General features: G+C 41.4%; 2 protein-coding genes, 1 non-coding gene and 1 pseudogene across 6 annotated transcripts; 2 read left to right on the forward strand and 2 right to left on the reverse strand.

The window, feature by feature from the left end:
- Positions 1 to 5,503: 5,503 nt before the first annotated feature.
- On the forward strand, positions 5,504 to 25,535 carry Mtfr2 (mitochondrial fission regulator 2). 2 transcript variants are annotated; one of them, XM_045159106.1, is made up of 8 exons: positions 5,504 to 5,532; positions 5,922 to 6,022; positions 7,834 to 7,938; positions 8,563 to 8,675; positions 12,790 to 13,022; positions 16,274 to 16,643; positions 19,460 to 19,634; positions 24,906 to 25,535. In XM_045159106.1, exons 2-8 carry the CDS (start codon positions 5,960 to 5,962, stop codon positions 24,909 to 24,911), a joined length of 1,065 nt encoding a protein of 354 aa, XP_045015041.1. In that variant the 5' UTR covers positions 5,504 to 5,532; positions 5,922 to 5,959; the 3' UTR covers positions 24,912 to 25,535. The 2 variants fall into 2 exon arrangements, with proteins under 2 accessions (XP_045015041.1, XP_045015040.1); XM_045159105.1 differs by having other exon boundaries at positions 5,506 to 5,706.
- Positions 25,536 to 67,998: 42,463 nt separating this feature from the next.
- On the reverse strand, positions 67,999 to 449,710 carry Pde7b (phosphodiesterase 7B). Of its 3 annotated transcripts, XM_045158761.1 has the most exons (14): positions 449,636 to 449,710; positions 449,283 to 449,397; positions 339,158 to 339,218; positions 168,934 to 169,017; positions 121,069 to 121,220; positions 118,061 to 118,124; positions 115,048 to 115,143; positions 112,504 to 112,604; positions 110,660 to 110,791; positions 93,087 to 93,178; positions 86,715 to 86,859; positions 83,090 to 83,186; positions 73,932 to 74,012; positions 68,120 to 68,349 (listed from the first exon to the last, which is right to left on the reverse strand). In XM_045158761.1, the coding sequence occupies exons 2-14, from the start codon at positions 449,301 to 449,303 to the stop codon at positions 68,135 to 68,137; spliced, it is 1,341 nt and encodes a 446-aa protein (XP_045014696.1). In that variant the 5' UTR covers positions 449,304 to 449,397; positions 449,636 to 449,710; the 3' UTR covers positions 68,120 to 68,134. The 3 variants fall into 3 exon arrangements, with proteins under 3 accessions (XP_045014695.1, XP_045014696.1, XP_004651379.1); XM_004651322.2 differs by having other exon boundaries at positions 449,283 to 449,690; XM_045158760.1 differs by lacking the exons at positions 339,158 to 339,218; positions 449,283 to 449,397; positions 449,636 to 449,710 and adding an exon at positions 248,637 to 248,981 and having other exon boundaries at positions 67,999 to 68,349.
- LOC123463787 lies at positions 101,013 to 101,116 on the forward strand. Its single transcript, XR_006639172.1, has one exon. It is a non-coding gene; the product is annotated as a U6 spliceosomal RNA (small nuclear RNA).
- Positions 225,330 to 225,806, reverse strand: LOC123463425 (annotated as a pseudogene).
- Positions 449,711 to 576,716: the final 127,006 nt, after the last annotated feature.

The raw sequence follows: 576,716 nt of genomic DNA on the forward strand, positions 1-576,716 counted from the left end.
TGCTGCATGTGGACATGAGCGTCTGTGTACACTAGGATCTCTCTTTCCTGCTAACAAATGTCTGGCTTTACATGATTTCCTGCAAATTTGAACCCAGGTTCCAGGCTTTGCAAGCCAGTACCTTAACTGCTGAGCCTTCTCCCCAGTCTCTTAATTTATTTAAAAAATTGTTTGAATGTGCTTTCTAAGTGTTGGAATTAAAGGTGTGTGCCACCCTGCCCGTGCAAGGAGAGTAGTTATTTTTAGGAACGGGGCGCCCCCAAACCAGTCACTTTGAGCGAGGTCAAGGTTACTACTTGGATGCTCCTCCCTCAGCCTCAGGGTGAGGACTTCACTTACAGAGCATGGAAACTCCAAAGCAGCGCTGCCACAGAGAAGTCCCGTCTACTCTGAATGACAACTTCTCTGTGGCCACTGACAGACGCTCTTTCTCCCTGTGCAGGAGTATGTATGAGACCACAAAGCAGCACTTGAGTGGTGCGCACTCTCAGGTTTACTGTGCGATGCATCTCCCTCAACCCCTATTGAGGTCTTACAGAGCATGAGACCCCAAAGCAGCACTTCAGTGGGGCTCACTATTTACTCCTACTACCCCTTCAGATGCTCCTCCCTCAAGACTTGGAGTGAGGGCTTCCTTAGAGAGTACGGAGACTGGAAAGAAACCACCTACGTGGAGCTCATTGTTACTTGATCTTTTACCCTCTACTCTTGTCTCTCCCTGAGGTCATGAGACCTTGTGCATTTATTGTATGCAGCTGGTGCAGGGGACACTTGAATCTTAGGTCCCTGTCTAATGACCCTCCCCACTTCTCCCATGAGTATTCCCAGCTGCTTTTCATAAAGCTCGCAATAGTTACTGTTTCTGGTGCAGAGGAATTTTGGGATTCAGGACAAGGTCCCTTGCCACTGCAAATGAATGGCCATCTGTTACTGGCTGGCATACATACAGTCTGAGACCCTGTCCCCTCCTCTGCCACTAAAAAATACCCTGCCACTAAAAAATAAATTGCAGCAGATTTCTCAGTAGTAGAGATAATGTTCAAAGACTCAAGTGTCTGCAGCTGTGAGAAAGGATTATTTTTGTTTAATTTTTTTTTATTTGAAAGAGCACATGCCAGGGCTTTTAACCACTGCAAACAAACTCTGGATGCCTACACTCTAGATGTGTGCATCTGTCTTATATGCATACCAGGGAATTGAACCTGAGTCCTTTGGCTTTGTAGGCAAGCACCTTAACTGCTAAGTCATCTCTCCAGCCCTTTTAATTTATAGCTGGACATGGTAGTATGTGTCTGTAACCAGCGGTGAAGGCTGAAGATGGAGAGCATGAGTTTGAGGCCAGTTTGGATTACCTGGTGAGACAGGATCTCCTGTATTTAGGATGATCTTGAGCTCCTGATTCTCCTTTGTCTACCTCTCCTGCAGAGATTATAAACCCGAGCCACTATGCCTGTCTACTAAAAACAGTTGTGTGTTTTTTTTTAAGTTTTTTGTGCACTGAAAATGAGTTCTAAGAGACATGAAAATATGTGGGAGGATTTGGAACAAAAAAATGGTAAATTTTATTGATTACAATGATCTACTCATTTTCTTAGAAATTAGTCACATTATCTTTAGTGTTCTTATCAGTTTTCAAAATAGTCTTTATCTTGACTCTTGTTTGTTTTTTGAAGTAGAATCCCAGTCTAGCCCAGGGTGGCCTTGACCTCAATGGTGATCCACTTCTGCCTCCCTAGGGCTGAAAGTAAAGGCCTGCACCACCACACCTGGTTGAAGAAACATTTTAAAATCAGGAAAAAATGGGCCAGGTTAACCTGGATAAGCACAACTTTCTTAAAAAAAATACTTATTTGGGAGCGGGACAGGCACATAGAATGGGCAGGGGCTCCAGCCACTGCAATGAATGAACTCCAGATGCATGTGCCAACTTGCGTATCTGGCATTATGTGGGTATTGGGGAATCAAACTGGGGTCCCTTAGGCTTTGCAGGCAAGTGACTTAACCACCGAACTATCTAACTTCTCTTTTTTTTTGAGGGGGGCATTCTCTGGCCAGAAACTATGTATCAGATGTTTTTGAAATTAAGCTGTCTTGCCTCAGCCTCTTAATGCTGGGATTGTAAGTAAGGGCCACCATGCCTGGCTACATTTTTTTGTTTTTGTTTTTTTGAGGTAGGTGTCAGGCCTGGGCTGACCTGGAATTCACTATGTGGTCTCAGGGTGGCCTCAAACTTGATCCTTCTACCTCGGCCTCCCGAGTGCTGGGATTACAGGCGTGTGCCACCACATCTGACTTCTCATTTTCTCTCTTTTAAAATATTTTATTATTTATTTAGTTAACAGAGAGAATGGCTGTGCTAGGACCTCCAGCCACGGCAAATAAACTCCAGACACATGCACCCCCTAGTGCATCTGGCTAATGTGGGCCCTGGGTAATCAAACCGAGGCCCTTTATAGGCAAACACCTTAACCGCTAAGGCGTGTGCCAGCACATTCGGCTACATTCATTTTTAATTATGGTTTTTTTTTTTTTTGGTTTTTCGAGGTAGGGTCTCACTCTGGTCCAGGCTGACCTGGAACTAACTCTGTCATCTCAGGGTGGCCTTGAACTATGGCAATCCTCCTACCTCTGCCTCCTGAGTGCTTGGATTAAAGGCATGCGCCACCACGCCCGGCTATGTTTTTAATTTTTTTTTTTTTTTGGTTATTCGAGGTAGGGTTTCGCTAGGTAGTCTCAGGGTGGCCTCAAACTCATGGTGATCCTCCTACCTGTGCCTCCCTAGTGCTGGGATTAAAAGTGTGCACCACCACACTGGCCTGTTTTTCTCTTTTTAGTGTTTATTTGAATATATGTCGGTTTATGGATGTGTCAACTAGGATCTTTTGCTGCTGCAAGTGACCATCAGATGCTTGTGCCTCCTTTGTCTGGTTTTACATAGGTGGCTGGGGAACTGAACCCATGGAAGCACCTTTAACGGCTGAGCCATCTCCCTGGCCCTCGTTATTGAGGTCTTCTGAAAACTTCCCTCTGAGCTGTGTTTAGTCTTCTCTTCATCTCTTGGATCTGTTGCTGTTGGCTTGCCCTAGGCTCATTGAACACAACAAACAGTCCCTGCCTCATTGCACTTCTGGGCCAGTATAAAAATGTGTGGTACAAGAGGATGCAGATTACAATGGGTAGGAAAGCTAGTTTATGATTGCCTAAACTTGAGTGTGCTTAAAGACCAGAAATGATCATGTGCTCGAGGTCTAAGTTGGTTTCATGTGGATACTTGGGAGAGGTTAAGTTTACAGTCATAAGGTAGGTCTGGTATAGCAAAATTTTATTACCTTTTCACAAAATCTTTTTCCAGAAAAGAGAAAGTAAATGAAATTCAAGTCACAGAGGACCCAGGAAAAGAATTTGATATCATGTCCAGTGTTATTTTAACATTCAGAATTAGAGGACAGAACTGGAGTCCGATAAAAATCAGGCTACAGCCGGGCGTGGTAGCACATACCTTTAATCCCAGCAGAATTAGGTTTGCTGTGACTTTGAAGCCATCCTGGGACTACAGAGTTCCAGGTCAGCCTGGGCTAGACAGACTCGAAGAAAGAAAAACAAGATTGAGATCGGGAGGGGATATGATGGAAAATGGAGGTTCAAAGGGGAAAGTGTGTGGGGGGGAGGGTATTACCACGAGATTTTTTTTTATAATCATGGAAGTTATTAATAAAAAAAAATCTGAAAAGGAAAAAAAAAATCAGGTTACATGGACTTTGTTCTTTTTAATTTTAGTGGTTCTGGTAGTACAGCCAGAGGACTAGTTTGCATTTTCATTTTGGCTCTTTCTGTTAGTTACTGTGACAGGTTGCTGGAAAGCGATGAGGTTATTGTAGAAGTAAAAAGATTGAAAAGAAGCCGGGTGTGGTGGCGCGCGCCTTTAATCCCAGCACTCGGGAGGCAGAGGTAGGAGGATCACTGTGAGCTCCAGGCCACTCACTCTGAGACTACAGAGTGAATTCCAGGTCAGCCTGCGCTAGAGTGAGACCCTACCTCGAAAAAACCAAAAAACAAACAAACAAAAAAGATTGAAAAGACTGCTTTAGTAAAGCTGAGATGGATTTATTCTGGGGGAAATGTTTATTGTAGGGATTTAGCCCATCATGGAAAAGCATATAAAGTAAAGAATAAAGCAAACTTCTTGCTTTTACCTTCAGGAGAGAAGGAAGTCGTACTCCCTGCAAATCAGCCTCTAGATAGGACCCAAGGCCATGAGGTAGCCTCTGGGTTCCCCTGGCAGCAAGGGTGGGAGTTGGATGAGGCAGGAAGACCCGTGTTTGTAAATTGTAATTCAAGGCTACCACAGTGGACCCCTAGAATGGCCACATGTGTTCTAACAGTTCACTGAAGGGCAAGGAGCTGTAGAAAATGGTGTGTGCTTTCCACCCAGGTGGGGTTTCTGACCCATCTGCGGAGTGCTTTTTACCGTCCATTCTCTCAGGCTGCTACTTTGACTACACTGCCACTACCGTTTCCTCCCTCCCACCTGGTCTTGACCACGTTTTTTCTCATACCTAGTTAGTTATTCAACAAATGGACTGAGTGCTTGCTGTATGCCAGAGGGCTACGTTTTCTATATGGTATTCAGAAAACTTCTGTTTTCTTCACTAACATGTGAGGAAAGGGAGGTGCTTGTACAGCTTACGACATCTTAGCTTAAGGTGGTGCCTGGCTCATAATAACTACCCAATATATTTGAATGAATAAAGTCAATCCCAGAGAAATGAAAAGCTCCCATATTTGAACGTAGGTCACTCAGCAGGAACAGGTACCTTTATCTTCATGTAACTCCCAATGCAACTTTTGCTGAAAGGAGACGAGGAAGCTGTGGTCGTGTATGAAGCTAATAAGCTGCAGTGGAAAGTTGGGGTGTCACTTCTCATGACAGTCATTTTACCATCTTTGGCCCGGTTTTGGTGCCCTGGGTAGCCAGGAACTTTTTTTGTGAAGAAACGGACGAATGAAAGATCTCAAAGCTAAAAGCTCCTCCACAGCAGTGCTTAATGACCGAAAGGTAAATCTCCACTCGGCGGGAACTTTGTCACAACTTGGCCAGGCCTCTTTCTCGCGGGCAGGAGGCGACACACCACGGAAATGGGTTCCAACACCTTTCCCTACCCTCTTAACAACCCTCTGTCCTCAAGTCCCGGGAACCTAGACGACCCTCCTGCGCGTGCGGCGTCCAATGGCTGCTATTGGCTGCCTCGCGAATGACGCAATTAGCTGACGCCAGCCGTCAGCCAATCAGCAAGAGCGATCTTCGCCCTTGTCCAGCGGCGCGCCGAGTTTGATCTGCGTCCCGGGACGCGGAAGCGGAGCGCTGGTCTGCGGCGGCGGTGGCGACGGAGGCGACGGAGCTGCCTCCCGCTGTTATCCCGGCCACCGCGAGCCCCGTCCACTCGCAGCCCGAGCGCCGCCGACCGGCTCCCGCAGCTCCCGGCCCGCGCGGCGCCCTCCCTCCCTGGGTGGCACGAGGCTGGGCGTCGGAGGGTGGGTGTCAAAGTGGCGTTTCCCGTCGCACCCTCTGTCCTTATCTTGGACGGGTGACATCCCTGCGTTCTCTTAAGTCTTTTAAAGCCGGCTCCTGCCTGCTTTCCACGGGCGCCTGCACCCCTCACCCTTCTGAACGGCTTTGCTCTCGCAGATTGACCTCACGCCCTCCTGGTGAGACCCCCTTCACAGACACACACTTCGGAAGATTTTCATGTGTCTTAGGAGATAGAGTTTTATTGTCAACCGCCCCCCCCCCTTTCTCTTTCGCTTTCTTCAGAACAGTTGGCCAGGAGAAACCACTGGACGGTGTCATATGGAATGAAAGGTTGCAATTTATGTGGTAGTTACTTGTTCAGAGTTAATAGTTTCTAAACTTTTTCCTTAAGGTACCTACTGACAATGTTTCTTTGAATTCACCACATCCATGTCTCTCATACTGAATATTTTAAGAAAGATGCTGGCTTACTTTGGTGTCCCCATAGACCAGGTAATTGTCTTTTATTACTGTCTTCACTTGGAGGTTGGGATGGGAGTCACAGTATTGTTTTGAGCTAGGGCCTCATGTAGGTCAAATTCTATATAATGGAGACTGGTCTTGAATTCCTTTTGTCTGCAACTCCGGCGTGCTGGTATTACAGGCGTGGAATGTAATTCATTAAGTCATTTGTGCAGGGACCTGGTGGTGCAAGCCTGTAATCCCAGCCACTGGGGAAACTGAGGCAGGAAGATCTGAAATTCAAGGCCTGCCTCTGCTACAGAGTGAGAATGAGTGCGGATCGCATGGAAGATATTAATGGAGACTGAGCTGGCAGACATGATGCCAGTTGGTACAGCATGTACTTAGACTCGAATCAAGTGTTTGTTTATTATGTTTTTGAGGTAGCGTCTCTACCCCAGGCTGGCCTGGAACTCACAGCAATCCTCCTACCTCTGTCTCCCAAGTGCTGGGATTAAAGGTGCGAGCCACCACACTCGGCTTCCTTTCACCTTATATATATATATATATTATTTATTTATTTATTTGTTTGTTTGAGAGCGACAGACACAGAGAGAAAGACAGATAGAGGGAGAGAGAGAGAATGGGCGCGCCAGGGCTTCCAGCCTCTGCAAAGGAACTCCAGACGCGTGCGCCCCCTTGTGCATCTGGCTAACGTGGGACCTGGTGAACCGAGCCTCGAACCGGGGTCCTTAGGCTTCACAGGCAAGCGCTTAACCGCTAAGCCATCTCTCCAGCCCGAATTACAAGGCTTTTCAATTACATCTTTCCTCTCCCCAGAAAGTCTTAAAAATTGCTCAGATTAGTCTTAATTTCTGGGCTCAAGTAATTGTGCTACCTCACTCTCCTGGTATCTGGGATTATAAGACACCCATGGTAGCTGAAATTTTTGATTTTGGGGTCAAAAGGTAGAAATTTTAGCTAGGAGAGGGGAGGTAATTTTTCTGAATAAAATTTCCCAAGGTGTTTAGGTATTTGAGCTGTCTCTGTTGTATAGCCCTAACAGGTCTTAAACTTGAGATCATCCTGTCTCTGCCTCCTGAATGCTGGGATTACAAATGTAAACTACCATGTCCAGTTGCCACTGTGCTTTGCTTTTTTAAGTTTTTTTTTTTGGAATGATGTTTATTTGAATCTTTTCTTCAAAATAAATAATGAAGCTTAATTCTATAAGAAGACCCTGGCCGGGCGTGGTGGCGCACGTCTTTAATCCCAGCACTCAGGAGGCAGAGGTAGGAGGATCGCTGAGAGTTCGAGGCCACCCTGAGACTACAGCGTTAATTCCAGGTCAGCCTGGACCAGAGTGAGACCCTACCTCGAAAAACCAAAAAAAAAAAGACCCTGTCTTCTTATATGTTATTGCATTATGTCTCTTTTTTTTCTTAGTTATATAATGATATTTAGGCTAGGTATAGTGGTGCATGCCTTTATTCACAGCACTTGGGAGGCCAAGGTAGGAGGAGGATCTCTGTGAGTTCAAGGCCAGCCTGGGCTAGAGCAAGACCCTACCTCGGAACACCAAAAAAAAAAAAAAAAAAAAAAAAAAAGAAAAAGAAAAGTTAGGGTGTATGCATATATAAATGTATTTTATTTATTTGCACTTGCTTGTGCGCATGTATGGGGTTGTGGGCGGGTTCCACAGTCTTCTCACTGCTGCGAGTGAATGCATGATGGATGTACCATTTTGCATCTGGCTTTATGTGGGCGCTAAGGAATTGACCCTGGGCTGGCAGGCTTTGCAGGCGAGTACTTTGAGCCATTGAGACATCTTCTCAGCCCCTTAATCAGAGCTTTCTTTGTAGGTTTTGCTCACGTGGAAAAATAAAGATTATGGCTCGACTCGGAGTATCATTCGTGCTATTGGGAAAATGCTTCCTTTAGAACCTTGCCGTAGACCTAATTTTGAGGTAAGTCAGTCACCACACATGGTTTAAGCCCTGTGTATAAAATAGCCCAAGTTACTCTAAACATATAGGACCGAATGACAAAGGAAGAAACCCATTTTGCAAGCCAGGAACCTTTACTTTGCCCCTGGAAACAAATCATTTAACACGTATTCAGATTGGCAGGTACTGAGAGCACCTGAGGATCTTTGAACCATCATCTTTTCTTTCTTTTTTTGGTTTTTGGAAGTAGGGAGGGTCTCACTTTAGCTCAGGCTGCGCTGGAATTCACTATGTAGTCTCAGGCTGACCTCAAACTCGTGTTGATCCGCCTACCTCTGCCTCCTGAGTGCTGGGATTAAAGGCGTGCGCCACCACGCCCAGCTTCATCTTTTTCTTAGGTTTTGTGATACATGAGACTAACGGGGGGGGGGGGGGGGGGGGGGGGGGGGGAATTACCACCTGCTTAGACTAGACTAGCCTTTTCCTTGGCATGTTTTCTTTCTAATGAGGGAACACTGCTGTTGAGTGTTTGCTTTCCCCCTTTTCTGTTTTGCATTGTTAATGGATTCAGTGCAATGTGGCATGAGGCCTGTGTCTTCTGACTCCCTTCAGGGCTCTGACTTTCTTTTCCTCCCATTCCTTTAGTTGATCGCACACTTGAGCTCTGTGGAGTCTGATCATTGTGAGTCTACGGTTCCATCTTTTGCTGATGTTTTGAGTGTGGCAGGTGGTGAAGAAGCCAGTCCCCTCAGATGTCGGTAATTTCATATGCTTACCTTGGGAAGTGGGATACAGTGTGTTGAAGTTTGTTCCTAGCAATTGAGCTTTTATATTCTGTCTTAGTGAGGTGCTGTGTCGTTGCATCTTCCTCACCTGGTTTACTGCTAGTTTCTCGTGTTTTTAGCCTTTTTTCTTTTCTTTTGAGGTAAGGAGGGTCTCTTGCTTCTAGCTCTGGCTGACCTGGAATTCACTATATAGTCTTAGACTGGCCTTGAACTCACAGCGATGCTCATACCTCAGCCTCCTGTGTTCTGGGATTTAACTCGTGTGCTACCACGCCTGGCCTAGCCATGTTTTCTTAGTGCACATTTAAACTAACACCAGGCCCAACATGCAGTGATTATACTTGCAGCTATCTTTAAAATATATATATTTTTTATTTCTTTCTTTCTTTTTTTTTTTTTTTTTTTTTTTTTTGAGGTAGGGTCTCATTCTAGCTTGGGCTGTCCTGGAATTCACTTTGTAGCCCAAGCTGGCTTTACATTGATGATGATCCTTCTACCTCAGCTTCCTGAGTGCTAGGATTATATGTATGACTTGCCACGTCCAGCTCATTTTTTTTTCTGAGTTATATTTGTACAAAATAAATATTAGGTTTATGCTACCTATTTAGCCAAAATTTACACAGGCCTTAACTGTACAAAACATGGTGTTAAATAGACATTCATCTCTCTGTATGAATAGGTTGTATTTTATGAATTCAGATAATTTTGGATACAGAATACTTGAAAAACTAGGTGTGGTGGCACATCCCTTCAATCCCAGCACTCAGGAGGCTGAGGTAGAAGGATCACTGTGAGTTCAAGGCTACCCTGAGACTACAGAGTGAATTCCAGATCAGCCTGGGCTCAAGTGAGACCCTACCTCAAAAGAAAAAAAAAAAATCCAGAAATTTCCCCAAAGCAAAAACTTGAATTTCTGCATTACAAGTATTGCACTGAATTTATAAGATTAAAGTAACCTAAAGGTGTTTCAGAGATGGCTTAAAGTAACAGGAGAATGCAGAGGTTAAATGCAAATACTGTACTTTAAAAACAAATGTTATTTTAATTTATTTATTTGAGAGTGACAGACAGAGAGAGAGAGAGAGAGAATGGGCATGCCAGGGCCTCCAGCCACTGCAAACAAACTCCAGATGCATGCGCCCCCTTGTGCATCTGGCTAACGTGGGTCCTGGGGAACCGAGCCTCGAACCTGGTCCTTAGGCTTCACAGGCAAGCGCTTAACCACCTCTGGAAACAAACTCCAGACACATGTGCCACTTTGAGCATTTGGCTTTACATGGGGAATTGAACATGGGCCTGCAGGCTTTGCAATCAAGCACCTTCAACTGCTGTGCCATATCTCCAGCCCCTACTGTACCATTTAATAAGAGAGACTTGAACATGCTTGGAGCTTGGTCTCTGCAGGGTTCCTGGCCCATCCCCAGACCCCCATTAATACTGATGGGTGAGCTGTATTTCCAAATGTGGGAACTGCTGACTTAGGTGTTATGCTATTCAGATGTCGGCTCTAAGCTAGACTATAAATCACAATTAGTCAAAGACTCTCGCTAAATTTATTATGTGTTAAACTGCTGTATTGATTTTTAAAATATGACATTGTAAAATGACCACTCACAATACTCTGAAAGTAAGGCCTTTCAGTACCTTAAAGTAGATTTTTTTTTTTTTTTAATTTTTGTTTTTCGAGGTAGGGTTTTGCTCTAGCCCAGGCTGACCTGGAATTCACTATGGAGTCTCAGGCTGGCCTTCAACTCATGGCGATCCTCCTATCTCTGCTTCCCGAGTGCTGGGATTAAAGGCGTGTGCCTCCATGCCTGACTTTATTTTTTTATTTATTCTTTTTTATTTTTGTTTTTTTTCAAAGTAGGGTCTTGCTCCAGCCCAGGCCAACCTGGAATCCACTATGTAGTCTCAGGCTGGCCTCAAACTCACAGCGATCATCCTGCCTTGGCCTCCCGAGTGCTGGGGTTAAAGGTATGTGCTACCATGCATGGCAGAATTTATTATTTTGTTTTAAATTTTATTTATTAGAGAGAGAGAATATGGGTGCTCCTGGACTCTAGCCACTGCAAATCAGCTATAAATGGATACAGCACTTTTGCAGAATTAATCCTAGGTCCTTTGGTTTTGTAGGCAAGCACCTTAACCACTGAGCCATCTCTCCGACCCTAAGAACTTATTATTTAAAAATATTTTTTATTTATTTTCAAGGAAAAATACAGCTACACAGTATATGTCTACCCCTTTTGCTGCTGCATAGGAACTCCAGATGCATCTAGTTTTACATTGGTACTAAGGAATCAAACCTGTATCACAGGCATTGCATAAACGTGCCTTTAGCTATTGAACCATCTTTCCATCCCTAGGATTTTTTTTTCTTCCTTTTGAAGTTAGGTCTCACTGTAGCCGAGGCTGACCTGGTACTCACTCTGTAGTCCCAGGCTGGCTTTGAATTTACAACAGTTCTCCTATCTCTGTCTTCTGAGTGCTGAGATTAAAGGCTGTACCACCAAGCTCGGCTTTAGAATTTCTTTTTTTTTTCTACTGTTTTTTTAAGGTAGGGTATTTTTTTTAAATATGTATATTTAATTTGTTTATTTGAGAGAGTGATAAGAGAGAAAAAGTGAAAGAGACAGAGAGAATGAACTCTAGACACATGTGCTACCTTGTGCATCTGGCTTATGAGGGTCCTGAGGAATCAAACCAGGGTCCTTTGGTTTTGCAGGCCAATGCCTTAACCGATAAGCCATCTCTCCAGCCCCTCCAGGTAGGTTTTGATCTAGCCCAAGCTGACCTGGAATTCACTATGTACTCCCAGGCTGGCCTCAAACTCACAGTGACTCTCCTTCCTCTGCCTCCCGAGTGCTGGGATTAAAGGCGTATGCCACCACACCTGGCTTAGAATTTCTTTTTTAAAAACATATTATCTAGGGCGTGGTGGCGCACGCCTTTAATCCCAGCACTCAGGAGGTAGAGATGGGAGGATCGCCATGAGTTGAAGGCCAGCCTGAGACTACATAGTGAATTCCAGGTCAGCCTGAGCTAAAGTGAGACCCTACCTCAAAAAACAAAACAAAGCAACAACAAAAAAGTCATGTTTAAGAAATTAATTATTAAATATTATTAAATAAATTATTATTTATTGGTATATGTGACAGGCAGGGTCTCACTGTAACTCAGGCTGATCTGGAATTCACTTTGTAATCTTAGGCCGGCCTGGAACTCACAGCATTCCTCCTACCTCTGTCTCCCGAGTGCTGGGATTTAAGGTGTGTGCTTAAGTGAGAACTTTATTGTATGAACATATTGCATATTGGTCATTCCAATCTGGTTATACTCTTATGTTCCCTTCCCCTTTAAATTTTTGAGATAGGGTTTCTCACTGAACCAAGAGCTTGCTGACTGGGCTATTCCGGCTTTGCATTAAGCCCCAAGAGTTGACTTCAGCTTGAGCAGCAAGCACTTTGCCCACTGGGCCTTCTCCTCAGCCTCTTTTCTTGTCTCCTCTCTCCCTCTGTCTCCCCCCACCCCCGCCTTCCTCCTTCCCTTATTTTTTGCTTTTTCTTTTTCTTTTTTTTTTGGTTTTTCGAGGTAGGGTCTCACTTTAGCCCAGGTTTTCCTGGAATTCACTATGTAGACTCAGGGTGGCCTCCAAATCACAGCGATCCTCCTACCTCTGCCTCCTGGGTGCTGAGATTAAAGGCATGCGCCACCATGCCTTTTTTTTTTTTTTTTTATGGTAGTGTCTTGCTCTAGCCCAGACAGATCTGAAATTCACTGTGTAGTCTCAGGGTGGCCTCAAACTCACAGTGATCCTCCTACCTCAGCCTCCCAGGTGCTAGGATTAAAGGCATACATCACCATTTCTGAAGTTTTTTTTTTTTTTTTTTTTTTTTTGAGATAGGGCCTCTAGCCAAGGCTGACCTGGAATTCACTATATAGTCTCAGGGTGGCTTTGAACTCACGGTGATCCTCCTACCACTGCCTCCCAAGTGCTGGCATTAAAGATGTGTGCCACCACGCCTGGCTCCTTACTTCTTTTTTCATTGAACATTTTCCTCTTGTGATTTCTTTTCTCTGCCCACAGAAATAACATACGGAGAAATTGGGGAGAGGAAAAAATTGATCTTTTCCACCCATCACATGTTTGGGATCCATTGTCACCTGCTGAAAGACAGCACAAACCAATGAAAAATGATGTGCCTGTAAGTGAAGCTGCAGTTAAAAAAATAGCTGCCCTTGAAGATGAGCTCGCTTCGCTTCGGTCTCAGATTGCTGCCATCGTGAAAATGCAGGGACTGCGGAGCAGCCCAGCATCTGGTACGCAGCATTAAGAGTTTTGTTCCAGCTAGGGCATACTTATCTGCTTCTTTTTTAGGTTTTTCGAGGTAGGGTCTCACTCTGGCCCAGGCTGACCTGTAATTCACTATGTACTCTCAGGGTGGCCTTGAACTCACTGCGATCCTCCTACCTCTGCAAATCAGTACAGTTCAGAGTAAGAACTGTGGAAGACACTAAAAGCAACATAAAAGGATAATTGGCATATAAGGTTATCATGTCTGATGTTTATACGGAGTAAATCAAGATGTAGTGAAAAGAATGGCTGTGGTGTGAGGAGCCCTCTGTACCAGTGACAATTATATGTGTTAAAAAGTGTCACATCTTTTAAGTAAGCTAGTTTCTAGTTCTTCAGCAAAGATTGGAAGTCTGGCATAGTACAGTGGCTCATGCGTAGTATCAGTTTTGAGAAGGCTGAGACAGGAGGGTGACCACACATTCAAGGCCTGCTTGAGCTGCAGTAGTGAGTGTTAAGGCAGCCTTGACTGTAGACTGAGACTTTGTTTCAAAAATGAATGGATGAGGGAAGGGGAAATGCAGAGAGGTAGGGTCTCTCTGTAGCCCAGGCTAGCCTGGAACTCATGGCAGTCTTCCTACCTCTGTTTCCTGAGTGCTGGGATCAAAGGCACATACCACACCTGGTTTGAGTTTTAGTGTTTCTAATTATAAGTTTTGTTTTTTTTTTTAATTTTTAAAATTTTTTGAGGTAGTTTCATTCTAGCTCAGGCTGACCTGGAATATTCACTATGTAGTGTCAGGGTGGCCTAGAATTCATGGTGCTCCTCCTACTTTTGTCTCCCGAGTGCTGGGATTAAAGGCATGTGCCACCATGCCCAGTCTAATTATAAGTTTTCTGTTTGTTGGTTTTTGCTTTTGTTTTTTGAGGTAGGGTCTCACTCTAGCCCAGGCTGACCTGGAATTCACTCGGTGGCCTTGAACTCATGGTGATCCTCCTACCTCTGCCTCCCAAGTGCTGGAGTTAAAGGTATGCATCACTACTCACAGCTTAATTATAGGTTTTTAAAATCTTTTTGTTGTTTGTTTGAGAGCGACAGACGGACAGAGAAAGAGAGGGGAAGAGAGAGAGAGAGAATGGGCGTGCCAGGGCTTCCAGCCACTGCAAATGAACTCCAGATGTGTGCGCCCCCTTGTTCATCTGGCTAATGTGGGTCCTGGGGAATCGAGCCTTGAACCGGGGTCCTTAGGCTTCACAGGCAAGCGCTTAACCGCTAAGCCATCTCTCCAGCCCAGCTTAATTATAGTTTAAAAAAATTGTTTATTTGAGAGAGATTGAGAGCAACAGTGAGGTAAAGAGTGAGTGAGTATCAGCATGTCAGGGCCTCCTGCCATTGAAAATGAACTCCAGATGCATGCACCACTTTGTGTATCTGGCTTTACGTGGGTACTGGAGGATTGAACCTGGGCCTTCAGGCTTTGCAAGCCAGCACCTTTTAATTGCTGAGCCATTGCTCCAGCCTCTGTTGATAAGGTTTTTTTTCTGGTTGTTGTTGGGTTTTTGAGGTAGGGTCTCACTCTAGCCCAGGCTGACTTGGAACTCACTATGTAGTGTCAGGGTGTCCTCAACTCATGGTGATCCTCCTACTTTAGCTTCCCAAGTGCTAGTATTAAAGATATGAGCCACTTCTCCCAGTTGGTTTTTGATTTTAAGCATGGATAACAAGGGCTGGGAAGATTGCTCAGTGGTTAAGATGCTTCTTGCAAGCCTGATGGCCTGGGTTCTATTCCCTGGCATCCATGTAAAAGCCAGAGACAAAAAGTGGTGCAAACATCTGGTGTGTGTTTGCAGCAGCAGGAGACCCTAGTGTGCTGACACGCAGAAACACTCAGGCATGCACACACATGCTAATGAATAAGTAAAAATGGATAATGTTTAGATTATATATGATTTACTGGAAAACTATTTTATGGTTAAAAGGCAGTTTTTAGGGGGTTGGGAAGATGACTCAGTGGTTAAAGGTGCTTGCTTGCAAAGCCTGACAGCCTGGGTTCCATTCCCCTTTATCCATGTAAAGCCACATGCACAAAGTGACACATGCATCTGCAGTTCATTTTCAGTGGCTAGATGCCCTGGCAAACATATGTTCTCTTTCTCTCACATACACAAACACTCTTTTCTCTCAAATTTTTGAAAAGAGCAGCTTTTGGGCTGGAGAGATGGCTTAGTGGTTCCTTGTGCTTCCTGCCCAAGCATGAGGGTTTGAGTGGGCCTGAAACTTCCAGAGTTCAAATCTCCATCTCTCACTTAAACAGCTGGGTGTAGCCGTGGAGGACTGCAAGGGCACGTCGACACACTCACATCGTACATATAAACAAGCAAAAAGGAGCAACAGATTTGGACATTAGAAAATAATGCATCTTTTAGGATATACCCTGATATGGCCTAGTTGGATTAGGGAAGAGCTTCAAGCAGAGGAGTATAGATCAGTGGTAGAGCAGTTGTCTAGAGATGACTTAAAAATTCAGATTAGGGGCTGGAGAGAGGGCTCAGTGATTAAGGTGTCTGCCTGCAAAGTCTTAAGAACCTAGGTTCAGTTGCACAAAGTCTGGAGTTTGTTTACAGCCTCTACAGGCTCTGGCACACCTATTCTCTTTCTTTCTCTCTCTCTCTCTGCTTGCAACTAAATAAGTAAATAAAAATTCAGGGCTCGGGCTGGAGAGATGGCTTAGCGTTTAAGTGCTTGCCTGTGAAGCCTAAGGACCCCAGTTTGAGGCTCGATTTCCCAGGACCCACGTTTGCCAGATGCACAAGGGGGCGCACGCTTCTGGAGTTCGTTTGCAGTGACTGGAAGCCCTGGCGCGCCCATTCTCTCTGTCTCTATCTGCCTCTTTATCTCTCTGTCACTTTCAAATAAATAAATAAAAATAATTTAAAAATTCAGGGCTGGGTGTGGTGGCACACACCTGTAATCCCAGCACTTGGGAGGCAGAAGTAGGTGGATCTCTGTGAGTTTGAGGCCACTCTGAGACTAATTCCAGGTTTGCCTGGACTAGAATGAGACCCTACCTCAAAAAACAAAACAAAACCAATCAACCAACCAAACAAACAAAAATTCAGATAGAGAATCTTAGAGAATCACTGAGCAGATGGGGTTGATTTTCTTTCCTGGCCACCATAGCACGAGCTTAGCAGCATTATAGAGTTCTTGCTTTGATTCTCAGTAGTGTTAGGTTAGAATTTGGAATGAGTTTTCAATAGACTTCTTTGTTTTTAGGCTTCATTGACATGAATGAGCAACCTAGTGGTGTGGGACGATTTCTGTCGTCGGGGACTGGTAAGCTGATTGTGGAACCAGATCACTTTCCAAGTTCGAAGCTTCCTTCTCCTCCTCTGCCACCACCACCACCACCGCCGCTTCCTCTTCAGTTCTCTTCTGTCCAGCCTCAGTGTTTTCCTCCCACACTACGAAGGTCTACTAATAGTGGTGGCTTAGATAATCCAGCAACTGAAATGAAAGAGCAACACTCGGATGCTAGAAAGAACATTTGTGGTCATCATTCAAAAAGCCAGAGAAATAATGCTGTTCCGAACATGTTGGATGTTCTAAAGGACATGAATAAGGTTAAGCTTCGTGCTGTTGAAAGGTATGTTGTCAAAACTTTGAAAAAGAGTAGCTCGGTGGTTAAGAGTATTTACTATATAAGCACGAGGACCTGAATTTGATCCCCATAAAATAAAAACATAAAAACCCAAGTGTGGCCACATATGCCTGAAACCCTAGCATTGAGTGAGGTGGAGATGGGATTGCTGTGACTCACTGGCTAGCGAGTCTAGCAGAAAAACAGCTCCAGGGTTAGCAAGAAAGTCTCTCTCAAGGAAATAAGGTGGAAGGACAATAGAGAAGCCCTTGCCTCCATAGACACCGCCCCCCCCCCCCATACATGTGCACACACACTAGGAAATTGGGAAAGGAACTGAAATTTTGTTAATCCTGTTTTAAAAGAGATATTTGTGATAGTTGACTTATACATCTTATTTATTATTCCTCCTCATCAGAATCCCTTCCCAGAGATAATTTCCAATTTCTTTAAAAATGTTTTAAAAATATTTTACTTATTTAAGAGAGAGAGTCAGATAGAGAATGGGTATGCCGGGACCTCGAGACACTGCAAATGAACTCCAGACACATGCACCACCTTGGCTTACATGAGTACTGGGTAATTGAACCTGGGTCCTTAGGCTTTGCAGGCTAAGTGCCTAACCACTAAGCAGTCTCTCCAGCCCCACTTTCAGTTCTTGATAATTTTGTCATATCATATTTGCTAGTCTTCATTTCATTTATTTATCTGAGAGGAGGCACACTAGGGCTGTAGCTAGTACAAATGAATTCCAAATGCATGCACCACCATGTGCATCTGGCTTAAGTGTGTTCTGGGGAGATAAACCTGGATCTTTTGGCTTAGCAGTCAGGTGTCTTATCCACCCAGCCCCATTACTATTTTTTTTTTTAAAGCAAGTTGTCTTTATTTGAGAAGGGGGGGTGCAGATAGAGAACAGGTGTGCCAGGGTCTCCCACGACTTGTACATCTGGCTTATGTGGGTACTGGAAAATTGAACCTGAGACCTTAAGCTTCCCAGGCAAGTGCCTTAACACTGAGCCAATTATCCAGCCCCCTTTTGCTATTTTTGATATATTATACTTTTTGTTGAAGATAAGGAATATAATACTTCCCAGTAGCAACAGTTTTGCTTTCTCTGGGGACAATTATGTATGGTCAGCTGCAATGTGGAAATATTAAAGGACAGTTTCAGAAACCATCCATAAGTTTTGAATTGTGTGCTCTTTTGAGCAGCACGATGGAGGCATGAATTAATGATGAGAGGAATAAACAGCCTAATGGTTTTTATTTTATTATTTATTTATTTATTTTTGAGCTAGCATCTCACTCTAGCCCAGGCTGACCTGGAATGCACTATGTAGTCTTAAGGTGGCCTCGCTCACGGTGATCCTCCTACCTCTGCCTCCCGAGTGCTGGGATTAAAGGCCTGTACCACCATGCCCAGCTCTGGTTTTTATGTTTTCATTTATGTTTTTTATTTCTTGTTTTTTTGAGGTAGGGTTTCACTGTAGCCCAGGCTGACCTGGAATTCACTACGTAGTCTTAGGCTGGCCTCAAACTCACAGTGACCCTCCTATTTCTGCCTCCTGAGTGATGGAATTAAAGGCATATGCCACTATACCTGGCTAATGTTCTTTTTTAAGGGGTGTGTGTGTGTGTATGTGGTCACACTAGAGTCTCTTGCAAATGAATGTCAGAAACATGCTCCATTTTTGTGTCTGGCTTTATGTGGGTGCTGGGGAATTAAATCCAAACTAGCTGGCTTTGCCTGCACCTCTACCACTGAGCCATCCCCATAGTGATTTGCTTTTTATGAAATGTAGTTGAGAAATTCTTGATTATTTATCTAAATCTTCTTGCTCCTGGTGCTGAGTATGTTGGCACATACTCATTTATAGTCCTAGCATTTGGGAGGTAGAGGTAGGTAGATTGCTCCTACATAGTAAGTTCCAGGCCCACCATGGCTGAAGAGTGAGAGACTGTTGAGGGTTTCTGCATGTTTATAGTAAGAAATCCTAAGTCCTAACCAGACTGCAGGAAGGCCCCAACCCACATGATTTCTTTCTCTTAAAAAAATTATATATGTTATTTGCTAGCAGAGAGATAGGGAACAGAGAGAGAGAGAGAGAGAGGGGACACGCCAAGGCCTCCAGCTGCTGCAAGTGAACTCACTTTATGCATCTGGCTTTATGTGGGTACTGGTCATTGAACGTGGGGTGGCAGACTTTGCAAGCAATCACCTTAACCTCTAAACCATCTCTCCAGCCCTTTCTCTTTAATAAAAAAAAAGTTTTGTAAATAAAAAAATGGACAAATAAAATCTAAGGGCTGGAGAGATGGCTTAGCAGTTAAGGCATATGCCTGTGAAGACTAAGGACCTAGGTTCGATTCTCTAGGTCCCGTGTAAGCCAGATGCACATGGTGGCACATGCATCTGGAGTTTGTTTGCAATGGCTAGAGCCCTGGTGTGCCCATTCTCACTCTCCTTCTCTGTCTCTAACAAGTAAATTAAGAAAAAGAAAAAGAAAAAAAATTGTGCGTTTGTATTTATGTGGTATGGGTGTGCCACTGCAAATGGATGCTAGACGCATGCACCACTTTTTGCATTTTATGTGGGTGCTGAGTACTCGAGTTTAGCAGGCTTTGCAAGCAAGTTCTTTTAGCTGCTGAGCCATCTCGTCAGCCTAATTTCTTGGTTATCTGGTTTTGAATTCATGGTGCCCTCTAGTTTCCTTAAAGCAAAAATCTCTGAAGACTAATTAGCTTGTATATTATGCTTGTCGTCAAAGAACTAAAATAGTGTCAGAGCTTTAATGTATTCAGTCTCCTTCCTTCCATAGATCACCTGGTGGTAGACCCATTCACAGAAGAAAAAGGCCAAGTTCTGACTGGGACCCAGTGTCTTTAATATCGCAGGCGCTTAAGCAGAAGTTTGCTTCTCAAGAAGATGAGTCCTTTGACAAAGAAAGCCAGTCTTGGGAGTCTTCCCCTTTTTCTAGTCCAGAGACCTCAAGGGTGAGTTACTGTGTGACTGGCAGGGTCTTTCAGGCGTGTGCTTTACCACTGAGCTGTGTATCTAGCTTGAGGAGTTCAGGTGGCTCATACATGGCTTTTCGTGTATTTCATAATTAACAGTAGTAGTTGTTTTTAGTTTTGTTTTTTTGTGGTAGGGTCTCACTCTAGCCCAGGCTGGCCTGGAATTCACTATGGAGTCTCAGGCTGGCCTTGAACTCACAGTAATCCTCCTACCTCTGCCTCCCAAGTGCTGGGATTAAAGGTATGTGCCAGCATGCTTGGCTAGTTGTATTTATTAAGAGAGAGAGAGAGGAAGAGACAGATAGAGAGAGGTTGGGCACACCAGGGCTTTCAGCTGCTGCAAATGAACTCCAGACGCATGTACCACCTTGCACATCTGGCTTATGTGGGTCCTGGGGAATTGAGCCTGGGTCCTTTGGCTTTGCAGGCAAATGCTTAACTGCTAAGCCATCTCTCCAGTCCTATTTATTTATTTATTTATTACTAGATTGTACTCTTTTATTCCCTGTCCCTGTTCCTTCTTCCCTGGGGGCCTCCTCTGTGGGGTTATGGGATTTACTGTGGGTCATGAAGGCCTCAGTCCGTCCCAGTGGGATAGCGGGGGAACCGTGCTTCAGGGTGTTCCCACCCACCCTGTGCTCTTCCAGTCTTCCGCCCCTCTTGCTGCAACATTCCCTGAGACATGGCAGGCCTCATTTAGTGTTGGCTACTTCTTTTTTTTTTAAAGTTAGGGTCTTGCCCTAGTCCAGGTTGTAGACTCAGGGTGGGCTTGAACTCACCACAATCCTCTTACCTCTGCTGGGATTAAAGGCATGCGCCACCTCACCTGGCAAGTGTTGAGTTCTTTGTAGCTTCTGGATTTCTGCTTTGATAGGTTGTCCTTGATCACTGTGTCTGCCACCATCACCCTGGAGCCGGTTGTCAGGTTAGCAGTAAGGGCAGTGTTCATGGCGCTGCTTCTGCTGGAGCTCCTCCTGGGCCCTGGCAGGTGCAGAAGAGGTGGTGAGTCTTGTTGGCAGTCGGTGATCTTCTTGTCTTACCGATGGGTCTCTTGGTCTGCAGGGTCCTCTGCTGTCAGCGACTGTTTTCTTCCAGCATGATGGGTCTAGCCAGGAGGGAGCTTATTTCCCTTTTGGTTCCAGCATGGTAATTTGATGTTCTGTGACCATAGCCTGTGGTGTCTTCAGCAATAGGGTCTTATCTTTTAGCTTTGGCAGGTAATCAAGTGTGTTGGCAATGGCCTACATTGTTTTGGGAACCTCACGGGTCTTCCTGGCCAACAGCTCACTATGTAGTCATAGTTTTTGAGGTATGGTCTCACCCTGTGTCCCAAGCTGGCCTGGAACTTGAAAATCCTCCTGCCTTAGTTTTCCAAGGGCTGGCATTCTAGGCATGAGTCACATGACAGACTCCCTCCCTCCCTCCTTCCCTTCCTTTTTTTCTTTCAAACAATTTTATTTATTTATTTATTTGAGAGCGACAGACACAGAGAGAAAGACAGGTAGAGGGGGAGAGAGAGAGAATGGGCGCGCCAGGGCTTCCAGCCTCTGCAAACGAACTCCAGATGCGTGCGCCCCCTTGTGCATCTGGCTAACGTGGGACCTGGGGAACCGAGCCTCGAACCGGGGTCCTTAGGCTTCACAGGCAAGCGCTTAACCGCTAAGCCATGTCTCCAGCCCTCAAACAATTTTTATTTTATTTGTGAGAAAGAAAAGGAGAGAATGTGTGAGTGAGTATATGGGTGTGCAGGCCCTCTTGCCACTGCACATGAACTCTGTAGCATGTGCCACTTTGCATCTGGCTTTATGTGTGGACTGGAGGAATCAAAACCATTCGGGCAAGCAAGCACCTTTAACCGCTGAGCCTTCTCCCTAGTCCTATAAATTGTTTTTCCTTTTTTTAAATTAAAAAAATTATTTATTGATTTATTTGGGAGTGAGATTGATGGAGGCTGACCACACAGAGAATGGGCATGCCAGGGCCTCTTGCCCCTGCAAACACACTGTAGATACTTGTGCCACATTGTCCATCTGGCTTTTTTGTGAGTACTGGGGAATTGAACCCAGGCCTGGCAAGCTTTGCAAGCATGCACCTTTAACCACCAAACCATCTCTTCAGTCTATGCAGTCTTTTTTAAAAAACTTATTTATTTATTTGAGAGCGACAGACAGAGAGAAAGAGGCAGAGAGAGAGAGAGAGAGAAAAAGAATGGGTGTGCCAGAGCCTCCAGCCACTGCACATAAACTCCACAGATGCATGTGTCCCCTTGTGCATCTGGCTAACGTGGGTCCTGGGGAATCAAGCCTCGAACCGGGATCCTCAGGCTTCACAGGCAAGCTCTTGACTGCTAAGCCATCCCTCTAGGCCTATGCAGTCTTTTTTAATGCTGTTGGTCTTTGTATTCTTGTCAGTTTTTCATGTTCACTTAGTTTACTAGGATATAAAAGGCTTGTTTGAAAAATAGAAATACATAAGTTTATAATGATTTGTCTTTAACAGATGCTAAGTCGATGTTGCTGTCTGTAGCATGAACCAGGTGGTCCAGGACAGCTGTGCAGTAGATCCAGCCCAACCATACTGCATGGGAACACACCAGTTTGTTTATAACATCAAATATAAGGACTTTTGGACTTTTCAGTTGAATGGAACCCTGCTTTAAAATACAAAAACAGGACTATAGTTATCTCTAAAGGCGATACTTACTGGCTGCCTGAAAGGAACTGTGTTTGGGGAGTGTTTATCACAGTTCATTTGAGATCGTGGAGGGACAAGTTAGGCGGGCAGCAGTGTGGAGTGTTGCGTAGCAGAGAGGGAGCTTGAACGATAGAGCAGGAGGTGTGTGTGTAGTGGGGGGTTGTTACGTATTACGGGGATACTGTGTGTGTGTCCCGTATCTTATGCCTAATATGTTGATTCAGGAAATAACACTCTTTTTTATTTATTTATTTATTTATTTTTATTTTTTGGTTTTTCAAGGTAGGGTCTCACTCTGGCTCTGGCTGACCTGGAATTCACTATGTAGTCTCAGGGTGGCCTCGAACTCACAGAGATCCTCCTACCTCTGCCTCCCGAGTGCTAGGATTAAAGGCGTGCGCCACCACGCCTGGCTCTAGGAAATAACACTCTTTAAAAAAGGCAGGTCTGGGGATACAGCTCAGCACAGTGGTAGTGTGCTTGCCTAAGCATGCATGAAGTCCTGGTTCAATCCCCAGTACTATACAACAAACAGTTCCTCCCCAGTCCTCCTCCTTCCAAAAAATACAATTTAAAAAAAGCAAAAGAATATGTAGTTCACTCCTGAATTATGACCACTAAAAATGTAAATGAATGGGCTGAGGAGATGGCTCAGCTGTTAAGGGTTAAAGGTGCTTGCTTGCAAAGCCTGTCAGACTGGGTTTCATTCCCCAGCGCCCACATAAAGCCAGATGCACAAAGTGGCTCTTGCATTTGGAGTTCATTTGCAGCAGGAAGAGGCCGTGGTGTGTCTGTTCTCTCTCTCTGTGCTTGCAAATAAATATTTACAAAATGTAAATATGTGTTAAATCCTTAATTCTCATATTTGTGTAGCACTTTAATTTGCAAAGTAAATGTGGCCCTCCATATCCGTGCATTTTGCTCCTGAATTTGAACTACTATGGATGGGAATATTTGAAAAACAAGCAGACAAACAACAGATGCCTGCAGATTTATACTGAGCACGTAGACATTTTTCTTGCCATTTTCCTTAATCAGTATAACATGACAGTTATTTACAGAGCATTTACAGTGAATTAAGTGATCTAGAGATAATTAAAGCATAAAGGAGAATGTACGTAGATTGTCTGTAAATATCATGCAATTTCATATGAAGGACTTGACATCCGTGGCTTTTGATATTTGTGGGAGTCATGGAATAAATCCTCTGTGGATGTAGCTGGATGACTGTTTAATCTTTATAGCAATATCCTAAACAATAATAAAAGGCCAAAACAAAAAAAAGGTAAATATTATTTGTTTTACATTTGAGGAAAAGAAACTGCATAATAACCACAGTCCCATGGCTACAGAGCAAAGCAGAGACTAGACCTTGGTTTAGTAAATTCTAGGGTGTTTGAAACACTCAGATATCTGAGAACAGGTGGAACACACTATTTCCCAGTGGCAATGAGTCAGTGGAAGTGGTGTTTGATGTTTGTTCCTGTGTCTGTATGTACTTTTTCTTTTTTCTTTTTTTTTGTTTTTCGAGGTAGGGTCTCACTCTCTAGCTCAGGCTGACCTGGAATTCACTATGTTGTCTCAGGGTGGCCTCGAACTTACGGCAATCCTCCTATCTCTGCCTCCCGAGTGCTGGGATTAAAGGCGTGGGCCACCATGCCTGGCTTGTATGCACTTTCTAACTGTGAACATTTTAAGAGAGGCATCATCTCCTTTTATATATTTTAATAGCACCTCCTTTCAGGCTGGACATGGGGAACCACACTAGGTCACTAGACCTCGTTCTGCTATGGTTGGGTGATTGCTGTCTCCTAAAGGTTCATGTGGTGAAAGGCTTGTCCAGAGTGCTGCTGTTAGGAGATGCGCAGGTGCTTGAAAGCACGTGTGGGCCTCTTCCTGGCCCGTGAGGCAATGCGTCTTGATCTGCTGTAATCTGTTCCCTTGCCGGAGCCTCTCCTCAGTGGCTTGGCAACCATGAGACAAACCGTTTCTCATCGGTTAATTCCCTGTGTCTTTCCTTGTCGTTCTACAGCCTGGTGTGTTCTGAGTGTCTTTGTTCACTTGTGTCCTCAATCTTGAGCACAGAGCTGGACATAGCAGATTCTCCAATTACGACTTATTGTTGAATAAATTGAACCTCAAAGGGTCATTTCATTTCTTTTTTGTTTTTTTTGAGGTAGAGTCCACTCTGGTCCAGGCTGACCTGGAATTCACTCTATAGTCTTAGGGTGGCCTCGAACTCACGGCGATCCTCCTACCTCTGCCTCCCGAGTGCTGGGATTAACGGCATGCGTCACCACGCCCAGCTTCATTTTTTTTTTTTTTAATTTAGGTTTTCAAGGTAGGGTTTCACTCTAGCTCAGGCTGACCTGGAATTCACTATGTAGTCTCAGGGCGGCCTCGAACTATCGGTGATCCTCCTACTTCTGCCTCCCAAGTGCTGGGATTAAAGGCGTGTACCACCACGCCCAGCTGGGTCATTTCATTTTTGTCTTGCCATTTTCCTTTTTACAAAAATATGAATAATATTTGTTTTAAACATTTGTTTTGTTTCAGTTTTGACATCACCTTTCCTCTTCAGAAAGACAGTGATCTAAAGGAAGAACTCATCAAAAGCATTTGACCAAGGAAGGGTTCAGCAACACAAGTTGTGTCTAGACTTGGAAGGAAAGATCCAGACGCCCTGTTACATCTTTCACTGCTCTTCAGGGAAGCAGGTCTGCCAGTGCTCAGCTACGGACAGCCCTGAAGAATATTGTCTCTGGCTTTGGGAGATCCGGTGGTTACTGCTGCTGAAGAAAACAGGCTTCACGCCTGTTTTTCTTCATTTGTTGGTGCTCCTGAAGACAGTGTGTACTTGAGTGATCTTACTAAGCAAGTGGGACTTCCCAGGTGATCTGTACTTAATCTTTTTAAAGTCAGCAATGATCTGGTTTATGTGGCCTTCAGCAAGTTGGAGCTTTTCAGAAGATAAAATGATAGTTTTCATTAAGGCAGCTATAATTTTAATCTTTCTAAAACTTCCCAAGGTAAATTATTCTTAGAAACTGATTTTGATTGTTAAGTGCTACAAATAGTGCAATCTTCTTGATAATTTTTGTCCATACTTGCTATGTAAATGTATATGCCTGACATTTGATTCCTTCCTTCCTTATTAGGTATAGCCTCTGTTCCTTTGTAAATAGATGGTGCAATAAATATCTTTTTAACTTGGCATTTTGTAACAATTCAACTGCTTTCTCACTGTTTCATGAAGTCTTAAGTCTGACATTTTAAAGTTTTATGTATTTATTTATTTGACAGAGGGGGAAGAGAGAAAATGGGCATGCCAGGACCTCCAACCACTGCAAACCAACTCTAGATGTGTGCACCCCCTTGTACATCTGGCTAATGTGGGTCCTGGGGAATCGAACCCGGGTCCTTTTGTTTTGCAGGCAAATGCCCTAACCGCTAAGCCATCCCTCCAGCCCTTAAGCCTGACATTTTGTTGTGAGAGGAATTTCTATAAATCATTTCTTGGGTCATACAAATGAGACATAATTTGCAGTGTTATTTTATATCTCTTTGGCCATATGCTAATGTTTTTAAACAAATTTCATACATATATACGTTTTGGCCACAGTTCCTTCCCTGTTTTCCTCTCCCACTCCTGCTGAATCCCTTTTCAGACCACCTTCTGCTTTTAGATATTTATTGAACCAGTGAGTTTAACTAGAGTTGGTTGCATGAACCTGGGTAGAATGTTGTTTACCTCAGCATAGGCTATATAAGGCTGAAGAAAATGTCTCCCCATTCCCAGACTTTAACCATTGACTCCAATGGCTCCTTAGGGAGCAGTCAGTTATTCTCAGCACTTTAACTGGTTAGGAGTCTGCATGGACTACCACTCGTTGGAAAACACGTGTGTGTGTGTGTGTGTGTGTAAGAGGCAGGCAGAGAGAATGGGCATGCCAGGGCCATCAGCTGCTGTAAATGAACTCCAGGTGCATACGCCACCTTGTACAGTTGGCTTATGTGGAGGTCCTGGGGGATCAAACCTGGATCCTTTGGATTTGCAGGCAAGCACCTTAACCGCTAAGCCATCTCTCCAGCCTGGAAAAAGCCTTTTGACCCAAGCAGAGAAGGGCACAAATATGTGGAAGACCATTTGATGTGTACAGCATGTCCATTTAGCAAATCAACAGTAGTAGTTTCCCCCTGGGACCTAAGACTTCTCCAGCCATAGGCTTTTAACCACATTTCCAGTGCCACACGTGCTCATGTGATAGGGGGATTTTGCATGTTTCTTTACATGCTTTAGCCTAGACAACAGCCATGATGATAGATATTCATGTCAGTGGACTCGGTACCCACTCATTTCGACAGATAGGAAAGTCCAGCTTGTCCTGTTTTCTAAATGCCGTAGTGTGAGAGGGTTTCTCTTTCCTTCCTTCCTTCCTTTTCCCCCCTTTGGTTTTTCAAGGTGGGGTCTCACTCTAGCCCATCTCATCTCAGGGTGGCCTCGAACTCATGGGCAGTTCTCCTACCTCTGCCTCCCGAGTGCTGGGATTAAAGGTGTGCACCATCATACCCGGCTCTTCCTTTCCTTCCCCTTCCCTCTCTTCTCCTTTCCCCTCCTCTTTCTTTCCTTCTTCCTTTCACCTCCTCTTTCTTTCCTTCTTCCCTTCCCTTCCCTTCCCTTCCCTTCCCTTCCCTTCCCTTCCCTTCCCTTCCCTTCCCTTCCCTTCCCTTCCCTTCCCTTCCCTTCCCTTCCCTTCCCTTCCCTTCCCTTCCCTTCCCTTCCCTTCCCTTCCCTTCCCTTCCCTTCCCTTCCCTTCCCTTCCCTTCCCTCCCCTCCCCTCCCCTCCCCTCCCCTCCCCTCCCCTCCCCTCCCCTCCCCTCCCCTCCCCTCCCCTCCCCTCCCCTCCCCTCCCCTCCCCTCCCCTCCCCTCCCCTCCCCTCTCCACTGCCCTCCCTTTCCCTCTCCCTTCCCCTGCCCTTTCCTTCCCTCTCCCTTCCCCTGCCCTTCCCTTCCCTCTCTCTCCCCTGCCCTTTTCTCCCCTCCCCTCTCCTCTCCTCTTCCCTCTTCTCTTTCTTTCTGGCCCCATCCTTTTTCAATTCTCTTTCTCACTGCACCAGCTGGGGGAGTGGTCACACAGCCATCATGGGAAGAGGCTTCGAGTCATGCAAACCCTGACATTGTTAAGCTTCTTTTTTTTTTTTTAAATTATTTATTTATTTATTTGAGAGCAACAGACACAGAGAGAAAGACAGATAGAGGGAGAAAGAGAGAGAATGGGCGTGCCAGGGCTTCCAGCCTCTGCAAAGGAACTCCAGACGCGTACGCCCCCTTGTGCATCTGGCTAACGTGGGACCTGGGGAACTGAGCCTTGAACCGGGGTCCTTAGGCTTCACAGGCAAGCGCTTAACCGCTAAGCCATCTCTCCAGCCCATTGTTAAGCTTCTTAACCAGCAGTAGCAAGACCTGATGACAGGCTTCTTACAAGATGTCAATGTGCCTCGTAGGTGTTACTTGCAACCAAGAGCACTGTTAATAGTGCAGCATGTGCAATAGTGCAGCAAGTGCCCGAGTTTGGTGCTCCCCGCTGACGTGCTTTCCTGTGTGTGCACGTGTGTGGGGACAGGGGTAAAATCTGCCCACCTCCTTTGAGGCAGGGACCTTCTCTGACTTGGAACTTGCCAAGTGGGCTTACAAGCATGCCACCATGCTTGACTTGAGAGCGAATGGATGCTCCAAGCCTTCTGCCACTGGGGATGAACTCCAGGTGCATGTGTCACTTTGTGCATTTGGCTGTATGTGGGTCTTGGGGAATCAAACCCAGGCTGTCGGGCTTTGCAAGCACCTGCATTTCTTTTGCATAAGGACTGAAGAGTGAACTCAGGTCCTCGTGCTTGCAAAGCCAGTACTTTACCAACTGAACTCTCTCCGCTGATGTGGTTTTCTATATTTCTTATCCTGCTATGCACAGTTCTCATGCCCGCCTCTTAGACATTCCCCCTTTCCCTTTTATTCTTCCTTCTTCCTCCCCTCTTTTCCTTCCTTCCCTCCCTCCCTTCCTTTCCTTTTTTCTTCCTTCCTTTCCTTCCTCTCTTCCTCCCTCCCTCCCTTCTCTCTCTCTCTTTCTTCCTTCTCTGACAGATCTCATGTAGCTCGGCCTGGCTTCCAACTCACTATGCAGCTAATGATGACCTTGAACTGATCACTTCTACTTCCACCACCTAAGTGCTGGAATTACAGACATGTGCCACCGCACGTGATCTACTCTCTTCATGGTAGGAGAGTTCCCTTGAGATAATTGCTGCTTATCCCCCAGAGTAGACTGTTTTCAGTTTTCTTGTGTCATTGTTCGACCAAATGTATGATCCACAGCCCCTCATGGGAAGGGCTTTGCCTTTATAAAAGCCCATCTCCTATTATCACCATCTGGGCAGGCGTGGTTGGGAGTATTTCAACATGGAATTTGGGAGGACATAAGCATTTACTCCATACTAATTTAGGTTTGGGAAGAAATCCATTCTCAAAGATTATAATTTAGATGGTATCAATGGGGAATGCTGTATATGGCTTTTGCTAGATAATTAGGCACACACTCCTTAAGATGAGAGAGGTTAAATACACAATTGAATTTATTTTAAGTTAAAACACCCTGTTTTCACTTAAAACTTGGGTCAAAGGGAATGAGATGTGATATTTTCCCTATCAAAAAAAAATAAAAAAAAAGACTTGCAGGTTGGGCTCTTTGGGCTGCTCAGGAACACTGTAACCAGAGAGATTGGCACATAGCAAGTGTTGGCGTTCTCAGAACAGTGCCCACCTGCAACAGGGAAGACACTGGGTTGCGATGAGAGCACTTGGAACGTGATGCCATCCCGGCAGAGCCAGCACAGGGCTCTGTCAGGCCTTGGATTTTCTCCCATTGCTCTGAGCAGGCATGGCCAACACAGGGCAGGGGCTTGAGCCATGACTGAGTGAAGGGATTGGTCGCTTGAGTCAAGGGTGGGTTCCAGAAAGGGCTGTGAGGTCTGAAGGTGGGTTGTGTCTGTACGTCACAGTCCATCACAGAACATGAGTTCCAAACACGCTGTAGAGGTCACTGCCAGTAGACTCTGAACTTGCTTGAAATACAAAGCCTGCGTCACAAGGCTGTTAGTGTGGATAATTTTATTATATTTTATTTATTTATTTATTTTTTCCCAAGGTAGCCTCTTGCTGTAGGCCCTGCTGACCTGGAATTCACTATGTGGTCTCAGGATAGTCTCAAACTCACAGCGATCCTCCTATCTCTGACTCCAGAGTGCTGGGTGATTTTATTTGCCCAGATTTCTCAGTTCTTTGCCCTGCCTACCTCCCCAGTTCTGCTTGAAAACAGTTGTATTCTTAAAGTCAATGGTAGAAAGGCCTTTCTGTCTAGAGACCTGCTCCCTTTTGGCTCCCCAGATTTCTGGGCCTGTGGGCTTCTATCTCAGCAGCTTCTATAGTGGTGTGGGAAAGCCAAGACAGTGGGTAGTCTGTGTCTGGCCTCACCTTTGTTCTTTTCTCCATGGTAGTTACTTGTGCTTACAAGGACTTGGAGCATCGGGCAGTTAGAATACCGTGAAACTGTCAGGAGAGTTGAATTATCACTTCTCTGGGTGTCTAGCTCCTCTGTAAAATGAACAAACCATGCATTCCGAGAAGCAGCAGTGTTAACGCCTGGTACTCACTGGTACTCTGCCAGCAAAGACAGTCGGAGCATTTGGGTTGTACAGTCAGTCTTGGTACTCAGGCCCACTGTTCTTACCAAAGTGATTTCATGTATATGTAGGCTGGACACAATGAGGAAACAGTATATGGGTCCTTGAGTACTTGTATTACACAATACTTGTGTCAGATGTGGTGGCTCAGACTGTTAATCCCAGCACTCTGGAGGCTGAGGTAGGAGGATTGCTGTGTTCGAGGCCAGCCTGGACTACTGAGTGAGTCCCAGGCCAGCCTGGGCTAGAGTGATACCTTGTCACCAAAATAAATAAGCACACAATACTTGAGGGGTTGACTGCAGTTTACAGGAGCACCCATCTTGAAGGGAGCTTATCAGTACCAGTGGCTTTTGATAAATATGTGCCTGCATCACCCAGTGCCTGCATCAGCACTAAAGGGTGTGGGCTTTGTTGGCCTTACTTGGTAGGTGAAGAACTGGCAGGAAAAGCCTCACTGGAGCCCAGGAGATCCCAGGTCCCCACGGCTCATTCAGTAGTTGAGGTAGAGTTTGAATCTAAGAAGATGGGCCACGTTTCAAATTGTGGGCAACACCACTGATCTTATAAAAATTCATGTTGCTTAAACGTCCAGTGATACTGACAGTATTTCAAATAGTTTCCAAATATACATAAAGCATGGGAAAACAGCATAACTGAAAAAAAAAAAAATAAGGCTGCAGTTTTCGATATTACCACTAGAGAGAAGTATGACATCTCCGCTGACAACAACCTGTTAACACGTTCAGATGGAAACTTCTGGGAAGTCACAAAGCAAGGTCAGAGCATGCATTAATTGTAAAATAAGCATATTTAGAGGGAGCTCATGAAAACTAAGACTACTCATGTCATTGGATTAATTCAACTCCCCAGTAAATAGATATTTTAAAAAATTTAATAATGAAAGTGGCAGATAGTATTGCTTAATTGTTAAAGTTCGACATTGCAGTAGGATTCTTTCAAACTTGTGTTTAAAAAAATATTTATTTGAGAGGGAGAGGAGAGAGAAAGGAAGAGGAAAAAAGAGAGGAGAGAGAGAGGGAGAGAATGGGTGCACCTGGGCCTCGGGCCACTGTAAACGGACTCTAGATACATCTACCACCTTGTGCACCTGGCTTGTGTGGGTGCTGGGAATCGAAACTGAGGCCTTAGGATTCACAAGCAAGTGCCTTAACTGCTAAGCATCTTTTTACTTTTCCCCTCTCCTTTAGTTTTGACTCAGAGTCTCACTTTAGCTCAGGTTGGCCTAGAACTCACAACAAATGTTCTTCTTATCTCTGCTTCCTAAGTGCTGGGATTAAAGGCGTGCGCCACCACGCCTGGCTCAAATTGTTAATCTTGACTGCAACTGCTTATTTCAGTACCAGGGAAAAGCACAGGCCTTGTTTTAAATACCGTGCTTTCCAGTTTTGTTTTATGTTTTGAGGCAGGGTCTCTTTCTAGCCCAGGCTGATAAGGCACTCTGCAGTTCCAGGCTGGCTTCACAGCCTCCCAAGTGCTTGGATTAAAGGTGTACACTACCAAGCCTGGTCCATACCCTTGCTTGTAGGTTTTTGCTTTTATCTCAGTAGAAATTAGGGTGTGTGGGGGGGGAGGTTAATAAAAAGGTGGGATATTTACTAGTTTTTGGTTTTACTTTTTTAACTGAAATACTTTCAAGGATATTATTATTGTGTAAAAGATCATTTTCCCTCCATGTTTCTTTCCTTGTTGCTAGCCCAGCGTCTTTCCAAAGCTCAGATAAACCCCATTCTCAGCTAACCTTGACTGGGGCCTGAGCGACTTGAGCTAGCCTCAGGGCCGTGTAATTATGAGGTGTGGTACAGAAGTCAGCATGGCAGGCATTATCCCCTGAGCTGACTGTGGCATCAGTTCACCCCTCTCTCAGGTTTCCAGCTTTGCCTTAAAAAGCTGGCAGCTGGGCTGAGGAGATGGCTTAGCGGTTAAGTGCTTGCCTGTGAAGCCTAAGGACCCCGGTTCAAGGCTCGATTCCCCAGTACCCACGTTAGCCAGATGCACAAGGGGGCGCACACATCTGGAGTTCTGCAGTGGCTGGAGGCCCTGATGCACCCATTCTCTCTCTCGACAGCTATGGGGTCTTGTGCTAATTTAGGCCTTCTATTCCCAGCCTGTTGTCAGCTCCATGTTGCTGGGATGAACTTCCAACCAGACACAGCTTTATGGAAGGATCGGGTTTATTGAGGGCTTACAGAACGTCCAGGGGGACGTTCCGTCAATGGCGGAAGAAGCTGGCCTTTCATAGACCCACCATGCAGCCAGCCCCGCAAGCAAGCATGAACTGCCAGCGCTCACTCTGCACCCTCTATGCCTTTAGGCTGGAATCCAGATCCACCCCCAAACATACCTTAGGGCTGGGCCTGTGACTGCCGCCCTCTAGCTGGAATCAGCCTGTTAGGTAAGGAGCTCAAGTAGGAAGTTATATCCAAAAAAATGTCTGAGTCACCCTATCATGGTGGTGCACGCCTTTAATCCCAGCACCGCGGAGGCAGAGGTAGGAAGATTATAGTGAGTTCGAGGCCATCCTGAGACTACTAGTTAATTCCAGATGCCTGGGTTGAAAAACAACAACATCCAAACAAAAATGTCTGGGGCAATACAAACTATCATGTTCAAACTACACAGCCCTTCTCTGAAAACTGTACCATGCTTTCTGCCTTCCATAGTCCTGCTGTCTGGTCAATGACTTTTTTTTTGTTTGTTTGTTTTTCGAGGTAGGGTCTCACTCTAGCCCAGGCTGCCCTCAAATTCACTATGGAGTCTCTGGGTGGCCTTGAACTCACAGCGATCCTCCTACCTCTGCCTCCCGAGTGCTGGGATTAAAAGCGTGCACTACCATGCCCAGCTACAATGACTAATTTAACCATTAAAGTCATTGAACATTTAATCTGCTGCAGCCACAGAACCAGACACTTGACAGGCTTTCCTTTATTAAAGCGTTCTGATAACCTTATGAGATAGGCCATCGTATTCCTTTTCTGAGAGAAGAGGTGAGCACCTCACCTAACTTCATACCACAGTAAGCCGTAGAGGCAGTCTGGCCCCAAAGTCTGAGTTTTTCACAAGCCACTCATGCCCGGTAGCTGCCGCCACTCCATGTGACTTCAAAAGTCTTAACTCAAGAGCAGCCTGAAGCTCTTGGTCCCCAAAAGGATGCTGTCGCATAGGCGCCTGTGTCTTGGCACTTGCCATTTCCACCATGAGGGAATCCTACTTCTCTTCTTAAATTTTTATTAAATTAAAAAAATATTAGTTCGAGGCCACCCTGAGACTCTGTAGTGAATTTCAGATCAGCCGGGACCAGAGTGAGACCCTACCTCGAAAAACTAAAAAAAAAATAAAAAATAAAAAAATTATTTATTAGGCTGGGCAGATGGCTTAGTGGTTAAGACAGTTGCCTGCAAAGCCTAAGGACCCAGGTTCAACTCCCCAGGACCCACCTAAGCCATATGCACAAGATTGTGCATGTGTCTTGAGTTTGTTTGTAGTGGCTAGAGGCACTGGCATGCCCAGTCTCTCTCCCTCTCTCTCATCTTCCTCTTACTCTGACTCAAATAAAATATTCTTTAAAATTATTTATTTATTTGAAAGAAGGAGGGAGAGAGAGAGAATGGGTACACCAGGGCCTCTAGCCACTGCAAACAAACTCCAGATGCATGTGCCGCTCCATGCATCTGGCTTTACATGGGTACTGGGGAATTGAACATGAGTCCTTTGGCTTTGCAAGCAAGCGCCTTAACCACTGAGCCATCTCTAAGCCTTCATACTACTCTTTTAAGACAATTTTCTCAAAAGCCTTGCAGAAGATGTGACCACTGCCTACTCTTTCACAAGGAATAAGGAACTTCTTCCCTATCTCTCCCTGTTACCCTTCATTCTTTTGAGCAAGTTGAGGAAAGAACTGGGTCATATTCACCTCACTTCCTTCTACATCTGAACAAAATCACAGCAACAACTGGAGTGCACTCTAATGTATCACTAAGAATGGTGCTGGGAGGGCCGGAAGTAGTGTCACAGGCCTTTGATCCCTGGATCTGGGAGGCTCAGGTAGGAGGATCACAAGGTCACCCTGAGACTACATAGTGAATTCCAGGTCAGCCTTCTCTAGAGGGAGACCCTACCTTGGAAAAACAAAAACAGAGAAGAATGGTGTTAGGAGCTGGAGCTCAGCTGGAAGCCTCCTCCCTGTTGACTAGCTGTCCCTGAAAGTGCTCTTCAGCCAGCTGGGGGAGAAAAGTCGACAGTCTTAACTTGCAATGGACCCTGAAAACTACATAACTGACCAGCCAGGTAACGGGTCTACTACTACAATAGTGGTATGTCTATAAAGGGGGTCTTCTGAATTAGAGAATGTATATATGTATATGTATATTTATATTCAATAAACTTTATTAAGGTTAAACAATTTAAAAAAAAAGAATGGTCTCTTGGTTTCTCACCAGAACTAGATGGTAAGACCCTATTCTAAGACTCCACATGCTTGGGCTGCAGGGCACTGAGAAATCAAGCTGGAGCTGAGCTGGAAGCCTTGTTTTTTTTTTTTAAAATATTTTATTTTTATTTATTTAAGAGTGAGAGAGATATACAGAAATAGGCATGTAGACAGAATGGGCACGCCAGGGCTTCCAGCCACTGCAAACGAACTCCAGAGGCGTGTGCCCCCTTGTGCATCTGGCTAACGTGGGTCCTGGGAATTGAGCCTCGAACCAAGTTCCTTAGGCTTCACATGCAAGTGCTGAATTGCTAAACCGTCTCTCCAGCCCAGCCTTGTTGACTAGCTATCATGGTACTAAAAAGTGCTACTCAGCCTGCTGGGGAGAGAAATCATCAAGGGTGTTAACCATCAGTGGACTCTAAGCTTTACAGCTGGCCGGCCAGGCCAAATGTACCAATTGATGCAATGGTGGCATGTCTGTTATGGGAGAAACCAGCTCTTTCCTGATCGGATTTGAGGCCTGCTCCCTGGGAAAGAATTCACGCCTGGTACTGAACACCTAATGAAAAGCTTATGGACTGGGAGGCCATAAACCCTAGGGCTAAACTACTACCGTTGTCTGGCTAAATGGATATAGTATGACCACCAAACTGCCCTTTAAACACTTATGTTTATGCCTGTATGTTAATGCCACTCTCAATTTTGTTAGAGAAGCTTCTCTTTTCAGATGGCAGTGACTGCTGGGGAACTCAAAGTGCTGAGAGGAAGTGACGATGGAGTGCTCAACACTAAATGAGCCATCGTTATCACATCCTCCAAGGCTCAGGGACCACTGAGGAAGAGGAGGTGGAAAGAATGAGGAGTCAAAGGAGAGGGAGGAGTGTTTACAATTGTGTCTTTAAGGCACAGAGTGGCCTCGATACTCATGACCTCACTGTGGCTTCCTATGCAAGGCCTGCATAATAGGAGGGCAAAAAAAATTGATGACATCAAAATAGAAGAGAGACTGGTTGGCATGTAGGGATTCAGTGGAGAAAAAGGGAGGGTGGTGGGAGGGGATCATGATCATGGTATAATGTTTATATTTATAGAATTGTGAATAAAAAAGTTAGAAAATGCATACCTTACTGGCTCACATGTTGCATCCTTGGTACCAACTGGTGGCGCTAGTTTGGGAAATGATGGAAACTTTCAGAGGTGGGTCCCCCAGATTGTTTAGATTGTCAATTTGACAGGACCTACAGTCACCTGTGAGGGTTATATAAATTATTAGGTAAGCCTCTGGATAGGACTGTGAGAGATTATGTTGATTAGATTAATCAAGTGGGAAGACCCACCTTAACTGTGGGCAGCAGCATTTCATGGGCTGGGGCCCTGGGCTGTATAAACAAAAAGAAAGAGAAAGTTGGGGGCTGGAGAGATGGATTAATGGTTAAGGTGTTTGTCTACAAAGCCTAAGGGCCCATGTTTGACTCTCCAGGTCCCACATAAGCCAGATGCACTTGGTGATGCAAGCGTGTAAGGTTGCACATGCGTCTGGAGTTTGATTACAGTGGCTGGAGACCCTGGTGCGCCAATTGTTTCTCTCTCTTTCTCTTGCTCTTTAACATTAAAAAAGCCAAACAAACAAACAAACAAACAACAACAACAACAAAACAGAGTTGGCTGAGCATATGGACTGAATCTGACTAGCTGCCTCAAGATTCTGCAATTGTGTCTTCCCTGCCATGATAGACTATAACCTGGAACTGTAATTTGAAATAAGCCCTTTCCCTTAAAAAGTAGTTCTAGGTATACAGTGTATCATTTAGTACATCTATTAAAGAGACAGTAGCTGCATTTTGTAGATGAAGACAGTGGAGAGCTTGTAGAGCTCAGGCAGCTTGCCTAAATTCAGTTGCTACTAAGTAACAAAAGCTGGCATTGAACCCAGGAGACTTGATTGATAACCTGGGCATTTCAGAATTAGAGTATACATTCTCTGTTGACATGTGAGATGGAAAACAGTTTTGATGTAAATGTGTTTTGTGAAATTAGTTTGGCCAGGTCTAATCAGGGCATGGAGCTGAAGGCAGGAGGATTAGGAGTTCAAGGCCAGCCTGGGCTACATGAGACCCTGTCTCAAAGAGCAAAAACAAACTAGTAGGTCTTAGTGGTGAAAGACTGTAATTCCAGTGACTTTGGAAGCTGAGGCAGGAGTATTGAAAGTTCAAGCCTGGCCTGGGAAATTTAGGGAGTCTATATAAAAAGCAAGGGCTAGAGAGATGGCTTAGCAGTTAAGGTGCTTGCTGTGAAACCCGAGGACTTGGATGGATAGCCCAAGACCCATGTAAGCTTGATGCACAAGGTGGCACATGCTTCTGGAGTTCATATGCAGTGACTAGAGGCCCTGTTGTGGCCATTTGCTCTCTTTATCTGCTTTTCTCTCTCTCTTAAATAAATAAATAAATAATAATATATAATATATATATATAAATATAATAAGATACATATAATTAATATATATATTAAGGTGGGTGTGGTGGTGAACACCTTTAATCTCAGCATTTGGGAGGCAGAGCTAGGAGGATCGCCATGAATTCGAGGCTGCCCTGAGACTACATAGTGAAAAACCAAAAATAAATAAATAAAAGTAAAAAGAAGCTTGGGGATATGGCTCACGGTCTAGTGCTTGCTCAGCATGTATGTAGCTCTGGGCTTAATTCCTCCAAAACCAAAACAACAACAATAACAACAACAAAATTCTCAAAACTAGACTTGTTATTTACTAACAGACTTTATCCAAGGAGATAAAATTTAATAATCCAAGTCAATCTCTCCAATTCACACAGCTAGACTCTTTTAGAGTTTGAGTTTAAACCCCTATTGCCTGGAGCTTTGTAGAAGGCCGGGCCTCCTTCGCTATGCTGGTCAGCCAGGAGTCATTCATGCCTGGACCGTGGGATGGCCCTTGGGACCTGACCAGGACTATAAGCTGGCCCTGGAGGGGGTGTGGTTGGCACCTTTTGACCCCACTGTGGACCTAATGAGCAGAGAGCCCTGCCAGGCCCAGGTTTCCCTCTTCTGCTCGTTTGTGTCTTCTCATGTGTCCTGGGAGTGCCTGCCCAAGCACTGCCTCAGACTCTTTGGAAAGTGACATCAGTAGGAGTGACCGTTCTTCCTTTGAGGATGTTTCCAAGTAGCCAAGCCAGGACCCAATCTGATGAATGAGTGGGTGAAGAAGCCGGATGATATGACTGGTTACAAATGAAGCGTGACTGTCGAGGAATTCAAGTGAATTCCGCCCCTCCCCACCCCAAGCACTGCATTCTAGCTCCGAAGGCATTTCCAGTGCCCTTGTTTTGGTTTCTTCTACAGTGTGGGTGTCCGCACAGTGCAGTCCTGTGCTCATTACATAAATGCTCTGCCACTGAGCTAAACCCCCAACTCCTGGGTCTGAAGGAATTTCTCAGGGTGGCCTCGAACTCACGGCGGTCCTCCTACCTCTGCCTCCCGAGTGCTGGGATTAAAGGCGTGCGCCACCACACCTGGCTTCCCAAAATATTATGACGGCTATATTGCATTTTGCTAATTTCAGAAATAATGTGTATGTATATTTGTGAGTATGTATGTGTGTGTATGATGTGTATATGTGTGGATGTGGTTTATTGTCTACTTATGGAAGCTATCAGCATAAAAAAGTTTTAAAAAGATGTCCACTGCTGTTTAACACCACTGATGGCTTCCCTTCCCCAAAAGGCTGCATGCGGCATAGCTCTTTCCAGCTTTCTGACAGCTGGTCAATAGGGAGGAGGTTTTCAGCTCAGCTCCAGCTTGATTTCTCAGTAACCTGCAGCCCAAGCATGTGGAGTCTTCAGCAATAGGGTCTTATTAAATGATGGCAAGCACCCAAGAGCCTTGGCAATGGCCTGTAATGTTTTGGGGGCATCAGGGAACTCCCTGGCCAACAACTCACTGGAAGGTATCCCACCATTGGCACTGAAGCTTTTCTAATAAGCATCTGCAGCTTCTGGGCACACTGCTATCCATGCCCACAGGATACTTCTGTCCATACTCTCAACCCATGCGTTTTGAATGCTTAGTTCCCAACTGATGGCATTTTGGGAGGTGGAGCCTTGCTGGAGGTATGTCACCGGGGATGGACCTTGGTGGTGTATTGGCCCTCGCTTGCTCATGCTTGTTCAGCTCACCCTGTTGTTTCCCACCTGCTATGGCACAGGTGATGTTCGGTCTCTGCTCAACCTCTTTCCCCTGCCACCGTGCAGCTTCCCCTAGAGGCGGTCAGCCAAAAGAAGCCACTTTCTTCTCACAAGCTACTTCTTGTTGATTGCAGGCAGTGTACCAGTAACGAGAAGAAAACGACAACACAGGGTTTCACTCGCTTGCTGCCGTGGACCCTGGACTAACTGATCCCCGCCCGCCTGCTGCTGTGGACCCTGGACTAGGTGACTCCCGCCCGCCTGCTGCCGTGGACCCTGGACTAGCTGACCCTTGATCTTCCAGATGCTCATGATTCGGCCTCCCATCGCCACAGGTGCATTGGGATTCCAGGCGGCTGTGCCATCTGCTTCTGACTCTCTGTGGGCCACGGGGATCTCAAGTCCAGCTGTGAAGCTTGTGCAAACGCTTTTGCTAATCCTTAATACTTTAATGGCTGCATTCTTGCTTTTGCCTAGGTTAAATACTGACTTTGTTTTGTTTTTTGTGGTTCTGCAGAGCAAACCCTGGGTCTTGCACATGCTAGGCTAAACACTTTAGTACTGAGTTATATCCTCAGCCCCACATACTCATTTAAATTAGATCATTTTTGTTCAGTGTCAGTAAGTCAGTCATATGATCTTAAAATCATTCAGCATATTTTGTAATTTATATTGCTTGGATAACCATTAGTTTTTTTTAACAATTTTTTAAATAATTTTTTTTTATTTATTTGAGAGTGACAGAGAGAGAGAGAGAGAGAGAGAGAGAGAGAGAGAGAGAATGGGCGCGCCAGGGCTTCCAGCCACTGCAAACGAACTCCAGATGCATGCGCCCCCTTGTGCATCTGGCTTACATGGGTCCTGGGGAATCGAGCCTCGAACCAGGATCCTTAGGCTTCACAGGCAAGCGCTTAACCGCTAAGCCATCTCTCCAGCCCCAGTTTTTTTTTTTTTAAACAATTTTGTTATCCATTTTATTATTTATTTGAGAGAAATAGAAAGAAGATAGAGAGAGAGAGAGGGAGAGAGAGAGGATGGGTGTACCATGGCCTTCAGCCTCTGCCACTAAACTCTAGAGGCATGTGCCACTCTGTGCATCTGGCTTACATAGGTCCTAGGGAATCGAACCTGGGACCTTTGGCTTTGTAGGCAAGTGCCTTAACTACTAAGCTATCTCCCTAGCCCACCACTTTATGTTTTGAGACAGTGTCTCTCATTGAACCTGGAGCTTGTTGATTTGCTTCAGCTAACTGATCAGCAAGTCCTTCTGTCTCTACCTCCCCAGGGCTTGGATTCAGGTGCACCCTAGAACACCCCAGCATTTATCTGGGTGCAGGGTACACAAACACAGGTCCTTGTGCTGTGTCAAGTGCTTCACTGACAGCCATTTTCCCAGACCGTAGGGCATTTTCATTTTTATTTTTCTCAGTACTAGGGATCCAACCTTGGGTGTCAAACATACCAGGCAACTACTCTATTACTGAGTCATATCCTTGGCCCCAGGACATCTAGGGCAGCTTGCTGTGTTTGGTTGGAAGAGGAGATGGATGAGGCGATCTCAAGCAATGCTCCAGATGGGAGTGTTAGACTTGTGGGTGGCGGAGGCTAAAGGAAAGCAGATCGGGGCTCAGTGTGAGGACGGGTTGAGCTGGAGTTGAATGCATTGTGAGTCTGTGAGCTCCAGGGCGACACCCCCAAACGCCCCCCGCCGGTCAGTTGGTGCTTTGCAGGGCCGAGACTTGGGTAGAGAGTTTGCAGTGTGACTGTGGACTGTGAGGGACCCCGGCTATCCCCTTTTCTGCTAATTTCCCTTTCAAAAGTCGCTTATTCAGTTTATTTTTCTGTGCAGGTGCTAGAAGTCAAACCCAGGGCCTCGAGTGTATTAGGCAGGTTGCTGTATTACCAAGCCATGTGCCAGCCTGGGTTTTCAATGTTTAAAGGGCCTTTATGTAAAAGAGAAATAAAGTTATCCCATTTTCCTTTAAGGTAGATTTGATTTATAAGTACATATGTGCATAAAATAAAAATGAAAAAGAAATATGGTTTCAAGTTTCCTAACACCATTTGAATTGCTAATGTGGTAAGGTAATATGTAAAAATTGTCTGTTTTAGCCAAGCATATTGCTTGGGGAGATTTTTCTCTATTTTCTGAAACAGTATAAGCTTTTCTCAAATCAGATAAAATAGTATCATAGAATGCTTTCTCACATTCATTGTCTCGCGGAATTTTCATAATAAACCCAAAGGGTAGGTATGGTTACCGTTCGCATTTATTGATAGAGATCCTGAGCCTTAGGGGCCTTACAAAAAGGACCAGTCATGCTTTGTTTAAATAACAGTCTTGGGCGCAATTATGGGCAGTGAATCCCGGGTTCCTTGGGCTTAGGAAGGGAAGTCTGAGGAAGCAGGGCTGGGGACGTAGCTCATTGTTGAGTGCTTGCCTAGTATGTGTGAAACTCTGGGCAGCTGGGGAAAAGGTTTACGTGAATAGCAGAGGTGAAAGGAGTAAGGAGATAAGTAGAAGCTATTAGTCACCCACCTACTTAGACGTCACCTGGTCACCTGTGTCCATGTCATGTGCTGCTTGAGGAAGCCATTCTTACAGGTATCTTTTTTTTTTTTTTTTTTCGAGGTAGGGTCTCACTCTGGTCCAGGCTGACCTGGAATTAACTCTGTCATCTCAGGGTGGCCTTGAACTCATGGCAATCCTCCTACCTCTGCCTCCCGAGTGCTGGGATTAAAGGCGTGCGCCACCACGCCCGGCTCTTACAGGTATCTTATTCACTCTGGGGAACGAAGCTAATCAGGGAAGATTTGTTGTTTATTATGTATTGAGCCTCATTTTCTTGTCAGCTCCAGTTATTGGAGATGCATTTTTTAAATGTGTTTTTTTTTTGTGTGTGTGTGTGCTTTTTTTGAGGTAGGGTCTCACTCCAGTCCAGGCTGACCTGGAATTCACTATGGAGTCTCAGGGTGGCCTTGAACTCACGGTGATCTTCCTACTCTGCCTCCCGAGTGCTGGGATTAAAGGTGTGCACCACCACACCCAGCTTGTTATTGATTCTTGATTATTCTCTTCTGTAAGATTTCTACTTACTGTTTAGAGCTTTCTGCTGCCTTTCTCTAGATATATCTAAACATTGATTTTTAAGTTTTTATTTTAGTTTTTCAAAGCAGGGTCTCATTCTAGCCCAGGCTGACCTGGAATTCACTATGTAGTCTCAGGGTAGCCTTGAACTCACAGCGATCCTCCTACCTCTGTCTCCAGAGGGCTGGGATTAAAGGTGTGCACCACAATGCCCAGATTTTTTTTTTCATTTTTATCTTTTTTCTTTCACTGCTTTTCCCTCTTGATAGGATGTAGCTATGTAGCTCAGCCTTACCTTGAATTCATATTTCTCCTGCGTCTCCCTCTTGAATGCTAGGATTACATGTACATGCCATGGTACTTAGCATCATTGATTTCCTTTCTTTTTCTTTTCTTTCTTTTCTTCTTCTTCTTCTTCTTCTTCTTCTTCTTCTTCTTCTTCTTCTTCTTCTTCTTCTTCTTCTTTTTTGTTGGCATACAGAAATTTAGGTATCATTCACTCTTGTGTTTGCTTTCTTTTATTTGGAGGGGTGGATTTTCAAGACAGGGTCTCACCCTACCTCAGGCTGACCTGGAACACACTTTGTGGCCCAGGTTGGCCTTGAATTCACAGTGATCCTCCTACCTCAGACTTCTGAATGCTGGGATTAAAGGTGTGCACCACCATGCCAGGCCCATTCTGGAATTCACTTTGTTTTTGTTGATTTCCATTCCACACTCCCTCAGTTCTCTTCTCCCCCAGCATCTGCCTGTGTATATTCTTTTACAAGTATTTTTTGTTTATTTATGAGAGAGAGAGAGAGAGAAAAAAATACGTGGGCATGTCAGGGCCTTTAGCTGCTGCAAACTCCAGATGGATGTACCACTCTGTGCATCTGGCTTTAAGTGGGAACCGAACCCAGCACATTAGGCTTTGCAGGCAAGCGCTTTAGCTGCTGATCCATCTTCCCAACCCCTCCGTCTGTTCTTTAGGTTCACTTTTGGTTATAGTCCCACCTTTGTAGGTTTTGTACACATTTGTTCCATATATATACATATATGTATATATATATACATATATATATACATATACATATATATATATGTATATATATATATATATTAGATATTACAAGCTAAGACCCACATATCATAAAGAACATTATGTTGTAAGTCCTTCTGAGTTTGAGTCCTTTCACTTAATATGATTCTCTCCAGTTCCATCCACTTTTCTGCAAATTTCATTAAGTTACCTTTTCTGTACTGTTGAATAAAATTCCATTATATATGTCACATTTAAAAATATTTTATTTATTTGAGAGGGAGAGAGAGACAGAGAGACAGAGAGAGAGAGAATGAGAAAGAGGCAGGTAGAGAGAATGGGTACGTCAAGTGCCTCTAGTGACTTGCAAACAAACTCCAGATGCACGCGCCACCTTGTGCATGTGGCTTACATGGGTACTGAGGAATTGAACCTGGGTCCTTAGGTTTTGCAGGAAAACACCTTACTTAACCTCTCAGCCATCTCTCCAGCTCATATATCTATATCACACTTTTATTATTTGTTCATCTGTTGATGAGTATCTAGGCTGGTTCCAGTTCTTAGGTATTGGAAATAGAGCCACAATTATCATGGATGCAATTGTCTCTGTAGTAGATTGTGGAGTCCTTAGGGTACAAGAAGTGGTATAGCAGGATTGTATTCTTAATTTTTTGGAGATAATTCCATATTAATTCCTACAATGCCTGTACCACTTGGCACTCCCACTGAAGTGGGTAAGGATTCCTCTTTCTCTGCATCCTCACCAGCATCTGTTGTCTGTTTTTTTTTTTTTTTTTTTTTTGTGGTATCCATTCTTACTGGGACAAAATGGACACTAAAAAGAGAAATCAAGCTGGGTGTGGTGGCGCACGCCTTTAATCCCAGCACTCGGGAGGCGGAGGTAGGAGGATTGGCGTGAGTTCAAGGCCACCCTGAGACTACATAGAGAATTCCAGGTCAGCCTGGACTAGAGTGAGACCCTACCTCGAAAAGCAAAAAAAAAAGAGAGAAATCAAAGACAATGTTACACAATGGACAGACCTTCTCCCTGGACTGGAAGAATAAACATTGCAGAAATGACTATCTTGCCAAAATTCAGATTCAATACCGATTCAATGCATTTCCCATCAAAATTCCAATGAATTTCGTTGAGCTGGAACAAAGGAATCCAGGACTTCACATGGGAGCGCAAACAGCCACCGATTGCCAGGAAGCCTAAGGAGAAGGACCCTGCCGGAGGCGCCACACCACTGCCTGGTCTTGAGTGATCCTCCAGGGTGATCGCCTGGTCTTGAGTGATCCTCCAGGGTGCTCGCCTGGTCTTGAGTGATCCTCCAGGGTGATCGTGAGAGAGGCAGTACGGGGCGGGCACCAAAGCAGAAATTCAGATGGATGGAACAGAACAGAGGACCCAGAAATAAATACATACTGCTTTGGCCACCTGATATTTGACAAATTCTCCAAAAACCCTGAATGGAAAAAGAGAATTTATTCCCCACATGGTGTGGGCAAAGCTGAATATCCAGGTGTGGGCAAAGCTGAACATCCACTCACAGAAGAATAAAATTAGTTCTCTTTCTCTCACTCTGGACAAATGTCAATTCAAAGGGGATCAAGGACCTTAGTCTAAAACCTGAAACGCAGAAAACACTACAGGAAGAAACAGGAAACATACTTCATGATACAGGCATAGGCAAGAACAGGACGCCAATAACATAGGAAATAGCCTCAAGAATAAACACACGGGGGGGGGGGAGTGGCCTGGAGAGATGGCTTAGCGGTTAAGCGCTTGCCTGTGAAGCCTAAGGACCCGGTTCGAGGCTCGGTTCCCCAGGTCCCACGTTAGCCAGATGCACAAGGGGGCGCACGCGTCTGGAGTTCGTTTGCAGAGGCTGGAAGCCCTGGCACGCACATTCTCTCTCTCTCCCTCTATCTGTCTTTCTCTCTGTGTCTGTCGCTCTCAAATAAATAAATAAAAAATTTTAAAAAAAGAATAAACACATGGGGCTACATGAAATTAAAAGGTTTCTGTACAGCCAGAAAAAACAAAAAACAAAGAAAAAAAACCCATCAGCAATGTGAACAGACAACTGACAGAATAGGAGAACGTCTTTGCCACCTATACTTCAGATAAGAGGGGTGTAATAACCAGAGTCTATAAAGAACTGCAAAAATTAAACACCCACCTTCCCCCAAACCTGCCAATCACCAAATGGGCTAATGAAATGAAGAGACAGTTCACACACTCATAAAAAAGGAACATAAATGGCCAGTAGCACTTAAAAAAGTGTTCAACAGGGCTGGAGAGATGGCTTAGCAGTTAAGCGCTTGCCTGTGAAGCCTAAGGACCGTGGTTCGAGGCTCGATTCCCCAGGACCCACATTAGCCAGATGCACAAGGGGGCACATGCGTCTGGAGTTCATTTGCAGTGGCTGAAGCCCTGGCGCACCCATTCTCTCTGTCTATCTTCCTATTTCTATCTCTCTCTCTCTCAAATAAATAAATAAAAATAAAATATTTTTTTAAAAAAGTGTTCAACATCCCTAGCTATCAGGGAAATACAAATCAAAACAACTTTGAGATAACATTAATTTTTTAAAATATATTTTTGTTTATTTATTTGAAAGATAGTGAGACAGAGACAGAGAAAGGCAAACAGAAAGAATGGGCATGCTAGGGCCTCTAGCCAGTGTCCATGAACTCCAGATGCATGTACCACCTTGTGTATCTGACTTATGTGGGTCCTGGGGAATCGAACCTGGGTCCTTTGACTTTTTAGGCAAGTGTCTTAACCGCTAAGCCATCTCTCCAGCCCAACATTGACTTTTTTCGAGGTAAGGTCTACTCTGGCCCAGGCTGACCTGGAATTCACTATTTAGTCTCAGGGTGACCTCGAACTCACGGCGATCTCCTACCTTTGCCTCCTGAGTGTGCCACCATGCCCAGCAACATTGATTTTTTTTAAAAGTGTGGTGGTAATAAAATGACATTACTAAAGTATGAGAAATTTTTAAAAAAGGATTCAATAATAATAAAAAAAATAAGTGGGGAAAAAAGGGCTGAGGAACTTGTTGCTGTGACTACTTAGCAATTTACCAGAGTTTATTTCTACCCTTACTTTCTGTTTTACTTATTTGCTATCCATTGTGGGATCTCCTAGGGTTAGCAGCCTCCTGTCTTTCTAGGTAGCATTAGTGAAATTAATCCACTTACTCTAAGCATCATGGGAGCAAGCAGATATTCCAGACTGTCTCCAGGGGTTGGGAGAAGCACCAAGGCTTCAGCTTCTGCCTCACAGGCCTTAGCAGACCATCTTTCCAGTAGAAAGAGGCTCCATCTCCACTGTTTGGAGAAATACCCATTCTAACTGCTAAGAGAGACAGTTTTGTTCACACAATTGTGGTTGTAATCACTTGAATACTAATTTGTTTTTCTAATTTTTTGACATAATCTAAATGCTTTTCTTGTTACTACATGTGGTAGTTTGATTCAGTTGTCCCCCATAAACTTAGGTGTTCTGAATGCTAGGTTACCAGTTGATGTAGATTTGGGAATTAACACCTCCTGGAGGGAGTGTATTGTTGGGGGTGGGCTTATGGGTGTTATAACCATTTTCCCCATGCCAGTGTTTGGCACACTCTCCTGTTGCTATTGCTCAGCTTATGTTGGCCACAAGGTGATATCCACTCTCTGCTCATGCCATCATTTTCCCTGCCATCGTGGAGCTTCCCCTCGAGTCTGTAAGATGAAATAAACCTCTTTTTTCTCACAAGCTGCTCTTGGTCAGGTGATTTCTACCAGCAATGCGAACCTGACTGCATCTGGCTAACATGGGTCCTGGGGAATTGAGCCTTGAACCAGGGTACTTAGGCTTCACAGGCAAGTATTTAACCGCTAAGCCATCTCTCCAGCCCCTAGTTTATTTTTTTAATTAAAAATATTTTTATTTATTTATTTGTAAACAGAGAGAGAGAGAGAGAGAGAGAGAGAGAGGGAGGGAGGGAGGGAGGGAGACTGGTCATGCCAGGACCTCCAGGTGCTGTAAAATAATTCCAGACAAATGCGCCACTTTGTGCATCTGGCTTTATGTGGAATTGAACCTGGTTGTTAGGCTTTGCAGGCAAGCACATTAAGTGCTGAGCAATCTCTCCAGCTCCGTGTTTGTTTTGGACAGGGTACCATATGTCCCAGGCTGGCTTTGAACATGCATGTAGACAAGGTTGATCTTGACATGTAGTCCCAAAGCCTAAATCTACCACCACACCTGGATTCTTTTAAAACACTGTACTTTTATTTATTTATTGACTTTTAAAAACTTTTTATTGACAACTTCCACAAATATAGACAATATACCATGATCATAACCCCTTCTCATCACCCTTCTTTCCCCCTCTCACATCCCCCTCCACTGAATCTCTTCTTTCCAACCAGTCTGTCTTCTATTTTTCAAAATTTTTACTTATTTATGTATAAGGGACAGATAGAGAAGGAGGCAGGGAGAGAGAGAGAGAGAGAGAGAGACTGGGCATGCCGTGGTCTCCAGCCACTGCAAATGAACTCCAAATACATGTGCCACTTTGTGCATCTGGCTTATGTGGATACTGGGGAACCCATCCTGGGTTCCTAAGCTTCTCAGGCAAGCTCCTTAAATGCTTCTGTTATACAAGTCTCGTGTAGGTAGCATTAGCCACAGTGGGGTCATGAATGCCATGGCCACTTTGTATCTGGAAGACAGCAGTGTAAGCATTCCTCCCCTTTCCTTGACCCTGACATTCCTTCAACCATCTCTTCCTCAGTGGTTCCTGAGCCCTGGACGGTGTGATAGAGATGTCTTACTTAGAGACGAACACTCCACTGTCACTTCCCAGCACTGTGGTGTTTTGAGTCACCCCAGTGGTCACCACCATCTGAAAAGAGAAACTTCTCTAGGCAAAAATGAGAGTAGTATTAATATGTGGACAAAAATCTAAGTGTAAAAACACGACTTTTAATTTGTCATTTTTAGAAAGGTAGTCTGGATTTATATACACATGTAAAAATGCAACTGTAACCAAAAAAAAAAAATACAGGGCTGGGGAGATGGCTTAGCGGTTAAGCGCTTGCCTGTGAAGCCGAAGGACCCTGGTTCGAGGCTCGGTTCCCCAGGTCCCACGTTAGCCAGATGCACAAGGGGGCGCACGCGTCTGGAGTTTGTTTGCAGAGGCTGGAAGCCCTGGCGCGCCCATTCTCTCTCTCTCCCTCTATCTGTCTTTTTCTCTGTGTCTGTCACTCTCAAATAAATAAATAAAAAATGAACAAAAAAATATTAAAAAAAAATACAAGTAAGTCATGCATCCCCAACCTCACTTCTCCAAGTTTCTTCAGAGGGGCTTTTGGTCATAGGTCCCCCAAATTTCTTGAGGTGGTGTACACATGCTCTGTGGAGGCATATGTCACCTCTTGTCTTTGGTACATGGGAATTCATCATGACACTCTGCAGCTGCCCCATGCAGTGTGTAGTGTGTGCAGTGCCCAGTCCATGAGCCAGCTTCATTTAGACACACAGATTTGGCAAGGTATGCCCTACTTAGCAAGCCACGTTCCTGCGAGGCGATACACAGAATTGAGAAGAAAGCCTTATAGTCTCAACCCTTGTATGGCTGTTGGATAATAAATTAGCCGTCTTGTTAAGTAGGTTATTCCTGAGCAAATGATCACCACTAACCAATAATTGTTTACATGCACATCTATATATTAAACTTCTGGAGGGGCTGGGGAGATGGCTCAGCAGTTAAAGGCGCTTGCTTGCAAAGCCTGATGGTCTGGGCTTAATTCCTCAGTACTCATGTAAAGCCAGATGCATAAAGTAGGGCATGTGTTTGGAGTTTGTTTGCAGTGGCAGGAGGCCCTGGCACACCCATTCTCTTTTTTTCTGTCTCCCACAAATAAAGAAGTATGTTCAAGTCTTGGAGATGCAGTCGTGCACTGAAAGGGCATGTTTGTACTGATAACAATGGCAGAGCCCATGGCCATTAGAGAGCTGACGCACAGAGGTGCGAGGGCAGAACGGATCTTTCGGGGGCATTGGAGAGGCCGTACAGTACTTCCCCGCTCTGCAACATGGACTCTATCAGCTGGTGTCATTAACCTGACAATGTTTTAACCTAAAGGGTTAAAACTAAAGGTGCTCACGTTTTTTTTTTTGTTTTTTTTTTTTTAAATTTTATTTATTTATTTGAGAGCGACAGACACAGAGAGAAAGACAGATAGAGGGAGAGAGAGAGAATGGGTGCGCCAGGGCTTCCAGCCTCTGCAAACGAACTCCAGACGCGTGCGCCCCCCTGTGCATCTGGCTAACGTGGGACCTGGGGAACCGAGCCTCGAACCGGGGTCCTTAGGCTTCACAGGCAAGCGCTTAACCGCCAAGCCATCTCTCCAGCCCGGTGCTCACGTTTTTTAAATATGTAAATTGGAAACAAAAAATAGTCTTCCCTCCATGGGCTTGTTCATCTCATTCTCTCTGACCAGACCATCTGCTCCAAGCCCCCACAGTGCTTATTAGAGAAGAAAAGACCTAGGGGGAAACTCCCTGTAACTTCCTTTTCTTACCCCAGATCAGCTGCATCTAGAGGAATGCTTTGGGGTCCTATCATCGAAAGCAGTAATTCCAAGGAAGGGGTATAGCTCAGTTGGAAGAATGCTTGTCTAGTATGCATGAGGCCCTGGGTTCAATTCTCAGCCCAAACAAACAAAAGAAGCAGCAGTCGTTTTCTTTCCTTCCTTCCCCCCCTTTCTCTCTTTCATTCTCTCCTGTTGTTGAGGCAAGGTCTCACTTTCCTCCAGGTTGCCCTGAAACTTACTCTGTAGCTTGTGCTGGCTTTGAACTCACAGTAATCATTGTTCTGCAGCCTTGAGTACTGGGATTAAAGAGCTAGTAGCTCTTTCCTCCTTTTTTTTTTTTTCTTTTTTGCCTTCTTTTTTTTAAAAAAAATATATCCTTTATTTTATTTATGTATTTTTTGAGGAAGAGTCTCATTCTAGCCAAGCCTGACCTGGAATTCACTCTGTAGTCCCAGGGTGGCCTTGAACTCATGGTGATCCTCCTACCTCTGCCTCCCAAGTGCTGGGATTAAAGGCGTGAACCACCATGCCTGGTTTATTTTTTATTTTTTTTAAATTTTATTTATTTATTTGGAAGCAGAGAGAGAGAGAGAGAGAGAGAGAGAGAGAATGGGTGCACCAGGGCCTCTAGCCACTGAAAATGAACTCCAGATGCATGTTCCCCTTGTGCATCTGGCTTATGTGGGTCTTGGGAAATTGAACCTGGATCCTTTGGCTTCGCAGGTAAATGCTTTAATCACTAAGCCATCTCTCCAGCCCTATATTTTATTTTTATTTATTTTTTGGAGAGAGGGGAGAGAGAGAGAGACAGAGAGAGAGAATGGGCATTTCAGGGCTTCCACCTGCTGTAAATGAAGTCCAGATACGTGTTCCACTTTGTGCATCTGCCTTACATGGGTCCTGGGGAATTGAGCGTGGGTCCTTTGGCTTTGCAGGCATGTGCCTTAACCACTAAGCCATCTCTCTATCCCCTATGCCTTCTTGCTTAGTCTGCACAAATATCTCGACCAGTACTTAATGCAAATGAGCTTTCTTTCCTCCTCTTCCTCCTCCTCTTCATGGTTTTGTAGTTCTGAATAGACAGTAGGCTCTTGTGAAGCCTGAGGAACTTTCCAGTCAAAGGCCCTTTGGATTTAGGTAGTGTATCACGTGGGTGGATTTCAGATTGTCATTTGTTCTTACTCTGCTTCCATGTGTCATTTGCCACTGACTCACTGCCAAACTTGGGACCCCCTTAGGTTCTTCTGTGTCCTTTCTCTGAGACAGAGTTCTTTCCTGCTTCTTACCAAGGCTCCATCAGTGCAGCTAGCTCCCGGTGTGTGTGTGTGTGTGCGTGTGTGCGCGTGCACGTGTGTGTATATGAGGACATTCGTGAGTGTGTCTGGGGCATAAAGTGGTGGCAGTTGTCTGTCCCATTCTCTAGATAGCCCACAGGCAAGATCCACAAGATCCAGTAGCGGGGCAGTCACAGGGACCTTGCCAGTGTCCTGCCCCGGGCAAGCAAGCAGGGGGAAGGAGGAGCAGGTGTCCCCATAACTCACTAATTGAGCCTGGCACTGGATCTCATTTTCCATGTTCTGGAAGGGTTTTGGCAGTGGTAGCAGCAGCTCCCAAAGTTATTTGAGTGTTGAATATGTATAAAATCATTAGCGGGTCCTTTGGCGCTTGAGAAAAATTTCCTTTCCTAAAGGCGCTGACAATTTTCAATGTTATAATGGGAACAAAGGCATTATTTGCAAATTAGCACGTCAGTTGAGTATCCCTATAAATATAACTTCAATCACCGAAACGGGCTGTGGGAGTCTGATCAATGACCCTGTCCACATGGGGACAGCATGTGTGTCAACCACGCTAGCCACTTGCTCCACTTACCCCAGAGCGTTTACATCTTGTGTCACTTTTTCAGGGTGAGCACTGATATTTGAAGTAATCAGGTTTTCTAGAGGACACGTCACAGACAGACTGTGACCATTTTGCGACATCGGGGCAGGTTCACGGAGCTGCCTTTGGCCAAAGGGGCCTATTTCAGCACCAAGTCACTCCCCACCTGAACTCATGTCTGGAGCAGAAGCAAGAATGTGCTTTTCCTGTAGGCTCTCTGGCTTCCTGCTACTTCCTTCCTTCTTTTCCTTTAAGAGGGCAAGAGCTCTGGCTTTTCTATCTGTATGTCTATATGTGAGACAGGTACGTCATCATTACAATTATCACCTAATGAATTACACAAATATTTCTAGATGACACAAAGATAGGTTTCCAGCAATGCGGAGTCTCCTTTCAAAATTGTTCCCCACATTGGCTGGAGTCTTAAGTAGGGCCATTTCTGTGGCTTGCTTTTGGTTTTGCTAGCTTTTCATGAATATATTTATTTATTTGCTGGGTTTAAGAAATTTATTTGAACAGAGAGAAAAGAGAGAGAGAGAGACAGGAGGGAGAGAGGGAGAGAGGGAGGGAGAGAACAGGCATGCCAGGGCCTCTAGCCACTGCAAATGAGCTCCAGATGCAGGTGCCACCCTGTGAATCTGGCATACGTGGGTCCTAGGGAATGGAACCTGGGTCCTTTGGCTTTACAGGCAAGCACCTTAAGCACTAAGCAATCCCTCCATCCCTTATCAGTATTTTTTTTTTCTTTTTGTATTATTGGCATTTTTTTGAAATAAGGTCTCACTCTAGCTGAGGCTGACCTGAAATTCAATCTGTAGTCTCGGGCTGGCCTCAAACTCAAGTGCTGTGCACGACCATGCCCAGCACTCATGAATATATTTATTTATTTCCATTGTAATACATATCTAAAGTGCAATTGAGAAATGTGCTCAGACTTTAGGAACAAACTGAATGCCAGAAGCCTTGGTTTTGTTGGTTTACTGTGGGATTATTTGATGGCTGATATGGTAGTTTGAATGGCTATTCCTCAATATGTACAGGAGTTTATTAAAGCTTGTAACTTAGATCTCCAGTCATGTGGCTGGAGGAGGTGTCACCGTGGGCAAATTCTAGGGTCCAGCCCTGAGGTATGTTTGGGGGACTCCAGTCTAAAGATATGCAAAGTGCTTGAGCTTTTCCTGGGGTTCCTGGGTGACATTTCCCCCCCTTACCCTCAGGAAGGGTCTCACTTTAGCTCAGGCTGACTTGGAATGCACTATGTATTCTCAGGGTGGCCTTGAACTCATGACGATCCTCCTACCTCTGCCTCCCAAGTGCTGGGATTAAAGGCATGCACCACCACGCCTGGCTTCGGGTGGTGTTTTTTTTTTTTTTTTCCCTCTCTCTCTCTTAGTGTGGACCTGTGAAAGTGGGCCCACTTCTTCTGCCATTATGGAACTTTCTCTCGATCTGTAGTTAGCTTCAGTAAGTCCCTTCCTCCATAACTGTGCCTGATTTGGAAGTTCATCCTAACAAACCAAAGCTGGCTGTTATAAAGTTGGTACCAGAGTGTGGGGTGGTTGCTGGATTCTGGTCTTTTGGAACTTGTGTGCTGGAGGAATAGAAAAATTTGGCACTTGCAACTGAAGATGTCTTCTGGAGTGATAGCGCAAGTATTATGGACTATTCTGATGAGAGTCTGAAAATGCAAAGTGCAGAGAGAGTTGTATTTGGAGGTGTGGCTTAGGAACTTTATATAGGGAAGAAAAGACTACATAGGATTTTGTTGATACTGGCATAAGGGCTGGCTGCATTCTGCTGCCCACACCTAGACAGTTTGATCAAAGTTAAATTTGTAATGGACTGATGTGCTTGGCTAAAGATATGGGACTGAAAAATTTAAGATTTAAGCTGAAGAAATTCAAACAATTCAAACAAGTTTCTGTGTTTACTAACACAGAAACTGTTTTTAACTTGTTACAGCTGCTATTGTCAAACACATTAGCAGTCTTGAGGAAGATGGCCCAATTGCTTTACATTCAAAAAATGAAGAGGATGCCTGAAGGAAGACTGAATTATAAAATATAAACTCTTTTGTAAGACACTGTCTCCTTACAAAAAGGGAAAACAAAATCTTGCTCTTCAAGTCCTAATTTATTTTGTTCCTTATATAAGAATATGGCTGTATCCTGCACAGCTGGTATTGATTTCAGAGACATGAAAAATACTTGGAGTGAATCATAAAGTTCATAGTGTTCCAGGAACCCCTGCCGAGATGTGGCATATAGGCAGCATGTGATGACCCTCATAGGCCAGTGGAGCTATTGGAAGATGGACTACGGTTTGCATGGAGATAAAAAGACGTTTTGGGTATACCAGGACTGTGCAAGGGCTACTATGTTGTCCTGTTGTCTCTGGATGGAAGTTTTCCCTGGTTATTTAGCCAAGCTAGAGGGGCAGAACTGGAAAAAAGTCTGAAGACTGTCAGTCACTGGTTATGATATTGGACTTGAACTGCAGAAGTTTGATGTTTGCTTGATGGTTATTGAGTTTGCTTTGTTCCAGTCTCTGCTTGTTATGTTTTACAGCAGTTGAAAATGTTTGGGCTGCAAGGTCACTGAGCTGGAAGCCTCCTCCCTGTTGACTAGCTGTCATGGTGCTAGAAAGTGCTATGCAGGGATGGAGAGATGGCTTAGTGGTTAAGGAGTTTGCCTACGAAGCCAAAGGACCTAGGTTCAATTCTCCAGGTCCCACATAAGCCAGATGCACATGGTAGCACATGCATCTGGAGTTTGTTTGCAGTGCCTAGAGGCCCTGGCACATCCATTCCCATGCTCTCTCTCTCACTCCCTTTCTCTGTCTCTAATACATAAATAAATAAAAATTAAAAAAAAAGAAAGAAATTTGTTTGGGACCAGGCATGGTGGCGCTCATGCGTTAAAAAAAAAAAAAAAAGTGCTATGCAGCTTGTTGGGGGAGAAAAGTCATCAAGGGTGTTAACCAGCAGTAGATCCTTCAAGCTTTATAGCTGAGTCATCTCTTCAGCTCAAGGCCCACATCTTGCATCCTAGCCCTCAGGTGGCTGAGGTAGGAGGATTGCTGTAAGTTCAAGGCCAGTCTGAAGCTGCAGGGTAAGTCAAGTCTTGGGGGAAAAGAAAAAGCAAAACAAAAAAATTGATAATATATTAGGCTCCTAGAATATGACCTATTCTGTGTTAAGTCATTTGATTGTGGGCGGCACTAAGATCATGATACTGATGCATCAGAGGCACAAACAGTAAGAAGCCAGTGGAAGCACAGCTAATGTGTGACTGAGTGAGAGCTTTGGTAGCCTGTAGCCACTTTCCATGCTGCTTCTCCAGTGATTTCTTCTAGAACCCACTGGTTAATTGTAACTGTTAATTTGTGCTAGAGTTGAGGAACAACTAGTGCTCAAAAACCTTTAATTCTTTTCGTGAAAAGCCCTTGAGACATTTTCACAACCGTAAGTAATAAGCGAGTCTCCAATTTCTTCTGAACATTTCTTGGACTAACTCAGTGAGTTAGTGTAACTTCAGTATGTCAGTATGTTTAGCACAACAGAGTTTAGAAATTTGGTATCTGTTGTTGGTAGTAAAAGCACCACATCACCCTTTTATTTTCTAGAAAAGATTGGATTGTGATTCTAGGAGGAAGAAGGTCTCTGCGTATAATGTTAGCAGGAGACGTGGTTGGATTTGAACATTTTCACAAAACTGTCTGGAATTCTAACCAGGGATTCCAAGAAGGCTCAAAGACTTCTGGACAGCCAGGTCGATTTCAGGGAAAAAGAAATATATAATTTTTAACAAGTTCTCAAATTCTAAGAATGGCCTCTGTCTAAAATTGAGTGTTAATAAGAAACCGCAGCACAGTGAGTATTTCTCAAAGTGATCTCTTTATTTTTCTTTAATGCTATCTGGGCTTTTTCTGGACCTCTCTCCCTCTCTTTTTTTCTTTCCGTACTGAGTGTGCCTGGGAACTAGACGCAAGACCCTGAAGGTAGGTTAAAACCTAGATCTGGCTGGGTTCCTAATTTTAGTATATGTGCTGCCTAAGCGAACACTTTTGCTGGACTTCTACCTCCCATTTCCAAGGTGTAATTGGAAATACTTATGAAAAGTCAATTACTTAGTACTTAACTTTGTCTTGTTGCTACGTGATGTTCTCTGTTATTAAAGAATGGTCCATTCAGGGGCTGGAGGGATGGCTTAGCAGTTAAGGCATTTGCCTGCAAAGCCAAAGGACACAGGTTTGATTCCCCAGGACCTACATTAGCCAGATGTACAAGGGGGCACACATGTCTGGAATTTGTTTGCAGTGGCTGGAGGCCCTGGCACGCCCATCCTCTCTTTCTCTCTCTCCTTTTTTCTCTGTCACATAAATAAATAAATACAAATAAAATATTAAAAAGATAGGATTGTCCATTTGAATAGTCAGAGGTAGATTTCTATTTTTAAAAATATTTTATTCTATTTTATAATAATTATTATCATTTTATTTTTTTGAGGTAGGGTCTCACTCTAGCCCAGGCTGACCTGGAATTCACTATGGAGTCTCAGAGTGGTCTTGAACTCACGGTGATCCTCCTACCTCTGCCTCCTGAGTGCTGGGATTACAGGCGTGTGCCACTACGCCTGGCTTAAAAATATTTTATTTTTTATTTATGTGTGGGGAGAAGGAGGGAGAGAAAGAGACAGATAGATATATATATATAGAGAGAATGGGAATGCCAGGGCCTTCTACCATTGCAAACAAATTCTAGATGTATGTGGCACCTGTGCATCTGGCTTTTTGTGGGTACTGGGGAATCAAACGTGGGACCTTTGGCTTTGCATATGAGTGCCTTAACCACTAAGCAATCTTTTCAGCCTTTCCTTTTTTTTTTTTTTTTTTTTTTTGAGGCAGGGTCTCACTCTAGCTCAGGCTGACCTGGAATTCACTCTGTATTCTCAGGGTGGCCTTGAACTCATGGCAATCCTCCTACCTCTGCCTCGCAAGTGCTGGGATTAAAGGTGTGCACCACCACACTGGTCACTTCCTTCTATTTTTAACACCTGTCAGGCCTCTCTATTTCTTTCAGAAAGTGACAGGTCTGTGGCGCCTCATGTAATAACAACAAGTGGCCTGGGCTCTCAGCTACCTCTGGGGACATGGTAGGAAGGGGAATTAACGTGTTAGTGATGGTTCCTTATGACTGCCTCCAGATGCCACACAGGATCTTACAGTGGTCCTGCTGCACCTAAAACACAGAGGAAGAAGCAGAGGGGTTCTGCCATCCCACTTCATCCACAGCGGCTGCCTCTCACTATTCCAGGCCAGGCTGTCAGGGTGAGGGTCTCAGGCCATTCTCTAGGTTCTGAGAACAAGTTGCCTCACACTCTGTCACCCTCTGGGGTGATCACAGGTCACTTCTCCCAAGAGCTCAGAGCTCCCCTTCCCCCTTTTTAAATTTTATTTTTATATTTGAGAAAGAGGCAGAGAGGGTGGGCAGATAAGATAGATAGATGATAGATAGATAGAGGGAGAGAATGGGCCCGCCAGAGCCTTCAGCCACTGCAAACAAACTCCAGGCGCATGCCCCACCTCCTTGCCTTTGTGGGTCCTGGGGAATCGAACCTGGGACCTTTAGCTTTGCAGGCTAGCGCCTTAACCGCTAAGCCATCCCCCCAAGCCTCCCCTTCTCTTTTAAAGGTTGGGAACTGCATCTAGTAGGAACGCTAGAGGCTCCTGATGTCTTCAGGAGAATGTGGGGACTAGCTCCCTGGATGTACTTGGCCTGCCTGCATAAGCAGTGGCTGGGGAAAAAGTGAGATACTTGCATGTTGAGGCCTTTAGGGGAATTGGTCTAGTGCTCCTGGAAGCATTTTCTCAGAGACTGGAAGGGGTAAACTGTTGTCTTCACAAACTATGTCCCTCACAATACTCAGAAATGTTCTATGGACCAGAGTTCAGTTATTCCAGTGGGATTTTATTTGTTTGAATTTGAATGTTTAACATATTATTCTGATATGGCTTTCTTTTATTATTATTTTTTTTATTTTTTAAGTTTTATTAACATTTTCCATGATTATAAAAAAAAAATCCCATGGTAATTCCCTCCCTCCCCCCGCCCCGACACTTTCCCCTTTGAAATTCCATTCTCCATCATATTGATATGACTTTCAATTTATCAATTGTATGTTGTTTTACGAATACTGCTGTTTATTTGTGACAGAAAGAGGAAGTCAGAAAGTGAACATGGGTGTGCATGGGCCTCCTGCCACTGCAAAGGAACTCCAGAGTTGCATGTGTCCCTTTGTGTACCTGGCTTTACTTGGGCATTCAGGAACTGAAAGTAGTCCACCAGGCTTTGCAAGCAAGTGTTTTTCACTGCTAAGGTATCTCTCCAGTCCAATCATGTGTTCTTTGTAAATATCTATTCATTACCTTTGTGAGGGTAATGGGGGTAGGGTTGTTTTGTTTAGTTATTTTTGCCAATATTTAATGAACAGAGCATTTCTATGTACATTGTTCAAAGTGTTTTCCATGAGCAAAGTCTTTGAATTTTCAAGTCCTTATGCTATAGATTATACTTTGCACCATCATTTTTTTTTTCTTTTCGAGATAAGGTCTCACTCTAGCCCAGGCTGACCTGGAATTCACTATGGAGTCTCAGTGTGGCCTCGAACTCGTGGTGATTCTCCTTCCTCTGCCTCCCGAGTGCTGGGATTAAAGGCGTGCGCCACCACGCCCAGCTCCCATCATTTTTTTTAAATGGAATATAAGCATTATTATTATTTTTTAAAATTTTGTTTATTTTTCTTTATTTATTTGAGAGCAACAGAGAGAGAGAGAGAGAGAGAGAGAGAATGGGTGCACCAGGGCCTCCAGCCTCTGCAAACAAACTCCAGATGCGTGCGTCCCCTTGTGCATCTGGCTAATGTGGGTCCTGGGGAATCGAGCCTCAAACCCAGGCTCTTGGGCTTCACAGGCAAGCACTTAACCGCTAAGCCATCTCTCCAGCCCCGCACCATAATTGTTTTATATTTCATTCTGTGGTCAATTTTAAATTAAGTTACTAATGAGAATATGCACACTTCTCACTTCACAACCCGGCCTACAAAGTCTGGTTTGCACTCCACTCCACAGCGGTCCCAGGGGCTGCATCCCAGCGTACGTGAGCCTGGGCCAGCCCGCGCAAGCGAGGAGACCAGGAAGGGCGACTGGTGACAGCTGCTGCACCATCATTTTATGGATGAAGTGACCAAGGCACAGGACATAAGGAAACTTGTCCGATCGTGGTAGGTGGTAAAGTCAAGCCACAAACTCAGCCAGCATTAAGTACAATGTTATATTACGACTCAAGCTGGACAGAAAACACAATTATAATTAATAATAATAATAAAAAACCCCAATATGAGCCATCAGTTATGAAAGCTGAGCATACCTGTAATCCCAAAATTTGGGAGACTCAGGCTAGAGGATGATGAGTTCAAGGCCAGCCTTGATCCTAGCACAGAGGAAGAAAACAAAAGGATAAATAGGGTGATCATCCTGGGTTGCGATAGTTAAGGAATGTTTCATGATTTAAAACCAAAGCTAGATCTGAGTAAATAATACCAGTAATGGGGTCTTGTCGATGCCGGTTAGTGCCTGAGAGCTCTGAAAGCATACAGGCGAGAAACCCATTGTAGATAGGTGTCCCCATTCCTTTTAAACTTCCTGGACAGTGAAGTGGTTCTTTTCACTGGGAACTCTTGACACAACTCTTTTGGCATACGGATTGTTGTCTGAGTCCAGAAATGTTGGTTCAATTCAGGAGCACTGATTGTATTGTCAAACTATTTGCTGAGCACCCTGGGGCCTTTTGCCGCTGACCATAACCACTGAGGATTCCATGAAGAATTTCCAGGGGGGAAGGGCTACTGAAAACCATAATGGACAGGATATGTAGAATGTGGGTGGAACTCATGTAAACTTGGCAGGTTATCAAGTTTTGCTTCTTTTGCTCAACATTCTCTCTAGCCCGAGTTGAATTCTTTTTTTTTTTTTTTTTTGGTTTATTGAGGTAGAGTCTCACACTAGTCCAGGCTGACCTGGAACTCACTCTGTCGTCTCAGGGTGGCCTTGAACTCACAGCGATCCTCCTACCTCTGCCTCCTGAGTGCTGGGATTAAAGGCATGTGCCACCACGCCCGGCCAGAGTTGAATTCTTATCAAATCTAGACTGGCTATCTGTAGTTAGAAAAGACAGTCTTTTTTTGGTTCATTATTTATTTATTTATTTGAGAGCAACAGGCTCAGAGAGAAAGGTAGAGAGAGAGAGAGAGAGAGAGAGAGAGAATGGGCACTCCAGGGCCTCCAGCCACTGCCAACGAATTCCAGATGCATGTGTCCCCTTGTATATCTGACTAACGTGGGTCCTGGGGAATCGAGCCTCGAACTGGAGTTTTTAGACTTCACAGGCAAGTGCTTAACCATGGAGCCATCTCTCCAGCCCTGTTTTTTTTTTTTGAGGTAGGGCTTCACTCTAGCTCAGGCTGACCTGGAATTCACTATGTAGTCTCAGGGTGGCCTCGAACTCATGGTGATCCTCCTATCTCTGCCTCCCGAGTGCTGGGATTAAAGGTGTGCGCCACCATGCCCGACGAGGCAGTCTTATTTTGTCCCTGGCCTTATCAATGTGTTTTTAAAACCCCAAGAACACTGTCTTCTTCCTTTAATCACTTCTAACAGGATTCTATCCTTAATATTACGGTTATTTTATGAGCAACCTGGTGATGTGCAGAATCAGTTATGCTCAGTGCCTATTGATGGGTCTTGTGTTTCATTTGCAAAAAAAAAAAAATGATGTATTCTTCAGAAAGGTACATCCTACTCCTCACTTTATAGATTTCTTCGCCCCTGAAATGATATAGGAAATTACATTTGTGTGTCAGCTTTTAGTCATTATGACAAAGTATTGGAGAAAATCAATTTATGGAGAAGAAGTATTATGGCTGCTGGTTTGGGAGGCATCAATCCTTGGTCCAATTAGTCCTATGCTCTTGGGACCAAGGCAAAGCTGCACATTATAGTTGGAACCCAAGACAGAGGAAGTTCCTCATTTCATGGCAGCTGGGAAATGAAAGAGAGAAAGACAGGAGTGGCTGGGATCGCCACATACCCCTCAAGACCATGTACATGCTCAGCCTGATGTCCTTCCACCAGGGCCTCCCTTCTTAGGGGTTCCACCTCAACCCAGTAGCCCCCAGATGAGGATTGAGCCTTTGGGTGGCCATTCAAGGTCCAAACCATAGCAACCCCCCTTTCTGCTGGAAATTGTGCTGTATTTGAACTGTTATTACTTGGTCTTGACCTCAATGACCCCAGGAGGTAGGTGTTACTGTTGTTTTATACCCAAGGGGATAGAGGTGTAGGAAGGTCAAATTATTTGTCTAGGTTTAAAGAGTGAGTGATAATAGGGCATTTGGAATTCTAGCCTATCTGGTTCTAAATCTCACACTTTTTTTTTTTTTTTTTTGAGGTAGGGTCTTGCTCTTGTCCAGGCTGACCTGGAATTCACCATGTAGTCTCAGGGTGACCTCGAACTCACTGCGATCCTCCCACTCTGTGTCCCAAAGTGCTGGGATTAAAGGGGCGTGCCAGCATGTCTGGCAATCCCACACTTTTAATACTCTCCTACATTGTTCTCCTAAAAGGAAAAAAAAACAATACTGAAGATTAAACCAGCACTTGCAATACCAGAATCTGGACCATTTGAGGTAATTAAATCAGTGACACCTTATTGCTTAGATAAGGAAGACAGGGCAAATTTTCAAATTATATTAGGAAAACTTAACATTTTTTTTTTCTAATAATCTCTTTGGCTTAATTGAAAAAAAAAAAAGTGTATTACGGACTGCCTTTGAGCTTAAAAGCTCCTTATTTAATCATTACTCAAAGATTTGACTGTCCAGGCACGACATTGCCCTGGAGGCAGTAGAGCAGTTTCTTTTCTTGAATAGGAAGTTTAGATGTGTCCTGCTGCAGGACGTGAACAGTGGCTGAGCACGTGTTTGAAAACATGTGAGCATAGGAACCTGGTGCATCCTGGGAGATGCCACACCTAGCCTGGGCTCATAGCACGCACTGGCCAAAAGTCCCTGAAAACGGCAGCGCCGGACAGCGAACCAGACCACAGCCCGTAAAAATGAGGACTTAGCGGAAATGATACACACGCAGGGACACATGAGTTTTATTTCTCTTTCACAGCAATATTTGCAGAACTGCAAAGAAAGGATATATTTATTGCCTTTTACTCTTGAATCTGGAGGGCTAAACCACCAAGTAGGCAATGGCTGGGAGAAAACTTGCATTAAGCAACAAGTTGAAAGGGTCATCTTTTTACCCAGCCTTGAAAACACACAAGTCCACAAATAAACTAATTTGTCAAATTGTCATTAGCATGTTTTTATTTTGTTGCTTATTTATTTGCATGCAGTGAGAGACAGAGCGAGGTGGTTGGGGGGCGGGGAAGAGATTGAGAGAGAAAGAGAGAGAAAGAGAATGTGCCAGGGCTTGTAGCCACTGCAAACGAACTCCAGATACATGCACCACTTTGTGCATCTGGATTTCTGGCTTTATGTGGGTACTGGGGAATCAAACCCAGGTTGTTAGGCTTTGCAGGCAAACACCTAAACCACCGAGCCATCTCTCCAGCTCTATTCTATTTTTTTTTTTTATAAAAAATTCTTGTGCATGTGTCTATCCTATGTTGAGTATACCCTCCCTTCCCCTACCCCCTCATTTCTTACTCCTCCCTCTTCCTGTTAATTTCCCTTGTTTCCTACATAGTTTTGCTTCCACTTCCACGGCACATAGGCATAGATGCTTTTATGTATCTTGTAAACTTGAGGAATCACAAATAAGAGGAAACATATGGTACCTGTCTTTCTTTTTTATTTACCTTTTAATTAATTAATTAATTTTTATGTTTTGGTTTTCTAAGGTAGGGTCTCACTCTAGCTTAGGCTGACCTGGAATTCACTGTGTAGTCTCAGGGTGACCTTGAACTCACAGCGATCCTTCTACCTCTGCCTCCCGAGTGCTGGGATTGAAGACACGCTCCACTATGCCCGGCTATCTTTCTTTTTTAAATTGTTATTATTTATTTATTTGAGAGAGAAAGGCAGATAGATAGAGGGCTAGAGGGAGGGAGAGAGAGAGAGACAGAGAAAGAGAGAGAGAGAAAGGGCATTCTAGGGCCTTCAGCCACTGCAAACAAACTCCAGACACATGTGTCACCTTGTGCAATTGCCTTATATGGGTACTGGGGAATCTAACCTAGGTCTTTAGGCTTTACAGGAAAGTGCCTTGACTGCTAAACCATCTCTCCAGGCCTGATATTCGTCTTTCTATGATTGGCTTAATTCACTTAATATGATTATCTTCTGTTGCATCCATTTTCTTGTAAGTATATGACTTCATTCTTTTCTATGCCTGAAAAACATCCTCAGGTTGGTCTTGAACTCACAGCAATCCTTCTACCTCTGCCTCCCAGTGCTGGGATTCAAGGCGTGTGCCACCACACTGGGCTCGGAAGATCTATTTCTAATGTTCTGAGAAATCTCTGTCCTGATTTAAACAATGTCTAAACTAGTTTACATTTTCATTAGTAGTGTACCAGGGTTACTTACATTTATATCCTCAACAGCATTTGTTTTGAATTAAGAACATTGTATGGATACAGCATGTGTTGGTACCCTCTTTTCCCTTCTCCTTGCCACCATTCCACAGAGGGCCCAGAGAGAGAGAGAGAATTGGGCATGCCAGGGCCTCCAGTCACTGCAGATGAACTCCAAATGCATGTGCCACCTTGTGCATCTGGCTTATGTGGGCTCTGGGGAATTGAGCCTTGAACGGGGGTCCTTGAGCTTCACAGGCAAGCGCTTAATCACTAAGCCATCTCTCCAGCTCCCTCAACATCATTTTTAAATTTGATTTTTTTAATGATTGCCATTCTGACTTGGGTAAGATGGAATCTCAGTGTAGTTTAATATGCATTTCTCTGGTGATTAGTGAAGTGAGCATTTTTTTTTTCATGCTTGTGAGCTATCTTTTCAGAGCTTTCTATTTCATGAGACCATTTATTGATTGAGCTAATTTGATTTCTTTAGGTTTTGAATTTTTTGGTCCATTCTAGATATTAATCCCCTGTTGGACATGGCTAGCAAAGGTTTTCTCCCACTGTGCAGGCTTAATTAGCTGTTAATTAGCTTTTTAATTTTGCGAGCACTCATTTGTCAATGGCTGACTTGTTTCCTAAGTGACTGAAGTCTTATTCAGAAATTTCTTGCCACTGCAAATGAACATCAGATACATGAGCTGCTTTGTGCATCTGGCTTGTGTGGGTATTAGATAATCAAACCTGGGTCCTTAAGCTTCTCAGGCTAGCACATTAACCACCAACCCATCTTTCCAGCCTGTGTTATTTTCCAGGCTTGTGTTATTTGTATCCCTTGTATTTCATTTTATTGTCTTGCTTCTCTAGCCAAGAGTTCAAACAGTATATTGAATAAGAAAGTATACATTCTTATCTTATTCTTGATCTCAGTGAAAATGCTTTGATTTTTTTTCTCCATTTAGAATAATGTTGGCTGTAGGCTTGCCCATGGGTTTGTTAATCTCAGTTATCTTTTCAAAGAACCATCGCTTAGTTTCACTGATTCTTTGTATGCTTTTTTCTTTTTAAATATTTTATTTTATTTTTATTTATTTGAGAGCGACAGACACAGAGAGAAAGACAGATAGAGGGAGAGAGAGAGAATGGGCGCGCCAGGGCTTCCAGCCTCTGCAAACGAACTCCAGACGCGTGCGCCCCCTTGTGCATCTGGCTAACGTGGGACCTGGGGAACCGAGCCTCGAACCGGGGTCCTTAGGCTTCACAGGCAAGCGCTCAACCGCTAAGCCATCTCTCCAGCCCTGAATACTGATTTTAATAAAGTGGGCATGAGAGATATAAAGATGGTTCTTCTTCATTTTAATATTTATGTTGCATTCTCAGTTATCTTGCCTGAATTTTTTTTTTTTTTTTTTTGGCGTCTAGTTCTGAAATATGTGACTACATTTTTCACAAGCAATTCTTGGATCTGGGCTGTTTTCATAACTTAAAACATTATATCTTATTCTCATTGCTGTATGTGTTTGAAAAATGTGAATCAGAAAAAATATCTGGACTTTGGTGACAGGTAAGCTTGAAGGGGTGGCCTGTTTCTCTAACTTGGTGCTAATTAGCAAGTGGCGTTGTTATTCACATGGGGATTACTACAAAGCCAGGTAGATAGAAGGAGTCACAAGGACCATGTGCGTCTGTGCCCTTCCCTTGAACGCTTCCTTTAATGGTCATTTCCATTTGGTCACATGTGACTTGGTGAGAATGAGGATCTTCTCATATTATGATATTTTAAAGAAATTATCTTTATTTTTAATTGTTCATCTAGATAGACATGCCAATGTATATTTAGGCCACATTTTGAGCAAAACTCACAAGTTTTTTTTTTTTTTTTTCTCCAAACCTTACATGTGTACACAAGATGACACAATTTTAAGGGCTCGCTTAAAAGAACCAAGCATGAGAAATACAGTGAGATACAAGCTCATAACCAAATTGGAACCAGTAAGCATATCTGATCCAACACAAGAAGAGATTATAAAAACAAAGTCTGGGTTTGTAGGAAGCGTTATCCGAAGACAAGGTTGCAGGATGCACTCCGAGGCCCTTTGTGGGAAACTAATCAGGGAGAAACACAACCAGGTTTTATTTCAACTAGCGTGGAACTGGGGATTCGTGAATCATGTCTATGAATTGGGCTGTTGCAAGGAATAGCAGGCTTTGCTTATCAAGCCCGACAGTGATTTTTCTCTTTCTCAATGTGATCATTACCTTCAGCTCAAACAGCCCTTTGAGTCCTTCCTTTGTAAGCAGTGAAAGAATTCGCTATGCTATGTCAACAAGTCAACGACTGATAACCTTCGGGCTAGGGGAATAAGACTGCCAAGACAAAAACCCATGGGTGGTCCAAATGCCACGTCTGTAGTACTAATTAATAGGCTTATCGCCATTGAAATTGACCAAGAGTGCCACTAACAGGCAAGAAGTAAGAATTTTCAGTCTTTTAACCTTTTTTTATTTTCCCTAAGAAATGAGGAATTCAGGATATCCCTAAGACAGTTGAAAGAGACTCATGCATCCAGTTTGTGCATCATGTCTTATTTTGCTTCAAAGTTTTCTTACACTTGAAGATAACGTCATATGCGTCATCCTCGGATGTTGGGTAGTCCTATATGTGATCTCTTTTTAAAGACTGAGTTGTAACATGAACACCTTTCTCCCTATCAACTTGGAACTATGAATGCCCTCAATTTTATTTAATCAAATTATGATATAACTTAAACAAACTCTACTTCCTAAACTCAAGGTAGAGGCTTCATTGGCTAAAGCCATGTTTTCTTTCCTATCACTGGTTTACTGTCCCGAGCAATTACTTTCCTTGATTTGATCTCATACATCAAAAACAGACTACTCCAAGGCCCTTGTTGCATCATCAAACCAAAGTAAGAGAGGTTCTGAAACAGGAATCCATCCAACATATTCCCTTTTGGGGTCTCATCAAGCCGAGAACTTCAGAATATTATAGCAATAGAGCAACTGTGTCCGCTCATTGTTGCCACAGAAAACAAAAGTTAGTTTCATATTTCTATAATTTCCCTTCATTACTCATATCAGTAATTTCAACTTGTCCCCCCGGATTCACAAGTTCTTCACACTTTCTTTAGCACCATCTGACAATCTTACCCACTTTAATGAAAACATAACCAATTTTACCCCAAATCTTAATTCTGTAAGCCCCAACCTCTGTAAGAACATAGAACAGGCTTGTTGAATTCCTAACTTTTTCACTCGTGTGTTAGGAGTTAAAACACCAAGAACCAAACCAGTTGCATTTAGGAAATGAGGGCTGGCTAGAAGCAACTTGATCATGGTAGAAATGCTCACGCTCTCACTATACACTGCTTAAGGTTAAGAGAAAGCCATCAGTATTGTTTATCTAACATTTTTAGTCAGGCTCGGGCTTACGAAGGGAAAGCTCAACGCACAGAGTTCAGCAGACTAGAAAAGAACGCTGTAACAAATTAAATTTTACAGCTAAGTGTCTACAGAAAAAAAAAAAAAAAAAAGGCAACAAAATTCCAAGGAGACTCTGGTAGTTACAGCCATAATGAACCACAATGACCTGCCAGGAAGGTAAAGTCTCTCGTAAAACTGAAAATAGTTTCTTTACTTAAATAATGTTAACTTCAGCTAAACAGTTGGGTAGTTGTTCACATGAAGCTATGGAAAAAGAAGTATCCAGTTACTATTAACAAGCATAGAAATGTATGCCATCCACCGACCAAAGGTACTTGGGTCCTGTAGCCGTAACAGACGTGTGTGGGAGGGAGCAGGGGAATCCCTGATGACGAGGGGACAGGGTCAGAAGGCTGTGGACACTCGGTCTCCCGTGGGGCTGATGCACGCAGGTCAGGAAACACAAGCTCATCAGCTGGCTGGGTGAAAGAAGTGTGCAACTTTGGCTGCGTTGCAAAGGGCTTTGCTTTGCTGAAGGGTACTCGTTCGGTGCCAGAGACTCTGCACTATGGTCTCAAATGGAATGCACGCGAGGTCTCCAAACGTCTCCTCGGAGACTTCACCCAGTTTTAGCCTGTGACCTTTAGCTGGAAAGCGTAAAGATGGTCGTGGAAGGGAGGCAGTTCAGAAAGACATCTGTGAGGATTTAAGTTGGGCAGCTTTCAGAAGATGAAAGATGTTCAAAGTTAAGGCCTTGATCTGCAAACAACAGTATATTAATAAACTCTACAACATATTTACAAATGCATTCTCTTGTATTAAAGCTAACAGTATTCTGTTCACAGTGCCATTGTTTATACAGGTAGCAATCCCATAATACTCATGTATTTTGGCATGGGAATCAGTAGCGGAAGGAATTTACAGACAATGTACATGTGTGAATATAAACAGGTCACTGAACCCATAAAAGACAGATTGGCTAACGGTGCAAAGGAATGAACTGTACAGCACCTTCTCCCGGATGGGACAGGAAATGTGGTTTTTCTTAAATTGTGAGAAGATGCGGGATCTCTGACCCAAAGTGGCATAAAGTCAACAGTAAAACAATGAACCCCCTGTTCAAGTTTGGGTACACTGAGTCATCTTAGTCCAAAGTTTTAGATCCACTGTGTAGTGCATAAAATATAAAAGTTAAAAAGATTTATTATTATTTTTTTATAATAATTATTATTAAAATAGAAGGTACTTTCTCTCACGCTCATTTTGTGCTCTTTGCACCGAAGACGACCCACATCCACGGAAATTCCAAATATGCTGGTGTTTTTGTCATGCAGACAAAGCAATCCGATGGCAAACCCTAAAATGCTCTGGACCTGGGCAGTGACAGCGTTACCCCAGGGCCAGAAGGGTGACATGGCACCTCTTTCTTTCCTCCTCCCAGTCTTCTGCATTGGGGCCAACCTGGCTCCACGTTACTGGATGGAGCTGCTCATTTCGGCAGCGAATGCTGAGGTGACAAATGGCTTCTGTACACTTGGAAAAAAAAACCCAAAAACCCCAAACCAAAAACAATAACAAAAAAAAAAAAAAAAACAAACCCAAAAAAACAAAACGAAGGGGAGGCAGGTAAGTGGCAGGTGGGTGGCGTTCAGAAGCCAGGACGGCTGGGCTTGTGGGCGACGACGCCCTCCGAGCAGGCCGCGTGGGGAGGGCGTGGGCTGCTAGGGCGCGTGGGCCTCGGCCGGCTCCGCGGGTTCGAGGCCCGGGCCTGCGGGTTCCTGGCCGCCGCCGCCGCGCCGGTGCTGCTTGGAGAGCAGGCTCTTCCACTGGGCCTTGTTGTGCGCCAGGTGGCTCAGCATGTTCTCGGACAGCGAACTGTTCCCGGTGAAGCGGGCCCATTCCCGGAAGAGCGGCTCCACGATGTAGGTCATGAAACCTGCAACACACGGAGAGCTGAGCCCCGCTGCCTGAGAGAGAGAGAGGGTGGGAGGGAAGGAGGGAAGGAGGGAAGGAGGGAAGGAGGGAAGGAGGAAAGGAAGGGAGGGAGGGAGGGAGGGAGGGAGGGAGGGAGGAAGGAAGGAAGGAAGGAAGGAAGGAAGGAAGGAAGGAAGGAAGGAAGGAAGGAAGGAAGGAAGGAAGGAAGGAAGGAAGGAAGGAAGGAAGGAAGGAAGGAAGGAAGGAAGGAAGGAAGGAGGTCCACTGGAGCTGAGGGAAGGTGCAGGAAGGCGGGTTGAGAGGGGAGGATCGCAGGAGGGTGTGCTTCGCTGATTTACACCATCTAAAGAATTCATTCTTAATACCCTGTAGGATGTTATTTTTAAAATTTTCATTTTGGCCGGGCGTGGTGGCGCACGCCTTTAATCCCAGCACTCGGGAGGCAGAGGTAGGAGGATCGCCATGAGTTCGAGGCCACCCTGAGACTACATAGTGAATTCCAGGTCAGCCTGAGCTAGAGTGAGACCCTACCTCGAAAAACAACAACACAAAACAAAACAAATTGTCATTTTGTAAAAAGTTTGTCTTGTCTTCAATTATGTTAGGCCACTAAGTTTAATGTAAATACAAATTTTCTCATTTCGTGGTTGTCTTTTGAGAAGCTCTTGAGTGTAGCTTAGGTTGGTCTCAGCCTTGTGATCCTCCAGTCTAGCATCCCAAGGGCAAGAATTGAAGCACGTTGTGTCATGATGCCCTGCCCAGCTCTCAAATTTTCAATACAGATTTAAAAGATATTTTTATTGATTTGCAAATAAATAAATGAGTGGCCACACCAGGGCCTCTACCCGCTGCAAAAGAACTCCAGATGCATGTGCCTTTCTGCATCTGGCTCATGTGGGTACTGGGGAATCAAAGCCTAGTGGTTAGGCTTTGCAGGGATGCGTCCCAAAAGCTGAGCCATCTCTGCAGCCCCAGTTTTTTTTTTTTTTTTTTAACCATGTTGGAAATAGAACACATAACTATGCACAGGCTAGAAAACTGCTCACAGCTGAGCTATATCCTCAGCTGCTCAATACAGTTTTTCTTAAAAAAATATTTTATTTATTTGAGACAGAGAGAAAGAGAGAGAGAGGAGACAGAGAGAGAATGGGCACACCAGGGCATCTAGAAACTGCAAATGGGCTAGAGTGAGACCCTACCTCAAAAAACAAAAAAAAATTGGATTAGAGATGGGGATGGCATGAGCATGAGAGAGGGGGCTATTAAGTATTAAGGGCCACTTCCTCTTGGGAAATATGAATGACTTAAACAGAAAATCTGACTTAACTTAAGACCTACACACAGGAAATTCTCATTTCGGATTGAGGCAGGAAAAAGAGAGGAGGCAGTCAAAAGAGCGGAAATAGCTGCGTGATGTAGGGCCCCGTGGAGCGGTGGTTGTGTGGGTGGAGGCTGATGCATGCAGCGTCCTCCAGACTCCATCCATCCCACTTAAGCGTAACCTCCCTTCCCAGCCCCGCACCTGTAAGAGCTGGTGGGTGTGAAACCAAGAGAGATTTATGAACTGAGTGCTGCCTTGTAATGACTTTCTCTTTGTCATTGTTAAGCTGGAGTAGCATTCATGGGATTTCCCTATTCTCCAAACTCCCATCCCATTTTTAAAATCGGTATCTATGGCAACCACATTTTCCTGAGCTGAAAATCAGGACATATGATCGGACAACATAAGTGTGTTCTCATGACAACAACAGGACAGAATCTCTGAATTCAGCCTGTCTTTCATTTCTGAGTGGCATTCTTGATGACTTAAATGCTTTTATCTGGTGGTGGTGGCGGTGGGGGGGGGGGTAAGGTGTGGTTCAACATGGTATTAACAGTTGTCTAGCAAAATTCTCCGGCCAGAGTTTAGCGCAGTGAGTCCCGGGCGTAGGAACCATATCTGTACCTTCATGACTAAAGCAGACGACAGGATTGAACCCAAGGAGGTCCAGGCTGCATGCTGAAACTCTCCCTGAAATTTCTGATTGCCCTCTGCTCTGAGTCTATTTAAAAAAAATTTTTTTGTTCATATTTATTTATTTATTTATTTGAGAGTGACAGACAGAGGGAGAAAGAGGCAGAGAGAGAGAGAGAGAGAGAGAGAGAGAGAGAGAGAGAGAGCAAGAGAGAGCAAGAGAGAGCGAGAGAGAATGGGCGCGCCAGGGCTTCCAGCCACTGCAACCGAACTCCAGATGCGTGCGCCCCCTTGTGCATCTGGCTAACGTGGGTCCTGGGGAACCGAGCCTCAAACCGGGGTCCTTAGTCTTCACAGGCAAGCGCTTAACCACTAAGCCATCCCTCCAGCCCCCGAGTCTATTTTTTAATATGCCCCTTCTGAATTGAGGGTGACAGCTTACTTGGGAAAACAGCACAAGAATATTAATGGCATTTTGGAAGAAGATGGATCATCTTTAACCTAATAATTCCAACGTACCTATTTGAATATGTGCACTTTCCATTCAGTTTACTATTATTATTATTATTTGGCTGGGTTTGCTTAGCTGCTGAGGATGACTTCATGACTATCATTTTTCTTTTTGTAGTTTATGTCCTTTTACTAACACACTTGTTTAGTTATATACAACTATGTAAAAATAAAAACAGATTGTTTCATGCCAAGTGTGCCCAGTATTTGCAGAATCTCAATACTTTGGAACTATCGTTTAAGACACACAAAGGGAAAATGTAAGGCAAACACAGCACTTTGCAACAGTGTAGTAATTTATGACATCACAGCAATGTCACAGCAGCGACATTTGTGCCATGCTAGGCAATGGTTTCTCAGTGTCCCATCAGAGATCTTATATGCAGGAATTCACATCTTGATAAAATTCATACTAAGAAAACTTGGCAAGTAAAGCTTTAGGCTGGAATTGGCATTTCTCTCTCGCTACTTTTCCTTCCCCAGTTTCTTTTGAGCGACCATCTTTATGAGTCTATGGATTCTTCAACAAGACCCTTACTGCTTGTCAGCAGAACATTTTAACTTGCTCTGATTTTCGTCATTTTTATTTTTATTTTTTTATTTTTTCAAGGTAGGCTCTCACTGTAGCCCTGGTTGACCTGGAACTTACTCTGTGGTCTCAGGTGGGCCTTGAACTCCCAGCGATCCTCCTACCTCTGTCTCTCAAGGGCTGTGATTAAAGGCACACGTCTCACCATGCCTGGCTTTTGCAGATTTCTCCTTCCCTCCCAATGTCAAGGCACAAAGCCTTGAGAGTTGCAGCCCTGTGAATGTAATAAGCTGCCTGAGATCTGTGGGAACTGGTCTATGTCAAGACCAGGGTATGCTAAAGAAGAGTTTTAAATTGTACTTTTGGTTTTTCAAGGTAGAGTCTCACTCTAGCCCAGGCTGTCCTGGAATTCACTATCAGTCTCAGGGTTGCCTCGAACTCATGGCAATCCTCCTACCTCTGCCTCTCAAGTGCTGGGATTAAAAATGTGCACCACCATACCTGGCTCGTTTTTTTTTTTTTTTTTGAGGGAGTGAGAGAAAGGAAGAGGCAGTGAGAAGAGAATAGGCACACCAGGGCCTCCAGCCACTGCAAACAAACTCCAGACTCATGCACTCCATTGTGCATCTGGCTTACATGGGTCCTGGGCAATTGAACTGGGGTCCTTAGGCTTTGCAGGCAAACACCTTAACCACTAAGCCATTTCCCCAACCCCTTCTCTTCCCTCCCCCCCTTTTTTTGTTTGTTTTTTCAAGGTAAGGTCTCACTCTGGCCCAGGCTGACCTGGAATTCACTATGGAGTCTCAGGGTGGCCTTGAACTCATGGCGATCCTCCTACCTCTGCCTCCCAAGTGCTGGGATTAAAGGCATGTGCTACCACACCTGGCTCCCCCCCTTTTTAAATTATTTTTATTTATTTATTTATTTATTTGAGAGCGACAGACACAGAAAGACAGATAGAGGGAGAGAGCGAGAATGGGCACGCCAGGGCTTCCAGCCTCTGCAAACGAATTCCAGACGCATGCACCCCCTTGTGCATCTGGCTAACGTGGGACCTGGGGAACTGAGCCTCGAACTGGGGTCCTTAGGCTTCACAGGCAAGCGCTTAACCGCTAAGCCATCTCTCCAACCCCCCCCCCATTTTTTTAAATGAGGATGGTTGACTTAGCACTTTTTGTTTGTTTCTGATTTTGTTGACCACTTAAAAAAATATTTTATTTTATTTTTATTTATTTGACAGAGCAAGGGGGGTGGGTGGAGAGAGAAACAGAAAGAGAGAGAGAGAGAGAGAGAGAGAGAATGAGAATGAGTGCACCAGTGTCTCCAGCCACTGCAAATGAACTCCAGATGCATGTGCCTCCTTGTGCATCTGGCTAACGTGGGTCCTGGGGAATTGAGCCTTGAACTGGGGTCCTTAGGCTTCACAGGCAAGCACTTAACCGCTAAACCATCTCTCCAGCCCTGAAAATAAGTTTTGAAGTGGAGACTAGTTGAACACTGGCCACAAGAGGTCAGCAAGGCTCTAGTATCTTAGGTCTGGGCACTAGGCCCCCTGGGCTTGAGTGCTGGGGATAAAGGGCTGGTTAGAGACCTAAACTGGAAGAGTCTTAAGCTGGATTCAGCTGAGTCTCTACTTCAAACCCTGAAGAGAGTATGAATCGTGAATGCAACTTGACTTAAATTCTGTTCTTTTTGCAGTGCTACACATTGAACCCAGGGTCTTAAACATGGCAAGCAAATGCTCTCCCACTGAGCTACATGCCTAGGAGGCTGACCTGGAATTCACTATGTAGTCTCAGGGTGGCCTCGAACTCACAGCAATCCTCCTACCTGTCTCCCGAGTGATGGGAATTAAAGGCGTGCGTCACCATGCCTGGTTCCCTAGCCACTGTTTTTTTTTTTTTTTTTTTTTTTTTTGAGACAGGATCCACTGTAGCTCAGGCTGGCTTTGCATTCCCTATGTAGTCCTTTTCAGGCTTTGAACTTGTGTCTTCTTGGCATAGTCTCCTAAGTTCTGGTGTGTGCCATCAGGCCTGGCTTGATTTGGATTCCATTCTAAATCACAAAGTTAACACTGTGACTTAATACAAAGTAACTTAAGGGTCTGTAGCAATGCTTGTGTCCTATTTCTCATGATTTCTCAATTGAGGATTATCTACATGATCAGTCATGATTAAAGTGTTTGTTGGGCTTCAGCCATTTGGACCTTTGGTGCTGGTCTCTGGATAGCTGAGTGTAGATCTTTCCTTTGCATCTCATGGCAGAGGTTCCAGACTATTTATTTTAAATATTTTATTTTTATTTATTTGAGAGAGAGACAGAAATAGGCAAGTACAGAGAGAGAAATAGAGAGAGAGAGAGAGAGAGAGAGAGAGAGAGAGAGAGAGAGGAAGGGAGGGAGGGAGGGAGGGAGAATGGGTGTGCCAGGCCTCCAGCTACTGTAAATGAACCCCAGATGCATGTGCCCCCTTATGTGGCTCCTGGGGAGTCAAACCTAGGTCCTTTGGCTTTGCAGGAAAGTGCCTTAACCATTAAGCCATCTCTGCAGCCCCAACCTATTCATTTTAAATTGACACAGAACTCAACTTACCAATTTGTATACTAGGGATGGAATCTTTCTGTTGATTACAAAGAGGACTGATTTCCAGTTCAAATTTCTGTTCAAGGTCACCTAAGAAGAAAGAAGAAGAAACACAATGGTAATGCAGAGTTTGTAGAATGTGTGTTAATAGCTTTAATGACCCTGTTGGAAGAAATTATTCTGTTGCCTGACTTATAACCATCAGGGACCCTTTAGTACTGGCTTGCTGTGGGGGCTTGCCTACAAATTTGAAACATCAGGGTATCAGTGACCATCACTAATGGGATCATTGTACAGAAGTGTTCTTTGAGACCAGAGCAAACTTTTGAATATGATTTATACCAGAAACAACTAGTGGTCAACTTTCAAACATGAGGTAAAAGCTCTGGCCTTAAGTTATAGGTTAAGAAAGGAGGTTTTGCCGAGTGTGGCGGTGTACACCTTTAATCCCAGCACTCAGGAGGCAGAGGTAAGTGGATTGCTCTGAGTTCGAGGCCAGCCTGAGACTACATAGTGAATTCCAGGTCAGCCTGGGCCAGAGTGAAACCCTACGTTGAAAAGCCCCCCCCCCCAAAAAAAAAAGATAAGAAGAGGTTTACTTTCCCTGTCTTCTTTCCTCACCAGCATGTTGCATGGCTGTACTCTGGGATAGAAGGGTTAGAACAATCTCCTGTGCTTGGGTCTCAGAATGCTCAGAAGACCATTTAGTATTAAAAACGAACTCTCTAAGTCAGCTCTGCTCCTCACCTCCAACTTTTTATTAATAGTGACTTTCAGTTGAGCCTGACACTCTGGAGTTGTCTATAAGGGGAGAACCCCTCCCTCTATCCTCCACCTCGACACATCTAATCTCGTTTCATCTCTTCTTAGCATGCCTTATTCCCCCCTCTCACTTTCCTAATCTTGTTTCTCAATAACTCATTCTTAGTTTTGGCATGTTAGTGAGTTGGCTTTCCCAGTACTTTTTCCATTGCAACAATACATGTTGTCTTGTGTATACTTTTTCTTCTCTTTCTTCCTCTCTCCCTGCCTCCCTCTCTCCCTCCCTCCCTCGCTCCCTTCCTTTTTGGTTTTTCGAGGTAGGGTCTCCCTGTAGCCCAGGCTGACCTGGAATTCACTATGTAGTCTCAGGCTGGCCTCGAACTCATAGCAATCCTCCTACCTCAGCCTTCTGAGTGCTGGGATTAAAGGGGTGCGCCACTATGCCTGGCCTCTGTACTCTTCCCTCCCTCCCTCTCTTCCTTCCTTTCTTCTCTCTCTCTCTCTTTCTTTCTTTCTAATTGAGAGAGAGAGAGAGAGAGAGAGAGCGCAAGCGTGAGAGAGAGACCGAGAATGGGCAATCCAGGCCTTCAGCTGCTGCAGATGAACTCCAGACACATGTGCCATCTCGTGCACTTGGATTACATGGCTCCTGGGGAATCAAACCTAGGTCATTTGACTTTACTGGCAAGTGCCTTAACCGCTGAGCCATTTCTGTAGCCCCTGTGTGCACTTTCTAAGATGATCACCATTGTTCTGTTCTATAGTTCTGTAGCTTGGCATACAGGAGCCTCCATAATCCTTTCATTCCTACCCTCCACAAGACTGTAGGAACACCACCCCACCTCAGTCAGTGCTTGTATCAGTTGCTATTGCCTTCATTTTTTTAAAAATTTTATTGACAATTTCCATATACAACATGTCCATTGCTTTCTGTCTGGACCAGTGTCGTTTGCAATGATACAAATGCTTTCTGCACTGCCTACTCTTGGCAGCTCCTTGCAACATGATCAATGCCACAAAGCATTAAAAATTTAATTTTATTCGATTTTAATTTAAATTTAGCTAGCCACGTGTGCCTCATGGATTAGATGGTGCAGAGCAGCCTATGTCCTTTACAACCTAGTTCAAACCTCACCTTCTCCCACGACCTCCACCATTAGAAGACTTCCATGTAGATCATTTAGTCTTGCATTGACAAAGCATTTGCAGGTTTTAAGCATTTTGCTAATCAATGCAGAGAGTAAAGAAGAAACTCAAATAGTCTCTCGCCTCCAGGAATGTAGCTGATTAGTATGTTAAAGGTGCAAAACACAAACAAGCTATTTTTTTTTTTTTGTGGCAAATGTAATACCCCTAGTGCAACATTGTTTATTGAAAAATCAGGGCTGGAGAGATGGCTTAGCGGTTAAGCGCTTGCCTGTGAAGCCTAAGGACCCCGGTTCGAGGCTCGGTTCCCCAGGACCCACGTTAGCCAGATGCACAAGGGGCGCACGCGTCTGGAGTTCGTTTGCAGAGGCTGGAAGCCCTGGTGCGCCCATTCTCTCTCTCTCCCTCTGTCTTTCTCTCTGTGTCTGTCGCTCTGAAATAAATAAAAATTAAAAAAAAAAAAAGAAAAATCAGTTTGCTGAGGCTTAGACAAGGCTGGGAGCGGATGTACAAGAAAAGCTCTTGGGAAACCAGGTTGACTGAGGAGACATCAATTTGTAGTTGCAACAGGTCACAAAGGCCACTTTCTTACGGTGTGAGGGATGTGGAGGGAGATACATGCCTGGAATCATAATTTTTGTTCCGAGAATTTGTTTTTCTCATTTATAAGAGGACTCATTTTTCTTTTTGTCATGTCTGAAAACTTGATTTTTTTTTTTTTTTTTTTTTTTTTTGTTTTTTCAAGGTAGGTTTTCACTCTAGCCTAGGCTAACCTGGCATCTACTATGTAGTCTTAGGTTGGCCTCAAGCTCATAGCGATCCTCCTACCTCTGCCTCCTGAGTGCTGGGATTAAAGGCGTGCGCCACCATGACTGGCTGAAACCTTGATTTTTTAATGATTTTCTTTGTCTTAACATCATGAATCGTATTCAAAGTGGCTGTCTTAGCTGGGCATGATGGCCCACGCCTGTAATCCCAGCACTCTGAAGGCTAAGGCAGGAGGATAGTGAGTTGCCAGCCAGTCTGTGCTATGTAAGACCCTATCTCGGAACAGCCACAGCAGCATTAATAGCAGGAGCTAAAAAGATGCTTGTCCAGGTCTTTTGGTAGAAGCAGGGTGTTGGTGGGGGACAGATGGACAGACGGGATTTGAGTCTAAATCCTGAACTGAAAGCCAGAACAGGATTAATCTAAACATTAGAAATCATTCCTATAGAACTAAAAAAAAAAATAATTGGATGATCTGAGTGTCTAGTTCTCTCAAAACAGGCAGGACTTCTGCTAGACTATAAGGCTATTAAATAAAAAGCAGCCGGTGTTCTTTCAGGTCCTGTGCTGCCACGAGACAGGCCAGAGCATGTAAACGCTCAAAGTGACTGGAGTTGCAAATGTTCTAGAGTTTTCCATCTTATTTGCTGCGTATCCTTATCTAATTAGGGAGAGGTTTTGCAAAGAGATTCCCAAGGTTATCTTTTGTGGTTGATGCCAGTTGCTCTCTTAGTTAACAACTTCAGCTCATGAACTTGATGGGCCTTAATTCTCTGCCCAAGTGACATGGTTCCTGACTCAAGTTACTCAGACTCTAAAGTGCTAGATGAGCCATTCAAAGAGTTAAGCCAGGGGCTGACGAGATGGCTCAGTGGTTAAGGTGCTTGCCTGCAAAGACTAACAACCCAGGTTTGTTTCCCCAGTTCCCACGTGAAGCCAGATGGACAAAGTGGCGCACGCGTCTGGAGTTCCTTGGTAGTGACTGGAGGCCACGGTGCACCTATTCTCTTCGTCTATCTGTCTCTGTCTGCTTGCAAATAAAGAAATAAAATATTAAAAAAAGGAGTTCAAACGGGAAAGTGTGGGGGTGGGGAGGGAGGGAATTACCATGGGATATATTTTATAATCATGGAAAATGTTAATAAAAATTTAAAAAAAAAAAAAAAAAAAAAAAAAAAGGAGTTCACTCATAATTGACACCAGCTGTAGTCTACAACCGAATCAAAACCAAATGGGACAGAATGGAATCTTTTCTCTGTCCCACTGATTGTCTTCTAAGGATGGAGATTTTAGACCTCCTTCTCTCTATTTTAGTACTTTATATATCACATAGTAAAACAAGGACTTACCCTACTATATCTAGATTCTTCTCTTCTGTCCTCAGGGGAGACTTCATATCACAGTCAGAACTAAGTTTTTGATTTTTTTTTTAATCGAACAGTTTTATTCCTGTTTCAGAGTAAACTCCTTGCTTTAATATTGTAAGGTGCACTGCAGGTATGTCATGCTGTCAGCTATTGTTGGGACAACAAATGCCCCAGTCAGTGACCCCAGAAAATGGGTGAGCTCATACTGTTGGGGCATGAAGTGGTATTTACAGCAGTGCTTTTTGAAACCGGCCTGGGACATCTCCATCTACAGAGGTATCAAGGCCGTAGCATGCGCCGTGATGCTCAGAGTGCCTCAGCAACGTGTTCAATATCATGATTTGTGGGTCTTCCAAAATGTTTGTTGTTAACGTGCAAGCAAATAGCATTAAACAATATGGTCTAAACTATGGCTGCCAAACGTTTCCTTGTAGATCTATACAAAAGATATGAAATTAAAGATATCAACCATCTTTATTTTTTTATTGTTTTATTGTTTATTTATTTATTTGAGAGCAACAGACACAGAGAGATAGAGAATGGGCGCGCCAGGGCTTCCAGCCACTGCAAACGAACTCCAGATGCATGCACCCCCTTGTGCATCTGGCTAATGTGGGTCCTGGGGAGTTGAGCCTCGAACTGGGGTCCTTAGGCTTCACAGGCAAGCGCTTACCCGCTAAGCCATCTCTCCAGCCTCAAACATCTTTAAATAGTCCAATTCTCCTACAATGTGGTTTTCTATACTCCTTATCACTACTCAATGTTTTAAGGAGAAAGTTAGCAAAAATCAAAATAGATAAAAAAGTATTTAAATCTTTGGATCTCTTTATTCCATGGCCTTCATGAAAACAAAAAGTGCCATTTTTTTCATGATAGCTTAAATATCAAATGATTTCTTATAATTTTATAATTAGCAATGAGCTATATATTGAGTCACTTGTGGGTCACAGGCCCAAGGGCTGTATTAATGGTGTTCTCAGTGTGAATGCTCATTCTCCATCTTCTTGAAACACAAAGGGAAGAGTCAATGTTGCCACAACAAAGTTCCAGGCATATTAAGACAAGGTTAAGGGCTGGAGAGATGGCTTAGCAGTTAAGCGCTTGCCTGTGAAGCCTAAGGACCCCGGTTCGAGGCTTGATTCCCCAGGTCCCACATTAGCCAGCTGCACAAGGGCGCACGCATCTGGAGTTCGTTTGCAGTGGCTGGAGGCCCTGGTGCGCCCATTCTCTCTCTGTCTTCCCCTTTCTCTCTCTCTGTCACTCTCAAATAAGTAAATAAAGATGAACAACAATAACAAAAAAGACAAGGTTAAATGATGCCTCGTTTAATGTCTCAAAAAAGGGGGAGGGTTACCTATTGGAAAATACAGCAAGGTACAATATTTTTTTTTTTTGGCAAGGACCATTCTTATCTATGATTATGTATATTCATATACTCAAAATATCTGTTATTTGGACATACACACACTGGGCATGAATAATTTATCCTTTTTAGATAAGGGAAGAATGTATCAAATTTTCATTTATGTTCCAAACATTATGAAAAAGATTTAAAAAATTCTTAAGCCTGGAAAACTAAGAAAAAAAAAAAAAAAAGAAAAGAAAAAGGAAAGGCTCACCCCTAACTCTGCTCCTCAGCACATTGACTTCTTCAAGGTCACAGTGTGTTTGCTGACTTTAAAATGTTAATTCTTTAAAAAATTAGTTGCTTCTTATATGTGTATACCAAGTTCTTAATGTTCCTTTGGCAATGGAATTTTACAACTATATAAAAAGTTACCTTTGCCTAAGAAACAGTATTTACTGTGTGTATATAGTTGACAAAATTCTTTACGATCCAGCACTCTAATTAGTTGACAAAACCAGCTACCTCAGATTGTAGCATTTCCAAGTAGAAAAAGAACCTCCTGCCCAGCACACCCTTTTGTGGCACACAGTATCATGGCCTGACCTGTAGGCAACCTGCAGTAATGTACAAGTACAACTTAGTGATGAAAACATCCTTAGGAGTCCCAATGAAGTACGGATCAAGTGTAATTATACATATGAAATTACTTAGCCTTCTGCTGTTGCAGATATAATCAGTGCTCATTTTCTTAAGACAAATTTTCCCCCCTTCCAAAGTAACTGCGTTCATTGTATCTTTGAAATTAAGCAGAAAACAGACAAAAGCCAGTGCTGGTGACCAATATAGAGTAAGGTCACTTCTTCATGCTTCACAAGACTGGACTCAATTTCCAGGACCAGGAAGGGCTAAGCCTTCACCATCTTCCAAAGCCTTGTTGGTAGACTATTCAGTGACTCTGTTGTCTTTCTTTCAGAAAGCAGTATGACCACTCTAGACCTTTTAGGGTCCAAAAACTGTGGTTTTTCTATGTTGGAAATCTGCAAACACCCTGTCCCCAGGGCCCCCATGGCTTCCTCTGAATCCACCATGAAATCCTTGCGGGACAGTGAAGGTCTCTGTTCAGCCACCGCCATGTCCTCTGGCACCAAGGATACCAAGACCCCCTTCGCCTCTCTGTACGTGCCACGACCACAGTTTGGATGAAGTGGGATCCCAAACATTTCAGCAGTTAACCTTCTTTCTTTAGCTCTTTTAAAGTTTTTATTTTATTTATTTGAGAGAGAGAGAGAGAGAAAGAGGCAGATAGATGGAGAGAGAATGGGTGCACCAGGGCCTCTAGCCACTACAAACAAACTCCAGACACATGCCCCACCTCGTGCATCCGGCTTACATGGGTCCTGTGGAATCGAACCTTAGTCCTTTGGCTTTGCAGGCAAGTGCCTTAGCTGCTAAGCCATCTCCCCAGCCCTTGATTTCTTCTTCTTTTTAAAAATATTTTAGTTATTAGATAGAGAGGTGAGGGGAGGACTCTCATAGCAATAGCAGATGAACTCCAGATGCATGCGCCATTTTATGTAGGTACTGGGGAATTGAACCTAGGCTGTCAGGCTTTGCAAGTAAGTGCATTTAGAACTGAGCCATCTCCCCAGCCTGAGTTTTTTTTTTTTTTTTTTTTTTTTTTTTTTTTTTTTTTTGTGAGACAGAGTCTCACTCTAGCCCAGGCTGACCTGGAATTCACTATGTAGTCTCAGGCTGGCCTTGAACTCATGGTGATCCTCCTACCTCAGCCTCCTAAGTACGAGATTAAAGGCGTGAACCACCATGCCTGGCCCAGCCTGAGTTTTTGATCTTTTTAAAAAATTTACTTTAAACTTTTATTTTATTTTATTTATTTACTGGAAAGAGAGAGAGAGAGAGCGAGAGAGAGAGAGAGAGAGAGAGTGAGAGAGAGAGTGAGGCAGGCAGATAGAAAGAGAATGGGTGCATCAGGGCCACTAGCCATTGCAAATGAACTCCAAAAACATGTGCCACCTTGTGCATCTGGCTTACATGGGTCCTAGGGAATCGAACCTTAGTCCTTTGGCTTTGCAGGCAAGTGCCTTAGCCGCTAAGCCATCTCCCCAGCCCTTGATTTCTTCTTCTTTTTAAAAATATTTTAGTTATTAGATAGAGAGGTGAGGGGAGGACTCTCATAGCAATAGCAAATGAACTCCAGATACATGCGCCATTTTATGTAGGTACTGGGGAATTGAACCTAGGCTGTCAGGTTTTGCAAGTAAGTGCATTTAGCAACTGAGCCATCTCCCCAGCCTGAGGTTTTTTTTTTTTTTTTTTTTTTGTGAGATAGTCTCAGGCTGACCTGGAATTCACTATGTAGTCTCAGGCCAGCCTCGAACTCATGGTGATCCTCCTACCTCAGCCTCCCAAGTGTGGGATTAAAGGCGTGCACCACCACGTCTGGCCCAGCCTGAGTTTTTGATTTTTTTTTAATTTACTTTAATCTTTTATTTTATTTTATTTATTTACTGGAAAGAGAGAGAGAGAGAGAGTGAGTGTGAGGCAGGCAGATAGAAAGAGAATGGGTGCATTAGGGCCACTAGCCATTGCAAATGAACTCCAAAAACATGTGCTACCTTGTACATCTGGTATTACATGGTACTGGGGAATCGAACTCAGGTCCTTAGGCTTTGCAGAGAAGTGCTGTAAGTGCTAAGCCATCTCTCTTGCCTGAGTTTTTGATTTCTAACTACTCACATTCAATTCAAATGAAATGATAGGAGATACAGGAGCATTCTTACTCGGAGTGTGAAGGACGGTGAGCAGAGCCTTCTGGCCCCGTGTGAACTCAGTTTGCCTTTGTCCTCTGTCTGTGGGGCCAGCACGATGTCATTGACACATCTTTCAATGAATGTTTCTCCAGAAGGCTCACTGTTGCTGTCTGACCTCCCCACAGAACTGGTATGTGGGACACTTCAAGCTTTATTTGTTCTCAGCCTCTTAAACCTGATCCTGTCACTAGTATGAGGGCACTGTTGATGCCCGAACAAACATCCTGGATGTTGAAACCCAGCCTGAAGAAACAAGGCTGTGTTTAAAGGCCGATATCCCACCCAGCATCGAGATCCTGCTTGCTAATTCATTGCCTTCCTTCTGAAGGATGATAATATTTGAAAAATTACACCCTGACTTAGGGCTGTTCATCTTTTCACAGAAAAAAAAATTCTTCTACTTTATGGTTGCAACTATACATGAAAGGTGAACTCAACTCTTGGCTAGCTGAATCCCGTTTTATTATGAACTTTGCTTAGGAAAGCAAGGGAAGGCAAAGAAAATCCAAGTCCTTCTGTCAGAGTGGAAGACATTAATCTCACAGAGCACCTCGCCTTTAGGCTGTGTTTAACTTGTTAAAATGAAGTCTGGGCAAAAATCAAATTGTCCATCACATTATTATATCTACAGAGGCAAGACACTATGGAAGAATGTATATCCATATCTGGCTAGATATCTGGAGGTGTGTTTGTATCTCCAGTTTTTATTCATCATTTTTATTGTGCCTCATGATGACTTGTTTTAACTGCAAGTCAGCATTATTTCTTAATTTTTTTTTTCCACCAAGGGGTTTGATGGTTTGCAAGAGAGTTAAAGAGAAAGGTTAGGATAATAAGAGTTGATGAAAGAGCAAATGTCATGACAGATTAGCCATTTCCTGTTTTAGTAGGAGAAGTGCCTAAAAGGAGAAGAAAAATCAACATCTCCGTAGACGGAGCTCTACTGACCTTGCCTGTAGAACTCTTCGCAGACCCTTTCACTCCATTGCTTGCTCATCTCCCAGATCCTACAGGGGTTGCAGATGTCAGCGCACTTCAGGGCGATCTGAGGATGGATGGGCAGGGCAGGGAGAGGCTGTCAGAGGCTGTCTCTTCAGGTACAATTGTACCCCACGCCAAAGAGGGCTGCCAGGCCCATCTACCTGCTGGGCCTCATGGTACCAGACCCATATTTACAGAGAGCCTTGCTGACATTGCTTCTTGTCAAAGCCCTTCATTCGGGGCTCCGGCTTTATAGCAATGAGGAGAAAGGAGCTATAGCCCGAAGACGTGGAGCTTCCTGGAGGAGACTCAGGGTAAGAAGGCCAATGAAAGCCATGCCCTGGCTCATTCTGTTGGCCCTCACCTCTCAGCCAGGGAAGCTTCATGGGTCTGGTCTGGCTCAAGTGAGATCCGAGGAAGCCCCTCTCATGTCGACCGATCCCATACATCACTTAAATGATGTGTTTTTATTTTCATGCCTATGTCTGTGTGAAGTAAGCTCAGACTGCCAGCTAGCGCACCAAACTAAGACTGCTGTGTTTCTTAAGCTACATACGGGATACTTGGCTTGCTTTATACAAGTCTGGAAGCAGTTTTACTTAAAAAATTTATATATTTATTTATTTGAAAGAGAGAGCTAAAGACTGAGATAGATAGATAGATAGATAGATAGATAGATAGATAGATAGATAGATAAATAGATTGAGAATGGGTGCGCCAGGACCTCTAGCTACTGCAAACATACTCTAGACACATGCGCCACCTAGTGCATCTGGTTTATGTGGGTACTGGGCAATCAAACCTGGGTCCTTAGGCTTCACAGGCAAATGCCTTTATTGCCAAGCCATCTCTCCAGCCCTTCTCCCCCAGTCTGGATCTGGGATACCAGCTCTGGTCACTAGCAATGACTATAGGGGCATTACCTTAAGTTCTCAAACAAGTAGGTTCTCATTTTTTTTTTTTTTTTTTTTGGTTTTTTGAAGCAGGGTCTCATTCTAGCCCAGGCTGACCTGGAATTCACTGTGGAGTCTCAGTGTGGCCTTGAACTCACGACAATCCTCCTACCTCTGCCTCCTGAGTGCTGGGATTAAAGGTGTGCGCCACCACGCCTGGCTACAGGTTCTCATTTTTGACCATAAACTTCCATGAGACTGCTGCCAGGAGACTTGCCCAGCATCAGTGTTCATTGTTTTGATCCAGTTCCTTGCATCATAGCACAGTTAGTCATGTTGGGGTCTGGGAGAGCCTTGGATCATATTAGGATATCAGATAGCAATTTAGCTGGTTTTTCCCTGCTAAGTAGAAGCACCAGTATGGTTGGGATGGGGGAGAAGTAGAAGTGTCTTCCAGAGACATTAGGAATTCAGTTGAGTTAACAACCCTTCCTTTTGAAATGAAGGGCTCAGGCCAAATCTTTCTGTTACAACGTGGCTTGAGTCATTTAAATCAACAACTGGTTCATGTTTTTTTTTTGGAGGGGGGTTGAGGTAGGGTCTCAATCTAGCTCAGGCTCTCCTGGAATTCACTATGTAGTCTCAGGGTGGCCTCCAACTCACGGTGATCCTCCTACCTCTGCCCCCCCGAGTGCTGGGATTAAAGGCGTGTGCCACCACGCCAGGCTAACTGGCTCATTTTTGAGTGTTCAGATATCAGAAGATTAGCATGGAAAGAAGGAAGAGGGAGGGAGCTCTCCAGCGGGGAGTAGGGTATTTCCCAACAAGGATGGAACACTTTCTCTAGCTCTGAGAGCAGCGTGAAGACCTGGGACAGAGGGACACCTAGGTTCAGTCTCCCATGGGCGGCTCCAGCTTCTTGTCTGTCCAGGGAGCTGGAAAGATGGCTCAGTAGTTAAAGAGTGGTTAAAGGTGTTCGTTGGCTCAACTCCCAAGCCACCCACTCAGGCTGCCCACAAGTAGCACAAGTGTGCAGTATTCATTTACAGTGGCAAAAGGGGCTGGTGACCCCATGAAAATAAATAAATAAAAATTCAAAACCCGTCAAACAAAACGACAACAAAATTTGTCTAGACAAATTCATGGGTCATGCATTCAGTCTTTCATGCCAAAAGGATAGGAAGAAGAGAGAAAATGGAAGACCAGAAAGAAGGCTCTGGTTTGGAAATCAGGTCAAGTATCATATTGCCATAGAGTAAAGCAAAAAGGGTTGGACTTAATCCAATCCAATCCAATTGTATCCTACTCAACTCGACTTGAAATTATTTATTGTTATCCAAAAGTGACAAGACTCCGAATAAAAGTCATTTAGGTAGAAAGGAAAGCAAAGTCTATTGTATAGGTTTTAGGTAAAGGAAAGTTATTTGATTTTTAGGTTTTTGAAAAAAATTTTTTAAGAGAGCTGGGCGTGGTGGCACACGCCTTTAATCCTAGCACTTGGGAGGCAGAGGGAGGAGGATCACCGTGAGTTGGAGGCCACCCTGAGACTCCATAGTAAATTCCAGGTCAGCCTGGGCTAGAGTGAGACCCTACCTCGAAAAACAAAAACAAAAACAAACAAACAAAAAAATTTAAGAGACTAATTGGAAGGGGGAGGAGATTTGATGGAGGGTGGATTTGAGAGGCAGAATGGGAGTGGAGGGAGGGAATTATGGTTTTATTGTCTGTACTTATGGAAGCTGTCAATAAAAAGTTAAAAAAGAATTTATTGAAATCAATATATATAATTTATTTGCAAGGCATAGGGACAGAATGAGAAAATGGGCACTCCAGAGCCTTTTACCACTGCAAACAAACTCCAGATTCATGCTCCACTTTGTGCATCTGGCTTAATGTGGGTGCTGGGGACTCAAACCCAGGCCACCAAGCTTTGTAAGCCCGTGTCTTTAACTGCCGAGCCACTTTCTCCAGCCTAACTTTTCAGCTTTTGATGGTGTTATACTTTCATGTTACCAAGACAGTTTTTTTTAAACATGGCATGGGTGTTCCACTGGTCAGTTTTACGTTAAGCCACATAAGTGGCTCACTAGGGTTAGGGTATAGCTTAGTGATAGAGCCTTTGCCTAGCATGTGTGGCAAGCCTAGGGCTCCTAGGTTTGCTACCTTGCAGGTAGCAGGTTGAGTATATGCAGTAAGAACTTCCAGTGAGTCTTCTTTGTGAGGAGGTAAGAAAAATTATCACCTGCTTTCTATCATGAAACCTGGAAACCACTTACCAATTTTCAAAATTTTATTTATTTATTTATTTATTTATGAGAGAGGCAGATAGATGATAGACAGAGAGAGAGAGATAGAGAGAGAGAGAGGGAGAGGGAGAGGGAGGGTGAGAGAGAGAATATGGGCATGCCAGGGCCTTCAGCCACTGCAAATGAACTCCAGATGCGTGTGCCACTTTATGCATCTGGCTTACGTGGGTACTGGGGAATCAAACTTGGGTCCTTAGGCTTTGTAGGCAAGCGCCTTAACCACTAAGCCATCTCCCCAGCCCCACTTACCAATTTCTTATGTCTCAAAGCTTTTAATAAAGTCAGCCACTACTCTAACTTACAGCATGGACTAGACCTCCTTCTCAAAAGTGCTGCAATCATCCATCCCGTCCCTAGCACTTTCACCCAGCAAGACCGATGGCTTCTTTTTACCTGAAGCATAAAGTGTCTGTCCTGTATGTCTTCCAGTCTCAGGTCTTTATTGTGGAGGTGAGCTTGCAATCGCGTCAGAAATTCATTCTGCCTGTTGATGTCCGTGGCCAAGATGAGGGAGCCCAGCTGCTGTTCAATGTCCTGTCTGCAGGCATCAGAACAAAGGGGAAGAGCACGTACTCACAAGTCAAATCCCTCTGAGGAAGATGACCGATCCTCACCACCAGGCTTCATCCTTTCATCTCAGCCTTGGATTCTACTTAATCACACAGCGTCTCAGGCCCTTGCCGACTAAGAGCAAGTCTCCCAGCCCCGGACAGGAGGCTGCTCAGAGCTGCGTGCAGAGTGACGGAGGCCTTAGGTGAACAAAGCTGGGGGCATTTTACATGGTTGCTGTGGGGGAATTTGAAAGCCAGATAGCACTCCATGACTAAGGTAGACCCACGAAGCCTTGCAGAGTCAAGCGGGTTGTGCTTTTTGGAGAGTTCAAAGTGGTTCGAACTTCAGTATGTGTGTGGCGCACGCTTTAATCCCAGCACTTGGGAGGCAGAGGTAGGAGGATCACTGTGAGTTCGAGGCCACCCTGAGACTACAGAGTGAATTCCAGGTCAGCCTGGGCTAGAGTGAGGCCCTACCTTGAAAAACTTAAAAAACAAAAAAAAGACAGCACTCAGGAGGCAGAGGTAGGAGGATCTCCGAGAGTTCGAGGCCACCCTGAGACTACATAGCGAATTCCAGGTCAGCCTGAGCCAGAGTGAGACCCTACCTCGAAAAACCAAAAAAAAAAAAAAAAAAAAAAAAAGATTTTCATGGAGAGAGAAAAGGGGATAACAAGAGTCATAATAAGGAAGACAGTAGTATTTTGGGTACCAGGGATGGAGTTAGCAAAAGCACGAAATAGGTCAGATAGAAATCACAGCACTCAAGCAAAAAAAAAAAAAAAAAAAAAGCAGTATCCAGACACCATTACAAACCAATGGGAAAGAGATCCATTAGTCAAAAAAAGGTACAGGAGAAATGGGATATTTTGTAAAAGTACTGTAAGTTAGAGCTTTATTTTCATATAGAAAGTAATCCGTGGGAGGAAGGAACTAAAACTATCTCAGAAACTCACTTGTAAATGAAATGTATTGAAGCAACGTGCATAGAGCAGACATCTACAGTGTAAGGAATAAGTGTGAGGTGGATACTTGTAATTTTCACTCAGTCCAGAACCTCCCAGAAAATCCCATTACCTCTCCCATATGTCCACTGAGCAAGCCTGAAGCCACCATTCTCTTATTTTTGTTTCCCTTCTTATATATATCCAAACAACATGGTTTAACTTTAATCACTTCTTGTGCTTTAAGTTCTTTTGTATATTTTATTTCTTCTCCTCTGGTTCCTCCTCCTTTTCTTTTCTTTTCAAACAAGGTTTTACATTGCCCAGGCTGGCTTAAAGTCACTATGTAGCCTAGAATGATCTTGAACTCCTGATCCTCCCACCTCCGCCTCCCAAGTCTTGGAGCTGCAGTCATGTGACGGCAAGTTTGCCTCATAATTCGCCTTTTTTTTTTAGCTTCAAATTATGTTTTTGAAATTTATTCATGTTGATGCATAGGCTGAAATCCATTCATTTGCATTATCATATCCTATTATAAGAATATATGATAATGTGCTTATCAGGTCTACGTTGTTTTGGTTTTTCTTTTTTTAAAAATATTTTTATTTACTTATTTATTTGACAAAGAGAAAGAGGGAGAGAGAGAGAGAGAGACAATGGGTGCGCCAGGGCCTCTAGCCACTACAAACGAACTCCAGATGTGTGTGCCCCCTTGTGCATCTGGCTAATGGGGGTCCTGGAGAATTGAACTTGGGTCCTTTGGCTTTGCAGGCAAATGCCTTAACTGCTAAGCCATCCCTCCAGCCTTTTTTTTTTTTAAGGTAGGATTTTGCTGTAGCCCAGGCTGGCCTGGAATGTACTATGTAGTCTCAGGGTGGCCTTGAACTCATGATGACCCTCTTACCTCTGCCTCCTGAGTACTGGGATTAAAGGCATGAACCACCATAGCCAGCTCTAATGTGCAATTTCTATGGTCATGGAAAAAACTAGAAGGATATGTAGCGGAATTATGGTTGAGTGTTCTCTTTTTATATTTTTAATATGAATATTCAGATCTGATTAATTATTAAGTTTATAATCAGAAAATATATTTAATGAGAAGAAATGTTTCCCAAATTAAACTAAAATGCAAACTAAAAACTTCAAGTAATATTTACAACGTATAAGAATTTGTTTCTGTACTTAATATACAGAGGGTTTTACAAATAACACTGATAAGATGATAGAAAAAGAGCAAAAAAATAAAAATCTCTACATAGGGCTGGGGAGATGCCTTAGTGGTTAAGGTACATACCTGCAAAGTCAAAGGACCCAGGTTCAATTTCCCAGTACCCAAGTAAAGCCAGATGCACAAGATGGCACATGTGTCTGGAGTTTGTTTGCAGTGGCTACAGACCCTTGTGCACCCATTCTCTCTTTCTCTATTTGCATCTTTCTCCCTCTGTCTCATGAATGAATGAATGAATGAATAAATAAACTATTTAAAAAATCTCTAAAACAGTAATAACCAGCAAATAAATGAAAAGTTTCAGTATTAAGTAAAAGATGCATAGTAATTGAACAAACAGCTTTCTTTTCTTTTCTTTTTATGAGAGAGAGAGGGAGAGAGAGAATTGGCATGCCAGGGCCTCTAGCCACTGCAATCAAACTCTAGATGTGTGCGCCACCTTGTGTGCATGTGTGACTGACCATGTGCACATGTATCACCTTGTCGTATGGCTTATGTGGGTTCTGGGGAGTTGAACCTGGGTCCTTAAGCTTCACAGGCAAGTGCCTTAACTATGAAGCCATCTCTTCAGCTCCTTTTTTTTCCTTTTTGTATACATATGTATATAGATGTGAAATGCAAACATTTAAGAAATGTAAAAATGGGCTGGAGAGATGGCTTAGCGGTTAAGCGCTTGCCTGTGAAGCCTAAGGACCCCGGTTTGAGGCTCGGTTCCCCAGGTCCCACGTTAGCCAGGTGCACAAGGGGGCGCACGCGTCTGGAGTTCGTTTGCAGAGGCTGGAAGCCCTGGCGCGCCCATTCTCTCTCTCTCCCTCTATCTGTCTTTCTCTCTGTGTCTGTCACTCTCAAATAAATAAATTAAAAAAAAAAAGAAATGTAAAAGATAATGCTTAATTTGGAGATGCTTCACAGGCAGATTTTCTTGTAAACCATTAATGGGAGCACCGGTAAATATAGCTGCTTTGAAAAACAATTTGACAATATATAACAAGGGTCTTTAGAATCTAGAGTGTCAGGAGTGGGATAAAATATATGTTATTTATAATAATAGTAATTTGGAAACCATTTAACTTCCAAACTACAATGATTCCATCTATTTGGCCACAATAATGCCGTATTGCCAGTGAAATAACTAAGTACCAGGTTTAATGGTGTGGAAAACAGCCTTTCTAGTAAGTGAGCAATATTAGGACTAAATTGTGACATAAGCCAAGCATTGTGACTCAAGCCTGTGACCCTATTGGCAGACAAGAAGCAGCAAGGACTGATGGGAGTTTGAAGTCAGCCTGGGTACAGAGTGAGACTCTATCTAAAAAAAAAACAAAAACAAACAAACAAAAAAAAACATACACACACAAACAATAACAACAAAAATAAACAGAGCTCTGTGATATAAAGCCCCCATCTGGTTAGAATACAGTTGTATTTTAAAAAAGACTAAAAGGATATATACTAGCCAGATGTGGTAGTTTGATTCAGGTGTCCCCCATAAGCTTAGGGGTTCTGAATGCTAGGTTCCCAGCTGATGGAGATTTGGGAATTAATGAATTAATGCCTCTAGGAGGCAGTGTATTTTTTGGGGGTAGACTTATGGGTGTTAAAGCCAGTTTCCCCTTGCCAGTGTTTGGCACACTCTCCTGTTGCTATGGTCCACCTTATGTGTGCCATGGGGTGATGCCCACGCTCTGCTCATGCTGTCGTTTTCCCTGCCATCGTGGAGCTTCCCCTCAATCCTGTAAGCCAAAATAAACCTCTTTTTCCCACAAGATGCTCTTGGTTGGGTGATTTCTATCAGCAAAGTGAACCTAACTGCAACACCAGGTTAACATCAACTATTCCTAGATGACAGAGTGACCAGTAATTACATTTACACTTTTCTCTTTCTTTCCTTTCTTTTTCTCTTTCTCTCTCCCTCTCTCTCTGTCTCCCTCCCTCCTTTCTTTCTCTCTCTCCTTCTTTCTTTCCTTCTTCCTTCCTTCCTTCCTTCCTTCCTTCCTTCCTTCCTTCCTTCCTTCCTTCCTCCCTCCCTCCCTCCCTCCCTCCCTCCCTCCCTCCCTCCCTCCCTCCCTCCCCCCTCCCTTCTTTCTTTCTTTCTTTCTTTCTTTCCTTCCTTCCTTCCTTCCTTCCTTCCTTCCTTCCTTCCTTCCTTCCTTCCTTCCTTCTTTCTTTCTTTCTTTCTTTCTTTCTTTCTTTCTTTCTTTCTTTCTTTCTTTCATTCAAGGTAGGGTCTTGCTCTAGCCTAGGCTGACCTGGAATTCACTATGTAGTTTCAGTCTGGCCTCAAACTTACAGTGATCCTCCTACTTCTGCCTCCCAAGTCCTGGTATTAGAAGCATGCCCCACCATATCTGGCTCCACTTTTCTTCTTCGTATCAGGTTGAACCACATGAACCTGCCAATATTTTTCATCTCATCCTTCATGTGGTTCAAATGAGTAGTGTTCTGTGTCTTCCTTAGTTTCTACAGCTAACCTGTGTTGGAAAGGTGACCATCTGCCTGAGGATAAGAAGAACTAATTATTGTGATTGTAACTTTTGTTACAAAGTCCTTTCACAATTATTGCTGCATAGTAATTGTGTTTCAAGCAACAGTAGTTTATAACCCACTAACTCACAAAGATACTGTGACATGAACACAGTATTTTATTTGGAAGCCATAGGAATGAGTGGGGTGCCTGAGGCAATGCCCACTAACTGAGCAGCAAGTGGGGTTGCTACTGGCATGGGGGGGGGGGCTGTGTTCTTCTTTGTCTATCTCTCATCCCTCCCCTCTTTCATTCTGTCTCCCTTCCTCCTTCCCCCTCTTCCTGCCTGCCTGCAACAGGATCCTGTCTGTATGCAGCCCAGGTAGGCCTCCAACTTGGGCTCCGCTTGCCTTACCCTCACTAGTGTTGATATTTGTTCCACCAAGCCTTCTTTCCCTCTTTCTCCTTCTTCATCTGTTTCTCCCTCTCACTTCCCCTACTCCTTAATTTCTTACTTTGAATTCTTTTGGTCTTTACAATTTATTATTCCAGTAAAAGGCATAAGGTTTTAGACCATGCACACAGCCTGGTTGACTTCCTGTAAATTCCACACTCCTCTGGGTGCCTGGACCCAGCAGGAGCTAGCGTCAGAGGGCCAGGAATAAATTTGCAAGCCCAGAGCATGCAGCCTGTCCTATGGGGAAAGAGAGCACTGACCTTGACCTCTGACTCAGTGTGTGCCATTAATACCACTCACCTAGCTCCCTTGGGTCCTGCACATTTTCATCAAACAGACTGGAATTAGTTGTGGCCTTGAAGACAGTATAGCAGCTAACTTGGAGCCATGAGGAGAAAAAGGAAATGGCCTTGAACTTAGTAAGATTCAGACTGACAAACAGTACACTAGAAAAGTAGTCATTGTCTCCTCTGTTTAAAATGCAGGCAACATTAACCAATTTATGATGAAAAAATTCCTGAGGCCAAATCAATGAATAATAACAACAGAAGATTTATGTCTTTGTTTTTGATTTTCTTTTGAGTCAAGTTTTCACTCGCTAGGCTGGGCTGCCTCTGGAGTGCTAGAATGAGAGCCCAAGCCACCATTCATGGCTTCACAAAAGAGCTCCTAACTATATTTGCTAAGACTGGTAGATGACAAAACACACTTTCTGGAACTAGCCCTAAATCTAGCTGCGAATTCCTGTGTTCCTTCTTGACAAATATTTATTCTTTGGATCTAAACGGGAGGACAGTTTTGCTAACATCACGGACAGGAACTTGGCACGGCAGAGCCCTGTTGCTGGAGCGGGAAAGCCGAGAGCTGCTCAGCGTCTTTCCCCTGACATTAGGTCACAGGCCAGCCAAGGCCCTTCCAAAAACGAACAGAGATTCTGGTTTCTGGGTTGGGGTACCTGATACCGCGTCTCCCACTAGACAAGCAAGTGCAGTCAAGAAACCCAGCAGCTGGCTCCCTGGCACTCGCCTGGGGTGGGGTGGGGGGTCCCCAGCGTGCCCTGGAGGACTCGGTTTATCTGTACTGCACGCACATCAACCTGGTTTCATCTCTGAAGCACTTACGTCATTTCCTTTGGCAAGTGAGCAAGAAGCCTAGATTCTCGGAGCATGCCAATTGTAGATCGCCAGTGATGATTCTCCAGCACAGACATATTCTGCAAAGAAAGAAAACAAAAGCTATAAAGGAGAGAAAGCCAGATAATGATCTTTCACAGCTGGACACAGCCCCAGGACAGCCAGTGTCTCCCCACCCCCCTGCCCACAGTCAGTTCAGACTTCAGGACTCAGAGGCAAACCCAAGCCCAAGCACATCACCAGGCCCGTCCTCATTGCCCTAGTGATGGCCCTGGGGACTCTCAGCTCTAGGTCGAGTAATTGTTTCCAGAATTGTTCACTGCCACCTCTGTCCCTCTTAACCAAAGTTTGCCCAGTGGACACTAAATATAGACAGCAAAAAGGGAAGCAGGGACTGGAGAGATGGCTTAGCAGTTAAGCTGCTTGCCAGCAAAGCCAAAGGACCCAGGTTCGATTCCCCAGTATACACATAAAGCCAGATGCACAAGGCGCATGCGTCTGGTTTGCAGAGACGAGTGGCCCTGGTGTCCCCATTCTCTGTCTCTCTCTGTTGGTCTGTCTCTTTCAAATAAATAAATAAATAAATAAATGATATATATTTTTTAAAGAAAGTCAAGTAGTACAAAACAGGTCATAACGGTATCATGACTCTCTAGTCACAACATCATCCAAGATTGTCTGACCACGCTGAGCTGAGACAGGTTTCCCAACTTCTGGTCTAATCTGTACTGACCAAGCGCCTCCACACTGATAACAAACACACGGTCCTAGGCCTGGACACCCAGGGAGGTTGGCAACGTAGTTGGACTTTGGAGTCCCAAACAGTACTGTTTTGATTCAGAAGTCTGGAGGTGATTAATTTTTATGTACACAGTGTCATGGAGTTAGCCATAGCTCTTCCACCCCCTGCCAGAATCCTGGAGTTTAGTCCAGCAGACCTATGAGCTGAAATTGGTCATTGCCTCTTACTCAGTTATCTAGATAATTCCTGCCTTATGGGGAAGCTTTCCTATGTCCAGTTTCTCCTTTGACATTATGATTACTGTAAGTCAGTTTGTCAGCCTTAAGCAGTATTTTGTTTTCCTTCTTCCCTTCTGTCTTCCCTTTCTCCCTCCCTTCCTTAGTCCTTTCCTCCCTTCCCCCTCTCCTTTATCTTTTTTCTTTTATTTTTTTCGAGGCAGGGTCTCACTCTAGCCCAAGCTGGCCTGGAATTCACTCTGTAGTCTCAGGGTGGCCTCGAACTCACAGAGATCCTCCTACCTCTGCCTCCCGAGTGCTGGGATTAAAGACATGCGCCCCTGTGCCCAGCTCTCTCTCCTTTATATTTGAGACAGGGTCTCATGTAGCCCATCCTGGCCTTGAACTCACCATGCAGTCGAGGCTGGTCCTGATCCTTTTGCCTCCACCTACTGAGTGCTAGGATTATATTTATATTACATCCAGCTCATGTGTATGTATGTGTGTGTATATATATATATATATATATGGACCTTCGCTAGTGTGTATGTATGTGTGTGGCATGCCTATGTGTTCACACCTGTGTGTAGGTTCACACAGGAACCCTCTATGGGACTTGTAGGCATGCCGCTGCATCCAGCTTTCCTTGTGTATACTGGGGATGTGAACTTGGCTCCTCATGCTTGTATAGCAAGCCCTTGACCTACAGAGCCATCTCCACACTACTGCTTTCTTTTTTCTTTTTAAAAATTTTATTTTGTAAAAGGTTACACTCAGGCTGGAGAGATGGCTTAGTGGTTGTTTGCCTGCGAAGTCAAAGGACCCAGGTTCGATTCTCCGGGACCCATGAAAGCCAGATGCACATGCATCTGGAGTTCATTTGCGGTGGCTACAGGCCCTGGCGTGCCCATTCTCTTTCGGTCCATCTCTCTTCTATCCCTCGCTCTCTGCTTGCAAATAAATAAATAAAATTTTTTTTAAAAAGGTTATACTCTTTTTATCCCCTTGCCCCTACTCTTTTTTCTTTGGGGCCTTCCTCAGTGGGGTTATGGTATTCACTGTGGAGTCACGAAGACCTCCGTCAGTCTCTGTGGGGAAAGGGGGGCATGCCTCACTGTATTCTTAACAACTTTGTGTCTTTGCTTTCCTTTCCTTTCCTTTCCTTTCCTTTCCTTTCCTTTCCTTTCCTTTCCTTTCCTTTCCTTTCCTTTCCTTTCCTTTCCTTTCCTTTCCTTTCCTTTCCTTTCCTTTCCTTTCCTTTCCTTTCCTTTTCCCTTCCCTTCTTCCTTCCTTCCTTTCTTCCTTCCTTCCTTTCTTCTTTTGGTTTTTTGAGGTAGAGTCTCACTCTAGGCCAGGCTGACCTGGAAGTCATTATGGAGTCTCAGGTGGCCTCCAACTCACGGTAATCCTCCTACCTCTGCCTCCCGAGTGCTGGGATTAAAGGTGTGCACTACCATATTCGGCTTTTTAATTTTCTTTCATAAAAATATTTTTATTATTTATTAGAGAGAGATATAGAAAGAGAAGAAGAAGGAGGAGGAGGAGAAAGAGAAAGAGAACAAACTCTAGATGCATGTGCCACTTTGTGCATGTGGCTTTCTGTTTGCCCTGGGAATTGAGCCCAGGCCATTAGGCTTTGTAAGCAAGCAACTTTAACCACTAACTCATCTCTCCAGTCCTGCTTTATTTTCTCAATTGTTTATTTATTCATTCTTATTTTTTGGTTTTTTTAAAAATTGTCTTCCTTCCACCTTTAATCCCAACACTCAGGAAGCAGAGGTAGGAGGATCCCTGAGAGTTCGAGGCCACCCTGACACTACATAGTTTTAATTCCTGGTTAGCCTGGACCAGAGTGAGACCCTACCTCGAAAAACAAAACAACAACAAAAAAATTGTCTTCCTTCCTTCCTTTATTTTTGACATTCTGAGACCGAGTTTCAGTATGTACGGGCTGCCCTTGAACTTTCTATATAACCCAAGTTGGCCTCCTAGCTCCCAGTCTTTCTGCCTCAGCCTCCTAAGTGCTGGGGTTATAAATGTGCACCACCATCCCTGGACTCTGAATTGATTCAAGAAGGCTTTTACATTTACAAAGAACTCAAAAGACAGCACTCTTTAAACTAGCGTAGCCAATAGTCATAGAGACAGAAAGGAGAACAGTCATTTCCAGGGGCTAGAGAGACAGAGGGTGGAGTGTGATCGCTTAATGGAAATAGAGTTTTGGTTTTACATGATGAAAAGTGTTATAGAGATGGAGGGTGGCCATGATTGCCCACCATTATAATGGTACGTAATACCACATGATAGAACACTTCAAAATGGCTAAGAGGGTACAAGTTTTACATTTTGTGCATTTTCACAGTGTAAAAACAGGTAAGGAAAAGAAATAAGGAAGGCGTATCTGCCCACTGAGTGGAGTAGGAGTGAGACTGCAAACCATCTACTCACGATGCCTTTATCTGAGTGACCTGGATACTCCTCAATCTTTTCAGCACATGATTGGGGTGGCCCCAGGGCTGACACCATCCAGGGTCTCTTAGGAAAACACAATATCGGGAAAAAGTGCGGCTATTTTTGATTCTAAAATTAAACAGTGACTTCTCCCCAGGACTTTGTTGGGGCGAGTTACCTCATGCTGCGCCTCATACCCATCCTTGGATAGATGGTTATATTGTATTTGTTGCTTTCTGCCAACGAGTCATTATTTTTTATTTACCACTTGACCATGTTTGAGCTGGTGATTAGATTTTATTACTTTCATCCACTGTCCTCTTCTTTCCTTTTGGGCACGAGCCACACTCAACAAAAGGGAATGTTTGGTGGAAATTATATGTTAGACTAATTTGTTCTGATTGTAAAGATTTATGAGCGCAGAGAGCGATAGGTTAGTATGGTGTAGCAGATGTTCCCTCCTGCAGTGACATTTAATTCAGTCTCTCATGAGTTCATTTGCCAGACTAATTCAAGCCGATAGAGACACATGGAACAACCACACATGAGTTTCTTCTCAAGGGTCTCCAAAACTGTAACAAGACCTAATGACAAATGACACTTACACCCCTGTTGAGTGGAACAGAAGTGTCAGGAGAATGGCCTGAGGCATTGTTATTTATGTCAGCCTGACTTAACATCTTCATTAATGATCTTCCTGCAGACAGAATCTACGGATCCTTGGGAGATAGGCGGGTGAAACCACATCTCCATGGAAGCACCAGGGAGGAGACTGAGGGGCCTGGCAGCTGAGACAGAATGAGAGATGGCAGAGCTGATCGCAAACACGTGTTTGTGGGAAGAGTCTTTATACGCGCAAACGTTGGTCAGAACCATGCTGGAAGTGGGGCCTTCTAGTGGCTTCCAGAAAGAAGGAAAGAAGGGCAGGATGGAGGGGGACAATAGCAAATACCATTTCTGGATCAGGTGCTTTATCTGGCCTCCTTTAGCCTAATCTTACCTACCCTTTGGATTTTTAAAAATATTTTATTTTATTTATTTATGAGAGAGAGAGAGAGAAAGAGAGAGAGAGAGAGAGGGAGGATGGGCACACTAGAGCCTGTAGCCCTGCAAGTGAACTTCAGATGCATGTGCTACCTTGTACATTTGTCTCTCATGGGTCCAGGGGAATCAAACTTCGGTCCTTTGGCTTTGTAGGCAAGTGCCTTAACCTCTAAGCCATCTCTCCAGCCTTCCTTTGGAAATTTTTGACAGGCATGATTAGACCTTGGGGTTACTGGAGAGGCCACTTGAGCTGACAGGCTGACATATGCTAAGGAGTGACTGAGGAACATCTTTAATTCAGGTCTGCCACAGTTAAAAACCTCAGCTTTGCATTTGCTCCTGGCTGCCTCCCAATAATTTTCTTTCTTTTTAAAAAATATTTATTTATTTGACAGAGAAAAAGGGAGAGAGAGCATGAATGGGCACACCAGGGTCTCCCGCCACTGCAAACGAACTCCGATGTGTGTGCCCCCTTGTGCATTTGGCTAACGTGGGCCCTGGGGGATCGAACCTGGGTCCCTCCAGCCCAATAATTTTCTTTCTTTCTTCTTTTTTTTTTTTTTTAGAAAAAATATATCTGTTTATTTGTGAGAGAGAGAGAGATAAAGGGAGAGGGAGACAGAGACAGACAGAAAGAGAGAGAGAGAGGGAGAATATGGGTATGCCAGGGCCTCCAGCCACTGCAAATGAACTCCAGATGCATGTACCATCTTGTGCATCTAGCTTTATGTGGGTACTGGGGAATCAAACTTGGGTCCTTAGACTTCTGCCTTAACTGCTAAGCAATCTCTCCAGCCCCTCCCAAGAATTTTCTGTTACCACATATGGGTATCCAAAAACTAGAATTTTCCAAGCTGTCAAATTCCCACAATTAGACTTAATATTGCCCACACTTTTCAGAATTGATACCTAAAAATATAAAAATCATTCATCTATGTTCTTAATATTTTTAACTTTTCTGTGTATGAATATAATGAAAGAGATGAAAATGCCAATGGCACCCAATGCCTCCCAATGCACCCAATGCGATCCTCCTACCTCTGCCTACTGAGTGCCAGGATTAAAGGTGTGCGCCACCATGCCTGGCTTTGTACCACTTTTTATGTCTGGCTTTTGTGAATGGCTTGGGAATTGAACCTGGCCTATAAGGGCTTTGCAAGCAAGCACCTTTAATTGCTGAGCCATCTTCCCGGTTGGTTTGGGTTAAAGTGAGACCTTACTTCCAAAAACAACAAAAGAAACCAACCCCCCCCCAAAGTATATGAATTGATATTTTAATTTAAAAGATTTCCCTAACATTAGGATATATGAATTAAATATTTTTAGTTTGAGTATATAGTGCAATTGTTATTAGTAATTAGCTGGTCAAAATACATGTGTATTGCAAATTTGGAAAATTTATTTTTAAATTAAAAAAATATATTGACAGTACATCATTTGATGAAATGGAAGGGAGAGTTATGGCATCTCAGTTACAGGAGACATGTTTTAAATTTGTAGTGATTGATGTGGTATTTGCATTTTTGGGGTAATGTGTCACATGACTCAGAATAGGCACGCGGTATGTCTTTCTTTGCAAAGTGGAAATAGGATGATTGGGAAAGGTGGATTGCAAAGCAAAACCGGTTTGAAGGCTCTCCAAGCACATTTCCAGGCATTTCAGTTTAAAGACCTGAGCCTGGAGTTTGCCAATACTGTTCATGACCCTTGGGAAGCCTTTACATGTGTCCATGAGCACACATACCCACCATTGCTATCGAGGGCAGGGAATATACCTTATTCATCTTTGTACCACAAAGTGTGGCACAGCACCACCTAGATAAGCAAATCTTTGTAGAATGAATAATGAACACTTTCCCAAACCCCGAAAGTCAGTAGCTGTAAAGGTTCAAAGAATGGTTAAAAGAAAAAGAATATAATTGAATTTTTGGTCAATATCTGTTAGAAGCAAGGCTTGGGATCATCTGTTGTGAATTCCTCAGACTTAGGTTCAAACCAAAGAAATTTTTAGATTATTATAATAATTGACTCTTGGGCTGGAGAGATGGCTTAGCAGTTAAGGCACTTGCCAACAAAGCCAAAGGACCTCAGTTCGATTTTCCAGCTTACCCACGTAAGCCAGATGCACAAGGGGGCTCACGCATCTGGAGTTCGTTTGCAGTGGCTGGAAGCCCTGGCACGCTCATTCTCTCTCTTTGTCTCTTTCTCTCTCTGCCTCTTTCCCTCTCTCAAAAAAATAAAAAATTTAAAAAAAAAAAGACTATCACTCCTTTTCTCTCTCTTTTTGTTTTTTCGAGGTAAGGTCTCACTCTAACCCAGGTTGCCCTGACATTCACTTGTATTCTCAGGGTGGCCTCAAACTCATGGTGATCCTCTTACCTCTGCTTCCTGAAGGCTGGGATTAAAGGTGTGCACCACCATGTGTGGTATTCTCTCTCCTTACTCATAGACAACCAGGATCAGACAAATGACTCCAGAAATTACATACCAGAAAGCCTCGGTCAATTACATGATGAAAATAAGATCCATATATAGAATTTTAAGATAATTTCTACTTGTTTGTCATAGCTTACTCTTGGTAATAATGCAATCACTAGCAGGAGTCACAATTAAACATTCACTGAACACCAGACCTGTGCTGGATGCAAAGGCTGTGGGAGAGACTGTAAGTGCTGGACACTTCCTTATTGTCCTTTGGAGACATGGGCATCCAATCAGGAAATGGAAATTTAGATTGGCCACTTGGGGATCAGGAAAGAGAAGACTGAAGTTGAAGGACTCAGGAACCAGAGGGACGCCATGACAAGCTTCAGAGTCACCAGTAGGCCTAAGTTTCTATTTCCCAGCAAGGTTTAAATAAGAATTTAACAGTTACTGAATAAAGAGCACAAATTGCTTATGCCATACATTTCTATAGTCATAAGACAAGTTGCTTAAGTTCCTCAAACACACATAGCCAATCACAATAAAGGTTGCTTAATCTGCTTGAAATTCTCCTAACCAGTGCCCACCAGCTCTGCCCCCCAGCATCCTAAGCCTATCAGAAAAATACAAGTGCAGTTACTACTTAAATCTACCAATCATGAAACCATTCCCCTGCTTCTTTGTTCAAATCCCTATAAAAACCTGCCCCCCCTGCTGCTCAGGGCTCTTGTACGGATCCACTGCATTGGTGAAGTCAAGAGTCCGAGCTTAAGCCCGAAATAAAGCTCCTTGCCTTTGCATACGTGCTTGATTCTCCTTGGTGGTCACTGGGGGCGCCGAGAACTGGGCATAGCAAAGTCATATAGGAGGCACATATGAGAGGGGTTTTTAGAGGGGGGAAAAATGCTTTCAGGAAAAAGAGGTACAAATTGAGATCAAAAGGATGAGTGGACTAGAACAAGTCAAAGTGTAGGCAGGGTATTACATCTGAGCAAACTGCACGCCGCAGTAGAGTATTTGTGAAAATGGACAGAAGTTGTGCTTGCTTCGGCAGCACATATCCTAAAATTGGGATGATATGGAGATTAGCATGGCCCCTGTGCGAGGCTGACACGCAAATTCGTGAAGCATTCCATATTTAAAAAAAAAAACAAACGTACACCTAGAGCTGAGAGACCCTTCGTGTCTTCCTGCGATTTGCTTGTGTATCTGTAGAAATGACCACATTCTAATGGACTGCATATTTTGCTCCATTCTTTTCCTTTTCCCCTGGGAGAAGTAGGGATTTTTATCGGTTTTGTCATCTTTTGTCATTCCTGGCACCTGCCACATCTGACGCACTCTGCAAATATTTGTTGAATGAATAAAGAAGTAAGTGATACATTTGGGAAACTGAAAGTATTTCTGGCTTGATGAGGCAGTCAGGCGTTGCTGGGAGGTGGGAGGAAGGGAGGCCAGCGGGGGTCAGATGAAAATCTTGAGGACGGGGCTGGCACATTAGCTTTGTCCATTCATTATCTCACCAGATTTCTTCTTTTTTTTTTTAAATTATTTATTTATTTATTTATTTATTTATTTATTTATTTATTTGAGAGTGACAGACACAGAGAGAAAGACAGATAGAGGGAGAGAGAGAGAATGGGCGCGCCAGGGCTTCCAGCCTCTGCAAACGAACTCCAGACGTGTGCGCCCCCTTGTGCATCTGGCTAACGTGGGACCTGGGGAACCGAGCCTCGAACCGGGGTCCTTAGGCTTCACAGGCAAGCGCTTAACCGCTAAGCCATCTCTCCAGTCCTTTTTTTTTTTTTTTTTAAAGTAGGAATCATGCATCTAGAAGTGTTTCTGGTTGCACAGTGGGGAAAGGGTTGAAGCCAGGCAAACCTGAGTGATGTGGATGTGAGGAGGCGGGAAGGAGGGAGGATCAGGGGATCAGGGGCAGGGGGCAGGCCAGGCTGTTCTCAGGGAACAGCCAAGAAGTGACAGTGTGCTGGCCCTTGTCCTCTGGCTCACCTAGGAGCTCAGCTCAGTGTCAGTGAAAGGTAGACCGAGGGAGAGAAGGAAGTCATGATCAGGAAGATGTGAACATATGGTCAAATTCCATCTGAACACACTCTAAAATCCCCACTAGTTGGGGAATATGCATTCGGCTGCACATCTATCCACCTGGAGGAAGCAGCAGCTTAGGAATTTCACATTAGCCCAGCACCAACGTGCTGTCGCCTCTGGCCCTGTGTGCTTGCAGTGTGCAGAATCATCTTCACTTTAAAGGTGAAAGCATAATCATCTGCCATTGTGGCCCCAAGACTTAATACATTTATTTATTTGAGAGAAAGAGGGAAGGGAGAGGGAGGGAGAGTACGCGAGAGTGATCACCAGGGCCTCCAGCCACTGCAAACGAACTCCAAGACGCATGTGCCACCTTGTGCATCTGACTTACGTGGGTCCTGAGGACTCAAACCCTTGGCTTTGCAGCTAAGTGACTTAACCACTAAGCTACCTCTCCAGCTCCTTTCTGTTTACTTTTTTTTTTCCTTTTTATTTTGAGACATGGTCTCACTAAGCTGTCTAGACTGGCCTTGAACTCACTCTGTAGCCCAGGCACGCCTTGAACTTATGATCCTTAGGCCTCAGCCTTCCAAGTAGTTGGTTTCTGATCTGTGGGATGCTTTCTTTGATTAAAATACTTAATGTTGATAAACTGAGTCTGAGACACTAAGGAATCAGAAGTCCTTATACCCTTGAATACAGAGCACATGGAAGGAAAAACAACAGCAAGAATGTTGTTTGTGTTTTCTTTTTATTTATTTATTTGTTTTTGGTTTTTTGAGGTAGGGTCTCACTCTAGCTCAGGTTGACCTGGAAGTCACTATGTAGTCTCATGGCAATCCTCCTACCTTTGCCTCCCGAGTGCCCGGATTAAAGGTGTGTGCCACCACGCCCGGCTGCGCTTTCATTTTTAAGTCCTGCTCCTGACTCAACTCTGGTCTCTGCCTACTTCTCTCCTAACAGACCAGGTCTCCTTGGCGTCACCCCAGAATGTCACCTAGAGATATCAGAAGAAGAGAAGCACCTTGAGCCTAAATAAGGCCTTGGTCCTAGAAGAATCTAGGGGTCTTATTTAATACCTACTTGATTATGTTTTTCCTTGTTTCCCAAGACTTGGATCAGAAAAAAAGTGTGAATTCACTTGCTGTCTAGGGGTCTGGTCTGTGCTAAGCTGAGGGCCCCCAGAAACTTGATAAAGTAGAAAAATGAATTTTGAGTGATCATTTTAGAATTTTAATACTCTGCCCCAAACACTTCATCCTGTAGACATTATGAGGATATGCATAATCTTTGCAAATGTTTGTTTGAGGAGAGGTGATAAGATTACATGGAAGGAACATTTCTCCTGGCCCTGTCTGCCTTATTTTTGAGTTCAGTGTCACTCAGAGTAAAAATTGGTTAAAAATGCTAACCTGGCTGGGTGTGGTGGCACATGCCTTTAATGCCAGCATTTAGGAGGCTGAGGTAGGAGGATCACTGTGAGTTTGAGGCCACCCTGGGACTACATAGTGAATTCCAGGTCAGCCTGGGCTAGAGCAAGACCTAACCTTGAAAACCCCACAAATAAATAAATGCGTACATGCTGACTGGCCTAACCCTGACAATTTCAAGTAACTTCAGCAAAATGATTAAGGAAAATGTGATAAACTTCTGTGAGACATCATAGAATTTTTTGTTTTTGTTTTTGTTTTTCTAGGCTGACATGGAATTCACTATGTAGCCTCAGGGTGGCCTTAAACTCATGGCAATCCACCTACCTTTGCTTCTTGAGTGCTGGGATTAAAGGCATAGGCCACCACGCCCAGCTCACATCATAGAATTTAATAAGCATAATGTTTTGTGGAACAATTAACTACTATTTTATTCTGTAGTTAATCAGTAATTGGATTCTTTCAAGAGGAATTAAAATTTAAATTAAACAGAGAGGCATTATTATATCTTTATGCCTTGCTGAGCCCACTCTGTGCGCATGGCAGAGGTGGGTCCTCTCTCTCACGTGCTAAACTCTTGATCCACTGTGACACCTGCACTGTTTCTAGTCTGATGGGTGAGGAGCCAGGTGGAAGTGTCAGCCAGACTTTCATGTTGAACTTGGTTGGTGGGTCAGCTCTTGTGTCCCAGTCAGACCCCAGACAATGAATGGGAGGGCAGCCTATGACCTGGCCTTCACTCCAGCTTCCCTGGCACTCTCTTTATCTCAGGGCAGAAACACATGCTGGGTGTTATGCAACGGTCTTCTTATTTATCAGAACTAAAAGGACGTAGCCAATAGAAGGAGGGAGAGGAAACCCTGTTCCATTTTATCTCATTTATAGCAAGTCTGCATTGTAGCGAAGTCACGCACAGGGTGTCCTCAGAGAATTCCTGGCTCCACCTCACTACCTTATTCTTCTTGGTTGAATGTGAATGTGAGTGTGTTATTTTGGGACATATTTGCATGTATTTTTATTTCATTCATTTCCATGGTTCTTATGATATTTTGAATATATGATTCATTAAAAAATATATTTTTTGGTTTATTGAGGTAGTGTCCTGCTTTAGCTCAGGCTGACCTGGAGTTTGCTATGTAGTTTCAGGGTGGCCTCAAACTCACAGCAATCCTCTTACCTCTGCCTGCCAACTGCTGGGATTAAAAGCTTATGCCACCATACTGGGTAAAAATATTTTTTAATAAATATTTTATTTATTTATTTGAGAGAGAGAAAAGAAAGAAGAAGAAGGAGAGAGAGAGAGACAGAGAGAGAGAGAGAGAGAGAGAGAGAGAGAGAGAGAGAGAGAGAGAATGGGTGTGCTAGGGCCTTTAGCCATTGCAAATAAATTCCAGATGCATGCACCACCTTGAGCATCTGGCTTACGTGGGTCCTGGGGAATTGAACCTGAGTCCTTTGGCTTTGCTGGCAGGTGTCTTAACCACTAAGCCATCTCTCCAGCCCATTTTAAAATTTCTTTTATGAGAGAGACAGAGAGAGAAAGAGAGAGGAAAAATTGGCATGCTAGGGCCTCCAGCCATTGTAATTGAATGCTAGATGTGTGTGCCACCTCGTGTGCATGTGTGACCTTGTGCATCTGTCATCTTGTTCATCTGGCTTATGTGGGTTCTGGGGAGCTGAACATGGGTCTTTAGGCTTCGCAGGCAAGTGCCTTAACTGCTAAGCAATCTCTCCAGCCTCTAATTTAAATTTTTAAAAATTAATTTATTTGAAAGAAAGGGAATGGCAGATAGAGAGAGAATGGGCATGCCAGCCGCTGCAAATGAACACCAGATGCATGTGCCACTTTGTGCATCTGACTTACATGGGCTCTGGGGAATTGAACCTGGGTCCTTTGGCTTTGCAGGCAAATGCTGTAACTGCTAAGCCATCTCTCCAGCCCAATTAAAAAAATTTAATGAGAGCAAATTATAAATCTTTTTCCTAGAAAAATATGTGTAGGTGTATCCTGTGAAAACTTGCATGTAATTTCCTGGAAGCCCATTCACAGCTCAAATGACAAATCCATGATAAACTTAACAAGGCTACGTTTCCAAAGATTTAGAAATGCCATGTGCTGTTGTCTTGTTTCGTGAATATAGTATTTAACATGCTTTGTTTTCTTTATGTGAAGCACTGTATCTAGGGAGGATCAGGAATGGAGGAAGGATAGGTGAACTTGGCCTTCAATTGTGAATAGTCATTTGATTTTTTTTTTTTTTCGGGGTAGGGTCTCACTCTGGTCCAGGCTGACCTGGAATTAACTCTGTCATCTCAGGGTGGCCTTGAACTCATGGCAATCCTCCTACCTCTGCCTCCCGAGTGCTGGGATTAAAGGCGTGCGCCACCACGCCTGGCTTGTGAGTAGTCATTTGAAAAGAGGACAGTGGAGGTCACAGGAGCCAGCATGCTTTGGACATTCAATCCTACAATTTCAGAGTAACTGAAAGTGGGATGTCTTCATAGCCTGGAGCTGAGCATGGCCCTGGTGTCTAGGGCCCCTGTCTCAGGTCACTGTCCTGGGCACATCACAATGAAGTACAGATTCTCTCTCTCTCTCTCTCTTTTCGAAGTAGGGTCTCACTCTAGCCCAGGCTGACCTGGAATTCACTATGTAGTCTCAGGGCGGCCTCGAATTCATGGTGATCCTCCTACCTCTGCCTTCCGAGTGCTGGGATTAAAGGCATGCACCACCACGCCTGGCTAGATCGTCTCTTTAGTAGAAACTTCAGGTTCCTTATACTGACTTTGGCAGCCATTAGTCCACTTTCAGCTCCTATCTGATTCCACATACAAAGGAGTTATGCAGCATTTATTTCATTTATCTTCCTGAAGAGAATTTTTCATAAGCAAATATCCTTACATGTTTGGAATTCCTTAATGTAGATGCTAAGCACTTATAGCCAATCATTCCAGTACTATCATAATTGGGCAAAATTAAAATCACATATGATTATTTTCAGGTCCTTTAAATTTTTGCTTTCAACCTGTACCATCTCAACTTGGCTGATTAACTTTCAGCTTTGATTCTTGCCAACTTTAGTACACTGAAAGTGGTTTTTTTTTTAATGAGACAATGTGCCACTGATTTGGCACTAACACTGTCCCCAAAACCGAATGACATGGGTTTCTAGCCTCCAGGAGACTCTGAGACCAGTTGAGCGGGTAGCTGATCTTCATCTTGAATGTGGATTTGACTCCTCCAAATTCTCCCTTGTCAGTATCCTCTTTCCTACCTGAGTGCAGACCAACCAGTTCAGATAGATAAATTTCCTTTTGGAGAAAACAATAGCTCACTTCACTGTACCAATTAACATCTTTGGATACAAAGCATAACACATATTTATTTCTTAACGATTTTAAAATAGATCTTTTTTTTTTCCCCTCTAGCTAACGTTCAAACTGGAATGAAGTGTTTTTTTTTTTTTTTGTTCATTTTGAGCAACTGAGTGTGAATTCTATTATGATTATATTGTATTGATGTTCCTAGGTCTTAGTACATTGCTGGTCTATGCAATAAGTACTTGCTGGTTAAAAATATTCAAGGCTGTACGTTGCACCAAAACCCGGTGAAATTTGGTTGAATTTTTTTTTGTTTGTTTTTATCGAGGTGGAGTCTCACTCTTAATTAACTCAGGCTGACCTGGAATTTACTATGCAGTCTCAGGGTGGCCTTGAACTCTCAGTGATCCTCCTACCTCTGCCTCCTGAGCGTTGGGATTAAAGGCGTGTGCCACCATGCCCGGCTTTGGTTGTATATGAATGTTATTATTATTATTTTTGTCTTTTTGAGGTAGGGTTTTGCTCTAGCCCAGGCTGACCTGGAATTCACTATGTAGTTTCAGGTTGGCCTGAAACTTATAGTGATCCTCCTATCTGCCTCCTGAGTGCTGGGATTAAAGGCTTGTACCGCATGCTTATCTTTTTGAATGCTACTTTAAAATAAGCAGTTTAAAATAAAAATATTAGGAATTATCAGAAGTTCAAAAATTTTCAGTAAGAAATTTATTATTCTGACAAAATCTTTAGTATCTGAATCAGATTGGAATATTTTTTTGTGAATCAATTTTAGTTAATTATCAGTGAGAACTTATTTCTTCACGATAAATATTTGACCTTTTATTTTTATGTCTTTGACACCTAATATATATATATCTAGGGAGCTGAACATTGGTTCTTAGGCTTCACAGGCATGTGAAATAAATTTTTATATCCAAATATATAATTTATTCACATTTTCAGAGACCATCAAATATTTAAATAATATATGGTTTAAAAGATATTCTCAGGCTGGAGAGATGGCTTAGAGGTTAAGTGCTTGCCTGTGAAGCCTAAGGACCCCAGTTTGAGGCTTGATTTCCTAGGACTCATGTAAGCCAGATGCACAAGGTGACACATGAGTCTGGAGTTTATTTGCAGTGGCTGGAGGCCCTGGTGTACCCATTCTGTCTCTCTCTCTCTCTGCCTCTTTCTCTCTCTGTCTGTCTGTTGCTCTCAAATAAATAAATAAAAATAAACAAAAAACATCTTTTAAAAAAAGGAGTGAGCTATCACCCATGGCTCCTCACTTAAAAAATTTATTTATTTGAGAGAGAGAAAAAGAGGCAGCTAGAAAGAGAATTGGCATTCTGGGGCCTCTAGTGACTACAAACAAGCTCCAGATGCACATGCCATCTTATGCATCTGGCTTTATGTGGGCATGTGAAAATATAGCTTAATGACTTTTCTTTTTACTTTTTTGTTAAGTATTTCATTTTATTTATTTATGAGAGAGAGAGAGAGAGAGAGAGAGAGAGAGAGAGAGGAAAAGAAGTAGATATCCAGAAAGAATGGGCATGCCAGAGCCTCTAGCCCTGCAAACGAACTCCAGGTTCACATGCTAAATTGTCTACCTGGCTTATGTGGGTCCTGGGGAATTGAACCTGGCTCCTTTGGCTTAACAGGCAAGCACCTTAACTGCAATGCCATCTCTCCAGCTCTATGATCCTTATTTTTATGTAGCAATCAGTCAATATCAGTAGATAGTTCTTGAGGATTTATTTGATAATGAGAAATTAGAAATATATAAGTATTTACATTATATGACAATGGATCAAGCAGCCAAAATTGTTGATTAGTTTGTTTCGTTTGATAACAGACATTTGAAAAGGCCAGTGAATAGAAAGTCTACTTGGGGACTCACAGAATCATCATTCCTTTTTTTTCCGAATCAAATGTTTTTCTCAAGCAATATGTTTAACTTCTAAGATGGATTGGGAAAATTGGTTTTTATGTTGTATTTTAATTTGTTTATTTTTTAGCTCATCATAAAAAGTCCCTCCACCTGTCATACCCAACTAGCTGCAGAGGACCCCACCCTGGAGGCATGCTAGGTGGTTCCTTCCACCTTGGAACCACAGTTCTGCCTAAAGCCAACAGTTTGGATGGAGAAAGGCTTTTCTCTGTTCCAGTGGTACTTTATTGGAAAGAAATAACATGCTTAAGCTGAAAAAATTAAAACTTGTTTAATACAGCTGTTTTTAAAATTTTTTTTTGTTCATTTTTTATTTATTTATTTGAGAGCGACAGACACAGAGAGAAAGACAGATAGAGGGAGAGAGAGAGAATGGGCACGCCAGGGCTTCCAGCCTCTGCAAACGAACTCCAGACGCGTGCGCCCCCTTGTGCATCTGGCTAACGTGGACCTGGGGAACCGAGCCTCGAACCGGGGTCCTTAGGCTTCACAGGCAAGCGCTTAACCGTTAAGCCATCTCTCCAGCCCTACGGCTGTTTTTTAAAGGGATCTATCAATAATTATTTTAGCACACACACATTTACTTTATTTTATTTTGTGTTTTTTGAGGCAGGGTCTCAATGTATCCTAGGCTGACCTGGAACTCACTGTGTAGCCCAGGCTGGCCTAGAACTCATGGTGATCCTCCTATCTCAGCCTCCCAAGTGCTGACGGGATTAAAGGCGTGTGCTACCACACTTGGCTAGCATGCATTTTTTCTTAAAGATCTACTAAAATTAAAAATTGAAAGCCAGGCGTGGTGGCACACGCCTTTAATCCCAGCACTCGGGAGGCAGAGGTAGGAGGATTGCTGTGAGTTCGAGGCCACCCTGAGATGACAGAGTTAATTCCAGGTCAGCCTGGACCAGAGTGAGACCCTACTCGAAAAACCAAAAAAAAACAAAAAAAATTGAGACAGATGACTCCATTGTATAAAATGACTTTGTTAAGAGGGCTGGAGAGATGGCTTAGTGGTTAAGTGCTTGCTTGTGAAGCCTAAGGACCCTGGTTCAAGGCTTGATTCTCCAGGACCCACGTTACCCAGATGCACAAGTGTGTGCACGCGTCTGGAGTTCGTTTGCAGTGGCTGGAGGCCCTGGCACACCCATTCTCTCTCTCTCTCTATCTGCCTCTTTCTCTCTCACTGTCCATCGCTTTCAAATAAATAAATAAAAGTATACAAAAAAATTTAAAAAATGACTTTGTTAAGAAACTGAAGCATTTGAAAAAAAATTAATGTTGACACAGGTAATCCCAACACTTGGGAGGCTGAGGCAGGAAGATCATGAGTTTGAGGCCAGCCTGGGTTATGTAAGGAGACCCTGACTCAACTTCCCCAACCAAACCAAGACAAAATAAAGAATATTTTGAGACTAAAGATATAGGGCTTAGTATCTGTAATGATATCACATATAAGAGTCTTTCAGGTCAGCTAGTGCATGTGAAACTATTTTATAACAATAAAATGCCTTTTTTCTTTAATAACATATTTGTGACTCAGAGGCTGATAAAGTTCAGAGATAGTCCCAGAGACTCAATAATTTATTGGAATTACATCTGGGAAATAGCTATGGAAGCTGTGTAAGAATTAGCCTCAAGTATAAAAGTCTCCATGAAGACACATACTTTAAACCCTGAGAGGGGAGGTTCGTACATCCTGTTGACTTTGGACAAGTTGAAACCTAATTTAGAAAAATTCAATTCCTTGGATATCCTTGCACATTAATTCCCATGGCGGGGGGGGGGGGTACTGATTCTAGTATAAACCCAGGTTCTTTGAATGTCATCTGCATCACGGACGTTGAAGGGTATTTCCCTGGGCACGAGTCAGGCGCAAGGCCCGCACAAAAGTCACTGACTGCAGTGGGTCCGCATTGCTCTACATTGGGGTCCTTTACCTGATACAGGTTGGCAAGATGGTGGTTGGTTTTGATCAAAAATGGCTGGTTCACTCCTGGGTGGTCAACATCATGTGCTGCTGCAGCCAGTAGTCCAAGCATGATGTCCAGAGGTGTGAGGAAGCTGGCCAGCTGTTAAAAGACCACATTGGGAGATTGAGATAGGCTTCTCTTCTGGCCAAGCCAAGCAGAAGGAAGCACTGTTCAGGCCTGCCAGCCATACCTTTGCCCTTGGAGGCTTTCTTTTCTTTTTCGTTTTAAAAGATTTATTTTTCACGTGTGTGTGTGTGTGTGTACACACCAAGGTCTCTCACTACTTCAAATGAATAACTGTCCAGCTTTATGTGAGGACTGGGGAATTGAACGTGGGCCATCATGCTTTGCAAGCAAGTACCTTTAACCATTGAGCCATTTCCTCAGCCTTCTGAGGTTTTCAATGGGGTGACATGCACATAGAATTGCAAGAACAAGAGAAAGGGTTAAGCGGCAAGTAACGGTGCCCACTGAAGGTGTGCAGATCACCCAGGCGTTCTCTACCGCCACAGCTTTTATTGCAATCACATTGCTTGTTGGCCACACTGCTCCTTGGAAAGCAAGGAGAAGGCAGGGACAAAATCTAGTCTTGCTCCCAGAGAAGCAGTGGACACATTAAAGGAATCATTTGTGCATTTGAACAACAGATCTCTGCCATTTGTTTGAAAGAAGGAGGGCGAATTAAAAAATTTGCATACTTCTTTGGCATACTTGCATACTGTCCTTAAAGGGAGGAGAATGTGTGAGAAGCTTTAACTCTTTGGTCAGCCAGGATGATGAGCAGGCAAATGGGAAATGCGGGTCAAACATAAAGCAATACAATGGTCATATGTTGCAACTTTCAATTACTTAGAGCTCAAAAACACAAAACTACTAACAATTTTGGGATATATTCAGGTATAAGGGATCTATCCAGTTTTGTCTTGGGAATACTTATTTGATATGTGTTTATTGGTTTATGTTAAGGCATCTATATATTTAGTGGGTAACTAAAATTAATTAAATTAAGCAGAATCTTGGATGAGAGTATCATTTTCCACAATCATTAAGACAAACTCATTCTGTACATTAAATTCACTCTAACTTTTTTACAACTAAGAACTGTCTTAGAGCCAGGCATAGTGGTGCACGCCTTTAATCCCAGCACTTGGGAGGCAGAGGTAGGTGGATCGCTGTGAGTTCAAGGCCACCCTGAGACTGCATAGTGAGTTCCAGGTCAGCCTGGACTAGAGTGAAACCCTACCACGAAAAATAAAAACAAAAGGACTGTCTTGATTTTGATTAGTGATTAATTATATGGCATAATTACTATATTCTAACCTTGGATTGGTTTATTGTGTGAAAGCATTCTTGCCGAGAAGTCTTTGACAATGTTTTCTTGGATTCTGAATCAGGCTCTCCCATTGGCCCAGGAGAAATAAATGGAGTTTGAAACTTGAGGAGTTCTGATTCCACATTTTGATCAAAGACCACAAGGCAGGTGGAAGCTTTGCCAGGAAAGCTCAGTGCTAGTGATATTTGTGGTAATTGAGTCAATAAGTGGCCTTTGGGACCATTTGAGGGTATCTAGGAGGCAGATTGCCATAGACAGCTCTGGTAATCAATCTGGTAATCATCTGGCAATCTGGCCTCATGTTTCCTTGAGAATAAAATTCGAAAGGGAAACCTTCAAAAATTCACACCCCTTTTCATGAATGTGATACCATTTTTCAGTGCTAATGCTAAAACCTTAGTATAAGTGAGTTGTCGGACAGCAATAAGTTGAGTTGATGTTTCCAGATGGCTGAGGAGTTAGCTGGGTCTCGTGTTACCTTTGGCTCCTTCAGGTAGCAGTGCATGGCCTGGGTGACATCGGCTGCGTGAACGGCATTGTGGTAGGGGTTTTGGCCATGATAATCTTCCTGAACCATGACTAGAAGGAAAACAAGATAGCTCAGTCAACTAAGATGCTTGAAACAGGAATGGCATAGTCGATGAGACTTATCGAAGTTACTTTTGGCTTCAGAATATCTGTGCATAGTCTGGGAGTACTTTAAGATTGAAGGTGGGGGCTGGAGAGATGGCTTAGCGGTTAAGCGCTTGCCTGTGAAGCCTAAGGACCCCGGTTCGAGGCTCGCTTCCCCAGGACCCACGTTAGCCAGATGCACAAGGGGTGGCACACACGTCTGGAGTTCGTTTGCAGAGGCTGGAAGCCCTGACGCGCCCATTCTCTCTCTCTCCCTCTATCTGTCTTTCTCTCTGTGTCTGTCACTCTCAAATAAATAAATTAAAAATAAATAAATAAAAAATTAAAAAAAAAAGATTGAAGGTGGTTTGTGGGCTACCCACTTCCACTGGGCTGCTTGTAGCGGGGAGGAGGGGAAGAGCAGGGCAGAAAAAGGCCAGAAGGATTTGGGAGGCATTTGGGATTCCTCACCTCTTCCATAAATCACCCTTTTCTGGCATTCATGAAGGCCCTCATTCATGGGAAAAATAAATACGTAGGAAAAGGACAACTTTATTTCACACCATCGTTTAATTATTTAAGTTTGCTGCTATTTATTAATAAGATGCCACGAGTGAAGCTTTCTTTCAGAGTCCTTGTGCTAACTGACTCCTGCTGCCCAGTGATTGCATGACCACTTGCATAAAAGATACTGACCCAAGCCCTCTGGGCCTTCTTCAGGTAGAAATTCAAGAACTGCATTGATCCAGGGCAGACCTCCGTGGATTTATTCCTCCCTCAGTTAAGGGTATCATCTTTCATGCCCCTTCGATTTAATGCAAGGCTTAAGAGTGCTCTTGGGCCCATGTCCAATAATAGGGAACACAATTCTGACTTGTTGCTTGCAGGAGCCACGAACCTGCTGCAGCAGCTAACCAAGTTGTTTCTTAGGATGTGGCTTGTTCAGTGGGCACAGAACGTCCAGATTTACAAGGGCCATGTTCCTTCAGCCCATGCTTATGATTCTGCCTCCGGACTTGGGTGTTGATTCGGTTGTGAAGGCGGTACTTATTATATGTTTTGGGGGCACACACATGTGTCCAAATAATCTGTATCTCTTTAGACAAATAAAAGCGATTTGATCCTTTTCATGGCCCTTACTCTGCTCAAGCAATTAAAATGAAATCAGCCTGAGGCTTTTCATGTTTCTGGAAAGGAGCCACATTGTGGCTGGCTTCACATATCGCACCTCTATTCAGCAGGCTTGTTTTACAATTGGGTTTAGATTCTAGCTCCGTCACTGATCTGTAGTGGGCAAGGTGCTTAACCACAGGTCTCTCTGCTCCCTGCTCTTTGACTGAGGGGTGACAAGAGCTCTAGCTTTGAGGTGGTGCTGCACGGATTCTCTGGAAAAGGTTCCAGGATGTGTAAGCACCCTCCAAGCCTCTTATTTCACACCTGATGGCATTGAGTTAACCTCCAAGCCCAAAGTACAGCCAAAACAAATCAAAGGATCCAGGACCATGCTAAGTAGTAGAGGCAAGCCCCTGGGTGATTAGCAATCGTCCCTGGATAATTCACTGGTCAATAAACAAGAGCATCACAGAAGGACTGGGTTGCTTCAGCGTTGAGTACAGAGATGGTGGCCTTCCACTCAGACGTGCCTGTGTGAACTGAGGTTCTTCCACTTACTAATCATGGACCTTGGAAAAGTAATGCAATCTCTTTGCAGCTCTCAACAGTGGGCCAAATGGTGCACATTAAATAATATACAACTTGTAGGCTTGTCCAAATGGTTGCAAATAACTTACCTAAAGTACCCTTGCCCTGCCCATAGAGTGTGTGGCATGTAAGTAGTGGTCCTGATCAGTTTTAAAGATTTTCAGTAACGCATTTTTCTAATTAGTTATTTGAGGCATAACTTGCTGGGATTTCGTTATGTGAGAACATACCAGAATTTTCTGTGCTTTATATTTTTGATGGCTTTCGTTTTTAAAATTTTATTCCTATTCACATATGGGAGAGAGAGAGAGAGAGAGAGAGAGAGAGAGAGAGAGAGAGAGAATAGGCACACCAGGGTCTCCAGCCACTGCAAATGAATTCCAGACGCTTGCGCCATCTTGAGCATCTATCTGGCTTTCGTGGGTCCTGGGGAATTGAACCTGGGTCCTTTGGCTTTTCAGGATAATGCCTTAACTGCTGAGCCATCCCTCCAGCCCCTTCATGGTTTTCTTTATAGACCCGTAGTGTATTACTCAGGTAAATGATTTAGCAATGTCCCAGGAGAGGTGAGCTATATTTAACAACCATGATTAAATCATTTCGGAATAATTTGAGGTCTTTGTCCATCAGGGTTCTTGATACATTAGAGAGTGATTCTCTACCATTATTTAGGGGGGTGGGGTAGCAATATGGAACAAAAAAGACTTACCTAAAAACCGGTGCAAGGTCACCATATCCAACTTGAAATGGTGAATGAGCCCATGGGTGTTGAAGAGGTGGCACAACAGTGTCACCAGGCTGTTTCCTAGAGAGAAGCGGTCACTTACTGTAACTTGTCATTTTCTCAAATCACATTAAAAAAGCAAGATTGACAATGAGATCCAAAGCCTCTGAACTAAAGGTTCCTCTGAGAGAATAGCTCCTCCACCTCTGGATTTGAAATTATCCAAGAATAGAGGATGTTATTCTTATGATCTTGTCTTATGTTTTCTCTTGTACAAATAAAATTAGCTCAGGCCTTCTCCTTACACCATAGGCAAAGGAAGGATCAAACGTAGGAATCTGTCTGCTAACTTATCAGGGACACACATATTTGTGTGGATCATTTAAAAAACACAGCTACTGGCCGCTTGAGTCACTTCCAACTGACTCCTCTTTACAGGGGTATTTATACCAACATAGTGCTCAATGTGGGGAAATTATTCTTACTATGAAAACTTATTCAAGAGGAGTTTAACTATGAGATGTTTTAAAACTCAAATTATCAGAGATGCAAAATCAAGGCCACGATAACATAAACATTCACAAAGCATGTAAATTTATTGGGCTGGGGTGTAGCTCAGTTGGCAAAATGCTTACCTAGCACACACAAGGTCCCAAGACTGACTCTCCAGCACTGGATAAAACCAAGAATCAGGGTGCACACTTGCAATCTTGGCACTGGAGGCAGGAGGATCAGTAGATCTTGGCTGCCTACTTTTGTCTACATAGTGGATTTGAGGGCAGCCTAGGCTACATGAGACCTTGTCTCCAAAAAAACAAAAACAACAACAGAACAGAAAAGATAAAAAGAAAGATTATCTACTTAAGAATAGTGATTTTAGGCACTGGAGAGATGGCTTAGAGGTTAAGGCCCTTGCTTGAAGAGCCAAAGGACCCAGGTTCAAGTTCCCACTAGCCATGTAAGCCAGCTGACAAGATGGCAATGTGTCTGGAGTTTGTTTGCAGTGGCTAGAGGCCCTGGCACACCCATTCTCTCTCTCTTTCTGCCTCTCTCTCTCAAATGAATAAATAAACAAAAATGAAATGTTTAAAAAACAATAATGGTTTTAAATTAAAAATTATATATTTTTTAGGTGTTTTGTTTTGTTTTTCGAGGCAAGGTCTTACTCTAGCTCAGGCTGACCTGGAATTCACTGCGTATTCTCAGGATGGCCTTGAACTCACGGCAATCCTCCTACCTCTGCCTCCTGAGTGCTGGGATTAAAGGCATGCACCATCACGCCCAGCTTTAAAAGTTATATTTTGAGACAGGTTCTCACTATGTAGCTCAGGAGGGCCTCAAGCCCGTTATCCCCCTGCCTCAGACTCTTGAGTCAGCTGAGGTTACAGGTATGCACCTCCAGGACTGGCTGAATTTTAAAAGTAATATATAGTTAAGGCTGTGCAATGGGCCCAAAAGATGCCTGGGTATTTGAATCAAATTTAGGAGTTTCCTAAGTACATCTTTCTAGGGTTCCTGATTCCATGGGTCTCACTGAATTTCACTGTCATTGGGCTATTTTGGAAGTGTCTAAGTTAGAGATAAATGAAACCATTGCAAACTTCTTGTGTAGACTTGTGAATCCAACTAGCCTGGTGGAGTATAGCTGACTTTCCCCCTTCCTTTTAAGGCTGTTTACCTATTCACTCCAGCATGCCTTGCTGCATATATGTGTGTCCTTTGAAGTTTCCTTTTGAACAGTTGTGATGGCTTACTGGACCTCTAATAATTGAGTCAAACAAGACTTTGATGTGCTTATTTCACATTTCTATAACTGTTATGATTATACTTTCTTTCAAACAAACATCACTTAACAAATGCTTTTATCATAGTTAATTTCATCTATCGGTACCAATTTCAAGTTGATTTGGGCCAAAGTGAGAGGCAACATTATGGGCTCCACCCATATCATCCACATTCTAACCAGCTTTCCACAGCGTAAAGATCTGGGTGATGATCTTACACTGCGTATCTACTGCACGCCATTTACCTGGTCACACAATGGTGACAAAACCATCCTTGATGACTTACTGCACAAATCTAGTAGGTGACAGGCCAGACCGACAGCAATCTTAGATGGGTATCTTTCATCAGCTCCCTAAGGTTATCTACCTTTGTTTATGGTTGGAGGAAAATATTATGTGCTTTTAGATTTTATTATTTTGTTGAAGAGAGCTTTAATAGGCAGAAGAAAAGCCGGTGGGAATGTTTGTTTTTCAGCTGCAGCCGAAGCTTTCACAAATTCTCTCTTTAGCAATTGTTTTCTTGATGACATTAACCACCCGAGCAGTACCTGCAATGGCGAACTCAGCTTGCTTAGACTGCACAAACACCTTGTCCTGTAAGAGTCACGACTGCTTATACGTGCTTTTTGTAGTTTTCATCAACTACCAATGAACTTCCTTCTTTTGGGCGTGGTCAGAATCTTGTGCAAGGACAGACTCTAATGGGTAGTTTCCTAATGCCTTGGGGATGATAGATCATAGATCAGAAGGAAACTGTCCTAACATGCTAAGGTCAAATTCAGACCTTACTTTAAAAAATTAATATTTTATTTATTAGAGAGAGAGAGAGAGAGAGAGAGAGAAGAGGCAGATAGAGAATGGGCACACCATGGCATCTAGCCACTCCAAACAAACTCCAGATGTATGTGCCACCTTGTACATCTGGCTTTACATGGGTACTGGGCAATCAAGCCTGGGTCCTTTGGCTTTGCAGGCAAGCACCTTAACTGCTTAGCCATCTCTCCAACCCTGACCTTATTTCTCAGCTGAATTGATTTTCTGTCATCCTTGTCCTTCATAAGTGGCTTTGTAGAGTTAAGAACATGGGGAAAGAAGGGAAAAAAAATGAGTAACTATTTTTAAACGCAAATTTTGTTTCTCATCAAATGAATCTCTTCAAATGAACCACGACTTCACGGCGTGCATTTTCATGGGGATCGATTTCAGTAACTTACCATTTGTCAAGCGATCAAACAAGAAAATGTCAAAGTCCCACGTTCCCACTTTGGCGAGCATATGCTGAAAGACAAACAAAAGAATCGCACCCAAATGAATCAGATCAAGGCGCAAGTATTTAGTCTGAGACAGTGAAAAAGCAGGAAATACTAGTATGCTATTCTTTGCTTTCTATAAAGCAAATCTTATTCTCATCCCTCATGATAGCTCGAGGGACAGTCTCTGGAGTTAAACTACCCCATCCAGTGTCAACCACTTCTCTTCTTGGCTGTAGGACTTTGGCAACACGCCTTAACTTATCTGTGCCTTACTTTCCTCATTTGAAGAATGTGTGTGGCAGTACTGTTTGCCTCAGAGGGTTGTTTGTGAGGGTGAAGGGTGGAAATGCTGGGCGTAATGTGCTTGGCAGGGCACTCCGTCACGGGCAGCGCCGAGGCATCTGTCATGCCAGTGCTCCGTGAAGGATTTCAGGGAGGAAGTTCGCCGCCAGTTTTTGTTGTTTGTGTTTGTGGTGCTGAGGATTGAACTTGTGGTCTTGTTAATGCTAGGCAAGCACCCTACCACTGAACTACACCCCCAGCTCTTACAACAGAATTAAAAAAAAACAAAAACAAAAGCAAAGCATGAGCCAGGTGTGGTGGCGCATGCCTTTAATCCCATCACTCAGGAGGCAGAGGTAGGAGGATCTCCATGAGTTCGAGGCCACCCTGAGGCTCCATAGTGAATTCCAGGTCAGCCTTAGCTAGAGTGAGACCCTACCTCAAGAACAAAAAAGGAAGCACCAACCATTACTGAACACATTATTCTACTCCCTAAGAACAGAATGTCAAATGAATTTCTGCGAAGAAAACAACAGCAGGTAACTGAAAATACTGGGTAATTAAAAGACTTAATGTGTGATATAGATTATTTTGTTTTTTTCTTTTATTTATTTAAATTAATTAATTAATTTTTAAAATTTATTTATTTATTTATTTAGTTGAGAGAGAGAGAGACAAAATGGGTGCTCCAGGTCCTCTAGCCACTGCAAACCAACTCCAGACGCATGCCTCCCCGCAACTTGAGCAACTGACTTACGTGAGTCCTGAAGAATTGAACTGGGATCCTTTGGCTTTGCAGGCAAACACCTTAACCACTAAGCCATCTCTCCAGTCTCTTCCTTTTTATTTTTGTTATTTTTGGAGGTAGGGTCTCGCTCTAGCCCAGGCTGACCTGGAATTCACTATGTAGTCTCAAGGTGGCTTTGAACTCATGGAAATCCTCCTACCTCTGTTTCCCAAGTGCTGGGATTAAAGGCGTGTGCCACCATGCCCGGCCTTCTTTTCTTCTTAACAATAAGCCACACTTAGATATTGCCCTGAAAGTTGCAGTACTTTTTCCTGTGCCACAGCTCCTGCAAGTTCACCTGCCTCTCTTGTAACACAAAGCCAATGACCCATGTGAGAACTGGCTCCTCTTCCTCTCTCTGCCTCTGTATGGCTTCTCTTGTGTTCTATGATAACATCCAAATGCCTCACATGGCACAAAGGGCTCACAACATATTAGAGAAATGAAGAGATGCCTGGTTATTTTTGAGTGAACCTTTCCCCAAATCACACACTCTGAAAGCAGACCCAGGACCTCACCTCTCACATTCAGACTCCTGGTCTATGGTTCCTTCTATGACTCAATGTCACCTTTCTTAAATGTGGCTGCTTAGAGGGGAGAAGCCACCATGGTACTCTGTCATTGATACAACAATGTCATGGGAGCTTAGTCTTGATCTCCTTTCAAACACACAACTACCCACCAGCCAGGCAACCCTCACTCAATCAGCTGACCACAACCAACCCACTAGCCACCCATCATCAACTCATTAACTAACCAAGAACCAACAACCAACTAACCTACCAACCATCAACCAATAACCAACCTACCATTGTCTACCGACCAGTCAATGGTTAACCAACCAACCAATCAATGGACCAACCAACCAGCAATTCATCTCATCTCAGCTTTGGTTTGTTGGAAGGAGTGAGGTTCCTCCCTCTTTTTGTAGTCCTAATATGGGGAACTAGTTCTGACATTACTGCTGCTCATTTTTAATGGCATATGTGTATGTATGTGTGTACAAATATACACGTGATTTATATAATATAAACATATGAGATAATATACTACTACTTAGTATATGAGCTATAAAATACTGCTTTTGACTTCTGTTTAAATCATTGCAGTTTATTCCAGACATTTAAGTCCTTTTGGAAATTTAGATTATTTTTAGATTATCCCACATTAATTTTAATCTTTGGTCAGATCAGTGTAGAGTGAAAATAGATGTAAAATTATTTAAAAAATTTTGAATAAATTACAAGTACTAAAAGACCAATATATTCATTAATGGCCTACTATGGAATTAACAGTTGGCAATTATTGAGTTATTTTTCAGAGTCATTATTGCAATGAGATAATTTAATAGACTGAAAGTGAAGTTATTCTCTTAGTAATCTTTCACTCTAAAGTTTTACTTTGCTTAGTATAGTATAAATATGATTTGCACATCTATAAAAGTGAAAATAACTAGTATGTGCTGAGCAGGAGTACATTAAGCATGTGAGCATGTCTTACTTCAGGGTCAAGGATATAGCTCAGTGGTGATATATATATATATATATATATATATATATATATATATATATATATATATATATATACACACACATACATATATATATCTTCAGTCTGTATGAGGCCAGACTCTGGGTTTAACCCCCAGTATCTCCTGAAACATCAATGTGAACACACCAGCATGGTTTTCCTCATTAATTCTTGTATTACCCTTATGAGGTGGATGGTTCTATTATATTCAATTTATATTTGAGGGGAAAGTCCAGATGCATTGAATAACTAACCCATAGTCACACAGCTCCCTCGGGGTAGAGTGGGACCCGAACCCAGTTGCTGTCACTGGTGCGCAGGCTCTAGGTCATTGGCCTGCTGCAGCGAGACCTAGGGGCACCTGGCTTACCCTTGCTTGTCCAAGGTAGTCTTCATCCAGCAGGTGGAGGGGGGCTTGTGGGATAATTCCACGAAGCAGCCTCGATGCATGGAAGTATCTTTGGAAACTTAACAGTCTTTTCACCTTTTTCTTGGTGCCAATTTCCCCTGAGTGTGTTGTATCTGGGCAAAGAAAACACAGGAAGAAGCTTAGATGTTTATAAGAGGGTCTGCTGTCTCCACTGTAGGACCACGGACGTGTTGAAAAGGAGAAGAGTTTAAAAGATGCTCTCAATACTTTGAGGACTAAATTGAGTTGAGTATGGACTATTTAACTCTGCTTGAAATTCTTCTCATAAATGAAATGGATAAATTGCTTCCTCTGCTCTCTCTTTTCTTTCTTTCTGTTTTTTTTTTTTCTGGTTTTTCAAGGTAGGGTCTCACTATGGTCCAGGCTGACCTGGAATTAACTATGTAGTCTCAGGGTGGCCTTGAACTGTCCATGATCCTCCTACCTCTGCCTCCCGAGTGCTGGGATTGAAGGCATGCGCCACCACGCCCAACACTGTTCTTTTTTTAAAAAAATATTTTCATTATTTATTTGAGAGACAGAGAGAGAGAGAGGCACAGAAAATGAGGCACAGAGAGAGAATGGGCATGCCAGGGCCACTAGCCACTGCAAACGAACTCCATATGTATCTACCTTGTGCATCTGGCTCACATGGGTACTGGGGAATTGAACCCAGGCCATTAGAATTTGTAGCTATGCACCTTAACTCCTGAGCTATCTCTCCAGTCCTTGCAGTTAAATTTTGATAGAATCTCAAGAATTTAAGTCATTAGCCTACGGTGTTTCCAGAGTCAGAAGATTGTGAGGAAAATGTTTCCTAAGGTTTCAGGACCACGATGGACAAAGGAATCCATCACAGCAGTACAACGCCCCAGCTAAGAGGAACAAGGACATGTGCTTTCTAATGGTGTGTGTTCTCTTTTGGCGGTGGCTACAATTGTCTAATCTTGGCTGAAGAGATGATTTAAAACTCATGTCACATGTACCTTTCAAAACTTGGCTATTGACATCACGGTGATTATGCAGAAATGTGCCAGGTCCATTATCTGAATTGCCTGTCAAGGCATATTTTTATCTTAGTTGAAAATCGGAATCACTTCAAGGCCACTTAAGTAATGTCTCCTCCAATTTTGAATGTAGAGCCAAGTTAATAGTCAACTTAATAGTCAAGTAAATAGCAAAGTAGGAAAATATTTATCTTATGTATAAAGTAATTTGGTTTCTGTCATGTCTTCTCCCATCTCATATAGAACTAAACAAATTAAAACAAATTACCAAAACAACCCCCACAGGAAACACTGGGCACCCCCTGATGGCTGTGAATGACCAATAACTGTAACTTTACTTAGTCTGCATTATGCATGCACAGGCATAAGTCAGGGCTGGCAAGACCTTCTGCACTTTGGAAATGCTGCCTGATTAACATTATTTGTATTTTACTTTTATTTATTTATTTGACAGAGAAAGATGGAAAGAGAGAGAATGGGCATGCCAGGGCCTCCAGCCACTGCATACGAACTCGAGACATGTGCGCCCCCTTGTGCATCTGAATAACGTGGGTCTTGGGGAATCAAACCTGGGTCCTTTGACCTTGCAGGCAAATGCCTTAACCACAAAGCCATCCCTCCAGCCCCATTATTTGTATTTTAGAATGGATCTAGATTCCACCCATGAAAAGAAGCAAATACACACACATTGAGAGAAGTCGAGGGTGTCTAAAGTTGTGGCTTGGCACACATCATTGTTAAGAGTGGACTATGTGGGCTGAAGAGATGGCCTAGCCATTAAGGCACTTGCCTGTGAAGCCTAAAGATCTGTGCTCTACTCTCCAGGTTCCACTTAAGCCAGACACACAAGGTGGCGCAAGTGCACAGGTCACACAGGCACATAAGGTGGCGCATGCCTCTGGAGTTTGATTGATGTGGCTGGAGGCCCTGGCATGCCAATTTATTCTCTCTCTCTCATAAAATAATAATAGTAATAAAAAACAATGGAATATGTGGAGACCATTCTCCTGGTGATCTCTTACTTATTCCCACAAGCTTGTTCAATCAAAGTACTAGATAAAGTGAAGTGGCTCATTTGCTAATTAAAAAAGTGGAATGCTGGGCTGGAGTAATGGCTTAGCAGTTAAGGCATCTGCCTGTAAAGTCAAAGGACCCTGTTTTGATTCCCCAGTATCCATATGAAGCCAGGTGCACAAGGTGGTACATGAATCTGGAGTTCATTTTCAGTGGCTAGAAGCCCTCTTAAATAAATAATACCTAGCTAAATAAAGAATTGGACTGCCTACTATGGAACATGCAATGTTCTAGATACTTCAATGAGCAAAGCCAAAATCCCTGCTGTTGTAGAACTGACGTTTTGGCAGAGGGAGACTGAGAATAAGCACGTAAAAATAGGGAAACAGGCCTGGAGAGATGGCTTAGTGGTTAAGGCCCTTGCCTACAAAACCAAAGGACCACAGTTTGATTCCCCAGTACCCATGTAAGCCAGATACACAAGGTGGCGCATACATCTGGAGTTCATTTGCAGTGGTTGGAAGCTCCGGCACACTCGTTCTCTCTTTCTATCCCTCTCTCAAATAAATAAATAAAAATAAAATATTTAGAAAATATGGAAACAATATCATGTGGGAATGGAGAACAGGAGTTAGATGTTTTGTATTGGTGGTGGCAATGATTTCCAAGGAAGGTCAATTTCACACAGCTAGAAGGAGATGAAGGAGTTAGCCAAGCAAATGTCTGGGGATGCACCTGCCATGCATAAGAACCAGAGGAAGCTTAACCACCAGCAATGGGAATGTGCCTGAGCTCGTGGCGTGCCCAAGGAACAGCCATGTTAACAGTCAGTGTTAGTGGAGACAAGGGAAAAGTTGGGGGGGGGGTGAGAGAAGAGCTCAAAAAGCAGAGGAAGACATGAAATGGAGACCGGATTGAGATGACCCAGTCAAGAGTGATGGTCGCTTCGATCACAGTGGGAGCGGGGCAGTGGAAGGAGGATTTTGAGTATATGTCAGGTACCTTCAAGTTTTTGAAGTTTTTGAACAACTAGAAGAACAAAGCTTGCCATCGCCTGAGATAGGGGAGGCTATAATGGACCAGGTTGAGGAGTGGCTGTTTTGTATATACTGAATATGGATGTTCGTAGGAGTTCAGGTAAAGATGCCAAGCAGAAATAAATGGGTATAACAACCCCGAGCTTGCTGGCTGAGGCTAGGTTAGAGAAAAGCAAGTCCAACAAGGTTATCCAGGGACTAAATGTTCATACAGATGAGACAAGGCTCCAAGTACGAGGTCTGGAGTAACTACACTTCAACTTCAGAGTGGTACAGAGAACAGGGAAACTACTGGAACTAGAGGAGTGGAGGAACCCCTCGGGGACATTTCCTAGAAGCCTCTGGAACAGAACAAGATGTGGCCTAAGAATCAAATACTGCTAATGCATCAGGTACACCAAACACTGACAGTTACCTGAGAACTGTGCACTTAGAAGCAGCACGTGTTACCATATGCACAACATACCTGGTAGCAATGAACACATCTAACCCAGAACTGGTGTTTTACATAAGTTTTCACAGACAGGAACCAGACTTCAAGAGGGGAAATGACCAACTCTAGGCCTGGGACAGAAAAGGTTCAAGATGAACTCTGACATGTCAATAGACTAGAAGATAGGTGAGAGTTTAAAAACTGAGAGGATCATTTGAAAATGACAGAAGAGAGACTATAACATTGAGAAAATAGCATTTAAGGGGCTCCTATAAGCAAATGGGAAAACTGGAGCCTCAAAATAAATGAAGAAGGGATGGATTTTAGACCATTGACTGAAATAAAAATGGCACTCTGGCGCAGTAAGTTAGTACCGAGTAAAGGAAACGCTCTTCCTTGCAGGGGAAGCTGATCAGTAAATGTAGAAGAAATAATAGAGGTGGAACATCACCATTTCACAGCCATCATAGGAATAACAGATTCAGGCCAGAATTCTCAGTGGATACTAAAGTGATTAAGGAAAATTTAAAAAGCAGCAGGTAGTTACATACTACCAAGCATCCCCCCTACTTATTAATTGTAGAGAGAAAGAAGGGCAGATTTTAGTGGACAAATGTAGAAGGGACACTATCTTCATTAAGTATTCAACATCCACTAGTAATGGGAGAAATTTACATTTTGTACTTTCTTACATGATGCACTGATGTTATAATATTGCAGAAATAGTGTTCCTGCCCCAAATGTACATGAGACTTCAAGAAAGAGGAATCATCAGGAAAATTCAGAATGAAGGCCACTCTACAAAACAACTGGCTTATTCTCTTAAAAAAATTCTCAGTGGGATGGAGAGATGGTGCAGTGGTTAAAGGCTCTTGCTTGCAAAGCCTGATGGTCTGGGTTTGACCCCTCAGTACCCACATAAAGCCAGATGCTCAAAGTGGCACATGTATCTGGAGTTTGTTTGCAGTGGCAAGATGTCCTGGAGTGCCCAATTTTCATCTTCTGTTTCTCCTCTTTAGTTCAGTAGGCACGATCTTAAATTAACCTGAAATTTCTCGTTTTGGGAATTAGTTGGTTTTTAAAAATTTTAATAATTTTAGTTATGGTAAAATAGAAATAACATACAGTTGTGCAAACAATCTTCAGGATATCTTCATCCGGCAAAACTGAACTTCTGTACCCATTAAACTCCTGAATTTGTTTTTAAGAATGAGAATTATTGTTTAGGTATTTTATATACTGGAGGAAGAACCAATACAATGAATTCAAGGTGTGAAACAATGTTTTAATTATAGAACAACTTAATTCTTTAAAAAGGTAATTAAAAATTTGGTTTCAAAAATATTCAAGGGCTGGGGACATGGTTCAGCATAAGAGTGCTTGCTTAGAATGCACAAAGCCCTAAGAAAAGACAATGGGAAGAGCAAACTTTGAAACGAAAAGAGACAACTGTAAGATTTCATAGGATCCTGAGCAGGCTGAGGGTAGTTCCCTAGAGAACAGAGCTAGTTATTCCAGTATATAAAGAAAACAATTATTCTAATGTATAAGACGAATCTAAAATGAAGCATTCATGTTACAATACATTCCTTTTTTATATTCTGTGGGAAAAGTTTCCATTTTCAGACACAAGCAAGAAAATTTTCTTGTAATTTACAACATACCTTCATTTACATGATAGAAACAGAAGTAAACAAATCAGAAGCTTAGAACGATGGAAATATGCCAAAAACAGCAAATTGAGTTTATGGAAATTTTGTTTTAATCTTCTATCTAGTTTCCCATAGTATGATGCTTTAGGCAGATTCATGGTAAAATAATGACATTTAGGGCTGCAAGATGCTCACTGGGTAAAGTGCATGCAGCAAAAGCATGGGTTTGGATCCCTAGCACCCACATAAAAAGTGGGGCGTGGTAGTGTGTGCCTGTACTTCCAATGCAGAAGAGATACCCTTGGGGCTTTTTGGCTAGATAATCTAGCCATCTTGGTGAACTCTAAGTTCAGCAAGAGACACTCTCAAGAAAATAAGGTAGAGGGCTAGAGAGATGATTTAGCAGTTAAGGTGCTTGCCTATGAAGCCTAAGGACCCAGGTTTGATTCCCTAGTACCTACGTAAGCCGGATACACAAGGTGGCACATGCATCTGTGGTTCGTTTGCAGTGGCCAGAGGCCCTGGTGTGCCCATCCTCTCTCTTTTCTATCTGCCTCTCTCTCTCTCAAAATAAATAAGGCTGGAGAGATAGCTTAGCAGTTAAGACACTTGCCTGCGAAACCTAAGGACCCATGTTTGACTCTCCAGATCTCATGTAAGCCAGACACACAAGTTGATGCACGTGCATCTGGAGTTCAATTACAGTGGCTTGAGGCCCTGGTGTGCCATTTCTTTCTTTTTCTCTCTCTCTTGCTTTCTTGCATAAAAAAGGGCCAGTCTGATGGGCTTGCCTAAAAAAAAAATGTTAAAAATAAAAAAGGTAAAGAGCAGTAGAGAAAGACACTTGACATCGATCACTGGCCTCCACACCCATGTGCCCAGATTTAATTCCTTAATAGAGAAAATGTATATATGACCATATATATATATATATATATATATATATATATATATATATATATGCATGTGTGTGTATATATATATATATATATATATATATATATATATATATATATATATATGACTAAAATGGGAAAAATCTTCAAGGTGGAACATGCAACAATGCCAGAAAAATAATTTTCTTTTGAGTTTCAATTTATTTATTTGCAAGAGAGAAAGGTACAGAGGAGACAGAGAGAAAGAATGGGTGAGCCAGGACCTTCAGCCACTACAAATGAACTCCAGCTGCACATGCCACTTTGTGTGTCTGGCTTTATGTGGGTACTGGGGAATTGAACCCTGGTTGTTAGGCTCTGCAGGCAGGTCCTTAACTGCTGAGCCATCTCTCCAGCTCTGAGAAAACTAATTTGAATTAACGTTAATTACTTATTTATCAACTGCCATTTAGGGAACATATTGTGTTATGAAAGATAATGAAAAATTAACCCATAAGAAGCTTACAAATATAGTTTGAAGGAAAAAAATACATATAAGAAACTATCAGTAAATAAATACTAGGCACTGCTTTTTACAGTATTTACTTTGAGTGAGAAGGTGACATATTTATTTTGGTAATTAGGGAGTGGGCTTATATGCAAATCTGGGTAGAAATTTAAATGACTAGCTAAGTCTTACATAACTCATCTAAATTCAGTTTAGGAAAGTCTAGGGAACTTGAATAAAATATCTAGCCATGAAATGTCAGGTTTACTTAAGCAGTTGATGTCATAAAAATCATCACTTAAAGGCACCCACAGTTATCCCAATGCATCTCTGTCTGCATTTTATTGTTTGCTGGTCCCCAGCTTCTCATTTGGAATAGTTAAACGAAGGTGTGTTCCAGAATGTTTCATCACCTAATCTGTGTAAGCATTGACCAGAAGTGTGAAATTCATTTTCTGTTCCTTCATTCCTTTCTGAATACTACAAATATGTATATATTAACACATTTTTGTATTACTTGGTACTAATTTTAGAGCCATAAAATTTGTATTGGCACTGCCAGTATGATAATTTAAAAATTTTACAAGTTGGGATTGGCTTAAGTGAAAACACTTTTTAATACAGTCTTTTCATTTTTGGGTACTTTTTCTATGGCAGGTTCTCTTTATAGGGGGTTGGTATATGTTGGTACTAGGGTAAAGCTTAATCCTGGTGTATTATCTGAGGTTTTTATAAAGGCCATAAGCATGCCCAGATGATGGTGTCTACTGTCTACTTGTCCTCCTGAACAGATCTGCATCACTATCTCTAGAAGCCGAGCAGTTACGAACTGGTGCCGAAGCCGCTCAGGCGGTACCACGGACAAAGAGAGCTTTCAGTGGAAGTGCGCAGAGCCGAGCGCAAGCAGACGTCGGCATCCAGCCACATTCATCCAGCACCAGCACTTTGGAGCATTAAATGGACTGAACCTCTTAAATAACGCATTAACAAATGCCCTCTTCTGCTAGTTATTATACAAATCATTATTATAATGAAATTCCTTGCTGGGTTACAATTCCTTGCTGGGTTACTGGCTATTCATAGCCTTTTATATTCCTCTCAGAATAGGATTTTACTGTAATGGAGTTATTGGGGTGACTGGCCAATCACACTCACGGCCAGAAACCATTTATTCAAAATTTATCAAGAAAATATCTCGTGCAAAAATCTTACATGTAATGGAAATTGTCAAAAATTTGTTAGCATTCTACTCTCCTTATTTCTTTAAGTTGGAAGTTTTTGAGCTTTTCTGGTCCAGATCTTTATAAAATAGATAACAGGTTATTGAATAGCATCCAACTATATGCACACGTTGAATGATTACAAAAATAATATTAAATTAAAAATTTGAGGGCTGGAGAATGGCTTAGTGGTTAAGGTGCTTACTTGCAAGCCTGACAGCTCAGGTTCAAATCCCCAGTGACACCAGACGCACAAGGTAGTGCATGCATCTAGAGTTTGTTTGCAGTGGCAAGAAACTTGTGCACTTCTGTTCTCTTTCAACTCTGCTTGCAAATAAAAAGAAATTAAAAAATTGAACAAGTGCCATAAAGAAAACCAACTATTTATATGCTAATAAAACTTTAAATTAAAAAAATAGTTGATTCAATTTGGATAAGCTCAGTTAAATTATTCTTATTTTTTTTTATGAATAAAAGAGCAAGAGAGCGAGGGAGAGCGAGAGAATGCATTGGCATGCCAGGGTTCCAGCCAACTGTAATTGAACTCCAGATGTGTGTGCCACCTTGTGTACATGTGCGACCTTGTGCACTTGCATGACCTTGTGTGCCTGGCTTATGTGGGACCTTAGATGGGTCCTTAGCTTCCACAGGCATGTGACTTAACTGCCAGACCAGCTCAATTCGTTTATAAGAACACCACCATTGAATGGCCTTTTTCGAATCATAAGCCAACTAATAAAGATAAGATGTTAAAAATTATGTTAGATTTTGAAATAGTTTACTCAATGAAGCCCAAAGGCCAGGTGCCAGGTCCAGCTCCTCTTGCCAGGACTCCTTACTTTAACTGACCTTTGTGATGATGCTCAGGGATGCCCCTGTGGCGCAACATTCATTCTTACTCTTAGCTCTTACTTTCTAATTAGGCTTTTTGGAGTTTTGGAGACCGGGTTCTTGGTACTTTTTTTTTTTTTCCCCAGTGTCCTACAAATTGTAGGTGTGGATGATATGTTGGTGGAATTAAATAACTTTTCTGCTATATATGATACCATCCAAGTTCCAAGACAGAGACGTGGGATCCGGAGAGAACATGGGTCCTTAGGCTTCACAGGCAAGCATGGTAATCACGAAGCCACCTCTCCAGGCCAGGGATGCCAGTTTTCAAAGTGCTGCTTTAACATAGGTGAGACACAGTGGATTTGTTGGACAGGAAGGGTTCCAAAGCAAGAGTCACGGATTTATAGTAGAGATGCCCCTATTACTACACACACCCCTAGTCCAGGGTTTAGGACCCCTGCAAAAAGTGAAAGAATAATGGCATAGTCGAGGAATTCAGTGTTCTTGAAAGCAGGTACAAATATTTGAAGATGGAAGCTGTCTAGTCTAAAAGGCAGTTTCCCTGTAGAAATAATTTTTTAAAATTGTTTTGTTATTTTTACTTATTTGAGAGCGACAGACAGAAAGAAAGAGGGAGGGAGGGAGGGGAGAGAGAGAGAGACAGAGAGAGATAGAGAGAGAATGGGCACGGGCACTCCAGGGCCACCAGCCACTGCAACTGAACTCCAGATGTGTGCGTCCCCTTGTGCATCTAGCTAACATGGGTCCTGGGGAATTGAGCCTCGAACCAGGGTCCTTAGGTTTCACAGGCAAGCACTTAACCTCTAAGCCACCTCTCCAGCCTTAGAAATAATTTTTTAAAAAATGTTTTATTCATTTATTTGAGATCGAGAGCGAGGGCGAGAGAGAGAGAGTGATAATGGGCATGCCAGGGCCTCTAGCCATTGCAAACGAACTCCAGATGCATGCGTCATCTTGTGCATCTGGTTTATGTGGGTACCGAGGAGTGGGTCCTTAGGCTTCTTAGCCATCTCTGCAGCCCAAAATAAATTTTAAGTTGTGCATATAAAATCGTATTGGTGGATTTCCAGAACTTATACTCTAGGCTTCTTTTCATCTCTTTGACGAGGTACCAAAGATGTCAGTTGCTGAGACAAGTGCTCAATTTAAATTATTAAACACTTTGGTTCATTTTCATGTGCTTTAAGTGAATTTCATGATTTGGTTTTGGCTGTCATGACTGCCACATTCAAATACTCCCTTTCACAGTTTAGCATCTCTAGACATTGAAGTTTCCATTTATTCATGAAAAGAACCAGCTGCCAGAAATCCCTTTAAAAATAAAATCTGACAGCTCTGTCCCTTCCAGCCTCTCAGAAATCATCAGTAGTCACTAATGGCTATATTTGTTTATATTCCCCTATGAATACTCTCAGAGTCAGAACCCAGTGGGTAGAGACCAATAACAACTGGATATACCATCTGGCTTGTAATGTCATCGAACAAGGAGATTTTCTTACATGAATGGACATACTTTTAAGGCAAATTCATTTCCAGTGACTTTTAAGATCCTGAGCAATTTTATTGAGACAAAATAAGAATTAGATTCCTTTATACAAAGCACATTTGCCAGGCTCAAACCTTAACAGAAACGTAAGAAGACAGTTGTGAATATTGAAAAGCAAAGAAATAAAGATATTTACAAAACATCAGAATAATAACAAAAATATGAGAGAGAAAAAGAATAAAAAAAGAAAAAAAAAAAAAAAGAAACCCAAACCAAAAGAAGACACATCATTGCTTTAAAATTTAACTTCAAATTGGGGAACAGAATTGAGTTTAAAGGATTTCAGAAGTTATTTTAAGTTCTCAAACTCAGGTCTTGAATAGAATGTATTCAAGCCCCATGACATTAGCTCTTCTGTGTACAAAACCACTCACGACTCCTTGATGGCTGTCAGGGGGAGAAGAGCTTTGTTTCAACATCGCCATGGTGTGGGAGGAGGAGGAGGAGGATGAAAGGGTAAAATTGTTTCTCTAGATCTAAATTTTTTAACATTTAATTTTTTTTTTTTTTTGGCTGCTATTTTCTTTTATGTTCTCGACAGTGATGAGAAATCAACACGGCTGACCTGAGTCACAGTAGTAGGGACTTTTCCTTCCCCACCTGACTCTTTCCACACCTGCTGCACTAGCAGCAGGAAAGGAGTCAATGCTGTCTTCCTCAGCCACACAGCACACTACTGCCTTTAGCCTATTATTTTGCCCACCATAAAAAACTCCATTCTAACCAATGCAGTACGAATCTCCAACTTCCGGGGTCAGGAATGGCTGGGAAATTATTGGTTTCTTTTCGCAAGGAGGGAAAAAGTCCTCAAAAGTAAGCTCTTAAGACAACTTTGGGCACCAGGAAGGCTTTTTTCAAAATCCCAGTTTGAATGAAATTTAAATGAATTAGTATGAAGCAGATCAAATTTCTTCAGTCCTGAAGTCTAAGAAATCCACTCCAGGCATGATGAGGTTTTATAGAACCCTGTGCTTCTGAGATTGAAATGTTTAGCATTAGAGTTTTGAGGGCAAAGCTTTGTGGTAAGCAAATTGAGGTGACCAAACTTTCAGTTGAGTCTGAGTCTCCAGAGGCTAAACACTGCTGCATTAACTCTCTAGGTCTCAACATATGTTTTAAAGAAGTGTGGTGTTTTATCTGGGGTTATATGTTTGTACTGTGAACTTTGGGAACAAAACTTCCAAATGTGTGCTGCAACGCACCTCTAGTTCTCTGCTTTCCTTCTGTCTGTTACTTGATGCCCCCATTCCAGAATATTCGATTAACCCCTTACCTCTAGCCTTCTCCTCTAGTCCATCTCACCTACCACTGACAGATTTATTTCTCAAGTACAAGCCCTCCATGTCAGTCCTCTGCCCCACACCCTGCCCTGGCTCCCTGATGTCTACTTAATTCAGTTTATATTCCTATTTTGGCATTCTTGGCCTTCCACACTACAATGTCAACTTCTTTTTCTTTTTTTTTTAAGTTTTAAAATTTATTTTTATTTAATTATTTATGTATTTTTATTTACTTAATTTTTATTTATTCATTTGAAATAGAGATAGAGAGAGAGAGAGATTGATTGGACATGCCAGGGCCTTCAGTCACTGCAAATAAACTCCAGATGCATGTGCCGCCTTATACAATTGCCTTATGGGGTTCCTGGGGAATTGAACCTGGGTCCTTTGGCTTTGCAGGCAAACATCTTAACAGCTGAACCATTTTGCCAGCCCTCGTTATTTTTCCATTTTTATCTCCTCACTGGTCCCCTGCAGACACACATGTCTCTGCTTTTGCTTGAACATGATCTCCACCTGTTGAAGGGCCATCAACACTTTAGTAGTTCACTTCAAGTCTTGCCTCCCGACCTCCTGGTCAGATGCATTCAGAGGTCTTTGTGAGTGCTCATATTTTATAGTCAGTACTGCAGTAACTTGGCTTACCTTAGTAGCAAACGTTGCCCCCTACTGTGAGACCTAGGGGGCAGAGCATGGCTTGTTACCGTGCCTGGCTTAAAAAGTCCTTATTGAGGGGCTGGAGAGATGGCTTAGCGGTTAAGGTGCTTGCCTGTGAAGCCAAAAGACCCAGGTTTGATTCCCCAGTATCCATGTAAGCCAGATGCACAAGGGGGCACATGTGTCTGGAGTTCATGGCTGGAGGCCCTGGCGCGCCCATTCTCTCTGTGTCTGTCTCTCTTCTTTCTATCTCTGTTTCTCTCTGCTTGCAAATAAATAAATAAAAATTTAAAAAGTCCTTATTGAAGGAAGGAACCAAGATATGGAGTGGGGGGAAGGATTGATTCCAGTGCTAGTTTTATTATTCGTGACCATAGCACACATTGCTCAGTCACACTGTAGCTGTTGGACTGGATTAACTGCAGCACAGGTAAGGTTCATTAGCAAAGCAAACAGGTGACAGAAGTGATCTGTTGAGCAGAAGAACTTAAAACTTTGTTTTCTGAGTTTGTTGGATTTCCTGAAATGACTATAAATATATATTATAGTCACACACATAGTATATATTTATTCAATATATTCATAATATTTATATATTATATAAATTTATTAAATATCATCATATTATTTATATATTATATAAACACATGCATAATATGGTCAATATATTCATAACATATACACTATATATAAACACATAATATATATGTTTATTCAATATATTGTATATATATATATAAATAAAATAGTGGTGGGTTAGTATTTCACTATTCATGAACTTTATGTATAGATAGAGTCCTGAATATAAAATCTTACAGAAAAGAGTCTTATAACTTATTCTGTGGAAAGGAAGCACATTGTAAGCTGATCCTTATTTCTTTGTAGGTTACAAAACCCATTTGTAGTCTAATTGGTTTGTGTGACTCTTGCAACTTAAGTGTAAACGACATGTAGTTAGCATGTAAATGTCCTCAGGTCAGCAGAGAACTTCAGACGGTTGCTTGGGTGGGGTTGGGGAGTTGGATGCTCATAGGCCATAGTGCTGTATAGATCACAGTGGTGTCTTAGTCATCATATCTATAGCCTTTGATGCAGAACGCTCTTAAGGAATACAGTCCTGTTAAGCTATGAGCAGTCCATGGAAAGCTATATGTTCTTACACTGATCTGGGTCAGAGAGAAAAAAGACTTGTTTTCATGAATACTGCAAGGTCCACTTGCACAATATCCAGGCCTGACATCAAAGACACCCCACATGTACTTGATCTAGAGCAAATAAAGCTGCCTTTCTGGGCTGGACAGATGGCTTAGTGGTTAAGGCACTTGCCTACAAAGCCAAAGGACCCAGGTTCGAATTCATTTGCAGTGGCTGGAGGTCTTGGTGCACCCATTCCCTCCCTCGCTCTCCCTCAAATAAATAAACAAAAAATATTTTAAAAACCTGCCTTTCCATCTCATGAGTCCAGTCTCAGCAGGCATAGTACCTGGGGCCAGGGGTACAGAATCCAGACACATGGAGCACCCAGACATGGTTCATGCTTGTTATTGCATTTAATTCTCATGAAAGTGAATACTGTTGAATTGATACTAATCTGTGCATTTCATAGATGCTAAGACGGGTTTAGAAAGTTTTAACGATTTATACAAGGTCACACGGAGGGTAAGTAGCAGAGCAGGGATTGGAACCTGAGTCCTTCATATCCTGGAGGTGATGCTCTGCTCATTATATCCTGTACTTTACATGAGGGGCCAAAGAGTGGGGACATGTGACCGTCTAGCACAGGACACTATTCTCTGGGTGCAGTGATACATTAGTACTTAAAATGTTTCAAATCTCTTCCCTTTAAAAACATGTAAAAGGGGCTGGAGAGATGGCTTAGCGGTTAAGCGCTTGCCTGTGAAGCCTAAGGACCCCGGTTCGAGGCTCGGTTCCCCAGGTCCCACGTTAGCCAGATGCACAAGGGGGCGCACGCATCTGGAGTTCGTTTGCAGAGGCTGGAAGCCCTGGCGCGCCCATTCTCTCTCTCACTCTCTATCTGCCTCTTTCTGTCTCTGTCACTCTCAAATAATCAAATAAATAAAGAAAAATCTTTAAAAATATTAAAAAAAAACATGTAGAAGTAGGGCTGGAGGGATGGCTTAGAATTTAGGGCATTTGCCTACAAAGCCAAAGGATCCTGGTTCAATTCCCCACATAAGCCAGATGCACAAGGGAGGTGCACATGTCTGGAGTTGGTTTGCAGAGGTTGGAGGCCCTGGTGCACCCATTTTTCTCTCTCTCTCAAAAAATAAGGAAAAACATGTAAAAGTAGTAAAATACATAGAAGCAGAATGTGGAGTAGAGATTATCAGGGTGTGGGAAGAGTGAAGGTGGGAAATTGCTGTTTCATGGGTTTACAGTTCTAGCCATGCAAGATGAAAAACATTCTAGAGGCCTTCTGCATAACACAGGACTTATAGGAAAAAACAAAACAAAACAAAACAAAAAAAAAACAAAACAAAAAAAACTCCACCAAAACTACAACTGTCTTGTTCACCTAAAAATTTAGAAAACAGATCTCATATGTTGGTATAAAAAAGTCTTGTTAAGCAAAAGCAAGAAAGGAAACTTCAATATAATTATTACATGCAAGTGTTTAACAATCAATAAAGATTCAAAGGTCAAAGACTAAAATTGGTATTGTTAAACTGGAATGTCAGAGGAATATTGCAATGCTGATCTTGAGAGGCAACTCATAGAGTAGCAGAAAACAACCAGAGAAGTAACTTCAGAGCACAAATTGGAAAGGAATCTATGTATGTAACTTTGGGCTTCACTAAATACACACATGCAGTATTAGGAAGTGAATAATAAATCACTTGTGGGTGTCCAAATTGAAAATCCATGTCTTCCTGACACTGACTTAATGTGATTTGGTTACTGTGTTGCTCCCCGGACAAAGTCACAGACATCGGTTAGCGCCTGCAGCTTTGGCCAGGACACACATTTCTGCTGTGTGCATAGGGGTGAGCAGACACTTGCAGGAAAGAAAGAGAGTGGGATGTGCTCTGGCAAACAGGCTGCTCAAAATAACAACTCTGACAGGGTGTGCACAGGCCTCCAGTTACACCAGCCTGGAGTCCTAGAGTCACCTACACCCGATGGGAGGTCTGCTGATTAAGATGACGTGTCAGGCTTTTGTCTTTCGGCTCCGAGGAGGCTAAGGTGCAACTTTCTTCGTTCGTCTCGAATCCGGGTTCATCCGACACCAGCTGCCTCCACCAGGCTGCCTGAGTTCCACCCCAACGAGATCAAAGTGTGTCCCTGAGTTGCACCGGAGGCGAGGTCGGCGCCACATCTGCCCTGGCCCCCATGAACGGTCCCCTGGGTCTGTCTCCAAAAAAGGTTGGTGATGACATCACCAAGGCGACTGGTGATTGGAAGGATCTGAGGATTCCAGTGAAGCTGACCATTCAGAACAGATGGCTCAGATTGAAGTGGTGCCTTCTGCTCCTGCCCTGATCCTCAAAGCCCTCAAGGAGCCACCCAGAGACAGAAAGAAGCAGAAAAACATTCAACACAGTGGCAATATTTCTTTCAATGAGACTGTCAACACTGCCTGACAGATGCACCGCTGGTCTTTGGCCAGAGAACTTTCTGGAACTATCAAAGAGATCCTGGGCACTGCACAGTCTGTGGGGTGCAATTATGGATGGCTGCCACCTGCATGATATCATAGAGGACATCCACTGTGGTGCAGTGGAGTGCCCAGCTAGCTAAGAAGCATAATAAAGAAAATATTTCAATAAAGATGAAGAGAAAACAAAAACAAAAAAGATGATGTGTCAGTATAATCGTGGTTCATGTGCCCATTAAATAGTTTATTTTTATTTATTTGGTAGAGAAAGAGAGGGAGAGAGAGAGAGAGAGAGAGAGAGAGAGAGAGGGAGAATGAGTGCACCAGGGCTCCAGCCACTGCAGATGAACTCCAGACACATGCGCCCCCTTGTGCATCTGGCTAATGTGGGTCCTGGGGAATCAAACTTGGGTCCTTTGGCTTTGCCTTAACCACTAAGCAATCCATCTAGCCCTCATTTTCTTCCTTTTTATTTCTTTTTGGTCTAGGAAATACACACACACACATACACACACACACACACACACACACAGACACACACACACACAATTTCTGTCTACTTTTATGGTGTTAAGTAACATTCTAGTCAGAGATGACATTTAGTAATCTGTATCACTCTTTGACAGCTGCCAGTGAACAGAAACACTTGACTGAACTGCCTATTGGTTTTCAGCAGTGTGGAAAGCTGAGGGAAGCCACTGAGTACCTGCTCTGCAAAGGACTGAAACACTGGAGCACACAGTGTTTCTTCCCTCAGCTTCCACATGAACCTGGCAGAATGCGCCTTCTATCCTTTCTTCTACTTAGAGGGTTTAGAACAAAATACCTTGGGATTACCATATAAGGTGAAATACGTGAGAGGAAGTTATTTGCCCAGTGAGTGCTCTGCTCTCAAGAATATGTTAACGCAGGGCTGGGGGGATGGTTCAGTGGTTAAAGGCACTCTCTTGCAAAGCCTGATGGCCCTGGTTTGATTCCCCAGTTCCCATGTAAAGCCAGATGCACAAAATGGTGCATGGGTCTGGAGTTCATTTGCAGAGGCTGGGAGGCGTGGGGGCACTCATTTTCTCTCTCTCGTAAATAAATATTCCAAAAAAGAATGTGCTCATCCAGTGGGCCTTGACAGTCAGGAGCCTTCCCTTTCACAGAGGACAGACGTAAGATGGTGCCCAGATGTCAGCAGGCAGGGAGAGGTGAGAGAGCCGCGCAGTAGAAACAGAATGAGACAGGGAGATCCAAAGAGAAGGGACACTCAGATTCCAAGTGGAGGTGGGTTCAGTGAATGGCAGTTTCTGAGAAGAAATGTGAGCATTTTTGTACATAAGAGTTTGAAAGTTGCCCTCTCTGTGTTCTGTGCTTTCCCATAATGGGTTCCGTCCTCTCTTAGAACTATGAAGACTGTAGATCTTGAGAAACAAGTTCATATGGGTCTATACTGCAAAATCATGAAGAGACACATAGCCATAGGGCTTTCGGATGAGTGGGAAGGTGGGAAGGGACAGAGAGGAAAGGGGGGTGGAGTCTTCCAGGCCCTTTGTAGCGGCTGGAGTTCTGTGCTGGGCACACTATACCAATGTCACCCCAATAAATGCTCAAAAAGTCATTATTCATGCATATCCCAAGTAGGAGCTGCGGCCACACGCATGTGAAGGCTTGGACGTGACGGGGGACAGGCAGGCACAGGGGAGGAAGCCTGTCAAGCGTCTGCCGAGGCTTCTCTCACCTTCTCTGTTCTAGCTCATCAGCACAGACCGCAGGCTGGAGAGTGTGATTACAGTATGGAAGGAGGCAGACGCTGGGGAGATGGCTCCGCAGTCGAAGGTGCTTGCTTGCGAAGCTTGATGGCCTGGGTTCGATTCCCCAGTACTCACATAAAACCAGATGCACGAAGTGGCTCATGAACCTGGGGTTTGTTTGCACTGGCAAGAAACCCTGGTGTACCCACTCTCCCCTCCTCTCTCTCCTCGCAAACAAACACCAACAACAAAAATATTTCTTTACCAAAAGAAAGAGGGAGGCAGAGGTATGGTGACTGCGTGGAGAATTCTGCGAAGGTCTCGCAGTATGACCAAAGAGAACGGCCCTTTGTTGCCTCAGTGGCTCATACGTCCCTGACTTCCCCTTCTCGTCTGCAATCATGCCATGGAAGTTTCCATGGTCTAAACCCTGGGCTGGGTACTGGTAATGCAAAGATGAGGGAAGCACAGTCTGCACTGTCAGAGAGGGGGTACTTACCTCTGTACTTTCATGGCAGTAACAGCTGCAAACAGTTGCCCCGAGGGGAAACCTCTGCTCTTTGTCAAGACCTTTGGCTGCCTCGCAGCAGGTGGCATGGCTAGGCAATTCAACAGTACCACCTTCAGAAGGGCCTAGACTTTCAGGAGCAGCAGTGGTGCCATCATGGCTCTGCCACTGTCCCTGGTGCTTCTCCCGCTGGAACACAGCCTTAGCAAGGTGCTACTTCTGCGTGTGCATGGCGTCTCTGCCAGGGAGATATCTTGCTAGGCACAGCATGCAGAGCGTGACTGTGATGACTATGACAGAACGCCGTGGACAGGGTACTTTATAAAGAAAAGATTTCGGGCTGGAGAGATGGCTTAGCGGTTAAGCGCTCGCCTGTGAAGCCTAAGGACCCTGGTTCGAGGCTCGGTGCCCCAGGTCCCACGTTAGCCAGATGCACAAGGGGGCGCACGCGTCTGGAGTTCGTTTGCAGAGGCTGGAGGCCCTGGCGCGCCCATTCTCTCTCTCTCCCTCTTTCTGTCTTTCTCTCTGTGTCTGTGGCTCTCAAATAAATAAATAAATAAATAAATAAATTAAAAAAAAAGTTATAAAAAAAAAAAGAAAAGATTTCCTGAAGGCCTAGGGCCTGACAAACCTAAAGCTAAGAGGCCTATATCAAGTGAGGGCCTTGTTACCACACTGTTCTATGGTAAAAGGCGAGATGGCAAGGGGGCAAATGCAGGAGACAGCAAGGAAGGGTCAGAATCATTATTTATTTATTTATTTATTTATTGTGTGTGTGTGTGTGTGAGAGAGAGAGAAAGAGAGAGAGAGAGAGAGAGAGAGAGAGAGAGAGAGAGAGAAATGGTATGCCAGGACCTCAGGCACTGCAATTGAACTCCAGATGCTTTCACCACCTAGTGGGCAAGTGCACCTTTGCACTTGCCTCACCTTTGTGTGTCTGGCTTACATGGGATCTGGAGAGTCGAACATGGGACCTTGCGCTTCATAGGCAAGCGCCTTAACCACTAAGCCATCTCTCCAGCCCCCAGAGTCATCCTTTTATCAGAAAGCCCCACTCATGTGAACAAGCCATGACAACATGAACAAGCTCACTGCCATGACAGAGGCAGTAACACATTCATGTGGGGAGGACTTCCGTGATGTCGTCTGGACACCGTCAGATTGGGGATCATGAGTCCAACACACGCACTTTGGGGGACACATTCGAACCTTATCCAGATGGAATACAAAAGTATAATTTTGAGGAAAGGATATTAGGCCTAGAATGAGATTTCAAATGCTGGTTCTTTCACCGATCCTTTGGGTAAAAGTCTTGAAACGAACCCATATTGTCCATGGGCAGCAGGACAGCTTGTGTGTACTGATAGCTCCTGTCAGCAAGCAAACATCATCTGGGAAAATCTGCTTCATGAGTCAGGGAATCAAGAAGCTGGAATTAGTTTGCAAATTGGTAGGCAATGCCAAGTGGATAGTTTCTGATGGAAAGGGCAGAAGCTGCTTAGGGTACTATCTCAGGAGGGAGGTCATGGGGAGGTTGGGCTTTAGGGTGAGTGGGAAGGTGGGAAGGGGCAGAGAGGAGGAGAAGGCGGGTGGAGTCTTCCGGGCCCTTTGTAGTGGCTGGAGTTCTATGCTGGGCACACCGTACCAATGCCACCCTAATGAATGCTCAGCAAAGTCATTATTCACGCATATCAAACTTTCTTATCCACTAAAGCATTAGTTCCTTGAGGGCAGGGACTGTGTCTTACTTTTTTAACCTCCTCACACTTAGTTCAAAGGAATGAGTGAAGAAAGGCAAATTCTAAAGCAAACTTCACGGATTTGGTAATTTTGCCTAGGGCTCTCAATTCTTACAACAAAATAACCCATGCTACCAATAACTATTATTTCAGATTTATATGCGGAAACAAACAGCACCAAAAGATGAAGATATTCTGTAGAAAGTTTATAATAGGTATAACACGTAATACTTCCCATAACTGAAATTGTTGTATGCAATAGAAGTAATTACAAAAATCAGGTTTGATCCAGAACTTTATGATGTGTTTTAAGCTATCTTTGTAAATAAAATAAATCACTTCTATTGACTTATTTTTAATTATTTGTATTTGTTTATTTGTGGGAGAGAGAAAGAAAGAGAGAGAGAGAGAATGAATAGGAATAGATGTGCCCAGGGCTTCCTGCCACTACATACAAAATTGACACACATTTGCCACTTTGTGTGTCTGGCTTTATGTGGGTACTGGGGAATTGAACCCAGTCTAGCAGGCTTTGAAAGAAAGTCCTTGAACCCCAAACCCTGGGTTTGTGTCTGCTTTTAACCAAAAAAATTGAATAAAATAAGACTGAAAGGATAATTATTAAATGATTATATTAATTTAGGAAAGGGAAGGAAAAGTAATACACCCATGTGACCTGAGATCCCACATAGCGGGCCTGGAAAAAGTATTGAAAGGACAGAAAAGAAAGCACACAGAGCTCCTGCCACGTGCAGAGCAGGAGGGGTAAAGAGCCCATTTGGGAAGTGGGGGCTAGGGGGCTCTCCCCTTGCTTTGCCCCAGCCAGACTGAGACTAGAAGAAACTCACCAGAAGCTGGGGGTACACCAGTAGTCAGGCAGGAGAGAGAGAGAAAGAGAGAGAGAGAGAGAGAGAGAGAGAGGGAGAAAGAAGAGAGCCCTCCTCTGGTAAAACATATTTATAATTTTATGGTGGTGGGTTTCGCCTTCTGGCTCTGGTGATCAGAGATCGTTGATTGATCTGGGCTAGAGGCTGGCTCAGGAAGAGGCCAGCCTTATCACCAAGTTTTGGGGGCTAATCTTGACCAACCACAACATCAGGATTCTAGAAAAAGACCTCCCTCCTAGAGAGGGTCTCAGGTATAGAAAACAAGGTCTAGGGAACTAGGCAAGAGATAAGAATTCAGATCATCCTTTGATCTCTAGCAAGTGCAGATCTTTCTGCCTTTTTTGTTTTCAGGGGCCCAATCTACCTAACTGCCTGACAAAGCTACCCGACTCCCTCTCAGTTTCACGTAGCCCAGGCTAGCCTTGAACTCACCATGCAGGGGAGGATGATTTTGAACTCCCAATCTTTCTGTTTCTACCACCCAAGTGCTGGGATGACAGGGGCACACTATCACACCTGGTTCGGGGATCAGTTTTGTGATAAGAATTAGGGAAGGGATGTCAAGTCATCACTCTTGTGACTTGTGCAGGGGCATCATTTGATTCAGATTCATCTCTCAAAGTGTCCCAGCTTTTCGGCATCTTAGAGAATACCCTCTTAGTCATCACAAGTGGCAGTTTTCCCTCTGGGGGACCTGGTGGGGTTGACAGGTTGACATTGTTGGAGGGTACAGAGAGAGGAATGTGTTCCTTGGAGGCCATCCAGAACCATGCTTCAGCATTAGAAGCATCACAATGGGGTGCAAGGTTCAGAAGTTCATTGAAAGTCAAGGTTCCACACCTTGGAAAGTTTTCATTACTTTTTTTTTCCCCAAAATTTCTCAGCACAACTTGGTCAAAACCCACTCAACATTATGCCAGGATTTTGCTTCTAAAAGCTATGCTGTCAAAATGTGCAGCTCCAAGAAGCTTAGATCACTTAAAACGTATCTCATTTTCAGTAACCAGATTTCTCGTTATACTAAATTTCAGATTCTTTCAGAAGTCCCAACTCTGAAATATTTTTCTTAAGAACAACCACTTTCTAAAATTTGCCAAGGATATTTATTCTTTACCAGTTTTCAGCTCAAAGCAAAAATTTAATAGATATACATAAACAATAAAAGTTCTGTAATAATTATGAAGCAGAACATTATAATAGTTTTAGAAGCCGCTTTAATGTTCAAGATCCCTGAACCTCAAAAGCTATCAATGATAAATAAAAACCCCAAAGTGGCTCAATGACACATTAAATAGTAACGGATAGTTTAAAACAGAAATAAATCCCAAAGTACTATTGGGAATTTTGAGTTTGGTGTGGGAGGCATTACTCCCTGGGGGGCACTTGAAGAATGTTGGGGGGCACTTTTGGTTGCTGAAATGATGGAAAAGGCCAGAAGGAGTTTAATGGAAGGGAGCCTGGATTATTCACACAAAGAATTGTCCCTTCTCCCCTTGTGTTTCAGTGGTTTTTCGATTCATGTAGGTGGAAAGTTTGCTCATCATGATATGAACCGTGTGTCTCTGTTTTACAAAGAAGTACAATGGTTTCTTCTGCATAGAGCATTCTCTTTTCAGGAATGCAAACCCTATGCAAGTTAAGGCAAGAAAGCAGTTTTGGCTCAATGAGACATGGGAGGAAGAGCTGGGTAGGTCTTTCTTGGTGTTGCTCTGGGGAGGCAAGACTGCTTATGATACTTGACTGTGTTACAACCCCTGCACTCCTGAGCCCATCCGTTTAAGGGTCTTTCTCATCTGCAGGGGTTCTGCATGCATCTGTACTAAATGTTTCCCTTGCTATTCCTTCGAGGATGGTTATGCCCAAGCATTTGCATATTGAAAACATATTAAGCCATAAATTGTTTTTTTTGGTACCTTTATTTTGTAGTGCAGTTTTTTGCATTGACTTTTCTGAAGCTACTTTTATCATTAACAACAACGAAAGAGCATTTTAAACAGGTAACTTCCTCAGCTTCAGTGTAATCTAAACCCTTTGATAGTTAGATCTTGAGAAAATAACTGCTCATATACCACTTTGTTCAAAAACTTTGTAGGCTCTTAAAGCCTGGAAATTTAATAATTTCATTTGGTTTAAAATTGGTACTGTATATATTTAACTTAAAAACCATTTGTATATATATTTTTAAAAAATCATGTACTGATGTTCAATTTCTTTTTATATTGACTTTTAAAAACTGAGAAAAAAATAGGCTATAGATTTCCTTAAAGACAGTAAGGGGGACATTATAAAATATGTGTAATAGAGGGCTGGAGAGATGGCTTAGCAGTTAAGGCATTTGCCTGTGAAGCCTAAGGACCCTGGTTCGATTCCCCAGGACCCACATAAGCCAGATGCACAAGGAGGCGCATGCATCTGGAGTTTGTTTGCAGTGGTTGGAGACTCTGGCACAACCATTCTCTCTTTTGCTGTCTACCTCTTTCTCTCTCAAATAAATAAATAAACATGTGTTTTTTTTTTTTAAGAAAATAAAATATGTGTAATAGAAAAAGGCATTTGGGCTGGGCGTGGTGGTGCATGCCTTTAATCCCAGCAGAGGTAGTAGGATCACCCTGAGTTCGGGGCCACCCTGAGACTCCATAGTGAATTCCAGGTCAGCCTGGGCTAGACTGAGACCTTACCTTTGAAAGAAAAAAACATTGGGTCTGAGAATGTTAAAAGCAATTATTCAACTGGGTTAAAACTTAACTGATCAGGTGTTGGAGCTACAGGTTCCAGTCTGAGCCCAACAGTTTTAAGCAGGACCAAAGATTTTTAACCTCATTCATTCACTAGCACTTATCATTGCTTTTTTAAAAACCATGCTTATTTATACATCTACCTACTTAAGTCTTTAATTCCCATATCCAATAAATTCACTAACACGCACGCATGCACGCGCGCGCGCGCACGCACACACACACACACACACATCTTACAAAAATTTGATATCAGTAAAACAGACTCAATATGCTAATGACATTTTTCTAGTATACAAAAATACATAACAATTAAAGTAAAAGAGAAATGGTTTCTATAATGAAAAGCTCATCTGGTTGCCCTTGGTATGCATACCACAATGGGAAATGATAACATAGTTTTAAAGGTTCAGAAAATAAGACTTAAGAAAAAGGGATGATCCAGCCATACACTTTAACTCTCTTGTTCTTTCAAAAGGATGCATTCTCCTTGCTAAATTATATTTTGCTTGCTTTTTTAGGGACAGTCTTGCTATCTAGCCAAAACTAGCTTAGAACTTACTATGTAGCTTGTGCTAGTCTTAAATTCAAAATATTTCTGTGTCAGCCTCCTGAGTGTTGGGATTACAAGTGTTCCTGACTTTCACACTGAATCTTAGGTGCTGGTTTTATCTTAGATATCGATATTTTAGATACTGGTACAAGTGATCAAAAAGTAGAGTGTATGTAATTCAGTACCTACACCATGCACAATTGATAATATTTTTTTTAAATATTGTATTTATTTATTTAAGGTACAGGAAGAGGGGGATAGAAAGAGAGGGAGAGGAAGATAATGGGAATGCAAGGGCCTCTAGACACTGCAAACAAACTCTAGATGCATGTGACACCTTGTACATCTGGTTTATGTGAATACTGGGGATTTGAACCTGGGTCTTTAGGCTTCTCAGGCAAGTGCCTTAATCATTAAGCATTTTTTCCCGCCCTCACAATTAATAATCTTCATGAAGGATAGGTTGGATGGGGTGTAACCTACAAGAATTAATATGTTGGATGTTTGGTCCTCCATGCAGCAATAATATTAGGCAGTGGGGTCTTTAAAGGGAGGCCTACTGGGAGGTTGTTACGGAGGTTGTAGTATTCCTTGGGAAGGGATTTATTTATTTTAAAAAACTTTAAGCATATTTTATTTATTTATTCATGAGACACAGAGAGAAAGACAGGGAAAGAGAGAGAGGGGAGAGAGAGAGAGAGAGAAAGAGACAGAGAGAGAAGGGGAGACAATGGGCATGACAGGGCCTCCAGGCACTGCAAATGAATTCCAGATGCGTGTGCTCCCTTGTGGATCTGGCTTATGTGGGTCCTGGAGAGTCGAACCAGGATCCTTTGGCTTTGCAGGCAAACACCTTAACTGCTAAGCCATCTGTCCAGCCCCAATTTTATTATGTATCTATCTTGAGACAGGGCTTCATGTATCCCAAGCTGGCTTCCAATTCACTCTTTAGGTCAGGATGGCCTTACATTTCTGCTCCGCTAATCTCTACCGCTGCAGTGCACCACCTGCTTTACACAGCGCTGAGGACCAAGCCCAGGGCTTCCTGCAGGCTGGGCAATCACTGTGCCCAACTGAGCTGTATCCTCAGTCCCCTGAGGAGGTTGGCATGGGACTCTGGTGGCTTGTTGATTGTTCTAAAAATCAAGACTATATAGAAAACTATGTAATAGGACAAACTTTCCAGCTACTGTTACCACCGCATTATATATATATATATATATATATATATATATATATATATATATATATATATATAATTATATATATATATAATTTCTATAAAAATAGAACATGCCATTTATAGCAGCAAATGTGTTTGAATAAGCACCTAAGTAAATTGTTTATTCATTCAACAAATATATTTTTAGAAATTTATTTATTTGAGGGGGCGGGTGGGGAGAGAATGGGCATGCCAGGGCCTCTAGTCACTGAAAACAAACACCAGATGCATGTGCCACTTTGTGCAACTGGCTTATGTGGGTACTGGGGAATCAAACCCAGGTTGTTAGGTTCTAGAGGTAAGTGCTTTAATGGCTGAGCCATCTCTTCAGCCCCAACAGATATATTTCAAATACCACTCTGCAAAACATTGCTCTGGGCACAGGTTACAGCAGTGAATAAAGTCCTTTTATTATTTTTTTTAAAGAGTGTTTTAAATATGTTTTAAAAATTTATTTGAGAGAGCAAAAGAAGCAGATAGAGAAAACGGTGTGCTAGGGGCTATAGCTACTGCAAACAAACTCCAGACACATGCACCACCTGGTACATCTGGCTTTATGTGGGTACTGGGAATCGAACTTGGGTCCTTTTCCTTTGCATGGAAGTGACTTAGCCACTGAGCAATCTCTCCAGCCCATAAAATCCCTTTTCTTTTTTGGTATCAGGGCTACTTAATTAATATCAAAAGGAAGCAAAATTAATATATGTTAGTCTTAAGAAGGCAATAGATAAGGACACAGCACTAAATCTTATTTCAATTCCATGACCACAGGTTAGTATCCTGTCATTTGATATTCTTTATGACAGCGAAGTGATTTTAATGCTCTCTGGTTTTCTAACAATGCATCACTCATTGAGTCAGTGCTCTGTACATATTCCCCTGTGCTATTCAAGATGGCCTCCCCAAATTCAAGGAGTAGAGTTCAAAAATTATAAATTTGTTTCAGGCCAAGCTTTTATCTCTCATATGTGATTTAAACTGTACTTAAATCTTCTTTGAGTGTGCGCTTAATAATGCAATGGATAAATAGTTACTAGGGTTTCTTATTATTTAAAAAAGCCCAGGTAGTAACCCTTTAATCCCAGCACTTGGGAGGCATGAGTTTGCAGCCACCTTGAGACTACATTGTGAATTCCAGGTCAGCCTGAGCTAGAGTAAGACCAAAAAAAAAAAAAAAAAAAAAAAAAAAAGTCCAGGTATCCATTTTCTTCATCCTCTCTATTTAAGACACCTAGGAATGATCTTTAAAAGGTGATTTAAGGTAGTGAGAGCTGTTTAATACAGAGCTCAAAGTATTCTGAAGGAGTCCTTCTTGTCTAAGACTTTGGTGACACATCTTGTTAATTGCCATGCAGCAGTGTTTCTTACATATCTAGCAATTGGTGTTAGATGAAATCCATCCACTGTATTCTTCTGCTAGTCATTACCAAAGAGCTGAACCAAAAACCCACCGCTGTGCATTATTTTCAAAATCTCGGGTGATACCATTGGCCTTTATTGATTCAGTGAATGGAAATTGTAATAATAAGAGCTCAGCTCTTCTCAAAGATTGTTTTGAAGTTCCAGTTAACAAGTGCTGTTTAAAAGACTTGACTGTGAACCTTCTCAGACTGTGAGAAGCCATGAGTCACTAAAGGAAACTAAGTTATGCCCCAAAGAGCTTTATTTCATTACTTTTTGAGTTATGCTATAATTTTTTCAAAATAAGTTATCCATGTTTAGCAATTCTCAGTTAAGAGAACATTCAGCTGACTAGAACTTACTCATTTTTTCCTTATGCTAAGCAACTCTTTTTATTTTTATTTTTGGCTTTTCAAGATAGGGTCTCACTCTAGCCCAGGCTGACCTGGAATTCACTCTGTAGTCTCAGGGTGGCCTCGAACTCACGGTGATCTTCCTACCTCTGCCTCCCGAGTGCTGGGATTAAAGGCGTGTACCAACACGCCCAGCAGCAACCCTCATTTTAAATCATTTAAAAAAATTTCTTGCTCAGGCATCTTAACTTATTTGCCTATAAAGTAACTTTTACATGAATATTAAGATAGTTTGGCAGTGGTCTGAGGAAGATTGCTGACATTCTTGAAATTTTGGTATTGCCTCTTCAATGATAATAAATAATAAAGGGGAATGGATGTGACTAAGAAAATTCAGAGGTCATTTATAAGACACAACTTCACTCTTCCTGGCCGCTGTGAGAGCTATGTGCCTGACAGCTAGCAGATGATCCTCAAAAGTCTGATGAATGGGTGAAGAACAGCATTCCCGCTGCCCCCAAAGCCTGCCTTATTACCAGGGAGGGTGGCTGGAGGCTGTTGAAGAGCATGTGGAGGATGATTGAGAGTCTATGAAGAGGCATTGCCAGTTGGCCAGGCCTCACAGACAGATGTGGACTGCTGCATGTAGGGACTCACTTGCTTCTGGTTTCAGTTGAGGATTGAGGAAATTACCAGCAACTACCACACTGTCAAGAGGCATGGGTATGCATACTAATTTTTAAAAAATATGTTATTTATTTATTTATTTGAAAGAGAAAAAGGCAGATAGATAGAGAGAGACAAAAGGGAGAGAATGGGCACGCTGGAGCCTTTCGCCACTGTAAATAAACTCCAGACTCATGGCACCACCTTGTGCATCTGACTTGCATGAGTCCTGGGGAATCGAACCTGGGTCCTTAGGCTTCGCAGGGAATCACCTTAACTGCTAAGCCATCTTTCCAGCCCAGGTGTGTGCATTAATTTTTAATTAATTAATAAGCGTACACATAAAACATCAGCTAATTTAGGTTCCAATATACACTTACACAATTATACATTCTGTTCTGGTATTGTATTTAGACCCTGGACTTTCTATGCAACAGACTTGAAGTAGAATTAAATACTAAGAGAAGTAGATGTAAGTTTTATAAAGCATATTTCTAAGACTGTCTTGATCTTAAGGTGAAAAGTTGGGTAGGGTGTTGAAAGAGAATGCATTTTAGTGATATACTCAGGGATAACTGGTCACATCTTTGTTAATGTATTTTAACATTAAATATAATGAACCATTTGATATGAAAGATGTGAGCAAGAGAAAACACATTTTTTCCCCCACAAGCCTTTTGTCACCCTCCATGTTTTTTTAAAAAATATTTTGTTATTTTTATTTATTTATTTATTTGAGGGGGGGGAGGGAATGGGCATGTCAGGGCATCCAGCCACTGCGAATGAACTCCAGGTGCATGTGCCACCGTGTACATTTGGCTTACACGGGTCCTGGGGAATTGAACCTTGGTCTTTTGGCTTTGCAGGCAAGTACCTTAACCTCTAAACCATCTCTCCAGCCCCACCCTCCAAGTTTTTAACAGTAGATTACATACTAGTTTTCAGGAGTGCTTCTGGTCTGGTTTCAACCAATGGTGTGGTTTTGCTAGAGGTTTTAGCCTGATTTCACCTCTTTTTGTTCCCTTTCCTGTCAGTCATTTCCCTCCATCCTTGATGCATTTCACACCGGGCTTAGGGTCTGAAGGCGTTCGCCCTTTGAATGAACCACTCCTCATCTATACTGTGTACCATAAAAATGCTTCACTTAAAAAAATTCAGCCTTGGAGTAGTGACACACGCTTTTAATCCAAGCACTTGGGAGGCTGAGGTATGAAGATTACTGTGAGTTCAAGGCCAGCCCGAGATCACATAGTGAATTCCAGGTCAGCCTGGGCTTGCCTACCTTGAATGAAGTTTTAATGTTGTCAAAGTTCCAGAGCCACCTCTCCAACATATCCTTCACTGGGACTTACTGAGCCTTCTCCATGGGGCCTGGGGCCCCTGCCAGGCTACCTGGTACTTTAGGAGTTGTGTTCAGTCCTGTTCTCAGATGCTTTGTCTTCTGCCTCCTATAGCTTATAGCCTGTATGCAGTAATTGCTTAGTAAATGAGACTTATTCAATCCACCTTACCTTCTCTCCTTAGAAAGAAAAGGACTTGGCCTGGAGAGACGGCTCAGTGGTTAAGGTGCTGGCCTGCAGTGCCTAATGACTCAGGTTCGATTCCCCAGTATTCATGTAAAGCCAGATGCACAAAGTGGTGAAAATGGTGCATGCCCCTGGAGTTTGTTTGCAGTGGCAAGAGCCCTGGATCACCCATTCTTGCTCTCCTTGCAAGAAAGAAAGAAAGAACAAACGAATGAATGAAAGAAAAAGACTTATTTAAGTCTCCCAAGCCAAAGATGCTTTTGGAAGAGTCGATTTTTTTTTTTTTTTTTTTGTAAGCCAAGAATTGTGTCCAAAACCAAAGATTTGGAGTATAAAACAAAAGAATGAGGAAAGAGCTGATGGATGGTCACATAGCAAGTCTTGTCACAAAATGGTGAGGTGGGGGAGGGAAGGGGGATGCTGGGATTGCAAACCAAAGCCTGTGTGTTCTACATTGTAGCCCAGTGTTTGGGTGCCTCTTGGGGGGGGAAAAAAAAAAAGAAAGAAACAACAACAAAAGAATTGTCAGATCCAGTCACAGAGGGGAGAAGAGAAACAGGAAACCTTTCTAACCTTTGCCTAGCAGTGAACTAGCCTCAGCCACAGCTGTTTTCCCAGGCCACACTCCCAGCTGTGGGTGAGAGCGCATGGCTGCGCGGAACTCAGATGCCCGCTGAGGGTGTGACTTGCTCTCCAGGCTGCTCGCTCCTCACTCTATGACCATCAGGGCACAAGAAGGATCGGGAAGCCACCCGAGTTTCTGCTTTCCTAGCTCTGGGCTGCTGGGGGAGATGTGGGAGTGTGTGGGGGGGCAGGAAGATGGGCGCAGGCTGATCTCTGCTGGCCCCAACAGTCAAGAAAAATGCCGCGGTAAAAATTTTGTTGATAAAGATTGGGACAGGTCACTGCATCGTTGATGGAATTTCCTTGTTTGTGGCACCGTGTGGTGATGGGATGACTGAATGCTGGAGACTGGGGCGGGAACATAGGAGTGTCTCTTTCCTTCTCTATGTAGATTCTGTTAAAAGAAAATAGGGGCTGCCGGAATGGCCCAGTGGTTAAGATGCTTGCCTGTGAAGCCTAAGGACCCAGGTTTGATTTCCCAGAACACTGTAAGTCAGATGCAAAAGGTGGTGCATGCGTCTGGAGTTTGTTTGCAGTGGCTAGAGGCCCTGACACTGTTCTCTCTCTGTCAAGTAAATGCATAAAAATAAGATAAAATAAAACAACAATATTGGGCCGGAGAGATTGCTCAGCAGTTAAGGTACTTGCCCGAGAAGCCTAAGGACCAAGATTCAATTCTCCATGTCCCACTTAAGCCAGATGCACAAGGTGGCACATGCATCTGGAGTTCATTTGCAGTGGCTAAAGGCCCTGGCGCACCTATTCTGTCTCTCTCTCTCTCTCTCTCTTTCAAATAAAACTATTAAAATAAAAACAGTAGTACTACAAATGCGGGGCTGTCAAACTCGGTGGCCCCTCAGGCTTCCTTCTCTATGTCCAGTACTCTCTACCTGACCTGTTTCTTCAGAGAGAAACTGAAAATCACTGAATGGGAAATTCCCCAGCTTTCTGCTACAAAACGTCCTCTGCTGTGTTTCTTTTTAGATAAACTAGAGGACTGATCTTTTCTGAACCCTATCTTACTTCCTCAGATTTCTTCTTCATTATGTTTCTTCTCCCAGGCACTCCATGGTTCCTTCTCAGTTTGCTTCTTTTCACCATAGTTTCAGCAAGCTTAGATGTCTTGTAAACCTCTTTACTCACCCCAACTTTCCCAGCTAGCACTCTGCTTTATTTATAGCCAAATATTGGAAGGAGATGTGCCTGGCATTGTAGGAGGATTAAATAAATATCTGGCAAGGGAAAGAAAATTGGAAAGAGGCTAGTAAACTCCATTGTTCTTCAGTAGGAGACAGAAGCTCTCCATTGCTAATCCCTGGATGCTCTCCCATACACATCTACTATAGGAATACTGGCAAAAGCAGTACTAAAAAGCCTGTACTTGCTGAGAACTTGTATGGTGGAAGCTTGTCTTCCAAGCACACTGCTTTGCTCAAGAAAGCTGTGGAGGGGACCATTTCTAGCGTAGGAGTTGGAACACTAGGAACTTTGTGGAAGTCACTGCTGGCATGATCACGTCTGGGCAGCTGGCTCCAGAGCCTGTCCCACCACCTTCAAGGGAATCCCTGTGGTAAAACACATTCTTATATTTTTAGGGTAAGGCTTAAATAAGGGACTTCATGTGGTTGAGTGGAAAGGCAGGACGTCAAACAGCTGACTGCTAATCTTAACTCTTCCAGTGCCCTTACTCGGAGTCATTCATCTGCTGCTATGCTTTTGCTTGTAAATGAGAAAACAGGCCCAGTGATCTGGGGTGCCTCCTTATGAAAGCTTCATTGAGTACAAACTGCTATTTGAATATGAGAACTTTGGTTTCATGTTCTTTGGAGTAAGTTTCCTCTTTAAATGACAAGCCTTCATTGAAAAGTAGTATACATTTTTTTCCTACCATTTTGACTTTATTTATTTATTTATTATATTTTTAATTTATTTTTTATTTTATTTATTTATTTGAGAGTGACAGACACAGAGAGAAAGACAGATAGAGGGAGAGAGAGAGAATGGGCGCGCCAGGGCTTCCAGCCTCTGCAAACGAACTCCAGACGCGTGTGCCCCCTTGTGCGTCTGGCTAACATGGGACCTGGGGAACTGAGCCTCAAACCGGGGTCCTTAGGCTTCACAGGCAAGAGCTTAACCGCTAAGCCATCTCTCCAGCCCTATTTATTTATTTATTTATTTTTTGAGGTAGGGTTTCACTCTAGCACAGGCTGACTTGGAATTCACTATGTAATCTTAGTGTGGCCTTGAACTCATGGTGATCCTCCTACCTCTGCCTCCCGAGTGCTGTGATTAAAGGTGTGTGCCACCACGCCCGGCCTTGGCTTTATTTTTAATATAAAAATATAAATTTGGAGGTCTACCTTACTTTCTTCTTGGTATAATGTTTTATACATGTAGTCCCAGCACTTGAAAGACTGAGGTAGGAAGATGCCTATGAGTTCAAGGTCAGCCTGGGCTACCCATAAGACCTTGCCTCAAAGAAAGAAACAGTATAATCCCTTATATATTTCATAAGATATATGAATGGCTTATGATAATCATCCAATTTCACAATTGCCAACTGGTTTTCCAAGGTGGCCTATTAATAATGTCTTCTTCTGGCTCATGGCAATAATTTCAATTTTTGCATCTTTTTAAAAAGTTTTTTTGTTTATTTTTATTTATTTATTTGATAGCAACAGACAGAGAGTGTAATTGACAGAGAGAGAGAGAGAAAGAGAGAGAGAGAGAGAGAGAGTGAGAGAGAGAGAGAGAATGGGCGCGCCAGGGCCTCCAGACACTGCAAACGAACTCCAGATGCGCCCCCTTGTGAATCTGGCTAACGTGGGTCCTGGAGAATCGAGCCTCGAACCAGGGTCCTTAGGCTTCACAGGCAAGTGCTTAACTGCTAAGCCATCTCTCCAACCCAATTTTTGCATCTTGATATTACTTTGTTTAGCAAAAGAATATGTTTCTAGTGGGCACTGAACACTTAAAAAATACACTCTCATTTCTTTTTTTTGTGATTGTAAGAAGAAAAAAAGATAGAAAACTAGAAAGAAGATAAAAAGCATCAAGAAATGAGCCATGTCGGGTTGGAGAGATAGCTTAGCAGTTAAGCACTTTCCTGCGAAGCCTAAGGATGCCGGTTCGAGGCTTGATTCCCCAGGACCTATGTAAGCCAGATGCACAAGGGGGAGCACACATCTGGAGTTTGTTAGCAGTGGCTGGGGGCTCTGGTGCACCCATTCTCTCTCTCTCTGTCACTCTCAAATAAATAAATAAAAATAAGAACATACCCTTAAAAAAAAAAGAAGGGCTGGAGAGATGGCTTAGTGGTTAAGTGTTTGCCTGTGAAGCCTAAGGACCTTGGTTAGAGGCTTGATTCCCCAGGAACCATGTTAGCCAATTGCACAAGGGGGCGCATGCATCTGGAGTTCGTTTGCAGTGTCTGGAGGCCCTGGCGCACCCATTCTCATTCTCTCTCACTCTCTCTGCCTCTTTCTCTGTCTGTTGCTCTCAAATAAATAAATAAAAATAAAGAAAAAAATATCATTAAAAAGAAAAGAAATGAGCCACGTGAAACGTTGGCATATTTTTATAGATATAAGAAAGACCTTTTTGTAGGTATACTTTCGTAGTTTGCTTCTTTTTGTTTAATGACTATGGACGCTTTGAGAACCTCTTTCTTTCACTGATGTACGGTTTGCCTGACAGGAAATAAGCAACTCCCTGCTGAGAAAAATTAAAGCAACTGTCGGCAGATACAGATCTGATTTTAACTTGTCACGATAGTGACTCCATTTCCTTCTTTTTCGGGGACAGCTTACCAGTATCCTTAGTTGTCACCACCACACCCTTCTCTTTCTTATCAGAGAACACGAGGTCAGGCGATGAAATGAGCAATTTGTCATTTGACATCTTCTGACACAGCAGCAGGAATATTGACAATTCTAGTGGAAATGCTGCCAAGTGAAATGTTTTCAATGTTTAATGACATGTTTTTGCACTAAGTTATAGAAATGCTGGTTCAAAAATACGGAAGTAGCTTAATACCAAAAGAACACAATCAACAGGGCTGGAGAGGTGGCTTAGAGGCTAAGGCATTTGCCTGCAAAGCCCAAGGACCCAGGTTCGATTCCCCAGCACCCACATAAGCCAGATGTACAAGGTGGCACATGTGTCTGGAGTTCATTTGCGATGGTCGAAGGCCCTAGTGTGTCCATTCTCTCCCTGTCAAATAAATAAATAAATAAATAAAATATTCAAAAAAGAACCAAATTAGAAAAAAGAAAACAATCAAGGGGACTATAACATAATTGTAACATATGAGGCCTATTTACAGGTAGTCATTGTCATGTATATTCCATATAAGTGGAACAGACTATAGATGGCACTGTCTATGAACATTAAAATTCATGTATAAAATGAATTATGTTTCACTGTGGTAAAGAGCTTGTACTCTGGAATATTTTAGGGATTAGAATTCTGGTTTATTTTATGAACTGGGCAGCCTGGGTGAGCTACCTATGTTCTCTCCGGTCTCAATTTCCTCATGTTAAATGACAGTGATTGCTTTAAAGTGATCTGGTGAGGATTAAATGTAGCACCTAAGGGCTCCAAACATGCTGGCTGTCATCACCACTATCACCACCATCATCACTGCTATAAGACCTGCACGCTGTGACTGAGGGTGGTCACGGGAGGTGCAGATCCAGGTTGGTTACATCTCACCGCCTCAGGACAAAAGATGCTAGGCTCTCTCAGCCAGTCAGGTTTCGTGAGTTTGTAATTCCAGTGTGACAATGGTGTAGGAGGGGTAAAGAAAGCTTCTCTAAGTTCATGATGCCACGGTCAGGTCTCCAAGGGCGGATAGTTGCTTCTTTTTTTTTTTTTTTAATTTTTTTATTTGAGAGCGACAGACACAGAGAGAAAGACAGATAGAGGGAGAGAGAATGGGCGCGCCAGGGCTTCCAGCCTCTGCAAACGAACTCCAGACGCGTGCACCCCCTTGTGCATCTGGCTAACATGGGACCTGGGGAACCGAGCCTCGAACCGGGGTCCTTAGGCTTCACAGGCAAGCGCTTAACCGCTAAGCCATCTCTCCAGCCCGATACTTGCTTCTTAGAAGAGGTGGTTGGGGAGAGGTGTAGTCTATCAATAATGCCTAAAGTTAAGTGCATTTATCATGGATCTGTGAGAAGCATGACAGGATGCATTTATCTCACAGGCTTCCTGTGCAATCCAATAAGAGTGGCATTATCATCTTCTGTACATACATGGTTCTTATCTTAAATAGCATGGGCATCTTTTTCAAGTTCACAAAAGAAGCAAATTTGAATGCAGATCTGATTTTCAAGCTCATTATCGCCCTGTCAGTTTTGATGAGGACAGTTTAGTATGTACAGGGGACAGGAGTGTCATATGTTTGGAGCCCTGGTGGGGCACATGGTGAGAGAGGCAGAGAAATGTCTGTGGTTGGTATGTAAAGAGTTCTGTCATTTCTAGTGCTCATAGCTACCTGGCTGTGCTTCCAGGTTTCCCAGAGACCTGCAACGAGGGTTTCTAGCCTGGAGCGATACGTACCTGATTTATTTCATCCTGCAACAGGGAGTAAGCACCTTCCATGTTAATGCTGTTGTGGTGACCGTTGTTAGGTGTGGTGGCATTGGCTATCTTTCCCTGGGGACCTTCCTCTGCAATTACCGCCCTTCCTTCCAAGGTTACTTAAAAGTAACAAACCACCCCAGTGCCCCAAAGCAATTTGGTTTGCCAGTTAGAAGAAAACAAGGTCTTGCTGATTGTGGTAACCCTGAGATTTCAGTTTGGAAACACAAACTATATTAAAGAAAGAATCACTCTATTTTTTTTTCACATATATATGAGAATTGGGGCCATGATAAATCTCTCTCTCTCTCTTTAATTCAACTCCTTTAACTGCTTTTCTGAAAGCTCTAGTTGAACAAATTAGGGAAGAAAATGGGAAAACAGTAAGGCTATTGAACCCAGCTACCATCATGCATCTCTTAGGGCTTCCAAAACTTTAAAAGAGTAGAGACACAGTGAGAGGAAATAATCTCTTATTTTGTTTATCAATGAAAACACAAGTGATAAGCTCTGCCTATTTGGGTAGGAGCTGCATTTAATTTTATTGAACAAACAAGCCATTCTAGCTCAGTGACTCATAAGGAGACTTCAGTCAAAACAAACCTAATTTGTTCCTCCTTCCCTCTGTATTCTACATTTGTCAGAAACCCAGAGAGATCACTACGCCAGAAATACTCCAGGTGGGGTTGAGTTTTGCTTGAGAAAGTCTTGTACTGGAGAACTGCCATTACTATGGGCTACATGCAGGTGAGTTAGATCTGACACCAACAGCTACTTCTGTGCTAAATAGAATCTATGATGGGGAAAGGGGAGCTGGAGGGATGGCTTAGCAGTTAAGGTGTTTGCCTGCAAAACCAAAGGACCCCGGTTTGATTCCCTAGTGCCCACGTTAGCCAGATCCACACGGGGGAGCATGCATCTGGAGTTCGTTTGCAATGGCTGGAGGCCTTGGTGTGCCTACTCTCTCACTTTCTCTCCCTTTTTCTCTGTCAAATAAAAAGATAAAAATAAAATAAAATAAAAGAATCTATGATGTGGGAGAGGGCGAAGTGCATTCAAAGTGCAGTGTCTATACAGCTTCAATTGTTGAATTGTTGATGAAACTCACTTTTTTTTTTTTTTTTTTGAGGTAGGGTCTTACTCTAGCCCAAACTGACCTGGAACGTACTATGTAGTCTCAGGGTGGCCTTGAATTCACAGCAAGCCTCCTACCTCTACCTCCTGAGTGCTGGGATTAAAGGCGTGTACCACCACGCCTGCCAAAACTCACTTTTTTTTTTTCAGGCTTTTTCACTGATAGATTAATAGCGCTTTTCTGATTTGTCAACTAAACATAGTGGCCATTGAATCAGCTAATCACTGACTTTGTGAAATGTGTCATCGACACACGTACCATGGGTGACTAACATTCCCAAGTGGAGGTTCCAAAAGAGGCCTCTGCACCATGGTCTTTTGTTTCCAGTTATTTTTCTATCCATTGCCCTGGGAAATTTTGCCAACTCAACCTTGTCCCAGCTGAGCTTTACCCACATCTAAGTCACCCTGTGACACTCCTTACCATTCACCTCAGCACCAGTTTGCCAGATGGCTGGCCCACCTCCCAGAACTTCAATGTCCACTATTACCAAGTTGCATTTCTGCTTCCACATGTGTGTGACTTGTCATTTTGTTTCTTCAGCATCATAGCCTGGCCCCCTGACTGCATTTCTCTTCATTCATTGTCCCTCATACACATATACGGCAAGTTTTTGGAAATCATACTTCATCCTGTTCAGTTTTTTCCTTGAACCTCTCTAGTGATGCTTAATGAGCCAAGTTCAAATCCTTTATTTTGATATTCCAAGGCTTTTATTTTCTCTCAACACACTTTATTTATTGATGTCTAGACCTTCTTTTTACTTAGTGACTTTAGTCTCCATACGTCATGTGAATCTCACTTACAGGTAATTCCTTAAGCAGTCTGTACTCTTCCTCATGTTTTAGGGTTTAGCACAAGACCACAGAACTCCCCTCTCTTGCTGAGGATACTGTACTGTTGATGGCAGTTATTTTTGAATAAGGTTATTTACATAACTTACTCGTATGGTCCTCTCTATAATGTGTCCTTGACCTTGTCACAAGACTCTTAGTTCTTTGAGGAAAGAAGAATAGCTTAGATTTCTTTGTAGACCTCAGAATCTCTAGACCAGGGACACCAATTGTCATTTTGAAAGAAATTGTGCAGATTTTCATTTTTTTTTGAATCTGATAGAACTTATTCAGTCCTTGCCATCAGAGACAGAAGTTACCCATCATATGAAAGGTATCTCATGTCAAGGACCTGTTGCCAATCACACGCTTCAGTTGCAGGACACTGAAAAATGAAGCTGGAACTGAACTGGAAGCCTTCTCACTGGTGTCTAGCTCATAGTGCTGGAAAATGCTGTGCAGCCTGCTTGTGAGAGGGGAAGTTATCCATTGACTTACATAATGGTAGATTCACCCTACATACTACACAACTGACTAGCTAGGCAAGAAGGACTTACTGGTGCAATAGTGGCATTACTGATATGGGGGCAATCACCTGCTCTCTGATTGGATCTGAATTCATGCCTGATACTGAAAGCCTAACCAAAAACCTATGGCTGGGAAGGTGATAGACCATAGGTGGGAAACTAAAATTGCTGTTTGATAAAAATGGATATGCTGTGAAGATCCGATTGACCCTCAAATATTTATATTATGTTTATGCCTATAAATTAGTATTTCTTTTAGTTTTGGTCAGAGAAGCTTCTTCTTTTATTTTTCAGGGTAGGGTTTCATTCTAGCCCAGGCTGAGTCCAGGTTGGCCTTGAATGCACAGCAATCCTCCTCCCTTTGCCTCCCAAGTGCTAGGATTAAAAGCTTGCACCACCATGCTGGGCCAGAGAAGCTTCTTTCTGTAGATGGCAGTGACTATTGGGGAGACTCAAAACTCATCAAAGTGCTGAGAGTAAGTGACTCTTAAGTGCTCAGTGTTAAATGAGACACCTTTTGTTGTTGTTGTTGTTTTGAGGTAGGGTCTCTCTCTAGCCCAGGCTGACCTGGAATCTACTATGTAGTCTCAGGATGGCCTTGAACTCTTGGTAATCCTGCTGCCTCTGCCTCCCTAGTACTGCGATTAAAGGCATGCACCACCACACCTGGCTAAATGAGACATCTTTACCTTGCTCTTCAAGGCTCAGGGAATGTTGTAGGAGAGGGGAGGAGAAAGAACGTAAGAGCCAGAGGATGGGTAAGATATACTTTAGGATGCTAACTTCTGGACAAGAAGTATTACTTCTTGACCTCATAGTGGCTGTTGTTACCTCCACAAGACTGCCTCAATATGAAACTCATCAACATTTTTACATGAATGATGAAAGAAAGCAAAAAGGATTGTCAATAAAAAGCTTTTTAAAAAGTAAAATCTGGGGCTGGAGAGATTGCTTAGTGGTTAAGGCACTTGCCTGCAAAGCCAAAGGACCTCGGTTCAATTCCCCAGGACCCACATAAGCCAGATGCACAAGGGGGCACATGCATCTGGAGTTCGTTTGCCATGGCTGGAAGCCCTGGCGTGCCCATTCTCTCTCTCTCTCTCTCTCTGCCTCTTTCTCTCTTTCAAAAAAAAAAAATAAAAAAAAATATGAAGAAACCCTAAAATCTATGCTGTCTCAGTCCCACGTGGTCACTGGTATGGCTCACGGTACCTTCTCCTCAGTGTCTTCATGAGGGGGTGTTTCTTGAACAAATGAGTAAATGAATGATAACTGAGAGGATGTATTGGGATCTCAGATAAGTTTTCTAATTTCTTCCAGATAAAAAGCCAATCCATTAAGGGGTGGCAGCCCGGTTCACAGACAACAATGACTGTTCTTAGTTCTAGCTTTGGAAGGTATATGGTTTTGCTCTGAGAGACAGGTATTTGGAATGATCTTTCCTGGCTTCTCTGTAAGGATCTTTCCTTCCATTATACTTTATCTAGCTGAGTGCGGTTGTAACAACTCTCTCTTGGTTTTGCGAGTCTTGAAGCATACTTTAGAGCAGCAATAAAAGTGGGCTTCAGCATGCAGCCCACCATGACCTCACTGTTGCGTCCTCAGTCTCTACCCATGGTTAAATCTTAGCTTTCCCTAATGTTCCAAAGACAGAGTCCTTTACTCTTGTCTGCAATATCTCTGAATTGTACATAATGCGTATATCTCTGTTATTATACGTGCACATATTAAGACAGGTATCATGCAATATTGAAATTTATTTGCTTAGGTCTCTGTTTAGTGCTCCGCGGTAGTACCTAAGTCTCAGTCATGTTCACATCTCCAGCACTTGGCATGCTGTTTAGTGCAGGAGGTGTCCCACTGATGGTAATTGGAAGAACACCATGAGGAATGAGTGAGACATTCAGGGCACTGTCAGATCTGGCTTCTGCAGTGAAGTGGCATTTCGGTGGCTAACCATGCTTTTGGTCTGGCACTTCCGCAGCTGAAGTGCCAGGGAGTGTGTGGCCAGAAGCCCTGAGTGCCCACCTTGGAGCGTGGGGCCCGCTCAGCCAGGAAGTCCCGCAACCGCAACCAGAGTTCTGCCTTTCCTCCAGAGGAAGGTCAATATTGAACTTCGAAATTGTGGGGCGTTACCTTGGCATTCCTAAGTGCAAGGAGCCTGAAGGAGTCCCAGCTGAATCCTCCCCTCTGCTGGGGGAACATGGGCCTGGGATAGGGGGTCTCAGGAAGACTGCTTCCAGAGGGTTCTGTGACACTTTTTTTTCCTGTGACATTTTAGTTTAGGTTCTTTACATGTTGTGTGACTTTCATAAGTGACATCATAGGGTATCTTTAACAAAATGACCATCACCACGTGCTAGGAATGCTCTGTTTGCCATGGACTTTGTAAGCAAACTGCCCTTCCATCATGAATGTGGATGTCACTTATCACAAGGTGGTTTCTAACACGCTGTCTATTTTATATAACCAAGAGAGAATGGCTACAGGGTGGAATATGTTTTAGATAAGAACTTTAAAAAACACATTTAATTCATTTTTTCCCCATAAAGTGGCTAATATATATGTGTATAGATCCATGTTTATGTATTTTGGTTCTATTTTGGAAAGACGGATCATATTTTTGTAGCTCTGCTAGAATGACCTCATGCTTGTGCAGTTAAAATGGCCCCGCCCGGAGAGGGAGGCAAGTCTAAAGGCATAGAATTTTAAAGATCAAGATTAGCAAATTAGCAGGCGGGAAAAGCCAAATAGCTAATTAACCTACTACTGCAAAGCCCCGGCGTCGGTTTGCAGTAGCAGCCTGTGTGGTGCAGCTAAAATGTGTGTTCTGCGACCTCCTACAGGCGCTCTGGGTTCCCTAATGCTCTCCAGTCAGTCCCTGGGAATGTTTTCTTTGTATGTCACTTCCTCGGCTGGAAATCACATCGTGTTGTTCCGAGATGGTTGCCACGGGAACATCTCAACCTAGTCATTATCTACTCAGGCTGCTGATTATATTAAATCAGGAGACAGAACTGTGGCCCGGCTGCTGGCTGCTCTCGGAAGGTTGTGACTCCTCACTACCAGTCCGCATCTTTGAATGCTTTCTCCTCAACGTTTTCTCTCCTGTTTGCCCCTCATCAGAGCCAGCGAAGGAAATAAGTTGGCAGGAAGTCGGCATTGGGACGAGAGAGCTGTTGCATTTCTGAGGCTCCTGCCTTCCTCCAGGTCTCTGGAGGGTCCCGCTCCCCTCGCTGGGCTCTGCCCCTCCATGCTTAGGTATACAGATTACTTGCTTCTTTCAAGGTCCATGCCTCCTGGCTCCCACACGGGGTAATGAAGACACCAGTTCCTGTTACCTTTTCACAGAAGCATCTAGAAATTTAGAGACAAAAAAATGGCTATTCTAGCTGGGCGTGGTGGCGTACACCTTAAAAATCCCAGCACTGGGGAGGCAGAGGTAGGAGGATTGCCGTGAGTTCGAGGCCACCCTGAGACTCCATCATGAGTTCCAGGTCAGCCTGGGCTAGAGTGAGACCCTACCTCAAAAAAACAAAAGAACAAAACAAAACAAAAGGCTCTTCTAAATTTTGTAAAGTCAAAACTGGAAGTGAAAGTGACTTTTAATATGGAGCAATTTTGTCTCATGTCTTTGTATTGATCTGGGTGGATCTCTCCTAAGGAAGTCGTTTCCTGCTCTTCATTTCTTGGGTACTTTGATTGACAAAATGCATTTATTTAGGTCATACAAGATGTTTTGAATTAAATATACATTGTGGGATGAGTAAATGAGGAAGAATTAACAGATGCATCATAAACTGGTTTTTCTGTGGTGAGAGAACACTTAGGATTTACTGTCTTAGCAGTTTTTGTGGACACAACCCATTCGATTTTAACTGTACTCACAATGCTGTCCACAGACCTCTTGGACTTCTTTTTTTTTTTTGAGACAAGGTCTCTAGCCCAAACTGGCTGTGAACACACTTTCTACAAAGTTGAGAATGATCATGACCTTCTGATCTTTCTGCTTCCACCTTCCAGCTGCTGGGATGACCGGGGCCAGCATGCCCAGTTTATGCAGTGCTGGGGATCAAACCCAGAACCTTCTGCAAGCTACCCAAGCACTACCAGCTGAGCAACACTCCAGTCCTCCTTGGACTTATTCTTGCGTGTGATTCTTTGGGCACTGTTGTGTTGAAGGAACATTTTTGTGAGAAAATCTTTATAAATAAGCAGTTGGTTTGTAATTTATTGTTCAAACCAGGACAAGTCATTATTTTGCATCCCTGAGCAACCAGTATGGGCTAAGACTATGCCAGGAGAACCAGGTATTGAACAACCTTGCATGCAGGCAATAGGGCTCTCAGTATAGCAGAACTGTGTCCGCCCTCTCTGCCCCCCGAGGACATGGAAAGAGACATGTTTTCCCGATGAATGCTTGCATCATTAGAAGTTTAATTATTTCAAATAGGAATTTTGTATCTAGATCAGTCAAAGAGGTTTGTTTTCTGTTTCTACTTCTGTATTATGTAAATTTAGTAAACATTAAGTCCATTCTTGAAAGTTAAGGAATGGTATTGCAAATTGAAAAGAAAAAATTGACAAAGGAAAATAGGCTGGAATGGATGTATGCTCAAGGAGACTTCATAAAACCCTTCTAAACCTGCTTAAAAATATCCAAGCTAGTAAGTTTTCTGTGGCAGGCCAGAATGTGGCGGGCGCTTTGGCACGGGGGATCATACAGTCTCTGAGCAGTTACTCTGCCATTGTAGCATGATGGCTGCCCTAGATGTCAGACATGTCAACAACTGGGCATGGCACTGTTCCAAAAAAAATTTTATTTACCAAAGCAGTTGGGGCAGGGGGGCGGAGGGAGGGAGGCAGAGGCTCACCAATGTTCTATTTTTTTCTTTTTTGTTCTGCATATGCATGCACCTGTAGAATATTTGTAACTATGCATGTTTGTATGTGTGTGTGTGTGTGTGTGTGTGTGTGTGTGTGTATGTGTACATATACTGTGTGGGAGAAAGGGGGGGGGGAGAGAGAGAGGCCAGATGCTGATGTTGAGTGTCTTCCTCAATTGTTCTCCATTTTATTTATTTATTTTTCAAATTTATTAAAAAAAAAAAAAAGGTTGAAAAAGCCCTTCATCTCCAACCCTGCTTGGGGAGTGCGGGTGAGGAATGGAGGAGGCTGAGAAAGGCGGTCACCCCTCCTGGGAAGAGCCTGACTTCCAGAGTGGTAGCCCAGGGCAGTGAGAGGCAGGCCCTCACGCTTCCTGTCCTGCCTCCTCCTCAGGTAGCTGTTATCTCTGTAGGAAGTTCTATAAGCATGCCTACTTCTACGTGGCCACAGCTGCTATAACTGCGGAGTAAGGAAACTGCAGGGTGGTCATGGTAACGCTACAGGCTGGATTTTCTTTTAATTTTAAAAATTATTTATTTTTAAAAATATTTTTATTTATTTATGTATATAGAGAGAATGAATGAATGAATGAATGAATGCACCAGTGCCTAGTGCCACTGCAAATGAACTCCAGACACATGCACCATTTTGTACATTTGGTTTTACATGGGTACTAGGGAATAGAACCTAGGCCAGCAGTCTATGCAAGCAAATGCCTTCTTTACTGCTGAGCCATTCTTCAGCCCTTCAAGCTATATTTTCAACCCACAGGGCACATGCAGGCATTGTGGTGAGGGCTGTATATTATCACAGGTAAGGGCATACGGAGGGCTTGAGTTAAATACAGTGGGTGACTTACATTCATAGTTGCTTAGTATCATCTTTTTGAGGAGACCTTTAATACAACCAGCAAATTAACTATGTAGCTATTGATGGTCAGTAACTATCATGAGGGTCTTATAGCTTATTCAGGAACCTGTCTTATCCAAGAAGAAAAGAACCTGAGTCTACTTATAAAGCAGAATGTGATGCAGGTGAATTAGGATTGCTTTATCATAGGTTATGTATACAGTGTTAAGAGGGAAAAAGTTATCTAGAATGAAGTCCTGAGAAGTGAAGAATTTCTGAGGGGGAGGGACAATGTTTCCACTCAGTGAGTGGAGGAGGGTCGTGAGCACCAAGTGTGGGGGAGTGGGGGTGGAGGGCACACAGTTGCCAGGGAGAGGGAAGGAGATTGGGCAGGGCTCAGGCCCAGGTGGCATGTTGAGGCTCTCCATTGGGGTGTGTGTGTGACAGTATGGTAAATGCTTGTAGCTGGTCTTTTATATGGCAAATGGTACAGCAATGATTTTTGCCTGCAAGAAAGTTCTCCTTACATTTATATACACATCCATCTAAATATATATTTTTCAGACAAAAAATTAGTTTAAAAAAATCTATTTTTACATCCAGAAGCCAGTGACCTAGATGATCAAATATTCCATATTTTCACCTGCAGGGATCGTCACCATTAGTAGGGATGGATTCAACTTCTGAGCATCGGGGTTAAATATAAAAATATTTTTGGAACCTTGATTATAAAGACAAAGGTCTCTATTTTTCTAATTTTCTCATGTATTATATTAAAAACCCTGAAATAATGTCTGCTATAGAAGCTTTTGGCTATTTCCACCTCATAACTTTGTTGGTGTTCTGGTGTACATGAATAGTGCCACTCTTAGAGTCTTGGACCCAGAAATTCAAACAGTCTTGAGAATGTCAAAGGTTTAACTTCCATGGAGAATCCAAAAAGGCACTGGGGTCATAAAGAGAAGGCCAAGGTACCACTGGAGCTCCCATAGACTGCATTTAATATTCTATTAGTCTGCTCGATTCTGAATTTTAAATTCAGAAGTCTAGTTTGTCTCTAGCAATGAAAGAGTTACTTCAGGGCTCTGTATCCCTGAAAGAGCTAGAAAAACAGACAGTGTGCATTGATAGGATTGGTTAGCAAGCCAGGAGAAACACAAACACGTCCATCTTCAGCTGGCCTTTCAAGGACCTAAGGACCAGAAATAGCAAATTCTAATTTATTCTCATAATTTCTAGGGGTCGAGTCAAATCAAATTACCTCATGAACTGAGCTTGTTCATGTCACGGTAAAGTAATGCTCTGTGGATACAATTAGGCGCTTTGAAAATTGTAGAGATGTGATATGAGAAGCCAAACCCAAAAACCTTGGGGCAAGTTGTGAAGTTAGCTATTGGCTCCACCCCATATCCTGCCTCAAGTCTAAGGTGAAGGATGATTAAGATAGAAGGTATGAAATCTGGAGTGTTGGTCCATTACTAGTTTGGCTTCCAAAGGAATATGAAATGAAGAGAATTAAGACTCAGATGCTGGGCTGGCTCATTAAAGGCACTTTATTGCAAAGCCTACCAGCCTGTGTTCAATTCCCCAGCACCCATGTAAAACCAGCTGAACATAGTGGCACATGTGTCTGGAGTTTGTTTGCAATGGCAAGAGGCCCTGACATGTGTACACACACACACACACACACACACACACACACACACACATACACACACAAATGTTTTTTAAAAAGACTCAAAATTTGAAAAGCATTCCAAAGGTGGAGTAATAATGGAAGGGAGGAATAGTAATTAAGAATGAATCATGAGGGCTGGAGAGATGGCTTAGCGGTTAAGCGCTTGCCTGTGAAGCCTAAGGACCCAGGTTCGAGGCTCGGTTCCCCAGGTCCCACGTTAGCCAGATGCACAAGGGGGCGCACGCGTCTGGAGTTCGTTTGCAGAGGCTGGAAGCCCTGGTGCGCCCATTCTCTCTCTCTCCCTCTATCTGTCTTTCTCTCTGTGTCTGTCGCTCTCAAATAAATAAATAAAAAATTAAAAAAAAAAAAAGAATGAATCATGAAGGAGGAAACAGCAAACACAGACTCAAAGAATCTCCCTTTTCATGAAGAATTTGGCCAAGATTATAGGGGTTTAGATTAGACCAAGAGAGAATTCAGAATAATGAAGATGTGGCACATATGCACAATGGAATTCTATCCCCAGTAAAGGAAAATGATATGACGAAATTTATAGGAAAATTGATTGACTTGGAAATGATCATACTAAGTGATCTCATACAAGCACAGACAAACACACACCGCACGTTCTCCCTCACCTGTAGCTCCTAACCTGGAATGGCTTGAGTTGCAGGCATACCTGACCAGCGACTCAAGGGACAGATAATAGGGACGAAAAGGTCTGGGGGAAGGGGAACGGGAGGGTGGAAGGAGCTACGCACAAAACTAAATCCAAAAATGATTTGTTACCATAGAAAACCTCCTCCTGGATTGCAGCCCAAAAGATATAACCCTCAGTAGGAGTTTGGGGGGAGTTAGGGGGAATTGTCTGGTAAGAAGGGCCCTGGAGAGGGTGGGATGAAGCTTAACCCTAAGATATTTGGCTCTGGCTTGTAACTCCCAGAATCAGAAATTGGTTATAACCCACGTTGAGCTATTGATCAGTGAGATTTACAAGGTCCCCAACACAAGACGGGCTTCTGTCAAGGCACTTGATTACCCACCTAAGGTCAAAGGGAAACCCCTAATGCTGAAGACACCACATGCTGCTGACACAGAACACGGAGAGATCTGGCTGGAATCCGGAAGGAAGCCAGGTCCCAGATGGTCTGCTTGTATAGTGCTGGAAAGCTCTACATGAGCTGCAGGTGGAAACTGGCCAAGCACGTCGTGAGCAAGCAGGGGACACGGCTATGAAAGCAACCAGCCTGACAAGATGGACGCACCTGTGAAATGGCGACACCTAGGTGGGTATCCAGTGGCTCTCTGGTTGGCTAAAAGATCTGCTTAGTGGAAAGGAGCCATAGGTGGAACTGGGAACCCAGTCAAAATACTATGGCAACCAAGGTTATGGACTCCAGTGACATGCTCCCACTAGTCTTTGGCCAAAAGTGAGGCTATACCCATGAAAATCTCTCTAAATTAACAATGCTTCTCCTGCTTTAACCTATGCTCATCTCACTCTCTGCTGGAGAATCTGTTTTTCTTTTTAAGAAGGCAGCAAGAACTGAGGATAACCAAAACCTATCAACATGGCAAGAAAAGATAGCTGACTACCTCACAGGAGATGGACCACCCCTCACACATCAGCCACTGCCTGGGTGAAACCACAGAGGAATTAGCAAGAGTGCTGCTTCCACAGCGAGGCTGACAACCTGCACCAGGGTGATGGAGACAGACACTGAGGAGACTCAAAACACACCAGAGCAGAAATCTACAATCTGCTGAGAGCTTAACACTAAAGTAGACTTAAAGCACACCCACCAAGGCTCAGGGAATTTTATGGGAGAGGGGGCAGAAAGATTGTAGGCACCACAGGGTGGGAGGGAATATCCAGAGACATTGCCCCACCCATGCACAATGACTGATCACTGCTCCCTTAACTCATAACCCACAACGCGATGGTGAATACCAGCCACTCCACCAAGGAGGGCCCTCAGGGAGGAGGGACACGGTGGAACCAATACATGATGTGTCCATACAAATATTTTACTTAATTAAAAAAAATAGAGAGAATTTGATAATGAGGTGGTTCTGGGGACAACTGTAGAGGTGATTTCTGGGAAGTTTTAAAAATAAAATAGGGTTAGAGAGATTGGCTTAGCAGTTAAGGAGCTTGCCTGCAAAGCCAAAGGACCCAGGTTTGACTCCCCAGATCCCATGTAAGCCAGACACACGAGGTGATGCATGTGCATACACACAAGATGGCCCACATGTCTGGAGTCTCATTATGTAGCTGGAGGCCCTGGCATGCCAATTCTCTCTCTCTCTGTCATAACAAAAGACCAGTGTATTGGGCTTGCCTAAAAAAAATAAATAAATAAAAAAAAAAATAAAAACTTCCTCTGGTCTAGTCCCGGCTGCAGGTGGAAAGAATGTGCTGGAAATGAAAAGAGCACTTTGCTAATGCAAGGCTCACAGAGTTGAAGGCTTGCGCTTTGGAAGGCGATGGAGGAGAGCCGGGCAGGGCCGCAGTTACTCCGGCACTGAGGAAACTGACAAAGGAGTTTCCAGTTGGTAGGACAGAGCGGGAGGAAGGAAGGCAGACCTTAGGAGGTTTTGAAGTTCGTAATAAATTAGGAGTATTTTTTTCCTTTTTGAAGAGAACATTTGTTCCTTTCCAGGTATACTTGATTACTCACTGTTAAGAAGGCGGAAGTCAATGAATGGGTAGGAGCCCCGGCGTTCGGCAGGACCCCCTGTCTGACCCCTTAGTCGTACATCTCCTAGAAAACAGAAAAGCCAAACAGGTGTTTGAAGACGTTGCCAAGTGTATTCACTTTTGCTCAGTAAATCCTCTGAACCGGTTATGTCAGCGGTCCCAGCACCAGATACTGGGAGAAAAATGACTCCCTTTCACTGATGACAGTGATAGGTGGACAGAGAGATGTTTAATTCATGCTGAGTGTAATGAACTTGACAATAGTCCAACAAATGAACCACTGCGCTCTTGCTTTTGCCTGTTCTGTGGGAATTACACAACTCAACAAAATTTCCATAGTCTTTAAAAAAATTAATTATTTATTTAAAGAGAGAGTGTGTGTGACAGAGAGGCAGAGAAAGAGAGAATGGGCGCGTCAGGGCCTCCAACCACTGCAAACGAACTCCAGATGCGTGCGCCCCCTTGCGCATCTGGCTAACGTGGGTCCTGGGGAATCAAGTCTCAAACTGGGATCCTCAGGCTTCACAGGCAAGCGCTTAACCTCTAAGCCATCTTTCCAGCCCCAGTGTGTATATTCTTTACAGTGTGTGTATTCTGAATTTCCCATCAAGTTACATAATGAAGTAACATGGAAAACACTATGGACTTCAAAATAAGGCAGACATTAGGGAAACCTGGGTTGGACGCTTGCTCCCTATGAGATTTTGGGAGACAGATTTCTCTCTATCTCAGGTGCCTCATTCAATGAAAAGGTCTTGCTTCAAAGTGCCATGGCCAGAGCTTGGCAGTGAATGCTGGTTTATGACTCATGATGTAGTCTGCATTTCTCCATCATACTTTGTTCCATCTGGTACTTGGTGAGCCCTAAGTGATTATCCCAGAGCAGAAGACCAGATTCACTAATTATGCATTTTACCGAATCAGAGGTGATATAGAAATCCATGAGAAGCAATATCTTTCTGGAAAAACTGAATCAGGGAGGGTTTTGATTCTAGAAGGATCAATTCCAGGAGCAATGAGGTACCTTCCAAAAGCCACTTTTTCCTAGACTTAGAAGCACTCAGGCCTTAGCCTGATTCCTGACATCTGGAGTTAACCAGGTCTGGCGAGAGAGTCTTACCTTCTGCAACCCATGCAAGTGACAATGTCCCTCACAGAATGTACCTGGGTGTCTTGAATACCCTTGGGGTTATAAGGTGCAAGGTGTGAGCTTTTGGAATATTCTTTGCTTTGAATTTGAATTTAGTGTCTTATTTCTTTTGCTTTGAATAATCTGATATCTTACGGTGATATTAATATTAAAGGTTCTTACAATTTATGGAATTAAAAAGAACTAAGTTGATAAAAATGAGCTAAAGGATTTGGAGAGATTCATTCAGTGGTTAAAAATGCTTTCTTGCAAAGCCTGATGACCCATGTTTGATTCCCTAGTACCCAGATGTACAAAGTGGCACTTGTGTCTGTAGTTCACTTGCAGCAGCAGGAGGGCCTTGGAGCACAATACTTACTCTCTCTTTGTCTTTCTTTTTGTCTATCTGCCTCTCTCTCAAATAAATAAATAATTTTTTTTAAAGAAAACAAAAGAGCTAAAGCAAAGTGGGAAGAGAAAGGAAAAGATGAAAAAGTATACTTCAAAACATGAGGTCAATAATCTGCCAGGCTTATCATCTCAGTATTCAGGAGGTTGAGGCAAGGAGCATCATAAGTTTAAAGGTAGCTTGAGCTACACAGAAAGTTCTAGGCTTGCCTGGGTCACCCAGCAAGACCCTGCATTAAACCACCAAGATAATATACATACATATACACACGTACAATATGTGTGTGTTTATGTGTGCATATATGTATGTATTATATTCTGACATCAGAGAAAGGGATACTGGTAGTCTTGGTAAGCTCTTGGGGTGGATGGTCAGTAGTCAAGAGAAAGGCACCAGAAGAGGTGAAGGTTTCTCATTCCTTGTAGTGATCTTTGAACACCCTGTGTTTTTAATGCTCCACTTTCAAAAGCATCATGATGGATTTATTATTTCTCTTATTGGATGTTAACAATAGTCCCATGAGGAGAACTGCTATTATGCTCCTTATTTTATAAGTGAAAAAGATAGTGGCTCAGGGAAGAATGTCAAAAAGACCATCTCTACTCTGGAGCCTCAGCAAAGTGCCCCAGGTCCCTCGAAGGCACTCAGGAGAAAGATGTTAGCTTTCCTTAAGCTTTCTGAGTTGACAGTGTTAAGTAAAGCTGGTGTTAGATCTAGGTTCTTAGACTTTCTAGGCAGGTGTCTCTTAGTCCCATCCATGTCTAATATTACAGACAGGGTAGACCTGATAGTCAAAGAGAAACAAAAGAACTCCTTCATGGTAGAAGTGGTAGGAGCCAGGCTGGAGAAATGGCTTAGCAGTTAAGGTGCTTGCCTGCGAAGCCTAAGGAACCTGGTTCAACTCTCCAGATTCCACATAAGCCAGACACACAAAGGTGAGGCAAGTGCAAAGTTGCACATGCCCACTATGTGGTGCAAATGTCTGGATTTTGTTTTCAGTGGCTGAGGCCCAGGCACACCAATTCTCTGTCTCTCTCTAAAATAAAAAAAAAAAAAGGAATAATTAAAAAGCATAAAAAGAAGTTGTAGGAGCCGTCAAGAATCTCTGGCATTCTCATAACGTAACACACTCAGTGCTGACTGTAGGGGAACTTGTATTTCATAATGATGGTTAGATAGGCATAGGCCTTAAGGAAGTAAGAATAGGTGTCTGTTGTCATTTGGTCTGTGAAGCTGGCTGGGCCTGTGGATTTGTTGTCATCCCTTGAGTTTCTTTCAGAGGTGTTAGGTTTGCCACTTGAATTCATTTCTCTATTAACAGTTTCTTAGAGTAATAACACTTGCTTTTGCCATTGTAGTTATGAAGGTACCATTGTCCCAGAAAAAAACAACTGTGTGTTACTGATGTAGGTATGTTTTGTTATTGCTTGTTTTTTCTTTTTTCTTTCTTTCTTCTTCCCTCCCTCCCTCCCTCCCTCCCTCCCTCCCTCCCTCCCTCCCTCTCTCTCTCTCTCTTTCTTTCTTTCTTTTTTTTTTTGAGGTAGGGTCTTGCCCTAGCCCAGGCTGACCTGGAATTCATTAGTCTCAGGCTGGCCTTGAACTCACAGTGATCCTCCTTCTACCTCTGCCTCCTGTGTGCTGGGATTAAAGGTTTGTGCTACCATACGAGAGTGTGAGAGAGATCGAGAGACAGAGAGAACCAGGGCTTTCAGCCACTACAAATGAACTCCAGACACATGCACCACTTTGTGTATCTGGCTTTATATGGGTACTGGGGAATCGAACTCAAGTCATTAGGCTTTGCAGGTGAGGGCCTTAAATGCTGAACCAGCTCTCTAGCCCCTAATGTAGGTTTTAAGGTGGAGCTTATGACTTTTGTCTATCTGAGAGGGCGAGGCAGAAAAGTGACTTGTCATACAAGACTTTAGAGTGAAGGAAACTGGAGAGACAGTTCCATATGGCAGAGTATGTGAATGGAAGACAATACAGTAGGAATGAGGTGTCTCCTGCACTGAGAGGATTGGCATTTTGGCACATTTGCGTAACCTTAGACAAATTAACAACCTCCATGAAATCTAGTTTTCTAATATTTAACTTACATGATTATAACTATTTAGACTACTTCACAAGGTTGTTGTTAGGCAAATAAAAAAAGTATGATTGGGCTAGAGAAGTGGCTTAGCAGTTAGGTTAGCTTAAAGACCCAGATTCAATTTCCCAGAACATACATAAGCCAGTTACACATGGAAGCACATGCATCTGGAGTTTGTTTGCAGTGGCAGATCAATAAATAAATAAACAACATTTATTGAATTCTTAATGCTGAGCATTTCATATACATTCATATCAGTCAAATAATCTAAACTAGGTATTATTATATTAGGTCATTTTAACAGCTCCCTCCCCCAAAAAACTAAAACCAATGGAAATTTAGTAATTTGTCAGGCTCATAGAACTAATGAAAACTTGTGCTTATAGCCCCCCACAATGCCGCAGGGACTGACTGAGGCCTTCATGACCCCACAGTAAATACCATAATCCCACTGAAAAGGGCCCCAGGGAAACAGGAGCAGGGGAGAGGGGAAAAAAGAGTATTGCCTATTATAATATATATACATATATGTAAATAAAAAAGAAAAAACCAGCAAATCCTGTGCTTAAACTCAGGACTGACTACAAACCCATGTTATTAACCCTTTCCCTATGGTACAGCATTAAAAACTGCATAAACTGTTATACATTAGCTTTTCTTACTTAATGTAGGCTCTGGTTGCAATTTACCAATAAATCAAATACATATCAATCATGATTCCTGAAAACTGAACACTGGGAACTCTACTGATAAACTCAGGATTCAGTCAAATAGATGCGTTTATTCAAGGAACATTTCAGTGGGAACGGGGCATATGAATAAGATGGTTGAATTCAGTTCTAGATCAATAGGGCATTATTACTTTTGAGTATAAAATGGAAAACAACTATTAAAAATATTGTTTAGCATGGGCTAGAGAGATGGCTTAGTGGTTAAGCGCTTGACTATGAAGCCTAGGAACCCAGGTTCAAGGCTTGATTCCCCAGGACCCACGTTAGCCAGATTCACAAGGGGGCGTATGAGTCTGGAGTTTGTTTGCAGTGGCTGGAGGCCCTGATACGCCCATTGTCTCTCTCTCTCTCTGTCTCTTTCTCTCTGTCTGTCGTTCTCAAGTAAATAAATACAAATAAAACAAAAAATTAAAAAAATATTGTTTAACAGAACTGGTATTAGCTTGTAATTAATTTATTCAAGTTCTCAATTAAACAGAATTTTCATGATGAACCCTTCCTTTGGGAAAGAAAGGGACATATACCAACAAAACAAGTTGACAGCAGTGATCTTTAAATAAACAACAAACAAACCGATCAACAGCAGCAACAGCAAACTCAAAGGACCACGCCTGAACATTCCGTGTTGGAGCTTATGCCGTCTGTAACCACAATTACAGTCTTAGAGATGAATTACTCATGAAACTCTTCATAGCCCTTAGGGGTAGTCAGTAATTGTTTATAGAAAGGATTAAATCATGTGAAAATACACTAGAGCGACAGGATTAGTAAGTGGGCTAACCAGCAGCTTAGAAAGTTAACATGAAAAAAGTTAAACACAAACAAACCAAAACAAACCATGTCATATCATAGGCTAGCTTTCTTGTTTTTTGTTTTTGTTTTTTGTAATTTTTATTTAAGAAAAAAAAGAGAGGCAAAGCAAATATGGGCACACCAGCGCCTCCTACTGTGCAAACGAACTTCAGACAAAGGTGCCATCTTGTGCCTCTGATTATATGTGAGTGCTGGGGTATCAAACCCAGGTCACCAGGCTTTGCAAGCAAGTGGCTTTAACTGCTGAGTCATTTTCCCACCCCCCATCTTTCTTATAGAAGCTCTGATATAGTAAGCTGGATGTTTTTAGCAGATGTTACTTTTGTTAAAAATATTTTTTTATTTTTATTTATTTATTTGACAGAGAGAAAGAAAGAGAGAGACAGAGAGAATGGGTGCACCAGGACCTCCAGCAGCTGCAAACGAACTCTAGACACATGCACTACCTTGTGCATCTGGCTAACATGGGTCCTGGGGAATAGAACCTGGGTCCTTAGACTTTGCAGACAAATGCCTTAACCGCTAAGCCACCCCTCCAGCCCAGTTATTACTTTTTTTAAAAAAGGAATTACTTTTTTAAAATATTTTATTTATTTGAGAGAGAGAGAGAGATAGAATAGGTGTGCCAGCTCAAGCCACTGCAAACGAACTGGGGATGCATGCACTATCTTGTGCATCTGGCTTTATGTGGGCACTGGGGAATTGAACAGGGGTCCTTTGGCTTTGTCAGCAAGCACCTTAATTGCTAAGCCATCTCTCCATCCCTTTAGCAGATATTTCTTTTTAAAAATATTTTTTATTTTCATTTAATTATTATTATTATTATTATTTTTGTAAGCATAGAGAGAGGGATAGAGAGAAGAGAGACAGACAGAGAGAGAATGGGTAAGCCAGGGCCTCTAGCCACTGCAAACAAACTCCAGACACATGTGCTCCCTTGTGCATCTGGCTTACGTGGGTACTGGGGAATCGAACCTGGGTCCTTTGGCTTCACAGGCAAGCACCTTAACCGCTAAACCATCTCTCCAGCTCCTTTAGCAGATATTTCTAATATGGAATGCTCACTTTTCTTCCTGCCTTCATGAGTCCCTTCTGGTACTAAGTTGCTTCAATATGCTGCTGAGAGGAGAAATAACTCAGTAAGGACTGTTGTTGGAGGAGCAGAGGCCAGGGGACTGTTATCCTAAGGACAGACAAGTGGTGTCCTGCTGAGCTGCTTTGACTGGCTCTCGCTGTGGGCAGCCATCTGTTTACCTAAAGCCTTATATCCAAGCTAAACACTTATTTTGACTATTCATTAGGCCCTTGCTTGACTTCAGCAGAGTTTTTTTTTTCTTTCCCCTCTTTTCCTGGCAAAGGAAAGGTGCGGTGTTAGCTGGGAGGAAGCGTTGACAGCTCAGAGCCATGTCCTCGGTCTGTTCTTATTGTGTTCCAAAAAGAAACAAATAGCAAGGGAATTCTTATTTTGAAAGGACCGCTGCTCTTGCTTCAACAGGCTGAAAACATAACATGTCGTCCTTGGTCCTGAAGGCCGCAGACACAGGCAGAGAGAGCAGAGCTGAGTCACTCGGGGAGCCCGGGGCTTGGAGATCGCCCCTGCCTCTCCCAGGGGACATGGCTCCGGATGGACCTCTTGCCCACTTGGCCTCTCACACGGTGTCTGTTTAATAAAAGCCTGTGCTAGGGAGCAGACGTTTATGTGGCTTCTTATGTAACTGGCAAAAGAGGGTGGAGACTCGAAGTGATGACAGCTTACAGTGGCTGGAACACGGTCCATATGAGGAGAACCAGACTCGGGCCCCAACCCTGCAGCGTCAAGGCCATTTCAGGGTGAGCAGCGAGCCTGCGAAAGGTACAGAGCCATTGCTACTGTGCGCTCGCTGCGGCTAAGAACGAGGACCGTGACCAGCTGGATATCAATCGGCTGCAGGGAGACTCACGTTGTGGGCTTGGCTAGTGAATGAAGATGACGTGAAATCCTGCAGCAGACCAAACATGGTGGGGAAGGCAAAGCTCTGGCTGAAACGCACTCCTTCAAGCTTCCTGTGCGCATCACTAAGTCATGTCACTGCCATTTCTTGCAAAATGAAGACAAAGAACCAGACCCTTGTGTCTCAGACACGGGCTTTTCCAGTGCTGCGCTCAGATGACTACCCTCGGCATGAGTGTGGAGAACGAATTCTCCCAGAATGTTTATCAAGCCTAACAAAGGGGAGGGCTGTGTGATTTAATCATTCCTTAGATTTATGGGATAGTCCAAGCAGCTTACAGAACGCGTTGTTTATTATTGTCACGTTATGTGTTAGTTATTACCGTCCATAGTGCTGTGATGGTGCATGTGATCCACTGAGGCTTGATTAGAGCCACATTTCCCAAGTAAAGCTTCAGTCTTTCTTTTTCTTTTTTTAAAGTTTTAAAAAAATATTTATTTAGGGGGCTGGAGAGATGGCTTAGCGGTTAAGTACTTGCTTGCAAAGCCTAAGGACCTTGGTTCAAGGCTCAATTCCCGAGGATCCACGTTAGCCAGATGCACAAGGGGGCACAGGTGTCTGGAGTTCGTTTGCAGTGGTTGGAGGCCTTGGTGCACCCATTCTCTCTCTCTCTCTCTCTCCCTCTTTCTCTGTTTGTCACTTTCAAATAAATAAATAAAAATAAAAAATATTTATTTATTTGCAAGCAGAGATAGGGAGAGACAAATACAGAATGGGCATGTCACAGCCTGTGGTCACTCAAACTCCAGATGCATGCACCCTTTGTGCATCAGACTTACATGGGTACTGGGGAATGGAACCTGGGTCCTTAGGCTTTACAGGCAAGTGCTTTAACCACTAAGCCATCCCTTCAGCCTTCCTTTTCTTTTTCTTTCTCTCTCTTTCCTTCTTTCTCCCCCCCTCTTTTTTTCCTTGCATGTGTATGTGTGTGTAGTTAGCATGTGTATATGTGTGTTTGTGTGTGAGCTCATGTGTGTGGGGGTGAATTTCACCTATGTGCATGTGTGAGTGAAAGCCATCGGCCAAGGTGTGTTCGCCTGGGTCATTTTCCACTTCATTGACTGCTGTAGGGTCTCTCACTTGAACCCAGAAACATGCCAATGTGGCTATTCTCACTAGCAAGCTTGCCCTGGGTATCCACCTCTCTCTGCCTCACCTGCCCCAGAAGCACAGGCACATGTCTGCACACCTGGCATTTACCTGAGTGCTGGGATCCAGACTCAGACCCTCATGCTAGTGTGGCAAGCGTGTTATCCACTGAACCATCCCCCCAGGTCAGCAGTTCATTTTCTCGAGTGAGGCTGGCTCCTCTAGTCATGTGCTGGGTTCACTAACATTCTTTGCCCATTATCAGTCAATTTCACTAGCTGTGTATTTCTGGGTTGTCGCTGAGAGAACTATGCAGCACAGAGAGAAGCTGGAAGTTAATTATCTACAAATCATGCTTTTGACAAAAGGCACAAAATAATGCTTTCTCCACACATGAAAATAATTTTTTTTTAAAATTTTTTTTTGTTTATTATTTATTTATTTATTTGAGAGTGACAGACACAGGGAGAAAGTCAGATAGAGGGAGAAAGAGAGAGGATGGGCGCACCAGGGCTTCCAGCCACTGCAAACGAACTCCAGACGCGTGCGCCCCCTTGTGCATCTGGCTAACGTGGGACCTGGGGAACCGAGCCTCGAACCGGGGTCCTTAGGCTTCACAGGCAAGCACTTAACCGCTAAGCCATCTCTCCAGCCCTGAAAATAATTTTTTTTAAAAGAATCTTGATGCTTATATTGCAATCAGAGGAAAAGAGACTTTTACCAAACAATGTATTTTGGAACCTTAGCATAGGTTATTAAACACTTGGTGGCAAATGCGTGTTTTGGGGTCTGAATGCTATGAAAGCGACTGTGTTGCTCTGTCTTTCAAATCAAGTGAGGTGGGTTTTTACCCAGACCCCCAGCAACAGGAGCTATCCTCATTCTGCAACTCGATAGAGTATTGGAGGGAAAATGAGAAAAATCTAAGTTCCAACCACTGGGCACATAGGAGTTTAATAGTAATAAAAAAAGATATTGGGGCTGGAGAGATGGCTTAGCGGTTAAGCGCTTGCCTGTGAAGCCTAAGGACCCCAGTTCGAGGCTCGGTTCCCGAGGTCCCACGTTAGCCAGATGCACAAGGGGGCGCACGCGTCTGGAGTTCGTTGGCAGAGGCTGGAAGCCCTGGCGCACCCATTCTCTCTCTCTCCCTCTATCTGTCTTTCTCTCTGTGTCTGTCGCTGTCAAATAAATAAATAAAAAATTAAAAAAAAAAGATATTGAACAAGAAGCAGCATGACCATCTAAGGAGAATTCCAAAGAGCTGTGAAAGAACTTAAAAGAACACACCGAACAGGTCTTCTTACAAAGAGGGAGAGGGACAATAGCCCGAAGAGTCATCTCAGGAACCAAGCCAATAAGAAAAACCAATGGGGAATGTTGCATGCCACGTACTTACTTCTAGGACAACACCTTGGTCTTCAGAATCGCTCCCAAACTAAGTCTGCTTTGTTTTTGATTTTGTAAATGAATGTCTGTACATAATGTGTTTAGCACAGTGCCTGGCATGTAATAGGTGATAACCCCCCCCCCCACAAAACATTAGTCCTTGGGGCTGAGGAGGTGGCTCAGTTGGTAAAGTGTGTTTTCTTCTGTGCAAGCATGAAGACTGAGTTCAGGTCTCCAGAACCCACGTGAAATGCCAGGCGTGGTGGCACGTGAGCACCACGTCCCAGTGCAGGAGACACAGAGACAGGAGGATCCCAGAGGCTTGGTGGCTGGCTAGTCTAGCTGAATTAGGGAGCTCCAAGTCCAATGTGAGGCTCTGTCCATCTCAAAATAAGGTGAAGAGTAACTGAGGAAGACAACTGATGTCAGCCTCTGGCCTGTACACACATGTTCACACATATGTGTGCCCACACAGATACACACACACACGCATGTACGACACACACACACACACACACACACACACACACACCACATATACACATACAAAAAATGAGTTCTTGTGTCAATGTGTTGGTTACCAAGGCCCTAAGTGTCAAAAGGTGTCAGAAGGACTTTCCCTGTTGAGGTCCTCAGAGCTGGTAAGTGACTGGGTCACTTAGACCATGGCATTCCTGGGAGTCCTTTCTTCAAGCAGGGGACACATGCTCACTGTCTCCATTCTCCACAAAGATCAGCCCGGGTGTTATTCAGGGTTTCCTGTGGTCTTCCCAGGAGGCGCTGCTTCTCCTTCTACGGGACACACCCAGGTTAAAAAAAGTATGAAGACTGCTTGCTGAGGAAAGTGAATGTGTCTTCACAACGACGTTAGAGAAGTCCACGACACGTGACGTGGACCATGACCTGGGAACCATGAGCTCCAAGTGGTGTGAGTCAGACCACAGGAACTGTACATTCCTCTTTTTAGGTATTAAAGTCTTAAAGAGTCAATTCTAGGGCAGGTTCAGAGGGCATTATAGACTAATTTAGTTCATTTCAACAGGCCATTTGAAACATCGTACCAAAAGTTGGAAAGTAGGTGGGAGAGGGTGATAAGAGATATGAAGGCGCATAAGGTCATCTTGGCCCTCAGATCGTTAATGATCCTGATGCAAATCAGATCAACGAGTGAATATGGCACAAACCAGAAAGAGTCTGACTTAAGGACTCTGAAATGTTTGGGTTTGGGGTTCTGTCTCAGAAGCATTGTAAAGCTTTAAGATATTATATGATAAGGATCTTGAAAATGCTTGAGTTTAAGGCAACTTCCTTGCATGCTAAACATGTTTTGGTTAGAATTGAAAGAGCATTTACTTTTCAAATCATTCAGTATTAAATATTAAGATTTAACCTTTAAATTAAACACTTTTTATATTGTAAGGGCCTTTGCATATTAGAACAATGGCTGAGGACTCTTACACTAGGTTTCCAGTAAATAAGAATTCTGTAACTATCAGATAAGATAGGCAATTTAATAACCGTATATTCCGAAGCCACGAAAAATATGTCTTTATATATGATGAGTCTGATAGCTTTCTGGAAAAACATGATATTTTAATAAAATAGATATTTATATTTTATTTACTTATTTATTATTTAATTATTTTACTATATTTCTCACACACATAGAAAAATAGATTGATATATATATGAAGAGATTGGAGAGTAAGGAGAAAAAAGAGGTCAAGAAAGAAAAGGAAGTGGGCTGGAGAGATGGCTTAGCGGTTAAGGGCTTGCCTGTGAAGCCTAAGGACCCCGGTTTGAGGCTCGCTTCCCCAGGACCCACGTTAGCCAGATGCACAAGGGGGCACATGCATCTGGAGTTTGTTTGCAGTGGCTGGAGGTCCTGGCACGCCCATTCTCTCTCTTTCTGCCTCTTTCTCTCTCTGTCTGTTGCTCTCGAATAAAGAAATAAAAATAAACAAAAAAAAATTAAAAAAAAAGAAAGTAAAGGAAGCAGAGGATGAGGGAGAGATGGCTACTAAGAACATGGTTATGGGGAAGAATGAATACTGGGGATGGAGGAAGGTCAGGTGTCAAGGGAAATGCCTAGATTTCTGTTGTGCATGACTCAGTGGCTGGTCGTGGCCATCACAGAGAGAAAAAAAAAAAAAAAAAAGGAATTCTCAAGCATCTAGTTCACATCTTTCATTTGATAAATGACATTTGATGTAAATGATGTTGGTGGCACATGCCATTATTTGGCAGTCAAATACAATGTTAAGGACCTTGGAAATAGCCTCAGCTTCATGGTGCTTACAGTTTCCTGGAGGGGACGGCATAGAATAACCCTAGATATGAACATGGTATTGCAACTTTGGTTAATGGAATGAAAGAGGTATCTATTGTGTTGTGAAATTTGTAAAGACATCATCTTTCCAGGGAGGTTGTGTTGTGCTCCCCTTAAGAAGCAGTATTTGATTCGAGATCTGGTAAGTGAATAGAATTACTTAAGGTGAGTACGTGGACCAGGTTTCCTGGAAGTCCTGATTTGTACCTGTTGTCTTGTCTAGTGTTACCTTTTTAAAATTATTTTTTATTTTTATTTTTAAAATTTCTATTTATTTATTTGAGAGTGACAGAAAACAAGAGAGAGAGAGAGAGAGAGAGAGAGAGAGAGGGAAAGAGAGAGAAAGAGAGAGAGAATGGGCGCACCAGGGCCTCTAGTCACTGCAAATGAACTCCAGATGCATGCGCCACCTCGTGCATCTGGCTTATGTGGATCCTGAGGAATTGAGCCTCGAACTGGGGTCTTAGGCTTCACAGGCAAGCACTTAGCAGCTAAACCATCTCTCCAGCCCAGTGTTACCTTTTATTCTCAAAAGCATTCTGGTTGGTACTTCACATTACATGGGCACCTCAGTGCAACAATTTAGGCAGAAAGAGTCCATAGATTCAAAGGCCCTGTGGAAGGAGGATTGCATATCTGAGAGGCCCTATAAAGCCAAGCATGTCATAGCAAAGAGAATAAAGTGGCTGGCGTGGGGTATAGTGAAAAATGACATTGAGAGGTGTCAAACCCTTGTGGGAAAGGCTAGGGAGTATGACTCCATTCCAAGAGGATTAGGAAGCCAGAGGATGACATTAACAGGAAAATGATGTACTAAATATGTATAAACCAAAATTAAGCAATTTTGAGTCATCAGATTATAAGGGATAAAAATGAAGAGCAGGGCTGGAGAGATGGGTTAGCAGTTAAGGCGCTTGAATGTGAAGCCAAAGGACTCATGTTCAACTCTCCAGGTCCCATGTAAGCCAGATGCACAAGGTGATGCATGTGCAAGGTCACACATGCACACAAGGTGGTGCACACATCTGCAGTTCAATTACAGTGGCTGGAGGCCCTGGGGTGCCAATTTTCTTTCTCTCTCATTTTCTCTCTCTCTCGCTCTTGCCCTCACTCTCTCTCATAAAAAAGCCAGTCTGTTTGTTGGGCTTGCCTCAAAAACGAAAAGAAAGAGCAAGGAGAATAGATCAGGAGGAAAAATACGGTAGTTTAGAGAAGGATGGAAGGACTGGTAGAGAGAAGCTGAATAGATTTTAGAGATGCTTAGTGGGGAAAATTGACACAGTGTGGTGAGGGATTGCATATGATGGATGAGGCAGAGGGAAGAATAAGTCTAATTCTTAAACTATGGGCTTGCTGAATGGATGACTGTATAATCACAGAAAAGGGGAATTCTAGCATTCTGTTTGGGGGAAGACTGTCATCCACTTTACTTTGGCTTCATTGAGGGTGCTAGAGATTTCAAAGCAAAATGCAAAAGAGCCGGGGTGTGAGGTTCAAAGAGAATCCTTGGGGCTGGAGAGATGGCTTAGCGGTTAAGCGCTTGCCTGTGAAGCCTAAGGACCCCAGTTTGAGGCTTGGTTCCCCAGGTCCCACGTTAGCCAGATGCACAAGGGGGCGCACGCGTCTGGAGTTCGTTTGCAGAGGCTGGAAGCCCTGGCGCGCCCATTCTCTTTCTCTCCCTCTACCTGTCTTTCTCTCTGTGTCTGTCGCTCTCAAATAAATAAATAAAAAATTAAAAAAAAAAAAAGAGAATCCTTGGATAAAGATGTAAATTTCCAAATCATAGAAAGCTATGAAATACCAGAAGCCTATAGAGTTAGTAATGTAAAAAATCCCACAAATTTATTTTTAAATTTTGTTTATTTTTTATTTATTAGAGAGAGAGAAAGAGAGAGAGAGAGAGAGAGAGAGAGAGAGATAGGAAAGAGAGACAGAATGGGCATGCCAGGGCCTCCAGCCACTGCAAACGAACTCCAGAGGCATGTGCCACCTTGTGCATCTGGCTTATGTGGGTACTTGGGAATTGAGCCTGTGTCTTTAGGCTTTGCAGAGAAGTGCCATAACCACTAAGCAATCTCTTCAGACCTAAATTTCTTAAGTAAGAGAAGAAGAAGAAGGAGGACGAGGAAGAGAAGAAAGCTAGGGATCTATAGGAAGTTGCTCAGGAAGAGAAGAGTGAATAGGGTCAACCATATAGATTTTAGCAATTTAAGTAACATTGAATGCCTTGCTAGAGGAAGGAGGGGTCTCTAAGGAAGGGGCAGCCCCATGGAAGGAAGGAGAGAGCTTATATTAGGGAGGAGAGAGCAAGGAATGACAATGACACTTAATGTATGAAAATGCTATAATGAAGCCCATTACTTTGTATGCTAATTTTAAAAGTTAGTAAAAAATATATTATGAAAGATGGAAGTAATTACTTTTGATCGATCATGATGAAAAGGTAGAAAGATGACTGAAAATGTCTGCTGGGCTTAGTTGAGGGACTAAGCCCAGAAGACTTTGTCTTTGATAGAGAAGTAGCATCCTGTGGTGCTCATGTAGACTTGGGGAGCTGGGAAGGTTTTCCTAAGGAACTGATATCTGATAGGTCTTTAGAGATAAGTGGATCTTGAGTGACAAGTAAAATTTCAAGAAGTAGCACTTTATATAACATTTGCTTGTACTTGAAATGATGAGGGTTTTAGGAAAAATATCACGCTGACCTTAAGAACAGTAGTAATCCCTGTGAATAATAAAAGATAATTTGAAAATTGCTTCGAGGATAGGACGGTCTAGGTCTTGATAATGTCTGTGAAATTTTGCAAAATACAGTGATAACCCTTCTAACCAGTTCCCATACTTAAGATATGTTTTAAGGGAAAATATAATTTAATGGAAGTCTCTGCCAAGAAAAATATTCATTGGGAAGGAAAGGATGGGCATATCAATGGGGATAAATATAATTAGTAAGATACAATCCCAACCAATATTGTGGACTTGGAATGATCAGAGAGAAGCATTTTTATGCTGTGTTTGTTTTCGTGTGCTTCTGAACTTCCTGATTCTGGCCGGGAACAAGGACGAACTTGCCAAAACACTACAAGGAAAGATGTTGCTGATCACGGATAGGAAATACTGTTAGTCCCATGAGATGGCCTGTTTTTAGGAGACTTCCACACCAAGTCTGCAGCTTTAGAAGGAACATCAGGCCACTACACTCAGCCCTGGAGTCAGCTCAGCACCAGGAGGTATTTGAGGGTTCTTCATTCCAGCCTATGGTGGTACTAGAATTCTTTGAAGCTCTGAGTGTTGTTCATATTTTTGTTTGTTTTTCAGAAAGGAAACAGATGGCAAAAACTGGACTTGTTAGGGAAGTGGTTGAATCCATTATATTATATCCACATTACAGAATGCTATGCTTTTTATTTTTTAAAAAACAAACAAACAGTAACTGATATTTCTACGGCGGTAGCTAGCACTTATCGAGTCTCTAATGTGTTCTATGTGATATTTGAGTACTTCTCATGAATGGTGTCATTCAATTCCCATAATAAGTCCCTTAGATAAGTGCTATTGTCAGGATGATGTCCTGAGAGAGAAGAAAGGCTTAATCTCTTTGCTCGTGGACGTTATGAAGCCAGACTGGAAACCAAGGTCACTTTCTTCATAGCCCGTGACCTTAAGTAAGTGGAACAATCCCTGTTCAAAGATGCTTTGACCTAAGGTGAGAGCTATGGCAGATGCCATGATGGGTACAATATTGTATGTGAAACTGTAACACAAAGGAGAGAACTCACTAGCATAAAACGTTACTTATTACCCCTGTGACCTTGCCCACTCTAGGCTTCATTAAATCTTCCCTTTTATTCAGCAGGGACAGAAGATTTGCCTTGAATGCCTTGTCAGAGGTAGTTATCAAAAGAAATCATGTGGGCTGAAGAGATGGCTGTGTGTCGCTTGCCGCTTAAGTCTGACAACCAGAGATCCGATCCCCAGAACCAGGTAAAGCCAAAGGAAGCACCTGTGTCGGTGACTCCAGTGCTCTTACCATGACACAGGAGCAGAGACAGAGAACCCCAACAGCAAGAAACCCTGCCTCAGACAAGGTGCTTGGCAGGGACCAATGTCTGTGATTGTCCTCTGTCTTCCACACATGCTGTGGCATACATAGACATCCCCTCCCTCCACAAACACACAAAGCTAATAGAGTGAGAAAATGAAATCACATGTATAAAAGTGGTGAGACAACGGGGAAAAAAAAAAAGCCAGGTGTGGTGGTGCACACCTTTAATGCCAGCACTCGGGAGGCAGAGGTAGGAGGACCACTGTGAGTTCGAGGCCACCCTGAGACTACATAGTGAATTCCAGGTCAGCCTGGGCTAGAGCAAGACCCTACCTAGAAAAACCAAACCAAACCAAACCAAACCAACCAACCACACAACAACAACAAAAAAAAAACAATAAACAAAACAAAACAAAAAACCCAAAAACAAAAGTGTGACAATCACTTTGGAAAGCAGTTTCATTAAGACTATTCTTATTAATATTTCCATATAAATATCAAACATATATAACACATGAATTCCATTTTATCTTATTATATTTCATGTACTAAGTGAATAATATTACTATCAATACTGTCATGAAAACAAGGGCCATGCTTTAAAGAGAGGAACATCATTTTTTGATATTTAACATTATGTAGATTAGGTTTTATTAGCAAATGTGTTTGGAAAACAGGAAGGGTTAATAAAATTAATATTTATTTTAGTTGTCGGGTTTCTTAGACCCTTCACTATGCTTATGTGTATTGAATATCCAAGTGGGTGAGTTTAGACATTTTTTGGGCATGTTTGCTTATGAAATATATATTTTCTTTTATTCATTTATTATTTATTTATTTATTATTTATGAGAGAGAGAGAGAGAAAGAGAGAGAGAGAGAGAGAGAGAGATTGAGAATGGGCATGGTGCCAGGGCTTCCAGCCACTGCAAACGAACTCCAGATGTGTGCGCCCCCTGTGCATCTGGCTAATGTGGGTCCTGGGGAATTGAGCCTTGAACCGGGGTCCTTAGGCTTCATGGGCAAGTGCTTAACCGCTAGGCCATCTCTCCAGCCCTCTTACATCCTTATCTTGTAAGACTAAGTTTATGTATCTGTGGGGAGGAGTTGCAGACCAATTTGTTGTTTATTCATTTATTCCTCAAATATGTTTTTGTTTTTAAATTGCTTACTGTGCACCAGGCCTTGTTCTAGACTCTTAGGACAGAGTGGCAAACAAAACAGACAAAACATGCCCGTCCTGGTGGGACAGAGTTAAACGGAATCTCGGGGAAAGACGAGTCCAGCAAGTAAACTGCTCGTTATAGGGAAGCTGTGTGAAGTGCTAGAGGATGAAATAGCTGGAGAGGGACGGGTGCCGGCATGGCCTACCTGGGAGATATGGGCCTGAAGCTTAAAAAAGATAGGGTCTGGGAAGGTCACCCTGAAGCAACTTGGAGCAAAGACTGTAATGAAATATAAGAGGAGACCTGAAACTATCCCAGTAGGCTCAGAGAATGGCAAATACAAGAATACAAGGAATACACATCTGGTATGTTCTAGAAACAGGTAACAGGCCAGCATGCCTGGAGCAGAAAGGGAGTTGGAGGGGACTCCATGGGAGGATAAAGTCAGAGGTAACAAGTCGGAGGGTGGGCATGGAGGTCTGGGTGTCAATGTAGCCCTCCAGTAGTCATGTGGATGCCTAAACCCAATGTGCTGGGACCTTCGGGGAAGCCATTAAGTCATGAAGTCACCAGTGACATTGGTGAGTGCCTTGTAAACGAAGTCGCAGGCAACTGCTTTGTCTCGTGTACTATGTAGAGACATGAAGAACGTGCCATCTGACGAGACAGAGCAGGCCCTTGTCACACATAGATAAGTTGGTGCCTTACCTTAGAGCATCCAGAACTATGGGTGAGGCATTTCTAATGTTTCTATTGTTAACCAGTCTATGGCATCTGCTTTTTTTAAAATTAAATATTTATTTAAGAGAGAATGAGAAGAGAGTATGGGTAAGCCAGGGCTTCCTGCCACTGCAAACAAACTCCAGATGCACGTTGCAGGTGCCATTTTCCATATGGCTTTATGTGGGTAATGGGGAATGAAATCCTGGCTGCAGGCAATGCAAGCCAGCACCTTTACCCACTGCAATCTCTCCAGCCCCACGTGTATGACATCGCGTTCTAACAGCCTCAATAATGTACTGAGACAGGAGACAAGTGACAGATTGTTTAGGCATTCAGAGTGAAAGAGGAAGATATCAAAGAGTTTTGAGGGTGACATGATCTGACTACAGTTTGTAGAGCATCAGGCTGGCTGCTGTTGAGAGAAGAATGTGAGGGAGGAGTGGGGGAGAAGGAGAGAGAGAGGGAGAGAGGGAGAGAGGGAGAGAGGGAGAGAGGGAGAGAGAGAGAGAGACACAGACAGACAGAGAGACAGACAGACAGAGAGGGGAAGTGCATCAGGACCTCCAGCCACTGCAAACGAACTCCAGATACATGTGCCATCCTGTGCATCTGGCTTACATGGGTCTGGGGGGTCCAGTCTTCTTGAACTGGGGTCCTTAGGCTTCACAGGCAAGCGCTTAACTGCTAAGCCATCTCTCCAGCTTCCTTCCTCGCACTTTTAATTCTAGTTATGGCAAGTGCGGTCAGTGAGTTAAGACTGGTTGCTGTGCATCCTCTCTCTCTCTCTGATTTCCAGCCCCCAGAGGTAAGTTCCTCACAAAGTGTTGACATATTTTGATATGGGTTAGGAGCAAGTTAGTTTTTTAAAATATATTTTATTTATTTAAGAGAGACAAAGGAGGAGAGAATGGGTGCACCATGGCCTCCGGCCACTGAAAATGAACTTCACAATGCATGCACCCTCTTGTGTATCTGGCTTAGGTGGGTCCTGGAGAATCGAACCAAGATCCTTTGGCTTTGCAGGCAAATGCCTTAACCACTAAGCCATCTCTCCAGCCCTAGATTTACTTATTTTTTATGGTAGGTGGTTAGCTAGGGACCCTCCCCCACGCAAACATGGATGCTATCTTGTCTGCCCTAGTTGAAACTAGAACCTGTTTCTGATCCAGCCTCATCCAAGACCGCTGGCCAGCCCCAGCTCCTCAGCAGCAACCCCGGGCTTCTGGCTGCTCCGTCTTGAGCCAGCTTCTTGGGTCCACCAACCAATCAGGTGTCACCCTCACACACCTGGACTGATGATGAGGCTCATCCTAATTGGCTGTTTGATCGCATGGCACACCTGAGCAGCTCTTCCTTCTTTTTGTCTGCTGTTGGCTTGCCTTGGTGAGGTCTTGACTCTTTCTCAGTGGAAGGGGAGCTCACAGAGGGGAACCTCTCTTTAAGCTCTGAGTCTTCTCTGCTTCCTCCCATGTGAGGGGGATCTTGTGGGAAGGGGGAGAACTTCTTTTGGCTTGGGCTTCCTGCCAGCCTTTTCCCCTGCATCCTAACTCTCCCTAAAATAAGTCTCATGACTCATAGTTTACACTTCTCTGAGTCTGTGTTTTCAATTCTTTGATAACTTGGACAAGGAACCAAAGTTGGGGGTCAGTGGGCCTGGCCATTTCTTGCATCTTTATGGACATCTGATCCCTTCTGGACTTAAAAAAAAATCCCTCATCATTTCTGGGGATCTATATGTGTAGAGAACTTTCTGGACAAGATTGTTAAGCTACCAGACATTCTCTGGGCTACACAGAGATGGCAGAAAGTGGGTCATGGTAGGTAAGATAATGGATCTCTACCACTCACTTTTGTAAGTATGCAATAGACACATATGACTTCTATTAAAAAAATGCCAAAATTAACCAGGTGGTTACACATCACAACACATTTGTCTTTTAGAGTTTTCTGTCCTTATCAAGGCTTGTAGTCTTTTAATCTGTTTTAACAGACCTATATATCTTACCTTTTGAATTTAAAGCATAACAAAACTCAGCATGCCATTTCCTATGAACTGTCCCACACCATCCCAGCCTGATTGATAAATAAATCTAGAGAAGTAATTTTTCAGGTCCAAGTCCAGTTGCATGATTTTAATCTGCTTGAATTTGAGAACAGGAGCTAAAAAGTGATTCCAAATATATTGAAACAATTATTTTGCAGATGATTAATAAACAATATTGTTTATTCTCAATGTTTATTTAGTACACAAGTCTGTTATACTCATGTATTATCTTCTTAGAGTCTAATATCAGTGAGTAGCATAATATGATGGTAATGTTTCTGTGCTACCAAATGGTATTCGGGGGACAATTTGTTTTAGTGCAGATTAGTTTTTTCATGTCTGATACTGCTGCTTCTGGCTTTACTCCTGTATTTACCACTGGCATATGGATTTATACACATTTAGTAGTTGCTTTGCATATCTATAATTTTAAAAATACTTGATTGCGCAATCAGTTGTTTTCAATCAGGCACTATAATTTAATTGGTCTGGAGTGACTTTGTATAGTCTCCCTGTGACTTCAAAGAGAAGACATTGTTGAGAACTATTGATGTATACTTACTCTCGTCACTGAGCACATGTTAAAGGATACACCTCAAAGCACATTGTCCAAACAAGAAAAAGAACGCACAAGGGCTGGAAAGATGGCTTAGCGGTTAAGGTGCTTGCCTGCAAAGCCTAAGGACCCAGGTTTGATTGCCCAGTCCCCACATAAGCCAGATGCACAAGGTGGCCCATGCATCTGGAGTTCATTTGCAGTGGCTGTAGGCCCTGGTACACTCATTCTCAATACCCCCCCCCCAACTGCCTCTTTCTCTCTCTCAATTAAAAAAATTAATTAAAGAAATGCATGAAGCAAAAGCAAACAGAGCAGGTAACGGATATTTGTGATATGCTCTGTCTTAGGAAGCTAGTGAGTTATGTCTTGGAATTTGGGCACTGCATTTTGGGGCATTGATTCTCACTGCACTGGTGAGTTGTGGAAAGCTTTGTGGAACAAAATGACTTTCAGAATATTTTGAAAAGGAAGAAATAATCAAAATCTAGAGTATTAACTTCTTACAGGGGAGGCCAAAGAAGTAAGTAGAGAACCAGGGGCAACTTAGGTTGGTTAATGAGAGAGAATTTCGGGGTGAAGGAGTGGGAGACAGACAGAGCAGGGAGGTAAAGTCATCTGTGGTGAGAGACAAATTCTTGGCCTTGTTCGTAGAAGCTCAGTTACTGAGTAAAGCCGGGGGACCTCCGTGTGTGGCCTGCTCAGACGGGGGGGGGGTGGGGGGGTGGGGGTGGTGTTGGCACACCTTTGCCTGGATTGGCCCAATCAGACCTGAGCACTTTGACAACAACCATCTGTTCTCACACTCAAGGCAAAGCTATACAAAATGAAGAGTAAAATGTGCCACTGCTGAAAAAATTCAATGACTACATTAAAGACACAGTATTTCATAGTAATTGCTATCAAATGGTCATGATTCAAATTCTGAGGAAAAAATATCAGTTAATGATACAAAGCCCAACTTTGGCATAGCATTTGTGATGCCATCATACATGATTATGATCCCTTCAAGTAAAAGTATGAATTCGCCAAATTCATAAATGATGATTTTGGTTTGTAGCACATATTTAGCATGAATGACTTATGCCTTTAGTTCTTGTTGGTTTTTTTTAAAAAAATATTTTTATTTTTATTTATTTATTTGAGAGAGAGAAGGAGAGAGAGAGAGAGAGAGAGAGAGAGAGAGAGAGAGAGGGAGGGAGGGAGGGAGGGAGGGAGGGAGGGAGGGAGGGAGGGAGGGAAGGAGAGAATGTTCATGTCAGGACCTCCAACCACTGCAAATGAACTCCAGACACATATGCCACCTTGTGCATCTGGCTTACATGGGTCCTGGGGAATTGAACCTAGGTCCTTTGGCTTTGCAGGCAAGTAACTTAACTGTGGAGCCATGTCTCCAGCCCCTTTCTGGGTTTCTCACAGAATCTTTAGCATAATTCTCCACCTCCAACTTTGAAGTTCCACAGAAGTCCAGCTTTTCTCATAGCCATGTGAATGGACTTGAGTTACCCTACCTAATAATAGACACCATCACTGATGGTGTCTCTGATGACATAAACTGAGCAGTCATTTTGGGTCAGTCAAGGCTTATATTATTATTTTCAGTTAGTAAAAACCGTAGTGTCTTATGAGTATCTCAGAGGGTCTGTAGGGGTCACTAGCAATAGCTATGTATGTCATTAAGACAGGCAGTTTGGAAAGACGGATGGCTTGGTGGTGGTGGATATATACTTATGGTTGGGCAGAATGTTTGTATCTCTTTCCAAACAGCTAAAAATATCTTTTTTGAACACCAGAGATAGAAACTTAGGATGAAAAAAAAAACATATAATGTTTAGAATGTAAGCCTTTGGGGGTAAAGGTTCTGCTTAAGTATAAAAAGTATAATATCATAAATTTGAAATGTTCAATAAATATTTTGATACTTTTATTTTATCCAAGTATATATATTTTTATTGCTTGGGAATATGCCCTACATAAAGATGCATAAAATGTTCACTTTGGCAAACGCATTTGCATTCATTTCTTATTTTTCGGCATTCAGAAAATCTACAACAGTGTTAATATAACATTCCCATTATGCTTTTCAACTTCCCCATTCATTTACTTGGCTTTATGCAAAAAATAATATTCAAAAGATGATCCCAAAGAAAATAAGTTGGGTACCAGGGTCATCAAGTGAACAATTGCATCTTTCTCTGAGAAGGGAGTTGGGGAAATGGACCAAATTGCAGGAGGTGGAAGCACTTATGTGGAGTCTTCTCTTTCTCCATGTTTAATAGCATGGAGCCACTTATTTATTGACTGCTCGAAATAAATTCAAACAGAAGAACTTTATAAATGCACTAGTCTCTGCTCAGACCCACACGGTGCCAATCTTTTCTGTTACTTGTGAGAGGGCCTCAGAGAGCTTGAATGTCTACTCTTTTCATCCCAAAGTGAGTGTGGTTGCAAGTTGAAGCCCTTTTGTCTGGGGAAAAGAGGTGGACTATAGTCCACAGGCTCACGATTCTCCTAGGACTGAGTTAGGTCTCGTTAAGGCTCACATTTAAGTGGGCTTCAAATGTGGTAGAAAATGAACACCTGTGTTCCCTTAAGTGTTTTGATTCATGTGTCACTGGTCCTATAAGAGCAGAGCTATTTCATAGTTCTCTCTGTTTTGTCTCCTGTGGGTAGCTAGTGAAAAGTGCAGCTGGGGCCAGGGGAGGCCCAGGGAAGATTCACTCCTGAGGTATTTATTACTTCTTCCATTTACTTGGCTACCCCCTCCCCCAAATTTTATTACCTCACATTTTTCAATGACAGCTTTATTGAGATATAATTTACATACTCACACAATTCACCCATTTAAAAGTGTACAATTCAATGGTGTTAGTATATTCACAGACATGTGCAACCATTGCCACAGTCAATTTAGAATATTTTCATCACCTCGAAAAGAAACGCTGGACCCTTCGGATGTTACCTTCTCATACCTCATCTTGTAATTCACGGCCCTAAGCAACCCGTGTTACTTTCTGTTTATACCTTTCTCTATCCTGGGTATAAGAGTACCTGTATAAACATATGGCCTTTTGTCCAGTTGGTTTTGATTCCATTCTGCTTTTGACCCTTGTGGTGATGGGATGCACTGCTCCGTGTTTGAAAATGCTAATGTGTCCCTGGCTTTTCTCACCTATAGCTTCTCCTTTCCCTGAGTCAGGGGTACCCAGCACAGCATAAAGCCTGTAGCATACCCACCGTTGATGCAAGGCTCTGAACTGAATGCTGTTGCTCTGCAGTATCTTTCCAAGGTCACACAGCTTCCCTCCCAGGTCTCCCCCCCCCCCCCACTGTAATCACATGTAACGTACAGCCCAGATGAGTTGGGTCTCTATTCCCTGCACCGAGCCTTGATTACACCAATCTCCATCTGCTTCCATCTTCATTCCGTCCAATTTTCAGAACAGTGCCTGAGCAACCTACTGGCTTGATGTGTAACTGTCCTCAGCAAAATAACTACTCAGAGGGACATTGAACTGCAAATCTGAGGGACACTGTCATATTGGCAGTGGGATAGATGTCCCTACATAATTGCCACTGATAGCTTACTGTTCCTTATATGCTTTAGAGAAGACTTCTACTGGTCTTGCCTTGTTGAAACCATAGAAAATAAAATCTCTTGTTTATTTATCTTTAAAATTTCTGGGATGAGTTCTTTTAAAAAATATTTTTCTTCTTCTTTTTTTTTTTTTTTTTTTTTTTTTTTGGTTTTCTAAGGTAGGGTCTCACTCTAGCTCAGGCTGACCTGGAATTCACTATGTATTCTCAGGGTGGCCTCGAACTCTCAGCTATCCTCCTACCTCTGCCTCCCGAGTGCTGGGATTAAAGGCGTGCGCCACCATGCCCGGTGTTAAAAAATATTTTTCATTTATTTATGAGAGACTGAGAGAGTGAGTACAGGGTCTTTTGCCACTGAAAACAAACTCCAGAAGCATGTGCCAGTTTGTGTGTCTGACTTTAGGTGGGTACTGGGGAAATGATCCTGAGTTTTCAGGCTTTGCAAGTGCCTTTAACTGCTGAGCCATCACCCAGCCCCTCTGGAATAAGTTCTAAAAGAGCTTTCCCAGTTTCAGTTGTAGAATATAAGTTTATGTGATTCACATGTACGTTGTATTATTATGGCCTCTAAATAAGTGTGCAACAAAATTGCTCTCAAACCAGGAATGTGGACATAGTAGCTTCATTCTTTATATATACTTATTTATCTTCAGGAGAAAACTCTGCTATTCAATTAGGAAGCCTTCAAGGTAGGTTTATTGAAAAGTGGAGACCTGAAGTTATTGCTTGTCTCAGTAGATGCTTTTAGATTTAAAATTACAAACACATATCTTTATATATATAGCTAAAATGAAAGTGTACCAGGATGAATTTTTGTGGAATCAATTTAAATTCTAAGGATAAAAATTGGGATTAATATGTCTCTTATTCTTCCTACTTTGAGATCAACAAAATCAGGGGCAAGTGTTGGATTCTATTTCTCCTTGGAAATAACAAAGTTTCTCTGGAAAAATTTTGAGGTACTATTTTTTAAATTGTATTTATTTATTTGCAAGCAGAGATACAGAGAAGGAAGGAGAGTATGAGCCAGGGCCTCCAGCCACTGCAAACTCCAGATTCCTGTGCCACTTTGTGCATCTGGCTTACAGGGATACTGGGGAATCGAGCCTAAGTCATTAGGCTTTGCCAGCAAGTGCCTTAAACAATCTGTGCAAATGAGAGAGAAAGAGGCAGATAGAGAGAGAGAGAGAGAGAGAGAATGGGCGCGCCAGGGCCTCCAGCCACTGCAAACGAACTCCAGACGCCTGTGCCCCCTTGTGCATCTGGCTAACGTGGGTCCTGGGGAATCGAGCCTTGAACCGGGGTCCTTAGGCTTCATAGGCAAGCGCTTAACTGCTAAACCATCTCTCCAGCCCGAGGTACTGTTTTTAATGTCAGCAAAATTTCTGCCTCAGGAGATAGAGCTTTGGGAACCTGACGGATCCATAGAGGTTGGTGATGTTGTCATCTCCACCTGCCTTTATATCTGCACCATTAAGTGTTCTAGCCATTTTAATCATAAAATTATTTGTTCTAACAATGCAAATTGAAAGATCACACGCTAGTGCTGTATCCTTTCTCATTTCAACCTCTGATGGGAGAATGGCTGGCTGAAAGGAGAAGGGTAGAGAAGTAGTTGCAGACATCATTTCGACACATGGGAACAACGCGGCCCTTTTCTAGTTGGCATGTGAAGGAGCTCTTTGCTCAGATTCTGGCGCACACTTCCCACAGTTTGGGTGGCGATCGGCACCTTCTCATGCCAATGGGAACAACGGCTGGCTTAGCAATATTCCTCTGCAACAGCTGCTCCAACTGGCTCTCGGTGCACCGGGCTTCAGTTGCTGACATTCTCGAGCTGTTGCTAAGTCTCTAAGAACAGTACTTTCCATTTCACAGTTTTTGGTCAGAGTGAAATATCTGCATCTTTCACCCTGAGGCAGAGCGGATGTAAATGTCAGTCTAGGGTATAATGTACACTTGTAGTATGATGTAGCTAGCTGGTTATTGTGGGCATGTGGGTGGAGGAAAAAGATACTGGGATATATACCACTTGGAAACTTTAAGGCCAGGGCTGGAGGGATGTCTTAGCAGTTAAGGCATTTGCCTGCAAAGCCAAAGGACCCAGGTTCGATTCCCCAGGACCCATGTTAGCCAGATGCACAAGGGGATGCATGCGTCTGGAGTTCATTTGCAGTGGCTGGAGGCCCTGGTGTGCCCATTCTCTCTCTCTCTTCCCCTCCTTCTCTGTCAAATAAATAAATAAAAATGTTTTAAAATGAGGCCAAAGTGACACAGCAGTGGGAAGATGAGGGGGGTAAAAGGTGATAGAATAAAGAAATATTTTAAAGCCATTAAGAAAAGAATTAAACTATTGAAAATATAATTCATAGCTGGGTGTGGTGGTGCATGCCTTTAATCCCAGCACCTGGGAGGCAGATGTAGGAGGATCACCGTGAGTTCAAGGCCACCCTGAGACTACATAGACTACATATATATACATATACATACACACACACACACACACACAATTATGCCATGGTAGAACTGGAAAGAGATACTAATCTGGAGTAGATGCAAACAAAAGGTACAGATGATTCAGACTGAGGCAAATTACTAGAACTTTCCCTAAGTGTAGGAGTTGATTCCAGACACACTCTCTCTCTCTCTCTGTATAAATTCAGACAACAAAACAATGTTGCAAGATCTCTTGCAACAGAGACATTTTGGAGGGACCTATGAGTATATAGTAAATATCTGTTGAGAAAAAGGTTAAAAATATCTACATAAGAAAGAAACCATCCCAGCCTGACATGAGATTGGGAGACCTGGTTGGTGAGGCTGAGCTGTGAGTCTGAGGGGCAAACGTTCCAGAATGAGCCATCCAAGAACACTCGCAAGGCTCTGAGCCTAGTAATCAACCGAGGCACCCTGCGTTCTGAACTCCTGCTTGAGCGCTGTGCTGACCTCTGCAGCTCAGTGGCCCTGTCATCCAGGTGTGATCTGGTGAGTTAGCTGGGCGAGGACACGCAGTCAATCCCACACCTAACCCTGACTTCCCTGGATTAGACATGGAAAAGCGTGAGGTTTCATCAACTCCAGTTACTTGTCAGCATTGCTCGTTCCTTCCCCCCCAGATTGGCAGGATCTCACTCCAAGTCCACATTTCCTTATCTTCCTGGGGAACTTTGATAGTCTCAGGCCCTCTCTGACCCCCAGGCTTAAATGGCAAGAGCTCTCACCCTCTGAGCCATCTCCGCGGCCCTGTGATGGTACTTTTGGCATCCATGTACAAACCAAGACACAGTGAAGGGTCTCCTCACTCATTCTCTATGTGGAGTTTCTAAGACCCATCGAAATTCCTTTCTCCTGCCTGTGCAGAGTGAGTGGTGTGGCGGGAAGAGCGGTAGACCGATTTTTCCTTTTCTTACAGACCTAGGAAGCTAAGTCAGACTGCCATAAAACCTTCACCAAGAAAAAGATCTGGTACCTTGGGTCATCCATTACCAGGTATAGAGCTTTGAGAATCCGTTTAATACAGTGCTTCATTTGAAGACAGATTTATTGTTAGGCTCATTTGGTGGAAACGCTAATGTTCATGTCCCGAATGTTTCCAGCCTGTCCTACCTGTGTGTGTAGAACTCAGCGGGGTGGGGGTCTTGGGGGGGGTACTGTCAGCTGGGAGCAAAGATCTAGGAGGGACAGAGAGTTAGAAAGGAGAGGTTGGTGGCAATGGATACTTGGGAGACAAAATGGGGCCAGGGAGAATTTCCAGATTTTTTTTCATGTTTATGTGATGTGATGTGTGTGTGTGTGTGTGTGTGTGTGTGTGTGTGTATGTGTATACATGTGCATGTATGTGGAGGCCTCTAGCATCAGGTGTCCTCTTAAGTTGCTCATCACCTTGTTCTTCTTTGAGGCAAGGCTTTATCCTGAGCCCAGAGCTCAGCAATTTGCTAGACAAGCTGGCTAGCGAGCCCCACAGAGTCTCCCATCTCCACCTCCCCAGCACTGGGATCAGGCCCTTGGCTAGTGTGGCAGGTATTTGCCCACTGAGACGTCTCAACAGCTCTCTAGTGCGCTTTTCCACTTTCAGTTTAAAATGAAATTTACCTGCCAAATGATTTGCAACTAATTCTATGTGGAGGCTTGATTTCCTGAATCACAACAAACATTTCTCCCTAAAGAGAGATCAGTTCATATACTTTTAGATGCTCTGATCTTAGAGAAAATGTTTGACTGTGTTGAAGGAGTCTACACTGGGAGGCAGTGTCTGGCAATTTGCTTTTTACAAACTAACACTCAAAGACCACAGGACATGCATGTTTCCCCAAAGCCTTCTTTCTTGGCCAAGCTGCTATCAACTCTGCTGACGGAGACTGCTTCTGCTTATCTTAAGTCACAGAAACATGAGTTTCCCCCAATTTTATGGTATCTCTATCCTCGATGCCATGATGCCACGATGTTTACTGCCATCCGGCCATGTGGAATTCTTCCCTATTTTCTTTATTTCCTTTCTCTTTGCTTTCTGTGATAGAATCCTTAAGAGTTCAAGTTCCAAATACGTTCCTGGTATAGCTCTCTAGACATTTCAAGTGGATTTCAACCCACATTCACTAGAAATCTTCCAAGGTCTCACTTAATTTGAAGTGGCAGATTTGTTCAGCACAGGTTTTGGTATCAGAGAAAACTGTTAGATTGCATGGAGGAGAGTCATCTCACTTAAAAAATTATTTGCCAGGAGAGAGAGAGAATGAGAAGAGAAGAGAAAGGAGAGACGGACAGAAGTAAAGTGAATGCCAGGGCCTTCAGCCCTGAAAATGAGCTCCAGATGCATGTGCCACTGTGCATCTGGCTTTACATGGGTACTGGGGAATTTAAACTGTGTGGTTAGGCTTTGCAGGCAAGAGCCTTAACTTCTGAGCCATCTCTCTAGTCCCGATTCACCTGCCTTTTAAATAAATAGGGCTACTCTGTTTGGACTTTATCTCGGAGGGTTGGGAGATACCTTGATATCACATAAGTAAATAACTTAGAGACTTAAGGATTTAAATGACTTTCTAGATACTTTACAAATTGTCTCAGTAGTATTGAAATAGGGACAGCTCCCGTTTAATTTAAACGTCAAAAAGTGTGTTACATAGGAAAGTCTTTCACACTTACAACTCTGTTTGAGGGTATGACTCACGCTCTTATATGAGGCAAATTTCCAGCAAGCAAATCTCTGTGAGTCGAGGCAAGCAACTTAACAGTGCTATTTTCATAAATCACTTTTTTTGTTATTGATATTAGGACACATCTGCTGTGTCCAACAAGAGCATAGCTTTGTGTGAGAGAAAAAAATGGATGGGAGGAAGAGAGAGCAAGTGAGGGAAAAAGCAAGGAGGGAGAGAGGAGGAGGAGGTGAGGAGGAGGCCTTAAAGGAGAGCCAACCATAATCTGTGCTCCAAGCCAACCAAAGTGTCTGCTTTCTTTAACTTGGTACACTTCATACTAAAAGGCCAGCTTGTTTACACTGTATATTTTGAGTTATTTGAAATATCTTTTCCAAGCCATTGGGTTTGCAACTCCAGGGGAGGCTTTTAAACGTGGCTGGAAAGTGTCCCCACCTCAGTGTCACGTGGCAAGAATGATATGGAAAAAGGAGGACAGCTAGAATGCCATTTCACACTATTAGGCCTTGCTGGGGACTGAAAATGCCCCCAGTTCAGTTATGTGATGGAACCAGCTTCTCTCTACAGACAGGCAACAGCAGTCATGGGCACATGCTCAGGCTCTCGGAATTTCTGCAGGGACAACTTTATGGTGTGTTCTGAGCGTACCACTTAGATGTCGTTGGAACACTAAGCTAGAAATACACAAAGATATCAGACCTAAGGAGAACTTATTTGAAACCCTTCTGAAAGGAATATTACAGTTCATTCCTCAATCTTTGGTCCTTCCCCAGACTCTTTTTATGGGGACAACTGACGATATCAATTCTAAGTGATATCAATTCTAAGCAATAGGTAGAAATTTATCAATCCTCCCAATCAAGCCATGATAATTCACATACAATTCCAGTCCCGGATTTCAAAAACACTTTATTTGGCTGTCACAATCCCCTGGGTAGTCAAAAGAGAACTTGAACTTTTTTTTTTTTTTTTTTTTTTTTTTTTTTTTAAATTTTTTATTTATTTATTTGAGAGTGACAGACACAGAGAGAAAGACAAGTAGAGGGAGAGAGAGAGAATGGGTGCGCCAGGGCCTCCAACCTCTGCAAACGAACTCCAGACGCGTGCGCCCCCTTGTGCATCTGGCTAACGTGGGACCTGGGGAACCGAGCCTCGAACAGGGGTCCTTAGGCTTCACAGGCAAGCGCTTAACCGCTAAGCCATCTCTCCAGCCCGAGAACTTGAACTTTTACCTGCACCATGCCAGCTCTCTCTTGGTCAGAAGAGGTATAGACCTTGGAGTTATTTCAAGTAATCTCTGCTTGTCTCATAAGCTCCCTGTTGGAGAAACCTAGCTTTTTACTATTTGTATTATAGCTTTCTTTAGACCAACCCCTTAATTGTTCCTTTCATGTGATACCTGAATTACTCATTGCCCGTTTGAATTTCTCATATGTAAAATTGAAAAATCTATACCTGAAGGCAAAAGAGAGAAAAACCTCCTTGATACTATAGGTAAACAGAATGGACTTTGTTCTGCTTACAAGAGACCCATGATTTGAAACCGCTCACAGAAAATGACTTCATAGACAAAGCAATTTCCAAGCCATCAAATCCACAGTGTCCTGCGGGGGCAGTTTCTTACCCATTTATCTTTATTGTGGTCCAGGCTAGGTGCATGACTGTCCCTGAGCTGAGCATCACAGCCTTTCCAATGTCTGTGAATATGGAGCAGATCTTGTCTCTCTCTCTCTCTTTCTCTCTCTCTCTCTCTCCAGGTGACTAGGTGATCAGTTCACTCATTTTTGACTCTTAAGCTCAGGTAGAACAACAGAGTGTGTTCCTCAGGTAGGGGAACATTTGCTCCAGCTTGCAAGGCTGTCCAGCAGGGACTGGTTGACCTCATCAGGAGCCGTAACTGAAGCAACTTCTGAGGAAACAGCAACAGCAATGCCCAATGGGGAATCCAACTGCAAAACAGGAGGCAGGAGCTGCGTGGGGAAGGGCTGGGCATAAACACTTAAGGCCTCCACATGACACCTTTGAGGCCTATGCAATTCCCACGGACGTCAGTTCCATGCTCTGGTTACTGAACTACCACAGAAAAGAACCTGACATTGATCGCTGTAACTCAGTTCACTTAGTATTGGAGAAGGAGGGTTCTTAGACTGTGGCTCTCAGACCAACAGTCCCGGCAGCACATGAAATTGCTAGAAATGTAAATGTGCTGCCCTCCTCACGCTCATGAATCATAAACTCTGGCTCTCAGGCCCTCCAAATGACTCTTATGCCACAGTTTGAGAACTACTACTGTGATATACAATGACAATACCCAGACATAAACAAACAGAATAACGAAAGCTATAAACACAAACTACAGAAGAAAATTGGCTAATAAGAAGTTGAATGTAGGGCTGGGGAGATGGCTTAATTGATGAAGTGTCTGCTTTGCTTGAGTTTGGATCCCCAGCCTCCTCATAAAAGCTAAATGTAGTGGTGCATGCCTGTAATCCCAATGCTGGGGAGGCAGAGACAAGAGGATTGGTAGGGCTTGTGGAATTGGTGAGCTATTCTAGCCAAATTGGTATGATTTAGGTTCAGTGCTTAAAGTTGGAGGACAACTTTTGGGTGTGTCCTCGCCTTCCACCTCATTTGAGGCAGGTTTCCTTTGTTTTTTTATTTTCATTTTTGGTTTTATGAGGTAGGGTCTCACTCTAGCTCAGGCTGATGACCTGGAATTCACTTTGTAGTCTCAGGGTGGCCTCAAACTCATGGTGATCCTCCTACCTCTTCCTCCTGAATGCTGGGATTAAAGGCGAACAGATTAATGGTGGTGAAAAGGCCTAAGTGAGGTCAGGGGAATAGATTGAGTAAAGGAAAGGTGGAGGGAGGGCTAATCAAAATGTAAGAGGATATAAATAAGTCATATGGAAACCCACTTTTTTGGACAGTGGAACACTCAGGAGCCATAGATTATTACTAGAAAATTTTCAGTGCCAGGGATGGGATACCTTCCAGTGAATTGTTGGCCAGGGGGGTCCCTGATGCCCCCAAAATATTACAGGCCATTGCTGAGGCCCTTGGTTTCCCACAGGAATAGATGGTTACGCCCTATTGCTGAAGACTCCACATACTTGGGCTACAAGGTCACTGAGAAATCCTGCTGGAACTGAGCTGAAAACCTCCTCCATGGAGACTAGCTGACAGAAAGCTGGAAGAAGCCATTCTACATGTAGTTCAATGGCAGAAAGAGATACCACCAGTGAAGATGCTCAACAGTGGACACTGCAAGCCTTATATTTGGTCAGCCAGGCCAAATAATCCCGGGTGCAATAGTGGCATGTCTGTTATGGGGGAAACCAACTGCCCTCTAATTTGACTGGTGGCCTGCTCCATAGGAGGGAATACATCCCTGATACTACCTACAACAGGGGTAGTAATGAGCCCTAGGAGTGTAATATCTGCTTCTGTCTGGCTAAATATATACACTTTGCTCATCAAACTGCCCAGTAAACACTTCTCTTAATGTTCATACCCATATATTAATGCTACTCTCACTTTTGGTTAGAGAACCCTCTCTTTTTAGATGTCAGTGACCTTGGGATGACTCAGAAGGCACCATGGTGCTGAGAAGTGACAGAGGAGTGCTCAGCACTGAAATATCTCTATCACACCTTGCTAGGCTCAGGGTCCATTGTGGAAGAGGTGGCAGAAAGAATGTAAGAGCCAAAGGCAGGGTAGGACTCCTTACAAGTGCTCCTCCAGACACAAAATGGCCTGGATATCCATGACCTCACAGTGCCTGATACTAACTACACAAGACCATCATAATATGAGGAAAAGATGATGACATCAAAATAAAAGAAAGACTAACTGCAAGAGGGAGGGGATATGAAGGAGAGTGGAGTTTCAAAGGGGAAAGTGGGGGGAGGAAGGGAATTACCATGGGATATTGTTTATAATCATGGAAGTTGTCAATAAAAAGCAAATTAATTAATTAATAAAACAAATAAGGTGGAGAACAACTGAGGAAGACACCCAATGTCAACCTCTGGCTTTCACACATTCACACACACTCCACACATGCACATACAAAAAGTGTTTGAATATGGTTTCTGTATTTTTATTATTACTTACTATCATCATCATGATTATTATTTTGGTTGTCAAGACAAAGGCTCACTGTGTAGCCCAGGCTAGCCTTGAACTCCAGGTCTATCTGTGCTAACCTCCCAAGTTTAGCAGGCCCCACTCTGCCTGGCTTCCTGTCTCTTCTTGTAGTTGGGTTGCTCAGCACAGCATAAATTCCAGTAAACACTGTTGTCTAAATGGCTCAGAGGGTATTATATAGATTGATGCCAAAAATCAAGATATTGTACCTAGCAAATGAAGCAATGATTTTTTTTATATCTTCCTTGTTAGGTTTTTTTTTTTTTTTTGGTTGTTGTTGTTACTGCTTTTGAGAGAATCACTGAAGTCTAGAAAATTACCTGAGAGGCAAAACTTCCTAGAACAATGAGAAGCAGTTGTAGTGTACACAGGAAAACTACTGTGTTCATCTCTTAAGAATGTTGATATACATTTCAGAGCCCAGCATAGATATCCTATAAATAGCTTATGTCCTCCTACAATGAATCTTAAAGGGCTGGAGAGTTGGCTTAGTGGTTAAAGCACTTGCCTGCAAAGCCTAAATACCCATTACGACTCTTCAGATCCCACACAAGCCAGACACACAAAGGTGAGGCAAGTGTGAGGTTGCACATGCCCACTAGGTGGCGTATGTGTCTAGAATTCGATTTCAGTGGCTGAGGCCCTGAAGCGCCGATTCTCTTTCTCTCTCTTTCTCTAAAATGAAAAAGAGTTAAAAAAAAAAATGAACCTTAAATCCAGGTATGGTGGTGTTTGCCTTTAATCCCGGCACTTGGGAGGCAGAGATAGGAGGATCACCGAGAGTTCGAGGCCACCCCGAGATGACTACATAGGGAATTCCAGGTCAGCCTGAGCCAGAGTGAGACCCTACCTCGAAAAACCAGAAAAAAAAGAACCTTAAAATTCTATCTTAAATAATTCTACTTCCCTTCATTTACCCAGCTGGCAATCAAATCTTGAAAAATGAGCCTCCTACTATTCCTTGAACCCATCTAGACCTACAGTGACCCTCAGTTGAGGTATCAGTTTACCCTCCCAGTGGCCATCTGTTGGCTACTCATCTCTCTTGCCTTTTGTATGGTGTTCTGGTTCCCATCTCCACATTAATCTCTGTGAATAGTTGGCATTCGCTTGTCATGCCATGTTTAAAATCCTTCAAAAGCTTTGTGTCACTTCCAGGATGGAGCAGAGGGTCTCCTTCCATGAGGTCCTGCCCAATTCTCTAACCTAAATTGCTTGCCACTCTGCTGTGACAATCTCACCGACTGGTCCTACAAACGCGGTATCGCCCCCACATGGGAAATCTGTTGTCCTCTTATAAGGCTCAGTCCAAGTACCTTCTCCTGGAAGGACTTCTTAGATCACACTCCACTGTCCTGTTTTGCAGTGGGAGTCCCTCCTCTGCTTTTATCACCATATTTCACTTAACTTTCCCTTTAAAGCTCTCTAAGAAAAGAAAAGGATTCAGTCCTCCCTTCCCTCCCCTCTCTTCTAGTCCCCCCTTCTACTTGAACCCTCTCCTATTCTCTTTCATTCTCTCTCCTCTTCTTCTTTCCCCTGAGCTCCCTTCCGGTCTTTTGAGACAGGATCTCCCTATGCAGTCCCACTGGCTCTTACTTTAAATCCTCTTGCTTTAGCCAAGTGCTGGGATTATAGGCATGCACCACTATGCCTGGCTGACAGGAGCCATTTCTTATTAATGTTTGTAAACAAGGCACTTAATTTCTTTCCCTAGAACCTAACATCTGCTCAACAAATGTTTATTGAACAAAGAAATGAACAAATCAAAAATAAAGGCATTAGTCCTTTCAGAGTCTCTGAGAATGGACCGTTGGATAGGTCTTCATGACGAATGGGTACTAACAGCACAACAATGGCTCATAAGCGAGATAGGACAGCTCACACAAATGAGAAACAAGTCCAAGTCTCCCTATAGATGTCAAGCTAAATCATTTGGAAAACCCATATAGACACGGAAAACTCTTCATACTGTTAAGTTCATGTTCTTCTGTTTCCATGCTCCTACTAGGACTGGGGGAAGACGTGTTGAAACGAAAGCCCTGAAGGCCATTTTTGAGGAAGTTAAAACTTAAGTGGAAGAAGGAAGGATAAATCGTGCATGAGAGTGTTTGTTCTCCTTGCCAAACTTTCAGCCCCCAGAGATTTAGGGGGTGGGGTGGGAAGACGTGTGAGATTGAAGAGCATGTAGCTTTAGGTACTTGTTCAAATTGAACATAAATTTAAAAAAAAAAAAAAAAAGGAAGTTTATCTTCTCAAATTAATGGAAAAATCTGGAATTTAATTTTGTGATCTATTCTCTAGAGAGACAGGGACCCGAGTAAAGGGAGGATTATTTGCTCAGCTTGAGAGCGTGATGTTAAACACATGAAAGTTTTCCTCTTCGCTTCCCATCCCGCCACCCAACTGTACAGGGTTCAAATCCATGGAGCTGCAGGTGGGTGGCTGGTTTGGATCCAGTTCCCAGAGCTTGCTTCTCTTTAATTGTCCTTACTTTATTTATATTCTGACATTTGGAGTGACTTTCCCATGCTTATGTGTGATAGATCCCAATCTAGTAGGGGAAGCCTGCTTCAGTTCTCACACTCATTCTCAGTGAGCAAGAGTGGTGGTGTCCCAATGGAATATTGATGTAAGGAGAGTATTTTTCTTTTTTTTTTCCTGGTCACCAGAGCAGCTGGAAAGCATATTCTTTGAGAAATCACTGCAAACAATGCTTAAGTCTTTCTTTTTGCTTTCTTCAACCAAATGGCTGATCATTGAATAGCGACTTCTGGCTGCTAACATTGAGATTTACCCTTATATGATGCTGACAAGAGTCAAACTTCAAAATACCTGGAAACGTCAGGTGTGTGAATAGAGCCTCAGCTCTTCATATCTCAAGTACATGTGGTTCCGTACAGCCCTGTCTGATAGAATGTTCTGCAGTGATCCAACTGTCCTGTGTCATTCAATCCTGCTAGCTGCCAGCCACATGTACCTACTGAGCTCTTGAGACATGCTCAGTGCAACTCAGGAATTGAATTTTTAATTTTATTTAATTTTCATTAATTTAAATAACTACACACAAGCAATGACTGCTGTAATGGGAAGTATAGTTTGAAGATATGGTCTTAATGTGTAAAACAAACACAGTGACTATAGAGAGGAATAACTTTTAAACTCTTGCTACAAAAAAAAATCCAGGGTTGATCTAATTATTTAAGTAAGAGTTTTTGGGTCTCCAGGTTAGATGACAACACAAAGGGTATGGACTCCATCTATATGAAATTTCAGGGCTGGAGAGTTGGCTTAGTGGTTAAGCGCTTGCCTGTGAAGCCTAAGGACCCCTGTTCGAGGCTCGGTTCCCCAGGACCCAAGTTAGCCAGATGCACAAGGGGGCGTACGCGTCTGGAGTTCGTTTGCAGTGGCTGGAGGCCCTGGCGCACCCATTCTGTCTCTCTCTCTTTCTCTCTCTGTCACTCTCAAAAAAAAAAAAAAAAAATCATGTGTGGGGCTGGAGAGATGGCTTGGCAGTTAAGGCGCTTGCTTACAAATCCAAAGGACCAAGTTTGATTCCCTAGCACGCATGTAAAGCCAGATGCACAGGTGGCGCATGCGTCTGGAGTTTTTTTGCAGTGGCTGGAGGCCCTGACTCACCCATTTTCTCTCTCTGTCTCTCTAATAAATAAATTTTATAAAATAAAAATAAAGAAGTTTTCATGTGTGTCCATTCCAACATGTTTGAAAAATTATAATTAAAGCAGAGTTTCCCTGGCTGATAAGATTCAGGCTAGTTTCAATTTATACTTTTATGTTTTTATGTTTTATGAATACAATAAACACATAGGCTTAATTTTTTGTGGAGTGTACTTTTCAATATTTTTGTTTATACTGCATATGGAGTTGGTGCAGGTTTTGGACATAAAGATTATGTACATATTGTGAATCAAAAAATATCTGAAGGTCTGGAGAGATTGCTTAGTGGTTAAGGCACTTGCCTGTGAAGCCCAAGGACCCAGGTTTGACTCCCCAGGACCCACATAAGCCAAATGCACATGGTGGTACATACATCTGGAGATCATTTGTAGTGGTTAGAGGCTGTGGTACACACATATGCACACATACCCTCTCTCTCTTTCTCTAATAAATAAAAACGTTAAAAATTCTGAAGAGCTTCTTCATTTCTTTCCTTCATGTACCAGCTCTTCCCCTCTCCAAGATATTTAAATTTTTATGGCCATTTTCATTTTAAGATAACACTTTGGTGTCACCACCCATCTGGAACTATGATGTTCAGGTGTCAGTGTTTGCTTTGTCATTGAGCTGTTTCAGGAAGTGAATCAGGAGGGGACTATAGAAGAACTCATGGGGCAGATGAGAAAAGCAGCAATGTTTTGCCATAAAGGTTAGATAAATACTCTTGTCATTTTCTGTAAGTCAGATGTGTTGTGAAAGACGATTGGTTTTAGGTAAATGTTGGAAAGCCACTCCAAGAATAGCATTGGTCATCAGATGCCTTTCTGCAGAAGACTACAACTTGTGTTCAGCTCTCCTTGGCATGGAGACACCTTCCATGATGTTCCTTCCCTTCGCATGCAGTCTTTTACAGTGTATCAGCCTTCTACTGGCCTACAGTGTTTTGCTCAGTATTTCTGCAGAAGAGGATCATGAGCCAGCGTAACGATGTCATCCTCATGTGATCTCTCTCACTTGCTCTCTCTTTAGTTTATTACCTGGCACCCTAGGGCACTCAGCTCACATGTAGCTTGGCATCAGCTCACATTCAACTGAACTGAACATTCTATCCAGTGGCTAACCCCAGTTCACCCTGGGATGAGATTAGAATCAGGAAGCCTGGCCAGGTTTGAATGACTCCATGGGATTTCAATGGCTATGAAAATTTGTGTGCCAGACTGAACCTCCATACATTCATGTTCGTCTCAACTAAGCAAAATGAAATATTCTGTACTTCGAAATCCAGCCTTACAGGACCTCATTAACAAATAAAGACCAAAGGATGTTATGTAATTTCATAGTAATTTTTAAGATTCACTTTAATAAAATCCTGCATTTTGAATGATCTGCATAGTCTTTAAGACTAATATTAATTAAATTAATATTAATTAAAGTACCTTTTCATATAGAAATGTATTTTACATTTTTAAATTTTATTTGAGAGAGAAATAAAGAGGGAGAGGGAGAGAGAGCGAGCGAGAGAGAGAGAGGGAGGGAGAGAGAATAGGTGTGTCAGGACCTTTAGCCACTGCAAACTAACTCCAGATGCATGCACCACCTTGTGCATCTGGTTATGTGGGTCCTAGAGAATTGAACCTGGCCTTTTGGCTTTATAGGCAAGCACCTTAAGTGCTGAGCCATCTCTCCTGCCCAAAAATGCATATTTAAGTTTATACTCCATATGGGTTAACTAACTTTGTATTTGAAATGTAGTTTTAATTTTTAGCTGGCTAAGTAAGCTAACTAATATATGACTTACTGTGACCACAAGCAGCTCCTTTCTCACCACTATTTCAACTCAAAATCACACCTTCCAGTGGTAACTATTATCAACAGTCTCAGATTTCTTGTTATGGTATTGGCTCCTTATTTCTAACCAATGTGGTTATAATGTCATATCTTTATTTTCCATTTTAGATATCTAAAAGTCAGTAATTTGTACTCTAGAATTTTCCTTTATGCCCTTCTCCACTTTCACTCTTTGATCTTGTGGCTTTGTTAACTTTTTACTGATGCTGTCTTGAGCATTGGGTTGATAAACAGATGCTTTCAACCTGCCACCTTCATCTCTCTCTAAATAAAAAAATGAAAGATTAAAGCATGAAATCTCTGCACGGGCATGGAAATTGAGACATAGAAAATAAGATATATAATCCAAATGCTCGACCAAGAAGTGGTGTACTTAGTTCTGGAGTTTACATTCCTCACCTCTGAGAAGCCATGCCTCCTCTTGAGGCATCAACCCATGAGGATTTATGGTGTTTCCCAGGTAATTCTTCTCAATGGTGAGAACCACTGTGGGTTCATTCTATCATGAGGTACAGCACACACTGGGAAAGGATAAAGGGAAGGGCAATCAAAAGGGAAAGATGTTATCAAGCCAAAAGAGTAACCTTAAGCAACACTTAGGGCAGGCATTCTGTATGGCAATATGCAGCCATACCGCACCCAAAATTCGGTTTTGAAATGATAGAGCATTGTCATTGCAAATTTCAAAAAAATATATTATTTGTAAGCACAGAGAGATAGAGAGAAGAGAGACAGAACGGGCATGCCAGAGTCTCCAGCCCCTGCTAATAAACTCCAGATGCGTTTGCCACTTTGTGCGTCTTGCTTTACGTGGGCGCTGGGGAGTTGAACCAGGGTCATTAGGCTCTGCAGGCAAGTACCTTATCCCTCTCTAGCCAGTCATTGCAAATTTGATCATACGAATCCCAGACATCTGAGCTAGAGAGGGTACCATTTGATCTTTGTCAGTTTGAGCTAGAGAGGGTACCATCTGATATTTGTCAGTTTGTGCAGGAACATGTCACATCTCCTGGGTCATCTCTAAGCCATGTCATTTAGTATTTACACAAAGAAGTCATCAGCAACTCTGACAATACAATTCATCAAACTTCCCCCTTGAGAGAAGTTGCATGGGGCTGGGGGAAAGCCTGGATGGACACTTTAGCATAGTACGTTGGTAGGAATTCACATGTTCTTCCAGCTGTCTAAGAGATCAAGATAATTTTATAATTCCTTATTTTCTTTGATGCTGTGAACAATTCAAGTTTAACAGCATCTATCTAACATGCTCTTGCTAAATAAATAAATGCACTTGGAAGAGGAAAAGGAGGCAGAGATGGGAAGACAGAGGCTTGCAAACACTGAAGTCATTAACAAAAATGTTGATGGATGTTATCAAGTTGTTTAGGGTGTTGTCCTCATTAGAGAAAACAATTGAATGATTTTAAATAGAGGAAAGAAATTTAATTCTGTCCAAATTCCTGTTTGTCACAGGAGTGGAGTAGGAATGAATTCTTCATTAAGGAATTAAGAATACTGGGAACAATAGGTTTTCCTTTGCTTCAGTTACAGAACTTCTTGTGAAACTTTATTTTTCTCTGATTTGCATTTTTACATTTTTACTTTTACAACCAGTTTATTTATCCACTTGAGAGAGAGAGAGAGAGAGAGAGAGAGAGAGAGAGAGAGAGAGAGAAGAATGGGTATGTAAGGGCCTCTTGCCACTACAAACAAGCCCTAGACATATGTGTCACTTTCTGTTTGGCTTTTTGTGGGTACTGGGGAATTGAACTCGGACCATCAGGTTTTGCTTTCCTTCCTTCCTTCCTTCCTTCCTTCCTTCCTTCCTTCCTTCCTTCCTTCCTTCCTTCCTTCCTTCCTTCCTTTCAGAGTGACAGACAGAGAGAAAGAGGGAGGGAGGGAGAGAGAGAGAGAGAGAGAGAGAGAGAGAGAGAGAGAGAGAGAGAGAGAGAGAGAGAGAGAGGGCACGCCAGGGCCTCCAGCCACTGCAAATGAACTCCAGACAATGTATGCCCCCTTGTGCATCTGGCTAATGTGGGTCCTGGGGAACTGAGCCTCGAACCAGGGTCTTTAGGCTTCACAGGCAAGTGCTTAACTGCTAAGCCATCTCTCCAGCCCAACCATCAGGTTTTGCAAGAAGACATTCTTTAACCATTGACCCGTCACTCCAATTCATAACAGTTTCCAGCTGTCCAGTGCGATATCTATTGTGCCACAGAGCCACCTTACAACCAGTTTTATAGGGCGGATTGGTATTCCCAGCTGAAAAGTTGTAAATTATCATGACTTATATTGACCATTTATATTTGGCTACTTTTTGATATCTTATTTATTTATTTGAGGGGGGAGGGCAGATAGAGAGAGAATGGCATGCCAGGGCCTCCAGCTACTGCAAATGAACTGCAGACACCTGTACCACCTCATATATCTGGCTTTATATGGGTACTGGGGAATTGAACCTGGGTCCTTTGGCTTTGCAGGCAAGTGCCTTAACTGCTAAGCCATCTCTCCAGTCCACACAAATTTTCTGTCCAGAAAAATTATAATCCAGGGAAAAAGTTTTCATATCTTTCCCCCAAAGAGGGTTTAATTTTTTATTGATTTTTTTAAAATAAAAAGGTGGGGCTGGAGAGATAGCTTAGTGGTTAAGGCATTTGCCTACAGAGCCAAAGGATCCTGGTTTGACTCTCCAGGACCCACATAAGCCAGATGCACAAGGGGGCGCATGCATCTGGAGTTCACTTGCAGTGGCTGGAGGCCCTGACGTGTCCATTCTCTGCCTCTTTCTCTCTCTCAAATAAATAAATAAATAAAAAATATTTTTTTAAAAGGTGGCATTCTTTTCTTCTTTTTTTGGTTTCATGAGGTAGGGTCTTGCTCTTGGATACATTCTGATAATACAATTCTAGATTTGCTTATCTGTGTCTTTAAAAAAGTTGTTATAAGCCGAATTGTGTCTAACATACCAGCACTTTCAGAATGTGATCTGTTTGGACACACGATCTTTTTAAGCTAATTAAGTTAACCCGACGATATCAGAGTGGGCTCTAACGAAATTTGACTGGTGCCCTGATAAGAAGAGGAAATTAAGTCACAGATAGGCTCAGAAGGAAGGTCACATGAATACCCATGGAGAAGATAACCACTTACAGCCGCTCAAGGGCAGAGGCTTCTTGAAGCCATGAACTGCATGTACATTAAGCTTGGACTTTCAGGCACCAGAACCGTAAATGCCAGCTGGTCTGTGGTATCTTCTTATGGTGGCCCCAGAACATTAATAAAGATGCTCTTATTCGTGAGTCAGGAAGCAAAATTTTCACTTTGGCTGCGTGACCCCACTTAATGTTGTTTACACAATAAAGGGGAAGTCTTTAATATCTATGACCCCAGCACCTGTCCCCACGCACAGCACATGGAGGTCTTGGACACACACAGTGGCCTATCATATGGCCCCGTTCACGTTCTCCTGCAAGGCCTTGTTTGTGGCCCTTGCTGTGGGCTATGAAGGTTCAGGGCTGTGAAGTACCATGTAGACCTCAGTGTGACCGCCCTGTCGGCATCTCCATCCGTGATGTTTTGTGAAAACATGTTCACCTGGAGAGAATGCCTTAGGTTTTCAGAGCAGATTGGCCACCGTCAACTACTCCTGAGAGTTTCTACAAATGAGGAGGAGGTGGTGAGCGGCTCTTAGCTGTTCCTCCCAGAATGTATAGGTGAGCCAATAGAGGCCGCATGACCAACTCTATCAAGAGCTGCTGACAAGGCTCAGAGATCCAGAAGAGACACCTGACCCATGTCTGTTGTCAGGACATCATCCACCATGGCAACTAGGCTGACTTCCTTCTCACAGGCTGGCTTCCAGCCCAACAGAAGAGGGTCAAGAAAGTCAGGATTCTAAATATCAACAGCATCACTCTGTCAGAACCTCTCTTGTGACCTTTCTCAGAAAAGGAAATGCAACGACAACTTGAAAGCCAGCCAGGTTATCCATGTCCAGAAAAGCTGTCTGTGGTACGACGCTTGTTTGAAATCCTCTGTCCTACATTATGGGCACAGTCTTTTTCAAAGGACAATAGAGCTCTGTAAACCTTATGCTGAAACTGATAAAAGCAAAAGTTCAGTGGTTAGAAGACATTTTCTTTCTCTCTTAAGACCAGTGGGAAAACAGAAAGCAAAATTAAAGTGGCAACTAATGCTATGAGCTAAACCTGTTCACTTCCTTCCCAGCACCCATGACAATTTTGATGTCTTTCCTCCTTCTAGTACTCTCCTTGTCCCCATCAATATTGTGACCTCTTTAAGGAAGTAGCCACAGTCCTTGTATTTACCAGTGTATCTTTAAAATCAGTTTCAGGTCTTGCTACATAATGGCACTACATGTCAATTCATAGGATGCATGACTAAACAAAAAAATATCAATGAAGTCAAAGAAAGACTCTAAAATAGTTCTAGATCTTATTGTGCTATATTGCTTGTAAGACAATTTCCTAGGGGTATTTAATTTACTCCTTAATTAAATGATTTTTTTTTAAATATTACTTTCCCAACGAGATGCAGAGAAGTCTAATTTCAAGCATTTGTGTCACTATTGTAGAATGGACTCTTTATCCCCCTTCCTAAGACTTTGAAGAGAAAATTGCCAATACTTTGGGATTAAACTCAATTATATGCATTTTTTAAAAAATTATTTATTTATTTATTTATTTGAGAGCGACAGACACAGAGAGAAAGACAGATAGAGGCAGAGAGAGAGAATGGGCGCGCCAGGGCTTCCAGCCTCTGCAAATGAACTCCAGACGCGTGCGCCCCCTTGTGCATCTGGCTAACGTGGGACCTGGGGAACCGAGCCTCGAACCTGGGTCCTTAGGCTTCACAGGCAAGCGCTTAACCGCTAAGCCATCTCTCCAGCCCATATGCATTTTTTTTTTTTGAGGTAGGGTCTCACTCTAGCCCAGGCTGATCTGGAATTCACTATGTAGTCTCAAGCTGGCCTCAAACTCGCAGCAACCCTCCTACCTTGGCTTCCTAAGTGCTGGGAATACAGATGTGCACCACCACGCCCAACTACATGCACCTTTTTAAATCTACTCAGCTTTGTTTCTGTGATGCCGGGGATCAAACCTAGGACCTCTAGAGTGTGATCCCATGCTCTACTCTTGAACGACACACACTCAGAATGCCTCTCCTCTCACCCAGCTGTGTGACGCTTTAGTGACTCTGAACTTTGTGCAACGCTGAGTTGAAGGCTGAGTGGTTTGACTGAAGAGAGACTGCAGCTGAGCTACAAGGAAGTCTCTGTAATTTTGTTTTCATTGGTTATTTTCAATATATTTATTAGGTTGTTAAACTGAACCATCTCGACTGGCCCCAGCCAAGTTTCTTATAGTGTCCACGGGACATTAACTCTGCAGTTATAGTGAAAGAAGCCAGCAGTCTTAGGTGAGCGCCTGGCCCTGCTCTACAGACAACCTAGTCAAGAGGGAGGGTCGAAGGTTCAGGGAGATCTTTTCCAAACCTCTCTGGTTTGGAAATTGAACTAGAACTCTCCTGGGGTCAAAGCTTCTGATGAGATTCCTGGAGTGTCTTGGTCCAGGCGTGGGTTTGGAATACTTGGGAAATGGCCGACCACAGGGATCTCAGGGCTTTGCAGTCTGGCTGGGTTTGGAAGTGCTGAGCTGACTGAAAAGCAGGGCACTGGAGGGGTGGCAGAACTGTACAAAACCTCAACTGGAATTCCAATTGTTCATTTGGGGCAAGAGTTTGGGTTTGGTTCTTATATGTAAGCCCAAATTGCTTGTTTTCTACTGTCATGAATCAAAGATTCAAATCCAAATCTTTAGTATTTAGGTCTTATTATCATGTAGGGAAAATCAACCTGTGTAGTAATTTAGGTTGATGATGGTACAAAATTAAGTGTCATTGCAAATTAAAAAATAAAGCCAGAGTGCCATTCTAAATGATCTTTGTACATTTTAGTAACTAAAAGTCCACAAAAAATTCTTTAAAACATTTTAGGTTAGTTCAGGCATAAATGGATACCTATGTTATCATACCCATCTTAAATCTTTACCTTTTTTCATTTTGCATGTATATGTGTGTTCACATCTTTGCAAGTTTGCTCTATGGTGTACATGGATGCAGGTTTTTGTGCCAGAATTGACATCTGGTGTCTTCCTTGCTTGCCTTGGCTTCCCAAGTACTGGGATGACAGGCATATGCCTCTACATCCGGTTTTACAGTTTGTCTTAAATATTTTTATTTATTTATCTGAGAGAGAGAGAGAGAGAATGGGTGCACCAGAGTCCCTAGCTACTGCAATTGAACTCCAGATGCATGCACCACCTTGTGCCTCTGGCTTATGTGGTGTCTGGGAATCGAACCTGGGTCCTTAGACTTTGCAGGCAAATGCCTTAACCACTAAGTAATCTCTCCAGCCCTAGCTTAAAATCTTGCCTCTGGACTTCGGGTCCTTTATCTTTGAAACACAGTTCAGTTCCTGGCAACTCAACCTGTGTCCTCAGAAAGTGAAAGCATTGACTTATGGGGCGATTCCCAATGCTTTGATATTTAGTAATTTAATATCCATTGAATTTTGCAATGTTTTGTGCTCATTTCATGTGAAGGAAACTGGTAGCATTACTATGTACTGTTATCCTGCTAATTAGCCTTCAACTATTTATTTAGCACGTAAGAAAAGACCTACTACCTTCTCCCTCCCTTCCTCCCTCCCTCCCTCCTTTTCTTTCTTTCTTTCTTTTTTAGAGAGACAATTGGTGTGCCAGGGCCTCAGCCACTGAAGTTGATCTCCAGATGCTTGTGCCACCTAGTGGGCATATGCAACCTCGTGCTTGACTCATCTTTGCGCATCTAGCTTATGTGGCATCTGGAGAGTCCAATGTGGGTCCTTAGGCTTTACAGGCAAATTCCTTGACCGCTAAACCATCTTTCCAGCCTCCTACTACCATCTTAATTAAGTCTTTAAATTTTTTGTTTTATTTTTATTTATTTATGTGAGTGACAAAGAAAGAAAGAGAGAGAGAGAGAGAGAGAGAGAGAGAGAGAATGGGTGCATCAGGGTTTCCAGCCACTGCAAATGAACTCCAGATGGATGCACCACCTTGTGCATCTGGTTTATGTGGGTCCTGGGGAATTGAGCCTCGAACCGGGGTCCTTAGGTTTCACAGGTAAGCGCTTAACTGCTAAGCCATCTCTCCAGTCCCTTAATTAATTTTTTTAAGCACTCTATTTATCACTCTGAATTTTATAAACTTATTTTTCTTGTGTGACATTTTTACCAAGGGAACTCATCTCTGAGTTCTTTCCTGGCGTGAATATATTGTGAGTTTTCACACTAATCAAAAACAAATTCAGGACCGGGGACGTGAGCTCAGTAGGAGAATGGGGCTAAGCATGCAGAAGATCCTGAGTTCAACCCTCAGAACTGAAAAAACAAACAAACAAAATTGAAGATAATTTTTCTCATTTTATAATTGTATGTTACAGAATGAAATTTTCCAAAATGCTTGATTCATTTGAAAGTCCATTTTTGTTTTGCTTGGCTAGATAGTAACCTAAAACATTTATGACAGACAATATTAGAAATTGCCCTCCTGAAAGCCTTCAAAACTGCATGTTTACATAATAAAGATTGTTTTTAAAAAATAATCTTGCATTTCCGAGGCTATTCTAAATTGGAGATTATTTTAAGGACTAAAAGGGAAACATTGGGACTTCTTGCTTGGTGACATATTTATCACTATAACTTTTAAATTCCTTCATAAGTTTCATCAATATTGTCCGGAATGTCCCTATTTCCATACTCCGTGTGCAGTCACATCCAGCCTTTCACATGGTGGAGAAGATTTGCTGCACATAGAGGGAGGGAGGGAAGGAGGGAGGGAGGAAGGGAGGGCTTATGCCTCTCTCCTGTTTGTCTCCACCTGCCCGTACTTCCAGCTCCTTTCTCTTTAAAGTACCAGAGAGCACACTTTCAAGTGTTTTGGAATCTCCTTGCCTTTGCTGTGTAGGTTCGTGGGATGCGGACAGATGACAATCATACTACCTTAAGACTTGAAACATTTAACACAGGCTTCCCTTTCAGATGGCAGTTCCACTTTTCTTCTCTTGGAGAAGACCAGCGAGTTCAGTTCCTTCTAGATTCATTACATTATTGCTTGCTGCCCTGCTTCTTCCCGATTCTGACTCTCTGTTCTCACTGATGTTGGAGGGGAAGTGTGTGTTCCACTCATTTCAAAGGCATGCCTGCAATTTGGCAGTAGATTGGCCAACTCCAATTAGTGGTCCACAAGGTGTTGAAAAAACAGGGCCCTGTGTGTGGGAAATGTTTGGCAGTTCCCTTCCAGCAACTTGAAAAACACCTTCCTTGCTTAGATTTGAATCACTTCCCAATCAGTTGTGACCATCAGGTCAAAAATCACACGTCTATGACAGATAAAATGGAATATAAAACCAAGACAAACAAAAAGCTAAAAACACAAATACTGTAATTGTAAGTGCACTTTGTGCATATTATCCCTTAAGTGTTGCTACTAAGTCTGAATGAGAATGTCCTATGTAGTTTTAGGTTCTATTATTTAAATATTATCCACTCTTCATTCAGACCCTTCAATAATAATGCTTATGCCAGCCTCTGGGTGTACATGTCTTATTTTATTAATATCTTATTTTTATTTATTTGACAGAGAAAGAAGAAGAAAAAGAAGGAGAAGGAGAAGGAGGAAGAGGAGGCAGAGAAGAAGAGGAGGAGGAGGAAGAGAATGTGCATGCCAGGGCCTCCAGCCACTGCAAACGAACTCCAGACACGTGTGTGCTCCCTTGTGCATCTGGCTAATATAGGAATTGAACCTGGGTCCTTTGGCTTTACAGGCAAACACCTAAACCACTAAGCCACCCCTCCAGCCCATGCAGATGTCTTCTTAATGTCTAGTGGGAGGAGCCAATATGGGTAGTGGGAAACAACCAATGAGGTAGAGCCAAGCAACAGAAATACACTTAATAAAGACTCCCTTAGAACCAGGATCAATGACTTTGGGGAAAACTTCTAATTTTAAGATCGCTTACACTGGAAAATTTTACTTGCATACCTCATTTTGTTATCTAGAACATTTCTGTGAATAAATGAGAAAGACATATTACCATCTTGTGAACAAATTCAAACAGAGATAAAAAGTGGTGTCCAAAAGAATATACCCAGGGGGTACTTGACAAAGATGTGACTAGAATTTCTGCTCCTCTGGTTTCAGATTTGTGTTCTGCCTTCCTGTCCCTTCTGCTTTGGTTGCTAAGAGATGTTGTATAACTTTTTTTTTTTTAATCTTTATCATGGTACTTTATGTAACAGAATATATTGCATACTTGATGACTTAAAAAACATTCCTTTTTACTTTAGATCTCTGTTTCCATAACTGGCTTGCATCTGCATAGTGAGGGAGTTGAAGAGATACGGTTTTCCTGTTGCTCATGCTATGCTTACCCCATTAACCTAAGCTCCACACACTCTATCAGCTCCGGATGCCTTGTAATTCACAGATGCTGTCAGAAGATGATGCCTTCCACAAAAGCACCAGGCTTTCATTTCTGTTCACGATCTAGGACAGTATCGTCTCATCTCTTCCATTTACTCTGTAGCCTTCCAGGAAGGCCAGAGCAAAGCCAAATAATAATCAAGGAACCCAGGAGGAAACTTGGCTCTTAGGGCTAGTCCATTATCATGGCAAAGCCAAATTTCCCTGCATGAAAGCATGGGCCGAGCTTTTGTGAGGCTGTGGGAAGTGGGGATGGCTTGGCTGCCACGAAGTCAGATTAGATACAGGTGAGAACCACATATGACTATGCCCGGATAAAAGTTTATAAAAGAAGGAGGGAAGGAAAGAAAGAACAGAGGAAGGGAGGGAGGAAAGGAAAAGAAAAAAGAAAGAAAAGGAATCAAGAGATACTTTGTGGAAACCATTAGATGTAGAGCAGCTTTGAGGAAACCTTAGGCAGTGAAGTATGAAATTAGTGACCTGGCTGTAGACGCCCAGAAAGGACTCTAAACGTCAAATGGGGAAAATGCTGTTTTCATTTTCTTATTTAAAACAGATGAAAAACTAAAGGGAATAGTGCTTTAAAATCTAAAATATTAACTGATGAGATTGGCTATTTGTATAACACTGATCTTTCTGAAACTTATGCCTAACCAGACCTTTTCTCTGATAAAATTAGATATCCAGATGAAAACATCACAGAACCACCATCCAACTGAATCTGATAGGCTGAATTATACAATTTGAAGTTCCTCAATAAGCAGTGGCCCACTACAGGTTTCTTATTTGCCAGTGGGGTTTGGGTTGGCTCTTCTGAAAGGCAACATGTGTGGCCTCCGGGTATGTGAAGGGGTGGATGTTTCTGAACAGGATCCAGAGATGCTTCTGCAGGTGGAGCTGAGGCAGCTCTGAGCACTGTGGGGTGCATTTGATACCTGTTGTTGTCTCTCCAATCTCAGACCACTAGACCCCGTTAATTTATAACCCAGAAATGAACTTATGAAACAGTCAAATCTAGCACGACCCCCACAAACATTAGCATGACTTCTGCCATGACAGAAACAGATTGGGAACTTTATCTTTTTGCACCATTCTATTCCCATGACTCAGCCTTAAAGGTAGCTTTGAAGAGCAGTTGTCTCATATGATAAGGTTATTTGTTAATAATTGTGAAGAAGGAATGCGAATGACATGATCATATCTTCAAAGCAAAGCAAGAAGAATGTACAAGTCCAGGTTTCAGTAGTGATCCTAGGTAGCTTCTGGCTAGTCCTCCTAGCTCCAAATGAATTCAAGTAGGTGTCTCCCCGTGGTCATTAAGACACACGTGACGCCGGGCTCTGTGGTGTTTGGGCTGTGGGTTGTGTGCAACAAAAAGGTATAAGTCGGGCTGGAGAGATGGCTTAGCAGTTAAGCGCTTGCCTGTGAAGCCTAAGGACCCCGGTTCAAGGCTCGGTTCCCCAGGTCCCACGTTAGCCAGATGCACAAGGGGGCGCACACGTCCGGAGTTCGTTTGCAGAGGCTGGAAGCCCTGGCACGCCCATTCTCTCTCTTCCCCTCTGTCTTTCTCTCTGTGTCTGTCACTCTCAAATAAATTAAAAAAAAAAAAAGGAGGTGTAAGTCTTACAGCACATACACAAACACGTGCCATGTCAGCAAACCAACAACTCGTTACCTGCATTAGAGCCTTCATTCACAATAAGTGGTGATTGAATATGTGCCCTGGGTCAGGCATAAAATAGTGACATTGATTTTGCTCTTAGAGCTCCTGCAGTGTGTTTTTTTTTGGGGGGGGGTATAAATGAAACATTTACTTGTAAACACCATGAGGAAGAATGCAGGGAACCATAGGAACATATACCAGTTATTCTGCCATGCCAGGTATCAGAAAAAGCCCTTAGGGGGCTTTGTGGATAAAGACACTTGCTTGCAAAGCCTGGTGGTCCTCTGGTTTGATTCCTTGGTACAGCCAGAGGCATAAAGTAGCACATGTGTGTGGAGTTCATTTGCAGTGGCAAGAGGCCCTGGTGCCTATTCTCTCTCTCTCTCTTCTTGAAAAATAATTGATTAAAAAATATTTTATTTATTTATTTATGAGACAGAAAGCCACAGACAGAGAGAAAGGGCACGCCAGGGCCTGTAGCCACTGCATACGAACTCCAGATACATGCACCCCCTTGTGCATCTGGCTTATGTGGGTCCTGGGGAATTAAACCTGGGTCCTTAGGCGTCACAGGTAAGTGCCACAACTGCTAAGCCATTTCCCCAGTCCCCTAAAAGATTTTTTTTTTTTTTAAAAGAAAAAGCCTCCATGGGTCATGATATACAGAGACATTTATCATACCAATAACTGTGGGCTAACTCCACAATGCATGACCCATTGACATCAACAAGGAGGGGCCATTGGGAGGGGGTAGGTCCTGGATGAGCCTAAACAATGGTACCAAACTGCCTGTATTTGCTGAAAAGAAAACTAATAAATTAAAAAAAAAAAAAAAAAAAGAAGGAAAAAGCCTCCAGAAAAAGTGCCAAGAGCAAGATATTGGAAGCAACACTTCATGGGCCATAGGAAGTGTGGTGTGAATGTGAAATGTCCCTGTAGGTTCATGTGCTTGAACACTTGATCCCCAGATGGTGCCACTGTTTGGGAAGGTTATGGAACCTTTGTGGGGTGGGGGGACGGTGGAGACTTCTGGAGAAAGTGGGTCATGGGCGTGGACCCTGAGGTCCTTTAGTCTGGCTCTACTTTCTGTTCTCTTGCTTCCTGACTGCTTCTAGTCTGCCACTGTGCCCTTCCCCACCACAGTGAATGGCCCCTCTGGAACTGTAAGCCAGAAGAAACTCTTTCCTTCTCTAAGTTGCTTTTGTCAGGTGTTTGTGGCAGCAACAAGAAAAGTAATTAAGAAAGGAAGAGAGGAAATGAATGCAGCTATCTTTCCTCCATTATGAAAACTCTGATGAAGACTCCAGATATGAAGACAGGGTTAGCTTTCATTTTAGAGTATTACTTTTTTTTTTTTTTTTTTAAATCAGAGCCTTCCTTTGTAGGACAGGCTTGGAATTCACTAAGTAGCTCAGGTTGGCCTCGAACTCATGGTAATCCTATTGTTTTAGCCTCTGATGCGCTGGGATTACAGGTCTGAGTCTCCGAGATTGGCTTTCATTTAACATTATTTTTTTTTAAATATTTTTTTGTTCATTATTTATTTATTTATTTGAGAGCGACAGACACAGGGAGAAAGACAGATAGAGGGAGAGAGAGAGAATGGGCGCACCAGGGCTTCCAGCCTCTGCAAACGAACTCCAGACGCGTGCTCCCCCTTGTGCATCCTGGCTAACGTGGGACCTGGGGAACTGAGCCTCGAACTGGGGTCCTTAGGCTTCATAGGCAAGTGCTTAACCGCTAAGCCATCTCTCCAGCCCTCATTTAACATTATTAATTAACTAAGCAAGCATATGGGTCTCGGAGAGTACTTTATAACCTAGCCAGGGGGATGACAGGAATTATACAACAATGACTCCCACACAGATGGAAGGGCAAAGGGAGGCATTATGAGTATGGATAGGGGATGCTTACTTCTGGGATATGAGATATGCTTTGGGGAGGGTAAAGATTGGGTTCGTGCTTAAAGAATAAGAGAATCAGGGCTGGAGAGATAGCTAAGTGGTTAAGGATTCCAAGGATCTAGGTTTGATTCCTTGGTACCCACATAAAGCCAGATGCACAGGTGGTGAATGCATCTGGAGTTTGTTTGCAGTAGCTAGAGGCCTTGGTGTACTCATTCTTTCTCTCCTTCCCTCTTTCTCTCTCAAATAAGCAAATAAAATATAACAAAGATAAGAGATCCAGGGTTGGGTATAAATCATAAATGTCTGGGGGGGGGGTCAATTTGAGGGAATATTCAGAGGCAAGGAGTAAGAGTGGGACCGTGAAACACGAACTGTTTTCTTGACATGGGGGAAAGTGAGAAAGAGAAGTGAATGGGGGAGGTTCGTGCTCACCATTGATGTCAGGGTAGTGGAGGGTGCTGGGAGATCTAGGAGGGAATGGCCATGCAGACCTGTGTCTTAGAAAGAGCAACCAGAGTCTAGGATGAATTCCTCTCTAGGCCTTGCTGAAAGCGGGAACTCCAGGGGGGTGTATCAAGAAAGGAGGTCCTGGTCTACCAGGGTGGAGGGAAAAGTGGGCAGGAGGACATTGACGGGAAAAATAGTGAGTGTATGTATTTGGTTTGATCTGTGAAATACTTGTGGTGGATTTTTGCATCAAAACATCCAATAGTGGTTTGCAAGCAGTCTGTAGCTGTGAGCTTTCTTGGCTACTGACCCAAATTCCCCATGAATCAGGTTCACATGCTGTCCATTCAGGTAAGCTCTGCTCACTTCTCCAGGTTACTGGGGACAATTCTGCAAATCCTTGCAAGAGTACTTTCCTGTGTGGGATTGGAATGCATTTTCACATGTATGGTTTGCTTAAAATCTTATCTTTGACGATGAGGTAAATGTTAGTCTCTTTAATTTTATAGAAAGCCTACTCATGGTCATAAAAATTATTCTTTTCATTATTTATTTTTGCTTCTTAATCTGCCTCAGTTTTGAGGGTTCAGAGCCATGTTGTGACCTTAAGAATCTACAGTGGCCATAGGAAATCTAAACTCAGGTTGTCATTTGCTGCTCTCCACACTTCCTCTTCCAACCATTCTGCCACACAATGGCCTATAGTCAACTCATAGATTCTAGTACATGTTTACAGCAATGTCAGCCTTCAGTTCAGCCTGGGACCTTGGGAATCATTGTAGACACAGTCTGGAGAGTGATTTGGACTTTAAGTTTGGGCTAAAGCTTCACTGGATGTTGGAGGTAGAAACAGTATGTGTGTGAGGGGAAAGTGGGGCAAGGGATCTTTCAGGATGCCTGGCCTGCTGCTATCATAACTGAAATGACTTCCATCTTCTTTACTTGGAGACTTACTGAGGTTCTTAAAAACCTGCTGGCTAGTAGTGTGGATACTGGAGACCCTAAGTACAAAATCAAATTCTTCTCTATCACTTAGTTTCTGTGTGACCTTAACAAGTACTCTTTCCTCTTAATGCCATAGCTATCCTATCCACCAGCAGGACAACAGAGCACAAGCTTTCTTACAGGATGAAAAAGTTCAAGACTAAATGTCAAATATAATTCATACAAATGTAGTATGGACTTGGAATTTGCTAAGAAAGTAGATTTCAAGTAGTCCTTTCATAAAAACCCTCACTAAAAATTAAGTGAGGTTAATAAATATATTAGCTAGCTAGACTGGGTAATTATATCATAACATACACAAATGTTAAAACATGTTTTACAGAAATAATTTATTTGCAAGTAGAGAGAGGGAGATTGAGAGAGATGGGGAAGAATGGGCATACCAGAACCTCCTGCCACTGCAAAGGAATTCCACATGCCTGTGCCACTTTGTGCATCTGGCTTTATGTGGACATTGTAGAATCGAACCTGGGCCATCAGGCTTTGCCTTTAACTGCTGAGACATCTCTCTAACCTCAAACATCAAGTTATATATATTAAATATATATTCTTTTTTTTTGTTTGTTTTTTTGAGGTAGGGTCTCACTCTGGTCCAGGCTGACCTGGAATTAACTCTGTAGTCTCAGGGTGGCCTTGAACTCATGGCGATCCTCCTACCTCTGCCTCCCAAGTGCTGGGATTAAAGGTGTACGCCACCACGCCCGACAAATATATATTCTTAACTTGGCAATTATTTTATTATCTTATTATGTTTATGTTATATATATGTGTGTGTGTGTGTGTGTGTGTGAAAGCTTTGTTTTAAAAAGGGCTAAAAGTATTTCCTTCTTAGGGTGGTATGAGGATTGTATGTAGGCATTATAACATAGTTTAGTTTACACCCATGGCATACCCTTAGGTCAGGCCTTCATATTTCATCACTGTCATAGACACTTGTCTTAATCTAGCTGAGTAAGTCACATAATATTTCATCTGTGTTATACTAAATTGAAGGCTGGTATGCTCATACTAATATCCCATGCTCTAGTTGTGACAATGTGCCCCAAGCTGCTTACAAATGAACTCTGAAGTGGTTACCCAGCTTTCCCTGACTCCCGTACATGGAGACATGCAGATCAGGATATAAAACTGGGTACATCTAGTGACATTCTCAATCTCCTCTTTGTAGGATTTTTGTATTAGGCAGCTGTTCCTGTTCCACCCCTTTAGCTCAATCCTAGGGCTTGAAGCAATGTCCAACATGGATTAGATATTCATGTGGTGCTTAATGAGTAGGTTTGATGGATTATTACCCAATGGGTGGTTGAGTTTGAGCACATCTCAAATAACCTGTAGAGGACATTAATAAGTATGTAAAAGGAACAGAAGGTATTATTGTCTTGATTTTCACATCTCTGATTTTTGTATTTGTACTTTGCATTTTTGTGCTATTACTTATATATGGTGGAGGGTGAAAGGAACATGAATTATTAAAAGTCAAGTTCATTGCTCAAGAAGTCCTGATCCCATGCTCATCTTCCAGCCTCGACTCAAAGCCACTGTCTTTGAATTGGCACCAGGTTTATTTTTCCTTTTTGAGTATTGAAGTGTGTATTTAATTCTAAAGAAAGTGTTTAATTCATCAGCAAGAACTTCAAATGATTTGCATATTTAAAGAAGTGAACAAGTAACAATAATATGTGAGCCACATGATGGAAGCATTCAAACACACACATACATACATACAGATGCATACATGCACACAGAGAAATCCTATCTCCGATTAGACACCATTGCAAATAATGCCATCAACAATAACATTGATCCATTTGGAAATAAAGTTGCTTATTATGCAACAACATAATAACTGAGCGTGAATTAAGAGAGAGGCAGTAAACTCATAACACTCGTCTCTTCATTACATGCAGTTATTCCACAAATAACTATTGTGCATCTATATATGGCTTCTACTGTGCTGTACTCTGGTGTTTTAGGAAGTTGCACAGCAATCCTCCTCCTGGAGTTTCCTGGAAAGAACAGGCAAAACAAAAGACCGGTTTTAAACAAAGCAATGGAGTGCATTAAAGGATGCATGTAAAGGGAAAGGAGACAGAGACAGAGAGAAAGGGAGAGAGAGAGAGAAAGGGAGGAAGGGAGAGAGAGAGAGAGAGAGAGAGAGAGAGAGAGAGAGAGAGAGAGCGAGCACTTTGTGTGCACCTGGCTTTATGTGGGTACTGGGGATTCACACCTGGGCTGTCAGACTTTGCGAATAAGCACCTTTAACCATAGAGCCATCCTTCCCGCCAATAGAAGGATTTTTTTTTTATGTTTCTCTCAAATATTTAATTCGTTTCCTTATTTGTATATGTATTATACATAAAAATTCTAACTTAAATATTACAGTTAGCAAGATTAGAACATTTTCTTGCAAGTACTACTTTAAATCTATATGAAGAGTAAAGGAAAATCTGAACCTGTCATTTCTTCCTGTATTAAACTGAAGTTAATTAGTATTCTGACAAAGAAAATTTCCATAAAACCAGGCACACACCTTTAGTTCCACACTTCATTTTAGTCCCAGCACTATGCAGGCTGAAGGAGGAGGATCATTGTGAGTTTGAGGCCAGCCTGGACTAGTGTGAGATGGAGCTTAAAAAAAAAAAGATGAAATTTCCATAAATAAGACCTGACTCTGCTGGGGGAAGGAGGCAGCGAATGTTACCTTTTGTTGTTGTTGTTAATTCCTTGTGAGAAAAAGATAATGTATTTCTCTGTAGAAAAACAGTCAGACTGAAATGGGAGGTTTTGAGAATAGTTCTGATTGGTAATATTTCAGGAGACCTAATTACCAGTCACTTCACTAAGCAGAACAACAATGATTCCAATACGTTCATCTTCTGAATTGCTCAGTAACTCCAAGTGATTTTCAAATTGGGAGGCAAATCACTGGCAATAAGTTCATCAAATTTAGATCTCTCTTGAACAGGAACCTTATAGAAATCAAGAACATCTCTGACCCTGCACATCTGGTGAAGCTTGGAGTTAGGCACTGCATGGCCCAAGTCATTGGCCAAATTTGCCAACCGACTGAACTTCATATGACCATCTTCCAGAGAGACATCTTGCCAATCACTAGGAAGTGATGAACCAACAATTCTTTAACACGAGATTCTAAATGACTTTGGAGATCTTCAGGTGGTATGTAAGTGGCTCCGTAATGTTGGGCACACCAGGACAGGCTCTTTTCTCACCTCTTCAGGCACCTCAGCCACCACTGGCTCTTCCTCTTTTCTGGATGGAGACCAAAATCCTCTGCGTGCCGCAGCGGGGACTTACCACGCGAAGCCTCTTCTAGCAACACAGGACGCGCACAGCGCTGCCATCTTGGGGGACGGCCCCAGTAGAAGGATTTTTATTTTTGGTGTCCTCCTCTCCAGTGCAGCCAATACTTATAACTTGACGATGTATGTATAGATCTGGACACGAATATGCTATTTGTTGAGGTGCTGGGATTAAAGCCAGTGCCTTGTGCATGTTAAGCAAATGATGTACCACCGAGCTACACCTCCAGACCTTATTTTGTGTTATTTTATTGTGGGAAGCAAAGAAGAGAAAGCTAGAAACGAAAGGATATGGAGAAGGAACAAGACATAAGTTGAATGGAAGGCAAAAGAATCACTCACTTTCCCCATAGGGTTAGAGCCAGGGAGCAGATCTGAAGATATGGCAATATGACCTAGGTTTAGAAACAACCTTTATTTAGGAAAATAATCTCTCCAAACTAGTGATGAGCCAAGGAGGAAGGAGGAATAAATTACATATTAATGTGTATCAATTAGATTTTAAATTATTCATTTTGATGTTGATTTGCATACATTTTTAGTTTTTCAGATTAATATTCTACATTAGAACATATGGGTTTAAATTTCTGATTAATAGTTTATGGTACATCCTTCAATTCTAAGGTAGATAACTATTTTCTAGGGAGTGGTATAGTTTATATTTCTTCCTATTTGACTCCAAACTTAGTATAAAAAGTTCATATAGATCAGGATGGATTGACTTATACCAAGAACTTTCTAGTCAAGTGATGTTCAATGTTCCTAGTACTGTTGGCATTATTTTCTTCTTCTTTTTTTAAATGGAGTCAGGTATGGTGACACATGCCTTCATTTTTTATTTTTTAAAATATATTTATTTATTTATTTGGGAGAAAGAAAGAGGCAGAGGGAGAAAGACAGACAGACAGACAGACATACAGAGAATGGGAACACCAGGGCCTCCAGCCACTGCAAACTCCAGGCACATGTGCCCCTTGTGCATCTGGCTTATGTGGGTCCTGGAGAGTTGAAACGGGATCCTTTGTCTTTGCAGGCATTTAATGCTAAGCCATCTCTCCAGCCTGGCATTATTTTCTTAAGTAAGATGTGGGATTATGCCTCTGTCATTTGTGGAAGCAGTCTACTTATGTCAACTGTAAGGGGGTGAGAGTTGAAATCCTGAATGTGAAATAGTTATGAAAGTTGAACATCCTAACTTTGGCAGGTGTCCATGGTTTGAATCAGCTGTCCCCCATAAACTCATGTGTTTTGAATACTTGGTCCCCAGGTATTGGCAATTTGGGAGATGGAGGCTTGCTGGAGGAGGTGTGTTTCTGGGAGCAGGCTTAGGGTTGTTATAGCCAGCTATCCATTGCCAGAGTTCAATTCGCTCTCCCAAGGCTGTTTTCCACCTGCTGTAGCAGAGGTGATGGCCAGCCTCTGCTCATGCCATGCTCTGCCCTGCCATCATGAAGCTTCCCCTCCAGACTGTAAGCCAAAATAAAAACTTTCCTCCCATCAGCTGCTTTTGGTCTGGTGCTTTGTCCCAATAATGAGAAGGTGGCTGTCACAGCAGGAGATTAATCAAATAAAGGTTAGAATGTTACTGGAGTAGCTACTATGTTCTTGGAGTCTACATAATTAAAACAGAAATGTGGGGCTGGAGGGATGGTTTAGCAGTTAAGGCACTTGCCTGTGAAGCCTAAGGATGCTGGTTTGAGGCTTGATTCCCCAGGACCCATGTAAGCCAGATATACAAGGGGGCACACACATATGAAGTTCGTTTGCAGTGGCTGGAGGTCCTGGTTCACCCATTTTTTTTTCTCTCTCTCTCTACCTATTTCTGTATGTCTCTCTTTCTCTCTGTCTCTCTCAAATAAATATATAAAAATAAAAATATTAAAAAAAATAAAACAGAAATATGTGCTTGATGTCTAGGCTTTACTGCTCATAGCTGTCCTTGCCCTGTTATCCTTCTGAGCTTAAATCAAATGTGGGCTCTGTTTCAGGTGACAGCGTCTCCTGGCAAGTTCCCACCATGGCATGGGTCTCCTCAGCCCCCAGTTTGGCTGGCTTGCATGCAAAGAAAAGGCAAGTTTACATTTGCATAGTAAGTAGGTAGGTGCCTTTTGATTCGATGTCCAGGGATTTGATTAATTCTGTTCCATTGCATTGAGGAGCCATTGAATGGTTGGAGCCAGGGATGGAGTTGGCATTCATGCTTGCTCCTTCCCTGTGCCTCAGGAACAAGTCACTTTCAACTCCTACCCTGTCAATTTGCTGTTGATCATGTGAGTCCAAAGTACAGGTCAACACGACATGTCCACACTGCTCATGCTGAGTAGCCTCTGAGAGCAGCTTGTTCATAATTCATGTATCTAACAGTGAATTATGTGCATTTTGGGTGCTAACTTTCCAAATTCATTTCAGGTATTTCCATGGTAGAACTTAAAAACCTTACTTTCTATTAGACTCTTCCATATATAAATGAATTTTTTTTTCTGCCAACTAAGTATCTCCAGTGAAATTCCTTTTGACTAGTAGTCACTCTAAGTAAATGGACATGGAAAAGTATTTTTCCCCAAGATCCCGTAAAATACCACCTATTAAAATTTTATCTCCTTTCACCCTTTAATTTCTTCTTTCCAAAATTATAATTTACAGAATAGAAAGATTCTAGTAAACACTTGTGCTGTGAGGGATGTAAGCCTCCTGAATCTTTGCTTAAAACATTGGAATATCATATGCCTGTGACAATTCACTAGTTCTATCACTCTAAAAAGTAATTGACCAGATATTGGATTATTGTTTTTACCTTGCTACTGATTTTTTTTTTCTGGGAAACAGACATACAGGGTGGGATAGGGATGCTGTTTTTGTCTAGCAAACATGTTGGTAGTTCTGAATATTTTCAGGATTCACTGGACATTTCTGTATAAGCAGATGTTATATGTTTTCAGAGTATCTTTTGTGCCCAAGTGAAGATGTTGCAAACTATGAAGTCTCATGAGGAAATCAAATGGCCTTTCTTAAACATCCCTAGAAAGCATTGATCCCTGCCAGGCTCATTAGGAAATATGTTCTTGTGTTGATCTCCTTACAAAGTCTGGTTTCTGAGAAGTTTCTCCCCTTAGGGTGCTTTGGAAAAACCTGCTGTGGGCCAACAGTGATCAATCTTAATTCCTAAAAAGCTGTGGCTGGAATTCTAATGGCAGCATGTTGTGGATTGTATTTTTGCATTAATAAGTCTTAAGTGGATATTGTCTCAACCACATGGTAACATGGAGACTAGATTCAAGTAAAATCCTCTTTGTGGTGATTAAATGGGTTTGACTTTAAGTGGCCATTAATATCATGGATAATTGACTACATCCAAAAATAAGAACATAGGCCTCTCATATTTAATTTGTCTTAACAAAGTTTTTAGAAAATTACCCTTGCATATAAACTGACCAAAACAAATCTTCCTCTGTCTCTTTACCCTACAACATTTGACAATAGTATGATTATAGATATTAAGGCTCTCATTATACACATTAATTTATAATGGGTGAAAATTTGATGAAAAATTAGAAGTAAAACTCACTTTTAATATTTACCACTGGAATTGCAAAATTAATTAAGCTAGAACTTTGTTCTGTGACTTTTCTTCCCACTATGATTCAGAATAAAGAAGCTTGAGTAAGGGGATGTGAATTGAATAGAGCTCTTTTTACAGTAAGCTGGAAAGGTGATTTAATATTTCTGGGTAAGTATTAGAAATAGTAATCATGTGAGAGACTGATCATTAACACATACAGAATGCTTACTGTGTGCCAGTTCTGTGTTCTTTATGGGGAATATCTAACTTAACCCTCATAAGCAATACTTTATTGCAGTTTATTACCTTTTTAAAGATGAGAAAACCCAAGTCCAAAGAATTTAGTCAAGACACAAAGTAAGATGACCTCAGAGCCCCTCTTTTAGTCATAATGTCAAATAAAAGAATATTCCTGGTAACAGAGCCAATGGTTGGAACTAGGTCAGTAAGAGCTAGGTAAGTAAGGTAGTTTTTTATAAGAGTTTTTTTTTTTTTTAAAGAAGAAAATAAAATGGAGTCACAAATGCTATGAAGGTAGAACCCATTTTCAAAGAAGCACAGAATAGAAGGCTTCACAAAAAGCAGTTCTTTAATTGTTCTGATTTTTCCATTTTGTGGCAATTGTGCACAATGCCAATCCCAGGGAGAACCTGACCTTGGTCTCTACAGTGGCTCAACAAGCCTGTAAAGGCATAATGTGACTAGAAGTCATTGCACGTAGTCACACAAGTATGGCATACTTGTGTCTCCAAGCATCTGGGCTGCAGCCATCCAGTTTGGTTTCCAGTGAAAGGGCAAAATTAATCCAACCTAGCTTGTGACAGATGATAAATGTATAGTAACTGTTGATAGGTAAGGAATCACCTTGACTTTGGTGAGCTGTTGGGAATAAGAGTGACTCATCTTTAAAAAGTTAGGGTGGAGGCTGAGGAAATGACTCAGTAGGTAAGAGCACTTGTGGTGTGTAAGAAAGAAGACCAGAATTCAATTCAATCCCTAGTACTCATGTTAAAAGCCAGGTAAGGGGGCTGGAGAGATGGCTTAGTGGTTAAGGCTCTTGCCTGTGAAGCCTAAGGACCCGTGTTCAAGCTCTTTCTAGATCCCATGTAAGCCAGACACACAAAGGTGATGCAAGCTCAAGGTCACACATGTGTGTTAGATGGCATAGGTATCTGGAATTTGATTTCAGTGGCTGAGGTCCTGGTGTGCCAATTCTCTCTCTCTCTCTCACTCTCTTTTGAAAGAAAGGCCAGGTGGGGCCACACATGCATGCCTGTAACCCCAGAGATGAGGGGCTGCAGATGGCAACAACAGGATCACCGGGGCTTGCTAGCTATAAAATGGTAAGCTTGAACCGGCGTGGTGGCGCACGCCTTTAATCCCAGCATTCAGGAGGCAGAGGTAGGAGGATCGCTGTGAGTTCAAGGCCACCCTGAGACTCCAGAGTGAACTCCAGGTCAGCCTGGGCTAGAGTGAGACCCCTATCTCGAAAAAAAAAAAATGGTAAGCTCTAAGTTCAGTGAGAGATGCTATTTCAAGGAAATAAGGCAGAAATGGGGTACAGGAGGCCACACGATGTCTTTCTCTTACTTTCTTATGTGGGTTTATGGGGCATGTGCACATCAGCATGTATGTACACAGACACACACACACACACACACACACACACACACACTATACAACATACAGCAAGTCTTACTGGTATGTACTAGATTCTTACACCTCCTTCTATCGTTCATACACTTGTTCCTCCATCCTTCATGTACTATCCTTCATACACTTCTTCCTCCTTCATACTTCCCTCTTCTTCCTCCTCCTCATCTATGTATGTATGTATGTATGTATGTATGTGTCTGTCTGTCTGTCTGTCTGTCTGTCTGTCTGTCTATCTATCTATCTGGAGAGAAAATGGACCTGTCAGGGTCTCTAGCCACTGCAAATGAACTCCAGACACATGTATTACCTTGTGCATCTGGCTTATGTCAGTTCTATGGAATCAAACCTGGGTCCTTTGGCTTTCAGGGCAAATGCCTTAACCACTTAGCCATCTCTCCAGTCCTCCTTTCTTTTTCTGTTTTTGTTTTTTTTTTTTTAAATAAAAAACTATTTATTTATTTATTTGACACACACACACACACAAACACACACACACATGGTGTAGGGTTGGGAGAAGTGCCAGGGACTTCTACTGCTGCAAATTAACTCTAGCCTTGTGCACCATTTTGTGCATCTGGCTTTACATGGGTACTAGGGAATTGAACCTGGGCCTTTAACTGCTGTGCCACCTCTCCAGTTCCCATTGTTCCTTTTAGAAAGCAGACGTTTTTTTCTCATTCAAATGTCCTCTTGTCTGAATCTTTCAGTCTTCTACTCTTACTTCTTTTGCAGGATAACTGTTTGGCATAATGCACTTAAACAAAGCACAAGCCTTGTTTTCTTTCTGCAATTAATCTGGTTTCTCGAGCCTCCACCCCTTGCTCCTGCCCCACTGTAACCTGCCTCTGTAAGTTGCTTGGAAGTGGCCTTCAAAAAGATTTCTGGACTTCAGCTCACGATGCTTAACACCTAACAGCTCAGCATTTCTCCACTGCATGGGAATCAATCCACTTGTCTTCATACTTTTCCCTTTTAGTATAATACTTATCTTTTAATCTAAACACAATTCTTCAAATTGTCTGAAATCATTGGGAAATAGAAAAAAGTTTCGTATTTTTAGTGAGCAGGGAAATTATGGACAGAGGGCTCAAGTCAAATGGAAAAATACATCTAGATATTTACTCTGAATGTTTAATAAAATATTCACTTTTGAGTGTGTGCGTTTCACATGTTTGTGCACAGAGTGGATATCAGTGAAGAAAAGCCTCTGTGCCTGTACTCGTCAGGTTGAGACTCAAGACTCATCTATGAGTTAATTAGAACAACTTAGCAACATGTGTACAATTAGAGCCCAGTGTGTGGCACAGACCAAAGGCAAATATAAAAACAAAATCCATATTGTCTAAGAGAGAGGATTTGCATCTTCATTTTTCTATTTTTATTTTGGAAATCAGAGTGGCAGGCATGCTCAGGATGGGATTAGCAGAACTGCCTGAGCTGGACATTCTGGAGGTCTAACTCTGTGGCCTCCCAAGGCTCCACTTTTCCATTCTCACCGCCCCCCAATCATGTACGTGTCCTTAATCTCTTGTATGCTATCACCCAAAGCCATCACCTGGAGCTGCTACCTCTTTAGCTCCCACTCCAAGTAGTCATCTCCTGCTGAGAAGTGGTGCAGTTACATATCTGCTTAAAATTCCTTGGGAGGATGTCCTCCACCCAAAGAGTCCTCATCAAAAATTGTTCCACACATCCAAAGCCAGGAAGAGTGATTTTTCCTTCCCCAGCAGATCTTCCTGTGGGTAATAAGCATTGTCATCATTTCAGTCTCCCCTTACTCTAAGAAGTTCACATCTCAGTTTTCCTTAATTCCCTCTCATAATTATTTTCCCTCCTTCCTGCTTTACATATAGTTTTGAGACTATTTTATTTATCAGAGAGAGTGAAAGAGACAGAGAGAATGGGTGCACCAGGGCCTCCAGACACTGCAAACAAACTACAGATACATATGCCACCTTGTGCATCTGGCTTATATGGGCCCTGGGGGAATCCAGCCTAGGTTCTTAGGCTTCACAGGCAAGTGCCTTAACCACTAAGCCATCACTCCAGCCCTACCTAGTTTTTGTCATATCTGGAAACACTGATTTTTTTGTCTCTGTGTACTTCTATTGTTCTATTGTAAACTTTTTTCTTTTTAAAAATATTTTATTTCTTTGAGACAGAGAAAAAGAGGCACACAGAGAGAAGAGAGTGAGCGCATGCCAGGGCTTCCTGCCCCTGCAAACAAACTCTTGATGCATGTGCCACTGTGAACATCTGGCTTTACGTGGGAGCTGGGGCATTGAACCTGGGCCATCAAGCCTTACAAGCAAGCACTTCCTACTGCTGAGCCATCTCTCTATTGTAAACTCTTATAAGCTTCGTAATCTTTTTGCAAGTAGGTAGACATTATACAAATAAGTTTTAATTCTCATTTGTTTTATTTTAAATCGATATTTGGCATTCATTGATTTGTAGTGCAAGAAATCAAACACAGTGTTGCAAGCATTAAGAAATACCATAGAGGGCTGGAGAGATGGCTTAGCGGTTAAGCGCTTGCCTGTGAAGCCTAAGGACCCCGGTTCGAGGCTCGGTTCCCCAGGTCCCACGTTAGCCAGATGCACAAGGGGGCGCACGCGTCTGGAGTTCGTTTGCGGAGGCTGGAAGCCCTGGCGCGCCCATTCTCTCTCTCTCCCTCTGTCTTTCTCTCTGTGTGTCTGTCGCTCTCAAATAAATAAATAAATAAATAAAAATTAAAAAATAAAAAGAAATACCATAGGGTTACATTCCTAGCCCTCTAGTAAATTTAAAATATTGCATGCACAGGTGTGTGTGTGTGTGTGTGTGTGTGTGTGTGTGTGTGTGTGTCAGTACACATGTGGAGATGAGCAGACAATCTGGGCCATTGGTACGTATCTTCTACCTTGTTCTCAGTCAGGGTTCTCTTACCCTAGCTTTGTATGCCACGCAGTCTGGCCTGCCAGCTTTCTGTCTCCACCTCCTATTCTACCACTGGCACCCTATGCATTTCAGACATGACAGTGCCCAGCTTCGTGTGGAACCTGCAGACCTGAACCTCAGCTCTCAAGCATGCACAGCAAGTGCCTTATCCACAGATTCGCCTTCCTAGCCTCATAATCTCGAGCTAAACTCTCCCTTCATCCTCTTATGCCCTTCTGCAGATTATATAATGGGTGAGTTCCATAGTTCTTGGTCAAAAGTTAGGAAAACTGAGAGGAGAGAGTATCCTCCTATCATTTATTTATTTATTTATTTTTTCGAGGTAAGGTTTTGCTCTAGCCAAGGCTGGTCTAGATTTCACTGTGTAGTCTCAGGGTGGCCTCGAACTCATGGCAGTCCTCCTACCTCTGCCTCCCGAGTGCTGGGATTAAAGGCGTGTGCCACCACCTTTATATTTAATCAACCCATCATTATTCTCTTGGAGGTAGTGTAGGTGGTTTGTAATAAAGGAAAGGTGAAAATAATAAAGATGTTACTAAATAGCTTGGATTTGGTAATATATCTTTTCAGTATTCTACTTGAGACATGACATAGCCGCAGCTTAGCTGCCAAGACTGGAAAAGTTAAACTTTGGGAAGCAAACTCCTTTTGAGATGAACCAGACTTCGTTTTCTCACGTCTTATAAACAGTAAGTTCCATGCAGGGTTTGTAATGCACTAGGCAAGAAGAATTGAGTATAGGACCAATTTAGAAGCTTTGTGTAATGCCTTTGAATACCTTCATGTTGACACTAAATCCATAACTCACGATTTCAGGATACGTTTCTTGGGGAAAGAGACGCTAAACAACAATGCGAGTTCAAAAGGGCTGAAGATGCGCTCTGGGCATTTGGGTTGGCAGTCTGGAGCCGCGGATGCTTGAGATTTCTTATCTGACTTATCTAAACTGCTGACGTCAAAAGAATTAGGCTAGAAATCTTATGATTACAGCTTTTCTTGTGATCTTTTCTGGTATTTCCTGTTTCCTGTCAGGCCAAATATACTTCGAGAGAGGGTTGTTTCATAGCATTTCACCGTTTCTGTTCCATCCAGGGCTAGAGGTACATGGAGCACTGACTCAAAATATTTAAGGAAAACATTGAACAGCTCTGGCTGCCCCGATACCCCACATTCACTGACATTTCTTTTCAACCATTAAACAAAATCATAGAAGTTTCTAGGTGGTTCTGAATTTTGAGCTTACTTTTTAATGGAACGAAGTCTATTGTTCATGAAACAGACAAGGCCACCTCAATTGTATCTCTGTTAGTTTATTTGGGAGGTGGGGGTGGGGGTGGGGGTGGGCTGTGACTGTCATAATGCAGACAGCTAAGAAAGCTTCTGTGAGGAGGGAGTGTTTTAGAGGTTAAAGGTGCAAAAGTGGCCTTCTCAATGGTTACACTGTTTTGTCTGGTACCAAACATGCTTCAGAGAAGCAAAAAGAAAAAAACAAAAACAAAAACAAAAAACTAAGTGATTGAAGATAAGCTTTTCCAGGTTATAATGTTATAAATGTTGCTAAATCTTCATGAAAGGATTGACCATGGGGCTGGAGAGATGGCTTAGCGGTTAAGGCACTTGCCTGCAAAGCCAAAGGACCCAGGTTTAATTTCCCAGGACTCACATAAACCCCATGAACAAGGTAGAGTGTGCATCTGGAGTTTGTTAGCAGTGGCTGGATGCCCTGGCGTGTCTATTCTCTCTCTCTCTTCCTTTCCTTCTCTCTCTCTCTCAAATAAATTTTTAAAAAATTCAAAAAAAAAAAAAAAAGAATTGACCACAATCCATGGAACTTACTCAACACTGCTTGCAAAGAGATCTGGAGGCACTGAGAAGCTGATCTGCAGAGGATTATGGGAAAATGCGCCCTACTACAGTCCTGGCCCGCCTCCAGAAACTCTGGCACCAGGCAAAAATGCAGCAAGAAGCAGAGCTACCAGGGTACCACAGAGGTGCCATCTATTATGGCTGTAGCTGCCACCTCTCATCTATTCACTTTCTCTATAAACGTCCTGACCCTCGTAATCCTGGTGTTAAATGTTCACCTCTGGCATCCTGTTCTGGTGGATGACTACCCTATCAGTACATTTCAGATGGTCTAGATGAGAAACCTCGCCAACAGAGGACTTGGAACTTGTCCAGACAGTTGATAATTTAAGTTTGATGCCCCCCTCCTGCCCCCAGTATAGGGGATTGAAGCCAGGGATTCACAATACTAGATAAATACTTTACCACTGAGCTACATCCCATCTCATCTAAGCTTGAAAACAGGAACAAGGCATGCTTACGCACACGTGGACACACTGACACATAGAATTGGAGTATCCCTTACATGAAGTGCTTAGGACCAAAAGGGTTTTATTTTATTTTATTTATTTTTTTAAAATTATTTTATTTATTTATTTGAAAGTGACAGACAGAGAGAGAAAGAGGCAGATACAGAGGGAGAGAGAGAGAGAGAATGGGTGCACCAGGGCCTCCAGCCACTGTAAAGGAAATCCAGATGCATGTGACCCCTTGTGCATCTGGCTAATGTGGGTCCAGGTGAATCGAGCCTCGAACCAGGGTTCTTAGGCTTCCCAGGCAAGCGCTTAACTGCTAAGCCATTTCTCCAGCCCAGAAGGGTTTTAGATTTCTTTTGTGTATGCATTTGTGTGATTTGGGAATACTTATATATACATAGCCAGATATTCTGGGGATGGAATCTAAGTCTAAACATGAAATTTATTTATCCTTCATACTCATCATATGCATAGCCTGAGGGTAATTTTGCAGTGTACATATCTCTCTCTCTCTCTCTCTCTCTCTCTCTTTGATTTTTTTGAGGTAGGGTCTCATTCTAGCCCAGGGTGACCTGAAATTCACCATGTAGTATCAGGGTGGCTTTGAACTCACGGTAATCCTCCTACCACTGCCTCCCAAGTGCTGGGATTAAAGGCGTGCACCACCATGCCAGGCTACATCTGTCTTTTGACAGTGACATGGGGTCAGAGGTGGGACTGTCCACTTGTAGCATCATGGTGCGGCTCAGAATGTTTCTGGACTGGCAGTATTTTATATTTCTGGTCTTCCATTTTAAAAATGCTAACCCGTAGGGCTGGAGAGATGGCTTAGTGGTTAAACGCTTGCCTGTGAAGCCTGAGGACCCCGGTTCGAGGCTCGATTCTCCAGGACCCACGTTAGCCAGATGCTCAAGGGGGCGCACGCGTCTGGAGTTCGTTAGCAGTGGCTGGAGGCCTTGGCGCGCCCATTCTCTCTCTCTCTCTCTATCTGCCTCTTTCTCTCTCTTTCTGTCGCTCTCAAATAAGTAAAAATAAACATAAAAAAATTTAAAAAAAATGCTAACCTGTAAACATATAGTGCATGCCATTTGTATAGAGATAGACCTCACACACTTATTCCACACAGTCACAGAGAGGTTAAACACTTGGAAGTGAAAAGAAGAGATGTATTTGATTAGATTTAGAGGGATTGTCATGCAGCACAGCCAGTTTGGAGTTCAGAAGCTCTGCGGTTTGTCCGTGACGGGCAGCGTGGCTGTGTCAGCACCACGGCTAGATTTGCAGACCCTGAGTTGGCCCTTGTGCATTGACTTACTAGTTGTGTAACCCTGATGCTATCATCTCGCTTCTGTGTGTTCTCCATTTCCTTACTTTAAAGAAATGTCGTGGTTTAAGTAGACGATCTCAAAGGGTCATATCCACTAGGACGTTCAAAAGACCTCTCCACTTTTCCACTTAATCACTTTCAGTAATTCTGAAAGATTCCTTGCTCACATGCCACCTCATGCCTCTAGAGTCTTTGTTTCCCCTGTTTCTTCATGCTAACTCTTTTATTAAGGGGATTGTCTCATGTCTATTCCTAACTATTTCTTGTGCTTTCTACCTCTATGTTCATGTTAATTCCTTCTCTAGGAAGTGAACATTCTCATATTTTGTTGATTTTTTTTTAAGGTAGTATTTCATTCTACCCCAGGCTGACCTGGAATTCACTATGCAGTCTCAACGTGACCTTGAACTCATGGCAATCCTCCTACCTCTGCCTCCCAAGTGCCGGGATTAAAGGCGTGCGCCACCGTGCCTGGCTGAGGTTTTTTTTTTTTTTTTTTTTTTTTAAAAAACACTACCTTAAAGACACATTTGTAATGATCAGTCTAACATAAAACCTTCTTGGGCCACCCCTGAGGAGGTTAATCAGCTCATGCCTAGCTCTCCTGAAGGACTTATCACATAGGTTTTATTTACACATGTGTAGTATTATCTAATGCACTACATTATAAGATACATAGAAAAATCATGTTTCTATTATACATTTTCTTATCCACTCTATGGCAATTAGCTTTGAAAGATATGACTTGGCCAAGTAGAAGGGAAATACTAGTTTCAGACTAGGAACCACAAAGTCAGTATAGTACCTTAAATTTGAGGAAGAGATGAATGTGCTGGGCCTGACATGTCTGTATGGAAGAATGAGTTGTAGAAGCACTGAGGACAGGGTATACCAGATACTGAAGGGCTTTGGCTTGGTTCTTTGTACAGCATTTCGTGTGTGTGTGTGTGTGTGTGTGTGTGAAGTACTATAGCACTTGGCAAATTTGGCTTGGGAATTGAAGGTAAAATATTCATAATGACAAAATGGCCATGATGCCAAGCTATGATTACAAATTCATCAGTGCTTCTGCATGCCCAGTCCTTGCTTTGCATGCATGTGTGTGAGCATGTGTGTGTGCATGGTGTATGTGTGTGTATGGGTGCTCATGTGCCATGGTACCTATGGAGGCCAGAGGACAACCCCGGGGTATCAGTCCTTGCCTTATTTCAAGACAGGGTCTTTTCTGGATTTGCTGCTGTGAATGCTGAAAGCTTCTGGATTTGTCTGACTCTGCCTCCCATTTCTATAGGCGTGTTGGGATTACAGATGTGTGGGATGCTTGCATCTGGTTTTATGTGGGTTCTGGGGCTTGTGCAGCAAGTACTTTTAACCCCTGAGCCAACTTGCTAGCTCAAGTTGTTGCCCCTCCCTCCTCCTTTTCCTCCTCCTTCTCATTCTTCTCCTCCTCCTTCTCCTTCTCTTCCTCCTCCTTTTTCTTAAAAGAAATAAGAATCATTGTTGCTAGGGTGACTTATCTCACAGGAAAATGCATCTTTCACTTTTCACTAAAATTGTGGCAAGATTCCACATTGCCTAGAAGACACATCCCCTAGAAAAGGGGGTAGAGCTGTTGGCAACCTTGCCTCCAGCCTGTTTTTCTAATCTCTACTCAACCCCTTCCTTGATACAACCCAAATTCCATAATTCTCATTCCTCAAAATTCCTTGCATTGGTCCTGTTGTTTCTTTATCCTTCAGTCTTCTGTCTCTTTTCATTTGCAGATATATAACTTACCTTGGTTGATATCTGAAAAAATTTACCTCCTTTCTTATCCTTTACCACCCATTAGACAAATAGAATTAATCATCCCTATGTGTTTGCCATTGTCATAGATTTTGTGTCTTTTGGTTTTGATATATCAATATAACTTACATGGACATAATTTCTTCTGTAGAACTAGTCAGGAATCTAATTCTAATATCCAGTGAGGCATAGGGAGTAGGTGGCAGCAGTTTCCCTTATCAGCCATTTTAGAAGAAGCAATAATGATTTCTGACTCAGTGTGAGAAAAACACACAATCTCTGCTACAATGCTGGGCAGCCATATTTCTTCCAGCACTTCCCACCCTAAGGACTAGGGAAGTGTTGTCTCCTACTCCTGACAGCCTGGGCAACAGTGGAAAGTGAGTCAGAACCTGAACTGAAGGCAGATGAACATGTTTGTGATTTCTCATGTTGGCAAGTTGTTCAGAGGAAACATTCAGATACATGCACAGGTGGGTACTTGAAGCACACCTTCACCCCTCCATCCATGCCATATTGGAGAAGAATTGGAAAGGAAAAGAATTTACTTGAAACAAGAGGTTTAAGGGGAAGAGACTGACCACCATGTTGTTAATTAGAAAGTTTAAAATTCCTTATTCTCCATGTAGGCTTTGGACCCCTGCTATGAAAGCTGATGAACCAGCCAAGATTCGACTGATGGACAGAGAGAAATAGCCTACATCTGATTGTCCAATTGAGCATAGAAATCCACAATCTTTCTTACATGTTTTAGACAGTAACTGTTTCCACCTCATTTCTATATGTGTTTTGGATTTCACCTCCTTACTTTCTTCCTTTTGGCACTCTGTGCCTAGTTCCTTTCTCTTCTCTTTCTAAATTCAGCACATTCTATCTACTTCTAACTAATTTCTCACAGTTCCTCTAGCTGAATGTCTTCAGTGCTCATCAGTTATGGTATGGGCTTATGTTTGGGCCACCTGAAAAGATTTGGGGAAGGGGGCATGAAAAAGAATTTTGTGTTTGACTTTAGTTCCAGAGGTTGAGGAAAATCTAAGGATTTTTTTTTTTGAAAGGTGCGATTTATTCCATTATATGGTAGGTTGGAGAAGGGGATCAATCCACCTTGTTACCCTTAGCTATTTAATGCTCCTATTTAATACTTTGATAAAACATTTATACCAATCCCCATTTATACTTTATTTATTTATAGCTCTTGTTTCTATTACTCAGTTTAAGCAATTGCCGCTCAACCTGTCTAGAAAGTTTTTCTTCTAGTAATTTTGTTTGCCTTCAGTTAGCTTTGTCTTTTGGACCTAAAGGCACTTACAGCTAAACTCTGCTTCATCATTGTAAACTATGCCTTCAAATTGTACACAGAGCTGATTTTAATTTTTATTTGTTACTAACGTTACTAATTTGTTGCTAAAGATAGGATCTACATGCTCTAGAATTCCTTTAGAACTTGTATGGAGCCCATGAAGTAACAAAATGTTCAGGACAGTCCTTTGGTTTATAATCTGTAAGTCATATGCCATGTGACTTTTTAAATAAGAAGTAATTTGAAGGAAGGATATGAAAAGTTGATAGTTTGAATATATTTAAGACAAGTGGGAAATTGTAAAACTCATCTCTTAGAGTGGTCTCTTAGCCGTTTTGAGAATGATGTAAATGAGAGACATTTACGGAAAGGCCAAGAGAGATAAATGAAAAACAGGAGACAAGGTTTAAGCTGTGTGTATAGCTAGACTATGACATGGCATTAAATCATAAGTACTGTGAACATCAGTTACTGTTTTTGACACAGTGAGATGTATTTTCTCTATACTATGAAGTATGCTGATAACTAAAGACAGAAAATAGGAGAGAGTCGAAAAGATCACACATTTTCAGTTGTTTCTGTGAGGTAAAAAAATATCATGGAGCTTTTTAGTCTTTATGTAATAATACTGCTAATGTTTTCCTTTTCAAGAATAATGTGTTGCAGAAATCAGAACTCCACTATCCAGCTAAGCCAGCCTTGTTCAAAACAAAAAGAAGGAAGGAAGAAAGGAAGGAAAAAGGCACAGCTTCTAGGCAAAGAGCAGAGGACATGGGAATAACATCCTCTCTTCAGTTTCTTCTCCTCAAAAGACCATCCGCAGAGCCAGGTAAACACCTACATTTCATATCCTTGTTCTGCAATCATGTTGAGGAGTACACGGAATGTTATCTGTAAAGGAAGCAGCCTTGGAAACTTTCTGCCATACACCCCAAACAATCATCTTAAGAGTATATAAGTTCGTGCATGGCTTGTATGTACTTGCTCTCAAAATTTATAATTATCACTGAATTACAACTTCTATTTAAGAAGAGAGAGCTGTTTCATCTTAGTCTTGAAATTCACTCTTGTGAACCTTTTTTATTTTCAAGCTATAATGACTAATCCTGATCTCCTGTTAGAATAGACATTTAAAAATGATTCCATTAAAAGGAAGGACTCAAATTCATAGTTCTTGAATAGTCTGTCCCTGGGGGGGTGGGGGGGAGAATACTCATTCATACACTTAATGGCAACTTGTAAATGATTTTATTCCTTCTGATAATTTTCTTTTTTTGCTCACATATCAAAATGTATTGAGTTGCTGACAAGTGAAAGATGTTAGGGAGAACACAAAGAAATAGGATGTTCTCCAGACTCTCAAGGAACAGAGACTCAGGAAAGGAGAAAGCAGATGTATACTAATTATAATAAAGTGAAAGATAGGGTCTGGAGAGATGGCTAAGTGGTTAAGGTGCCTGCCTACAAAGCCTATGATCTAGGTTCGATTCCACAGTACCCACATAAAGCCAGAAGCACAGAGGTACATGCAACTGGAGTTTGTTTGCAGTGGCCAGAGACTATTGTTGTTCATATTGGTTTTTAAAAATATTTTATTTGCAAGGAGAAAGAGATAGATAGATAGATAGATAGAGAGAGAGAGAGAGAGAGGAGAATGGGTGCACCAAGGCTTCTAGCCACTGCAAACAAACTCCAGATGGGGAATCAACCTGGGTCCTTAGAGTTCACAGGCAAGTACCTTAACTGCTAAGCCCCATATTGTTTTATAGACGCAAAGCTGAGGTACCTTTGTGGGGAAGTAACTTGCCAAGGGTCCCCCTGTTCAGAAATGGGGATGAAGGATTTAACACGATTTAAATACATCCAGCCTCAGCTCTACAACTACAGGCTGTCACTCTTAAAATTTTTTTTTGTTTTATTTTTATTTATTTATTTGAGAACAACAAACAAAAAGTGGGAGGGGGGCGGAGAATGGGCATGCCAGGGCTTTCAGCCATGGCAAATGAACTCCAGACGTGCGCCCCCTTGTGCATCTGGCTAACGTGGGTCCTGGGGAATCGAGCCTCGAACCGGGGTCCTAAGGCTTCACAGGCAAGCGCTTAACCGCTAAGCCATCTCTCCAGCCCCAGGCTGTCACTCTTAAACCAATTGGAATTCTGGATATGGAGGAATTGTCTTACACCTGGGTTTCTGCCATCCAGAAAATAAAATAGAGCAAGGGAAATAACAGGTTTGGTTCATATCTTTCCCTCCCTCCCTCTTTCCCTCCCTCTTTCCCTCCCTCCTTCCCTCCCTCCCTCCCTCCCTCTCTCCCTCCTTCTCTCCCTCCCTTCCTTTCTTTCTCTTTTCTTTCCTTCCTTCTGTTTTGAGGCAGAGTCTCACTCTATAGTCCAGGTTGTCCTTAAACTCATGGCAATCATCTTGTGTCCACCTCCCAAGTGTTGGGATTATAAGAATGAGCCACTATGCCTGGCTTGTGTTCCAGATTTGACTCAATTTTGCAATCCCATTTAAAGGATGGATGAAATTGTCATTGATTGTTATTCAGCATAGCTACCAATTGAATGCAGGTTCATGTCTGTAAGTAGTAGTTTTAGAAAAATGTTATGAATTAATAGCAAGTTATTGAGACTAATTGAATCTTTCCTCAAATCAATTTGTTCTGGTTTGAATGAACTCATTAAACATTGATGAGTATTTGAAAATGCATATGAACTTAAAAAATTTTTAACTAATATTTTGTTTATTTATTTGCAAGCAGAGATACAGGCCGAAAGAGAGAGAGAGAGAGAGAGAGAGAGAGAGAGAGAGAGAGTGAGTATGGGTGCACCAGAGCCTCTAGCCACTGCAAATGAACTCCAGATGCATGCGCCACTTTGTGCTTCTGGCTTACTTGGGTCCTGGGGAACTGAAGCCCAGTCATTAGGCTTTGCCTTAACTGCTGAGCCATGTCACCAGTCCTATAAGTGTTTTTGCATTTCACCAGCTTTACAGTCAGTATCTTTTTTTCTTGAGGTATGGTTTCACTCTAGGCTGACCTTCAATTCACTGTGTAGTCTCAGGCTGGCCTCAAACTCAGGGTGATTCTCCTACCTCTGCCTCCTGAATGCTGGGATTAATGGCATGCACCACAACACCTGGTTCTACAGTCATTATTTTGAGTGTATATAAAAATTGAAACCAACAAGTACTTGCTTTCCCACTGAAGCTGCAGACTGAACTCACATTCATAAATTCAGAATCATGCTCTCATTAAACATTTGATTCATTTCTGAGCCTATGTTGTGTAACACCATGCATGGTATAAATTACCCATCCAGTCCATGCTCCTAGATTTAGAACAATCCAAGTGTTCATTCTTCAGCATCATTTGCCAAGACTACTCCTTGAGACATATCAAAATGGTACTTTCAAGATCAGTTTAAATTGTAGAGTTCTGGAATCAGAATTCCCTTATGTTTGATATTCTGATGTTTGATATTCAGAGCTGACTATAAAGCAAATTTCTGATATCTTTATTCGCCCTGTGGGATAGCACAACATGGTAGCTATAGGGAAATAAATAGTGTTTTTTCTTCTCTGTGTGGTTTCGTATTTTTCTGCAACCAAAGGCTATTGAAATGAGAACAAACTTAATGAATAAGTAAAATATAATGTAAAATTTAGACTCGAGACACCAAAATGAAAGGTAGGTGCCACAGCTGCAGACTTTGCAGTTATTTGGTTGAATTTCAAAATAAAATTATTTATTTAGTTAAGAACAGGCCCTGCTAGAGGATGTCTAGTCTTCAACTAGTTGCTGACTGGAATAATAATTAGAGTCATATTTGTCCTCATAGCATTTGAGAAACCAGCTATTCATGTTTCACTCTTCTTCTAGCTCCTGTTCCCAACTTTGGTGCTTGCTCTCAAGGCTGTGCTGGAAGTTTGCTTTCTGTTGAGGATCATCACCTCCCAGGACTCAAAGTTCCCATCTAACACTAGACCCCTTGAAATAAGTAGAAAAATGTAAAGAAGGCACAGTCTTCTGATGTATTTTGCATGGCACTATTAATTTTCTGGCTTGACTAAGTGTTGCACCATGACTTCCCATGTTTGCCTTATCAGCATATAACTAACAGAGACATGACTTATGTTTTGTTTTTATTTATTTGAGATAGATAGTCAGACAGACAGATAGAGACTGAGAATGGACATGCCAGGGCTTCTTGCTGCTGCAAATGAACTCCAGAGGCACTCGCCACTTTGTGCATTCAGTTTTACATGGATCCGGGGGAATCGAACCCAGGCCATCAGACTTGCAAACTATTACATTTATTTAACCACTGACCCATCTTCTAGCTACCATGTCTTATCTTATATATTACATTAATTTTTTCAATCACCCAGCACAAGCTTCGATCCTGCCAGTTGTATAGATTAGAGTTGGGACATTGAGCTCCTTCTCTGGTTCTGACACAGTCTAAATGTGTGACCCTGGACCAAAGGGATTACATGCTCCCCCCTTTATAGAAGCCAGGGTTAGCTAATTAGATGATCTTCTGTTTCAGAAAAGGAAAATGATATGATTAAATAATATGATTACACATGATTAAATAATATGGTATAATTCAACAAACTGAGTTGACATTTTGACTTAAGATACGCCAATAACTTTGGGAGCAGTAGGATAAATGGTGCCCTGGCCAATGCTCAGCTTGGGGTCACTCTGATGCCATGCACCCCACTTGGTGAAAGTGACCTGTCCCTCTCTCCTATTCCCTCCTCTAGCCTATTGCTTGGAATATCTACCCAAACGCCTTCAGTGCATGTTGATTTGTAGGTAGTGAGAGATGTCCACCCTCTTCTCTCAGCATTCCTTGCTCTCTTCAGAGCACTGTTCTCTTTTGCTATCCATCAGTTATGATTCAGGATATCTCAAAATTTCACAGAATAGGCCGGGCATGGTGGCACATGCCTCTAATCCCAGCACTCGTGAGGGGGAGGTAGGAGGATCACTGTGAGTTCGAGGCCACCTTGAGACTACATAGTGAATTCCAGGTCAGCCTGGGCTACAGCAAGACCCTACCTCAAAAAAGCCAAAACAACAAAAAAAATCTCACAGAATACATATTTTTTAATTTATTTTTTTTCACAAATGCTTTTGCTCTTACCCTTTATTACCTAAAATAATATCTCAGAACATTTTTCTATTTCTCTTGTGAAGAACAAAGTTCCAGTGTTGTCTAAGAAGCAGAAGTAAAAATGATGTCCTTCATGAAGGAAAAGAAAACCTGGAACTTTTCAGGTTACATTAAACATATTCAGAATCAGTGACATTCATCTCTGGAGCCCTGTAAAGTGACTATTGGTTCCATTCAGAATTTCTGCAATTTCATGGTTTTTAAGCATTTAAACCTATTCATCTGTTATCACAGGCAGTCAAAATAAGCACAGAAGTTTTTAATATTTAGCTTTCCTGTTTTCAGTTACTAGCATGGCAAAAGTGTTGTGTGCACCATGTTAAAACACCTACCAGTAAAAAAATAGGAAAGAGAAGGGAATTTTTAAAAGTCATGGGGAAGATGGGGGTAGGGATGCTTGATTTGGATTTGTTAGTTTGAATAGAATATTCTCAGGGGGCTGAGCCAAAGTAAGACATTCCAAGCACAAGACAAGGCTTGGAGGCAGGCACCACTGGTTGCCCAGTGAGTTGCTTAATAATATTGTCAGAGTATAGATTGTCTGAGGGCCTGAGGTAAGAGTGAGAAGAGAGAGAGAGAGAGAGAGAGAGAGAGAGAGAGAGAGAGAGAGAGAGAGAGGGAGATAGAGGGAGAGAGAGAGAGAGAGATATGGAGAAAAAGAAAGAGAGAGAGGGTGATGTGTGGGTTTTTGTTTGTTTGTTTTGGTACTTTTCACTATAAACTATTGTAACTGAACACAACTTAATGTACCACTTTCTAAAACTAGAAACATGACAGATTACAAAAACACACTGCAAGTGTTCCCAGTATCTCTGTTGTCATTGCGCTGATGGGGAAAAATGACACACTTGAAGAGCACCTTGGTGCTGGGACAAGGTGGGCCGTGGGGAGGCAGTGCCAGGAGACAGGCTAGAATGAAAAGGAAAACAGGAGCAGAGCAGAAGGGGGAGCAGAACAGCTGTCTCCTGGAGTTCGTTCCTTTGACCCTCTGCTGATGTCCATACTAGAGAGTCTGAGGTCTTCCTTCCCTGGGAATGGCAAGGCAGGGAAAGAAGAGGAGGCATATTACACCCTGAGGGGAGGTGTTGAACCCGAACCTGCCACCTTGTAGGAAAAGGGGGACCAGGATGGGGACAGGTGTAGCTTTCTCTTTAGGTGGAGGCCTCAAGAGACTCCTTCCAGACATCCAGTACCTTTCAAGTAACTACAAGGTTACAGAGCTCTGGTGTTCTCTGTGGTAGTCTTTCTTCACGAGCTAGACACTCCTCCTACGGGATATCATAATGCTGTGTACCTATTCCCACAGTCATGCTAAATAACATTTGTGGAGTCAGGTGACTTTATGAAAGGGGATCATTTGAAATAGGAATTTTGGTCATGTTTCATTTAATAAAACAAACCAAGAGTGGTAGCAGTTGGAGTGTCATAGTTAATTTTTTTGCCCAGGTGGCTTTTTCCTTGTCCCACTCACATGAAATATGGAATATGGCTTTTGCATTACCTCATTTCTTCTGACCCTAACCCATTTCTGTGGGCTCTCATCTTCCAAATGCCGCATAAACCTCAGGCTGATTGCTTTCCTTCTCTTCTTGAAGTACTCAAATGCTCATTGTTTACTAGAGACCCGACACTGGTGCCTTTTTCTGCCTTTCAGATCTTTTTTTTTTTTTTTTTTTTTGCCTAGAGCATTACTTTTTAATAATATTTTTATAGATTATTAGGTAACTTAAAAAAAAACTTTCTGCCATCCGTTATTAAAAATAAAAAAAAAAAACGAGGCGAATTTTTATTCCCAGCCTCTTTCCATAAGGAAGGGGAAGGTGGTTTTTTGGTGTATCTTTTCCATCTGCCCATCTCTTGCTGCCAATGGCACGTCAGGGGTTCCACTGCATGGGGAGCGCCAAGACTTAAAAGCCATAAACACACTCCTATCCAGTCTTCTCGAGTGAGCCCGCTCCTTTCCAAACATTTACCTGCATAGTCCCCAGAGGAAGAATGCGCCCTGAAGTCAGCAGTGGCACTCACGGTCCACAGCGTCCCGAGAGCATCTTTCTGCCACTGTGACCACTGCTGAGAAACACAGGAAAGGTCCCCACTACCACCCCAAACGCAGCGCATTCTTGTAACGTGACCAAGTACTTATGAATGAATCATCATTTCCACACTGGTGGACGAGTCGAATTTTCTTCCTATCAGTGGGAATGTTGGCATTACTGTCACTTGCCAGAGGGGAAACTGAGGCAGGAAACTTTTGTAGCTTGCCCAGGACTTTAAAAACATGCAGTCCAAACTCAATGCTGGGAAACGTTACTGGTACAATAGTTGCATAGTTAAAAATGGGAAGATACAGTTTTACTTTAAATAAACAATCATGAAAAGCAACTCAAAGAAATCATTGTGTAGGAGACTTCTCCAACTTGCCCACAAGAAATGTTAGAGGTAGCGGGGGTGGGGCGGGGGGGGGACATTAAAGAAATCCGATTTCACCCTCTCCTCCTGGGGGTCTGGAAAGCCCACCGCACAAGCCTGCAGCAAGCTGAGCCCCCAAATCAGGTTTGTGGGTCCCCTCTTTCATGATCTCTCCTTAATTATCAGACTAAATGCATTTCTACAACAGAACCAACGTCTGTTAAGTCACAGCCCTCGGACCCTTACTGCACAACGTCCCTTCCCTCATCTTCCCAATTTTTCTTTTTAATTGGCTTGGGGGAAGGAAGGAACCCAGAGTAATCAGACGTGCTCCCCCGGGCCCCCCCCCCCAATCGCCCCGTTACCATCTGCACCCCCTAAGTCCGTTTTACCTGGAAAGCCGTGGACAGCATCTTCGTTGTCCAGAACGCCTCTCTGCCTGGGTGGCTGCAGTTCACTTTTGGACTTCCAGACCAGCTTGACCATCCTGATCATCTCTGGCAGGTCCCAGGGCAGCGGCGGCCCCTGCTGGCACCCGGGCCGGCTGCCGAGCGACAGGGAGGAGGAGGAGGGCAGCAGCACACCTTCTGGGGCCGTCCACCTCCTGCCAAGCTCGGCCGGGTGGAAGTAGCGCTCGAGCACCGGCATTCTGCCCCGTCGCCCGGCAGAGGAGGTCGGGCCGCCGCCGCCGCCGCGCCGGTCACTGCCACCCGAGGGGAACTTCTTCCCGGGCAGCGGCACGCCGACCCCCCGTGAAATCCTCTCCAGCCTTGGCAAGACGAGCTTCCTCCAGCCTGGCACAGCCTCGCCCTCGCTCTCCCCGTCACCCCCCTCCCACCCCAATCCCCGGGGCTCCCCCAGTCCGTGCACACGACCACACTGGCGACCAGACGACAAGTGATGCACTTCCTAGGAGGTTCTCGCTCCCGGCCCCGTCCGCCTTCCTTAGAGACCGAGCCGGGCGCGTTTCCCTCCCTTTCTCTCCCAGGCACCGAGTTCACTGTGCTTAATTAATCCCAGGCTACAGCTGGGACGGCGGCGGCAAGTGGGGGGTGGGTGTGGGTGCCGGGGGTGGGGTGGGGGGGAGTGGAGAGCCATCAAGGTTTCAGCATTAGGTTTTCCTGTCTTCCTCCTGATGTGTTTGTTTTTCAGGGAGATTTTTTTTTTTTTTTGGGTGGGGGTGGGGGTTACTTGTCAAAGTTTGCCAAGTGTGGCTCAGCTCTGAAAGACTCCGGGGCCCAGGCAGGGCCCAGCTTTGCCTGCCCGCCAGGGGCCAGGATAACTGGAAGATGTCAGGTGAGGTTTCACCCCCCCTCCTCCCCTCCCGAGGTGCAGGAAAGACTGCCAGCTTCCCAGACTCTGGTCCTGCAAGGCCCCAGGAGCTGTCAGCAAACACGGCAAATAGCTTTTCTCTCTCCTGTAGGGGGTTGGTGGTGGTGGTGGGCGGAGAGGGGTCCACCTGGTCCATCCACCCTGGGAGAGGCGAGGTTTTGATTCTCAGCGTAGCAGTTCAAAGCCCCTACCGTCCTGTCCACGCCCCGCCCCCTGCAGTCCAAGTTCTTTTGCAAACTAACCCCGTTTTGGCCTATTAGTCAAATCCCTTTGTCACCTCAGCTGCCCTTCAGCTGGAAGGGAAATAACATGGAATCACATTCCAAAGCTAACTGGAAGGAGGTGGATTTAGGGAAGTGTCAAGGTCTCCATGCATATGCGCAGTGGGTTTGTGTAGTCTGGACTCATGGCTTGGGGATGGTTAAAAACCCATTTTTTTTTTTTTTTCAACGGGTAGTCCTCATTTTCAAGGGTGCTCCTAGGGAGTTCATAAATGGCCACGACAAGAAAGCAAGTAAGGAAGATCCACTTTTCCAAAGAGAAAGCGCTGTGGGCCTCATATCTGGGCCACTGACTACTGTGTCCCCCCCACCTGAGAGCGGGGAATTGAGGACAACTGTGGGCTCTGAGATGAAGGCGCTGACCCTGGAAATCAGAACCAACACAGCAGCAAGAGATGCCCCCTGTCGCTTATGTGAAAGGCCCTGGATAGAAATGAAAGTGGGGTGGTATTATGTTAGGCGCTTTTTGCCAGAAAATTGGGTTTGTAGGGACAATTTGAACTTGCACATTCACATGGAACGCCCCTGTGCGCTTGAAAGACTTTGGAACAACCCCATCTTCCTTGGCCCCTCAGTCTCTGCATTACAAAGGCTTTTGTTTTGCTGGACGCTTTATTTTGCTGGTGTACAATCATCGCAATAATGTAGCTCCTGCTACCTTCCTGCCGGGGGTTGGTTGATCATACAATCATTTGATGTTTCTTTGGGGAGCATGGAGGTTTGGGGGAAAGGAGAAAGACCAAGGCAAGTGTATTTTATTTTCATTGCTCTTGGCAGAAAAGCAAAAGCAGCAGCAAGACCTACTGTACTTTTATTATTATACCTTTAGATCCACTGGTTAAGAAGTTTTGTTTTACAGAGTTAATTTTTCTTTCTTTTCTTTTTGTTTTTCTAGATGGAAAGTACAGCAGTAAAGCCTAATAGATGCAGAAGGACCAGGGTCCTTTGAAGGTATAAAGGAACAACGGCGCGACTTTTTGTGGATGTAATTATTTTTTTTTAAAATGAGCAAACAACTCTTTTATATGAGTACAACCCAGCGAGGGAATAATCAGTGGTCCACTTTATCTGAGAGACAGGCCTTTCTTAATTCTCCCTGTTGAGAGAGGAAAGGGTTTATACATTGATTTGACACACTCACCTTGCTTAACCGCCCTTTCTGTCCTGTTCTCGTTGTTATCTTTCCTTTTCATCAGATAGGGGTGGGGAGGGGCAGGAGGGGGCCAGCAAGGATGTCTAGAATTAAGATGACTTTTTTAAAGAAGTCCATGTGAGCTGTTGCACTCTATTACCTTATTTCCTGAATGATGTCTTAAACTCACTCCTCACTCACAAACTTCCTCGACATAACAACTGAAGAGTTTCCTAAGTGTTTGACTATTTTTATTTTTGTTCAGTTATTTTGCAATAGTACTTAGCATCAGGATATCCTGACCCTTGGAACAAAAGAATTAAGAACAAAGAAAACAAATATATGATATGATATATCATCACATACATGAAAGCATTAAGAACTCAACTCTGAATTGCACATGACTTTTTTAACCTAAGAAAATACATTTCCACCGTCTTTCATGCAGTTTTATATATTTACTTATAAAAGTATGCCACAGAAATTATAGAATGTTGGATCATGGAAAATGAATATTTCCTATAAGAGATAAGTTAGGGCAAAGCAAATATCATGTCCTATATCAGGTCAAACATCATGTTAAACTTTTATTCCTAGGGAAGAATCTACTTCACTTGAAGGTCTGAAAGTTGAAAATGTTTTCACATTTAAAATTTTTTCCCCAATATGGGATTATCTTCATCCCAGAGTAGAAGTGCAAAAATACCACAAGAAAGGTCGTTCTCATGGTATTTCTGGCTCGCATAGAAACAGGAAGTACCGGAAATCTTGCGAGAAAGCTTGGCTCAGGAGATTTTTGGCTCAACAGTAGACCCAAGAGACTGGGACAAGCTGATGAGGTGTTAGTGCTCACTAGAGTAAAGTCTTCAACCACACGGTCTCTCTTAAAGGTGGTTTGGAGAACCTCTCAGTGTTCCAAATAGTTACCGCAGGAGAGCTTGCTTAGGGAGCGAGCTCCTTTCACCTTGAGACACCAGCCACAGCCAGAAGTTTGGGTCACTGGGCTTGAGAAAACAGCTGGGGTTGTTGGGGCAAAGTCCCATCTATCTGACTTGTGAGAGTTCTCACTAATGTTGATATTCACAATGAATGCATGACAGACAGGAAATTCTGAGATTAAACTTTCAAAATAAGCAGGTTCTTTACTCAGGCACTGTGAGTCAAACTAACATTCCGGTAAGAGGAAGACAGAAATTTCTCCTTGTGTGGAAGAAAGGTAACGTTGAACAGTCCGAGTCAAAACAGCTGTTCCAATGGGAACACATCAGACCAATAAGACATTGCTGTGCAGTTACAGCTATAAAGGATAGAAATTTGAAACCCCAATATTAAGTGCATGGAAAAGTATGTTAAAGGCAGACTTGATTTGATTGCTGAATTAATTTATAGAACTTTCCATGTTCTAAGCTGTGCAAAGATTATGTAGACTATGGGTGTTCTAATCAGTAGGCTGAAAAGCCTATATTATATATGACTTACAGAAGGAAATATGTATCTTTTAAAATAATTCTTAAAAATGTTTTATTTTTATTTATTTATTTGAGATGGGGGGGGAGAATGGGTGTGCCAGGGCTTCCAGCCGCTGCAAACAAACTCCAGATATATGTGCCCCTTTGTGCATCTGGCTTACGTGGGTCCTGGACAATTGAACCAAGGTCCTTTGGCTTTGCAGGCAAGTGCCTTAACCGATAAGCAATCCCTCTAGCCTGGAAATATGTATCTTTAAAATGCATATTTAGGGTCTGGGAAGATGGTTCAGGAGTTAAAGGCACTTGCTTGCAAAGTCTGACTGCCCTGATTCAATTCTCAGGCTAACCATGTAAGCCAGACACAAATGTCAAGATTCTGGGGTTTGTTTACAGAGGCAAGAGGCCCTGGTGTGCATACACACATGCGCACACACACACACACACACACACACGTGTAAATAAATATTTTCTTTTAAAAAACACCAAAATAAAATGCAGTCTTAGAAACCTATGTCTTCTGTGTTTGAGGGAGTTTGTTTTGTTCTAGACTTTTTATTCATCAATTGATTTCAGATATAAATGTGTAGCCCTCCTCCACACATACACTTATGACCACCCTGGTTTCACAAGCACGATTCAGATGCAATCCCAAGTGAGCAAGGAAGGAAAAACAGGTCTTTCAACTTTGTTTAATGTAGCCTAAGTAGAAGAGTAGCTCAAACAATTTACAGTGTCCTTCAGGAGAAATGGAAATGCAATAGCTTTGGCCTTAGCTAATCTCAAGGAACAGTGCCAACAAGTCAGGAAAGAAGTTGGTCTACAGGCTGACCATACAAGGCAGCACATATTTCCGTTGTCACAAGGACCAGGAGGACAGTGGGTGGGGGAAGGTGAGGGGAGATGAGGTGGGCTAAGTAGAAGGGATTCAGCTGACAGATTTATACTTTGATTTTACAACAGGGGCCTAAGTTATGGCCACCATTCTCTTATTCACTGTGTAAATATGTACTTATTGCAAGATCAACAGCAGAAGAGAAAGAGAGTCTCTTATGTTGGCCCCAGGGTCCTTTGTCAGTGTCAGGACCTGCTGGGTTCCACAGCTTGAATCCTGGTTTCCAGAGTATGTCTAGACAGGGAAATCAGGATTGTAGCAAGCAAGATGTCTACACTAATATTAAGCTTACTGTACCTGAAGGTTTTCCAGCAGCAACTAAATTCAGTAGCAAAAGCCAAAATGGCAGGAAGACTCGCTTTCCTTCCGTGCTGGTGAAAATGGCTCCGTGTACTCTTCTATTACCAAACACCCAGGGCTTCAGTCGGAAACCCTTGCCTCCTCTGACTGTAACCTTGTAAGGATTTTCTAACTGTGGAAGAACATCAGTGGTGGGAGAGGATACTTTTTATAATTTTCCATACAAGTGTTTCTATTTAAACAAAAAAAGTTACAACAATGATATCTTTATAGCACTATTTTCTTCCGGTTTATGGAAACTGGGTTCCAGACTGTACTCATTACTAGATCTTGCCTCAAATTGAGTGTCTTATATATAAATGGGCCATGAGAGCCATCAGTGCCTGATTCATCACACTGGGAACTTTCAAGCATTAAAGAAGGCAAAAATGTGAGCTGTTCTGAAAATGTAATATGCTATAAAATTTCATGTTATTGTTTTTAAACTATAACACAACATACTTGGCTGGGTGTGATGATGCATACCTGTAATCCTAGCATTCAGAAGGCTGAGGATCACAAATTTAAGTCTAGAGAGACCCTGTTTCAAAACAAAACAAACAAACAATAGCTTGAGGAGGAGGCTCAGTTGGTAAAGTTTTTGCCATGTAAACATGAGGATTTGAGTTTGATTCCTAGAGCCTGCATTTGCAAAATAAGTAAGTAAATAAATTAAATGCTGGATGTGGTGGCACATGCTTGTAGTCATGACATTGGGGAGGAAGAGACAGGTGGATCCCTTGGGCTCACTCACTCACCAGCCATCTTGCTTACTTGAAGAATTCCATCCTCAAGAGAAACTGTCTCCAGAAAGGTGGATGGCTCCAGAGGCACAACAACCTGTGGTTGTCCCCTGTCTGCACATGAGTGTACACACACACACACACACACACACACACACACGCACACTCACACACACTGCAATAACAAAACAAGAAATCATAGCTAATGGTTTTAACTTAACTGAAATGTGACTAAAATGTTTCAGGTGTCTATTAGAAAGCTGAGACTCATAACCCACCCACCTGGAAGCAGGTCCCTTGGAAAATTTGTGTTCCTCATGAGAATTCAGAAATCTATCAGATCAAAGACAGGTGTGTGTGGTGGACAGAGGAGACTGGGGGAGGAGCACACAGGAGACAGGTAAGGTATTTAATGGTGGAAAGGCAGGATTAAGTAGACAAAAGCATCACCATGTGGACCGCCCAAATAGCTAAAGGACATCATGTGTTGACAGAAGTGGCTCCATAGAATAAAAGCGGTTAAGCGCTTGCCTGTGAAGCCTAAGGACCCCTGTTCGAGGCTCAGTTCCCCAGGACCCACATTAGCCAGATGCGCAAGGGGGCGCATGCGTCTGGAGTTCGTTTGCACTGGCTGGAGGTCCTTGTGTGCCCATTTTCTCTCTCTCTCTATCTGCCCTTTTCTCTCTGTCTGTCTCTCTCAAAAATTAATAAATAAAAATAAAAAAGCCTTGGAGGTGTGTTTTGGAGGTGTAGCAAGGCGAACCATGCCTGCATGATCTTCATCATAGGTTCTGAAGCACGCTAGGTAAGACCCTGTCTGTTCTTTCAGTAGGGAATTGTATTTCCATCCTCAGTGGCTAATGAGTGTGTTTGATGTCATGAGCTGTGCAGCTTTGTGTCACATGGTTTGGTAGCAAGCATGTGTCTTCAGGCTGCCCGAGGGCCTCATTTCCCTAAAAATTTATGAGAGCTTCATTTTTTTTGTGGGAGGGCTAGGGTCTCTATTCTTCAAACATTTTTAGAATCTCAATTGTTCTTAACTGATCTCCACTTAATTTGTAAGTGTTTTAAAAGTAAGTGTAATGTACAAAACCAGTTGTAATATTTAACAAGTGGACTAGTTAAAATCTGAAATATGTTTCTATTTTCTTTTTCTTTTTGAAGAAGTAAAATGTATGACTTCTGAAATCTCTCAAGGATTAGGTTGGGCTTAGAAGAACCCAAGGAGAGTAAAAAGCAAGATTATCCTCAAAGAAACTGCTATAAAATGCCAGGGTGAAGGGTTTTCCTCTGGAAATAATAAAAATAAACTGGGCCACTAATAAAATATGGAAAAATTATTGATACAAACAAACGACAAAAGGCAAAGGTAAGGAATAAAGCCTTCTAAGGGGACCTAGCTTTGCCCTTGATATTTATTTATGTTTATGGAGTTCAAAGTCAATTAGAAGAAGAATGGGTTTAACCATTCCATGTGTCTAGGATATAATCCCCCTTGTCTCCTCAAGGATTCTTTAAATTTTCCTCTTCTGCCGCCTTTCATTTATGATCCCCTGGTTATGATTTACATACAATTTGTATGCCAAAGGGTGTCTCTGGACATTTGGGAGCAATGCTTCTCAAATGTTAATATGCATATGAATAACCAGGAAACTAACATGCTGATTCTAATTTGGCAGGGCTGCATAGGTTCTGAGATCGCATTTCCAACAGGTCGCCCTAAAGATGACAAAGGTATTGATGCCTGTGAGCGCATTCTGACTGACAAGACAAGGGGTTACCATGTGACAACTGTTTTCTGCTTGTCTTATAGTAGTTGCTACTTATACTGGTCCCATTCTTCACAGGGTCACTGGATTAGGAACTTTCGAAATCAATCATGCTGACTTGACTCTCAAGGGAAATAAACAACCAGAACTGCTCTGGAACCATGAGGGCTGAGTCCAGGGAATTTTATGGCATCCAACCCACTACTTGGCTTTCCTTCTTTGTTTTGGTCATTCCCCTCCCTTTCTTGGGTTAACTTTAAAAACAAGGTTGGGGGCTGGAGAGATGGCTTAGCAGTTAAGCGCTTGCCTGTGAAGCCTAAGGACCCCGGTTCGAGGCTCGGTTCCCCAGGTCCCACGTTAGCCAGATGCACAAGGGGGCGCACGCGTCTGGAGTTCGTTTGCAGAGGCTGGAAGCCCTGGCGCGCCCATTCTCTCTCTGTCCTTCTACCTGTCTTTCTCTCTGTGTCTGTTGCTCTCAAATAAATAAATAAAAAATTAAAAAAAATATTTAAAAATGAGGTTGGATATTATGTATTAAGACACAGTGAAAACAGTGAAGAACATATATGATGGAGTCTTTATACCCAAATGCTATGTTTTTGAGTCAGTCTTCATCAAATGTCTAACAAAAACCAAGCTGACTTTTTAATAATTTTTGCCATCCCCTCCCATCTTCTCACTATTTTCCAAATGGTGAGAGTGCAGGTAAGGCGTGAGGCTCTGAGCCTTTGTGCTCCATCACTGGGTATCCTCTCACTCAGACCTGTTCTTTCACTTGATTTAGTCAAGATCTATACCAAGTGATTTATGCGAAGTGGTCTTTCGATGAAGCCTGCTAATCTTTCCCACTGTAATATTCTAGGCATGAATGAATAGTGACCAGATAATTCCACAAAGAAATAAGGATGGTGGGGGAGGGGAAAGAAAGAAAACAGTCACTGAAGTCATTGAAGCCAGTGGTCGATGGTGCTGCTAACTCAGGGAAATCCACCCCAGTGCCACTCCTCATTTTTGCCTTAGGGAAAGAAACACAAATGGTACAGATAGATAAGTGGAGTAAAGTACAGCCAGCTACATTTTCCAACAGGTATCGCCTGGAATTCATGCAGCCTCAGACATGGTATTTATGAGAACGCAACGCCAGAAGCCAGAGGCATGTGGAATCATCTGGAAGACCAGGCTAATCAAGAGCAGGAGGCTAGAATACCACCACGTTTATATGATTAAAAATTTGTACAGTTAACTAAACAAGAACGCTTAGAATAAATGAAAGCATATGTTGGTAATTGGAAACACAGCTTGCTGTATTTTTTTTTCCATTGTCTTCCTTGGTTCTTTCTAAGGCTAAGTGTTTTCCTCTGGTTGTGAACACCTATATTTCCTGTCATTCAGGGGAGGGACTAAAATACCAGGGCAGGGAAAGCTGACGACTATTGTATTAACAGCAGACTCCATTGTGCTTGTTATTGGAGATGATTCTAGAGGATGCTATATTCTTTAATGGCTCTATCCGGCACATGCTGCATAGTGTGGAGCGGTGTGGGGCAGAGATTCCTATGGAATCTTTTTTGTTGTTGTTGCTTGGCAGGTGGTGTCGCCACCACACCCGGAGGAAGATAGCAAAGCTCACTGGCACACTTGGCACCATTAATGTGCATCTAACGTCTTTATCATCAAAAGCTTGTCTAAGAGTTTTCTTGTGGTAATTTCCTTTTCCAGCCCCTGTTCAAACGCTAGAGACATGTTACTCCCTGTAGACTGTAAATTATTTAAAATGATTGTGACCTTTTGCTCTCTAGGATATGGATATGAACCGCCCCTGCTCTGATTTCTTTTCTTTTCTTTTTAGTGAATGGAAGAGGGAAAGGTTATTTATTTATTTGGTTGTCTTCAGATAGGATCTTAATTAGCCTAAGCTGGCTTGAAACTCACTATTATAGTCATTGATGTCATTACACTCCTTATCTTCTTGCCCTTCATCCACCAAATGCTGGGATTATAGGCATGTGTCGCCACACACATATTAAGAATTAATCTTTTTTAAAAATTTTTATTTATTTATTTATTTGACAGCGGCAGACACAGAGAGAAAGACAGAGGAAGAGAGAGAGAATGGGCGTGCCAGGGCTTCCAGCCTCTGCAAACAAACTCCAGACGCGTGCGCCCCCTTGTGCATCTGGCTAACGTGGGACCTGGGGAACCGAGCCTCGAACCGGGGTCTTTAGGCTTCACAGGCAAGTGCTTAACTGCTAAGCCATCTCTCCAGCCCAAGAATTAATCTTTAAAAAATAATTAACCTTGTTTTTCATTCATTAGGAACTTTACTGTAGGGACAAATGTGTGTTGGTTCCATTCCCTTTGTATTATCCCTTTAATCCCCTTTTTCCTGTCCCCATTCCACTGAGGACCCTCCTAAGTGGGGTTACTGATATTCACCATGGGATGCATCATGAATGTAGCGGTCAGTCTTTGGTAGGGAGGGCGCAATGCCTCAGGATACTCCTTCCCAGCCTGTGGCTCTCACAATCTCTCTGTTCCCTCTTCCTCAATATTCCTGACCCTTGGTGGATGTGGGTGTGTTATAAGTCTACTTTGTGGTGAGCTCTCTGCAACCACCGGATGTCTGCTTTGATGCGTTTTGAGAGTCTTCAGTGCCCGTTGCTATCTCCCTGGTGCAGGTTGTCATGATAGGAGTGAAGCCCGCTCTGTGGTTTTCTTTGGATTTCTGGTTCAATCTACTCTCTCCTCCATGGTTCTCTCTTTCCCTCCACCCCCTCTAAGACTTTTTTGATATCTTGTTTTCTGATTTTTTTTTCTTCATGGCAAGGTCTCACTCTAGCCTAGACTGACCTGGCCTCACTCTGTGTCTTAGGCTGGCTTTGCGCTTCCAGTAACTCTACCTCAGTCTCCTGAGAACTGGGATTGAAGGCATATGCTACTATACCCAGCCTCTTCTGACTTTTTTTTTTTGACCTTGACATTAATATTTCCTCTGATTTGTTCATTTATAGTGTTGCTCTTTATATACCTTTGAGCATCAGGGCTCAACTTCAGGATCATGAAACGAGGCTGCTTATTTATTTAATGTAACATAAGGTGTTGCTTTGCTGCATAGGCTAGACTCGAATACTCCCACCTTCCCCTCCCAAATAGCTGCGATTACAGGTGGGTATCACCACACTAGCCTAGACTTTTAATGACTACCCTTGAAATGCTGTTATTATTCCTCCCACTTGCTTTTAAACTTTGAGGAGGAAGTTGACTGAGCTACTGTTAAATTGTGTTCCTTAAGTCTCTCATTGACCATTAAAAGAGTCAGTTAAGTCTTGTTTAAAAGTTGATGTACTATAGATTGGGACAAACCTTATAATCATGTCTCTTTCAAATACGTAACATGAAAAGTGATGACAGCTATTCATATAATTTGACAGAGAATCATCACTGACAAAAACAGTCCAAATCCTTTTGTAGGGCATTCAATGATTTACAAAATCCACTCCTACTCATCTCATCCTCGAAGCTCACTCAAACTTACACTAAATACATGAAAATTTCTATGGAAATCATATTGTGGTCTAAAGTTGCCAGAAGCATCCTGATATTATGCGATGCGTGGTAGACAGAAAACAAACGGACTCTCCAGATACCCACATCCTAACTCCCAGACCTGTGAGTGAGTTAGGTTACATGGCAAAGGGAAGTTAGGGTGGCAGCTGACGTTAGAAGAGGGAGAAAGTTCTGGATTCTCTGGGTGGGGCCTATGTCATAACAAAAGTTCTTCCTTCTATATGGAAGACACACGTGGGGAGCCAGTGTCCCAGGCAAGATGGAGACTCACTCCAAGCTATTGCTGGTTTTGCAGATGGCATGGCTCCTATAGTTAAAGATGCAGGCTGAATTTAAAAGATGGAAAGGATAAGAAAATGAGTTGTACCTTGGAGCCTTCAGAAAGGTGCTCTGGGATAAACTTTGATTTTTAGACTTCAGGTCTCCTGAACTATAAGAAAATAAATCTGAGTTATTTTAAGCCATGAAGTGATGATTTGTTATAATAGCAATAGGAGACCAATGTGTTGTAGTTCACACTGTCGCCTTTGTTGGGAAAGATTTTCCCATTTGGTCTAATCCAGATCAAGTTCCATTTCCTTTATGATGTCTTGGTGCCCTACTTTAAAACTGACTCTTTCTTTTAAACAAAGGGGTACATATGATCCATTTTATTTACCTGAAATCATAACTTCTCTCATATCACTATTTGTCTTTGCTGTTGTGGCCTGTCTTTCAAATTAAACTTTCTTACACGTTGTAACTTAAAATCACTGTGATGTATCCCTCATTCATTAAATCCTTCAACATGAATTATTATTTATCTCCACCATGATAAGTGTTTGGTATATAGAAATGTGGTTCCTGACCTTTTTCTACAGAACAAAGTGTGTGTGTGTGTGTGTGTGTGTGAACATGTTTTTGTGTGCATGCTTGCCTATATGCATGTGTGTGGAGGCCAGAGGACAACATTGGGTATTGTTTCCTAGTCATGTCCATATCTTTAAAGACAGTCTTTTATTGGACTGGAGCTCAGCAAGTAGGTTGGACTGGGTAGCCAATGCACCCAGGGATTCACTTGCTCCACCTCCCCAGCACTGGGATTGCAAACATGTGTCATCATGCCTGGCTTTTTTTTTTTACAGAGAGAGACAGACAGAGTGAATTGACCAGGGCCTCAGCCTCTGCAATTGAACTCCAGATGCTTTCGCCACCTAGTGGGCATATGCTACCTTGTGCTTGCCTCACGTTTGTGCGTCTGACTTTCATGGGATCTGGAGAGTTGAACAAGGGTCATAAGGCTTCATAGGCAAGTGCCTTAACCACTAAGCTACCTCTCTAGCCCATGCCTGGCTTTTTAAAGTGGGTTCTGGGGATCAAACATAGGACCTTGTGTTTGTAAGGCAAACATTTTACATATTGAGATATCCCATGTTTCCACTCTTTGTGAAACTTTCACGTTGGCCTTATGCTTGCTATATATCACAGGATGACCTTGAATTTCTGATTCTACTGTGGCCATCTCAGTGTTGGGACTACAAGTATACACCAACACACCTGATCTTTTTATTTATTTATTTTTGTGGTATGAAAGATTAAACCCATGCACAGTGTACCAACTGAGCTACACCATAGCCATTTAGTGGGCAGACAGATACATGTGCAACAGTGAATTTACAAGAGGCCCTGGTATATCCATTCTCTATCTTTCTCTCTCCTTACAAATAAACAAATATAAGAAAACTTTAAAAATGAGCTATATTATATAATGCATAGCTAGGTATACATAGATGCTTAATTATAATTTTGTTAATTTTATTTGTAATATATGTACATATATTTTGGTTTTTTGAGGTAGGGTCTTGCTGTAGCTCAGGCTGACCTGGAATTCACTATGTCTCTCAGGGTGGCCTCAAACTCATGGCAATCTTCCTACCTCTGCCTCCCAAGTGCTGGGATTAAAGGCGTGTGCCACCATGCCTGGCTTGCTAGATATTTTTAAAGTTTAATGCATTTTAAGACTTTACCAAAATTCTTACTTCTTTTCTTAACTGAGCTCCTACCAAACTAGTAGATTAGGAAATTCTTATTCCAACTGAGCAAAGAGCAAGGCATCAGAGCAAGGAATCAATAGCAACACAAGTTTAAGGAATGTTAGAGATAGATGACCTATTTCCATATGATTGTGTGTTAGGCAGCTTTGAGCTGCTATAGCGAAATGCCATGGGCTAGATAGCTTAAAGGATAGAAATTTACTATTTACAGTCAAGTGCAGCAAGCCAGAGGTGACTGATTCTGGTGTGGGCACTCTTTTTGGATTATACTGTCCTTTTTGCTGAGCTCTCACAGGGCAAGAGACAGAGGAAGAAACTTCCTTTACTGATGGGAGAGCAGCTAGCCATCTGATTTTGAAAACTGTTTAAGTGAACCATAAACAACATGTTGTTTCTGTCTGTCTGCTGAAGATGAAGATGTTCTTCACCATTTTCTTTCTATAGTATTTTGGCTTTTCTTGAGAGAGGTTCTTACTATGTCTCCAATTCACAACCTTGACAGACATCCCAAGTGCCACCACACGTGGCTCACAGAAGTACTTCAAAAAATTAATTTGAGAGAAAGAGAGAGAGGATTGTAGATACAGAGATAGAGAGAGAGAAAATGGGCACAGCCAGGCCCTCCTGCCACTGCAAATGAACTTCAGAGATGAGCACTATTTTGTGTATCTGGCTTTACGTGGGTATTGGGAATCGAACCCAAGCTATCAGGCTTTGCAAGCATCTTTAATTGATGAGCCATCTTTACAGCCTTAGTTTTTAAAAAATAAAATAGTCTCATATAGGCAAGTTGATCTAAAACTTGCTATATAGCTAAGGATGACCTTGAACTCTTTATCCTCCTGCTTGATCTCTTTTAAGTACTGGCATATAAGAGATGTCATCATGCCCAGTTTACTTCAGTACTTTAAAAAAATATTTTTATTCATTTGTTGTGAGGAGAGAGAGAGAGAAAAAATGAGAGAATGGATATTCCAGGGCCTTTTGCCACTGCCCATGAACTCCAAACATATGTGCCATTTTGTGCATCTGTCTTTACATGGGTAGTGGGGGATCAAATCCAAGCCATCAAGTTTTGCAAGTAAGTGTCTTTAACCACTGAACAATCTCTCCAGCCTTAAAAACGTTTTAATTGACAACCACCACATTATACCATATACATTATACCACGATCACAGATCTCCTCCCACCACCCTCCCTTCCCCGCCTCCCCTATTCCTTTTTATTCCGGTGGAATCCCTTCTTTCCAAGTTATCTCTGTTCTATGTTGGTGACGCCATTATCTCCCTTCCTCTTATGCAGGTCTTGTGTAAGTAGCATCAGCTACTGTGGGGTCATGAAGACCACGGCCACTTCGTGTCTGGAAGACAGTAGAGTAAACACTCTTTTCCCTCCTTTGGTTCTTACATTCTTTCTGCCATCTTTTCTGCCATGGTCCCTGAGCCTTAGAGGGTATGATGGAGATGTCTCGCTTCTCTTGATGAAGGTTGTGACAAAGGTGATTTTATTCCTTATGAAAAGTCATTTGATTGGCCTATACTGTCATTGTGACAGCCATTGCTGTGTTCCGGATCTCTCAAGGCTGGTGATGGGAGACCATCAGAGTGTTTGTATATATACATAAAATGTTAGGTACATAAAGATGCTTCAGCAACTCTACTATCTCCAACCTTAATTCTTGAGTCTGAATAACCTGAAAGCGATGATGTGGTGAATTGAACCCACAGATTTACCAGCAATAGTGACCAGATAGTTTCCCTTTGGAGACAGTGAGTAAGGTGACTTCCCATGTCACAGTGTCAGCCACGACTATTTTCTAAACAGCTTGACCAGAAATGGAATAAAAGAGCCTTACATGGTTCCAAGTGTTAAGGAAATGGCTTGCATGGACCACAGTACAAACCCACCCCCAATTGGTGTCGGTCCGGGAGCTGATGCAGAGGCGAAGCCAATAGTCGTGTGACTGGTGGCTCAGAGATCTGCTTTCTGCCTCAGTTATCGTTTGTGGCTTACCGTTATGTGATAAAGCTAACCATTTATATTTACAGTCCTTTCACTGGGCGAATATAAACCCATAACTTCCCCGTCACCTTTGTATAGCATTGCATTTACAGTTGCAAAGCAGCTGGTGGGAGGCAAGGGTTTAGTTTGGCTTAGGGTTCTGAGGGGAAGTTCCATGATGGCAGGGGAAAGCAAGGCATGCACAGAGGCTGGACATCACCTCTACCACAGCAGGTGGGAAACAGCAGCAAGAGACTGAGCCAAACTCTAGCAGAATGGAGCTGGCTCTAATACTCAAAAAGCCTAGCCCCAGAAACATAGCCCCTGCAGCAAGGCTCCACCTCCTAAATTGCCTTCAGTTGGGAATCGGGCATTCAAAGCACAAGTGTATGGGTCATCGAATTCAAGCTAGTACAGTGGTCCCTTCTTTTGGAAGGTGTTGCAGAATGGTGGAATGACTTGTCTCTGAAGTTCTACCCCTAAGGGGAGGAAAGACGAAACCAGGCAAACCACCTGACATTATGGCCTCTGCATTCTACTTTCTTATTTCTAGTAATAACTTATTAATAAATTGGTTGACTTATTTGAAGTGATTGTAAATACTTTGTAATTGTAATTATAAATCTTTGCCCAACTATATCGAGATAAGCCCAATTATTCCATTTGTTCTTCTATACTAAGAATATAATTTATATATATATTTATTTTATTTAGTATTCATTTCTGTTCTGTAAATTCTGTACTTCATTTTTTTCATGCTATTCTATTTCAAGAGAGCAGGTATTCATGTCTCTGGTGTCTCCCATCAAGCACCCCCAAAGTGGTCTAGATTATAGTGTACACTGAATTAGTGCTATTGTATTTGTGGTAACAGTATGGAGAGAGTTCTGTGTGGGACAGCCACAGCATTTTTGAGAAACCTCAGAAGGGATACTTGGTATTGCAAAATCAAGTACTCCTTTTGACCTAAACCATATTCTGGTTTTCTTGAAATTATTGAAGGGTTAGAACTTTCCCCCCATTAACATGGTTGGTAAAGTCACGTTTTCCCTTAAGAGTGCAAACGTGCAAACTGAGATCTTGCTTCCAGAAATAAGCTCAAGCCTGCTGTTGCCTCTCTCTTATTTCTAACCTGCTGATCAAGCATCACACTGTCTAGAACTTTCTTCAAGTTGGTGTTTCTTAGGAGCATTTTCTCTAGGTCTTTTGGAGATAGTTTCAGCCACAAAATTGAGCATAACAAAATAAATTTTCTTTTATCGTCCAATAGAACTAGGGAATTGGCTAAACTGAGTTCTTAGGGCTGTGAGTAGGGTTAAATGAAAGCATGCATGGAAAATATATAGAATAGGGCCAAGCACAGAGGAAACATTCAATAATTTCCAGCTGTTTCTGTCTCCTCCAGGCTACTATAGCTCTCTTTGCCATGGAGCTAGCATTAGCCCTTCTAGTCCCAGAGGCCAGCCTGTGTGAGAAGGTCAAATAGGAATGAGAAAAAGATAAGACAAGGAAGTACAAAGAGAAATGGAAGCTGTGTCTGGGGAAATGGCTCCATGGATGAGGCACTTGCGTTTAAGTATGAGCATCTGAGTTTGGATGCCTAGGCCCAATTAAAAGCTAGAAGCTACCATGGGCTTCTATAATCCTATCATGCTTACAGCGAGATGGGAGGTGGAGAGAGAATTTCCCAGAAATTTTTTGGACTAGCTACTGTGGTGAAGAGAGTGGAGAACTGCTAGAGACCCTGTCTTAAACAAGGTGGAAGGTGAAGACCCATTCCTGAAGGTTTTCCTGTGACCTCTACTTGTGTGGCACATGTACCTACCCCACACACCAAAAAGAAAAAAAGAGAAAAAAGAAAACAAAAGAAAACGAAGGGTGTATGTTTGGTGTGGCATGGCCAAGGATCTGAAACAAAAGAAGGTAAAGTTAGGAAGGGAAATAAGCTGGGTGTGGTGGCATTCGTCTTTAATTCCATGACTTGGGAGGCCGAGGTAGGAGGGTCCCCATGAGTGAGTTTGAGGCCAGCTTGAGACTACAGAGTGAATTCCAGGTCAGCCTGGGCTAGCGCAAGACCCTACTTCAAAACACAAAATAAAACAAAACACCAAAACAAAAAGCTGTGCATATTTTCACTAGTCATGATCTTAAAGGTTACTCTAAGACCTGGAGGCTGGAGACCCCCTTCATTCCCTTCATTGGTGGTCTACTGCTTCCCTCTCCCCCCACCCATGCTCAGTTTTTTAAATTTTTATGTATTTATTTGAGAGCAACATACACAGAGAGAGAAAGAAGCAGAGAGAGAGGGAGAGAGAGAGAGAGAATGGGCACGCCAGGGCCTCCAGCCACTGCAAACGAACTCCACAGATGTGTGTGTCCCCGTGTGCATCTGGATAACATGGGTCCTTGGGAGTTGAGCCTTGAACCAGGGTCCTTAGGCTTCACAGGCAAGTGCTTAACCGCTAAGCCTAAGTCTATGGAAAATTGTCCAGATCCAATTCTACAAACAATGGGGTAAAGTTATTATTTTTTAGTGGAAAATAAATAGCTATATGATTAGTGAAAATTGAGCCTGCCTCTCCCAAATCTTTATAAATGCATTAGAACATGATTGTTCATAGAGGAGAGTTATTAAAAATGTATTCTTTCCTAGCTCTCCATCAAAGAATGCAGCTACTGAATTATCAAGGTCTTTTGTGGTAAACCATTGTTACCTGTAAGCCAGCACCTTCAGGGCATAGCCAAAAGCTGGCTCCTAGCTGGTGTCATAAAGCACACTAGGAAACTCCTTACCTTTTCAGGCCCCAAGAACATCATTTAGGGCACTAAAGTAGCAATTTTATAAATGAGGTCTTTGTAGCCTGAAAAAAAGGAAAGTAACTCCAAAACCTCTTGCTTCCCCCCCACTCCCTCCCTCCCTTCCTCCCTTTCTTCATTCTTTCTTCTCCCTCCCTCCCTCCTTCCTTAGCTACCACCCTCTTTCCTCACTCTCTCTCTGTAATGAGAAAACTCAGAAGTTTCTTATAAACATGGTGGCTGATTTGGCTACTGGAGGAGATCATAGAAGCTGACAGTGTTGAAGGAGAGGATGCTTTCCATCTCCTGGTGGGAGCACACTGAGGAAGCATGATAGGGAAGCGAAGGTCCTTTGCTCAGTGGGCAGTGGGCAGCCAGCCTTACAGCGCCACTCTGAATGGTCTATCTATCTTTTGGTCCTGCTGCCGAAGAGTAGAGAAAGAACGCTGCTGAGGTCAGCAAATATTGCTAGCAGGAAAGGCAGACCCTAATACTATTGTGAGGATACAAAGGTATACAGATAAAGAAACTGTAGCAAATTATGATGCCTGTAATTATCAGGGACAGCAGCAAAAAGAAGTGACTTGAAAAATAGTCAGTTGCTGGGAACAATTTCCTTAGGAGCCCCTGACTCTTTTTTTTTAAAATTATTTATTTATTTATTTATTTATTTATTTATTTATTTATTTGAGAGCGATAGACACAGAGAGAAAGACAGATAGAGGGAGAGAGAGAGAGAATGGGCGCGCCAGGGCTTCCAGCCTCTGCAAATGAACTCCAGATGCGTGTGCCCCCTTGTGCATCTGGCTAACGTGGGACCTGGGGAACCGAGCCTTGAACCGGGGTCCTTAGGCTTCACAGGCAAGCGCTTAACCACTAAGCCTTCTCTCCAGCCCAGGAGCCCCTGACTCTTGATAAGGGTTTTTAATTAGAGACCAAAGCAAGAAGGTGCTGCTGGTTGAAGAATGTTATAGGGGAAAAAAATGTTGCAATCCATATGAAACTCTTTGATCGTGGGCAGAGCCATGACAACCCTGGAACTCCACATCTGTTCTGTGAAGAGAGGACCTTGGGCTTGATCAGTAGTCTTACCTTAGAGAGGTACTATGGCAAAGAATCAAAGCCCATGAGAATAGTTTCCAATATATTTAAAGACTATAGTATATTACATATTCAATGCACAGTTCAGTGTATTAAGTGGCCTATATACATATATAAATATTTTTATAATTAGAATATTTATTTGATAGAAAGAGAAAGGCAGAGAGAGAGAGAGAGAGAGAGAGAGAGAGAGGGAGGGAGAATATGGGTGTGCCAGGGCCTCTAGCCACAGCAAATGAACTCCAGATGCATGTACCACCTTGTGCATCTGGCTTTATGTGGGTTCTGGAGAATCAAACCTGGGTTCTTAGACTTCACAGACAAGTACCTTAACCACTAAGACATCTCTCCAGCCCATATATAAATATTTTAAACACACACACACACACACACACACACACACACACACTCCCCTAATGGCTAGTGCAATAAACTATCTAGCTTTAATAAGATTATATAAATTGCCAAAATTTTAAGTTCCTTAACTTTAGTTCTGCCAACTCAGTTGGAAAGTGGAACAGGATGACAGAGAAGGAGTCTCCAGAGATCCCTCCCCTTTCTATCACCTAAAACTTCAGTTTGGCAGCTATTCCTGCACAAAAAGAGCTTCACAAGAGAGGTGGAGCAGCCGAGAGAGCATAGTACCTGCTCCTGGCACAATAATGAAAACAGACACATTGGTGAGGGTGAATATATCCTCTCAGTGAAGTGACAGTGCTATATTTTATGGAAAAGTAATTACAGTTAATAAGGAAGAAAGAAAGAAAAAAAAAATGATTGCTGGCAAATTAATGTAGTTCATAGGCAAGAGATTTCAAAGCAGAGGGGGAGAGAATGATTAGTAGTGTATTTGGGGGCTGGAGAAATGGCTCAGTGATAAAAGTCACTTGTTTGCAAAGTCTGACAGCCTGGGTTCAATCTGCCATTCCCCATGTAATACCATATGCACAAAGTGATACATGTATCTGGAATTCATTTGCAGCAGCTAGAGGCTGTCTCTGATGCACCCAGACACTGTCTCTCTCTATATCTACCTCTCAAATTAATATATATATATAAATATATATTACAAATATAATATAATATATAATATTATTAATATTAATAATATTAATATTATATAATATAATATTATAAATATATAAATAATATATAATATAATAATATAAATATAAATATTAAAAAAACATATTTGGTAGTGCCTGGGTATTTCTAGGTTCAATATCAGCCCTAATTGATATACTTCAACAGTGGTAGCTCCTCCCTTCTTTTTCTTCTTTATTTTTAGCTTCATTAGCTGTTTAATTTCTTTGCCTATTTTCACTACTTGCAACATGTCAAAGAAATTTTATCCCAGGGAATTAATCTCTTACTCATATGAAACAATGAAATTCTTACAAGGTACCTAGTAATGTCATGGAAAAAAAATGGGCTAAATTTCCTCACCTTTATTCATCTTACTTGGTTGAACCATTTATTCCCACAGAGTCATTTGTGAACCTCAGAATCAGGTTAATTTTAAATAACAGTGCTTCGCATTTCTGTAGTAATTATTTCTGGGCTTACACTTAAAGAGTCCACTTATTAATCTACATTTTGACTCCATGAAGCGTATTAAAGAGGAGGTTATATTCTTATGAAAATGGAAACTAGCTGGCTGGGTGGCCATGAGATGGCTCCAGGCTTGGGGATGGACAGGAAACTCAGGACCCACAGCTGGGAGTGAGAGATACTTGGCCTGCAGAATCAGTGAGTAGATGGGCTGAGTCCTTATTTAGGGGATCAGTGAATCAAAGCCACTGACACAGTTTCAAATAGGGTTCAGGGTAGACTTGGCTTCGTATCCAGAAATAAAGATCTGAAGAAATAGTTGCACTTCTTTGTAGTGGTTAGAGATGTTTACTATTTTTGTTTTGAATTTCTTGTGAAGAGGAACCGTAGCCTTTGCATCATGTAGCATGCTCAAACACTGTCCTTTGTAGACACAGAATAAGAAAAGAGAAGTTTGGACTAACTGGGAAAAAGGTAGGGAACCAGCTGGAAATGGAGAGAGGGTATGGGGAGGCCTGTGGGGGAGGGAAATAACAAGAACAAGTTATCATGACTCATATGGTAAACTCATCACTTTACATGCTAACCTACATAATAATAATAATAAATATTATTAATTATTACACCTTACCTCAAAAAAATCAAGATACTAATTATTATTAAAATAATATCTTGGTTCTTTTGAGGTAAGGACTTACTCTAGCTCAGGCTGACCTTGTATTCACTATGTAGTCCCAGGCTGGCCTCCTACCTCTGCCTCCTGAGTGGTGGGATTAAAGGCATGTACCACCATGCCCAATTCCTCCTTTGACTTTAAATGTCATGGTGGCCATGACACATGCCAAGCATTGGCCTTTGTCTTGGCTGAGTTGGATTCAGGCTGGTTTGCAGTGTTGATCTTGATCTCATTTCTACCAGGTTCACCAACACGGCCAGGTGCTAAGAACACTAGATGACATTTCCTTTTCTACCGGAGTTTCCAGGACAAGGAAACACAAAGTGAAACCATAAAGGACAGTCAAGCCTCCTCTCGTGTGTAGTTTTTCTGGGCACTTATTTTAGGAATTTCCCAGGTGCTGGACAGGTCTCCGGGCAGGAGCATGTGCCTCTCTGACTCATGTTTGGACTGAACAACGTACTCTGACTCATAATTCTGTTCTGCCCTCCTGTTGTTCTTTCTTTCTTTCTCTCTCTCTTTCTTTCTTCTCTCTCTCCCTCTCTCTCCCTCTCTTTCCCTCCCTCCCTTCCTTCCTTCCTTCCTTCCTTCCTTCCTTCCTTCCTTCCTTCCTTCCTTCCTTCCTTCCTTCCTTCCTTCCCTCCTTCCTTCCTTTCCTCCTTCCTTCCTTCCTCCCTCCCTCCCTCCCTCTCTTTCTTTCTCTCTGTCTTTACTGGTGCTGAGAACAAAACTCAGGGCCTTTTGCTTGCTAGGCAAGCACTCATCCACTAAGCTAAATCCCCCACTGAGGTGGGAGTTCTGTAATTCAAATGATTTGTTCCAAGGTGGTGAAATGCTAGGGCTATATGTCTTTTTTTTTTTTTTTTTTGAGGCAGGGTCTCACTCTAGCCCAGGCTGACCTGGAATTCACTCTGTATTCTCAGGGTGGCCTTGAACTCATGGTGATCCTCCTACCTCTGCCTCCCAAATGCTGGGATTAAAGGCGTGCGCCACCATGACCGGCTATATGTCAAAAGACTCCTATGACTTTTAAAGTCCTTGCTCACTATTTAACATTACTCCAATCTTCTCTGGCTATCTCTTCTGCTGTCATCACCATTTCTAAATCCCCAGGGCTATAAAATGAATGTCTGGAGGCGTTTTGAAATTCAACCAACAATGCTTGAGGTAAGAATGCTTAGGAGTACTGCATAATTATATGGTTCTAGAAAGCATATTTTCTTCTTGACCATATTTAAGGTTAAAAATGTCTTTGTGTGTGTGTGTGTGTGTGTGTGTGTGTGGTGTGTGGTGTGTATGCATGTGTGGATGTGTTTGTGTGTGTGGGTGCACATGTATGTGCAGTGCCCGTGTATGTGTGTGTGTGGGCGGGTGGGTGCATGTGGTGGCCAGAGGTTAACATGTGATGTCTTCTTATGCTGCTCTCTACTTTATTTATTGAGGCAAATCTCTTACTTTGAACCCAGAACTCCCCAGTTAGGATAGTCTACCTAGCCAGTTGCCCCGGGGATCTGTCTGCTTACACCTTCTGAGTGCAGGGTTTAGGGGCTATTGAGCCCACTCGGCACTTACTTGGAGGTTACAGCCTTGAATTCTGGTCTTCATGCTTATGTAGCCCGTGCTTACTGACTGAGCCATTTACCCAGCCCTGCATTAAAATCGTAATAATAAAATAAGAAGATGCCATCTCCTCTTGCAAACCGAGTATGAGCACAGTCCCTTCACTATTCAGAAGATCTTGAATGCTTAATTATATGCCCAATAAACCTCTGGTCTTTGATAGGACTTTGATACCCAACTCACATAGCTAAATGGTACAGGAAAAAAGTCAGCCAGGCAACGGCTAATGTTTATATGCTTAGGCTTTCAGAGCCAATGATAAAGAAGTTCATTTTATCATAACCCTGTAGATAGCAGTGCTAACAGAAGAAATGTCTTCTTTAAGTGATTTGAGAAAAACATGTTTACTGATTCTTCCTTATTGATACTCAACTTGAAAAACATTTTCCAAGTAAAACATTTTCTCTTTTTTTTTTGAGCATTTTACTATTTATTTTGAGAGAGAGAGAGAGAGAGAGAGAGAGAGAGAGAGAGAGAAAGAGAGAGAGAGAGAATGGGCATATGGGCATACCAGGGCTCTCAGCTGCTGTGAATGGACTCCAGATGGATGCACCTTCTTGTGTGCATGTGTGACATTGTGTGCTTGAGTCACTATGTGTCTGGCTCACATGGAACCTGGACATTGGAACATGAGTTCTTAGGCTTTGCAGGCAAGTGCTTTAACTGCTAAGCCATCTCTCTAGCCCAAATGTTTTATTTTATAAAACTTATTTATTTATATTTGAGACAGAGAGAAAGGGATTGAGAGAGAGAAAGAAAGGAGAATGGGTGTTCCAGGGTCTCCAGCCACTGAAAACAAACTCCAGACACATACTCCACCTTGGGCATTTGGCTTACTTGGGACATGGAGAATTGTACCTGGGTCCTTAGGCTTCGCAGCCTAGTGCCTTAACTATTAAGCCATTTCTCCAGCCCCATTTTCTCTCTTTTTAAAAAATTTTTATTAGCATTTTCCATGATTATAAAAAAAATCCCATGTTAATTCCCTCCCTCCCTCCCCCCCACACTTTCCCCTTTGAAATTCCATTTTCTTTTTTATAAAATATTTTTATTTATTTATTTATGAGAGAGAAAAAGAGAGGGAGGAAAGAGAGAGAGAGAGAGAGAGAGAGAGAGATGCATGCTCCAGGGTCTCTAACCACTGCAAGTGGACTTCAGATGCATATGCCACTTTGTACATTTGGCTACACATAAATACTGGGTAGCTCAACCCAGTTCCTTAGGCTTTGCAGGCAAGTGACTTAACCACTGAGCCATCTCTCCAGCCCCTGAGTAAAACATTTTCTATGTGAAATCTGTAGTATATTGTAAAAATCAGTTAATTGTTATTTTAGGCAATTTGCTCCTATGCTAAGTGGCTTTAGGCTTCTGTGGTTTAAATGTTTTATATCAGCATTTGGTAGGTTTTCAGGTCATTCTTACTGTTTTCAAGGCAATTGGTTGTAACAGTCTCTCCTTTCCTTCCTACTGCTTAGAATCTTCTCGAGGCTGTGTAAGCAGATACCAGCTGGTAAAAAGTGTCATTGCAATGCAAGGCTTAGAGTTAGCTATTTCTCAGATACATCTGGCTTAGAAATTGAATGAAATATATCTAAGAGAATTTCTTTCTGGAACCATTGTTACTTTGTCTTTCTGTTCTTTCCCTCCCTAGAAATCCTTTTAGCTTATTTCCCTGTTTTGTGATGAAACACTGGATTTGCCTGAGGCCTGGCTGCCTCATACTTAGGTACATGTGTGGCACACTGTAGAGGTAAGGTTGGGGCCTCTGGAGTGGATCTTGGATCTCAGGTATAATTCTAGCTTTCTTCCTACCCTGCTGTGTGATGCTAGGTAAGTTACTTAGTTTCCCAAGCCTTAATTTCATCAATTGGAAAGTGAGAATGAAATCAACACACTCTAAAGTTGTTGTGAGGATAAGAAAGCTGTATGGTATACTATCTAGTACTTATAGAGCATATATTATGTGCCAGGTACATAAATATCACTCATAATTGGTAGGTTCTGTCTACATAGCTGACTTCCTGCTCTTACTAGTTGTAGTCTATACAACTGGTCTACCCAAAGACATCACTCATTCCTTCAGATGCCATAGAAAAGAACAAGAAGTCTGTATGGAATAGATCATAAAGAACCTACCAGTTACAGATACTGGGATAGACTTTTTTTTTTTTTAAACTTATATTGTATCATCTAATCATACAACCTTATATATTTCTATGTATCAGAGAAGGTGGCAAGATGAATTATAAAATTTCATACTATTGAGAACATGGGTTGTGTCTCATGCCATTCATAATCTGGCTAATGTCTTCTAGCAAATTAGTGATCACAATTTTCATTCTTAGAATTAAAATCATAAAGTGAACATCTTTTTTCCACACATGAACACAGGCATATGAAATTAATTTTATTTTGATTAACCCGGATATTTTCATAGATCCTTGCCTGAGTTAAAGGATTACTTTATTTCAATTCATAATGCATGCTGAGGCTTGTATTTTTTTTTTTTCTTTTGTGGCCAACACTGTTCTCTGGTTTAGAAAATTTCCTCTAGGTCATTTAGAAGTATTCCCAGAAAGAGGAAAATGCCAAAAACCTAGTTAACTTTGTTTTTTTTCAAGTATTGCATCAAGAATGGAAGGAATCCTAGAATCAAAAATATCTATATCTATCTGGTCACAGAAGAGTGGGGGTTATCTGAATGTAACAGACTTGGCTTTTGTTACTTTCCTTCATAGTTGACAATTTCCTTCTCATTCTCTTGCTAACTTCATGTATTGTGTGTGCAATCTTCTTACCTTTCTCTTATTTTGAATTTTACTACTTATTCTCCAGAGCAAAAAGCACTTGAGAAAAATTTCTCCTGGCGTTCCACTTTTTCAAAGGAAGGTGCAAATTAGATGTAGCAAATTCATTATTCCATTTCCATCTTTAAAAAGAAATATCACTCAGCCACTGGTCTTCTCTGTCACCTTGAATCAGAAAATGGCTCTGTCTGGTTTATTTAGTTTTTGAGAGCTCTCACTTCAAAGAAAGGCAAGGGTTATATCCGCTGACAATTGTGTAAGCCTGCGCAAGCAAAACTAAAATGCTCCCGAACCCCTGCAGGGATCAGTATATATATCCCCGAAGCAGGAGAGAGCTGATGACGTCTGTGGTGGTTTGCTGACTCCCAGCAGGCTCGACTCAGGAACAAGAATCCCACCAGCTTCTAGCAAAATTGGACCCATGGAAAGACTACCACACAAATACAATGAAATCCACTCTGGTGTTACTTTTGATCTTTAAATTCTGCGTGTGTGTGCTTCCACACACATGTGTATTATATGTGTGTGTATGTATGTACACATGTGTCCTTGCACTTCCCCCAATGCTTGGCTTTGGTGGCCCAAGTGGAATGCAAGGTGTCCTGCTTCATTGTTCTCCAGCCTGGTCTTTGTTTGCAGCAGTCTCGTTTCACTGATTCCAAAGCTTTGGGGGCTCTGGTGATTCTCCATCTCTGCTCCCCCGAGGGACTTGGGTTACCAGTGTGCCTAACTGTTTTACGTGGGATCTGGGAATTTGAACTCGGGCGGGCTCAGGTCCCCTCAGGTCCTCATGTTGGCGCAGGAAGTACACTTCAGTGCTGAGCCCTTATATACATTTTGATTCTAGCGCCCATATTCGGTATCATCTTTTAGAATTCTTTGCAAGACTAATTCAAGGCTGCAGTGTTCAGGCCATATTCTGGCAGCAATTCCTCACATGCAACTGGTTTAATTTTCCATTGAGATCCATGTGGACTCCCTAAGGTCAGGTTTGGTTCTTAATTCATGGAAAAATAGCACAGGGCCAATGTGTTTTATGCATTATCATTTCAAAGAGATGAGGCTTTGACTAGAGAAACAAATCACCAATATTTAATTTTGCCTGTAATTTTTGTTTTACTTACTTTCAAAATAGTCCATTTATTTGTAGTGCTGCCTCAGTTATGCAACCAGTGTCTGCTGTGGATCGTGGCCCCCTGTGTAATGCAGATGATAATCTTTGCCACCTACATCATGTCACAGTGGTGGTTTAAAACTGATGAATAGAGGATTGCATGGGCCCTAAGCTCTCTGAATCACAACAGGCAAATGATTTTGAACCAGGCTAAAAGTTACACAGTAGGGTTCTATAAAAATGTGTAAACTAAGAGTGCATTCATAAGCTATGCCTTTAAATGAAGGCAGCATATATCATAAATATATGTATAAGCCAAAAGAAGGAATGTACCAAAGCTGATTAAATATTTATTATGAAATATTTCCACTGATCAGTTTGGAAAATATTATGCATACTTTGTACAAGTTAATATAGAAAATGGTTATTCCCACCTGTGGCATTGTTGGTTTTATTTATTTTTTCTCTGTATAGTTTATGTATATAATTTGCATGCACATAGTGCTGCTAAAATCTGGAAACTAATTACAATAAATATTTTTTTTTCTTTTTGATGTGAGTGACTGACTTTTAGCTTTAAATGCTTGTGCAGCAAGTGACCTTATACACTGAGCCATCTCCTTGGCCCCATCAATAAATAACTTTTAAAGAACTCACTTGACAAGGGAAGAAATACTCAGAATCTAAATGTCAAAGCTTTGAGAAAAAAAAAATTCTCTGAACTCTAGAAGAATGAATTTTAGTGAGGAATGCGTGAGTTGATAAAATTTAATGCTAATCCTAGAGTTTGGGGGGCTTTTACTCACCTTGCAATTGGAGGACTAGCTCAGAGGAAATCTATGCTTTCAGAAGGATACTCAGTCTTTGCCCATATCTAAAGTCTTTGTGTTTCCACAGTTTGCAAGATATGTCAGCAATTAGATCTATTCTTGCCTATTCATCTTGGAACATTAATAAGTTCTAATAAATTCAGCATGTTCAAAAAGCACAAAAGGAAAACTTTAATAGGTAAGTTATTTCTACTCCACAGTACTCTAATCACAATGGATTTCTTTGAGTTCTAACTCAATGCAGCTGTCACAGTTCCAGGTTCTTTTAGTCCTATCCCCTTTTGGAACATTTTCTCCCCTCCCCCCATTTTTTGTATGTATGTGTTCATGTGTGTGTGCTCAGGTGTGTGTGTGTATGTGTTCGTGTGTGTGTGTGTGTGTGTGTGTGTGTGTGTGTGTGTGTATGTGTAGATCAGAAGCTGATGTCAGGCATTTTCTTCAATTGCTCCCCACCTTATTTATTTATTTATTTTTTGACATGAGTCTCTCATTGAACTTGGAATTTACCAATTAGGCTACACCAGCTAGCCAGAAAGCTCCAGGGCCCTCTCTCTGCTTCAGCAATGCTGGGATTATAGGCACTTGCCACTGCCCCTGGCTTTTACATGGCAGCTGAGGATCCAAATCAGGGTCTCCTGATGCTTATATGGCAAATACTTCACTGATTGAGCAGCTCCCCAGCCCTTGGAACACTTTCCTTCCCAGACTGATTCCTACACATGTTTTTGGGATGAACTTGGCTTTCATCTCTTCCATGAATCATATCCTGCCTCAAAAGTCCAGTTTCAAAGTCTTCCATGTGCTACTGTGACTTTCCGTGATCACTTCTCATAGTACACTTGTCCACCCAGAGAGTAGAGACCTTTGTGCCTGGAACATGCTCAGTAGGTCTCACTGTGCCTCTCCCCCTTTCAAAGACTCTCTGGTCTACAGGATATGGGATGAAAGGAGAAGACCTTCATCTCAGCCATAATTATGCCTGTGTTTTCCTCCCATAAAAGAACTGATGAAAAGAGGAAGAAACTTTTAAGATTTATTACAAGGAAATTTTAATTTAACTTATTGCATAATTCATTTAGTCAAATTTGTTATTTATGAAAAAAATACCTTGGCCTGCCTTAGAGAAGTGACTACATACACATTGGAATTTTAAAATAAAAAAGATGAAAAAGATTTTTTTTCCACTCTGACTATTGTAATTCTCAAAGGCAAACATTTGGGTTCGTTCTACACATGTTACATCAAAGATAACATGATTTGTGCTTCTTCTTTGAAAGCTGCTACATCTGCAAGCCATTAGCTTTGGTCTTCCTCTTCTGTTATGTTGGAAGAAATGCTTGAGTGCATTATGTCTCCACTTTTCTAACTGTAGAATGGGGCCAATCCTGTACTCCATAGGGAAAATAATGTTATAAAGAGTCCATGCTATCATAGAGATGCTAACGTGCTGTTAATGAAGCAATTACCTCCTTATTGCCACTGTACTCTCTTTAACCAAAGGAATTGTGTTCATTTTGCCTTATGTATTTAGCTTATCCTTTTTTTTTTTTTTTTTAGTTTTTCATGGTAGGGTTTCATTCTGGTCCAGGCTGACCTGGAATTCACTATTCACTATATCTCAGGATGGCCTTGAACTCACGACGATCCTCCTACCTCTGCCTCCTGAGTGCTGGGATTAAAGGTGTGCACCACCATGCCTGGCCCTAACTTATTCTTTCTACAGGGACTTTAATACCTCCTTCCTCAATTCCTACTATCCGGATATTGCTGCTAAGAAGTAGGATCTAAAATTCAGCATGGGGGTTATCCCCAGATCAAGAGAGGAGAAACCAGAAACCACAGGGCCAGTTCCAGGAAGGGAACCCTGGGGATAAGTCTTGGCCCAGGTCCCTGCTGGCTATTTGTGAACAGGGTTGGGGAGCTGAACAGAGGGTCATCTGTGGGTCTGCGAGGTAGGAGGAGGAAGCGGGGAGCGAGCAGGTAAAATACAGACGTCAAAGTTGCTCAAGTGCTTTCTTGGGAATATATTTTTCCTTTGTTAAGTTGTCACAGATGTGTCTTGACTTGGAATTCAATGCTCCACCTCATGATGTCAGCGCACACAATCTAAACCCTGCATTTCATCTTGGCAAGATGTACAACCATATTCTAAATCAACATCGTTTTGCCCAACTCAGTCATCAAGTTCAATAAAATTTATATTCCTAAAAAGTTTTCAGGGGCTAGGGGGAGGGGGAGGCATGTGTATATGTGTGGTGTGCTACAGGGTAACATCAGGTGTCTTCCTGAGTCACTGTCCACTTTATTTACTGAGGCAAAGGCTCTCAGTCAAACCCAGAACTTGCTGACTTGGGTAGTTTAGGTGGACGGCTTACCTTGGTATTCCCTTTTCAACTTGCTCAGTCTAGGATGGCAGATGGGCCACCATGCCTGTCCACTGGACATTTAGATGGGTGCTGGAATTCCCAGCTCCAGTCCTCAGACTTACATGGCAAGCACCTTATCCACTAAGTTGTCTTCCCAGCCCCAGCCCCCAAACTTTATTTCCAAGTGAAACTCTGACAACAGATGCCCCTGCATGCCATGATTCTAAGCCTGGCCAATGTGGATGGTTTCAGAGGTGAAGACGTACCTGAGGTATTTCATCTGATTATAGCTATGTGTGATGCCCATCTCATTCTCATGCTTCCCTACACTGATCAGCCATCACAGATAAGCTTGGGGTAAAATATGTGAACATTGTTAAAAAGGCCATGATCCACATTTAGTCACAGGGAGATTGAGATGGTACAAAAGATTCTGAGGTCAGCTGCCCAAGTAACTGTTTGATAGTAAGTGATCTATTATGAACTGAACATTATATTTTATACAGTCTTGGCTATGATTCAATACACTCTATGATGTTTCAAGTGCAGAGTGACAAGTGGGCCCATAATGACATCAGTCTTCATCTGAGGAGAAAGATGCTAAGTTCTGGGAGCCACTTAGCATGCTGTATTACCATTTAGGGGTGAGGGCAGCCACATGCTGCAGGAGAAGTCTACATGCCATTCTGCTGTGAAGCAAGGGAAGAAAAAAATCTTTTGAGGGTTTTTAAAAAATTTTTTTTTGGAGGGGACTAGTAGAAGGGAAAATCACTATTATAATGGATAGCCATCAACCATCTGAGAAAGTAAAAATCAAGTCCAGGAATGAGTCATACTTTGTGACTGGATCTGAGGTGTGCGAGCGAGCTGCAGACCTCCAAGCTAAGGGTCTTGGTAATGTGAGCAGTCCACTCGGAGGCCAGATGTCCTGCACATGGTGTGGCCTGAGGTCCTGGGTAAATGATCCTTCCTGGCAGTGAGTCCTTGAGTGTCATACACAGCCCCTGCAGGCCCCACGAGGGGTTCCCTTTCCCTCACAGACGTGTTTCTCTGTCCTGACCTTCCTCCAGCCCAGGGCCAGGACTATGGCCATGTCCCCCTCTGTCCTGTGCTTCTGTGAACTCACTTACAGATTTCAGTTCTCACCCCTGTGCTCCTGGCTTTGTTCCCATTTACAGCTTCTCACTTTCTCTGAAGCAGCTTTCACGAGGGAGACTGAGTTCAAGTCTTATTAACTTCATCCATGCCTGGCATGCTTCTTCTAGAAGATAAGAACTGAAAGAAGGGCAGGGTCTACTAATGGGGTTTGGTCCCAGACTTAGCCCTGCCCCTGTGGGCTAGAAGTCCTAAACCCTGACAGAAATGGTTTAAAGTGTCGACCTTATAGTTTATGAAGCCTCTGTTGATTGTTTCACCTGATTGTGAGAGTTTTCAGAGATCTCTCTTAGAGGGCTGAGGAAATGAACCACTGGGTAAGGGCACTTGGCGCACAAGCATGAAGCCTTAGAGGGCCTGAGATAGTCCGCGTTGGGTCCCCAGAAATGATGTGAAAAGCTAGGTGTGCTCACACAAGCCTGCAACCCCAGTTCTGTAGGGACATAGACAGGAGAATCACTGGGGTTTGCTGGTCAGCTCCAGGTTCAGTGAGAAACCCCATCTCAAAGACACAACATAGAAAAAGCGATAGAGGAGGTCATCCCACCTCCTCCTCCTCCTGCCTCCGCTCATTTGCACGCAGGGCATGAACATCTGCCCACATGTGCATAACACACTGCATGCATATGCATACCACAACACACATGCTATATATATCAAAGATATTTCTGAGGATATACACTATTTATGCCTTTCCCAAACTAGACTGAACCACAGGCAATAAACTGGCTGAAGCCTACTGATTCCATTGATCTGAAGAAACTTTATTTCTCTGTCCACATGAGGGTATGTGGCAGAAATTTTAAAAAAATAAGAGAAATCTCACCAATTTGTATCCTCTTGCACAGCAGATAGAAAGTTATGGTGCCTAATCTCCTTTGTGGTAAATTTGGCTCTTCCCTCTCTTCTTTTGTTTTCCCTTCCCCATTTTGTAATCAAGAAAGAATTAGAATTCTAATAGTCTAGTATCATTTTATGAAGTTTTACAATTATGGTTGTCAACTTGAAGGCAAAGTTAAATGAGTTTGATTCTTAAATGGAACACCTTGTATTTAATACTTTTCACTTTACTTAGTGTCTAGGAATGGAAACTACACGGCTATAGCATAACCTATTCAGTTTCCATTGGTGTAACTCCATCTTTTAGCAGAAAACATGGCAAACATATCTGTCTTTCCTGTGTAAGCTAACCGAGGAAAATTCTCGTTTTTCCTTCTTTGAATAATATTGTTATGTAATTCCACTGGACTTTACTTATCAAAAGGCAGTTGCAAATGTACCAGTTAATTCTATAAACCTTACAAAGTAAAATTATCATATGTTAACAATATCCTGGATCAGAGACTTATTTAATGTCAAAACATTTATAATATATAATCAACTGGGATATATGATTTTAGACCCCATTTCTGGAGGGATGTGAATATAATGTGTGTCCATCTCTGTCTGTATCAGTATGTGCATTGGTTATCTAAAATGCAACAACTGCTCCTCTTGGGGAGTAGAGAATGGCGAAATGGAAAGACAGTACGATCACTTGTAACCTCCCCCAACTCATTGTCAACCAGCAACATTCCATTTTCCTGTGAGTCTTTTCCATGAACATATGTTACATAGTTGATATTGTACTATTTATACCATTTTTAAAAAATTATTTATTTATTTATTTATTTGAGAGTGACAGACAGAGAGAAAGACAGATAGAGGGAGAGAGACAGGATGGGTGCGCCAGGGCTTCCAGCCTCTGCAAATGAACTCCAGACGCGTGCGCCCCCTTGTGCATCTGGCTAACGTGGGACCTGGGGAACCGAGCCTTGAACAGGGGTCCTTAGGCTTCACAGGCAAGCACTTAACCGCTAAGCCATCTCTCCAGCCCTATTTATACCATTTTGTGTTCTGTTTTCAGTCACCATTGTGAGGAAGACTATTCTTCTTTCCACTAAAATCATGTTTAATGGTTGCACGATGCTTTGACACATGCTACCGCGGAGAGAACACTTACTCTGACTCTGTTCTTAGGCATCTCCATTGTTCTCATCTTGTAGTTCCTCCAGTCATGCTACAGACACATCTCTGTACAGCTTCCTTATGGTATTGTGGATGATTGTTTTATGATATATTCAGAGTGAAATTTCAGAATAAGAAAAATTGCTTGTATATTCTTTTTACCATAAGAACTACTTCCTGAAGCTATTTCCTTCTTGAAATTTTCAGGTGATCATTAAAAACAAAAACCAACCAAACACACACACACACACACACACACACACACAACAACAACAACAACAATAAAACAAACAAACAAAAAAGCCCATAAACTAGACTGTCCCTAAAAGTCACAGGTTCAAAGTGAATGGTGCACTTTTAGGCTGGGCTATTAAAGAGCTACTTCTGATGAGTGAATAGTGACCTCAGTTTGTCTTAACAGACTTAAGAGTTGATTGCAGTAGCATATTTCCAATGCATCATCAGCTCATTTTAATGTGACTATTATTCCCGTGCCCAAAGTAAGGTTGGCACTCCTGAGAGTAGATGCTGTTCTAGATACCTCATGTTTTTTAAAAATTTTTTTGTTGTTTATTTTTATTTATTTATTTGAGAGCAACAGAGAGAGAAAGAGACAGAGACAGAGGGAGAGAGAGAGAGAGAGAGAGAGAGAGAGAGAGAGAGAATGGGCATAAATACCAGGGCCTCCAGCTACTACAAAGGAACTCCACATGCATGCACCCCCTTGTGCATCTGGCTAACGTGGGTCCTGAGGAATTGAGCCTCAAACCAGGGTCCTTAGGCTTCACAGGCAAGCACTTAACCGCTAAGCCACCTCTCCAGCCCAGATCCCTCATGTTGACTCACATGAATGCTGTACCTCTGGAAGAGAATCAGGATAACAGGATAAATTGTTATCCTCAGGGTTGGATCAAAACAAGCAGGTCATGATGAAAGACTCCATTTTAGATCAAGTGGCCATACCTCTGCTGCTTAGCATTCTATAGTGGGATAGATTGTGAGTCCAAAGGAGAGAAGCACTCTCTTCTCAGCAACAAAGTGAGATTATTCAAGTGGGCTCCTCAACAGAGAGTGAACTTAGAAAAAAAAAAAAAAAACCCATAAAACAAAACAAAACAAACAAACAAACAAAAAACCAAAAATAATTCCCCCTTTCCTACATTGATAAAAATCTGTACTTTTGTCTCTGTCATCTTGCTCTTTGCAGTGAGGGAAAACTAATATAATATTACTCTTATTGTCTACATGATAAGTAAGTTAAAGGAAGTCTAAATATATCATATAAAATGATGGTTGCTGAATCATTTGATGAATCAGTAGATTTCTGAAGGAATTTACAAAGGATATTTATGACCTAAATAAGAACATGTATCAGTGTGGAGGGATGGCTTAGTGGCTAAGGCGCTTGCCTGCAAAGCCAAAAGACCCAGGTTTGACTCCCCAGGACCGATGTAAGCCAGATGCACAAGGGGGCGCATGCATCTGGATTTCATTTTCAGGGGCTGGAGGCCCTGGCACGCTCATTCTCTCTCTCTCCTTGTCTATTTCTCTCTCTCTCTCAAATAAATAATGAAAAATAAAATATGTTAGAAAAGAACATGTATCATTGTTTGATTTATTTAAAAGAATACATGTAAAAATATACAAAAACATTTTGAAACACATACTTGTTCGCAAGAGGGCCAATAATCATGCCAAAATGCAAACTCATGACTTTGAAATTAGAAAATCCTGTGTTGTTATTCTCTGTATATTTATTTTGGTTGACCAATTTGACACTAAAGGCTTTATGCTCTCTTGATAAGTATCCTGTGTCTAGACAGGTATACCATCAAGTCATGAGTACACTTTACATAAGATTTGATCTCTCTCAGGGAAATGTTTACTAAAAATCTGACTTTATATACCTGTATTTATTTTTAAGAAAATTGAGATATTGATACTGTTAACACCACAATTAATGGAAAATTAGTTCTTACGTTCCTAAAGAAAAAAAAATAGGTTTAATTCCTTTTTTGCTAATTTATTTTAGCATATTCCCAATTATTCCATCTGATAAATAAGTTTCTGCTATGTTGTTGTAGTTTTTTCAGGAGGAATTTCCAATTTTTATCATAATATTATCAATGTATATGAGTTGTTGTATATATTATTGGGTTTTATATATTTCCATAATGCAACTATTATGTTTTCGTAGTTCCTTTCTTATCAATTACTCTTTGCCCCATCTCTCCCTGTTACTCACCCCTGGTAGAGACTGTTCCTTTAAAACTTTTTTTAGCAAAAAGCCTTTAGAGATTGCAGATATACCCAAGGCTTTAAGATAACTTTCTCAGAATAATAGGCTAATAAGGACAGAAGATAACTTTTGTATATGGTTGGGATGACTTGTACATTGGAACTTCACTATGAAAGTTTTAAAAATTTATTTTATGAGAGAGAGAACGAGACAGAGAAAGGGAGAATTGGCACTCCAGGACCTCTAGCCACCAAAATCGAACTCCAGATGCATATGTGACCTTGTTATGTGGGCTCTGGGGAGTTGAACCTGAGTCCTTAGGCTTTGCAGGCAAGTGCCTTAACCGCTAAGCCATCTCTCCAGCCCTGAATTTTTTCTAGCAGCAGGGAATCATCTTTTAGTCTTTTCAGGAAAGATTTAATTTTCACTTGAACTCAGTAGCTTGGCTCTCTTCTGTTCGCCCTGAACTGGCTGACAAGCAGTATTGTTCCTTGTTGACTAAGAGAAAGATAGAGATTTGTTATGAAAAACAAACAAAACAAAACAATCAAAACTAGGGCTATCTTTTTCTGGAAGTGAGTCTCCAAAAATAATCTTTTCAGCATCTGTAACGTTTCCCAGGTGGTAGCATTCAGACTCCTTTCTATTGGTGCAAACTGAACCTCCTATCCTAGGCTGGGACAGAGGAAGTGTCCTGTGAACCTCTTAACCTTGGCTGGGGCAGAGGAAGTGTCCTGTTTTGGGCTGGTTTTGGATGGACAAATAGGAAGAGGGTGGAAGAAAACATCTGTGGAGGGTAGGGGTCAGAGAGAGGTTAAGGTCAGAGAGGTGGGCTGGGGAGGCCAGAAGATGTGCAGTCTGGGGCAGAAGGGTTACAAAACAGTACAAAGGACTTTAGTGACTATAGAACACAAAGTAGGCAGGTGAAACTAAACATCAAAATGCGAACATCTAATTCTCAATAATCTTTATTCTGGGGAAACCAACAGTTACTGCTGATGAAAACAGTCTCAAGATTTTCTGGAATGAACGAAGATTGGTTCTATTGACGCTGTCAGCTTTCTTTCTTTTGCAACCTTCCTCCTATTTACTATTTCATTTTATTTATTTATTTCGAGGTACGGTCTCACTCTAGCTCAGGCTGACCTGGAATTTACTATGTAGTCTCAGAGTGGCCTCGAACTCATGGCGATCCTCCTACTTCTGCCTCCTGAGTGCTGGGATTAATGGCGTGCGCTACCACACCCGGCTCATTTTATTTATTTTATTTGATTGTGAAGCAGAGTCTTTCTAATGCTTCCCTGACTGGGCTGGGATTTGCTGTCTAGACAAACAAGCCTTGAACTAGGAGAGATCCTCTTGATCTGACTCCCCAGTGCTGGGGTAACAGGTGTGAACTGTTAGTCCTGGCTCTTCCTGTTTTTTATAGTCACTTTTATTGTAGTAGCATAGATTTAAATGAGCTCCTTAGTATATGCTGTCCGACATAGCAATTCTTAGCACTCTGTATTTGCTTAATATGTCTTACAGTTAATATGTGAAAGCACGATATCATTTTTTACTCCTAGCTGTGTTATAGCCCATATAGACCCTCAGTAAGTGATGGCTGGATATAATAATTTAAGTGAGATTCTTTAGTCCTTCCAATATAACAAAGGCAAATTCTTGGGTTTGAAAAATCTCCTCATATTGGCTTTTCGGGTGTATCATGGGTTCACTTGTTTTCATGATATGAATAAATTTTGGGGAGATTTCTAGTTGGCTTTGGTACTTAAAAACCTTTCTGATTATGAATCCATTTATATATACAATGCCTTGCGGTGAAATACTTGTTGACAATTAGATATTCCCCTACTCCAGTTAAAATGGGATCAAATACATCTTTGTTGAAATAGAAACTTCCAGTTACATTTCTGTAACTCCACCCTGCTAAGGAACACCGTCCTATTTTTTTTATTTTCTAGAATTGTGACTTTGAATGATACAGGTACCCCCTTCTTATATTAATTATTTAATAACTTATCTACTTTAACAAAGATATTTATTGTTTCTTTGATGGGACTCAGTGGTAATGAGGTGAATGTTTTACCTTTAGGCCCCACCCCCAACCAAGACAAGCAGAGACAACTTTGTGTGTGTGTGTTTGTGTGTGCATGCGTGTTCATATTCCTGTAGATATAGGCACATGCATGTGTGTGTGCGGGGAAGCCACATACATAAGTATGTATGGACAACCTCTGGTGTTGTTCTTAGGGGCCAGCCCTCCTTTTCTCTCTCTCTCTCTCTGTCTTTTAGTTTTTCAAGGTAGGGTCTCACTTTATCCGGGGTGACCTGGAATTCAGTATGTAGTCTCAGGGTGGCCTTGAACTCATGATGATCCTCCTATCTCTAAGGGCTGGGATTAAAGGTATATACCACCACACCTGGCTTCTCTCCCTTTCAACAGGGTCTCTCATTAGCCTGAGCTTACCATGTAGGTTAGTAAACTAGCTGGCCAGTGAGTCCCAGGGATCCAGCTATCTCTGTCTCTGTAGTGCTGAGATTACAAGAGCACACCACCATCCCAGTTTTTTTTCCCCTTTTTTTACATGGGTCCTGGGGATTGAACTCAAGTCCTTCTTATATGACAAGCACTTTACTGACTGAGCTGTGTCGCCAGTCCTGAAGAGGCAACTTTAGTTGTTGATGTAATTTCTACTGTATCTCAGGAAGGAGATTATTCAAGTGAAGGGTAGTTTAAGGACAGAATCTGGTTCTGCTTAGATTTCTAGAAGCTGTTTCTCAGGCTGCTGTTTATTCTCTTGCTTATTCAAGTTAATTATACCTCTCCTCCTATGTCTCTCTGGATAGACTGAAATTTTTATAAGGGCTGATCCATTCACTCCTGACCAGTAAAGGAAAGAAAACATCTTTCTTATTCCTACCAGTTCTTGTCTTGTGAAAGATAGGAAACTTGAAGTTGAACTTGAAATCTGTCCTCCACATTGGTCATTTTGTTACCATGCCCAATTTCTGAGGTTGAATCTGTCTTAATACTCATCATTAATTCAGCCCATCAGTTAACCATAAACCCTTTAATAATATCCCACAGGAATGCCCTGGTAGACACAACTCCTTGGCTTGCTTTGAAATTATACAAGGCTCCACATAGAAATGGCTAAGCTTTGAACAGACGAGCTCTTTTTACCTAGTTTGAGGAGGAAAAAAAAGGTTACTTCTAGCCCCAACTCTAACTGTGCTGTTCCCTTTTAGTTGGGTCAATAGAGTTCAATGCAGGCTGTCAGTCACTTGAGAAGCTTTCAGGACTAGCAATGCACAAGCCTTATGCTAGATTTCCTGGGGTCAGTACGAGATAGGAACACATGAATTCATAAAAATTACCCTCAGGTAATCTTAATGGTTGGCTAGGATTAAAAACCACTGAGTTGGGGCTGGAGAGATGACTTAGTGGTTAAGGCACTTGCCTGAAAAGCCAAAGGACCCAGGTTTGATTCCCAAGTACCCATGTAAAAAGCCAGATGTACAAGATGGTGCGTGTGTATGGAGTTTGTTTGCAGTGGTTAGAGGCCCCGGAGTGTCCATTCTCTCTCTCAGCTGCCTTTCTTTGTCTGTCTCTCTCTCAAGTAAATAAATGAGTGAATAAATAAAAACAGTTTCAGATCAAGAAGAAAGCTTCCCTGAACAAGGAGGTAATAGATATCTTCATTTCTCCTGGGGTAAGCTCAGCTGTTGGTTGAAACTAGGCTTTTGCTATCTACCTTTAGAGTCAAGAACAGTACCACTTCTATCTCTCTCTAACCAAGAGGTCCACCTGCCAAAGTGTTTTCTCCATTTTTTCCCCCTTTGGTCACCTAGTAACATTGACCTGGCTTGACTTAGCTCAAGATCAAGATGGAAGAAGTAACTCGATATGGTGGCATGACCAATAACTGGTTTCACAATTCACTGTGCCAATGGGCGAGCCACTGTATTTTCTTAGATCCGCTCCTCCAGCCAAGCAGTAACCCCATGCTTATTTCACAGGGCAGGAGGGTGGATCACGAGACTGTGTACTTGAAAACACTTTATAAACTGTCATAGAAATGACTGTTCACATTTGTGCTCTTTCCATCCAACAAGTACTGGGAAAGAAGATTTTAATATCTTTGGAGGAAGTATGAATAGATGTGTAACACATATTTTGAGTCATATTTTCCTTCATTTTGTTTTCATTTATGCTGATTACAAACCAACCACAAACTGTAGCTGCAGGAAAAAAAAAATTATGTAAAAAGAAAAGCTGATCTATTGGTTCTCTATTTCATAGCTTGAACAAAGGTTCCAGTCTCATCATAAATGGTATTAAATGCTTATTGTCCATGATTATGTGTTAGGAAATTCAGACTTGGTTTGGAGGTTTAATATTATAAGTTAAAAGTAGTCTATAAATGCAGGTCATTGACACACATTTGAAACCTAACATGAAAGAGAATTATTACCTCAAATAAATTATGTAGTTGAATGGTTCCAAGAAACTTCTGTAGTAAAGCTATCTTATTTACTTGTTTACAAGGAAAGAGAGTGAGAGAAGAGAGATATATGGGTATGCCAGGTTTTCCTGCCACTGCAAATGAATTCCAGATGCATGTGCCATTTTGGGCATCTGCCTTTACCTGGGTACTGGGAATCAAACCCTGGTCTTTGCAGGCAAGTGCCTTGACTGCTGAGCCACCTCTCCAGTCCCAAAGATACCTTGATTAATATATGTGGGAAGAAACAGAGAACAGTAATAATAACGGAAGTGGATAAGCTCCCAGGTGTAGCAACATTTCGATTAATGTATTCTTTGGCAAGGAAACTGTTTTGTGGATTAAAAACACTAGCAGTAGCAACAACAAAATTGAAAGCCTTCAAGAATTAATAAGACAGAAAAGTTTGATTTTGTAGGGATAGAGAAGAATCTATCTTCATAAATGTCTCCTAAGTGAGTATATAGATTGAGGATAGACTCAAGGCATGACCAGCAAATCTTGAAAGTTCACAGCTTTTTTCTCTTTTAATAGTTCCCTGATGCCCCTTATGACTAGGACTGTTCTCTTCCTGCCTTCAGCTGCTATTATCTCATCCCACTTACAGAGAAAACTGTTATGCATGACTATAAGGCATTCACAGAAAATATTACCTCCTTATGACATTAGTATGCTGCTAATTTATTGTTGACATATGGTAATATTGATGTAATTGTGAATCCAAAGGCTTGTTTTTTTCCTACTTGAAGGTATCTCAGGCATCGACCAGTAGGCATAGTCTTTTGAGGACAATTTGGTTGCCCGGGTGGATGTAAGCATAAGGATTGAGAGTGGGGGAAAGGGATAGGGAAGAGTAAAAGAGGAATTTCTTTTTGTGTTTGTTAATTTTTAAAAGTTATTTTCACTGACAAGTAAAATGGTATAATGTTTATAGTACAAATCATGATGCTTAAAAATATGCATATTCTGAAATACTTAAATCAAGCAAATTAGCACATATGTCATTTCACATACTTGTTATTTACTTGTGGTGAGAACAGTTAGAATCTACTCTGAACAGTTTTCAGACATATACTATACCATTACTAACTACAGTCACTATATACAATAGATCTCTTTGAAGAACAACTTCTATTTCTATGAATGGTGTCAGTTACTCCAAATCCACACTGGACTGACCACTCCTTAGAAGCAGCAACAGCAATATTCAGATCTAATTTGAGTTGCAGATCTTCTTAAACATCTCCGGTCCATGCAACAAAAATGCAGCAAACATAAGAGAATAGAAAGACATCGAAGGCTCTGGGTGAGGCACCAAGAGGTTAGAGCTGCTGAAGAGCCAGCATAGACCTTGTAATGAAAGCAGCTCTCACTAGTATGTATTAATCTATGTTTTTATATATTACATCAATTTAATAACTGGTGCCTAAAATAATTTTTGCATTCATTCAACACATTGGTATTGAGGAGCTCCTGATAGCAGACGCCATGAAGGGCAGGAAGAAAAACAATGATGGATAAAATTGAGTCAGGTGTGGTGGCGCATGCCTTTAATCCCAGCACTCGGGAGGCAGAGGTAGGAGGATCACCATGAGTTCAAGGCCACCCTGAGACTACATAGTAAATTCCAGGTCAGCCTGAGCTAGAGTGAGACCCTGCCTTGAAAAACAAAGCAAACAAACAAACAAAAAAGCCAAAACAAACAAACAAAAGCCAAAACAAAAACAAAAAAAGTGATACTGACCTGCCCTTATTAGCTCATATTCTCAAATTCTAGTTTAGTCAATCATTAGGTTCTTTAGGATTTTACCATGTTGTCTTAATAGATACCCATTAGGTTGGCTGAATTTTCAGTTGGTTTAACTACATAGTCCTTAATTTTCCAGAAGAGAAAGCAAATTAATTTGAAACATTTATCTTTGTTAGAAGAAAGCAAATTATTATATAACTCAGAGAGACAAAGACAGAGAGGGACAGGGGAAGGAAGGATAGATGACATGGCTATATTCAAACACTCTGACTACATTAAATAGATGAGACTATTTAATGAATACATTTTCTTTTCTAGAAAAACAAGTATTAATTTATTTGTGTGTGTGGAGGGTTGAATGCCAGGGTCTCTTGTCCCTGCAAACAAATCCAAGAAGCATATGCCACTTTGCTTTTGGATTAATGTAGATGCTGGGAAGTTGAACCCAGGCCAGCATGCTTTGCAAGCAAGCATTTTTAACCACTGGGCCATCTCTCCCATTTCCTTTCCTTTCAATGACAAATAACTGATGAGAGATATAACTTTTATCTTGACAGATTAATTGTTTGCAACAGACTAACTGTATATTAGGTGACAAACATCCTTCAGTCTATATTTTCCATAGAAGATATGTGACTCATGCAAGGAACAAAATATGTGCCCTTAACTAAAACAAACCAAAGCAAGCAATAACACAACAAAATTCTTATCTCATCATTCCCTTGAGGTGAGATTTTAATTATCAATTAGCTTTTAGGCTTGACAACTTTTTTTTTTTTTTTTTTTTTGAGACAGAGAGAGGGGGAGAGAGAATTGGCATGCCAGGGCATCAGCCACTACAATCAAACTCCAGACGCTTGCATCACCTAGTGGGCATCATGTGCAACCTTGCATCTACCTCACCTTTGTGTGTTTGGCTTACATGGGGTCTTGAGAGTTGAACATGGGTCCTTAGCCTTCACAGACAAGCGTCTTAACCACTAGGTCATCTCTCCAGCCCAGGTTGACAACTTCTTATCCCCCTTGATCAGAACACTGACATTTCCTTCAAATGAAATGAATGCATCTGCATCTCCCTTCCTACCTTTCTTTAGCAGAAAGAACCCTGCAGTGGGCTTCGTCCTTCCTTTTTATTGTTTTTGCCAATGCATATGTAAAAAACATAAAGACTAATTATCCCAATAGGTGAGCTCTTGAAACATGACATCTGTAAATACTGAGCAGGATGAACTACGGACAGACCTATGGTCAAATTCTGTCCAAGTCAAACATTTGAAGAAGGACCCTAAAGCAGAGCTGCCTGTTGGGATGAGTTCAGGGCTGGTGTTCACTACTTTACAATTTTGGGGCAACTCTCCCTTCTTGATTTTTTAGGGTGTTGTACCAATTTATGATCTCCCCAAATCTGTCCTCTTCTAACTTCTGCTGGAGAGAAATAGACATCACATCTTTTCTTCTGTAAGCAAATATTCCAGTGTTGTGGGATGCATTGCCTCTTAACTTTGTTTTTTTTTTTTTTTTAATTTTCTTTTCATAATGATAAGGAGTTCTGGTTCTGTTAATTTCAATTTCTCCTGTGACATAGATTCAAAAACTTTGCCCAGTCAGTTTCTTTCCTCTGGATACATTCCTGTTTTTCCTTTCCTGCAAATTATACAGCCCTTAGACTGGACGTAACATTATAGAGGATAGTGTTCCTTGAGGTCTGTTGGTTGTTTACAAATGTGAGTGGCATGTGCTATGGAGTGGCTGCTTATGCCCTTCTAAAATAAATTTTTGGCTCCCTAACCTACAATGTGACAGTATTTGGATAGGGCCTTTGGGTTAGATGGTTGTGAATGTGAGGTCCTCATGAGTTTAGTGTCCTTATAATAAAATACACTAACACTTTCTCTCTCTTTCTCACTCGCTCTCCCTCTCTTGTCTCTGTGTGTGTATAAGAAATTTGCCACTTACAAGCAAGATTAGCCCTCTCATCAGAACTGTACCTCACTATGTTAGAATTCAAAACTCAGATTTCCAGATCTGAGAAAAATACATTTCTGCTGTTTGCATCACTCAGTATATGATATTTGGTTATGGCAGTACACATAGACCAAGACAACCTGCATTCTGCACTGTTGAAAGATAAAAAAATGCATATGTAATTATTAATGTTTGACAATATTCTTATGATTTATTTAACAGATTATTTGGAATTAAAAATATGCTGATGCCTTTGAAATTTGCTTGCTTTATACCTTACAATTTTCACGGTTTAAAGATACAAGACTGAACATTGGAGTTTTATGAAAAAAATAGTATTTTAGTAATGCAAAAAGTTCTGTGTGTGAACATGACTAGCTTTAACATGTAGAATTTCCTTTCTTTTTGTCATTTATGGTATGTATGACACACACGTGCATGTTTGATAGTTTGGATGTTGAGTGACCCAATAGCCCATGTGTTAAAGGCCCTGGCTCTGGGCCTTTACAAGGTGGGGCCTAGTGGGAGATTCTTAGGTCATTGGAGGATGTCTCAAAAGGAGAATGTGGGACCCTGACCCATGTTCTAGCTTCATTTCCTGGGTCATGGTGTGTGGGGTTTGCTCTGTCATTCACTCCCATGATTGCTATCCAGTGCCTTCACCAGAAATCCAAAGTAAAGAGTCTGACCTTGGACTTGAACCTCTACAAATTTTTTCTCTACAAATTAATTGCTTGTAGCCGGGCATGGTGGCGCACGCCTTTAATCCCAGCACTCAGGAGGCAGAGATAGGAGGATCATCGTGAATTCGAGACCACCCTGAGACTCCATAGTGAATTCCAGGTCAGCCTGGGCTAGAGTAAGACCCTACCTTGAAAAACCACTAAAAAAAAAATTAATTGCTTGAGGTATATTTTTATAGTAACTCAAAGATAATACATACATGCCACACATAGATATGTGTGTGTATGTGTTAGTTTGAATTTATATTCCACAAGACTTAGGAGTTTATTAAAGCTTGTGACTTGGATTTATAGCTGCCTAGTTGGAAGAGGTGTTATTGGGGGCAGGGCCTGCTGGGGCCCAGCCCAAAGGTGTATTTGGGGCAGATCTGATTTCCAGCCTAAAGGTTAGCACAGTGCTTGAGCTCTGCCTGAGTCCCTAGTACTGGCTGTTTGGTAATGTCTCTCAGCTTGGATCTGTGAAAGTGGGCCAGCTTATTTGGCCATCAATGGAACTTTCCCTGGATCTGTAAGTTCAAGTGCCTCATTTCCTCCTATAAACTGTGTCTGGTTTGGAAGTTCATCCCAGCAGCATGGAGATGACTACAACAGAATATATATATCTATATAATTACATTCTCTGTATACATATATATGTATATGCATATATATCACATTTGTTGTTATTACATACATATGACAATATTTATGATGAACTATCATTTTATGTGTAGCAAATGTTTCCTCCTTGTGTATTTATTAGGTGCTCAGAAAATAAGAGAGGAGCCAGATTGTGCGGAGAAATGCTAAGCTCCTGACTTAGGTGCTCTTAAAAGAATGAAGTGGGAGTGGTTTTTGCCTCTGTGGGATCACAAGCCTGTTCTGTATTTGGAGCAGACAAACATCTCTAGTCACAAGTGGAACTTGGGCCTTATGCAAGCTAACTCCCATTATCGGGGGGTGTGATCAAGGAAAGAAGGCTCAGGTCAGGTGGCCTCCATTTGATACAGCACAGTCACAGCTGGAATGCACAAGTCTGCAGTGCCTGAGTCTAATATTAACCATGCAGGAAATCCCCTGGTCACCAGAGCCAGGAGCCGCACCATTCATCTTCCAAGCCAGAGGCCTGGGACCAGGGGGCACTCCCAGAAAACAGCCAGGCTTGCTTCAGATTCCTGCAACTTGGCACCACCTTACTCTTGCTATTGCCCCAGAGGCAGTCCCTGAACTTCTAATTGGCTTTCATCTACAATACAATGCTGAAGTATTTAAGAAGGGCTAAATTCTGCTGCTGATGGTCTGCTCTCAAGACGTGTCGTCCATTGCAGCAAGATTTGTCATAGGCTAAGGATCATTTCATTAATGGGGGCAAGTTTTACTTTCTTGTAAAGATAATTGGTTCTGAATGAAAAAATTATTTTAAAATGTCTATACACATTTGCCTTCAATAATGAAGAACAGAACATTCACAGAGGTTTTAAGACTCAGGAAGTCAATGCATCAAGTAAAAATGCTAATGGGGCAAGTTTTAGTTTTTTTAATAAAGATAATTTATTCTGCATAAAATAGAACAATCTTGACTATTATTGAAGAACCTAGGATGGGGTTGGGGAGGTTTTAGTTTCTCTTAAAACTTTGTGATTGAGCTGGGCTTGGTGACGCATGCCTTTAATCCCAGCACTCGGGAGGCGGAGATAGGAGGATCACTGTGAGTTCGAGGCCACCCTGAGACTACATTGTTTATTCCAGGTCAGCCTGGACCAAAATGAAACCCTACCTTGAAAAACCAAAAAACAAAAACAAAACAAAACAAGAAAAACCAAACTTTGTGATTGACTTCATTGGATCTGGGTTAGATCAAACTAGAAAGAAAAGAAAAATTAATGATCCAATCAGAACTTATTTTCTTTATAATAGCCCTCTCTGAAAGAAAACTATACATTCACATATTTATATAAACTTAAATATTCATTGATAGAAGTTATATGAATCTATGGGATTCCATTTGATGTCATGATATATGTTTATTTCTTCAGACATTTATCCTTTGAAAGGGACCATGAGAAAGTGACACTAAAAAGTAATCAGGTGATGAAATAGGACTGTTTCTCTTTCCTCACTCCTGTGTTTCTCAGATCTGGAATTTGGTGCTGTTCAACCCAAATTTAGTGTCAGCATGTGAATTGAGGACCTCTGTCACCTTGCTGTTGGCCACCAAAGCAGGATGCCCCCATGGAAAACACAGTTTAACTTCCCAATCACCGTCCTGTTACAGGTCTGTAAGCAAAGCTGGATTGAATTCCCTTAATGTTCTCTTTGTGAAAATGTTTGTTTAATTGAATGGCTATGGCTTTTTTTATATGCTTCCCCCTGACTAAATAATGTAATATCGATAGGTTGTTCTAAAGGCCACCATTTTCACAATGTTCAGAAGGAACATTTTTGTTTGTTTCGACATTTTCACACAATGCATTGGGAAGAGAGGGCTAAAAGGAAAATGTCATCACCTCAGTTACTGGAATTAATCTCATTTCAAAGATGTTTTGGTAAAGAAGTCAGCTCACACCTGTCATCTGTGAGCCTTCCCCAAATGTCCTGACAAAGAGGCAGGTCTGTGAAAGCAGACATGGAGCTGAGCTTGAGTTTCAGAGTTTCTGCTGCTGTCTGAGTGCAGTTCTATAAGATTCAGGGCCGAAATCTGCTATAGAAATTGAGTGCATCCTAATTGGATCCCAGGAGCTTTCTTCACAGTGGGACAGGGATGGAGTAGAGAGCATCACTGGGGTGCCTGAGCAACCATCTTCACAAACACTCTGCTGTAGGGGATCTAGAGACCGAAAACATGTTCCCAAGGGCTCAGCAGCCCCTGTGTACTGCCACTGAAGATTCATCTATTAAAGCCTGTGTGTCTCAAAGCCGCATATCCCTGCCCGGGCACCAAGGAAGGTTTCAGTCGTTCCGAGGGATATTTGAAACAGAAGGCGAGCCAGCTAAAATGATCACTGTGTCTATCTTTTCATATTCAAGATCTTCCCCCCAAATAGAAATGCATTTTAGTACTCCAAGCTGTGGATATCCATCCCCTTTTGTGTGTGTGCAAGACACACAGTGACACGTATTGCTCTTGTCCATGGGTTGGATTCTGATGCAGCAACTCTGACCAAATGGAGTCTATTTCCAAAGACACTGCTTCCTTTTAAGATGAGCAATGCAATTTGTTAAATATCTTTTTTATTTATTTGATAGAGAGGGAGGGAGAGAGAGAGAGAGAGAGAGAGAGAGAGAGAGAGAGAGAGAGAGGGAGAGACAGAAAGAGAGGGTGTGTGCCTGGGTCTCCAACCACTGCAAACGAACTCCAGAGACATTTGCCCTCTTGAGCATCTGGCTTATGTGGGTCCTGGGGACTCGAATCTGGGTCCTTAGGTTTCACAGACAAGTGCCTTAACTGCTAAGCCATCTCTGGCCCTGTAATTCTTTTTGAATCATCTTGCTCTTTCTCAGTCCCTTCCCTCTTGTACATGTGTTTTCTCACCTATGTAGAAAAAAATGGTAGAAAACTTTGGACTCCTAGAGAAATAACATTTCTGGGTTGGTCCAGGGACCTCTGGATATATCATGATTAGCTTTAGCAAGTTGCAGCCCAAAGCTTTTCAGCACAACTCTAAGGGTCCAGATGACACTATAGGACAGTTATGGTTGAATAGGGGAAATGGCTATTTGGAGGTTTTTGCTTGTTCCTAACAGGATTTTCCTCTGAATTTGTAGCAAATATAGCAACCTGGCACTCCCTTGCTTTCAGGGAATGGTTGTAGAGAGAGAGGAATGGGAACGTGCAGGGTAGAGTCTGGTACTTAACAAGCTATCCCAGTAGCAAAAGAGCAAGTGAGCTGGGCGTGGTGGTGCACGCCTTTAATCCCAGCACTGGAGAGGCAGAGGTAGGAGGATAGCTGAGAGTTCGAGGCCACCCTGAGACTACATAGTGAGTTCCAGGTCAGGCTTGGCTACAGCAAGACCCTACATTGAAAAACAAAACAAAACAACCAAACAAACAAAAAACAAAACAAAAAAGTGCAAGTGCAAGAAAGGTATTAATTTCATTCCATTACATCTACGGGGATGGCAGTGTTTCTAGAAAGTTCCCCAAAGTTCTTCCATTTTTGCTCCTATGTAGCCTTTGCATAAGCTCTCTGCTCCTTAGAGGTGGGTACAGGTGGATGGAAGGGTAGGTAGAATCATCCAGAAGGCTCTGAGCTCTCTCCTTGGGCAGGCTCTGTGTATGGACAGCCTGGTCCCTAGCTCAGGGGCCACATCTACATTGTAGGCAAGGAACCCAGCATATTGCAAGAAAGGAAGTTTTGTCACAGAAATCCTAGTTCCAGAGCACACATTTATAACCACAGTACGGAATCACCTGTGTTCATCTCAGTTTTCTCTTATTAATCCTCAGTGTGAATCCTTCCTACATGAAATCAATCTCTCTGCCTCTCTGTGGTTCTCTTTCTCCCCTCCCTAGAACAAATGTGTGTAAGATCCAGTGTGTACCCTGTGGGGGTACTGCTGGTCTTCAGACTTGTCTTTTTAACTGAAAAATGAACAAAAGCATTTGTCGACCAGTTTAGGTAAACCAGGGAGGATTAACTGCACAAATTTAAAAGCTTTATATCCCTTAGCTTAGATGAGCTCCTTTGAAAGATTAACACAGATATGAGCTAGGAAGTTCAAAGTCAGCCTGAATATGTGCTACTGTCTGGATGACATTAGCCTTTTATTATTATTATTATTATTTTTTTTAATTGAGGGACCTCAATTTACTTCCAGGCCCTGTGATGAATGACTTTGATGTCTTAGGCAGGGACTCCAATATGCGTCATTGTTAACTGAAGCTGACTGTTTTGATCAACAGACCCTGGCTGATGAAAAATCTTCCTGTAATTGTTGTATTCTTATTCAAAGCATTCCCCTTACCCCGTTCAGGCTGGTGTTAGGTGGATGAAAGAATTGCCAAACACATATTGCTAGAGGAGCAAGTGGGGTCCCAAGAATGACGGACCAAGATTGATTTGCTTCATTTTTGCTTGTCACAGATTTGCAGCGAATTGCAGAGTCTGTTTGGTAAAGTCACTGACGATGGGAGTGCTCCTGGCTTGGTGTGAAAGCGCACACTTGTGGGAAATGAAGAACACCCGAGTAAACATTGCACCTCCCTGGCAGCAGCCAGCATCTTGAAGATTTTCACGCCACTGGCTACAGGAGGCAACGAAATGCTGTGGCATTTGGAGATGGATTCTGGGTGTTGATGTAGAAGATCAATACTTTTTTATCTTTAAGAATCAATGAAGCCTTATGCGCCCTACAGAGTCTACAGAGAATCACTTGCTTGGCAAGGGTTAGAGGAATGTCTACAGGATATTTGGGTAGTATTTTCATTGAAAATGATCACATATGAGAGAAGAAAAAGTAGTTCCTACTTAGAAAACGTTAATGCCATGACCAGTTTTATTTAAATAACCTTTACAAACTTCAAAAATACATTGAATAATGTGCATGTCAACACAATCGCCCATCAACACAGAGCATCCCGGCGTCTCACACTGCCATCCCAACTCTTTGGTCAGCCCCACTGTTGATAGAATATGAATGGATTTCCTTGTGACGAAGATCAATTGCTATCACACAAATGAAAACCTATTTTTCAATTCAAGGGCTTAGCTTCACATTAATCACCCGGATGATTTTAACTAGGATATAGACAGGTCTTTTTGATTACCCTACTTGGTTCTGAGTCAGTTCAATTCAAGTTAGGTAAGACCAAACCAACAATAACCCAGTTCTGCCGCCATCATTCATAGATTCTCCAGGCTCTACCTAAAGTTTGTGTACTTTAAAAAAGTACTCTTGGGGGCTGGAGAGATGACTTAGCGGTTAAGTGCTTGCCTGTGAAGCCTAAGGACCCAGGTTCAAGGCCCGTTTCCCCAGGACCCATGTTAGCCAGATGCACATGGGGGCGCACGCATCTGGAGTTCGTTTGCAGTGGCTGGAAGTCCTGGTGCACCCATTCATTCTTTCTCTCTGCCTCCTTCTCTGTCTGTCGCTCTCAAATAAATAAATAAATAAAAATAAACAACAAAAAAGTACTCTTGGGCTGGAGATACGGCCTCAGCAGTTAAGACAATTGCTTGCAAAGCCTAACGGCCCCCCAACACCCATATAAAGCTAGATGCATAGAGTGGCGCATGCATGTGGAGTTCATTAGCAGCATCTAGAGGCCCTGGCATGCCCATTCTCTCTCTCTCTCTGTTTGCAAATAAATAAAATAATTAACAAAACATTTTCTTTATTTGTGAGAGAGGAGGGAGAGAGAGAGAAAGTGAGAGAGGGGAGAGAAACAGTGTGTATATTGCATTCCAGGGCATCTTGCAGCTGCACACCAACTCCAGGTGCATCTGGCTTAACATGTGTACCAGAGAATTGAACCTGGTCCTGTACGCCTTTTTTTTAAAAAAATTTTTATTTATTTATTTGAGAGCAACAGACACAGAGAGAAAGACAGATAGAGGAAGAGAGAGAGAATGGGTGCGCCAGGGCTTCCAGCCTCTGCAAACGAACTCCAGACGCGTGCGCCCCCTTGTGCATCTGGCTAACATGGGACCTGGGGAACCGAGCCTCGAACTGGGGTCCTTAGGCTTCACAGGCAAGCGCTTAACCGCTAAGCCATCTCTCCAGCCCTAACAGCCTTTTTTAAAGAAAAAGGCAACTAGGACTGGGTAGATGGATCCGTGGGTAAAAGTGCTTGTTGCACCAACATGAGGATCTGAGTTTCATCCCTAGCACCCGGTAAGAAACTAGATGTGTCTGAGCCTGCCTGTAGGCCCTGCAACGGAAAGTCGTGGGGCTAGAAGACTCATTGTGTGGCGGGAGTGGAATCTGGGATGGCCCCAGCTGCAGGTTCAGTGAGAGATGTAAAAGGCTCAAGAAAGTAAGGTCGTGGAGGAACCATATGGGAGGACACTGGACATCTCTCTCTGTCTGGCATATGTGCCCACACGGTATGTATGAATATGTACACACATGTACATATGCCACCCACGCACACTAGAAAGGGTCAAATACATAAATACTTCATACACATTTTAAAATTTTATTGATTTGAGAGAGAGAAACAGAGAGGGAGAGAGGAAGAGGGAGAGAGAGGTGGGGGGGGGATGGGTACACCAGGGCCTCTAGCCACTGCAAACTAACTCCAGACACATGTGCCACCTTGTGCATGTGGCTTATGTGGGTACTGGGGAATCGAACCTGGGTCCTTAGGCTTTTGCAGGCAACTGCCTTAAGTACTAAGCCATCTCCCCAGCCTCACAGTTTTGATTAAAAGGACAACCAGTCTCCAGAAGCCAGAAGACGGGTATGAAATGCCATGTGCTACACTTGGCACAGAAAAAAAAAAAAAAAAAAAAGAAAAGAAAAGAAAACCCACAAAAAAACGAAACAAAACAAAAAACCAAGTGTCTTTCTCAGGTCTGGGAAGTGTGCCAGCACTCTGCTGTGACTTTGCTACATGCGAATCACAGACCTGCACTAGGAGGATCAACTGAAGGTTTATTAAAAATGCAATCTCGCTGGCTTCTTCCTGGACTTAATCAGATTTCCCCTTTAAATGAGACAATCAGGTGATTTGTATGCATGTTACACTTTGAGAAACACAAGTCTCTAAGACTGAATTCCTCTGAGTCATGGACTTGTTAGAAGTCACGAACTGCCTCCTGGCTGTACCTGATTGGACAAGCCGTGCACACTGGAGCCAAGTCGGGCCAATCTGATTCTCCCCCCCCCCCCATTTGTAATTTGTGGGTAATGGGACAGCCAGACAGGAGGGAGGGAGGGGGAGCTGGAGGGAGATGTAAAGGTAGAGATGTGGACTTAAGAATCAAGGAAAAGTCTTTCTGCAGGAAAGAAATAAAAACGAAGGAGACGTTTAAAGAAGAGGAGACCAGCTCTCTGGTTCTTTCTTCAAACTCTCTCCTGTCTGGCCAAAAGGTTTACTAAACCTGAGTGGCACAAAGCATCCCCAAGTCATGTAACAAATCCTTCCTCTGTATTTATGCCAGCTTGGCCATATGCTCAGGACTTGGAACTGATAGTTTCATCAAATAGAGTTGGTGTGTATAGGATCTACAAAGAGGAGACAGGCAGAGGCCAAAATACCTGAGCTACTTTGCCTGATTCAGTGTAAGTGAAAAGAATCACTGCGTGAATGATCCTGAGACCTTAGTTTATATAGTGCTCTCCGCCAATCAGAGTACACTTTAAAAAATATTTTACTTATTTATTTATCTGTGGTATTTTTGTTTTTTTTTTTTGGTTTTTCAAGGTAGGGTCTCACTTTAGGTCAGGCTGACCTGGAACTCTCTATATAGTGTCAGGGTGGCCTTGAACTCACAGTGATCCTCCTACCTCTGCCTCCCGAGTGCTGGGATTAAAGGTGTGCGCCACCACGCCCGGCTTGTTTTTTTTTTTTGAGAGAGGGTTTCTCTCTAGCCCAGGCTGACCTGGAATTCACTATATAGTCTCAGGCTAGCCTTGAGCTCACAGATATCCTCCTACCTCTGCCTCCTGAGTGCTGGGATAAAAGGGGTATACCACCTCACTGTCTTATTTATTAGAAAGTGAGAAATACATATATATAGAGAGAATAGGTGCCCCAGGGCCTCCAGCCACTGCAAATGAACTCCAGATGCATGCACCACCTTATGCATTTGGCTTTATGTAGGCACTGGGGAATGGAACCTGGGTCCTTTGCCTTTGCTGGCAAATGCCTTAACCACTAAGCAATCACTCCAGCTCCCAGAGCACACTTTTATGCTACTCTCAGATGATCCGACTTCAAATCCATGGTCACTTTGGAGATGGTCATGTGGGTTGACCAGGTTTTTCTATACTAGCCACCACATCTCCACCCTCCTTTCCTTTCCTACTGCTCCAGGTCTCGACCTAGCTGGGCCCATTACAGCAGTGGCTGGGAAGTTAGAGGGTCCACTCCACCTTTGATCAGTCTCTGGAAGCTACTTTACTGGTGCCTTCTCTGTGGAGAATCAGAAGGGATCAGAGCCTTAGGATCTATGTGATGGCAAGGTAGTCTCCTGACATGCCATGATGGCAAGGTAGTGTCCTGACATGCCATGAGAAGCCAAGCTGCTTGGCTAGTGTGGATTCCTGGCGTTTCTTTAAGTTTCTTTGGTGGAACTGGAGACTGATATGAAACGGAGCGGATGGCAGAAGGATCCTGATCCCTCCCTAACTTCCCTTCCTCCCACTTTTCTGGAGTCTGATCATGGGTCCGCCCGTGGCCAGAGCTGGCTCCCTAGCTCTGTGGTCCTATGGGTGGCACTGTGACTCTGAGTCTCTTAGAAGCCCCCTCCCATACTCCAGTCTGAACACCTGTGCCAAGGGCTGGCCATGACTGGATGAATAGAATAGAATAGAAACAGGATGTGTTGACCTGCTGGTTTCTTTTTCCCTAGCTAAACTTTAGCTTACTTCCATTCCATGTTGACCAACATTGGTTTGTGACAAATAGACTGTAAGCTTTCTCAAAACATACAAAATTCAAAGGGTGAGGTTCTCTTCTTCTGTATCTAGACAGTCTCATAGCAGTCCAGTATTGGGTAAAGCTATCAATGCCCAAATTCTGCTCTGCCTATGTGGAAACCTCTAGGCCAAAAAAAAAAAAAAAAAAAAAAATTAGTGGGAAATGTTTGATTCCAGGGCCTGAAATAGTCTGGGTGAATCATCAGGGAGCCCAAATCAGGGTTTTTGTTCCCATCGTTATTACCATACTATTTGAGATCTCAGACTATTTGAGGGTCATTAGGAATTTGATTGCAAAAGAAGAGAGGCAGAAAATTAGGGGAAATGGACCAATCATCCTTTGTTTGGTGCTTCTCGTTAAAAGATGTGTTCAGGGCTGGAGAGATGGGTTAGTGGTCAAGGCGCTTACCTGCAAAGCCTAATGACTCAGGTTTGATTCCCCAGAACCCACATAAAGCCAGATGAACAAAGTAGTGCTTGTATCTGGAGTTTGTAGTAGATGGAAATCCTGCCCTGCCTGTTCTCTCTGACTATCTCTCTTTATCTCATGCTACTTGAAAATAAGTAAACAAAATTGGGTGTGGTGGCACATGCCTTTAATCCTAGCACTCCAGAGGCTGAGGTAGGAGGATCACTGTGAGCTCAAGGCCACCCTGAGACTACGAAGTGAGGTTCAGGTCAGCCTAGCAGCCTGGGATAGAGTGAGATCCTACCTCAAAAATAAAAAGGATGGGTTTAGCGATCTTTCCATTTTACTATTTAAGCTCCTTTTTTTTTTTTGGTAGGATGTCCTAGAGAAGAGTGTAACATAAATTCTTATGATCCAAAGTATAAAAAGAATAGAAAGATGTCTGTCCTTCATCTTCCCTGAGGTCACTTCCTCTCTGACCCACTAATAGGTGTCTAACAGGTGTAGCATGACTGTGGCATTTCCCTAGAGAGAAGGGTGTCCCTGAGCTCTCAGCAGCACTCATTGGGGGAAGAGTAAAATTGGCCCCAAAGGGCCATTATCAGTGCAGAGAGCTCCTGATGAAGACCAGAGGTCCAGACATTGCTCTCTGCTCCAGTTTCTTCCCCAAGAGGCCCAGGAAAGCAAAACTTGAACTACAGAGCATGCTGCCTGAGGAAGAAAGACTAAAAGTTCAGTAGAAATTTATCTTCAGTGTTTGTGGACTCTTGATGAAAATCCTTCCAAGGGCATGCTAAGCTCGTTTTTTTTTTTTTTTTTTTTTTTAACTAGCTCAGTTATCTGGGCTGTACCAACTGAGCTGTTCTCAAGAGCTCATGGTAAATAGAAATCTCTGATGCCCGCTGCAGGTTGGACAGCGGCATCACTATTTCTGGGCTCCCCCAGGTCAGCCTTTGTTTTCTGGTAAGCAATCTGCATCTAGGTGGTTCCCAGGGTTACCAAACCATGCTTTCTGCGCCACCCACTCTTGCCTGATTGTACATGTTCCCTCCAGCTCATGGTAGTGCTGCAGTGTCTAGGTAAGTCTAGGTAAGGCCCATTTCTCAAGACTCTCACTCCTGCCCAGAATAACAAATATGGCAAAAACAAATATGGGGATGTGCCTCTTTGTTCTCATAGCTCCCCATCTATAATTATTTAGTTTTGAATCCAATTTCTTTGAGTGTGTGTGCGTGGAAGCCAGAAGACAACCCTGGGTGATGCTCCTCAGGCACCATCTACTTTCGAGACTGGGTCTCACCTTGGCCTGGAACTCTCCAAGTAGACTAGACTGTCTGACCAGTGAACCCCAGGGATCGACTTGTCTTTGCCTCATCAGTGCTAGGATTGCAAACATATAACACCAGCCACCATACCTGGCTGTTTTCTTTCTTTTTTTTAATCTAAGGTGGGTTCCAGTGTGAGCTCAGGTCCTCATGCTTTCACAGAACCCTTCACCAAATGACATGTCTCCAGCCTCTTAAGTTTTTTAAGCTGTTTTAATTTGGAAGCCCTGCTGTTTACTTAAGCCCATTACATAGAAAATAGAACCCTTCCTTTACTTTTCCTGCTTCCAGTCAGTGCTCAGTAAAGAAAAACTGCCAGACTGCCCTTCCTTGGAGAAATTCAGATGCACACTCATTCGTGGCTGAGATGACTTTGAGGTAAAATAAGGCTCGGTTCAAAGGCAGGTGAGAAGGAGCTAGATTTGGGATCCTGTGATCTTCTCTGAAGGCTCAAGTCCCTCTGCCCTTTCCTCAAGGCTCAGGTTCTTCCCAGTAGAGAGGAGGGTCTGCCTTATCCACCCTCTGGGTACGAGAGGGCAGGAGGACAGCCAAATGAAGCGAAGGAAGAATATTTTGGCATATCTCACTTCCCTGGTGAGAATCCCCAGAGCAGAGGTGCCCTGGTTGACTTGGCTGCATTACATTTGAAAGCTAAATTAGCTGCCAACATTTACAAATCAGCATGTTTATTTTTTTCACATACATCTGAACTTTCTAGATCTTCCTGAAGGATGTTGGTGGAATTGGCCACATGGAGCCTACACTCTCTCCTGGCATCACATTACAGCAGCTGAGCAGCATCTGCCTGGGGCACATAGGTCCATGCCCATCAGGTGGCCTCCATGCCACCAAAATACTTCGTACTAAACCCAGTCAGATTTGTTCTGTGCATCGCCTTTCTGGCTCCTGGAGACATTAAGCGGCCCATCTATAGGTGAAGCCCCAGAGAGGGCCATTTGGAAATATTCAAATCCACTCATGCCATCTTGGGAACAATACATACTTGACATGTGTAATGAACTGGTGCTGTTTTCTATCTGGACAAGGAGTGGGGAGAGATGGTCTAAGAGGTGATCACATAGCTGTAGAGATTCCTACTGACCTTGACGTTGTGTACACAAAACACCTGCATGTATTCCTGATGTGTGGATATTTAATTTTATCAGACAAACTGCTAAGAAATAATGCAACTATCACAATCATTCAGTTGGTAAAAACGAGGCAGAGAACCGCATATGCATTATACAACATTAAGTATATCCAAGTTGTTTCTGTTTGAGCCACTTAGGGAGAAAGACTCTTCTTTTATTCCACCTGAACCACTTCAATTTTAGAACACGAATCACAATCTTCTGAAATAATGCCTGGTTATTGCTCAAGATCAGTGTCTTAGGGTATATGCAGTAAAATGAAAATAAGAAAAGTCTAGGATGTTGAACATGAATAGAATAAGATAAAATGTGAATGCACATTTGAGTAATTGGAATAAAAATATTGTTAACACTTAAAATATTACATTTTGTCAGGCATGGTAGCATATGCCTGTAGTCCTAGCGTTTGGAAGGCAGGAGGATTGCCCTGAGTTTGAGGGTAGCCTGGGCTCCATAATGAGTTCTAAGTCAGTCAGGGCTGCATAGCAGGACCTTGTCTCAAAAACCAAAAAATATAACAAAATAACTGAGCTACACAGTGAGTTCCAGGTCAGTCAGGGCTACATAGTAAGACCTGGTTTTAAAAAAATCCCCCAAACCAAAGAGCAAAACAAAACAAAAAACCCAGAGTACAACAAAATTATAAGACAAAAAGTTAAAGCATTATATTTTGAGGATTAATGAAGTACTATAAGGGAAGCACAGAGTTATCTAGTGGCTAGATATGTCTAATAAGTGATATTAATCATTACAGATGAGTAGTATATCATCAAGATATACAGGAAGTCTACTTTTATTCATTGATTAAGGTCATTCACTAATTACATAAATTATATAACATGTAACTTATAAATTTCATAAGTTATAAACTCAGACATGGAGAATAAGTTATTTCCTCACACCACTATGAGCAGGGCACAAGTAACCAAGGCAGTATATATAGTTGGTACATGCCCGTGTGGTGATTACTCCCCTCAAGGTAACTACTCTGTCATGATCTGACAGTCTCATTCTTGGATATTTATCCAAATGAGCAGAAATCAGGATTGTAAAGACATTTAACATTCCTGTGTCCCCTGAAGTACTATTTGCAGTTGTTAAGATGTAGAAACAATCTAACAGCCCATTGATCAATGGGCTGGGTAAAGAAAATTGGTATAAACATACAATGGCTACCCAAGCAGCCTTCTAAAAGAAGGAAATTCTGTGATGTGACAATGTCACTGAGCTTCCAGAACATTGTGCTAAGTGAAATAAGCCAGACAAGCATTGCACAATCTCACCTATATGAGGTTATTTAAAATAGTCAAAATTATAGCATCAGACAATGGAGTGGCAGTTCCTCAGACCTGGTGGGGGGGGGGAGAGGGAAATGGGGAATTACTAATAAATGGGAGTGAAATGTCAGTCCAGCAAGTTTGATAAGCTCAAGATATCTGCTGTATAGCATCAAATCAATAATTGATAGTATTCTGTTATCTTTCATTTATTTATTTGACAGAGAGAGAGAGGGAGAGAGGGAGGGAGGGAGGGAGAGAGAGAGAGAGGGAATGGGTGTGCCAGGGCCTCCAGCCACTGCACATGAACTCCAGACACATGTGCCCCCTTGTGCATCTGGCTAACGTGGGTCCTGGGGTATTGAACCTGGGTCCTTTGGCTTTTCAGGCAAGCGCCTTAACCACGAAGAGGGTAGGTAGCGTGGCTGGGGAGATGGTTCAGTGGTTAAAGCACTTGCTTGCAAAGCTGGCTAGCCTGGATTTGATACCCCAGGGCCTTCATAAAACCAGACACACACACAGAAAGTCTGGCATATGTTTGCAGAGGCAGAGACCTTGGAGCACTCATCACACACATATGCAAATAAATAAGCAAGAATATCTAAAAATGGTATGAAGGTAGGCATGGTGGTACATCTCTTTAATCTTAGTACTTGGGAGGCCGAAGTAGGAGGATTGCCATGAGTTTGAGGTCAGCCTGGGGTTAAGAATGAGTTCTAGGTCAGCCTGGCCTAGAGTGAGACCCTGCCTTGAAAAACAACAACAACAACAACAACAAAGAAGATAGATTGCCTCTTAAGTGCTCTTACCACAATCAATAAATGAACATAATTAGAATATATAGCAAAAATACTACACATATATAATACTACACACACACACACCCACACACACACACACACACACACACACACAATGTATATAATGAGCTCACAAGCTTATGAACTTTTGTTTAAGGGTTGTTTTCAGGACAATTTCTGTTTTTCTCCACTCCCCATTCTATTTGCATATCAACCTAACAGTTCCAAGAAAATAAGTGTCATGAGTGTGTCATAGGTTCCCTCTGTTTTGTCCATCACTGGTGGTGAGAAAATCCTCTTGATCACTTCAATGAGCTGAATGCTTTGATATATTCCTGGTAGCTAAGGCTGTTTGCTGTTGAACAAATGCATATTGATTTATAGCACAGACATTGAACTGATTATTTTCTAAATAAAAATTCCTGGAAAATAAAAGGATTTCCTGTCCAAATAGTTCTAAGAAATATGATGTGATGCGTGTGTGTGTGTGTGTGTGTGTGTGTGTGTGTGTGTGTGTGTGTGTAGGGGAGGGGGTGGATTAACAAGTAAACACACTAACTTCAAAGGTTTCCATCTTGTTTTCATACAACCTAAATGAGATTAGATGCCTTGTGATTTACGCCACCACAATCTTCCGCTGCTTCCCACTTTAAATAAAAGTTATGGTTACAATTAAGATCATATGAACTTGGATGTTCTTGCTTCTAAAAAATAAGATGGATGACTTGTTGATGGCCAAAACCAACCCTGAAGCATTCTTCTAACGTCGTGGCTTGTGGCCCTTGGGTGGCAAGACTAGGGTGTCCTTCCACCCATTTAGGATTTGCAGCGTCTTCTCGGCTGTGGCTGACACAATAATAGCAACAGCAGCGGCGACAACAAAGCGATGACCACAGTGCAGTTGGCATGAGGTTTTCCACTTTCAAGTGTGTTTGTTGGTGTTTTTCCTTCATTTGGATCCCCAGCTGGGGACCAAGGGCCATGGGGACTGTAATCCCACTGAGGTGAGTCAACTACGGCCCCAAGCCTTTTGAATTCCATGCCAATGGCTGTACTGTTGTTTCCTTTTTTTTTTTTTTTTTTGGTTTTTCGAGGCAGGGTCTCACTCTAGCCCAGGCTGCCCTGGAATGCACTATGGAGTCTCAGGGTGGCCTTGAACTTACAGCGATCCTCCTACCTCTGCCTCCTGAGTGCTTGGATTAAAGGCATGCGCCATCATGCCCAGCTGTTTTCTTTTCTTTTTATTTCTCCTTCCTTTCCTTTCTTTCCCTCTTCTCTTTCTCTTTTATTCTCTTCTCCTTTTTCTTTTCCTGTCTTGCCTGAACTTATGGTCCTTCTACCTCTGTTTCCTGAGTGCTAAGATTATAGGTGTACTCCACCATATCTAGCTCTTCAGTGATCTCTCCCTCAGTCTCTCCCTCTCTATCGCTCTTTCAATGAGGACTGAATTGAGGACTGCACACATGCCAGGTAAGCGTTCTACCACTCAGATGTATTCCTAGCCTTTTTAAAAAGATGTTTTAAAAAATATTTTGTTCATTTTTATTTATTTATTTGAGAGTGACAGCGAGGGAGAGAGTTGGGGGGGGGGAGAATGAGAGAAAGAGGCAGATAGATAGAAAATGGGCACGCCAGGGCTTCCAGCCACTGCAAACTATCTCCAGACATGTGCGACCCCTTGTGCGTCTGGCTAATGTGAGTCCTGGGGAATCGAGCCTTGAACCAGAGTCCTTAGGCTTCACAGGCAAGCGCTTAACCTCTAAGCCATCTCTCCAGCCCCCTAACCTTTTTTTGTTCATGGTTTATTTTAAGGTAAGATCTCAATGAGTTCTCTAGGCTGGCCTTGAACATACTCTGTGTCCAGGTAGACCTTGAACTTTGCATCCTACCTCAGTCTCCATCCTGGCTGGGATTACAGGCTTGTCCCACCAGACCTTCCTCTAGTGATCTCTAACACTACAACCCAGTGATGTCACCCCTTTCTGAGTTCAAAGCTTCTATACATGCTCCCATGCTGTCTCTCCTTTCAGGGAGTTGCTCCCCCAGACCACTGAACTCTCCTCTTTTCAGAGGGTCTGGCTGAAAGAGCAATATCCCCCAACTACTGCACAGGGTTCCTTCACAGCCTTAGATGAAAGGCATCTGGGAAAACTTGCATCTTTTAAAAAAAATTTTGTTTATTTTTATTTATTGATTTGAGAGTGACAAACAGAGAGAAAGAGGAAGAGAGAGAGAGAGAGAGACAGAGAGAGAATGGGCATGCCAGGGCCTCCAGCCAGTGCAAACGGACTCCAGACGCGTGTGCCTCCTTGTGCATCTGGCTAATGTGGGTCCTGGGGAATTGGGCCTCAAACCGGGGTCCTTAGGCTTCACAGGCAAGTGCTTAACCGCTAAACCATCTCTCCAGCCCAAAACTTGCATCTTTACTGAACATGTATGTCTCTTGTTCTTGTCATTAAGCAAGAATGGCAAGCTGAGCAATACTCTTGAGCAACTATTTCTATAGCACTTATATTGTGTTATGTTTTATAAGCAATCTAGAGATAATTTAAACTTTAAATTTTAAAGTATGAATGAGGGTGCATGTATGGCAAATACAAATACCAAATCATTTTCTGTAAGGATTTTGAGCAATTATGGAGTTTAGTATTATTGGTGTCTTGGGATGGATTCCCTAAGAATACTGAGGTATGACTGCATGTGAAAATGTGTCCAAATTCCCCTTAGAAGGAGATTAACCATATTGGAATAGGTCCTACCTTAATAGTCTCTACTTTAACTTGATTACATCTCCATAGCCAGTATTTCCAACTGAGATTGCTTTGTGAGGTTCTGTGATTAGGACTTAAGCAAGGCAGTCTCAGGGGGACACAATTCAACCCACAACAGCCACCTCCTTTTCTTTTAGGTCATCCTTGACTTTTTTTCTGTCCCCACCTTAGGTAATGTGATCATGGTCTATCTATCCATATGCTTAGGCCCAGAATTCATGGCTTTCTTTGTTCTTCTGAGCATTTCATCTCAGTCAGCAGCAAGAATTACCAGCTCTGCCTTCCAAATATTGCCTGACTCCAAGCTTCTCACTGGCCTGCTACAGTCTTTCTTGTCCAAACCACTAATTTCCTGCTCAAACTAGCATCACCGTTCCTCCCCAGTGCCCACACAGAACCCATTTTCTACCTATGAGCAAGCGTGATCTCTCTCAAAGATAAGTTATGTCCTACCACTCCCTCTTGAAAACACTGCATTTAGAACAAATCCCAAACTCTACTTTGTGTGTTAAGGATTTGATATTCAAAGTTTATTCCGGGGGAGCAATAGTATGTGATCACAAGAAACTTGTTAGATAGACATAATCTTGGCCCCGTTCTAGACTTGGTGAACCAGAACCAGGGCTTTAGCAGTTTCCACAGGGTGATTTGTGCGACTGTTGGAGTTTAAGATGTGCTGGCTTGGAGGAGCCTGCATGATCTTGCCCATCTACATCTTTGGACTCATTTCCCTCTTGCAGGTCCCCCTTTGGAAATTTCATTCTTTGGCTTCCTGGCTGAGCCCATCCCTTGCTGCGCTATTTACTTGGAAAGCCTACTTAGAGACTACCCTTCCCACCATGTCATTTCTGCCCCCCTTCTGCAGCAATTTTCTCTGTAGTCTTTATTACCTATAATAAAGTACCCATTTGTCTGATTTTTTTCTTCTACTAATGCAAGATAATGTTCATGAGATTCAAGGGATCTTGTTCATTTTAGTCACTGCTATTCTTAGGCACAATTAATATCTGAACTTTTGGTACAAGATTTTTTTCTCTCATATTGGCTCAATTTGTTTTTTTAACCAATAAAATACTTTTAGGACACTGTTGCCTATTAGCTTATATTATGACATATTGGTAGTTCATTACTTTTCTGCCTGGGTTTTTTTCTCCCTCCTCAACCCATCTCCCTTTTTCTGCCCTGGAATAGCTATGAGGTTCTTTTCCATTGTCCATTAAGGATGGCTCACATAGAGGCAACAGGCAGCTCCAAATAAGTTTCACAAAGCAGCCGGGAATGTTGTAGGCTTAATGATGATATTATTGTCTAGAAGGTACCCACTGGAACTTCTAGACTTGAACTCCAAATGAAAGAAGAAAAAAAAAAACCCCTTTAAAATGTCAAGGTTGCTACAAAAGCTTGGCAGTAAACTCCAGCCAGGCTGCAGCACCGTTTCCAGCTTTGCTTAGGAACTAGTGACTCTATCTGTTGATCTGTGAGGCCCTTGGCTCTCTAACGAGCCAAGGAAGATTCTGATCTGATTGCATGCTAGTGAGCTTGGGGTTAGTTCCTTATTAAAGGAGTTTCTTTTTACAGTCCACTTTGGAAACACACATACACACATGCATACACATATTATATTTGGCAAGGCTGCTTTAAATGGACATGTTTCAGTCATTTGTTTCAGTATGAGTTAAATTCATTTAAGCCTTGCTTATGTATAGCCCTTCCTTCACCAGTCATGGTGGTTTTGGTAAGTCTTATGAAGAAATGGGAATGAGTCTATGAGAGTCACTGGCTTTCTTGGTTATCAGCCTCCTAGGCCTGAGGATTTAGTCCTGGGCCTCCAAGTTTCGTCCATTTGCACTGGATCCTTTTTTTTTTTTTTTTTCCTGTCCTTTCCCTCTTTATCCCAGTCTTCATTCTTTTGTGAGATTTGCTTCAGTGGCAGGGTTTATTGTGAGGAAAGCAGATAAACCAAACCATTCAGGGTCATAGAAAATTTAAGCATTGCTAACTATTCCCAAGCACAATTATGGTCATAGGACCTAAGAAGTCCATTAGGAAACTAATTTTGGGGGTATTTGCTACTTGTGTCCACTCTTGACACCCGCTTGCATTTGACCCAAGTTCAAAGATTCCAGGCCCGATTTCTTCAGCATATCTTAGCAGTTTGGAATTTCTGGTAGTTAAAGAAGACCAAACAGGAGCCATGGAGAGAGACTTCTCTGTTGGTGAGGTGCTTGCCATGTTTGCTGAGGTTGTGAGTTCAGATTCCTAGCACCCATGTGAAACAGCAGCTGCACTGAGATGCCAGTAGCCCCAGGTCGGGGAGACAGAGATAGGTAGATCCTTAATGGTTGCTGGTTAGTGAGTCTAACCAAATTGGTGAGCTCCAGGCTCAGTGAGAGATCTTGTCTCAAAGAACAAGGTAGAGAGTGATTGAGGAAGACACCTGATGCCATGCTCTAGCTTCCACAAGCATTCATGAATATGCATCCACATAGATACATATGAACACACAGATACACATACACAAATGTTTAAAGAGGGGAAAACACACACACACAGACACACACACAGAGTTTTACCTTCCATTAAGCAGTAGCAATATATACATACATATGTACATATACATACATACATACACACACACACACACACACACACACACACACACACACACACATATATATATATATATAGAGAGAGAGAGCATCAATAAAGACAAACCAGGAAGTCCCTGGGAGGGGAATGTGGGGAGTTACCTAGTGACAAGATTGCCAATCACCTTTCCTTTCCAGGCCCTTACCACCTCCAGCGTGCTTTTTGAGTTAGGTGGATGTTAACTAGTTTATCTATCTGGAACCTGCGTAACATAGGGCATGAAATCTGACTGCTGTTGTTTCCTTGACCTCATCTTTTCGGGGCTCATCCAGGACAGTGGGAATCTACTGCTGTACTGCAAGGGCTCTTTCTTTATTTTGTTAATTTTTAAAAGCAGCATGATAGAAGTTAGATCACATGACATCAAGGCTCAAAAATGTTCTCTGTATCTGCATATGGAGCTAAATAAGTTCAGAGTCCTCACAGTGACCCCAGAAATCTGGTTCCCATGACCTCTCGGCAACTACTGCTCATTCTTCTGCTTCAGCCACACTGGCCACCCCCCGTTCCGTGTGGCCTCCAGGCTCCTGCTCGGGGCATTGGTATATGCTGTTCTTGTCACCCCGGATGCTTGCAGAAGAACATGGCTGATTGCCCTTCTTGGGGAACGATAGGCTCTTACATTGAAAACATACACCACCACCTTCACTTCTCTCACGATGACTCCACACCTCTCAAAGCACTCTGGCTTGTTTCTTCCTTAGCATAACAAATTTGTAGACTCAATGTTTGGAGTCCAACAATATTCAATGGAAAATTCCAGAAATCAACCACTCGTAATTTGCAAGCTATGTGCCATTCTGGGTTGTATGATGCAATCACCTGTCTTACTCCTCCAGCCTGGGGCCCGACTCAGCGCTTTGTTCAGTGTCTCCGTGTTGTATGCACTACCCAGCCAACAGTCCATAGCGCTCATCTCTGAGGTGAGAGCCTCCCGGGCTAACTCCTGCATAACAATGTCTTAGCACCAGAAAGCTTAGCTTGTGCTGTTTGCAATTCTGTTCAAATAATCACCTTTCACTAATGGCAAACTAACAATACTAGTTCGTTTAATATCCATGTTTTCTGGAGAGTGACAATGCTTTTTATATGTTGGGTGTTGTCCTAGAATGTATAAGGTTAGTAACACTCTTTTTTTACTTGACAATTGTTCCAAAGCATACAAGTAGTGAGGCTGGCAATTTTATTACAACATATTGTCATAGATGCTCTATTTTATTATTTGATATCATTGTTAATCTCTTTTTAAAATATTTATTTATTTGAGAGAGATAGGCTATCTCTATCTATCTATCTATCTATCTATCTATCTATCTATCTATCTATTATCTATCTATGTAGAGATAATGGGCATGCCAGAGCCCCCAGCCTCTGCAAATGAATTTCATCCAGGCATATGTGCCACCTTGTGCATCTGGCTTATGTGGGTCCTGGGGAATTGAATCTGGTCCTTTGGCTCTGCAGGCAAGTACCTTAACTACTAAGCAATTTCTCCAGCCCTGTTAATCCCTTAATATGTTCATTTATAGGTTAAAATTTTATTATACATATGTATGCATGAGAAACAACATAGTGTCTACATAGGGTTTAACATTATCCTTAATTTCAGGCACCTACTGGAGGTTTTTGGAATATACCCCCCCCCATAGATAATGGGTATTACTAAACATGTCACTTTCTAAAACAATGTTGCTCTAAGTTATTATTTACCATCCATTCACCCCATCCTCAACCTACTAGAAATCAAACTCCAAGAACAGTTATCTGATTTATTAGTTGCTGTTTTCCAATACCTAGATGGGTATATACTCTTTTCTAAGTATGTAATACATATTTTTGTTGGATGGTTTCATGATTGTGAGACCGTCTAGCTATATAACATGATATAAGCTCTGAATTAATTAGGTTTAAATTATAAGCAAAATATTATGCAAAATATTTCCTGTACTTATCACTAATTTGTAACTAAGTGCACATTGAAGCTTTCATAGATTATTATCATTTGACATTCTTTTTGGAATCACAATGACTATAGATATAGCTTAATAACTGTATTTTTAAAAAATGTATTTATTTATTTGAGAGATAAAGAGAGAGAATGGGCACACAAGGGCCTCCAGCCACTGCAAGCAAACTCCAGACATATGTACCTGAAGTGGGTCCTGGGGAATCAAACAGGGGTCTTTTGGCTTTGCAGGCAAATGCCTTAACCACCAGACCATCTCTCCAGCTCCAGCACTGAGTTTTTTTAACTTATAAAATATAGTTGTATATTAGGCTCATGATTCTGATAGGGCTAGATGGTCCAAATGGCATGGGTGCTGGTAAGCACTGTATTTTTGAGAAGCCATTACTTCCAGTCTGCTCGTTTACTTTAAAAATCTATTCAGAAACCAGGTGTGGTGGCGCACACCTTTAATCCTAGCACTCGGGAGGCAGAGGTAGGAGGATCACCGTGAGTTCAAGGCCACCCTGCGACTACATGGTAAATCCCAGGTCAGCCTGAGCTAGAGTTGAGACCCTACCTCAAGAAACAAACAAATAAACAAACAACAACAACAAAAATCAACTCAGAAAAAAAAAAAACACAACTTTTTAGTTGAAAACCAGATGGATTGCTAAGAAGATACAACACATTTACTTTTCTTATAAGAGAACAACAAATCAGACGATAGAGTCTGAACAAAGCCTTGTCTGTGTCTTGGTTCGGAGGAAAGTTCCATACAAGGGTCTTGTCCCTGAGAAGCCCTTCAAAGCTTTCTTGAGCTCAGCAGACCTCAATGGCACAGCGCTTTTGCTCTTTCTCCACTTCTTTCATCCTCTTTTATGGTTTTAAAAAAAATTACTAGAAGTCTTTTTTATGTTTTTTTTTTTTTGTCATAAAAGTAATGCCAAAAAAAGGAATGCATGCTGATGGTAGAAAAACTACAAACTGCATACATATGATGAATGAAATAAAATTACATTTTTCCTCCCACCCAAAATTACACACACACACACACACTGATATGCACTTGGAAAAATCCCACTATATTTATAGTTCTTTATATTGTTTTATACCAGTAGAATATTCTTAATTTGTGGTAGACTCCAGGACATGTAAAAATATTAAGCATTTTTTCTCTGAAGACTCATAATAAACGGAGTGTGCAAAATAACTGCATGCATATTTTTGTTTCTTTAGGCAAGACCCTATGACTTTGGACTCCAATTGAGAGGAGAGGCACACAATTAGAGACCATGAACTTGACAATGTACAGTTGTCTTTCGTTTGTTTGTTAGTCTACTGAAAATTGAAGATGTTCTTGGCATAATCAAAACATCTTGATAATACCTTCAGGGGGTCTTTGAAACAGAGACAGGCTGCGTGTGCATGCGTGTGCATGCATGTGTGTGTACATATAGGTAACATGTTCCATATGATCCTAATGGAGTTCCACAGTTATTTTCATCCACACTATGTGACATTGTGTCTTGAGCTCTCACTCATACCTAATGTCACAGCTCCATAGTGTATTTGTTCTGCAGAGTTTCTATTTGTCACAGAATCCTGAATCACATTTGCTTGACTTTTATATTGTTTTGCAACTGCTGTGATATGTCAAAGGTTGATTGTCCATGGGTGGCACTTTGATCTACAACAGAAGGCACAAGATTGGTGGAATGGGTGACCTCTGAAAGTTCATTTGTTCTCAGCAAGTAACAGCTGAATAACCACTGATTCTCATTTCTAAAACGTAGCACCTGGTGCAGTGGTTACCCCACATCGCGGTTCTCACTACAAGCCCTTCAATTTGTGTATATCCTGTCACTGGTCAGTGTTATCTGAATTGTGACACTTGTCAGATGTAGGTTATACTAGGGCAAGCAATATGAAATATTTTCTGTGCCTTTAGAAATCAGAGAAATAACCCAAAACTTCTCTCTATAAAATGACTACTCTTTGTTGGACATTTGAAAATTATTAAGAGACCAAAAAAAAAAAAAAAAAAAAAAGACACTGCAAGTAGCAATCATGACTAATTCTATTACCAGGGAAGACAAAAGTAATTATTGCAAGTATATTTTTGGTTTTTTTTTCGAGGTAGGGTTTCACTCTAGCTCAGGATCTCCTGGAATTCACTATGTACTCTCAGGGTGGCCTTGAACTCATGGGAATCGTCCTATCTCTGCCTCCTGAGTGCTGGGATTAAAGGCGTGCGCCACCACACCTGGCTTCTTGCAAGTTTTCTATTGAAAAAATTTTAAATTCTCCCATTGAAGTTACTGCTGACAGTGGCTAAAGGCAACTCTCCTGTCCCCGCCAGCTCATGCACTATACTGGCAGAAATTCACAAGCAGGTGACATGAAAACACTTTCCCAGAACAAGTGTGCATGAAACTTATGAAAACGGTGTGTGCAGGTGGAGTTTGGAAAGGCTGCTCCATGTGATTTCATAGTGAGGGGATAGATGATTGATTTTCAGAATTAGATCACTTCTCTGGAGCTGGAGAGATTGCTTAGTGGTTAAGGCACTTGCCTATGAAGCCAAAGGACCCATGTTTAATTCTCTTGATCCCACGTAAGCCAGACGCACAAAAGTGAGGCAAGCACAAGATGGCACATACCCACTATGTGGTGCAACCATCTGGAGTTTGAGTGCAGTGGCAGAGGCCCTGGCACTTTATATCCCTCTTTCTCTGTCTCTCTCTCACTCTCTCTAAAATAAGATGGCTTAACTGTAGTTTTCAAGTCTTTCTACAAAGTCTGTTTTCTCTTTAGAAGAAAATCAAGAAGAAAATACACAGATTTTCCATATGCTACCTGTCCCAACAGATGCACGGTCTTTTCTATTGTCAAGATCTCAAAAGACAGTCGTGTGTTTGCCACAGTTGATGAAGATACAAAGACCTATCAAAATTACTCAGGAGCTGTGGTTTACATCAAGGCTCACTCTTGGCATGTGATAAATCCATAGATTCTATGGTTTTAAATCAATATGTAATGATATGTATCCATTATTATAGTATCATATTTTTACGAGCGTTCTCATTGCCCTAAAGATTTCATTACTTTGCATGCCCAGTCACTGCCCTTTAAGTATAATTTTCACATTATGACTTCATATCTATAAAAAGTTAATTGCATATTTTGTAGTAAAATAAAAAAATGGAAATTAATTAACTCAGTGAAAGTTTTTATTTATGAGCTAGAGTTTTATTTATAGTCTCAATGTGGGTGGGTAAGCACTTATTATGATCATTTGTGGGACATTTATTTCCAAGTATTCAACAAAAAGTAACTATTAATTTGGTTTATGTAATAAATCCCATCAATGCTTTAATGTAGAGTGATAACAAGCAAAGAAAACTTACCTGTTTTTAAAAATTACTTATTCATTAGAGAGTGAGTGAGAGAGAAAGAGGCAGGCAGACAGAGAGAGAGAGAGAGAATGGGCATGCCACGGCCTTTAGTCATTGCAAACGAACTCCAGACAAAGGTGCCACCTTGTGCATCTGGCTTACGTGGGTACTGGGGAATTGAACTCAAATCATTAGGCTTTGCAGGCAAGCACCTTAACTGCTAAGCCATCGCTCCAGTCCTTTACCTGTTTTTATTATCACCATCATCAACCTAATGATTTCTTTGCATAAATACTTTTCATCTTAATTAGAGGCTATTGCATAAAATATTTGAATTGAGTTGAATTATGTGCCCTAACTTTAATTTTATTTATTTATTTGAGAGAAACAGAGAGACACAGAGAGAGAATGACTGTTATTTGTAGCACTCTAAAGATAGATAACTGAATACATATTACCAGTAGCATTAATGCATAGTCATGTGTGTGCAAGTGCATGTACATACAATGCACACACACAGAGGAACATTCTATAGCAGTGGTTAGTGGTACTTTTCTCTAAAGGGACACATAATAAATACATTAAGGTTTTGGGATCAGCTGGTCTCGACCACAACTAGACTTTGTTGAATGATCATGTATGTGTACTAATCAAACAGGCTGATGGGTCATAATCAACCCCTGAGCTATATTTGGCTCACCTCTATCCTAGAGCAAAAGAAACAAAAAAAAAGTGAACTTGGGCTGGAGAGATGGCTTGATGGTTAAGCGCTTGCCTGTGAAGCCTAAGGCCCCCGGTTCGAGGCTCGATTCCCCACGACCCATGTTAGCCAGATGCACAAGGGGTCGCACACGTCTGGAGTTCGTTAGCAGTGGCTGGAAGCCCTGGCGTGCCCATTCTCTCTCTTGCTGTCTGCCTCTTTCTCTCTCTCTCTCTAATAAATAAAAAAAAATAAAAGACACCAAATAAATAAAAATAAACAAAAATTTTTTTTTAAAAAGGTGAACTATAACTGTGCATAACAGCATAGATAAATATACAGATAGCAGGGAGTGAAAGAATATATTCACGCTTCATTTGTATAAATCTTGAAATATATAGTGCTTGAAGTCTGTGAGTCAGAATGGAATCCTTGGGAAGAGATTATCTAGAAGGAGGAGCTATTATGTTTTACAAAGAGGCATTAATTTTGTAAAAGTTCGCTGATCTGTATATTTTAAAAAACTGCATATTTCTCAGAACTAAGCTATATTTTAATTAAAAGGAAAATGTTTTTAATCAAAATAAACTCATAGCTAAATAAATCAATACCAGTACAATCAGAAGTGTCAATATATATATAAATTATACCTTAAATTGTTGAGTGACATTATGCTATTGGCAAATATAAACTTGGGCACATATACACATTATTAGTTCATGTTTACTGATAAAAATTTTCACTCTTAAAGAAGCCAACATTTTAGACCAAACTTTTAAAAAAATATATTGTATTGAGGTGTGGTGGTACACCCCTTTAATCCCAGCACTTGGGAGGCAGAAGTAGGAGGATCACTATGAGTTCAAGGCCATCCTGAGACTATATAGTGAAGTCCAGATCAGCCTGGGCTAGAGTGAGACCCTACCTCGAAAAGCCAAAAGAAAAAAAAAATATTTATGAGAGAGGGAGAGAGTGAAAGAGGGAGAGATGGAGAGAATGGATGTGTAGGGCTTGTAGCCACAGCAAATGAACTCAAGATACATGTGCCATTTGGGACATATGACTTTACATGGGAACTGGTGTCTTGAACCTGAGCCACTAGGCTTTTCAAGCAAACACATTTCACCAGCAAGCCATCTCTCCAACCACAGACCAACCTTCTAAACAGCTTTTGTGTTAGAAAGTAAACATGCACATTCACATTGTTTTGTTTTTAAAACAGACACTTCTTCATTTTCAACAATGCAATTGCTACAAGGGAAAAGGTTTACTTATTGTTATGACCTAGAAATTTACACAGCTCTCTGTGTTCACATACCTGAGCTCTGTCCCCTGAACATGTAGATGCTCGGCAGATGGACTAGAAGTTATCATTTACTTTGGGGAACAATGGAGGGGGAGGGGGAATAAAAGGAGGCTGAATAACAGATACCAAACAGACAATAGAAAGTATAAGTCTGGGGGTTTTGCAGTATTTTGAGATGGCCACAGTTTATTGTAATGTTTCTATTTCATGAAGACCAGAACAAGCAAGCACTTGAAGTATCCAAACATACAGATATGATAGGGAGAGAGAAAATACTTTCCTCGACTTGATCAGTGAACATTGTATGCATGCACCGCACTACCACAGTAGATCCCATTAATAAGTACAATGAATATGTTAATGAAAAACTAAACTTCCTAAAATATTCAGAGATATTCTTAAGCCTCTGTGATGGCCAGTTCCAAATGTCTGTGAAATCATCTGAAATATAATCACAGACATTCGTATTTTGTCACCTGGAGTCATCTTGGCATTTCATTAGTTACCCATCTTTGTAACCATGGTCCAGAAAGGAAGACTTTCTGACACAACTAATGAAACAGGCAGAAGATACATCTTTCACACAGACTTCCTGGTAGAATTAATTTTTAACAACCCCATTCAATAAGTAATGCAGTAGTTTAGGAATGCAATGCCAAAATTTTTCTAAGAAATATAGAAAATGTACTTTTGAATGTAATACATACTCCCAAAGTTTCCTTTTATAAATGCTTGTTTTTTTTTTATAAAAAGAGAAGATAAAATATCAAAATTCAGTTTCTCAACATTGCAATTTGAATTTTAGAAAGCAGTTTGACTTGGAGCTTCTTGTAATATATTTCTATTCATGTTCCAGAAACTTTTAGATTTACAGTGTACCACTGAACAATAATGACAGGGCTGTTCACCAGCCTCATGGAAGTCTATATGCTATTATCATTTCTAATATTATTTGACAATCCTGCACCACATAATGATGTTTTAGGTAGTAATGGTCTACATATAAAACCATGGAACTAAAAACATCATAATAAAGCTGAAAATTCCTATCATGTTTTCTAAGTTAAAGTATTTAGATACACAAACTCCATTAGGTTACAAATACATTCAGTATACCTACATGCTGTATAGGTTTGTGCCTAGTAGCCACAGACCACACCACAGAGCTTGGGTGGTATACTCCATTATGTTTGTAGCATGATGAAATCATCTAATGATTCCTCTTTCGGACAATGTCCCCATTGATAAACAACAGAATGTATATTTCAAAATGCTAGGGCAATTTTCAGAATGAAGTCTCTAGATTTCTATTAGGCCACATAGAACTAAAACCCCACAGTATAGAATGTGGATAAAGATAAAATTATGATCATAATGTTGAGCATACCATTAAATTATAAGTCACAATTTTTTTTTTTGTTGCTGTTTTTTGAGGTAGGGTCTCACTCTGGTCCAGGTTGACCTGGAATTAACTCTGTAGTCTCAGGGTGGCCTTGAACTCATGGCGCTCCTCCTACCTCTGCCTCCCGAGTGCTGGGATTAAAGGCATGCGCCACCACTCCCGGCTAAAAGTCACAATTTTTTAAAGACTAGCTCAACTGATTGGTCTTTTTTTTTTTTTTATGAGAGGGAGTGAGAGTAAGAGATAGAGAGATAGAGAGAGCGAGAGAGAATTGGTGCACCATGGTCTCCAGCCATTGTAATAGAACTCCAGACATGCGTGTCACCTTGTGTGCATGTGGGACCTTGTGTGCTTGCATCACCTTGTGCATCTGGCTTATGTGGGAACTGGAGAGTTGAACATGGGTCCTTAGGCTTTGCAGGCATGCACCTTAACTACTAAACCATCTCTCCAGTCCACGAGTCACAATTATTTTAAAAGGGTGGCTAAAAATCAAATGCATCAAGCTCATATGTTGTTGTCAACCTTAAAGGTGACCCATTGAATATGCTTTCAGATTTGACTTTAAGAAAAAGTAATTTTGATAGTATCCAACTTTCAATGAAAGTTGAAAACATCAATTAATCAGTCAGATGTGGTTGTTTTGGGCTTGTAGAAACTGCAAGGTGGGGCTGGAGAGATGGACAAGCAGTTAAAGGTGCTTGCTTCTACATTGCCACTTTGCTACTTCTTTGAAACAGATATGAGAAGTTAATAAGCTATTTTTCGGAATTGTGGATCTGATAAAGAAATATTTAGATATCTTTTTTAGAAGCATAACATTTACTGGAAACATTTATCCAATGTTTTGACATTTAGATATGGCAGAAATAACAACTGATACAATAGGAACAAGCATCTAGTTTTCAATTCTTGAAAGTTTTCTTCTTATTTTTTAAAAGACTAACTTTTTCTCATTCTGAAAATCCTATGTTTTATGAATGTTTACAATCTGGAACTATTAGAAAAATTTGCATACTTATTTATAGCTGGTGAGGCAGATGGTTGAATATGAACAGAATGAGAACAACTTAAGCCACCCTGAGTAGCCAGTCTCTGTGAACACTTGTCCATTTAAAAGATAAAAATTTAAGCCTGGCGTGGTGGCGCACGCTTTAATCCCAGCACTCGGGAGGCAGAGGTAGGAGGATCGCCATGAGTTCGAGGCCACCCTGAGACTCCATAGTGAATTCCAGGTCAGCCTGGGCTGGAGTGAGACCCTACCTCAGAAAACAAAAACAAAAACAAAAACAAACAAACAAAAAAACCCAAAAGATAAAAATTTACAGTGAAAAATAATTATAACTTATACTCTCTCCAATCAAGAGTCCTAACACTGCTTTTGGGTCAAAATTGAAAGTGACATTGACGGTGAAACATAAAAATACAGCTTGATGTGTATGAAGCCTTCTAGGAAGACTCTTTGTGGAGCAAGAAACTTGTAAGAAGACAAAGGCACCACAAGTGGGTGACTGGGCAAGAGGTGGCAGTGCTGATTGCACTGGCCAGGGTTGAGCCAGCACCCCCAGGTTCTATGTACATTGGCAGTCTCATAAGGGGCATCACACAAACTGGGAAGCAGATATAGAGACATCTCCTTGTAGGTTGATACAGACCAGAAAAAAAAAGCTTTCTAGGGATGGAGAGATGGCTTAGCAGTTAAGTGCTTGCCCACGAAGCCTAAAGACCCATGTTCAACTCTCCAGATCCCATGTAAGCCAGACACACAAAGATGAGGCAAGTGCAAGGTCACACATGCCCACTAGGTGGCATAGCATAGGAGTTCAATTGCAGTGGCTGAAGCCCTGGAGCACCAGTTATCTCTCTCTCTCTCTAAAATAAGAAAATTAAAAAAGATAAAAAGAAAAGAGCTTTCTAGAGATACTATTGCAGAGTTGTAGCAAGCTATGGGTGAATAACATTACAGCTTTAAAAATGTGTTTATTTATCTGTGTGTGTGTGTATGTGTGTGTGTGTGTGTGTGTGTATGTGTGTGTGTGTGAGCACACACACGCCTGTGTCTCTTGCTGCTACAAATGAATGCCAGATGCATGTATCTCTGTGTACAGCTTTACATAGGTGCTGGGGAATAGAATTGAAGCCTATAGGCTTGGCTAACAGTGCACTGTTAACCACTGAGCCATATCTCCAGTTTCACCTTATAGTTTTCTTATTTCTTCATTAAAAATAACTATTTTGGAGGATGGAGAGATTGCTTAGTGGTTAAGGCACTTGCCTGCAAAGCCAAATGACCCAGGTTCGATTCCCCAGGACCCATGTAAGCTGGATGCACAAGGTGGTGCAAGCATCTGGACTTCATTTGCAGTAACTAGAGGCCCTGGTGCACTCATTCTATTTTCCTTTCTCCCTCTCAAATAAATAAATAATAAAAATTTTTAAAAAGCTATTTTTTTTCTAGTTCTTTTCCCTTTATATCTCTTTTCTAACTTACTGGCCTTTGCTAAGTAAGGGAGGGGGGTACTTAATAGGATGGTATTTTATATATGTAAGAATAGATTAATGGGGGTGAAAAGGCCCAAGTGAGGTCAGGGAAAGAGATTGAGTAAAGGAAAGGTGGAGGGAGGCTAATCAAAATGAAGTTGTGAAATTTTCAGGAAAATGGATGGATCTGGAAAGGATTATACTAAGTGAGGTAATCCAGGCCCAGAAAGCCAAACATCACATGCTCTGTCTCATATGTGGATCCTAGCTACAGATGATTGGACTTCTGTGTGAGTAGGAAAAAAACTCAGTAGTAAAGGCCAGTAAGATAGAAAAGAGATATAAAGGGAAGAGAAAGGTAGGGAGAGGGGTACTTAATAAGATGGTATTATACATATGTAAGTAGAAGAATAGACTAATGGGGGTGAAAAGGCTCAAGTGAGGTCAGGGCAAGAGACTGAGTAAAGGAAAGGTGGAGGGAGGGCTAATCAAAATGTAAGAGGATATAAATAAGACATATGGAAACCTACTTTTTTGGACAGTGGAACACTCAGGAGCCATAGATTGTTGCTAGAAAAATTTCAGTGCCAGAGTGGGATACCTCCAGTGAGTTGTTGGCCAGGGAGGTCCCTGATGCCCCCAAAACATTACAGGCCATTGCCGAGGCCCTTGGTTTCCCACTAGGAATAGATGGCAAGACCCTATTGCTGAAGAGTCCACACACTTGGGCTACAAGGCCACTGAGAAATCCTGCTGGAACTGAGCTGAGAACCTCCTCCATGTAGACCAGCTGACCGAAAGCCATTCTGCATGCAGTTCAATGGGAGAGAGAGAAATCACCAGTGAAGATACTCAACAGTGGACACTGCAAGTCTTAAATTTTGCCAGCCAGGCCAAATGAGCCAACAGGTGCAATAGTGGCATGTCTGTCATGGTGGAAACCAACTGCCCTCTAATTGGACTGAAGGCCCACTCCATGGGAGGGAATACATCCTTGATACTGAAAACTTAAAACAGGGGTAGTCATGAGCCCTAGGGGGTGTACCATCTGCTGCTGTCTGGCTAAATGTATATACTGTGCTCATCAAACTGCCCAATAAGCACTTCTCTTAATGTTCACACCCATATATTAATGCTACTCTCACTTTTGGTAGAAAACCTTCTCTTTTTTTTTTTTTTCATTTTTTATTTATTTATTTGAGAGCGACAGACACAGAGAGAAAGACAGATAGAGGGAGAGAGAGAGAATGGGTGCGCCAGGGCTTCCAGCCACTGCAAACGAACTCCAGACGCGTGCGCCCCCTTGTGCATCTGGCTAACGTGGGACCTGGGGAACCGAGCCTCGAACCGGGGTCCTTAGGCTTCACAGGCAAGCGCTTAACCGCTAAGCCATCTCTCCAGCCCAAAAACCTTCTCTTTTCAGATGGCAGTGACCCTGGGATGATTCAGAAGGCATCATGGTGCTGAGAAGAAGTGACAGGAGTGCTCAGCACTGCAATATCTCTATCACACCTTCCAAGGCTCAGGGTCCATTGCAGAAGAGGTGGCAGAAAGAATGTAAGAGCCAAAGGAAGGGTAGGACTCCTTACAATGTGCTCCTCCAGACATAAAATGGCCTAGATATCCATGACCTCACCATGCCTGACACTACCTACACAAGACCATCATAATAGGAGGAAAAGATCATGGCATCAAAATAAAAGAGAGACTGATTTAGGGGGGGAGGGGATATGATGGAGAATGGAGTTTCAAAGGGGAAAGTTGGGGGTGGGGGGAGAGCATTACCATGGGATATTGTTTACAATCATGGAAGTTGTTAATTTAAAAAATAATAATAAATAAATTTTAAAAAACCTATTTTTGTGCTTCTTTGGATTTTGGAAAGATGAATTAGATAGAGACTCCTTGGACATGTAGATGGGCAAGGAATTCAGTATTTGTGTTACAAGGGAGAAGAATGGGTCAGTTAGAGTCTAAGAAACACTCCCATGCAGGTTACCTTGGCTGGCCATTGGAGGAGGAGGAGGAGGAAGAGGAGGAAGAGAAGAGGCAGCTAAGGAAAAAAGAGAAGGGGAGGGTCTTTGTGAGCAGAGAGCACTTATTTATCTGAAATGTGTACTGGCAAGTGCATGTAGTTTGGACTTTGTACATTCTTAAATTGTCAACAAACAGTCTTTTTAAAAAATTTTTATTTATTTATTTATTTGAGAGCGACAGACACAGAGAGAAAGACAGGTAGAGGGAGAGAGAGAGAATGGGCGCGCCAGGGCTTCCAGCCTCTGCAAATGAACTCCAGACGCGTGCGCCCCCTTGTGCATCTTGGTAACGTGGGACCTGGGGAACCGAGCCTCGAACCGGGGTCCTTAGGCTTCACAGGCAAGCGCTTAACCGCTAAGCCATCTCTCCAGCCCAACAAACAGACTTGACATGTTGGCTCACAGTTGTTATCTTCAGCCAGGTCCTCAAAGCAGTATATATAAATGGAAATTGATATAATGGGAGCATTAATTTATGTTTTCAATGCTTTAAGATTTTCCTCTTGGATTTTTATTATATACATAATTGAAGTAGTAGAGATGTACCCTATGATTCATATATGTTGGATATACATACAGATTCTCTCTCTATATACATATGTATACAGCCTTTCATATTTCTTAAGTCTCTTTTCACTTCATCTAACAGTAGCTTCAGAAAGGTTATTCGTGGCCTGGAGAGATGGCTTAGTGGTTAAGCGCTTGCCTGTGAAGCCTAAGGACCCTGGTTCGAGGCTTGATTCCCCAGGACCGACGTTAGCCAGATGCACAAGGGGGCGCATGCATCTGGAGTTCCTTTACAGTGGCTGGAGGCCCTGGTGCGCCCATTCTCTCTCCTCTCTCTCTATCTGCCTCTTTCTCTCTCTGTTTGTCACTTACAAATAAATAAATAAATAAAAATTTTTAAAGAGGTTATTCGTTTATACCTGCTTCCACCCCCTTCCTAATCTCCTCAGAGGACCACAGGGGAAGTGATAGGATGGGAGCCCTTGAGGTTCTCCCTGTTATCACCCTGGAGGCCGTTCTCAATTGTGTTTTTCTGTGTCTCCATTGGCCTTCTCTCAGTCACAGGTCGAAGGCTCACAGTTTCCCCCTTTCTTCTCAAAAAACTTTAGCAAACTTCCATTACACTCTCTCCTTGGCACCAGAACATTTCCAATCTTCTCTGTCCTACAAAGCCCCAGTTTTGACAGGCGCTGTTTTGCACCTGCTTTTTGTTCTCAGATAAATGTCTTGCCAGAGGTGTCCAACCCGGGACAGCTTTGAATCTGACCCAACACAGACAGTACCAGTACAAGATTTTTTTGCAATTTAAAAAAAAAAAAATTTTTTTTTTTGTAGCTTGATTGTGCAACAGAGCATGAGCTTCATGGACGACAAGCTCGTGTTGCAATGTCAAAAGGTTGTGTTCACCTGGCACGCCCTCTTTAGGACTGTGCTGGTTGGCTGCACGCCGCCCTTTCCTCTCCTCTGTTCTGTTAATTATGCTCTTCTGTCGCTCTCAGTTGGTTGCTGAGCCCATCAGGCATTGCTTAGCCTCGTCTGTGGTGTTTCTCTTTGTTTTCTTACCTTTCATCTTGGAACTTTCTTTTCTTGGCTAAGCCGGCTACAATACTACTCTGTCAATGTCCAGTCTGTCCTTTATTTCTGAGTCTCCTACCTAGGTATTTCAGCTTCTGTAGATTCCTACCACCCTCCCCACCCATCTGCTTCCGTGGGTCCAAGTATTTGCTTCATGCCACTCTTCATCATGCTGGGGTGGTGTCATCATGAATATATTTGCCACCACCACCAACTTGAAGATATCTCTTTTCAGCTCTAGAATCCCTCCTGCATCTAAGTTTTCCTGGGCATCACCAATTTACTGAGTCTAAAACATTTTTTAAATATATTTTATTTATTAAGAGAGAGAGAGAAAGATAGAGAGAGAGAGAGAGAGAATGGGCACGCAAAGGCCTCCAGCCACTGCAAACGAACTCCAGATGCGTGCGCCCCCTTGTGCATCTGGCTTACGTGGGTCCTGGGGAATTGAACCGGGGCCCTTAGGCTTGGTAGGCAAATGCCTTAACCACTAAGCCGTCTCTCTGGCCCTACTGAGTCTCAAATTTAACTCCTTGTTTCCTTCAGGTTTACTTTATGGCAGGTGCTAAAGCAGCGCCTCTCCCTACTCAACCTATAGCCAACTGATCATGGCGTCTTTCCGTCTTTTGCAAAGGCTTCTGCATCTTGTGCCGCCTGTCATTCGTGATGCTATCTCAATTTAGGCAGGGCTCACCATTTCTCCCCTGATAATTGCTATTATTTCTTAAACTGGCCTCTTTTAGTCTTGTCTTCCTTCTTGCCATTGCTAGCTCACATGACCTCTCTTAAGCTTCCTTTCATACTGTGGTTCCCCTGCTTTTGCATCCCTATTAGATTTTTGTCCTGTTTAATGTCCTCCACAATCTTATCTTACTTCTAAGATTACTTCTGAGTATTAATTTGGTATTTCAATAATTTTTAATATTACTTCTTATTTCTAAATAGCAAGGATGTGCTTGGAAATATATTCATTGAATAAATTTAGGTAGCTTAATATTCAAAATACACCAAAACTCTTTGTTGTATATAGCAAACATTACAACCAGCTGGGCCTGATGGCTTACCCTGTCATCTAAATATGCAGGAGCCTGAAGGATGAATAAATGCTGTGAGTTCAAGCCCTGCCTGGACTACATAGTACCATGCCAATCAGAACTACATAATAAGACCATAATTAAAAATAAACCCAAATCAACAAACTAACAACAACAACAAACTACCTCTCCACAATATTATAAGTCATGTAAAATGAAATCTAAAGATTTGGATGACATTAATATAAGTAAAAATGATATGTATGCAGTAGTTCTAAATGTACTGAATATTCTAATATTTATGGTCATTTTCCTCTTTTTTTATTAAAATTATTTATTTATTTATTTGAGAGTGACAGACACAGAGAGAAAGACAGATAGAGGGAGAGAGAGAGAATGGGCGCGCCAGGGCTTCCCAGCCTCTGCAAACGAACTCCAGATGCGTGCGCCCCCTTGTGCATCTGGCTAACGTGGGACCTGGGGAACCGAGCCTCGAACTGGGGTCCTTAGGCTTCACAGGCAAGCGCTTAACCGCTAAGCCATCTCTCCAGCCCGTCATTTTCTTCTTAACAGACCCAAGAAGGTAGGCAATCATTGCTCACTGTTCTGTTTTAGAGAAGAGGAATGCCTACAACCTTTAAGTTACTCACTCACAGCTACAGAGTTATTTTCTTCTATCTAGGCTTTTAACTGACCTATTTCTTTTTCTACTACACTAATTTGTGGCCTGCTTTGATGGTCAGCTTTGTGCTTTAAAGCCAACTACATGTTTAAGAAATACTTCATTGACCTTACAAATGCCCACACATAGGTAGGGCTGGAAAGATGGCTTAGCAGTTAAGGTGCTTGCTTGCAGAGCTTAAGGAGCCAGGTTTGATTACCTAGGACCCATGTAAACCAGCTGCACAAGGTGATACATGTGTCTTGAGTTTATTTCCAGTGACTAGAAGCCTTGGTATGCCCATTCTCTCCCTCCCTCTCTGTGTGCCTCTTTCTCTCACTTTTTCTCTCAAACAAATAAGTAAAAATACTTTTTAAAAGTTCCCACACACAAAAATCACAGGTTGATCCCAGTGATAACAAAATATTAACATTAAAATACTCATTTTTATTACATGAAAAAGTGTTAAAACAGTGAAAAAAAAATTCACTATTACAGAAGATAAAAATACTGTATTTCAGTAATACTTCAAACATTTTTTTTAATTTTTTATTTATTTATTTGAGAGCGACAGGCACAGAGAGAAAGACAGATAGAGGGAGAGAGAGAGAATGGGCGCGCCAGGGCTTCCAGCCTCTGCAAACGAACTCCAGACGCGTGCGCCCCCTTGTGCATCTGGCTAACGTGGGACCTGGGGAACCGAGCCTCGAACCGGGGTCCTTAGGCTTCACAGGCAAGCGCTTAACCGCTAAGCCATCTCTCCAGCCCTCAGTAATACTTCAATTAAGATACTATGATATTTAATATAAAGTAGAAAAGAAAATTAACATAAAAATTAAACCTAGAGTTCATATCACCACAGCCAAATATGCATTTGGTTAAAATTATTTGATCTCCCAAGCATCTGGCATGTGAGCTTGTCTGATACTACCCAGAAGAAATGGACTGTAGAATATTCTGTGATCCACTATAACAAAGAAAAACATTACTTGGTAACTAACTAACTAACATAAGAGATCAGAGCAGTCTTGTATCTAAGACTTCTGTCCTTGTTGGAACCAGTGTTACTAGTCAACTGATCTATATTTAGGCTTTAAATTCTTTTTCAGTGTATCCCTGTATCCTCTTAGTGGTATGAAATTCTGCCTGCCTACTCTCACTCCTAGTGTCTGGACATTTTTGGAGGGGGGAAATATTTATCACCCAAATACTGCCTCTTGCTTGACTTTTGTATCTAAATCCATGTGTCATCACAGCTCAGCTCTATGCACGCTCTCCTTTGAAGTCTCAATGCACCTTTCCTATCTTCCTTTTAAATCGCATGTTACTCTCAAGATGAGGTTGCATATAGTGGGGTTCAAAAGTTTGATCTCTCATTGGACTGGGATCCCCTTGAGGGTGTTGACCATGTGCCCCTGATCTTTGGACTCCAGTGTCTAGCATAGTGTCTTGCAGATGGAAGGTGCTTGATGCAGTCTAGCTCGTGAGTATTAGGTGAAGGGTTAGTTCCACCCTTGGGGCACTGTGAAATTTTGAAGAACATATTTAATATTTTAAAACATCACCTTCATATCTGTGTATTGCTTTAGTTTTTTTTTTTTTTTTTTTTTCTTCGAGGCGTGGTCTCACTCTAGCCCGGACTGACCTGGAATTCACTATGTAGTCTCAGGGTGGCCTCGAACTCACGGTGATCCTCCTACCTCTTCCTCCCCAGTGCTGGGATTAAAGGTGTGCTCCACCACACCTGGCTTTTAGTTTTTTGATTACCTTTCTAAACACTATTAAGGCTAACAATCAATAAGTACTTTTTTTATTTATGTTTGAAATTTCCATTGTTTATTATCTCTCCAACTTATTGATGGATAAATAGTATCAGGGAAGGCTCCATAAGATGCATCTCGTAGCAGAATATTTTCTTTTAAAAGCTTTTTTTATTGACAGTTTCCAAACAAATACATGATGTATTTTTAAAAAATATATTTTATTTATTTATTTATTTGAGAAAGAAAGAGTCAATGAGAGAATGGGAGCTCCAGGGCCTCCAGCCACTGCAAACAAACTCCAGATTCATGTGCCACCTTGTGCATCTGGGTTACATGGAGAGTTGAACCTGGATCCTTTGGCTTTGCAGGCAAATGCCTTAACCATTAAGTTATCTCTCCAGCCCTACATGATGTATTTTGATGATAATCCCCTCCCATTACTTCTTTTGTCACTTCTCATCCCCTTTTCACTGAAACCGTCTTTCAAACTAGTCCCTCTTCAATTCTGATATACATACATACACACACACACACACACACACACGTATGTATGTATATATATATATATTTTTCTTTTTTTTTTGCCATCCTCCAATATGCCTGAAAACATGTCGATGAGCCCAATATTCTGTAAGTAAGGACAGTCACTGTGAGGTCGTAAACACAACAGCCTCTTTGTGTCTGGATGATAGCGTCCCAAAGCACTCTTCCCCATCCTTTGGCTCTTACATTCTTTTTAAAAAATATTAATTAATTAATTTATTTGAGAGAGGAAGAGAAAGAGAGAGAGATGAAAGAATGGGCTCATCAGGGCCTCCAGCCACTGCAAAAAAAAAAAAAAACCTCCAGATGCATGTGCCACCTTGTGCATTTGGCTTTACATGAGTACTGGGGAATCAAACCTGAGACCTTTGGTTTTTCAGGCAAGCACTTTAACCAGTAAGCCATCTTGCCACTCCACTTACATTCTTTCTACCGTTTTTTATTTCTGTAATTGTCCGAGGTTTGGAGAGTGTCCTCACAAAATATATTATTCTTTTCTTTTCTTTTTAAAGCATATCTTATTCTATTATGGGAAAAACCCCTGACTAGAATGGAAAGATGGCTTTATTTTCACTTTGCAAAAAAAAAAAAAAAAAAAAAAATTAAATGGAAGTCTGGAAGCAACTTGCATTCAGTTAATGTTTCAGAGCTGGGGGAGGACACAAGATACTCTATGCTTGTGTTGAGTAATCATAAAATAATGACTTCAGGGTATTCTGTCATTCTGAAAATTATCAATCCTGGTCAAAGTTTTTGTAAGAAGCTTTAATCTGAAAGCTGCTTGACGTGGGTGTCTCTGCCTAAGCCATCCAGGTAAGCAGGTTCTTGAACATTCACATGGCCATGTCCACTCACCAGTGTGAATGGAGTCAAATATGAAGCAGCTGCAGAGCCACCAAAAATTCCAGATTGGAAAAATAAATGTAACCTTGACAAAGAGGCTGGGGAAAGTGAGCCAAAATATTGTAAGTTACAAGTTAAGGCTTTTTGTTTTATAGAATACCACTCTAAAAACAAGGGGAAAAAGGGTGTAGAAAGTACCAACAATTATCATCTCCCAGAGCAAGGTTAACATATGAGTGAAGAATTGAAATACTCATCATTTTATATAACTTCTTTAAATATTCTGTGTTATTTTTTCCCAATGGTTTTATCATACACTTTGAAAAAGTAATTTTTTTCATAGCTCACCATATTTCATGCACTAGTTATACAATAAGAGATAATTTCTTTTTTAAAAAAACATATTATTTTATTTTATTTACTTGAAAGAGAGATTGAGAGAGAGCGAGTGAGCAAGCGAGCAGGGATGGGTGCACCACCAGGGCCTCTAGCCACTGCAAAGGGACTCTAGATGTATGCGCCACTATGTGGGCATCTGCCTTACGTGGGATCTGGGGAATCAAACCTGGGTCTTTAGGCTTTGCAGGCCAGTGCCTTAACTGACATGTCATTTCTCCAGCCCCAAGAGATAATTTCTTGTCCATTTTATTTTCTTTGTAGAACTGATTCGTTAAACTTAATTAAGGTGCAAATTTCATTATACAGTTGTATACTTTTGCCACAATGAGCCCACTTTGGATTTAAGAGAAATATGTGTCTAGTTTAAAAAGTGTAGGGGTGGGGCTGGAGAGATGACTTAGCAGTTAAGTGCTTGCCTGTGAAGCCTAAGGACCCCGATTCGAGGTTCGATTCCCCAGGACCCACGTAATCCAGATGCACAAGGGGTTGCATGCATCTGGAGTTCGTTTGCAGTGGCTGGAGGCCCTGGCGTGCCCATTCTCTTTCTCTCTGTCTGTTTCTTTCTCTTTCTGTTGCTCTCAAATAAATAAATAAAAGTAAACAAAAATAATTTTAAAAAGTGTAGGGATGGGCTCAAAGAGATAGGTGCCACAGACTTAATCCTGATTAAAGAAGAAAGCAATACTTCATTACAGTTTGGTTATTAAGTTGATTGTCCCTCTCTGAACTAAGGACTAAGCAGAGAGGGTTCAGAGCTGACAGCTCTACCGTATACATTATTAACCTTCATATCTAACCCCCACTGTTCTTGTGGAACTAGAAATGAGCCATTGCAAGAACCCCACATGACAGTCATTTGTTCTTACTGAAAATTGTATTGAACTTGGTGCTACAGAGTAACTCAAGGTGAATGTCACACTTATGTGTCACTTAAAGTAATGAGCCAATAGCTTTATTTTCCAATGAGGATGACTTACTTATGAAAGTCGTGAAGTAGACCACTCAGAGTACTGAAAGGCAGGTGGATAGCTCTGTTAGGTAGTTTGGGGTGACTGGGCCCCCAAAAGTAAAGGCAGGGGGCTGGAGAGATTGCCTAGTGCTTAAGGCACTTGCCTGTGAAGCCTAAGGACCCACAGGTTCCAGTCTCCAGATCCTACGTAAACCAGATGCACATGAAGCATGTGTCTGGAGTTCATTTTTCGTGGCTGGAGGCCCTGGTACACCCATTCTCTCCCTTTCTCTCTCTCCCTCTCTCTGTCTCTAATAAATAGATTTTTTTTTTTTTTTTTTGGTTTTTCGAGGTAGGGTCTCACTCTGGCTCAGGCTGACCTGGAATTCACTATGTAGTCTCAGGGTGGCCTCGAACTCTCAGCGATCCTCCTACCTCTGCCTCCCGAGTGCTGGGATTAAAGGCGTGCGCCACCACGCCCAGCTTCTAATAAATAGATTTTTAAAAAAAATCTTAAAAAAAAAATAAAGGCAGGAATGTGAGCTCTGGCAGTCTCCACTTTGCTAGAGATCAGAGAAGCTAGCTTCTCCTTACCTCTTGTCTAAAGGAGTCCCCTAGATCTGTTTTTCCACAAACAACCTGAGCCCCTCCTGGGAGGGAGTTCCTCTTTCCTAGAATTTAAACCTAATCCTGACACTCTGGTAGGTCAAGTTCAGCCCCCAGAACTTGGCTTTCAGGGCCGGTCTCCTCCTGAGCCAGCCTCTAGCCCAGATAAATCAGCATCTCTCTGAGTCACCTGAGCCAGAAGGTGAGACACCACAGTAAGGTTATGCATGGATGATTGCCAGGGGACAAGCCTCTCTTTGGGCTGCCCATTCTTCACTCCTGAACGTCCAGGTTCTGGAAAGTCTCTTGGCCCCTCTCTGCCTCCTCCTGCCCTCCCCATGACAGGAGCTCTCTGTACTTCCTTTGATCTTTTCTTTTCTCTCTACATCTCTTCTTCACATTTCTTCTAGGCCCACATGGGTTCTCAGACCACATGGGTTTATTGATTTTCCTTCCCTTGGTTTTGTACATCCCTAAATAAGTATGATAATTGCATAATTATTCTTCTTAGTTTGATTTGCCCAATTCTTTGGTTAAATACAAACACAAACTTAGGGTTTGTGGTTCAAGGACCTCTGGGACTCCCCAGAAACCCCATACCAGTACAGAAATTGCCCTTTTCAGAATAACTTGAGAGCGCTCTAGTAGTAAAGAACAGACTTGTACATGTGACCCTAACTGGGGCACCCTCAAACACAGTCCATCTCTACCTTGCTAAAACCAGAGCATTGCCAGGATCCAGGAAGGCACCCCAAACCTGAAACACCTAAGCCAAAGTGTGAGCTGGCAAAGGACACCTAGGAGGAGAGACCCAGGAGTTTGATAATATCAATATAAACTGTGGGTGCCTCACGTTAGTCCCCATCAAGGATCTCAGCATTTGAAGGACATAAAAATTTGGGGTAAGGTTTTAGAAATATTAGCTAGAATATTTTCGTTTTACTTTTTTTTGTTTATTTTTATTTATTTGAGAGCGACAGAGAAAAAGAGGGAGAGAGCGAGAGAGAGAGAGAGAGAGAATGGGCACACCAGGGCCACCAGCCATTGCAACCGAACTCCAGAGGCGTGTGCCCCCTTGTGCATCTGGCTAATGTGGGTCCTGGGGAATCGAGCCTCGAGCCAGGGTCCTTAGGCTTCACAGGCAACCACTTAACCACCAAGCCACCTCTTCAGCCCTTACCTGGTAATTTTGGTTTGTTTTAAGAATGGTGTGACTCCCGTCAGATTGGCCACCATCATGAAAACAAATGATCATAAATGTTGGCGGGGATGTGGAAAAACAGGAACCCTTCTACACTGCTGGTGAGAATGCAATCTGGTCCAGCCATTGTGGAAAACAGTGTGGAGGTTCCTAAAACAGCTAACGATTGATCTACCATATGACCCAGCTATAGCACTCCTAGGCATATATCCGAAGGACTCATCTCATTTCCTTAGAAGTACGTGCTCAACCATGTTTATTGCTGCTCAATTTATAATAGCTGGGAAATGGAACCAGCCTAGATGTCCCTCAACTGATGAGTGGATAATGAAGATGTGGCACATTTATACAATGGAGTTCTACTCAGCGGTAAAGAAAAATGAAGTTATGAAATTTGTAGAAAAATGGATGAACCTGGAAAGGATTATACTAAGTGAGGTAACCCAGGCCCAGAAAGCCGAGTGCCACATGTTCTCTCTCATATGTGGATCCTAGCTACAGATGATTGGTCTTCTGCATGAGAAGGAAAATACTTGGTAGCAGAGGCCAGTAAGTTAAAAAGGAGACATAAAAGGAAGAGAAAGGAAGGGAGGAGGGTATTTAATAGGTTGATATTGTATATATGAAAGTACAATGATTGAGATGGGGAGGTAATACGATGTAGAATGGAATTTCAAAGGGGAAAGTGTCGGGGGGAGGGAGGGAATTACCATGGGATATTTTTTTATAATCATAGAAAATGTTAATAAAATTTAAAAATAAATTAAAAAAAAAGAATGGTGTGAAATTACCTGGAATACCACTTCAAAGACTTGAAAATCCCTTAAAGTATCAGGCCCCTTACCCTTTGCTGATGGAAGTATAGTTTTCTTAAGAAGTGTTCCAGGAAGTCATAAAACAATGTCACAGGCTCCTCTTAAGGGAAACAACAGCCTACTACTACCTGAGGCAATGCAGAATAGATGCCTTTTAGGGTGTTGGTGAAGTGGTTGCCCTGGGGAGGCAGCGAGTCAATGGCAGACTGATCTGCGTATATTGATATCTGTGATAATTTTATTTTGGTTTTCTTTTATCTATGACTTCAAAGGACTTTATAAAAGTTTGAATTAAAAATTGGAGCACCCTCTTACAAAGATAAATAGGAAAAGAGTGTCAGCTTTCTCAGATGGAAGCTCCTTGAGGGCATAGGCATTTTCCACTACGTGAGGAACTCAAAGTCAGTAGCATTATCTTCAAATGCCCTGCACTGTATTAAAGATTGTAAATAGACAGTAGTCCATAGGTAAGGTACAAATGTGTGCTTCCTATATGTTCTTAGATTAATAAAAACTTTCACTCACTAGCTTCCTTTACATGATTGAGTTTTATCTCACAGAGACAAGCTAATGAAATCTACAAGGCTAATGACCCATGGCAGCTTAATCAATATACAAATCTTTCCAAGGATATCTGTACTTTGAAAGAGCAGGTGTCTCTTGATTCACTTACAATAAATGACCTATGTGTGTCAAATTCTTAGGATCGGTGTCACTGATTATGTTAGGGGTTAAATAATTGCCATTGTTATCACAGCAGTAGTAAAGCACAACTGATTTATATTATTATATACCTTATTTTGGAACTCCATGCAATCTGTTGGCTTCATTGGGGACATATTTAATGGTCAAGAATGGCTTCTGCAAGCTATGTAAAATATATTGGCCAGGTGTGGTGGTGCATGCCTTTAATCCCAGCACTCAGGAGGCAGAGGTAGGAGGATTTCTGTGAATTCAAGGCCACCTTGAGACTACATAGCAAATTCCAGGCTAGCTGGGGTAGAGTGAGACCCTACCTCGGACAAAAAAGCAACTCAAAACAACAGTAACATAAAAAGCATACCATATAGTCAGAAGAGATGGAAAGAGGCTTAATTTTACCTCAACTACAGTCCAATGTATTGGCAGCATTATCGACCTATCTATCTATCTATCTATCTATCTATCTATCTATCTATCTATCTATCAATGATTTATCTATTATCTATCCATCCATTTATCATCATCATTTCTACCTAACATACTCAATTAGCAATTTGAGGTACTTTCATGGTTTAAGGAAACAAACATTGGATATTTGTAATATATGTGTTGATTCTGGGCTGCATTAAGTATTCATGTACTTCCAGTAAAATATCCAAGTTTTTAATGGATATACTTAGCTTCCATCTTAATTAAAATAAAAATAAATGAGAACTTCAATACAGAAGTTTAAAACAATAGTAGTATAAGAATATAAGACCTATAAGAGGCTAGACAAGTGTTTTTTTTTTTTTTTTTTTTTTTTTTACATCATGAGTACCCTTTGATCATTTGGTCTGTGATTATCTTGAATTATAACAAGCTGACGTCTTCCCCAACCTCTATCTTTTTGTCTGCTTTGGGGGACATCTAACTGATAATCTAGGCTGTCAAGATACAAGGTTGCTAAAGGAAATGAAAGAGATCAACATGAATGATTCTCTGCTTAGGATTAAGACTTAATGTCAGAATGGGCAAATGTGAATTGTTATGAAAATAACATTTATGGAATTGTTTCGTTTTCCTTGCTATTTTAAATTATACATTTTAACTAATGTAAAGTTCACTGGACATAATTTAGTTACTTATATAATTCTAAACATTAGGTCTAAAAGCTTACAGTTTAGAAATTTTCTTACCATGGTTTGGACTATTTCTCACTCTGTTTATGTGAATCACTTACATTCTCTTATATTTGTTTGTAACCTATGAAATGGGGGAAATAACACCAACTTCAATTATCAGAATAGTATACATTAAAGGAATTTGTAAAAAGTATAATGATATATCATCCCACTAGAACAAAAGACTCTTCATCATATTATTGCTATTTTGATACAAATGCTTTGTGGGTGATTACTGGTCTGACCTAAAACTATTTCAAATATAGAAAGTGTCCCGGGACTTGGAAGTGAAGGCATTTTGTGTTATGTTGTAAAAACTTCATAGTTTACTTATCTATATCATGGTCTCTAGTTTAAGAACTACAATGTGATCCTATTTCCTTTTTGATTAATGTTGCATTGAGACCAAGTACTCGATTCTATGCTATACTGATGATTCAAGAAAAACAGACACACAGAAGTACCAGACCCTCTGACTTACTGACAGTTACTAAAAACAAAACCTTCCCGCCCCTCACAGATGTGCTACAGCTGTTTAAAACCTCCTAAGTGGGCCAACACACCTCCTTAAGATGGCCAGTGAGATTCCAAAGCAGCCAGGACACCACATGACATTAACATGCTCAATATACTTAAAGGAGAAGCCTTCTTACCTAGCATGCAAACACATTTGACATTCTGATCAGGGTTCTCAAACAAGATTTCGCCACACCTCTGTAATAGAAGGAAAGCCATAGTTACTTTAAGGTTTTGAATGAGAATTTCCTACACAGTGTATCCCCAGAAGCAATCCCATGATGTCATTCTACCCTTGTTTTCCTTGGTTCCCCTGGCTCTAGGGATTTCTGTCATATAGAAAGACTTTCCTGGGGCTGGGGACACAGCTCAGGGTTGCTTGCTTACTAAGTCTGCCAGCCTGAGTTTGAGTCCCCAGCACACGCATAAAGCTTGGAACAAAGACGCTCATGTGTGTGGAGCTGGTTTGCTGTGGCAAGAGACCCTGGCATGTGTGTGAAAATAAATAAACAATTTAGAAAAGAGACTTTCCTGGTTGCAAAATTCTAGAGAAGTAAGTTGGGATAAATTATTCCTAAAAGCTGCATACCCCTGCCTTCAGCTAATTCTGTGTGCTCCCTTGAGAAGCAATGGCTTGAGATAGACTTAATTTCTAATGGTTTCTATTTTAATGGAACATATGCCATAATTAGAATATATTAGAACATACATAATTAGAACATATAACATAATTAGAACATGAATCATAATTAGGATACTACAAAACCACTAACACGACTTACAGCTACTTATATTCTGAAACATAATAATATACATAACTATGTATTATATGTATAAGATATAATGTTAATATATAATATTCACAGTATGTAATATTCAAGTCATATAACATGTTCCATGGCAATAATCTGAGGCTAAAATTGTTCCTTTTATATTATTCTGAACTACCCACTTTATATTCAAATACAGATATCATCAAACATAAAGCCAGGTGGCCAATGCTTAACTCTGAACTTAGGGAAATGATGAACAAGGAGATAAAAAAAAAAGTACTATAGGGGTTTTCCTGAACCCATAGACCCAGAGAAGTATCAACTTTCTAATTTATAGCTTAGTTTTAAGTTGCATGTCAAAACTTATGCCAGGAAAACCTTAGAGATAAAATCAGTTATTGAAAACCAGGCCATACTTGCATGATGAATATGACCAGCAAATAGGATGCGTATCTGTATTTGTGTGTAAGCCATCCCAATCAATGGGAATACCACAAATAGAAAATATAAGGCACACTAGCCAACAATTCATAAAAGAGGAAATCTGGAAGGCCAATGCTCAGAGAAAATATGTCCACCTCTATCCCTAGTTGGGAAGAGCAAGTTATAGATGAAGTGACTCTGGTAACTGCAAGTGTTTTCAAAAATGTAGAAAACTGTGAAGCTCGCATGGTCTTTAGGCTGGAGTATAAAATGACCAACCGCTGGAGAAAACTTGACAAATCTAGCAGTTGTTTATACAATATGATACAGCAAATGATTTTCTAGAAGTTTTAAAAATATTTTGTTTATTTTTATTTATTTAATTGAGAGCGACAGACAGAGAGAGAGGAGAGAGAGAGAGAGAATGAGAGAGAATGGGCATGCCAGGGCTTCCAGCCGCTGCAAACAAACTCTAGATGCGTGTGCCTCTTTGTGCATCTGGCAAACGTGGATCCTGGGAAATTGAGCCTTGAACCAGGGTCCTTAGGCTTCACAGGCAAGTGCTTAACTGCTAAGCCATCTCTCCAGTCCTGATTTTCTAGAATTTTTAAGGAGATGTTTCTGTTTGCTTTTTATTAATTTATTGCTTGGTGCTAGGGAAATGGCTCAGCAGTTAATGGTGCTTGCTTACAAAGTCTGCCAGCTTGAGTTTGATATCCCAGCATCCACATAAAGCCTGATACAAAGTGGCCCATGTATGTGGAGTTTGTTTGCAGTGGCAAAGCAGAAAGAGCTAGAAGGGAGACAGAGAGAATGGGTGTGCCAGGGCCTCCAGCTGCTGCAAATGGACTCCAGATGCATGCGCCACTTTGTGTATCTGGCTTTACATGGGAACTGGGGAATCGAGCTCAGGTCTTTCGGCTTCTCAGGCTAGTGCCTTAACTGCTGAGCCATCTTTCCAGCCCAATTTTTCTAGAATTTTTAACTAGGAAATATTTCACACAAGACTTACATGTCCTGGTTATAAAAAGATAAGTGGAGCTGGGGAGCTTGCTCACTGGTTAAAGGGACTTGCTTGCAAAGCCTGCAGGCCAGGTTCAGTTCCCCAGTGAACATGTAAAAGTCAGAAGCACAAAGTGGTACATGTGTATCAAACTCATTTGTAGTGGCAAGAGACCTCAATGTGCCCATATTCTCTTTCTCTCAATTAAATCAATAAGAATCAAAAATAGGGCTGGAGAGATGGCTTAGCGGTGAAGTGCTTGCCTGTGAAGCCTAAGGATCCTGGTTCGAGGCTCGATTCCCCTGGACACACGGTAGCCAGAGGTACAAGGGGGTGCACGCATCTGGAGTTTGTTTGCAGCAGCTGGAGGCCCTGGTGTGCCCATTCTCTCTCTATCTGCCTCTTTCTCTCTCTGTCACTTTCAAATAAATAAATAAAATAAACAAAAAAATTTAAAAAAAGAATTAAAAATAAAACACATGTCATTCACAATTAAAGTACTAAAAAAATCTAAAATGAATTAGAGCTATATATACTCTAAAAAGCATGTAGAATATATATGTACGCACAGCATGTGATGTTAATATGTAATACTCACATTATGGAATATTCAAGTCATATCAAATATGTATGACTTTCAAATCATATACACCATATATATGACATTGAAGTCACCAAAATATGTTATGCCAAAAGAACCCCATTTATTACAAATTTGAGAACATCTAAAAATAGCACATATTATTTATGCACATATTCATTTCTAGAACAAGCTCAACATGCAGCGAATAATGAGCGAGGCATCAGTATGAGCTGGTAAGAAGAGGTGCAGAGCGGAGACATTTAGTAGAGCAACGTTACCAACTTTTCCTGTAATTGTTTGTGCCTGGAAAGATCCTCCAAGCTTCTCTATGCACGACATGTTTCATAATAAGAAAGAATGTCTCCTGTATAAGACTGAGCCTAGCAAAGCAGCCCTCCATACTGCGAGGCGCCGCGCTCTTGTCTTGGGCTCATGAAGGTCATGTGGTAGCCAACTGGACTGTCTTCCTCAGTACTTTATTCTTTCCCCTTACTTAATTCCTTTACTTTTAGAGAGACTGGGAATGTTCTACCCTCGTACTTTCACAGTTAACAACTTGGTTAGTTCTATTCCCCAAGGAATAAAGGAACTCGCATTCTTCACAGCTCATTATGAAATTCTCAGGCCGGAGGTTGACAGAGGAGATGATGATACTACTGCCTTCAAATCACCCCCTTCCCTCTCTGTCAGGCATGACCCATGTTGTACAGAAGGAGATAGGCAGCTGGCTCAGAGATTTGAAAAGGAAGACCCTCAGGTTGCTGAGTCAAGAGGTTGGACTATGGAGGCGGGGGTAGGCTGGAACCAGGGAAGGCTGCAAGAGTGCATTAGGGGGTGTTGAGTTCTAGATGGTATTTGGATCATGAGCTTTGCTTGTAGCCACTCTTGATGACCTAGTGTGGTCTATATCATTCCACTGAATCTCTCCATGCTTCGATTCCTTGGAAGTAACATGAGGCTGCTGATTTGTGCCACCAAGTAAGGGCAGGGAGCAAATTAATGACCCATGCAGTCTGATCCTACTGCTTGTTCCTGTTTTGTTTGTATTTTGACAGAGGTTAAACCCTTTGAAAGAACTAGGATCTATTTTCTGCATCACCTGCTTTTTAAAGTGGTATGTTTATTACCTGAAAGAGTTAATAATTATTTTTTAAGTGAAAGTTCAGAGGTTCCTAAAATTTCAAACATTTCTAAAATGTTTTCAACTTCTTGGCAGAACAAAGAATTAGGGAGCCCCACAAAGCCCTGTTAGTCTCTTGTTGGGGATCCCACAAGGAAATGAGTTCAGACTGGTCTCTTGCCTTGTTACAAACATAGCCTGCACCCAGGGAGCACTGTCTTTTCATTGCTGAGCCTTCCCAAGGACTTAGCGAGTGGAGGCCACTTCCTTTCTTCTTCTACTATACCCAGAGCTAGAAGTTTCTGAAGCTTCCATGAAATATGCATTCCTAATAGTCATGGCCTGTCTAGGTTCACTGACCAGACAAGCTCATTACCAAGTAACAAGGGCGAGTACTCTGGCCCCTCCAGTGAGGATGAGGCAGTCTGTTTCCTCATCGTTATCTCCAAGGCAGTCTGGGAAAATGACCTGGACACTTTTAACTAGCTCTTTAATGGCCCTTCTTTCTTAGTGACCTGATGATGGCAATAGATTCGTTTATAGCAATGCTCAGAAGGGAATCTGAATACTTTCAAGACATGGACGAAACCAGGTTCTTTCCAGTGACTTTTCTCAATGATGCCAGTGTTTGCCAGGCCTTCACTGGCAGGCCTCTGCTTACTGTGCAGCCCAGGGTGATGACCCAGTTTAGGAGATTAATTAGGCTGAGAGACATTGTCCCATTCTCCGAAAACTGCAGGCTCTGTCATGGGGGGAGGTCTTGTGTTCTGCTTCAGTCCTCCTCCTTGGCTACTCTAGTCACGTTTGTGGAACCTCCCCATCTTGGCACCTTAAATGCTGGGTGACCTGAACTTTGTACCTGGTTCTGCTCATCAGAACCCTCAGGGTCTCATTTGTCCTTAGGGATGCCATATTGACTTTGTCTCCTGTGTCTGAAATACTCAGACCAACTTGGCCCTACCCAGCTAGACCAGTGAACATTGTCCAGCCCCCAAGAACAAGAACATAATTATTGTAATGCCCATCTAACAGGAAGGAGCCACATTAGCAGCAGAGAAATCCTCCCAGCGTGGGCTTTGCCTTTTTTATGGGATGTGAGGTTTGGTGCACATGAATTCATGTATGTATTGCCCACATAAACCACAAAGAATCAAACGACTTTATCATTAGTTCTGACAGCCTGCCTCATTGTTGTAACCCCGATGTTTTCATGTTGTAGACCCCTGTGGACTAGGTAGACTAAATATTTGTTAATATTTTTCGAGGCCACATTATGGGCTAAAAATTGTTCTAATTCTCATGGCTACTGTTTTAATAGTAGAAACTTGAGGCACGGACAGAACTACTCACTATAGAATACTCTCTGATAGGTGAGACAATCAAAGCTTATAGTTGACTGAGGCTTAGCTAAGATGCACAGATGCCCACATCTTGGCTGCTCTGGGGCTCCTTGCTGTGTTGGCTAAGCAGATTATCTCCATTGACACACCCTTTTCTCACCCATTAGTTTCTGGCTGTTGGCAAGAGTTGCCAGCTGAGGGAGCTTGGGTTTTGGATCAGACTGACCCAATTTCCAAGGCTGTTGCTACTTTCTCTCACCTACTATCTTATCATGGACCATTTATTTAGTCAGGCCAAACATGCTCTGTTAAATAGGGCAATATTATTTCCATCATCCCACCATTTCACATTTAGTTTTTAATTCCTTATAAGCAAGAAGGGAATAGCTTAACTATTGTAGGTAAGACCAATGCAAAAATAAGAATAAATTTAATGCAGCTGTTAAAATCTATATTAATTCCCACAGTTTTCTGAAGATTAGAAATGAAGAGATATTTCTACTTTTGAAAATGAGAATATTTCACAAATTAGTTGCAATTCTTGTTTGTAAGATTTTTACATATTAAATATAGAATTTGACACTTGTTCAAAATAATAAAGATATTTTAAAATACTGTATCAGTTATTCACAGTGGCCAAGACATGGAATGAACTTAAGCACCATCAACAGTTGAATGGATAAAGAAGTGTAGCATTTTACACAATAAAGTATTTTCAGTCATAGAAAGGAAGGTAATTCTATCATTTGCTATAATACGGAGTAATGTGTAAGGTAGAAAGTGAAATAATCTTGATACAAAAAACCCCCCCAAATATCATATAATTTCATGTATACTGTGGAATCTAAAATTTTGAATTCATAGAAGCAGAAGTAGAACTATAGTTACCATGGCCAGTGGAGTACTGGGGGATTATTGATTAAGAATGATAGATATCAGCCGGGTGTGGTGGCGCACACCTTTAATCCCAGCACTAGGGAGGCAGAGGTAGGAGGATTGCTGTGAGTTCGAGGCCACCCTGAGAATACATAGTGAATTCCAGGTCAACCTGAGCCAGAGGTGAGACCCTACCTCGAAAAAAAAGGAAAAAAAAAAATCTTATTCAAGAATGATAGATATCAAGCCGGCTATGGAGGTGCACACCTTTAATCCCAGCACTCAAGAGCCAGAGGTAGGAGGATTGCTGTGAGTTTGAGGCCACCCTGAGACTACAAAGTGAATTCCAGGTCAGCCTGGGCCAGAGTGAGACCCTACCTCTAAAAAAAACCAAAAAGTGATATCAAGAGGTCTGGCGAGTTGACTCAGTGGTTAAGACACTTGCATGCAAAATCAAAGGACCCAGGTACCATTCCCCAGAACACACATGAGCCAGATGCACAAAGTGGTGCACGTGTCCAGAGTTTATTTGCAGTGTCTGGAGGCCCTAGAGTGCCCATTCTCTCTCTCCCTCTCCTTTTCTCTTTCAAGTAAATAAATAAAATATAAAAAAAAACAAATTAAAAATGATTATCAAGAGATGTATTGTGCAATATGGTGACTATAGTCATCATAATATATTACACACTTGAAAATTGTTAGCCAGGTTTAGTGGTGCATGCCTTTAATCCCAGAACTTGGGAGGCAGAGGTAGGAGGATTGCTGTGAGTTTGAGGCCAACCTGGGACTACAGAATGAGCTCCAGATCAGTTTGGGCTAGAGTGAGACCCTTCCTTGAAAAAACTTCTCACCCCCCCCCCACCAAAAAAAGAAAAAGAAAATTACTAAGGAAGTACTTTTTGTTTTCACCACAAAAGCATCATGTTTTAGATGAGGTATACAAACATTCTATTTTGTCAATTAAAATAAAAACAAAATCTTTAAGGGGCTGGAATGATGGCTCAGTGGTTAAAGGTGCTTACTTATAACGCCTGTCAGCCTGGGTTTAATTCTCAAAGCCATCCACTTAAGACAGATGCAAAAAGTGACATGAGTGTGTGGTGTTCATTTGTAGTGGCAAGTGCCCTGGTGGGCCCATAGCCACTCCCACACACATACACACGCAACTAGATAAAATTATTTAAAAAAATCTTTAAAGCTATCAGTATTGTAATATCAAGCTGTAATTTCTACTAACTAAAATCATGTATTCCATTAAACTATACAGTAAAATATATTTTTCTTTTTAAAAATATTTTATTTTTATTTATTCATTTGAGATAGAGAAAGTGGGTACACCGAGGTCTCCAGCCTCTGCAAACGAACTCCAGACACATGTGCCACCTTATGCATCTGGCTTATGTGGGTCCTGGGGAACTGAACCTGGATCCTTTGGCTTTGTAGGCAAGTACCTTAACAGCTAAGCCATCTGTCCAGCCAGATATTTTTTCTTAACTAGTTGTAAAAGTTGATATTAGCAGTAATTTTAAAAGTCACAATTAAGTTTTCAACAATTTCCTTTTCTTAAAGAAAATTTTTATCTGTTGTACTAATGTTTAAGTATTGGTCCTTTACTCAAAAGAAAAATTTTAAAAACAGTGGCAAGCTCACATTTTGTTCTCACTGTTAACTCAGAAATTTCAGCTTTCTTAAGTCAGGCAATGCTTTTTTTCTTGTACCAAATAAGCTTTCATACATCCTTTTATTTGTCTGAAACTTGCTATCATTTGAAAGAATAGAACTCTCAACAGGCATCCAGCAAAAAAAAAAAAAAAAAAAAGCCTTTTTAGAAAAAATGCTTTGATATCTTCAGAAGGGAAGAAATATCAGCAAAAACAAAACAAACAACAAAAGAAAATACCCCAAAGATAGAAGTCCTCATTGCTTAGAAGTTTCTCCTAGGATTAGTTAAGCAATTAACACTTTATTGCAAGTATATAATGTTAAATTTTAATAGAAATTAAGCAGTCATGACTATTTGATTTTGGTCTTCCCATATTTACAGTTTTCTTTTCTTGGGTGTGTGGGAGTGTGTGTGTGTGTATGTGTGTGTTCATGTATGAGGGCTTGTATGTGCGGAGGCCAGAAGTTTTCTTTGGTGTGTCTGGTGTGTGGGAGTGTGTGTGTGTGTATGCGGACGTGCACATGTGGAGGCCAGAGGTTGATGTTGGGTGTCTTCAGCTGCTTTCCGTTTTATTTATTGAGAGAGAAGCCACAGTGTATCTCACTTGAACCCAGAGCTCTCCACTCCTGCTAGACTAGGTAGCAATCTTACCTGGAGAATCTGCTTGTCTCTGCCTCCCGTGCACTGGGCTCACAGGTGGATTACCACCATGTCCAGCATTTCTGTGGGTGCTGAAGATTTGAACTCAGGTCATCATGTGTGTAAGGAAAGCATTTTGCTGACCGACTTATCACCCCAGTTCCTTTCACTTCTCTTCTTTTATCAGAAAGGAATTTTAAAACAGGGGGATCAGGTAGGAAGTTATGAAATTCTTGGAGGATCAGGCTATAAGCTGGACCTCCATCAATGACATCTAGTACATAGCTGGGGCCGTGAGCTCAGCAGGACCACAACTGGGCAAATGGAGAATGAGGAGGCATCACTGTACTACTGACTTCAATAACGCAGCACATAACATTGATCCAGGGATTCAGAGACAAATCTTTAAAAAAATATTTTATTTATTTATTTATTTGAGTGATACAGAAAGCTGGGTGGGTGGGGGGGTAGAAAATGGAAATGCCAGGGCCTACAGCCACTGTAAATGAACACATGTGCCACTTCGTGCATCTGGTTTACATGGGAACTGGGGGAATTGAACCCGGGTTCTTAGGCTTTGCAGACAAGTGCCTTAACCACTAAGCCATCTCTCCAACCCTTTTGAAAAATATTTTGGCCAGGGCTGGAGAGATGGCTTACCAGTTAGAGCATTTGCTTGCAAAGCCCCAAGAACTGATGTTCTAATCTCCAGGTTCTACGTAAGCCAGACACACAGTGACACAACTGTCTGATGTCACACATGTGCACAAGGGGTTCATGTGTCTGGAGTTTGTTTGCAGTGGCTGAAGGCCATGACACGCCCATTCTGTCTCTCTCTCTCTGCCTCTTTCTCTAGCTTTCAAAATAAATTAAAAAAAAAATCTTTTAGCTGGAAGTGCATGTCTTTAATCTCAGCACTTGGGAGACAGAGGTAGGAGGATCGCTGTGAGTTCAAGGCCAGCCTGAGACTTCATAGTGAATTCCAGGTCAGCCTGGGCTAGACTGAAACCCTACATCCACCCCCCCAAAAAAATCCTTTAAAATTATTTTCTCTATCTATCCCTTTATTTATGAGAGAGAGAGGCAGATAGAGAGGCAACTGCCTTTTGACATCGTGATGCTAGTGACTGAATATTGGATGGTGACTACAGAAATTCAGACAACTCTGATATGTCCGTGACTCTGCTTGAGTGCTTGTGGAAATAATAAAAATAAAATGAACTATTGAAATACGAGTAGGCTCATTTGGGGAGAAGAAAATCAAAGCCATTTCCCTAGACACAAAAGCACTAGCCATGGGTAGACTATGGGGAGTTATTGGGCTGTGGTAGAAATACAAATCTAGGGCTGGAGAGATGGCTTAGCGGTTAAGCGCTTGCCTGTGAAGCCTAAGGACCCGGTTCGAGGCTCGGTTCCCCAGGTGTCACGTTAGCCAGATGCACAAGGGGGCACACGCGTCTGGAGTTCGTTTGCAGAGGCTGGAAGCCCTGGCGCGCCCATTCTCTCTCTCTCCCTCTATCTGTCTTTCTCTCTGTGTCTGTCGCTCTCAAATAAATAAATAAATAATTTGAAAAAGAAAAGACAAAAAGTTAAAAAAAAATTAAAAAAAAAAAAAAAAAAGAAATACAAATCTATCTCTCCTGTACCAAACATCCGGAAAGACAACCTGGATGAGACAGCTTGGGCACAGAGGCCGCCTCCACCCCTCATTCTCCATCCATCACCAAGAACGTCCATCCTGAAAGTCTGCCACCATCTACCCCATGAATATACATAAGCCAAGCACATGCCCGTACACTGATTGGTCACAAGTATTGCGTCTGCTTCCTTTGCTCACTCCAGGGTCCCCAGATGTGTAGGATGGTGATCAATGCATCATGCTGCTTGCAGAACTTAGAACACGCACGAATGACACATTCCTGATGGCAGTTCTGGGGTATAGACAGGAACGATCTGGCTAGCACAAGGAGAGAATATGTCTTCTGACCACTGCCGTTTAGAAGTCAGCAAATGCTGCTGTAGATGCAGCCACCTCCTGTGGCTGTGATGGGTGACAGAGGCTGAAATCTGACATTGACAAGACATTTCAAAGCTGGCTCCTGAGCCACGCCTGTAATTCTGGCACTCAGTAGGTAGAGGCAGAAGAATAGATGGCAACCTGGGCTACACAGAGTATTAAATGCCAGTCTGAGTTAATGGGGAAAAAAAAACACAAAAAGCTATTAAAAACCAAGAACTAAGGATGTAGCTCAGCGGTAGAGCATTTCCCTAACAGGCATAAATTCTCGAGTTCAATCCCCAGCAACACACACACACACACACACACACACACACACACACACACACACACACGACAAAACAACAGCCACAAATCCCAGACAATGCTGCATCTATTCCTATCTTATTGTTTCCCCAAGCAGAAAACTGAATGCTTCTAACTAAAGTCTGATCCCCAAAGATGGATCTTGAAAGAAAATGGCTGAGGTCTGCAGAGCATAAAAACTGGCCCTGCGGAGACTGTCAGCTTGCAAGTATGGCCAGGGCTGGAAGACTGGAATCTCACTAATGTTAATCAAATAAGTGAATGAATAAACACATGCTCAGGAAATCTATTGAACACTAAGTCTATGCAAGTACTATATCAGCAAGAATCCAGCTAGGTCCTGTCGCAGGAGATGTGTGTACAGGTTAGTCTGAAGCCAGACCATAGAAGGCAAAGGGGTCTCTTCAGTGGTGGGTACTCGACTCTGCCTAGGACCATGATAGAAGGGTTCCAAAGAGGTGACCTCAGGCCTGAGTCAGGAGGAGAAGCAAGAATTGGCTGGCTAAAGACCCTTTCCAGGCAGCGGAAGCTGTCTTAGAGAGTCGTGCTAGGATCAGAAAAGTATAGTCCCCAAGAACCAGGGCAAAACTGTGGTAGGTCCAAGTGGGGGCCTTAAATATATTGGTTCTCACAAGTGAAAATAGAAGAAAATGAGAGGCTATAATAAATAAAAATATTTCTTGGCTGGGATAAGGAAGGTGGCTTGTTTTTGAGAAGCAAGGATGCTTAATGACTTCTTTTAGCATTGTAATGAATGACTGTAACTTCATGGCTTAGATATTGACTACAATTTTTTGCCCATTTTTTTTTTCAAACTTCCAGAAGGCACCAAGCCTAAACTGTTACTCATTCCTTTTTCTTTTTCTTTCTTTTTTGACTTTTTGATGTATGGTTTTACTGTAGCCCAGGCTGACCTGGAATTGACGATTTAATATTGGGGGCTTTGAACTCAGTGCAATCCTCCTACCTCTTCCTCCCGAGTGCTGGGATTAAAGGCATGTGCCATCATGCCCAGCCCTTTTTCTTGGATTATTCCATACAACAGTATGACCTAAAGAATTCCTCAGCCACCCAGTAAAAACCTCACAGCCCCGCTGATTCCAGCTACTGCGGAAGCCATTAACACCTTTGTGGAGACATCACAGTTTCCCTGTTCCTGGACTCACTTTCAGGGTCTCTTTTACGGTGGCCCAAGTCCACAGGGTTTTGGGCAAGTCCTGTCTACAGCGTGGGTGGCACAGTCAGGGCTTAATCTCTAAACACCATGGCAGACCTCAGCGCTCTGGTACCAGAGGATGACAGACTTGGAACAGTGGCCGATTTCAGCTCAAGCTTGTTTTCCTTCCTAAGCTTTTCCCATGAAAGAGTAGATTTCCATCCTATTGCAGGCTGTGAAAACGTCCCACTAATAAGTTTTCAACAATCTGTCAGAGCAGATCTCCAGCGACAACCTGGCATGGCCTTTGGATCCTGGCCTCATGGCCCAATCCAACCTCACAGCCAGTCAAAATAAGAGACGCACCAGCAAGAGAGAGAGAGAGAGGGAGAGAGAGAGAAAGAGAAAAAAAATAAAATAATCACCTCAAGCTGAACAGAAATTCTTAACAAATCCATTGTTGCCAGTTGTCCCCAGCAGCTCTGTGGTCTGTATAACCCGGTGTGACCCTCCAGGAAGGGCCATCCCTCCGAAACCTCTACTTAGCTATGGTTAGGAGTGATTTGAGAGATATTAATGCTATTGCTGTTGGAAAAGGAGCCTACCAGCGTTTACCAGCTTTGCTTGCTTCTCCAGTCACAGAACACAATGTTAGCTCAATGGCGTATGCTTTCCATTAGGAACGAGCCAGCAGCAGCAATCTCCAGAGAGTCTCTCAGCATTTTATTACAGACCCCTATTTTTAAACGTTTAAAAACTACTTATTACGAACCAAAAACTTGGAAAATCTGGTTTCAGCCCAAGAAGGGGGAAAAAAAAATTTAAGTTACTAAGCTAATGTCCAGAATACAGAGCAACCCTGACCCCAGACGGTATAGGGCACTAGAGGGGTTGTAACCCTAGCATCTGGTAGAACTTTCTTCAGGGAGTCTCTGAGGTCAGATGGCACACAAGTTCGGTCAGTGGCACACACTGAAAACTGCATTTTTCACTATGCAAAAAATGACTCTAGTCTCTGGGTAAGCAAGCATATTGTTAGCAAAATCTGTATCTTAAGACTGATGGAAGGGAGAATAACTGGAGACTCTCTCTCTCTCTCTCTCCCCTGAGCACCCAGTTATTAGGCTTGGGTAAACAACTGGGTGCAGGGACTTTGGGAAGAATTCTGGCATGGGATCTGAGCGATTCCCTGTACCAGATATAAACACACAGGCCAGCCACCATTCTGAATACGTAGTGCCAAGGCTGTGTGGGAATTTTATCTCCTATCACCGCATCCCAGTCTGCAGGATTTGGGACTAGCTATTGTCATAAATGCTTAACTCACACCTAGTGAGTTGTTAAAGATGAAGTCTTTAGATGGTGTTGGATGAAAAAGCAAGAAGTAGAGAGAGCAGAGTGGTAAATGTGATGGAAATAACTTAGCACATCAAGGTTAAAATCCCCAAACCTGTCCCTTATTAGCTGAGTGACCTGTGCCACATTTCACTTACCCTTGTGAATCACCTTGTAGAGCTGAGGGAGGAACAATGCCCACCCCTGATACTAATTCTAATGGATATGCAGTATATATGTCAATATCTTGTGAGCTGTAGAACCCATGGATGTGCTCTTGTGGATGGAAGGAAGGGGGGTAGAATCAGGGTGTGGCTGTTTAGTGGTATGTGTACATGATCAAAGCTCAGTGTCTATATGTAAGGCAGCATGTGAAGAGGAAAATGTCCTGCCCCTCCTATGTTGGAGAGTTCCAGCCTTGCAGAGAGAGGGTAGCCTGCAAAGGTCTGGAGAACAGAGGCCCGAGTGGCTGGATGGGGGCAGAAATGTTTTCATGTCCCCTTATCTTTGGCATTGAAGAAAGGTAAAGAACCTGAATTGGTTTAGGAAGAGGGTTTCTCACGGTGGTTAGCCTGGAAAAACTTCTGAAGAATGTATTGAGTTTAGATAAGGGAACTGACGGATTATTCCCCAGTGGGGCCGAAATAAGATACACTGGGATGGCACTTAAGTACCATAAATCGAGATGCAAATAGCTAAAGGTGATGGAGGAAACAAGAGAGTTAAGAATGGACCCAATGAGATTTCGACAACTGGAAGAACCTGTAAGAGGAGAAGAATGAGGCTGGAAGTGGGGCATGGACCAGATCATAGTGGCCCTGTAGGACTCCACTTAGCGACTGGACACAGGTCCAGATCCTATAGGCCATAGCTCTGAATCAAGTCACTGCAAGCCCTAGACCATCTGTCCCAGGGAGTAGAGAGATCCTAAAAGTCTTCAGAACTCTTTCTAATGAGAGTTCTGTATAGTAGCCATGTTTGTTGACTGAAGCTGTTTTCCCCCATTCTTGACATACCTTTAGGCAGGCAAAGGGTTCTGCTAACTTGTGGTATGCCTTTTTACTGAGTTGAGTAACATCATTCTTATCCCTTCTACAATAGTTGTGACAACCAGCAAGCCTGGGGAAGACCATCACAGTGGCTTGACCCTTTTAACTCCCCATCTGGTGACATCTCATGTGGGGACTTCACAATCAGAGGTCTTTAGATTTAGTATCATCTAGATGGTCTCAGTGATGAGTAGACCATAGAAATGAAAACATGACTTGGAAATTACAGGTCTAACATGAACATATTATGAAGATCATGGCCTTTAAAATCGTGCAAAATGTGAAGGCTGAGAGTGCACTGAAAGGATGACCAAAGGTCAAGTCTTTGAACCCCAGAAGATGGGGCCTGGGAACAAAAATCCGTCTCTAATCCTCTAAAGGCCTTCTCCTCCTCAGGAACCTCTTGAAGAACATGTTGTGCTTCAAGGAAGTTACTCTTGAGGTAGGGAGATAACTTGGTGAGGAAGAGGGCTTGATGCTTAAGCATGAGGGCCTGAGATTTCACCAGAGTTCAATTCCCCAGCATCCACATAACAAGATGAGCATAAAGGCTCTTGGCTGTCCACCCAAACTAGAAGTGAGACCCTATTGCTGAAAACATGCTTCAGTTGCAGGACACTGAGAAATTAAGCTAGAGCTGAGCTGGACGCCTCTTCCCTGTTGACTACTGGCATGGTGCTCGAAAGAGCTATACAACCAGCTGAGGGAGAAAAGTCAACAGCCTTAACCAGCAGTGGGCCCTGCAAGCTATACACAATTTGTGAGCCAAGAAATATTTCCTCCCTGGTGCAATAGTGGCATGTGTGTTATGGGGTAACCAGCTGTTCTCTGATTGGATTTGAGTCCTGCTCCATGGGAAGGAATTCATGCCTGATACTGAAAACCCAGCCAAAAGTTAGGACTAGGAAGGGTGTAAGCATTAAGGGGGAAGCTACTACTGTTATTTGGTTGTATGGATATTCTAAGCTCACCAAATTGTCCTATAAATATTTATATTCATATATTAATGCTACTCTCACTTTTATTTAGGGAAACTTCTCTTTTCAGATGGTGGTGACAACTGGGAAAACTCCAAACTCATCAAAGTCCTGAGAAAAAGTAACAGTGTAGTGTTCAGAACTAAATGAGACATCTCTATCATATCATCCAAGGCTCATGAGTTATTGAAGAAGAGGTGTCAGAAAGAATATAATAGCCAAAGGATGGGGAAGAGTGCTTTGGACCACTGTCTCCTAGACACAAAAGTGGCCATTGCACAAGACCTGCATAATATGATGGCAAAAGACATCAAAATAGAACTGCTTGGAAAGAAGGGGTTCAGTGGAGGATGTATTTTGGGGATGGGGAACAAAGGAGGACAATGGGAGGGAAATATGATCAGGGTGCCTTGTGTGTTTGTATGGAGGTTGTCAATAAAAAAGTTTGATAAAAAGACTTGGCATGGCCGCACACATGTAGTTCCATTCCTGGTGGGAATATGGGGAGGCAGGCAGAGACCAGAAAAGTTCTGGGACTTACTGACTGAAAATAACAGAGCTGGGTTGAGGGAGAGACTGTCTCAAGGAAATATTGAATGAGCGATTGAGGATCATGCTCTTTTCTGGCTTATGCATGCACATCTGCACACGCGTGAGCATACTCCCCCAACAGAATGTGTAGTGATGTTGCATCTCTGGTCACTTCCATCCCTGGAAGTGAGCGTTTGGAACAACTGCCTTTCTGTCTTCCCCTGTGTGTTGCCAACAAATGAGCACTTAAACTTGCTACACAACAAACATGCATTCCTAATTGCTGCGCTCCAGCCATCTGGTCAGAGTGTCTCAGCTTTAGACATTGGCTTTACTGATTTATACTGTAATTTTCAAGCTACTTCATGAGAGCAAAAGCTTAATAGATAATATCAGCAATATCCACAAGTCTTTCCAGAGACATCATGATTTGAAATTCATGAGGCCTCCACCACCCTGCAACTGAATGAACATTGACTCAGGACAAAGATGTAGTTATAATGGGCTCCTTGCAGCTCAGAACAGCATTGCTCCTGTACATAAACCAACAATTAAATGTAATCCTATATACTTATAGTTTGAAAAGAAATTCAAACCAGTCCATGGAATTAAATAACCCCAGTACTAAAGCAAATGACTTCCAGAACATCAAGCCTAACATGTGAACGCAGGGCCTCTGAGCCACAAAGGAACAAACACTTTTCCACAGGGATAAGAGCTGGTTGTATAACTACTTGTGAGGTCAAAGTTCCAGATGTTCCCAGAGACAATCAAAAACGATTGCTGGTCAAATCGCATTGACCATTTCCATGCGGACAGCTCTCAGGCATGGATTTGGCCTCAGCACAGAGTTTTATAAATTCTACTGGCAATCAACCCTAGGCTAGAACTGAAAAATTCAATTTCTTGGAGAAATGACTTGACAGGTTTTATGAGCTGTGAGCGAGCATAAAATAGTAGATAGTTTGCTAATAATTATAGTCTGCTTTGATATTAGTTAAATAAATCCCACAACATACTTTGACAAGAGCAATATTTGGAAGACACCTCCTCTTGGTCTCCTCTTCGTCAAAGTTGGGACTTTCTGTCTAAGTTACTGTTGCTTTCCAACATGTATGTGAAAAACAATCACACAACAATGTCTTCAGTAAGTATTGCTCCATAGACTGAGTGACTGATCTGGCACAGAAATATACTCTACCTACTCATTACTACGTGGCAGTCAAGTTAAAAATCTGCAAGATAGGGACACTCTTAGAATATGAATAAGGACATTTGTTATTTATTTATTTAGTGTGTGTGGTGCTCTGGATTAAACCAGGACCTTGTTTTCTAGGCAAGTATTCTACTACTGAGCTAAACTTACAGCAAGGCTATATGCTACTATTCCTTCAAGAAGTTGTCATCTGGCTGTGCAGCGAATCTATTATGAATGCTTTAGGTAGAATTCCACTTGATGGTTAAGATTTCCCCCAAGTCTCATAGTTTTGACAGGTAAATCTTCCTGGCATGCAAGAATTTTTGTTCTCTCTCTGTCTCTTTTCCTCTCATTGTTCATTCCTTTATAATGTGAAGTTTTTCCTTCAGCTATGCACTAGAGGGTAGTTACTGAATACCTGCTTTATACCAAACATATGCAGATGCCACTGTGAAAAGCTGAGACAAAGACTATATGTTTCTGTAGCCCAGCATTTTCAGAGAGAGAGAGAGAGGGAGAGAGAGAGAGAGACAGCGAGAAAATGGGCATGCCACCATGCCACTGCAAATGAACTCCAGATGCATGTGTATCTGGCTTACATGGGTTCTGGGGAGTTGAACCTGGGTCTTTAGGTTTTGCTGGCAAGTGCCTTAACCACTAAGTCATCTCTCTAGCCCTAAAGTAGGATTTATATGGGTGATTTATTTCTAAATTTAGCAGCATTTTTTTTTCTACTGGCAATTATTACCAAAATTAAACAAAGAAACAGATATGTTTTAAAGTTCAGGGTTTATGGGAGGAAAATAAAGGTAATTATCTTTATTCTGTCTCATTAGTGTAGAGTGAAAGTTTAACCCAGCAAAAGTATTTCAAGTGCTTGAGTAGAAAAACTATATTAAGAGCCCTCTAGAGATTACTTGGAGGTGCTCTTATATTCTGAGGTCTCATTCTAGTCACTTTAGTCCTTCAAGACCTTCTACAGCCCTCTTCACAAATAGAGATGATGAATGATGAGAGGTTGAGTTTGTATTAGTAATCATATTCTTGTGGGAACACTTAGTAATTAAAATAAGAATACCAAGGAGGGATGCATGCCAACAGAGATAAAAAGAAATAGTTCTTATTTTTTTCTGTACTGGTGATAAACCACTGACATCTTTAAAATTTTAAGACTGGCTATGGGATAATTTGGTCCTTGAGGATAGTAAAGGTTACAGACTCTAAAGGGAAGACTTTTAAAAATACATATTTTATTTATTTATTGAGAGAGGGAGAAAAAGAGAGAGAGAGAGAGAATGGGCACACCAGGGCCTGTAAATGAACTCCAGATGCATGCACGACCTTGTGCATATGGTTCACGTGGATCCTAGGGAATTGAAACTGGGTCTTTAGGCTTTGCAGGCAAGTGCCTTAACTGCTAAGCCATCTCTCCAGTGTGAGGGAAGACATTTTTAAGAAAAAGAATATAAACAACTAGGTATGAACTTATGAATAGAGTCTTGGAAGGCATTAGTAACACTGAAGAACCTGTGACCTTACCTTATCAGCTTCTCAGTTGGCCTGTGAGATTCACATTGCAATATGACATGACTCATCAACAAACAGTGCTTACTAATTGACTGAAATTTAGGAAACTAGTGCATTTTTATATATTAAACATTTTAAACCTAATGACTTAAAATGACTTTACCTACATATTGTTAGTAAAGCAAGGAACTAAATATAATAACAACAAGTAATTTCAGCAATAAAGCCATGGACATAAGTACCATGTTATCAATTTCTTAATCTTATATTGAAAAGGTTAGGCTATGTAAACATATGGCCTTTTTCTCAGCTTTGAATAGTATCATCTGAAGATATTCAGTATAAAATAGGTGTCCCAAAAGTGCTCTTTAGTGTAAGTCTGAAGGAAAAATATCACCTGCTGAAAAATGTGATCATCAGTTCAATAAGTTGTATTAATTTAAGGTGTCAACCTAAGTGCTTTTGATCACTGATGGGTAAGAAATGTATTTGTGAATGTACAGAAAGTACACATATTCCTGAATTACATATGTATTTATGTATGTATATATGTATGCATGAATGTATGTATGTATGTGTTGCACACACAACGTATGTCATGTAACTGCTTTCTAGTGTCCTATTGCTTAGTAGTTAAAAGTTTTGGCTTTCATTTTGAATATCAACAGTTTGAACCCAAGCTCTCCTATCTCCTAGCTCTTTGATCTTTAAAGTTGGCTTTTTCTTTGCCTCTGTTTCTTCACCTAAAAAATGCAAAACAAAATGGCTCAGTGGGTAAGAGCACTTCCCATGAAAGCATACCCCCCTTCCCCAGGGAGGACCTCAGAGTTCAATTTCTCCAACACTCAGGCAAACATCTGACTGTGGCCCCACACAGCTCTAACCCAGCCCTGTGGGGAGCAGAGAAGAGCATTGCTGTGACTCTTGAGAACTTCACGCTCCATAATCTGTAAGAGGCCATCTCAAGGAAACACACAGATGAGTGATGGAGGGGGAACACTTGGAATTCTTTTCTGGCCTCCTCATGCATGCGCATGGGCATGCGCAACTGTGTACACATGTGCATACACCATGTACATCCCCCTCTGACACAAACCACACATACCACATGCAAAAATAAAAAGAAGAGACAATACCTAGTGGTTAGGAGATGAAATGAACTAACATACACAAGGTTCCAAGTACAAGGCTCAGTACACAGAGTGAGAAATATATGCCAACTAGATTGTTATGCCTTCATCGACTCTATCAGCTGACACAGAAAGCTTTCCTTTTGTCTCCAGACCTTGCATGACCTTATGGTTTGATCACTGACCCTTTGCTGTTTCCTGTGTTTGTCCTACCATCTGGTGTCTCCAAATCTTTGAGGAAGTAAAAAACAAATTGCAGTCCAGCAGTTTTGCGTGTGGCATTGGCCTCAGGAAACCTGAACTTGCTTCCTACCCCTAATGTGATAAAGCCGGTCTGCCTCCCAGGGCTGTCCTGAAGTTAGGTATTATCAGGAAGGTTCCTGGCTCAATAGCATGCTCATATATATGCATCCATGTTTGCATGTATGTGTGTGCATGCATGTGTATCTCTGCATTTGTCACTGTTGTTCCCTGCTTTTTACAAAGTTCAATGCCTACTTTCTTTTTTCCACATGTCCAATCCATCCCTATTACTCAAGACCCTACTAAAATGGTGCTCTTTAATGAAACTTTCTTGATTTTTTATAATTAATTTATTTTTATTAACAATTTACATGATTGTAAACAATATCCCATGGTAATGATTTCCCTCCCTCTTGATTATTTTTCAGCTTTAATTGACTAGACACTTTTAAGCTTTTACTTCATGTCTTAAAAAATATTTTATATATTTGACAATGAGGTTCTTATTCTGAATAAGAATATTCTATATTCTTATTCTGAATCCAGATCTCTGTCTCTGAAATAAAGTATATACTAATGTATCTGTTTATGTGAATGATCATGAAAAATATCTAATAAGCATCTGTTTTTAAATCAAGTTACTGGGCTGGGGAGATGGGTCATCAGGTGAATGCTTATTGTGCAAGAATGAGGACCTGAGAAGGCCTGAGCTGGAATCCCAGCACTCACATAGAGAGCTGGGTGTGACCACTAACTGCTGTGGAGTAGAGAAAGAGAATTGCTGAGACTGTTCAGTCAGTCTGACTGAAGAAAGTCCAGCTGTCATCTCAGTGAGAAACTTTGTCTTAAGAAAACAATGTGGAAAAGCAAAACAGGAGGATACCTGATGCTTTCCTCTGTCCTCCACATGTGTGTATACTGGATGTGTGCATCTACACATACATGTGCACACACCACACACACATACCACACCATACCTTGATACTATATACCCTTATGCTAAAATAGAAAGAAGGAACTCTTGTTACTACTCTGCTCTGCTTTATTCTACAAGGATTTTGTGACTAACGTATGTGCTTCCATGGTGATACACAGTCTCTCTCTCTCTCTCTGTACACAGATCACCACCCCCATACGTGTATGCTTACATAAATATGTGTATACCCCAGAGGGCATGAAACCTATCTAAAAGCCTTAAGTGCAGCCTAACAATGTTCCAAAAATGGTGTGTAGGACATGAACTGAGGTCATTAAGGAATCCTGTTCAGGTTGAAATCTATTTATTTTCAAGTTTTCAAGAGACCAGATTTTCCCTCATATCACCTCCCTTGATATATATTGTTACCATTATTTCAAGAAAAAAAAATCATGGCCACTATGACTCATTAAAAATGAAAATGTTAAGCCTTTGGAATCAGGAAGCAATATCCAGTTGCTTTCTTGGCCCATCACCCTTCATACCTTCACCTTTACTGATGCCAACTTTTTTTGAGCCCTTTATTCATGAAACAGTTCTTCATCTAAATGCCAAGAGTAAACTCATTTTTATTTTTTTCCAAAATGAATCATCATGATAATGGATTACAGTCTCAATGTCATCTATACAACTCAGCCATTGAAGTAAAATAATGGTTCTAAATAAAGTTCTAAAATTAGGATCTGGTTTTTAGTATCTTTCAGTTAATTCTATATTGAGTGTATGTATTTATTGTATGAAATCATTACTATGTTATTTAAAAATTCTAGTTCTGTATGTGACTTATACATTTAAAGAGATGAGCCGGGTGTGGTGGCATATGCTGTCTTTAATCCCAGTGTTTGGGAGGAAAGGGTAGGAGGATAGCTGTGAGTTCGAGGTCAGCCTGGGACTACAAAGTGAGGTCCCAGTTAGCCTGGGCTAGAATGATACCCTACCTAGAGAAGAAAAATGAGGAAAGAGGTGATATCTCCTGTCCTGTAGCATAAGGCAAAACTTTTAATGTCAGACAAGTTTTAAGAAAGGCAAAATATCAGCTCATTAAAAATTGGTCTTTCAAATATGGGGTGAGGCAAGTTGGAAAAAAATTCTTCCTCATAACAAAACCATCTCAATGATGAGAAAATGTCAAAGGGTTTCAGCAAATGATGCTCTTAAAAAATGAAATGTGACATGCTTTCAATTATCCATAAGTGCAAGTACCCAGACGTATTTTGGAGAATAATAAAATGAGTATAGATTACAGTTTAGGTCGTGCATGTCCCACTAAGATATTCAAAGCTGAATATCTTGAAAAGAAATCCATAATATTTTTGATTAGTTTTTTTCTTCCTCACGTGCACAAGCCAGACTCATAGGTATCTTCTCCATTTCTCATGCTTGCTGCTTCTCTTCAGCCTCCAAACAAGTAAATGCATTTTCAATAAATTGTATTTCTTGTGTCCATCAAGCTTTCCTTGTCCACTTGACAGCACGTCACTTTGGTTTCCATAGCATCCTCTTCTATGCTCAGATTTCTTCACGGATGACCAAGGGACCCTCTCTTTTCTAGTTGTCATACACAAGTGATCTGCTGCTGTCTCAGTAGGTCATTCAGTTTTGCCCTCAGAATACCCAGAATTCCTCATCAAGCACACTGTGTTCTTTGGCCCCGGGTCTTGCTTTCTAATCTCCTGCCGTGTTAGAGTCACAGAGCTGATTTCTAAACATTGCTCTTTAGCCTCACCTCTGAGTCCCACTTGCTTACTGAGGAGCTGCTCATCTGTCTCTCAAGTGAGAGCCATGGGATCATGTGATCCTTCTGGAGGCTTTCTGGCACCTCCAGACTCAGTCAACTGCTTGTGATCACCTCATAATTACCTAGGGTGGCCACTGATCATAGCATCAGTCATGCTTTAGTACATTTAGCTCAGTATCCACTTGCACAGGTTACAGTACTCTGTGGATACCAAATATCAAAGATCTTCAAGTCCCTTATAGGAAATGGTATAGCCTTTGTGTACTGATTCATGTCTATCCTTTCATAAAACACCTAACAATGTGTAAGGTATTACAAATATAAATAGTACTTTGCAAAAGTCTGTACATGTTTAGTACAGACAATGTTCTAAAAGAAATATCTTCTGCAGGTGGCCCAGAAACAGTGGCTATAGATGGATGATTTTGGAAAAATCATAGAATGGCTCTAACTACCTTCAGTTAATTTTCTGGTGCATTACAAAATATCAATAGATACATAATAAATGCTTATTGAGTGATGATAGAAACCAAGGGATAACACCTGATATGCAATCAAAATAATATTAAATGTCCACAATATGAGAAAATCTTGATTCAAGACAATCTGCTTTATTGATGTGTTTTATACCAGACATTTTGTCTTTCTGGAAAACGAAAGCTTTTGGAACCAAGAGTAATATAAGCCGGATGCATAGGGGATTGTCTAAATTTTTCTTTAAAAATGTATATTGTAAGGTGCATTGATTGCCTAACTCTGGTAGGCACAAAGAAATATCTGGTGTAATTTGTTAAAATAGGTGTGGTCTGGCGAGATGGTTTAGTGGTTAAAGGTGCTTGTAGGCAGAGCCTGAAGAGTTTGATTCCCCAGTACCCATATAAAGCCAGACGCACAAAGTGCTGTATGTGTCTGGAGTTAATTTGCAGTGGCAGGAAGCCATGACATGTCCATTCTCACTCTCTCTCTCTGACACTTTCTCTCTGTCTGTTCCCCTCTTAAATAAATAAGTAAATAAATAAAATATTTAAAAGATAGGTGTTCATGAGCCCTACAAGGAAAGAAAACACACACACACACACACACACACACACACACACACGACACAGAATTTAAACATCTTGGGTCATCCCTGGGGATACTGAAACTAGTATCCTTTGATGTCACCTAGACAAATGCTGGCGAAGAGGAACTTGTAGGAGATAGACCTGGGCTCCGGATTCAGTTCTGACCTTGGGCAAACCCCTTAGCTTTTGGGAGCCTCTCCTTCTTTATTGGCAAAGTGAGATGAGATAAATATTTCTTAATACCTTCTGGTCCTAAGATATTTATTTTACATGTAGTGATTTTATTACAGAAATAGTCTGGTGGTAAAGAAAGAAGTCAATACTGACCCAGCATGCAGGAGACCAAGTCCCAGCCCCCGATCTTTGATTGAGGCAGGTCTCTTATTATGCATGGTTCTCTAATCTTCACAATTATGTGCATTTATTATTCGATTAGCTTTTAAAATTGATTTTTGTTTTTGCTGCTGAACTCAGGCCCTTGCATGTGCCAAATGAGTGCTCCACCACTGAGCTATACTCTACCCCTACAGTAGCTTTTATTTACCTCATATTGTATACTTGCCACAAACAAGGGAAGTCCAACATACAATAACTCAATCAGCTTAGTAGAGTATTCATCCTTAAGAAGAAGAAATGTCTTAAATGAGTACATATCTGATTCTTTATAAAAAATTTTTGTATTCAAAAAATGATCAAAAATAGACTTTTTGTTCATTTTGAGTGTGTGCCCTGTGTGCACAGTGTGCAGGTGGGTGCAGGGTGTGGAGTGAGTAGGCCAGTCCCCTGTCTCCTGGCTCCTCCAAGCTCCCTGGTCTGGGTTCCCTGCAAGGACAGTGTGGAATTCTACTCAGCAGAAAGAAAAAAAAATACACAATGGAATTTGTAGAAAAATGGTCAAACTTGGAACAGATCATTCTCGGTGAACTCATCCAATCACAGAAAGGTAACCATTACATGGTCTCACTCATCTACAGTTCCTAACCTGGATCAGCCTGAGTTGCTGACACACCTGAATGGCATCTTGAGGCCTGGACAAAAGGGAGGGTAGGCTTGGGGGAAAGGGAAGGGTGAGAGGACACCCCAAACTGAACCCAAATTGAACTGGTACTATGGAAACCTATATCCTGGAAGTTAGACTAAAAGGTGGAACACTCAAGAGGACCTTGGGGAGAACATTTGAATCAAAGGGCCCTGGAGAGGGTGAGATGAAACAAAACCTCAAATTTCTCCTGATTCCCTTTTTTTTCTGTTTTTTATTTTTTTTTATTTATTTTTTATTTTTTATTTTCCCTTGGCACTGGCCTGTAATTCCCTGTACCAGGATGTGGTTTATATCCACAATGAGCTGTTGATCAGGGAGACCTAGTAGATCTCCCAAAACAAACAAGACAGACTTCTGTAAGAGCACTTGATCACCCACCAGAGGTTAATGGTCAGACCCTACTGCTGAAGGCACCATATGCTGCCAGCAAGGACCATGGAGAGACCTGGTTGGAATCCGGAAGATAACCAGTCCCCAGACAATTAGCCCATTTAGGGCTGGAAGGCATTACATGAGCTATGGAGTGGCGGGGAGGGAAAGTGGTCAATATCTGTCCAAGCAACTCAAAGTCTAAGCAACTCAGAGGCAAACAACCTGATGTGATGCTCACACAAGTGCAATAGTGATACACAGCCATGGTGGGTAACTAACTGTTTTTGGATTGGCTAACAGATATGCTCAGTGGCAAGGAAACCATATCTGGAATTGGGAAACAAGTCAGAATCATGTCCAGATAATGATTCTGCTTTCCATTGTCAAGTTCCCACTAATCTTGGCATACAAAAGGGCCTACACCCTTTAAATTGCTCTAAATTAATAATGGTTATCCCATTTAACTGGTGCTGACTTCACTCTCTGTTGGAGATTCTGGTTCTCTTTTTCAGATGGGAGCAGGATCTGATGAGATAAATGACCCAGTGTAGTCCACCCCAGCCCTATCTGAAACCACAGAGGAATTGGGGAAATAAGCAAGGGTGCTGCTTTTCAGCTCAAGCATGAAGGAGAGAACACTCAACACCTACCAAAGCAGAGATCTAGAGATTCCTAAGAGCTCGTCACTGAAGGAGACTTAAAACGCACCCAACATAGCTCAGGGAGTTTTGCAGAAGAGGGGACAGAAAGATTGTTAGAGCTACAAATTGGAACATTTTGCACAGAGACATTGCCTCTCTCCCATAACTAGCTGCTGCCCCCATAATGCATGCCCCACAATCCCCATGGGAATGACCTGCAGCCTCAAGGAGGAGGGCCTCATCGGAAAAGGGACAGGGAGGAGGGAAAGGATTGTACAAATGTGTTGTTTACATACTAACTACATCTATATCAAATAAACATAAATTTTGAATAACAACAAAAACCAAAAAGTATAAATAATAAAAAGTAGTTTTGAATTTGAATATTATAGTGAAAAGACATAGCTTCAAGAATTCATGTATACTTTTCATAGTTCACAATATTTTTGTAAAATATTTCTGATCTGGCCAGTTTTATTCTTCAGAAAAATAATCAAAAGATAATATTCACTAAGTCCCCACCCCCAGACAAGTATAAGCAGAACTAATCAACCTTATGAAATCAAGGCCTGCTTTACTTTCATAAATGTACTGAACAGAGTTGCTTAGACATATAACATGACCCCTAATGGTCTGCTACAGAATATAGGCTCTAGCGATGTGGTCTAGAATGAAAACCCTCATTCTATTATCGAAAGATAGGAACTTTTCAAAAATATACTCATTAAAATTGACAGACACAAGCCATTGCAGTCAAGAAAATCTTAAGCAAGGCCAGTTTTTCCATCTGGATATAATATAATCTAGTGGAATAACAAAATATTATTTTTGGATTATACATTTTTTTTGTGCATTTCATGTGGTATTTTGCTGCCATGTGAGGACTCTTCCGTTAGCCTGTTAAAAATAATCAATGTTGATATTCAATTCATTATTTCAAGGAGAAAAAAAAACAAACCTTACTGGTAGCTTGCTTCTTACAAATAGAAACTGACATCTTTTGGACGTTTGTCTTCTAGCCATTGACATACATCAAATGTTAATTATCCTTGTGTTCATAGTTAAAGAGTCATAACCTGTGTTTCTGAATGAACAGCTTCCTAGCTTCTACATGGATCTAGAAGAACAGCACTGTTGACAAAAAAATTCATCCTCTGAGAGCAAGCATCACACACACACAGCTGTCTCCTTGAGAGACTGTCCATGTACTTTTATGCATTGTCTCACATTGACTTTATGGAGCTTTCCCCTAGCATTAGGATTTGGGATTTTGTGTGATTCCATTCCCAAATTCACAAGTTGATTTAAAAATTAACATGTTAACTTAGAATAGCAACACATAGTGTGCTGGTTGCTATCTTCCTAAGAATCATTGATTGTTATTTTGCAGACCTCACAGTGTATCTGAGAATCCAGCTTATTGGCCTTAAAGGCAGCATTTCAAGAGATATTTATATTTTATTTTTTGATTTATCTGAGGGAGGGAGGAAAGAGGCAAAGAGAGAGAGAGAGAGAGAGAGAGAGAAACAGACAGACAGAGAGACAGAAAGACAGATAGAGAGAGGGAGAGAGAGAGAGGATGGGCACATCATGGTCTCCAGCCACTGCAAATAAACTCCAGATGCATGTGCCATCTTGTGCATCTGGCTTATGTGGGTCATAGGGAATTGAACTTGGGTCCTTAGGCATTGCAGGCAAGTGCCTTAACTGCTAACCCATCTCTTCAGCCCCTCAAGAAATAGTTAAAATCAGTAAGGCTTTGGAATCATACATAGATGACTGTTCTTGATGTATACCTCAATGGATTCCAAATGCAGCACCAAGGTTTAGACTCTGGCGGGGGTTCAGTGATCTACATTGTTAATAAGTGGCATACAGACTCCAACGGATTCTTTCACCATTGCTCATCTCACATACAGTGAGCAAAATAAAAGGAACATGCATAAGAATCTTTCAGAAAACCATTTGGAAATTGTCTCAAAAGTTATTTGTTATAGGATTATTATTTTATGATGATAAACTCACCTGAGGCTTCACTGAATTTCAGCCTGTGAACTTTTCACACAGTAGCTCTATACTTTCTGTAAAGTTTGATATTTTTTAGAAAAAAAAAACAAACCATAGTGAACCCAAAAAACAAGAAGCTCAGGTTCATTTCACACACATACCGCAGGGAAAAAAAAATAAAGTTGAAGTAATAAAAAAATGTATTTCTTGTTTGCAAAGAAGAAACATTTTTCTCCAGAAAAAGATCATTAAGCTGTATGCTAACAAGTGTCTTAGCTGTTATTGGAAAAACAGTTAGTACTGTGGTGTCATGGCCCAGAGAATAATCTGAAAGCATGAATTCTGTAGAAGTAATAAATTATTTCAAAGAGGAAGATAGCTTATGATCTTTGTAAAAATTGGTGCCTTTAGAGAGTCGCTAGGGCTGATTTTCCTTGCTTTCAGTAGGTGTATGCAGGAAGCAGGAGGAACATTTCGTAAACATTTGTTACACAACAGAAATGGTTGGGTAGGCTTTAAAGAGGCTCAGAACACGATACTCCAAGATACAGCTCCTGGGCATTTGAGACAAGAGCTGAAGCAGGTGGCTCTTTCTGACTTTGCCTCATTGCTTTCCCCTGAAGAAGGTCATGAATCATAGAAAGGATCTTCTGACTTAACTCTGAAGCACGCTGTTACCCCCTCAGTTATAAAGTGCCCTCCTTGTACCCAGAGGAACCCAAGACACTGACACCCCAGGAAACACTTGAGCCAGCAGGCCTGTTTATTTCCCTTGCATGGTACAATAGGCTATACCCTTCTGTCCCCAGTCACCCTTCCTCATGACAATGCACTCTGCCTCAAGCCTAGCAAAAAAAGCAGAAATTAACCTGGTGCTCCAAGCCTTTATTTCTTCAGGAAGCCTACTGTGTTAGGGGAGACTTATACTAGATATATTTGTATACTTTTTCTCTTGTTTTCTATCTTGATTTACAGAGGAGTCAGCTACTAGGTAAATGAGGGGACAAGAAAGATATTTCTTCTCCATAATTTTTAACACACGAAGAAACAAACTGACAACAATGTAAAATTAGATAATGAAATTACAGAAGTGGTCATGGATGATGGAGGAGGAAGCCAAAAAACAAAAGCCTTCAAAATAGGAGGGGGCTAGAGAGATGGCTCAGCAGTTAAAGATGCTTGCTTGCAAAGACTGATGACCAGGATTCGATTCCCCAGGACTCACATAAGCCAGATGCTCAAGATGAAACGTGTCTGGAGTTCATTTGCAGTGGCTAGAGGTCCTAGGGCACCCATTCTCTCTCTCCCTTTCCCTCTCTCAAATAAATAATAAATAAGTAAAATAATTTTTAAAAGTAGAAGAGGGGGTTTAGTAGAAGGGGAATGAGGAAAGGGGACCAAAGGAGGGCAGTGGGAGGGGCTTATTATCTGGTACCTTGTGCTTATACATGGAGGTTGTCAATAAAATTTGTATAAAATTAGAGAAGTGATAAAAAAATGAAGGTCAAGGGGGAGAAAACCAGTAAGGACAGTTCCTTGTATAAGTACTGCTTTTGAAAAGCTATATAGATGGGATAGGAGATCGTAAGTTGATAGAAAGATCTTTTAGGGGAATGCTTCAAGATTAATTATGAATATTAAGCCATTGTCCTTATGTTGAAGAGGTTTTGTTATTATATGTTCATTCTTAGTAACTTTAACAATATGTGTGTTATCAATTACAGAACTAACTTTTGTTTTTATACTGAGGTTTCCTTAACATGGCAATGACAAAGTTCATTCTTGTTCAATTTCCTCTAGTGAAGTACCTCTCAAGAAATTGGCTCCACTGGTTTATAAACCTCACTGGTTTTCTTCATAGTAAAGCAAACAAGCTCAGCTTGGTAATGCAAGGTTGCAATGTAGTCGTGCTTAACGCTTTAGATGAAGCATCACTGAGGAAATAAATATGACCAAAACTCTAGTCAGTTGCTGAGACAGACTGAGATATCTCTTTATTGGATAAGCTGAGGGACTCGGCAGGATGAGGAATATCTCCCGTCACTGATTATGGTTACAGTTGTCATTAATTCTTTCTAAACTGGATGCTTGGCAATTTGGGGCCTAGGGAGGATGGCTTGGTGGTTAAAACTTCTTGCTGTGTAAGCCTGACTGCTAGAGTTTTGATCCTCAAAACCTGTGTAAGGCCAGACCCAAGTAAGCCCAACATGTCTACATAATGGAACTAGTGACACCAAACAGAGATATCCCGTCTGAAACAAGGTAGAAGTGAAGACTAAGGACTAATACCCCGAGGTTGTTCTCTGACCTCACTACGTGCACACCATGGCACGTGTTCACCCACACATTCACATATCACACACACACACACACACACACACAGTACACTATTAGATTTTTGGTATGTGTGTGCATGTGTTTTGGTGGATACACATGTGTGTGCATATGTGTGCATGCATGTGTGTGTGTGTGTGTATGTGTGCGTGCGTGTGTGAATGTGTGTGTGTGTGTGTAGGCCAGAGGACAACCTCAGATGTCATTCCTCAGTTACACAGGTGCTCTCTTCTATTTTTTCGAGATAAAATCCCTCATTGGGTTGGCATTTGTCAAGTAGGCCAGACCTGCTGGCCAGTGAGCCCAGGACCTACTTCTGCCTCTCCAGCATTCAGGTTACAAGAATGTGCCATGATGCCTGGACTTTTTTTTATGTGTGTTCTGGGGATCAAACTCAGGTCCTGATATGTGTGTGACAATTCCTTTACCAAGTGAGCTATCTCTCCAACCTCTGTTTACTAGATATTCTTCATGAGTTATTTTAAATATACAACATTCTAATTCTATTCTTTTTTTAATGTTTTTTTTCCCCATTTTTATTTATTTATTTGAGAGCGGCAGACAGAGAAAGAGGCAGATATATATAGAGAGAAGAATGGGCTCACCAGGGCCTCCAGCCACTGCAAACAAACTCCAGACATGTGTGCCCCCTTGTGCATCTGGCTAATGTGGGACCTGGGGAACCGAGCCTCGAACCGGGGTCCTTAGGCTTCACAGGCAAGCGCTTAATAGCTAAGCCATCTCTCCAGTGCTCTAACTCTATTCTTTGTGCTTTAGTTTCCACTCAATTGAATATCATTTTGAGATGGGCATTCAAATTATTACAATGGTTTTCACTTATTATACCTGCCTATTTGATCAAGTAGGATTTCTTTTGTGTTACAGAGAATAAAAAAGAAATACATAGAAACATTGCGTGCTGAATTTAGTATGAAACTGTATAAACTGGGCATGGCAGTGCATGCCTATAATCTTTATTCTTGGCAGGCTAAGATAGGAGGACAGTTACAAATCTGAGGTCAGCTTGGGCAACATAGTTCCAGGCCAACTGGGGCAATAGTGGAGTGCTATGTTGTCTCAAAAACCCAAACCCAAAACCAAAGACAAATAAAACCACCAGGCATGGTAGCACACGCCTTTAATCCTAGCACTTGGGAGGCAGAGGTAGGAGGATTGCCGTGAGTTCGAGGCCACCCTGAGACTGCATAGTGAATTTCAGGTCAGCCTGAGCTAGAGAGAAACCCTGCCTCCAAAAACCAAAAATAAATAAATAAATAAAACCGAAACCAAAATACCTTGCATCCATTACTCAGATTCAAACTTTTATGACATTGAAAGTCCCTTTTTTTTGTTAATATGCTTCAAAGCCAACCTTTTCACTCAGTCTAATAATTATTTCTTCTATGTGATAAATGTTTAATAAATTATCCTTGTATTTTCAAATGCTTTTCACTGATTGACTTTAAAGTAAACATTTTCCTTTGACATAAGAATTATCTTTCTAATTACTCCAATACTTGGATCTCTCAGTTGTGAGAAGTTTTGCACAAGATTCAGTCACTCATTGAGCTTGAAATTCACTTCTAACCAAGAATGTGGTGGAACAATTCTTGGGTTCTGCTACTCAAAAACCTGACTCTGCTGGGTGTGGTGGTGCACACCTTTAATCCCAGCACTTGGGAGGCAGAGGTAGGAGGATTACCATGAGTTCAAGGCCACCCTGAGATTACCTAGTGAATTCCAGGTCAGCCTGGGCTAGAGTGAGACCCTACCTCAAAACAAAACAAACAAAACAAAACAAAACCTGACTCTGGCTCAAATAAGAACTATCACCTATCTTATAAGTTCTTGTGGATATTAAGAGATTAAATGCATATAATGTACAAAGAATAATACTTGTACAATAAAGGCTAAAATGGTTTTATTTGTTGAGTGAACATACATACTTAAAAATCATTTGTTTACATGTATTTGCAGTCTTGCTCTTATGGAAATCTCAAGACATGGACCTCTTGAAACTAAATTATTTAAAAATTTTCTACTTATAGATATCTACTTCTCTTTACAAAACAATTCAATTGCTTCCAAATTTTTAGATTATAAGCATTATTTTTTTGTGTGTCTTTTATTTTTTGAGGTAGGGTCTCACCAGGTCCAGGCTGACCTGGAATTAAATTGCCACTTGAGTTTTCATTTTATAAAGTAGCTATATATAATTTATACATTTTATGTTGCCAAATCTGATATGTGTCCTCTCATCCATGACTTTTGTTTCTGGAACCCATGTTGTTAACCAAAATTTCCCTCTGCAGTTCTCAGTACAAATTGCTATTAACACATTTTTTTTTTTTTAATTTGAGAGAGAGAGAGAGAAAAAGAGAGAGAATTGGGGTGCCAGGGCCTTAGCCACTACAATTGAACCCCAGTTGCTTGCGCCACCTAGTGGTCATGTATGACCTTGTGCTTGCCTCACCTTTGTGTGTCTGGCTTATGGGGGATCTGGAGAGTCGAAAATGGATTCTTAGGTGTCATAGGCAAGTGCCTTAACCACTAAACCATGTCTCCACTTCTAATCTAATCTAATTTTTTTGTTTTGTTTTGTTTTGCGACATAGGGTCTCACTCTAGCCCAGCCTGCCTGGAGTTCACTCTGTATTCTCAGGGTGGCCTTGAACTCATGGTGATCCTCCTACCTCTGCCTCTTGACTGTTGGGATTAAAGGCATGCACCACCACACCCAGCTTCTAATCTAAGTTTTAAGCATTTTTTAAGGAGGTGGGAAGCTGACCCTGGGGTTAAAGGCATTAGCTTGCTAAGCCTGATGCCCTGGGTTTGAATCCCCAGTACCCACATAGTGGTGCATGCATCTGAAATTCGTTTGGAGCAGCAAGAGGCCCGGATGCACTCATTCTGTCTCCCTCTCTGCTTGCAAATAAATTAATAAAAATATTTAAAAAGTTTTTGTGAGGTTGGCATTTTCATTTTTCTTCTCAACAGACAGTTTTCCCTACCATATATATTTAAATGACCCATCCTTCTCTCATTATTTGTAAAAATTGTTAATCACATATCATTATTTTATATAAAATAAAGTTATGTCACATCCATTGTACATATCTTCCAGTACATTACCAAAGGTGGCATTTTTTAAAAAATATTTTTTAATTATTTATTTATTTATTTGAGAGCAACAGACACAGAGAGAAAGACAGATAGAGGGACAGAGAGAGAATGAGCACGCCAGGGCTTCCAGCCTCTGCAAATGAACTCCAGATGCGTGCGCCCCCTTGTGCATCTGGCTAACGTGGGACCTGGGGAACCGAGCCTTGAACCGGGGTCCTTAGGCTTCACAGGCAAGCGCTTAACTGCTAAGCCATCTCTCCAGCCCAAAGGTGGCATTTGTAAAAACTTTTCCACATACCTCACAGATTAATTTTTATTCTTTAATTTGGTTTTCCTGAAGTACCGCTGCACCTATGTGACTTCTCATTGTGGGAACTGCCCATTCTTGGGGTCTCCTGTGCTAATTGCAGAATCAGACACATAGTAGGCACCTAACATATGATTGTGGAATTGCATGAGCTTTTCTCAGTGAGAAATAGTCTATTTTGTGCAGCAAAGGAAGGGACGTAGAGTAGACTGCTCAGACTGTTGGCTACTTACATTTCTTTCGTCTTTTTTTGGTAAGAAATACTAATAAAACAAGGATTGATATCTCTTGAATGTTCTAATAAAGCAAGGACATTTGCCAGAAGGTGGATACCTCCCTTTATTAAAAGCATCTGTACCATGGCCACTGGCAGAAGCCCAAACACCCTGAAGTGGTTGGCTCTGGGATATTGCAGAGAGATAGAATACAGCCAAATGCTAAGATGGAACATATTGGAAACTCATACTGCATCTTAATTTGATGACCAACAGGGAAAGTTTTTCTGCCTCATCAAATCTTATAAAGCAGGGTATTTATGATTTTCTTGTGAGCTTTATGGGTAATAAGAGGAATGTATAATAAGGGTGTTCAGCTTCTTACAGACTTGACATAGACTGTTTAGTAAGATCGTTTGTAATTAATTTCGCTACTTTCCGTTTCTTGGTATGGGATTAATTTTGGGTTGCTGTTTTATAATAGATATCCATCTTCAGTGAAACATTCCTAAGGTAAGGAAAGAAATCCCCAAGGATTACCCTCTCAGTGAGTATTCATACCTCAAACAATAAAAGATCCCTTACCAGCCCTCTCCCAAGTGGGGAATAATTAGACTCCATGCTAAGCCATCTGTATAATGGGGTGATAGGGGTCAATGAAAGTCGCACATAAACTCAGCCTGCTTTTTATTTTGGAATGGTTCCTGTTCTTAAATATGAACAAGAGAGTGACTCATCCCCTTGGGAATTCACAGGACATCAAACCAAATTAGGAAGCCAGGCAGCTGTGACCTGGTTTTGTAAGGGCCAAGAAAGCTGCAGAGTTTCACTTCTGAACCTTGTAGCTGGAAATCATTGCCTAGTTCCCCTGCCATTCGGACACACGCAGTCCTGACTGACTTATTTAAAACACCACTCTAGGCTCCTGTTTTCTCTCACATTATCCACACCCTTCCATGAGGAAATAGGCTTGGGAGATCTTGAAAGAGGCAGAGGTGGGAGAGGAAAAGACAACTGGAATCAGAATGACTAGTGTTAGGAAAAACTTGGAGGCAAGATTTGTCTTGTTCATACTATAGTGGAAACAACTCCTGTGTCTAAGTTCAAATATTCATGCTCATTTGAGATGTATTGAATTCCAGGTAGAAGAAAGCTGTCTGTTGTGTCTGACTCAATTAAAAAAATACAATTCAGGGGCTAGAGAGATGGCTTAGCAGTTAAGGCACTTGCCTGCAAAGCCTAACAACCCGAGTTGGATTTCCCAACACCCATGTAAAGCCAGATGCACAAAGTGCGCATGCATCTAGAGTTTGTTTGCAGTGGCTGGAGGCTCTTGTATGCCCATTCTCTCTGTCTGTCTCTCTTCTCTTTAACTCTCTCTGCTTGCAAATAAATAAATAAATAAAATATTTTAAAAACACAATTCAATTTAAACAAGCTAAGTAAAGTTATTGTTTTGGGTATGCCTTGGGGAAGGGTAGGAAGGCAATGAATAATCACATGAGGGGCAGGGATGAGAAAGGGGATTTGCAGCTTTCTGTAGTAAGAAAGCATGTAAAAAATAGATTAAAGGGACTAAACTTGTAGTTATATGGTGTCTGATAACATGCCTCCAAACTGTGAAATGCTCATAGCCTATCTAATCAGTATGGTTTTTTTTTTAAATTTTTTTATTTTTCTGGTTTTCTGAGGTAGGGTCTCACACTAGCTCAGGCTGACCTGGAGTTTACTATGTAGTCTTAGGGTGGTCTTGAACTCTTGGTGATCCTCCTACCTCTGCCTCCCAAGTGCTGGGATTAAAGGCGTGGGCCACCATGCCCAACATCAGTATGAATTTTTACAAAAATATATTTTATTTGTTTATTCATTAGAGAGAGAAAGAATGGGTGTGCCGGGGTCTCTAGCCGCTGCAAATGAACTCTAGATACATATATTACCTTGTGCATCTGGCTTTATGTAGGTACGGGGGAATTGAACCTGGGTCCTTTGGCTTTGTTGGCCAGTGCCTTAACTGCTAAACTATCTCATCAGTCTCATGAAATTTTTGATACCTAGTTTAACTCTCTTTTGAAGGCATCAGAATAAAATTTAACCTCTGAACTATATCCCCAGGTCTGGTAGTCTTTCTTTCCTTTCTTTTCTTTTTCTTTCTTTCTTTCTTTCTTTCTTTCTTTCTTTCTTTCTTTCTTTCTTTCTTTCTTTCTTTCCTTCCTTCCTTCCTTCCTTCCTTCCTTCCTTCCTTCCTTCCTTCCCTCCTTCCTTTCTTCCTTCCTTCTTTGGCAAATTAGCCTTGTTTCTCCAAATAAATGAGAACTTCTTTTTTTATAAACAATCATTTAAATTTTTTTTTGAAAAGCTAAAGAACATAAAAAATGAACAAATGAAAGAAAATAAACTCCCAAACCCCTTATAATACCCAGATTGTAGCATGCATTCTGCTATGAAAAATTTAAAAGAAGGAACCATATCATGGCAGGTCACTGTCACGGGCTCATTTGCATGAGAACTCCAGCATGCCTCCATTCTTAGCTCCATAAGCAATCTTCTCTGTTTTTATTTAGGGTAAATCTGGGTTCTTTCATTGCTGTTATTTCAGCTGTATGGACTTTTGCAATTACTATAACTCCCATTGCCTCCTGGGGACATCATTCACGTAAGGAAGTATTCAAGTAAGATATGAAAAAGGTGAGATAGAAGTTGGCTAGGCAGTTTAAGGTAACAAGGTGCCTCAAATAAACCTTCCCCCCCCTGCCCCATCTTGGCTGAAATTGGAAAATGTCCTTGAGTCCATAAGCCCATAAGAGGGCATCTGTTTTTTTTTTTTCCTTATCTCTTTTTTTCCCCCCTAAAAGACTTCCCCTTTCATAGAAACCAGATGTAAGGATGGGACTAAGACTGCAAAGTACCTTGACCCCTGGCATGGGAACTGGGTTGCCCAGCCCATCCCCCTATGCAGCAAAGCCTTATTTCTATAAAAAGCCTTGATGTGAGTGGACTACCCTTGGGAGACCCCCATGGTCCGAGTTACCGTGCACTCGAGACCCACGCCAGGTCAGGAGCTTTCCGCTCTCCTGTCTTCATACAGGAGCTCTGCCTTCTTTCCTTCCCTTAAGCCCTGTCATAAAATCTTTCTAAACTGTGGAAAATTGAAATTTCCCTAAGCAGTTTGGGCTGGAAGAAGGAAAGGGCTAGGACTCTGGTGCTAGCCAGAGAGGGAGCTCATCCCCAGAAAAGAGATTTTACACACTTCTCTTTCTCTCTCTCTTTTTTTAAAATTACAACTTGTTTATTTATCTACTCAATTTTACACAGTTCTGACAACTTATCTGGCCACCATGCAGTAAAGACGTGCAGAAACAACAGCTGGGTAAGTGATACTTAGTTAAGCATACTTCTTATGTTCTATTTAAAATCAAGCCCCAGGCTGGGATCATGCCTTGGTAGGTAAAGGAATCTCCACTCAAGCATGAGGATCTGAGTTTTGTAACATGCTGGTGTGGTGGCATGTGCCTAAAATCCCAGTGCCAGGGAGGCAGGGGCAGGTGGATCCTTGGGACTGGCTGGTTAGATGAGCCAGCGAGCTGTGGGCTCCGTGAGAGACTCTGTCAGGCAATAATAAGCTAGAGAGCGGATAGACAAACTGTTGATCTCCAGCCTCCACACATACACATACAAACATGTGTGCACACACATACGAGCTTGCAAACGCACACATGTACAACACATGCACACACACAAATAAAGAACTAAACCAAACCTAATGTCAGGACCACACAAATGGACTTGGGAGTCCACTGAACCACTTTATGTAATCCTCTTCTCAATGTGGTGTGTATTTGTCTCTTTAATTGAAGACCGGTGGCTGAATATAGGCTTTCGGGCTGCCAGGGCTCAGGCCCTGACCCTAATGACGCTGGTAACACCAGCTGCATGTATAACCTCCTATAGTGTTATGATGGACGTTGAAACAGTGGACTCATGGTCACAGGAATGAGAGAGCTTATTTCCAAAGTAACTTCATTTATTTCCTGACGTTTTACTCCCAGAAGATTGGAACTAAATCAACATTGATCTCCCCACTCAGTGACATTATAACAGGTATCTTTTCTGGTACCTACCACCCCCCACTTTGCCATTCTTTAAATAAATTTTGAACATGAATCAGGAGTTTTTCTGATGTCTCTCAAGAAATTCAGAATCAGCAGCAGAGCTCCAGCTCCGCACTGTTTATCAGAACACACAGTCTGCTTGAAATCCCACAGTGACGTCACCTCCCAGCACTTGCTGAGGAAGCCAGAGACGTTTCCAAGACAGTCTCAACTGGACTGGATCCTCTCTGCAGGAAATGGTCAACCAGCTCACACTTCAAAGACCTCTCTACTCGGTTGTGTTTAGCTTTTAAAAGAAGTCGAAAGTAACCAAAATCATAGGCTAAATTGGTACTTTAAAAGGATTTTAGAACTTTGTGGTTATTTTTCTGTGGGTTGATAAATTAACTATAATGACTAATTTTTAAGGTGCCTGTCTTTCTGAATCTGTGTTAGACTAGTGAGGCCTTACTGTTGGGATGGAGGAGGAGTTGGAAGAGCCTGCTGCAGAGGTACCAAGGACCAGCTGGCCTGGCCTCACCAAAGGTGGAGCACTTGATTTGTAAGCTCAATTGTCCACACTGGCAGAGGGGCTGGCTCATGAACACTTCAGTGCTGGAAATTGGGGTCAGATAAACCAATTCTCAAAAGATGAACTTGCCAGAAATTTAGGCCACAGCCAGTTGTAACCCCAGCATGCAGGTTGAAGGATAAAGCAGGAGACTCATGAGTTAGAGACTAGATTGGAGTGTAAAGTAAGACCTTGTTTTATAAAAACAAAAGGCGACAAAACAAAACAAACCCAGAAGAGAAAATATGAAGATAGATGCACTTAGGGGGGAAAAGGCTTGGAAGGCAATTAACTTGCTATGTGTCAATCAAGGTGGCAAATATTTAACCTTTTTTTCCTCCTATATTGGGCTAATTCTGTGTTCCAGTGGGAAGGGATAGCAAATGCACACTGTTTCTAGTAGTAGAAATATGTTACAATCTTGAACTCTTTTACCACGAAAATGGGTGACATGAAAAATATCCCTATGAAAGAAATAATCACTGAATTTCAGATGACCAAAGGAAGACAAACAAAGGCTGGCCCTTATTAAATAAGCCCGGATTGATTCAGGTTAGTGAGGTGGTTTAGTGGATAAGCTGCTTGCTATCGGGCTGGAGAGATGGCTTAGTGGTCAAGCACTTGCCTGTGAAGCCTAAGGATCCCAGTTCAATGCTCAATTCATCAGAACCCATGTTAGCCAGATGCACAAGGGGACGCATGCATCTGGAGTTTGTTTGCAGTGGCTAGAGGCCATGGTGAGCCCATTTTTTCTCTCTCTCTCTCTCCTTCCTCTGTCAAATAAATGAATAAAAATGAACAAAAAAATAAGAAAAAAAGATGCTTGCTATGCAGGCATGAGTACTTGAACTTGAATCCCTAGTACCCATGTAGAATGCCATGCATGGTAGCATGGAGAATCCCAGCTCTGGAAAGGCTGAGACAGGAAGATCTCTGGAGCTTGCTGACTAGCTCCTTTAGCCAAAACACTGAGTTCTGGGTTCAGTGAGAGACTTTGTCTCATAAAAATAAGGTGGAGAAGTATTTGAGGAAGACACACAACATTGACCCTTGGCCTCTGCATGTATGTGTGCAATCGCATGTGCACATCCATATGCATACATGTACATGTATGTGCACCCATACCCATACAAACATGTATACCCACACTCACACATGTGACACACATGTACATGTGCCAAAAAAGTTCTGCTTTTTTTTAATGTCACCTAGGGAAATGGAGGCAAGTCTATGGATAAACTTTATAGGTATAAGATCTCAGGCTGGAGAGATGGCTTAGTGGCTAAGCACTTGCTTGTGAAGCCTAAGGACCCCGGTTCAAGGCTCGATTCTCCAGGTCCCACGTTAGCCAGATGCACAAGGGGGCGCACGTGTCTGGAGATCGGTTGCAGTGGCTGGAGGCCCTGGCGTGCCCATTCTCTCTCTCTATGTGCCTCTTTATCTTTTTGTCTGTTGGTCTCAAATAAATACATAAAAATAACCCCCCCAATTTTTTTAAAAATTTTTATTTATTTATTTGAGAGCGACAGACACAGAGAGAAAGACAGAGAGAGGGAGAGAGAAAATGGGTGCGCCAGGGCTTCCAGCCTCTGCAAACGAACTCCAGACGAGTGCGCCCCCTTGAGCATCTGGCTAACGTGGGACCTGGGGAACCGAGCCTCGAACCGGGGTCCTTGGGCTTCACAGGCAAGTGCTTAACTGCTAAGCCATCTCTCCAGCCCCCCCAAATTTTTTTAAAAAAAGATCTAGACTTTGGTTTCATCATTTATAAAATGGATCACAAGATTTACTTTAAAATTCTGTTGGGATGATGGAATGATCTAACTAATTTTAAAGACTTTTAGAAACAACAGCAGTACTAAAAATAATAGATAAGAGTTGTCTGTGCTTACAATTTCATGCCGGGCAGTGTTCTGTCCCTATCAACGTCTGTAATTCTTGTAATTCCTCTGTGAAACAGACAGGGTCCTTATACACATTCAACTTGTGAGCAATGAGGAAGTGATGAAAGGAGTTAAGATTGGTTAGCTAGTCAGTGGCAAGTGAGAATTTATGTTTTGTTGAATATATATGTGTGTGAGTAGCATGTGTATTCATATGTATATGGGCACATGTGTTTGTGCAAGTGTGTGTGTGTATAGAGGCCAAGGGTCAATGTTGGGTAGACTAGCTAGCCAGTAAGTAACAGGGAATCATCTTGCTTCGACCTTCTCAGCACTGGGATTATAAACCCGTTGCCTCACGTTGGGTTTATACGTGGGTTCTGGGACTGGAACTCACGTCCACATGTTTCTACAGCAGGAGCTTTACTCACTGAGCCATTGCTCCAGCCCCCATGGCCAGAATTTACTCCCTCCTAATTCTAGAGTTGCTCTTTCCTATTGAGTGACTATTAAAATATGCCTTTGGCATAAAGACTTCCCATGTAATAAACATAAGTCATCTAATGGGGCTCTGTAATCACAGTGGGGATGAGGCATATACGTCCATCACGCTGAAGAACAATAAGTCCACACGCTTGTAAAGAACCAGTCACAGCACAGATGTTAAGCATCTGAGTGAATAACTTACATAATTTTAATACTTTATTAGGCAGTATATCTTAAATACATTTTTTAAACGGGTTTCATGGAGTCATGAAAAGTTGAAGAAAGCTGGGCGTGGTGGTGCACACCTTTAATCCCAGCACTCAGGAGGCAGAGGTAGGAGGAACACCTTGAGTTCAAGACCACCCTGAGACTATATAGTGACTTCCAGATCAGCCTGGGCTAGAGTGAGACCCTACCTCAAAAAAAAAATATTGAAGAGTTACATCTTTAACATCTGGTGGTTCCTTAGCTTATTCTCTAAAATATTAGATTTTGTTAGGTCAAAATGAACAAGGCATTCAGTATCTTCTGGCCTTAATTTTCAATTGAACATTCCAAAGAGGAGGCATGAAGTAGCACCAGTGTAAAGAATTGTACTGATTGGTTTCCTCTTATTTTGCAATCAGAGGAGTTCTTTTATTTTGAGAAAATATTTGGGATTTTGTTCACAAGCTAACTTTCAGACTCAGTGGGCCTGAAAACAGAATAGATATCGTTATACTTCATGTTTTCCTCTGTTAGGGATAGTAATTGGGAGATGATTTCAAGTTAATGCATGAGGCAGTTACCTTTAAAAATTCCCCAGGAAAAAAATAAATAAATAAAGTTCCCAGAAGATCACACAGGAAATAAACATGACATAAAACATGCCCGCTGGGAAAACATAGTATCAGTCTTAGAGAAATAATCTGACAAGGGACAATTTTACTCAGTATATCATATTTCAGACATAGTACGAATCTGTACTTATTTCCTTAATATGTATAAAATGCTTTACAAAACCATGGATGTTGTATTTCCAGCGTCAATACTTTTGTAGCATCTATGTAAGTCATACCCAAGAACTATCTGCTCATAGTTTTCCCTTTAAACACATTGAGATTGTAAGTATTTTATGGTTCCCTCACAAGCTTTGTTCTAACATGGGGGTTTATTTTGTAGGAGCACTACACAGCTTGAGGAGGATATATGCTGTCCTTTGCCGACACCCTGGCTCTGCTTCTCAGCTATTGGCAGCTTCATAGTGATAAGGAGTAAAGCTGAAACTTTGGTTTCAGAGATAGTACCATATGTGAGAATAAGAAAGTTTGAGGCTAAACATATCCTCCCTGCCCCACTAGACTCAAACAATATGTGGGTAGATCTTCCTCCCAGCCACAATGAGGTAACTGGTAATATAAGAGTTTACCCAGTCAAAAGTTAAGAAATAACTGGACAAAGCATTTGCAGCAACTGTTTTTGGTTCTAGAAGGCCCCAAGCACAGGACTGTGGTCCTCAAGAGACAGGGATCACATGATAAGAGCTCTAAGTTTTCCAGCTGTCTACAGTGACCCAGGAAGATGGAGCCAGAGCCATGCATGCTGATCTTGGAGAGGAAAGGAGGCAGTCTCTGGAGTTTGGGCTGCCACAATGGCTAGGATTTTAGAGATGGCTCTCAGAGCGAAGCATCTGGAATTGCAGAAGAGAAACCCTAGAGATCTGCAGAAAGTTCCTTTGAAGACTGAACAGACCCGAACCTGCTCACATGCAGGGTGGGGCTCTGAAAGCGCACTCCTGGAGATGTGTTCAGTTGCTATGAGTAGAGCAATGACGGCAGTGGTGCATAGAACTGGGAATAACATAGAGGACTTCCTAGCTGAACTGCAAGATCTTCAAGTCGTACACTCAACATGAGAGCCACTCTGTCCCTCCCTCTCATACTAACATCTGTTGGGCTAGCCTCAAAAAAAAAAAAAAAAAAAAAAAAAGGAGAAGTACGAAGTACAAAGAAGAAAGTACAGACCAGCTCGGTAGCCTGTGAACTAACAAAAATTTTTGTATGTGGACTATAGCTGCACATTTTTTTCAAATTAAAAATTACTCTTTAAACATTGTGATGATTTGAATTGGGGCAATGGTTCAGTAGTTAAGAGTGTTTGACACTTCAGCTGGGCGTGGTGGCACACGCCTTTAATCCCAGCACTCGGGAGGCAGAGGTAGGAGGATCGCCGTGAGTTCAAGGCCACCCTGAGACTCCATCGTGAATTCCAGGTCAGCCTGGGCTGGAGTAAGACCCTACCTCGAAAAACCAAAAATAAAAAAAAAAAAAGAGTGTTTGATACTTGAGCATGAGAGCCTCTTGGGCCAGAGACCACCAAGTTTGACTCCCCAGAACTCACGTAAAAATCTGGTTGTGGCCGTGAATGTCTGTGACACCAGTCTTCAGGGGGCAGAGACTGGAAAAAATCTAGGGCTCCCTGACAGATAGCAGCTCTGGGTTGAGGGAGAAACCTCATCTCAAGGAAAGACATATGTGGATGAATAAAAGGAGAAGGACACCCCATGTTCTCTTCTGGCCTCCTCATGCATGTGCATAGGATGTGCACACCTGCACACACATGTGCATACACCACACATCACATACCTACATCATGCCACACACAAACTCTATGCAATGCATGTATTGCAGGCAAAAAAATTAATTAAATTAGAAAATGTTAAAAATATATTGTGATGGTTTGAACCTAGAATCATCTGTGAGGGGTTATGTAGATCAGTTTAGCCTCTGGGCATGCCTATGTGGGATTATTTTGTAATTGTGGGGTAGCAATTCCATAAGATGGGACCCTGGACACTATAAAAGGGAGAGGGCTGGCTGAGCATCAGCACCCATCACTCTCTGCCTCCTCCCTGTGGACTGAATGTGACCAGCTCTGCTTCAAGCTCCTGCTGTTGTGCCTTCCCTGCCGGGATGGGCTGTGACCTGGAACTATGAAGTGAAATCAACCATTCCTCTCTCAAACTGAATTTTCTCAGGTGTTTTGTTTCAGGAGTAAGAAAGTAATGAATGCAAAAACATACATTTGTATCTTCTAAAATATTATATGTTACAGCAAAGATATATTATACATTATATGAAGTATACATAATAAATCACAAAATATAGTACATTTCACATTCCTCTAGCTACATACACAAAGCAAAAATATTCTCAATGACAAATCTGACAAAGGAATTGTGTATAGAATTTGTAAAGACAAGAAATCAGTTAATTAACTACGGTTCAGTATTAAAGAGATATACCTATAAAAACAGGCAAAGGACTTGGGTAGACACAATGATGATATGAAGATAGGTGACAATGTGAACAATCAAGTTCACATTACTGGTAGAAATCATCCAACCAAGAGCAGCTTGTGGAATAAATGAGGTTTATTTTGGCTTATAGTCTCAAGAGGAAGCACCATGATGGCAGGGAAAATGATGGCATGAGCAGAGGGTGGCCATCACCCCCTGGCCCACATAAGGTGGACAACAGGAATAAGAGAGTGTGCCAAACACTGGCAAGGGGAAACTGGCTATAACACCCATAAGCCTGCCTCCAACAATACACTGCCTCCAGGAGGCATTAATTTCCAAGTCTCCATCAGCTGGGAACCTAGCATTCAGAACACCTGACTCAAACCACCCCACAGGCATATGAATAAACATCAGGGAAATGCAAATTTAAATGAAGATGATCTACATCTACTATCATCCGCCCATTACAATAGCTAAACTTAAACCAGCACTGAATAAATTTTGGCGGTGACATGAAGCAACTGAAACTGAGCATTGCAGTTGGAAATGCAAAATGAAAAAAAAATCACATTGGAAAAGAGCTTGGCAACTTCTTATGAAGGTAAATATTTCATCAATATTTCAAAATAAATCATTCTGTGACCCTAGCTATTTACTCTAGAGAAATGGAATGTGTCTTTACAAAAGTACATGCATAAAATTGTTTGTAGAATCTATATTGGTGATCGACAAAAAGCAAATAACCCAAATGCCTATGAACAGAAGAGGCGATTGCAATTACCCATAGGTTATCAAGTTACCCAGGGATCCAAGGGAAGACAAAACAGAAACAAACTGCAGTTTGGAACCTTCACACGCATCAGGCTAAATGAAAACAGCCAGCTTCCAGTAGATATTTTTTCCTGTATAACATTATATTATTAAATTCTATATAAAACTAATCTATTGTAGAAAAAAAAACCCCTGTAACAGTCATTGCTTAATGAAAGGAAATTGGCCCAAGCTCAAAAGGACCAGTGTAGGTTAGAAAGAGTCTAGTCCTTAATGTGGTGTGCATTATTACAAAAAGGGTGTGCATTTGTCAAAGTTTATCCAACTCTAAGACATAAGATCTTGGTACTATATGCAAATTATACTCCCATTTCCCCAAAGGTCTAGCACTGAAATTTCTAGAGGAATGCAAATGAAAACCACGATGACATAACACCTTCTAGACAAAGCTCCAAGCACAGCTCAAATGAAAGGTTGATGAGACTAAGTACTGGCAAGGGCATAGACCGTGTGGATTCTCCTGCATTGCTGGCAGGAATGCAAAGTCTGAAAGTCGTTTGGGAGTTTCTTATAAAGGTAAACATGTACCCATTCTATGACCCAGCAATTCCACGTATTCAAGACAAATGAAAACACACATCTATCTGGACTTGCTTTTTAAATTATTTTTATTTTATTTTATTTGAGAGTGACGGAGAAAGAATGAGGCAGAGAGAGAGAGAGAGAGAGAGAGAGAGAGAGAGAGAGAAAGGGAGGGAGAGAGAGAGAAAGAGAGGGAGAGAATGAGTGCGCTAGGGCCTCCAGCCACTGCAGACGAACTCCAGACGCATGCGCTCCCCTTGTGCATCTGGCTAACGTGGGTCATGGGGAATAGAGCCTTGAACCAGGGTCCTTAGGTTTCACAGGCAAGTGCTTAACTGCTAAGCCATCTCTCCAGCCCAGGACTTGCTTTTTAAAAATATTTTATTTTTATTTATTTATTTATTGCACAGAGAAAGAGGAAGAGACACTGAGAGAATCTGGGGAATCGAACCTGGGTCCTTTGGCTTTTCAGGTAAACGCCTTAACCGCTAAGCCATCCCTCCAGCTCCTAGGACTTGCTTTTTATAGTAGCTTTTTGGTTTGTTTATTTTTGTTTTTTTTTCATGGTAGGGTCTCGTTCTAGCCCAGTTTGACTTAGAATTCACTATGTAGTCTCAAGGCTGGCCTTGCACTTACAGTTATCCTCCTACCTCAGCCTGCTGAGTGTGAGTGCTAATGCTGGGATTAAAGGTGTGTGCCACCATCCCGATGCTTCTTTTTTAAATTTACCAGCCCCCAAATGTCCATCCACTTGGGATTAAATTTTATGTCTATACATCAAAATAACAATCAGCAACCAAAAATGAATGTTGATGCATGTAACAGCAGGGATCAATCCTAAAACAGTTATTTAATGTGAAGGAAGTCAGTCTAAAAGCCCATCTTCAAGATGACTTGTGTTTCAGAAAGGCAGATCTATGGCAATAGGAAGATCACTGGGGACTGACAACACAGGACAGGGAACTGCCGGAGTGATGGAAACATTCTGCATTGTGATCGTGTTCCATGTGCAGTTAAGTAGGTTTGTCAAAATTTAGTGAGTTCAGGAAAACAAATTTTAGTGTATGTACATGTGGTGGTCTGAATCAGATGCCCCCCCCCCCCCAACTCATACGTTTTGGAAGCTTGGTCCCCAGCTGGTGGCAGGTGGAGAGATGGAGATTTGCTGGAGGAGATGTGTTGCTGGGAGCAGGCTTAGGGGTATCATAACCAGCTTCCCTCTTGCCCGAGAGCAGCTCACACTTGCTTCTTTCTGCCAGCTGCTGTGGTAAGAAGAGATGTCCAGTCTCTGCTCTGCCATCCATCCTTGCCCTGCCATCATGAGGGTTCTCCTTGAGAATGTAAGCCAAAATAAAACCTTCCCCCCCGGCCTATTTGGTCAGGTGTTTTCTCCCAGCAATGAGAAAGTAACAACAACAGTATATAGTTCAATTAGTAGGTAAATGCTTTCAATATCATAAATCAGTTTTTTTCTCCTCATGCGGTAACTATCTCTAGATACAGTCATCTCTTTGTATCCAGGGGGTTACTGGTTCCAGACCCATGTAGATATCAAAGTGTATGGAGGCTCAGGTTCCTTATATAAAATGATGCATAATTTGCATAGAATCTACATACATCCTTCTGCATGCTTTAATTTTTTTGTTTATTTTTATTTATTTATTTGAGAGCAACAGAGAAAGAAATAGGCAGAGAGAGAGAGAGAGGGAAGAGAGAGAGAGAAAAAATGGGCTTGCCAAGGCTTCCAGCCACTGCAACCGAACTCCAGATGTGTGCACCCCCTTGTGCATCTGGCTAACGTGGGTCCTGGGGAATTGAGCCTTGAACTGGGATCCTTAGGCTTCACAGGCAAGCGCTTAACTGCTAAGCCATCTCTCCAGCCCCTGCATACTTTAAGTTATCTCTAGGTAACTTATAATACCTAATATAGTAGAAAAATCATGCAAATCATTTTATATGAATTTTTAAGGGAATAACAAGAAAAACCTGCATATGCCCAGCTCTAATTTTTTTCTAAATATGAAGGTATGGTTGATTCAAACCCTGAAGGCAGATCTCCTTGGATACAGAGGGCTGACAGTGCCAACACTTCTTAAAACACACTGCTGTGGAAGGCGGGGGTATGAGGAGGAAGAAGTGACAAGGTGGCAAACCACCAGACAGTACCTGAGTATGGTGGCACACATCTGTAATCCCAGTACACAGGAGGCTGAGGCAGGAGGATCACAAGTTCTCAAAACAAACAAAAATTATCAGAAAACTCAATAAATCCTTGGCCCTACACCTGAGCCAGCAAGATTTTTGAGCAACACATTCCAGTGAATTCTACATTTCTGGAGAACGCATCCACCCATGGCGCTGATGCAGGTGTCATGGTAAGAAGAAAGTGACAGAGAGCTATATTCATCTGGGGACTTAGGGTCTTAGGAGGCTGACAAGCTTCCTCCTGTCGCTCTCACAGTGAGAATGCTACTGTGAAGTAACTTTGTGTCTCTGTCTTTTTTTTTCTTTATAATAGTTTGCTTTTATTTTAATTAATTAACTTGACATCAACAGACAGAGAAAGAGGCAGATAGAAACAGAATGGGCGTGCAAGGGCCTCCAGCCACTGCAAATGAACTCCAGATGCATGTGCGCCCCCTTGTGCATCTGGCTAATGTGGGTCCTGGGAAAACGAGCCTCGAACCAGGGTCCTTAGGCTTCACAGGCAAGCGCTTAACCGCTAAGCCATTTCTCCAGCCCATGTGTCTCTGTCTTTATAGCGTCCACAGTGCCAGGAGGTGCTGATGTATCTTTCTTCAAAAGAACAGTTAAATAAACAAAAGTATATCCAAGATGTCAACAAAACCCATGGAACAATTATCAAGCAAATATAATTGCTCGCAGTTTAAAAAAATTTTTGTTACTTTTATTTATTTTAGAGCGACAGAGAGAGAGAAAGAGGCAGATAGATAGAGAGCAAATGGGCACACCAGGTCCTTCAGCCACTGCAAATGAACTCTAGATGCATACGCCCCTTTGTGCATCTGCCTAAAGTGGGTACTGGGGAATCAAGCCTTGAACCGGGGTCCTTAAGCTTCACAGGCAAGTGCTTAACCACTAAGCCATCTCTCAGACCAATAGTAAAGAGAAAGTTATTTTTCCTTTATTTTCTGTGAAGTTCTTGAGTGCTTAGTCAAAGGCAGGACAGGCATTGGTAGGATTTCAGTGCATGGGCATTCATTTTGCAGGGGTGACTTGGGTGGTCAAAGGCAGGAGGAATTTGTCTTAAGCGGTCAATATGGCTACAGCAGGGTGGGGTGGGAAAGTCAAACCTTGGGAATCCAGGCATAGTGTATTTCTCTACAAAAAGAAAAATGAGTGGAGCCAAAAGCCCACAAGGGTCCTTGTCCTTGGCAAATGTAGGAAGTGACAATTAGGGATGGGTCACTTTCACAGAGGCCTGCTGCTTGGGCCCTGGATTGGCTTGGCCTGAGTTTGAACAGAGACACTTCCCAGTGTCTATATTCAACATCAATGGGTGATCTGGATGTAAGTTGTATTTTATCTAGATAATGTGAAGTGGGAGTCGGAGGGAGAAAAAAATAATGTATGGAAGGAATTACAGATCAAAATTATAACTCATTATATGCTCCCTGTCACATAGAAGATGTTCAATATTTTGTATCCTTGGAAAGCGAATGGGATTTAAGGAGAGAAGACAATGGTTTGACCAAGGGCTTTGATTTGCCTCAGACAGTCTCACCTCCAGCACTGAATGCCTTGATACCTCCTTTAAGTTCTGACTCTACCATTCACACCATCTACTAACTGTGATATTGGGTACATTTCTTAAATCTGGGCCTCAATTCCATCTCTGTAGGTTGAGAATGATAAAAAATAAAATGAGCCTGAGAAATCTTTGTACGCCAGAAGTTGGTTTTGGATATCATCCTTGTTATTATCAACTGCTCAATCTCCATTATCTTGGGGACCCACACTTGCTCTTCCTCTTGGCTTAGTCATTTCATTTTTCTTTTGGGATGAAGGCCTGTCTGCCTGCTCTGTGTTTCTTCCTATTGTTAGGTTCTTCTCTTCCTCTCCAACTCGCTTGTTAATGAATGCTCAAAACATGAGGTTCACAGTGGCTGATGCTACCTATACAACACATGCATAACAGGAGGGGGAAAAAATGGTGATGTCCAAATAGAATGGGGACTAGATGGGAGGAAGAAGGGTTCAGTGGAGGGGGGTGGTAAGAGAGGGAGGACAAAGGAGGAGGATGGAAGGGGTCATGGTCATGATGCATTGTATATATGTATGCAGGTTGTCAATAAGAAGTTCAAACAATAAAACACAAGTTCAGGTAGATTTTGCAAGTCACATAAGACTTTTATAGGAGGCCTTCACTTATACTCATGGCAGTTTTAGAAGCCATCAGCATATATTTGCTTATATATGTGTGTGGTGGAAAGGGGGGTTGCTTTGTTGGGCACGTTTGAGCATTTGCTTTTGGAAGTCTCTTTGAAGGTATGCAACAATTTAGAACTCCCTGATTTAATCTCAAGAATATTCTCACATGTGCTTTAATCTCCAAAGACAAAAGGGCATCCAAAGGGACCGATGGCGCCAATGCCACCGAGATCAGTATTATGCAAGCTAAAAATGCAAGGCAATTATGAGCTCTTAAAAAGAGTCAAATATAGGCTGGAGGAATGGCGTAGAGGTTAAGGCATTTGCCTGCAAAGCCAAAGGACCCTGGTTTGATTCCCCAGGAAACATGTAAGCCAGATGAACAAAGTGGCTCATGCGTCTGGAATTCGTTTGCTGTTGCTAGAAGCCCTGGTGTGCCCATTCTCTGTCTCTCTCTGTCAGTCTGACTCTCAAATAAATTGAAAAAAAAACTTTATAAAAGGAATCAAATATTTCTGGTGATCAAAATGTTATTTCAATATGTAATTAATATAAAATTATTCATCATTTTATTGCTAGCTATTTGAATTTTTTGTTTTGTTTCTTTTTTATTTTTATTCACTTATGAGAGAGAGAGAGGGAGAGAGGGAGAGAAAGAGACAGAGAGGGTGTGTCAGGGCCTTCAGCCACTTCAAATGAACTCCAGATACATGTGCCACCTTGTGCATCTGGCTTACATGGGTCCTGGGGAATTTAACCTGGATCCTTTGACTTTGCAGGCAAGTGCCTTAACCACTAAGCAATCCCTCCAGCCCTTGTTTTGTTTCTTAAGGCAAAGTCTCACTCTAGATTATGCAGACCTGTGACTCACTCTGTAGCCCAGACAGGGCGGGAACTCACAGTGATCCTCCTACCTCAGCCTCCTGAATGCCAGGAGTGAAGATGTGACCCACCACATTGAAACTTCTTCAGTACTTCTCCTCTTAGGGGCAAGTGTAGGAAACTCATAGAAGTCTGTGGATGGTACACTGTGCAGTGCAGATGTGGACTTGTGTGAGAGTCTGCAGAGGTCCAAAGTATGCGGTCTCCAATAGACTATATGTCCCCATATGCATCAAACACAGAAACAAAAATGATAGCACAGCAAAACGTCATACTCACATTTAGACATAAGAACTAGACATAAGAGCAACATGTTCCCTGAAGCAAATCAGAGATGCCTAGCTAGAAGCTGTCTTAAAAAAATATACATTGCTTACATCACATGGGTTTAAAAGGTAGTTCAAAGATAAAGAAGCTATATGTTGAGTGTTGAAAAACCTTATTTTAGTTTATAAAGAATGAGGAGTTTTTGTTGGAGAAATTCCACTGCTCATCAACAATCAGGCAATGGGGAAGGGAATGCTTAGATTCTTCCCTAGAAAACTGTGGGTGTGGAGACTTCAGGGACCATCTAGAATTTTCCTGCCACAGCTAATTATTCATGGGGACATCATATAACTTAATTAGAGTTCTCACAGCCTTCTTGCAAATAGAGTATGTTTAATGAGATGTTCGCTGTAATTACTGAATCCTTTATCAAAGACAAATGATTTTGCTTTCTTATTGTTACGTTTCAAATATTTTCCTCTGGTGAAAGATTTGTGTACTGTCTAGAGAGAATTGTGCTATCCACTATATAATTACTGCCTCCCTCCACTTATTCTATAACATCTTCTTACTCTTGCTTCTGACACCAGAAGGTAACTTAATCACACAGAGTAATGTTCAGATATATTCTAAGAGTGTGAAGCTACTCTTGGGGAAGTTTTCTTCATGGTATGAAATATCACTGACCATGCGGCAATGTCATCACAGAAAGTTTAAAAATTCCCAGGGGCTTGTGGGGGTGGTTAGAGGAAGTTGAGAGCAGATTAGTGGAGAGAGATGAATAAACAGAGCCCAGAGGATTTTTAGGGCAACGAAAACACACCTTTTGATACAACAAGAAGAAGGAGTTATATCCCTGCACATTTGCCCAAACTCCCAGAATGTACAATGCCAAGAGTGAATCCCAGGGTAAATTGTGGACTTTGGATGATAATGATGTTTCAGTGTAAACTCATCCATTGGAGGAAATGTACTGCTGTGGAGGAGGAGGTAAATTATGGGGAAGATTCTGTATGTATTGTCTTATGATTTATAATAAAATATCAGGGGTGAGGTACTTTACAATGAAAATAAATTAATTAGCTCACAGTTCTTCAGGTTCAAAGGCATGGTGCTGGCATCGGCTTAGCTCTGCTGAGGACTTCAGAGATGATATTATGAGAAGAAGAGATGATATCGCAAGACGGGTAGCCAGGGTATGATACAAGGGTCAGTCTTATTTTCTTTTGCAACTTACTCACCTTTGGGAAAACTAATTCAGGACCCTAAACGCATGACCTTCATCCTTTCTAAGGGCAGCATCTCAATGTCCTGGCTGACCTCCAGCAGTAACCACTTCTTAAAGATCTTAACACCTCTAAACTTCACCCCCACAGATGAACCAAAGAGCCCAGCTAGATCCAGCCACAATAATGCATTGTGGGAGCAAGAGGGATTTTGGAATGCCCCTTGTCTTCTGCTTAATTTTGCTTTATTTTTTTTTTAAAAACTATGTCCTTATTTATTTGCATGTCTATCTGTGTGCACCAAGGCCTCTTGCCATTGCAAATGAACACTAGACATATGCACCACTTTTTGTGTCTGGCATTATTTTGGTACTGGGGAACTGAACATGGACCAGTAGGTTTTGCAAGAGAGTACCCTTTAACCATGTAGCCAGCTTCCAAGCACCCAGCTTGTGCTTTAACAAATGTCTTTAAAATCGAAGGCAACAAGAACAACAAATGGTATGTAAGTGCATCCATAGGCATTAACCATGCTGCTAAGGTAGTGTGTGTAAATCTGACTTGCAGAGATTTGTAGATTGTCCCAGCGCTGTCCCAGCACAAGGCATGGTGACTGATAAGTCGGATATTGCAATGGATCTTTTCTGGGGGCTCACATTCTTTTTTTAAAAAAAATTAAATTTGTCTATTTGCAAGCAGAGAGATACGAATGCACTCTCTCTCACACACACAGTCAGACAGAGAGAGAGAGAGAGAGAGAGAGAGAGAGAGAGAGAGAGAGAGAGAGAGAGAGAAGAGAGAGAGGGAATGTATGGGCATGCCAGGGCCTTCAGCTGCTATAACTGAACTCTAGGTGGATGCACCATTTTGTGCATCTGGCTTTACATGGCAACTGGGGAGTTGAACCTAGGTTGTGAAGCTTTTCAGGCAAGCACCTAAACTACTGAGCCATCTTTTCAGCCTGGGACTCACATTCTTTTGGCTCACTCTCTTCATGGTACTCTCATCATCACAGATGTATTTGTAATAGCAGTATTTAGATTAAAGGTTAGACAGCATTCTCAACTTTCTCTAAGCGGCCTTGTCGAACATCTTCACCTGTTTCCACAAACACCTCTACAGTGACACAGCTGTCAGGATTTCGAGTCCCCAGCAACAAGAACCTGCTCTTTCATGTGTAAGCAGTAGAGGACTCTGTTAACAAGAATAACCAGGACTTGGCATAATCTCTAAGAATGTGGACGGCATTCTCTTCAGCCCGGAGCCATTCCCAAGATCGTGTCTGCTTGTCTGTTGAGGATGCTGAGGCTGCGACCGCTGAATTTGAGATGCTGTATTTGGTCCTGTCTCTATGTTTATAGACATTTGAATCATTTCCACCTGTGTGTATGTGCATATGTGTGTACATGTGCAGGTGTGCATGCATGTGTATATGGAAGACCGATAACCTTGGGTGTTATTCCACTTAAGCACCACCAACCTTTTTAGGAGATGGGTTCTTTCATCGGCCTGGGGCTCACTTATTAAGCTGAATTGGCTGGCCAGCCAGTCCCATGGATACCCTGTCTTTGCCTCTTCAGTGCAAGGATGACAGACATGTGCCACAATGCCTGGATTTTTTACTTGGCTCATGAGGGTCAATTTAGGGTCTCATGTTTGCAACACAAGTACTTTACTCTCCAAAGCATATCTCTAGCTTCTCCAGTTTTTTTTTTTTTCAAGGTAGGGTCTCACTCTAGCTCAGGCTGACCTGGAATTCTCTAGGTAGTCTCAGGGTGGCCTTGAATTCATGGCAACCCTCCTACCTCTGCCTTCTGAGTGCTGGGATTAAAGGCGTGCATCATCACGCCCAGGCTCCTCCAGTTTTTTTTTTTTTTAACTTATCTACTGTGGTATTCTTATGAATATTTGAATGCAGCTACCTCTGTGTCCAATGCTTTTTTTGTTTCAATTTTTTTTTAATTAACAACTTCCATGATTGCAAACAAAATCCCATGGTAATACCCTCCCTACCACCTCATTCCCCTTTGAAACTCCACTCTCCATCATATCCCCTCCCCCTCTTAATCAGTCTCTCTTTTATTTTGATGTTATCATCTTTTCCTCCTGTTATGATGGTTTTGTGTAGGTAGTGTCAGTCACTGTGAGGCCATGGGTATCCAAGCCATTTTGTGTCTGGGGGGAGCACGGTGTAAGGAGTCCTACCTTTCCTTTGGCTCTTACATTCTTTCCGCCACCTCTTCCTCAATAGACCCTGAGCCTTGAAAGGTGTAATAGAGATATTGCAGTGCTAAGCACTCCTGTCACTTCTTCCCAGCACCATGATGAGCTACTTATAAGCTCGAAAGAATAGGTAGGTGATCAAGTAGGAATCAAGTTGACTGATGCAGTTTAATTACCTTAACAAGGTAAAAAATGCATATGGACTTAAAAGAAACCTCATTAATCACACTTCTACAGTGACAGTCTAAAAAAGTCCGAAAGATTTTATAATGAAGTGGGGAAAAGCTTTAGGAAATTAAATCAAAATAAGGAGTAGAAGTTCTTATGCTAAAAACACAGGACGACAGCATAGAAGACACATGAATTTCTTCTTCACAGTTTCCCCTGTAAAGTATATTCTCAGTAGATGAGGTTGGGCAGGCAAGAGCTGTAGGCGATGGTGTGATCTGGTGTAACACAGTGGATGTTTAGAACACAATCCAGCTGGGCAGAGCAGTGGTCAGAGATGGACAGAGGCAGTGCTTGGGGTCTCCACTTCTCTAAGACTGCAGTCAGTAGTCTAGTGGATAACAATTTTGGTTATTGGGCTACAGAAATGACCCAGTAGTTAAGATGCTTGTCTGAAAAGCCAAAGGACCCAGGTTCAATTCCCTAGTACCCATGTAAAACCAGGTACACAAGGGGGCACATGCATCTGGAGTTCATTTACAGTGGCTAGAGGCTCTGGTGTGCATGCTCTCATTCTCTCTCTCTCTCTCTGTCTCTCTCTTCTTGCAAAATATAAATAAAAATATTTAAAAAGTTGCCTCACTTAAAAAAGATTGGTTATTGTATTATAAAAAAATACTTGAAAATTGTTTGATAAAATTTGAATACCATCAAAAAAATCATTCCTGGGGCTGGAGAGATGGCTCAGTAGTTAAGGCACTTGCCTGTAATGCCAAAGGACCAGGGTTCAATTCCCCAGTGCCCACAGGAAGCCAGATGCATAAAGTGGTACATGCATCTGGAGTTAATTTTCATAGGCTAGAGGCCCTGGTGCAGCCTTTCTTTCTCTCTCTGCCTCTTTCTCTCTATCTGTCTCTTTCAAATAATAAATAACTAAATCGTTTAAAAACTCAGTCCTGGTAATTTATTCAAGACATTCTGTACAATGCTCTTGGATACAGCTTTTTCCAGCCTTCACCCTGGATCCGTGGATGCTGACTAAGATATTCTAGTCTCCCCTTCAGCTTGTTCTGCTGGGTGCCCCAGCTCACGTCATTCTGGGCACCCCCCCAGAGCAGCCAACTTCCACGTAGCCAGAAAAGGAAGGCCTTACTTTTGCAACCATCATATCCAATTGAGAAAACAGGGATGAAGCTTTCTGAATTTTTGAGGTTATTCTTTATAATTTCAACACCGAGGGGGAGGAAAATTACAGAGCCACCGAAGAACAGGGAAGGCGAGTTTCCTTTGTCTCTGTCCTGTCTTTCTTAGAACAATCCAGTGAAATGATGCCTGCTAACACTACTCCAAAAAGTGACCGGCATGCATTCCAGCTGCTTGCTACACAATCACTCCTTTCTGTTGGCAAAAAGGCCCAGGATTCATGCTGGTTTTTGCATAGTGCATTCAGCGTCATGTTGGCCCACTCCCCACGCCCTAGCACCCACACAGAAAGAAAGAGAAACATGGCTGTGGGACTGCCGCCTATGCAGATGTCCAGGCCTCAGAGCTGTTTATCTGACTATGTTTGGCTCCAACTTTGGTGACATTTTTTCATATCTGCAATATTTTTATAAACTACAACAACCCAACCAACAATAAATGAATATGAATTCTCTGAGTGAGATGCGGACAGTATGATTATTATAATGAGAAGAAATGCTTTAAGCGTTTAGCCTCAACTAAGTGAAAAATGTTTTGGAAACTGGTTGATTTTTCTCTTATGTCACTTAAGTTCTGTGCAATTTATTTATCAACTGTTCAAAAAAGTATTCATTGCCTAAATCCTATATATCTGCAGGGGTAGGTGCATGTTCATATAGTACATAATACATTAGAAAGTTAGAGCTGTCTTAAATACAGGATTATTTGAACAAGAATAAATAAAATTCAGGTGTATTTACTAAAGTGAAACATCTATTTTGTTGTTGCTGTTCTTTCAAAATTTATTTATTTGCATTGCAAGTAGAGAGAGGGAGGGATGGGTGTGCCAAGGCCTCTAGACACTGCAAACAAACTCCAGATGCATTTGCCACTTTATGCATCTGGCATTATGTGGATACTGAGGAGTCGAACCCAGGTTGTTAGGCTTTGCAGGAAAGTGCCTTAACTGCTGAACCATCTCTCCAGCCCTTTGTTTTACTTTTTAAAATGTTTTAATTCATTCACAATGTTCATATATATCCATAATGTATTTTGATCATAATTTCCATAATTAACTGCCTTCATTGCTCTCCCCATCCCCCTTCCATTGAAGCCCTTGCTTTCCACTAGTCCCTCCTCTATTTCTTTTTTAAAAAATATTTATTGGCAATCTCCATACATATACAATGTACCCTGTGGTGGTTTGAATATAAATGGCCTTATAGACTCATATATTTTTACGTTTTTAAAAAAAAATTGCAATTTTTATGAGAGAAAGACTACAGAGAGAGAGAGAGCCAAACATGGGTCCTTAGGCTTTGCAGGCAAGTGTCTTAACTGCTAAGCCATGCCTCTAGCCCTAGAATCACACATTTTTTAAAAAAAATTTGAGAGAAAAAGAGAGAGAGAGTGAGGGAGGAAGGGAAGGAGGGAGAGAGAGAGAGAGAGAGAGAGAGAATGAATGGGCATGCCAGGGCCTCCAGCCACTGCAAACAAACTTCAGATGCATGCACCACCTTGTGCATCTGGCTTACGTTGGTCCTGGGGAATGGAGCCTTGAACCTGGGTCCTTAGGCTTCACAGGCAAGTGCTTAACTGCTAAGCCACCTCTCCAGCCCTAGACTCAGGCATTTTTTTTTTTAATTAAGATTAAGCTTCCTACTTGGTGTTCAGTGGATAGAGCCTTGCTGAAAGAGGTGTCAATGGGACAGATCTTGAGTCCAGCCCTAAGGTATATAAAAAGCCATTTTGAGCTCTGGCTGTGTGTGCTTGCTGGTGTGGGCTTCTCTCCCTTTCCCTCTGTCTGCTGTGGATGCTGAAGTGAGCCAGCTTCTTCCACCATCATGAAGCTTCCACTGGAATCTGTAAGCCTGAAATAGACCCTTTCCTCCCACAAGCTGCGTCTAGTAGGGTGTTTGTCTCAGTAAGAAAAAGGTAAGTACAACATACCCTGATCACAATTCCCACCTATGACTCTTGTCCTCCCTGCCCCCTCTAACAAATCCCTTCTTTCTAATTGCTCCCTCCTCTATAACAAGGAAATCTTATTTGGAAAATCAAACCCAACCAAAACAAAACAAAAACAACAAAAAAACCCTTCAAAAATGTATTAGCAGTACTTTAGTTAATTTTTTATATTTTAAGTCAGCTTTTTGCCTTTGTTACATTAACATGGCAATATCACCAAAGCTGGCTGCAAATTTGCAGGTCCTAGTACAAACAAGTTTTGTCACACAGCTTTCCAATGACCAAGTGCTATATAGATGGATGTCAGATGTTGCCTCAAGGTCCATGCAGTAAAGGCTTGCTTCCCCTAGGTGGTGCTATTTGGAGGTGCTGTGGACCTTTGGGAGGAAGCTCGTGGGAAGTCCTTAAGTCCCTGGGAGTTCGGTCCTGGAGGGAAGTGTGACAAGCTGCTGCCTTCCTCTGGCTTTCTAAATTCCTGGCCATGAGGTGACCAGCTCTGCCTTGCACTCTTTATTACCGTCCTGCACCCCAACTAGTGTCTAAGAACGAGTTCCTGACCTATGGCAGACTAGAAACCCAAGAATCCTGAGACAAAGCCAAACTTTTCTCTGTTTATAGGTTAATTAGCTCAGGTATTTTGTTATAATTATGGAGAATGACACAGTAAAACTTGCATTAATAGAAGGTAAGTTTACTGTGCGGTTAATGAATAGCATTGAGTTATATATTAATTTAACTTGTACAGAAAGGCTAGAAAGAAATGTCTTTGATTTCAGGTGTACATTGACCTCTTCAAAGACCTGAGTATTGGGGCTGGGGAGATTGCTTAGTGGTTAAGGCACTTGTCTGCAAAACCAAAGGACTAGGGTTCAATTCCCTAGTATACATATAAAGCTAGATGCACAAGGTGGCACATGCATCTGGAGTTCATTTGCAGTGGATAGAGGCCCTGGTCTGCCCATTCTCTGTCTTTTTTTTTTTCTCTCTCTCTCAAATAAATAAATAAGTAAAATTTTTTAAAAAAAGAGATCTATGTCCACCACACCCCAAAAGAAAATGACAGGGGCTGGAGAGATGGCTTAGTGATTAAGGCACATGCCAAGAAGCCTAAGGACCCAGGTTTGATTCTCCAGTTCCCACGTAAGCCAAATGCACATGGTGGCGCATGCATCTGGAGTTCGTTTCCAGTGGTTAGAGATTCTCGTGTGCCCATTCTCTCTCTCTTTCCCCCGCCTATGTCTCTAATAACTAAATAAAAATAAATCTAAAAAAAAAAGAGAAAATAAGAGAAGTTAAGAAATGCAGTAAAGTTGTGTTGATACTGTGATTGGAAGTAATATGACATTCGTATACATTTTAAAGTTATTTTATGGATTGTGTTTGGCATAATGTGTTAATATAGCCATCTATCAATAGTAATCATGGGCGCATGAGGATCTTTTGGAGGAAAGTTAGTTGGAAATGTTATTTTCTATCCGAATCTCAATTTGGACATGAAATATGAATGTGGTGGTTTGGATGGAAAGCTCCCCTTAGACTCATGTATTTGAATAGTTAATCACTTGTTGGAGGCACTGTTTGGGAAGGCTTAGGAGGTATAGCCTTGCTAAGGAAGTGTGTCACTGGGGGTAGACTTTGAGTTGTTATAGTTCAGCCCCGACTTCTCTCTCCTTCTTCTTCCATGCTGATATGAGGATGTGATAGCTGCTTTCTATGTGGCAATGTCTTGACCACCACAGTGGATATTCCCCTCTGGAACTGTAAGCCTTAATGGCTTCTGGTCAGGTATTGTGTTCCAGCAATACTAAATTAACTGATCCAACAACTGAAGGTAATTTGTTTTCTATAAATCTTTTTAGGTTTTTAGGGACTATTCTAGCCCAGCCTAGAAGGTGATACATTTTGCAAGAGCAGGTACATAAGTGATGTGAGATAGGTGTTACGGAGCAGAATCTCTAGGTGATCCTGCTGTCAATGTATACGCTCAAGTGCAGCCATTGGCAAAAAGACAGTGGTGACCAGAGTCATAAAAGGTGCTCTGGAGGTCTTTGGAGCACTTGCTTCCACTTCCAGGTGGAGATATTTACTTATTCTGACTTACCACAAGGTCAGGTGCAATAACTTAGTCTTTGGCAAAGCAAATATTCTGGACTTAAAAACCTCGGAAAAGTCCAGTTTAAACATGTAATTTCTTGCCCATTCCATGTGGTATTTGAATATAAATAAGACATTTGGTGTGATGTGAATAAACTCTGAAAGGAGGACAATTTAAACCCAAACTGCCTCTTATTTCGTGGGCAATATTTTTGAGAATAAGTATTTTATTTAAATAAAAAAAGAGGAAATAATGAATAACTTTAAATTCATCACATTTTGCTTTGGAAAATACTAAAATCCTTTCTTACATACTTCTCACGTATTTTATCTTTTACAGTTTATAGAATCAGTAATTCTTCCAAGGGTATTATTTCCAAAATAATAGTTTTTAATTTCTATACGTACTTAGGAAAAGTTCTGCAGCTTCATTAATTTTTTTTTTTCAGTAATTTTTCAAAAATGCACAAACACCACATTCACTTAGAATCCCTTTATAATGGAATTTGGTGTTTTGATGCCGCCTTATTTTAAGTCTGTGCCCTGTTAAAATTATATCCCAATTTTTCCATAGACTTGGTCAGGCCTAAACTTGAATGCGGCTCTTCTAGAATTGTTTGGGCCACAATGGATGGCAGTGGAAGTTATGAAATTTCAAAATTCCCCGTGGTTGACATCATCCTTGAAATATATGAAGAGCTTCCCAAATGCTGGAAACATTTTGCCATGCCCTCGTTCTCCCCAGTCCCTACACCGCAAGTGTTCTTGCGCATGCGCGCGGCGGCAGTGTGCCGAAGCAAAGTGCAGATATGGAAACACAGTCCAGCCTTCACCAGCCATGTGACCTTTGGCAAGTGACACCCTCCTGACACTGAGCTTCTTCCTCAGTAAAAAATGCACTGAGGCAGCGTTTGCAATGATGAAATAGACATGAGTTGGTCGAATAATGTCATCATTTCACATTACTGAGTGACCACCTCTACTTAGCGCCTGGAACAAATCGCATCAGATACATTCTAAGTAGAAAAATAAACGATCTGAATAGTGGATGATGGTTGGGAATACAGATTTTGAGGCCAGGTTGTCGGGTTTGTAAACCAAATACTCTATTTACTCAGTTTTGGACAAGTAGATTCTTGGTTTCCCACAGTAGAAATAAGAGGGACACCAGCCCTTGAAGGACTGCGGTCACAACTGAGCCCGTGTGAGTCTCCTGTTTGCGAAGAGCCACATGCCTATTACCCAGATCTATTTGTCTTTGTCAGGAAAATAAAAAGAGCTGAAAACAAAACACAGGTTATATTTTCTTATCAGGAGAATTTCTTTAAAAAATTTTTTTTTTTGTTCATTTTTTTATTTATTTATTTGAGAGCAACAGACACAGAGAGAAAGACAGATAGAGGGAGAGAGAGAGAATGGGCGCGCCAGGGCTTCCAGCCACTGCAAACGAACTCCAGACGCGTGCGCCCCCTTGTGCATCTGGCTAACATGGGACCTGGGGAACCGAGCCTCGAACCGGGGTCCTTAGGCTTCACAGGCAAGCGCTTAACCGCTAAGCCATCTCTCCAGCCCTCAGGAGAATTTCTTACAACATAATTTGAATATATACCTAACAGCACACACTATCAGTTGCAAATGGAGTAACAAATCTAGGGTCCAGATAAAAGTGACTAGGTGTTTTCTAGTTGTTCAGCTGGAGTGATTACCAAGCTTTTTATATGGAAATTAATAGGAGGCTGGGTCAAGAACATTGCTTAAAGAGTTCAGGATTTCAAATATTCTGTATTTCGGAGAACTGTCCTGTTTCACTTGGTGTGTAAAAAGATCTTGCTTGATTTTCCACATTATGTCTGTTGCTGACTCAGGGCACAAAGAAGAACAAATTGTGTAATTTGAGTTGAGTGCAATCTTTTTTTTTTTGCAGTTGTTCTTTTAAAAAAGAAAGGGAAAAAAAGCCTCACACACACGGAGCCAAAACTTGCTCAGAGCTCTGTGTGCTCTGCTTCCATTGACGTCACTTGGAAGTTGTGTGGGCAGAAATTGGCTGGCTTCCTTTAGCATGTCTTTTGAAAGCTGAACATATTCGGGGGGGAAAAAGCACTCTTTGAATCTCAAATGACAGTAGGGAGAAAAGTCCCACAAACAGTCTCCTGTTTACATCCAAACACCTATCTGAACACAACACTTGCATAATAAATGTTCCTGGTGTCCAATGTGGGGGGGGTGTTCCATCTGAAATGGGGGTCGTAGGGTGGGTGTCTAAATAGAAGTGTTTTTTTTCAGAAGTGATCTTTTAAAATCAGATATGGAAACAAACTCAGTGAGATTCTGAAATATTCCTAAGGTCACCAAGACTGGAGGAGAATGCAGACATTCCTCTCGCAGGTCCCTTGGTCAGTTCAGGACAATGAGATGCATGACAATCAGTGCTCCTCTGCACGTCCCTCTCATTATATAAATGCTAAGCACTGAAGTGACTGTTCCTGAGAACAAGGAATTTTTTCTACTGTAGACATTACCAATTGCCATAGAAACAATAAACTGAGCATGGTCTGTTGGCATTGAAGACACTGTGGACAAAATTGGAGGTTCATTAAATGCTGCTTGCTGAGTGTAGCTGCTGGTTTCCAATGTAAAGCTTGACCTTCCCACCTGGGACCCTTTCAGCTCCACATGCTCTGCTCCCCAAGGCCATCTCTTAGGGATAGGAAGAAGGCTATACCCCAGTTGTGCCTTGACCTTCCTTACCGGTTTATTCTTGCAAAAAATCTGAGCCCACTCATTCACTGATGGGTTGAAAAATATATTTATGGGTTATGAATTTCTAGATACTGAAAATATTTCAATTTCAGAGTTTGAGGAACCATTTGATAAAAATGCATAACTACTGCTTCCCCTGCCAAAAGAAGATCTCATCCACACTGGAGTGAATTCCAACGCTCATCTCATATGCATAAGGGAATGTTTAGACTTATCATGCTCCTATGATTATTGCATATGATTTAACCAGCTGCATAAGTTTAACTCCACATGAGAAGCCATGTGTAAATGTAGAGGTTTTCATTTTCCGTCTTGTTCCATCTGCTTCTTCCTGAAGAGAAGCATTCTTCATTGGAGAAGGCCTTCTCTGTGGCCTGACAGCTTGAAAAGCTGCCACTCTAATTCCTTTCATATATATCTGTGATGGTCAAATTCTTAGCACTCCCTAAGTGGAGATTCCAGGTGTTACTTTCCTGGCTGTAGTCACTGGCTCTATATAGACCATCATTCAAAACAACCTTGGAAGAAAAGGCTTGACAAAGGTTTAAAAGAGCCAGTGGAAGGCACTGAGAATTGTGGGAAAAAGAACTAGATATTGGGAACAGAAGACATTTCATCAATCTAGCTGAACTACCCTACTTGAATGTTTCCTAGATACTGAACATGGGCAGAGATAATCTGTCACTAGAAGCCTTGAAATAACTGAGAAAGTCTGAGGTCAAACAAACACTCCATTAACTGGAAACACCAAATATGGCAGGCTATTCTATGTGTGAGGATTTTTGTTTGTTTGTTTTACGAGGCAGGGTCTCACTCTAGCTCAGGCTGACCTGGGATTTACTATATATTCTCCGGGTGGCCTTGAATTCATGGTGATCCTCCTACCTCTGCCTCCTGAGTGCTGGGATTAAAGACATGCACCACCCCACGCCCGGCATGTGTGAGGATTTTTGAAAGGAATTTGGAATAAGCAAGTCATCACAAAGACAAATAGAAAAATAAATATTGTTTGAGCTTAAAGAAGATCATTGAGAATTGATCTCTGGAAGTATACAGCAAGGATACAATTGGTTACCTGCTAGTGGCTGTGACAAAATACCTGACAAAAAACAATCTAAGGGAGGAAGGGTTTATTTCAGCTTACGGTTCCAGGTTGCGGTCTGTCATGATGGGAAAGGTATGGTGGCAGGAGCTTGAACAGAGCTGATCACAGACAGCCCAGTGTGAGGATGTAGAGTGATGACTGCTGGGGCTCAGCCAGCTCTCTCCTTTTTCGACAGTCCAGGGCTCATGGAATGGTACCACCCATAATGAAGATAGGTTTTCCCACCTGTGCTGGTTTGACTGCGAGGCCCATAGACTCAGGTGCTTTTGATTAAGACCAAGCTTTCAACTTGAGTCTCCAGTGGACAGAGGCCTGCTGGGAAAGAGGTGTGTCAATAGGTGGGTGGATCTTGTAGTCTGGCCTTACTGGGTGTGTAGAGAGAGTCAGGTTTGAGCTCTGGCTGTTCATGTCTGCTTGCTTGCTGGTGTTGGCTTTTCTCTTTCTGCTGTGGATGCTGGAATGAACCAGCTTTTTCTGCTTTGATGGAACCTTCCCTGGATTCCAAAAGCTTGAAATAAATTCTTTCTTCCCATAACTGCTTCTGGTTGGATGTTTGTTCCAGCTATGAAAAGTAGCTGCAACACCACCCCAATTAATTTAGACGAAGACACAGAGGCTAACCTAGATAATTCCTCACACGTAAATCTATGTACTGTCAAATTGATCATAGAACAGAATAGAATATGCTTTCTATAATATAGGCAAAGAAGACATAAAGAGAAAGGCAAGATGATGAAAAACAAGAACAAATAAACTGAATTTATATGAACCTAAGTAAATATGGTAGAACTGAAAGAAAATGGCAAGTGTGATAGAAATATCTGAGTTCCATTGAAATAGTGAAGATCAAAATTGATATTGTGGAAAGTGGAATCAAAGACAGGAAAAACACAATGTACTCTTTAAGAATGTAGTTATAAAAAATTAAAAAAAAAACATACTTGGGACTGGAGAGATGGCTTTGGTTGCCTAAGAAGCCTAAGGATCCAGATTTGAGTCACCAGTACCCAAGTAAGCCAGATGCACAACATAGCACATGAATCTGGAATTCATTTGCAGTGGCTGGAGGCCCTGATGTGCCCATTCTTTCTCTCTCTGCTCTTTGTCATAAATAAAATATTTTTTAAAAATCCTTAAAGACAAAATTTGTATAGATGAGAAGAAAAGTACATTAAAATCCCAACCTAAAGTTTACTGATGTTAGTAAAAATGAAATATTAAAGTAGAGGTGATCAATATTCAGCAAAAGAATATTCCTTTTTTTTTTTTTTAGTCAAGGTAGGATCTCACTGTAACCCAGGCTGACCTGGCATTCACTCTGTAGTCTCAGGGTGGCATAGAACTCATGGTGGTCCTCCTACCTCTGCCTCCCTAGTGCTGGGATTAAAGGCGTGTGCCATCATGCCCAGGAAAAGAAATAATTCTGTGCTAAAATATTCATATAGTATTAAACATGCTTATTATACCTAAAACTTGAATTAAAAAAATAAGAAAGATATAAGTTCATGGTGTTCTCTTATTAAAAGATTAAAAAAAATAGCTGGCTATGGTGGCGCATGCCTTTAATCACAGCACTGGGGAGACAGAGGTAGGAGGACCACCATGAGTTCGAGGTCACCCTGAGACTACATAGTAATTCCAGACCAGTCTGGACCAGAGGGAGACCCTACCTCGAAAAACAAAAACAAACAAACAAAAAAGATAAAAAATACATTTTTATAAAAAGTAGAGAGATGAAACTGTAATTCTGGAAGCAGCGAGATGATGCGAAACAGGAAGAGGAACTAGTGGACATTGTAAGGCTGGGTGATGGTACATGGACATCGGAGCCAGACTGATTTGGTTTGATTCTTAGCTTTATCACCACTTCTATGCATGTAGGCATTTAAAAAAATATTGTTTTTTTCTTTGAGCTAGGGTCTCACTCTAGCTCAGGCTGACCAGGTATTCACTATGTATTCTCAGGGTGGCCTCGAACTCATGGCGATTTTCCTATCTCTGCCTCCCGGGTGCTGGGATTAAAGGCATGTGCCACCATGCCCAGCTACATGTAGGCAATTAAAAAAATTATTTATTTATTATATATATATAGAGAGAATGGGCACACAAGGGTCTCTAGCCACTGTAAACGAACTCCAGACACATGTGCCAACTTGGGCTTTTGGCTTACGTGGGTCCTGGGGTGTCAAACTTGGGTCCTTTGGCTTTACCAGCAAGCACTGCTAAGCCATCTCTCCAGCCCCATGTAGGAAATTTTTAGAAGATCAGTCTGTGTCTCCTTTTCCTCATCTGTAAGATGGGGATGGTTAACTACATATTACAGCTGAGATAATCATAGCAGATATGTAGCAAGGATCAAGTATTTAACATGTTTCTGAGACTCAGAGTCCCAAAAGCTGGTGGGAGTGATTATATTTGAGTCTCTTACATCTGAAGCTTGACCTGGTCAGTTAAGTTTTGTATAAGTGGCATTGAGTTTGAAGATGATCGTGTCAGAAAGACAGTAGGTGGGGAAGCAGATGCTTGGAGAGAGTGAGACATTCTCAAGGCACGGTTCACAGGCAATCAGACCAGCACCACTGAAGAGCGGGATGATGGGTGACTTGGAGCAGATTTAGGAGACTCTGAGATGAAGCAAGCTAGTGCTAAATTAAGGAGAAACACTATAACTTTCTTGGCCCAAATCATTCTCGTGTTCTTTTCCTTTTCTGCCTTTTTTTTCCCCCTTGGCCCCTCCAAGAACTCTAAAGCTAATGGATCAGGAGCCATGTAGGTGCGTGGCAGAAGCCACTATTTACAAGTATAGAAAGCTCTGCTGGGTCCTGATGTTCCCAGTGTTTACTTGAGACCTTATTTCCATTCCAGGTTAGAATGAATCGACTTGGTGGTGAACACCTCCAACATGCCCCCGCCCATAACAGCCCTGGGTCAGGGTGAAATCATATTTAATTCAGCTCTTTCGTGATACTTTAACAAGCAGAGCAGCACTGAATTTACATTGGGTAAAGGATTTTTTGGGGAGGAGGGGTAGCATTGAGAAGGAGTATAGTCTGTTGAATTACCCATGGGCACAGATAAAGTGCGACATCATGAAGCAGAGGGAAGCCAGGGCAGTGAGTCTCTTCCTAGATCACAAGCTGATTTGTGTTGTAAGCTATTGTATCTCCAGATGATTGGATTTGTTAGTAATAAATAAGAGTTTATTTTCCAGGGTTTGACTAAACTTTGGATATGGAACCATTAGCTTTAACTTCTCACTGTTACCTTCAGTAGTTTTGTGATCATTTATAGATTTCTTTCTTTTCTTTTCTTTTTCTCCCCTAGGTAGGGTCTCACTCTAGCCCAGGCTGACCTGAAACTCACTCTGTAGCCCAGGATGGACTTTAACTCAGTGATCCTCCTATCTCTGTCTCTCAAGTGCTGAGATTAAAGGTGTGCGCAGCTTTGGATTTCTTTCTTAATGCTATGAAGTTCTTTTTTTTTTTTAAATATGGCCTTCTAAAATTGTAAGACAATCTTTATATTATGTCAATTCATAGTCAAAATCTCAAAGAAGGGGCTAGAGAGATGGCTTAGGGGTTAAGGAACTTGCCTGTAAAGGCAAAAGACCAGGGTTCAATTCCCTAGTAGCCATGTAAACCAGATGCACAAAGTGGTGCATGCATCTGGAATTTGTTTGTAGTGGCTAGAGGACCTGGTGTGCCCAGTCTCTTTCTCTATCTGCCTCTTTCTCTCTCTGTGTCTCAAATAAATAAATAAAATAAAATATTTAAAAATGTCAAAGAAGGCTTACCTAATTTTGTGTATTCTTATTTCTGCTCATGACTATCTTTATTGAATAAACAGAATTTGTCTGCTCTATCGAATTTGTCTGTTAATACATAAATTAGTGATAATTCATTAATAAATTCTTATAATAATGTTGTTTTTATTTTTACCATACTCAATATAAACTCATTCAATCAAATTAATCTGTTTAATTGAACTATGACTCTTTTTGTGACAAAATACTGGCCAACATCTCTTTTTACACTCTTTTGGTTTCTTTTTTCTAGACTTTTAGGCTTTACCTATGCTTTCTCTCATTATTCACATGCATACAAGCTAGGATCTGCAAAAACTTTAAAATTAATTTTTAGCTTTTGCTAGCTAGATTGAGGTTTTATTTCACAGGGTAGAAGTTATGATTGAACCCACCTGGGTAAATATGTTCCCATATTTGGCAGGACTCACCTTATAATGTTGTGTCCAAATGTTTCCTTTTCAATTTAAATGACAAGTCCAAGATGTGCTGTTCATTTCAACATAGCTGTGTAGAAAGTTAAACAGCCACACAACCTTTTTGGATAGGTTAATCGTACAGAACACACTGGAATTAAGTGATTTGGTAAGTGTACTTAAGATGAAAGGAATGCATGGGATCTCCCCTCTCCTCTTGCTTTTGTTTGCTTTTTGTTTCTGTCTTAGAACAAAACTCTCTTGTTTCCTTGGGGCTATTACTCCAAAATCACCTTTTAAGGAAAATACAACAGGTTGTAATTTTCACTATTGCTGAGTTGAAAAGTTTGGGAAGATTTCCCAACTCTTTGGAATTCTCTATATTTAAATCCATTTAAAACTGAGAGTTGAGGTGTTTTTTCACCCAAGTTTTATTCATGTATTGCTTTAAATTTCACACTGTGATTTATACCATTTTAAAAAATGGTGTAGAGCTGGAGAGAGAGAGAGAGAGAGCTCAGTGGGTGAAGTGCTTGCCTTACAAGCTTGAGGAACTGAATTGATCCCCAGAACCCCCGTACAATGCCTGACATGGTGAGGTGTATCTGTAATCCCACTGGAGAGGTAGAGACAGGACTGCTCTGAAGCTTTCTGGGCAGCCAGTCTAGCCTGGCTGTGGAAGCTTCTGGTCAAAGAGAGACCCTTCCTCTAAAGGAAGAGGACAGCATTCCTGAGGGTAACACTTGGGGGTGTCCTCTGGGCTCCATATTCATGCACACCCCAACATGCATGTGCCCACACACATATGAACATGTCTACACATGCACATATACCACACAAATAAGAATAAATAACTAAATGATGTCTAAAATAAAAGAAAAACAATATGGAATGCTATGTGGTAAACTAGCAACTAGTATGAAGTATTAGATACGCTCCCTAAGTTCTATTTGGCTTGAAGATGGTCCATGTAGGTGTGGTCAGTGTTGAGTCTACAAACATTTACAAACGCAAGGAAGAAGTTGGGAACAAGACATATTGGTGTTGGTTTTATCCCTAATATTTTGGAAGTTTCATAATTGCCATTGCCTTAATGATTCCTTCCATTGAGTTTTGGAAGTTGGTAGTGTATAAATTATGCACGAATGTATTAAAGGATCAGGTTTTTAACTAGAATAAATGTCTTTGGTGACAGCTTAAAAGGCTCACTTTTAATCAGCTTATAATATCTATTTTTAAAGAGATTTGAAATATCCTCATTCTACTTCAGTGACAATGGCATAATTAATTATTCACGGGATTAGGAACATGTTGGTGTTATTAACTTCTGCATAACAGATCGTCAATGCAGAGACCTTGTAATTGGCTACCTGCTATGTGCTTGGCCCAGCAGGAAGCACAGTGTGAAGCAGAGGCTCCCATTCCTACACGTGTTTACAACTGGGTAGAAATCTAAAAGAAAGCAGGAAGAGATAAGCACAGAAGGGAACTACAAAATCAACACGGCCACTCAAAAGGAAGTAAGGCTACAGGTAGAAGAGGAGTAAGTGTGACTTTATGAGACATACACGCAGTGGTGCATTAAGAAACAAAGCACACAACAAAGATTTATACATCTTCCGTTTGGTCTGTGGCAAATATACGTTAGTCCGAGTATCTTTATAATAAAGCCATTAGGAAGAATGTTAGTTTAATTCATGAAAGGGTGGCTAGATGAACATTTCAAAGAACATGAACTTGGATAGTAGACTATAGTTAGTAACAATGCACATTGGTTGCCAATCAATTTTAGCATTTGTGGCTATGTCCAGTAAACCATGAATGCCACTGTATAATAATACGGAAGAGGTGGGTTATTTTATATTTCCTTAGTTGATACCATACCAGTGATGACTATAGCATTATTTCTTTGCATATATGCCATTGAAAATATAAACAGCATTTCCTTATAATTGAATTAGGATTACAGGACCTTAGAAGCTAACATGGTTCAAATAATTTGTGATGCATCTCATATGTTATGCTTCTCCATCTGAACTTAGATGCATTAACAGTGTCTTTTGTGAGGGATCCCAGAGTCAGTGTATCAGCTTTTGTTGCATTGCATTGGACACAATTGTATACCCAAATTTCTGAAAACAGGTACAATTGAGCTCTTCTCAGAATTCTAGTATAAGCCAAAGATATGCTTTTTTTATTTGTTTTTTGTTAATTTTTATTTATTTATTTGAGAGAGAGAGAGAGAGAGAGAGGGAATGAGAGCATCGGGGCCTTTAGCCACTGCAAACAAACTCCAGATGCATGTGCTACCTTGTGCAACTGGCTTACGTGGGTCCTGGGGAATCAAGCCTTGAACCCGGGTCCTTAGGCTTCACAGCCAAGCACTTAACTGCTTAGCCATCTCTCGAGCCCCCAAAGATATGTTTTAGAAGACTCCTCCCTCAAAGTGGGCAGGCACATACAGAAATATCACTGAATCTACAAACAACACGACTTAAAACCCCAAATCCCTTAAAATAACTGCTGTTCACTCTTTGAAACATGTTCATTCTTTGGTATGAGGTAAGAGAGAGAAAACCTTATGGCACTGGTAAGTACAACATCACCTGTGGGATGGGTCCCATTAAACCCAGTTGCTCAAGCACTGGAATTGTTTCTACTTACCGGGCATTGGGAACTAAATTCACATGACCATTTGCACATAAGCCTCTGGACATGCTTCTTATGTAGATGTCAGGGAGTGGAAATGCTGGGTCAGATGGTAAGTAGGCATGTATACCTTTTTAAGAAACTCATGATATGTAGGCATGTGCATCTTTTTAACAAGCTGTTGGCACTCTGAGACTTCCAGCTTCTGTCTATTTTCATCAACATTTTCTATTGCCAGATTTTTTGGGCCATAGTCTTTTTTTTTTTTTTTTTTTTTTTGTTGGTTTGTTTTGAGTTAGGGTTTGATTGTAACTTGGGTTGACCTGGAATTCACTATGTAGTCTCAAGGTGGCTTTGAACTTATAGCAATCCACCTACCTCTGCCTTCCATGCTGGAGTTAAAGACTTGCACCATCATGCCTGGCTCGTCATTTTTAATGGGTGTGTAATAATATCTCATTGTGATTATTAGATAACTAGGTAAAGGGGTAGCAGTAAGCCCTGGAAAGCTGCAGAATGTGGTAGGTAGACACTCACCCAGTAAGCAGATAAAAATAGCTGGTTCAATTCTTCCACTACTATATTTACATGGTAGGACCTTGAGCAAATGCCTTTACCTCCTTCCGCCTTCGTTAGTCTACTATTTCTCATGAGGGTCCCTGGATCACAGGGCTACCTAACAACTGCATGAAGTCATGAGGCAGCAGAGGCTCTGGGCAGTGGCTCACATACAGACAGAATTCAGCAAACATGACTAGAGATGGGGAGAACTAGGAGATGACATTTTGGGAGGAGAAATGTAATGTAAAATATTAGGGAGCACTGGAAGGTCCAATGCCAAAAAGCTGGCCATGCGTAGGTTATGAACATCTATCTGAAAGAATGAATTTGGTGCTACTACAGACGATGAGACTCTATTCCAAAAATGGTGTGTGAGGTTGTTTCAATTTCCAGGTTTAGATTTGACCACACCAAGGTAAGTATTACAAGTTACATTTATTTAGACCAACTAAACTTTCCCCACATGTAGATATCTGGGTTAGATTAACATAGACAATTAAGCACTTTAAATATAACATAAAGCCTCCATTAAATTATTCTACATAAATAGTGGATAATTATTAGGTGCAACATTTTGCTTAATGTGTGAAAATAAAATACAGCATGCAATTTTAAATAAGTTTCTTAACTTAAGCTAGGATCTTATATTTGGCAATATTCTGCTATGTACATTATGTAATCAGACTTTTCTTATCTAAGCAATTCATTCATATGCTCTTCCATTTCCTGATGTGTTTCCAGGTTAGGGAATAATTATTTTCTTTTAAGCCTGTATAATTCATCTGCAGGGGAATTGTAAAGTAACCCAAGGCAAGTCTTGTTTTTATATCTCTAGGTCCTACAAAACCTTAAATAGTATAAATACTAGAAAATATTTGCTGTGGGAAAGAAGACAGAAAATAAGGAAGGAAAAAAATAAGTAGACCACTGTTTTAAAATGTTGTCACCACCTTGCAGAGGTCCCTGGATTCAGGTAATATTTACTCAAAATTCTATATTCAAGAGAGGTTTCATGACAACATAAGGCTATTTCACAATGTCCTTAAAGGCACTCACTAGCATCTCATTATTTTTCATTTGCTCATTGTTTAGCAAAGACAGTTGCCATCTGACAACAGCTGTTGCCAGTCTTGCTGAAAGCCAAGCCCTTGCCTGCTCCACAAAACATGGCAAGGGTTAGCACTAGGTAAAGCAGGAAATTAATAGCAAACTACATTGGGTCAAGTTGCGTGGCCGCCTCAGAGCCGACAGAAATCCCTACTACAACAAGTATTATCTCTTACATGCTGAAGCTTAACCATATTATCAAAATGTGGCTGCATGTCTATGGATTAAAAGGAGTATACAGAGGTGTAATGTCATAACAGTGAGAAGTTACGATTGATTGGACTCAGCTTTGCTTTTCAGTTTCACAAGTTTTTCTCCCAGCTTGCTTGATAGCACAATATGAAAGGAATATAGACTCCTATAGGATGATTCTATCTTGTTCTCATTCCTACCAGTCTTTTTTTTTTCGAGGTAGAGTCTCACTCTATCTTATGCTGACCTGGGATTCACTATGTAGCCTCAGGGTGGCCTTGAACTCATGGTGATCCTCCTACCTCTGCCTCCCGAGTGCTGGGATTAAAGGCGTGTGCCACTACGCCTGGCCTACCAGTCTTTGTAGCTAGCTAGTTAACTTATTAAGTAACCCATTCTCTGCTTTTAACTTACTTTCAAAGAGCACTTCCTTAGAATATTGTTTGTATGTGACTACTCAACTTATTCCTAATAGCCAAAATTGAAACAACTCTAATGCTTATCAATTGCTGAATGGATAAACTAAATATAGTATAATAGAATATTATTTAGCCATAAAAATACTGATGCAAAGACTCTACCTCAAAAAAAAAAAAATTACTGGCTGGAGAGGTGGCTTAGCTATTAAGGTGCTTGCCTACAAAGCCTAAAGATCCAGGTTCAATTCTCCAAGTCCCATGTAACCCAGATGTACAAGGTGGCACATGCATCTGGAATTCATATGCAGTGGCTGGAGGCCCTAGAGCACCCATTCTCTCTTTCTCTAATAAGTAAATAAAAATAACTATTAAAATTTTTATATAGTTAATTGGTCTGGAATAGGGTTCTTTACAACTAGTAGTAAAAAGTTATCCTACCCAAGAGCTGTCTTTTCTTGTTCTGAACATTTACATGCATTGAAAGAGAATTGGGGCTGGTGACTGTGCTCAGGGGTTAAAGGTGCTTGCATCAATGGGCTGGAGAGATGGCTTAGCGGTTAAGCGCTTGCCTGTGAAGCCTAAGGACCCCCGTTTGAGGCTCGGTTCCCCAGGTCCCACGTTAGCCAGATGCACAAGGGGGCGCATGCATCTGGAGTTCGTTTGCAGAGGCTAGAAGCCCTGGCGCGCCCATTCTCTCTCTCTCCCTCTATCTGTCATACTCTCTCTGTGTCTGTCACTCTTAAATAAATAAATAAATAAATAAATAAATAAATAAATAAATAAAAGGTGCTTGCATCAAAATTCTGCTGACTAGAGTTTGGATCTCCAGGATCCATGTAAAGCCAGATGCACAGGGAGCCCTGAGTCTGTATTCCCCAGTGTGCACATAGCAATGGGAGAAAGAGTCGGGAGAGCTCTGAAGTGTACAGGCCAGCTAGTCTGACCTTCTTAATAGCAAAACAATAAGAAAGACCCTATCTCAAACGAGGTTAAAACAGAAAGCCAACATCCCAACATTGTCCTCTGATCTCCACATGCATATGGTGGCACAGATGTACACACACACATATACACAATAAAAATTATCAGAATTGTTTGATAATGGAGACAAACGCTGGATTTTTGAAAGGTATAAGTTGGATGAGTGATATTTCAAGTTTTTGCATATGGGATGGGCTGATAGCACCACAAGAGCCTTTGGAAATGTGCTATTAGGATCATGGAGATGCTGCTCTGAGCCAAGATGGTGACAGGGAGTGGAGGAAGCCAAGTATTCAGACTCTGTGGAACAACACTGATATTTGACTATAGGGGTTGGGAAGGTAAGAAACTGAGGATACCAATTCTGAACCTAGATTCTGATGACAAGCAGAACAGGAGTATGATGAGAAAAAGTAGGAGGAGAGTTGGATACAGGGCTTGAGAAGATCCTAGATCAAGCTTCAAAGACACATGGGACTCCCTCTGAAGGTCACAGAAGTCATTATGAACTCTGCTATGAATTAGTTGTGAGATCTGAGGGAAAGGGACACTTAAATTACTTCCAGCAATATCCTCTCTCCCTATACTTAGATAGTCATGTTCCATGGACCCTTGAGAATCCCAAGTGGGTTCATGGCTGCTGAAGCCCTTCTATGTCTATTATATTAATTTTGCACTTGGGTGAAGAGTAGAGAGCGTGAAAAACAAACACTGGACCTGAAACAGGGATCATGAAAAGAATATGGAAGGAGATAATAAGAAAGATTAACATCTTGATCTTGGTGTTCATTAAGTATCTATTGACTAAATGAAATTGTAGTTTAGTGTCCCCACACAGTAAGAGAAGAGAGCAGAATGGAAATAATAGTGGCCACTAGGAGTGATCTCAAGCATGCCTGTGACTTAGGAAAGTCCTGGGACCAGGGCTGAGACCTTGACGGCGTGAGAGGCAGGAGGAGCTGTGGTTAAGGAAGAGAACAAGAGGATCCAGCCTGAGCACAGAGTTCCCAGGGAACCTGGTGAACACTTCTGTGACATGGAATCAGGAAAACGTTGAAAATTATGAAAGGTTACTTATTGCATACTAAGTAGCTCCCGGGTAGGATCTGGTTTGAGATATACATCACATACTTTATTATTTAAGGAAGATATGATACTATTATAAGTCTATAGCATATTTAGAGACATTTATTACTCCACACAGACAGTATTTGTGGCCCAATTATATATGTGTATATTACATATACATGTATACACACATATATACATATAATATATACCACACTCACACATATGTGAGTGTGTGGGTGGGATATGAGCTGCTAAATAAATAAATAAAAATAAAATATTAAAAAAATAATAAAAAATAGGCAAGGAGGCCTGGAGAGGTGGCTTAGAGGTTAAGATGCTTGCCTGTGAAGCCTAAGGACCCATGTTTGATTCTTCAGTTTCCACATAACCTAGACACAGGATGCAGATAAGCACAGAGCGGCACAGGCATTGGGAGTTCAAGTGTAGTGGCTGGAGACCATGGTGTGCCAATTCTCTCTCATGAAAAATGGGCAAGGATTTGTTTACCTATTCTAAGATTCAGAGATTATTTTCTTTAAAGAGTCACCTTCTGTGTTTGAAATGAGTCCTTCCTACCTACCGTAACACAAGATTTCTGTTGTAAGGATGACTTTGCTGATGGAGAAATCAACCAGGTGGAGTTAGCTTTATCCATTCAACCAAGTGAGGCCAAGCAGAACTCCCAGAGAAACCAGCTCTTTGGTGATGTGCTGAGTCTGTCTGCACTTCCAATGGGATGGGGCTTCAGCCCTGTTAGGGACACTTTGTATATCAGTGGAAGGTATTTGATGACTCAGAACCATAGGCCTCTCTGCTTATTTTGACTCATGTATAAAACTCAAGAAAATATGGACCAAGGATTGAGAACTCAAACCTAGCTTAGTGCCTGGCACATGCAGCACTCCATGAAAGGTCTTTGAATAGAGTTCGTGTTGGGCTCATTGACAAAACACCTTTTCTATAATTATCCTGCTGACAAAAGCATTATCTGTTGCAGATTTATATGCCAAGCAATAAATGACATCAGATATTGCAGACTTGATTAGAAATCTCTTTACAGAGAAATTTATTTTAGCTTTTCTAGAACTTAATGATCTTGGAGAATTGATGTAGGCTATTAATTAATATCAGGCATCAAAAAGCAGTCTTTTTTTTACTAAGCTTTGTTAAATTATTGGTCTCTGAACAGTGGAAACATAGGGAAATGTGAGCTGGGCAGGCTTTATGGCTTCTTCCTGAGGTTCAGGTGTCACCATGGTCAACAGAGCTACTAGGTACTTATGATGCTACAACCTTAGCGGATGGTGCCTGTTGTCCTAGACTCCTATGCTTGGGTCTTTGGACGGGGAAGCACCTGTTTGTAGGAATTGAAGTACTACTTCAGTGGCAAGCTGTACCATCAAACAGTTCCTTAACATCAAACACAAGATTTAAAGAGGAAAGTTGGCAAGTCGGGGTGTTCCAGTAAGAGGACACCATGCACTTGAGAGAAATGGACATCTTGGCATTTGAGGATGCTTGGAGCTGTTGAGAATACTTGTCTTTAGTGTCTCAATATCTGTTAGTGACATTAAGCACATACTTTTTATGGATTAGGTGAATGGAAGAAAAGATACATGTGAATTTCTGTCTCAAATGATGGAATGCTCTAGAATGATGGAATCTTCCAACTTCAATCTAGGAAAATACTGATGGATAGAATGATAATCTACCACCCTCACCACAAATGTTGGTGAGTATGTTGGGGAAAAGGAACCCTTACACCCTGCTGGTAGGAATTAAAATTAGTCCAGCCACTATGGGAATTAGTATAGAGTTCCTCAAAGACTAAATTATACCATATGCATTCATAGAAATGTCATAATGAAACCCCATACTTTGCAACTTTTAAAAAAATTAAGGTAGGGCTGGAGAGATGGCTTAGAAGTTAAGGCACTTGCTAGAAAAGTCATAGGACCCAGGTTTGAGTACCAAGTACCCATATAAAGCCAGATGCCCCAGGTGGTATGTATGTCTGGAATTTGTTTGCAGTGGCTAGAGGCCCTGGTGTGCCCATTCTCTCTCTCAGAGTAAAATAAAGAAAATATTAAAAAAAAAACCAGAATTTCCTGAAGCAACAGATGATATGAAATAACAGCTGAAATATCTCTAAAAAATAGTATAATCAATTTTACAAGAACTGAACACCCTTATCACCAGCTTCATCATGATTATTTTGTTTGGGAAGAAGTGAACACTGCTATATATGGAAATCTCAAGTGAGAAAGGCCTGTCATTAATCAGCTCAGTCTGTGAAGTATATTTATTTATTGAAGAAGGTTTAAATTGAGGAAATACTTAAGAGAGCAACAGTAGAAGAGTTGATGAATGAGAAGGGAGAAGCTGAGAATGTTCAACCTAATATAAACAGTGGGATATGATTGGATATTGAAGGGAAAAAGAACAAAAAGTAGGAGTAGCAGAGAGACAGTTGAAAATTGCCTTTACTTAGTTGAAGATATTATGTTTTAACATGGAATACATAGAAAATTTGGCACAGGGATGAGGTCATTTTACCAAGATCTTTGCTCCCAGGTGGTCACAATGCATGCTAATAACAAGAACTTGGTGTGCTGTGAATGTCCAATAGGAGAATTAGCTACACATTTCACACCAAAAGAAAAAAAAAACAAACAAAAACAAAACAAGCATTGAGTGATTCCTCAAGACAAACCAGGCCAGCTGTTTCTGCTGCCTTTACTTCTTATCCCAAATCTAATCATTTCCTTCAAATTTCAATCTCACTTGCAGAATGATTCCAAAATGTACTATGAAAAACATAGCAAAACAATTTAACTTTATAGAACAAAGAGTTCACTTATTCTAAACCTGGCCCACAGATGTTAAGTATCTGGGAGGAGACCTTAAGGTAGATAAATCTATAAATCTGTGCTCAACAAATGTTCAAACCTAATGTCTAACAAATAGAATTATACAAAAGTTTCAGTAACACATTGCACTTATTTCGACTTCTTTCTCTTAGAGTGTTTTGAGTTCCCTGAAAATGTAATCACATATACTATAGAGAAGAAGGAGGAAAATGTCATGATGATTATGACTTACAAATGGATTCAATTCTGTTCTTGCACAAATGCCATTATTTACAGTAAGCTTTGGCTTGGCTTTATGAGTTTATATCCCCTTAGGGGTTACAGGCCTATGGCTGCTCTAGATTAACAGGTCATTGTGGTAAGTATTTGTTATTAAAAACATTACAGGACCTTGCTATTAGTATACAGACTTGGGCAATGACCTTGCGATTTCTTTTATGTAATGTGATTCCAGCACAGAGTCTCTCAAAGATACAGTCCCATGTAGCTTGGTACAACGGCATAGAGCACTTCCATGTTCCCAACTTGCATGCACTAAAAAGCAGGTGACACACACCTTCCTGGGCTCTTACATGTACTGACAGGGTATGAGGTTTACCCTGAGATGGCTTTTGCCTAGGAAAGAAAAAAAAAAAAAAGAAAGAAAAGAAATGAAAGGGGAAAAATCTCTTGTTCACTATCTCTGGAATCCGAGCTATTAGCAAACCTCTACAAGTTTTTATCTGCTGTATTATATCTAATGTCAAAGAAGGCATGTGGAGAAGGGAGCTCTTCTCCACTTTGCCCTGGTGAATGGAACTGCTTCTCTCTAAAGCCCCAAATGGAAATTGCTCAGCGGAGAGCTTGGAAATCCTTTTGGCTGAAGGCTTTCTTTTATGTAGGACTCTTGGCTGCAACTTTCTCTGCCTTCCTCAACTTCAGGGCTCAATGGAAGACCAGCTTTGAATTTTCTCTTTTGTGAGTACCAGAGCAGAGGAATAAAATCAAATTGATTTCTTCACGCCCAGAGATGTTCCCATATGTCACTTTCAATCCTTTTTTATTTTTGGCTTTCCACTTCCCATCTGAAACTTCCTTAGTTCTGCCCATCCAGCCCTATTGTTCCAACCTAATGTGCTCTTGTCTAGGATTATGTTCTTCCCTAACTGTTTAAAAAAGGCCTCTTGGTGGGCTAGAGAGGTGGCTTAGCATTTAAGGTGTTTGCCTGCAAAGCCAAAGGACCTCTGTTTGACTCCCCAGGACCCACGTAAGCCAGGTACACAAGGTGGCACATGCGTCTGGAGTTCAGTTGCAGTGGCTGGAGGCCCTGGTGCACCCATTCTCTCTCTCTCTGCCTCTTTCCCTCTCTCAGATAAATAAATTAAATAATTTTTTTTAAAAAGGCCTCTTGGCTTCATTCATGTAAACATATAACATTGAGTAATAGTAACTGTTCAGTAAATGTTTGTTGAAACCTAAAGTCATAGTCCTATTTCTAAAACACATAGCTCAGTGCAGAGAGTCCCCAAGCAGATTCTTGGCTTGTTGGACTGTCTGAGAGCCTCTGTTTTACCCTATTTTCTCCCCTCTTCACACCAGTTTGCTGTCAAGTAACTCAATATATAGAAGGCTAGGCTGGCATGTGAGGGGGATAGCAGCCTTGGTGTATGGCTTGTGGGGCAATGCCTTTCTCTGTGCAGGAAAACAAAGGTAAGTGATTTCTCTCAGGCATCCGCCTTTATGACCTGTTCACTGTTCTGTTCCACGTTGTTAATGAGGAAACAAAAAGTTGAGATTTGGGTTTGTTTTTTAACTTTCTGGCAGATATTTATATTTTTCCATAATTGTACACAAATATATTCATATTCATCCAAGAGTTCTTTATATCAACAATTATCAATATGATCTCTTAGACTGCATCTTAAGGAATCTCTACATTGTATTAGGAGACATTCCTGCTCACTCCTACAGGGGACACTAAGTCCCTCTTTCTTAGCCTCGGATAATACTATGGTGTCTGTCCTGTTATCTTGCCTTCAAATTAAAGTTTGATTATTTCTTTTCTGTATAATTTGTCTCTCCAACTATAGTTCTTTAAGAACAGAAATGATGTTTTCAACAATATTCTTCTTGAATCAACATTAAGCCAAATCAGGTAATTAGAGTTGGTGTCTAAAAAAATGCCACCAAGATGAATATTGGCTAAACATTTAATAAGTGTATTTAAAAACTCCTCCTTGTGTAATTTCTGTAGGATTGGCCACAGAAGTGGCACAGTATGACAGGAACCCAGTCTCGGTGTGTAAACAGACCTTGAGTTCTAGGCCTGGCTTTCTTGCCGATCAGCTCTAAATATTATTATTTACTATGCTTGTTGATGTTTTGACTGGTTTAAGTTTTTCTTTAGAAAAGATACACAAGTTTACAGAATTGTTATCTGTTCTCCTGCTTGTTTGTGGAGGGGGAAAAGGTCTATTTACTTCATTACTTCTACAGAACAAAATATTTTATATTTAACATGATACTTGGAAGCAATAGAGTCTCTTATTCATCTTTGTCCCAATTCTTCCATGTCATGGCATATCCTGTTCATAGTAAGAATTCAATAACTGCTTAAATTCTTTTCATAATTAATCATTATGGTAGGCTTTTAAACACATGATATGAAAATGAGACACCATGAGACACCGCACAGCCAAAAATAGATGCATTTGGTTACATAAAATTTTACATGGGCAATAAAACAATAAACAAATTCAAAAGATTAAATGCAATCTTCAAAAAGTATGCTCAAGATACATGACAAAGAGCTAGTGTTCAGAGTATAAAGCATTCCCATGAATTAAGTTTAAAAAGACTAATAAAAATAAGCAAACTCATACAAATAAATACCAAATGACCAGAGATGTATTAAATGATTTAATTTCCCTAATAATTAAAATAAAAGTCAATTAAAAGATTTATTTTCATTTAATAGACTCATCAAAACTTTGAAGGAGTGATTTCAGAATCTTTTTATGAGAATAAGAGAAAAAGACACTCTAACATGTGATGGATGCGAATATAAAATGGCAAAAATTTAGATGGGTTTGGTAATTTTTTAAAAATTTAAATGTGCTTAATATCTTTGACCAATATAATTTAATGCTAAAAGTTTATGCCAAAAATACCCAAGTATAAGTATGTAAGAATATAGGTGAAATAATGTTTCTTTCTTTCTTTGGAATAGTGATAAACTGTGTACAAGAATCTAAATTGCATTAAGGAAATACATTCTCCATGAAGGATGAAGTCAACTTTCACATATGTTTATGGGAAAAATTATTGAAAGTTAGGAATTGTGAGACATGATGTAATGTTATACAATTAAAATGTACCATTAGCTGGGCATGATGGTGCATGCCTTTAATCTCAGCACTTGGGAGGCAGAGGCAGGAGGATCTCCATGAATTCAAAGTCACCCTAAGACTATTGAATGAATTCCATGTCAGCCTGGGCCTGGGCTAGAGCAAGACCTTACCTCAAAAAAATTCTCTCTCTCTCCATATATATATATATTTATGTCTCAGAATTTGGTTTCTAGCATCATGGGGACTGATCTTAGTAGACTTCTTTCTAGCTATAAACATTATTTCTTTAAAGGGACTAATAAAATAAGTGACAGAAAATGTAAATATCGTGTTAAACACAAAACAGATAATCTCTAAGAACCCAGAGCAAGGAAGAAACTTTATTAGAGGTATTTCAGTCATGAGAAAACTTAATTATCCAAAATGATGTGACAGATACTGGGCCTTCTTTCACATCCTTTGGGCCTTTTAGGGCATTCTTGTACTGCTAACTGCCAGTATCCATGTCTATGGAATCTGGAATTTTCCTTCCCCACATCTATGATGGCACATGGTATGTTGGGCATGCCAGAGAATACTGTCTTCTCCTCCCTGCCCTATGGACCCTCCATTAATGAATCCTCAGAGGTATGAAAAGACAAGCTCCCTCAGCCTCTGGGGAGGGAGCAATCCCCAACACTTTTATATAATTTTCCACCTATTAATCCATGGACGCTCTGCGCTAGAAAATACACTCGAATGGTCTACTCCCTTCTCTCTTTCTCTCCCTCTCTCTTTCTCTCCCTTCCTCTCTGTCTAACTGGAGTTCTATGTATCTACCAAAAAATATGTATATTCTTGAGTCCTTGTCTCTGGGTCTGCTTTCAAGGGAAACAAAAAAGTTTATGACTCCTAAGACCTCAGTGAGAATAGGATTTTGATGTCCACTCAAGAAGCAAAGTGAAGAAAATAGGAACAGAGAGCTATACCCCTCCTGGGTATATCCCTCAAAGACTCTATACCTAGCTACTACAGAGATACTTTGACATACATGTTCATTGCTTCTTTGCTCTCAATAGCTAGGAAATGGAGTTAGCTAGATGTTCATCAACTGATTAATGACAAATGAAAGGTACCCATAATGAATTCTGTTCAGCTGTAAAAAAAAAATGAAATTATGACATTTGCAGGAAAATGGATAGATGTGGAGAGTATTATACTTAGTAAAAGAACCAGATTCAGAAAGACAAATGCTGCATGTTCTCTTTCATATGTAATCCTAGCTTTGGAATTTTAGATGAGTTAAGTTGAAATTGGAGTGAATGTCTATAAGTTCCAGGAGCCTAGAGAGGAGGCCATGGCGGTGGGAAGTAAATGTGAATAGCAAACACATGTGATATGAAAGTTGAGGGAGGGGATACTGAGGGTGTAAAGGTTAAAGTGGGGGGTGGGTGGAGGAATGGAGGAGAGGAGGGGGTGAGAAGGCATTAACAAAAGCTATAGAAGTGTGAGTAAGCCCAGTGGAAAGGTGCTACTTTGAAATGGCTCAGTCAATAAAGTGCTTCTCTGTGCAAGCCTAAGGACCTGAGTTGGATCTGCAGTACCTACATAAAAGTCAGGCATGATGGAGTGCATTTGTAATCCCAGGCAGAGACAAAAGCATCCCTAGGACTTGCTGGCTAAGTAGTATGACCAAATTGGTGAGCTCCGGGTTTAGTGAGAGACCACCTCAAAAAGCAAGGTGCTGAGTGGTTGGAGATAGCATCCAACATTGGCCTCTCACCTCCATATGTCTGCGCCCACATACATACGAACATGCATATACACACACATGCACAACACACACATACAAAAAGATAAGAGCTCAGAGCTTATAGAAAAGTGGAGCTGAAATATAGACAATAATATAACATAAAGGGTGGACAAACTCTCACGTCTGATTTAAGTAAGAGTCTTAACGTATTCTGGATGTGATTAGGATGCCAAATACATATAAAGTTTTTTATGCATTAGTTCTAATACTAAATGTTGAATATATAAGACCAAAGAAGTAAAATATCTAATCTCCAAACAAATAGGGAAAATTAAGTAAGATACCCAACCCATCCAGTATAAAATAGGAAAAGAAAATACAAAAAAGGAATAAAAACCATGATAAATAGAAAACCAAAGTTAGAATTTGACAGATAAGCAAGATTAATGTATATATGGAATTACTTAAAAGGTGGAATCTGGCTTGCTTGCAAAGCCTGATGGCCTGAGTTCAAGTCCCCATTACCCACATAAAGCCAGATGCACAAAGAGGCTCATGCATATGGAGTGGCAGGAGGCCCTGATGTATCTATTGTTTCTCTCTCCTTCTCTCTCTCTGTCTTTTCCTCTCTCCCTTTCTTCTTGCAAATAAATAAATGGAATAAAAATATATAAACGGAGGAGCCTAATTGCATTTAAAATAAAATTATGTTGTTTAAAAACCATGCTAAAAATAGACTTTCACAAAATTGTTAAAGGAAGAGAATACAAAGGGCTATGGCAGGGAATGGTAATTGGAATAGCAGCCTTGATATTAGAATGCTATTTTAATAATTATAGTTAAAAAAATTTTTTGTTTATTTTTATTTATTTATTTGAGAGTGACAGAGAGGAGGAGGAGGAGGAGGAGGAGGAGGAGGAGGAGGAGAGAGAGAGAGAGAGAGAGAGAGAGAGAATGGGTGCACCAGGGCTTCCAGCCACTGCAAACGAACTCCAGATGCGTGCACCGCTTGTGCATCTGGCTAACGAGGGTCCTGGGGAATCAAGCCTCGAACCGGGGTCCGTTGGCTTCACAGGCAAGAGCTTAACCGCTAAGCCATCTCTCCAGCCCAATAATTATAGTTTTAATATGGGATGGAATAGATTTAATAGCAGAATTAAAAGTAGCAATTACCAGGAAAGTAATCATCCTAAACTTAATTCTAGTCACCTACCAGGAAAGTCTACAGGCAAAACTGGACAGACTTACAAGGAGAAGCCCAAAGTTCCAACAGGAAATTTAAACCTAACCTCTTACGGTCATTGACCCAGCAGACAAAACCTATTGGGGGTTTAAGAGCTGTGACAATCTGGTTAAGTTTGATCTGATGATTACCTATAAACACCGTTTCCAATGATTATGAAAATATATTCTGTTCTTTCTCACAGGGGTGTTTAAAATATTTATTTATTTATGTATTTATTTATGTATTTATTTATTTATTTATTTGACACTGCAAATGAACTCCAGACACATGTGCCCCCTTGGGCATCTGGCTAATGTGGGTCCTGGGGAATTGAACGTGGGTCCTTTGGCTTTGCAGACAAATGCTTTAACTACTAAGCCATCCCTCCATACCTTTCACAGGGATGTTTAAACAAAAATTAGTAGCACCAGCTAAAAAAAGCAAATCTCAAAGTCATGGATGAATCATTTTCCATAAGCAGTATTCCCTGGGACATATGGCATCAAATTTAGAAATCAGTCATAAAAGAGACTAGTAGCCTTTTTGCCTCCCACGGGGAGGAGGTTTAAAATAATCACTTAACCAATTATAGATGCAAAATTACTCATGGAAACTACAAAATATTTATAAATGAGCCACGCTTGCTATACAATTGACTTTTTTGCCTTTTTTTGTGTGCCTGTATGTGTGTGGTATGCGTGCATGTGTGTATGCATGTGTTCATCTGTGGTTGTGCCTATGTGTGCAGGTGTGTACTTGTGTGGAGGTCAGAGGTTGACTCTGTCTGTCTTCTTCAGTCACACCATCTTATTTGTTGAGAGAGTCTCTCCTTGACCACCGCCCCCCCCCCCAGCTTGCTGATTTGCTTAGTCTGGCTGGCTAGCCCAGGCATTCCCCACATCTGTTTCCTGGGTGCTGGGGTGAAAGGAGGACCACCGTGCCAGCTCAGCATTGACATGGGTGCTGGGGATCTAAACTCAGGTAGTCATGCTGTGTGTAAGCGCCTTGATGGCTGAGCCATCTCCCCAGCCCTGCTTGGCCATCCTGCAAAGACAGAGATGCTCAGCTGAAAAGGCACTTGGAAGGAAGTTCATGGATTGAAGAGTATAAGTTAAAACAGGAGGAAAAACAAAATCAGAGAGCCAGAGCCTCAGAGGCCCCCAACACCTCAGCACTGAAGCAGACCAAAAATGAACCCAACATGGCTCAGGGAAATTTTGCGGAAGAGGGGGCAGAAAGGATGTCAGAGCCACATGTTGGGTCATGATTTGCAGAGACATTTATCATACCAATAACTGGGGGCTAACTCCACAATGCACGACCCATTTTCATTAACAAGGAGGGTCTAATAGGAGGGGGTAGATCACAGATGAGCCTAAATAATGGTACCAAACTGCCTGTATTTACTGAAAAGAAAACTAATAAATTAAAAACAAAACAAAACAAAAAACAAACAAACAAACAAATAAAAAAAAACAGGAGGAAAGTTGCAACTCAGTACAAGAGTAAATTAGACGTCAGTGGAACAAAGTCATGTCGTCAAAGCTGGAATGTGGCAGTCAGAGGAGAGGATCCTTATAGCCACACACGCCTGGTGGTGTCTGCCCAGAGCATTCTGACCCTGGGAATCTGCGTGCTTCCCTTCCTCAACAGCTTCGGGTTATTTTATCATCAGTAAGACTTTGCACACATTCTGTTAAAAAGCCTCACATCCTTGAAAACACGATTTACTTGGAGAGATGGCTTAGCAGTTAAGCGCTTGCCTGTGAAGCCTAAGGACCCTGGTTCCAGGCTCGGTTCCCCAGGGCCCACGCTAGCCAGATGCACAAGGGGGCGCATGCGTCTGAAGTTCGTTTGCAGTGGCTGGAGACCCTGGCGTGCCCATCCTCTCTCTCTCTTTCTCAAATAAATAAATAAAGATAAAACAAAACAAAACAACAAAAAAGTCTCACATCCAGCCCTTCCACCCTGCCTCACATCTCCCCTGCTTTGTTCTTCGCACTTAGCGATTATCACCAGCTCTTTTCTGCGTGCACTGAATGCTTGTGGGAACTCCTCCATGATGTCAGATGTGCAGGGACTTAGAACACTCTCTGGTTTAGTAGTTCTCAAGATGTATTAATTGAGTGAATGAATGGCTGCTTTGGTGGTAGGTGTACAAATGCCTTCCATAACGTCTGAAGTTGTCTATGCATTTGACATATTTGTAACTCAAATTTTAAATTTGCTCTTAGAAAAAGCAATATTTATGTTTGACTACAGACTAAAGTTTATGTGGCTCATCAACGTAAAAAAGTTAGCAAATAGTGCCAGACATGGTAGCAAACACTTTTAATCCCAGCACTCGAGAAGCTGAGTGTACCAGATGTGGTTTCTTTACTTGAGTAGATTAACACGTCTCCTGGTAGGGAGCAGCTCCGGCAGCCAAGTGGAAGGAAGGAAGGAAAAAAGGGAACTCTTCTACCCAGGGCTTCCTTATATCAAGTCCCTCTCTGAGCGGGACCGCCCACTCTGGGGGAAGGGCTCACCCTGGGAGAAAGACCTCCTCCTTTAGTTGATCCTTCCTAGAAGCAGCCTGTGGATTACTAAACAGATCAAGTTGACAACACCTTAACTATCACACTGAGGTAGGAGGATTACCAAGAGTTTGGATCTAGCCTGGATTGCAGAGTGAGTTCCAGGAGAGCCCAGGCTAGAATGAGATCCTGCCTCAAAAAACTAGAAAAGCTAGTAAATGGTTACCCACATTTATGCTTTCCTATTTGTCTTATTGCTTATTATAACCTGCTTTGCTTTTTTGGTGTGCTGACTGACAACAAAGGTTAACGTGCACTTTGAATGCACTTTATCATGCATTGCAATAATCAAGTAGCTGACTAAATGAGTAGAAGTGTGACGTTCCAGATGAAACTGCCATCGTTGTTTTCTAAAAAAATATATTTTAATGATTTATTTACTTATTTGAGAGACAGAAAGTGACAGAGAGAAAGAGAGAGAGAATGGGTACACCAGGGCCTCCAGCCACTGCAAAGGAACTCCAGGTGCATGCATCCCCTTGTGCATCTGGCTTACATGAGTCCTGGAGAGTCAAACTGGGGGATCATTTGGCTTTGAGGCAAATGCCTCAACAGCTAAGCCATCTCTCCAGCCCAGTTGTTTGTATTTAATGTGCCTGCACAGCCCCTGAAGACTCCTTCAAACACAACATAGGCTTTGCTGTGCTTTGAAGTAGAAAGGAGTCAGTGTCAGGTTTTCTTCTGTGTGGTTTCACAGCAGATTATTGTTCAGACAGAAGGCAATGGAAACTTCTAATTTTTAAGCATTATTTAAAATATTTTGTTTTAGTTATTTATTTGAGAGAGGGAGAAGGAGGCAGAAAGAGAGAGAGAGAGAGAGAGAGAGAGAGAGAGAGAGAGGGAGAGAGAGAGAGAGGCAATGGGCATGCCAGAGCATCCAGCCACTACAAATGCACTCCAGACATGTGTGCCACCTTGTGCATCTTATCTGGCTTATGTGGGTCCTGGGAAGTTGAACCTGGGTCTTTTGGCTTTGCAGGAAAGAGCCTTAATCATTAAGCCATCTCTGCAGCCCTTTAAAAAATATTTTATTTTTGCTGGGCGTAATGGTGCACACCTTTAATCTCAGCACTTGGGAGGCAGAGGTAGGAGGATCACTGTGAGTTTGAGGCCACCCTGAGACTCCATAGTGAATTCCAGATCAGCCTGGGCTAGAGTGAGACCCTACCTCGAAAAACCAAAATTAAAAAAAAATATTTTTATTTATTTGAATAATTTTTTAAATTGAAAATTTAAATTTAAAATTAAAAAAATTAAAAATTTTAAAGTTAAAAAAATAGCTTGAGTGTGTGTGTGTGCATGCACAACTACATGCATACTGGGGCCAGAGGGTGGAGGTGAGGGAACAGCCTGAGTGTTGGTCTTCCTTTTACCTTATTTGGGACGGGGTTGCTTTTGTTGTCTTGCCACTGGGAAGGCCAGACTATCTGGCCTCCACCTCCTACTGCCATAGGCGTACTAGAATTACAAACACATGCGCCACCTTGTTTCTGGTCTTCTGTGTATGCTGGGCATTGAACTCTGGGGTGGCAGCCTTGTGGGTCAAGAATCTTTTAACTGCTGAGCCATTTATTTCCTCAGTCCTTGACCTCCTCCCTTTTAAAATTTATGTATTTGAGAGAGAGAGAGAGAGAGAGAGAGAGACCAAAGGTGTGCAAGGGTCTCCTGCTACTGCAAAAGAACACCAGCTACGTATGCCACTTTCTGCATCTGGCTTTATGTGGGCACTGGAGAATTAAAACCTGGCCATCAGGCTTTGCAAGCAAGTGCCTTTAGCCACTGCTCTATCTCTAGCCCTTGACCCTTTCTTAACACACTGTGAAGCCTTATACTTGACATTCTGCATCCCTCACAGAATGCTGCACAGATTCGAAAGTTCAAATATGTTTTCTGTATGACTTTTGCTTTGCAGTATCTTTTGTGCAATACAAATAGCCTCAAAAAGACATCAGCAGAGCGAGATGTGGATGTCATTGCACGAGAAAAGTCAGAGCTATGCTGGGAAGTCACTGATAATATTATGAAACCCTAAACTGGAATTCATTCTGGCTTAGCCGGAATGGGGCCGTGTTAGCGAAATAAATAATTCGTAATGATATTTTAGATTTTTTTTGAAGGAAAATTATCAGGGTGTCACTGGTATTTACATAGGACACATGCTTCCTAAAGGACCTAAACTCTTCACAGCATGAACTGAAGACCTAGGAAAGCTGGAATTAGATCATTTTTGACAGCTCGCTAATGCATCTGGCAGGAAAAAGAAGAGCAAATGAAAAATTAGGTGACTTAATCACAATGTTATTGTGAATAAAACTCCTGATTTGCTTGAATTAGTCATTTCTTTCAAATTTCCTTTCTATTTACTATACCACATTGTTCAAACTATACCATTCATAGTTTCCTAAAATCTTTAGTTTAAAAAAGCAAAGCAAGGGCTGGAGAGATGGCTTAGCAGTTAAGCGTTTGCCTGTGAAGCCTAAGGACCCAGTTTGAAGCTTGATTCCCCAGGACCTATGTTAGCCAGACACACAAGGGGGTGCATGCATCTGAAGTTCGTTTGCAGGGGCTGGAGGCCCTGGTGAGCCCATTCTTTCTCTCTCTCAGTCTCTCTCTCTCTCTGCCTCTTTCTGTCTTTGTCACTCTCAAGTAAATAAATAAAAATGAATAAAAATTTTTAAAAATTTCAAAAAAAGCAGAGCAATTATATATGGCTATATGATAAAATGTATAATAATTAACAGTTACTTAGATCTTCCCACCTTTTAAATGTCACACATAAATAAACATATATGCATATATTTTGTATATGTGTACTTATTCATTTATTTGAAAGAGAGAGAGAGAGAGAGAGAGAGAGAGAGGCAGACAGAAAGAGAGAATGGGTTCACCAGAGCCTCTAGCCACTGCAAACAAACTCCAGATGCATGCTGCATATGCGTGTCTGGTTTACATGGGTACTGGGGTATTGAGTCCTTAGGCTTCATAGGCAAGTGACTTAACAACTAAGCCATCCTTCCTGCCATCCCATAAATACACTTAAAATTTTTTTTTGTTATCTTTATTTATTTATTTGAGAGCAACAGACAGAGAGAGAAAGAGACATATATATATAGAGAGAGGATGGGTGTGCCACAGCCTCCAGACACTGCAAATGAATTCCAGACATGTGCGCCCCCTTGTTCATCTGGCTAACGTGGGTCCTGGGGAGTTGAGCCTTGAGCCGGGGTCCTTAAGCTTCACAGGCCAGCGCTTAACCGCTAAGCCATCTGTCCAGCTCATAAGTACACTTTTTGAAAATATATTTTTTATTTATTTGAGAGAGAGAGAGAGAGAGAGAGAGAGAGAGAGAGAGAGAAAGAGAGAACATACCAAGGCTTCCTGCCACTGTAAACAAACTCTAGATGCATGGGCTATATTGTGGAACTGGCATTATGTGGGTACTGGGGAATTGAACCCTGGGCAGGTAGGCTTTGCAAGCAAACACCTTTAAGTGTTGAGCAATCTCCTCAGCCCTATACTTCTGACAACAGTGTATATATTATGTTGATGATCGTGTAAAATTAGGGGCTATTATAACCATTATAAAACCAAAGAGAAGTCTTCAGGTCACAGCATAGGTAAGTATCAAAGCTGAGATTAAGTGTCCAGTCTCATCTTCACTAGCATTCTTTTCATTGGTGCATGCTCCTGTGTTTTCCATAGTAACTATTTTCCATGTGGGTGGCTAGCCAAGAAGCATTGCCCTACCTTGCCTCTTGCATTCAGTGGGCAGCTGCTTGTTCTTAACCTTGCTAGATCTAAGAAAAAATAAGGGAAGAAAATATATTCCTTGTATTTAAAAGGATTTAAGCACAACCTCTTATTTCTGTTGTTTAGGATCTCCATGCTCAGTATGCTGGTTTCCTATGCTTGTGGGTTAGCCAGAGCTTTGAGGGCTGACTGGGAATCAAACTGTCATGAATAATATAGTGTGTATGCAGCCATTCTTTTTCAGTTCTAACATTCTGAACCAAAACATCTTTGTAAATTGGAGATGCCCATACTTTCAAGTACAGAAAAGTATCTCATAATGACATAATTTAAAGTGACTGATCTGGTGTTTGAGGCCATATATAACTATGATTGCATTAAAACAATCTCAGGGTAAACATGGGGCAGCAGATTAATACCACAGTTTCTTTGTCCTACTGTCAAGTATAAATGGAAAATGTCTGTCATCGGGGTCCAGGCCGGAAGCCACAACCCCTCACCACTAGCGATGCATAAAGAGGCTTTCATGTCTGCAGGGCCTTCTGAGGCATGGGCTCTGGCTGCTCTCCAGTGATATAGGCAGCGTGATGTCAAAACCAGATGTGCATGCGTTGCAATCATTTCCTGGCTCCACCTCATCTGACCACCTCTGCAGGCTTGTGGGGCCTTTGTCTGCACTCCACACACTTCCGTTTACGTTGTCTCCCCAGGTGAGCTTGTCCTGTGGCCAGGAGTTAGTAGCACATATACCTATCATTCCCAGTTCAGTTCTGAGCTCCCCTTTCGACTCTGGACTTCCTCATCTCTGCCTACAAACCGTTTGCCCTAAGCACAACTATTGACTTCTTTCCTCTACCCCCTCCCCACTATCTTGAACTTCTCTCAGTCTTTTTCTTCTGAGTGAATGTGCACCTCAAATCCAGAGTTATCAGTCATTTGTACATTGTTTTAACTTCGCTGATATGTATATGACGGGCATAATACTAATTAGTAAACATGACCCTAACCTTGTGAACAAGCATGTGCACACTTGTACACACATACACTCACGCACGCACGCATGCACACGGTCCCTACAGTAACCCTATCAAGTTGGCATTATTAGGGCCTCCTCCAGTTTCACAAAATGAGGACATTGAGAAGAGATTACTGGTCCCAGGTTACAAAACTGGTCAGGGTGGAGTCGGACATGAATCAAAGAGCCCAGCTTCGGAATCTGAAACCACAGGCAGGTGTGATGGTGCGGGCCTTCATAATTCTAGCACTGGGGAGGTGGTGGCAGAAGGATAAGGAGTTCAAGGTCAACCTTAGCTGCATAGTGAGCTCAAAGGCAATCCTAATCCTAGGCTGCATAACCATGTCTCATAAAAATAAAATAAATAAGTAATAATAATAAATCTTGGATCCCAAATGCTTCATGTTACTGTTCATCCTTTATATCCAATCCAGTCCTATTTTTGTACTGTTGAATACTTAGGTCTAAACAACGTCCTCTGCTCCACTCCATGGTCTGAGCTCTAATGCAAGCTACTTTCATCACTTATTTAACCTGCAAGAGCCCTCAACTTCTCATAATGTTCCCTGCCCCCCCACACCAACACCCGTTCTGAACAAGCCTTTCTTCCCACGGGACCCAGAGTGACGACTCTATAGTAAACAACTTGCTATTTGATTCATCTAGTATTTTCTTCATGGATTTAACAAAATATGAAATTAGCTGTTATGTCTACTCATTTATGTTCTGTCAATCTTACCTCACCAGCATGTAAACTGCATGGTAATGGGAATTTTTTTCTTTTTTTTTTTCTCAATTCTGAGTCCTTAGACCATACTTGTACCTCAACTACATGATGATTGAGTAAATGAATCTAGGCTTCGACCCTTAGAAGTAGTGGATTGGCATTAAACAATGGGAGTCTGAATCTGCTCATAAAATTGAAGGAAATTACATTTATATAGGAGATTTTCTGAGACTAGAGAGATGTAGGCAGAAGTCAGAACTTTTTGTAATATGATTAAAATGTCACTTTCATCAATAGTGTTCTATTTATCTACCTATCCATCTATATATCATCTATCTAAATTTTTTTACGATTTGAACAAAAAGTTTTCCCCAAATGGTTCAGGTATGGAAGTTTGGTCTCAAACTGGTGGTGCTAACGAGAGGTGTTTAGATTATGAAGGCATTAACTTCATCAATGGGATTTCAATCCATTGATCAGTTCATAGCTAAATGGGCTAAGAGGAGATGGAATTTAGTTGGAGGAAATGAGGAGGTGGGATTTAGTGGGAGGAAATGAACCACTGGGGTATACCTTTTGTGGTGGTTTGATTCAGGTGTCCCCCACAAACTAAACTTAGGTGTTCTGAATGCAACGTTCCCAGCTGATGGAGATTTGGGAATTAATGTCACCTGGAGGGAGTGTAGTGTTGGGGGGTGGGCTTATGGGTATTATAGCCAGTTTCCCTATGCCAGTGTTTGGCACACTCCCTTGTTGCTATTATCCACCTTATGTTGGCAGGGGGGTGATGTCCACCCTCTGCCCATGCCATCATTTTCCCTGCCACCATAGAGCTTCCCCCTTGAGCTCGTAAGCCAACATAAACCTCTTTTTTCCCTCAAGCTGCTCTTGGTTGGGTGATTTCTACCAGCAATATGAACCTGACAGCAACTCCTTTGAAGGAAAACTCCAGTCCTGGAACTGTCTCTCTCCTTCCTAACTGCCAATGAGGAAGTTGCTTTGCTCCCTCTCCCCACACGCTCCTTGCCATGATACAGAACCCTACAATGATGGGGCCAAGTGATCATGGGCTGAAACTAGGAGTCACATAAGTCAGGATACATCATTCTTCCTTGAAGTTGATTTTCTCAGGCACTTTATCCTAGAGATGAGAAATAACACAATACTTATGCATGCAATACACTCAATTTGGGGCTGAGAGGTTGTCATGCGCCAAAATATTCTGGTAGTTGCACACCAATCAAAAGATGTCCTTAGCTATCCTAGTTCCAAGATCTATTATCCCTTGTTGCACTCTTATGTCTTAGTAAATAAAGACCTGGAAATATATACTAGTCCTCTGGTTATGTACTTCCGTGTGTTGTGTACACATGCAAACACACACAGGTACACACAAGTTTCAGCCATATATTTCCACTCTTTGACTACTTTTGGCCACAATAGTATCATGTCAATGGTTTGACCATTGAAGTGCACATACTGTATAGCAAAAACATAGAAATATCTGATTATTTATTGGAGACTCATAGTAAAAAAATACATACACATATATAAATATACAAATAGCAAGCCAGTATACTGGAAGCTTGGATAAATGAAATGAGATGATATAAGATAATGGGTCTAAAATTTAATTTTTGTTAAATATATGTGAGAATTTACTTGGAGCTAATACTGAATAGAGTTCAGATGTTATCTGTGCTCAAAGGGGAAGTCAGAGTAAAATCCAAAATTACAATTCAGGGTGCCCACAGAAGCCCTAAAAACCATATGTTTTAAAAAATTATCTTCACATAGAGATTGTCACATGAATGTTTTGATAAAATATAGGCACCAGGAGTGTGATAGTCAAAATATGTAATCTCTACCTTGACCAGAGATGAATGATTATTTCTATTTTCTTTTTATCAACAGTGGAACAATGGCCCAAGATATGAACAAGGACTCAGAACACCTCACTACATGGAATTTGAAACTCATCTTAGCTATACCAAACAAGCAAGCAAGCAAGTAAACTTATAGCCTAAAAATGTAACTGGAAGGACAAAAAGCCATGAAATCAAATCTTCTTGGTGATAAGTGACATCATCATTTACTTTACAGACAGTAATTGAAGTAATGGTGATTATTCAATTCAAGATTATACAAAAATGGGGCTGGAGAGATGGCTCAGTGGTAACAGGCACTTGCCAGCAAGGCCTGATAGTCTAGGTTCAACTCCATATTACCCATGTAGAGCCAGATGCACAAAGTGATACATGCATCTGGAGTTCCCTTGCAGTGGTAAGAGACCCTGGTGTGCCCATTCCCTTTCTCATTGTAAGTAAATACATTTAAAAAAATAGATTATATGAATAACTTAAGCGCAGGTCAAATCACTAACTCTATAAATTGTTTTTATATTTAAGTTAATCACTTAAAATAAGCATTGAAAAATTCAGTTAGGGATTCCTTAAATTGCCTTTTGACATTTGTTTAAAGAATAAAGCCTATAAATATTTTTTATATTGAGCAGAAAACACACTTCTTTTCACAAGAAGTTGAAGAACTAATGATTAAAACTGCCCATAATGCTCCTTTTCTACTTCTCCTTCACTGCCTTGTCACCCCTCTTTGTTAGCAGTCTTTCCATGTCCTGAAGTTTAAAATATCCTCTCAGTTTAAAAGTCCATGGAAAAAAACAGGCAAAATTTTTGTAGTCGTTTGGCTGAAATATTAATTTTCCTTAATGCGTACTATTACCTGTAAGGCATGTATAACCAACTTAAAATAGTAACATTTCAGAAAGCTTACTATGAATTAGTAAGTTTTCAATGTAAGTGACATTTTAAAAGTGTTGAATATTGATTCTTCTTTGTGTTCCAATGTTCTAATTTGTATTTTTAAATCTAATGAAAAGTAGACATAGAATATGAAAACTAAAAGTAAATATCCATTTTTAGCAAAAGTTTATTCTAAAGTTATAACAAGCATATTTTAAATTGTAGTTTGTCCTTTGTACAGACATATATTTTTAAACTATTTGCAAATTTCTCATAAATAATTAATGGTTGAACTCTAGGCTAACAACTTAGCATATTTTGCATTTATTAACTACAACTTCAAGCTTATCTATGCTCCAGAGATATCCTAGCACTGGAAAGGTCTACGTAAAGTACCAGAAAAACACAAAATTCCAAGAAAAGACAACAAACTGTCAAAAGCAATAGATGAATACAGAATCTCAAAGACTTGGTGTTATAGAACTAAATCAGAGTTTGGCCATAAGATAACTAAAGTTATTCCAGGTTATTTTACTTGTATCTACCTAAATGATTAATTTTCTAATTTTACAGTATGTTGCTAGAGTGTTAAAACTCATATTTTCGTGTATAACAGATAGGGTCTATTGCTTCCATTCAAAAATATTGGATTGGTTTACATGGAACTGAAAGCTGTACAAAGCTTTGAATAATGAAGGAAGCTGCTAGGAGCTCATTTTAGCTAATTTACATCAGCTATGTGATAAGAAAATATTAACTGTCTTGCTTAAAGCCACAGGTCAGAAACCAAAGGATACATTTGGGTTGATTGGTCTAGACTGGGACTGTGAGGTACAGATGCAAAAGAACAAACAAGAAATAGTTCTTTGACCCAGGTACTCTTTAGCATATGAAAAATTCCCAAAAATGGTATTTGTAAAGTGCAACTCCTAAATAACAATTATAAAAATGTAATTATTCTGTTGAGATTGTTATTTAATTTTAAAATTCTGGATAATGTTATAATGGCTACAATAAAATGCAGGAGGTGAACATACACTGTTATTACTTAGTTTATGATTTTTCTACTTTGAAATTTATTTCAGATAGATGAGGAAAAGAGATTCAAGAATTCATTTTTGTTCGAGTCTTTTCGTGCTGTATTTTTCCTTAAAATTCTTCTTGGACTTTCTATATCCTTTGAAGGAAATATGAAAGGACAGAAAAGAGTTACCTATTTAATAAACTTGAGCCACTGGCATAAACACCTCAAATATTTTTTCGCAACATGAAATTTTACTAAGACAATTAATATTGTTAGTGTTACAGGTAACTTCACAGACGCAAGTATAGATCTTATCCAGAAAAATCTAACATTGTACACAGACTTGAATCTATTCATTCTTAAGGTAGAATGAGGGCAGAAGTAATATGAAGTGAATAGAAAATTTCTGAAATTACTGAAAGGAATTAAGACACAATTTACTAAACCATAAAAATTCAAATTGAGTTAAATGCAGCAAAAATCACATCTGAGCAATCATAGTACAACAACCAGAAGTATAAAATAAAGTATTACAGAAATTCGGAGGAAGAGGATGATTGCCTCTAAATTACATTATATTAGTAGAAACAATTTGAGTGACAAGACAATGTAATATACCATGAAGTGTGTTTGTGGAATTACCAAAGGAAATTTTCATTTACAGGAGAAGTACTTCAAAAGTTAGTGTGAAGCTATTGCAAACAAAAAAATCCTGAATACAGTCATTATTACACTAAAGGATATTCTATATGTAAGAAGGGATCAAACGTATGATTGTTAAAAAGCTAAAGTGATCATTACTGAAGCATTTAAATTATATAAACTTAGAGACTCAACAATAACATATAATTCACAGGGGGTAAAAAGGCCGATGAGGCACCCCCAATCTCTCACATTTCCCACTATGGGACCCAAGCACTAATTTGCATAACACTTTGATTAGGTCATACACACATCTTGTATAACATATCAGTAAAGCAGTGTGAAAGAATGCAGAACTGAAGAAAGGAGGCAATACAAAAACATTCCAAAGGAAGAAAAGGAAGGAGAGAGAATAAGAAATAGAGAACAGAAGGACCAATTGACTAAATGTAATAAGTGAATTGCATAGATAGAAAAGAACTGAATATTCTATTGAAAAGGAAAACCAACTGACAAAACAAAATTTATTATCTTTTGGTTGTAAAGAAAAACATTGAAGATATAAGCACATAGAAAATTAACTAGTACAAAAAGGAAATTATGAGCCATGTCACCCCTAACTACTAAAGAACTGAAGGGAGAAAAGATGAAAGGACCTTCTATTGTGACAAATTTCTATTCATTAGGAAGTTATGACATTCTAAATTTATAGCTAAATACTTCTCAACCTTTTTTTTTTTTTATTAATTTTTGTCTGTTTGAGACAGTGTCTCATGTAGCCCAGGATGGCCTTGGATTAAGTATGTAGCCAAAGTTAGCCTTAAACTCCTAAAACTCATTCTGTAGACCCTGGCTGACCTTGAACTCATGGTGATCTTCCTGCCTCAGCCTCCTGGGTACTGGAACTCAAGGCATGCACCACCACAACTGGCTTAAATAATACATTTTCTAATTGACATATAAACATGACTGTGCTTAATAACTACATAATGTATTCATTTTAAGAGCACGGGAAATATTTAAAATCTTGACAACATAGTGAATTTTATATATAAAGTTTCAACAATTTTTAAAAATCTAATTCCTAAAAAAAATTAAAAAAATATTTTGTCTATTAGAGAGAAAATGGCACATTAAGGCCTCTAGTTACTTTAAACTCCAGACTCATGTGCTACCATGTGCATCTGGCTTTACATGGGTACTGGGGAATCAAACTTGGGTCCTTTGGCTTTTCAGGTAACAGCCTTAACCACTGAGCCATTTCTTCAGCCCCTCCCAATTTAAAGTTTATGTAGTATAATCAATAAGCATAGTAGAATTATTTTTAAAAATAATTACAAACTAGAAAACCCCAACATGTTCACAAATTAGTAGATGTGCTTCTGAATAATCTCTGGGTCCCAAAATAAGTTAAAATTATTTTCAGCTTGCCTCTTTATCTCTGTCAAGTAAATAAATTAAAATGTTCAAAAAATTTTTTCAACTAACTGAAAAAGACACAGTAACTTAAAATCTATCAGACAATGCTAAAACTGGTACAGCAAAAAGTATTGATTTAAATACATATTTAAATGGCAAAAAGAAGAAAGGACAAAATAATGAACTGACAAAAAGAAAAAAAATCTTTGAGAAAATGTGTGTGTTTGTATGTGTGTGTGAGAGAGAAAGAAGTGTATAGTATAGAAGTGTATAGATGTACCAATGACTCTTAGCACTGCAAACATACTCCAGACACACCACTTTTTGCATAGTCTTTACATGGGTACAGGGGAATTGAACCCAAGTCATTAGGCTTTGCAAGCAAGGGTCTTTAACCACTGAGCTATTTCCCCAGCCCTGATTTTGAAATCTTTGCAGCCCAGACTAGCCTACAACTTGTGACAATCCTTCTACCTCAACCTCCCAAATGTTAGGATTTATGGGCATGATTCACCACACCCAGTAACTTTAATAACATGGGGGTTAATTACAATAAGTTTATGCTGCTGTGTCTTTACATGTCAAGTTGCATGTGCTATAGTTGCATACAGAAAAAAAAAAAAAAAAGAACTCAGTCCTACAGCACAATACCAGGGACTGGGTAATTTATAAAGAGAAGAATGTCTTAAAGTTCTAGAAACAGACAGATCCAAAAACAGGGGACTGGCAGCTCACCTGATACGTTATAACATTAACGGAAGGAGAAAGGGAGAGAGCCAGCCAGCAAGAGAAGAAGGTGATAGCAGGATGCTTTGATCAGAAACCACCCTAGGATAACTAACCCACCTCGTGTTGCATGACACTAAACCCTTCAGGAGAGCTCTGCCCTGAAAACCCAATACTGTCCCAATGCTCCACATCCCAGCAACTGTAGCTACGTTGGAAATCAAGCTTCCACACATGAACACTGGGGAAGAGTCATTCAAACTGTAACAAGACAATATTTCTTTTAAATGTTTAAAGCACTCAGTGTAAGTTTTAAAAGTTATACTCAATGGGTGGAAAGATGGCTCAGCAGTTAAGGTGCTTGCCTGCAATGCCTAACGACTCAGGTTCGATTCCCCAGCACCCACATAAAGCCAGAGGCACAAAGTGATGCATACATCTGGAGTTTGGAGTTTGTTTGTAGTGGCACACCCATTCTCTCTCTCATATCCTTGCAAATAAATAATTTTTTTCAAAAAAAGTTATAAGCAAATAGTGCCAACTGATATGCTTATACACTCACTTCCATTCTCTATACTAAGCAATTGACAAGAGTTATGGTTCTTCAAATATCTTTTTTTTTTTTTTTCGAGGTAGGGTCTCACTCTAATCCAGGCTGACCTGGAATTTATGATGTAGTCTCGGGTTGGCTTCAAACTCAAGGCGATCCACCTACCTCTGCCTCCCAAGTACTGGGATTAAAGGCGTGCACCACCATGCCCGGCTCTTCAAATATGTTATGAGACATGGTGTCTTAAGTAGAATGAACTGCACAAGAGGAAGTGACATGTATCTGGTCACAGAGCCAAACTGAATCGCAGTGAGAACAGCCTAATTGAATGCTCACCTTCACACTAAGAAAAACTTCTGAAGATCAAACCTTTAGGTTCATCCATTAAGGCATTTAAGCTGAAATATTGTTATTTCTCCATAGTTTTGAGCCACCTGAGTATAAATACAGTAGTTCGTAGATTGCTGTTAACACTTTTGAAATAAATGTTTTTAGAGTTTCCATAAATATTCTCTAAATGCTTTCCAGGTCATGCTTAGAATGATTAAGGATAAATTTAAGACATATATATTTTTTAAATCAAGAATTGTCAGAAAAAAAGATCTCATCTCTGCTTGGAATAATTTCTGAGCCTTGGTTTCTTTGCTTTTAAAATGGCACAACCCATGCTTACCTAGCAAACAAGATCTGAGAGTAAGTGACAGTGCCATTTTTGTTATGAGCTAAGTGACTAATTACATATGAAAGCCTGAAATTTTATATCCTAAAAGTACTTCACTCAAAGTTACATTTTAGAAGCTTAAAAGCCAAAGATGTGAAATAACTTGCCAAACGTATCATTCGTAGCATCCAGAACTTTAACTCCTGGTTTCGGGTTACAAATTCAGGGCTCCTTACAACAAGTTTCAGTTTAATTCCACCCACTTGCCCGCTTTTCTGTTTCTCCCTCCACACAAAATACAGAAATCAAAAAATTTTAAAGTTACATGTTCTTTTTTTTAAAAATTTTTATTTATTTATTTGAGAGCGACAGACACAGAGAGAAAGACAGATAGAGGGAGAGAGAGAGAGAATGGGCGCGCCAGGGCTTCCAGCCTCTGCAAACGAACTCCAGACACGTGCGCCCCCTTGTGCATCTGGCTAACGTGGGACCTGGGGAACCGAGCCTCGAACCGGGGTCTTTAGGCTTCACAGGCAAGCGCTTAACCGCTAAGCCGTCTCGCCAGCCCATGTTACATGTTCTTGATATACACACACATGTGTATGTATTTAGTTTAAAAGAATTTAAGTATATTTTTATTATTTATTTGTATGTATATCTGTGTCTCTTGCCACTGGAAAGAAACATCACTTTTTGTGTCTGGTTTTACACGGGTGCTGGGGAATTGACCCTGGGTAGGTAGGCTTTGCAAGTAAAACGCCCTTAACCAGTGGCCTATCTCTCTAACCCCTGGTTTTTAAAGACTTAACACTAAAGATGGCTTGTATCTGAATATACTATCATCTCCAATTCACTGTTTTGTTTTGACATGAGTATTGCACTAAAAGTTTTTGCTACCTTTTTTTTTCCCCTCTTGTGATGCTGGAGATCAAATCCTGTCCTATGTGCCAGGCCCTTAGTCTCTAAACTTGGCCTGCCAGGCACTTGCCCTTTCTCTAATGAAACCACACATTGGTACTTGGAATTATTATAGTCAATGAAAGCAAGGAAAAATATTTATCAATTGTTTTATTTATATGTCATTGAAAATTTTTTTCTAAGTTTTTTTTTAATGATTACAAGCGATTCATAGAGAAATGTTGAATGTTATTTCTTTTTTAAATTTATTTAATGTTTATTAACATTTTCCATGATTATAAAAAAACATCCCATGGTAATACCCTCCCTCCTCCCTCCACACTTTCCCCTTTGAAATTCCATTCTCCATCATATTACCTCCCTATCTCAATTATTGTACTTACATATATACAATACCAACCTATTAAGTACCCTCCTCCCTTTCTCTTCCCTTTATATCTCCTTTTTAACTTACTGGCCTCTGCTACTAAGTATTTTCCTTCTCACGCAGAAGCCCAATCTGAATGTTATTTCTAATCAAAGAAGGGCTACTGCACAAACTCCTATCGATTTTATGTTATCTTCTTGTTTTATTTGAACTTGAAGATTATTCCTCACTCCAAATAAAGATCTAGGGAAATACAAAATAAGAATTACTATTTCACATGACTAACACTCTTTCGAAGCCCCACTAAAAACCAAGTTGAAATTAAGTTTTCATTTCATTGAGAAAGTAGGAACATGAATGGTAAGGGCATGGAAATCGACTGTATTTTGATCACAATAGAAACAACCCTTTTCTTAGATTTAGTGACCTTTTCTAAATCGCGGCATTCTTTAGACCTCCATATTACTGTGGCATCTCCTTTCATAAGAATGCTGTCTACACTTTTGTGAATGACTGAGTTCTTTCATCTGGCTTGACACAGCTGGTAAGTGGCATAATGAGAAAGGGAAATGAAGGTCTTTTTTTATTCCTCCTGGAAAACCAAGAAATGTATAAATCATATTCCAGCTAAGCCAGCTTTAACTATTTGCATAAGTGCACAACCTGCAAGAAGTTTTTCTAGTGTTTGGTAGATAAATTATAGTACACTAATATTTCATTTTATTTTATTTTTAAAATTTTATTTATTGGAGAGAGAGAAAGGGGCAGATAGAGAGTGGCTTCTAGCCACTGCAAATAACTCCAAATGCATGTGTCACCTTGTGCATCTGGTGTTATGTGGGTACTGGGGAATCGAATCCAGATTCTCAGGTATTGAGAGCAAGTGTCTTAACCACTGAGCCATCTCTCCATCCCTACTCCAGCCCGGTAATCTTATTTTAAAGTCTGTCTGATGTATGGTTTCCTGAAACACAATTTGAGAAAGTAATCTTTTGTATATTTAATTAATTTGAAAAAAATTAAGCTAAATTGACTAATTTCAAAGGAGAAAATTTAGTTGAAATGTCCAAAATTGTAAAAATATACACAGTAAAATATGTGTATTCAGGTTAGCCAAAATGTTTTCTTGGACACCTAATGAAGTTGGAAGGAACTTAGTTTCTGATGAAGTCCATTTTATACGAGGAAAGTGAACCTGATCAGCCTGAAACGACTCCAGCTAGAATGTCAGGCTGTCTTCTAACCAGTAACTTATTTCTAGAGCATTCTTTGTCCTCAGCAGTTTCAAAGGAACATAGGGCAAACTCAGCAAGGACTGAAGGAAGCAACTTATTTAATGAAGTAATCTAAATGTGAAATGGAAATCTTTCTTCTTTCATCCTCTTGTTTTTGTCTCTCTCAACTTTTAATATCATACAATGAGAAATAAATGCCAGCATTTTTTTTCCATTGTGAATGTAATGAACTTATGGGCGAGAAGTTAACAACTCTGTAGGATATACATGGAGGTTAAGTCTTGCTCCTTTGCCATGTTTTAGGTTCTTCTCCCGAAAGTGTCAATTTAATCATTTTGAAATCTAGATTTCAAGAGTGCTGCTTCCATGGTGAGCCTGACAACCTGTGCCAGGGTGCTAGTGACAGAGACACTGAGGACACTCGAACTGCACCGAAGCCAAAATCCAGAAGCGGTGGAGAGCACAACACTAATGTGGACTTAAAACACACCTACCACAGCTCAGGCAAATTTGCAGAAGACGGGGAGGACAGATTGTAAGAGCCACAGAATGGAAGGGAATGTCCAGAGGCACTGCCTCCCAGCTTACAGTGACTGTAAATGCTGCTCTCATGTCCCATAACCCACAACCCCATGGGAAAGACCAGCAATTCCACCGAGGAGGGCCCTTAGTGGAATGGTGGTAGGGAAAAGAGAAATGATGGTACCAACACATGATGTGTCCATACGAAGTTTCTACTTAGCAAAAATGAACAAATAAATAAAATAGAAAATAAAAAGAAATAAAATTAAGCCCGGCATGTTGGCACACACCTTTAATCCTAGCAGTTAGGAGGCAGAGGTAGGAGGATCACTGTGAGTTCAAGGCCACCTTGAGACTATGTAGTGAATTCCAGGTCAGCCTGGGCTAGAGTGAGACCCTACCTCAAAAAACAACAATAAAATAAAATAAATACATTTAAAATGTAGATTTTCAAAGATTTTCTCTGTTTATATAAATAGGTATGCATGTTTATACAAATATCAATGTAGCTTTTTTTTCTACTTCATATATCTGGTGTTTTTGTATGTAGTTCTATTTGATTCTTTCAAGTAACCATGGAGTATTTTATTATCTGGATTTAAAGTATCATTCAAGAATTCACTTGTTGTTGGGCTTAGTTTCTGATTTTAATATTACAAGTAGAATAAAAGGAAACAACTAGGTTCTTAGTCCAAGATTTACTAGGGTTGAAGAGTATATGAACGACTGTCCACTGGTATCCCTAGGCATCAAGGTTTGACCCACTCAAGCACATGTCCACCACTGGTCCATTTTCATCCCAGACCTGCTGTGGACCCTGTGTTGTGTACCAAGGGAAAAGAGAAGGGTAGAGCTCAGACTCTTAAATATGCCTTACCTCAGTTCACTAACTACTAGACAGGAAAAAAATTAAAGGAAACGTTGCTCCAAATATTTATTTATATAAAATACATCAAAACCTCACAATCTTTATTTTTTTTTCCATCTTCTCCTTACAGATGAGAAACAGAAGGAGAGGAGAGTGAAAAGATGGAAGGAAGGAAAGAATTGCCCATGTGTGGCAAACATTACCAGGGTGTTGGCTTCATACTTCTGTATGCAAATCAATGTAGAGAGCACTGTCAATAGGATTTAGAATTTTTTTTTTTAAATATTGGGGTATTTACATAATATATTAAGAATCAACTATTGCTTAAGAGATTTCTGTGCATTTTTGTCAACCTGCTCCTTATTCTTCAAGCTTCAGCCTTTACATCTAAGCCTTCACTTGGAAGACAGGAGAGGTGGGACCATCCGAGTCACACAAACTCACCAGTATCTGGATTAAGGTGACCGAAATGCATCACGCCAGCCACTGGGGTGAGCCAGCATGCTCATACCAGGGGGCAAGGCCTCAGAGTAGATATCCCATGGACAACCAACTGGCCAAAATTTTCTTCTGAGGGTTGTCTAATTTCACCATCAACGTGCTTTTTCAGTGATTCTCTAAAGAAACCCAAGCTGGAGTCGGGGAGACACTACATGAAAGATAGGGAAAAGTCTAGGAAAAGGGCATTTGTTTTGCAACATTAAAACCCCAGTTACAGTGAACACAAGTCATGTCCTTTTACTGTCTTAAAAGTGTTCTGTAGCCATGGAGAACCACCTCCCCATAGGAGAGGAATGAGACAAAGGGAGGCAACTTTCCGGAGGGGGTGAAAGTCCTCCTTGAGAGAAAGTCTCCAAACCCAGGGTCTTGTTTTTGCTTCCTTCTCATCGGCAGTGAGATTATCTTGCAGGTGACATAATATGAATTCAGACAAGTGAGCAGTGGCGAACTACAAGGAGAAATGGTAGCAACGAGGGATGGGAGAGGTGGAAGGTCCAAGACTCATGGCTCAGTGTCAATATCATCAGGGCAAATGACAGAATTTGGACAGGAAAAAGCACCCAACAGCTTTTTTTTTTTTTAAGTTATTTATTGTGTGTGTGTCCTACCCAATGTTTACACATACACGGGCCAGAGAACACCGTGCGTCCTTCTCATATCACTTATCTGCTTATTTCCTTGAGATGGGAGTCTCTTCCTCAACCTGGAGCTGCTGTCTGGCAGTGAGTGTTCCAGCAATTCTAGACCGTGGACTCGGGTTACAGACACATATGGCCATGCCCAGCTCTTTGTACGTGGGTTTTAGGGAGTCAAACTGGGGGGTTTTTTAACTCAAGAGACCTTCATGCCTAATCAGCAAGCACTCTGAGTCATTTCCCCAACTCCCCCCGTCCCAAACAGCCTTACTTTAAAGACAGGGAAATGAAGTTTCCAGAGGTTAAGAAATTTACTCGACCCAAGTGATCTTTGGAAGTTCGGAGTCACTGTCAGAAGCTTACTGACCCTGGTGATGTCTCTCCCCACGTGGCTCCCACCAGGTTGCATAGTGTGAGCCCTTCACTGCCAGGAACCTTCATGTCCATCAGGTGTCTACTGGAACCTGGAGCTGCTCTCAAGATTATCCAAAGGGCTCCAGTCCCGTAACTCAAGGGATGGTGAAGAAAATCCCAATACATGAATTTAATTCTCCCTCTTATGCCAAAGTAGTAGCTGAATTAACCTATGGGAACATATTTAGCTCACTTTAATATTCTATTCTTTTAAGACAACCATTGCATAGGTGACTCCAAAAGAGCAACCATATATATCTTCAACTGATCGCAGTCAAGATTATTATAATGAAAATAAACATATCGGTCAAAAATTTCATCTCTTGCCCTCTAATTTGCATAGAACTGCCTCTTCTGAGTAGCTTTTCCTCATCACCAAAGTTCTTTAGTTTTTTTTTTTTCCCCTCTTTGCGCAGACTCAGTTGTGCACACGTTGAACCAGTAAATGGTTCCCGAGGTTGGAAATCAGTGTCTACTTGTCTCCGTATTCACTTCAGGCCAACAAACATAGTCTTTGACATGTGTGCTATGGTGCATGCTATGCAGCGGTTGTTTTATTTTGAATGAAAGGTTGAAGCATTTATATATGAAAATAGAATTTACAAACAAAGTCTAGGCTGACGGGAGAGTGTGACAAACAGCGGGTGGAAGGAGAGCCAGGGTGATAGAAACAGTGTCAGAGACTCTGGAAGAGGCATGGCTGAGGGTCATGGGTGAAAAGGCCTGTAGAAAGACGCTCGTGCACCTATTAGAACTTCTGGCTCTGTGTGGCAGTCCCAGCAAGCTAAAATCAGCACACAAGGTGACTGTACACCTACTCTTTGTCCCCAAAGGAGACAAAGACAGGGAGACCCTCTCAGCGGGAGAGAGAGCACTAACAACCCCTACGGCAGTGACTGGCATCTGTGTCCTTGGGTTTGTAGCATTCTAGGAACTAAACTTCTCCCTTGGGTTTCCTCTTCCCATGCCCAAGCTCTGCCTCTGAGCCTTCCATCTAGCCTATCACATGGGATTCCAGAAGAAAAGGGAAGAGGTAAAGAGAGACACAATCTAATGTGTTGGGTTCATGTCAGAGAGAGAGGAAAAAACAAAATCAGCACTAGCCAGATGTGGTGGCGCCCACCTTTAATCCCAGCGCTGGGGAGGCAGAGGTAGGAGGATCGCCATGAGTTTGAGCTCACCCTGAGACTACATAGTAAATTTCAGGTCAACCTGCACTAGAGCGAGATCCTACCTCAAAAGAAATCAGCACTAAGCCACCTATTTATAACTCCATGGGGAGCCAGGATTCCTGACTTCACTGTGGGTGCTTTGGAGTTAACAAGGGTTTGCTTGGACCACAGTGAGCAGCTGTAGTGAGGACAATTTGCACATGGTTTGCTTGCTCCAACCTGTGGAGGAATTCTGGGGGACCTCTACTCTGTGTTGGGGTGACTTGTGGCATCGTGGGCTATAAAGGTGATGATGCAGAGCCCCCCCTGCACTCTTCCCTTGCACCTTGCCCTACAGGCCCTGGATTAATAAAGTCATAAAGGGCATGTAGTTGGGAAGCTTGTCAACCTGAGGCCTGGTCCCCAAGCTGAGCTCTTCTGGTAGCCCCTGGCCTTATTTATCCCCAGTTTGTCTTCAGGGAGGTTCTCAAGAACACACAGGCCTTTGATGATTGCTTCCCCAAATGAACCCTCATAAAGACAATGTCTCAAAAACTGAACAAAACCACCACTACCACCACCAGCTCTCCGGGTTGAGCATAAGATAGGAACACTCCAGAAACAAAAGGGATATAAGAAATAACTCAATACAACAAGATCCTTTTTGCAGATGAGGAAACTGAGGTCAAGAAGAAGTGAGAGACAGAGTCATGCAGGTAGCTAGAGCTTAAGGGAGGATGCCCATCCAGGTTCCTGGTCTCTATCTACTGCCCTTTGCAGTTCACTTCATGCAAGCCCTCTTTAAGTGCAAATTCAATTATTTACATGGCTAAGTGATTGTTGGCGACCTTATTTATATATATGATGTCTTGATTTCATGCTAGAGCTTTGGCATATTGCCCTTTGTGTATTCAGGTTTCTAATAGTGCTTGGCATGTAGTTGGGGTTTCTATAGAACCTTTTCCTCAAATCTGATTATCAACTGCCATAATGACTGCTAATATGCCAAGAAGGTATCATCTCGTGAATGAAAGCAGGGGTGCCTAGAGACTCATGAGTGGAAGGCAGGGATGACGCCCAGGGCACTCTCATGGAGGATGAAAGTACTTCCTGAGTGCTTTCTTAGGGAAAATGCGGTTACTCCCATAGGGAAGGCCTGGTGGAGATGGCTTTGCCACTGTGTGAACACCTAGGAAAGTCTCCAAATGCCAAGTTCCCTCTTCTTCAGTCAGAGGTACCTGCTAGGAGAGATTCCTACTTTTCAGTAGACTTCTTTGGGATGCATGTCCCAAACTCTTATGATACAATTTTTCTTTTTGATAATTCACCCACACAGAAGACTGCCTTATATACTTTTGCAATGTGAGAAGTATCATGCAGAATACCTGTTAGCTTCTTTACCTAGATGGACCCAAGTTTTTTCTGAGCCTTAAATTTGACAGTTAGTTTTAATATGATAGAGCCTTTTTAGTCATGCCTAGGATTAGCTTGCTGCTTAATAAATTTCTTCCAACACTATGTCCTGTGAGTCAACAAGCAGTTTCCCCTGTGATTTGAGCCTGGTGAACAACAAATTAGACTCTGGAAGAATAATTACTAGGCAGAGGCATGTCCAGGTGATATATTCCCACTTGGTGGAAACTTGGTCATTTTACTTTTGCATGTAAGTCATCCATCTGGATGAAAAGAACATAAATCAATTGTTGAAGTGCCCTTCTCTCTATTATTGACAGTTGACTTCCAAACTCTACTTTATTTAGACTAACAGCAAAGCATTTTTTAAAAAGTAATTTAAAATGCCATGTTTGACAGACATTTAAATTATTTACAATAATTCACAGTTTGCTGGGTGAATTCTCAGCGAACACTACCTAGGTGTTTATCAAACACCAACAATGGGTTGCTTTGTGATGAACACTGTGCAAGGCATTGAAAGGTGTGTTGGTGTCATTGTCCTTAAACTGATGCCTGTCCCTGACACCACTTGGATTTTTCCGCCCTTGTCCTAAAGTAACTTGATTCAAAAGAGTTTCTGCAAGCTAATGTGCTAAAACACATTCACCTCAGATTCTGCCACACACTCAGTTCAGTCCGTGGGTCCCCTTGGAAGCAGATAGCTTCAGGTCAGGTAAGAATTCCTATAAAGAGGATTCAGGTTTTGGAGTGGCAAGTAGTTAACTTTGGGCATCTTCTGGCAACAGAAAGCAAGGCCCCTCTACTACAGCAAATGTCAATCAAGACGGAACCACTGACAGCCTTCTTTGTCTCAGCAGCCAGCCAGAAAAGATAGAGCCAAGGAAATGGAGGAGCTGCAGTTATGCATTTGCAACACACCAAGTCTTGTTTTCCCACCAGGCACTGCAGAAAAGCAATTGTCCATTCACAGCACATCCGCTGCATTTCAGACCTAATATGTTTGCAGTTCTTAACTTGGTCCGTGCTGTTAATTTTCTTTGCCCTTTGAAATGCACGGTGTGTTTGATACCTTGCTTCACCAGGCAACTGACATGACCCAGTTTTACAGATTTCTGATTCTCAACATTGACCCATAGAAACTTTAAAGACATGGAGTGAGAAATTTTGGAACAGGCTGCTGGTTTCAAATAATTCCTTCTCGTTTGCTATTGCATAACTCAGAGATGGGTAATCGGGAAGTGTATGTAAATCAAATCTTATTTGATTGCTTTTTATAAAAAAAACTGCCTGTTAGTAAGGACAATTTTTAGCCAGGTCCCCTTTAATGCATAGTGATGTACCACTGAAAACCTTACCCTGGGTTTCGTCAGTCTTTCTGCAGCCACTAGAGTATGTACTGTGTATGAATGCATATGCCTGCCTCATGGTACCAGGAGGTTTCCCCTCTCACTGTGGCCAGAGCAAACATGAAGAACTGGATTCTTAGATGATTAATTAGTCCCCAGATCCCATCACTTAAGTCCCTAATTAAATATGTGACTCTGCTCTCAACAGTTGTAGGGAAAGATAATTAGCAAATTTTGCAGTAAAAGTGAAGTTTTATTTTCCTTTGTAAATACTAAGCTCTAAATCACTGGTCACATAACTCAGTACCTACACCTCCCCTGTTGACTATGAAATTAAGAAAACACACTTCTTATAAAATGCAGCTGGGCAATAAAGTGAATTCTTCCTCAAAAATTCATTTTTTTTTCTGGATATCTTCTACTCATTTGTATACCTTCCCTCACTCTGCCAGCCAGTTTCCTCTTTTATTACTAATTTCTTCATCTTGAAATCTGCTATCAACCAACATGACAAACTCAAGAAAAAACAAAACAAAACAAAACAAACAAACTGATTTTCTTTCTAGCTGTACCACAGCCCTCAGGAAGAATGCTTTATCAACATTTTCTTACCCTATTCCACCAATTTTTTTTTAAATAGACTCCAACTTTAAGATTTATAGTGGAGAAGAAATATTGCCTTCATTAAACAAGGAGAAGGGGGAAAATGCCTTTCTCAGTGGGCTCTAAGTACAGAGCAAATGCCAGTCTCTCCTTACACGGAATGGAAGGAAGCCCTGTTGCCCTCAAATGGTTAATTCAGGCTAAGTGAATGTTTAGTCAGTTCGCCTGGAAAAAAGGAAGGAAATTCAAAAGCTGGTTGCTGTAGGAACGATCAGACCAAAAAGTAATAATAATAATAATACACATATATAGCTATTTATGCTACAGATAGTTAGATATGCATGTACAGGCTCATTTTACACAAAAATCCTGCTGTCTCCCTGTGACTGTTCTTTCTCAAAAAAAAAAAAAAAATGAGCTTGCCGCTTAAATTTATGGTACATACCTCAACCATTAAACAAGACATTTAACCATAGTGGCAGTTCTGTGACCTCTGAATGCCGGGAAATCTCTGAGCGGTGCGGCTTGTTCATGAAGACTTGGACTGCGGAATCCAGCAACTTCATCCAGGATTAGAAAATATAATTATGTAAAATAAATAAATAAATAAAAAGAAAAGAGGAGAAGAGAGAAAAAAAAAAAAAAGCAAAGCAAAGCAAAGCAGAGCAAAGCAAAAGAAACAGCCAGGCTGTACACAGAGATGGAGAAAGGAGGAAGGTGGAGAGAGAGGCTCGCTCTGAGCGAGGACACCACTTTCCTCCCAGACCTGGCCCGGGCTGCCGCAGTGCCCAGACCCACCGACCGGCTGCCTGAGTCGGCCTGCAAGGCTGGGAGGCGCTGTCAGTTGCCACAGGCAAGGAGAAGCAGAGACCAATCGGCTTCAAGGCTGGCAGCTTACTGGAGTGGAGCCTTCTCTGTTTATGTTTCCTCATTTCAAGAGTGACGTCAAAGGGTTTAGTTTTTCCTCTGCATGTGCTGGTAATTTTAAAGTACTGTACTATGGGGAAGTGTGTGTGTGTGTGTGTGTGTGTGTGTGTGTGCACGCGCCTGTAACTGGCCGGTGCTCCTACATCTCAGGAAAGTCTCAGACATTTCCTGTATTCAAAAGTAAAATTCAAAAATTGAAATCGCTCATAGCTAGGTGTATCCAAATCAAAAACAAAAAGCACTTAAACAAAACACCCTGAACTCAATAATAACAGCAAGCTTCATATTTTTCCCATCTGTGTATTTATGTGCAGATAAATGCCCACTACACAGCTGTTGCTTATTTTTGAGCTAATTCATTTTTTTTCCTTACTCTTATCTAAAAATGAGTTGCTAATTAATCTTGAGAGTACAGAATTGTGCAAATAAGCTGCTGAGCCATGGTAGGTGCTGTGAAAAATAGATCTCATGTTCTACTGCGGGCCCCTGCCTCTCCCTCCCTCCTGAAGCCTCTGGGACAATTCCTCGGGATTACTCAACTACAGAGATGCCACTTCAAGAGGCAGGGCACCCTGAGACCACACAAGCGTGCCTGGGGTAACAGCACGTCCGTCCTTTCCCCAAGTGTGTGAAGATAGCTATTTAGGGCTACTTCCTTTACCAGGGGCCCCAGTTAATCCCTGTGTTTTTCTTCCCACTCTGGAAAATCTCTGTGGTTCCCATCTGTTGTTTCTACTTCCTCCAGATCCTGCCCCCCCCATCCTAAATTCTACTGACAAAAGCTTTATTTTTCTCCTGAGAACTTTCTTATTCTATCTATACATTGTGGAAGGGAACACGCGACTCACATTGGTGAAACCATGGAAGGAAATGTTTTAGGTGTAGTGTAGACACAGTAACATTTGGGATGTCCAAAGTTCTTTTGAGATATTGAGATGGATTTTTTTTTGTTTTTTTTTTAAGAAAGGAAGTGTTCATATCTAAGATCCTAGATGTTAGCGTTCAGCAAACTTGTGAATTTGGTGGTTCAGCTCCCCCAAAGAACACAAACAAGAATAGTGAACAAACACGATTTTATCCTATGAAGTTTACACTCTGACAGTGAGAAAGAAGTAATCGAAACATATGAAGCTGACTATGTTGGCACACACTTGTAATCCCAACACTTGGGAGACTGAGGCACAAGCAACTCCCAATGTATAGTGAGTTCCAGACAAGCCTAGGCCTATAGACTCAGGCCCTATCATAAAAGAAAAAAGAAGAAGGGCTGGAGAGATAACTCAGGGTTCAATGGCTCTTGCTTGTAAAGCCTGATGGCTCAGGTTCAATTCCACAGTACCCACATAAAGCCAGACTCACAAAGTAGCACATGCGTCTGGAGTTTGATTGCAATGTAAGGAAGCCTTGGTGTGCCCATACTCATTCTTTCTCTCTCTCATAAATAAATAAACAAGAAAAACATATAATAGAGTAAGGCCAGAGTGTTTGTGGTGGGTATATGTGGGGTCTTTCTTGATTAAGGTGTTGTGATCTGGGAGGTACTTGGATGAAGCAATTCTGCACAGAGATCCAGATGTTGGAAAGAGGCAACTCATGGCACGTCTTCATTCCAGGTAGAGGAAGTGAGTTCAAGACCAAAGGCAGTCACAGGCTTGGCATATTCAGGAAGCAGGAAAGGGAATTGCTTGGCTGGAAGGGAATGAACAGAGAGAAAATGGGTTCAGGTTATCAAAGAGAGATGAAGTTGGGTTTTTTTTTTTTGTTTGTTTGTTTTTATTTACTTGTTTGTGAGTGACAGACAGCGAGAGAAAGAGGCAGAGAGAGATAATAGGTGTGCCAGGGCCTCCAGCCATTGCAAACAAACTCCAGATGCGTGTGCCCCCTTGAGCATTTGGCTAATGTGGGTCCTAGGAAATCGAACCTCAAACCTGGGTACTTAGGCTTCATAGGCAAGCGCTTAACTACTACGCCATCTCCCCAGCCCAAGATGAAGTCATTTTAAAAATCAGGGGAGGGATGGTGAAATGGCTCAGCAGTTAAGACACTTGCCTATAAAGCCTAACAACCAGAGTTCATTCCCCAGTACCCACATAAAGTCAGATGCATGAAGTGGTGCATGTATCTGTGGTTCATATGCAGTGGCTAGAGGCTCTGGAGTGCCCATTCTCATTGTCTCTCTCTCTCTCCCTCTCTATCTCTCTCTCTGTCTCCCCTGTCTTGCTTTGCTTGTAAATAAATAAAAACATAAAACAAAATAGGGGAGAAGATGAGATTAATTGTGGAATAACAAAGAGTACACTCAAAGGCTTAGTGCTGGGATTCCTCAAAGTTTAGATACTGGGAAAATTGGGCAGATCCAGGTAAAGAAAAGCAAGAAGGAATAGTCATGGAGGTAGCTGAACAATCAAGATAATGCCTTTCTGACTTCAAGTTCTAAGACAGTGTTTTAGATTGAATTGTGTCCTCTTACTACCTAAATTCGTACACTGAAGTCTTTACCTCCATTATAACTGGATGTGGAAATCAAGCTTTAAAGGAGGCAATGAAAGTTAAGTGAGCTCCTAACAGTGAACCCCAACTCTGATGGGGCTGGTGCCCTCATAAGAAGGAGGAAGAGATACTGACATCCCCGCCTTTCCTTTCTCCTTCTCTCTCTTCCTGACTTCATCTGAATTGGTTTTATGCTATTTAGTAAATGGAAGAATCCTAACAACTTCAATATGTGTGTTCATGTTTTCTAGAGGTGACTGTTGACTCTCCCTGATATAAACCCATCACTATTTGCAGCTGGAGAAAACTCTAAGGATATGTCTATATCAATATTTATGTTTTTATCTGTCTAACTCCACCAAACCTAGCAACATAAGTTTAATATTACTAAGTTTAAAAGACTAACTGCTGTGTAAAGACACCATTATTAAACACATACTTGCATTGTCCTTTGAAGCATAGTATTTGAAATGACCACATTTTCTGCAATTTATTAGTTATAAAAATAATCTAAAAGAAATGACCTTATTTCAAACCTTTTCATTTCCTTTCTTAATCCCCTTTTCAAATAGCCCATAACCACTCTCAGACATTTTTCTTTGCTTTTCAATTCAACCATCTATTTTCCCTATTAAGGGATTATAATATACAATTCTTGCTTGCTGCACTCTAAGATGATACATTTGTCAGAGAACATATAAATGTTAAATTCATTCATGAAATACTATTGGGGGTACAGAGAGGGATAGGATATGATCTCTATCTTCAAAAGTTATTTTTGGGCTAGAGAGATGGCTTAGCAGTTAAGGAGCTTGCCTGAGAAGCCTAGGGACCTATGTTTGACTGTCTAGATCCCACAGAAGCCAGATGCACAAAGGTGAGGCAAGGTGGTGTGGTACAAGCATCTGGAGTTCTTGGGGTGGCTGAGGCCCTGCCGCACCAATTCTGTCACTCTTTCTATCTCTCTTTAAAACAAAAGAAAAAAAAGCTATTTTCTTGGGGCTGGAGAGAAGGTTTAGCAGTTAAGGCGCTTGCCTGCAAAGCTTATGAACACATGTTTGACTCCTCAGATCCCATGTAAACCAGACTCACCTGCCAGATGCACAACATGATGCATGAGCAAGATTATGCATGTACACAAGGTCACAGAGGCGTCTGGAGTTGGATTTCAGTGGCTGGAGGCCCTGGCACACCAATTCACCCTTTCTCTCTCTCATAAAAAAAGGAAAACAAATTATTTTTTGGTTGTAAATTTAACAAACATGTTTTGATAATAGTGATAAGAGGCAACAAGGGCCCATAAGGATGAAAAAATACAATAGAAATTCAGGGAAAAAGAGCATTACTTCAACCAGGTCTTTGCAGAATGTACACATCATTTATCCTTAAGCAGGAAGACACATGTTATGTGCAGAAACTAACTGGCAGGTTCACAATGACAGGAATTCAGGATGTGGGATGGGAATGATATATTATGTCTCCCCATGGAAGTTTAGTGAAAATAGTAAAAAGTTAAATTTGGAATTTTGACTATAATGATTTGGTCAGAGGTCATTGAAGGTCACCAGGTAGGGCATTGGAATAGCAGTACTATCTTTCTCTTCACAGAATGCCCTAGTGATGGATAAAGACAGATGTACCCTTACAATCCAAGGGAATGAATAACATGATAGGGGAAGTCTTGGGATATACACATGCCAGAGAGAAACCTAAACCAGATTCTGAGCTTCACAAATGGAAGACAATGGCATTTGAGGTAAAGTCTAAAGGTTACATGAGGGGAAGTCGGGGAAAAAAAAAAAAAAAAAAGAGGAGCCGGGTATGGTGGCGCACGCCTTTAATCCCAGCACTTGGGAGGCAGAGGTAGGAGGATTGCTGTGAGTTTGAGGTCACCCTGAGACTCCATAGTGAATTCCAGGTCAGCCTGGGCTAGAGTGAGACCCTACCTTGGAAAGCCAAACAAAGAGAGAGAGAGAGGGAGAGAGAGAGAAGATACCTGAGGATAAGTAGGAGGTACTCCACTAGTGAGGGTACTAGAGATGCAGAAATACTTCCAGCTGAGCTGACAGCACTTTCAAACAAGCCTGCATAGATGTGGGTGCGAGAGGTTCCTTCTGGAGACCAAAGCAAAGTTTAGCTGGAGTGATAGAAAATAAAGATAACTGGGGGCTCTTTCACCACATGAAGTAATTGAAATGTTGACTCTGGATGTGGTGATGAGTACCTTTTTTTTTAAAATTTTTTTTTATTCATTTATTTGAGAGCAACAGACACAGAGAGAAAGACAGATAGAGGGAGAGAGATAGAAGGCACGCCAGGGCTTCCAGCCTCTGCAAACGAACTCCAGACGCGTGCGCCCCCTTGTGCATCTGGCTAACGTGGGACCTGGGGAACCGAGCCTCGATCCGGGGTCCTTAGGCTTCACAGGCAAGCGCTTAACTGCTAAGCCATCTCTCCAGCCCGATGAGTATCTTTTAATCCCAGCACTGAGGAGGCTGAGGTGGAAGGATTCCTGTGTGTTCAAGGCCAGCCTGAGCTGCAGAGTGACTTCCTGGTCAGCCTGGGTTAGAGAAAGACCATAACGTGAGAAAGAGAGAGAGAGAGAGAAAGAGAGAGAGAGAAAGAGAGAGAGAGAGAGAGAGGGAGAGGAGAGAGAGAGAACAAAAGAAAGAAGGAACAAAGGAAGGAAGAAAAAAAGAAAGAAATTGAAATTTAGTTTTAGGAGAAATAGGCAGATGTTGATTTTTAAACAATAAAGGAAGGATATGCTCAAAATTATACCTTAAAATATCATTTTTAGAGTTGTTTAGGAGCCAGAGGAATGAAAACTTGAGACAGAAAAACTAGGAAAGAAAGTATGGTGGCCGTGTTGGGTAGGGGGTTTCAGTCATAGTGACACCTAGAAGACATAAGAATTGGTTAGAAAATGTCAGCAATCAGATCTGATGATTGATTGGGGGAGGGAGATGGAGGCTTTATTTAGGCATTAGGATAAGGATGAGATAGTCAAGGTTGACACCCAAGTTTCAGGGATGTCAAATGGGTGCCATTAATTGGGTGAGGGGTGATAGAAAAGTGACAAGTTCAGCTTTGAAGTTAAGATCAGAGTGGAGCTGAATATTTTATGAAACCAAGGAGAAAACCATGGGCTTGAACAGTTTTGAGTAACATATCATCTATGAATTGGGCCGTATGTGTTTAGGAAAAGCATCTGTAGTGAGCAGAGAGGGATGGGGAAAGATCAAAAATCAAAAAGAATGCCAGTGTTCAAGGGCTTCAAAAGTAGAGAAGTCTGCAGGAAATATGCAAAGACAATATAAGAGGTGAAAAAAGAAGAATGTACTGTCACAGACTCCAAGGGAAATTGTTTTTGCAATGTAAAAAATAGTCAATGACATTAAATCTGCCCAGAGGACAATAAAAGTGTAATAAGTAATACAGCTACAAAAATTAATATACTGCAATATCAGTGTACATATAAATAAATAGAAAAAAATAGAGCAGGAAAGTCTAAAAGTAAATCAATAAAAACAGATTAATATATGATAAAGGCGGTGGTTTAGGTAAGTCAAGAAGTCATGGAATGATGGTAAATAATGCCAAAAGAAGATTAGTTCTTGGGCTGGAGAGATGGCTTAGCGGTTAAGCGCTTGCCTGTAAAGCCTAAGGACCCCGGTTTGAGGCTCGGTTCCCCAGGTCCCACGTTAGCCAGATGCACAAGGGGGCGCACGCGTCTGGAGTTCGTTTGCAGAGGCTGGAAGCCCTGGCGCGCCCATTCTCTCTCTCTCCCTCTATCTGTCTTTCTCTCTATGTCTGTCGCTCTCAAATAAATAAATAAAAAATGAACAAAAAAAATTAAAAAAAAAAGAAGATTAGTTCTTTTCAAAATATACCATAAAAACAAGTTAGACTCATTCCAAAGTCCATTATACAAATACACACTGCTGTTAGAGAAAAGGTTTAAAAATGGACTCCAAAGCTACAAAATTTTCAGAAAATATATGGCAGGGGATAAAATACTTTTATATATTTTATATGTTTATTTATTTGAGAAAAACAGATAGAAAGAAGCAGACAGACAGAGAGTGTGTGTGTGAGAGAGAATGGGCAGCATGTCAGGTCCCCCAGCCACTGCAAATGAACTCCGGACACATGCGCTCTTGTGCATCTGGCTTTATGTGGGTACTGGAGAATCGAATCTGGGTCCTTTGGCTTTGCCACCAAGTGCCTTAACCACTAAGCAATTTCTTCAGCTTAAAACCAATCTTAAAGTAGGGACAATCTTCATTAAAAGACACACAGGCAAAGGTCACAATAATGATGATCCAGTAGCTTCTATCACAACTTTGATGTGACCAAAGTTGTAAATAAAAGCTAAAATATAAGGGGTGCATTAAAAGGCATTGAATTTGTGTAGAATAAATTATATGCATTAAAATACATTAATGTATCTCAATTTGGGTTTCTAAATTTTAAGGAGATCAGTTCTAACAGACATGAGTGAAGATGGAGCAGAGGAGTTACCACAAGTAGGTGGTGGGAATGGGAATCCTTTACTTGGAATCTCTTGGATCAGGGTAACAGAATTCAGACTCTCAGAGTTTGAAAGGTATTATAACAGTGGTTCCAAAATTCAAAAATTTCAAGACATTTGGAAGGTAATTCAGGCTTAGTCTCTTCCATCCTCAGCAGGGTATGAAACCATTTTTGTTCTCTTGGTATATGTGTGCCCCTGAACTCAGGGCTTTGCTCAGAACAGGTCCTGGTGTCTTCTCTGAGCCAGATCTCTGGCAATGCCATCTTTCCCAATCTAATAACTCTTTGTCTACAGATGATGAATTTTATATCAACTTGACCTTCCCACTTCACTATAACCCTGTCTGCCAATGATAATCCTCCTTCTTATTGACAATAGGATAACACATTGAGAACACGTTCTTTTGAAATTGAATTATTACTAACATACAAGAAGTTTTGCTAATCATCCAATTAACAATATTTGCAATTATGTATGGAGTGCATGTTGTGAGGTCTAACTAACGTCAATAGCCAAATACATTATTACTTATTTAAAATCAGACAAAAGAGAAATAGTCACCCCTCCTACTGGAGTTTCCTCCTATGTTTTTAATATGCTTTTTATTTCAAATTATTTTCTTAACTTGTTCTACAACCTACTCATATTTCATTAGATCTATTTCTCAAACCCAGAGACTATCTTAAGATTATGTCTCCAAAGTGCCAATTTAGTTCAGAATCACAGCAAGAATATTAAGTAGAAAGGCTAGTTAGAAAGAAAGAAGGAAAAAATGTCTTCTCGACTCTACCATTTAGTGCATATCAAAACATTTTCCAGGCTGGAGAGATGGCTTACTGGTTAAGGCACTTTCCCATAAAGCCAAAGGACCCAGGTTTGACTCTCTGGGACCCACATAAGGCAGATGCACAAGATGATGCATACATCTGGAGTTCATTTGCAGTGACTGAAGGCCCTGGCATGCTCATTCTCTCTATTTGCCTCTCGACATCTCAAATAAATAAATTAAATAAATACAATTAATTTTTTTTCGTAAGGGAGAATTTGCAAATTGTAATTTAACTCTGATTCTCTTTTTCTTCTTGTGGAACTGAACTTCTTCCCACCTTTCTCTGCAGCCTTTACCTTGGTGTGGCCAACTACTTGTGAGCACGTGTGTTGTAGCCATCTTCATGTTGTTGGGACAAAACACCCAACCCAAAGCAGCTGATGGGAGGAAGGGGTTGATTTTGGCTTACAGTCTTATGGGGTAAGCTTCATGACTGCAGGGAAAAGATGGTGGCCGAGGCTGGACAACACTTCTTGTAACAGGAGATGGACAATGCAAGGTGGAACTGGCTATAACACTCCAAAGCCTGCTCCCAGCAGCACACCTCCTCCAACAAGACTGCCTCCAGCTTGGATCAACCATCCAAAATACCTAAGCTTGTGGGGTCCATCTTATTCAAACCACCACAATGTCTTTGTGAAGCTGCCTGTAGCCAAAGTTTTCCAGACTGTTCATGTACCCATGCTGGGAATTCATTTTCCACTCCTGTTCTCTGTGCTGTCCTAGGTAAAAGCTGGTGTCATGCCATCAACAGAAAGTTATCTGATAACCCAAGCCACACTAATATGTTCTGATTTTTTTTTCTTTTTGAATATTTTATTTATTTATTTGAGAAAGACAGAGAAAGAATAGGCATGCCAGGGCCTTTAGCCACTGCAAACAAACTCCAGACACATGCATCACCTTGCGCATCCGATTTTACATGGGTCCTGGAGAATTGAACCCAGGTACTTTGGCTTTTCCAGCAAGCGTCTTAACTGCTCAGCTATCTCTCCAAACCATAATGTGTCATTTCTGAAGGGGGAAAAACCACTACCACCAAGAACAGCAGTTGTTGACTCCCATAGCTATTTACTTTCAAACTGAGATTTCCCAATCTCCAGATGATCCATAGAGTGGGCTGGAATTTGCAGAAGAAACTCTGAGGTTTGTGGGCTAGCCGGTCTAGCCCAATTTGTGAGGTCTAGGACAATGACAGACCCGTTCTAAAAGAAAAAAAGATGGGGCTGGAGAGATGGCTTAGGACTTAAGGCACTTGTCTACAAAGCCCAAGGGACCCAGGCTCTATTCATCAGAACCCACACAAGCCAAATGCACATGGTGGCACATACATCTGGAGTTCTTTCACAGTGGCTGGAGGCCCTGGTGTGACATCTCTCTCTCTCTCTCTCTCTCTCACACACACACACACACACAGACACATACACACACATAAATAAGTAGATACAATATTAAAAAAATATTTAAAACCTGAACTCCACTGAACAGAAGTCCAACCAAGAGGTTTTTTTTTTTTCTTTAGGAGTCCTCTAATGAGTGGGAAAACACTTCACTAATATTTTCAGAAAGCATATATATTGGTTTCTTAAGCATTCAGTAGTGGGTCACCTGTAGGAGCTAATATTTTAGAGGTTGCTGGTTCAAGTCTTCACAGCTAGGTGATGTGCACCAGCATTTAGTACAATCCCTGCATCCAGTAGGCCATCAAGATATAGGTGTGTAGAGACCAAACAGATGAACAAACGGGATGGGTGGAGAAAGAAATTATGAAGAAACCAAACGTAATTCAAGGAGCCTGAAAGAAGATCCCAGGACAGCAGGATCACTCTGCAGTTCAGCTTTCCCGAAGGGGGCGCTGTAGATGACATTAACCCAGAGGGACGACATTACATACTTTATTGAGGAATCAAAGCACCAATGGTGCATTTACTTTGCAAGAGGACAGAAATTTGATGGGCAGGGACACAGTAACATTAAAGGAGGCTGAGGAAATGGCTCATCAGGTAAGAACACAAGCATGAAGCCCTGAGAAAGTTCAGGTGGCCATAGTTGGATCCTCAGCACATTAAAAAGATGGATGTGGCCATTTAAGCCTGTAACCCCAGTGCTGTATCAGGGCAGGCAGAGACTGGAAAATTGCTGGTCAGCCAGTCTGACTGAACAAAAACGACAGCTCCTGGTTCAATGAGAGACTGTCTCAAGAAAACAAGGCAGTAAAGTGATAGAGATGACATCTCGCATTCTTCTCTGGCCTTTCCAGTGTGCTCATGGCATATTCATCTGAACACATGGCCACACACACACACACACACACACACACACAAAAGAGAGATAAGGGATTATCTTGTTATGGAAGTTCCTCCTTGTATTTCTTTTAGGGACCTTGAAAGAACAATAAAAATTCCCAGAAAACTGGTATACAGTGAGTGTCAAGAGAAAAATAAACACTAGGTACTTCTAAGCAAACTGGGTACTTATACACAATTTTGTGTGTGTGTGAGTGTGCGTGTGTGTGTGTGTGTGTGTGTGTGTATAAAATAGCTTAGAAGAGCCTGTTTGTTCACCTGTTTATTCTTTCATCTCAAAATCATGAAATGGCTTCAACTGATCGTTTAAGAAATAAAACAAGTCTCTGTACCTCGTAGTTTCATGAACAATTTTCAATATTACCAGGCCCACTTAAAATTGCAGTATCATTACCATATGCATTTCAGAATCACTCTGTCAAAGACGAGGGATGTGCAGTGGAGGTTTCCATTCACAATCACCTTAAATGTCTGGAGAGAGAGAGAAGCAAAGGGGCCTGGGCCCAGTGTCGGTCTGGGTCTTGCCTACAACTGATTTGCTTCACAGAAATAAAACCAAAAGTTTTGGTCACATTCCACTTAATGAGTCAGTTGTAAAATTAATTTCGTAGCTTTAAAATCATTGCAAAGCATACACATGCAGTATTTAAAATATCTTGTGTGACATTTTATTTTTTAATTGAGGTAGACGTTTGTAAACCAGCTCCTGATGCTTGGATTAAAGAATAGACAAGAACCAGGTTTTAGCCTGAGATTGAAAATAGCAATGCATGTGTCTCCAGTGTCGTCTGGCTTTCCTGTGTCATCTCCCATTCCTTCCTGTTGCCATGGAGTGAGCCAATCCCACATCTCTTATCAAGCATGAACTCCAACCAACACTGCCTTTTCTCCCTTCTCCATGCTTGCTGGAGTGCTGGCTCGCATTACACACTTGGGCTGACCAAGCAGTCACTTCCTGCTTTCTTAAGGTTCATAAAACTGATCCAAATCTATCATTCCCTGAGTCCAATTTGATAATCTTAAGCTTTGAATTCTTTCATTTTCCATTATTTTCTCAATATCCACATTTGTTCCCTAGGGCTATACTTGAAGACTTTCACCTAATTCCATTGAGAGTTGAGAACACAAGGTTCTCACCTGGCTTCTCTGTCATTGACAGTAGTTTAATATACTCTTATCACCTCCGGCGCTGCGTCTCCCTGGACTCTTAAAGAAAACACTACAAACTTCCTGTTCCGGGTCACAACCTATGTCAGCATCCTTGGATAGGCTCTTTGCAGATTCTTCCTGAGTCTGTCTTCCTCTTGTTTTTGCGATGGCAGCTCATTCACCCCTGATCAAATCAGCATTCTGTTTAACACTTGGCTTCTCAGTTGTTTTTTTTTTTTTTTTCTCACTACTTTTGTCTTGTGTTTGGTCTCTAGGCTGCTTCTTATTGATTTACTTGTTTTCTTGTCTTTTGATCAATTATGATACAGGCCTCAGAAAAATTCCATCTTGTACTTGACAACATTTTGTTTATTAAACTAAAAAGAAAATGTAAGATTGCAAGAGAATGGTGCTCGGAGTTGGCTCAGTGGTTAAAGGTGCTTGATTACAAAGCCCAATGGTCCTGGGTTCTATTCCCCAGGACCCACATAAATCCAGATGCACCAAGCACAGCTTGCATCTTGAGGGCATTTGCAGTGGCTGGAGGCCCTGGTGCTCCAATGCTTTCTCTCTTTTTCACTCTTTCACTCTCTGCTTACAAGTAAATAAATAAAAATATTAAAAACCTGTGACAGGAACATTTTCACATCTTTTCCAAAGTGATATTACAACTTAAAACAAGCAAGAATGTCAAAGGTTGCCAAGACTCTGACATGGAAATAAATGATGCCATAGGCACCATTATTTCTTGCATAGTTTGTATCCTTCCTTGTATCAACCATGATTTCCCGCATAAGACAGCTACTCAATTATTCAAGACTCTTCTCAAACACTTCCTCACGGCTGATCCTAAGCATAGCATCAGATTGGATTGATAGCCTTTTCTGTTTGCAGACAATATGGAACCTCGGCATGTACTGTGCTTGTCTCCATGGATACCAAATTTCTGTGAATGGTACTTAGAGTGAAAAAATCTATAGGGGGAAACTGAATTATGCTTATTCTTTTGACTCAGGTCTTTGCCTTCCTGCCCACCTTTTTACTCTCACATATTTTCCATATTAGGCTATGGACTGCATGAATCCTAGCATGCTAGGTACAACAGAAAACCCTTGTAGTTTATATCACAGTACACTTTATTTTTATTTTGACTGATCATTGTGCATCAAACATAGAAAAGGAAGCTACTTTAATAAATGGGAAGGTAAAACAAACAAACAAAAAAACCCTAACTCTGTTTTTGAGAACTTCTACCTTCATGCCCCACTATGAGGAACTCAGAACTGGCATTCCGTGAGAACAGTAATGAGGGAGTTTCTAAAAGCAATTTTATCTTACTAGAATGCTAAACTGAAATGATAAGTTTGAACAGAGCAACGGACAGTCAAAGTTTTTCTTTTTGGGTTGGAACATTAATAGCTTAGAAAAATCCCTGTTTACCACATGGTGCTGTTTAACGTTCTGGTGGACTGTTACTTTGCTATTAAATTGAAAAAAAAAAAAGCAGAACACATATGTATCACTTTGGTAAGGGTTATATTAAGCACAAGGTGAAGCAGGTAAAGCAGTGGCAGCAGGAAGCAGCCTGTCTTCCAGACAAAAAGCTCTCAAAACTGTACCCATTCACAAAAACCAAAGCAAAGGACTCTTGTTTATTTGTTTCAAAATTTAGCATTACCTCCAGCTGAACATTTTATTTGCTGGTTGGTCCGTGTGTTCTGTTTTAACACCTAAGCTTGCTTTAAGAGCAATAGACACACTAATTGCTGATACAATTTCACCTTCATTACTTGCTCATTCTCAACCTAAGAAACCAAAGATGATCTCAGACCACTGGGTGAGGAATCAGGTAGCAAGACCGGGTGCCAAGAAACTGAGTGGCAGAAACAGCATGCCCAGAGAGTAACATTAAAGATGCTAAGAAGGTGAGTATCCACAAAGACCATTGAGCTGCTGGTGGCTGAGACCTTGACCATGGTTCAAAGGCTGTTCCTCAGTCACTCCACCCAGAGGAAGTCAGTTGGAACTCCCTGGCAGGGTTCTAATGGCATTCAAGAAATCTATAGGCAGCCTGTTTGCGACTCAGCCCTCTTCGGGGATTACTCGACATATGCTAAGACCAAGTCCAGAGTCCAGTGTTAACTATAGCCTCTATTATCAGAACTTCTTCACTAAAATTCAGATTTTTTGTCATAAGTTTTTGTTATAAAGGGTTTTTTTTTCCCCCATTAAACAAGAAACCATTGCAATATTCAAAAATCATGCTCTTAATAGTGACAGGTAACTCCAGGTAAGAATGGCTATAAATTCCTACCTGCAGACAGCTGTCAGAATTAAGCTCCTTCCCACATTGCAGGGGTGTTAGAAGTTACAAAGAACAGTTTCAGGAAATATTCATGCTTCTGACATCTTCTTTGACATTCTGAAGCAAATTAAATGGGTAACTCTCCCCTCCCCTCTTTCTTCCAATTTAGGCAAAAACCAGAAGTTCAAATATTTCTGTTCAGTCAGTATGAGGTATGTTGGAGTGAGATGAAGACCTCATTTCTGTTCCAAAAGTTAAAAGTTGGGAAAACACTTTCTTAAGAGGTAACAAAAGTATTCTGAACAAAATAGAAGGAATCCATCACTCTGGGTATATTCTGGCTTCAATGTTAACACACCCAGTAGGTATAAAGGAACAAGCTGTTACTCACCACAATGATGGGAACATTTGTTGAAAAGGAAGAGTTTTTGAAAAGGATAATATCAACTAATTATATCCTGGAAAATGTCTGTCAACTCAGGCAAGAACAATTCAAAGAAACACCCAGAAAAATAGACTGAGGCAAACAGCAAAATATTACTCACATCAGTGAAAACTTCAGCGTGTATTCTTCAAGCCAAGGAATAGCTCACCTTTTCTCAACACCTTCTGACAGAAGGTAATATCATCATGTTATAGGAAACCCTATAAACAGCAATATTTGCTCTGTTTTTTCTTTCCTGCAAATCTTGGTTTTTATACCTATTAGTTTCCACGAATATAATGAAGGCATGTTTTAGTTGGACCATATGAAATTGGAAGGAAGAGGGGGCTGGAGAGATGACTTAGTGGTTAAGGTGCTTGCCTGTGAAGCTAGGTCCCAGGTTGGATTCCCCAGGACCCACATAAGCCAGATGCATGAGGTGGTACATGCATCTGGAGTTTGTTTGCAATTCCTGGAGGCCCTGGCATGCCAATTCTTTCTTTCCTCTTTCTCTCTCTGCTGCAAATAACTAAATAAAATATGTTTAAAAAATCACAGGGGCCACAGCTGGGATTTCACGTTAAATGTTTCTTCTTGCACAATTTTCTCTCGCTTCCCTCTAAGCACAGAAGCAAATATGAAGGTGAAAACACAAGAAATAAGGCTTAGTTGAATCTTTTTTTTTTTTTTTAATGAAACTGGGCCTCACTCTAGCCCCGGCTGTCCTGGCACTATTCTGTAGCTAGCCTGGGCTGGCCTCGAACTCATGATGATCCTCCTACCTCAACTTCCTGAGTGCTAGGACTAAACACATGAATTACCACACCTGGCAATTAAAACTCTCGATATTTGAAGTGGTTTTTTCTAATCTATTATTTGCTCACTGTGTCTAAGGTGCACTTGGAATCCAAAGGGTAGAAGAAAGATGCTAAATTTCTATCATGTCTTCCTACTGGCAGCTTAGACCTGTTGTCCATAATGATCTATAATACTTATCAATGCAGTGGTCTGAAATTGTCCCTTTTAAAATTCAGGCGTTGCCAAGGCAAAGTGACAATATTAGGAGGTTGGCCTTTGAAAGATAAATAGACTGGTTTGGGAGATAAGGTAGTCAGTAAAGCACTTGCTCTACAAACATGAGGACTTGAGTTCTATCTCCAGAACTCATGTTTAAAAAACACAGCCAGGAGTGGTGCTGCGTGCTTATCATCCCAGCAGTAGGGAGATGGAGACAGGTGGATCCCCGGGCTCACTGGCCTGCTAGTCTGGCCTACTTGATGAGTTCTAGGCCGGATGAGAAAGCCTTTCCTCACAAAAAGTGCATTGACCCTGAGGAACAGCATCCAAAAGATGGGTAGAACTTGATGGTCTCTCCTTCATGGATGGAGTTAGGGCCCTCATGATGGAAGCTTCATTTAGGATCTTGGGAGCTCATCCCTCCAACTTGTGCTCTGTGAGAAATAGCATTTGTCCCTCTAGGGGATGCAGCAGCAATGGGGCACCCTCTTTGGAAGAGAGCAGTCCTCTCCAGTTGAACAAACCTGCCAGTGTCTTGATTTTGGTCTTGCTAGCCTCTGGGATTGTAAGAAGATAAGTTCCTGCTTGTTATACATCGCCCCCTCTTAGGTTTCTTCTCATGGTAGCAGCAATGGACTAAGATAATGCAACATACGAAGTATAAGAACAACTACAAAAACTACAAAGATGATCTAAGACTTGGAAACATCTTTTGAAATAGTCAAAAATCATTTCCTGAAATGAAGGATAATGTTCTCACATCAGTATAAATTAGATTTAGTGTTAACATAGTATCTTAAGAAACTAAGGAGCTATTGTTCAGCTATTTCTTTTCTTTTTCTTTTTTTTTTTTTTGGTTTTTCGAGGTAGGGTCTCACTCTGGCCCCAGACTGACCTGGAATTCACTATGGAGTCTCAGGGTGGCCTCGAACTCACAGCAATCCTCCTACCTCTGCCTCCCGAGTGCTGGGATTAAAGGCGTGCACCACCGCGCCTGGCTTGTTCAGCTATTTCTGAAGCTGTATGTTTTATGAGCAGCCCCCCCCCCCCAAAAAAAAAAAAACTTTTTTTGGCAGATATTTAAAAGTCTCTTGCAATTGCCAGGTACTGATGTTTGTCAACTTCCTTCATACTCAGAATTGCAAAGCAATCAGGATTACTGAATTTTATTTTTCCCTTTTGCATGTGTGTGTGTGTGTGTGTGCATGCGTGTGGTGTATGTACATTCATATGGCTGTAGGCACATGTGTGTGCACAAGTGTGTGTATAAATATGGACCTATTTATATGGAGGCCAGGGGACAGCCTTGTGTGTCTTCATTACTCACTCTCCATCTTGTTTTATGAAATACAGTCTCTCACAAAATCTACAGCTCATCAGCTCAGCTAGAGTAGGTAGCCAGTGAGCCCCAGATGTTTTCTGTCTCTGCTTCTCCAGTGGTGCACAGATCTACACCACTATACCTGGTTTTGGATCTGCATTCAAGTCCTCATGCCACTGAGTGATCTCTCCAGGCCAGGATTATTGGATTTTGAGGACTGATGTTCATTTGTTCCAATTCTCTCACAAACTATCCATGGGAGTGTGGAAAATCACACAATGAGGGTGATTTCTCAGAACACAACCTCCAAGAATGTTTTGATCATCCATGAAAGGAGTATGTTGTAAGGGATCATAGCCTTCCACAATATGTCTGTCATTCTGAGATATAAACACTCACTTAAATAACCCTCCTGGAGAGACTTTTGCAGAGTCTCTGCTTGCTTTTCTGTGTGCTATCCTGAGCTTCTAAAATCACAATGCTCTCTGATGGAATGGGAGCAGACTTAGGTAGTTTGGCTGTAGAACATGCCAGCTAATTTGGTGACTGACTTCAGAGTGTTCTCACTGGCTTAAGTGGAGACAGAAAAACTCACAGGAGCAGTTTATAGTCCATGTCTATGGGCAGCTTAGGAATGACATCCATGATTGGATACCACTCATGCATGCCCAACCCATGGCTTATGGGCCTCATGCATCCCAGCATAACTATGAATGTAGATGACATCACATTGCAATGTCAAAAGGTTGGACACTCCCACTAGATTGAGGCCAGAGTTAGAGAGAGAGAAAGAGAGAACTGGTGTGCCAGGGCCTCAGCCACTGTAATAGAACTTCAGAAGCTTGTGCCAGTTAGTGGGTATGTGTGACCTTGCGCTTGTCTCACCTTTGTGCATCTGGCTTACGTGGGATCTGGAGAGTCAAACATGGATCCTTAGGCTTCACAGGCAAACGCCTTAACCACTAAGCCATCTCTCCAGCCCCGAATGTGTCTTTTTAATAAGACTTGGGAATTGCCAGTGTTGATGGCATTAAAAGGACACTTAAAGATGCTCATGGTCGTGTGGGAAGTGAATACTTTTAGATTTGGGTTAGGGTAGAGAAGTCAGGAGCCAGATGGCTCGGCTGGTCCCTTCATAGGCGATGAGGATGACACTGCTCTGTGAGCTGATCCTAGGCCATGGGCTTCATAGCCATTGATCAGGAGGGGTGGAAAGGCCTCCTGGGAGCTACGGCTCTTCTTCAGCTAATGTTCAGTGTGGTGGCCTAGCTCAGTTATGGGAACAGAAGTAGAAGAAAAACCAGTTCCAGGCCTCTACTGGGCTACCAAATCAGAAGGCTGCATGCCAATCTTCTAATTGTCAGGGTTATGCCGACTGTTCCTAAAGGGCACAGACAAGGAAGATATTGTTCTGAGTCAGACCTGGTATCAAAAAAGAAAGTGTAAAGCAGAACTAAGGCCAGGACCAGACTTTCTCTCCTTTTAGAAGATTCTCTGCTCCTGCATTTGTGTTTCTTTCTGGGTTTGGGGAATCTTCCATCCCTCTCAGTACTGTCAAACAAAAGTCCCAGTATCATATGAAATGCAAAGTTCCCTGGCTATGCCCTCTCACAAGACTGATGAAACTTTTACAGAAACATTTTTTTCTAATGAAAACCTAAGGGAGGAAGGGAAACATTTTCATTTTTCAGCATCTATTCTTATGAATTTATTTTTTTCTCCAAAAAGCATGCATTATTATGCAATAATAATAAAAAAGAAAGTCTAGAAGGAATGAGCTAACTTCACCATGCCACATAAAACCATTATTATAAGTGAGTCTAAAGATATTAAATATAATGCATGTGGTTTATTGAGTGCTGAGGGCAGTGGTACAATTTAATTGAGGATTTCCTGTGCTGTCTGGGACTGAGAATAAGGGAATGTATTGTGACTTCCCTTCTCTTTTTTTCCCCCTTTCCTCCAGTGCCTAATATATCAATCAAACAAAATTAGTGTAATTAGGAAGCTGACTAAAGACAGAAGGATTCTTCCTCTAATTTTTGCCTAATGAAAACTTAAGTGCTACTATAAAGCAAACAAGTTTATCTATTCATTGAAATTAAATGAATATCTTCATTGTAGATTTTAAGGCACTCAGATAATTTGAGAATCAGATGGTTCCAAATGGAAATAGGTTATCTCCCAGAATGAACATAGTAAGTTCGGGTAAAAATGATCAATACCCTAAGCCTAGAAATAAGGTGACTCCCCCAAGTATGTCATTTGTTCCTCCCTTGATGCCAGTTTTAGTTATATTTCTCCATACAACTCTTCTGTTTCCTACTTCAGAGGGCATGTCTTGGCACTGGGTATCCACTGGCAGAGATGGAAAGGAATGTGCCTTTAACATCAGTCCAGGAGAGGGTAGTAGCCTACCGGAGCTGTAGGAAGCTTGTCTCTGTTATATGTAGGGGTCCCACTTGGTCAGCTTCTCTCTAATGGGGCAGAGAGTGATCTCAAGAGAGTAATTGGAGGTTTAGCTGTGAGTGGGGGAAGTGGACCCTTCAGAGAGGCCTCTTCAGTACTACTCTGGGCTGCAGAAGACAGCAGTGAATCAGCAGTCACTAGCAAAGAAGCAACTTCCTCATCAGGTCACTTTAGGCAAAGCCCAGACTTCCTGTATTGTCAGCTTGAGAGAAATGCCAGGGGAGATGGGGACCTGTAGCTTTAATTTAAAATGTCTTCTGGGTTGCCATCAAATCATAATGCATTTTAGAAGATTGGAAGATATTTGATCTGCTCTTTATGTAAGTTTGTTTTAAGAACAGAAAACCTTATTGAAATGATGGAAAGAGTCCAATAAGTCAGCATTTCCATGAGTCCCACTTCTAAGAGCTGCCAGGTGAGAGTCTCTATATGAAGACAGAAGGTAATTCCTGCAGTCACCCAGTAGTAAGCGTGCTGAGTGACCTCACTAGAGCCTTTGTATACATTTTAAAATAATGTACTTTTTCACGTTGTTTCTCCCTTTTACAATTCAGTTTACATACAGTAGTTTAGAAAATGCCTGTGTTTTTCTTACAGGGCCAACTTAGATCTGGCCCTTCTCTGAAATAAAGCAACATCAACCTTCTTCTCAAAATCTGAAGGTCCTCTTTGTTTTGCAGCTGCTGCCCTACACAGATCACCTTTATGCACTGTTTGAAGCATGCATGAGAGTATGCATGGTACACATCTTTCCGATTATATGACATAGCACAAATTTTAAGAGAGTTTATGAAGTGAGCTATCCAGTTACTGAGGGCTTTCCAGCCTATGATACCCACCAGTTCATTTTCATTAACAAGAAATGTCCTTAGGAGAGATATTTGTAACTAGGATGTGATTCTTGCTTCTTGCCAGGCTCTGAGCTGCATGTTTTATCTAACCTCATTGCATCTGAGAAGGACGATTGTATCCAGCGAGGAAAGAAGAGATCAGAGGCACAGAGGAGCTATGAGACTCACACAAATCACACAGCTAATTCAAAAATGTCAGAGCCGGTCCCAAAGTAGGCATGGCCGGCAAGAAAAATTATGCTGTCACCCATTTTGCTGTTGATCTTGCCTCCTACATGAGGGAAAGGAGAGATCAAACAGCTCAGATCACTGGGCACCAGAGGTGAGCTTGTTCCAAAAGAGCTCCTTCAAGATAATAACCAGACTTATTGTCAAAGAACATTCTGGCCCAGCCCAGTTGGGACTTCTTAGATTTTCTGAAATCTGCTCTTTATGTAATCTGACTGCAGAAATCCTTTCCCTTTTTTCTTTTCCTGTAAAGTTTCACCTGGCAAATACCTAGATAGAGCTAATCTAGAAAGATGCAATCTATTTTCATTTCCATATCTACTTGTTTCAGCCAGACAACTTCACCGTCTTCAGAATCTCTAAGTCTTATTTATATATACTTTTTAATTTAATTATACTTTTTTTTTAATTTTTTTTTTTTCGAGGTAGGGTCTCACTCTAGCTCAGGCTGACCTGGAATTTACTATGCAGCCTCAGGGTGGCCTTGAACCCATGATGATCCTCCTACCTCTGTCTCCTGAGTGCTGGGATTGAAGGCGTGCACCACCACACCGGCTATCTTACTTATTTATTAGAGACAGAGAGTGGGAGAGGGAGTGGGGAGGGAGAGAATGGGTACGCCAGGACCACTGTAAACTAACTCCAGATGCCTGTGCCACCTGGAGCATGTGGCTTACTTGGGATCTGGAGAATTGAATCTGGATCCTTAGGCTAAGCCATCTCCCCAGCCCCTTATTTCATATTCTTAATGCTTAACCTCCAAGCTATCTATCTGATAACCTAAAGTGCATCCTGCTGGATCTTTTAGTGGTGGGATGGGAATTTGTTATGCTTCTATACTAGGATTGCTTGATAGAGATTTAAATTTGTCTCTTTTTTATTATTTTTAAATTTGAAAACAGAGAGAGATAGAGAGAAAAGAGACAGAGAATAGATGTGGACTCCAGCTGCTACAAATGAACTCCGGATGTATGGACTACTTTGTGCATCTGGCTTTAACATGGGTACTAGGGAATTGAACCCCAATCATTAGGCTTTGTAGACAAGCACCTTATCCACTGAACTATCTCTCTGGCCCCATCTTTTTTAATGTTCTTTTATATATTATTTAACTTTGTATATTCAACAAGTGTTCAGGGTCTAGCACTAAATGAGACTTCCATGAAGACTTGTTGAATGAATGAATAAAATACATCAGGTAAGCTTTGGTACAATAACATATTCCAGCAAAACCATGCACAAAAAAATGTGTCTGAATGTTGCAAAACTCTCCTCTTTTCCCTTGAAGTACATAGAAGTGTCAATTACCTTAAATCATTTTTAATGCACTAAGAAAGATATTTTTGCATATTGTGATGAATCTGTGAGAAAGCACTCTTTAGACTTTTACCATCAGATTGGCTCTCAAAAATGTTTCTGAGATCTCTTCTTCATGTGCTTCTTCCTGCTGTGAGGCATGGAACAACTTTTCATGGAAATGAAATACTTCCCCAGGAGTGTTCCCAGAAACTCTAAAGAGCATTCAAGAAGCATCCTAAATCCTAGTGTTCTGATAGTTTCACAACTCTCACATGGCTTCCAAGTTTGTCTAGCACTAATTTGTTCTGGTGAGTTTTTGTTTGTTTTTACTCAGAAGGTTTTCTCAACTGGTCTCTGTAATGCATGTCAGCAAAGAGAGAGTCACAAATATCCTTTGTGTGTGCCAAGAAAGTGGTAACCACACAGAGACAAAATAGAGCATTTCTCCCATCTTAGAAAAATTCTATTTTTATTTGTTGATTTGAGAGAGAAAGAAGGAAGGAGAGAAAGAGAGAGGAAATGGGCATGCCATGGCCTCCAGTAACTGCAAATGAACTCAGATGCATGTGCCACCTTGTGCATCTGGCTTACATGGGTCCTTTGGCTTTGCAGGCAAGCATCTTAACCACTAAAAATCTCTCCAGCCCTCTCCTTCCTTTTAACACCATAGCACTGTCATAGATTGCCTTTAGACTAGCTGAAGATTTTGTAAAATAATTCTATTCAATGTAGGAAAAGTGTGGAGTTCAATTCTCAGAAGTCATGTATATGTTTGCAAAGAGAAGATAACTACAAACCAGGGCTTGGTGGGATTTGCTTTTGGATGCTCCTGATCATTTATGTGGCACATGTCTTATGAAAATAACATTGGCAAAAATGTAGCCACAAATATGTTTTAAGAAATAAGCTATAGAGTATGTATACACTATGACATATAATTACTATGTGGAAAGGCAAACTCTACAAAGAATGTTTTGCATTTACAATGTCAGTGCTTGGCCTATGTCTCTCCTTTCTACAACTACATAGATTCCACAGCTGCCTCTCACATTAGTATGTGTGGGTACTTCCTTGTCCACTTTCCAGAATGAACAAGATGTTGCAAGAAGGGGCTCTGATATTGTATGAGACCAAATGAAATAATAACGTAAACAAAACAAAACAAAAATCTCAGGCCAATGCAGTGCAGGTGACAGGCTCTGGGAAGGGCACGAAGTTCCTTCTCAATGGTAAATTAGAAAAGCAAAGCAGTGAGGCTGTGATCCCAAGTACCATGTACAGTTTCTTAGGCCTTATTATTTTACCATGTTTATGTTTCTGTTGTCTCTCTTTTGTTTTTTTTTTTCTCAGTAGTGAACATCAGAAAGGTTTTTAAAGTCAGTAAAAGCCAATTTTTGACTTGCCTTTGGTGCAAGTAGTTGGGCAGCTGTGGCAATCATGGTGTCTGTCCTTTGTAGCTGGGCATGAAGGCATTTGTCAAAGACTTGGCCTTCTCCAGAGAGCTCAGGCAAGAGACTGGGACTTTCAAGAGAGGAAAGAGCCATCCACTTCTCTGACAACTGGGCTTTACTTGTAAACATTCAAAAGATGACTCTGATGAACCTTTCCTTTTTGAGCTATATATCTTAGAGAATTAGGTATCCATTTTCTGCATCAGCTACTAAAAACTAATTAGTGATTGGGAAAGCTGGGTGTGGTAGTTTGAATGTATGTCCCATAATAGATTCAGGTTTTTTTAAAAAAATATTTTATTTATTTGAGAGAGAGAGAAAGAGGCAAATAGAGAGAAAGAGAGAATAGACAGGCTAGAGACTCTAGTCACTGAAAATGAACTCAAGATGCATGTGCCCTCTTGTGTATCTGGCTTACATGGATCCTGGGGAATTGAACCATGGTCCTTAGGCTTCATAGGCAAACACCTTAACCACTCAGCAATTTCCCCAGCCCTCAGGTGTTTTCTTAAAGCTAGTCTCCAGCTTCTTGGCTAGAGGAGGTGTCTCTGGGGATGCATTCTGGTGTCCAGCCCTAATGTGTTACGAGAGGTGGATCTATTTTCTAGCTCAAAAGTTTGCAGAGTGGACTAAGATCCACCTGGGTCTTTGCTGTTTGCTGTGTTTTGTGTGGGTTGACTGGTGGTAGTTTCCCTCTGATCTGGGAAAACTGGGAGAAGAGTACATGGAATTCTTTTGGTAATTGTGGTTATATTTCTATGTCTTCAGTGATCTCAAGTAAAACATTAAAAAATATAGAGAGTTTGCAAAAGAAACTAGGGGAGCCAAAAATATATTTAAATTTGCTTGACTCACTAACTCTACATTTTGATAATTACCTTATTCTGTTTCCCTTTAAAAAAGGCCAGGTGATTCTATTCCTATCCACTCAGTAGTAACTTTTCTACTCGGAACCTTGTAAGTCAGGATATCCAGTTATTTCTAGGATTAGGTTGACTATTAAAGGATGTCCTACCATTAGGGACTACTGAAACGGATTGACTAGCATCTACAGAATAATTTATTTTATTGAACATAGTATTAGCTGTTACTGCACAGCAAATTTCCCATGCAAATAGTGTAACAGTTGCCTTCTTGTTGCTGGGATAACACAGCCCACCAAAAGTAACTCATTGGAGGGAAGAATTTCTATCAGCTTACTGTTTGGAGGGGAAGTTTCATCATGGTGTGCATGGAAAGAAAGTATGACAGGCCTGAACATGAATCCTGGGTTGCATCTCCATCTCAGTGGGAAGAAAGTGGTCTGAGTTCTGGGTTTGTAGCTGGGCTATATTATTCCATAGTCCACCCCCAGTGACATACCTCCTCCAGCAAGGCTCAACTTCTCAAAGACCTCACAATTTTTCCTAGTTTCCACCAGCTAGAGACCAAATACTCAATGTGCATGGTTGTATGGGAGACATTTCATTCAAACTACCACATATAATGATTTACATCAGCTATGAATACCTTATTATCTCTGTGGGTCACAGATTCAAAGGCGGTTTGGCTAGTTGGTCTTCCTCAGTGTTTCATTTGAGGTACTAGTGAAGATATGTAGCAGAACTAGTCACTGGAACACTTAACTGAAATTGCAGGACTCATACTCATAAACATGATTCCTATATTGATGCTGGCCATTGGTAGGTGGTCTGCATTTCTTACCATGGAAGAGTGTCTATATAGTTGATGTCTTCTAAAACAAGTGTTTGGTCCAGGAGACACAAGGCAAAATGAAACTATTCACTTTCAGACTTGGTCTTAGAAATTATACAGCATAACTTCTGTTATAGTTTATTTGTTAAAAGCATGATACTAGGTCCATGGTCAAAGGGATGGAGAATTATATCTCACTATGATGGGGAATAATGTAAGTGTCAAAGAATTTGCAACATAAGGTTACTAATGGTAGTTTATCTGAACTATATAGTATAATATGGGTTGTGGCCAATGGTACATTACTAACTGCCTATCTTAAAACAGCTAGCTTTGGTTATGGATTCATCTCCATAATTATTACCCCTTGAAATAATCTGCTCTAATATATCTATATAGTTATATAATTATGAATCTATCTATATCTATACACACATATAAATACCTAGGACAGTGACAAATACCCTGAATAGGACTTTTGGTTTAAGTGACCAAAATTTTAAAAAAATGCAAGTTATACCTGCCTAAGACAAGTTTTCTGACACCTCAAGTAGCCTGAATACTGACCAGACTTTCTTTTTGTGCTTTGTCTCTGCTTTTCTTGGTATGCCAAGATCAATCTTTGCCATTTTAGAGTACTTTTTCACACAAATTAAGAACCATGGCTCCTGATACCTTCTAAATTTTATATCCTGCAGCTTTTGACATGGGAAACGGCTCTTCTTCATACTCTATTTAGTTCTAAGTTTAAAACATTGAAAGAAAGCCTGGATGCCAAACTTGGTGCTAAAGAATGGTCAGAGATCTTTGAGATGGTGTGTTCTGGCATTGTCTCCCGGCATTCAGAAGAAAACTATGCCCCGGAGGAGAGGGGAGAGTGCTAGAAAGAACAACACAAGAGTTCTTAAAAAGATTTGCAGAAAAATCACTTTTGTTGATGAATATGAAGACTAAAGGTAGGGATAACATTTTATTTTCACATACATTTCTGTGTATACATTCGAAATTGAGAGGTTGACGGCAGCATTCAAGTGGAAACCACCCATTCTCATAATGACTCATGTGTGTGGATACCCATGTTAATAACTGGCGTCAATGTGAATATATTTTAATTAAAACACTACGCTCAGTGAATGTGTTCTAAGTTTTCATTCAAAGTCCTAAGAGAGCATTCAGGAATTGGTTTCAACCTTTTGTCAATTATCAAATATAGCTTTTCTCTTTGAATGTTAAACAATGCAGAAGACATTGGCAATATTTTCATCTTTGACAGATGGTGGATTTCCCAGAAGGGCAATGAACAAACTGGCAACACTCAACTTCCAAGAACATCAAACTTTATAAAATAATCCTGCTAATTATGTGTGTGTGTGTGTGTGTGTGTGTGTGTGTGTGTGTGTGTGTGTGAAGGGGTGGTTAATGCTTAGAAAATATTCTAGAAAGTTAAACACATGCCAAAGTGCCTATTTCTTCTCTAATTTTACAGGGTCAGATATGGCCAGACAGTTTGAGATTAAAAAATAAGTTGGATGTTAGTTGCATAAATACAAGCCTTTAAAGGGGCACTTACACTTCATGTTTTATTTATAAAATATACTTGGTGAAAGGCACATATACCACACACCTTCTTTATAAAAGTGTATTACTTCAGACCTTAGGCTTGTGGCAGATATTATCTGTAGCTCTTCATACCTGGTTCACACATACTGTGTCTCTAGGGTCATTACTGGGCACTCTTGAAAGTTGTCAAACTGTTTTATAGCAAACAACCTTATCTCATTGTTACATCTCAAATGAGGTTGCTAGCATTTCCCCATTTCTCTTGACCTCTCTGCAGTTTCCCCAATGATTCCATCCACATATAAATGCTACTGTGGGTGAATTCCATTATACGCTGGTATTCCAGCAACTATTTCTGATCCAACAGTCTGTACCTCTCACTGTGTACTTTCTAGATTCCTCCTAAGAGTAACTGCTGTGAACAAGATAGAGCTTGATTAAGTGTTCAGTGGTCTAGCTCCTATGAACTCCAGTGGGATATGATAGCTAATGACTGCCCTTCTTTTTTCTTTCCTCCCTTCCCCTCTTCTTCCTGCCATTCCCCTCTTCTTTCCCTTTCCTTTCCCTTCCTTTTTTCCCTCCCCACAAAGTTACTTTCTTGCCTTTTCCACCTCTGTGCAATCTTAAGAAGTAAAGTCATCCATTGATCTGGGAACCTGGGAATAACAGACACGTGGGGGAAGAAACTGAAAATACGCCATAACTGGAAAGATGACTTTAGCCGTGGACTCACCACACTACGCCAGGGCTTATGACTCATCACGGGAGAAGCCAGTGCACATTAAGAATGAAGCTGGAGCCTGACGCCTCGTCTTCAAGTACTTTTATCTTGCCCTCAGCAAAATTGCCTCTTAGTACCTTTAAGAATTTGCAGAACCTATCATTGCTACCATTTCTAAGGTTAGTTTTTCCTTCATAAAGCAAGACAGATCTACAATAATGGTGTAGCAAGGGCTATGCACTGAAATGCTGGCTCATTGGCCAGAAAGACCCTTAGCCACAAGTCATGGGCTGTTCATCTCCCTGTAACTCAGCCTAGGACAAGTTCTCCAAATGGAAACACTTCCAGTCCAGTTGCCTCTTAGATTCATTTTTTTTTTTTGGTTTTTCGAGGTAGGGTCTCACTCTAGCCCAGGCTGACCTGGGATTCACTATGGAGTCTCAGGGTGGCCTCGAACTCACAGTGATCCTCCTACCTCTGCCTCCCAAGTGCTGGGATTAAAGGCGTGCGCCACCATGCCCAGCGCTCTTAGATTCATTTTTAAGGGCAAGGCACACAGAGCCCTGGTCTGTATCTTTACTCACACTTATTGGTGCCAGGAACTTTGTCTGCTTGGCTTGAAGTTAAGAAATGTCATGGTCTACATCACAACCTGGGCTTGAAGTGGCCAGTGGAGGGAATGGAAGTGACTGGAATGATTGGTCAAACTCAAGAAGGTATTTAGAGGCCCAGAAAAGTATGAGGTTGCCAGTCGCCAAATTCTGGACTTCTTCTCTAGGTGTAGTTTGGGCATGAATCATATGCCCCAGTCAGAGACTCAACATCTGTGGAAGTTTACATTCATTCATTTATTCAACACATATGTGTACTCACTGAATAGGTACTGGTGTGCTTGGCACTGAGTGTACTTAGGAGTTTCAGGAGAGCACGGCCCTAGAGCTCAGCAGCCCTCTTGGGCAGGAGTAGTATCTTGTCACTGAATTTTTCCAGCCACTATCTCAGATCAAAGACTCATTGTATCCTTCTGCATCTTCTGTTTAACAGCCCATTCAGGGTCTCAAGTCTCCTCACTGGTAACTCACCTTGATGTCCATAGAGTACAGCAATTAAAGGTAATGTGAGCAATAAATGTGTGATAACGCAGCATAGAGATATTCTCTTCAAAAGAAAATTGTGATCTGGCCAGTTACCAACTAGGTTCACACCTAGTCTAATAATAAACTATTCATTCTTTCAACCTGCCTAACAAGTCTAAGATACAGATAGATATCTTTGCAGAATCTAGAGACTTTATAGACAACATGGAACTATAAGTCTGTGTCCTTCCCAAAGCTAAAGCTAGCCTTGGGTGATGAAAGCCTTTTTTTTTTTTTGCAGCTTTATCAAATAAGACCCTTGACAATACAAAAACTTTCCATAACAACATTGTCTCAATAGGTCATGCAGAGCCAGCCTCGTCCATTTAACCTTCAGGTTATAACAGTCCCTGCTAATATGTGAAAACTGCTCTTTCTAAAGCCACCAAATACTTACCAGGGAGATATTTTAAAAGAAAACATGTTCGTAGTTATTATCAACAATGCCATTTATGGATCTGTCCAAGACATTTAGATAAAAGTGAATCAAAGAAAAATGTGTTTTCATGAGCTCAAAGAGGATAGAATGCTAGACTGAAAACACACACAAGGACATGGAGTGTTTGGTCCCCTCTCTACGAGGTCCTCAGGGTTTGCATTCAGAGGCCACAACAAGGTCAGGGATCCTCCTAAAGCTGTGAAAACCAGATATCTCTATGGAGCTGAGACTGAGCCATCATCCCTGACATCCTAGGAAGATGGGACCAAAAAATGAGCAGATAAATTCATGGAACAGAACAGAAGCTGAAAATGGGACTTGTTACCAAAGAGACATTGTCCAATGGGATAGGGGATGAGGAGCCACATTATTTTTATCAAAGTAAAGCCAAAGGTTACTACTTGGTGTGCAACTATCTATGGGTTGCTTTTGCATGTATAGCCACTATTAATTTACTGATCCATCTGTCAATCTGTGCTCCAGTTCCTTGACCTGGTATTGGGGCTCTAATGTACAACAGTTCAGACTTACAGACTAACCTGAGAAGAACAGAAAGTAACAACTCCAGGTGAAAAATGCCTTCAGTGCTGGGGTAAGAGCAAAAAGCTGCAGGAGGCTCAGGGAGTCCTGCTCTACCCGGATTGTGGCAAACCAAGGAAAGTTTCTCAAAAAAGAAATGACCTGTGCCGAGACTTGTATGAACTTGTCAAGTATGTGGGCAGGTCAGCCTAATGAAAATCACAGGGTAGGTATATGTAGACACAAATGTCCCAGAATCAGAGATTTAATAGTAAGATACACAGTTTGGTTTATTTCCCACTAAATGTCAGAGCTAACAAAATGACCAATCTTAAAATTATACTATCTTCTATAATATGATTACCTACTACAGTGGGACTGAGTCTTCTCAATTAAAGTTATGCCAACATAGGGAGCACAGTGTTGATGGCAGTGTTATTATTTTAGCTCATACTTAATAACTGACATATACTTTAATAAGAATTAAATTCCAAAATCACCTCTCAGTATCTACCAAGAATGTTGATAAGTCAATTAAATAGGCTTTGGATAATAACTGTCATATACTCTATTGCCCAAGATATTACATCAGTGTAGCTTTGAAAAATAATAATGATGGTTAAAATTTCCACACGATAATTCACATGTGCATGACACTGCTGTAAGTGCCTCATTGTATACGTCCTAGCGACAAGGATGGTAATAGTGAGAACACGTCATAGCCCTTGCTATGCTCTCAGAATACCATCACAGGGAAACAACCATGGCCAGAGAAGTAGGGGAATACCTTCTGGAAAGAGCCATATAGAACTAGAGAACTAAGATCTTGGAGTTTTTGCAAACAGGTATACTATGGAGAAACTCACTGAGTCTGGACTTGTTCTCTTTAATTTTGGTTACTTTAGTTAAGTCTCACTTCATCTTACAACAGGATGTGAGCCACTGTGATGTTGAGGGGTAATTGACTTAGGCTGTGATACTAGCCTCTCTGAGATTATATTACATGGCTAAGAAAATTTCTAGGATTTGAGGGCACTGAATAAGTCTAGATCTTCCCACTTGTACACACTGATAGTGATGATGTTTAAGGCTGTACATTGGAGTGCATAGAACCACACAATGTTAGTTTATGCCAACTCTCACACACACACACAAATATCCTCTTAAAAATGCAAGAATTGATACATGAAGAGGAGAAGGGACAGAAAGAAGCAAAGAGCTAGCAGGAAAAAATAACTGGGCTGCAGAGGATCCTGGTAGGTATGTTTTCCTCAATAGTTTTCCAACTTTTGCATGTACAGGAACCACTGGGCAGTGGAAAGCCACCTCTTCAAAAGCCGTGACTTACAAAGGATCCGAATCTGCATCAGGAGCTGGAGGTGGGATGGGGAATATTTATAATATGCACATAAGTGATTGCCACACAGAAAGCTTGGCAAAGAACACAGTTTGAGAAAGACTTAAAAAGTTATAGGAAAAAAAAAAAAGATAATAGGCAAAGAAAATTGTCAACTCAAAACCTAAGAAGAAGGGAGCAGAGAGGAGAAATCCAAGGTTAATAGAGCCAAACTGTGAATTATGTTCCATGATCACACAAATAGTAGTGTATTATAATTAGCAATTATGATGTCTTGTGTAGTTGCTTATTTTCTGTTGAGTGTCCTTAATGTGGAAAAAAGAAAGTAAGTGTGTGTGTGTGTATGGTTGGTAGACACAAAAATAAAACAACAACAACAAAATGTATATTAAAAAAATTATATTTATTTATTGGAGAGCGACAGAGAAAGAGGCAGATATAGAGGGAAAGATTGGGTGCACCAGGACCTCCAGCCACTACAAACGAACTCTATATGCATGTGCCCCCTTGTGCATGTGACTAACATGGGTCCTGGGGAATTGTGCCTCAAACTGGGGTCCTTAGGCTTCACAGGCAAGCACTTAACGGCTAAGACGTCTCTTCAGCCCACAAAATGTATATTTTTAGAGAAGCTATCTGGGTAGGGGGTGGGCAGTGAAGGAGAAAGATGAAAAATATCACCTGTTGCCCAATGTGAATGCCACATGACTTACTGGATACCAGAGTCAGCTCTAAGTACTTACTTATAAGTCTGCATTCCTGAATGATCACCTGGTTTCCAGGAGCTGGGGTTCATCTCAGGTGTGGGATCTGACTGGATCAAGCCTGCTTAGGTAAGAGATGTACAAGGAAGTGAATCACTACTGATCAAACTTCCTTTTGGAAGAAGAAGATAAAGAATTAACCTTGAGGAATATAAATGAGACAGCCTGTTTTCAAAAGTTACCGGAAATATTAAAGCTAATACTCTTTATGCTTTACAAAATATTAGCATTTTTTCAAATCAGGTAATTATAAAAATAATGGGCATGATTATTTAATCATTATTGACTTTTCAAATGTAATTATAACATTTAAAGTGCTGAGTCCCGGGAGGCACATAAAGCCAATTCAAATGTCTAACTATTATGTAGAAAATAGCCCAATATAATATCCCTAATACATTTTATTTCAGCAAAATATATCATTCTTTACATCAAAAGAGTTGTTTAATACCCTAACTATCTAACCTGCCACATATTCTATGAAGAAAGCTACACCTAATATTTTTTCCCAATAACATCTTGGATTATTACACTGAAACACATTATATCATTAAATGAATTTCCTTAAGAAATGCAACCAACTATGTTTCATGAAAATAAAGAACAGACTGAAAATATCTTACAGTGAGGAAAAAAAAATAGACATCAGTAAACTGTTGCCTTCTTTTTTTTTTTTTTTTTTTTAAAAAATATCATTTCACCCTGTAATTCAAAATTCCTTTTCTGCTTTCTGCCCCTCTGTCCCATGGGCCACCACACTGCCAGCAAGAGCCATAATCATGGGCCTTGTAAGCCAGACACAGGGTCAGGACAAACAGGAGGCCAGCACTGGTGGTGGGGCTGGTCCCCCTTCCTTCCCCCCACCAGGAGAGACTTCTCCATAGTGAACACTAACAGCAATTTGACCTGAACGCCAATGACTTGTGAAAGAGAAGCAGATGTGAGGGAGGGTGCCAATAGTAACTACTGCTGCCAATGCTTTTCATTTAAACAACAAACATGCAGAAAAGTGAAAACAAAACAAAGCAACTCTACCACCACCACTACCACCACCAAAACAACCACCACCAAAACCCAGGAGAAAAAAAAAAAAAGACCAACTGCTACCAACAGAACACACAGGATGGAGAAGTTCAAGATGACTTTTGTCTCAGGTCAAACTACCCTTTGAAAAGATGTTTTATGTAAATAATGTAATAATGAAAATACCTAGACTGATAGGACTAAATCTACATGGCTTCTGAAGGAGCAAAGTTATGTGGGAGTTTTAAATACACCCAACTTGCCTGCCACTGAGTTGAAATAACCAAGCTGACTGGTTGGGCAGGGTTTCAGGGTACAGAGAATAAGACTCTAGGGTCCACTTACCCCCAACCTATTTGCCTAGCCTACTATTAGTGGCAAGTGCAGGGGTAGGGGTGAGCTGGAGAAACGTGGAGAATTTCTTCTTACCAGCATACTGGCAACCCATGTTCTATAATTTCCTTTTGCTGACCACAGAATTGCTAGTCATTACAGCTTTTAGGCTCTGCACATTGGTTGTTGTCGTGTATTGCCATACATAATAAGAGTTTGCCACAGACATGACAACAGAGCTGGACACAGTGAAATCTTTGGAAAATACTATGATTTGTAGATCAGCCATTGAAGAGGAAGGAGACGTGTGACTTTATGGGGATTTACAATAAATGTGGGAGCATGGTGATGCCTGGGTATGGTATGTGCCTCTGAGTAGAAAAATTCAAAATTGAAGAAGAATAAATTAAAATACTGTGCTTAATACTTTATTTACTTTGTGCCAAAAGTACTTTTGTCAATCATTTTAGTTTATCCTTACCATCTTGGTTATAAGTCTAAATTATAAGAAGGTTTTGTTTCAGAGTCCTTGTTTTCCTTTCTTCCTTCACTCCTCAAATACCAAGGCTATACAGACTGAATTCTATTCCCCCTTATCCCAAATTAAATGTTCCCTTCTGAAAAGGAGTCTACAGAACTGTGAAAATGGCTCAGCAGTTAAGGGCATGGGCTTGTAAAGCCTGTTGGCCCAGGGTTTGATTCCTCAGCACTCATGTAAATCCAGATCTGCAAAGTGGTACATGCATCTGGAGTTTGTTAGCTGTGGCAAGAGGCTCTGGTATGTCTATTCCTTACCTTTTCTCCCTCCCTCTCTTTCTGTTCACAAACAAATAAATTAAAATGGAAGAGCCTCTGGATCTCTGCTTTGATAGGTGTTGAGTATCCTCAGGGTCTGTCTCCTACACCCTGGTACTGATTTTCAGGTTCAACATGGAAGCAGCGCTCATATTCTTAACTCTCCAATTCCTCTGTGGTTTTAGCTGTGGCTTGACTGAAGTGTAAGGGGGTAGTTTATCTTCTCTGGTCTCACTACCTTTGAAAAAGAAGAACAGATTCTCCAATGGACAGTGAAGTCACCACAGTGAGCCTGTCTAGTGCTAGAAAGTGCTACATGAGCTGTTGAGGGAAAGGGGCCAGCAATGATCTGAGCATCCAAAGGTCTCAGCTACTCAGAAGCAGACACGATCTACATGCCAGTGCAATAGTGGCACACAGTCTTGGTGGGTAACCAATAGCTTTCTGATTGGCTAAGAGATCTGCTCAGTGTAAACAAATCCATATCTGGAATTGGGATCCTATGCTGACAAACACTATGCTCTCCAGTGTCAAAGGATCAGTTTTAAAATGTCATTAAAATAAGAATGCCTACATAGTTTCTCCCTAATCTCCAAATACAGTCTTAATTGACTACTCTTGAATGCCTCAAGGACTACAATAGCATTAATTCCTCATTTTTTTCTTTATAAAAATGCCAATATATGTGAAAGAAAGCATTTATCATGCCCCATTAGCCAATAACACATAAGTAAAATTTCTGTGATCTTTTCTTCTCTGAAATTTCCTTAAAAAAATTTGGTTTGTTAGGATGCAAGAGGTTGAGGTCCCATCCCAGAAAAAGGGGAGTCCTTTGAATAAGATTACTGCATGCCAAGCATGCGCCATATGTACGCAGCACAACATTAACCTTATTCATTTTTAACTTTATTTTATTTGTTTTTATTTATTTGAGAGAGATAAAGAGGTAAATAAGGAGAGAGAGAAAGAGAGAAAGAGAGAGGGCTCACCAGGGGCTCCAGTTATCACATACGAGCTCCAGATGCACGCACTGCCTTGTGCATCTGGCTTACATGGGTCCTGAGGAATCGAACCTGGGTCCTTTGGCTTTGCAGGCAAGCACCTTAACTGCCAAGTGATCTCTCCAGCTCTATTTATTTTATTTTATTAAGATACTTATCTACTCATTTGGGAGAGAGAAAGGATGGGCTCCAGGGCTTCCTGCCACTGCAAACATACTCCAGACGCATGTGCCACTTTGTGCATCTGGCTTTCTGTGGGTACTGGGGAATTAAACCTGAGCCTTCAGGCTTTGCAAGCAAGTTTCTTGAACCACTTAGCCATCTCTCTAGCCCTTAGTTAACCCTATTTAAATGACATGATATAGGTAGTTTCTCCATTTCATAAATGAGAACACTAAGATGCAAAGAAGTTCTAATTGTTGGAGCTTGTAAGTGCTAGGGATTGAAATGAAAAGACACATGAACACAGAGGCCTTGCTGTTTTATGGAATCTTGACAACTGCATTTATACAGTCACTGCTTGGAGTCCCTTCCAAGAGGCTCCAAGACTGGAACAGAAGCAGACACCTGGTTTCCTGACTCCTAGCCTAATCCCTTATCGTCCATTAGACCACACAGAAGGCCCTGATGTATTGAAACCAGGGCTTGGCTATTTTGCTGAGCAGCCTGTGCTAACTTCCTAGTCAGGACAGACCTTTCCTTCTGGTCTGTGATGACCAGACCTATGAGCGTCAACCTGTGCACTGCCTCTTGTGGAAATGATGAGGGAAAGTGACTATTGGTAATTTGGCTCCCTCTTCAAATACCTTTTAAAAAACAACAATCCAGGGCTGGTAAGATGGCTTAGCCGTTAAGGCATTTGCCTGCAAAGCCAATGGATCCCGGTTTGACTCTCCAGGACCCATGTAAGCCAGATGCACAAGGGGCACACACATCTGGAATTCGTTTTCAGTGGCTGGAGGCCCTGGTGTGCCCATTCTCTCTCTCTCTCTCTAATAAATAAATTCTCTCTTTCAAATAAGTAAATAAAAAATATATTTAGAAAAAAAATCCAACAATCCATCAAGGTAGTTATTTTTTTTTAAATATTTTTTATTTATTTATTTGAGAGTGACAGGCACAAAGACAGATAGAGGGAGAGAGAGAGAATGGGCGCGCCAGGGCTTCCAGCCTCTGCAAACGAACTCCAGATGCGTGCGCCCCCTTGTGCATCTGGCTAACGTGGGACCTGGGGAACCGAGCCTCGAACCGGAGTCCTTAGGCTTCACAGGCAAGCGCTTAACCGCTAAGCCATCTCTCCAGCCCCAAGGTAGTTATTTTTATACATGGGTATGAGGAGGTATTTTTGTGGGGGAGACAGGAACAAACATCTCCTTACTCCAGATAGGGCCCTGACGACAGAACAAAGACACTATCCACCCAAATCTAGCTGGGTGAACCAATGAGATTGTCGGGGTTACTTATAGGAGTGTGGCCGATGTGTCATTTATAGGAATGCACAGGCAGGAAGCCTACCTCAGTGTCACTGGATCTCCTTGCTCAACTTGTAGCATTTAACCTGGTAAGTCTCTTCTCCCCAGCAGCTGCGCACTGCTTTGAAAACATGGGGGAGAGGTCTTCCAAATCTTGTAGCTTCCTGAACCTCATAACTTTCCTTATCTTCTTCAAGTCTGATGGGCTTCTCTTAGAACACTTAAACTCAGAGGAAACAGCTATACATGTGACGTGGATGTCAGCATCAGCTTGGGTAATAATTGATAATACCAGTGAAAAGACAGGTGAGGGCTGGAGAAACTGCTTAGTGGTCAAGGCCGGCAAAACCCAATGACCCAGATTCAATTCCCCAGGGCCCGCGAAGGCCAGGGTCACAAGGTGGTGCATGCTTCTGGACTTTATTTGCAGTGGCTGGAGCCCCTGATGCACGCACTTTCTCTCTCTCTCTCTCTCTCTCTCTCTCTCTCTCTCTCTCTACCTCTTTCTCCCTCTGTCTTTCTCAAATAAATGAATAAATAAAGTAAAAACAAAAAGAAGACAGATGAAGGAAGGATTGGAGTTGAAATGTTTTCGACAAAAGTCTTACATGTCATTTGAAACAACAGAAATTCTAGAAAACATCCCTTTTGATGTGTCACAAACCTATTCAAAATGTAGAATCTCGGGCTGGAGAGATGGCTTAGCGGTTAAGTGCTTGCCTGTGAAGCCTAAGGACCCCGGTTCGAGGCTCGGTTCCCCAGGTCCCACGTTAGCCAGATGCACAAGTGGGCGCACGCGTCTGGAGTTCGCTTGCAGTGGCTGGAAGCCCTGGCGCGCCCATTCTCTCTCTCCCCTCTATCTGTCTTTCTCTCTGTGTCTGTTGCTCTCAAATAAATAAATAAATAAAAATTTAAAAAAAAAATGTAGAATCTCCCAGTCATCTTCCTCACTTCATCTACTGTTAGCAAACTTCTACAAGTTCAGTTTTGATGAGGACAAGGGAGAGGGAATGTGAGTATAACCTGATGGGAATATGATCAATAAAAACCTACATAAGAACTGGAGAGATGACTTAGCAGTTAAGGTACTTGCCTGTGAAGCCAAAGGACCCAGGTTCAATTCCCCAGTATCCACATAAGCCAGATGTACAAGGTGTCACATACATCTGGAGTTTGCAGTGACTGGAGGCCCTAGTGTACCCATTCTCTCTCTCTCAAATAAATATTTGTTTTAAAAAAATCTTTTCATTATAAACAGTCACTCTTCATTTTGATCTACTATGTTTTTATGGAGATTAAAATGTTTTAAAGTGAACATATGCAAATAGGTTCTCAAATAGCACATGTTGATAAGTGACCTGCCTTTTCCACTTTTCATCCTTGCCTGAGTGCTATATACTTACATAGAGGCCCTTTGGAGCCCTAAATAACTCAATTAAAAGGATGTCTGAAGCTAGGAAGTTTGAGAGCCATTGTTTTAGAGGCAGTACGAAACTTAAGATATGTCCATGAAATTAATACTGCTATTCATCAGTTCAACAGATGCATTCTTTTATTCTAAAGTGAATTTGTTAATTCTTCATGTTCTCAAACCTGGGTGAGAAGTAGGAAAAAAAATGAAATTCAAAGGAATTTTTCACTAACACCTTGAATGCTGCTTTTAGCTTTTGATATTTTACTTGGCCATGGTCAGGATAATTTCAGACTCTGGGTCTATGGGTAAAATTATAGTTTTGCTGATTTTATCCAATATCTATTGAACAAACATTATCTTCTTATAATGGTGAAAAAAAAGGCTAACCAAACACTTCCCAGCTTTCTCAAGTGTTTAACGTTGGACATTTGTGAGACAATCTACTGCAAATGTCAATGGCAGATAAGCTTCAGCTTGCTGGGACCTGGATCCACAGTGACTGTGGACCTTCTGGTCCAGCTTCCCAGGGGCTGCCTGGGGGTTGTCCCCATGCCCTGGGCCTTCTCCTAAGGGAGAAGCCATAGCCATGATGACCTGACCCCATTCCCTTGAGCAGCAGCAAAGCCGAGGTTGACTGGAAAAAAGAACTGAGTAAGCAGTGTGTGGGCTGGCAACCCTCCCCCATGTGTGGATCAGTAATCCCTGTTGGAGATGAAGCCTGGCTTAGTGTCCAGGGCAGGAAGCTCAGCTTCCTCTCTAGGCATGGCACAAAGTCCACATCTTGATATTATGGGATTAGTCAATGAGACAAAATCTTGGACCCATTTTGCTTTCTCATTAGCTTCTGGAGAGTCTTGTTTCAAAATCTGTAGCTACTGTTCTTATGCTGGTCTAGAATGTTACATCTCACGGAGCACACCCTCCGTTGGCATCCCTTAATGACTCTATAAAGTACAGCAGGTGGGACTGGTTGTCCTTATTTTACAGACCAGAGGGCAGGGGACTTACTCCAAGTCACAGGGAGCAAAAGCCTTGCCAGCTCTGGTGGACCACACATGGACTTACAGATACACATCAGGGCCCTCAGGTAGGCAGATGGTACCCAGGGGGAGCTTCTCATTCCACATGGAAGGATCTAGCTTCAGGGTGTTTTTTTTTTTTTTTCCACAAGTATAATTGGTAGAAAGGCTGAGAGACAAAAAAGAAGAAAGTGAAGATTGAAAAGGAAGAGCAACACACAAGTGTAATAGTGGCACACAGCCATGGTGGGTTGCCAACTGCTCTTGATTTGGCTAACAGATCCACTCAGTGGGACAGAACCCATATGTGGAATGGGGAAACAAGTCAGAACCATATCCAAAAATGAGCCCGCTCTCCACCGCTCTCCAATATCAAGCTCCCACTAATAGTGAGCTATAAGAGGGCTTACACCTATTAAATTCTCTTTAAAATAAGAATGGGTATCCATGTATCTTACACTGACCTCACTCTCCATTGGAGAATTTGCTTCTCTTTTTCAGAACCTGAGGAGAGTATCAGCCCATTGTACCTCACCAGGGCACCAGCTGAAGCCATAGAGTTAGTGGGGTAATGAGCAAGAGACACTTTCTTGGTGAACCTGGGATCAGCACAAAGGTGAAGGAGACAGATACAGAGAACACTCAACTCCTACCAAATCAGATATCCAGAGACACAGAGATTCCCAAGACCTTGTCACTGAAATAGACCTAAAATGAACCCAACATGGCTCAGGGAAATTTGCAGAAGAGGGGGTGGAAAGATTGTTAGAGCCATAAGTTGGGTCATTATACACAGAGACATTGCCTCTCCCCCATAACTGATGGCCACTCCCACAATGCAACACCCACAATCTGCAGGGGGCAGGACAGGAAAGAGGCTAATAATGGTACATTCATGGCTGTACACTCACTACATACAGAACTAATAAAAAAAAAGAAAAGAAAAGGAAGAGCAAAAGTAGTTGGGGAAGAAGGTTTGCAATCCCATTTACTCAGAAAGCTGGGGTAGGGACCTACAAGTTCAAGGCCTGTCTGCACTAAAAAGGGAGTTTAAGGCAAGATGGGGCAACTTAGTGGAACTCTGTTTTCCTTGAACCCACATAAAAGCCAGGCATGGTCACTTATACCTGTGACCCCAGTACTAAAGGAGATGGAAGCAGGAGGGGTTCTGGGGCTCCCCAGTCAGCCATCCCAAGTGAAAAACAAGGAGCTCCAGGCTCAGTGAGAGACTCTGGCTCAGGGAAGTGAGGTGGAAGAATGGTAGAAGACACCCAAGTCTTCCTCTGGCCTCTGAGTTGCACGTTTGCACATACACGTACATACACCACATAAGTAGTTACACACTTACACAAAGAGACTTGTATACACGCCAAATTCATATATTAGAAATAACATGAATGATCTGCTCAGTGATTTCTTTTTTTTTTTTAATTTTTATTTATTTATCTGAGAGCGACAGACACAGACAGAAAGACAGATAGAGGCAGAGAGAGAGAATGGGCGCGCCAGGGCCTCCAGCCTCTGCAAACGAACTCCAGACGCGTGCGCCCCCTTGTGCATCTGGCTAACGTGGGACCTGGGGAACCGAGCCTCGAACCAGGGTCCTTAGGCTTCACAGGCAAGCACTTAACCGCTAAGCCATCTCTCCAGCCCTCACAGTGATTTTTTTTTAATGGGTGTCAATAGACAAGATGTATCCAGGAGCCAAGGAGGTGCCAAGCTCTGGCAAGGGGATCTTTGGCGAACCCCTGGCAGGATGCTCTCCTGAAGTCACCCAACACGAAGAGGTCCAAGCTCCCCGTCAAAGGCACAGCGACTTTATGCAGGATGTGGTTCTGTCATTAGCCCCTTTTACAACTGCTTCCCCCAAAACAGAAGAACAAAACTGGCTGTTTGTATACTACAAGTTTACAGAGGACCCGTGAAAAGAGACCCGCAGGCCCTGCCTTGCATGCGAACCAAGCATTCTCTTCAGTGTGGCTTTGGTTATTTGAAAATCATTTAAGAAAACATATAACATGGCCTTCACATAAAATGGGTGCAAAATCACGAATAAGATAGTAAGAAGACCGCACAGGCCTATGGGAGTGTCAAGTATGCTATAAGCCTGCAGCCCTGAGGGAACTTGCGTCTGGACTATTCTTTTGGCCCATGAGCCCATGCTTCTGTTTGGTAGAATGCAAACTTACGGTCAAATGAAAAGATCCTTCATAAAAATACATTTTATCTTGCTTTGTTTAGTGTGTTTGAAATTTATATTCCCCATTGTGCCCTGTGCTTGTTTGTTAAGTACCAATACAGTGGTGCCCAATCATCTTGCATGGTTAGCTCCACCTCGATTCGATTCCCTTTCTCCAGCATGGAGTCTCTGCTTCTCTATTCACCAGCATCAACCTTAACAACTGCAGCTCCAGAGCTCCTTCTTGCCTTCAAGGGACATTCCTTTGCATAACCATTGCAGGTCCCAACCACTCTGCTGAGTGAGTGGCATTTAGGAGCTTCAGTCTGTGGCTGCTGTCATTCGGGACTAGTAGCAACCTTGAATGCCAGATTTGGAAAACATATATGAAATCAAGAAAGACATTTTAGAGGGGATCAAATGAGGGTCTACTCTTTCAACAATTTCCTAGTACAGGTCCTTCAAACGAGGAGTCGATTACTGATAATATGGAAGTCATTCACCAGATGCAAACACAGTAATCACCGTGCTTATCAGAGGATATCTTTAGATTACTAACTTACATTCATTTTGATTTCCAATTGACATCATCTTTTCAAATACCTGCTTCTCTCTGATTTTATAAAATAATGTGATTATTTTATATAGTCACAATCTTTATTATGGCGTGTGCCATAATTTGCTGATATTCTGGTCAAGAGCCCCCTTAGAGGCAGGAGGAAGGGGAAGGTTCAGTATGAGGACCAGAGTTCACATCCTTAGCACCCAGGTAAGTAGTGGATAGGATGTGGCAGCCTGCTTATTATCTTGCAACCTGGGAGATGGAGACAGGAGATTCCTGGGGCAAGTTGGCTAGCTAAGCTACCTAAATCAGAGAGCTCTATGTTCAAGTAAGAGATCCTGCCATAGCAAATAACATAGACAGTTATTGAAGAGGAGACTTGACATCAATCTCTGGCATACACATACACACATCTGAACACACATGTGCCCACACACATAGAAAACATGCATACACATGTGCATAACACACACACACACAAAGAGAACAACATACACATAAAATGAAAACAAAAAAGTGTTTATGAAAAGTTCATGAAATTACTTTAAGTCTGCACTGAAGTTATTGGATGGAATTCAAGATTTTCTAAATGATATCAAATTCTCTTTCATGGGAAATACGGTATCCCCATGATTTAGTGCATTAATGTATTGTAAAAATCTTTGGATTGCTAAACAAATGCCAAGTAAAATCACAATAGGACTTCTGTCTGACAAGCAAATTATAGCAATAAATAAACCATTACATGAAAGAGACTCAAGACTTTCTTCTCATTGCATTCCAATTAGAAGATAAAAATGATTTCATTTTCCTTATGATACAAGAACTAATAATGGTAGGTTCTGGAGAAGACAGACAAGGAATATAACACTGGCTTTACCACTTCTGACTTACATGATAGGAAAACCTTTGCCTCCCCTTTTGTAGTCTATCACTGGAACTTTTAAGTTAAATTTGACAAAAGTGACAGTAACATAGAACAAGTAAATTAATTTTATTTGATGTTAATTTTTAAAATATTTTTATAAGGCTTCACAGAAAAGTGAAACATCCTGGGTTGGAGAAATGGTTCAGTAGTTAAGCCTGTGAAGCCTAAGGACCCGTGTTTGACTCCCTAGATCCCATGTAATCCAGATGCACAAGGTGGTGCATGCATCTAGAGTTTGATTACATTGGCTGGAGGCCCTGGCATGTCATTTCTCTCCCTCTCTCTCTCTCTCTCTCTCTCTCGTTCTTTCTTCCTCTCTCCTTCTCTCCCTCTCTCTCTCTCTCTCTCTCACACACACACACAAAAAAAAAAAACCCAAACTGAACCACCCTAAGAATGGCAAAACATATAGAAGTTTAGGTACCCTTTTAACAAAAGATGATAAAGTTTTGAGAAGAAAGTGAACAAATAAAAGGGAATTTTGGCTTCTAGCAGTTGTACATTGAGGGGAAGTAAATACACAGGAAAACTGAATGGAAAATGAAGGTAATTAAGTGAGATTTGTAAGCACAGACTTACCTATGTTTAGAACTATAATGATAAATGTGGTTCTCTTCCTAATATGTGAGAAGGATACTCTCCAAGATGTGCAATATTTCCAGTTTTTTAAATTGTTTTTATATTTTATTTATCTATTTATTTGAGAGAGAGAAAGAGAGAGAGCACACACACACATGCCAGGGCCTCCAGCCACTGCAAATAAATCCCAGACACATGGGCCACCTTGTGCATCTGTCTTTATGTGGGCATTGGGGAATCGAACCTGGGCAAGCACTTAACTGCTAAGCCATCTCTCCAGGCTCTACTTTTTCAAGGGAGAGGGGCCTGCACTGAGGGACTATGAAAGTAGCATTCTTTGCTCAGGTGGGTCTGTTGCTTTGCTTTGGGCTGTGCTTGACCTTGCAGAATTGAAAATAAGACTGGCTCACTGTCTCACTTTAGCAAAAGGAGGAAGAAGAGGAAGAGGGAAGAAAGAAGAAAGAAGGAGGAGGAGAACAAGAAAGGAGAAGGAGGAAGAAGAAGAACAAAAGAAGGAAGAAAAGGAGGAGACATTTTCCTAAAGTCAATTCCTGTCCTGCTTTTAAGAATACAGGGGATGCACACAGAGCTTTGCTTGTGTCTGCTTTTGCTCAAAATAATCCTTATGCCAAAGTGGCATGTTTTGGGGGTAATATATTCTGATCCCTTTTAGGCTCTGTGATCTTTAGCAAGTTCCCTTACTGGTCCAAGTCTCTATGACAAATAGAGACAACCACAGTGATGTCTCATAAAGCCGTTGAGGGCCTAGACGAATCCCCCATACAGAATTCCACTCGAGAGGTCAGTATGTGATTTTGACAACGGAGAGCTACTATTTTTATTTTTATCTCCAATATCTGTTTTTGTGCCTCCACTTACCGAAATTGAATAGAGAGCATCAGCCTACAGACTGCCAACCACGTGTGTGTGTTCTCACTACTTTTGAAACCAAGGTCCTCTTGTACACTTCATTCTAATTAGTCACCAGATCATGCAGGCCTTGGCCTAACTCACTTTCTTTGCTTCCTTTCAGATCTTAGATTAAAGCATGCCCTCATCGTCTTTTTGTCATTTACGTCTAGCATATCCTACATTCTACCAACAAATTTTGTGTTCCAAAAACAAAAAACAAAAAACAAAAAAAACTTCTGGATTGTTTAATTTTCTACTAATTTTAATTCCTTGGTTTACTTTTTTTTTTAAAGACACAATACAACTTTAACTTACCTGTCCAGCTCAATTCTCCCTAGGTCCCTCCTCCTGCAACCCAGTCTAGTGACAAGGACAAGTCTTAGCACAGGAAAACAATGAAGACATAGGAACAGGCTCTCTCCAGGAATTCCAGCTCCAGCACAGACCAATTTTAGATGAAAAGTTAAGATGTCCTGAATTGGGGACGGCACTGTGTGTACCTGCTTGTAGTAAAAATGTGGCTTTTAGAATAAGTCACTGGGGCCTTGCCTAAATCTGCAAGGTAGGAGAGTAACTTAATTTTTATGTTCATTCATGTAGCTGGAGGTTCAAATGTACCTCCTCAAGAGAGAGGATGGCCAGGTGTGGTGATGCACACCTTTAACCCCAACAGAGGTAGAGGATCACTGTGAGTTCGAGGCCAGCCTGAGAAGACATAGTAAATTCCAGGTAAGCTTGGGCTAAAGCAAAACCTTACCTCAGAAAAGAAAAAGCAAGCAAGCCAGCAAACAAGCAAGCAAACAAACAAGACAGAGAGAGACTCTACCTCAATAACAAACCAAGAAAAAAAAAAAGCCAAAATAACAAAAGAGAGAGAGAGAGAGAGAGAGACGTTGACAACAGAAGAAGCAATGAAAAATTTTCATGAGTTTTCTAGGTAAACCCCAGAGACCTAGGAAGCTGATGACATAGGGGTGCAGGGATGAGGGAGGTCTGTGGGGGACGAGCAAAGGCTGTGTGGGGCTGGGGGTGAGGGAGTGCTGTGGGGGGTGAGGGAGGACTCTGAGGAGGATGAGGGAGGGCTCCAGGGGGTGAGGGGGAGCTACAGGTGAGAGAGATGACTGTGGCGGTGAGGCAGGGCTGTGAATGGATGACGGAGGCCTGGGCGATGGTGAAACCTAGGAGCAGGGAGGCTGGAGAACAAGTCTGTACAGGACTAATAGTCTGTCCCTACTTAAGCGTCTGCTCTCCTTTATCCCAACACCCGTTCTCTTCCAGTGGGCAGGAAGTACTGGTTACTGCTGTGTTTTAAGTGCGTGGATGTTTCAGTCTCTGCATGTGGCACTTGCTTAGCTGTGAAGAGAATCAGTGGTAGCGTCCCGGGCGTGGAGAGCCATCTATTCTAGCTGTAAGCCTCCAGGAACAGTGGGGCAACAGAGGGTTCTGGAAAGGTCCTTTGGATTTATGAGACAATAGCGCTCCATGATTCCCTTAAAGTCAGAGCTTTAGTAGTTCCCAACTTCTCTCTCCTCCTTCTTTCCCTCTCTCTTTCCCTCCCTCCCTCCCTTCCTCTCTCTCTCTCTCTCTCTCTCTCTCTCTCTCTCTCTCTCTCTCTCTCTCGTTCTCTCTCTCAGTGCATACTACCACAGGGCACATGTGCAGGTTGGAGGTTAAAGGACAACCATGCCTTCCACCTTGATTAAGGCCAAATCACTTGCTAATCGCTGTGTTTGCGGGACCAGCCAGCACATGACTCCTCTCCCCTCTCTGTAGGCATGCTGGGATCACGGATGCACGCTGCCCTGCCCAGCTTTCTGTGGATTTCAGGGATCCAAACTCATTTCCTCGTGTTTGTGCAGCAAACACTTACACCCACTGAGCTCACAGAGTGTGGTTTTTGGAAACAATGTTGAACAATCACTTGCCAAGAAGATTGTACTTGTCAGTGCGTTTGCATGCCGCCAGCATCCTTTGGAATAATAACAGTAACATTTGTGAGCCCTTATCATGTTCTAGAACCTTCTAGACTCTCCCTACTTGCCATCGTCATCTTACAGATAAAGAAACTGGGGCTTAGTTGGGTTAAGTGGTGGAGTCCTTGGCATCCAGAGACCCAAGTCTGACTTATAGATTGCTTCGTGGAGATCTGTGTGTTTTTATTTTTCTTCCCCTATAGCTTTGATCTTTCTTCCTCAGCAAAATCCTGAGTGCAGGATCTGACCCAGAGCACAAAGCATGCTTCATGAAGTCTTCCATGACTCTTTTCTGTGTCTTCTTAGAGCACACGATGGCCTTAGGGGCAGACTTGGATGTCAGAATATAGTTCCTGTGCTATCCCTTGTAAAGATTTAAGAGAAAAATGTGGAAAGAGAAGGAAAGCTAAGCTAATAACTCAGCGTGTGTCTGTTTGTTATAACACAATAAAAAGAGAGAGAGCGGGAGCCAGTTCCAGAGTCTAGCTGAAAGTTACATTCAGAAGATAAATGGATGCTAGTTAGAAAGCGCCTCATAAAAAATTCATGCTGTACTACGACAGCCTTCAAGCCCAGCAGTGGAGGCATCAACAGTCTTTATAGGGAAACCATCATATGTCTGGCTGGTCTAGGTGGCTGCACTGTGTCTCCTTGTTTGATGAGTTTCATCTTTCCTATCAGCTTCTTATAAACTTTGCAACATATCTGTACTCGGGCTACCTACCATACAATATGAAATAAATTATGTTAAATGGCAGCCTAGCTGTACCACACAGTTTTTTTTTAAGACTGTACTTTATTGAATTCATTCATTTTTATGACTCCTTAGTCTGAAAAGGTACTTTTTCAAGTAGAATGATATTCTTCTAGCTGATCATTTGGCTAATAATAGTTTAGAACTTTTATTTTTTTTTTTTCTTCATGACCTGCTATTTGAATGCTGGATAAAATCACTAATGACTTCTTTATAGCTTTCCTTCTTGCAGATCTATATCATTGGAACTCTGTTGGAAAAGCAGACAAGGCTGGGGAAATGGCTGAGTAGATAAAGCACTTGCCTTGTAACTCTGAGTTTCTAAGTTCGAATCTCCAGACCTGCACGTAAAACTCTCTAGAGCCCACATAAAAGCCAAAAGCCTTGGTAGGCTTCTGTCATGCCTCCAGAGAAAGAGGGGAGGTGGAGACAGGGTTCTGGAAAGCTGATGAATAGATAAGAGTGGAGAGGTGAATGAGAGACGCTGCCTCTAAAGGAGGTGGAGGATGACGACCAGCCTAAAGGCTGTCCTCCGACCTCCCCATGCATGCCATGGGGCACACACATACACCCCACAGTAAATTTTTAAAACAAATAGAAAAGAAACCAAAAGCATACAGAGACTGGAGCTCTGGGTCTCAAGTTTGAGCAGATCAGACTGACAGACCAGGCCATCTAAACTCCTCGCAATGCGTCTTAGTTGAAAAAAAAAAAATTAAAAACCCAATCCATTTTAACCATTAGAAAAAGGTCATCAGTGAACAAATGTCTCACTTTTAAACTTGACCTTGACCATTTTATTCTCATGATTTATGCCTTTCTGATGCCTGAACTATTTACTTAGCTAATTTGGTCTTGTGCCAAGGTACATTGTTAAACCCTACTGAATGCTGCCCTAACTCATGTTTTGCTTGTCAGGCACTGTTCCCTTTAGCTTTTCTTTTCTTCTTCTTCTTCTTTTTTTTTTTTTTTCCTCACTCTCTCTTTCCCCAGGAAAGCTGTGACTCAAACTCTGTTACAGGGCAGGGCCGTACACCGAAAATGTGCTGACAGAAAAGGTGAAGAGTCAGTCAGAACCCAGGAATTCCTTCTCTGTGAAACCTAATGACAATTGACCTCTTTCTTTTTTTTTTGATCAGGCCTCTTGCCTCAAAACCAAAACCAGGCACTAGTCCACTGGATCCAGTTGCTATTTTTTGGTCTCCATTCTAAGAAGTCCTCCTCATTTTCATGACAATGAGATGCTTATTCAACCACAGACATTTTCTTTGGGAAGTGGCTCTTTGTAGTTCAGTGCCGTGTTTTCAGCTTTTTTTTTTTTTCTCTGCACAGCCAAGGGCTCACGTGTGTTTCCCTATAGAGTCCCATCATGGCTAGGCCAGGACCAGGTAGTTAACAGAGCATAAGCTGAAATAATTATGAAGCTAGTGCATACTGTTTACCTCGCTTTACATTTTCTGCTTATGTATCTGTGAAATTGCCTCCTGGATCGTGACCATGCTTTTTTTTTTTTATACAGTGCTATTTCTGTTCTGTCTTTTCCTTCCTTCCTCTCTCCTCCCTTCCCTTTTCTTCCCTCCCACCTTCCCTTCCTTCTTTTCTTCCCTCCTTCCCTCCCTCCCTCCCCTCTCTCTATACTCTTGGACTTCTGATGCTAAGCTGAATCTCTGCTGCTGATCTGTACCCTCAGCCTATTGTAATTCTCTCCCCTTTGGCCTAATTGCTTAGTTTGCTGATGAGAAATCAAGCTTTGAGAATCAGAGATTGCTTTATTATTGTTAAATAAAGCAATGTATTATGGATTTTGGAATTAAAACAAACTGACATTTTAAGGTCCATGTTGGATTAACTTTTTTTTTAATTTTTGATGTTCTTTTATTGACAACTTCCATAATTTTAGGTAATGAACCATGATAATTCCTTTCCCTCCTCACTTTTTCCTTAGCAACTCCACTCTCCATCCTATCTCCTCCCCCTCTCGATCAGTCTCTCTTTTATTTTGATGTCATCATCTTTTTTGTTTTGTTTTGTTTCGCTTTTTGTTTTTTTTTTTTCAAGGTATGGTCTCCCTCTAGCTCGAGTTGACCTGGAATTCACTATGTAGTCTCAGGGTGGCCTCAAACTCATGGCGATGCCTCCCAAGTGCTGAGATTAAAGGTGTGCACCACTACAACCAGTTTATCATCATCTTTTCCTCCTATTACACTGGTCTTGTGTAGGTAGTGTCAGGCACTGTGAGGTCATGGATATCTGGGCCATTTTGTGTCTGGAAGAATGCATTGTAAGCTTGCCCTTCCTTTGGCTCTTACGTTCTTTCCACCACCTCCTCCACAATGGACCCTGGGCTTTGGAAGGTGTGATAGAGATGTTTCAGTGCTGAGCACTCCTCAGTCATTTCTTCACAGCACTATGGTACTCTTTGAGTCATCCCAGAGGATACTGCCATCTGAAAAGAGAAGCTTCTCTAACCAAAAATGAGAATAGTATTAATATATGGCTTTGAACAGTAAGAGAAGTGCTTACTGGGAAGTTTGGTGAGCATAATACATGAATTTAGTCAGACTCCAGCAGGCCTTACACGCCTAGGGCTCATGACCACCTCTGTCATAGGTTTTCAGTAGTAGGCATGTATTCCCTCCCATGCAGCAGGCCCCCAGTCCAATTAGAGAGCAGTTGATTATGATGGATTAAATTTATGTGCCTCTTCCAAATTTATATGCAGCCACAGTATGTTGGTATTTGAAGACGAAGCTGCTGGAGAAATAATTAAGCCTAAATGAGATCAAAAGAGTGGGGCCAATAGGAACAATGTCCTTGTAAGAAAAGGCAACAAAGAACATGTTCTCCACTTTCACATCTACCCCACAAATCATCCCGCTGCCATCCCAGTCATGGACTTGATCACCAAGCACTGAGAAAACAACTTTCTGCTACTTAATCCCCTATTTGATGGTATTCTGTTATGCCAGCCCAGGTAGAAGAAGATAGTAATTAACTTATCTTCTTGAAAAACATGAGCTAAGTTGTTCTCAAACTAAGCAGTGAAATTTGGAGATAATGTCAACTTTGAATTTCTAAACAAAAATTTCTGTGCTGAGGTAGTTGAGAACTGTGATTGCTTTATGCTGCAGGGTTTCTTCATGAGTTTCCTTTACAAAATCAATATAACTGCCTAAATCCCACTAAACGCCATTTAAAATATTGCCACAGGTATATTTCAGGGATGATATTCAAGGTTTATGGATGTTTTAAACTTCAAAAATTGGTATAACAAGACAGCTCATTATTTAGGCCCATATAAGCTCTAAGAAATTAAATGTGAGCTCTAGACAGTTTATAAGGTTATGCCTTTTGTATTTGTACATTTAATTTCTTATAGTAAAACAATATTAGGCATATGACTAGGTCAATAGAATTAAGCAAATTAAGTACTAATTGTATTTACAGTGTCATTTGCATTGTGGCTTAGAGAGATCAAACAAAACTTTCAAGAATAGGCGCTGGATAGATGGTTCAGCAGTGAAACATGCTTGTTTGCAAAGCCTAAGGCACCTGGGGTTCGGTTCCCTAGTACCCATGTAAAGCCAGATGCACAAAATGGTGCATGCATCTGGAGTTTGCTTGTAGTGGCTGGAGCCCCTGCTGCACCCATTCCCTCTCTCTTTCTCTCTCTCTGCTTGCAAATAAGTAAATAAATGAAATATTTTTTTAAATTTTCAAGAATAGTGAACCATTTGATAAAGAACGTATAAATGACTTGCTTGTTATCAAACTCAGAGCTGTGGGGAGCTTGGGCAATGGCTTAATGGATAAAGTAGTTGCCAGTCAAGTGTGAGGAGCTGGGTTCAAATTCCCAGAACCCGTGTATATTTGGTGCAATATAGTATAAGCATCTCTAATCCCAGTGAGCTGATGGTGTGGTGGGAGGTGGAAACAGAAGATCCTCTGGAAGTTTGCTGGCCAGCTAGCCTGGTGAACACAGCAGGGAAGAGTGAGGGACCCTGCCTCAAAGAAGGTCTAAGGTTAGACCCAAGACTCAGGGTTGTCCTCTGACTTTGCACCCAGTTGGTGGTACATGCATACCCACATAAATGCACACACATGCATGCACGCGCGCGCACACACACACACACACACACACACCAAACAAAACAAACCCCAGAGCTTTATCAGTCTTCAGGATCTTATTCAATTTAATTTTTCACTCTCTCCACCAAAGAAAGAATAAGTATAATTTTCATGAGGCCATGAGATCCTATCTTTCGAGAACAGAATTCCCTGAGAGGATAGATAAAATAAAAATCAAACTGTAAATATTTACAGTCCAAACAATAAAAACCAGAACACTGTCATATTAGGCAAAAAGTATCATCTCAATGTGGTACTTTCTTAATGCTGGCAGGAGGAGCTGGAGATGGTGTCAGAGGCTGTGATTCAGCCTGGATATAGCAAAACCACAAGACAATGGCAGTTCTTTGTCCCCCAATTAGAATCATTTGTACGGTCACATATGCGCACATGCACTTTTGTTTTTGCTTAGTGACATTTACTGTATTTGCAAGCATGTGTTTGCAATGTATTCACGTATTTGCAATGTACACAATCACTTGTGTAGCAAGAGGTTCTAAACCCCACTGGCCATTTTTGAGAACTCACTAAAAAGAAAAGAAGAAAGAAAAATACAAACCTTTCAATATTATCTCTCTCTTTTTTAAAAAATTTATTTGAGAGCGACAGACACAGAGAGAAAGACAGATAGAGGGAGAGAGAGAGAATGGGCACGCCAGGGCTTCCAGCCTCTGCAAGCAAACTCCAGACGCGTGCGCCCCTTGTGCATCTGGCTAACGTGGGACCTGGGTAACCGAGCCTCGAACCAGGGTCCTTAGGCTTCACAGGCAAGCGCTTAACCGCTAAGCCATCTCTCCAGCCCTCAATATTATCTCTTAATATCAATGGCCTCAATGCCCCAACCAAAAGGAATAGGTTTGCAGACTGGGTTAAAATCAGGCTCCTTCAATTTGGTGCCTCCAAGAAACCTACCTTTCTATAAAGGATGGACACTATCTTAGGGTGAAAGGTTGCAAAAAGGTGTTTCAAGCAAATGGACCTAGAAAACAAGCAGGGGTTGCTATCCTAATATCTGACAAGGTAGACTTCAGTCCAACATTAGTTAAGAAAGATAAGGAAGGCCACTTTATATTGGTTAAAGGCATCCTCCAGCAGGAGGACATTACAATCCTAAACATATATGCACCTAACATGGGGACCCCCAAATTCACCAAACAAACACTATTAGAATTAAGGTCATAGATAACACCAAACACAGTGGCAGTGAGTGACTTCAACAACCCACTCTCATCAAATGACAGGTCATCCCGGGAAAAAATAAACAAAGAGACATCTGGACTAAATGAGGTCATAGAAAGAATGGACCTAACAGATATACAGAGGATATTTCATCCAAATGCTGCAGAATATATATTCTTTTCAGTAGCACATGGAACATTCTCTAAAATAGACCATATATTAGGACACAAAGCAAATCTTAACAAATACCGAAAAATTGAAATAATTCCTTGCATTCTATCTGACCACAATGGAATCAAACCACAAATCAATAGCAAGAAAGGCTATAGAGCATATACACAACCATGGAAATTAAACAGCACACTACTAAATGATGAATGGGTCAATGAAGAAATCAAGAAGGAAATCAAAAAATTTATAGAGTCAAATGATAATGAGAACACAGCATACCAAAATCTCTGGGACACAATGAAGGCAGTCCTAAGAGGTAAATTTATAGCCTTAAGTGCCTATATTAAGAAATTAGAAAGGTCACAAGTAAACGACCTAAAGCTTCACCTTAAAGTCTTGCAAAAAAAAGAATAAGGTAAACCAAAAATCAGTAGATGGGAAGAAATAATAAAGATTAGGGCAGAAATTAATGAAATAGAAACAACAACAACAACAAAATAATCCAAAGAATCAATGAAACAAAGAGTTGGTTCTTTGAAAGGATAAAAAGGATTGATAAACCCTTAGCAATCTAACCAAAAGAAAGAGAGAGGAGACACAAATTAATAAAATTAGAGATGAAAAAGGTAACATCACAACAGACACCAGAGAAATTCAAAAAATCATAGGGACATAATATAAAAGCATATACTCCACAAAGTATGAAAATCTGAAAGAAACGGATGATTTCCTTGATTTATATGACCTACCTAAATTAAATCAAGATGAGATTAATCACTTAAATAGACCTATAACAAGTGTGGAGATCCAAACAGTTATCAATAATCTCCCAACAAAAAATAGTCCAGGTCCAGATGGATTCACTGCTGAATTTTATCAGACCTTCAGGGAAGAACTACCACCATTGCTTCTTAAGATTTTCCATAAAATAGAAAAAGAAGGATCCTACCAAATTCCTTCTATGAAGCCAGCATTATCCTGATTGCAAAGCCAAGCAAAGACACAACAAAAAAAGAAAATTACAGACCTATCTCCTCATGAACATAGATGCAAAAATTCTCAACAAAATATTGGAAAACAGAATACAAGAATATATCAGAAAGATCATTCACCCTGACCAAGTAGGCTTTATCCCAGAGATGCAGGGATGGTTCAATATATGCAAATTGATAAATGTAATACAATATATAAATGGACTGAAGGACAAAAATCACATGATCATCTTGTTAGATGAAGAGAAAGTGTTTGACAAAATCCAACATCCCTTCATGATAGAAGTACTACAGAGGCTGGGAAGAGAAGGAACATATCTCAATATAATAAAGGCTATTTATGACAAGCCTACAGCCAACATATTACTAAATGGGGAAAAACTGGAAGCTTTTCCACTAAAATCAGGAACAAGACAAGGGTGTCCACTGTCCCCACTTTTATTTAATATAGTTTTGGAAGTCTTAGCCATAGCAATAAGGCAAGAGACACACATAAAAGGGATACAAATTGGAAAGGAAGAAATCAAGTTATCATTATTTGCAGATGACATGATTCTATATATAAAGGACCCTAAATACTCTACCAGCAAACTGTTAGAGCTGATAAACACCTACAGCCATGTAGCAGGATACAAAATAAATACACAGAAATCAGTAGCATTCCTATATGCTAATAACAAACACATAGAGGATGAAATCAGAGAATCACTAACATTCACAATTGCATCAAAGAAAATAAAGTACCTTGGAATAAACCTAACCAAGGAAGTAAAGGCTCTGTACAATGTAAACTATAAACCACTCAAGCGAGAAACTGCAGAAGACACTAGGAAATGGAAAAACATCACTTGTTCCTGGATTGGAAGAATCAATATTGTGAAAATGGCAATCTTACCCAAAGCAATCTACACATTTAATGCAATCCCCATCAAAATTCCAGTGGCATTCTTCATGTAAATAGAAAAAACAATCCAAAAATTCATTTGGAATCACAAAAAACCTCAAATATCTAAAATAATACTGAGCAACAAAAATAAGGTGGGAACCTATACTACAGAGCCATAGTAACAAAAACAGCAAGGTTTTGGCACAAAAGCAGACATATAGATCAGTGGAACACAATAGAGGGCCCAGATATAAGTTCAGGTAGCTACAGCTACTTGATATTTGATAAAAATGCCAAAAATACTCATTGGAGAAAAGACAGCCTCTTCAGCAAATGGTGCTGGGAAAACTGCATATGTATCTGTAGAAGGATGAAAATAGATTCTTCTCTCTCTCCATGCACAAGAATTAAGTCCAAATGGACTAAAGACCTTAACATCAGACCTGAAACTCTGAAATTGCTAGAGGAAAAAGTAGGGGAAACCCTTCAACATATTGGTCTTGGCAAAGACTTTCTGAATACAACCCTAATTGCTCAGGCAATAAAACCACTGATTAACCACTGGGACCTCATGAAATTACAAAGATTTTGTACTGCGAAGGACACTGTAAATAAAGCAAAGAGGCAACCTACAGAATGGGAAAAATCTTCGTTAGCTATGTGGATGGATCTGGAAAGGATTATACTAAGTGAGGTAACCCAGACCCAGAAAGCCAAGCACCACATGTTCTCTCTCATATGTGGATCCTATCTTCAGATGATTGGGCTTCTGTGTGAGAAGGAAAAAACTCAGTAGCAGAGGCCAGTAAGTTAAAAAGGAGATATAAAGGGAAGAGAAAGGAAGGGAGGAGGGTACTTAATAGGTTGACATTGTATATATGTAAGTAGAAGAATAGATTAACAGGAATGAAAAGGCACAACGTGAGGTCAAGGGAAGAGATTGAGTAAAGCAAATGTGGAGGGATGGCTAATAAAAATCTAAGAGGATACAAATAAATCATGTGGAATATTCTGGTTTTGAACAATGGAATACTCAGGAGCCATAGATCGTTGTTAGAAAATTTTCAGTGCCAGGGATGGGATACCTCCCGTCAGTTGTTGGCCAGGGAGTTCCCTGATGCCCCCAAAACCTTATAGGCCATTGCCAGGCACTTGGTTTCCCACCAGGAATAGAAGCCTTGGCACACCCATTCTCTCTCTCTCTGCCTCTTTCTCTCTGTCTGCTGCTCTCAAATAAATAAATAAAATAAACAACAAAAAAATTAAACTATGAGGCAAAGCCGGGCGTGGTGGTGCACACCTTTAATCCCAGCACTCAGGAGGCAGAGGTAGGAGGGTTGCAGTGAGTTTGAAGCCATCTTGAGACTACAGAGTGAATTCCAGGTCTGCCTGGGCTAGACTGAGACCCTACCTCGAAAGACCAAAAAAATAAAAAATAAAGAGCCAGTTCTCTAGCCCAGAATACACAGAAATATATTATTTATTGTGAGAGACAGAGTGGGTGCATGGACACACCAGGACCTCTTGTGGCTGCAAATGAATTCTAGACACATGTGCCACCATGTGCATTTGGTTTCACATGGGTGCTGGGAAATTGAACCTGGGTCAGCAGACATTTCAAGCAAGCAGCTTTAAACACTGAATCATCTACCCAGTCCCTTTGAGCTAATTCTTATAAAGTACATTTTTTTATATGGGTAGCCAGTTTCTTTTGGGAAATTATTTGTTATAAAGACTTTCCTTACTCCTACCAAATGTCTTATTTTAAACAATATTAAGTATCTATGTAAATGTGAGTCTCTTTTAGCCTGTCTTTATGTACCATCACACCATCTTGAATGTAGTAAAATTTGAATATATTGGTACATGTACTCCAAAATATTTTTTTTCCAGGATTTTTTGGTTAATACTATAAAGTTACTTTGGCTGGGTGTGGTGGCACATGCCTTTAATCCCAGCACTTGGGAGGCAGAGGTAGGAGGATCACCATGAGTTTGAGGCCACCCTGAGACTACATAGTGAATTCTAGGTCACCCTGGGATAGAGTGAGACCCTACCTTGAAAAACCAAAAATAAAAAAGTTACTATCATATAAATTTTAGAATCATTTTGTCAATTTGTTCCCCCCAAAATTCTTAAGATTTTGTTTAGTGGGACTTTTAAATCTGTATCAATTTTAACAGAATTCACAATTTAAAACAATATCGAATCTTCTGGTCCATTTATTTTTATTGATTTAAATTTACACCAATTTCTCCCAGCAATTGTCTTCTAATTTCAGTGTAAATATTTTCCTTAAGTTATTTCTCAGTGCTTTATGTTATTTGATGCTGTTTTCAATGACATCGTGTTTTTATTTTATGTTTGCCCTTTGGTAGTGTTGAGAAGAATGAGTAGTTTTTGACGCATGTATAGGGGTATGTGCATGCCATGGTGCATGTGTAGAAATATGTGAACAGGGCTGGAGAGATGGCTTAGTGGTTAAGGCACGTGCCTGCAAAGCCTGAAGACCCAAGTTTGATTCTCCAGGTCCCACATGAGCCACCTGCACAAGGTGATGCACGTGTAAGGTTGTGCATGCACACCAGGTGGCACATGCGTCTGGAGTTAGATTGTAGTGGCTGGAGGCCCTGGCATGCCTATTATCTCTCTCCTTCACTCTGTCTCTAATAAATAAATACAAATAAAATCTTAAAAATGTATGAGGACAACCTTGGGGTATTTGTCCTATCTTTCCACCTTGCTTGAGACAGGATCTCCCCTCCTTCTCCTCCTCCATTTTTACTTGGGTGTGATGTAGCACGTGCATGTGCCCATGTGGCACACTGAATGCTCGCTGGAGCTGTGGTGTGCTCACCTGAGGTGTTCAGAGGAGAAAATTGGGTTTCTGGCTTCACCACCCTCCCACCCATCCTTATTTGAGCAGGAGTCTTTTTTTAAAAGAAAATATTTTATTTATTTGAGGGACACACACACACACACACACAGAGGCACATAAAGGGAGAGAGAGAGAGAGACAATGAGAATGGGCACTCTAGGGACTCCAGCCACTGCAAATGAACTCCAGACGCATGCGCCCCCTTGTGCATCTTGCTTTACGTGGTTACTGTGGAATCGAACTACGGTCCTAAGACTTTGTAGGCAAGCACCTTAACTGCTGAGCCATGTCTACAGCCCCTTGGGAAGGAGTCTTTCGCTAATCCTGTTTATTTTTTCACCAGCTGACTCTGCTGCCCTGTGGAAGAGGTTATAAGCATGTGTGGTCACACCCAAATGTCCAATATAGACTATGGAGACGCAAATGCTGAGGTTTCAGGCCCCCCTAGGCCTTCACACTTGCACAGGAAGTGCACTGAACCTCTGAGTCATCTCTCCTCCCTTGTTTTCACCATTTTGTGTTCGCCAGTCTAACTGGCCCAAGAGTTTCCAGAATATCCCGGCTCCACCTCCCATTACCTTAGGGTGTTGGGATTGCAGAGACATATAACTTTACCTGGATTCTGGAGAACTGAACTCTGCCCTGTAGGCTTGTGAGCAAGCACCTTTAACCAGTGAACCATCTCTGGCCCTGTAAGTGATGTTTTTATGTAATTATTCATTTTTATGTTATCAGGGGGAGAGGGAGACAGAATTGGCGCTACAGGACCTCAGCCATTGCAACTGCACTCCAGACGATTATGCCACCTAGTGGGCATGTACGCAACCTTGAGCTTGCCTCACCTTTATGCATGTGCCTTAGGTGGAATCTGGAGAGAGATTGAACATGTGTCCTTAGGCTTCACAGGCAAGCACCTTAACTGCTAAACCATTTCTCCAGCCCAGTGATGTTTTTATATTTACTTTGTGTCTGTGGAATTAATTCACTTATAAGTAATTTCAAGGAATATGCATATATATATATATGATATTTCATTTTAAAGATATGCATATATATTTAATATAATAATATGTTATTTATTCTTTTTCAATATTCATGCTCCCCAGGTATTAAAATACTGGCTAAAACTTTAGTAATATAAAACCAGATACAAAAAATACCTAATTGTCTTGTCTATTCTGATTTTTGGGAAAAGTTTTGCTTGAAAGAAGAGATTATCGGATGCCCATTGTTTCATGGGTTATGGCTAAGGCCTTAGCTGGATGAGTATCTATTTAAAAGAACAGCATTGGAAATTTGGTGACAGTGAGGTCTGGTAAGATGTGGATAGGTCTTGGATATAGATCATGAGGATATTTGTGTCCCACATCAATGTTCATCAGAGTCATGACAGCAGAAGAGGTGACCATGAGGAGCCATTCTGTGGGCGTGAGTGATCTTGTTTCCATAGCTGTCCTTATCTTTGTCCAGTGGGATTTTAAACAATGTGGCCATGGGCACCAGGGAGCTAGTGTATGCAGAGGTTAAGCAAGAGAGATTTCTTCTATGTTATACTGATCTGGTGATAGAAGTACAGTCTAATGTGAGGGGCTCATCTCATTATTAACCCCTCACAAGGTTGTTCCTTTGCATTTCTGCAATCTTGAGTAGATTCTTTGCCTAGAGGTCTCAGTTCTCAAGAAAAAAATACCCTACCAGGGGACACGATTTTATTAAATGGAAATTTGACTCTGCCATGTAGTTCCTTGAAATTCTTATATTAAGTCAATAAGCAGAGAAGAGATGTTGTAATACTGATGAGAGTGATTGATCCTATTGAGAGGAAATTAAGTTTCTACTGCACTATTGGGATAAGGAGGACTGTTTCTGTAATTCATAAGATCTCTTAGGCATACTGTATTACATCCAGGCCCTGTAATAAAAGTCAACAGAAAGTTATAGCAAAATGACTTATGATTCAGCCACACGTCACAGGGATAAAAACCTGGCTCATCCCACTAGGCAAGGAATTTTAACCAGTCAAAGTGCTTCCTTTAAAACAAAGGAAATGAGTGGGAGAAATAAGTTACAGATAGCTACTGAAATCACGAGACCAGCTACAGAAATGAACATTTTCTTGAGTATTTCTTCTTTGTTTTTATGTGCACATATTAACCAACAATCTACTTTCTCTTCTACCCTCCAGGCATATTATATGTCAGTATTTAGGTTATAATCTATCTAAGGAAGACTAGAATTCAGCTAGAGGAAAAATAAAGTTGACTGAAGAAATTTTTTAAATTCTCTTTTGGGGAGAGTTTAGCATATTTTTTTTGAGGCAAGCCCAACAGATTGGCCTTTGTTTTATGCAAGAGATCGAGAGAGAGCCAGAGAGAGAGAGAGCAGGAATTGACACACCACAGTCTCCAGCCACTGCAATAAAAGTCCAGACACATATGCCCCCTTAGGCGCATGTGTGACCTTGTGCTCTTGCATTACTTTGTGTGTGTAGCTTACATGGGACCTAGAGAGTTGAACATGAGTCCTTAGGCTTTGCAAGCAAGTGCCTTGACTGCTAAGCCATCTCTCCAGCCCAGTTTTAGCATATTTTTAATTCCATCCTGATACTTATATCAAATTATAGGGAAAATAATTATTTTAAAATTGCTCTATTTAGATAGTAAGTATGGCAATAAGAAGGGCATACATGAGGGTGTCAACTTATAAAGGAGTGGACTGTGGTAGCTGTTCTATTCCCTTTAGCTAAACTAGGATCTCTCTCAAGACTACCTTCATTGTTTGTGTGAGGCTGAGAAGGTGAAATGAAATAATATCTGAGTTTTACACTGGTTGGCATGGAGCCAGGTACTACTGTGGTACATGCCTAGTTAACCAATCAGCTGTCAATCCAGCTGGTATTGTGGAGAAACAGTTGGGCTTGCAGAAATAGTGTTTTAGATCTTTTGAGTCCAAGACCAGGGCACGTACTGTTTCATGAAGAAGAATCTCACCTTAGTTTGCAGTTCATTTCCAAGAGTGAATGGGAGGGATAAGGCAAACCAATCATGCTCCTGGTTGCTCAGGTGGCTCTAGTTCCTCCTTATGAATCAGTTTCCCTCATAGTTTCTTTCAAGTTGCCCACTTCATGTCATATCTTCACGTCTAGACTTCCTTGCTAATGTCAGGTCTGATGCCAACACAGCGGCAGTGGATTCTGCAGACCGCTTAACTTCTTTCACAATTGTGTAGAGTCAAATCTTCAACATGACTCCTACTCCGTGAATTCCTTTCAGCAGCTCTGGATATTGGATCCAGCCCTAATTTATGGCATGGTCTCAGTGTTTACTCTCCTTACTCTTTATTGTGTTTCTGCTTATGAGTAGATCATCGACTGTTAGAGACACTGATCGTTTCCCAGTGGCTTCTTCTTTCTTTGTTTCAGTTTCTATACTTTCCATTGTTCTCTCCTCACTCTTCTGATTTCTAGTTTTCAGTATTTCCTTCCCGTGTGTATATTTCTCTGTTGCAATTTCTAAGACTCCCTTCTTTATATTTTCCCCTTCCATTAAACTCATGAATATTAGAATAGTTCTAGAGATATAATCTACTGATTTTGTCATTGGTTGCTTCTGAGCCTGCTCTTATTTTGTTTGTAGATCACACTTTTATTTCTGTGTCAGGTCAAAGGGAAATCTTTCCCTGGTACCTGCAAAGTTTCACTAGAAAGGATTGACAAGGGCTGGAGAGATGGCTTAGCTGTTAAGCGCTTGCCTGTGAAGCCTAAGGATCCCAGTTCGAGGCTTGATTCCCCAGGACCCACAAAAGCCAGATGCACAAGGGGGCACAAGAGTCTGGAGTTCCTTTGCAGTAGCTGGAAGCACTGACGTGTCCATTCTCTCCCCCTCCCTCCCTCCCTCTCTCTTTCTCTCTCTCTCCCTCTTTGTCTGTCACCCTCAAATAAATAAATAATAATAAAAAGAAAGGATTGACAAGAGACAAGTTAACAGGAGAAAGATACACAAATTTATTTCATGTGCACAGAAACATACTAGAAAGCTATCCCATAATCCAGCATGGTTCATATGCTGGTTACTCTTCTCATAGGGGTGGGGGCTGGGAGAAATGGAGAGCATTTTTGAGAGGCTGTATATGATTATTCAAAAAATGAATGGAAAAGGAGGACAGAAACAGTTGCTGCCTTTAGACAAATGAATGGTCCCAAAGGTAAACAAGTTGTAACATAGTCTATCTCAGTGTGAAAGTCTTCAAAGTTCCTTTTTTATTTTTTAATGTTTTTTTTTTTTTTTAATTTGAGAGCTACAGACACAGAGAGAAAGGCACATAGAGGGAGAGAGAGAGAATGGGCGTGCCAGGGCTTCCAGCCACTGCAAACGAATTCCAGATGCGTGCGCCCCCTTGTGCATCTGGCTAATGTGGGACCTGGGGAACCGAGCCTCGAACCGGGGTCCTTAGGCTTCACAGGCAAGCGCTTAACCGCTAAGCCATCTCTCCAGCCCTATTTTTTAATGTTTTAAAAAATTATTTTATTTATTTATAAGAGAGAGAGAGAGAGGTAGATAGAGAGATAGAATGGGCACACCAGGGCTTCTAGCCACTGCAAGTGAACTCTAGACATGTGTGCCACCATAGGCTTCACAGGTGAATACCTTAACCACTAAGCCATCTCCCCAACCCCAAAGTTCCTTCCTGTGACCTGAGTTGAAACTTCAGGGAGTAGGTCAAAGGTCATCATTTTCCTCTTTCGTGGGTTCAGGCTTTGGGCACATGCGAACCTATCAGATTAAAGCTTCTACCAATAATTGATTCCCTTTAAGTTAAAATCATCAGCATCTCCTAGGTGTCATATTTTAGGGTGAAATTCCACAGGCTTCTCGATTTGTAAGTTTCATAGGCTTTGTGGAGCACTGGACATTAGACTTCCTAACTGACTGGGTTTTTTCATCATCTTCGACAGAGTATCCTGTTTCATTCCCCTAGGCAGACTGAACTTGGAGATGACCTTGATTCTTTCAGGATTTGTGACGAGAAGCTTCTTCTCTAATACTAGCTCACCTCTCCCTCTCGTGTATGTTCTTTGTGGAGTTTCTGCTGCTTCGGTGGCATTGAAGGAGGTCCTTCTACTTCAGCAGGGGGAAAATCAAAGGAGCATATGAGATAAAAGTAAACTGAGAGGGTTTCAAACTGGAAACTGGAGGCTATTCAGACCGAGGGCTTCCTGCTCATGTCAAACTGCTGCCTGAGAACTGAACTGTTGGTACCTTCCTCTTTTGTCGGTAGGCATCTAGAATGGGCAGCTGAGTATGTTGTGTCCAAAGATTCCAGATTCATGTCAAAATGTCTACATCCTCCTGTTTCGTGGACATTTTGACTATGCGTACACATTCAACGTGCACCTCCATCTTTCCTGCACTTGAATCAATCAACACAGGTTCGTACAAGAAAAAAAAGTTTCTCCGCTCTTTGGCTTTGCGAGTTCAACTCCCACTTCTTCCCTATTTGTCCGTTTCCTCGGGCAGATTCAACCTGTGGGTCCGAAGTTCCTTGCTCTCCCCAAGTATTGCAGGGGAATTTGCATTCATATTTCTCTACCCAGCTCACTTCTCTGCAGATTCATTAAGCTCAGGAGGGCTGCCGCATTGTGTTTGGATTTCATCCTCAGCCACAGTCTCGCAAGTGGTGCCAGGCAGAAAGCTGGTCTAATTACAGAGCTCATCTTGCCTTTCTGCCTCTCTTTCAGGGATTAAAGTCATGTGCTATCTTTGGTTCAAGGTCTAAACATATATTTTGTCCAGTTTTTATAGTTGCTTATAGCAGAAGGCTTACTGTGATATAGTCCCCCTATCATGGCTGGCAGCTGAATTTATTTGTACTATTCTTGTTTAATCTTGACAACAAACAGATCTATTTACATATATTAGATTTTCAGAGGGCTAACATTAGACCAAATGGAATAGATTCCACAGCAAGCAGCATCATTTAAAACTCTCCTCAGAGCAGCCTCCCAACACCCCGTACTGCTTAGGAGCTGATGGTTATCTTAAAAGCAGAATCATTTTGAATGCTCAGCCATTTGCATGTAAATTTTCATTTTATTCCTTTTGTTCCGCCCAGTGGCTTCCAGAATTATTGCGCATAAGTACTACTATCTAAACCAATTATTCTCTACTTAATGACACATTCCAAGTTATTCTAGGGTATTTTGACTGTACACTAATTGATCTTCATGTGTTGAAGTTCATTTGTGACCCTAAATTAAAATGTAAATCTATTGTCTTTCTTTGTGTGTAAGCTGAAGTGAATATTATTGCATACTGATTTGTTTACCCTTTGAAATATTTAAAGACAATTCCATCCTATTGTAAGGAGATAGGGTAATGTAGGAAGAAAAACACAAGCCACAGAGATAAAACTAGAACTACAGACCTTAGTTAAGCAGAGAAACATATTCTATGCCTTTTTTTTTTTCCAAGATAGGGTCTCACTCTAGCACAGGCTGACCTGGAATTCACTATGCGGTCTCAGGGTGGCCTTGAACTCTTAGCAATCTTCCTACCTCTGCCTCCGGAGTGCTGGAATTAAAGGCATGCATCACTGGGCTCATACTCTATGTCTTAATTGCTCTTCCCGTCCAGACCACAGAGAGGATGTGACTCTGAAGGAAAGCTTTGGAGGAGTGGTATTAGACAGCCTCCTATGCTCACATAAAAATGGATGACTCTTTACCTTTGGCCTGCCAGCCAGGCATGTTTGTGCCCTTAGCATTGGTTTTCCTCTTGCTCTTCCTCTATAAAGTCTTCTTCTTTTAACGAATTTATTTATTTGCAAGGAGATAAAGAGACAGAAAGAGAGAAAGGAATGAGAATGGACATGCCAGGGTCTCTTGCCACAGTGGAAAAATTCCAGATGTAGGTATTACTTTATGCATCTGGCATTGTATGGGAATTGGGGAATTGAACACAGGCCAGCAGTCTTTGCAAGCAAAGTGTCTTTAACCACAGAGCCAACTCTCCAGCCCACCAAAGGCTTCTTAATTATCTGAATTTCCAAGCCACTTTCAACTATTTATGTGTGTTAAGAGAAATTCTCAGTTTAAATCATTTTAAATTTCTAATAAAAGTACAAAATAATGCAAAGAAATCTCTTATATTTTCACTTAGAATCTTCTCCCTCAAGAACTATTTCATCAGATTTGGTTTCTGTAATGTGTGTGTGTGTGTCTCTGTGTGTGAGTGTGTGATCTTATTTCTGGCTTGTTAATGAATAAGTTGCAGGCATAAAGATACATTTCCCATGAATAATAGTGTTACATGAAAAACAAGACCATTTTGGAGTTAACTTTAGAGTTTTGGAGCATTATTAAAAAATGTTGAAATTTCAATGTACTCATACCAATTCTGGACACAGTGATAATTAGGCAGCATGAACCTGGCTTGGTATGATAAAAGCCAGTGGTCACACAATCACAATCGACTTTCTGACATCATGGAGGTATAGCTCTACAAACAGGTACTGCAATGTGGTGATTATCACATTTTTTATTGCAGATTTGTGTGAGAGATAGAGCTGCCTAGCACAATGATTTCAAGTGTATATTCAGAAGTTTAAATGCCTTTTGGAACTTGGGTTAACAATATGATATCTGATGTGCCACATGTTCTTTTTCTTTTCTTAAAAAATTTATTTATTTGAGAGAGGGGAAAGAGAGAGAGGGAGAGAGAGAGAGAGAGAAAGAGAGGGAGAGAATGGGCATGCCAGTGCCTCCAGCCACTACAAATGAACTCCAGATGCGTGCACCCACTTGTGCATCTGGTTTACATGGGTCCTGGGGAATCAAGCCTCGAACTGGGGTCCTTAGGCTTCACAGGCAAGCGTTTGACCACTTAGCCATCTCTCCAGCCCCCTTTCTCATTTTTGACGTGATGGGGACAACAGTTTCTCCTCCACAGGATTAAAGGGACTAGTCTGTATAAATGCATCAGCCCATAGCCCAAGAACTCAAAAGCATCAGCACTTGCCAGGCTTAGGGATGCATGCCCATGATCCCAGCATTTGGGAGGCTGCAGCCAGGAGTACTGCACATTCAAGGCCGGCTTGGGGAGTGTAGTGAACTTCAGGCTAGTAGAGCCTACAGAGTGAGATCTTGTCTCAAAACAGAACAAAACAAAACAAAACAGCCAGGCATGGTGGCGCACGCCTTTAATCCCAGCACTCGGGAGGCAGAGATAGGAGGATCTCCATGAGTTCCAGGCCACCCTGAGACTACATAGTGAATTCCAGGTCAGCCTGGGCTAGAGTGAGACCCTACCCCTAACCCCCACCCCCCCAAAAAAAAACCAAAACCAGCACCACACACACACTAAACAAAAGAAACTGTTAGCTATCACCCTTATTGTTGATGTGAGTCCCTCTTTGGGTGTATAAGTGTGAAAGTGTAGTCCTTTTGGGATTTTAAAGGTACCTCATGACTAGGGCATATCCTGAGCATTTGGCTTCATGCTAACTGCTGTTCTAATGGGTTTGCATCAATATCTACTTTGCATCCTGTCAAGTATGCTCATTTGGGGATTCAAGATCCTTCAGCAAAGAGAGAAGGACCGTAGTTTGAAATGCTCTGTTTTGGACACAGTAACAGCATCTGACTGGAAATATGACAAGTTTTCCAACCTAGTCTCAGGCCTACCATCAACAGCTGGCATTCTTGGCTAAATATTTGTGGTGATGCTAATGCAAAGACTTTTGCAATTTAATAAATAAGAAGGCATGAATAAATTGAACTTGTGGAGGAGAATTTTTCTAGATAAATATGATCAATGGGCTGGAGAGATGCCTTAGCCATTAAGGCACTTGCCCACAAACCAAAGGACTCAGGTTTAATTCCCCAGGACCCATGTAAGCCAGATGCACAAGGTGCCATGCATCTGGAGTTCGTTTACAGTGGCTGGAGGTCCCTGCATGTCCATTGTCTCTCTATTTCTCCATTCTTTCTGTCTCTCAAATAAATAAAAATAAAACATGTAAAAAATTTTAGAAATCACTGATTTTGGAAAATACATATTAATCTTCAAGCTGACACTTTGCCTGATAGAATGTACCTTTATTTCATTCTCTGCTGGAAAGAACATTTGACTAGAATTATTCTCATGCTGTTGGGAAAATATTTGTCTTCAATTCCTCTAAGATCAGAATTTTTACATCCAGTAATTATAATTTCAGTAGTTTTATTTGCTTATTAGCTCGTAGAAAACAAGTAATGCTATTTTTAATGGGTTCGCAATAACAATTTTTGCGTACACATTCTTTTTATTGTTTTTAAAAGTACTACATACCTTTTACAATTCTAAGAACTTAATTGCTATGAAATATATTATTTTGAAGGGGAAAGAAGAAACATGGAAATATATTTTCATATACTTGCTAATTTATGTTAGCTTAATGTGAAGTTGTTCTGCATGGTTCTGAAACATTAAAAATACAACAGGAAAGAAGGTGTTTGTCTTGTTATCTTACTCTTGCTTCTGGTTGAATAAAGAAATACAGTGCAAATTCTGGAGTGCAACTTTTTGTCTTTGTGCTTACAGAAGTCTAAAGCTCCATTGTTTCTGCAAGTTCAGTGAATGTTTATATTACCTAGGATCATGGTAGAATTCACTGTTTTTATTATATACAAAATTTGAGTTACACTAATGCAAATACTTAGTGGAGTTTCATAGTCTAAGTTATTATGCAACAAAGTTTTACTGCCTTAAAATGAAAGTTCCTTCTATGGACTTTTTCACTAATGGATGATGGAGTATGAACTATTATTCTTCTTTAAAAATAATTTATTTCTTTATTTGCAAGGAGGGGAGAGAGAGAGAGAGAGAGAGAGAGAGAGAGAGGGAATGAATGAACCCACGTAAAGCCAGATGCAAAATGTGGTGCTTGTATCTGGAGTTCATTTGCAGTGGCAGGAGGCCCTGATACACCCATTCTCTCTCTTTCCCTCTCCTTCTCTTCTCCTCCCTCTCTTAAATAAATGAATGAATACATGTTTAAAATAGTATTAAGAGAAATCAAAGAACAGTAATACTTAGTTTGAGCATTTTGGTGGTTAATATTTATTTATTTAACAGAGAGATTACGGGAGAAAGAGAGGGAGAGAGAGAGAGAATGGGTACACCAGGGATTCTGCCACTGCAAATGAACTCCAGACACGTATGCCCCCTTGTGCATTTGGCATATGTGGGTCCTGGGGAATAGAACCTGGGCCCTTTGGCTTTGCAGACAAATGCCTTAACTGCTAAGCCTTGACTTCAGCCCTCAATAGTTAATTTTGTGTAGCAACTTGGAAAGGTCATGGTATGCAGATACTTAACCAAACATCAGCTCAGGTGTCCCAGTGAAGCCTTACCCTCCATAATGAGGGTGATCCTTATTCAGTCAGTTGAAGTTCTTTAAAGAAAAGGGCTGAAATTCCTCAAAGAAAGAATTCTTCACTTCACCAAAATGATGACTTAATATTAACTTTCCTCAATCTTCACTTGGCTGTGTCCTGCAGATTTTGGATTTGCAAGTTCTAATATTATTTAGAATATAATTTTAAAATTTAAATTCAAACAATTTTTAAAATTTATTGTTAAAAATAAATATTTCTGTTGTACTGATAACACCACTGAGCTACTGAGGAGGGCTTTCAGTGGAATGAAGACAAGGGAGAGGGAATGTGAGTATAACCTCATGGGATTATGATCAATAAAAAAAAATAAAAACTAAATAAGAACTGGAGACATGATTTAGCAGTTAAGGCACTTACCTGCAAAGCCAAAGGACCCAAGTTTGATTCCAGATACACCAGGTGACACATGCATCTGGAGTTCACTTGCAGTGGCTAGAAGCCCTGTCCCACCAGTCTCTCTCTCTCTCTTTATCTGCCTCTCTCAAAGAAAAAAAATACTAATCTGGGCTGGAGATATGGCTTAGCAGTTAAGCGCTTGCCTGTGAAGCCTAAGAACCCTGGTTCGAGGCTCGGTTCCTCAGGTCTCACGTTAGCCAGATGCACAAGGGGATGCACGCATCTGGAGTTCGTTTGCAGAGGCTGTAAGCCCTGGCGTGCCCATTCTCTCTCTCTCTCCCTCTATCTGTCTTTCTCTCTGTGTCTGTCGCTCTCAAATAAATAAATAAATTAATTAATTAATTAAAAAAATACTAATCTTACTAATCTTTTTCTTCGAGTCTGTGTGTGTGTGTCTCTCTCTCTTTCTCTCTCCCCCACACACACCTTGTTGTATTTCTCTGTAGAACCCTGGTCAATATGAGCATTTTACAAAACAGAAATCCACCTGTTGTTTATTTGGGAGTCTTGGTTTTGCTGTGAAAGATGATTTGACTTGTAATTATATGTGCCTTACCTAAGTTAATTTATGTTCAAAGGAGTATTTCTGTCTTACCCACTGTATTTTTCGATTTATTTTGTTTTGTTTTGTTTTGAGTAAAAAAGATGAGCCCTGGGGCAAGGAAAGTGCCTTTGAGGTGTTTTCACAAAGTCCACAAAGGAATCTTTGCACCCTTCCAGGAAGACTCCACTGTGACCCAGAGTGGTACCTTCTCGGTTCATGCTTCTGAACCCAAGACCTGAGGGGATTAAAGCCCAATCATTGATTACTGTAGAAACATCACAAAATAAAGATATTGGCTTCAATGAGATAAATGAATTACAACATTGTTCCTAAAAGTTAATGAAGTGAACATACTAAACAATTAGACATATTTATTTTGGACGTGTAATCTATGGAATGCTTGCATTCCTATCAATATGCCTCAACAAGAAATAATAAAATAAAATAAAAAACTAAAGAACCTGGAACTTCTGATTAAGGAACGTACTAAATCTAAAACTAATTTTTGACAGAAAAAGCTAGAGGACACATTTTAAAAAATAAGTAAAAAGGGCTTTGTAAAAGTATGATATTTTTCTCTTGACAAATTATTGCTTCTGGTGAAACAGAGGTGAAACAGGGATATGCAATTAGATAATTTCCCCAAAACTACAGACCGCTTTCAAAGCCTTGTCATATAGCAGAAGAGTCAATCCCACACGTGTGCGCCTTCCTTCCTCATCAACAAACTTGTGACAAATGTGGCATAAGCATGTCAGGTCAGGAGATCACTGGGAGGACCATTCAAATAGCCTCACAGCCCCTTCCTGGACCAGCTGGGGTCATGCGCTTTTGCTGTGTCTTTAATCTTCTGCTGGCCCAACTCAGGGCTATCAAGCTTTCATGTCTGAGAAAGAAATCTAGAATTCTGTCTATGAGCATATTGAAATAAAACAGTATCAGGAAAACATTCATAGATAGCTAATATTTGAGGAAGACCCCCAGGAAAGAGTGAGGAAGAAGTCAGACATATTTCAGCTAATTGTGGTCACAGTAAGGTTTGTGCTCCACATGTGTGTTAGCAGTTACCTTCTTCCCCTTGCTGGGACAAAAACCGGGTCAGAAGGAGCTTATGAGAGGAAAGGCAGGGCTCATTTCAGCTTAAAGTTTCATCATGGTGGGGAAAACATGACAGGCCTGAGTTGGAAGCCTGGGTCACATCACTATATCAACAGGAAGGAAGAAATTCATAGTCTGGGTTTGGAGCTGGGCTGTATCACTCCAGAGCCTGCTGGCAGGGACACACCTGCTCTCAAAGGCCCCCAAACTTTCCCAAATTGCTACCAGCTGGTGTCCATGTATGAGGGTTAATCACAAACACTTGATGATAGGGGACACTCCATACTCAAACTAGCATAATATTTGTATATATGTATGTTTGGGCATAGATGCAAATTGTACACCTATGTAAATGGCAAAGTCTGCACTAGTGTAGAAATTGCCATGATTATATGCAAATCAATTTATATTGCCTAAATTCTACTGACACTAAAAAGTGATTTTACCACATATACTTTAGGTTCAACATTTACCCTACATTTATTATTGAGAAGTCAAACTACTTTTATTTCTTTATAATTTGTAGCAGGAATAGAAAAGGACTCATCCAGGGCTGGAGATATGGTTCAGTGGTTAAGGTGTTTGCCTGCAAAATCTGACAAGCTGGGTTCCACTCCCCAGTACCCACATATAGCCAGACACACAAAGTGGTGCATATGCATGGAGTTCATTTGCAGTGGCTAGAGGCCCTGGTGCACCCATTCTCTCTTCTTGTCCCTCTTTCTGTCTTTTCTTGAAAATAAATAGATAAAAATTATCTGGAGAGATGGCTCAGATTTTGGTGTGTGTGTGTGTGTGTGTGTGTGTGTGTGTGTGTGTTCATTCTCCAGAGGCAGCTGGGGAAGGGGGTAAACTGCTTTTGGCTTGGATTTCACAGCTAGCCTTTTCTCTGGATCCTAGTTCTCCTTAAAATAAACTTCATAATTCATAATCTTCCCTTCTCAGAGTTGGCATTTCCAATTCTTTGTTAACATGGATAAGGACCCAAAAGCTAGAGTCCATGGTCCTGGGTTCTTCTGCATCTTTATGGAATCCAATCCTTCTCTGGACCCGAAATCCTGCATCAATTTCTTGTCCAGAAATACCAGAGTGTAAGAGATAGGATCCACGCCTCATTTCTGATGTAGGGTCAGTTCCAGTGTTGTCTCAGTAAAAGAGGTCACAAACACAGCAAGTCTGCAGACCACCCCGCTGGATAGGATGGGAAAAGATGAAAGACTGAATCCTCCCAACTGACTGCCATTTGGCTGGATACTGGAGGATATTTTAAACATCCTTCCATTAAGAAGCTATCATATGCATGTATTTTAAAAATTCACTCAAAACGCTGGATGAAGATATATGGCAGATATAGCTGGTTTACTTAGCAATTGGTAATCATAGACAAAAATGAAAGAAACCAGTTCTCTATGATGTTTATTATTTAGTCTGTTTTTGAGGCTTTAATCTCTGATATTTGTACTCATAAATGTCCTTTCTTATTCCTTAGACTATTATTATCTTACAATTATACTTAAAAGGCTAGAGGGAAATAGGGAGGTGATGTCGCCCATGTTAAGCCAAGGCCACCCAAGCGTAAGAAAGATAAGAATCCAGCCCCATTAGCAAGATATTCAGAAAGAGCCACATAAAGTTTTCTTTGTAACCTATGGCAACATTTAAAACCTCACTAAACTGGGGAAAAGAGGTTTGTATTTAACCTAAATTTCCAATTCTATTTATGAAGGCAGAAAACAGTTGGTTCTGGTGTATCACATAAAAATGAAATCACATTTCTAGCTTTAAGCTGAATAGCCTTGCTTTCTTTCATCTTCCTTATTATGGAATATTTTAGAGATACCATAAGGTAACAGAGCACCCAGATAAACAGCTCACACAATCTATCACTTGGTGCAAAGCAATTAGAAATCACAAATATAAGGCTGGGTAAAAGCACCTGTTTAAAAAGCCTGCTAGTCCAGGGTCAGTTCTCCCACATCCAGGTAAAGCTTATTGCAATGTGTAACATGCATTTGTAATTCCACCACACCTATGACAATGGGACGCGGAGCAGTACGGTCAGAAGCAAGTGGGCCAGCTAGTCTGGTATTCACTTGTAGTATGACAGCTCATTTGCAGTGCCAAGAAGCCCTGTCTCAAGGAAGGCAGAGCAGACCCACTGAAAGGGTCCTCTGTCCTCTACATGCACGTGTGCACATGCACACACATGTACACACATACAAGTAAAAAATTTAAAAATACAAATAGAATCAAATATTTTTGTCTTTTCTTTTTTGAATATGTCTTCTCTATTTCCAATATAAACACTATTATATTTCATGTGGTTTATATACATGCTTTTATTCTTAAATTTGTGTGTACCCAGTGGGAAAAAAAAGATAGAATAGTTCAAATATTTTTCAGCAATTAAAAGTGTTATCAAAGCAAGTATATCTCCCTAAGCTTCATTTCCTCCCCTCCTCCTCCATAAAATGTTTTGGAGATATCTGACATAGAGCCAAATTTCATCCCAAACTGGTGAAACCAATTTGTAGAACGACATCCATCTTTATGGATTTAAAAATATTTCAGCTCCTTAATATTTTTCATATTAAATAGAAAAAATAAGACATCAGAAGTAAATAACAAGTTTTTTCCTTTTTCCTCTTTCCTGATTTAACTTATTTGGGGGAGGGGGAGAATCAAGGAGAGCTGACAGAGTGGTAGTCGACCTTACTGAACACCCAGTGCCCTGAATATTTGTGACATATTATTATTTACGAGTCTGTTTTACTATGGAAAATTTTAAAGTGAGATATTCAAACAGCTTGGAATATTGAAAGCAATGTTGAAGTGTTATCTGGCTCCTTATTCTGAATTTAGTTTCTGTATCCTAGAGTTACAGGGTATGTCTTAGCAGCACAGGGATTGCCCCATATGGGTGCAGTCCTGGGATCCATCACCAGGAATGCAAGTACCGTTGTGTATTTTAGGGTACAGGATAAATAATGATTTTTGAGGCAGTGATAGCAGGATGTTTAAGTCTCTACATGTTCGTAATGTGAAGACAAGAGCCAGAGGTGCTAAAGGAAAGCACTTCAGGGTTCTGTTTTGTGCAGGAACTGGAGCTCCTGTGACTTTCCAGTGTCTTGAAAGTAATGAAGGAAAAAATAAGGAAGGGAAGAGAGACCAAGAGAGCATAACAAAGGGTGGTTGGGAAGATGGATGTGAACAAAAGCATGTAGGATGAGATCACAGGGAAACATGCTGACAGGGGCAATTAGTATGTGTCAGCAGTAACAGTAAGATAACATACATGAGAAATGCTTATGTCTTCTAGCATGAAGGAACCAGCAGAGGCTGTATTTTCTGACAACTTACTTCTCTCGCTATATGGCTCTTCAACTTGCTTCTCGTTTTGATGGATTACTTTTTGAATCCGTCTAAACTCTATAGATAGTCAAACACTTTTTCTTAATTTCAAGCATGTCTCCAGTGTTCTTCCCCATTAAACAGTTCATTGGGTATGTCTTTATACTTTTGTGTTTCTCCCATGCAAGAGTCTCACTGCCACCCCACATCTTTAAAGATTTTTTTTAACCAGATATTTAGAAGGATTATTTGAAATTTTTACAAGAAAATGTTAATGTACCCTTGGAAAATTTTATTCAAAGCTACAGGAACAGAACAAAACCAAAGTAGCTTTGGGTAAAGTAGCCCATTTGGAAGCACTTAGCTCTTTAAAAATATTAAACTTGGACGCTGACATATCTTTGCTTTTCTGGTTTCTTTGGCTCATGATCCTCTATGAAAAGCAGCTCTACCCCATCACTAGCCACGAGAAGCATTAGGTTCTAATGTTTATATTGTATTGGGTTGCTTCTGAGCTACTTATCAGAACCTTAGCTTTGTGGTTTAAATAAAATTTTCTCCGAAACATTGACAACAGATGTATACACCAAGGAAAAGCAAAATATGTAAATACAGCAATGAAATCAGAATAAATAAAAGTATAAGACTACTTTTTTTCCTTAGGACCACAAACAAATCATCAACTGGTTGGTATAGGAATACAGTCCAGAATAAGAGCAAAAGGAACATGTCTATTGATCTTTTTTTGGTAATGTTACAAAATTAAAGGGTACAAATGTAAATTATTATAGCTTAAGTATTGTAACTTTCCTCCCCAAATGTAATCAGTTTCCATTTATTTTTCATCTACTTCAATAAAAAATTGTTCCAATGTCATGAATCACATTTCAAATGCTGAAAGAGTTGTATGCGTGTTTTTGTGTAAATGTAATTTGTCTAGATAATGTTGGAAATTTGTACAAAATGTGAAGTAAATAAATATTTTTGTTTTCATTTCCCCCTCTTTACCTCCTCCCTTTTACAATCTTTCCCTCCCTCCACTTTAATGTCATCTGACATCTTGTCTTGCTTCTCACACAGCTGTTTCTCTCTTCAGGTCTCCTGTCCAGCCTCATAGCCTATAGTCTTTCTCAATCCCCTTACTTACATATAAAGTTGAGATCTACATATGAGAAAGAACAAGTAATTTTAGTTTTGCTGAGCTTGTAGTATGATCTTATCCAGCTTCACCCATTTTCCTATAAATCATAATTTTATTGTCCTTACAGCTAAATAAAATTCATATATTCACATTCTCATTTTCCAGTCATCAGCTAGTTGATGGACATCTAGGCTGGTTCCATTTCCTAGCTCTTATGAATAAAACGGAAATGAACATGGATGTGCAAGTGTTTCTGTGGCAGGATATCACGTTCTTAGGGTATGCACTCAGGAGTGTTATACAGATCTTAGGATAGTTCAGATTTTTAGCTTGTTGAGAAATCTTCCCATTGGTTTCCATAGTGACTGAACTCCCACTAACAGTGCATAATGGTTCCCTTTCTTCACATCCTTGCCATATTTTTATATCATTTATTTGCAACTGAACAATTTAAGTACCACTTTAAAATACTATTGTTTGGCCGGGGAGATGGCTCAGCAGTTAAAGTCACTGCATGCAAAGCCTGTGTGCCTGGGTTTGATCCCCTGGTACCCACATAAAACTAAATACACTATGTAGTGCATGCATCTGGAGTTCGTTTGCAGTGGCAGGAGGTCCTGGTGTACCCATTCTCTCTCCCCCCGCTCTCTCTCTGCTGGCAAATAAATAAAAATATTTATTGGGCTGAAGAGATGGCTTAGAAGTTAAGGTGCTTGCCTAAGAAGCTTAAGGACTCAGGTTCAATTCTCCAATACCCATGTCATCCAGATGCACAAGGTGGCACATGTATCTGGAGTTTGTTTGTAGTGGCTAGAGGCCCTGCCACATCCATTCGCACTCTCCCAAATAAATAAATACATTTAAAAATATTTGTTGGAGCCGGGCGTGGTGGCACACGCCTTTAATCCCAGCACTTGGGAGGCAGAGGTAGGAGGATCACTGTGAGTTTGAGGCTACCCTGAGACTACATAGTGAATTCCAGGTCAGCCTAGGCTAGAGTGAGATCCTACCTTGAAAACAATATATATATATTTGTTAAAAAACATTGTTGTCTGCCTTAAAAGATTTTCTGATATTCTATAAGGTAGTATTTATTCATTCTTACATTAGCACACAAAGCAGTGGGTTTCTTCACAGTACTTTCATACAGTGTATTTGGTAATATGAAACATTTATTTTGATATTACTTTCTTGTACTTTATGTCACAGATTCATATGGATCAAAGAATTTTATAAGTGAAAGATTCCTTTAAGAATAAGTTCAGTAGCCTCTTTTAGAGATTTGACAGCTGGATATCTACACAGTTAGTTGAGAATGGAAATATCAGATTTTATGTTAGTGATATCTGATAGTTTGGAACCACTAACATATAGTATCCATGAAAACTAAAATCAAGTAATTAAGATTTATTAACTTGTCACAATTTTGATAAGACCTTAGGTCACTGGTAGAAGATACTTCAATGGATGATTATTATATTGCTGTTAGGCATAAGTTTAGTCACTTCGCTTTCTATTTTTCTTCTCAGTACATAGGAGAAGGATGAAATAGAATGGTGAGACAGTGATTCAGCATGAGGGACCCAAACCACAAGGCAGTACTCAGAGATACTTGCAGATAAACTGGACTTTTAGTACTTCGTTTTTTCCTTTGGTTTTTCCAGGTAAAGTCTCACTCTAGCCTAGGTGGAGCTGGAATTCACTATGTAGTCTCAGGATTTCCCTGAATTCACATTGATCCTCCTACCTCTGCCTCCTGAGTGCTCTGATTAAGGGCATGCACCACCATACCTGGTACTTTTGGTATTTTTATGGCCCCCAAACAAATGGTTATGTCTAATTCTGGAGAGTCTCATGCCAACCAAATGTTACATTGATTTTTTTAAAACAAAATTATTTTCAAGCCAAATGTGGTGATGCATGCCTATATTTAGAGGCAGTGGTAGCAGGATTACCATGAGTTCGAGGCCGCCCTGAGACTACCTAGTGAGTTCCAGGTCAGGCTGAGCTAGAGTGAGACCCTACCTCAAAAAAAAAATTATTTATTTGAGAGAAAGGGAGAGAAAGAAGGATACAGATAGGGAGAGAGACAATGGGAGTACCAGGACCTCTAGCCACCCCAGACGTATGCCCCACCTTGTGCATCTGGCTTACGTGGGTATTGGGGAATTGAACCTGAGTCCTTAGGCTTTTCAGGCACATGCCTTAACCATTAAACCACTTCTCCAGCCCTGGATTTGTTTTTAACTTAATTTCAGACAAAATTTCGATAACCTCTTGATACCTGGCTCATACCATCTACCTCAATTCATGCCCAGCTTGAAATACTTGCTATGTAACCATGTGTCTGAACATCCTTAGAACAATAACTGAAACTTAGTGAAGCTCATTGTCATCTCTTGATGCACTGTAAGTAGGTTGAGAAGGCTAAATTTGCTATAAATCGAGCAATTATAATTCATCCTCCCCCATGTACACACATAACTGTCATAACTTAAGATATTTAGGGAATTTTGTGACATTATTTAAACCGACATGAAGCTTTGAAAGGTACTTATTGGATTTTGGAGAGAGAATACTAGGGAATAACTTAGAAAGACTACCTCTGATAAAGAAGGAATTCTAGAAATTGGCAATTTGTAATTCTATTAATAAGTGATAGTAGTAGCTGGTTAAAATTTTGGTTTATATGTACTTCAGTTACTGAAACTATTTAAAAGTATTATTTTTTTAATTTAATGACTCTTACCTTATAGTGGTTAGATTACACCAGTAAGATACTCTGATTATACATTGAATAATGTGAAGAATTTGGACAAGTGTGATGGTTTGCTTAATGCCATTAAAATTAAGACATGGAATAGGTCTATTATACCACAAGGCATCCTTCTGTCCCTTTGGCATCCAATTCTAAACCACTCTCTTCTCGGCCCCTGGAAACTTTTGATATGCCTTCTGCCCATATAGACTAATTCTGCTTGTTTAACATTTATATTTTGGTGAAATCACAAAATGTAGACTATTTTGACTCTTTGACTTCTTTGTCTCATTGCAATGTCTTTAAGAGTCTTCCATGTTTCTGTACATATCAATAACTATTTTTATTGCCAAATTTTTTTTTATTGTGTTAAAATAGGAGAAAATGTTTAGTCATTCATCCATCAGTGGACTGTCAGCTGCTTCCAATTTGGCTATTATAAATAAAGCTCTCATGGATCTGAATCAGCTGTGCAGTAGGTGTTATGTTTTAGGGAAATATCTCAAAGTGGTCCTGGAGGTCATACATATTTAGTCTCATAAGAAACTGCCAAAGGGTATTCCTAAGTTGTTGCGAAAATTTATATTTCAACCCTTAAAGTGAGAGAGTTTTAGTTTCCTCGATATATTTGCAACATTTGTGTTGGGATTAAAATTGTTAAGGATATGGAAAGATCTGTCCTTGTTATGCTCATTTTCATCCTCCTCACCACTGAAGGGACACACTACCTAGTACTGTTGTTGGCCATTGGTCTCTTTGCAATTGGTGTCTTCTTTCCTTCTTTTCAACTTATTGGCTGTTTTTAGTATTTCCTCCTAACTTACATTGTAATATTAGACATATCATGCTCTACTTTTGCCAAAAAGTTTAGAGATTATAATATTCAACTCAAGCTTTTCAGTTGATTTTCAGATATTATATACTTCACATATAGTAGAAAAGTTACAATGGATTTAAATTTGCTTCTTCCTTCTAGGTATTGGTTTCTTATATTTTAAGGTATACTACAGTTCTTCTTTTTTCCTGTAATCAGATAATTTTATTTCAAGAAGAGAAAAACATATTTACCCATACATTTATTATTTCTGGGGCTTTCTGCTTATTTTGTAGACCCAACTTTAATATTTTATTTATTTATTTGTGAGAACAAGAGAGAGAAAGAGAGAGAGGAAGAGAGAGAGAGAAAGTGAGAAAGAAAGAATGGGTGTGTCATGGCCTCCAGCCACTGCAAACAAACTCCAGATGCATGTTCCCCCTTGTGCATCTGGCTTATGTGGATCCTGGAAAATTGAATCGAGGTCCTTTGGCTTTGCAGGCCCATGCCTTAACCACTAAGCCATCTCTAAAGCCCTAGATCCAAATTTATATCTGATGATATGTTTCAGTTTATGTTTGAGTTAAAATATCTTTAACTGCCTTGTGAAGAATATTACTACTGACTATTGAATGCTAGGCAAACAAGACCTTTTTCTTTCAATATATTAAAGATACCAATCCATAGCCTTCTAGCTTATATTTAATTTTTTGAATCTTCTTGTGTATGCTCCCTTTATTAATTTATTTGTAAGCAGAGAAAATCAAACATATATATATATATATATATATATATATATATGTATATATATATATATATATATATATATGTATATAATGTCTTTTTTCTTTTTTGAAGGTCATCACTTCATGACTGGTAGGTATCAAAAAAAAAAAAAAAAAGAAAACATATGTCTTGAGACAGCCCTTCTAAAAAAATAGTGAACTGAAGATTATTTTTAAATATTGAAATTTCATGGTCTTTAAAAATCTTATTTATCTATTAGACAAATAAGATCTCTCTATATTCACTTTCTAAGAACATTTTTTATTTGCTCATATGTTTGTGTGTATAGGTACTTCTGAACCTCTTACCACTTCAAAAGGCCACTAGACACTTGTATTATTTTTGTGCCTGGCTCGCTAGTGGCTTGAGAATTTAACTGAGGCTGGTAAGTTACAAGAAAGCACCTTTCACCCCTGAGCAATCTTCCCAGCCTTTTAAACACCTGATGAAAATGGTCACCATTTGAATGAAGAATCTTAAAGGACATCCTAAAAGTTGTTTGTTTTGCTTTGATTACACGTTTTCTTTGCAAATTCCTGCGACAGCCTACCTAAGGCTCCAATTCTTCTTATTCATTTCATCATAGAAAATTTAATCTCAGCCTTCTTCAACAAGCTAGGCTGGCAAAACTCACTCTGATGAACTGATTCCATCACAATAATGTGCATAGAAAGTTTTGTGTAAGTCCTAAGCAAATACAGAATGTTCATTTTCATCAAGCCATTTCATGAGATATTTAAAAGAAATAACATTCTACAGAACCTTTTATGACTTAAACATTCAGAGGCTGCTTGTTAAGTGTCCAAACATTAAGGAACAACCTGAATTTTAATATTCACATTTTATCTGTTACCATGAGGGAAAGCCATATAAAAGGAACCAAATAGCTTTTTCCAAATATAAAATCCCTGCCCTGGTACACTTTGAATCTGTATGTCTAGCTTGATTCTTCTTGTAACTTGAACATTTTGAATAATGATCATTAGGTTCAAAGAACCCCAAGCCTTTCTTGGTAAGGAATTTTCGTGGTAAGAGGAAGCTGTCTTGCAACTCTGAAACACATTTAGCTGTGTCCCCCATGAGAAGAGTTCTCATAACCCAGGGAATTATAGGGTAACAAATGAAGCTGTCCAGTCTAAGATAAATGATTTACTCATTTGGCAGACATGGATTTGATGAAAGTATAATTAAACTGTCTAATTCTCTACTATACAAGATTAAGTGCATAATGGTAATCCTTAATTTTTTTTCTGGTTCTGGGAACCAAACCCAGTTAAATCTTCAAGTCCTTTACTGAGAATCTTTAAGAGAAAAAATTAAAAATACATGTTTTAAATCAAACTTTTCCAGAACAATACAATTTCACAAGCACAGTTATCATCACAGATGTTGTAATCGGCTAACCTTTGCACATTCCTCACAGGACTATGAAGTAAAGAATAGTCATATGACTAATAGCCTGCATTAAATGATAGATTATTTTTACATGTCATGTTACAGGGTAAGACCAATGAAGCCCATGTTGAAATGTATACCTGGACGATACTGGGCTCTACCTTCTTGATGAATAAACATCTCCTCTTCAACAGGTACTCATGAACATGAAACACTTAGATACTTAAAACCATGTCTAGGATAAAGACTGCACATTAGCCTCACCCTGGGGAGTCATGCTTTTTTTCTATCCTTGTTTGCCATGCGTGACTATCTCTCTCTGCAAATGAAGATATCAACCCGTGAACTGAAATGTCTCTTGCTTTTCTGCTACTGATGAAAATGATAACAGTGTAAAAGGATCTACAAATATATATGTATATATTTCAAGTAATTTTGCTTCCATCAAAATGATTACATTACATCTAAATGTATGTATTTTTATAATTCATATGAAACATTTTAAGCTCAACAATATTTCACAGACCGGTTTCTGTGTTAGTACATTCTGATTTCACTCCCTGCTTTTAACGGAACAAACTAAAACCTTGTTAAACCATGACAGATACATTTTGGTTTCATTTTCTCCTTTAAAAAAGTATCTGACAATTTCATACACACCTGTGATATGTGTATATGGTTATTTGGTCATATAGACCCTCATTAGCCTCTCTTGCTCCCCCTCACTCCTGCTGAGTCCCTTTTTCTTCCCCTCACATAGTAGTAGTATCGTTGAAGAAAATGATTCTCCCTGCCCCATCAGTTGTTGACTACAGGGGCAGGGAGAATCGAACCTGTGTGGCACCTAAAGGAGGGGTGGGAACTCACAAGCCCCTCCCCTATCCATGACAATGTTTTGCAGTTAGTGTTGAGCCATACAACAGGTCAATGTGCAGTAATAAGTGACTACTAGTCCTCAGCCCTATGTTAGCCACCTATAATATCCTTCCCAAAAGCTCAGAGAACACTGTGGAAGCAGGGGTCATAAAGAATGTAAAGAGGGCTGGAGAGATGGCTTAGTTGTTAAGGCACATGCCTGCGAAGCCTGAGGACCCCGGTTCAATTCTCCAGGTCCCATGTAAGCCAGATGCACATGGTGGTGCATGTGTCTGGAGTTCATTTGCAGTGGCTAGAAACCCTGGTGCACCCATTCTCTCTCTCTCTCGCTAATAAATAAATAAAAATAAAATCTTTTTTTTTTTTTAAAGAATGTAAAGAGCTAGAGGGTGGAAAGGGTTACTGGAGAACTCTCTGGTCTGAACATGACATATCAATTGCCCTTATTAGCTCACAGGAGCTACATGCAGTTTTTTTTTTAATCTAATTTGCTAGGGGCTGGAGAGATTACTTAGCGGTTAAGGTGCTTGCCTGCAAAGCCTAAGGACCTAGGTTTGATTCCCCAATACTCACTTAACCCAGATGTACAAAGTGGCACATGCATCTAGAGTTCCTTTTCAGTGGCTGGATGCCCTGGTACACCTTTTCTCTCTCTCTCTCTCCCTCAAATAAATAAATAAAAATAAAACAATAAAAAAGTTAATTTGGTATAGTGAACATAATTATACAAATATCTTTGTCCATTTAAATATTTCTGTTGATTAAATTCTAATTGCTGTACCAGAACATGTATGTATTTTATATTTAATAGACAGTAACAAATACCCTCTAAAAAATGTTTACAAGTCATTAATAACACATCTGTCTGGAAGTTGATAATTTGGGGATTTGTTTTTTTTCCCATCCTATTCTAATACATAGATATAGGTGGACACAATTATATATACACATTTATAGATGAAAGTGCTCATACATGTATTTATATTCATTAATCCTATGGTGCATGTAGAATGGGTTATATGTGTATATGTGTTTACATAAAATGCTCCAAATCTGTTCATCATTAGTTAGAGAACATTAACCTATGATTTTTTTTTGTTGTTGTTTTGTTGAGATGTAGTTTTTCTGTATAACCCTGGACAGCCTTGTCTTCACTATGTAGCTCAGACAGGTCTTGAACTCGTGGCAATCCTCCTGATCCCAGCTTCCTCGAATGCTGGGATTACAGGAGTGCCTCATCACACCTGGCTTAATATACATTTTAAAGTTAAAACAAGGTAAGTTGCAAAATCTGGAGTCAATGGGCAGAAAGTATCATTTTTGGCCTCAGAGAAGAGCTAAGTCAGAGAAAGACTTAATAGAAAAAGTGGCATATTATTTTAACAATAGTATAGTTAACAAAATAATGGATGTAGAAATATAAATAATTTCTTAGAGTTGTTCCCTTTGTCCTGGACCCAACTATGGTAGATTATCCATTATGAATACAGATAACATCTTAAGGTTCATGGACAGTATTAAGCATCTTCAATTGAAAACCTTATTAAAGACTAGTTAGCAAAAAATATATATATTACAACTATACCAATACCATTATTATTAATTATATGTTATAGGCAATTAGGGAAATTTAAAATCATGATACAAAGAAATAAAATAAAATATTTTTAAAATGTCTGAAAGGAATTTTTTGCAGGTTTAGAGAGAAAAATCACACTTTATAACAGGTGTGCCACATATTTGAAAGTTGCCAGAAATGCTGGCATGATCCAAGGAATTACTGAAGTTCACAATTTGAAGTGTTGTAAAAGCATAAAAACATATAGGAAAAGTGGAGACATTTTATTTTACTCTTAAAATAGAATGCTGCTGCATAATCAAAGTTATTCATTAGAAAGAAAACAGCTAACTCCGAAAACTGCAAAAATTTTTAACACAGACTTTAATACATGATACATAAGAAAGTATTGTAAGGTCTTCCCTAGGACTAATGTACAAGGAAAAAATATTATGACTTTTATGTCTAAAATTAATTTTTAGTAAGAGTGGTTCCATACAACAAAATTACCCAACTTAATTTTAAAATTTATGGTAATATTTAAATTTTTGAGGAGACAGAAATTTTCAATCATGTTTTAGAAATAGTAGCAAGAAAAGAATCAGCAGGGTCAAGGTAAAGGGTGGGGAAATCAGTGAGAGAACAGGATGAATAAAGGACCCAAGTGTAATGACATATATATATATAATAAAACTGCCAAATGAAATACAATCGTTTGTATGCTAACTTAACAAAAGATATAAGAAGGAAATAATAGCATGGTCAATGAAAATAGCAAAGGATAATCTATATAACCATGATAGAAAATTCTGTTATTTTGCTGGCCAGATTTGCATGTTAGCCAAGCAGCACGATGCTAATGAATTGGCACATTAACTAAGATTACAGAACTTGGGGTGTGCGCGCGTGCTTGTGTGTGTGTGTGTGTGTATGTGTGTGCATGTAGCAAAGATAATATAGTTACTGTGGTAGTTTGAATGTATGTTCTCCATAGACTCAGGTGCTTTCCTGAGTTTGTAAGTTGGATCTCTAATAGCATGGCCAAAGGAGGTGTCACTGGGGCCAGTCCTGAGGTCTAGCCCGCAGGTGTTTTGGGGGGCAATCTGATTCCAGCCCACAGGTGTGCAGAGCAGTCTGAGCTCTGACGGGTTTTGTGTGTGCTGGAGCTGGTGCTTGCTGGTGGGGCCAGTTGCTTGGTGGTGTCTCTCTGCTTGTATTTGTGAATGGACGAAGCATTTTCCACCACTTGATGGAACTTCCCCTGGATCTGTAAGCTTGAAACCAGCCCCTTCCTGCCGTAACCTGTGTCTGGTTTGGAGGTTCATCCCAGCTACAGGCAGCTGTTGTCCAGCAAACATCTTTTGTCATACATCACTTTAGAAGTGCATTCCCCCACACTTCTCAATAAAGTAATAAACAGAGCTGATTATTAAAATCAAGAATATAAATGATTATTTTAAAAATACCCAGGGCTGGAGAGGTGGCTTAATGGTTAAGGCACTTTCCTGTGAAGCCTAAGGACCCAGGTTCGATTCCCCAAAATCCATTTAAGCCAGCTGCACATGGCACACACATCTAGAGTTCATTTGCAGTGACTACAGGCCCTGGTTCACCCTTTCTCGTAAGTAAGTAAATAAATAAATAAATGAAAAAAAGAACACCACCAAACTGACCATATCTTCCCTTTCAAGCCCACTCTCCTCCCATCTCATCTCTTTCTATGGAGGAAGGGTGGTTGTGGTGTGTGAACTTTCACCATCTGTCAGTAATATGTGAAGGCATCTCTTATTTTCACTTTCTGTCCATGTATATATACACACACATATATATGTGTGTGTGTATATATATACACATATATATATGTATATATATACACACACATGTATATATGTATATATACACACACACACATATATATATATATGTATATATATACACACATATATATATATGTGTGTATATATGTGTGTGTGTATATATATACACACACACATATACATTGGTTTTTCAAGGCAGGGTCTCACTCTAGCTCAGGCTGACCTGGAATTCACTATGTGGTCTCAGGGTGGCCTTGAACTCAAAGGCATCCTCCTACCTCTGCCTCCCCAGTGCTGGGATTAAGGGGGTGCACCACCACACCCCGCTCATTTTTGTATTAGTATCTGTTGTAGTCAGGTTTGCATTACTGGCAGAAATCACCCAACCAAGAGCAGCTTGTGGGAAAAAAGGTTTTTTTTTTTTTGGCTTACAAGCTTGAGGGGAAGCTCCATGATGGCAAGGGAAAATGATGGCATGAGCAGAGGGTGGACATCACTTCCTGGACCAATATCAGGTAGACAACCACAACAGGAGAGTGTGCCAAACACTGGCAGGTGGAAACTGGCTCTGATATCCATAAGTCCACCCCCAACAATACACTCCCTCCAGGAGGTGTTAATTTCCAAATCTCCATTAGCTGGGAACCTAGCATTCAGAACACCTAAATGTATGGGGGACACCTGAATCATACCATCACACTCTGCCCCTGGCCCCCAGAAACTGATCACCATACATGACATAGAATGCAATGCATTCATCCAACTTTAAAAGTCCCCCCCTTTTTTTTTATCAGTCCTAATGATGTTCAAACAGCCCCATAATCCAGTCTTTTAACTGAGTCATAATACCAAAACAAACAAACAAACAAAATACATGGTGACACAGAATAAACTCACACTGCAAAAGATGGCATTGGGCATAGCAAAGAAATATTCAATCAATACAAGATTTAAATAGGGCAAACATCAATCTCTAACTCCAAGTCCAACAACTCTAGTCAGTGACAAATCTCTAAGTCCCATAATTCTAACCAGCAATAAATTTATAGAGTTCCAATTCTGCCCCTCCAGCCAGGCTACTCACAGTCCTGGAAAACTTCATTTGGGGCCAGCAGCTCTCCTTTGCAGCCAGCCCATGGTCCTGGCATCTCCACTGGGTCTTCACTGAAACCCATGGTCCATCCTCACAGCTCCATCAGGTCTCCACGCAGGCATCCAGCAAACCTGCTCCACACTGCCCATGGCCATTTCCAAAACACAAGACCATGTTACAAATTCAATGACCCAATCTTTCTTGTGTTTCTTATACTCCATAATACCCGTTGGGGTGCCAATTTGTTGTTCTAGGGGGAATAAAGAACAGGACATTCCTTCACCATTCAGGCCCCTTCAAAGACGGCATTCTTTCTGTTGTCTCAATGTAGGTCAGCTGGCCAAATCTCAATGGTTGTAATCTCTCATACAATTTCAACTGAACAGGCAGCAGGTTTTGCCCAAAGATTTCATTTTTTTCTGTGCCATATCCCTCTGCTCACACCAGCCCATTTCTATGCAATGCAACCCTGCACAAGTTCTCAGGACACAGGCATGGCAACAGGCCTTTCATACAAACTGCTATAGCCCCGTCCAAGCAAAGCTCTTTCTCACCATTACAAGCCAAACCTCACAGTCCATAGTTCTCACTGCATTCAGGTCTTTCAACTCTGACCAGAGTAGTCCATCGAGCTGTACTTACAGCACTGCACACCATCTCTTAGGCAAAGGTTTCAAATGCTTCCACATTCCTCTTGAAAATCAGCTCCAAAAGGCCAAAGCCACACGGTCAGGTGTCTAGCAGCAATGTCACTCTAAGCACCAACTTTACTGTTGCAGTCATGTTCACATTACTGGAGAAATCCCCCGACCAAGAGCAGTTTGTCCGAAAAAAAAAAGGGTTATTTTAGCTTACAGGTTCAAGGAGATGCTCCATGCTGGAAGGGGAATACGATGGCATGAGCAGAGGGTGGACATCACCCCCTGACCAACATAAGGTGGACCATAGCAACAGCAGGGTGTGCCAAACACTGGCAAGGGGAAACTGGCTATAACACCCATGAACCTGCCCCCCAAAGTACACTCCCTCCAGGAACTGTTAATTCCCAAATCTCCATCAGCTGGGAATCTAGCATTCAGGACACCTAAGTTTATTGGGGACACCTGAATCAAACCACCATATTCTGCCCCTGACCTCCATAAGCTGATAACCATCCATGATGTAAAATGCAATGCATTCAATCCAACTTTAAAAGTGCCCATAGTTTTTATCAATCCCAGTGATGTTCAAACATCTCCACAACCCAAGAGCTTTCAACTGAGCCATAATACCAAAAAATAACCTCAAAAAACCCATAATGGCACAGAATAAACATTTACAATGCAAAAGATGGCACTGGGTATAGCAAAGAAATATTCAACCAATACAAGATTTGAAACAATCAGGGCAAACATCAAACTCTACAGCTTCAAGTCCATCAACTCTAGTCAGTGACAAATCTCCAAATCCGATAATTCTAACCAGCAACAAGTCTCTGGCATTCCTATTCCCATTCTGCCCCTCCAGCTAGGCTACTCACAGTCTTGGAAAACTTCATCAGGACTAGCAGCTTTCCTTAGCATCCATCTCATGGTCCCAGCATCTCCGCTGGGTCTCCACTGCAATCCACAGTTCATCCTCATGGCCCCATGGGGCCTTCATGAAGGCATCCAGCAAACCAGCTTCACACTGCCCATGGCCATTTCCCAAAACACAAGACCATGTTGCAAACTCAATGACCCTCAATTTCCTGCATTTCTTATACTCAATAATACAATCCAGTAGGGAATAAAGCAGACTTTGAAAGAACAGGACACTCCTTGAACACTCAGGCTGCTTCAAAAGAGTCTACATTGTTCCTTTTGCCCCAATGCAGGCCAGCTGGCCCAATCTCAGTAGTTGTTATCTCTCAAACAATTTTCAGGTGAATAGGTAGCATTTTAGGCCCAAAGATTTCATTTTTTTTTTCCTGTGCCATATCCCTCTGCTCATACCAGTTCATTTCTATGCAGAGCAACCCTTCACAACTTCTCAGGACATGTGCATAACAGCAAGCCTCACACAAACTGCTAGCCCAGTCCAAACAAAGCTCTTTCTCACCCTTATAAGCCAAACCTCACAATCCATAGTTCTTACTGCATTCAGGTCTTTCAATTCTGATCAGAATAATCTATCAAGCTGTACTTACAGGACTGCAAGGCCAAGGTTTCAAATCCTTCCACATTCCTCTTGAAAATCAGCTCCAAAAGGCCAAAGACACACAGTCAGGTGTCTAGCAGCAATCCCCCTCCTCGGTACCACTTTACTGTTGCAGTCAGGTTCACATTGCTGGTAGAAATCACCCAACCAAGAGCAGTTGGTGGGAAAAGAGTTTATTTTTGCTTACGGGCTCAAGGGGAAGCTCCACGATGGCAGGGGAAAACGATGGTATGAGCAGAGGGTGGGCATCACCTCCTGGCCCACATAAGGTGGATCATAGCAACAGGAGAGTGTGCCAAACACCAGCAAGAGGAAACTAGCTATAACACCCATAAGCCCACCCTCAACAATACACTCTCCCCAGGAGGCATTCATTCCCAAATCTCCATCAGCTGGGAACCTAGCATTCAGAACACCTAAGTTTATGGGGACACCTGCATCAAACCACTACACCATGTAAGCCATAAGCACAAAGTGGTACATTTGTCTGGAATTTATTGGGAGTGCCTGGAGGCTCTGGCATGTCCATTCTCTCTATCTGGCTCTTCTTCTCTCTGTCTCTCTTCTCTCTCTCTCTCTCAAATAAATACATAAAATATTTAAAAAATATTTTCAAACACTAGTTTCATTTTCATTAGTTATCATTACGCTTATCTCTTCAAATACCTTGTTAGTTGTTACAGAAGTAAATGAGCATAATACACCATTTTGCGCATTCGCCATAAGTATCTACCAAGGCAAACATATGGGAAATTATGCTGTGAACTTTACAGATTGATGACTTTGGCTTCAAAACCCAGTTTTTCAATCTATAAAATTGGAATGGCAATCATAGTACCTGTATGATAGATGCCTGTGAGGATTGAATGAATGAGTAGACGTAAATCACATCCTGTCCTTGAGAACGTGTGTTATCTCAGTGATGATTGCTAGTAAAATTATAGAAAATATTTTAATAAGACTGATGGGCCATCCTCCATTTCCTTTTTCTTTTGAAACTTGAGTTCCCTCTTACATACATGTCAGCAAAATGAGCCTGTTCATATCATAGGGAAAATCAGTGAGAGTTGAATTACAAATGCAAATTTTCATCATCATTTCTCCTGTATGAAATAGAAAAGAAAATAAACTTAACTAAGAAGAAATATAGAGATTAGCATGGAATCGTTAACTACCTGATTAGGATGCTTCGATATCATATGTGCTGTGCCAAGAGTTACATAAATTATGAAAATTTGTGGAATATTACTAAATATAAATACTTAATATACATTTAATGAAAATGGTGACAAGTCCTATATTGTGACAAATAAGTCAAATAATTTCTTTTTCCTTTCTGGCTCAGGGCTTATGCTATTTGACCCAGGCTGACTTAAACTTGGGATGTATCCCAGGCTGGACTTTAATTCTCTGTCTTCCTGTCTTAGCCACTCAAAGGCTAGGATTATAGTTGTGCACTACCGCTTGCTAACAAATGAGTTCTTGACTCGCAAAGTGAATGTAATTTGAGACACGTTAACTCAAAGGGAAAATGATATGAATTGTAAATGATCTTTCAGTATATGGAACTTACAATATATTTAGTGATGTCAAACTATCACACAAGTAGTCCATATGCATTTGTGGTCCAGTGTTTATGGAGCAGTATAATTGCTCCTGTGCTGAATGAGACTCAGGTAATCAATTTAGTGCCTCCCTTTGCATATCTGAAAACTCAGTAACTTTGACTTCCTGTGGGTGGGTGCCTCTTGAGGATACTGATTACTTAGTGTGTGTGTGTGTGTGTGTGTGTGTGTGTGTGTGTGTGTGTGTGTATCTTATTGTAACTGTTACTTGAAGCTTTTCTTTCATAGTTCCATATGCTGAAAGATGGGTGAAACCACCATTAAGGATCATGGCCAACTCCATGTTATGTATGGGTGTCTGTGGAGAATTGGCAGTGTCAAGGGCACTCAGTACTGATGTGCAAAATGGGGCTGAAGACAATTATGTCCAGTGGTGCTTCTACCTGCCTGGGTTAATTGAAGAAAGAAAGGTAGTGAGGGTTGTAGCTCAGTGGCAGAACACTTTCCTAGCATAAACAAGACTCTAAGTTCCAACCCCAATGTTGTAAGAAAAAAGAAAGAAAACATAGGTATTTATTGGTATTAATATTTTAAATATTTCAAAAAATAATGCATGCTACTGTTCTAAAAATAGGTAATAGACAGATGATAGAGAGATAGATGATAGAGTTTTTGAAACATTAGCTAAAGAGTTTAAATGCCAAAGGCATCCTGCATGAATGGGAAAATTCACTCTCAGAAGCGATTAAGTTAAATGAAAACCTCAGTTTCAGAGTGAGCTATCTCCCACTGAGCTGTTGGCCAAGTTGCCCTTGGAGGCCTCGCCACAATACAGGCTTTTGAAACTGCTGTAGACTGCATGTGAGAACTGTGTGGTGTGTCCCTATTGCTGAAGATACTACATGATTTGATTGTAGAATGTGGAAAAATCAGGCTGTGATAGAACTGGATGCTCCCCTATGGTAATGGCTGGCTTTTGTAATGATAGAAGGTCCTATTGTGGCTTGTGAGGGGGAATTGTTGTTGACAGTCCTGCTTTGTAGTAGATTCCTCGTGCTACACTACATGTTTGGCATGCCACTGGAGTGATAGTGGAACATTTGTTGGGGGAAATGACAACTGCTTTCTGATTGAATTTAAGGCTGCTGCACAGGAGAGAACTCGTGCAAAACCCTGCGGCTAAGGAAGTCATAGACCACACTGGGGTACCTACTGCCATGGGTTTGTTAAATGGATGAGACATGCCTCACAATTTGTCTTCTGAACATGTGTATTTATCGCCAAAGGTTACTGGTTATAGCAGTTACCTTCTTGTTGCTGGGATAAAACACCTGATCAGAAGCACCTTATGGGAGGAAAGGATTTATTTTGGTCACAGTTTTGGGAAGAAAATTCATCATGGCAAGGGAAACACGGTAAGAGAACACAGCAAGCAGGGCATCACATCTTGCCACATCATCTGGGTGGAAGTAGTCCAAATACTGGGCTTAGAGGTGGGCTATATTACCCCAAAGCCTACTTCCAGCAACACACCTCCTCCAGCAAGGCTCCAACACACAAAGGCCCCACAGTATTCCCAAGTTGCCATTATTAGGGAACCAAGCATTCAACACATATGAGCCTATGGGGAACATTTTATGAAAACCACCACAGCAGTGCTGCCAGTGATGTGTGATTAATGGTTTTCATATGGAAATTTTAAAAATAAAGCCATGTTGAAAAGGTGCATGTTGATCTAAACAGCATGCATAGTAAGCAGGAATGTCAATACCAAGGGGACATGTTTTTCAAGTGGCATTATGTGCTTTTATTAGATGATATCAGACAGATGCATCATATGAAAAAGACAAATATTGACAACAAAATACAATTTATCTCAAGAGTGTCAGACAATTTTCTTTATTTTATGTTTTAATTATATAATTCTTTTCAATGTGTAATTGCGTTTTCCTTTCATTTTGCATCACCAGGTTTCTGGATTCCAAGACTACAAAATTTAAAGAAAAATGTCGTTAAAGTATTCTAAATCTTTAATGGCAAGAGTGTTTTATCTTTCATAGAACCCATGAAACTATGAACTGTATTATATGCATTTTATTCACTATTATGTAAGATATAGATCTTAGAGACATTTTCAACATATATGCATCTATGTATATATAATTTAATACATGTATAATTTTTATAATAAAAACAAGTTGTACAAATTTATATTTATTATATTCATTATAATGCTATTACATTCCTTCTTTTTGTGGTCTGATAGCTAGAATATAATGTCTGATCCTCTTAAAAATGTAATCTCAGGGGCTACATACATAGCTTAGTGGTTAGGGCACTTGCCTGCAAAGCCTTAAGGACCCAGGTTTGATTCCCCAGAACCCTTGTAAGCAATATACACATGTTGGCACATCTGTTTGGAGTGTCTGGAGGCCCTGGCATGCTGTTATTGCCCCCCTTCTCTAATAAATATATATAATAAAATATTTTTTAATGTAATTTTATTTGGAAATAAGATACTACTACATAGGACACAGGGTTTTATATTTTCCTCTTGTTGACAAATGTACTTAGTAAATGTTTTATCATGAGGTTTTATTATGCAGTTAAAACACGTGTTGTATGTACTTTGAAAATGACTTTCATTTTCAAAGAAGCAAAATATGTTATTTTGAATAATCCCAAAATAAAGCAAAGCTGAAAACTGTCAAAAAAGAAAATACATTGTTTTCAAGAACCTGGTCAGTTTCTTAAAATTAAGAGAGCTAATAATCCTTACGGATATGAGAGAGAACACTAAAATTGGAGAAATAGCTTCCTAGAAAAAAAATATTTTTATAAACCCCAAATGTCTTGTGCACATGTTTCATGGATAATAATAAAAACTAGAGGCAGGGGAGATAGTGCAGTCTACACAGTGCTTGTTTCAAAGCATGAACACCTATGTTTGAGGGATGGAACCCACTTGAAAATTCTAGGGTGATGGTGCATGCACCTGTCATCCCAATGCTGGGGAGGTGGAGACAGGACACTACCTAGGATGGCTGGCCAGCTAGATCAACCAAATCAGTGAGCTCCGGCACAATGAGAGACCCTTTCTCAAAAAGAGGTGAAAGGTGCACATGAGGAGTGATATCTAAGGTGGTCCTCTGGCCTCCACATGCATGTCCACACACATATGACCATGTACTCCTCACACATGTGAACATAGGCACTGTAAACACGCACACACATACACACACTCACTCACTCACTCACTCACTCACTCACTCACTCACTCACTCACTCATCACTCACACATACATGAAAAGAATCACAAAAATTAGTTTAGAAGCAAGCTAAAAGAACAAAGAGAGTTCCCGGTAGAAAAGTGTTTACTGAATTTTGTTTTCCAGGATTCTCTTCATCCTAGTTTCTTTAACTCCTTCTTTACCAAAGTAATGCATCATGCTCCAATTCCTTCTCTTGGGCTGGAGAGATCGCTCAGTGGTTAAGGCACTTGCCCACTCATTCCTTCTCTTCTCTCAGCCTCATGTTCCTTGCCAAAAACTGAAGTGAAATATTTCCTTCTGGAAGTTTCCTTTCCATATGTATACAATGGCATGGCTACAATCCCAACCTTCTGTGGACAACCATAAACTGACACATGTTCCATTCTTGGCAGAAAGGGAAGGCCCACCAACTCAATCTGGTGCACTTTTCACATAGTTATTGGCTTCCACAAGACCCACTGACCTTATTTATGTGCTGCCTACAGAGACACAGGAGTGAGGAAACAGTGCGGAGCTGTCTTAGGGAAAACAGCATTCTTAGCAAAGGGGAAAAGAAAGGAGTTGTTTGAGGGTAAAATGGATTGGCTGCCCAACCAGGCACCGTACTGAAAGATCCAGGGACACAAGCAAGGCAGCATATATTTAAAAGTTCAGAGAATATTGCCCAGTAGTTTTTTTTTTTTTTTTTCTGAATGCATTGAGTGATGTCTGTCTTCATCTTATTTTTCATCTGTGCATTTGGTGGTTTTTCTTTTGGATGTGCCACATTTTATTTGTCTACTCCTTCACTGATGGGCACTTGGGTTACTTGCACTTTTTGGCTATTGTGGACAATGCTGCTATGCACACATGTGCGTATGAAGCTGCACTTTCATTTCTTTTCCATGTATGCCTAGGAGGAGAATTGCTGGCCTCTCCATCTATTAAAGTCAGTCCCCATGGCTTCAGGTGATAGCCCAAGCATGTAAATGAGCTGTGTTATAAATGAGCATTCACACCCTTGGACCTCTGAGACCCCTACGTTAATGACCAGTGAGTTCTATACACAGACAGAGTTGAGCCAGGTTGTCAGAAAATAACCCTTTTTCTTTTCTATTATAACACACAGCTAGCCGGATAGGTGAATGTACCTGAATTCCAAAGCTGGCGATTTTTTTAAATACCCATATAACTGCACATCATTAGGAGACTCTGTAAAGTATACTTTACAAGTATAAATTGAGAAAATATTGCCATTAGAGATTTTATAGACTAAATATTTACCATCTCACATTTCTCTTACAAAGCCTACCTTGTCATGGGAGATTCTCCATCCATGAGATGAATTCACCATCTATTCTGCTTGCTCAATATAAATGGATATTTAACATCATGTGATGGGCATTGGATAGGTATTTTTCTGTTGTTTAAATGGTGTCTACAACTGTGTGTCTGCTTAATAAATCAATTTTTTGTAACATGCTTCCTATGTGTTTATCATTTAGATTTGGAAAGAAGACTTTTTTCTTAAACATCGGCACCACAAATGCCAGGCTAGCTTGCAAACATTAACTACACCATCACATACAGCAGCCTGGGTTTTACACCTCTATTGGCAGGAAAAAAATTGTTCTGAGTGAAGATAGGAAAAAGGCATAAATGAAGCATAAAGGAAAATGATTTTTCTTGCTCTCTCTCCCCCTGCTGTCTTTCTACTTATCTGTCTTAATCAAAACCCATAATTTGGCATTATCCTGTGTCTTTTCCTGTACTTCTGTGCCACTGCTGCAACAGAAAACTTAAGGCTGGCTGGCTTATAGAAGAAAATGTTCACTTAATTCACAGTTCTGGAGGTTGGAAGTTTAAGCAACTTTTTTCAGGGAGTGGGGTTACCTTGTACTGAGTCTTATCATGGCAGAAAAGCAGGAAGAGATGCGGCATAGAGATGGCCTCACTTTATCACAACCCACCCTCACAGCGACCAGTATAGTCCCATGAGAGAGAACTCACTCATTTCATAAAGAATCAATCCAACTTCTCAAGATGAGCATTAATGCTGTCATGAAGGTGGAACTTTCATGACCCAAACACCTAGGTCCCAAATGCCTAACGGACCAAATTACCACATGAACTTTGAAAGGTGACAAGATGTATCCAAACCATGATACCATGCTAGCCCTTCAAAGTAGTATCTTTTTTTACCAGCTCAGTCTTTATTAAATTCAAGTTTAAAAAAAATCTTGTTCTTTTACTAAAAAAAAACACTTGCTTAAAATAATTTATATGAAATTCTAACTGTCTCAAAAATTAAAATGGCATTTGCAATTTTAGAAGGGGATGTAATGCATTGATGTGGTCCACTACTTTAAGATATTTCAACCAATTTGATAAAACAGAAATTTCATAATTTCTAAGCTTTACAAAATGGGATCAATCTATTTTAGAACTTGGTGGGCCTTGAGTCAGAATTGGGGAAATCCATAATTGGTTCTTTGAAAATATGTGGATTTTATAAGTAAACTTTTTTAACCACTTTACTGTAAGCACTGACATGCTCAGGGGCGGCCCCACTTATCATGAAATGGATTATTTATTTAATCTTAAAAACTAAAAAAAAAAAGAAAAAAAAACCTCATGAAGATGTGCATGTTGGGGGTTTCAGCTTGTGTACACATATTTAGTGATTAAATCAGAGTCATTGCTATATCTACTTATCTACTTCCTCAAATATGTATTGCACAATGTTGAGGATATTCAGAATTCCCCCTCCTAGCTGGATTACAATACAAAGTGAGGCTGGAGAGATGGCTTAGCAGTTAAGGCACTTGCTGGCAAAGTCAAAGGACCCAGGTTTGATTGCCCAGGACCCACGTAAGCTAGATGCACAAGGTGGCACATGCGTCTGAGTTCATTTGCAGTGGCTGGAGGCCCTGGTGTGCCCATTCTCTCTCTCTCTCTCTTTCTCTCTCTGTATCCACCTCTTTCTCTCTCTCTAATAAATAAATAAATAAATAAATAAATAAATAATTTTTTTAAAGATACAATATGAAGGAAATTGTTTTCAACCATGGGTTTCCAGTAAGTTATAGAACAGGCAAAGAAGCTCCCTTTGTAACAGTCACTATGCAGAGGTCTTGCCTCTACATCACAGTGCAATGTGAACTGAGTCCTAAGACGTAAACCCAGGAAGGGACCATCATTCTAACATTTCTTTCTCTCAGATACTTGTTTCCCTAAATACAAGCCTGACTCTAATTGTTATGTACAACACAACTCATTATTGATGTATTCATTTTATTCATATTTAAAAGGCAAGAGATCTGATACCACAATCGATACACAAGAAAATCTACTTGCAATTACTGATTTCAGTGTGTGGAGAAAACCTCATTTCATGCACTTTTCTGCTGCCACAAAACTTCAGTTCTCTTAGAATACTCTTAATTCTTGGATTAGAAACCAACTTGTTTCTTTGTTACATTTTTTTTTCTGCCCTTAGACTACTTTTCCAATAACTTATAAAAGCTTGAACCAGGTGATGAGATGAAAAAGTCTGATATTTGCCATCCAAGTTCAATATTAAGCACCACACCTCACTGATCTGCTGCCTTCAGTAAGCAAGAGCAAAGTTCTGGAAAATTGCCTTTCATTATCTAATACTGTGACCAGAGGAGAAGAAAATTAGTATCACTCTTTTGTTTTGTAGAAAATTATTTCACAAAGCATAAATCAAATTGGAATTGTGACATCGTACCATGAGTTTCTTTGCCTCCAAAGAAATCCACTTCTTTGGACCAGAATTACATTTTAAGCCTTGACTAGTTCAAGTCAATCTCATAACTACGGAGCACTTATTCTGTGCAAGGTACCATGCAGTCCCCTGCAGGGGGTTCAAGGATAAATGAGACAAAGTCCCTGTAGTTGGCGAATTTTCCACCAGCCAGTTAGAGCTAGAAAAGCAAAAACTTAATAAAGCATAGGGCTGGCTGGTGAATGCTGTTTGGCTTAATGGAAAAAGCACAGTTCTTATCCCACACACTTGCTTGCAAAATTGACTCTGACATTTATTAATAGTGTATCTTTGTAAAAATATTTTAAACATAGTTTCTCTTTCTGCAAAACAGAGATATCAATAACTGCTTTCAAATCCTACTGTGAGTCTTATTTGGAGTAATATATGCAAAAGGCACCAAATAAGGGATGCAAGGCCAACTTGAGAGTGGAGAGAGATTGTCGGATAGGGTTTTGACCAGGGTGAGCCCGCTGGCTAAATGGATAGATATGGGCCACAGAAGAAGGAAGCTGATTGGACAGAAGTATATAGGGGGCTGTGACAAGGTCTCAACAGAAACCTCAAACAAGTGCACAACGAAGTGAAGGAACTCCACAACTGAGTGGCTCTGTAACATTTTCTGGAATTGTGCCTTTGGAATCTACAGCTACAGTTCTTGGATAGAGATTCTGCAAGGCAATGGGATGTGACCATGTAAGGGGCAACATGGCTTTGCTTAGGGAAGGCTAGGGGTGGGAGAAGTGTGTCTACACTGGAGAAATCAACCTTCAGTAGTTCTAGTAGACCAGGGAATGTCAACTAAGGTCCTATGAAATGAGGGCAACAGGAAGGGATGAGGAGAAAGCTGGGTGACATACCACCTAAACCATTTGAAATGCTACAATTGTCTTGACACCATAAAAATTAGGAACATAATGCAGACATATCAAAACTTGTAAACTGCAAAAAGGTATAATTTTAAAAAAATTGTGCCAACCACAACACCACAAAATTACCATAAACATTTTTGGTACTTGTCATTTGGGTATTTTCCAAGTATATTTATTTTCGTCTAAACTACTATATTACACTGGGCAATTTGTTTTGGGCCCAGTTTTTTGTCATATCATGGATATTTTCCCATGTAAATAACTATTCGCATGTTGTTTTGTTTTAGTGTCTTTTTATACAGATATAACAAAATTTGCTAAATACAGATGACATTTTCAGATATCACGTTTTTTGTACTATTACAAAATGCTGTAAAAAATGTTATTACACATATTTCTCATGAGTTCCTTAGGAATAATTTATAAAAATGGAAATTGTTATACCAAAAATAACTGGGTGAAGTCAGGGAGGTAGAAGAAAACAATCAAGAGTTATTGGGGGACTAGAGAGATGAGTCAGCAATTAAGTCACTTGCCTGCAAAACCTAATATCCTATATTTGATTCCCCAGTACACATAAAGCCAGTTGCAGTGACACATACATTTGGAATGCTAGAGTTCATTTGAAGGGTCTGTAGACCCTAGAACACTCATATTATTTCTCTCTCTCTTCTATCTCTGTCTGCTTGAAAAAAATATATTTTCAAGAGCTATGTTAAAGTCACTGTGTTGACAAGAAGAATGAAGAATGGGTGTGTGCTTCAGTACAGACTCTATGGCATGAAAGTAGTGTGTTCCCTAAATATCAGCACACTGTGATAATGAAGCCTGAATATGCTCATGTTAGATGGAGTACACTTGGAAGTCTGGAAAGCTCAGCATTGGGGCAGGGTAAAGTGCTTGTAAAGGACATGAAAATGCTACCTCCACTGAGTCTTGGAAAATAGGCAAGAGCCTTCAGGCTGAAAATTTTTCCAATATTCCATGGCATTTATCATAAAGTCTTTACTAATTTTAGACCTATTAAACATCAGTCATTCAGAATTACACTTGATGCATAATGAAATGAGTTAACCAGACACATGCCTTCTCCTACATATTATAGCTAGTGTCAGGAACTTTCATAGCTCAATGTTTATGAGAAAGAATTTGTTTTGAAGCTGTGAAGTTGAACCATTTATAGTTGTAAGTCTTATTATTAAGATGACACAACAAAATCACCAGATATCTCAAAGGAACCTTCTTCATGTTGTCAGATCTGTGGCTTCTGTTTTCTATTCGTGCACAAGTGGCATCATTCAAATCTTCTGATCAGAGTCCTTATTGTAGAACCCAGGAGTTAATGTTATTCCTGCTCTTCATGCTTCTTAAGATGATATCATTCATGACAGTGTTCTTAAGAGGTAAAGATTTATAACAGAAACTTTGGTAATGTATGTGACAGAACCCTTGTAAATCACCAAATAGAAGGGAAAACAGTGGGAGTGGGCAGTGGATTAGTGAACAGGCTACTACACTGTGTAAAACCCCACCAAATGTCACAGTTCCAGGCAAAACTTTTCAAAATCCAAACTGGCTTCAGTGGATTGTAAAGATCTTTTGAAAAGGAGAACCACTGCATGCCTTCCTTCCCCAAAGACTATGGAGGCAAGTCTCCAATGGTCACCACGAACCAGTGTGTGTAAAGACTGTAAGATCAACCCTGGAATTAAAAGGCAAATAAATAAAAAAGCTTTATAGGGTCAAATTCAAAAGGACTGTACTGTTCTCTGGACAGAAATGAGGTTACAGGCTGGTATTTCAAAGGAGCCACAGATTCGGTATCTGTCCCAAATGGGGAATAATATTTTATTGAATAATAAATTAAAAATGAATCAACTTATTTCTCCTTATACCTTAGTAAGTACTTACGATATGTGCTTTGTAGCCAGAGTGCAATGTTTCGGTGGATAAATGAAATAAGTGTATGTGTCCGTGTACACAATGACTCAAAATGAAAGGCTAAAACAGAATGAAAGAAAGTTTCAAAAAAAATTTTTTTTGAACAAAAACAAACCAATGTCCTTCAGGGTTTTAAACACACTGATGATGTTGGCATTGGCCCTATAAGATTTCAGACTGGTAAGCAAAGAAGTACAGGGCACCTTTGAGTAGCCTCTATCTCTATTCACAAGAGGAGATTATGAGTGTACATTTATAAAGGTTTGAGCTTTTATTTCTTTTGGCCAAAGTCCATGTGAAGACTTATAGAATAGTCAATGTTACACTATTATGTAAATAAGGATCAAGAGGGAGTGAAGTTGAATGCTTCCTCAGTAGGCAATGTTTTTGAAATGGATTTCAAAGCAAGTTATTTATAATAGAATAATTAAGGATTTTTATCTTTTAAAAATTTTTTTTGAGGTAGGGTCTCGCTCTAGCCCAGGCTGACCTGGCAATCTCTATGCAGTCTCAGGCTGGCCTTGAACTCACAGTGATTCTCCTACATCAGTCTCCTGAGTGCTTGGATTAAAGGTGTATTCCACCATGCCCACCAAGAAGTATATCTTAACTGTACTACTATAGCTTTTAGTTTTAAGGTAGGATATATTTGATAATAAAGTACAATTCTAGTCAAATTATTTCATCTGTACCCATGACTTTTATGGCTTTACTTCACATTCACATAGAAAACAAATATCCAACATAAATGACACAAAAGCCCTGTGGTGGTTTTTGTGTAAATGTCCCCCAGAGCCTCAAGGGTTTATGATTAAGTCTCATATGTAATTCCCAGCTGATTGATCCTTTGTGGGGTGGAGCCTTGCTAGAGGATGAGTGTCACTAAGGGAGGACCTTGGGATTTTATAGTGCATTTCATTTCCCAGAGATAGCTACCTCAGCTCATCCAGATTACTCCCTTCCTGCTACTGCAGAAATGTGATGCCTGTCTGGCTCTTTGTTCTTTTCTTCCCCAGCCATGGTGAAACTTCCCCTCAAAACTGTAAGCTGGAATAAACCCTTTCTTTCCATAAGCTGCATCTGGTTGTGTGTTTTGTCCCAGCACGGAGAACGTGGCTACTATAAGCCCCAAGAGTTTGAAATTATTCTGGATATAGTTACCTCTTGGCATTATGAACAGGATTTAGACCATGTTTCTAGGACTCCTATGGTTCTAGCGGTCCCAGGGCACTTTGAGAAATTTTTTTTTTTAATTTTATTTATTTATTTATTTGAGAGCGACAGACACAGAGAGAAAGACAGATAGAGGGAAAGAGAGAGAATGGGCGCGCCAGGGCTTCCAGCCTCTGCAAACGAACTCCAGATGCGTGCACCCCCTTGTGCATCTGGCTAACGTGGGACCTGGGGAACCAAGCCTCGAACCAGGGTCCTTAGGCTTCACAGGCAAGCGCTTAACCGCTAAGCCATCTCTCCAGCCCACTTTGAGAAATTTTGAGAGGCTGTGGATCATCTTCCATGAATAAGACTGTGCACTGCATGTTATGAGGACCCAAGAATCTTTGAGGCCTATCCACAGACCCACCAGGAGTTCAAGAACTCCAAGTTAAGAATGACTAACGGTTAATATGGGCTTGAAATCTACTATTTACTGAAATAAATATTCACAGTAGAAAGTTTAAAAATACTAAAAACTTTAAATATTAAAACCATTGTGATCCCATGGCAGGATTAGAAAAACTCAATTAACATTTGGATATATATTTTCAGTCTTCTTTCTAACCACAAACATATTTCCATAGCAAATCATATTGCACCTGATATATTACTATAGCTTTTTAATGGGAATAGTGTTATCATATTTTCATGATATCAAATATTCAGTAACATGTTTTATTACAATAAAATATTTGACAAAGCTTTATTGTAATTTTCTTTTACATAAACTTTGTATAATCCATGATTATTTACCATGTTCACTGTAAATTATCATATATCTTCTAAAATTATCTTGTTGTAAAGAGTCAAACTAGTAAGCATTAAATTGTAATTAAAATATTGCATCCTCATGAAATAATGTTTAATGTAGGAAAAGATGATAGTTCATTTGTTTGTAGTCTTTTTACATTTATAAAGACTTATAAATCAAGAAGTAGTACAAATTAAGCAGCAATTCCTATAGATAATTTTCATGGTATGACAGGATATTTGGTCAGTTTGGTTTGCAGTGGTGTAGTTAGATTTTGAATTCTATAACCATGTACAAATTGGTTCAGAATGAAGGGAATCAAAATTATATAAATATACAAGTGCTATAAATTGAACTCTGGTGATGTTGAATACTAAGTATTGAGGAACTGACTTTTTTGTTATCACTTTTTATGCCTTTTGTGTTTTCAGCCTGTGTTAACTCTTCCCCTCCTCTATGTTGTCCTAGGGCAGCACAAAGTGGTAGAAAAGATGGCAAGCAAAAGGGACGGGAAACCTGACTTATGGTGAGCCTTAGATGTATGACAGGCTCTCTCTGTGCTAAAACTCTAGATAGAAAGGAAATTAATATGCATAAAAGGACACTGGTTCTGAATGGGGACCATATGTAATGTTTTCTTCCTTTATGTTTTATGTGCTTTTACATTCTGAACCAACTTTAAAAAAATTTTTCATAACATTTTCTTCCTCTATGTTTTGTATTCTTTTTACATTTTCTAAGTGAACTTTTGTTAAGTTTATATCGCTGTTTGAATCAGATATCACCCATAAGCTTATGTGTATTGAATGGTTGGTACACAGTTAATGGCAACTAGAGAAGTGAGCCTTGCTGGAGGAGGTGTGTTGGTGGGGGTGAGCTTTGCAGTCTTAGATTCCAGATTCCTCTTTACCAGAGCTCAGTTCACTTTTCTTGTTGCTTTCTTCCAGCTACTGTGATGAGAAGTAATACCAAACTTCTGTTCTACCATCTTCTCCCTGCCTCTTGAGACTATAATCCAAAATAAACTCTTTCCTCCCATCAGCTGCTTCTGAATAGGTGATTTGTACAAGCAACAAAAAGGTAACTATGATTTCATATTTTCATACTTTATTATTCTATTCTTGGGTGTTTTGGTAGAACTGGACTCCATTGTAATTCAGATGATGCCCAAACACAGATCTCTAAAGAAGAAATGCTACTGAGGATTGGGTTAGGACAGAAAAGGGCAGAGAAAGGAAGAGTTCTTTATTCCTTCAGAATATTGACCCTTGATATGGAAAGAACTTAATCAAGAAGAACCAAGCTTCACTGTTAGTGGGAATTCAGGCTGAGGGTAAGAGAGGGGATTTTAATACTATGCTCCACAGCTAAGCTGAAATCTGAATGATATTTTTGCTCTTCCCTCACATAGAACTGTGATCATTATTTCATGAATATTTAAATGTATTTATATAGTCTATGTATTTGTATTATACATACATATACAATATAATTATAGCATTATGTATATATGCATATAAGATATATGTTCACCAACATATTCTGCTAGTACCTAGAAGAGCTTTTTTTAAAAAACTCTTTTATTCATTTGTTATTTGAGAGCAACAGACACAGAGAAAGGCAGAGAGAGAGAGAGAAAGAGAGAGAGAGAGAATGGACATGCCAGGGACTCCAGCCACTGCAAACAAACTCCAGATGCATGCAGCCCCTTGTGCATCTGGCTAATGTGGTTCCTGGGGAATAGAGTCTTGAACTGGTGTACTTAGGCTTCACAGGAAAACGCTTAACCGCTAAGCCATCTCTCTAGCCCAAGAAGAGCTTTTTTTTTTTAAAATTTAATTTATTTATTTGAGAGACAGAGGAAGAGGCAGACAGAATAGGCGTGCCAGGGCCTCCAGCCACTGCAAACAAAACTCTGGAAGTGTGCACCCCTTTGTGCATCTGGCTAACGTGGGTCCTGGGGAATCAAACTGGGGTCGTTAGGCTTTGCAGGCAAACTCCTTAACCACTAAGCCATTTTCCCAGCTCCTAGAAGGGCTTTTTGTTTTAATGACAGAGCCATCCCTTCCACTACAACCTACAAGACAACCATTAGCATCTCTATATTAAGCTAGAAAGTGAGCAGGCATTTGCTAAACAGCAAAAGACGGATTGATCCCCACCCCACAGCCCCAATCAACTAATATGTTAGGCAAATTATTTCCCTCCTCCTCCATGGCCTTAAACTGTAAACACTCAGCTTATCTGCAATTAACCTGATGACTTTGGGAGGGCAAAGAGATTGAAAATGAAATACGATCCTCCCCAGCCTGCCAGGATGCCCCCAGAGTGTCTTCATTCCTCAGCATAATACACTAAGTTGTCCATGTCTTCTCATTCATAGAATATGGTGAGAAATAAAAATACAAACAAAGCAGTTCGACAGGAACCAAGCCTGTGGCAAACTGAAAAGTGTACCTTTCCTTTGTCATCAAGTCTCAGTCATTTGTTTCAACCTTCCTGTTCTTCTATCAGCCTTGATCCTTTTATATTTCACGTCACATATCTAAAAGATATATATCTTTTATTGCCCCTGTGAAAACCGTTATGATGATTTCTCTCATGTAGGATTTTTATTCACAGAATTTTGGTTCTATAGAGAACCCACAGTTGAAAAATTATTGTTTTTTTTTTTGTAGTGCAGCACAAAAATGCATCAGATTTTTAAGACAAATGTTTACAAGAGTAGAACGAGCTGTTTGGAACCAAAAGTACTGCCTGGAAACAAGATGGTCCCAGTACCTCTGCTAATCTTCCAAGACTGCCTAGCCTCCATCGGAAGCAAAAAGGTACATTACCAGCAAGCTTTCTCCTCCTCAGCCCACGTGGGCCTCCTGTTTCCACCCACATCATTAGGAATGTTCCAAATCCTTGAGGACATGAGAAGAGAAATGGAACGATGGCAAAAAGAGAAAAGCTTTAGACTGGGACATCTTATTTATATAAAGTTTTTTTTTTCTTCTCTCTTCCATAGGAAGAAAGCCTAAATCATGTTTTCCATATTTTTAGTCCTGTGATCATCAAAATGCAAATCTTAAAAGGAAAAAAAAACAGCAGGTAAAAAAAATTGTGAGAAAATTAGACTTAAAATTCTAGTCTTGTACCATGTCACACTGTTCATCAGAAGAGTAATTATTTTTGAAAGTTGCTGAGACTCCCTGGAAATAAACATGAACCTCATTTTATTTAATATGCTAAAATCAAACCTACTGCACATGGTCAGGATGCAGTTTCAGGCATGCTGACATTACACTGTTGTTCCTCTGAGAGGAACAAGCTCCAGAGTTTGGATAACTGCATTGGAACCCCAACTTTGTCTTTTGACGCATGAAGATATTTATCTGGTAAGCTACAGATTTTCTCTGCTATTTAACTTCGAATTTGTTTTTTTTTTCTTTTTTTTCTTTTTAAATTTTTATTAACATTTTCTGTGATTATAAAATATATCCCATGGTAATTCCCTCCCTCCCCACCCCCACACTTTCCCATTTGAAATTCCATTCTCCATCATATTACCTCCCCATTACAATCATTGTAATTACATATATACAATATCAACCTATTAAGTATCCTCCTCCCTTCCTTTCTCTACCCTTTATGTCTCCTTTTTACCTTACTGAACCTCATTTTATTTAATATGCTAAAATCAAACCTACTGCACATGGTCAGGATGCAGTTTCAGGCACGCTGACATTACACTGTTGTTCCTCTGAGAGGAACAAGCTCCAGAGTTTGGATAACTGCATTGGAACCCCAACTTTGTCTTTTGACGCATGAAGATATTTATTTGGTAAGCTACAGATTTTCTCTGCTATTTAACTTCGAATTTGTAAAATAGCAATAAGAATGTCTAGACGCTTTGGTATGTGGTTGGACGGAATGCATGATATATCACTGTAGACATAGGACACACACAATAAATGATAGGTTTTATTATCTCATACACAAAATTAAAATAAGTTATTTAAATGTCTGAAGTTTTTGATATGAGAACCACATCCCTATTATGAAGTAGTTCCCAGACGCCTCTAGAGTTGGCAAGGCAAAACGGAGGCTCAGTCTTCCTCCCAGTGGTTCTGAGACACTGCTGTGAGACAGAGGTCATGGTTCAGATCTTGGCTAAACACCTTTGTTGTTCTAGATGATTAATTTGGGAACATCAGGATAGTGAATCTTATGAAAACTGAGTTCCAAAATCTGTTTTCCAGTCAGGATTTTAGCAAGAGAACTAAGGTTATATGTAAAGGTTCAGCCTTGATTAATTCAATGAAAAGATAATTATATTAGAGACTTAATTCCTCTCTGAGTGCTCGTTTCTAAACTAAGCCTGCTCATTAAAACAACTGTTTTTCCAGGCTGGGGAAATACATGGCTCACCGGTTAAGAACACTTGATGCTTAAGCATGAAAGCCTAGGAGAACCTGAGACCTGCTGAGGTCCTCCCAGAACCAATTTGAAAGCTGGGATGCAACCCCAGTCCCTGGAGAGGGGAGGGGAGAGACTTTAGAGTCATGGGTTTAATGACCGCAAAACATAAGCTCTGGGTTGAGGGAGAGACCTAGTTCCAAGAAAGCATGCAGATGAGCAATAGAAAAAGGGCACTTGAAGTTCTCTTCTGGCTGCCACAAGCCATACACGATGCATGTGAATATGCACATACACTTGAATGTATCACACATGATACATGGTACCACATATACTGCACACCCACACATATCCACAAATGCTCTTCACAGTTTTGATAGCCTGAAGGTTAGCGTAAGAATACATGCTCCCCTCACCTGAAGAAAGCTGTTCTCACCTTGGAAATGCTTAGGAGAATGGCTTCTCCCCAAAGCGCATGTCGCTAGTGCTGTGTGACAGGCAAGCATGTTTTGTGATCAATGAAAATATGAATTTTAAAAGATGTCAGCTATTGTTAGAACCCTGGGGTAGACTATTACTGGGATCATGCCCGGTCTAGGTTTCCTTTTGTATCTTCTCTCCTTAGTTAAATTGCATCTTCTAATTTTATCCCCTGGTTTTTCCAATTGCCATTTTCATTATGGTCTATACTGGTAAGTCTGGGGTCAATAGACTTCATCTGCTGTACATATTGCTAAGTATTCTTGAGACATTAGCATACCCACATGTTCCTAGTGTAGAACATGACAGAAGGATAGATGACCATGCTCTTAGGGACAGGGTCACACTGTCATCCCCAGACCATATGTTTGAAGACTGGATATGTGATCCAAGCAGGTCATATTTATAAAGAGTATAAAATTTGACTTCATGTACCTCTCACAAAACAATTTACATTGGACAATTAGTTAAGTATATGAAAGAAAAAAGTTACCTTCTAAACATCTGGATTTATAAAAGTATTAAAATTTGGAAGATCACACTTAGGTTCAGCATTTTATATTTCTGATTCTTGGTCATTTTCCACTAAAAAATGCTTTGGAAATTTTGAGTAAGATCTGTTTAACAGCTTTCAAATGTGCTGTGAGCCAAAACAAAAAAACAACAACAGAAAAAAAATAAGTGAAAAAGATGCAATAGGGTGATTCAAAAGAATATTTTTTAAATATCATTTTGAGTGGAGATTAGTTCTTACAGGGAAATATGCATTTTTTTGAAGATCGGATGATCTCTTAAGGTGAAATTTTAGAGAGAATTCAAACCTGAAAGCATCATATATTATGTAAAAAATCTCTAGTGTTCCAAATTGTCATCCAGGCATATTTCATAAAAGGCTATTTGTCACCATGGATTAGTAACACACTAATTAACTTACCCAGTAGAAATTTTCAGAAAGTCATATAACAAATGAAAGGTTCAGATAACAACTAAGCAATTTTCATTAAATGAGAAAGCATCTTGAACAACTTATTTAAAAAGCATCTGAAATGTTTAATGTGAAGCTATATTATACAGAGTTTCAGCCAGGCTGGGTGATGCACTTTTGGAATTCCTGCTACTTAGAAAGCCAAGGATCAGAAACTCAAGGACTACAGAATGAGTTCAGGGCCAACCTGGACAATGGAGACTGTGTATCAAAACAAAAAGTAAAAACAGGGGTTGTGATATAGCTCAGTAGCACAGTGCTGGCCATGAATGCACACAGCCATAGTAGGTTAAATCCCTAGTACAACAAAAAAGTCACATACACACACACACACACACACACACACACACACACACACACACACACACACACAAACACACATACACTTAATATAAGGATTATTCGCAGTCATATGAAAGCATCCAAGGATATTTTTTGCTTCCTTTGGCCTCACTTCCCATTCACTATAAGATGCTATATAATATGGATTGTCAGGGTTTTCCTGTGGTTTTGAATTCGATCCAAGTTGGTGGTATCATAACTAACTGATGGAAGAACAGCAACAACTCAGACTTTCTTCTCTTTTTTCCTTTTTCTTTTATCCAAGAAAGTATGTTTAACAGATTGTCATTCATTATAAATTAAAAGAAACAGGGAAAATATAGCAATAGACATTTCCTTTTAATATCTTCTGATGTTACCTAATAATGTATATAGAAAACAGACGTAAGCCACTAGGAAGATCATAAAAAGTCTAGAAACACTATCCTTGCTGAAAAAAACTTTAAAAGACTGTGATGTCAAAGCAATTATAGATACAAAATCATATAAATATAGTTTCACCAGAGTTGATAGATGATAATTTCCCCACTTAATTTTTTTCTCTCTAAAATATGATAAACCCAAAGTCCTTTTGTATACTAACCCTGTGTCCTTTCCTTTTCCTAAAGTCAGCCACTGCCATGAGCTTAAGGTGCCACAGTTTGGCTCTCTAGATTTCATAATTCAAACTTGACTTTAAGTGGAGCCTTGGGGTTCTGCTCTGTGAAAGTTGTGCAAGTTGGACCTCATGCAAGTGATGTGGGCCAAGGCTCCAGCCTTCATGGGCAATTCCTCCTCTTCCTTATCTGGAACAAATTCAACCACCTACTCCGACCTCCAGTCTTGTATCCATGATCCCTTACTTATCCTTCCCCTTGTCCAGCACACACTCAGCCCCTCCCTTGCACAGTCACTGATACTTCAATCATTTTTTGTACTAACTTTATCCTGGTTTGCTACTAGCAATGGCAATGTAACCCAATGGATAAACTTACATACATTTTCTTTTCTAGCTCCTGGGAATGAATTTATCTCTCCTCTCTCTGTATGTCTGGCTTATTTGTAGAATTTATAAAGTTCATTATGATAACTATGTTTCTGATGTGCAACAAATGGTATCAATATACTCTCCCCACTTTCTTGTTGAACCTATAGCCCCCTACTATAATGCATCCATAAAGGGATACGTTTAAAAAAGTAACAAAAAAAATCTTAAGTCTTCAGAAAGAGAAATAGACAACCTACTGTGAATAACATTCCACACAAATATTCATGGAGAAATCAATATTCATCAAAGACCCATTTCTAAATACTAAGAGTACAGAAATGAATAACACAAAAAGAAGAAAACAATACACAACTCACATTTTAGTAAAAAAATATAGACAATAGATGGATGAATAGAAAGGTAGATAAATGATAGGAAGATAGATTACATGCACATACAGACAGATAAGTAATGGCTTTTATAAATAAGTTACATATTCCAAAATATGCATATATCCATCTACATGTCTATATACATACTTATATTTATATATACATGTGAGTTGGGCTGTTAAGAGAGAGCTTTGCAATTTAAGATAGGATGTTAGGGAACCTTTCACTCTGAAGTTGGGGAAAGAATGAGTATGGCAGCCTTTTTAGAGAAAATCATTTTAGGAAGAAGCAACAAGTAGGAAAGCTCGGGACAGGAGTTTACCTGATCATCCAAATGCTCATGTATACACAGCCAGCGAGCAACACTGGTGAAGTAGAGGGTTTGACTAGGAGATCAAATTTGATACTTGTATAGGGCCAACTATGGAGCCCTTTGGGCTATTATAAGAGCCGAATTTCCCTGAGGTACAAAAACAGTAGAAATCCTGGGGGCAGAGGAGAAGCATCTGGTCACGTTTGACTTTTATGACTTGAATATAGTCACTCTGGCTGACCTTTTGAGAGGAGACAAGTACAGATGCAGAGATTAAACAGGTGGCTCTTCCAACAGCTAGGTAAGTGACTTTAGTGGCTGAACCAGAGTGGCAGAGGTGGTTAAAAAAAAAAAAAATCCAGGGCTGGAGAGATGGCTTAGCTGTTAAGGTACTTGCTTGAGAAGCCTAAGGACCCAAGTTCGATTCTCTAGGACCCTTGTAAACTAGATGCACAAGGTGGTGTATGTGTTTGGAGTTTGTTTGCAGCAGCTGGAGGTCCTGGCATCCCCATTCTCTCTGTCTCTTTCTCTGAAATAAATAAAAATAACATATTTTACAAAAGAGATTCCAAAGCATTATGAAGATAGGATGAATAAGATTTACTGATAGACTGAACACTGGATATGAGCAAAAGAAACATCAAGATCACATTTCTAACCTTAGTAACTGAAAACAGCAGAGTTGCTATGTAGTGCATTGGGGAAGAATACAACAGGATGAAATTGGGGGCTCTTTTGGAATGCATTAACTTTTAGAGATCTTAGGTCATGAGCCTCTGGAATTCCAATTGTGGATATACCTTACATATCTCTATCAATCTATTTCTATCTATATGATCTTTATCTTTATCTTTATCTATCTACCTATCTATCCATGCACATCTGAGTTGTGTACAGTTTTAAGGGTAATGCAGATAGATAAAAAGAGGTCTCTATAGAGAAGGTCCTGGCATATGATGACATTTAGCTTTTAGAGAGATGGGAGAAAAATAAGCAAAGCAGCTGAGAATAGTGGCCAGATGAGAAACACAAAAGCAAGTGGTGTCTTCGAAGCCAAGAAAAAGAACGTGTTTTTAAAAACAGGAAGTTATCAGCCTTGTAAAATGCTAGGGACAAGTCAAGTCATAGTGTAACTGAGACTGAGTCATCAGATTTCACAACTTGCTAATATTATGACCTTGACCAAAACAGCTTTAGTAAAAGGATAGAGTTAAAAGCTTGCAAGAAGATGCTGGAAAAATCAGGAAGAGTAGACTGGGTAAATGGAAGAAAGAATGTACAAACTTTGTTTCTAGCTTGTTTGCCCATAAACAGGAAAATGAGGTAGTAGCTGGAGAAGAGAAATTGGGTCAAAGAAGGATGGTGCTGTTCAATTACTGAGTGTAAAACTCTCTTTTGATTGTGTTCAACATGGTAAGAGATGGGAGGCCACCAGCCTAGGATGGGAGTGGAACAGACTTTAAGTTTATGGAAAAAGGTAAAAGACAAAAGATGTTGACTAGGAATAATATATGAATTTAACATCAGTCTAATCAGAATTCCCCAGGTCTTCATGGCATTTTGTGGAGATTCTGCCTAGAGGAATGGTTGAACTTTTCCAGGCAGAGTTTTCCCAAGTGAGTGATATAGTCGGAGAGCAAGGTATGAAATGCGAGAGTGTGAAATGAGTCATGGAAACTGAACTCTGCACAGACTGGGAAATCATAGAGTAAGTTGGAATACTAGAAGCCATTGTTTGAGAATGAGATGTTCCAGGCCTCTGTTATGGAAGGAAGGCTGTTTGTAATGATATGATCATCTAGGGGCCGAACCCAGAATCTGGGAGTGAGGAAGAATTAAAGACAAGAACCTTGGAGGAGAGAGGTGTAGGGATGGAAATACTAAGGTGAGGGAGGGTTCTCATGGAAGGAGAATGAGTGATGTGGGGGGCCTATGGATGACTGCAGTGGTGGCATAAGATGAACAACACAGGATCAAAGCTGGGATGGTACGGAGAGGAATGGTCTAGAAAAGTACTTACTGGAACATTGGAATGACAGAAATTGTGTACACCTACGTTTTCTAACACAGTAACCCTTAACCACTAGGGCTTGTGTAACTGCTTAAAATATGGAACTCAGAATGCTTTATATCATTTCATGTATCTAAATTCAAATGTAAACACCCACATATGACTGGTGGCTACGTTATTGGACAATACATCAATGAGAGGCAAGGACATATATTTACCTTACCATGAGCCTCAGGGAACCAGGGATGTAGGGACAGAAGATTCAGCTCATGGGTCAACCTGGAGAGAAAGCAATATCAGACAAGAACTAGGATTCAACTATAGGAAAGACTGGAGTCACAGGAAAGATGTTCTCACGATTGACTATGAGTTACAGATGATAACATGGAAAAACTTCAGGAATTGGGAGCGCAGGTGGGCATGATAAGAAACATGGATGTGTACAGTATTCTCTGTGGGTGAATTGTAGTTATTACGTGGATTTGGGAAAAGGTTTGTAGCAGTGACCTTGTTGCTGGGACAAGCCACTTGGTTATAAGCAGCTTATGGAAAGAAAGGGTTTATTTTTGGCTTGCAGTGATCAGGGGAAGCTTCTTGATGACAGGGCCAGCATGGCAGAGCAGACAGCTCTGTGCCATCTCTTCTCAGCAGCAGGGAGGAAGTATTAAGAATGTGCTTGGAGGGCTGGAGAGATGGCTTAGCGATTAAGCGCTTGCCTGTGAAGCCTAAGGACCCCGGTTCGAGGCTCAGTTCCCCGGGTCCCACGTTAGCCAGATGCACAAGGGGGCACACGCGTCTGGAGTTCGTTTGCAGAGGCTGGAAGCCCTGGCGCGCCCATTCTCTCCCTCTCTTTCTATCTGCCTCTTTCTCTCTGTGTCTGTTGCTCTCAAAAAAAAAAAAAAAAAATCCTTAAAAAAAAAAAAGAATGTGCTTGGAGCTGGGTTATATTATCCCAAATCCTGACCCCAGTAACACACCACCTCCAGCAAGGTTCCACCTTCCAAAATCTCCACAAATTTCCCAAACTGCTACAAGCTGAGGACCAGATATTCAAATCATATGGGCCCATGGGGAATATTTCATTTAAACCACTCCAACAACCAAACTTTATTAATTTATTGCCACTCAGGGAAACCAACATAATGTTTTGCGCATTGTTGGTATTTAGTAGATACTGGTCAAAGAAAAAATTTCTAGAAGTTAAATCTCTGGCAGGTAACACTCTTCCTATTGAGAACCTCTAAAGTACAAACTGGGTAATATTTTTAAAGATTTATTTAAATTTATTTAGTAGGGGGGGCACACCAGGGCCTTCATCTACTGTAAATGAACTCTAGTTGCATGTGCTGCCCTGTGCATCTGGATTACGTGGGTCCTGGGGAATTGAACTTGGGTCCTTTGCTTTGCAGGCAAATGCCATAACTGCTAAGCCATCTCTCCAGCCTAAGAATGTCATTTAGTAAAAGACAGAAGAATAAAGAACAAGCATGTGAAGAGCTTATTCTAGTATATGAGTCTGATGTTTTCCATGATGCCTACTGTATTTTGAGATCTTATAAATTATAATTGAGACATCTATCAGTCTGATCCAGGTCATTAGAGTGGTTTATTGAAAAAAAAAATGTTTCTTATCCAAGACCCAGTAACTAATACAGTGTCTGTACTTAGAGAATGTGAGTTTATGGAAAGCATGAAAATGTCAGAAAGATCCCAATGTCTGGATTTTATGACATGAGTCCAAAATTTCTGATTTTGTTCTACCAATTACTTCTTTTAAACATTCTATTATTTCTTTCTTGGTTTTGATTCGACTTTTTGCAAAATAAGGTGATTTGGACAAAATAGGCCTTTCCTGATCCACAGCCCAATAATGTTAAGTGTAACCTTTGATTACACACTGGTTGGATAATGAACAAATTGAAAAGCCTTCAGCTTGGGCTTTAAGAATACAGAAGATGGTCTATTTCTCTGGTGATTTAGGACAGGAAAATTTTGCAACAGAAGTCATATCCAACATTCTTGAGGTCAACTTGCAATCATCTTGTTTACCCAAAGTGAGTATTGGGAGAATCAAAGAGAGTTGATTCTTCCCCTATTTGAAGTTTACCACTCATGATTTAAGAATGAACCTAATTGTCAGAGACATAAACACATGGAACCTCTAAAATGAGTAAAGTGCGATTCAAAATCAACTTATTTCTCAAGCATATATAGTTCTTCCCAAGTGGTTTGCTGTGATGTCTGAGTTCTTTTGCCCTCACTATGTAATACAGTGTGTCACTTGGGATGAGGGGAACATACTGTGAGGAATGTGCTGTTAGCCAATCTTATCGTTGTAAGAACATGACAGAGTATAGTTAAACAAATCTAGTGGAGTAGCCTATGCTGTACTTTGCCTATATAGTCTAGAGAGTCTATTGCTTTGAGGGCCTTGCTGACTAAAACAACCTGAGATCAAGTCAAACATAAAGGGAAGGATGTGGGCAAAATAATTGGGAATCAGGAGGGGGTATGAGGCTAATAATGGTACAAAATTACATTTCCTTTCATGGTTAACTTGTTTCATATAAGATGAAGGGAAGAATGCACTACAAATTAAACTTAAAAATGCATACTTGATCTACCAGAAAAATACTATCATGCATTCTGTTCTGTACAAATTGTATATCTGTGTTTTTATATAACTAGTCGTACAATAAGGTTGTACTCAGCACAAACACATGAGTGAAATATATTACATCATTTAGTTGGCTGTAATATCACTAATTGATGGTAATTTTTCAACTCCCTTACCATCTTACAGAGTGATAATTGCATATGTGTTCTGCTACTGGCCAAAATGTTCTAATGCTTCACCTGGTGGTAGTTCTGTTACATAATAATTACTTTGACATTATTCTCATACACTCCTTCCTGACCCCTCCTCATTGCCAATAGGCCACACAAATGCTGCTCTCTTCCATGCAATCACTATGTATTTATTTCTTTCTACTTTTCTTCATTAAATAGCACCTAAATTTATCTTCTTGTGGATTATTTTCCCACCAATCTCATTTTTTACATAGTCCACCAAAGCTGAATCTATATGTACTTTTATTCCCTGGCATACCTCCAGCAATATATGCTCTAAAGTGAATGAATGATTAATTAAAAAAATATATTGCTCATTTTTATTTATTTATTTGAGAGAGGCAGACAGAGAAAAAAATAGATAGAGACAGAGAATTGGTATGCCAGGACCTCCAGCCACTGAAAACAAACTCTACCTTGTGCATATAGCTTATATGGGTCCTGGTGAACCGACTCTGGGTCCTTTGGCTTTGCAGGTGAGCACCTTAACCACTAAGCCAACTCTCCAGCCCTAATTTATTAATTTTTTTATGTTTATTTTTTGGTTTTTCGAGGTAGGGTCTCGATCTAGTCCTGGCTGACCTGGAATTCACCATGTAGTCTCAGGGTGGCCTTCAACTCACAGTGATCCTCCTACCTCTGCCTCCCAAGTGCTTGGATTAAAGGCATGCTCTACCACACTCGGCTTGAATTATTAAGTTATAATGAGACCTAGCCTTATTCATATTTGTATTTGAGTGCTGAGAATAATAACTGACACATGGTAAGTACCCTACAAATAATTTTTACTTATAATCACTATATTGGGAAATATTATTCAATACATTTTAGATACAGATGTTCATATGTGCTGAACCAAAGTAACAAGACATCATTTTAAAAGTATTCAAAATTTTTTCCTACAGTTCATTGTAGTGATGTAAAATGCATTTTTCTTTAGTAGAGAAGAATTAAAAGAATAAAAAAACTTCAAGTGTACATATTACCTTTTGTTTCTAGGACAAAATACCTTATCAGAATCAGCTTTATGGAAGGAAAGGAGTCTATTTATAGCCTACAGTTTCAAGGGGAAGTTCCTTCATGGCAGAGAAAGCGCAGCAAGGCAGACAGCCAGGTTTCCCATCTCCACAACAGCAACAAGGAGGAAGCAGAGAAAGTGACCTTGTCAACACTGGCAAGTGGGCTAGACTATAAAATCCCCAGATATGCCCTAGGGACACACCTCCCACCTGAAAGACCCCAGCTCTCAAAGGTTTCACTAGTTTGGAGGTCAAGGATGAGGCCTGATCACCAGCCCATGAGGCTACGAGGGACATTTTATATTCAAACCACCACATGGTTACCTGCGTATAAGTTGTTTTATTGTTACTATTATAAATACATGGAAAAAAGAACTTAAAGAAGGAATCATTTATTTTGGCTCACAATTTCAGACATGTCAGTCCTTAGCTCTGTTGATTCTAGCTCCAAGGTGAAGCAGAACATCATGGTAGTGCGTAGAAAATGTTGTTTGAATACACTATGCTCCTTACCAAACTCAGATGTTTTAACACATGGTACCCAGCTGTTTTGGAAGGTTATGGGACCTTCAGGATATAGACCCTTGCTGGAGGAAGTAGGTTGCTAGGGGTGGGTCTTGAGGTTTTCTAGTCTGACTATCTTCTGTCTGATCTGCTTCCTGACTATGGGTGCATGTGACTAGCTGCCTCATGCTTCTGTGACCATTTCTCTTCCACTATGATGGACTGTATGACCTTTAACTTTTAGCTTAAATAACCTTCTCCTAAGTTTCTTTTTGTCAAGTATTTTTTCATAGCAACAAGGAAAGTGACCAATGCAGTGGAGGAAAAGGCTACTCTCCACATGACAGACAGAAAGCAGAGGAAAGCAAGAAAAGACTGGGAGTAAATATAGCCTTCAAAAGCATGCCCCCAGCTGGGCATGGTGGTGCATGACTTTAATCCCAGCACTCGGAAAGCAGAGGTAGGAGAATCACCTTAAGTGAGAGGCCACTCTGAGACTACATAGTGAATTCCAGGTTAGCCTGGGTTAGAGTGACACTCAGAAAAGCCAGAAAGCAAAATAAAACCAAAAATCATGCCCCCAGTAACTTATTCCCTCCAGCTGTACCCCACCTCCTAAAGTTACCAGAACCTCCCCAAATCACACAATAAGCTCGGGGTCAATCCTTAAAACATGACTTTGTTGGAGATTTTCATATTCAAATGATAACAGTGTGCATGGGGGAGAAACAATTTGTGCTGACAAATTTTCTAAGTGTCATTCTTGGAATTTTCACAAAACAGCTACTTTAATTCACAGAGTACAAACTGTGTGTCAAATACCATTTGGTGCTTTCTACATATTACATAGAATTATCTCAGTTAATTCTAAAAGTTCTCTTTTAAAATAAAAAAAATAATCTTAATATTCATGTAACTAACTTCTACATGTACCTGAATGAGATAATGTAGCTTAGAACAAAGAAAATAAGTGATCCTGGATTGAACTCGGTTCACATAAGCTGTGCTTCAAATGGTCAGACCCTCAGAATTCAGCATATTCCATCCAATGTAATGTATTCAGCCTTCCTTCAAAGGCTCATTTCTCTACCTCCAAGTAGATGACTGGTTAAACTTGGTACAGACAGTTTAAAAGATAAATACTAAGGAAGGAATAGAGCAACCTTCAGTGACAAATAATTCTAATAAGATTTTCTCTTCCTCTTTGTCCTTCTTTTACTTCTTCCTGCATCTTTAAACAAATATATTGGGTTGACGAGAGTGCTCAGTGTTTAAGGCATTTGAATGCAAAGCCAAACAACCTTAGTTAGATTCCCCAGTGCCCATGTAAAGCCAGATGCACAAAGTTGGTAATACATCTAGAGTTCATTTGCAGCAGTTGAAGGATCCCAGTTTGCCCATTCTCTTTGTCTCTCTTCTATCTCTATCTTATTGCAAATAAATAAATAAAAATATTTTTATAAACAGTATATTGAAGGGTTATCTCCTCCCCCAGTTTTCTAAACTCTTTTCGACCAATAATACCCCTTTCTATGACTGTTAACTACCACCAGCATGTTACTAATGAGCCCCTAAACCTGACTTTCACATTTCATTGACAAATCTCCATTTCAATGGTATGACCCAATGACATGCCAAAGTTGAATCTTCATTTCAAAACTTCTAAACTTTCCTACCCATTGATTTCATTTAATTAAAAAAAAAATCAGGGCTGGAGAGATGGCTTAGCGGTTAAGCGCTTGCCTGTGAAGCCTAAGGACCCCAGTTCGAGGCTCGGTTCCCCAGGTCCCACATTAGCCAGATGCACAAGGGGGCGCACGCATCTGGAGTTCATTTGCAGAGGCTGGAAACCCTGGCGCGCCCATTCTCTCTCTCTCCCTCTATCTGTCTTTCTCTCTGTGTCTGTCACTCTCAAATAAATAAATAAATAAATAAATAAATAAATAAACAGCCAGTAACATATTTGAAGTATATCATTTGCTTGAATCTTAGGAACATTTGCCTTTTGCTTAAAACATATATCACATATGTGTTAACATATAAATATGCAATGTGTAACACAATATAAAATATAGGTATATTATATATTAATGTATTTCTAATTTGATTCTTGATGTATATAATTTCTGTGACAAATCAGTAATATTTATGGTAGTAATTTTCTTGTAGTTACAAGTCAATTCTGTATATTTTGCTAGATCACTTACAATTATGTTTGTGTGCATGTGTGTGTGTTTTAAGGCTGACCTGGAATTCACTATATAGTTTCAGGTTGACCTTAAACTTGTAGCAACCCTCCTACCTCTGCTTCCCAAGTGCTGGAATCAAAGGTGTGTGCCACCACACTTGGCCTAAAAAAAAAAATACATGTTAAGCCATTGAACTTACTGAAAGCTGAGCCATTTCGTTTTGGAGTTTTAAAGCCCATCCCTTTTGGAAGCAGCCTGATAACTCTAATCACAATATGTAAACTCCATTTGCGTAAGCCTCCCTGGCCCCAGTGCTCTGTGGAATGGGTCTGACTAATAGTACTTACTGGATAAACTTCATTAAGTGATGAAACGAGTAAGTCTGGAACATAGAACTTTGTTTAAATTACTTTCTGATAATAAAATTGATAGATGTTCATCACTGAAATTTTCAGGTGTAAAGAGAGGTATAAACATAATAACAGAAATGGCCTAAATCATCTGCACATCTAGTAATAATATTAGTGGTAGAGGTGTCAGTACTAGGAGGATGCAAACTTGTCTACTGTCATGTACCTCCACCCCCAATTTGCTTTTTTTAAAGAGTCATTGAGATGCACTTTTTCATTTGTGAAAATATCCTATTTATTTATTATAGCTATCACAGTAAATATGAAATAGCAGAATTAAACTTGCACCATTCTGAGAATTAAAAATAGCAACACATTGTATATTTATAGAGTGTACAGTACTTATCTATCATTTAATTCTCACAAAACACTGGTAAAATAGAAATTACCATTGTTTTCCTTTTGCTGTGTTATGAAATAAGGCTCTGAATGATAAAATAGACAGAAATCACAGTTAATTTTCCCATGAATTAGAATACAAATTAGTAAGACTGTAAACATACTTTCTCACCCAAAATGTAGACATCTCCTTCAACATCACTCAAAATAGTGTATTCTAATATGTTCTGCTACACATTTACCTCTTACTCTGTCAAATACTATGAATTGAGAAAATGTTTCATAAAATAAGTGAGCTCTCCTAAGAAGTGATTGACAAATAAGCTCATGGAAATCATCACATGCATACTTATTTTGGAATTTAGATTTTTATTTCGGTGTTTTAAGATTTATATTTAGATAAAAAGAATAAATATTAGCAAGCAATAAATGTTAGCAGTACAATTTCTTAATTTGTGGTGCAAATACAAAGAAATGGGCTTTATTTTGACATACACGTGTATATATAATTAGCATAGTATATATATATCATTATACTTCATTTTATTTACCTCCCACTAACCTCCTCTAACCTCTCTTTCTCTTTCTCTTGCTCAGATAACATGCAGAAAAAGGAGCAAAAAGATTGTAGAAGCCACAAGATGGGTAGCAACATTCAGAGGCACAGTCACCCCTCCACACAAAGAATGACTGAGGCCTTCATGACTTCACAGTTAATACCACTAACTTCACTGAAGAGGTCCCTCAGTGGAATATGGGCAGGGAAGAGGCGGTATAAGAGTATAACTTTAGGGCTGGAGAGATTGCTTACTGGTTAAGGCACCTGCCTGAGAAGCCTATGAACTCAAGTTCCAAACGCCAGGTCCCACATAAGCCAGATGCACGGTGACACAAGTATGCAATGTCGCACATCCACCACAAGGGGGCACATGCATCTGGAGTTGATTTGCAGCAGCTGAAGGACCTGGTGTGCCCATTCTTTCTCTTGGTCTCTCTCTGTCCTCCTTGCCTCTTTTTCTCGTTCTCAAAATTTTTTAAAGTGTAACTTAAAAAATAACTGAAAATATTTGGCACACCACAGAGACACACATTAGTGTTCACTGCAGCACTGTTCACAGTAGCCAAGTAATCAACCTAAAGTGTCTGTTAACAGATGAACATATAGAGAAGATGTGGTAGAAAGGCATGATGGAGTTTTATTCAGTCACAAAGAATAATTAAATTAGTTCATAGAGACCATCATATGAAGCAAAACAAGCCAACCCTGAAAGACAAATATGGTTTCTTTCATGCACAGATCCTAGACTTAAGAATATGTAAAACCATTTATACATATGTATGACGTGAAGTTTGAAGGAAGGCTAGGGGAAGGAAGGAGACTAGCAATAGAGGAAAACGAAGAGGAAAATAAAGAGGAAGTTAAATTTTGGAGAATTTGGTAAAAATATTTGATGTCTTTAAAAGAAACTGTCGTTATAACATGCAGTACTATATACAATGTACATATGCCAGTATGGAAGTTAAAAAAATAATAAAATCAAACAAAACCATCTCTGAAATTCTAAGCTGAAAATTTAATTGTTCTAGTTATCCCATTCATACGATAGCTCTATACTAGACAACAGCTTTTCTGAATCAAGATACATGAAGCATTCGCTGGTGAGAACGTCTTTATGGCTTCTATAGCTGCCATTAACTTGCTTGTGGAGTCCCCATTCCTGCTTCTGGGGCTGGAGAAGATAGAAGGGAGGTTTCTTGAAATGCCTCCAAGGGGCATATTATCAGAAAAATCTTACTACAAAAAATCTTACTACAAAATATTATGTCCATATCATATGTTACATAGTGAAACAAATAACAGCGGGCTGTGGTGGCACATGCCTTTAGTCCCAGCACTCAGGAGACAGAGGTAGGAGGATCGCTGTGAGGTTGAGGCCACCCTGAGACTACATAGTGAATTCTAGGTCAGTCTCAGCTAAAGTGAAACCCTACCTTGAAAAAAAATATCAAAAACAAAACAAAACAAAACAAAAATAAAAATAAACAAAAACCAACAAATTCTGGTGAGAATATGGCTACCCTGAATATCCTGAATTGTATAATGCATAAGCCTGGACTTTCCAATAAGGATTCAAGAACACAGCCAACATTTAAAATATCCGTTCTGTGAAATGTCATTTTGAGTTCTAAATAACCAATTCAAAATTATGAGATTGGGGCTGAAGAGATGGCTTAGCAGTTAAGGTGCTTGCCTGAGAAGCCTAAGGAAACCAGGTTCGAATTCCCCTGTATCCATGTAAGCCAGATGCACAGGGTGACATGGGTGTCTGGAGTTTGTTTGCCGGGGCTAGAAGTCCTGGTGTGCTCATTCCCTCTCCCTCTTGCTTGCTCCCTTTCTCTCTCTCTAGTAAATACATAAAAATAAAATATTTAAAGCAAGTATGAGAGCTTTTTTTCCAACTGTGCTTGGGAAAATAATTTCAAGGCTATTATCTACATACATGAAATATGACAAGTAATATGCAGTTAAACACTCCAAGTAAAGGTACCACCTTTCATGTCTTCAGGCACACACGAAGTGACTAATTGGATTTTGCTTTTGATTATTAAAACAAGCCACAGTGTAGATCATGTTAATCTCTTTTCCCATTGGCAGACCAAAACTTGTCAAGCATGAAGGCTTCAAGTCTTCAAGTAATGAGAGAAAATTTTAATGAGAGAATTTTAGGGAGAGAAAAATTCAGTGTTTAGTCTGGAAAGTGGACTCTCTCCACTAAAGTGTGGGTGTAAGTCGTATTTGTCCTTGTATGGAAGCAAGAAGCACTAGCTCCTGTTCCACACACGAGGAAACAGGTATCTGAACCAGAAGGAAAAGAAACGCAATCCACATTTCCCATGACTTGTACTTTGATATAGTATACAGAATTAAATGAGCCAATTTAATCAAGATTGAAATGTCTGGAATCAAACTGTGTGAATGCTAAAAGGAATTATAGAATTTTAGTGACCTTAGAGTGGAAAACCTCAAACCCAGAAGGACTAAGAAAAAAAAAAAACCTTGATAAATGTGACCTCATTCACCTGTTTTAATTATTATATGACAGACAGAGAAAAATTAACAAGTCAAAAAGCAGAAATAGTGTTACAATCCAGACAAGATTTGATTTCTTTACTTCCACACCTACTCCAAACCAAAACCCAGTAATCAATAAAAAAGAAAGAAACGAGCTGGAAATCTGGCTTTGCAGTTAAGGCATTTACCTGCAAAGCCAAAAACCTTGGTTCAACTCCCCAAGACCCATGTAAGCCGGATGCACAAGGTGGCACATGCGTCTGGAGTTCGTTTGCAGTGGGTAGAGGCCCTGGTGTACCCATTCTCTCTCTTTTAAACAAATAAATAAATAAAAACATGAAATTTAAAAAAGAAAGAAAAATAAAATATATGAATACAGTATGCAAATGACACAGATTAAGGACAAACAATTCATAGTAAATGCAGATGATTTTAAACATACACAAATAGCCCCAACTTCATCCATAATGAAAGAAATGGACAGCTGTACCTGTGGCCCCAGTGAGCTTCAAATGATCAAGGCCCTGCCACACCTTGGCTGGTCTTCATGTGACACCTTCTAGGCTTCCTGACTCTCAGAAACTGTGAATCATGAATGTTAACTGTTTTCTACAGTGATGTTTTACTATAATTTACTATATAGTAATGGGTAGTCAACACACACACACACACACACACACACACACACACAATTTATTAATTTACTTACTTACTCATTTGAGAGAGAGAAAGAAGCAGAGAAAGGGAGAAAGAATGGGCATGCCAGGGCCTCCAGCTGCAGCAAACCACCTTATACATCTGGCTTGTGTGGTTCCTGGGGAATCAAACCTGGGTCTTTTGGCTTTTCAGACAAGCACCTTAACCACTAAACCATCTCTCCAACCCCAACATACATACTCTTGCCCTCTCCTCACAACACCATCTCCCACCTCTGCTTCCCAGAGAACAGATGCCCCTTTGCTTGATCTGATTGGTCTATCCCCAAAGACAGTATGATCCACCAGGCTGTACAGCAAAAAGAGAGGGAATGGGGAGGAGAGGAAGAAGGAGAGAAGTCATCAAAAGAAAGATGGTAGAACCATTAAGTAAGAACATTTCTCACGCTGTTTTCAAATTACTACTTTAGTAACTTTTCTCAGAGTCTGTTGGCTTGTATATTTCTAATTTGTCCCCCTATTCATTTCTTGGGTTTCATCTTGCTTTCAACCAGATCATACACACTGGCTTCTAGATAAGATCTAGAAATGTGGGAGGCCTTACAACACTCATATGAGTGAGTTAATGAGAAAAATAAGATGCTGGCATTACTGACTACCTTTCAAACTATACCCTTTCAATAGATAGATAGTACATTTCATAATACATAGTCTGGGATGCACAGCATAAGATGTTGCTCGCCACACTTTCCCATATATGGCCTTCATATTCCCCACCCCTCCCCCCACGAACCCAGTCACCACCTCATGAGGTTGCAGTACTTCTGACAACTTTATCTCTCAGTAGAATCATGCTTTGTAAAATCTGGAACTTATTTATAAGATGCACTCTTATTATTCAGTACATGAACACAACATGCAACGATCATGCTAGCATAATTTCCATCTACTCCTTGATTGTTTCTGTGTGTTTCAAACCTTTCTTTTCTAGTTATTTTGGCATGTATAATTATATGTTGCAGACTGCATTTATCCTACTGTGCTTTAAAACATTAGAACTACTTCTCCCTCTCTAACTGTATTTATGTACAAGTTATGGCCACATCATCTCTTTCTTCCTACCTCCTTACTTGTGTTTTTTTTTTTTTTTTTTCCTTGAGTGCAATCTATTCTATTTCTATGTGGTCATTTTAGCTTCATGTGTGAGTGAGAACACATGACATTTATCTTTCTGTGCCTAGCTTATTTCACTTAACACAATACTCTCCAATTTTAACCATGTTGCCATAATAAAGGATTTTATCTTTTGGTGATTTTTTTTCAGGGGGTGGTGTTCAAGGTTGGGGTTTCACTCTAGTTCAGGCTGACCTGGAATTCACTTTGTATTCTCAGGGTGGCCTCAAACTCTTGGTGATCCTCCTACCTCTGTCTCCCGAGTGCTGGGATTAAACGCATGTGCCACCATGCCTGGCTTCTTTTTGTGGTTTAATAAAAATATTTCATGATGTATATACAATTAATTTTTCAACCCATTCACCTATCAATGGCCATCATAGTTTAATGCATTGCATGTCTTGACTGTTGTGTCTAGTGATGCAACAACAGCAAAACAACCAATGAAGTATTTCCTTGATATAATGATTTCATTTCTTTTGGACAGCAAAGTGGTTGCTAGTTAATATGCTAGTTGCCTTCTCATTTTTGAGGTCCTCTAGATGGTTTTTCATAACTATCATACTAAATTGTATTCCCACCAAAAGTATATAAGAGTTCCCCATTTTCCTACATCCTCACTAAGATTTCTTTTTATTTTTTTGTCATTTTGATGATAGCCATTCTAGGTGTGCGGGGGTGAGGTGAAATTTTAGTATAGTTTTTATTTGAATTTCTCTAACAATTGGTGATGCTAAGCATTTTTTTTTTCATATATCCATGGGTCACTATACATCTTGAAAAGTGTCTATCCAGATCATTTACCCACATTTAAAATCAGATTGTCTTTTGGATGCTGAGTTGACTGAATTCCTATGTGCTCTGGGGATGAAGCCCTTGTCAGAGGAATGGTTTGTGACATGTTCTCATAGTGCTGGTCTTCTTGTCACTGATGGTTGTTTCTTTAGTTAGTCAAAGCTTCTTTTTTCGCAGACTCTCATTTGTGTGGGTTTGCCTTTACTGTCTGGGCTTATTGAGTCTTTATCATTTCTTTAACTAGCCCAATGTCTTAAAGATGTTTCCTTTATTTTTTCTTCAGTACTTCCATAGTTTTAAGTCCTTGATCCAATTTATGTTGATTTTTGTTGCTAGATGACAGGAAGGCATCTAGTTTTAAGCCTCTGTATACATATACACACTTTTCACAGAGACATTGTGTGAAAATGCTCTTATTCAAAACGTGTTCACAAGGCCTTTGTCCAACATCAATTAGATGCATAGATTGCTTTCCAAATTTTTAATTCTGTTACATTGACCCATATATCTGATTTTATGCCAGTACCATGCTATTTTGATTACTATAGCTTTGTAGTATGTTTTAATGTTAAATGCATTTTGATGCCTCTATGGATGTGTGTGTGTGTGTGTGTGTGTGTTTGTGTTCAGGAATGCTTTGGTGAGTATTTTAGCTCAGTGAAGAATGATGTTGAGGGCTGAAGAGGTGGATCAGTGGTTAGGGCACTTGCCTGCGAAGCCTAATGACTAGGACCCACTTCCTCAGCACCCATGTAAAGCCAGAGCTGCACAATGGGGCGCATGCATCTGGAGTTCGTTTGCAGTGGCTGGAGGCCCTGTTGCACCCACCCTCTCCCTCTCTTTCTGTTTCGTTTCTCTCTCCTTATAAATAAATTTAAAAAAAAATTTAAATATAGAATGTTGTTGGTATTTTGAAATGAACTGAATTGGATATGTAGATTGTTTTGGATAGTGTGGATATTTTAACAATATTAGCTTTCCCAATCCAGGAACCACACCTGGCATTTTACATAGGTGCCGGGGAACCTCATGACTGCACAAGTCTTTTACCCACTTACCCACCTCCCTAGCCCCTAGACTATCTTAAAGCAAATATATGTATCTTGAGAAGAGCAACTTAGGAAGCTTCCATATCTTAAAGGCAATGATTATAAATTAAATATCTTTTCCTGTGCATTTATGCATGTCAATAACCTGTTAATGAATTATTATGTGGCCTTCTGAAGGAATTACCTGATAGAATGTCATACCTGAAAAGGATTTTTATGTAGCTTTCTCCCTCACTACACATTAGTATGATTCTTACAACTAGCCACACGTTATCATTTTTTTTAATATTTATGTACTCGAGAGAGAGAAAGAGACAGGAAGAGAGAATATAGGCACTCCAGGGCCATTTGCCACTGTAAACGAATTCCAGACTCTTTGTGCATCTGGCTTTACATGGATACTGGGGAATCAAACCCAGACTGGCAGGCATTGCAAGCAAACACCTTTAACCATTGAAAGATCTCCTTAGCCCTCATGTTACTGGTTTTTAAATCAGGTTGTTTTTTCCTAAGCCCATGAGTCTGTGTGAACTGTGGAAAGGTCTAGGCTGGGAGTAGAGGGTTGTCTAGTATCCAAGCCTGGAGAGACTAAGACCTGTACTCCAGTTCCATAGTCTCAGCTAGCCAGGAAATCAGCGGTCACCTTTCTCCTGCAGAAGCGGCAACCTTTCACAGCAACAAGCCAGGAGGCTACGTGGTAGTGGTCACCTGCCTGCAATTTGTGGCTGAGAGTAGGACAGAAAATACCAATACGGCAAGGTAGGAGGCCTTGGTGTGAGGCACTGGGCGATCCCAGTGTTGCTGGGGGCTGAGCTGGGTCGTGAAACATCTTTGCTCTGAAGCCCTCAATCAAGCAGGACTTTAGCAGCCCACAACTGTAATTTCAAACCACAAGAGGAAACAGAGCTTCCTCAAACTTTTATTTTGCTGAGGAAGTGGACGATTTAAATAAGTCTGTTTGACACATGCCTGTCTGACTCCCCACTTCTTCTCATTTCTTGCAAGTGAGCCATAAAGCTATTCCCCACTTGTGCTAATGGGATTCATGCATTCTACATCTGGTATTCAGCAAGCATATTTTTCTTCTTTTTTTCATTGAACTTCTGCCCATGCACACATTCAGGGTCTCATTTTAATGGCAGGATTATTCCCTGTGTATTTAAATACACAGGAAACAGGAAATCATCTGAAAGAACACAGTGATCTCATGGTTATATCACTTTTCCCCACAAACTCATTAGGGATCAGAGACAAAGAAGAGATGCTGGAGGTTATAGCTTGGGGTTTCTCAACCTGAGAGGCTGGGTGACCTTAAGTTCCCTCTTCTGCTTCTTAACACAGTAAAAATTAAGAAAATGAGATAGTACATTCATGCCAAGAGACAGGAAAAAAGTTTCTCACCCCCCCCCCCACCATGATAAACGTCTAGTCAGCTCGAGGGAATATAAGAAGTCTCATGAAGTCTCCTACAAAAGGAAAGGTCTGAGGGTGGAGATGAACCCGCCACAAAGGCAGCATGAATGGCCCCATGGCATTTACCCAGTGCTCAGTTGGCCACAGCTTTCCTTACAGATGTGCCCATAACGTGGAAACCTGCACTTCATGGTCACTGTCATTTCTTAACCACGGGCCACACAGTCACCACCAAACCACATGAGTTAGGGGAAGGAGCTCCATTTTAAGCGTGAAGAAATGAATTTGGGCTCTTGAGGACTCAACTTCCCACAAGAAAAGGCTTTTGTCCTCACAATTTTCTCTGTGGGGCAGAATTTCCAAGGATGCTCCTGCACTGAAAGCTTGGAGAAAGGCCAGGGAGAGAACACATCCTTTCAGAACCTTGTGAATGGCAAGCCACAGGCTCCATGGCTGAACCCTGCCAGGTTGGGGCCAAAGATGCTCAAAGCTGAGGGACATAACAACTCTAGAAGTCCCTTCTCTATCAAAACAGACATAGGGGTTCTATATTCAAGTTTATAAAATTTGAACAATAGTATGCCTTTCTTGTACATATGTAAACTGTGTTTGCCTAAAAGCCTTAATAAATTTGAATGGTTAATTCCCTAGTTTATGCTACGGAATACAATAGTGGTAGGAATGGGATGACTTCACTTGGCCCTTGGCAATTCCAAGGCTCCCTTCACTCTTGCTCAGCCTATAGAAGTGTGTTTGTTCTTACATACTTCCTTCCCTGTGATTGTTTTGTTCTCACTCACCCAAATCCACCAGTGTCAAACCCTGGTTCAAATCTTCCCTATCATCTCCATTATTATCAACTTATGTCTCCTCTTGAAATGAGAATCTTGGGGTGCCTTGACACATCAGCATTATATACCAATATACCAATAATTTTGGGGTGTCCTCACATTCTTATTAATTTGATGAGTGAAATCCACAGACAGTAAGGTTCAGAAGGATTTTATGACAGCTTAGAGCTTTAGGAGGGAAGGCTTTAAGAGAATAGGAGCTTAGGGGAAGGAAGGAAGACCTAGCTTTTACCCAGAGGCCAGAGGGGATTTGAAAAGCTCACCTCATGATTCAGGTTGGTATTTTTTATGTGAGCTCCATTGATGGGCATCTCGCCTAGCCAGTTAGTCCTGACATCAGGTATCTGGGGTCAGGATTTCTGGAAAAGAGCAATCTTCTCAGAAATCTTAATTCTCTAGGCAGGCCCTTCTTAGAAGGGGATGAAAGGACTCCCTGAGTGGCAGAGATGAGGAAAGTCCAGACCCTTGTGGTGTTTCTGACCTGTAGTAAAGAGTAATGATATAGATTTCCCCCTGGAGACATAAGAACCATTCCTGCATTTATCCAAGAAAAAAAGCTATGTACTTTGGGGCCCTGTAACCCCTAATCAGCCTCACCTTTCCTCCTCAAATCTACCTTTGCATTAGGCTATATCCTTCATTATTTTTTACCTATTCTCACTATTTTTAATGAATCGCTAGTCCTTTTATTTTTCCTATAGCATCTTTCTTTCTTTCTTTCTTTCTTTCTTTCTTTCTTTCTTTCTTTCTTTCTTTTTTTTTTTGTCTACTTAACCTTACTGAAATACTTTACAGGGTTAAACAGTCTAACTCACTCTATTGAATCTTGAAAGTGTGTGATTTTACTTACATAGAGCCAGTGTGTGTGGGGGGGGGGCAGTGGGGTATGGAGTAGTGGCTTTGGTTTGCACCTATTTGGGAGTCAATTATGTGCAGTGTGTGAGACATCTCTTTCCAACTCAGTTTTCAATAACATCATGTTGGTAGCCTAAAGTTGGCCATTGTGGGATTTTTGATCATGGAAACTAACACTACAAATTGGGGTTGTTTCCTTCCTTGGATCACCA

This window comes from Jaculus jaculus, chromosome 9 (genome assembly GCF_020740685.1).
Source record: "Jaculus jaculus isolate mJacJac1 chromosome 9, mJacJac1.mat.Y.cur, whole genome shotgun sequence".
NCBI lineage: Eukaryota > Metazoa > Chordata > Mammalia > Rodentia > Dipodidae > Jaculus > Jaculus jaculus.

What these genes read in the sequence shown, in the direction of transcription:
- Pde7b (XM_045158760.1), bottom strand. Translation starts at nt 248,892, where the DNA reads ATGCCGGTGCTCGAGCGCTACTTCCACCCGGCCGAGCTTGGCAGGAGG. An exon ending in GTTTGATCGCTTGACAAATG is followed by an intron (nt 115,144 to 118,060) that starts GTAAGTTACTGA and finishes GCTTCTCTCTAG; the next exon opens with GAAACAGCCTGGTGACACTG. An exon ending in GCTACCTGAAGGAGCCAAAG is followed by an intron (nt 110,792 to 112,503) that starts GTAACACGAGAC and finishes GTCTTTTAACAG; the next exon opens with CTGGCCAGCTTCCTCACACC.
- Mtfr2 (XM_045159106.1), top strand. Translation starts at nt 5,960, where the DNA reads ATGTCTCTCATACTGAATATTTTAAGAAAGATGCTGGCTTACTTTGGT. An exon ending in TTGGTGTCCCCATAGACCAG is followed by an intron (nt 6,023 to 7,833) that starts GTAATTGTCTTT and finishes CTTTCTTTGTAG; the next exon opens with GTTTTGCTCACGTGGAAAAA. An exon ending in GCCGTAGACCTAATTTTGAG is followed by an intron (nt 7,939 to 8,562) that starts GTAAGTCAGTCA and finishes CCATTCCTTTAG; the next exon opens with TTGATCGCACACTTGAGCTC.